This window comes from Molossus molossus, unplaced genomic scaffold (assembly GCF_014108415.1).
Source record: "Molossus molossus isolate mMolMol1 unplaced genomic scaffold, mMolMol1.p scaffold_m16_p_1, whole genome shotgun sequence".
Taxonomy (NCBI): Eukaryota; Metazoa; Chordata; class Mammalia; order Chiroptera; family Molossidae; genus Molossus; species Molossus molossus.
In genome coordinates this window covers 34,591,623-35,117,439 of record NW_023425344.1, presented here as the reverse complement: position 1 = coordinate 35,117,439, position 525,817 = coordinate 34,591,623, and the positions used below count along the sequence as shown (strand labels likewise).

Below are 525,817 nucleotides of genomic sequence, written 5' to 3'. Positions count from 1 at the left end.
TGAGGTACATGCCCTTAGTGGGAACCGAACCCGGGTCTCTCCGGACCGCAGGCCGACGCTCTAACTGCTGAGCCAAACCGGCCAGGGCCCGAGGTGCATATTTTAATGTTATGCTGTTTTTATATTTTTTGGCCACACTCTAGTCACCTTTTATGTGTATGATTTTATCCCCCTACTCCACCCCCACCAAAGATTTCCTCTGATGGTCCCTGAAGTATCTGTGCTGAGTGGGAGGACAGAACATTCTAGACTTTGTACTCCAAAACCTAGAATCGAGTTCTGTTTCTACCACTAAGTATGTTCCTATCCTACGCTTCCATTTCCTTCTCTGTCCAGGGAGGACACTTTGACTCGATGATTTTTACAGTCCCTTTCACCAAAATGTTGTGATTTCTTGAAAATGTTGTTTGCTGGAGTCGCCCACACAGTTGGGAATGAAAGACGAACAGCACCACCCTCAGAGATCTGGATGCAGATTACTGCGCTTTCTTATATAGGCCACTGGGCTGTCATTCACACGCTGCTGAGGTTTAGAACAGGAAAATAGGTGGGGTTAACTTTGCCCATGAGAAACATCTTGGGTGAGCTATGATTTCAGTTGAGAGGTGTGTTTTTGTGACGGGAGCACCACTGAAGAACTGAAGGCTGTTGTGTGTCCTCCGGGCCGCCACGCAGCCATGATTCTTTCCACCTGTGAGTAAGATGGCTTTGTCTTTTATCCTCAGGGCTTGTTCTGGGCATGCTCCTTATTCTGGATCACCAGAAGCTGTTCTCTGTAAGGCATGGGGCTTGGGAAATTTTGGGGGTGATTTCCCCAGATGTGACAGGGTTTGGTTTGCTTTTTAAATAATCATTGTGGTGATATAGTTGTAGTAGAGTGTGTAGAAATGCAATTTGAAAAGTGCTTGTTTTTAGGGTGATATCTAGTGTTAACAACTCAGGACTGAAGGTGAGGAGACCAAGGTCCAGTTCTGGATCTGCTGCAGCCTAGGTGGGTTGCCTGTGGAACTTGTTTATATCAGGTTCTCTTTTCTTTTTTCTATTGATTTTAGAGGGAGAGGGAGAGAGAGAAAGGCAAGAAGAGAGAGAGAGAGGGGAGAGGGAGAGAGAGAGAGAAACATGGATTTGTTCTTCCAGTTATTTATGCATGCATTAGTTGATTCTTGCATGCGCCCTGATCGGGTATCGAACCTGCACCCTTGGTGTATCAGGACAACACTCTAACCAGCTGAGCTACCTGGCCAGGGCCTATATCAGGTTCTCATCTATAAAATGATGACTCTCTTTTGCCCACCTTTCAATAAGACATAGCAAAGAAACAATAGATAAAAATGACAGGTCCTTCCTGAACTTACTTTTGGAGTTGCTTTGGGAGACTAGTCCCATGTGCAATTTTTGGAAATGCTTATTAATTTAGCTCTATGACCTCAGAAGCCTTATCATGCAAGCAATTAAAACCATGGAAGAAAAATAGTCTTTGATATCAATTCTGAATGACTGAGGAACCAAGCTTTAACAAAACTCAGTCACATCAGATTAAAGCAATCAAAGGCCAGCTAACAAAGTTTTTACTTTTCTGATTCTTAAGTGGCAATAGGAGAAAATTATTGCAATTTTAAAATGTTACCTGTTTAAGCCAAATCACCTCATGGGACCCAATACTTGTTGGTAGAATTTGTAAAAAAATAAACCAGGTTATTCCAGTTGTACTATCCTGAATATAAGTTTTTGCCTTGATTTTATCAGAAATACAGGCCAAACAAAGAAGAGCAGAAAGAGTTAAGAGTCAGCAACCTCTCCCACCTACCCCAATGGCAGGACAGAGATGAACAGTGACTTAATAAAAACCTTTTTATTAAAAACGATGTGAGCATCTGTTCTTCATTTCTCCTGAGGTCAGAACTAAAGAAAAGGCTATAAATTATAATAGAAAAGATTCAATTATATATAAAATAAATAATGGCAAGGGTTGGGACAAGAAATAGAGATTGCCTAAGGGATGAAATAAGAGACCACCTATTTGTGGGGATATTTTGAGGGTCTTTCTGTCTGGCCTGGCAGGACATGGATCTAACGAACTCTCACCGTCCTTCCAACTTCTGGTCATTTGACTTGATGGTAAGAATTACTGTCTTCTTCTGCGATACCCTGCATGTAGACATGGCTCCTTTTTCTTTTCTTGATTAAACAGTGAGTGTTTACTGTTGACAAGAGGAAGCCAGGACAAGCGTCCTAGTGTGTTACTGCGAATCAAATGAGTGTGTGTGTGTTTGCTGGGCCAGAGTCATTTGGCAGATGTTTTTGTTGTTTTAAGAGCTGCCGTGGAAGCCTGGCCTCGTGGCTGCTGCGGGGCAGGCACACCGAGGAGGTGCTGGGACGTGGACTGTTCATGCTAAGTGAGGGGAGCCCGACGGGGGTATCAGACCCTGCTCCAGTGAGGTTGTTTGTGAAATGTAATTTATATTGCTGGTGATTCTGCCAGTGAACAGTTGCCCTGAGAGCAGACCCTGCCAGGAGAGTTGGAGGACAGGCCCGGGGAGAAGGGTGGGTGTTCGTAAGCTCCCTTCTTACCTGCCTCCACCTCATTGTCATCTAATTTCTCAGCCTTTATTTCCTGCCCAATTTATAAGGAAGGAAAAAGATACTTAGACAAATGGTTCTTAAGTCTTAGGACTGAAGCAAGCCTGGGATGCTGTTAAAATGCATGTTTCACGACTTATCTCTAATTTGACCTGGGGTGGTGAGCTCAGACCCCTTACTCACAGTGTCTTTCTAGAGCCTGTGTTTTCAAAGCCTTCTTATTCCTTACTGTGTTTGATTCCCGCACAGACCCTGCTCAATGAATATCTTCCATTATAATAATAATTATTAATAGGAAGATAAAGAGGGGAGCTGCCTGGGCAGTCTCTAAGATGGCCCCCAACAACGTCCACCTTCCGGCATTCACACCCGTGCAGTTCCTCTCCTTGAGTATGAACTGGACCTAGTAACTCCTCCTGAATAGACGATGGTAAAAATGATGCCGTCAACCTCTGAGATGAAATTGCAAGTCTACCGGGGCTTCGGCCTTAGCGCTCTCGGGCTTGCTGTCCGTTGGCTGCCCCACTGCCGTGCTGCGAGCATCCCCAGCGGCCTGTGGAGAATCCCCATCACGAGGAGCCGGGCATCAGGCCTGCTGCTGGCCCTGGTGAACTTGGACGTGCAGTCTCTGGCTCAGTCCTGCTAAACTGTGCCCGGGCTCCTGACCCACAGAAATTGTGCGATAATAAATGTTTGACGCCTCTAAGTTTGGAGATAATTTGTATCCAACCATGGATAACTAATGCAATGGCAAAAGGAGAGCGAGCCATGGACCCCCAAAAATCTTGGCTACTTTTACCACCACTGATTCCAGCTGGAGTCAAATTCTCAGAAATAGAGATTTTCTCAGTGTTAATATGGACATGAGTATATGTGTCTTTCCTTTTGTTTGTAAACCATTTCTCTAATAGCCTCCTGTGCTGCCTATCATAATAATGAGGGTCACTGTAGCCGTTTGTAGCTGCACCTGTGAGGCTCCCGCGTCGCGTGTGCTGACCTGCAGACCCCGCTGTTCCCCGGTGAGGCCACGTGGCCGGCGTGGTCTGCCCACCGAGGGCCAGAGAGCACAGCTCCTGGCCAGCCCAGGGCCGGCCACACCGGCAGGTCTGTGGCTGAGCACTTCTTCATCACAAGTTGGCCAGATGTCTGGGGTGTGATTTCTGTGAGCGCTTCATAATCTTGCAGCTCACAGGCAACTGTCTTCGAGGAAATAGCTACTCTGAGACCTGGGGGCGGGGAAGACGAGCGTGCAAGACGGCTGCATCCAGCTCGCATCCACCCATTCCTGGGGGAAATCAACAGTGCTGCATAGAGCAGAAGGGAGCAAACAAGGGCTTCCGGGCTGGGAGGGTTGGTGCCCCTGGGGCGCCCTGGCTGAAGCTGTGGACAGGTGAGTGGTCTGCAGGGAGCCTCTGCTTTTCCTTCAGCTCCCTTTACTCCCAGAGCACCGTCTCCCCTGATGCCCAGGGCCTGCGGCGTCCCAGACTTCTAGAATCTCCTCGCCACTTCCTCACACTCAGCACCATTCTTATCGTCCGCCCAGATGCATCTGCTCACTGTCCCATGAGCTAGGCACCTGTTTTCTGTTAGTAAGTGATGCATCCCTTAAGGTCATTACTCCTCTCCCTTTGAGGTTTCACAGACAAAGATCGTATGAAAAAGCAAACTTGGGATTTGACATAGGCTTGTTAACTTATTTTGTCAATAGGTTAAAAAAGATGAACATCTCTGATGACCATCATTTCTTAGAAGAATGGACATTTTAATATCAAAAAGAAACACACAGGGGTGTTCTGTGAGCATTCTGTTTAAAGGTGTGTCCTTTTAATGTTGAAAGGAGGCACACACAAAAGGAGAATAATTTAACCCCTTAAATATATAAAGAGTGTGGACTCAGAATAAAGGATAGTTTTCTAAACGAAAAAAAATGTTTATGAAAATCTCTCTGTCTCCACTCCTCCTTCCCTTCCCTTCTTTCCTTTCTTTCTCCTTCTCTCATTGATGAGGGTTCCTTGTTTGGCATCTGGAAAGCCTCTTCTGATGCCTAATCAGAGGTAGAAATCCGAGCTAAAGAAAGTGATCCATGGGTCATACCTCCCAGGTAACAATTAAGTCCATTAAAATGTGTCTGCCTTCAAACGGCCCTGAAGAAATAGGTCTGTGGGGGGAAGTTTGTGACACTAATGAGGAAGTTTGCCCTTTCTGGGAAAAAAATAAGGCATCTTTTGTAGTGAACTTGGAGGCTCAGCTTAAATCACCTGGAGCCATTTCCCCAAAGCCACAGGTTGTCAAGCTCCCCCACTTCGGCTGCACCTGCAGTTGGCACCAGAATTCCTCGCCTTACAGCCACGACCTGGAGTACGTGGGTGGGCGGCTAGCCCAGGCTTTGGTTCAGGGCAGTTCTGGAAACTGGGCTAGTTATTCATGTTTTCAAAGAGAAATTGCCAGCCATCTGCCAGTTATTATGACCAACTTCAATAGGAATGAATTTCACCTTGAACCGCTGATTCAGAATGAAACTCTGACATCGGAAATGCCAGGGGATGAGCACGGGGTTACGCTGATATATAAACCTCAAAACATTAGAAACGGAAGGAACGCCGTCAGCTTTGCTTCCCAGACAGCAGAGGCCGGATAGCTTTTCATCAAATGTTTGTTGTGCTGAAAGGTGGTCATGGGAGCTGCTCTGGGAAGGGGTGCCTGTCACATCTGCTCCGTTCTAGTGCCCCCTGGAGGAGCCCGTTCCCAGACAGGGCCCTGGTGTAGCCCCCCACCGTCTGCAGGGGAAAGGGATGCTAATGGGACCCTTGCACGTCTGACAGAAGGGGGGGGGCTTCCCAGAAAAGAACACAAATACCAAATAAAATGAGAGGCTCCACTGCCTAACCCGTGAGAGACATGCCGGTTCCTAAAGGTCACAGAGATTCCAATGGACGCAATGCCCTTTTCCTGATTTGCTGGGACGTGATATATAATTAAAGGTATTTGCTGGGGAATAAGAAGCAGATGAAAAGTACGGCGCAGAGGTCAGCCTGTGCGAGGAAGCTCTGGCTCCTTCCTGCGATAATCCTCAACCCTAAGTATATCCTGCCAGTGGGCAAATAGTCATTGCCCATCTCGGGGGCATTTTAGTCTCCCGGCACAAGCCCTTGAATGCATGAATTTCTGCTTAAATTGGGAATTTTTCAAAGGCGCAAAAGTGCTTCCTCTCTGCAGGTTAATCAGCAAAACAATTCAAAGAATGGTTTCTGTAATCACAGTATGCAAGTGACTCTCTGTTTATTTATTCACCTGGAACACCTGTGATGCTGTAAATTGAAAATGACCATGAATCTAATAACCACTGATATCGGCTTTGGAGTGAGTCAATCCTTCAGTCTATAAAGATGCCTAGTGTCTTGGAAAGTCATGCCAAACAAGGGAACACCAGGGAGCTGTTCAGCTTTCACCCTTTGCTTTTTACTTACCCAGCAATTATTTATTGGGCAGAAGGGAAGGAACTAGCAACAAGGCAGAAGTTGAACTTCCTGCTCACAGCTGCTGTTGATCTTGGGAGGAGGGAACAAAAACCTTATCATAATTAAAGCAGTGGTGGCATAGGTTAGTACCTCTATGGGAGGGCAATTGTCTTTGCTATTGAATCAGGAAAAATAGGTATTTGAAAAGGCTTCCTCCCAAATTCTGGGATCCAGGAGAAAACAAAGGTAACTAAGGGAATGTCGTTGGGTTTATAATCTACTCTGCTGGTGTGTAGTCGTGTACTGTGAATTCAATGTACAGGAGAAGGCAATTTCACTTAAAACAATTTCACTTAAAAAGTTCTATGTATTTCATGTTAAGGTATTAGGATGGTTAATTTTGTGGTTCAATTTGGCTGGGCCGTGATGCCCAGATATTTGGTCAAACATTATTCTGGATGTTTCTATGAAGGATATTGGTATGAGATTAACATTTACATAGATGGATTTGAGTAAAACAGATTCTCCTCTAGAGTGTGGGTGGGCCTCATCCAATCAGTTGAAGGAGAACAAAGACTGACCTTCCCTGAGCAAGTAGTAATTCCTCCAGCAGATTGCCTTTGGGCTTGAACTGAAACTCTTTCTCGGGTCTCCAGCCTACCAGCCATCCCGCTAAATTTTGAAAGCACCAGTCTTCACAAGCACGTGCGCCAATTCCTTGAAAGTAATCTCTCTTTCCCCCAGGTGTCATGCTTGCAAATATGAAAATGCCTTTAAAAGAAACTACAGTATGACATGTTTACTATTATGCCATTTATACCTTATCAAGAATAAGTTTCAGAGCCTCTAAGATCTGTGTTGACGGTGGGAAAACAGTGAGAAAGCCCATTAGAGTCCTGAATGGAAGGAACATTTGCCTCTGAGTCAGGGGTAGAGAATGGGCTTCGAACAGAGAAGGTGGGGGCTGAGGATCAGCCTTGGCTTACTTGGCCTTCTTCCTCTGTTTTGTCTCAGAGGGAGAACCACATCTGCTTCTATCTGTTTACTTCAAATATCCTGTGAGTACTCCGAAAGTTCTAAGGAACTGGGTGAAGGGAAAAGGTTGAAAAGTAAATGAGTAACTGCTATGTTCTAGGCACTTTGCCCCTGCTATCTTTTTTTTCTACCTTCTACACATCTCCTACCATATTCATCAGTATATAGTGGCTCTTTAAAACATTTTTCTTTACTTTTATATTACAGTTGATGTACAATATTATATTAGTTTCAGGTGTATAACCCCATGATTAGACATTTATATAACTTACAAAATGACAACCCTGATAAGTCTAGTACCCATCTGGCAGCATATATAGTTATTACAATATTTTAAACTATATTCCCTATGCTGTACTTAACGTCTCCACGACTACTGTTTAACTACCAATTTGTACTTCTAAATCCCTTCACCTTTTTTCACTCATCCCCAAACCCTCTCCCATCTGGCAACCGTCAAAATGTTCTCTGTATCTGTGAGTCTGTTTCTGTATGGCTTGTTTACTTTGTTTTTTAGATTCCACATATACATGAAATCATCTGGCATTTGTCTTTCTCTGTCTGGCATAATACCCTCTGTGTCTATCCATGTTGTTGCAGATGGCAAGATTTTATTTTATTTTTTATTATGGCTGAATCATGTTTGATTGGATATATGCAGCACTTCTTCTTTATCCATTTATTTAATGATAGACACTTAGGTTGCGTCTGTATCATGGCTATTGTAAATGATGCTGCAATGGCCCTGGCCAGGTGGCTCAATTGGTTGGAATGTTGTCCTGTACACCAAAAAGTTGTGGGGTTGATTTCTGGTCCTGGCAACCAATTGATGTTTCCCTCTCACATTGTTGTTTCTTTCTCTCTCCTTCCTTCTCTCTCTAAAAATCAAGAAAAACATGTCCTCAGGTGGGGATTTAAAAAAATTCTTTAAAAAATAATGCTGCAATGAACATATAGATGTATATGTCTTCTTGATTTAGTGTTTGGGGTTTCTTTGGATAAATACCCAGAAGTGGAGTTGCTGGGTCCTTCTTTGTCCCTTGTTATAGCCTTTGTTTTAAAGTCTATTTTGTCTGGTATAAGTATTGTTATCCCAGATTAGCTTTTCTTTTCCATTTTCATAACATATCTTTTTACATCTCTTTATTTTCAGTCTGTGAATGTTTTTCAATCGGAAGTGGGTCTCTTGTGAACACCATATGCAAGGGTCTTGTTTTGTTATGTTCAGTCACCATATATCTTTGGATTGGAGCATTTAATCCATTTGCATTTAAAGTAATTATTGATAGATATGCATTTATTACCATTTTATTATTCATTTATTTTTATTCCCCCCCCCCCCCCTTATTCTTCTTTAAGAAGACCCTTTAACATTTCTTATAATAATAGTTTGGTGGTGATGAACTCCCTTAGCTTTTTCTTGTCTGGGAAGCTTTTTACCTTTTCTTTGATTCTAAATGATAGCTTTTTTGGGTAGAATAATCTTGGTTATATATTGTTGCTTTTTATCACTTTGAATATTTTATGTCAATCTCTTCTAGCTTACAAAGTTCCTTCCTTCCTTCCTTCCTTCCTTCCTTCCTTCCTTCCTTCCTTCCTTCCTTCCTTCCCTCCCTCCCTCCCTCCCTCCCTCCCTCCCTCCCTCCTTCCCTCCTTCCCTCCTTTCTCTCTCTCTCTCTCTCTCTCTCTCTCTCTCTCTCTCTCTCTCTCTTTAAATCCTCACCTGAGGATATTTTTCCATTTATCTTCAGATAGAGTAGGAGGGGGAGAGAGAAACATTGATGTGAGAGAGACACACCAACCAGTCACCTCCTGCATGACCCTGACCAGGGCCAGGAACTGAACTGCAACTGAGGTACGTGCTCTTTGACCGGAATTGAACCTGCAACCCTTTGGTCTGCAGGCTGATGCTAACTGCTGAGCCAAACTTGTTAGGGCTAGCCTGTAAAGTTTCTGTTGAGAAACTACCTGACAGTCTTATGGGAGTTTCCTTGTAGGTAACTAACTGCTTTTTTCTTGCTGCTTTTAAGATTCTTTCTTTGTCTTTAACCTTCGGCATATTAATTATGCTGTGTCTTGGTGTGGGCCTCTTTGGGTTCATCTTGTTAGGGACTCTCCTGGACTTGTATGTTTATTTTCTTCACCAGGTAAGGGAAGTTTTCTTTCATCATATTTTTCAAATAGGTTTTCTTGCTCTCTCTGTTCTCCTTCTGGCACCACTATAATGTGAATGTTGGTAAGCTTGAAATTGTCCCAGAGTCTTTTTACACTATCTTCATTTAAATTTTGTTTTTTTTTTACTGTTCTGATTGAGTGCTTTCTGTTTCCTTATATTCCAAATCACTGATTTGATTCTCTGCTTCATCTGCTCTAGTTAATTCCCTGTAAATTGTTCTTCATTTCAGTCAGTGTATCCTTCATTTCTAACTGGTTCTTTTTTATGGTTTCCATATTGTTTTCAGTTTTTGTTTTGTACTGTTGAAATTCTCACTAAGTTTCTTGAGCATCCTTTTAGCCATTATTCTGAAGTCTGTATCTGGTAGCTTGCTTGCCTCCATTTCATTTAGTTCTTTTTCTGGAGATTTCTCTTGCTCTTTCATTTGGGACCTGTTTCTTTGTCTCCTCATTTTGGCTGCTTCCCTGTGTTTGTTTCAATGTATTTAGTAGAGTTGATTCGTCTCCTGATCTTGGTGGAGTGGCCTTATGTAGCAGGTGTCTTGTTGGGACCAGTTGTACAGCCTCCCAAGTCACTTAAGCTGAGAACTCCAATGTGCCTCCCATGTGGTCTGTGTGGACTCTCCTGTTGTAGTTGAGCCTTGATTGCTATTGACATGCTACTAGGAGGGATTGACCTCCAGGCTGATTGCGTTCAAGGACTGGCTGGGACCACAGTGGAGAAGCTGCTGTGCATGGGCTGACCCCACGCTAGCAGGATTTGCTTCAGTGGAGCTTAGGTGCACACTGAGCCTGCCTTTTGAGTGTGTCACTCATGGGGGTGGTTAGGTTGTAATCTGGCATGATCTGAAGCTATCTCCAAGGTGTACAGGCTCTGGTGCCTCCCAGGAGGTGCAGGCTAAAGTCGGCCACTGCCTGTGCCCTGCTTGGGGCCACCTGGCATGAGCTACAGAGTGATCTATAGATGGCTACTACTTGTGCTGGGCTTAGAAGCGCTGGGGAGAGGCCAAGCTGTGAACCAAGGCTGGCTGCTGCTAGTGCCAGGCCTGGGGCCACTTAGCAAAAAGTATGGGGTACGCAGAGGCCAGATGCTGTTTGTCCGAGAGATTTTAGGAAAGCCTGAAACATGAACCAAGAGAGGCCATTTGTATGGAAACACCACTAGAAATGACTTGGATGGCTCAGGGCAGGGTGAACAGTGTAAGGGAAAAGAGGTCAGTGCCCCTGACTAAATAGTCAGGTATTGCATGTTTTAAAAATTCTAGTGGCACACCAGTTGAAAATCACTGCCTTAAATGATCAAATAAAAAAATGTCAGCAGCCAACACAATAATAGCTGTCCAATGTTCATGCTCTGTCTTGAACCATAAATATATAGGTCATATAATAGAGTTGCATTTTATTGGTTATGTTGCATAATAAGTTTGAGTCTGATTGGTTAATTCTTGGTAACAGAAATTCTTTTTTTTTTTTTTTTTTTATCCTCATCCGAGGATATTTTTCCATTTTTTGTACAGATAGAGTGGGAGGGAGAGAGAGAGGAAGGGGAGAGAGAGAGAAACATTGACGTGAAGGGACACATCGAGTGGCTGCCACCTGCACGACCAACCAGGGCCGGGGACAAACTGCAACCGAAGTACGTGCCCTTAGCAGGAACCGAACCCGGGTCTCTCCGGACCGCAGGCCAACGCTCTAACCGCTGAGCCAAACTGGCCAGGGCGGTAACAGAAATTCTTATATACAAGTATAGGAACCTGAGATATATATATATATATTCAGTCCTCACCAGAGGATATTTTTCTATTTATTGTCAGATAGAGTGGAAGGGAGGGAGAGAGAGAAACATTGATGTGAGACACATCGACTGGTTGCCTCCTACACAACCCAGCGAGGGCTGGGGACTAACCGTAACTGAGGTACGTGCCCTTGACTGGAATCGTACCTGTGACTCATTGGTCCGCGGGCCAAAGCTCTAATCACTGGGCAAAACCAGCCAGTGCAGGCACCTGATATTTTTTTAAAGTCACTTTGGAGCAAAAAGAGTAGGTAATTACTGTTATTATTATTTGTAAATCAATAAAAATTATACCTATTTTTTGTCAGATCGGCAAAAAATATATTTTTGGTGCATCACAGAATTTTACTAATTAGTTTATGTGTACCTTCAGATGAAAAAGGTTAAAAATTGTTGCCATATAATGTCCTACTACAGAAAAAAATAATTGAACACAGGAGAGATTTTAGTCATAGATTATTTAGCGTCTCATAGTGCAATGCTTGGTTTTGGATACACTTTTTTTTCTTTTTAATTTATTTGGAATGGCAACTTAGACTTATGATCTTCTACACATGCTAGCTAAAGCCCCAGAAGCTTGGTTTTCTTCAATTTTGCTGTTCCCCATAGTGGAACAGTTGACCACAGAAGATCGTGGTAGGCCCAGCTTTCTCTAAACCAACACCAAGCTGTGAGAAGTTGTGTGGTAGAATGAGTTCCTGAGAAGGGGAGCCCGGGTGTAATGTGATGCTGCAGTTATTGGGGGAGCCTTATTTAATGGTTATGTATTGAGTCTGACTATGTACCAGGCACCAATATTGAATGCTATAAAGAGGACAAAAATGTGTAAGACGCAGTCCCTGAAGTTGGAGGGTTTACAGTCTAGCTCAGTGATTCCCAGTTAGAGGTGATTTTTGCCTCTGGAGGACATTTGATGATTCCTGGAAACGTTTTGGTTTTCACAGCTGGGAGGAGGGGTAGGTGTTAGAGGGGTAGGGAGGTGTTGCTGCTGGCATGTAATGCATAAAGGCCATGATGCTGTTAAGCAACCTCCAATACACAGAACAGCCCCCCCACAACAAAGAATAATTCAATTTGAAATGTCAATAGTGGTTTGAGAAACCCTGTGAAAACTGAAACCTACACAAAGAAATTTTAATGACCATCTAACTAAGGGCCACAGGGCAGGACAGAGCACATGTTTTTTGGGAGCCCAAAGGAAGATAGGTTGGGAGCGGATTGCAACGGCTTTTTCCAGGCCAGATGCAGGCAAGGTGTCTGGGAATGGAGCAAGTGGAAGAAGCTGGTGCAACAGGAACTGGGCAACACTAAGAGTCAGAGGGTTGTCCGTATGGTGGAAGGCCTTTAAAATAAGAGAACGTATCGTCGTGATGCCAAATGTGGTTAAGAGTCTTGTTAGATGCTGAAAATGTAGAGCAGTTGGCTGAGACAGATTTTTAGGGAAATGAGTGTATAGAATGGACTAAAGGGGAAAGAGCTCAGAGGCAGGGAATTTGGCCAGTTCACTCTGTCACTGAGCAAACACAGGTTGCACAGCGGTAAAGAGCAGACTATGGAGTCAGCTGGCCTGGGACCCAGTCCTGCTCTCTACTTACAAGCCCTTGACTCTCAGCAAGAATACCCTAGCCCGGCCAGTGTGGCTCAGTGGTTGAGCGTTGACCCATGCATCAAGAGGTCGCCGGTTTGATTCCCAGTCAGGGCCCATGCCCAGGTTGTGGGCCAAATCCCCAGTGGGGGGCATGCAGGAGGCAGTCAATGGATGTTCTCTCTCATCGATGTTTCTATCTTCCTCTCTCCCCTTTCCTCTTCCTTCCTCTCTCTCTAAAAATCAATAAAGAAAAAAAAAATCCTCTTTGTGGTTTAAATTCATCATCTGTAAAGGGGCATCTACTTCACATTGTGAGGATTAAATGAATTAATGCAGTGCAGGTGTGGGCTGATGAGGGCTGGGACTGGATTGGTAGCAGGGGAGATAAGGGGTAAAACACCAAACAATTTGAACAGACTAATAACAGATTGAATATAATAGGTGGGGCTCAGGAAGAAGCTAGTTCTATGGTGGACTCATACATACACAGACATTGGAAAATTGGAAAGGGACACCAACCGAGTGTTTTTTTTTATTGGTACTAGAAGATGATAATTCTGGTTGGGCAAAAGGTAAGACAGTGGCTAAAATAGAAAAGTAAAAAGCCTTTTGCATCTATCACTAAAAATCATGTACATGTAAAACGTTATTAATGCTAAAATAGGCACCTAACTATCTAATCCACAATCCTACCTGATTTTCTGGGGATTTTCCTTCTTTTGAATCTATAAATTTTAGTTTTTGAAATATTTTAAGCATATGGAAAAATATAGAGGATGGTATAACATGCCAGTGATTATTGAAGGGGAAAGTGACCATTATCGACACTTTTTGGCCCGGATGACATTACAGATGCTCCACAGTTTATGGGGTTACGCCAAAAATGCATTTAATACACCTAACCTACTGAACATCATAGCTTAGACTAGCCTACCTTATATGTTCTCAGAACACAAGATTCAAAAACAATGGCAACTCAGTACACTGTAGAATGTCGCTGTGTGCGCGTGTGGCTGACTGCAGGTTGTGGCTCGTGGTGACTGCCCAGTATCACGAGAGAGCATTGCACCATATATCACCAGCCTTAGAAAAGATAAAAATTTAAAGAATGGTTTCTACTGAATGTGTATTGGTTTTGAACTATTGTCATCTTGAAAACTTGCAAATTGAACCATTTTAACTCACGGATCATCTGTAAATGGTTTCAGTTTATCCTTGCTGGACTATCTTATAAAGGTTTCTAGGCTGAAGACAGATTTTACTCAGCATTGACCTGTAGCCAAATTGTTCTCCATCTTGAGTATCTAATAAGACTCTCTACCACATAGATTAGGTCTTTTCTTTCCTTATTTGAAGGACTTTCATAAGTTCCTTCTACACCGGCTTACTGTTTACTGCGTCCTATTTTACCTATTTAGTCTGTCCCCCAAAACAGTTTTCATTATGACTGAATCAAGACAGGTGGGTGCTCTAAAAAGGTTATGATTTGATGCTCCTTCAAACTAATTAATTTTTATATTCATTCACTCAATAAATATTTGTTGAGTATGTATTTTGTGTCAAACACTGTTCTAGCCTCTTGGGTTATAACTATGAACAAAATAGACAAGAATCACTGTTTATCTTCTAGGAAGGGAGCCAGACAGTAAAAAAAGATAAACAAATGGATTGAATAATACATTAGAAAGTGAGAAATGCTGTTTAAAAAAAGAAAAAGTACAGCAAAGTGAGTAATCCCAAAGTTAGGGAGTGCAAGTGGCAGTAATAATTGTCGGGGGCACTGGAGAAGGTGAGAGTTGAGCAGACTCAAAGGAGCACAGTGAAGTGTACTTGGGGGAACAGTGGTCTAAGCAAAGCAAAAGCAAAGAACCCGTGGTGAGAACAGGCCTGGTATGCTGCTCAAGGAGCAACGAGGGCAGTGTGGCTGGAGGAAATGAGCAAAAGCATATTGGAGAGATGAGAGACCACAGGAGGCTAGATCACGAAGGATTTTGTAGGGTATTGTGAGAGATTTGGTTGTAACTCTGGTGAAATGGGGAGCCATTGTGAGGTCTAGAGATAAGGAGTAATATGATCCTGTCTAGGTTTAATTCATCTCGCTGGCCAAGGTGTTGAAAGGAAACCATAGGGGGTCTGGATAGAAGCAGGAAGAAGTTAGAAGGCTGTTGGTGTAATCCAGATTAGATAATAGTGATTTAGGCCATGAGAACAGCGGAAGGGGGTGGGGGGGGGGGTGGGGATCAGTAAGATTCTCTCTCTCTCTCTCTCTCTGTTTTAAATAGTGGTGAAATGAAACAAAACAAAAAATGGAAAGTTAAAATTTACCATTTTAATTATTTGTAAGTGTGCAGTCAGTAGTATTAGGTGCATTCACATGTGGTACAATCACCATCACCATCTATCTCCTGAACTTCTTCATTATTACAAACTGAAACACTTGGATGTATTTTGAAGGCAGAGTCAGCACACTTTCCTGACAGACTGAATTGGGTGTCAGAGGAGTCGAAGGTGACACTGAGATTGTTGGCTGAGCACCTGGAAACATGGACCAGGTATTGACAAGACAGAGAAGGATGGGTAGAGCACATTTAGAGAAGGAGTTCAGATATTTTTTCATGTTAATTTGAAGTGTCTACTAGACATCCCAGTGGGAAATTTGATATTGCATTTGGGAATGTAAGTCTGGAGTTCTTTAGAACTGGGTTAGAGGTGTATATTTAGGTGTCTGCAGCAGATAGAGTATTTAAAAATTTTTTTTGATTTTATTTATTGGGTGTAACATTGGTTAATAAGTTTATATAGGTTTCAAGTGTACAACGGTATCTACCTGATAGATGGTTTTTAAGCCACCACAAGGAACGAGACAATCAAAGAAGTAGATAGGACAGAGAGAAGAGAAGAGATCGAAGGCTTTAGGGCAGTACAGCATTACACCCAGTCTAAGAGGTTAGGAAGGACATGAAGAAATCAGCAAAAGGATACTGAGAACAAGGAAAACCAAGGGGATGTGGTGTGGATGCTGTTGAGAGGTCAAGTAAGCTTAAGACTTAGACTCAACCATTGGATGTAGAAGTGTGATGGTCACTGGTGACCGCAACAAGAGTAGTTTTGGGGAAGGGGTAGGAACAAAAACTTGAATAAGTTAAGAGAAAATGGGAGGGGAAGAATTGGAGGCAGCAAGTAAAGGCTACTCGGTTCTAGAATTTACTATAAATGGGGAACAAAGATGAAGGAGGGAATACGATCAAGAGCAGTTTGCTTTGTTTTTAATGGGTGAAGTGACAACATATTTGTATGCTGATGGGAAAGATCCAGTAGAGAGGGAAAAATAGTGATGCAGGAGAAGGAGGGAGTATTTAAAGAGTTTGAATTTGAAAACTTCCACATGGGGCTTTGGCACAGCCTTTTGCCACAGTCTACACCATACTTTGACCTGCTTCACTCATTTGTATCACCTATATTTTACGTTGCATCTCCTGGCCTGGATAGGTAACAGATCTCGATGAGGCTTCAAATAACATCAGAATAAATTGGTGTGAATGTACATTGAAACCACTCCTGCCAGAATAGACAGAGACCTCAAGTGCTAATGTACCCTCTTTCTAAGGAGTGTTTTCTGCAATTTGCTCATGTGGACATTACCAGGTGAAAATTGACAGTCAGAAGCAGTTGAAATCCAAATACCAATACTAAATAATGCCATGCAGATTTGGGGAACTTGGTAATTTATTTTATTTTAGTCTCCAGAAATAAACCTTGGGATGGTCCTAGGGAAATGAGTAGTTTCTGGGTATAGGTAAAGGAGGAGAGAAAGTAATGAAACCAGGGGTGAGTAGTGAAACAGCAGGGGGAGCAAAGATGAGTCTTCTCCTGGGCTTGCACTAGGACTCTGTTGTTTAGAAATAAGACATTCACTACTGGACCACCAATGTGTCCTTAGCCCAAAGACTGAGTAATGGTTATGTCCAAATCAAAGGCAAGTAACCAATACATGAATCTAGGTCTAGAAGGTTAACTTCTGTGAAAGGAAAGGGAACTAATATATATTAATTAATTTGCTGAATAGCTTTATCCTTATCCCTCTATTCTACCATGGAAAGATGACCTATGGGGATTAAATGTGATAGCCAGTCTCCATGATGGCTTAGTGACCCCAACATGTTGATAATCATTCTTCTCCACCCTACACTCTATCCTGGAAAAGTGATCTGTTGGGGTTGGTTCAACATGCTTCTAAGCCTTTGGCTGCTGGTTGGATTACACTCAGGGGGAGCCCTGGAAGGAAGTTGTGGTAAGGTTGTCTCAAGTTGGCTTCAACAGCAGATTATTGCTCCTATCAAAGGGGTCCCTGCTCCACTCAACATTCTCTTCCTTTTGTGGCCCTTGTGGACCTAGGGATGATGACAGTTCCACTATTGCTGGACCCCGGTTTCTGCACATCCTCTGTGGTCTCCATACCCCCATCCATACTTTTGTGATTAGCCCCTTTATAAATAAAACAAAAAAATTAATATGAGTATATCATGTTTCATATTGGAACACTGACTGATTCATTAATTGGTATCAGAAGTGGATCTAGGAAACAGTCACAACTGGATTTGGAATTTATTTGGTCATATATTTAGAGGTCCAGGAATAGCCTTATTGCTGGGAGAAATAACTCAGTTATGAACTTGAATTACCATTTGGGGATAGCCTGGGATGAAAGGCAAAATGTTGGCTATATAGAGTTTCTGAAAGTCCCAACAGGAGAACCACAGGACAAACCCTGGAGTAAAGTCCTGACCCTATGCCAGTCACTATTTTCAATTTGAAGAGTAGCCCCTGGCTTGCTACTGGTGAAGACTGAATGCTTGGCCATGGTTGAGTTATCTGATTCACTGAACCATAAGTTTGGGCATTAACTGCAGCAATCCATCAGAATATGAAAGTGGTAAATGTAAAAGTAGGCTCCAGTAGATCCAGAAGGCTCAAGAAAGCTTCTTGAGCAGGTGACTTAGATTCACATGGTACCTATTTTTCTGCTTCTCCTTTAACATACACTAGAGGAATTCCCCATCAGACCTGATTTATAGGTAAATCTGCATCGGAGTCCACACAAATGGCAAGAAAACAGCCATGGTACTACATACAGGTCCATGTAGAGGTAGCCTGAAAGATAGCGCTCAAATAAAATCCCCCCAGAACTTTAAATACATCAGTTTGTTCACTTCATTAGGGCAAGATAGTCTCAGGCAATGTAGATTGACTCATGGGCAAAGGCAAAAAGTTGACCTCCTGGTTGGCAACATTGAAAGAACAAGATTGGAAGATTGGTGCCAAGGAGATCTGGGGAGAGGAATACATTTGAAACTCTTGCAATGGGGACAGAATGGAAAGATATCTACAAGATGATCTACTCTGTACAGCCAGTCTTTTCTTAGTTTCACTGGTGACTGGTCAATGGTAGTCTGAATATTCTTACAGTGCGTCCCATAATCTAGAAGCAGCTAGCTTGATAGGACAGAGGAAAGATCTGCTAAAGGCTCAATTACTATAACATTTAGGAGACAACGACTTGCAAAGTTCGAATGGTGTCCTATATAAAAATGTTTTAAACCCGCAGCAAATATGTAGTCAGGATGCATGAGTGTGGGAATGAAAAAGTAAAGATTGGAGTGGCCCCTGTCACCATTCAGCCTAAAAACCCATTCGAATGTGTTCTTCCCTCTGACCTTGGTTTTGGTGAGTTTGGAGATTTCAGTGCCCAAGAAAAGAATTATTTTCTTTTTGGAGATTAAGACTGCCCTCTGGCCATTTTGGGATTCCTTATATCGTTGAATTGATAGGCACAGAGGGAATCAGTGTAGCTGGAGTGAACATCCTGATTACCAGGAAGAAACTGGGTTGGTGCTTCACAAAGAAGACAGAGGACTTTGATGCTGAGGGGTGGACTGTACGTGGTGTCTTCTGCTTGTGCTCCTCTTCCATGTTTCAAGACTTTGGAGATAATATCAAATTTAATCTTCTCGACAACTTGATAATAATCATAGGTCTTCTCGATTACCCTCTTACTTTATACATGACATTGTTCTACGTACTTTACATGAATTGATTCAATTCATCCTCACAGTAGTTTTATATGCTAAATATTCTATAATTCTTATTTCCCAGATAAGAAAAGTTAAGCACAGAACAGTTAAGTTACTTGCCCCAAACCACAAAGTTAGAGGTTAACCTCTTCCCTATAAGGCTTCTCAAAGGGGTAGGGATGATTATTTTGTTTTTACACATAGGAAAACAAAGGGTTAGAGAAGTAAAGGAATTTATCCCACATATAGTCAACCGCATACCTAGGATTCAAATCCAGATCTGTCTACCCTCAGAACTAATGCTCATGTCTAATGCACTCTGCCTCCTTCATAATACTTCATTTTCAGGTGTGAATAGAAGAAAAACTGACTGTGAAATGCAAGTTCTATAAACATTGGCTTAGTGACCCCAACATGTTGATAATCATTCTTCTCCAACCTGCACTCTGTCCTGGAAACGTGATCTGGAGGGGCTGGTTCAACATGCTTCCAAGCCTTACTACCATGCGATCAAACATCCTTTTGATAAATTCAGAATTTATTTATGGTTTTAAAAAAAGGCAAATGATCTAACTTAGCAATTTTCAACCTTTTTCATCTCGTGGCACACACTAATTACTAAAATTCTGCGGAAAAATTAAAAAATACATTTTTTGCCAATCTGACAAAAACAAAAAATAGGTATGATTTTGACTCATTCACACCAGATTGATATTGTGCTGGTGATTGTCATTTATTTATTCGACAATCTAAGGGAGAGAAGGCCAGTGCCCCTGACTAAATAGTCAGGCATTGCATGTTTTAAAAATTCTTGAGGTGCTCCAGTGTGTCGTAGCAGACCGATTGAAAATTGCTGATCTAACTTAAATAAAATAAAGATTAATCTTGACAATGAAAGTGTAAGCATGTCCCAGATTTGCTAGCTAGCTCTTTCTTTAATTGTTTAGCTTGTACCTGGACTCAATCCATAAATAATTGGAAGCCAAAAAATTATATATAAAATACAACATATTATATTAAATATAAACATATATTTCTGTTATTTTATATAATTATATAAAATATATGTTAAAATATTTTTTAAGGAAGTGTGATGATGTGATTAAAAATCACTGCTAACAGATTTTCTAGGAGAACGTTGTTTTGGAATTCTCGTCTTCTGTACACTCGTTAGCTGACATTAGCCCTGACCAGAGTAAGGTAGAACACGGTGGTCATCAGACGGAGGAAATGCATAAACCAGACCTGGAGAGAAGAGCCTGAGAAGGGAAACCACATCGGTCAGGGTGCCAGTAACTTACTTTTGCTTTGGTGGCAGGTTTTTGTCTTCCGCTAGTAAAGGAGGGCACAGTCAAGGCCTTGCATATGCTTCGTAATAATTCTTGTCACCGCTGCTCTGGGGGATTTCCTGCTTTGGAATAGCACCGCCAGCCTCCTCTATCTGATATCATGGACCCATGGCTTTCTAACAGCTGAGGATGCTCTGCTTTTCAGATAATACCATCCAGTCGATTTTCTGTTGCTGCTGTTGCTGCTCCGTGCAGAAGCGGTAAGTCTCATTTCTGAGGCCTTCTTTGAAATGAATTCATTCTGTTTCTTTATTGTCTACTGAGTCTCCAGGTTTCTTTGTTTCTGTTGGTGCCTTTGCCTGGGAAACCCTTTTCCCATTTTTTCCCCTGTTGAGTGTCTATTCATTTAAAACCATAGGTCATCCCTGGCTGGTTTGGCTCAGAGGTTAGAGCATCAGCCTGTGGACCAAAGGATCGCGGGTTTGATTCTTGGTCAAGGGCAGGTACCTGGGTTGCAGGTTGGATCCCCAGTCCTGGTTGGGGTCAGGGGTCCTGTGGAGGGGTTCCAGTCAATGCGTCTCTCTCACATCGATGTTTCTCTTTCCCTCCCCTCCCTTCCACTCTATCTAAAAAATCAATGGAAAAATATCCTCGGGTGAGGATTAACAAAAACATAAAGAAATAATACAGAAAAATAAATAAATAAAAATGAAAAATAAAACCATAGGTCAAATGTTAGGCCTTCTGTGATCCTTTCTTAATCCTTTTGGACTTAGTTGTTTCTTTGATTGTGTTCCCAAAGCACGCAACTTGGTTCTTTATTTAATACACATTTCACGTATCCTATTTATTTGTCTGCATTTCACTCTATAATTTTTACCCTTTATGGGCAGGAATTCTGTCTTATTCATTTGAATATCTCCTCAAAACTATCACGTCTTGTACTTTGGTGTCCAGTAAATGATTGTATGAGAATAAAATCCAAGGCACCATGAAAATAATCACAGCTAACATTTAATGGGAATGCCCATATGTGAGATTATGCTAAGAAGTTTGCATTTATTAGCTCAAGTAACTCTCAAAGCCACCTATTGATTTTTACAATCCGCATTTTACAGATGAGGAAACGGAAGCTTAGAGAGGTTACATTGCTTACCAAGGCCTCACTATGAAATGGTAGAGCTGGGATTCAAAAGCATGTTCTTATAACAATAGATACCATCAAATGAGGTAATACATGTAAAGTGATGAACACTATGCCTGATACAGAGTAGGTTTCTCATTATCATCTTTATAATTGTATGCCCTTAATGTGCATCAGACTCTGTTCTGGGCATGTGACATATGTTTCCTCAGTTTTATTTCATAACTACTTCATGTGCTCTTAGCACCTCCAGTTTCCAGAAAGAAAAATAACTTCTGAGAGGTAGTAACTTGCTCAAGGAAATGGAGTTAGTCTTCTTAATTACAAAAGCCTTTGGAAAGAGACCTGGATTGTTTGACTAGTTTTGTGACAATCCAGTGGCTTTGTAGATATCTTGAATAAAAATAATCACTTGTAACATGATTCTTCTTCTTCTTCTTCTTCTTCTTCTTCTGATTATTAGTTTAATCCTCACTCAAGGATATTTTTCCATTTATATTCAGATAAAGTGGGAGGAAAGGAGGAACAGAGAGAGAGAGAGAGAGAGAGAGAGAGAGAGAGATCAATGTGAGAGAGACACATTGATTGATTGCTTCCTGCACGATCCCAACCAGGGCCAGGGACCGAACCGCAACTGAGATACATGCCCTTGACCAGAATCGAACCCTCAACTCATTGGTCCGTGGCTGACACTCTAACCACTGAGCCAAACCAGCTAGGCTATAATATGATTATGTTTTTAATGTTAGGCAAGTGAGAACACAAATAAGCCTGAGCAAAGATGAAGAACTTGCAGAAAAATACACCCAGCATCGCAGGCGGTGGTTCAGTGAATTGCAAAGTAAGAAGCAAGTGAGTATCATTTTGGTGGGGGGATGATGGTGTGGGGGAGAGGAAACTTGCATTTTTAGGGTCTGCTCCATGAAGTACCGTTTGCTACCATGCCTGAAACCTAGTATTATGCTTGCCACATAATAAATGCTCAATAAACATTTAGTGAATGATTTTCTAGAAGAAAACGAAAAAAAAAAACTGGTTAACATAGCCTGCTCTATTTTGGAAGAACTTGAAACTGGATGGTGAATGGGGGGAAAATGTATCTGGCTACTGCCATTTTGAGGCCAGGATTAATTTTCAGTTTAGTGTTGGGAGAAACAGTGTTCTTCAGAAGCATGGTAAACCCAAACACAAGCTTACAGCACGTAAAAGAAAAGGGCTGCTTTTCTTCTTCCAAGAGAGAAAAATTCTTAAGACAAAGTGCATCTATTGGGGAAGAAATCAAGTTTTAAGAATTGTGACCTGAAAAAAAAAAAATCCAATGCAATGCTGGCAAGAAAATGCGTGACCTTGAAAATTTACCAAACGATGAGTGTGCTGCTGGATCCGAAAGTTGTTTTGTAGTCGGTCTTTTCCTATGTTTACTCCCCTGGCTCCTGCTGTGGTGCAGCTGGACGGTAGAAGGGGCGCAGCAGCAGGCAAGTATCTCTCCGCCTCCTCTTTGTTAGTACAGGTGGCTAAAACAGTAGTGCAACCACTCATTCCTTGGTTTTCACAGTCCAACAGGAGCCGTGTGCAACCATCAAAACGCAAGCCGCTGCCTCCCCTCCCGTCCCCTGCGGTGGCTGACCAGAAGATCCGAGTCATGGCACTATATGACTTTCTGCCCAGGGAGTCCTGTGATCTAGCATTAAAGAGAGCAGAGGAATACTTGATACTGGAGAAGTATAATGCTCACTGGTGGAAGGCAAGGGACCGTTGGGGGTAAGATTGGTGGCTTGGTCCTTATCAAATTCCTCCCCTTCTATCCCCTAAAGACTTCTGAAACATAACGAAGACCGTTCACCGGCTCAGTTTCTAAAGGTTTATAACTTCCTTCTGTGTGAAATTAACCCTGTCCCCCACACCGCCCCGTCTGTCTGAGAGCATTATAGCAGGATTTCAGGCAGACTCTCAGAAGCAGATACCCCTGGCTCCACATCCCAATGCTGTCACTGACGGTTTTGTCCTTTGGGCAAGTGACTTTCCCGCTGTGAGTTTTCATTAATTTTTATTTTTAAAATTGAGCTATCATTGGCATATAACATTATATTAATTCCAGGTGTATAGCATAATGATTCAATATTTGTATATATTGTAAAATGATCACCAGAATACATCTAGTTAACATCTGTCACCATACATAGTTACAGAATATTTTTCTGGTGATGAGAACTTTTAAGATTTAATCTCTTAACAGCTTTTAAATATGCAATACAGTATTATTTACTATAGTCGCCGTGCTGTACATTACATCCCCATAACAATTATATTTTGTCACTGGAAGTTTATATATTTTGACCCTCTTTACCTCTTTTACCCACCCCTACCTCACCCCCCCATCTCTGGCAATCACCAATCTGTTCTCTTTATCTATCAGCTTCTATTTTTTTAATTAAAAAAAATTTTTTTTAGATTCTACCTATAAATGAGGTCATCCAGTATTTGTCTTTCTCTAACTTATTTCACTTAGCATAATGCCCTGAAGTTCCATCTACATTGTTGCAAATGGCAAATTTTAATTCTTTTTTTATGGCCAAATAATATTCCAGTGTGTGTGTGTGTGTGTTTGGATTTGGAGATTATACATATCTAAGTATACATATAGAAGTATCTATATTACATGCCCTCTTTTTTTTTTTTTTTTTTTTTATCCTCACCCGAGGACACTTTTTCATTCTTTGTTCAGATAGAGCAGGAGGGAGAGAGAGAGAGAGAAACATCGATGTGAAAGGGACACATCGAGTGGCTGCCACCCGCACGACCAACCAGGGCCAGGGACAAACTGCAACCGAGGTACATGCCCTTAGCGGGAACCGAACCCGGGTCTCTCCAGACTGCAGGCCGATGCTCTAACCGCTGAGCCAAACCGGCCAGGCATGCCCTCTTTTTTTATATTTTCCTTATTATTAGGCTGTCTTACCAGTTCTTAGTTTAGGCTGAACATGCAATGGAGACTCTTCAGTGGGAATAGTTATTAATGGGTTTGGGACTGTGGAATTAGTGACTACAGCTGGTGGCCTATTGGTGTGACTTAGACCAAAACAAACAAACAAACAAACAATATTTAACTTCAAAGTTAGTAAGTGAATATAGTTTTTTATAATATGCAAACATGATAAATAATGCCAAAATTCTGCTTTGCCACACATTGTCTTTATCCATTCTTTCATTGAAAATAATGCTACAATGAAAATTGGATGCACATATCTTTTTGAGTTAGTGTTTTTTTTCTTCAGATAAATACCCGGATGTGAAATTGCTAGATCATATGCTAGTTCTATTTTTAATGAGTTTTTCTTTCTTTATTTGTAAAATGGGAATAATAATTCCTATTATATAGGTTCTTATTCTGATTTATATTTTCTTTGGAAATTAGACTTTTTTTTTCCTGTTAGGCTCTAAGGTAGAAACAAAAATAGTCTCTTCCATATTTTCATATTTCTGCAATGATAGTTTTGGAAGTAGGTGCTGGATTAGGCAGGAAAGACAAAACGAGCCTGAGATGCAAACAGACCTCACGTGTCAGTTGCAAAGGATTGTTCATGCCTGGCTGAGGCCCTGGGTAGAGAAGAGTTCTGAGCGGTTTCTGGGCTCCCTGGGAGAGATGCTGGCACTGATTTCTGACCTTTGTCAGGATTTGGAAATTATAAGTATCTACTCATCAAAAGTATCTATATTACATGTCCTCCTTCTTTATATTTTCCTGATTATTTGGCTGTCTTACCAGTTCTTAATTTAGATTCAACATGTGATGGAGACACTTCAGTGGAGACGGTTATTAGTGGGTTCAAGACTGTGGAATTAGCGACCCCTGCAGGTAGCCTGTTGGTGTGACTCAGACCAAAACAAACAAACAATATTTAACATCAAAATTAATACATTTTTTATAATATGCAAACATGATAAATAATGCCAAAATTTTGCTTTGCCACTTCTCCAAACTCAGTCTCTTTTGCAAGAGTAGGCACCATTATTCATTTACTGAGTAATAATTTTCAATGCCCTTTTGTGCACATATTGAAATATATGGTATTGTTTGCAGATTTAATTTACTTGAATCTTATCACACTTTATGCACTGTTCTGCAACTTACTTTTATTTCCCAATAATGTGTCTTAGGGATCTTTTTGTAATTTCAAGTACTGGTGAAGGTGTAGGAAAAGAGAATCCCCCACCCTGCTGGTGGGTGGGTAAATTAGTAGTATATCCTCCTCCTAGGCCACTTGCTATATCTACTGAAGGATGCACATGTTCAGTATCCCAGTAATTTCCCGGCTTGGTGTCTGTCTTAGAGAAATGCTCTTACGTGTACACAACAAGACATGTTCAAGTATTTCTTCACCACGTTGCTGTGATAGGGACGTGACTTACCTAGAATAGCTACTCTATCGAGTACTCTGCAGCAATGAAAAAGAATTAAGCCATTTTTTTTTGTAATTGCTCTGTTGTTAACCTAGTTACTATGAGGTCCCAGTGGCCATCTAAGTCCCCCTTTCCTCTCTAAGAAGATTCCTTTGTCGTAAAACACCTTAATCTACTCACATTATAAGTCAGAATCTTACTATTTATTATACAGAGATTTTAGTTAAATGTGGAAAAACTGTTTTCCTCCTATAACAACTTAACCAGCAAAATGAATTTGATTTCCCCTACATCCTTGACACTTTAAAAGAATGGTTGCCATAATAATGCTACAAACGTAACAACATTTTTATTTTTGCTTTGTCTTTTGTTGCAGGAATGAAGGCTTAATTCCAAGCAACTACGTGGCTGAAAACAAACGAACTAATTTAGAAATATATGAGTAAGTATCCTCCAAAATACACCCTATGGTTAATCTATGAAAATCAGGTACATTTAGGCAGTGTGTAAGTATAGATACTGTTTTGGGTCTTAAAAAGGAAAAGGAAGTAACACATTCGGCAGCTGTAGGCTAAGAGGTCTTTGATCCTTATAATGGTTGATTCAGAAACTTCTTTTTCTTAAACTTATTTTTGTTTCGTTATGTGTAGCCACTATTTTTTGTTTTGACAGTGATAGCATGAAGCCAAACACTTGTCTTTTACTTGTTTTACTATATGTCCTAAATGGAAAATTAACTATTTAAAAAATGACATTAAATTGTCATGAGTGATACACTAAACTTAATTTACAGACACATTACTGTATTTTGGCTCGTGTTTTGAAATGTTTTAGAAATAGTTGAAGATGAGAACTAGGCCAATGTAGTTTGGAAGAACTTTGGCGTGTTTGCAGGAGTCTTGCTTAAAAATCTATTTTTATTATACAGATTTGGAAGATAGAGGAGATTTTAGCAATCATTTTTTTTTAGCCCCTCATTCTGCAGGTCAGAAACTAAGGTTGAGAGATTAATTTATACGTAGAGAGTAGCAGAGCTGAGAGTAGTCCTACTCTTTTATAAATTTAGGTTTAGTTTGAGCTCTTGAGTACCATCTCCACTCTCATTAGATATTTGTTTTGCAATTAGTATATGCTTCCAGTAGGTAGCAGTAGGTGATGAATTAAGGCATTAAGACAGGTGCTTCTCTGAGAACCAGACAGCAAATAAATATAAATTGAATGAAAGAGCCCCCTGGGTCAGCTTCGCTACTAATTGACGCTCACCTAGAGGCCAAGCTTAGCATATCCCTTCCCTAAAACAAATCCAATTTTATGTTGTTGTTTTTTTTTAATGTTTTTATTGATTTTTTAGAGAGAGAGAAAAACATTAATGTGAGAGAGAAACATCAATCTGCTGCCTCCTGCACGCCCCATCCTGGGGATCAAGCCTGCAATTGGGCATGTGCCCTGATTGGACTCGAACCAGGACCTCTCAGTCCATGGGACGATGCTCAGTCCACTGAGCCACACTGGCCTGGCAACAAATCCATTTTTAAAAGATTTGCTGAATAGTGTCACTTTATTGGATGGCAGAAACAGATGACCGCAGGACACATGACCCATCTAGGTAACCTTCCCAGACTTCTCTACTGGCAAGTTCTCAAGCTAGTTTTCTCTCCCAAGTCACTCTCATCAGCTCCATCATAGGGTCTCTTCTCTCTCTCCCCCGCACATCCCAATCAGTCTGTCATGGCCCCTCTCTTTTTTTTTTTTTTTTTAATCCTCACCCGAGGACATTTTTCCATTTTTTGTACAGATAGAGTGGGAGGGAGAGAGAGGAAGGGAGAGAGAGGGAAACATCGATGTGAAAGGGACACATCGAGTGGCTGCCACCCACACGACCAACCAGGGCCGGGGACAAACTGCAACCGAGGCACGTGCCCTTAGCGGGAACCGAACCCGGGTCTCTCCGGACCGCAGGCGGACGCTCTAACCGCTGAGCCAAACTGGCCAGGGCATGGCCCCTCTCTTGACCTGTGTCATTTAGCTCTGCTCTGAAATACCATCTCCACCCAGAAAACAAAGCCTTTACGTGGCTGCACCCACCTTCCTTGGAAAACATTTCCACACCTGTCTATAGTTACTCAAGGGTGGCCCACCGGGGTGTCACCACTATCCCCAGCTCAAGCTGACCAACACAAACAGGTCTCTCTTTCTCATTCTTTTTTTGTTTATCCTCTTGCTTGTTTCTTTTTGATATTTTTCAATTACAGTTGATGGACAATATTATATTAGTTTCCAGTGATTAGACACTTATGTAACTTACAAAGGATCACCCTGATAAATCTAGTACTCATCTGTCACCATACATAGTTATTATAACATTGTCTATGTTCCCTTTGCTGTACTTAACATCTCCATGACCATTATATAAGTACTAATTTGTACTTCTTAATCCCTTGACCTTTTTCACCCATCAGTCTAATACCCCTCCCATCCAGCAATTGCCAAATTGTTCTCTGTATCTATGAGTCACAAACAAGTCTCTTTTAAAGCCAGGTCAGGAAAGTTTTGTTTGGAAATCTCCTGCTGAGAAAAATTAGAAAAATAAGACTCTTTTTTCAAATCATAATCCCAACTTGGATTTTCCAAGAGATTAAAGGAGACAGGTGTAAAAGTACCTAACAGCGTCTGGTGGTTAGTGAATGGATGCTCGCTAGCAGCAATCTTTATTTCTTTCCTTCCTTCCTTTATTCTTCTTCTTTTTTTAAATTTTATTTTTGTTACAGATGTTTCTCCTTTTTTTCCCCATTGACACCCTCCTCCCCATTCCCCCCACCCCGTCCCCGGTTTTGTTGTCCATGTCCATTGATTATACGTACATGCATATAAGTTCTTCCTTTCTAATTACTTTGCTCCTTGCTGCCCCTGTTTAGACGAGGCTTGGAGTCTGGCTTGAACAACTTCTTATATTGTAGATATTAGATAATTTGAATTAAACTACTCTGAGGTTAGACTAACCATCTCATTTCCTTGGGCCTTGATTTACATGTCTTTAAAAGTTATTTTCTTATAGACTCTAATTATGGGAAGACTGCTTTTTAATTTTATTGCTATTTCTTTTAAAAAAAGGTTTATTAGCAAAAAAGGGTTTATTAAAATATAGCTATAAAAATTATCAATAAAGCTATCAGCCATTTACAGTGTGCCAAGCACTGTCCTAATGACTGCACGGAAATGACTACCCTAGGGTGAAGTACTGTAGTGCGGACCTGGAAATCGGAAAAATCTGGGTTCAAATCTTCGCATCGGCACTGACTAGTGCTTTGGATGTTGGGACTTCTGTAACGTCTCTAAACCTACGAGTGATCTGAAAACTGGGGACAATAATACCTGTCCTATACAGTACATAGTAAACGTTCAATAATTTCTAGCAATTATCATTATTTCCTTGAACTGTGAAAATAACAAGAAAGGCATTGACGGTTTGAACCACCTTGCCCACTATTACAGGTATACTACATATCATTGTTACTTCAGCCCCCCAGATGACTTTATTTGTTCAATCTTTATTTATTGTACACGTATGGGGTACCAGGTGTTAGCCTTTTAAGATGCTGGAACACACAGAAGCAGTCCAGCCTTAATGAAACTTGCAGCTTCTTGGGGAAATAGATATTAAAGAGCTCCAAATTCACAACCAAATATGTAATTTTAAATTGTAGTGTTAGGAAGAAATAGTATGGGACACTGGGAGAAAACAGTGGGGACGGGTATAATTGAGAGGAGGGTGTTGGTTGGGGAAGACCTTTCTGAGGCAGTGACTTGAGGCTAAAGGAAGTACTAGGCAGTCAGGGGGCCAAGGGTGGGGCCGGGGGTGGGCCTGGGTGGGGCCAGGAGTGGGGCCGGGAGTGGGACGGGGTGGGCCAGGGTGGGGCTGGGGGTGGGAAGGGGTGGGCCAGGGTGGGGCCGGGGGTGGGGCAGGGATGGGATGGGGGTGGGGAAGAATGCTATGTCAGCGTGGGCTCTGACATCTCAGGGGAATGTTTATAAGTAGAAATGTTTATGGCTATTTTGGCTTTAAATTAATATCCAATTATCAACAATACAATGTAAAATCCTAGTTTTCAGTAAGCCTTCAAATTTAACTTGTAAATCTTGATATACTATTCATAAACAGAAAAAATATGAACAATGACCTTATTTCAAACTCAACATATTAAATGTCCTTCAACAATCAGCCCTATTTATAAGCTCCGCTAATTAAATTCCCCGAAACATTTAACTTCATTAATAAACTGAATAAATTCAATTTTCTTTTTGAGTACTTCTCATGCCAGACGGCAAATTTGCAATTGCAATAGCCCTTTGTAAGTCCTTACATGATCCTGGAATCTAATAAATTAAACTTATGTGGTGAATCTAATAAATTAAACTTATGTGAATCTAATCTAAACTTAGATAAATTTAATAAATCAAGTTCTCTTAACCATACAAATATTTTAAAAAACAAGTCAAATTCCCTTATACCTCAAATACCATGTTTAAGATTTATTATACATTTTAAATCAGAGGCAAAAACCCAATATGCCAGATTCTTTTAAAACTATAGGCATTTAAAATATCAAACATTGATTATCCCGAACTTTACAGAAGTATGAGTCTGATTTATCTCATTATGTCTACACTGAATGTTTAATCTTTCCATGGTTAAAAAGTCACTTACTAAGAGAAACAGATTGACCTTCTCAGGTCTAATAGGGTTTCTATGTTGAAAACTCAAGACCACAATACTGTTACTTATTGATCCGAAATCTAAGACTGGGACATGGGACCTGAGGCTTACATATACACAAGATGTGTGTACTCAACCAGAGCTGGATTTGCTGGGTTTCTTTTTATATGTCAATAGAAGCCCCGTCCCAAGTTCCATGTCCACACACTTCGGTATGAGTTTTATAATCAGCGTTGTCTAGGTATGAGTTACAGCCTTACCAATTTAAAACAACAAAAAACAAAACTCTTCTAACTTTTACCATCTGATTCAATTCTGAAATACTGTGCCCAAATTTCCCTAAGTTATAGTCATCCCATCTCATTCCTGCCTGTGGAATCCTGCATTATTTTCAAGAATCCTAAATGTATCATATATTTTTACTTGGCTCTTTGTCTACTAGTTTAAAGTCATTCTAATGACATGCACACAGATTTTTAGTTTACATTTAAACAAAATAATACATTCACTTATATTATTTATCACTATCATGAATAAGTATAATGCAACAAAATTAATACTGATATAATGGCAGTTAAAAAACATTTTAAAAAATGCAATTTATTAACTTTTTCCTTTTCTTATTTTTCTTTATTGATTTTAGAGAGAGGAAGGGAGGGGGAGAGATATAGAAACATTGATGAGAGAGAACATCGATTGGCCCCCTCTTACATGCCCCCACTGGGGATCTGGTCCACAACTTGGCATGTGCCCTGACCAGGAATTGAACTGGTGACCTTTTGGTGCATGGGTCGACGCCCAACCACTGAGCCACACTGGCCGGGCATTAACTCTTTCTTTTTCAAATACCATTATGAAGACTTTACTTTTCAGAGAGTCAACATATTTTAGTGAGCTATAATTGTTATTCTCCTTTTAGCACCCATATTTCACAACTTAGCCAGCGTGGGCCCCTTCAGACTGATACTTGTGTCTTTAACTTTGCAACAGGAGGTCTCAGACTCACTGTGAAATTCCCTTCACAATATGAACATTCATTAAAAAGTACTAATCTCAGAGGGAAGGGGGGAGGGGGTGGGAAGAGATTAACCAAAGAATTTATATACATATATACATAACCAATGGATATAGACAGTAATGCAGTGAAGGCCAGGGTGGGAGATGGGGGCAGGGAAGAGGGGGGAAATGGGGGGAAAAGGAGGACATCTGTAATAGTCTCAACAGTAAAGATCATTTTTATTTATTTTTTTATGCACTTCAAAGTGAATCCTTTTTTTTTATTAATTTATTTTTGTTACAGATGTTTCTCCTTTTCTCCCCATTGACACCTCCTCCCAATCCTGCCCCCACACCCCCAGCATTGTTGTGTTACGTGCATACATGCATATAAATTCTGTGGTTCATCTCTTCCCTCCCCCCATCCCCCTCTTCTGAGGTTTGTCAGTCTGTACCCTACTTCTATGTCTCTGGATCTATTTTTTCCATCAGCTTGTTCTGTTCATTATATTCCACAAATAAGTGAGAGCATGTGATATTTGTCTTTCTCTGATTAGCTTTTTTGCTTAAGAGAATTTTTTAAAAAGTACTAAATAATATTCACGGTTGAACGTCACAGTTACCCTTATTCCCACTAGTGATAAATCGTAATTTTATCTAGAATCATCTGTAATCATCCCTATTCTCTGTGGTCCATCTTTTTAAAGGTTCATGTTCACTTTAAGGGCATTCATATTTTAAAGACCTGACCATTCTACTTTAGTGGCAGCTTTGTACTACTGGAAGTTAGGGGAAGTCCATACAATAAGATAGATTCCATCCCCAAAGTCAGGCGTGAGTTTCACTTAGCCACCTTGCGGCCCTCCCACCATGACTCAGTCATGGTTAGACATGCCTTCTTCCTGCCACTGTCCAGAAAAATAGCGTTTCTGGTAATAGTAGATTTGCTGCTTTTAAAAATCTTGTTTTGAAATGAAAGCTTTTCCAATTTTCTTTCTTTCTCCTTGGTTCTACCATTTCCTTTCTCTTCTTGGGCACCATTTGCTTACTGACTTGACACTGCCATACCAAACTGTATATTGAAATTACAATATTATTTAATTATGACAACTGTGTGCACCTCTGGTATTCCAAAGCAGGGATTTTCAACCAGTGTGCCAGAAGAATTTTGAAAACAAGCAATAGCTGATTATTTAGTCAGGGACACTGACCTCTTTTCCCTGAGGTTGTCAAATAAGAAAATAACAACAGCTAACTCAATAGCCATCCTGTGTGAATGAATCAAAATGTTTCCTTTTTTTTTTTTGTCAGATTTGCAAAAAATATCTTTTCTGGTGTGCTGCAGAATTTTAGTAATTAATTGATGTGTACCATAAGATGAAAAAGGTTGAAAATTGCTGTCCTAAAATCTTATAGTGACATTTCATGCAGAGGTAATAGCAGGATTGGAGGCAGGAAAGAGTTTTGAGAAAGGAAAAAATCCCACGTGGCGGGAGCTCGGGGTGTGAGCAGAGGAGGAGGAACCGTGAGGAGGAGGGGGTGCTGGGAGCAGGGTTCTATCCTGATCTGTTCCATTTACTCCACTAAACTTCTGAGTTTACTACAAGTTAACATACTTGGGAAAGTCAATAAGTTATTGTGTGTTTTAATCTTGGAAAGGTAACATAGCACATACAAAAGCATGCAAATAAAATGTTCCTGAGCAGAAGGAAACAGGTATTTTTTTAGGTTGTCTTCCAAAACTCAGTGAAGGGTTTGTTGAAGATGATGACTTCTTTTTCTACTTTTTATTTTTTAAACCCTCACCCTGGAATATGTTTTTATTTATTTTAGCGAGAGGAAGGGAGAGGGATAGAGAAACACTGATCAGTTGCCCCCATACCTAGACTGGGGATTGAACCCGAAACCTGGCTATGTGCCCTGACCAGGAATCGAACCTGTGATCTTTCGGTGTATGGAACAATGCTCCAACCTACTGGGCCACCCACACAGGCCAGGTGAAGGTGACAACTTCTTTTTTTTTATCCTCACCTGAGGACATTTTTCCATTTTTTGTTCAGATAGAGTGGGAGGGAGAGAGAGGAAGAGAGAGAGAGAGAAACATCAACGTGAAAGGGACACATTGAGTGGCTGCCACCCGCATGACCAACCAGGGCCTTGGACAAACTGCAACCGAGGTATGTGCCCTTAGCGGGAACCGAACCCGGGTCTCTCCGGGCCACAGGCCGATGCTATAACTACTGAGCCAAACCGGCCAGGGCGGTGACAACTTCTTAACCACATACCTTTCGTGAAAATTCTCAGGAGGTTAAATTATTCAAAATTATATACTAAGTGTGTGTCAGAAAGTTGAATTGAGATAGAATAGAAAAGACTTGCAACTAATAAAACTCCACTAAGCTAAATTAATGGATTTATAATAGTACATTATTATATATCTGAATTTAAAAAAACACTCTACTTTCTAAAAATCAGTTCTGGAGTAAGTTTTTAAAAACAACGGAAATGAAGCGGGTTTTTTTTCTTTATTTTTTTTTCTGAAAAAAAAAACCAACAACCAAAAAACGAAATATAACAATTAGAAATTATTTGTATTGCTTTTACAGGTGGTACCACAGAAACATCACCAGAAATCAGGCAGAGCGTCTTTTGAGACACGAGGTAATTCAACTTACTCCTGAATTAATCTGTGAATATTTTCAAAGTTTCTGAGAGAGGTACATTGTAAAGAAAGACCTTACCCAACTAAAGCATTTTATTGCTTCCTGTTCTCTTTAGTTTTAAAGTATTATAATTTTATCTCTATACCCATTTTTTCTTTATATACATTTTTTGTTGTCGTAAGCTAGTTGTCTTTGTATCATATTATTTTCTGTTGATTTTCACCATAATTTCAGAAACATGTTTTTCCTGAAATGATTTCAACACCCACATTCTCCAGCTTCGTTCATTCCAAGTGCACTCTAGCAGTACAGTCTGTATTTGAAGTTCCCACACACCTTTGCCTCAGTGCCAGTCAAATACACATCCAATCCTCATAAGCTTAGCTTAGGCTCATTAAAAACACAAATATAGAAAAATTCAAACTGCTGCACCTTCTTTGTTCTTTGGGAACAAAGGGGAGGGTAAGGTAGCCAAAATATCAAGCTCGGGTCAAAACTGCTCATTTAGATCAAAACAAAACAAACTGCATATCGTTTAAATTTCCAACTGATGGTAAATAGTAACTGTGGGTAAATGTAGAGTCAAAACTAGAAAGTAGGCGAGAGGTATGTGTGTCATTGTGCGCTGCTGTCGGATGTTGAGGAAATCTAGAAATGTAAGTGAGAAAGAAGCAGTTCTGTAACTAAAACCTCAATGCCAGTAATGGCTCAGGACCCAGGGAAGGGCCAGGTGAGAGCGGGGGACAGGCAGAGGGACACGGACCCAGCCTCACGGGGGTGGAGGTGGAGGCTACAGGTGGAGCCTGACTCCACTGGCTAGGAGGAACTGTGGGGGGATCTGCCTGGCGCGGTGACAGCAGGTGGCTTTCTGTAAAGTGAGCTTCCTAGGTCCAGAATGAACAAAGAGGTTGACAGGCAGGCAGGACTGGAGAAGAGCAGTCCAGCAGATCCACAGGAAGCCAGGCGGTCACAGGTAACCTGGCCGGAGTCACTGCGCTGAGCTGGTTCAGTGTGAGTGGTTCCGCCCCTGAGAGGAGCCCGAACAGGGTGAGGGTCTCAACACCCCACAGAGACTAGAACAGGCAATTATGTGACAACCGTCGCATTCCCAAACCCAGACAGCACAGCGTGCAGTCCCATTTGGCCATCACGTTTCTTAATGAAAGGAAATGGACAGTGAAGCCCATCCTACAGCTTTCTAGTCCGTCACCACTCCCCAGAGGCAGCCGTGGGAGGAGGGTGTGCTCCATTTTGTCCCTGTGCTTATATTTTTATCATGGCATAAGCAAATAATCCCGTTAGTTTGTATGTTTTAATGTTTGACATAAAGGAGACCATATGTGCAGATTTTAAAAATTAAGCACACTATTTTAAATTTTATTCCAATGGGTACATATAGAGCAAACACATTCCTTTTTTGTTGTTGTTGTTATTTATCTTCAGATAGAGTGGGGGGGGGGAAACATCGATGTGAGAGAGACACATCGAGTGGCCGCCACACATCGAGTGGCTGCCACTCACACGACCCCAACCAGGCTGGGGACAAACTGCAACCAAGGTATGTGCCCCTAGTGGAACCGAACCCGGGACTCTCTGGTCCGCGGGCTGACGCTGTAACCGCTGAGCCAAACGGGCCAGGGCCAAACACATTCCTTTAATCACTGTCTAGTGTTTCATTATATTAATATACCCAAACATGTGTATTTCACTAGTGATAAACATTCAAACTGTTTGTAGTTTCTTACTATTACAAACAGTGCTGCAGAGGACTTCCTTGTACTTGTCATTTGAAACACAAAGGCAAGGGGTTTCTTTTGATTATGCCCAGAAATGGAACGGTCTGGTCAAGGAGGCTGTGCACATTTAACACTACTCCATCCTATCAAATCGTGAGCAAAGCACTCGTACTGGTTTATACTCTTACAGGGAATGAGAAAACTAGTTCCCTGCACTCTCGCCAACAATTGGTAGAGTCACACTTTTTCAATTCATCCAGTGGGAAATTTTATATGTATAGTAAAATGTACATTTCCTTGATAAGCATCTCGATTGAATAACTCGTCATGTGTCTATTGGCCAGTTGCGCTTCCTCTGCTGTTACATGCCTGTTAGTAATCTCTGCTCATTTGTCTGTAGTGTTTGTCTTTTAAACTGACTAATGTATATTTAAAAAATATATTCTGAATGCCAATCTGTTGTCAGTTAGTTATGTGTTACAACTATAGTCTTTGGTTCCTGGCTTCTTATACAGACTTTCTAAAAATGTTAATGTCAAATTTCTCAATATTTTTCTTATGATTTCTGCTCTTTTGTTTATTTGTTTACTATAAGAAATTTCTCTTTTTCCTAAAATAATAAGGGAGTTTTATGTTTTCCCTTAAATGTTTTAAATTTTTTCTTTTCACATTTAAGTATTTAATCTGTCTGGAGAGAGAGAGAGAGAGATTTAAAAATATATACATATTTTCCTATATATCTTAAAATGTTTTCTGTAATTTATATATTTTATAATTTTTATTTTAAAAAAATATACCTTGGTTAAATCGCACTCAGTCATGAAGCATTTAAAATATATATTTCTGGTTTGAGTTTCCTAATATTTTATTTAGCATTTTCCTGTTACATTCAGAGTGATCCAGGCTTCTAAGAATTTATTCTCTTTGTCTGGTTTTAGTATAAAGGTTATACTAGCATCATAAAATAAGCCTCACACTTTTGTCTTTTTTTTCAATCTCTGGAATAGTTGATATTAGATAAAAGTTATTTGCTCCTAACTTAAAGGTTAAATATATGTCTTGTAAAATAGTCTGGACATAGATAATAGATGTGAGAGAGACACATTGATTGGTTGCCTCCCACATGACCCTGACTGGGGCTGATATTGAACCTGCAACTCAGGTATGTGCCCTTGACCAGAAATCAAACCCAAGACCCTTCTGTCCTCTGGCCAATGCTCTAGCCACTGGGCAACACCAGCCAGGCCTATTTCATATTTTAATAGTATGTTCCCATAATTCCAAAATCAAAAGGTTTTGAAAGTTTCTTTCACCCTTGTCCCCAAGCCATCAGTTCCTCTTCCCACAGATAGCAGTTCCCACAGAACTGCTATTATAAGTTTATTTTGTGTGCTTTCAGAGGTATTTAACACATACACATGCCAGTACGATATATTTTTTATTTTTCCATAAATGGTAACATAATATACATACTCTGCTGTACATTACTTTTTTCACTTTAGTGATATACATTAGGTATCTTTCCTCATCAGTATACAAAATGTGTCCTTTCTCATTTTCATCTGCGTAGTATTTGTTAGTCTGGCTGTATCATGATTTATTAAACCAGTCCTTCATTATGGAAATGTAAGCGGTATACACTCTTTTGCTATTAAAACTGCTGCCTAGGTAACTTCCTGTTCTCCTTTATGTGAGTATATTTGCAGGTTACATCCTGAAGGTGGAAATTTGGGGTCAAAGGGAATGTACATTTCTGATATTTGCAGATGTTAAAATGCCCTTTATAAGAGTTGTAGCAATTTCTATCCCTACTAGCAATATGAGAGAGCGCATGTCCCCCCAGGACCTTTCCAGCAAGTGTTTCAATAAAACATTTGGAACTTGGCTCCCTGACATCTCATCTCAGTGTGGATTTCATTTTTGTTTCTCTTATTCTAGGAATGTTAAGCATCTTTTTATATACCAAGCTTTATATATTTGTATTTCCTTTTTTTTTTTTTTTTTTTTTAACCAAAAGGAAAATTTATTTGACAAACAGGCGGACTCCCCACAGTGGGGAGGGGACCCGAGTGGGTTGCCCCTGTATTTCCTTTTCTGTGAAATGTCTGTTCATATCCTTTGCAAAATTTTCTTTCCTTTTTGTTATATGCTTTTCTCACAATTTATAGGACATGTATAACTAGCTATAGTCAAGAAATTAGCCTTTGTGATATGTAACAATACTTTCCCAAGTTTTTCAATTGTTCTGTATTTTTTTTCGCCATGAATAGTAATTGAATTTTTAAAAATGTTTTTATTGATTTTAGAGAGAGAGAGAAAGAGAGAGGGAAAGAGATGTGGGTGAGGAATATAGATTGGGTGCCTCCTGCACGCCCTCTACTGGGGATCTAGCCTGAAACCCCGGCTTGTCCCTGGAGTGGAAACCACTTCTCTGTTCGCAGGAGGCGCTCAACCACCTGAGCCACTCCAGTCAGGGCAGCCATGGATAGTCATTGGACTTTATATATTTGAACTTTTTTCAGACACATTTTTGTAAAGCTTTAAGGTTGTATCAGGTTAGAATTGCCTTTCCTAATTCAAGGTATACTGTATAAAATTTTCCTTGTTTCTTGATTATTTTAGTGGTTTGATTTATCTTTTACATATACATGTTTGATCCGTTTGTAATATTTCTTTGATATATTAAGTGAGGTATGGATTGGACTTTATTTTTTTCTAGATTGTTCCTATGTGTCCTTTTCTGCACTGACTTAGGGTACCACTTCATCCTCAACACCATTCCTCTGGGACTGACTATATCTGAACTTGCTACTTGGTTTCATTGGTCAGCCTCTTCCAATGTGCTGCTCTCGTACTAGTTTCAATACTGAGACTTAAATACCAGCCTTCCTCATTCCTCTTCTTCTTGTATTTTATTTTATTTTTCTTTATTGATTTTAGAGAGAGAGAAAGAGAGAGAGAGAGAGAAACATCGATTGGCTGCCTTCTCTTGATTGGATTAAAAACCTAGGGAGAAAGACAAATTATTTAATATTTAGTTAGAATTTTTTCATTGATAACTGTTCAGAGTTTTACCTTTTGTGCATAGTTGTTGCTGTGTTAGTATTTATGTTAAGCTCCTCTTATATAAAAATTTAGTAGTGTTTCTTCTTTTTATATGCTCTGGAATTATTTGATTAATCTATCATTTCTAAAATTTAAGATTTGGTAACATTACCATGTGTAACTATAGTGCTTTTAAATGTTGTGGCTCTTTTGGAACTTGATCCATTTTTCTGTTCAATAGGTCCATTAAGATTTCTAGCTCTTCTGTCATCAATTTTAATATATTTAATGTTTTAATACATTTTATATTTTATTGAAGTTTTCAAATTTAGTATATAGAGTCAAGAAAAATTTAAATTTTTTCTCCTGGACCCTTGTGACTTTTTTATTTATTTATTTATTTATTTATTTATTTATTTATTTATTTATTTTTTGTGGTACATGCCCCTAGTGGGAACCAAACCTAGGACTCTCTGGTCTGCATGCGACGCTCAGCCACTGAGCCAAACTGGCCAGGGCTCTCCTGGACCCTTGTGACTTATTTTTTTGATAGAATTTCCCATTTATTATTAAGATAATTATCAATTTATCTATTTTATTGTTTTCCTCTTGACAACCAGATTTTGAATTTAATTATTAGATATATTTTATTTCATTACTAGCTGTATTATTTTTGTTATTTAAATAATAATTTATTATGAAAAGAATTCATTATTTTCTGCCTTTGTCTTTATTAATTTCTTTCTTTTACTTTACTTAAATTTATTTCGTAATTCTTACCTAATTTCTCCAGTTGGATACACTTACTTGCATTCTTTTCATTGATATAAGTAATAAGACTACAGATTTACTTCTGAGTATTGCTTGAACTATATAGCAGGGGTTCTAATACATAGATATTTTTCAATTTTATTTAAATTTCTTTGAGTTTTACAAAAGAGAACTAAAAAATGAACAGGTAGCTTTCTCTTTGGAGTTTGTATGCATACATACATATATATCATACATACATATATACACACATACATATATACCATACATACATATACACACACATACATATATACCATACATACATATACACACACATACATATATACAATACATACATCTTGGTCTTTTACGTCTTGTGTCCCCCATGGCATATAATGCAGTCTTTGCACATGGTAGGAATTAAATGAAAGCCAAATGTGATCACTTTAAGTGGCTCTAAGAGGTTCTTTGGTTTGAAGCATCTGGGAGAAGGAGACTCTGCGTCATGGGCTGTGTTCACTTCGAGGTTCAGCCATGCGGTTTGGGTTGTGCAGTTCTCAAACGATGTATCAGCACTTGCAGGTGTAAACTTTCATCTGTTGGACAAGATTCTGAGATACTTTCCTCTTCACAGTGTAAGCACCCAGTAAAGCTGAAACATTTCACAATATCAAACAAATAAATCAACTAAAACTGTCCAACATTCGAGATTATTTGAAAGCAATTCACAGCTTTATTGAGATTTCCCAAGAAAGTCAGTGGGGATCCAATCCATAAACTACCATCAATTTTACTATATTCTTCCCTCTTGCCATTTCCCGTTTTGTCTTTCCCATACCCCTAGAACAACTAAAATGGCTCCCCTTGCTCTTCTCTCTAGACTCCCCAAATTTATTCTCTCTTCATCAAACTCTGGTCTCTTTCCCACTCCCCATCCCAACAATTTCAGATGTATTTCTCCCTTCCTCCTGCATCCCCACCTGTCATTTCCTTTCTTTTCTTCCAAAGTACAGTCTGTCCCTCTGTCTCAGAGTTCTTCCTACTCATCGGCTATTTCACCCTATTATCCTGATCAATAACAAAGATAACTAAATGGTGGGACACAAGGTTACCAAATACAGAAATTTTCTTAGGAAAATTGGGGGCAAAGTTTTAAAATACTCATATGTAATAAATTCTTGTCCTAATTATATCCTATTGTAGAGGTATTATTTCTAAACCCGTACTTGTAAAGACAAGTCAGTATAGCTTTGGTTTTCATTACTGAGATGTAAGTTTGTCTTTCTTTCTAATAAAAAGTAAACTTGTATAATGAATGAATTGTTTTGCAGTCTAAAGAAGGCGCCTTTATTGTCCGAGATTCAAGACATCTGGGATCCTACACAATCTCTGTGTTTACAAGAGATAGGAGGTAAGCAATTGTGACCTTGGTCACTTAAGAAATAACAATCCTTAGGATAGTCTTTTTTTTTTATCCTCACCCGAGGACATTTTTCCACTTTTTGTTCAGATAGAGTGGGAGGGAGGGAGAGGAAGAGATAGAGAGAGAGAAACATCGACGTGAAAGGGACACATCGAGTGGCCACCACCCGCACAACCAACCAGGGCCGGGGACAGACTGCAACCGAGGTACGTGCCCTTAGCGGGAACCGAACCCGGGTCTCTCTGGACCACAGGCCGACGCTCTAACCGCTGAGCCAAACTGGCCAGGGTTTTTTGTTTTGTTTTTTAAGGACAGTCCTTTTTATGGAGACACCATCACTTAGAGAACGTAAGAGAGAGCCTAGCATATGGAGATTGCTGCACTGAAAATTAAGACAACTGACCAATTCAAGTTGTATCCCTAGCAAGCTCGTGTGTAGCATTGGGTGTTCTTAAGTTCTCTCTTCCCCTTTTCTCAGCCATCAAGTGAGGAGATTAGATCAGTTGTGGCCGAGCTGGCGGTGATTTCCTCATGTCCCTTGGTCTGTCCTGGGTTTACCTGCAGAAGAGTCCACCTGCCCTGAGAAAGCTTCCTTTGTCTTTCTGCCTGAGGATGGTTTCTGCACCAGGGAACTCATGGTCCCCATGGCTAGGCTGGAAGTAACATCCTGAGAATTAACATCCTAGGAGCGACCCTCCATCAGTGAGGAGTGGGAGTTGGTGTATAAGCACCTCAGCTTCTTTGCACTTTTGTGGAACAACTCTGAGGTCTTTCCACGGTCTCTCAGCTTTCTGTAAGGACTAAGCTCCAGTTGCCCATAGCAAAACCGCTTATCAATACACCCATTATTGGTTTTTGTCCCTTCTTTGTCTCACATCACCTCACAGTGCAATACTTCATTCACTTAACCCATACTTGATATTCAGTAAGTACTTATGTGCCCATTATAAGATCTAGTTGTCACCTAGACAACTTTGGCTGAACCGATGTTTGATCCTAAGGCCCCGATCAGACAGCTGAGGAATTTTCCTGGGATGATGAGGAACCTGTTTAATTTAATCCAATCTGCTCTTCGGTGTGTAGTGTGGCCAGGCGAAGAGTTTTACAGGTGGAGTTCTGTTGCTTGATGAATTAATTTAGTTCCAAAGTGATCTTTGGCTTGTTTACTAATTCACATGTTGTTGACAGTAGAAGCATGGAGGCTACCATCAAACATTATCAGATTAAGAAGAATGACTCAGGAGAGTGGTACGTGGCTGAGAGGCACTTCTTTCAGTCAATCCCCGAGTTGGTCTGGTATCACCAGCACAACGCAGCAGGTAAGTCAGGAACTGGTTGGGAGGGTCGGGGACCAGGCTCTCGATAGGCAACGCATCTTTGGTCTCAGACACTTAACAAATAGCCCTATAAAAATGTGTGAGAGCTTGAAATGCAACATGCTTCTGAACAGTTCTCTTCATTGACGCCTCCTTGTTTTTCTAGTCAGAGGGCAAGAGCTAGACCAATTTTTTACATTTCTGCTAAGTTAGAAAAATGATAGGTGACAGGGAAGCAAAGGCTATTTAGTGATCATGTATTTGTTCTTGAACGTTGCATAGGACTAATGTGGTAGGACTTTCAGTGTCCTAAAGAATCATGTGTCCTTTCCTTGCCCCCATAAATCTGCTCTCTACTGCAGACTATTGCCATAGGCAATGACCCTTAAATCTCTTGGTCTCTGTTCGTTTTTGTTTGGAGAACAGAAGAAGTTCCACAGGACGCAGGCTTTCACTAATTACATTTTGGCCTAAATATACTGGAGGCATATTTAACCCCCATCCCCAGCTATTGTTGGTAATAATTACCATTTTTGCAAACATGTCATCTACGGAGAGATATAAGATTCCAGAAAGTTCCACTGCAATTGCAATCACATCTCTGGCCTTCAGCCCTCACCCAATTTCTGCTAGACCACTGGGAACCCATGGGGGAATCCTCTTACCCGAGCATCATAGAATTTGAAACCCACTGTAATTCTTCATATTGTTGTACTTCTTGTTGTGCAATACTGGTCTAGATTGCTCTCATAAAAAGCTATGTTGACAAAAAAGACCTCTTTTGGAAAGCAGCCACTTCCCCATTATTCTGATTCTAAACATCAGGAATAAATCCGAGGACATAGTTATCCACTTGTGGACTGAGTCCCCGTGGATATCCCAGATGGTCGAGGGGGTTTGGTTACAGAGGAAGTGGCAACGTGTCTGGGTGGGCCAGGGAGGGCCTGTCTGTGGCGAGAGGTAGAAACCCTTTGAATGAGACCAGTTCTGTTTTCTCCTTCACCCTCCTCTTTCCCCTCCTTCAAAGACAAAATTTAAGAAACAGAGTGGTTGTGGTGGTGAGGTTAAAAAAATACCGAGGTAGATCAGGATGTGCTAACGTGAAAAGATGTTAGTGATAAGTTGTTTAGTAAAAAAAAGTACAAAGCAGTATGTTTAGAGTATAGTGCCGCTTTTGAAAAAATACACCTTTGTACATGTATATGTGCATAGAAAAACTTGACGTTTAGGTAATAACTTTTATTTAAAAATTTTTTTTATTAATTTATTTTGGTTACAGATGTTTCTCCTTTTTCCTGCATTGACACTCTCCTTCTGATCCCCCCGCCTACCCCGTCCTCAGCATTGTTGTCTATGTCCATGGTTACGCATACATGCATATAAGTTCTGTGGTTTATTTCTTCCCTCCCCCCCCCCCCCCCCCTTCTGAGGTTTGTCAGTCTGTGCCCTGCTTCTATGTCCCTGGGTCTATTTTGTTCATCAGCTTGTTTTTTTTTTCATGATATTCCACAAATCAGTGACATCATGTAATATTTGTCTTTCTCTGATTGGCTTGTTTTGCTTAGGATAATACTCTCCAGTTCCCTCCATGAAGTCTCAAAGGATACGAGATCTTTTTTTCTTACAGCTATATAGTATTCCATTGTATATATGTAACACAGCTTTTTTATCCACTCGTGTATTGATGGACACTTGGATCCAGATCTTAGCGATAGTGCTGCTATGAACATAGGGGTACATATATTCTTTCTGATTGGTGTTTCAGGCTTCTTAGGGTATATTCCTAGAAGTGGAATCACTGGGACAAATGGCAGTTCAATTTTTAATTTTTTGAGGTAACACCATAGTGTTTTCCACAGTGGCTGCACCAGTCTGCATTCCTACCAGCAGTGTACTAGAGTCCCCTTTTCTCCACACCATCGCCAGCACTTGTTGTTTGATGATTTGTTGATGGCGGCCATTCTGACAGGTGTGAGGTGATACCTCATTGTTGTTTTAATTTGCATCTCTCTGATGATTAGTGATGTTGAGCATTTTTTCATATGTCTCTTGGCTAGGTAATAATTTTTAAACTAATTAGATTATAATAGACTACTAACTGTTTAGGTTTATTTCTGGGGAATGAAACTTGGGGTATGGACAGCTTTTATTTTATGCTTCATAAATTGTTTTTTTTTTTTTTTTTTTTTTTTTTTATCCTCACCCGAGGATATTTTTCCATTTTTTGTACAGATAGAGTGGGAGGGAGAGAGAGGAAGGGAGAGAGAGAGAGAAACATCGACGTGAAGGGACACATCGAGTGGCTGCCACCCGCACGACCAACCAGGGCCGGGGACAAACTGCAACCGAAGTACGTGCCCTTAGCGGGAACCGAACCCGGGTCTCTCCAGACCGCAGGCCGACGCTCTAACCGCTGAGCCAAACCGGCCATAAATTGTTTTAAGGTTTAATTTTTTATTACAATGTACATAAATTATTCTTACAATATATAATACAGATAACTTTTAAAATAAAAAAAAGCCTTGGTCAGTTTTGCTCAGCGGTTAGAGCATCGGCCTGTGGTCCAGAGAGTCCCGGGTTTGGTTCCCGCTAAGGGCATGTACCTTGGTTGCAGTTTGTCCCCGGCCCTGGTTGGGTCATGCAGGTGGCAACCACTCGATGTGTCCCTTTCACGTTGATGTTTCTCTCTCTCTCTCTCCCCCACTCTATCTGAACAAAAAATGGAAAAATGTCCTCGGATGAGGGTAAAAAATAAATAAAATAAAATAAAATAAAAACTGGATCAAACAATGAAAACAGCGCCTGAAAATGTAAAACTATGGCTGTTATTTATTAAAGAAAAGAAGTAGAAAAGAAATACAGCAACAAGAGAGAAGGATGATAGGGGAAAGGCATGGCAGTCAGAAATAATCTACCTTTATGGTAGATTTACTTTAGGCCAGACCCTGTCCTCAGTGCTTTTATGTATATTTATTTACTTAATCTTTAAGTAAATAAAGGTATTTACCTACCTCGAGGTAGGTGCTGTTGCTAACTTTATCTTACAGACGGGGAAACTGAGGCATGCGTTGTGAGGAAACTTGCTCAAGGTCACACAGTTACGTAGTATCTGCACTGAGGCTCGAACTCACAGAAATCTTTAAAACCACTGGAGCCATTGAGCCTGTTAAATCCAGAGTCTGCTTTCAACTACAGCTGTCATTTCCAGAAAGAGGCAAATTGTATCTTCGAAGAATATTTGGGAGGGTCCACTTTTGGAAGAGGCTGTGAATTGAAACCCATGACTATTTAAATGTCTGCGATCTGGCTTCTGCCTCCATCGCCCTGTGGTTTACAGGTGAACCTCATATTGCCCCACATGGTGGTACTTTCTAGTTCTCATATTTTCAGTCCTCTCTGCTATATTTGACAGAGTCACCCCTTGAACTTCCCTGCTTCCTAGATGTTTTGACACCACCCATTTTTCTTCTCTCATTCAGATCTTCCTTTTGGGTCTTCCCATTGGGTCCTACTTCTGTTCTCTTAAACATTGGTGTTCCTCCAGGATCCATCCCTGATCACTTCTCTTTTCAACCATACACTCCAGTGATGAAACAGAATTCTTTATCTTCTATCGATGCTCTTCCTCCAAACCTCCTCCTCCTCCTGTTGTCTATCTCAGATAATGGTATCATCATCCCACCAATTACAGGGGCTGGAAACACAGGAGTCATAACAGATGCTTCCATTCTTCTTACCGTCTAACATCTGATTATTAAGTGCAATTAATTCCATATCCTAAGTATGTCTGGTGTAGGTCCCTGCTGCTCCCTGACTCTCAGAGTTGCTCTAACCATTGCTTACTTGGACAATTGCAGTCGCCTCTTTACTGGTCTTGTTTTTGATGTGGCCTTCCTCTCAGTCTGTCTACTATGCTATTGTCAGAATGATCTGTTAAAAATGTAAATTTGACCATGCCTCTCCCTTATTTGGGAACTTTCAATGGCTTCCTCTCACCTGCTGGAAGATGTAACGCTCCCTGGAATGGCCCGTCATAACCAGAGTCTACCTACCACTCAAGTGCCATTTCTTGCCCTTCCTACCTCCACTTTTTGTTCATCCTGTTTCACACCTCTAAGTATCATGCCCTTCTGTTACTTATGCCGAAAATGTCCTTCATAGATTCTCCTCATAGGTTAGCTCCATTTGTTAGATTCATCTCGGTACCATTTCTTCCCAGAAAACTTCTTTGAATCCAACAATGTGTGAGGTGCTCTTGCTCTGTGTCCCAGAGCACCGAGTGCACCTCCAGCACAGGACTTATTCCTTTACCATGGGAACTGCCTCTCTTTGCCTGTCTTCCCTCCCTGAGATGGAGCCCTGTGGGCAGGGTCCTCCGGGACTTGGGGGGGAGGGGTCTTCCTAGAAGCACTTAATAATGCTAATTTCTGTTCTGATATTGGCTAAGCTTGTTTCTGTCTTCCAACCTTTGCACATGCTGTTCCATCTACCTGGAATGCTCTTCCTTCTGATTTTTGTTTGATGGCTCCTTGTTAATTAATGTCAGCATAGCTATTATCTTATCAGAAAGGTCTTCCTTGAGCACCCACTTTAAAGCAGCTATATTTGATCATTCTGCCTTGAACTCATTGTCTTCTACTTTTTCATGTGTGTTAAATTTCTTATAAACAAGTACATGCACATATAGAATGAAAGCATCATGAGAGCAGGGACCATCGATGTCATTCACTGCTGTCTCCCACCATCTAGATAATGCTCATCCATTTCCAGGCCCTCAGTAAACATTAGTTGAAGAAATAAATAATAAAGGCTTGTTGAATTAGACTGAAATTGACTGTGTAGAACACTACATGTTGGCACAATCAAAAGAAATATCATTTACTTGTTTATGCTATTAAAAAAAAGTCCTTTCGAAAAGTAGGATGAGGAAATATGGTTACACTTAAGCGTATTTGGTTGAATAAATTGGTACAACTTTTGTTAGACACCCTTTGATCTGGAAACCACATTTTAAGGAATTTATCCTGAGATGGTAATTTGAGAGGTTCAAACAAATATACGTTCAAGATCATACAGCATATTTTACAGTAGGGAAATCTTGGAATTCACTTTAAGGTCTATTTATAGTCATGACATGTAAAAAGCTTATAGCAGACATTTACATTTCTGTAAAATGAATTGGATGTGTATGTGCTCCCAATACATGTACAGAGATTTCTGCAAAGATGTTTACCAAAATGATAACAGTATATCTCTTGTTAATATTTTATGAGGGATCTTTATTTCATCTTTATATGTTCTTTAAGTCTTTAATTTGTGTTCAAAGAGCATATATTATTTTATAAAAAATGTTTTTCAAATGCGAAAAATAAGCAAACAGACTAAGTAGAATACTTTTTTGCCTTATTTATGTGAAAACTGGTACTGTAGTCTTGTATGTTATTTCTATTAGTAACTAGGCTTCAAACGCTGATTTCTCTTTCTCCTTAGGTCTCATGACCCGTCTCCGCTACCCCGTTGGGCTGATGGGCAGCTGTTTGCCAGCCACAGCTGGTTTTAGCTATGGTAATGTGTACATATGTGCTCAAGTAACATATCAAACCCAGTAAAGAATTTACCCCGAGTTCCCTCTATGTTCTTTCAATTCTCAGCTCTGAGATGTTTATGAAGATATGTTTCTTCTCAGAGTTTAAATCCCCCTTCTGAGATATTTAAATATATGCACCTCATAAGGGCAATTTAAACATTGGGGGAAAATGTGTTACTTTTTTTTTTTTTTAATCCTCACCTGAGGACATTTTTCCATTTTTTTATTCAGACAGAGTGGGAGGGAGGGAGAGAGAGAGAGAGAGAGAGAGAGAAACATCGACGTGAAAGGGACACATCGAGTGGCTGCCACCTGCACGACCCATCCAGTGCCGGGGACAAACTGCAACCGAGGCACATGCCCTTAGCGGAACCGAACCTGGGTCTCTCCGGACCATAGGCCAACGCTCTAACCACTGAGCAAAACCGGCCAGTGGTGAAAATGTTTTACTTTTATTCCAAATTTTATTGAATATTATTAAGAACGCTTTTGATAAATTACAGTTCTTTTCATTTGAATGCTTGGGCTTTGCTCTCTGGGTACTTAGGTGGCTGGGAAATGACTGCTCACCAAGAGAAACTGTTAAAACGAGCTGCTAAAAGTGGCCTCATCACCTTGTCAAATAGAATCTGGAAAAAATTTGATTTGAACCCTTTTCTAGTGAATGTGTTATTTGCAAATCTGTGAGAGTACATAAAGTCAAACAAGGAATCCTGTATTCTAATTTGGTGATACTTTATTCCCTTAAATTTTCCTCAATTGTGGGACTCAGAATATATTGGGGGAAAAAATAACACAGCTATATTGTATAAAAGGTAACCAGGACTCAGGCTCTCTATGTTAATTGAGTTGGAAAGGTGATTTCAGGATACTATTTCCTTGTCCCATAAATACTATGTATAATAAAAGTTCCACCATTAGCAATTTAAGTTACAATGATCCTGTTTAATTTTTAAAAACTAAACTTCTCAATTTTTAACATCCAGAGCAGTGCACAATTTCTAAATCTATAGCTCAGTTAGTTTTGCCCGATTTTGACGACTTTATATCAGTGGAACTGGACACCACACATTGTTTTGTGTCTGGCTTCTTTCTCTCCTTCCGTGTGTCGGCTCCATGGCATTGGGTGTGGTCGGTTCCTTTTCACTGTGCTGTGGTGCTGCATCGCGTGACTATACCACAGTGGATTCTTTATCGATAGCCATTTGGGTTGTAACCAGTTTTTCTCTTATAATTAGTATGGTTATGAACTTTCTTGTATGTATCTTGATGAAGTTCAGTACACATTTATGGTCCAATGTTGGATATGTAACAAGAGTAGAATTTCTGGGTCATAGGCTATGCACTTAGATTTCATCAGTTGTCCAACCAGCTTAACCAAATTACATTTCAGTCAACAGTGTATGGAGTTCTAGCTGCTCCATACCTTTGCCCTTATGGATATTTGGTATTCTCATGTTTTTTGTTTGTTTGTGTTTTGTTTTATTTTCACTTTAGCCAGTCTAGTAAGTAATTAGTATCTCATTTTGGTTTAAATGTGCAATTCCCTGATGACTAATTATTTTGATCATCTTCTCATAGGTTAGTGGCCATTTGGGTATTCTTTTTTGTGAGAAAATGATATTCCATTTTTTTAACCCTTAAAAATAGGAGTATCTGCCATTTTTCTGATTGAGTTATTCATATTCTGAATAGGTATTCTTTACTGATTACATGTTTTAGAATATCTTCTCCCAGTCTGTGGTTTACCTTTCAATTCTCTTAATAGGGTGTATTTGATGAACAGAATTTTTATGAAGTATAATTATCAATATTTTCCTTTATGGTTTTATCCTGCTGAATAAATCCGTGCCAGTCCCCAGGTCATGAATACGTTCTCCCATGTTACTTTTAAGACACACCTACTATTGGGAAGGGGGGTACTTTGCAAAGCTGGTACAGGGAGCCTTAAATTTCCAGTTCTTTTAAATGCATTGTTTTCAAGTTCCAGCAGATGGCAGTGTTGCAATATAAAAGGAGATACAAAAGATTTGATAGCGCTTTCAAGAGGGTAATTTTATTATTATTTTAAAAAATACATTTTTATTGATTTTAGAGAGAGAGACATTGATGTGAGAGAGAGAGAGAGAAAGAGAGAGAGAGAGAGAGAGAGAGAGAGAGAGAGAGAGACATTGATGTGAGAGAGAAACATCAATCAGTTGCTTCCTGAGCATGCACCCTGACCAGGGATGGAACCCACGACCCGGGCATGTGCCCTGACTGGGAACTGAACCAGCATCCTTTTGGTGCATGGGATGACACTCAACCAACTGGGCCATACCAGCCAGGGCTCAAGAGGGTTATTTTAAAAACACTTTCCCCTGACTTGCTTCTAGAGGATGAAAATTTATGTAGTGACATAAATTTCACTTCAAACATACACTTATATATGTGGGTTAGAATCCTAACATAGGGCATATTTGTTAAATACATTGGTTAGACTTTTCCCTAAAGAGAAGACTTTTCGAAGGCAGAGACGCCCTTTGGGAGTTGGAGTGGGCAGCAGAAGGAAATGATGGGGGGGTGGGGGAGAGCTCAGCGTTACCTGTCTCACAAGTTATTCACCTGCACGGACAGACTGGAGACATAATTATTTTAGGTCCCAGGTCTAGTTTTGGTAGGTTTAGTTTAGAAAGGGATAGTGTTTTATCCTGGGTCTCTCTGAAAAGAGAAAGAATATCCATAATTCTTCTCCAAGTTTGTATTTTTAAACTTGGATTCTGGAATCACACATTTAAGCCACAATGAGAGTATCAAAAATGATTGCAGGTCCTTTTGAATCATGTATAAATTTTTCCACCTTTCTGTAAAAGGAGAGAGTAGACCTAGGTAATCCCTAAATCTCTTGTAGCTTTTTTTCAACAAGCTTTTCCTACTTATAATGTGGATTTTTTACTTTTCATCCCTACGTATAACGTGGATTTTTTACTTTTCAGAGAAGTGGGAGATAGACCCGTCTGAGTTGGCTTTTGTAAAGAAGATTGGAAGTGGTCAGTTTGGTGTGGTCCATTTAGGCGAATGGCGAGCACATCTCCAGGTGGCCATCAAGGCCATTAACGAAGGCTCCATGTCTGAGGAGGATTTCATTGAAGAGGCTAAAGTGATGACGTAAGTATAAGCAATAACCAGATCGCTAGCTTACCACACCCTGATATCAAGGAAAGAATGGGGTTTTGGAGTCAATCACACCTGGATTTGTGACAACTCTGCCAAAGGTGGTTGTGTGACTCAGGCAAATTCTTGAGCCTCTCAGTGGCCTGGATGAGTTACTCCCTTTGTCTACCTAGTAGTACAAGGATTTGCTTTCAGAGGATTTAAGAATCCCGAGCTTTAACAGAAGAGCTCTTTGTAGCCCACTGGATGCTGCACTTACCTTCTGTGACTCCCAGACTAGCATTTGACTCTGTGACTGTGCTTCATGTCTGTTAACTGGCCTGGACCAGGACAGGCCATTCATTTGATGCAAATCAAATCAATTTCCTTTACGTATTTGTACAAATTGACTTAAAGGAACAACAATGTAGTAAAGAAGAAAAACCCAGATTACCTAGATACTGTTTTATTATCCAAAGCAATTTAGTTCTGCTCCAAACTTGCAGACTTCTATTGAAAAAAAACCAACAAATCAACCAAAAAAAATCAATTAACTGCACCCATTTTCCTTTGGAGACAGAGCAGAACTGTCTCTCAGGGCTCTAAAACGAAAACCCCAAGGGTCCTATTAAAATATTCTTTCCATCCTCTTAAAATAAAATGATTTTCAGGGAAAGTTATGATAAATACAATTTTCCAGTGACATCAGCTTCCCAAAGATGTTTTTATGCCCCTAGGCTGTCCTACTGGCCTTTGTTCCCGATACTAACTGCATCTGAACATGGTTTTCCTATTTTGAAGACAGAACATTTCTGTGCATTGGACTAAATCGGCGTAGTAAGAAGAGAATAAGTGGGAGACATGAGAGTCGGGGCACATTGAGTCCATATTGGAATTCCTAAATAACAAGACAGAATTAGAGCTGTCTAATGCCACGATGGGGGGCTTCTGAAAGGTTCAAGCCTTATTGGTCATTTGCAGCGAGGACTTCCAAGGACGATAGTCTGAGGGTGATGCATGGAGTGTGGGGAACAGAAATAGCTCTTGTTAGTTTACAGAGGGAGGAATGAGGAGGCTAGGGCTTATTTTCAAGTCAGTTCAGATGGACATACTGTTTTTCTTGCATTTGCACATAGTCAATTATTTCCTGATTTTTTTTTTTAAGTGAGGCAGGAAAAGCTCCTTTCTGACTTATAACTGTGGAATGCAAATACATTCATCTTTAGAAAATTAAATAACTGACATACATTGAGCTCTATATGGTAATATACAGATTACCTCCTTTTTGTTAGTGTGTGGTTTGAATGTCACCTCCTTCAGGAAGTCTTCCCTGACTACCCTGTTTAATTGGCATACCTATCCCTAAATGCTTTCTATTATATCACCTTGTGCTCGTTCCCTCAAAGCCGTTGTCACTACTCCAAAGCTTCATGTGGATTTGTTTTGTTTTCCTCCGACTAGAAAGTAAGATCCATAATAATAGGTCTTTATTGATCTCTCTTGTAAAAATTGGTGAGTGCCTAAAATGATAACTAGCATGTAGTTGTTCAAAAAATATTTGTGGATTGTTGAATGAGTTAATGAATCCTCACAGTTCTATGAGGTAATTTCTATTAAGATCCTGATTTTATAGATGAGAAAAAGGAAATTTTGTAACTTACCTAATTTGTCTACAGTCTCACAAAAAACCCCACAAATTTGTAGAGTTTCTAACTGAAATAGAACTATGAACTGTTTGGGCGTAAAACCCATGACCTTAAATTAACTCACATAATAATGAACAAACATTTATTGGGCAACTACTACAGGTCAGATCTCATAGCAGTTGTCATAACTGTTAACCAAAATTGTTGATGTCCTGTATAGCATTTCCAGTGCAGTAAATAACAACTTCAAATCTCTGCTGTGCTCTTAACCACTATATTTTGAGATGTAACCTAAATGGGGGAGGGGGGGCTGTACTCATGACATTTCCAGAGCATCTGCTAAAGATGATTTAGAAGAATGAAATAAAACCAGTCTTTTTTCCCGTAGACAAGTTAAGCCCATAAAAGCCTGTTGAATTTTTAAAAATTATCTATTTATTTTTACCTTGGTTTATACTTTTTATAATATATTCATATACATGATACCCTTTAGTGTCCACTGGAAGGAAGAAGGACAGGGTTTTTTTTTTTTTTTTATCCTCATTCGAGGACATTTTTCCATTTTTTGTACAGACAGAGTGGGAGGGGAGGGAGAGAGAGGAAGAGAGAGAGAGGGAAACATCGATGTGAAAGGGACACATCGAGTGGCTGCCACCCGCACGACCAACCAGGGCCGGGGACAAACTGCAACCGAAGTACATGCCCTTAGCGGGAACCGAACCCGGGTCTCTCCGGACCGCAGTTGGACGCTCTAACCGCTGAGCCAAACCGGCCAGGGCGAGAAGGACAGGTTTTATTATTCCCATTTCACATGTGAAAAAAATGAAGGTTTAGAAAGTTTAAACAGGTTGTGCCTGGTCATGCAGCCAATAGGAGGGAAACTTGAATTCAGCTCTTTGCATTAGGAGCATTACATTTTCTTTAAATCGTTTCCTCACTACATTGCCTTTAAGGGATTCTTTATTTTAGTTGTTGAACTATGGGATTTTGTCTCTGGGTGTAGCTTATTAGTGGCAATACATTATCTAGAGATATATGAACTAATTATATTTATAACCATAAAAATATATGTATAGTAATTTTAATTTCTTTAAGAAACTTTCACTTGTATATCATTTTATTCTTTATTTCTACATCATCATATCTTCATGCTAAAATAACTTAGATTTTAAAAGAAAAGTTTTAACAGTATAAGCTCACATTACACAAAAATGAATAAAGTAAAAAACTGAAAACACTCAATCTCCGCCTCCCTAAGTATTTTTCTCCAAGGATAATGAATATTGGCAATAAATGTTTTTAGTTAAACCCCTAGCCCTTTATACTTTAATATAATTTAATTGAAATAATTTTTAGCATTCAGTGTTCTTTTTTATATGCATCAATCACTCTTCCCTCCCTCCTGTCTGTCCAGAATTTTTGTCTGAGCAGTTATAGTCAGGAGGGTTGAAAATCAAGGACTAGAAAGTTTGCAAGATCTGGGCAAGGAGCAGCAGGAATGAGGAAGCAAAAAGCTTACAAAAATGGGAAGGAGGAAACAGAACGCGGGGCATGTTCTGTTCTGCATACAGCGACCGAGGCGGTCAGCTCCGCCCGGGCCCACTGTCTCGGTCGGTGGTGCAGCGGAGAGGAACCTGCGCTTTCTCGGTGGGTGGGTTCATTCTGATCCTATCTCGCTGCTGAAAATTGTATCGAGCTGGTAAATAATTCCCAGCGGAGCCCAAGCACTGCACCCTTCACAAGCGCGTCTGTTCCCCGTGGATGTGTCTCTTCGGCAGGAAACTGTCCCATTCCAGGCTGGTCCAGCTCTACGGGGTGTGCATTCAGCAGAAGCCGCTCTACATCGTGACGGAGTTCATGGAGAACGGCTGCCTGCTGGCCTACCTCCGGGACAGGAAGGGGACGCTCAGGAAGGACGTGCTGCTCAGCATGTGCCAGGACATATGTGAAGGGATGGAGTACCTGGAGAGAAACTGCTTCATTCACAGGGATTTAGTAAGTGTGGTACAACGTGATTATTTCGTGTGTTATATTCGGAAGGACATGGCAGTTTAGGACTTTTGATACTTTGAATAATGCATGTTGGCTTAATTTTAAAGAGTTTTTAAAGAATATTTTTTAATGAATATTTTGAGAGAGAGAGGAAGGGTGTGAGAGAGAGAAACATAGATGTGAGAGAGAAACATCAGTTGGCTGCCTCCTGCATGCCCCCCACTGGGGATTGAACCTACAACTCAGGTATGTGCCCTGACTAGGAATCGAACTGGGACCTCTCAGTCCATGGGACAATGCTCAATCCACTGAACTACACTGTCTGGGCATATGTTGGCTTAATTTTAAAACATTTTCTTCTTCATCTAATTTGTTCGAAGGTGTAACTTTATATTTAATTTCCCATTGATGCTGTAGCCACCTGAGGGGCTACCTTAAATATGCCTGAAACTAATCAGCCACCACACTAATTAATAAAAACTAATTCACTTTTCTTTTCTCTCTCCCTCTCTCTTTTCTTTCTTCTATTTTTCCTCCTTCCTTCTCTTTCTCCTCCCTCCCTCCCTCCCTCCCTCCCTCCCTCCCTCCCTCCCTCCCTCCCTCCCTCCCTCCTTTCATCAATAATCAAATATGCACTGAGTGCCTAAATGCCAAGCACTCTGCCAGGCACTGGAAATACAATAGTTAAGAATAAGCTCCAGTGGTTCTCACGTAAGGGTGAAACCACGCCATGTGGAGGTGATTTGGGTCTAACAGCATTGCCTCAGCATCATGGGCATTAAGGAGGAGGACTAGAAATACTAAATCATTCTGTTATGTAATGGTCAGAACAGTCCTACCAAACAAAAGTTGAGTCTTATCTTGCCCCAAACGCTAATAGCTCTGCTTTCTTCTCTTGAAAAAAATTTTCTATCTACTCCATATTTATTCATAATATTAACACTATTCCTTGTATGCCCTTCCATGTCTAGCTTAGTCCAAAAACTAACTCTGATGAGAATTCCGTTAGAAATCCCTGGTACTGTCACTTACAGGTAATCCCGTACTTCCATCCCTCATGACCAGCATGACCACATTAGTCATCCAGGCTGAAATATTTTGGAGAAAGGAGACATTGGCTCCAGCACACCATTGCTTGTCCTACACATGACTTAGAACTCATGGCATTTATTATTTCTATTTCCTAATTGTTATGTAAATGCTAGACTATACACTCCTTGAGGTCAAGGCCTAGGAGCTTTGAAAACATCACCATACCCAAATCATACCCTTGACCAATTCAACCAGGATCTCTGGAAGTAGAATCCAGCCATATATATATTTTTTAGAGAGAGAGGAAGGGAGAGAGAGATAGAAACATCAACGTGAGAGAGTAACATCGATCAGCTGCCTCCTGCACGCCCCATACCAGGGACCGAGCCTGAAACCCGGGCATGCGCTGGGAATCAAACCAGGACCTCTCAGTCCATGGGATGATGCTCAATCCAGTGAGCCACACCAGCCAGGCCAATCAGTATTTTTTTGAAAAATTTCCTGGAGAGTCTACTGTGCAGTCAAGATTGAGAACCACGGCTCTAGAGCTGGACTGCCTGGGTTGAAATCTTGCCTCTGTTTCTTACTAGCTAAGAAAGCTAGTTAACTAGTAAAGTGGTATTAATTATAGCACCTCCTTCATATGGGCTTGTTGGGAGGATTATATGAATTAATATGTGTAAGCACTTAACACAGGGCCTGGCACAGAGAAGACTCAGCAATGCTAACTGTTGCTATTACACAGCAGGGCCACTGTTTTGCATCCCTTGTGGCATATTCCCCAGTGTCTAGCCGAAAGAGCTATTGCACTTTTGCGTGGATGGATATGACATCAATTTCACCTATGTCACTTTCCTAGTCTCTGCAGATCTGTCTTTCCTGTTAAGGGTGAGAATTCAAAACTCAGGTGACAGTTCTGGTCATTCGATTTGCTCCTGGTGGCTTTTTGCAGACGCTCCTGTCTTCCTTGGTTTCTTCCTTCATTGTTTCCTTTTGTGTTCTATTTTACCCACCTACATACCACTTAAAATCTACCGGCTAACAAGGAGCCTTTCCCTGTCAAAGGCCTGCCTGTGTTCTGGCTTCGAGATCATTGCCAACCCTTGTCAACATCTTCCCAGCTGACTCCCTCTGACTTACCATTTCAAGATTCTTGCTTTTGTTTGTGTACTAACTACACCACAATTAGCTGAAGAGAGAAGAATTTCATCAAATCATTGATCTATAATGAGGCTAACTAACCTAAACAATAATTTTCATGATTAGGTTGACTGAAAATGGATTGTTTGGCATCAGATAGATCATTTCTGCGTTATATAGTACTAGATTTAGTTCATTTTGGTAATTTTAAGAAACATGAAAGTATCATTATAAATAGTTATATTAAATGAGATGTAAGTCTTAAAAGACAATTTCTTAATTTTTATTAGCAACTATTGGTCTCAAAGATATGTAGTGACCATTCCTTATTTGTCATGTATATTGGGTCTTCTTTTCATTTAAGATAAATTTTAAAAAATACACACTATTTATGTCAAGATTTATAGTTTATCATCTCTTAAATCCTCATTGAGTTTATCTTCATATTTATTGAGGATACATTTTTAGAAGTATTAAAAGTTTTAAAGAAGAAAAGTGTTATAATTTCTTTTCATGTATTGTTCTTTCTTTGAAGAATCATTAAAATCCACCTTGTGAGGGCAGATATATTGAATCATGCACATCACTGACAGGTGTCACCATAAAAATAACAGGTTGCCCACACAGAGAAGTAGTGCGGGGGCCCAAGTAAATTAAGGAAAAGGAGAGTAGAAACTCAAAAGAAAAACTCATGTTCAAACTCGGGTTCTTTTCTTCTTTTATAGGCGGCAAGGAATTGTTTGGTCAGTTCTACAAGCATAGTAAAAATCTCGGACTTTGGAATGACGAGGTACGTGATATACTTTTCTGTTGTTTACTCTTAAGAGAGAATCTTGCATTTGTCTGCTGGCAAACTGAAAGATGTTATTTGCAGTTTTTCTCTGTTAATGTGGTTGTATGGCCTGCTGACCCACTCTGAATTTTAAGACATGCACCAATTTTAGCTGTGAAGTAAATGGATACTGTGGCTATTCTGATCTTTCATATTATTGTTAATAAAACAATGGCATATCTTTTTTTAAAATTATTTTTGTTATAGATGTTTCTCCTTTTTTTCCCCATTGACACCCTCCTCCCCGTCCCCTCCACCCCATACCTGGTTCTGTTGTCTGTGTCCATTGGTTATGCGTACATGCATATAAGCTCTGTGGTTTATCTCTTCCCTCCCCCAAACACCCCTCTTCTGAGGGTTGTCAGTCTGTACCCTACCTCCACGTCTCTGGGTCTACCCTGTTCCTCAGACTATTATGTTCATTATATTCCACAAATAAGTGAGATCATGTGATATTTGTCTTTCTCTGCTTGGCTTGTTTCGCTTAGGATAATACTCTCCAGGTCCCTCCATGTTGTCTCAAAGGATAAGGGATCTTTCTTTCTTACAGCTGCATAGTACTCCATTGTGTATATGTACCACAGCTTTTTAATCCATTCCTCTACTGATGGACACTTGGGCTATTTCCAGATCTTAGCTATTGTAAATAGTGCTGCTGTGAACATGGGGGTACATATATTCTTTCTGATTGGTGTTTCATGGTGGCATATCTTAAAACTAAAAGTAGTTTCTCAGTCTACTCATTATATGTGTAAGATTAAGAAAAAAAGTTTTTCTGATACATATCTACAGCTATATCTCTCTCTCTATATTTCTGAAAGAAAAAAGAATAAATTTGTTTGCTCAGCTCTGATTTTTCTATGTCATCATCATACATTTCTATTATCAGGTGTAGTAGTTGACTTTAAGTCTACAACTCAAGAGTGTAAACAATCTAACCTTATTACTTTAGCTCCTTGCAGTTTGTGTTTTGAGCCCCTTTCCTTCAGGTTGCTAGAAGTGTAATCCCAGTCAATGTCAGGTTTCTCCTCGACTCTCCTCAGGGCCAGAATCTTGGTTCTGTGTCTTTCTTGGGGCCGTAGTACTGGTAGGGAGATGGCCCATCTGCTTCTTGTCATTGTCTGTTGTCCAATGGCACTGGCTTCCTGGCAGTCACCACCTTCTCGTTCTGTGCTTGGCTGGCCGTCCACACAGGTGGCCACTGGCTCATCCCGAGTTTCTTTCTGCAAGAGTCCTTCACATCCGGCATTCCTGTGACTGCAAAACTCCTCCATGTTATCTGAGACCCCATTTTCCTGGGCACAGCCCCAGATTTTTTTCCTCTGCAATCTTTCTGCCTTCCTGGGGCTCGACCTGGGAAAGAAGGCACGAGCTCTGTTTTGCTCTGGAATCCCACTAACCTGTGGTGGGGAAGTGGGGTCTTCTTTCTCCGCTGTGTGACGGGGCAGCTCATGTACGGTGCAGGGTCAGGACCCCCCCCTCAGCTACCCACTAATGTCTGATCCTCCTTCCCTTCCCCTTCTCTTATCCTTGTTCCCAGCTGAAGGGACCTTTTCCTAGAGGAGCAGGTGGTGGTGGTGGGGGAGGTCTCACTCCTATTCAGGAGCCTTCTCCCATATATTTTGTTAATAATTCCATCCTTTTCCTTTTCTGGAAAGCCTAGACTCTTGAAACTCAAGAGCTATAAACAATGGTTCTTTCTCTTTTGTTTTCTGTGATTCATTCTTTCTCCTTGGTAGAATGACCTCTGGCTCAATAAAGAGCTTAAAGATGAGGTGAGGTAAGAAATGTGAATAAAAAAATGGAATGTGGAGAAGCATTAATAAATAAGTGTAAAAATAGGTCTCACAGATATGTAATGTGATGTAAAGATACTACATATTCACAGGACTACATAGCATAAGTTAGCTATCATCTCTTCTCTCCAGATGCCCATACTTGGATATTCCTGCAAACTATTCTCAAAAAAGAGAGAGGGTTTACTTTCTTTATTTTTTTAAAGGAGGTGGTAGCTACTACTGATTTCTTTCATATATGGTCATTTTAATGCACCTCAAATACATTAGGTTCAAATATTTTTATTTCTTCCTTCTCTGTCCCACAAGAAACATGCAGAAAGAAAATAAGGCATTCAGCTTTAAATTTCTTTTTTTCATTATATATTTATTTTTTATTTCCTTTTTATAACCTTGGTTGTTAGACCATTCAGCATGCTTCTTTGCAGATTTTATTGTAATTGGCTAATCAGTAGGGTCTGTTTGGGACTGAAGAATTGCTATGGGGTTCTGAGACCCAAGTAAAATAAACAAAGACTTGGTTTGGGAAAGAAACACAATAAGGGATCCTTTCCCACTTGGAAAACAAAAGGGAAGATATACAGAACCTTCCTGGGGTAAAGCACTTTGTCTTCTAGAACTGAGTTAACTGAAGGGATTTGAAGTAAACACAACTTGGAGGTAATAAAACGCAATGTGCTTTGACATCTGATGACCCTAGGTACGTCTTGGATGATGAGTACATCAGTTCTTCCGGAGCCAAGTTCCCAGTCAAGTGGTCCCCTCCTGAAGTTTTCCATTTCAATAAATACAGCAGCAAATCTGACGTCTGGTCTTTTGGTGAGTGAACCTGATGTTCTTTTCACGGAACTTGATATCATAACATAGGCCGATCTCTTTAAATGTGGATTTCTTAATATGATGCAGCATTTTTAAAAAAGTCTTCTTATAATTGTGCTTTCTGTGTTAAGTGTTTTGAACACAGCCAGGCTCTTTGGCAACTGGTGTCCATCACCTTGCACAAGCCTGACTTTTGGATCTTTTCCTTCCCATTGAGCACTGGCTATTAAATCATAACAGGGCATAGAGTCTACTGATGTAGAAAAACTCAGCCAACATGTCCGCACCATAGAGACTTGCAAGAAAAATGGATTTTACGGGCTCATTGAATTTTGAGTGTCATTAGTAAACTTCATTGTCTAACTAATAAGCAACATCACCTAATTTACTCCATTACCTTCAAATTTTGTGGAATTTAGACATAGGCCTCCTTGGGATCTTTCTGTTGATATTTATATCAGGTAATGTTCTTCACTAAGAAAGAGACACTGTAGACCCATGTCCAGTGGAGTTTGTTCTTTTCATTGATTTTCAAAGAGTGGCAACAAATGTGTGATTATCTATTCTCTGTCACCTAGACTTTCCTGAATGGCTTCTTCGGTTTGGAGGGACAGCTGTACCCTGAGAAGGGTGTGAATTTTATTGTCACAATTAGGTTGAACTTGTATCACTGATCTCATTAGCCCTCCGCTGACATGCGGTAGTCTTGGCAGGTGACATTTTTTTTTTTTTTTTTTTATCCTCACCCGAGGACATTTTTCCATTTTTTGTTTGGGTAGAGTGGGAGGGAGAGAGAGGAACAGAGAGAGAAACACATCGAGTGGCTGCCACCCACACAACCGACCAGGGCCGGGGACAAACTGCAACCGAAGTACGCGCCCTTAGCGGGAACCGAACCCGGGTCTCTCAGGACCGCAGGCCGATGCTCTAACCGCTGAACCAAACCGGCCAGGGCGGCAGGTGACATTTTAAGCTCCACTGGAAAGCAGCTAAGTTTCGAAACCAATAGATAGCAACCCAAGGGCTTCACCAAGTGGTTGCAGGACAATTGGAACTCCTTGAGTTTTACCTGACCATTTGTCTCCACCCCCACCCACCCCCACCCACCCTTGGTCAGTGAGGCTCTTGAGCACATGTACTGGTCTCATTCTTAAGAATCATCGGGTTCCAGCATAGGCCTGGCCTCTACTCAACACCTTATACAAATTTGTAGAATAAGTGAATAATTAAATGAACTCAAATTGAGAGCCTTGAAAAAGTTTCATGAATCAATCAATTAATCAGTCAGTGATTACTGACCACCTACTTATATACAGAGCCCCCGCTAGGTGTTCAGATACTCAACCCAGCAGTCGGACTCCCAGTGGGGGAGGGGGGTGCGTGCTGTCTGCTGGCTGGACGTCCTTGGTCTTAGCAGGCAGCAGAGCCTCAGAGCACTCTGTCGTTTTCTGTGGAATGGCAAGAAGGTTTCTTGATTTCAGGGAGTGGGGACATGAGAATACTTAGAAATGAAAATGCTGACAGAGTTTTCTTCCAATAGGGAGACAGACAGGCCAAAGGAACATGTTTTCAACTGGAACATGTTCAGAGTCCAGGCCTGTTCGCAGACTAAGATGCACACAATCTGCTTCCCAGATGGAGCTGCCCTCCTGGGTGACGATCACACGGAGACTGGGAGAGGAAGAGATGGGACAGGTCTTTCAGTTCCGCATAACCATTTCTCTCTAACCTCTGGCTTTTGTGCATTATATTCGCAGGAGTTTTGATGTGGGAAGTTTTTACAGAAGGGAAAATGCCTTTTGAAAATAAGTCAAATTTGCAAGTTGTGGAAGCCATTTCTAAAGGTTTCAGGCTGTACCGCCCTTACCTGGCACCGATATCCATCTATGAAGTCATGTACCGCTGCTGGCACGAGGTGAGTGTCCCTTACTGACTTTCCCATGGAGGCTGGCAGCCAGCATCTGGGAGCAGGCCTGTGTATCAGGACCCTCGCCTTAGGACCCATCCCGGCAGGAAGAGGTGTCTGTTTCTCAGTAATGATCCCCAAGAGCCACAGCACTGTTTCTGTCTGAAACTCCGGTCATTATCCAGTTCGTTTCTAACAGTGGCCTTTCCTCTGGGGAATGCAAGGTATTTTCCAAGTTTCATTTTTCTGAGCTTGGTTCCTGCGACACTCTTGTTAGCAAAGTCTCTGTGATTACATGGTTTACACCGTTTAGGGACTGGTGGGTGGACACCAAGGGTGGAATCGGGTTTGTTAAACTTCCACATTGGAAGAGAAGGATGGTGTTTATATTTGCTTCACCCTACTTTAATTTGTCTTGCTTTTCCAAGGCTAAAAGTCATGGGTTTCAACTCTCTCGTGTCATTCAAGACTCCTGATAGAGAGATTAAATCAGAACAGAAATGAAGGCAGAAAGGGTGGCAGGAACTTAGAAAACTATCTTTTGAGAGCCCAGTTACTCTTTTTCTTGAAATGCCAAGCTTAAAAATAAAGCTAGAGGGGCTTATGTCTCACTGTTGTCTCTTCTGGGCATTAGTTCAACGCACCCCTCCCTTCACAGTAGAATCCCCTCTGATTTTGACAGCTCCTCTCTTTCCAGCTGACAGTTTCAGCCCAGAAAAACCACAGCTGGGTGAGGAGCTTCCCCCTGGCTGAAAACGAAATCACCTGATTCCCAATCCACAAAGCTCTGGAAAATTCAATATTTCAAGGGTGATGTGGTTGTTCATTTCCCAGAGAAGTATTAACTTTATAAAGCTACCTGGTGTATGCAAATATTTTACATATGACTAACTGCTCTGCAAGGAATCTCGAAAGCTATTAGTAGTGAACAGCTGTCCTAAGAGCATCTTTGCATTGGCATTGTGAACAGTTCAGGCATATATATTGTGTATGAAACAATATACATATACATGGACATACAATAAGATTCTTATTGAGATTTTGTATTTGTGGAGAGGAGACAGAGAAGGAGCGGACCAAGTCAATGCCATCAGTCTCAAGTTACAGTCAGAAAAGGTTAAAGCAGTGCTCTTCTTATGCTGATTTACTTGTTTGCAAAAGTTGATTTGCCTACAACTTTTTGATGTAATCTAAGAGCCCCTGGGGCTTAGGCACCTCTTGATTCAACATGATTATAATCGCTTTGATACGCATGTTTCATAGTCTATTAATTGCAGAACTTCAGTCCCTGCAGAAGCTCCACAGTGTATTTGGAGTCTCAAGGAGGATTCTCACATGTGCTCACACATTCTGTTTTTTTATTGTTCATAAACCACTAAGGGTGGTGTCTTCCCACTCACCCCGCCGCCTACGGCCGTTGTGGGAATGTAGCTGCACGAGGAGTTCTATTGGCCAACGGGGTCATCTCCTCTTCCTCATGGAGCCAAAGCTATTGTGAACCAGGGAAAGGCTCCAGCCCTTGGCCCGGGGCCGGGGCCTTTGCTGACTGAACCTTAAGTCAGCACAGCTTGTGCTCCGGAACCTGCAAAGTCCCTTGAGAAGACATGGCTTTTGCTTTCGGACTGGAGTTCTTCTTTCTCTAGGGGATCAGGTGTAGTAAATAACTGGGACCGCGTGGGAGCCTGGTCCTGAGATGCCCCCTCCCTCCCAGCTCTTTCTTCACCCCGTGCGCATCGAGTCATCCAATCAGAGCCCGGGCAGTGCTGGCCAACAGCTCCTTCCAATGTGCCAGCCGCACCTGGCACTGCAGACTTGAAAAGTGTGACTGAAAACTGAATTTTATAATGTGCTTAATTTTAATTGATTGAAATGTAAACAGCCACATGTGGCTAGTGTTGGCAGCTCTAGCCATTTGGTCTTGGCAAAGCTCTCCACGCTTACGTTTTCACATGCATACCCCATGCCCCAGCCAAGCATGCCCCGTGCGACAGCCAGGCCAGCTTTCTCTTCCACTTGTGCAGAAGCAGCCTGGATCCAGGGCCCGGCTGGCAAGTTCTAGAACTGGTGTCTGAGAGAGTGTAAGCTGAGCTGACCGCCTCTGCTCTTCTTTTCCAGAAACCGAAATGCCGCCCTACGTTCGCTGAGCTGCTGCGGGTTCTCACAGAGATTGCAGAAACTTGGTGACTTGAGTGGAACGCCAACCCAGAGGATCACGTCGCACGATTGTCCCAAATGAAAACCCTGTGTGGGTCACTGATGCCGAGTATCTTCCTTCAGAGTTGCGGGCTCTTGGATGCATTCCCAACATCAGAGGCTTTTCAAACTTGTCCTACAATTGAAGAACATTCTGACAATATTTTTCCTACATGTCTGAGAAGGACTTCTTAGCTCTTATTTTTCTGTAACATTCTTCATGTCCCATATGGGAAGATGGGAGAAATGCTCAATAGTATTTAGAAGAATGGCCCTGAGAACCCCCGAGGGCTGAGGAAATTGACTTCTGGAAGAGGAGTGACATTCTGTACTCAGGCGTCCACGCGCGAATACACTGCCGGCTCGTGACTGGAGGAGCCTCACCTGCAGGACTCACACTGCCGAGCTGCACAGCTCCCATGGGAAAGGCCCTGCACAAGCCACAGAGGTGTGAGCATTGTGTAGTCCTCCCTGTGTTATTTAACAAGTATTTTTGCACATATCTGATACTTTTGGAGACAGTTTCTTGTATTCCAGTTTTAAACACTGTTGCAGAAGATAACCCAAGTCCTACTCTGAACAGGTCCTGGGGACATTTCCATTTCTAGTAATGCCCATTGGCAGGGGCAGTTCAGAGCCTGAATTTCAATTCTAAGATTTCACGCTCTGTCCATGTGAAATTGCACAAGTTAAGAAGATGACTTATTTTGTCAGAAAAAGTACCTCCTGCACCTTTCCAGAAGATGACTTGGTCTTTCTGCAAGAACAAGAGGGAGCAAAAACAAGATAACCAAATGTGACTTTAGCTCCTGTTCGGAAGGCCAGGGTTTTGAATGCAAGATGAAGTAACCAGTCATCATAATACACCTTAATTTCCCATTCACCGCTCGTAGGAACGATTGGACATTGATCGTTTCTATTCTGAGTGCTCCAGAAGGACCCTGGGAAGAAGGGTGTGATACAAAGCACAAAGACCTCACCCTGAGGTCTAACAGCAGGAGTCTATTTTTCTTATATTATCCTGTCCTACATTATGGTTCGAAGGGAATTTGTTTTATAATTCTCTTTAGATTCTAAGTTGCTGACTGTCACTGGTTGTGATTTTTACATCATATTTGCCCCTCTAAGAATGATACCTTTGAGTATCAGTAGCACTTAATAAATGTGCATTGAAATGAGCATCAGGGCACAAGAAGAGCCTTGACAATTCAAGCGGTGACCTCAGAAAGGTTTGTCTGAGATACTGTGCTGTTTCTGAGATTATCACACCCTGTTTTCTATGGCCCCTGCCATGGAAGGGAAGACAGAGGGCTCCTGCTACTGAGACCACAGTTCCAGTAAAATAAAGTGAAAGTCTAGCTCAAGAGGGCATGAGACTATTAAGCAGCAAAAGCCAAGAAGGGAAGGTTAATGTTATAACCAGAAATAAAGTAGTACCAATCTATACAGTAGGGTGTCTTTCTCAGGGTTTACTAGGCTTAGTAGTCTCCACTCTCACCCTCAAAGGAAGAAACAACAACAAACAACAAACCCAGACACTGAGATGCTGGGACTCACTATAGAGCACCTGTCATCACTATGGACACAGGGAGACTGAGCACAGAGCAGAGTGGCATGAGAGATAAGTTATTCCTGGAGGTCACATGGCAACAGCTGGGACTCCTAAGAGCATGTGGTGGTGGTGGGCACGTTCTATTCCCTCTGTTTTAACACTTCAGGGACGTTTGAGACACCAGATTCGGAACAGGAATCACGTGGGTGACTCAGGCTCAGGGACTGTGTGGATTTGGAACGTCGATGGACAGAGTCAGCATTCCCTGTCTGGCAAAAGGAAAATTTTCCTTAAAAAGTAGTCACACAACTCCTTCTGGAACGGAATTATATTTTGCAATCAATCTTTGTGTTAGTTATTGATATGCACTCTGTGTGGGTAGCCTAACTAGTCGAGGGTGATATAGTACAGCAGTTAAACAGTTCTGCATAAGAAGTGGACAGGAGGGCCCTGGCTGGTTTGGCTCAGCTGTTAGAGCATCGGCCTGCGGTCCAGGGAGACCCGGGTTCGGTTCCTGCTAAGGGCATGTACCTTGGTTGCGGTTTGTCCCTGGCCCTGGTTGGGTCGTGTGGGTGGCAACCACTCGATGTGTCCCTTTCACGTCGATGTTTCTCTCTCTCTCTCTCTCTCTCTCTCTCTCTCTCTCTTTCTCTCTCTCTCTCATCCTCTCTCTCCCTCCCACTCTATCCAAATAAAAACAAAAAATGTCCTTGGGTGAGGATTTAAAAAAAAAGAAAGAAAGAAAGAAAGAAATGGACAGGAGGTTTAGAGGTTGGTTGCAGGCAAGAGCCTTAAAAAGGAGAAGCCAGGAAGTCAAAGAAGAGAGGGAAGCTCAGAAAAACAGAATGAATTTGGAGACCAAACAGAAGATATGATCAGTGTACATTGCTGTTTGGCAAGAATAGCTAAAGGAAACTTTTTCTTTAGTAAACTTTGAATTGAAGTACCAGATATGGTCCCACTAGTGCATTGGTGACATGTTCGAGTGGCAGTCTAACTCACAAGACACAGTAGCATTTAATCCAGCAGTGAGTTTACTTAGCTTTGTAGAAGGACTCAAGACAGGACAAAGAGTGTGCACAGCCCTTCAGCTCCAGTGGACGCCTGCCAGTTCTCCACGTGCATGGGTGCTTGGGTCCCTCCTCCTCCGCCTAGAGAGAGTGTGCGATCGCTGGTAATGAGACCGCGGTGTGTGGTGCTCATCTTGATACAAACAAGCTTATCCCTCGGTTTCCCACCTGTCACGTGGGCCTACGCGTCACAGGATTCCCAACCCATGTGCTGTCTCACAGGCCAGAGGTTTCACAGTGCACAAAACACAGCTCTGGCCCCGGTACCCAACATCTCAGATTTAGCTTAACTTGGGACTTATCCAAGGGTGCTGGGCCAAGGCAAACCTACAGTGCTCTCAGACAGGTAGGTCTAGGTCAGGGAGAAGCACAGTACGGGCTGCTGTTGATCCTTTGCTCATGTACATAAAGTACACAAATCATGTGTATATAGCTTAATTTCACAAAGTGAATACATTTGTGTAACTAGCACTAGGTCAAGAAAAGGTACATTCCAGAAATTCAAAATACATTCTCATTCCCTATTCAAGCCATTAACCTGATAGCAATCAATATCCTGATTTCTAACACGAACTTTCTGTAAATGGAACCCTATGGTATTGTATTTTTTGTTTCTGGCTTCTTTCCCTTAATTTGTTTGTTTGATCCATCCATGTTGTATGTAGTTAGTTGTATTCCATTCATTCTCATCTCTGTATAGTTTCCCACTATATAATTATACTACAGATTATTTATCTATTCCGCTCTTGATGGATATTTGGGTTATTTCCGATTTTTGACTATAGATCAATGCTGCTATCAACATTTTCCTACATGTCTTTTGGTGAAAATATGTATGTATTTCTGTTAGGTATATCTAGGAGTGGAATTTCCGGGCCAAAAATTATATGTATGTTTAGCTTTTGTAAATAGTGCCAAACAGTGTTCCTACGTGGATGTAACCAGATTCACAACCAGCAGCGGTGGATGAGCATCCCAGCTACTCCACATCCTCAATAACACTTGGAATGGTCTTGGCTGTTACAGTGGCCAAAGGACTTTTATTGGCTAAAATGTGTCATATTCAATTTTAAGTTGTTTGTTTGAGCTGTGCTGCAATATAAGCTCTATGCCCAATCTTTGTTGTCAACATAGCAGTATGCTATATGAACAAAATGAAATAAATAATATTCGAGAGGATCAAAGTAATTTGGGGTGATACAAATATTAGAGATGTAATACAGAGCAGAGAAGGGGGCTTTGAACTTGGATCTGGAGAAATTATGAACGATGTGGGTGTCCCATCTATGTGAGATGGATGTGCACGCACACACACACCCACCCCCCCCCACACACAGCCATTTGTATCTTTAATTTCTTTCCAAGGAGTGGGTGTCCTGTTAAATGGAAGACCCAATTTGATGAGAAATTTGATAGGTTTGTCTAAACACGTCCAGGGGTTGGCATTGGACTTAGATGCATTGCTTGACCTATAGATAAACCGGAGAAGGGTGTGGAGAGCAGAGGGCAGACAAAACAGCAGGAGGAAGTACTGAAGGCAGTACAAGGCTCGAAGGAGCAGGAGTGTCTGTTATCTTATGTCATCTATGAGGTCACTAATGCATCCCCATTACCCCCAGCTATTCAGTGAAGTCAACTGGGCCCATGAATCTATGTTTGAGTGGATTTTACTGTGTGTGTAGGAAGTGTATAGTGTGTACTTTACATCTGGTTTACATAATGCAGGGCAGAGACCATAAAAAACATACAGAAGCTTTGGAGGCAGAAGACGCTGTAAACACATAAAGCCCCCTGAGTCTGTCTAAATCTTGGAGAAAGATTTGCTTATGTGTCATTTGGGCAATCGCTACACTGAGGATGGGGTGGAGGTAGTTCCAGCCAATGTAAGTTGATTCTGAGGATAGAAAGAACCTCGGCTAACATCTGGATTGCAGATACTTAACTTCCCAGCAACTTAAAGAATCAAGTTCTGTTTGGGTGATTAGTGGAAAAACCTAAACATAAATGAGATGTGGAAGAGACTGTATAACAGAAGAGCATTAGCCAATGATACAGTAAAACAAGAAACTCATAGATCAGGACCAGCCAGGGTGAAGTCATTTCCCTGAGCCACACCATTTCAAAAATCTCCGTACTGACTCTAGTTTATCCAAATGCATGTGTTCTTCCTCTAGTTCACGGTTTCTCAATTTCCACACTATTGACATTCTGGGTTGAATAATTATTTGTTGTAGAAAGATGTGCTGTGCATTGTAGGATATTTAGTAGCGCACTCCATCCCCACAGTGGTGACAACCAAAAATGAACTTTGCCAAATGTCCCTCTTGGGCAAAATCACCCTTGGTTGAAAACCACTGATCTAGTTACAAAAAGTTTTGGACCTGAGATTAAAGAGATTCATGAACCTGAATTGGGAAAAAAAAAAAAAAAAAAATCACATCTTTATTTTTTACTAACTTCTAATGAAAAATTTGCATTTCCTGCGATTCTGAATGTAGTCAAATACAAAAACAAACTGCTGTATTAGCAGTTTCTGTGACTTTGTCACACTGTGAAAGATTGTTATTTTCATCGGCTCTGAGGGTTGTTTCAGCTTTCCCGAGAGAGAATTTGCATTTTTCATCATTTCCAAGTCATGTCTCTTTAAAAACTGCCACTTTAACTCAATAAAAAGACATACGATCGAGGCACAGTTATTAAGGTAAAATATTATGGTAACTTCCTTTTGGTATAATTGATTACCTTGTTAGTTCTATTTTTGATTTATGCATTTAAAAACATTATTTCAAGAAGGGGTATTAAGGCTTCACTAGACTTCCAAAGTGATCTGTAGTACAAAAAAATTAAGAACCCCCATATCAAACAGTTTCTGAATCTGGAAAGGGCTCTGCTGGGCCACACACACCCTTCAGCAGCTCATCATCCTTAAGGAAAACCCCAGAAGGATTTAACTGGCCAGCCGAGTGGGCTGTTCCAGGGTGCACATCCGTCCAGGCCCTTTGCGTGCTCAGAGCCACCTCCCTCCGCACGCTCCATCCATTGTCAAGGCTGGTCCTCGGATCTGCTTTGCATGTCCTCTTCTTCACCTGCCTGTCCCCTGTGAGACCCAGGGTGTGATGAGTAGAGGCTCAACTAGCCCCATGTTTAGCACAGAGAGAAAGGCTGGATACCAGCCAGTCCCTCCAGCCTGCCTGGAGTCCGACTCCAAGTGAGCACTTTGGCCTCTCTTTTCCCCAGAGCTCCCACACCCGGCTAGTTGGAGGGAGAGAAAATGGATGAATCAAATCTCACTGGAGGCCAGGGTGACTCCATTCCCTTTCCAAAACAAGGTGGCAAAAAACCCCAATTCCAACTGGCGTTTTGACTGTCGTCACTGGTGGGGGTGCTACTGGCATCTAGTAGGTACAGACCAGTAATGCTGCTAAACGTCCTACAATGCACAGCACATCTCCCACAACCTGAATTAATTATCCAGCCTAAAGTGTCAGCAGTGCCGAGCTTGAACAGGGTACTATTGACCATATGACTGTGAGGTCCAGGGGTGCATAAATTCAGCACGTTATCATAATTCCAGCTCCATTTCTTGGTCCTCAGGCTACCTCGGCTTTCTCCCCTCTCTGCTCCCGAATGAAAAGTGGCTACTGTAGCCCATACCTCACCCTGATGCACCAGACCTCACCTTGACACTCCGTATACCATCCAAAGGGAGAGCACATCTTCGGCCAGCCCTCCGCCAGTTCCACATTATCTCACTGGATCGGATCCACATGCCTCCTTAACAAATCCCTGCAGTGCGGGGTGTGGACTGGTTTGGCCTTGGTCACACGTTCCCGCTAGGGCCAGGGACGGAATCCACTCACCTGCAACCACCTGCAGGAGAAATTGAGAGCGCTGGGGAGGGCGGGGAAGGGGTGAGTGAGAGATGCTAAATAGAACCAAATGTCCACTGCTCTTCGCTTTCCAGTGACTCTGCTGCTTTTCACCATTCTCTCTAGTGAGCAATTGGAACTATTCAACTATGACCCATATTTCTTTAATGCAGATTAGCTCACTAGCTTATGATTGGCGAATTGGGGGGATTTTGTCATCTTAAGTGCACGTTTGGCAGAGTCTGATTCCGTTTCCCCCAGCGCTTGAATGCTTTGAAGGGATCTGGGGTGGCCTTCTCACAACTAAAGAGAGAGCCTTGACAATGCATGAGGATCTTAAGAAAAAGCTGACAATCCTGTCTTCCTTCAGTACAAGTAGTGGTGGGTTTGGTGGCTTTTATGTTTCGCTTTCTGGGAAGGCTCAAAGTGCGGGTGACTTACTGCTTGGACGGGAGCACGTGCCCTGCTCCCTTCTGTCCCCGGTACCTGTCCACTCACTGACCGTATCTCTCGCTCCCCTCCCGTCTGCCCAGGCGGCCCCTTGCGAATCCCAGACACTTTCCTATCTCAGGGCCTTTGCCCCTGTTGTTCTCTATGCTAAGAGTCCTTCTCCTGGACATCCACATGGTCTGCTTCTTCATGATCTCCAGGTTGTTGCTCAAATGTCACTCTCTCTGTGAGTGAGTTCTCTAATCACCCTATTTAAAACTGTACCCTTACCACAAACATTCCCTGTCTCCCTGTTCCATATAATTCTGCTCTTAACACTATATAACAGTTCATGTGGTCTACTGTTTATTTGGTCTATTGTCTGCCCCCTTCCCCCTGTCTCTGTAAACAGGTGTGAGGCCAGGTGTTTTTGTCTGTTTTGTTCACTGCTGCATCCCCAGGTCCTAGAACAGGGCCCGACACACAGGTAAGCTAAATAGATAATCATGAACTGACCCAGTGCAATAAAAGTAGTGGGTTCTCCACTACTAGAAGTTGCTTTTCCAGAGATAGCGGTTCAGGTTGGTGAACAGCGCCCCACCTGGGTTAGCCAGAATCCCCCGCAGGGGCGGACCATTTCTCCTGGTTGTAGGGTGTGACCACAGGAATTCATCAGCCCTTCGTTTCGGTAGAGATCTTAATTTTTCCAGAACAATTTGACTCACACATAATTTCCCCTCTCTCCCTTTACCTATTTACATAAATAGAGAAAAACACATTATGTGAGGGATTGACATTAGATTAATAGGAAAAAAAGGATACCTGAATAAATCTGCAGAGAAATATAAATTCTCGTAGACAGATACATATTTAATAGAGGAAGCAGGTTATCCTTCTGTCTGCAGCAAGGATGAAAACTTCCTCACACTCCTGCCGGTTGTGTGACAAACTATAGCTACTTTATTTTGTTTGTAACTGTCCTGTTTTCCTCATGTGCACTACTTTCGGGGCAGTGCTAGGAAATCCCAATTTAAGCCAGTCTCCTAACTTTAGTCCAGTGCAAGAGTGAAAATATTTTCCATAGGTGAAGTGGGTAGGCTCTCAGATTTGGTCTTTCCCTCCCTCTGTTTCTGCCCAGTTGGCATCTGGGTATAGAAGGGAGAGGCGTGTCTTTATCCAGGGGTCATAGACAAAACATTGAACATCTGTTTTGACACAGACACAGACACAGACCAATCAGAATGGATGTTGACTGCAATAATCAGTCCAGCCCTCCCAAAGCAGACTGTGACTGTCAGCCCTGGCAAGGTGACCTTGAGGTGGCGACCTGAATGGGAGGGCTATCTGGATTGGAGCAGTGCCCCCTGGCACCTCTGCTAATCTCAACAGCATTTCCTATCAGCCTGGTTGCTGCCCGACCCGCCAGCATTTGCAGACTCAGTTGGTGGCTGTGCGGCTGTCTCTCCTGGGTTGGTCAGGATACAGAGGTCCTTCCTGGCTGATGCGACCTCACCCCAGCTCTCGCTGGCTCTGTAGGCCCCCAGGCTCTTGCATGTGCCCCTCAGCCTCGCCTGCTGGTGTAGAAGCAGAGGCTGCAGGTCACTTTGCCCCATGAATGGTAGGCGCCATGACAGTGCTTCTGGCTCTCCATTCCTGAGTCCCATCGTGAACACATTTGGGAACTTCTGGTCTTGTCCACAACACCCGGGGACTGGGAATAGCTCAGAAAGTTAAACTCTGCAGCTCCACACTCCACCCCTGCTGCTCACCACTCTGCTTAATCATGTTGTGCTGCATTTCTTACCACAGCTAGTTCCAGATGTGGACTGCAGCTGTTTGTGAGGTAGCCCCTCCAGGAGTCTGAGATATGAATCGGACCAACCTGCCCCCACCTCCCATTGACAGTACCTTCCACCTGCTCCTCCTGTCTCCTTGGTACCTTCAACCCATCTAACATCACTGTCCCTCTTCCCAAAATCCCTGGGCCAGAGGATGTTAGCTTTTCACTTCCTCTTCCTTACACACTAGAATAATCTAAGAACTTTCAGAAAATACTATTGTCCAGGTCCCACCTTTTCACCCCCTTTCCCATTCTGATTTAACTGCTCTGAGGGGCACTCAGGAATTGGTGGTTTTAAAATAAATTATCTCAAGTGATTCTCACCCAGAGTTGAAAACCACTGTTCTAGGTTCTCAAACTTCACTGCTTATCAGAATTATTTTTTAAAAATGTTTTTATTGATTTTAGAGAGAGGAAGGGATAGGAAGAGAGAGAAACATCTATGATAGAGAAACATCCATTGGCTACTTCCTGCACCCCCCTTTCTAGGGATCTAGCCTGCAACCCAGGCACATGCCCTGACCAGAAATTGAACCAGTTGGTGAATGGGCTGATGCTCCATCAACTGAGCCACACTGGCTGGGCTTATTAGAATCATTTAGGGAATTTTGCAAAATCCCAACGCTCAGGCTGCACCCCAGACAACTTAAGTCACAATATATAGGGCAAGAGTTTTTTTTTAATTCTCACTTGAGGACATTTTTGCATTTACCTTCTGATAGAGCAGGAGGGAGAGAGGGGGGAAGAGAGAGAGAGAAACATTGATGTGAGAGAAACACATTGACTGGTTGCCACCCACATGACCCCAACCGAGGCGGGGACAAACTGCAACTGAGGTACATGCCCTTAGTGGGAACCGAACCCAGGCTTCTCTGGTCTCAGGGCCGATGCTCTAACCGCTGAGCCAAACTGGCCGGGGCTAGGGCAGTAGTTTTAAAGCTCCTTGGACTATTGCGATGGCAGTCAAACATGAGAACCAGGGTTCTTCTGTTGTAACGTGTCAGCGAGACAACCAGAGATGCACAGCTGAATTGCAAATGAGAGGAGTGCTTTATTCACTGGCGGGCTGCGGGGGGCATAGTCTCCCCAAATCGACAGCAATGAGCATTCTTACAGTCCCGCTTATAAAGACCAAAACCACAGCCTCTTGACACTGCCTTGGCATCATTAAGGGGGAAACTGATACAGATAGAGGGCATGAGGAGCTGCTACAAAGATCAGGGCAGTCATCAATCACAGTATTTTTGTGGTTTTTCTGGGTTTCCCAAGGCTATTACTAATCCCTTTATCTTTATGGTTTCAGTTCCCTAAGGCCATGGTGTATATATGAGTCAGGGTGTGTACATGTATCAATTGCTGGTCAGAATGGAGTTATTTAAATTAAGTAGTCTAATTTACTTCCAGGCCAGTTCTTCTCAAACTTTAATACACAAACAGTCACCTGGGGACATTGTTCAAACGCAGGTTCTGATTGAGTAGGTCCGCGGTGGGACCTCAGATTCTACATTTCTAACAAGCTCCCAGCTGATGTCAAAGGCACAGGTCCTTGGACAACAACTTTCATCCCAGAGGACATTTACATCCACTCTCCACCCCCAAGGCTAACAGGATTCAGAGAGGGGAATTGGCTTATGGGAAGGTGAAGGTATTTCAAAGATGTTATACCCATTACATAAGGCCGCAGACAACTTTCTGGTAGGTGCTGCGGGCTTATCTTCCAAAAGTCAGTTACTACCCTCCCTCTTCATGCTATGAAGGCTAAAATGCCCAATTTCCTAGGCTCTCCTGTAACAGCATCCCCACACGAGCAAGTTTCACATCGTAAAATGCAACCAGAAGCACTCGAGGAGAGCTTCCCCTCCCCAGTAAAAAGTCATGTTTCACAAAAAGAAAAACTTTTTTTTTTTTTAAATTGATTTTAGAGATAGAAAGGGAGAAGGAGAGATTTATAGAAACATGGATGAGAGAGAACATCGATTGGCTGCCTCCTGCATGCCCCCCAATGGGATTGGGTCCACAACCTGGGCATGTGTCCTGACCAGGAATCGAACCGGTGACCTCTTGGTGCATGGGTCAACACTCAACCACTGAGCCACACCAGCTGGGAACAAAAAGGAAAACTTTTTGCGCCTCTTCCTGCTTGGAACATGCTTTGAGACCTGGAGTTGGAGTGTCCATCTGTGACTTGGAGGAAACAGATGTGAAGAGAAAGCCCCATGAAGTGTTGTCAGGTAAAATAGAGGATGCTTAGTTAAAGAGAAATTTCAGATAAATAACAATTTTTTAGTGTAAGTGTTGTGGTCACCTCTCTTGCGGGGTCACCCCCAGCAATGGATGGACCCCCATCCCATGTTTGGTCCCAGTGCTGAGACTACTGACAACATACATGTACCAAGAGGGTATGGGAGATTTGTCACTCACATCTGAGAGTTTTTGAGGACTTCAGGAAAGGCTCCCTGGCTGATCCAAAAATAGCTTGAGAGAGCAGGTGGGGGACAGCCTTGGGATTCTGTAGAGAGGAGGGGTGGGGCTGAGGCTCAGGGGCTGGAGCTTGTGCGTGTGAACGTCCAGCTGGTACCAAGGGAAGGAGCACAGGCCTTTCTGATCTGATTGCTCAGGTGTGGCAGAAGGGAAAGGGGAAGTGGTGGGGCTTGAAACCTGTCCGCAAATGGCAACAATGGAGTCAGGTTCTTTTTTAAAAATTTTTTTCTTTATTGATTTTAGAGAAAGAGGAAGGGAGAGGGAGAGAGAGACAGCAACATCGAAGAGAGAGAACATCGATTGTCTGCCTCCTGCATGCCCCCCACTGGGTATCAGGCCCACAACCTGGGCATGTGCCCTGACCTGGAATTGAATCAGCGACCTCGTGGTGCATGGGTCGACGATTAACCACTGAGCCATACCAGCTGGGCTGGAGTCAAATTTTTTTTTTTTTATTATTATCTTCACCTGAGGACATTTTTCCATATTTTGTTCAGATAGAGAGGGAGAGAGAGAGAGAAAAAAAAACATTGATGTGAAAGGGACACATCAAGTGGCTGCCACCCGCACAACCCAACCAGGGCCGGGGACAAACTGCAACCGAGGTACGTGCCCTTAGCGGGAACTGAACCCGGGTCTCTCTGGACCGTAGGCTGACGCTCTAACCGCTGAGCCAAACAGGCCAGGGCTGGAGTCAGATTCTTTATTACATGAAGTATGCCCCAAATATTGCATGGGACATACTTATGCTGAATTTGTTTGTCTGAAGTTCAAACTTAACTGGGTGCCTTGGGTTTTTATTGTTGCTGTTAAATCTGGCAATCCTATCTACAGAGCAGATAAAGGAAAGAGCCCGGGTACCTCCCAGGATTGTTCGGCCACTGCACCAACTCTGCCTACTCCCAGAGGAGTATGAGGATAATGAACCCCTATTTCTTTAAGCCATTAGTAGTCAAATGCTCAACTATCTGAGGCCTAGCTCATTCCTAAATGACACATCTCTACTGACTCTTCCATCGGCAGCCTTGGCACGTGACACTTCTCCTCGGGTACAGATTATGTACCTTATTTCTAAGGTGGCTGAAATCTGCCCAATACATCAAAAACAGTCAAAACAGGATGTTGTGCATATTATATTTCAGCAGATTTGTTTTCTTAAACAACTTTGAAATTGGGATGTGACTTGTAACAGGTGGGGTCTTGGATCTTAGATTTGATCTGTGATTCTTAATCCTGGCTGCATATTAAAATCATCTAGGGTGCTTTTAACAAATAGTTGCCTGTATCCAACCTTCAGATGTTGTATTTAATTGCTCTGGGGTGGGGCCCAGGCACGGTAATTTCAAAAAGCCTCCTCAGCTGAAAGTCATGTGCAGCCAGGGCCAAAAGTCATTACACTGGATAAAATACTTTGTGTGTGGAGATACAGGTTTACTCTGGGTCCCGGCTTCTTGTGAAGTTTATTAGAAGGCAGAACAAAGGGAGATGGGTGACCCACCAGTCCCGATGACTAGCAGCCGTTCCTTGCTAACTCACCATAGGCTTCTGCCCTTTGCTGTTTCAGCTGGGAATGGCTGTGGAACCCCAGCCAGGGCAGCCCAGGACCTCCAGGCCTTTCTACACAGGCTCAGAAACCCGCGGGCCGGGAGCTCCAGCTCCGCCCCTGGATTGCAGAACTAGCACACAGGACTCTGCAGATGTTAAAGGTGCCGAGCAGCTGGTAGGATTTACCCCGTGCAGGGGGTGGGGGTGAGGGGCACACTCCAGCCTTGGTTTGTTGTTTTGCGGCATCTGCTGCTTGACTGGGGGAAATGAAAGTCACCGAGTGGACTTGTGACTTTGAAGTAACCTCATGTTCTCGTCTACTCGGTCACAAAATTGAAAGTGTTTCTGCTTAGCTACACACTTGAGATCTCGCCCTTTATGTCTCATTCATGATTCGGAAGTCACGGCCTCTGGGAGACGCTGGACACACAGATGTGTCCGGTGGAAGTGGCTGATCCTCGCTCGGTTGGGCTGTGCGTGAGCCGGTGTGATCAAGCAGATCCCGCGCTCTGTGGAGGGGACCTGCTCCGTCCAGCCCAGCTACTCCACACGGTGCGGCTAAGCAAACAACACAACCTTGATCTTGTTTGACCAGTTCCTCCACGCTTTTATTTTTCCCTTTGCTGTGGGCTAATCTTCAATCAGCAGGCACCTGCCCATAGGAAGTGGAATTGCTGTGTGGAACCTGAATTGCATCGAATGGATGAAGTGCTTTTGATTCTGAACCAGTTTGGTTCGCACAGTAAGCATCACGGTGCTGCGCATGTGGGTCCTCCTTTCTTCCCACGGTAACTCAGTCCGGCAGCTTCCCCTTGCGAGTCTGTGGGTCTCAGCACTTGCTGAAAAGACTGACTGACTGCCGTACTTAACTTTACAACTTGCGATCCTGGAAACAGACTCTTAAAACTGGCATACAGCTCTGCTCTTTTTTACCGTGCATGCAAGATTATTCGGGAGGAATTTAGTTCAAGCAAGGTAACAAGAGTAAATAAAACCCAATTGTACCCATAAGAATTGATGTTCTGCCTGTTTCCTCTAAGGCTTGTACATTATGACCCAGCATTACAGTTCCATGAGTCAAGGAGAAGAGAGATCTCCTTTATTCAAATATATTTTATTTAAAACTCTTCTAATAATATGCTGAAATGTTAACAGTGAAAACAAAGGCAAAATCTACTTGAGAGATGGAGACCTGAGCCGGAGGGCTATTTTGCTCACTCCTGTTCTATGAAGCAATCTGTTTAATTGGGCTTAGGCTACGGGATATCCTTGAGTTTATTTTCTGGATGTTTGTTAAGCACAATTAACTCAAGGAGGAGACACATATCATTACCCAGGATTTATTCTTGGGGAGAGCTAGAGGTTTTCTCAGTGGAAACTAAATAATCGGGGCACCGTATTTGGTTTCTGTGTCTGTGAGCCCCTACCGAAGGCATTCACAAAGCATGCTACGAGCTTTTAGGCCAGGTTCAGTTGCATGCTGTTTACTGACAGTCAGGAGTTACTGGCTGGATCACAGAAGGCAGAAAGTGGGAGGGGATTGTGGGAACATGGTACTCAGAGCATGCCTTCTTTATCTCTACTACCAACCACGTCCATCTGCTTCCTCCACCTCCCCAGGCCAAGTAGTGGCTGGGGCAACACAGGATTTGGTGGTGGTGGTGGTGGTGGTGTCCACGTGGTCTCATGAGTGAGTATACAAGGTCTCATGAGGCCTTGTCTCCTGAGGGCTGGACCAGTCCCCGAGGCTGGTAGATAGAGCCTGGCCTGCAGAGATTCCTGCTCCCTTAGCCCCCCAGCCACAGGGAAGCTCTACATGTAAAAACTAAAATGCCTTCTAACTCAAAGTTTTTTTTTCCTATGCTAGAGACTCTGTTTTCTCTTAAAAAGAAAGGATTTCATGATCTGTTACTGAAGTAGGAAAAGTGGAGCTCAGATTGTCCACTCTCTCAAAAAGCTTTTGTTTCTTTGCAACCAATCAAAGCTTTCAGATGGGAAAAATATGTAGCTCGTTGTTATAAAATTTAAGACTCTGTAACCTAAGCTCCCCTCTTAGAGGCTTCCTGTGCCCTGCAACCAGGGTGCCGAAATGTTTGGTATACACAAACACAGCCTGCTGGTGAGAACCATAGTTTGCTTTAACTCCGCTGGGATCCATGAGCTGTTTCCAAGCCCTCCTTAGACAGGTCTACGTTCCATAGGCTGAGTAGTTTGGGGTGTTGGGAGGTTTAGATTTTGGTCCTCATTCTGGCCCTAGGTAACTATGTGATTTAGGGAACTGTATATTATTTTTGTTTCTTCATTTATAAAGTGGCTGGAAAGAAGGGGTATGGGACACAGGAAAGAAACAGACCTAGACAATTCATTTCCATAGAAACAACGGAGGGAGTTGTCCTCAAACATGAGTCTAAATGAAATTAGGGAGAATTGATCAGCCACGGTGATGTGGTCTCTACCTAAAGCGAAGCTTTAGTTACACAGGCTAGAAGGCAATTTCCGCAGGGTTTGTACATGTGAACTTTGATGTAACGAAATGCTACCAAATGTTTTTTTAAAGCTTTCTCCTCCTCCTTTTAAATCTCTGGACTGAGGGCAGATGTCAACATACTGACTGCTTTGAGTTCCTCTCTTGTTCAGTGAAATTACTGAAAGATGAGACAGTTTCTCCTACCTTTTAATCCGGTGTCAAGCCCGTTACACAGGAGAGAATCTGCGGAAAGCTGTCTTCTAAAAACCAGGTTTTCATTTCACAGAAAACGACAAAGCAAAATTAACCTAAGTGCAGATTTTTTTTTAAAGAAAGGGTTGTCTGATTTATTTATTTATTTATTTTTGGTATGTGCCCCTAGCGGGAACTGAACCTGGGACTCTCTGGTACGCAGGCTGACGCTCCAACCGCTGAACTAAACTGGCCAGGGCCAGATTTTTTTTTAAACCTTGAAACTTTCTTGGATATCTCAAAACTTAGTAGGGATATTTTTGCCATTACATAAACATAACTTCAATAAACTAAAAACTGAACTGCAACAAGCAAAATTAAAACACATTATTTTATTGAAAATGAAAAATAAACAAAAATATTCATTTAAATTTTGTAAACTTTTCAAAATGAATGGTATTTATAAACATTTGAAAAATAGAAAACGTCATGACCACAATGTTTATTCAAAATATTTGAGAACATTTTACATATATTCATATAAATTACTTTTCCACAAAGTTTGGTGGGAATGTGAAGATTGCAGTTAGTTCAGTTTTATTAAGAAAAAAATATTTCTGTTGAAATCATTTTGTATTGGTTTGCGTTGAGATAGTATAATGATGGAATTCATTTTCACGTGGATTACTTAAAATGAGCTACTGTGACACAAACTGAGAAAAGACGAAGAATGTATGAAAACTGGTGGTCCTTACCTATCTAGTAATAAGATTATAAGAATTGAGATGTTGATTCAAAGAGAACTACATTTTATTAAATACCTCATACATCAGGCATGATGTAGGGTGCTTTCTATGTATTTGACTCAGTATTCTTAAAGGTGTTAATTTTATGCTGCTAAAGCTAAAGAGTTTCATGAACATTCTGAAATCTAAACTAAAAATAAAATCATTAACCACTTATCTGAGAACAAAATTACTAGTTAAAAAATAAAATGAAACCATTATGTTTACAGAATTAGGAAAAGCTTTCAATTTGGCTGTGTGAGGACAGCTTTGTGATCTTTAACAAGACATGTGCAGATATTCACATAATAAACTTTCAGATATCATCTAGGTGAGTTAAAGAAAGAGTATATATGAAAATATACACATATGTGAAACTACCAGTTAAGACTAATGTGGTTAGTCTGAAAATAGGGATCCAGCATTTTATTCCTCCTTAGACAATATATTCCTATTTGGAAAAAATTATTCTGAGTTTGAGGATTGCAATAACATTTTGGTTTTTCAATTCATATGCTCACCAGGGATTTTTTAGAGTATTTCAAATATTTCATTGTTTCTCAACATATTTCAACATATTTCAACTCATTAAATTTTTTTCAGTCTTTCTCCTGGGCATATGTGTCAACACCAGTTTATTTTCCAACCCAGGGTACACATGGTTCTTGTGTTCCAAGAACCTTCGACATGGACCCAATACACCAAGGGCAAAGGAGGACATTTAAGAAATGTCTGACACGAAAGTTCACAGCCTCAGTTTGGATGCCATCGATTTCCTCACTAAGAAGGTGTTCTGGAGAAACAAATACAATTTTCAAAAGGAAAAAGATAAACTTTAGAAGAATGTCTACATTTTTCAAATATGACCTTTTCCTACAGATTTGTATTCATAGCTTATATATCTGACATACAATAAAGTAAAACAGCAGTCAACAGAGTAAATACATATTTGACCTGAAGCATCAACCCATGTATCTTCCATGGATCATCAGTTTTCAAAAATCTGGAATATACTGAATTGCACTCAACACTAAACTATGCTGAAGAGACTAACAGCACGTTAGGACTTGGCGGCCACCTCAGGTCATCACTGGGAAATCAGCCCCAGTTCAGGAAAACTTGGGAGATGCTAACATCAGTGTGGTAGAATTCTGAATAACAGAATTTACTATTATTACCCAGGACAGACTTGAGCTGGATTACAGTCAAACAAAACTACAGACATTTGATGTTAGAACAGAAAAGTCCAGTTAACCAAAAGGGTTTCTGTTTTGTTTGTTTTTTGGATTGTCACAATTTTTTTTTGGTTAGGATTTCTGTTTTGTTTTGAGAGAAATAAGTTTAGAAGACAGCTAATTTCTCCTTTTCCATTAAATCAATGAGTGATGAGAAATCTGTTCATAAACATGAAAGACCACCAAAAGTGTTATTCCTGCTGTGCCCTTGGAGACAGGAACATTTTATGTAAGTTTTAATACACAAAGTGTATTTTCTGGTAGCAGTCCCTGAGGTCGTAATATTTTGTTTTCCAGGAAATCAACTCCTTGTCTTATTTTTCCAAAATACTTATCAATTCAATGTACAGAAAACGTGATCAGGGTGAAATTCAACATAAAAAGACAATCTACCACTTATTGTGGTAGTATATGTATATTTTCAAAAAGGTTTGTAACTAATTATAATTTTCTCATTAAGCTTGAAAGTGACAAATTTCAAGAGAACAATTATGATAACTCATTTAGGTTTTTAAAAAAGATTTTTTTGTTTGTTTCCAAACAGTTTGTGAAAAACCCACCCTTTGGGAATTAAACATTTGAGAAAAACTGAAGTGTACAATATAATCCTAAAAGAATGTAGTAATTACCTTACAAGAATCTCCACGTCAATAAGAAAAACAACCTTTGGGATAATAATAAAATAAAGGAACAAAATGAATACAAGAAATTCCAAAATTGAATTCATTTGGACTTCTCCAGAAACTCAATTTTGTCTTATGTTATTCAGATTTGAGATAAAAGAACTCATGAACACAATAATTTGTGTTTATTTTAGTAAAAAGAAAATTGTTTCATTTACCTAAGGTATAAAATATTTCCCTCCTCCACTGTCCCCTTTTTAATTGGTAATAAACTTCTATGATATGCCAATAAACTACGATTACAATTCATAAGTTCTTCATGGACGCATATGTCTTTACATTCTAACACACAAGGAACAGATTTCCAGAGCAGACCTATTTTTCTCTTTAACACTCTACCCTTCAGCTATCTATTTTAGATAACTTGTGGAAGGGGAGGTAAAACATCAGTGATCTCACTTCTTAGTTTCAATACTTTGAAACTATGACTCATCAGAGAATGATTGATACTCTGCTTATCAACACACAGTTAAGTCTATGAATTACTGTGAGACTAAGAACAGCAGCCAATGAAATGAAGAGCCACTTGGCAGGGCCAACTATACTGTGGCCAGAAGAAAGAGATTACTCTGACTTCTCTGCTTAGGGACTATTTCAAGTTTGCAGAAATGAGAAACAGCAGAAGTCTTCTGGAGGGTGATCAAGATCTTGATTTTCAAATGTGATGGCCAAAACATGAAAGCATTTTTTTTATTTGGCCTCACATCTAAATTATTAGTTAGAACTTTAAAAATGTCAGCTTTCCTAACAGTTCTTCCAAGAATCAGGTGTTCCTTTTCCTCTCCATGTGTCTCTTATTGGTTCAAGTTCAGGGTTTATAGAGGTTTTGCTCATTCATACTAGTCCTGCTAAACAAAGTAATGTCTTCCTCGTATCCAGAGGTTGAACATTCTATATTCTCTAGTAAGACATACTTATCTTCATTGCCATTCAGAGAGGGGACTTCTTTCTGAGTAGTGGATGCCAGGTCACTCCAGGTAATGTCAGTATTTTTAAAAGCATGTAGAAGGAAGATGCCATTGATAATGGTGAAGAATCCACTCAAGGTTCCGATGATATCTCCAGCTTTCATGCCATACCATTCTTGAAATAAGATGGCAGAGCAAGTCACTACCATGGATGTAAAGAACACGTAGTAAATGGGAGTCACAAGAGATGTATTAAAGGTGTCCAGTGCCTTGTTGAGATAGTTAATCTGTGTCGTCACTGAAAGGACAAGTACAGCCAGCAAAATGAAGACCAGGGGATTCTTGTAAACCGGCTTCCATTCCAACAGTTCCTTAATGGCAATTCCCAGGCCCTTCACAGAAGAAACGGAAAACGCTCCAATCAACGAACAGATTGAAATGTACACCAGGATGTTGGTCTGTCCTTTCTTGGGAGCCACGATCAAAATCAGTACCAAGGCGATCACAGTTATGATCACGGCAAAGGAAATGAATCCTGTTAGGAAGAGAAAAGAAGTAGACTTCAGAAAATGCTCAGAGGATCATGTCTTTGTGAAGTCTTATTAGTCATGAGTTTAGGAGCACAGGTGTTACAGAAAAAAAAGTGAGATGAAATGAAAATAACAACACTTTACTGCATAGCTCTCGATATTTTACAATGGACTTCCCCAAACATATCATTTGAACCTCACAGAGAACCCTGTGAGGCATGGTCGATATTGTCTGATTGACTTCTTATTTTCAGAGGAAGAAAGTGGCCAAATTTGGTTTGGAGCATAAGTCTTTTGCCTCTCCTCTCCCTATGTCTTCCTTTCATTGTGTAGAGGGGAAGTATAGACAAAACATAAGTTGTATCACCTTTTCAGAAGACAGTAATACTCAGTGAAATCTTACTGTGTGTCACAACCCACGACTTGGCTTATAGGAACCCTATTACAATACTATTACAAATTCATTTGATGAAGAGAGAAAGTGGAACAGAATTTGAGTAAGTGTTTCTTTTGATTGAATCACAGACCTGGGTCTCTCAATTTCACTTCCATTTCATGCAAAGATGTGACTTCCTCTTCTTGCGGGGCATGGATGACCATCACCGTTGATCCCAATATACTTAATATGCAGCCTATTTTCCCATGAATGTTCAAGTGCTCATTTAAGAAATAGGAAGACAATATTGCACTGTTGGGAGAAGAAAAATAAATCACTCTTGTTAAATTACCTTTTGACTCCACAGCAGCTCAGAAGGCACACTGTGGTACAAGCCTCTCTGTATCCCAGTCAACTGATTTGAATGTGCTACATGACACTGAAAACCCTGACTAGTTTAAAACTCAAAAATGATGATCAATCAAATCTGCTTAATTTCTTTTTTTATCTAAAGAGTTAAAATAGACCTTCTACACACCTCTAAATTTCCCATGACCTTCTAAAGAGGGCCCTCACAATTCATTGTCAAGTTCTCCATTTTTACATCTTAATGGCATGATACATTTAGAGTATGCATGCTCATGAAAACTTCAAAGAACGATATATGCTCCAAGAATTATTCTGCTCAGGGCTGATATTTAGCTAATACACAGAAGTATAATCATATGGGTTGTCAAAATATTGAAATGTTTCCTTACCAGCTGCTTCTACCTTGATACTTTCACCTATACAATACTCCCACTATTTTGGTTGCCATGGCCTCAGGTAGTTCCAGATTGGCACCACCATGGACACCAGACTATGCCATCCTACTGCTTCACCACTATTATGCTGTGGCTCCTACACACCAGCCTCCTCCCCCTAATGCTCTGGCATTCCCACCAGGGCATTACCAGTACCCATTTGCACCCAAGACTGGTCAATTACCAGGCGCTTTCCAAGTGCCGCCCTCATGTGGCCACTTGTGAGGACTGCAGCCTCAGTAAAAACACTGCTACTACTAACAGCTATTATTCATTGTGTAGACAGTGTTCCAATGCTTTATGTGTATTGACTCATTGAATTCTCAAAACAATCCTACAAAGAAGGTGAAGAGAAGTGGGTAGGCACAGTCATAATCTTTCTACCAAGGGTTGATAATGAGTGGAGATAAAAGGAAAAGAAAAAGACAACAAATAAAACAGTTGCTTAGCTACAAAGTAAGAGTTCATGGGCTCATTGAACACATTCACTTGGGATCATAATAAAGACCAACTCAGAAATATTAGATCCAGTATGATCTATGAATGGGAAATTATTCCAGTTTCCAGTATTAAAAAACAAAAAATGAAGAGATCTCCAAATCGAACTATCCAGCAGATGATGCAAGACTTTTAGTAAGAGTTGAAATTTAACTCAAACACTATGCTTTTAAAAAGTCTTCTAACAGCAATGATCATTAACCACTATGACAACAGAGAGGATTTGAAAGGCTATGGCAATGTGTTCAGGTGAGAGAGAAAAATGATCTGCTAGACTTTGCTGAATCATCACAAATAGAACACATAATTACTTTATGTTAGCAGGAAACCAGGCTCACTCTCTTATAGGTTTTCTAAATAACAATAAGGCAATCTATTTCCTATTTCTACTATGACTTATTGTGCAGTCTTCTCAAACTATATTTGTGATTTTTAAATTTAGCAATGTATTTCTTATGGGGTTAAGTTTATCGTGGTTTTAAAACCCCTACAGAAGCCAAGCTCTTTATTGCTCACGTACCTGATGAGAACACTCAGAGCGCCCAGCGGCGTGACCAACGTGGCCGGTGCAAAAGCATAAGCTGCGAAGTTCGCAGTCTCTCCTGCTCCCACTGGAAAGCAAGCAGTGGCATTATGATAAAGATGGACTTATTTGTCAGAAGAGGGAAACAGATGGTACATACAAGAGCAGTAGACTGTGACTCTAAAGACACTGACATATTGAGCGAAAAGGAATAATTAACTTCTTTTAGGGAGGCAGGAGGGAGGTTGGTATTAGGGATGCAGATGAATTGTAATTACCTGGTGATACAAGCTCAACTAACACAAAAAGTGGTGACGGATACACATTTTAAATGACTTTCAATGACGATTTTAGTTATTTCAGTACCAGAAACATATGTGGTCACCCTGATGAAATCTAGTAGAGGGAGCTTTGGAGTAAACAGAGAATTGTTCTGTTTACTTGAGAATACCTACTGTTATGCAAATTAACAATAAACTGACTTGTAAAATTGGAATGCCTTGTAGAGGTCTACTGCCTAGGCAGGGTAGAGTCTGATATGCCCACCCTAGGCCCATGTAATCAGGCATCTCTGAATTGCAGATAACCTACAAGCATGTAACACTATCTTTGCAGTGCAGGGAGATCCAAGCAGTTGTTTTAAAGTTATAACAAGGGTCTTCTGGTCAAGATGGCAGTGTAGGTAAACGTGGTACCGCGTCCTCCCACAACCACATCAAAGTTACAACTAAACTACAGAACAACCATCATTCAAAACTGCCTGAAATCAAGCTGAATGGAAGTCCTACAACTATGGAATTAAAGCAGCAGCAGCATGGAGACTGGTAGGAGGGGCGGAGGTGGAGGGCTGGTCCCACACCCACGTGTGGTGGATAAAAATCAGAAGGATACCTCAGCTGGGAAGGTCCTTCCTGAGGACTGAGGGGTCCCTGTCCCACACCAGGTGCCCCGCTCAGGGTTCCAGTGCCAGGAAGAGAATCCCCATAACTTCTGGCTGGAAAAACCAGCAGGAACTGAGGCTCAGGGAGGCTGAAGCAGCTGGAGCCCCAGGCAGCTCCTTAAAGGGCCTGCACACGGACTTATCGGACTCTCTCCCTCTAAGCATGGAGGGAGGCGACCCGAAGGGTGCCAGAGACATACAGGGAAGAACTGAGCTGTTTGGCACTGGAGCGAGGGCTGGAGAGTGGGCTTTCTCTGGGACAAACGTGCTGTCAGAGGTCTTTGTTCCTTTGGTGAGCCCTTCCCTGGGGTGGCAGACAGCTGCCATATCTGGGACTCCAGCAACCTGGCTCATACTGGTTACCCCGCCCTGGTGACTCCCTGAGGCCCCGCCCCACCCAACTTTCAGGCCCACCCAAGCTGTTGCCAATTGCTTATAATAGGATTGGCCTGTATTGGATCCTGCTTCAGGTTTTCCTAAATTCTTTCAAACAAGCAGCATCTGGTCTCAGATAGCCCCATACCACTCGTTAAGTAATACACAGAAACAAACACAGGGAGGCAGCCAAAATGAGGAGACAAGGAAACAGGTCCCAAATGAAAGAACAAAACAAAATCCCAGGAAAAGAACTAAGGGAAATGGGGATAAGCAACCTAACAAATGCTGAGTTCAAAATACTTCTTATAAGGATGCTCAATAAACTTAGTGAGAAGCTCAGTGAACTTAGTGAGGGCCTCAAGAGCATAAAAAAGGACCAGTCAGAAATGAAGGATGCACAGTCAGAAATGAAGGAGGCACTAACTGAAATAAAGAATAATTTACACAGATTCAATAGTAGAGTACGTAAAGCCGGAAGCAAACTATCGATTTGGAATATAAGGAAGCAAAAAACACCCAATCAGAACAGCAAAAAGAAAAAAGAATCCAAAAAAAATGAGGATAGTATAAGGAGCCTCTGGGACAACTTCAGGCGTGCCAACATTCGCATCTTGGGGGTGCCAGAGGGAGAAGAGAGAGAACAAGAAATCGAAAACCCATTTGAAACAATAATGGCAGAAAACTTCCTTAACTTGATGAAGGAAACAGACATACACACCCAGGAAGCACAGAGAGTCCCAAACAAGATGACCCCCAAGAGGCCCACACCAAGACACATCATCATCAAAATGCAAAAGGTTCAAGACAAAGAGAGAGAAGGGAATTCTCATAAGACTATCAGCTGATTTCTCAAAAGAAACTTTGCAGGACAGAAGGGAGTGGCAAGAAATATTCAGAGTGATGAAAAGCAAAACCTACAACCAAGATTACTCTATCCTGCAAAGCTGTCATTTAGAATCGATGGCCATATAAAGACTTTCCCAGACAAGAAAAAGTTAAAGGAGTTCATCATCACCAAACGTTATTATATGAAATGATGAAGGTCTTTTTGAAGAAAAAGATAAAATATATGAACAAACAAAATGGCAATGAATACATATCTATCGACAATTGAATCTACAAACAAAATGAACAGGCAGAACAGAAACATTCTCATAGATACAGAGAACATTTTGTTGGTTGCCAGATAGGAGGGGGGTTGGGAGAATGGGTGAAAAAGGTGAAGGGATAAAGAAGTACAAATTGGTTGCTAGACTGACAAACCTCAGAGGGAATGGGGTTGGGGAGTGGGAAGAAATAAACCAAAGAACTTAAATGCATATATACATAACCAATGGACACAGACAACAGTGTAGGAAAAGGTGGAAGGGGGGCGGGAGTGGAGAGGAGGGTGTCAATGGGGGAAATATGAGGAACATCTGTAATATATTCAACAATAAAGATAAAAAAAAAAAAAAAAGTCATAACAGTATACTCCAGCAATCCCTTTCTTATCTGAGCAACTCTAAACTTCCAGGAGCTGTTGTGATGCAAATATCTTCTAGAATGAGAGAAAATTCCTCAAGGAGCTGGGCCCCTGAGATTATTCTCATGGGTCAACACTGAACACTTGCCCACAGAACATAGTATTTCACGCTGGCAAATGATGATAAACAAACTTGTACAGAGAAAGCTCTGACACCGATAAAAGATACCAGATCTGCACACTGTTCCTTTTTCCCTCTGGTTGCTGTGCCCCCACCCCACATCCCCAGCCAAATGTGCAGGAGTACTTAGCTTTAGGAAAACACCATAAGACAAACAGAAACAATTAGGAGACTGCTCTTATAAGAAGAGCAATGGCAGTTTTCTAAGAATATTAAGCTTTCTTGAATATTTTATATTTTTATCTTTATAGATGACTTTCCAGGAAAATAAAAGGCTGTACAAATTTAAGTTATTTGTATTCATCATCTTTTTAGATTCCACCATTTGTTAAAGAAAAGTATTCTAATTCTGTTTTTTAAATCCTCGCCCGAGGACATTTTTGCATTTATCTTCAGATAGAGTGGAAGGGAGTGAGGGAGGAAGAGAAAGAGAGAAACACTGATGTGAGAGAGACACATCGAGTGGCTGCCACCCACACAGCCCTGGGGCTGGGGACAAACTGCAACTGAGGTACGTGCTGTTAGCAGGAACCAAACCTGGGCCTCTCTGGTCTGTGGGTTGACACTCTAACTGCTGAGCCAAACCAGCCAGGGCTCCAATTCTTATAACAGGATCTCACAAATACTGCAGTGGTATGGGAAAATAATGGAAGTTTTAAGGCTTCTGACTGCAAAGGGAGATGGCTAACCAGTAGCGTGAAACTACAATGCACGAGGTCCTTTCTTTGGAAGTTTTAGGTTTGGGATTTAAGAAAGTTCATAGGAGTTAGAAAGGAGGTAGAAATCTGCAGAAGGGCCCGAGGAAGTTAGTGCCTTCTGTTTGGACATCACCTTAGCATTTAGAAAAAGCTTTTACAACCTACAGTCCCATTCAATCCTCAGAGCAAGTGTAGGAGGAAGGTGAGTGCTGACAACCTTCTCTTCTCTAGTTCAGTGATTTTCAACCTTTCTCATCTCATGGCACACATAAGCTAATTACTAAAATTCTGCAGCACACCAAAAACAATGTTATACATTTTGCCGATCTGATAGAAAAAATAGGTATAATTTTGATTCATTCATACCAGACAGCTATTGTTGTATTGGCTGTTGTCACTTTTTATTTGACAACTCTAAGGGAAAAGAGGTCAGCGCCCCTGACTCAAGTCAGGTATTGCATGTTTTAAAAATTCCTGCACCACACTGGTTGAAAATCGCTGCTCTATTTGTTCAGTGCTAAGCAGCCAGAGGAGACTTGAATTTATTCGTGTTTCGGTCCTGGCCAGGAGAATGTACCCATTTCTTAGAAAACATGCAACTAGCATAGTCCCAGATTCAAATTCAGAGCTTGGAAAATGTGGAGGGAATGCACTTTCTTCTATTGTAATGGAGAATGGAATAAGAGAAGTTTGTGATAAAATATAGTATCTCAAACGTTCACTTTTTCCTTTGTATTCCAAGACAGTCTTGAGAATATGGGGGTAGGGAAGGAGGGTAAAAATGAATTCTAAATACATGACTTATTTTATTATTTTTTTTCCTTTACTGATTTTAGAGAGAGAGGAAGGGAGAGGGAGAGAGAGAGAAACATTGATGAGAGAGAACATCAACTGGCCGCCTCCTGCATGCCCCCCACTGGGGATCAGGCCCACAACCTGGGCATGTGCCTTGACTGGAAATCAAACCAGCGGCCTCTTGGTGCATGGGTTGCCCTCTACCACTGAGCCACACCGGCTGGGCCATATGACTTATTTTATATATAAGACAATATGTTATACTGGCAAAATAAGTTTCTAGACTTAAATGCCATCCTTACCAGGAAGCTAAATTAGTCAATTTTGGACAATTCCATGTAATTTATTTATCATTTTACAAGCAAACACTATTTTCAGCATTAAGGACTTACTTGAAAGTAATCCTGCCCACCAGAGCCATTCCTTGAGGTAAGAATGTCCACCTTGACCTAGGGAATTAGAAAAATTAAAATTAAGTTCTAAAGTAAAAGAAGAAGGTTTGGAGAATTGACTTTTAGGTATTAAAATATGGAAAAGGCAAGAATTAAGGTCAACTTAGTATATCTAGTCTTATAGATTATTTACTTAGCCATTTCCAAAGATCTAACATATTCTATTATATTTTGAAATATTTTACCAGATCATTTCCTTTTTAGTTTAGTGTTTAGTTAAAGGTGTTTTCATATAGATTTTTTTTGGTCAATCCAGATAATATAATCTCTTCTTTTATATAGAATAGTTTATTCTATTATCTTTATGCTTAGAAAGGCCTTCTTTTAGTTTTTTCCTTAAGATTTCATTTTAAGTTGAACTCTAAACTGTATAGAATTAATTTGATGAATGGTATAAAGTACAACTTTCATATTTTTCTTCTCTAATTTTTGCCAATTGTCTCAATACTTTTGACTGAATAATAAATTCTTTCTCCAGTGGGTTGAAATGCCACTTTAAAAAATCATATATTAGCCCTGGCCGGTTTTCTCAGTGGTTAGAGCATCGGCCTGTGGACCAGAGAGTCTGGGTTTGGTTCCCACTAAGGGCACGTACCTTGGTTGTGGTTCCTCCCTGGCCCTGGTTGGGGTTGTGTGGTTGGCAACCAGTTGATGTGTCTCTCTCACTTCGACGTTTCTCTCTCTTCCTTCCTCCCTCTCTCCCTCCTACTCTATCTGAAGATAAATGCAAAAATGTCCTCGAGTGAGGATAAAAAAATAATCATATATTAAATTGTTGTATGTACTCGGGTCCCCTTATAAATTTTTAATTATCTTTTATTATTTTGTCTTTTTTAATTAAGGTAGAATTACAGCATGTTTTATTTTCTGATGATGTAAATCTCCCCCCAATAGCACTCTTTTATAAACTTGTTTGTACAACTTGTAGTCATTTCTTTTTCCAAATGAACTTTAGAATAATATTTGGCTCTGTTACAATATTCTTGATAACATGGTTATCAAGAATATGAAAGTCATGGTTAATGAAGGATAGTCAAACAGAGCTATTCAGCATGTGAAATGTCAGTATTAATAGCAACCTAATTCTATTGCTATGCATTTGATTTAACAAATATTTACTGGGTGGCAAATACTATGCTAGGGAAGGCTCCTGTTTTTGTGAATCTACTATCAATAAATAAGCAAACCCATTGGAAACAAGTAAACAAACAATGAATGTACAATGACAAGTTGTTCTAGGTAAAATGAAGGAAGCATTATGCAGGGAAGAGAATAACAGAGCGTGCTGGTGTGGGAGACCTGCCCAGAGAGAATGGTCAAGGAAGGCCCTACTGGGGTGAGGATATTTAAAACTGAGATCTCAAGGATGAGTCAGCCAAGTGACCAACAGGGAGAAAAGAGTTCCAGGCCAAGGGGAAAGACCTTGAGATGGAGAAGAACTTGGTATATTCCAGGAACTAGAGAAAAGTAGGTGACTGGGAGCGTAGCAGAAGATGAGGCTGGGAAGGCAGCAAGGACCAATTCACGCAGGAGGTCAGAGTCTGTGGGAAGATGTTTGACTGTATTCTGAGCGCAAAGGAAAGCCACTGATGTGTTTCAAGCAGGAGCGTAGCATGATGACTTTGACTCCTGAAACTGCAGAATAAAGCTATGATAAGAGCCTACAATACACTCTAAACCTCTTGAAGCAAGAATTTTAGACTTTCCCTAAAGGAGATATAGCTGGCTTAGTTCTGGAAACTTCTGAGAAAAGAACTGCTAAGAATGGAGATAGAAGGTACGAGAAATAAACAGTAGCATTATGACCTTACAGTAGGATTGTTTCTGTAGTCAGAAACTTGAATTCGTTAGTTGCATCCGTTTCTTACCAGCTCTAGTAAAACCCTTGTTGGCCAGTTGCAAGAGGCCCTTCTTTTTCAGTATGAAGCTGGAGCCAATAAAAATACTGGAACTCACTGCCAGTACCAGGCCCACATAAAGACTGTATTTGTTTTCTACATTTGCAGAAATGCTCAAGTTGGTTAGGCTGGAATTCAGGTCCTTGTAGAGGATAGGAGAAGCCAGCAGCTGTGACACATTTGTGATCTCACACCAAGCCTGGGAGGAGTTTGAACAGACCAAAGACAGTACGTAGCCTGGAAAAAAAGAAAGAAGGAAATGTCAACAAACAAAAGGGAGATGCATTCATGTTTACTCCCCTTCGGCAAGAAAGAGAAACTTGAGTGGATGGTACTAAAACACCTTTTTTTTATTGCATGGAGAAAAGTGCCCAGCAGGTGGTCCTCAGACCTGTGGACATGTTCAGTTTGGCTCCCACCGGTCCTTAAAAAATTTTAAATCTGTTTTGTTGTCATCATTTAAATATGAGAGATTGTGCATGAAAGTCTGAATTCCTCTTATAAATTGGAGAATCTTGGCAACAGTTGGCTTTTTGTTCTAGAAAAATAGTAACCTGCTTCCAGCAGCAGGTAGCTGTTTAGATCTGGCCTGTGCTCAGAAATTCATCACAGCCCCCCACCCCACCCCACATCCACTGCGCTCCTTCAGGTTATCAGCTTGTTTCCTAGAAAGCAGTAGCTGTGACACCTGAATGTAAGGAGAGGGCACAGCAACCCCATTGGTCTAGAAATCACCACGTGACAAAAAATTTAACACATTTGGTAGGGTATGAATTGTGCACTTCAGAAAATGTGTTTAAAAGTAGGTTTTGTTTTCTGTACTACTTTCCTTGGAGAGAACGAATTTTTAGGTTTACTAGCTCACCTTCTCCTAAATAAAATAGAATCTAAGAGAAAAATGAATTAACCACCACTAGGCCTTTTTGGGGCTAGGATTCAAATAAGCATGTAAATCTACTAAACCAAACCCATTATTATATAAGTACCTTGAAATTTGGGGGCCAAACACTAAAACACAAAATGAAAATATTTTATGCTATATTACAAACGTTTTGTAATCTGTTCTCCACTTGAAAAGCTGTCAACAGGTAATATTGTGACTAGATTTTCTGACTGTCTTCTCAACTTTTTTTTTTTCATTAAAAGACATATTTTCCCATTAAACAAAACAAAAAACAGGGCAAAGGAAAATGAATCAAGTACAATTTTAGAATTCAATGAAAAAACATGGAAGTAGGGTACAGACTGACAACCCTCAGAAGAGGGGGTGGTGGAGGGAGGGAAGAGCTAAACCACAGAACTTGTATGCATAACCAATGGACATGGACAACAAAGCCGGGACCAGGCGGGGGGGGGGGGGGGGAGGGTGTCAATGAGGTAAAAAAGGAGAAACGTCTGTAACAAAAATAGAATTAAAAAAATAAAAATAAAAATAATAAAAATCAGTTTTACATTTCAAAAATCTTAAGAGGCATAACAAACTAAAACAAAACAAAATCTCTGCCACTTGAAAATGAATCAACTTTGATTCAGAGATAGAGGATAAATTCTGAGACAAAACTTCTAAATATTCCAAGAAGAATTGTATTACTTCAAGGATATTCTGTATCACTGATGAATTTTCAGCCAGGTTATTTTAGTAAGAATTGCAGTAAATTTTCAAACAAGCAAGCCCTTAGCAATCCTGTTCTAGGCACTATTCATGTCATCTAAACCCAAAAAATGGGAAGTAATTTTTAATAGTAAGAATTTGGATTGGCTTAATTCTTGAGAAAACATGTGCTTGACTTTCCAGGCTGCATTAGCGTCACTTACTATGCAGTAACATAACAATTCCAAAACTTCACCTCAGAAAACAGTGTGTGGGTAGATCTCATTCCAGTGAAACAATATTCTTTTTAAGCTGTTGACACAGCAAAATGTTTCCCACATTTTAGGGGGTGTGGGGGCAGAGGGTGTTAAAGCAGAGCAAATAATCTTTGTTGCACTTTGTAAGTTCTCATTGTAAGGGGCAGACATTAATGTTGCATGTTTTATGGCAGGACGAATAATAAAAATCTTGTCTAGTTACTGACCTTAGAACTTAAATTATTTTATATTTGGGTGTATGTTAAGGAGAGAGCCTACAGCAGATGTGACTGAAGGAGGGAGTGAGAGAGTGGATGGTGAGTTGGTGGGTGTGGAGTGTAGCACAGAAAGGGAGGGAGGGTGAAATAGGACGAGTGGGCAGGGACTTCAGAGTGTTCCAGAGGAATTGGAGATCTCCAAATCAGAGCTGGCTTTTTAGGATTTATGTGAGCAAAGAAGTTATACAGGGAATTTAATCCAAACTTTATTCGTCATCAAAAGAGGAAATGTATTACATTCATTATTTTTCATTTTAAAAGACACTGTCAATAACCCTCTAAAGTACTGATTTATACTTCTGCCAGCACGGAGCATACATTAGTTCTTTGATGTTGTTATTACTTATTTTTGTAAATACTGAGTAATTAATATTTAGGTAATATGTGCCAATTATAAATAAAAATTCAATAGACACCAATGAATCAACCACACAATTCAAGAAATACAGTGGAACCTCAGTTCTCAAACTTAGTTCATTCCAGAAGGCTGTTCTGGAAGCAATTTGTTCAAAAATTGAATCACTTTTTCCCATGAGAAATAATGTAAATTGAATTAATCCATTCTGGACCCACAAATGAGTCCCTGTTTTAACCTTTCTTACATACAGTACATATCTAATGTACCGTTTAATCTATAAGTAAACACTTCTCTTGGTAAGTTTACTGAACAGCACTAGCCTTAAAGGAATCATTTCCAGAACTCGTTCCAGGAGGTCAGCACGCAGCATCTTGACCTTTTCATATATCACTGCCTCGGAAATGCTGTTACCTGCTGTTTCCATTTATCCAAATTAACAACAATTTTTCTACCTCGTCAATTGCCTGTGATTGTCGTTCTGTGAGCACTTTCACACCCTGAATAACATTAGCATTTTTTAATTTTATTTTATTTATTTATTTATTTTTTATCCTCACCCGAGGATATTTTTCCATTTTTTGTACAGATAGAGTGGGAGGGAGAGAGAGGAAGGGAGAGAGAGTGAGAAACATCGACGTGAAGGGACACATCGAGTGGCTGCCACCCGCACGACCAACCAGGGCCGGGGACAAACTGCAACCGAAGTACATGCCCTTAGCGGGAACCGAACCCGGGTCTCTCTCCGGACCGCAGGCCAATGCTCTAACCGCTGAGCCAAACTGGCCAGGGCGCATTTTTTAATTTTTTAATTTTTGCTTTTCTTTATTGATTTTAGAGAGAGGGGAAGGGAGAGGGAGAAAGAGACAGAAACATCAATGAGAGAGAACATCGATTGGTCTCCTCCTGCATGTCCCCCACAGGGATTGGGCCCACAACCTGGGCATGTGCCCTGACCAGGAATCAAACTGGTGACCTCTTGGTGTATGAGTCGATGCTTAACCACTGAGCCACACCGGCAGGGCAGCATTAGCATTTTTTTAAATTTATTTGTTCATTTTTGTTACAGATGTTTCTCTTTTTTCCCCCCATTGGCAACCTCCTCCCAATCCCCAACCCCCCCAGCATTACTGTCTGTCTTCTTGTTTACGCATACATGCATATAAGTTCTGTGGTTTATCTCCTCCCTTCCCCCACTTCCACCTCTTCTGAGGTTTATCAGTCCGCACCCCACTTCCATGTCTCTGGGTCTATTTTGTTTCTCAGCTTGCTTGGTTCATTATAATCCACAAATAAGTGAGATCATGTGATATTTGTCTTTCTCTGATTGGCTTATTTTGCTTAGCATAATACTCTCCAGGTCCCTCCATGTCATCTCAAAGGATAAGCAATCTTTCTTTCTTACAGCTTCATAGAATTCCATTGTGTACATGTACCACAGCTTTTTTATCCACTCATCTATTGATGGACACTTGGCTGTTTCCAGATCTTAGCAACTGTAAACAGTGCTGCTATGAACATAGGGGTGCATATATTCTTTCTGACTGTTGTTTCAGGCTTCTTAGGTTATATTCCCAGAAGTGGGATCACTGGTTCAAATGGCAGATCAATTTTTAATTTTTTGAGGAAACACCATATTGTTTTCTATAGTGGCTGTACCAGTCTGCATTCCCACCAGCAGTGTACTAGGGTTCTCTTTTCTCCACACCCTCGCCAGCACTTGTTGTTTGATGACTTGTTGATGGCAGCCATTCTGGCAGGTGTGAGGTGATACCTCACAGTAGTTTTAATTTGCATCTCTCTGATGATTAGAGACATTGAGCATTTCTTCATATGTTTCTTAGCCATTTATATGTCCTATTAGAGAGGAACTGTTTGGGTCCTCAGCCCATTTTTTAATTGGGTTCTTTGTCTTCTTTTTGTTGAGTTGTATGAGTACTCTATATATTTTGGAAATTAGCCCCTTATCTGATATATCATTAGCAATTATGCTCTCCCACATAGTGGGTTCCCTTTCCATTTTGATGGTTGTTACTTTTGCTGTGCAGAAGCTTTTTAGTTTGATGTAGTCCCCTGTGTTCATTTTTTCCTTTGTTTCAACATTAGCATTCTTGATGACCGCTTTATGTTTTAAAATTGTGCTAATCGTTGATTTTGCCAGCAACAAAAGCATTTTCTCCTTTCTTTGTTGCCTTAGAAATGCTTTTTGTCATGCTGAGGTATCAGCATGAAAGGGTTGTCAGGTCAAAATCTGGAAGGTTTATTTCACAATGGAGACATTTTTTCCCATGAACAATTTGGTCAAGAACTGAATTGTTCAAGATGGGAGATGGTGGAGAGCCGAGGTTTAATTGTAAAACAGTACCCCTCAGGTAACAACCATCCTGATCTTCTGCTTAATATTCCTTTGCTTAAAAATAATTTCCCCTATATGATTATATCTTTAAATTAATTGTTTATTTTTTCTGTTTTTGCACATATAAAAATATAATCATACAGTATGTATTTTCTGGTGATTGGCTTTTTTTTTTTGAGATTTATTGATGTAGATGCATGTGGCTGAAGGGTTTGTTTTTTCCCTCCACTATTCTATAGAATCTCACTGTATGACTATGTCACAATTAATTTTTGGTGACCATTTGGGTAATTTACACTGTATTTGCTATTACAAACAGCACTGATAATTTCTCAATTATGTTGAACTGTATGTACTTGATACCTGACGATTTTGATGCAACAAAAATAGCAGCTTCATATGATTCAACTTAATATATATCTTCTATACATAGGCAGGCCCCATAACTGAGTCTCTATCAACCTGGCTCAAACTCTTCACCCTGCTCTGATGATTCCCTGTGACCCCACTCCACCCAGCTTGTGGGCCCACCCAAGTTGTTTCCAGTGGCTTTTCCATACAACTGCCCTCTCTTGTGTCATGCTTTGAACTTTCCTAAAATCTCTCAGACAAGCAGCATCTGGTCTCTGTGTACTCCATACCTCTTGCTAAGTGACCCCAGACCTAGCACTAGTGGCAGCCCACCTTGGTTCACAGCTAGGCCTCTCCTGGGCACCTCCAAGCCCAACAAAAGTAGCAGCTATCTGAAGATTGCTCTGTAGCTTATGTGGGTAGCCCCACGCAGGACACAGGTGATGGCTGACTTTGCACCTCCTGGGAGGCCCCAGAGCCAGTGTACTCAGTGGACAGCTTCAGACAATGCCGGATTACAATCCTACCACTTCCACAAACAACACAATCAATGGGAAGACTCAGTGAGCACCAGATCCCCGCTGAAGCATGTCCTGCACTGCACAGCAGCTCCTCCACTGCCATCACAGCCAGTCCTCGCAACTGATTGGCCTGAATGTCAATCCCTCCCAGTGATGCCAACAGCAATCAAGGCTCAACTACAACAGGACAGTGCACATAGCCCACACAGGGGCACACCTGGAGTGCCCAGCTCGGGTGACTGGGGAGGCTCTGCTACTGGGCCTATAAGACAACTACTACAGAAGGCCATTCTACCAAGTCCAAGAGATTGAGCATCTCTACTTAATACATAGAAACAAACACAGGGAAGCAGCCAAATTGTGGAGACAAAGAAACAGGTCCCAAATGAAAGAATGGAAGAAATTTCCAGAAAAAGAACTAAATGAAATGGAGGCAAGCAAACCACCAGATACAGAATTCAAAACATATGCTCAAGAAACTTAATGTGAATGGCAACAGCATGAAAAAGGACATAGAAATCATATAGAACAACCAGTCAGAAATGAAGAAAACACTAATTGAAATTAAGAATAATTTATAGGGAATCAGCAGTAGAGTACATGACAGTGAGAATCAAATCAGTGATTTGGAATATAAGGAAAATCAGAACAGCAAAAAGAAAAAAGAATCCCAAAATACAAAGATTATGTAAGGAGCCTCTGGGACAACGTCAAGAGTACAAACATTTGCATCACAGGTTTGCCGAAATGAGAAGAGAAAGAGCAAGAAATCAAAACCTTATTTAAAAAAATAATGACAGAAAACTTCCCTAACCTGGTGAAGGAAATAGACATACAAGTGTAGGAAGCACAGAGTCCCAAACAAGATGAACCCAAAGATGCCCCCACCAAGATGCATCATAATTAATATGCAAATGTTTAAAGGCAAAGAGAGAATCTTGAAAGCAGCAGGAGAAAAGCAGTTAGTTACCTACAAGGGAGCTCCTATAAGACTGTCAGGTGATTTCTCAACAGAAACTTTGCAGGCCAGAAAAAATTTGCAAGTAATATTTGAAGTGATGAAAAGCAAGTATCTACAACCAAGATTACTCTACCCAGCAAAGCTCTCATTTAGAGTGGACGGACAGCTAAAGAGCTTCCCAGATAAGAAAAAGCTAAAGGAGTTCATTACCACCACACCAATATTATATGAAATGTTAAAGGGTCTACTTTAAAAAGAAGAAAAATAAAGAAAGAAATATGAACAGTGAAATACATTTCTATCACAACTGAATCTAAAAGTCAAAATAAATGAAGAAGCAGAACAGAAACTGACTCTTAGATACAGAGAACATTTTGACAGTTGCCAGATGGGAGATGGGGTTAGAGGGATGGGTAAAAAAAGTGAATAGATTAAGAAGTACAAATTGGTAGTTATAGAATAGTCATGGGAATGCAAAGTACAGCATTGGGAATATAGTCAATAATATACCAATAACAATGTATAGTGTCAGGTGGGTGGGAGACTTACTGGGGTGATCACTTTGTAAGTTATATAATGTCTAATCACTGGAATGTACACCTGAAGTGAATATAATATTCTATTTCAACTTTAATTGAAAAATAAAAAATGATTTACAAATAAATAAATAAGTAGGTCCAATCTTGTCATTTTTCCATCCTGAATTCTATAATGGCTTCCCTTCCCATTCAGAAAAATTCAAAATTCCCACCACAGTTTACAAGGTTCTACAGAATCCTGCCTCCAGCTATCTCTGAGACCTCATTTCATACTATGTTTTGTGTTTTTTTTAATCCCTGTTCCTTTCATAAGTTAAGTTCCTTCTCATCTTAAAACTTTTAAATAACCCTTACTTAGCCTGAGTAGTGAAGTAGTGGCTTGGCATAGCTAGCTCCTCCTTTTCACTGAGCTCTCTCTTAAAATGCTACCTCTGACCTTCTCTGCCTTCCCAATCTAAAGGAACTTCTCAGTCTAATCCCATCATATTGCCCTATTTAACATTGCCAAACAAACTTCTTGATTGTATATCTGTATAGCTATTTCATTAATTCATTCAACAAAATAGTTGTTGAACACCTACCACCCAAGTACTATGTTAGGTATTCATTTATTCAACACTTAGCAACTTCTTACTGAACACTTCCTGTGTGCCATGCCCTGTTCTAGGAACTGGCGAGATAGTGATCAACAAGTTAGGTGAACAGGTTTTTGTTCTCACAGAGCTGATAATTTTAGTGAGAGAACAAATAAATGAACAGGTAAGGGGAGCAGAACAGGGATGAGAAATAACTTAGAGCAAATTTGGACCAGAATAAGAATGAGAAATAATTTTGAGCAAATTCAGAAATCAAGTCATAATAGACATATCTACATATCAACTGATAGGACTGGGGAAGCCCATTATTTCAATGAAACAAAATAAAACTGAGACGATACTATTAATTTTTTTAAAAAGTTAAAAACCTGTATTTCTAAACAAGATCTTCCCATCAGTGTGTTTGGAAGCCAAGGAGTCTAAGAATTAACCATCAGATTTTCTCCATAAACTGCTGTTTTCACTTTATAATCTGTATATTATCAAAGTTACTGAATTGTTAAGATAAAATTTCCTTAAAATAATAAAATGATTAAAGACTGAAGATGCAGAAAAAGAACCTGAAGACTAATATCTCAAAAGCATGCATTTATATGAAGGTTTTTAAACCTTGATACAGTTCATATTAAATATTAAACTAAGCAATTAATAGCATATTGTTTTCTAAATAACCTTTAGTGGAGAATTTTTACTACCTTTAAGCACTTCTGAATTTCAGCACTTAGGAAATCTATGTATGGAAGGCTGGAAAAACAATTTGTGCTTTTAAACTTCTAGTAAAAATCTGGAGGAAATATTTTATAGTTCTACATATAAACTGCTATACTTTACACAGAAAATGCATTTTGTCCTGATAATAAAAGTTGTGTTCATTTGGTAGAATTCTGAGAAATATTTATGATATGAATGTTTTTAAAGAGTAAAATCTCAGAATCATTTAAATGTATACCATTGAACCAAGAGGCCAGAGAATGGGGCCTACAGAAAAAATAAAGGCCCAAATAATTTTATGCTTAGTTTGACCACTAATTATGAAACCTTATTCAATTCTCTGGGCCTTGGTTTCTATATCTGTAAAAAGGATATAGTGACTACTTAATAAAACCCACAGAATTTCACATATACATAAAATCACATGGTACAAACTAAACTACCAAGCAAAACAGAGACAGACTCATAGATAGAGAGCAAGTAGACAGCTCTGGGGTGGGGTGGGTGTGTGGGGTGGGGTGGAGGAGGGCATAGAGGGGATAAATGGTTATGGAAAAAATAAAATAAAAATTAATAAATAGCCCTGGCCAGTTTGGCTCAGCGGTTAGAGCATCGGCCTGTGGACCAAGGAGTCTTGGGTTGGATTCTGGTCAAGGGCATGTACCTCGGTTGTGGTTTGGTCCCCAGCCCTGGTCAGGGTCATGCTGGAGGCAGCCAATCAATGTGTCTCTCTCACATTGATGTTTCTCTCTCTCTCTCTCTCTCTCTCTCTCTCTCTCTCTTTCTCTCCCTGCTTCTCTCCCTCCCACTCTGTCTGAAGATAAGTGAAAAAATATCCTCGAGTGAGGATTAAAAAAACAAATAAATGAAGAAAAATAATGAAACTTACAGAATTTGATATGTGTGAGGGTAAACTGATATATTTTTATGTTAACCTGCTTTGAAAATTTAAGATTATATACATGAAAATGGGGCATGCCCTAATCAGTACATGAGAGATACAGCCTGTTCTCAAAGAAGTGCACAGTTCCTTAATTTTCTCCTCTCTAAACCACAAAGACAGGCTGCATCAGCTGTAACTACCACCTGTGTCATTTTTCACTCTGCTTGTTGGCTGCACCCTGGGAAAGTGGCTCACTCAAAGAACACTTTGAAAACCACTGCATCCCTCTCCATCTCCAACTCTCCCTACTGCCAAGCCAGATCAGAACTCTCAGAAGATGCACTGGAATATATGTGTTTGTCTTCCTTACACTGTCCTTTGTGTCCCCCGGTACATACTCTTCATGTGGTTGGTGCTTCACAGGTGATGGGTGTATTTCTTACATTCTATTTTCATTGTGTCATATTTTCATTTTAATAAAGCTCTATTGGAGTCAAGTTAAAATCTGTAGAATAGGTGACATAATATAAAAATTCTAAATTTAAAAAGCACCTTCATATGTGTTTAAATGTATTTTTTTGCAATAATTTTAGATTAGAAGACCTTTCGAAGCTTCTATAGTTTTAAAAGTAAAAACCAAACTATGGAGTTAACTTTTTCTGCATGGAAGTACAACTGGAATGCTCTATCCTCAGATCTCATGATGGACTCCTTGTCATTTTGGTCTCAGTTTACATGTTACATTCTCTAAGGAGTTTTCCCTGTGTACCCAGTGTGGACATTCCAACTCAATACATTATGGATGACACTCGCCACTCTTGGCCTTTTTCTGTTCATTTATTTCTTGCATATTATCTGTCATCTAGATAGGCTGCATAAGAGCGGAGACCTGGTCCTAAAGTCTAGGACCAGAGTATCTTGCAAATTTCTCTGTATTAGCCCCTAGGCCAATGCCTGGCACATGGGACTCTTGTTAAAACTGATCCTTTACCAATGTTAGGATTCATTTGTAATCCCACCTGCTTCTATTCCTCACAACTGTACACTGTAGGTATCATTCCCAATGTATAGATGAAGAAAGACTCAAGGAGGCTTACATCATAGCTGAGAAGACTGTCCCATGCCAAAGCCTAATGTCTTCCCACCACTATTGACGTGGATTCTGAGTCTTTCCCACCAGTCTCCCACACAATTAATTACCACAATTAATCACAGGTATTAAGCACCAAGCTTGAATATTTCTTGTTGGAATTAAATGTAATAGCAAACAGGAAAAACATCAGGAAGTTCAAACAAACTGGTGTAACTCACACACCCTCCTTACAGATTCTTGGGTAAACAAGGGTGGATGGGTTAGTAACAGCCTAACTCACTGAATTAGGAATTATTTCGACAAAGGTCCCACAACCTTACTATCTAGGAAATCTAGATCCAGCTGCCTTAGTAACCACTTCCAAAATCTCAGCTTTTGAAGAGTTTGTGAATTGTACAGGCATTTTCTCTTTGTGTCCCTTTTCTATCTCGCCATAGTTTTTGACTTTTGACTAGTTCACTGCCTAAAACACACACACACACACACACACCACAAAACAAAACAAAACTCTCAACTTCAAGGAATAAACTGGAGGGACCAAGAGGAGAGAAAACCAGGGAAGTTGCCAGCAACTTTGGAAAAGGTATATAGTTATTGTCACGCCCCTCACTGTCCTCTCCGTCTTTATATCCTCATCAAATAAATTAAAAATTGCCTTTGTCTTTGTAACTGAAAACTGTCACAGTTTTCCGTTGATAGCACCCTTCCTGTCATCCACCACACCTAGTATCCCTTCTCCGGTTCCTTCTATTCGGGCTCACAGGCTCCTGGAGACAGCAGGAAGCCTGCGGTGTTGCAAATACCCGCGGTCAAGTGTGTGTGTGCGTAGGGGTCTTAGGGGCTGAAACCTCAGCCCAGTAAGCAGTGACACACCTACAGATGACTGCGCCCCGTCCCCCTCTCCTCTTCCGTCGGGCTCTCGCTTTAAGCAGCCAAGAAGTGACTACACTACGAGTCAGACGTGAAACTTGCGGGGTAGGGGACGTTCTCATCTCGAAGAAAGAGAGACGTGGGCGGCCCAGGCGGGCCCAGCGCTCCCCCGCGGTGCAGGGCGCCTGACCTTCCACAGAGTCTGACTCCCAGGGCGCAGCTCGGGACTCTGGCCGGTCCCGGGGCACGCCCTCTGCCCACTGGGTGGTGGCGACTGCGTACTCTGGAAGCGAGTCTGAGTCAGTGGAAGCGCCTTTCTCGGACGAGACAGACTCGGGAGTCTTCCCACAGCATCCCGACTTTCTCCGGCAGAGACTCAGCACATGTAATTTACATGGATCTGCCTTCCGGGCCAGAGTGCGCGCCACGTATTTCTTGTTCCACGGAGGCTTTCCCACAGAGGCTGGCATCTTGTGGGCACCAATAAATAGTTGTTGCCTGGCTGAATGACTGAATGAATAAATGCGTGATGAATGCGTTCTAGAGTAGGTGTCTCCCGCTCTCGTCTCCGACAAGTAACCAGGACAGCCCACCCGATCTCAGCGCCACCCAGATGGTCCCCCGGCTCGGGTCAGACACTCACCTTCTCGGCAGGGCTCTCCGGGCGGCAGCCTCACCTCTCCCCCCATGGCCCTCAGACAGGGCTTCCCGGGGCGGGCGCTCCCTCCTCACCCACCTGGGCTTCTCCTTCGCAAGAACCGGTGTTGCCGCGGAGCAGCGCGGTCTCAGACCTGTGTGCGCTGACCCCGCCCCCCGGCGGCCTCAGCCAATGAGGGAGGCCTCCGCTCGAGGCACGCCCCCGATCGCTGGGAAGGCGGCGTTGGCGTTCTTGGTCTCCTGTGTGACGGGCAGGGTCGCCAACTACCTCCTCTGACGGCCGCTGGACGCAGGGAAGCACAGACACACCTCGCAGGTTAAAGGCGTCTCTCGGAGCTCGGACGCCGCGGAGCCAATTCTCGGGGAATTTATGGAACATGGGCGGTGGTGAAGTCCCCTTCGGGGTCGCCCGTATCGAAGGGTCTCCTGCAGCTGGATTCTGAGCGCTCTGCCGCTTGTGTTAGCGGCTTTGGGTGGAAGTTGCTGGCCGCTGGGATTCTGCTCTGCTTACCACGCTCGAGTTTGTTATGGGTGCTTAGAACTGCTTCTTCCGAGGCCCTTCAGCTTCGACCTCGCAACCCTCCACCCCCCTTTTCCTTAGTCATATAGTTATTTGCAATAAATCCTGAAAGAAAGGCAGTGCTGAAATGGACGCGACTTATTCCTACAAAATAATAACAGTTCACATTTATGATATTCTTATTTTACCATACACATGTAGGCACTTTCTATGTATTAATTCATTATATCTCACAACATAGTCTGTTAACCCCTAGTTTACAGATGAGGGATCAGAGGCAGAAAGTGAGGTTAAGTAACTGAACTAACTAGTCAATGGAAGGTTTCGTAGCAGGTCATTATGCAACATGAATGGGTACAATTCTCGCTGAAACCCTCACCTCAGAAATGGGGTACTTTTGTGCTCTGGATTTCACTGAGGGAAACACTGTCTGCTCACCTTGTCTTTGCCCTAGGTAGTCGTGAACAGTGCTATTAACTTTATTACCTAAGAGTTTCATAGCAGAGGCCCCAGTCTTGCTTTTCCTGTTCTTCAGCTGATGAGAGAAGAGTTAACAATCAGTCAACATAATACAAGGCACAAACGTCCACATGTGGATGACTGGCGGAGAAGGAAAGCATGGGAAGGAGAATAGGTGAAGGAGACTGGGAGGGAGGGAGATTTATGCCAAATTTAGATAACCAGCCTTAAAACTTATATTTCTCGTTAAACGTTTTATTTGGACATCAGATTCGAAAGTTTTACATTTATCAAAGATTGGTGATAATAGTAAATGTGATTTAAGGTAGTATTTATTAATTATATATTCAACCAACACTTAAATGCCATTTATGTGGGCAAACACTATTCTAAACACTTTACAAATATTTGCTTTTTTTAAAAAAAAAAAATCCTCACCCGAGGATATTTTTCCATTGATTTTTATTAGATAGAGTGGGAGGAAGGAAGGGGGAGAGAGAGAGAGAGAAACATCAATGTCCATTGGTTGCCTCCTGCAGAACTCAGAAGTGTGTGTGTGTGTATGTGGGGGGTTGGGGGGGGTGGAGGTAGGGGAGGGGATTGAACCCAAACTGAGGTATATGCCCTTGACTGGAAATCCAACCTTTGATTCTTTGGTCCTCCGGCTGATGCACAAACCAATGAGCCAAACAGACCAGGGCTAGAAATACTTGCTTTTAAAATAATCATTATAGATGCTATTATTAATCCCCCCTTTACAGATAGGAAAGGGAGGCAGACAGAGTTAAGTAACTTGCCTATGGACACTTAGCTAGTAAGTGGTGGAGCTGGGATGCTAACTAAGGAAGTCTGGCTTCAGAGTCTGTGCTCTTAACCCATTTGCTAATTGGATATTCGAAAAACTAAATAAAAATGTAATTTTGAGATGATTTAAAAAAAATAAAAATCGAATTCCAATTTCTTAGGAAAGTCTATTTTAAGTAGGAGGCACTTTGTTGTAATTCTTGTGTTTTTGATTCTAGAAATAAAGAGAAAAACACAGAAAAAAATAAGCTTATTTAAGATCACTGTTTTCCCAGTTTAAATGTTGCTTATCAGAACTTTACAATGTATTTTCCTTCACTCCCTGTTTGTAGATGACTTTGGATATTATGCCTTTATAGTACCACAGACAGTCATGAGTGACATTAATTTTGGAGATTTTTATTCCTAATAGAAAGCAAGGTTTTATTTAACTAAAAGAAGAATATTTTTTAAAATATCCAACTAACCCACCTACAACTCTGGCAATATTTCTTTCTGACCCAAAATTTAGGATGCAATAATAAGTGAGATTCTAAATCGTCAGCTCCTCTTTTATTGGTCTAGACCCAGTAATGATGGCCAAAATAGTGAGCATTCAGTAGTAGAACCTTAAGGCGTTTGATCAGTGCATGGATCTGAGAGGGTCTCTATTGTGTGAGGCTTAACCCTTCAGATGGTAGACTGTGGAGAGGTATAAGGTTCCTGGGGCAAAGATGGGGTGACTAGGCAGGAGGGGGTGGTCACTGGGGAGACTATTTGCAGAAGTTATAGTCCTGCCATCATTGTACCAAGTCTACTAGTGGGAATTTGTGATTCATTATTTTTTTTTCTCAATCAGTCTAGATAGGAGGTTATCAATTTAATTAATTTTTCCAGAACCATTTCTTACCTCTATCGATTTTCTTTACTATTTTAAATTTTTTTCATTGACTTCTGCTGCTATTTTTATTATTTTCCCTCTTCTATATTGAGTTTAACTTGCTTTTCTTCTTCTAGCTTCTATGGTAGAAACATAGATAATTTATTTTAAACCTGTGTTCCTTCTAATACAAGCATTTTAAAGCTAAATTTGCCTTCGAATACTGCTCTATCTACCACAAATTTTGAGATGTTGTGTTCTTTTTTAAATTTAATATAATTTTTTATTGTTGACAGTATTACAGATCTCTCCCGTTTTCTCCCTTTTTGCCCTTCTCCTCCCCACCCCCACCCCACCTCAGGTCTTCCCCATGTTATTGTCTGTATCCATGGGTTATGCATATATGTTCTTTGGTTACTTTCTTCCTGTCCTCTCACACCACCCCCACCTTTTGTTAACAGTATGTTTTTATTGATTTTTTTTTTTTTAGAGAGGGAAACATCGCTATGAAAAAGACAAATCAATTGGCCGCCTCCTGTGCGCCCCCCACTGGGGACTGAGCCTGCAACCTGGGCATATGCCCTGACCAGGAATCAAACTGGGACCTGTCGGTCCTTAGGAGGATACTCGGTCCACTGGGCCACCGGTGGGAACCAGCCCCACCTTTGAGATCTGTTATTCTGTTTCATGTATCCATACCTCTGGACCTATTTCATTCATCAGTTTATTTTGTTTATTAGATTCCACATATAAGTGAAATCATGTGATACTTGTCTATTTCTAACTGGCTTATTTCATTTAGCATAACAGTCTTCAGGTCCATCCATGTTATCTCAAAGAGTAAAAGTTCCTTCTTTTTTGCATCCACATAGTGTTCAAAATATTTTGAAATTTTCTTTATGATTTCTTTTTTGACCCATGGGCAATTTGGGAGTGTGTTGCTTGATTTCTAAATAGTTGGGAAGTTTTTCAGATATCCTTCTGTTATTGACTTCTAATTTAATTTTGTTTTGGACATAGAACATATTCTGTATAATAATAGTCCTTTGAAATTCATTGAGATCTGGTTTATGGTCTATGTTAATGACTGTTCCAAGTGAAATTGAAAACAATGTGTATTCTGCAGTTGTTAGACATAGTGTTTTATATATATCAATTAGGTTGAATTGCTTGCTCAAAATCTAGTTTATTACTGATTTTTAAATTTGTTTTATCAATTACTGAGAAAGAAGTGTTAAAATCACCTGTAATTGTGAGTTTGTCTATAAATTTAGTTCTGTTAGTTTTGCTTCATTAATTTTTAAAGCTTTGTCATTAGGTGCATATACATGTAGGACTGTTATGTCTCCTGGGTGAATTGACACTTTTATCATTATTAAACGTTCCTATTTATTTCTAGTAAGACTTTTTTTTATTTGATTGTACTTTGATATTAATACAGCTCAACCAGATGTTTTATTATGTTTACATGTTACACATTTTTCTGCTCTTTAACCTCTAACTTATCTTTATATTTAAAACTTATTTCTTGTAAATAACATAAAGATGCAATTCAATTTTTTAAAATTCTCACCTGAGGATATGTTCATTGATTTTTAGAGAGGGAGGAAGGGAAAGAGAGGGAGAGACATCAACATGAGAGAGAAACATTGATCAGTTTCCTCTGGCATACCCCCTGACCAGGGATTGAACCTGCAAATTTTTGGCATGTGGGATGAGGCATATGAGCCACCCAGCCAGGGCTGCACTTTACTTTTTTAACCAAGCTGTCAGCCTCTGATTTTATTAGCCTGTTTAGTGTGCATATATGTTTTGTAAACATTGATGTAGTCAGATTAAATTCTGAAAAAGTTCCTTTTACATTTCTCACAGTGTGCATTTGCTAGCAATAGGTCTTCTCCATTTTGTTTGTCTGAAAAAAAAAAAAAAGTCCTTATTTTGTCTTTGTTTTTGAAAACTATTTTTTTTTTGGCAAAGAAATATAGGTCGACCGCATTTTCTTTTGGCACTTTAAAAACATTGATATATTTTCTTTGTTTTTTGGCTTACATTGTTCCTAGTAAAAAGCTGTTACTATTCAGTTGTGTGTTTTTCCCCCATGGTGTGTAATGTGCCTATTTCCCCCATCTGGCTATTACATTTTTTTCCCAGTTATTTTGAGTAATTGGACTTTTATTTGCATTGGTGTGATTGTCTTTGTATTTATTTTGGGTTCATTTGAAATTTTTGAATATGTGGGTTTATCCTTTACATAAATGTAGGATATTATTGAATGTTATTTCTTCAAATATTTCTTTCTACCTCCTCCCTTCTAAGACACCGAATACTCATATGTTGAACTGCTTAATATAGTCTCATGAGTCACTAAGGCTCTGATGCTTTATTTCTTGCTTCAGTTTGCATAGCTTTGATTGCTATGTCTTCAAGTTTACTGACCATATCTTCTGTATTATCTATTCCACTGAATAGATGTCTGGTAAATTTTTCATTTTGACAGTTTCCTTTTAATTTTTGGAAGTTCCATTTGTTACTTTTTTATGCCTTTAACATTTGTTTATTCATTATGTACATGTTTTATTTTGAATTCTTGAGCATACTTATAATAGATATTTTAAAATTTTCGTTGCTTATTTCATCATCTCTAGGTCTGAAACTATTTACTGCTATTTATACTGAATATGGATCATATTTTACTGCTTCTTTGTGTGTCTAGTAATTTCTGACTGAATGCTAGACATTATGAGGTTACATTGCGAAGGTTTTGGATTTTGTTTCCTCCCTAAAAGAGAGAAAAGGAGATGAGTTACTTGGAGATTAGCTGGATCTTTTACAATCTTGTTTTAAGATTTGTTATGGTAGTTTAAGTATATCCTTTACCCTAGATCTAGTTTAGATCTATTACTAAACATGTGGTTTTTCTGTGTACTCTGTTGAAGCCTGGGTTTTCAACGATCACTCCACTCTGACAGGAACTTGACTCTCCAAGCTCTTTTTGTGAATTCTGGCAATTATTTAACATTTAGTTCCCTGGCAGTGATATGCTATATCTTTATCTAAAAGGCTTAAAATTCTCAGATACAGTATACTGCTACATGATAGATTCCTTCCCTATTCTGAATTCTTCTGAGTGCTTCATTATTTAATTATGTTACTTAACTAGAAATTTCATACTCTAACAGTGAATAATTAATTAATTAATAGTGATCTCCAGAAACTATTTCTTAGTAAAATAACAATAACGTTAATAGTTGCCATAATTGAGGACCTGATTTGTGCCAGACACTGTGGGAAGAGTTTTATGTAGATTATCTCTAATTATTATAACCTGATGAAAGGAATTCTCCATTATACTGATGAAAAAATCAGAGATTTAGGGAATTAAATGATTTGCCCCAAACCATAATGCTGTTGGTAATTGGCAAAGTTAGGACATAAGGCTACCTTACTCTAACTTCTGTCTATTAAATTTCCAGTATTCAAGCAGCTATTAATGTCAAGTGCTAAAATTTTATTACTCAGCTTCTAGAATTCAGGGGTGGGGAAACTTTTTTTGGCCAAAGGCTATTTGGATATTTATAACATCATTCGCAGGCCATGCAAAATTATCAACTTTAAAATTAGCCTGCTATATTTGGTCAGGCTAATTTGGTGTGGTGCGTGACATTTAGCTGGTATTGATTTCTCAGGACTTATATGGCCCATGGGCCAGATGTTCCCCTCCCTGTGGACCTAGATGTATAAGAGGGTTAATCAAAATTCTATCAGTTTTCAAGGTCAGTTAAATTCAGATATAATAATAAATATTTTATTTATTTTAAATTGTACAATACTTTGTACAGGGTCTTATAATTTCAGTTACATATAATGATGGTAGTAAAACCTCTACATAACGTATTAATTCAGTTTTGAGGGGGTGTCTGTTAAAGCTGACAGTCCATTACATAAGAAAGTAGGTTTTCTGAATGCATGTTAAAAAATTGACAAATTAGTTTACCTATTTTTACTTATGTAGATATATGTTTGTATAATTAAAATTAAGTATGTATGAAATGTTTAATTTTACAGACAAGTTTTCTATATGTATTACTGTAATTTTAAATTTATACTGACTATGTCCAGTAAATGCATGCATTCACCAATCACAGCGAGTAAACAAATGCACTCAGCTGGGGTGTGGTTTAGCACACATTGGAATATGCGCCAACCAGCATTAAAACTGCTGCAGAAAGTCGTACCATGGGACAACAGAACCAAGTACTGTGCATCATGTGGTGTGATCAAATGCAAATTATTCACGAACATTGTTTATGAGCTATGGCTCTTGGATGTAAATATGTAGACTATAGTTGTAGATATGTAATATTTATGTCAGTGAAATTACTACAGTGTTGTTTTTGTTTTCAACATATGGCCTATTCGCTAAATTTTTAAAAGATAGCCCTGACCAGCATCGCTCAGTTGTTAGAGCATCAACCTGTGCACCAAAGGGTCATGGGTTTGATACCTGGTCAACGTACCTGGGATGCAGTTTCGATTCTCGGCCTGGTAGGGGCACATGTGGGAGGCAACCAATTGATGTGTCTTTCTCATATCGATGTTTCTCTCTCTCTCTCCCTCCCTCGGCTCCTTTCACTCTCTCTAAAATTCAATGAAAAAAATATCCTCAGGTGAGGATTAACAACAAAAATTTTTGTTAAAGATAACTGACTTAATAATAAAAATAACCTGTTAATCTAAATATAAAAAAATCTTAGTTAAAAGCAATGTAAAATTAACAGGGTATTAATTTTCACATATGACATAAGGACTGGAAATTTTGTCTGTTAAATTGAGATCTGCAAAATTGAGAGTTTATTGTAAATTGGTACATGCACAGCTCCAAAGGATGGAATTGTGACTGTATAGGCTCTAAAATTCTATTTCACTTATTCATTCAGTGCATCTGGTTTTATAGATTAGATGAGCATGTTCTATTATTAGTGAGTTTTCTCCCTGTAGACAGATTTACCTGAGAAGCTAAATAATTATCAAAGGTGATTTGCTCATTAGCAGAAATCTATCTCTGTATTAAACACCTCATTTGTGGAAGACAGTTTACCATATTAGATATATCATTTAACTAAGAAATGGAGAAGTTATATAATTTGCCCTAGGTAACACAGCTAGCAAGTGAAAGAACTGGGATTTGAACCAGTGTATCTAATGTCCAAAGCTGTTATTCCTAACTATTAAGCTAAACTGCCTCTCTTAGTAGGTAATCTTATGGATGCTCCCTAGCCCAGTGCTGAGTAATACTATCCACTTTTTTTAACTGGATAAGAACAATAGTATTTTCTCAATCTTGCACATTTTACATATTTCACACTGTAATTGAGTTCTCTAAATAAAGAAGAGTTAATAGGTACTTAATAAATGTATATGAATGAATATATTAATACATGTTAACTATTTGGGAAAGGCAAATTGATGGAAATCATGGATCATCCCAGAAAAGAACACATTTTCATGTATATACCAAATTATGCTATAATAGCACGGGGTCTTGGACCCTCAAACTCTGCCAATGGAATTCACGTGAGAACCTTTGCACTCACAGGTGGCGGCAGGCAGTTCTATTGTTTATTTCTTTATGAATATTGCTACTGTCTGAACTCTGCAGCCTCTGTTTCCTCTTGGCTGAGTCCTCATTAATAAAGTAAGTACAAGAAAATATGTACATTTCTTATTTATTCATTTCAATCACTGAGGCACTGACATGCAACTGCTTATTTTGCAAACAGGAGTCCTAATGTCCCTCTGCCCCAGTCTGTTCTTCTTGGTGTCCTTCCTGTCTCAGGAGATGGCAACCTCTCCTTTAATTGCTTAGGCCAAAAAAATCTAAAGTCATCCTTAGCTCCACTCTTTCACTCACCCCCACACCAATCAATCAGCAAGTCTTATTGCTTCTGTCTTAAAAATATATCTCCCCCTCACCAGCTCCACTTCTGCTATCCTGGTCTGAACCACTGTCACCCTTACTGAATTACTACAATAGCCTCCTAACTGTTCTCTACAGGATCTGTCCTCTAAGACCTTAACTCCTCCTCCCCTTCCCCTTACTTCCTCTAACTTACCCAGTTGGCCTCCTTGCTGTTCTTTTGCTGCTCCAAGTACAGTCCTATCCTTAGGTTTTACACATGTGTTCTTGCCGGGCAGGGTCTTCCCCCTGAAATGGGCATGGCCAGCTCTGTCACTATATTCGGGTCGCTCTGTCACTATATTCGGGTCTCTCCTAGATGAGGCCTTTCCTGAATACCTCATCTAAAGCAGTCCTGCCCTGTTCCCACACCATTTTCTATTCCTTTGCGTTGCTTTCTTTATCGTGTTACTAATCACCATCTGACTTCTGTTTACTGCTTTGTTTGTCTTTCCCACCCCTTAGAACTTACACTCCACAAGGGCAGAAACTTAGTTTTGTTTACTATTGATTTCCCAGGGCTTAGAAGAGAGCCTGGCACTTAATAAGTCTTTGTTGAACCAATAACTATGCATGGCATTGAACTAAACACTAGAGATACAGTAATGAATAACACGGACACAGGCTCTGCCCTTAGGGAGTTGAGAGTTCTTACGGGGAGAACAGGCGTTAAACAATTAATTACATGACATTTAATTATTATGGTTATGAATCCTCAGGAGACATCATTGACCACTCTGGATGAAGGTCTTAGTATGTTAGAAGACAGATTATCAAATATTTAATAATTTAGGGCCAAGAGCCAACATTTCTTAAATCACATACTTTTTGAAATGAAAATACAATAGAGTCAATGCTGTGCAAATGTGCATCGATAGTTATAGGCAATATAAGTAGGATTATAAAGATTTAGAGGGAGCTGACAAAGCAAGGCTGGGAACCAGACTAAAAGTAGCTTACTAAATAGATAATCCAATGTGGTTATGTTCTTTCCATCAGTGAAGGTTACTGCAGGTCCCAGGAAAAGAATCCATCCAGACTGACTGAGTTAAGCTATTCGAGCTTTGGTGGGGAAAATAAAACAAAATAAAACACACTCTTTTCCTTTTAAACTTGACTAAATTGGAAAAATATCCTAATATGTATGTTTTATATATGAAAACAACATTCCTATTTACCTTCAATTTCAGCAACAATCATTTTTCCCTAGAAGTCTTCTAGTCCATTTCCTTCCTTCCCAATTCACGGGACTCCATGAATGTGCTTCCTCCCAAGCTCCTGGTAACACTGTATTGTAAACATCTTCTTTAACCTGTTTTCCTCCTCTGCAATCTCTAAGGAAAGGGCTCGCGTGGGCTCCCAGACCTTAGGACAGTGCCCTGCACGGTGTGGTGCTCAGGAATTACATGTTGAGCGGACGAACAAATACTTGAACAAATTCCATGACTTGATGAAGAATTATGATTTCTTATTGCTAAGCACTTTACATGCATAACACAGATTTCCATTAAAAAGCTGAAATGAATTACTATTTCATTTAATCACATTTTGATAGAATTATATAATAGATTATTAAGAAATAAGGTACAAATAAAGGCTCTGTAACTTTAAATAAGTTAGTTATTTAATAGCCACATGTCCCTGGCTATCAAAAGTCTCATTGCAACACACTGGTGAAGCCTAAGCAATGTGCTGCCAAGCTCCGCTTCAGGTGCTGTCCACGAGCTTAGAGGAAGGGAGAGGCCAAGAGGAAAAGAGTACACATATCGTGTCCTCTTATATACCAACAGTGTGTGATGTATTATAATCTTGCTCCATTTGTCCTCACAAAAACCTAACGAGGTAGATATTATATTTCTATTTTACAGGTAAGGAAATCGAGGCTCGGAAATATTAAATAATTCTCCCAAGACTATACAACTAATGAGCATTATCCCAAGAATTACACTATTCAGTTTATCCTTAGTTATAGTTTTGGTGTGGGAAAGGAGCGTGAAGGAAGTGTGAGGGCTAGAAAGGAAGGTGCATTTGAGATAAAGCAAATGAGTCATTCCAAAGAGGTAAAGAAGTGTGTGTGTGTGTGTGTGTGTGTGTGTGTGTGTGTGTGTGTGTGATTCATTGAGGGAGGAGCTGTTCCATAATGACAAGTTCTATGAAGTTTCATAATGGCAGCCAGGAGTTAAGGTGGCAAGAGGAAGGATGGTTTATTAGAATCATTGCTCCAGTGATTTTATTTAATTCATTAAATACTTTAAGGAAGTTTCAAATAACAAGTGAACCATAAAAAATGAACATTTTATTTCATTAAGAATTAGAAAATCATTTCTAAATATTTTAGATCCGAAGAAACATGTCCAGTGACAGGGAAACAAATAAATTAATTATGGAATAATGGAATATAACAGAATATTATGCAGTCTTTTAAAGGATGCTTTAGCTGGACATATAATAATGCAAAAGTTTTAATATAATATTAAAATCAGAATAATTTTATTAAAAAATATATATATACCAAAATGTTAATATCAATTGCTCCAGAATGGTAAGAAAATGTTTCAGTTTTGTTTTCATGCCTTTTGTATTATCCAAGTTTTATGAAGCATGTTTTATTTTATAATCAGAAGTACATTATTTAAAAATTCTATAACCCACAAGCCGATTTTCCAAAAGAACTCTGTAGTCTGCTAATTTTCTTTGTTAGGCATCTTGGGGTATGTCCTCTTTTGATAGCTTTCTAATCGCACTGGGAGCTGCAGCTATTTATCTGAGGCCATAGATGTTACTGGCTTGTTCAATGGCTAATTATTCAGCAGGACAACTATTGCAAGTACTGGAGAAAGAATGGTGTATTTTGGGGGTTGATAGATTGAAATGAAGGCAGTTTGCTAAACGGAGATAGTATTTATTTCATGCCATTCTGATTTTTAGCCATAAGAAAAACTATTGTGAGCATGTAAATGGTCAAATGTTGCACTAAAAATTCTTAGTGGAATTTACTTTTAGGTCATTAGAATAACATGTAGAAACTAATTGGCCTATTGATGTTTTTTGCACATCTAAAGCATGAATTATTCTTTTATATTTCTTGACCAGATATGTTTCAAATATGCAATTTTTTCACATAATAAACATGTCAATGAGTAAATAAGTGCACCCTACTTATATTTTAATAGTTTTTACTATGATGGCACTGTATTTAATTATACTTTGTAAAAACCTAGAAAATTCTTTTAAGATTGTAAACCTGGGTAAACTCATCAGGCAATATTACCTTTGGTTAATTTTACTTTCAAATTTGTTAAGAGGTGTTATTCTGAGACACCCCATTTTATTCCTAACTCTCATACATATTAATAAGCTTAGGCTCTAGCAAAGGATAATGGTGATTTGGTCGCTGTTATTTTCATCCGTATATAAGTCCGCAAATCCAATACTGGCTCATGAAAATTCTCCCTTGTCAATGCCACAGAATTGTTTCTTTCCCTGGAAATGATTATGAAAACTGGCCATTTACACATGTTTAAAGAAAGGAAAAAGATCAGCATATTTATTATTTAAAAAAATTAAGGCCTGGATTTTGACAATGTCAAGATTTACACTATCTCCCTGTTGGTTTTGGATACACCACTGACTCCCTTTTCTAGAAGACACAGATATATTGCCTAAGCAACCGAAGGTAAGAACCCAGTGCTAATTACAGTGTATTTTCACATAAACTTATACCTCAAAATATCAGTATTTGCTTTGTTTTCCAAACTACATGCATTCTACTTATATCTGATGATTGTATTTTTATTGACTTTTCTGTATTTTTGACAGATAAATGAGCATTCTGCTAAAATATAATTTTAGTTTAACATAACAGTAAGTAAAGGCCTAGCAATGTGATTCTGCTAATCTGAATATCACACCATGCATGGTAAATACTAGCTACTTTTTGCAAATTTCAAGTTCATTTTAGAAGTCAAAAACAATAACTTTGGCAGGTGTGTCTTTCCCTAAAGGAAGTATTATATACTGGTTTACTTCTTCTTTAAAGTATTTGGAGATCAAATTCATATAAATCTTAATAAAAATTAACTCCTAAAAATATGAGTCTCAACTCATTGAGAAATTTTTAAAGATTAAGTGCTTTATAAACATTATTATAACCTGTACATCCCCTTTTAGAGATAAATAAGTGATTCAAAGAGATTAAGTGACTTTCTCAAGGCAACATATTACTATTATGTAATGGAGCCAGAATTTAAATTACCTTACCTTCTTTTAATTCTTCATGATAAGAATGTATATTTTAATTAGACTTTAAAAAATTGTTATCAATTACTGTCATGTTTTGCTTTTATAAATTTAAAAATTACTCTTTATCATATTGTTGTGCCAAGATGATAGGATTTAAAACATTCGTGATTTTATTCTACATTAGAAAGTTAGACATTATTAAGCCAAGCTTTTAAAATGTTCCTATCAATAAGGACACATCTTAAACTGACTTTTTACATTTTGACTATTTTGTTTATATATCCCTTAATTAATTTGTTCTACTGTATTTATTCTTTTCATAAATATTGCTCACTCATGTCATTGTTAGATGAAGCAGGCAGACAAAAGAAGATGGGTGTGAAGCATCAGAGTGTAAATAAAAAACAAATAGTTGTTGAGTGCCATAGAGAATACACACTCCTCTATTCTTGGAATATTTATAAATATTGATCACAAAAATAATTTTATCAAGGCAAAAAAAGTATACAAGTTACATTCTCTGGCCACACAGTCAAATAAAGTTAGAACTTAATAAAGTATAAATTAAGGATCCCTTAGAAATGGAGAAAGAAAAGTATGGGAAAGAAAAAAACAATGCCAAAATAGCTCTTTAATGGAAGATAACAGTAAAGCAGCTATTGCAGATCTTTCTCTTTTTTGAGGTAATTTCTAACCTGTGAAGTTGATATGAGCTAAAAATAAAAAAGTCTGGATAAAATAGATTATTTTCTACACACATAATGTCTAAATTTAAATTAAGAAGTAAAAAAATAAATTGAACGGAAATTATAGGCAAAATTGAAAGAGCCCAAGAACTACTTCCCAAAACAGGCAGTGTACCTTAAATATTTTTACTTATTAATTTATTCATCAAATATTTATTAACTACCTACTATATGCCAGGCATTGTCTTAGGCAGAAACTTTCCTTTGTTTCCTCCTGTGTCCCTATAAATAGGTCAAAGGAATAAACCCACTAATACCAGAGCCTTCACCTTGGGTAAGAGCATGTGGGACTTGGGCTGCCATATTTTAAGTTTTAGCTATGGCACTAACCAAACTTTCCACTGCTGGTACTTTTCTACACCCCCTTAAAGGAGATACATAATGTAGCTTCCCATCAGCAGATTAAAGATGTCTGAGATTTTACTATGATTTTCCTCCAGGGTTTTTATGGTTTCCTGACTTATGTTAAGTCATTTATCCACTTTGAGTTTATGCTGGTTTATGGTGTAAGTTGGTGGTCTAGTTTTAAAAGAAATACATTTTGAGAACAGACCAAGGATAGGACATGCTTTGACTCAGTTGCTGCGTTTTAAAGAGATAAAATTATCATTATGGATAATATAATTGTCTTCACAAAAACTCAAATTCAAACTAATAAGTTTGCCCTGGCTGGTTTGGTTCAGGGGTTGGAGCATAGGCCCGTGGACCAGAGAGACCTAGGTTCGGTTTCTGCTAGGGGCACGTAACTTGGTTGTAGTTTGTCCCCGGCCCCAGTTGGGGTCGTGTGGATGGCAGCCAGTCAATGTGTCTCTCTCACATCAATATTTCTCTCTCTCTCTTTCTCCCTCTCTCCCTTCCACTTTATCTAAAGATAAATGCAAAAATGTCCTTGGGTAAGGATAAAAAACAACAATAAAGAAAACTAATGTTTGATAAAAAATAAATACATAAATCAATAGCTCTCCTATATACCAGTAATAACTAATTAAGCAATATAATAAACAAACAGATCTTATTTGCAAATAAATTTAAATACATAGGATACATTTAATAAGACATGCACATAGCTTATTTAATGAAAATTATAAAGACTTACAGAGTAGATTTTTAAAAGCCTTCAATAGCCCTGGCTGGTGTGGCTCAGTGGATAGAACATCGGGCCACGCACCAAAGGGTCATGGATTCGATTCCCGATCAAGGGTGAGCAATAAGTCAATATGTCTCTCTCGCGTTGCTATTTCTCTTTCTCCCTTCCTCCACTCTCTCTAAAAATCAAAGGAAAAATATCCTCAGGTGAGAATTAACAACAAAAATAAAAGCCACAAATAAATGAGACATCGCTTGTCATGTGATTAAAATTTTTTTCTATATTAAGAATATTGATTCTCCCAAAGTTAATCCATAAACTTATTAAAATCTCTTTTAGAACACATTGTTTTCTTGGAAATTTGACAAAATTATTCTGTTACTGAAAATAATAAATACATACATTGTACTGTCATAGGAATGGTTATTTAAATACAGTCATTAAAATAATGGAATGTAGATTTTTTATGGTAGTTCCTATACAATAAAATAAATGACAAAAGTAAAACATTGTTTTCTGTTATTATGAGCCAGGCATTATGTAAGATGTTGGACCCATATATAAAATTAGAGCTCATTTGTACCTGCTCTCAAGTCTGGTGGGAAAGACACCGATATAAGTGGATCACTATAAAATAGTGGATCAATGTACTGATGATAAATGCTCCATGTCTTGTAAGTGCTGAGGGACCCACAAACCCTCAGGTATACTAATTCCAGACATGAGAAGTATTTACTCTTTTCTTCATTCTTTACCTTTTTCACATACTGTTTCCCCTGCCAAGAATGCTCATTTCCTCTACTGCCTGGCAAACTCCTACCCGTCCTTCCAACTCTAGTTACGCATTCCCTGCTTTGGAGAACCTTGCGTATCTTCCACCTCTACAGAGTTGGAACAAAATCGTCACACAAAAATTGTTACACAAAATTGTCATATTGGACTTTTAGCATTCATGTGGTTCTCCTATTAACTTCTCTAGGGCTTAATGTCAGTCTTAATCAACCGTCGATCTTTCTTTTCTGGCTCTCCTTCACACCTCAGCAAGCTACATGGTGCTGCTGTTCACAAAGAGAAGCAAAAATGTTAAGGACAGATTGAATTATGTTGTCTGCAAATTGTTTGCAAGTAAAAATATCAGTCCTTTCAAATGCGTTTCTTTTGGGTATAAGGTATTAATGTGTAAGAAAAGCGGGAAAAAATAATCCTGAATTTTGAATACTTCTTGGGACTGACAAAATCTTTGTGTAATTCAAGTCTTAGGAAACTCAAGTGCTGGGTGCTAAATATTTATTTGCCTTTTTATGTATTTGCTCACCTTTATTATCCCCATCAATAGTTTGTATTTGTTTTGGTCTGGGGATATTAAAAGAAAAGGAAAGTTTTCTGCTCTTAAGAATTTTAGAGAATACTGGAAACGTATGTTTCATGGGACAGTCACATGAAACATAGATGTAGTAGAAGGAAGTAAATGCTTCAGCCAAAAGAATGATTTTAAAATGTAGTCAGTACTTATGGTGAAATCATAATAGATTTTTATGGAAGGTTGGAACCCTAAATTCACTTTCCAAGGACACCTCCACATGCATTTCTGAGACATTCCATTATGAAACAGACAGGATGAGGTACCCAACAAAAAAGGCCAAGAAATCTTCAGTTAATCAGAATTTATTAAATTTTATGGTCAAATTTGGAATTCTGAATACTTCTGATTCAATGGAGAACGTGGGAACAATAACACATTAAGACCTCCAACCATCGTGAAAAGTCTATTTTTATTTTATTTTTATTTTTTTTACCCTTGCTTAATATGACATCTTGATTTTAAAAAATACTTTCTTGCCCAGCCGGTGTGGCTCAGTGGTTGAACATCGACCCATGCACCAAGAGGTTGCTGTTTCAATTCCTGGTCAGGGCACATGCCTAGGTTGTGGGTCAAATCCCCAGAGGGGGGCATGCAGGAGGTGTCCTATCGATGTTCTCTCTCATTGATGTTTCTCTCTCTCTCCCTCTTCCTTCCTTTCTCTCTAAAAAAATCAATAAAGAAAAAAAACTTTCTTTTATGATGTAGGGTCTTGTGATGTTCCATGGTCATAATATATGTGATTATAGTTATAATAAATTCTTTAAATGTATTTGAAAAATATTTCTAGTGAACAAAACAGGTATTTTGCCCTCATGACACATCTTCTAGCACTTAAAGCACTCTTTTATTTCACCATGTTTTCTTGTAAAATGTTTTGACTAAAAAAACAATAGTACTAGAAAATGTATTGTTATTTGATGGTTTTGTTAATTGGATTTTGATGAGCTGAGATTTTATTTATGATGCTGCTTTGTAAATTTTCTGTGGATTGTGAAGGTAATGATAATGATTATGGTAATGATGACTTCCTTGGTGGAATTGTTCCCTCCTGAGAAAGTGTTGCCACAACAAGCCTGCCAGGTCCTTGTGTTTGCTATGGGGACACACACACACACACACACACACACACACACACACACGGCAATAGTGCTGCATCAGCACTGTTTTCCTTTCCATGGGAACTGCAGCTTTTGTATGATCCTGTAAAGATCATTGTTAACTAGTTGCCTTGACAAATCTGATTTCTCAAAGTTATAGTTCAAGGGGTGGTGGTGGGGGGATTAAAGAAATACTATTTTAATCATTTTACCTCTGTTTGTCTCCATAAGGAAGTTGATGGTTCTCTCTCTCTCTCTCTGAGCTTGGAGATTATATAATAATATCATCAACCTGCTTTTGTAAAACTCTTCACAGCCTTCAGTATTGCTTTATATATATTTGTCATTAGGTCCAAATAGAGAATCATTAAAATAGGCAGGGAGGATATCATCATCTCTACTGTACAAAGAGGAAACTGAAGGTCAGAAAGATCTCTGCTGAGGTCTCACTGGCCGTTTGGTGAAGGGCTGAGACTAGAACCCAAGTCTTTGCCAGCAGGAGAAGGCTGTCTTCAGGCACTGGCTACCTCCCTGTTGCAGCACAGCTAGCAAAGCCTGTTGTGGGTGGTTACACAGCTCTGGGAGCATTGTTAAACATTGAGAAACAATCTAAGCTCCGCAATTGACTACTGAGATTGGGAAAGGACTAGAAAACATTATTGTAAAGCAAAAGTGCTGACACAAATGATTTTTGCTTCTAAACAAAATCCCATGTAAAAGTACTACATTTTTTTCTCATTAAAAAATACATTGGGTGAAAATACAGAACAAAAAGAAGAAAGAGAAAATACTTATGCCACCACTAAAATCTTATTATCTTTAACATTACGGTGCTTATCTTTACGCTGTACATATACATAATTTTTAATACAATGAGATGATACTATAAATATTGCTTAACAATCTGCCTTTTTTGCTTTGGTGGTCCAGAACTTATTACCGATTGACAAAAAAGTGAGACAAACATCCTTGCCACCTTTCTAGTGACCACAGGATCATCAGATTTGAGTGTCCCTATAATCCTGACTCACTGCACCAGAATCTTATGGGTTGGGAGAAAGTGACAAGCAGAGGAAATGGGGCAGGCGACTTTAATAAAGAGTTTGGCCTGGCCGGTGTGGCTCAGTGGTTGAGCGTCGACCCATGCACCAAGAGGTCACAGGTTCGATTCCTGGTCAGGGCACATGCCCAGGTTGTGGGCCCAATCCCCAGTGGGGGGCATGCAGGAGGCAGCCAATTGATGTTCTCTCTCAATGTTTCTCTCTCTCTCTCCCTCTTCCTTCCTCTTTTTCTGAAATTAATAAAGAAAAAAAATTTAAAAAGAGTTTGGAGTAGAAGCAAAGCAAAGATGAGTGGGATTCCTTTCCTCATCACTTTCACCCCTGCTCCCTCGTTTATTCATTTACTCATTCATTCTTTCTGCAAATATCACTGGGTACTTGCTAGGTTCTATGAATAAAACACAGAACAAAAATTATTTCTTCCTTTTAGGAGTGCAGTTGAGTGAAATTATAAAAAATCCTTTCTGGTATTTTTTCTAAGGATAGTGGTAGATTCAGAAATTTACATAATAGGGGCTTAGGAGCAATCATCTGGTGAGAAGTGAGGGCTAGAAACCTATTTTTAAAGCTACATTTATTGACTAAATCTGTTTTTTTTTTATCCTCATCTGAGGACATTTTTCCATTTTTTGTTCAGGTAGAGTGGGAGGGGGAGAGAGGAAGAGAGAGAGAAACATCGATGTGAAAGGGACACATCGAGTGGCTGCCACCCGCATTACCAACCAGGGCCGGCGACAAACTGCAACCGAGGTACATGCCCTTAGCGGGAACCAAACCCGGGTCTCTCGGGGCCGCAGGCCGATGCTCCAACCACTGAGCCAAACCGGCCAGGGCTAAATCTGTTTTTTTTTTGTTTTTTTTTAAAGTGTATTACTTGGGGGTGTCTTGGGGATCCTAAAGGATATCATTGGAAGTTAAAATTCCCAAGGCCACCCCTTTTACGTAGTCGATGTTTTTAGACACGCTTTCTGAATTTATGTCACTGCATTGTAAATAACTGGCTGAATCCAAAAGACACACTTTCATGGAGAAGACCACACTGATAGGAACGAAGCAGGGCCAAACAAGTGTCGCTTGAGGCAATTGGTGACTGAATTCCCATATCGTGCCTTTTCTGAGCCGCATGGAAAGAGGTTGGGCCTTGCAGCCTGTTTTTGCACACCAGCTGTACAGACAAGTCACTTGATCTTGAGCAAATCATTTAACCTTCCTGAGCTTCAGGTCCTCTCCTGCAAAACGGAGAGCATAAAGCCTTGCCTCATATGCCTTCATCTAACATGTGCTTCAGTGTAAAAGGCACTCAATAAACATTTCTTTCCTCTCTCTCTGTCCCTACGGTCAGAAAGTATAGAGGCTGAAAGGTTGATTGATGCAGGTGTGAAGCAGTCATTAACAATTCCCAGAGGCATTTTCACAGAAGTAATCAGAAATGTTTCCCTTTAAGTCTGAGGAACTGTTTAGAATTTGGACAGATTCCATTGAGGCATAGACTAGAAATACCTTATCTACTCAGAAAGAGGCTGACATTTTCCTATCTCCCAACTGCCACTTCTAAATCCTTCACTACATCCTTGTCTTTCTCCACAAAGCTTGTCTTTCTAGTCTTCATCTTGGCCATCTACTGACCTCTTTGTTGCCACTCCACATTCATCAAATAATTTGGCACCTACTGTTCGATGTCCCTTTCCTACTGAGTCTCACCGTGCTTCTGGGCAAGCTCCGCATCTATAAAATATGATGCACCTGAGGTGTCTGAGTCCCTAGCTTCACAGGTTCTTGTCTTCCACAACTCCTGTGACCTTTTTCTTCCTCTTCTCCAATGTGGTCACCTGAGTCCTTTACTGAGACCTGCTTCCCCTCCACGATGGTAACCTTCACGATAGCATCTCATTTCCTGACCGCAGCCTCCTCTGCTTCCAGCTCTTACTCTTTCCCACTAGACCCCTTCTTCAACTTTATTGCGGTATTTATTCCCTTGACCTATATTTCCTAATATATCCTCCCTGCCCAGCATCCCCTTCTTCTCCCTTCAGCCTCAGACATGTGATGCATGTCATTTAGATGAACCTCCTTAGCTCCTCTGCTCCTCGTCCCTCTACCCCCCCTACTGATCCACATCTTGGGTTATTCCGGATAACTGCTTTTTTGTCTCTTTCCCACCTGAATTACTGCACATGGTAAGAGAAAATCACAACACCCTATGCACTATTGCATCAGTTGGGAGCCTAGTGATCCCCTGTAATCCTTCCACATATTCCTAGCCCAGATCCTTCCTTCCTATCGCCTGAAGTGGCATACCTATTTCACAATCCCTAAATTCTCACCTAGTTGGAAAACTGGGAGTGTCCTTACTTAGATTCCTTCAATGACTCATTCTCTTTAGGATAACAGAGCATTCAATGCATGCAGTGAATTAACCCTGCTTTGTTTTCCAATGGGATCCTAGAGATAGCCTGCAAAAGTGTTCCTTATCTATTAAATACCTTATGTGTTTTGTTAACTATAATATGCACTTCTTGGCAGCATGTAGCATATATTTTATTAGTCTCTGAATTCATAGCATGTAGCACCTTTCCTGCTGCTAGTAGGGGTTGACTATTTCTAGTGGGAGGGAAGGGAAATGGAAGGAAGAAATGATTGAAGGACTATTGTTACCAAGCAGATTTTTTTTTGGTCAAAATTTAGTTTTCTGACAGCCTCAGACTCTTTTCCTAGACACTAAGTCAATTCAGTAGCTGTTCTCTGTGTGCCTGCTCTGGGCACACCCTTCACTAGGTGCTGTGGGTGCTGGCTGCCAAACAGACTTCGCTCATTCCTCCAGCAGTTTGTTTTTGTTTTTTAATCCTTACCTGAGGATATTTTTCCATTTATTTTCAGATAGAGTGGGAGGGAGGAGTAATGAGAGAGAGAGAGAGAGAGAGAGAGAGAGAGAGAGAGCACGATATGAGAGACACACACTGACTGCTTGACTCCCCCACGACTCCGACCAGGGTGGGGGATGAACCACAACCCTTGACCGGAATGGAGCTCCCGACTCCTTTGTCCTGGGGCCGATGCTCTAACCGCTGAGCCAGCCAGGGCCCTCTAGTAGTTTTAATCAGTGAGTGGGCCAGTGTGGCTAGAGTTTAGTAAAGTAGGGGATGTCTCTTGGGGCTGGAACTGGAAGCAGGACTTTAGAGCGGGGCTTAGAACACTTCTGTAGTTAAAGGAAGAAGATTGATGAGCAATGTCAAGGAACAAGCTGAGACTCTATAGCAAGACTTTGTAATGTTCCTAATCCAATTGTCATGTGCTCTCCTGCCCGGTTAATCTTCCCAAAGTACACTGGGAAGATGTCATTCTCATGCCTCAAAATCTGCAGTGACTACTCGTTGTGGAATGAAGAATGAGGACCTATTTTGACAAAATCCTCTTACTTTCCATGTCTATTTCCCACTGCTTCTCTGTACCCACCAGTGAAGCAGATGGATCTCTATTCTCCTGACAGGTTTCCTCTTCCACCACCATGGCTTTTCTCACGAATTCCCTTTCACCCAGAAGCAAAGGTCTTTTCTCTAGCTCATTTCCACTTGTAAAATCCTACCCACACATGCCCCTCGTTTTCTGTTTGCTCTTAGATGCTTGCCCCATTTCCCTGCAACCTGTTTCCCAGGATTCATTGCCCACTGACTTTATTTCGGGTTCGGCCTCTGGGAGGTACCGTGGAGGAGAGACGAAGCAGGTCATTTCTCCCACTCATGCATTGCTTCTGGCGGCATCTCCCACCGTGGGTCCATCTTCCACGGCAGCCTCTCCCTCTCCGACCCTATTCCTGCTGAGCAGCCCTTGATTTAGGCTCCAATAAGCTTCCTCTTTCTCTCTGTCTCCTGCTCTAGAGGTCGTCGCTGTGCCCGTTATTGCTCATCTCTGGGTTTTCTTACTTTCCCTGTTTATGTTTTCCAACACCTTTGTTATTAATTCTCTGTCTTAAATTCTCACTGTTAAACCATCTGATTTGGCCCTTTTCCTGATTGGACCCTGAGTATAGACCATGCTTCTGTCCAGTGCCATCTTCCTCACGAACCTCTTTATTTAGCTGAACGTGATTTTTCTTTTCTTTTTTAAAAAATAGTACATGTTCCATATTAATTTTGTCTGCATTATCCATGAGATTTCTCATCCATTTGCTTTGCTATATATAGTGTTTTACATATTCACTTAAGTGAGGAATTTTTGTGACTCAGTGAAAACTAAAAGCTGAAAGTCATCTTCCAAAGCAGTTGTGTCCCTTTGATTCACTAATTTTGATTCAAAAATTTGCGTTTGGGGGAAAATGAATCCTCTAAAAGAACTTTATGGTTCTTTTCAGATGTCTGGTTAACAATCCTAGGATACCAAACAAGATGAAAAGTAGGTAAAAAAATTAAAAAATTACTATCATAAACCCTTTCTCAGACTACAGATTAATTTTACCTTTTTCTACAAATGCAAAAAATTTAAAATAAAATATTAACAGCTAGGATCCAATAGCATATGAAAAGAACTTACTATAATCAAGAAGGGTTTATTCCACAACTATTAAAATAATTTGTTAATATAGCCAATCATATTAATTATCAAAGGAAAAACAAGATTATTTCTATCACAGCAAGAGTGGCAATAAAAATCAACATTTCAACATTCATTCCAATTTCTAATTTAAAAAAATGGAAAAAAAAGGAATAAATGGAAACATGAATAAAACATTGATCTCAAACCAACAGTTGGTATTATGCTTAAGAGTAAAACTCTAGAAACATTCTTATAAAGCCAAGAACTATATTATGTATGTAAGACAGCTTTGATATCAGGATATCAACACTGTTATTTATTATATCCTGGACATTTTATTCAAGGCAATTAGATATCAAAGCTAAATGCCTCTCTAAAAAGAGGAAAGAAAATCATAATTTTATGTAAGTTACATGATTGTATTACTAAAAACAGAAATTATTAACATAAAAACTACTAGAAATAATTTTTGTAAAGATCAGTAAGGTGGCCCTGGCCAGTTTGGCTCAGCGGTTAGAGCGTCGGCCTGTGGTCCGGAGAGACCCGGGTTCGGTTCCCACTAAGGGCATGTACCTCGGTTGCAGTTTGTCCCCGGCCCTGGTTGGTCGTGCGGGTGGCAGCCACTCGATGTGTCCCTTCGCGTCGATGTTTCTCTCTCTCTCTCCCTCCCACTCTATCTGTACAAAAAATGGAAAAATGTCCTCAGGTGAGGATAAAAAAAAAAAAAAGATCAGTAAGGTGGCTGGTTTCACCATAAATAAATAAAAATAATTTTATGACAGAAAAAAATAATACAAGGGGGAAACTAAGTGACAGTAGAAACAAAAATATAAAACATCTAGAAATTAACAATAAAAATGTAGGATCTATATGTAGAAACCTTTTTGAAAACATAAAGAAAAATAACTTCCTAACTTATTCTATGATTTTAATGCAAATCCCATCAAAATCTCATTGGTTGGCAAGGTAAGTTTAGGAGGATGATATTTCAAATCAGTGGGGGAAAAGGTGGGCTACAGATTACAAATTAAATGCTGTTCAGAATATTGGCTGGTCATTTAGAAAATATGGTTAAATTCCTACTTCACACCTTACACCCAAATAATTTTGAAGTAGATTAAAATTAAAATTTGAAGAAGGAAACCATAAAAGTAGTAGGGAACTGTATTTTCAAATAAAGTCTGGAGTAGAAAATTGTCTTTGTTTTTTTTTCTCTTTGTGTTTTCCATGCTTTTCCTAGGGTTCCTATGTATTTAAAAAGTGATTGTATAATTTTTTAAAGTTTTTCCATGTTAGAACACTTAGACCAACATGAAATTTTGGGACAAAGGAAGTGATTTCTTTTTCGGGTCTGAGCAAAGCCCAGGCTTCGTTTGTTCTGACTGTAGGGATAGTATTGTCTGTCTTTACTTAATTTTTAACTCGCATAACTTTTTCTATGTTGTGATAGATGAAATACTTACATATTGTTTCTTTCTTAATCATAAGGCATGAGGTCTCTCAGAGAGAGTGTTCACTGATGACAATAAGCTGGTAAATATAAAGAGAATAGTCACACCCCCATTCTGATGCTGATGAGGAGTTAATGGAGTAATTTGCCTCTTTAAAAGTGGTGTTGTTTAGTAAAATTTACTTTAATTACATTTTAAAACATGCTATTTCAAATATATGTACACTTTCATGAACAAGCATCACAAAAACACTTTACTGGCTGCTAAGCTATTTTCATTAGTTGTTTGAATACTAAAGGGAGATAAAAAGCATTATTTCTTGTTATACTTGAGAATTTAAGGTTTTCTGAAGTGTAAGTCATTCTTTGTTTTATTATAACTAATGAAGTGTGTTTTATACTTCCCACTTCAAATGTGTTTTCCCACTTCAAATACTTTCTTTCATTTTAATTTGTTAAGAGTCCTGTAAGTGGAGAGGGAAAGTTCTGAGGAGAGATAGGGACAGTTCTGCCTGGGGATCCCTACAGAAAGATGAGTATCTTTTTTATTTATTTTTTATTTTTTAATCCTCACCCGAGGACATTTTTCCATTTTTTTTTTTGTTCAGATAGAGCGGGAGGGAGAGAGAGGAAGAGAGAGAGAGAGAGAGAAACATCGACGTGAAGGGACACATCGAGTGGCTGCCACCTGCACGACCAACCAGGGCCGGGGACAAACTGCAACCGAGGTACATGCCCTTAGCGGGAACCGAACCCGGGTCTCTCTGTACCGCAGGCCGACGCTCCAACCGCTGAGCCAAACCGGCCAGGGCCAGATGAGTATTAATAGGCAGAAATTATATGAAATTCAATGTAACTCAAAAGTGTATGCGCCCTGGCCGGTTTGGCTCAGTGGTTGGAGTGTCGGCCTGCAGTACAAGTTCGGTTCCCGCTAAGGGCATGTACCTCAGTTGCAGTTTGTCCCCGGCCCTGGTTGGTCGTGCGGGTGGCAGCCACTCGATGTGTCCCTTCACGTCGATATTTCTCTCTCTCTCTCTCTTCCTCTCTCTCCCTCCCGCTCTATCTGAACAAAAAATGGAAAAATGTCCTCGGGTGAGGATAAAAAAAAAAAAAAAAAAAGTGTATGCCACTGTGAGGAATATATTCTTTAGACCAACAATAGAAGTCACTGTTTACTGGGCTCTTACTATGTGCCAGGCATAACACTAAATTCTTTACTCACTTAACCTCAGGACAGACAGGTGAAAATGTTATTTAGGAAAGAAAAGAATGTCTAAAGAACAAAGCTGCCCAACAAGGAAAAGGGGTACTCATAAGGCAGCAAGTTCCCACAGTCAGAAGTGTTCAAAAGGAGACCAGGTCTTTATTTATCAGGAACACAGTGGAGGCATTCCTGTCTCAGGTGGGAGGTTGGTTCAAGTGACCTTTGGAGTTATAACTGCTTTTGAGTGTTTATGATCCTACCCTGCAGAGGCCATCATACTTGTAATATAAACCATATGACACCAAACCAAACCAAAGAAAAAACCCCCACTCAATTTAAAATTCAAATATTATCTTTAAACATATAAGTTATTTCTGTCAGTCAAGACATTAGTGTTACTTGTTTAGACACATAATATATGTAGCCTTTGAGTTTCTTTACCCTTGAGATCCCATTGTCCTCAAATTTAAAAGTGGGTTATGGTACACTAAAATTATGAAGACTTTAAAATTCGAATTCAAATGTGTTTTTGCTTTCTCAGTTCTGGTACAAAAGGTTTTGGGGAAACTCATCATCAGTGTAATAAAGAAGTAAAAGGCACAGATTTCAGCATTGTGGGTACTTTGGTTCATGTATCTGCGGAGTTTGGTATCCTTTTCGGCTATGTGATCTTGGCAAATTTATTTTTTTTGAGCTCCAGTTCTCTTTTCCTTGGCTAAAGAAATCTAAAGACAATCCTTACTTCACAGTTTTGTAGTGATAATTACATGCTTTATGCCTGGCATGTAGTAAGAACCCAGTAAATGGTTACTTCTATTATTACATTAAAAAATTATTATCACAATGCACAATTATTTTTCATTTTTTTTTATGCCAATATCTTTCTGTGTTTTTAAAAACAAAGGTAAAATTTGCATTAAAGCCTGGCCAGTGTGGCTCACTGGTTGAGCGTCGACCCATGCACCAAGAGGTTGTCGGTTCAAATCCTGGTCAGGGCACGTGCCCAGGTTGTGGGCCAAATCCCCAGTGGGGTGCATGCAGGAGGTGGCCAATCGATGTTCTCTCTCATCGATGTTTCTATCTCTCTCTCATTCTCTTTTCCTTTCTCTCTAAAATCAATAAAGAAAAAAAAATTTAATTGCATTAAAAATGCATATATATTAAAGGTACAATTTGATGAATTTGATCAATGTATAAATTTATGTAACCACCTCCCACTTGCATTCCAGAAAGTTCCCTTGTGCCTCCTTCCAGTAAATTCCAACTGACCTCCCCTTCACTACAGACAACTACTATTCTGATTTCTATCACCATTAATAGTTTTACATGTTCTTGAATTTTAAATAAATGGAATCATTAAGTATATACTCTTGAATCTGGCTTCTTTCCCTCCAAGTAATGTTTCTGAGATTCATCCCTGTTATTGTAAGTATCAGTAGTTCATTCCTTTTTATTGCTGAAAAGTATTTCATTGTATAAACCAGTTTGTTTATCCATTCTCCGACAGATGCAAGTATGGTATATCTCCATTTCGTGATTCTATAAATATAGCTGCTGTAACCTTTCTTGTACAAGTGTTTTTGTGTACATATGATGTAATTTCTAATGAGTAACTACCTACAGTGGAATTACAAAGAAACAGAGTTGGTGTGTGTTTATCTTTGTAAGAAACTGACAGTTTGCCAAAGAGGGTACCATCTTCCCTTCCACCAGAGATATGAATGACATTTGATGTTGTCAATCTTAAATTTTAGCCATTGTATTGTGTGTGAAATGATATATCATTGTGATTTTAATTCTTATTTATCTGGTAACTAATGATGTTAAGCACATTTTTATGTGCTTATTGGCTATTTTTATCTTTTCTTTTAAATTTTTTCTTTATTGATTTTAGAGAGAAAGGAAAAGAGAATGAGAGAGAGAGATAGAAGCATCGATGAGAGAGAACATTGATTGGCCACCTCCTGCATGCCCACAACCTGGGCATGTGCCCTGACAGGGAATCGAAGAGGTGGGTCCATGCTCAACCACTGAGCTACACTGGCCGGGCTATTTTTATCTTTAAGGAAAGATTTGTTCAATTTTTTTGTTTATATTTTTATTGGTTGATTTCTTTTTATGGTTGATTTGTATAAATTCTTTATATGTTATGAATATAGATATACTTTTTCCAGATGAATGTGCTATTAATATGCATGTGAACTGAATATTCTCTGGGGCTTGTCTTTACATTTTATTATCTTTCTTTTGATGAGCAAAAGTTTAAAATTTGAGAGCATCTAATTCATTGACATTTTTTTTTAGGTTTAGTGCCTTTACTGTGTTCTCTTTAAGAAATCATGGCTACCCCAAGGTCATGATGTTGTCCTCCCATGATTTCTTTTAAAAGCTTTATAATCTTAACTTTTATGTTTATGTCTATGGTTCTGATGATTCCCTTCTTTAGACCAAACTTGAGTAAGGATCTTTTGAGTCCTTTTTCTAATTAGGCTACAACCTTGGGCTCTGTTCTTTGCCCACTTATTCTAGGTTTAGCAAGAATCCTGAAAAGTTATTTTAGTGAAAATCCTCCAAACTTGGTCTGATCAGTCTTAATATCTAATCATATTCTGTATTCCTCACTCTTATCACTCTTATCATATCACCTTGGTCTGCCTTCAGTGAGAATCCTTCCCTCTGAGTTAGACTAGCAAGAATCCCCCTAGCCTTGATATTTCTTCTTAGTAATCATTTTCCATCCATTGACCTCCTTCCCTCCTTGGTTATTTAGGTCCATTTTTTCTCAATGCATTCAAAGTTGAACCCAGTCTCTCTCCCTTATTATAAAACCCCATTGTAGTAGTCTGCTCCCCGAATAAGGTCTGTTTTACCATCTTTAATAAGTGTCATGAATAAGTTTTTCTTTAATAGTCCACCTGGCATTAATTATTGTGGTGGTATGGGTAGGTGTTGATATCCTTTTATTTTTCCTTTTAAAACTAGAACTTTATTTGCACACTGAAGCCACAATATTTTCAAGGTCCCAAAGTGAAACATATAGTAATTAAGTGGCAATTTCTTGGTTGGACAAAGTCTCCTAAATGAATGTGTGCCATTAATTGTTATTATTGATTTATAGTTTCCTAATGGATAAAAAAGCTGTGGTACATATACACAGTGGTGTACTATGCAGCTGTAAGAAAGAAAGATCTCTTATCCTTTGAGACAACATGGAGGGACCTGGAAAGTATTATCCTAAGCGAAACAAGCCAAACAGAGAAAGACAAGTATCATATGATCTCACTTATTTGTGGAATATAATGAACATAACAGTCCCAGAGATGTGGAAGTGGGGTACAGACTGACAATCCCCAGAAGAGGGGGTGGGGGAGAGATAAACCACAGAACTTATAGCATGTGTGCATGACCAATGGACATGGACAACAAAGCTGGGGACAAGGCGGGGAGGGAGGGAGAGGAGGGTATCAGTGGGGGAAAAAGGAGAAACATCTGTACAAAAATAAATAAATTAATTAAAAAATAGTGATAATAAAAAAAAGATTTTTATATTTCCTTGGCCACTGATTAAGCAGGGCAGTTTTCATAAGGAGGTAGTGCTGGCTGTCTAGTGTCAGTACTTATAATTGCCCCCAACTCTCTTCCTAGTGATTTGCATCTCTCTTTCCCTCTATTCCCCTTCCCCTCCCCAACTCTCCGTGCTTCATGTGTTTGTTGATTGATCACATAACATTTTCTTCACGAGCATTTTCTTCCTTATGTTCTTAGCATCTTACATACAATCAAGATATTTGTGTCATAGCAATTTATTTTGATTTTGTAATAAAAATAAATTTATTTTGTAGCTTCTATTTTATTTCTTATGTTTTCATCTAAAGATTAAAGTCATTATAATAATAAATTATGTTTATGGTACATAGTTAGGACTTGGGTCAGGATTGATTCCAGTTTAACATTACAAAGCTGTACTGTGTGTCAAGTTTGCGTTCTGCTGCTCCTGGATGAACTCCCAAAGAGCTCACAATCTGATAGAGTAGACAGACATGTCAGCACCTGGGAATTAGCCTGTGTGAGTGTGAAGAGGTAGAGAACTATGGATACAAAAAGGAGAGTGTGTCCATGTAGTCATCAAAGTCTTCACAGAGGTGACCTATACACTGATATCTGAAGAACAAATAGGATTTTTCCTGGGAAAACAAAGAGTCAACAATTCCATATCAAGGGAACAGCAGGAGCAAAGGTATTATTAAACAAAGATACTATATAAAAACCACAAACACAACTGCCTGATACACTATCATTTGTTTATGAAGTAGGGGGATGGCTAAAGCTAGCTACGTTTCCTGGATTTTTAGAAGCCTAAGTACTCCTTATATTGGTTGGTTCTATATCTGGTGGAAGATCTCTGAAAAAGCAAAAAGCATCACTGTTAAGCATACCTTTCTTCAGATTCCCTTCAGTGCTGGTAAATGTGGGGTGCACACCACAGTGTTTTTGCTCATTTCAATAAAGACTCATGAATATATTTAAGGAGATAATACTTTCATTGTCTTGAAAGGTTAGACTAATGTAAAAAAATGCAATAAATTCCAGAATTTGTTATAGTGCAGTTCTTCAAATGCCAGCAGAAATCAAGGGTGGTTCATTGTGCCAGAATAAAATAGTCCTGTGTAAGAGAACTATGGGAGAAAAGTGAAAAAAATGGTTTGACCATTAACATCCCTCCTGTATTTTTTCCAAACAACTGAAACAAAAGCAGTTTGGGTAATGTCCTCTGCTTTTTGCCTTCCCTCCCTACTCTCTCTCCTTCCCTCTTTCCATTTTTCTCTCTCTCTCTTTACATTTCCCTCTCCGTCCTTTCCCTCCATTCCTCTCTCTTGTTTTGACAACCATTTCAATGTTCCCTAGCACCCCATGCATGGAGAATCAGGAAAAGAATCTGTTCATTTGCAGAAACCAAACTGCACACTGGCCCTTTAAATAGAAAGCTTTAATTCTGCGAACTAGGCATTTACACAGTCATTGAAAGGACTGGATCAATAGGCCCTAAGCTAACCCCCCAGGCATGACCTCAGAACAGCATCCCAGAATTGGCCGGCAGGGAAGTTTCTGCTTCTCTCACAATTGTGGATGGGCAGTGAGGAATCCCCCACTGGAACTGTGTTCAAGAATGCCACATATTAAGTGTGATCCAGGGATCCGGAAGCCACTTCCTCCACAATTATTGGCTCAAGAGCCACTCTTCTGCTAGACACACACCGACATCAACTGGATATCCTGCCTTCAGCACTCAGAAAGCTAGTGACCGCACAGGGACTGACCTCCGGAACCCAGTGTCTCCTTGGCTATCCTTACTGGCACCCAGAGCCTAAGCTGCAAAGAAATTGGGGAAATGTAAATTGTAGCTCTTTCAGTTTTTGCAAATCATGAGAGCACACTAGGAGAGAGGAACGGATGCTGCATGCCAATCCACCATGTCTACTAGGCTAAGAACCTTTCCAAAATAGTAAATTCAGTGAGTTTTCATAGCTTCTAATGAAAATTCATGTGAGTATACTTTTAAGTAAAAACAAAACAAAACACCACACAAGATTTGGTCACTTAAGCATTTATGGAGTACCTATTGTGTGCAGGCATTCTGATTACAAAGGTTTTCACCCTCAAAGGTCACATCTCATTGTAGTCACATGTGCACAACAATTCATCATAAAGCAAAATAATTGAAACGCGTACAAAATACAGTGGCAGAGAAGGAAGGGATTAGCTCAGTCAAGAGTGGGGAGTCAATGAGGAGTTGACCTTGGCTTGGACTTGAGCAATGGGTAATGCCGTCCTAGGACACGAGGGAGGTGGATTTCCCGGGCTGAGGGAGCGCATGTGCTAAAGTCCATGTGTGAAACAGTGGCGCAGTCAGGGAACTGAAGCCAGAGCACCATTTTGTTCCTTAGGAATAATCTGTTTTCATACTATAGCCCAAGTTTAAAATAATTATTACAAGAATGATACAATTTTCTGTTTAATTAGTAAACACCATTCCCATTTTAAAAATATGTAATAAATGGAATACCTTCTAAAACAACATACCACTGATGAACAGTTTTAGTAACTAACTGAAGTAGTTATTGAGCACATATTAATTACATAGCATCATAATAGACATTAAGGGGAATGAAAATGAACTTTACGAAATTGTCCTGAATTCCAACAACTTATAAACTAATGGAGGCATGAAGGCACTACCAAAAACCTATTTAAAAAAATAAAATTAAGAAGTAGGGGTGATATTAAAAATATTAACAAATTTTACAGTTGTTGGACACTTACAATCAAAATGGATGCTGACTATAAATAGCTGGTCCAGCTGTATCGGTGGGTGCCTTGAAATAGCAGCACTCTTGAATGTGTATGATTCTGTAACCTAAAGGTCCCTGGGCCCACGGAGTCTTTGGATCCAAATAAATTTGCATTTTATTAACAGTGCATATAATTCCTGTTCCTGCCCACCTGTACTCACAGGACGCCCAGTTTTACCACATTAAAAGTCTCCCCAGGGTTTTCCAGGGAATCTCTCAAGGGTGCCTCACATGTTGTGACTTTTGTGGAAATAGGCATGGTCTTTTAAGTGGTGGCTCTTGAAAGGTGAAGGCCCCTCCAGGCTCAGGTGATCCAGGGAAGCAGGCGGCTGGGAGGAGGAACTTTCTCCACTCTGTAGCCAGGCCCCCTGCACGGCAGCCTGAGGAGCAGCAGCGAACAGCAGCAGGGCACCTTCAGAACTGGGGAGAGGGTCCTTCTGAGGACTGTGGACAGAAATCATTCACTGAGGGCAGTTGAGGTGGGGTGTGAGGAGGAGGCAATGCAGTAGAGAGCAATGATGTGAGCATGCTATATGCTGGAAGCAGCTGGAAGGTGAATTGATGTTTGGCTCAGCCAATCCACCTGATCTTAGGAGATAATATACCCAGACAATAATTGAGAAGACTTGCTAAAAATGTGGCTCAGTTGTACCCTTATTCACTCCAAAGCGAATACCATTCAAGACCCTTTTTTCCTGAATGCCAATAGACACTCATAGCTGATTAGACACATTTCATATTTTATTTTATTAGTTTTTATTGTTGCTTAATTGTTTAATGTGTATGTAAGATCCCTGTAGTTTTGTCTTGCACCCACATTGCTTGAGTATTTTTTTTTAAACTGGGTAAATACAGAATTAAAAAAACAGTTCTATCCCTCTGTTATATTCTTGAATTACAAAAAAATACACTAAACTCTGGCGAGTGATAATTGAGGGCTAAGGCCATGTTTGTATTCTATTAAAGAATAATTCTCACATATAACAGGAAATAAGATTGTACTACAGGGTTAGAAGAATGGTAGAGTAAAACTTTTGATTATATATGTAATACATAAAAATCATCCTACTAATAAGCCTTTTCTTTCCCCAGATATTATACTAACCATGAAGAAAAATATTATCAATACACAGCATTCTTTCGTCAATATTCCCAATGTGATTGTACCAGATGTGGAAAAGGAAATAAGAAGGATGGAAAATGGAGCATGCAGGTAACTCCATGCATTTTTAACACCAGTCACAGTTCTTAAGTTTAATTAGGCTTTATTTCAACTCAACTTTTAATTCGTAGCCTTGAACTTTAAAATAAAAAAAAAAAAAGTATTTATTTATTTTTGTTACAGATGTTTCTCCTTTTCACCCATTGACATTCTCCTTACAACCCCCCTCCTCTGCCAGCATTGTTGTCTATGTCCATTGGTTATACATAAATGCATATAAGTTCTGTGGTCTATCTGTTCCCTCCCCATGTCCTGTCCCCCTCTTCTGAGGCTTGTCAGTCTGTACCCCACATCCATGTCTCCAGGTCCATTCTGTTCATCAGTTTGTTTTGTTCATTATATTCCACAAATAAGTGAGATCATGTGATATTTGTCTTTCTCTGATGGGCTTATTTCACTTAGCATAATACTCTCCAGGTCCCTCCATGTCGTCTCAAAGGATAAGAGATCTTTCTTTCTTACAGCCACGTAGTATTTCATTGTGTATATGTACCACAGCTTGTTTATCCATTTGTCTACTGATGGACACTTGGGCTGTTTTAAGATCTTAGCAATTGTAAATAATGCTGTTATGGACATAGGGGTACATACATTTTTTCTGATTGGTGTTTCAGGTTTCTTAGGATATATTCCTAGGAATGAAATCACTGGGACAAATGGCAGTTCAATTTTAAATTTTTTGAGGAAACATCATATTGTTTTTCATAGTGGCTGCACCAGTCTACATTCCCACCAGCAGTGTATTAGAGTCCCGTTTTCTCTACACCCTCACCAACACTTGTTGTTTGATGATTTGTTGATGACGGCCATTCTGACAGATGTGAGGTGATACCTCATAATTGTTTTAATTTGCATCTCTCTGATGATTAGTGACATTGAACATTTCTTCATATGTTTCTTGGCCATTTGTATGTCCTGTTCGGAGAGGTGTCTATTTAGGTCCTCTGCCCCCCCCCCTTTTTTTGAAATCGTTATTTACTTATTTATTTGTTTGTTTTTGCTACAGATGTTTCTCATTTTCCCCCCATTGACACCCTTCTCCCTTTCCTCCCCACCCCATCCCCAGCTTTTTTGTCTACGTTAATTGGTTATGCATACATGCATGTAAGTTCTGTGGTTTATCTCTTCTCCCCCTCCTCCTCTGGGGCTTGTCAGTCTGTACCCCACCTCTGTGTCTCTGAGTTAATTTTGTTCAGCAGTTTGTTTTGTTCATTATATTCCACAAATAAGTGAGATCATGTGATATTTGTCTTTCTCTGCTTGGCTTGTTTTGCTTAGCATAATACTCTCCAGGTCCTTCTATGCCATGTCAAAGGATAAGAGATCTTTCTTTCTTATGGCTGCATAGTATTTCATTATGTACATGTACCACAGCTTTTTAATCCACTCATCTACTGATGGACACTTGGGTTGTTTCCAGATCTTACCTATTGTAAATAGTGCTGCTATGAATATAGGGGTACATATATTCTTTCTGATTGGTGTTTCAAGTTCTTAGGGTATATTCCTAGAAGTGGGATTACTGGTTCAAATGGCAGTTCAATTTTTAACCTTTTGAGGTAACACCATAGTGTTTTCCACAGTGGCTGCACCAGTTTGCATTCCCACCAGCAGTGTGCTAGAGTCCCCTTTTCTCCACACGCTTGCCAACACTTGTTGTTTGATGATTTGTTGATGGCAGCCATTCTAACAGGTATGAAGTGATACCTCATTGTTGTTTTAATTTGCATCTCTCTGATGATTAGTGATGTCGAGCATTTCTTCATATGCCTCTTGCCCATTTGTATGTCCTATTTGGAGAGGTGTCTATTTAGGTCCTCTGCCCATTTTTTAATTGGGTTCTTTGTCTTCCTTTTGTTGAGTTGTATGAGCACTCTATATATTTTGGAAATTAACCCCTTATCTGATATACCATTAGCAATTATGCTATCCCATACAGTGAGTTCATTTCCATTTTGATGGTTGTTAGTTTTGCTGTGCAGAAGCTTTTTAGTTTGATGTAGTCCCATGTGTTCATTTTTTCCTTTGTTTCCTCTTGCCTTAGGTGTTGTATCAGTGAAAATTCCGCTGCATATGATGTTTGAGATTTTGTTGCCTACATTTTCTTCTAGAATTTTTATGGATTCACGAGTTACATTTAAGTCTTTTATCCATTTTGAGTTTATTCTTGTGTATGATGTAAGTTGGTGTTCTAGCTTCATTTTTTTGCAGGTAGCTGTCCAATTTTCCCAACACCATTTATTGAAGAGACTGTCTTGACTCCACTGTATGCTTTGCCACCTTTGTCAAATATTAATTGAGCATATTGTCTTGGGTCAATTTCTGGGTTCTCTATTCTGTTCCATTGATCTAACTGCCTGTCCTTGTGCCAGTACCAGGCTATTTTGATTACAGTGGCTTTGCAGTATAACCTGAAATCTGGTAATATGATCCCTCCTGCTTTGTTCTTCTTTTTCAAGATTGCTGGGTCTATTAGGGATCTTTTTTGGTTCCATATAAACTTTTGGAGTGTTTGATCTAGTTCTGTGAAGTATGTTGATATTTTGATGGGGATTACATTGAATCTATAGATTGCTTTGGGTAGTATGAACAATTTAGTGATGTCTTCCATTTCATGAACAAAGTATATGCTTCCACTTTTTTATATCTTCCTCTATTTCTTTTTTTCAATGACTTGTAGTTTTCTGTGAAGAGGTTCTTTACTTCTTTGGTTAAGTTTATTCCTAGGTATCTTAATTTTTTCTGCTGCGATAGTAAATGGGAGTTTTTTAGGTTCTCTTTCTGTTATTTCATCATTGGTGTATAAGAATGCCGTTGATTTCTTGACATTAATTTTGTATCCTGCTCCTTTGCCAAATTCATTTATTAAGTCTAATAGATTTTTGATGGAGTCTTTAGGGTTTTCTATGTACAGTATCATGTCATCTGCAATGACAGTTTTGCTTCCTCCTTTCCAATTTGGATCCTTTTTATTTTTTCTTCATGTCTGATTGCTGTGGCTAAGACTTCTAGTACTATGTTAAATAAGAGTGGTGAAAGTGGGCATCCCTGTCTTATTTCTGTTCTTAAGGGAAATGCTTTTAGTTTTTGCCCATTGAGTATGATGTTGGCTGTAGGTGTTTCATATATGGCCTTTATTATGGCAAGATATGATCGCTCTATTCTCACATTGCTGAACATTTTTATCAGAAATGGGTGCTGGATTTTGCCAAATGCCTTTTCAGTGTCTATTGATATGATCGTATGGTTTTTATCTTTCATTTTTTTTTATGTGGTGTATCACATTTATTGATTTGTGACTGTTGTATCAGCCTTGTGTCCCTGGGATGAATCCCACTTTGTCATGGTGAATAATTTTTTTGATGTATTATTGGATCTGATTTGCTAATATTTTACTAAGGATTTTAGCTTCTATGTTCATCAGGGATATTGACCTGTAGTTTTCTTTCTTTGTAGTGTCTTTATCTGGTTTTAAAATTAGAATTATGCTGGAATCATAAAATAAGTTTGGAAGTCTTCCTTCTTCTTGTGTTTTTGGAATAGTTGGAGGAGAATGGGTGTTGGATCTTCTTTGAATGTTTGGCAAAACTTTCCCATGAAGCCATCCGGGCCTGGGCTTTTGTTAGCTGGGAGTTTCTGGATTACATCTTCAATTCTCTTAAGTGTTATTGGTCTCTTCATGTTTTCTGTCTTTTCTTGGTTCAGTTTTGGGAGACTGTGTATTTCTAGAAATTTTTCCATTTCACCTAGATTGTCCCATTTGTTGGTGTATCTTAATATTTTTTTTTATCCTCACCAGAGGACATATTTTCCATTTTTTGTTCAGAATGAGTAGGAGGGAGAGAGAGAGAGAAACATGGATGTGAAAGGGATACATCAAGTGGTTTGCCACCCACACGACCCAACCAGGGCCAGGGACAAACTGCAACCGAGGTACATGCCCCTAGCAGGAACCAAACCTGGGTCTCTCTAAACTGCAGGCCAATGCTCTAACCACTGAGCAAAACCGGCCAGGGCTGTTCTTAATATTTTTTAATGATCCTTTGTATTTCTGTGATGTCAGTTGTTACTTCTTCTCTTTCATTTCTGATTTTGTGTATTTGGGTCCTCTCTGTTTTTTGGTGAGTCTAGCTAAGGGTCCATCAATCTTGTTTATCTTTTCAAAGAACCAGCTCTTTGTTTCATTGATCTTTTGAATTTTTTTTTTTTTTTTAGTTTTGATGTTATTTATTTCTGCTCTGATCTTTACTATTTCTTTTCTTCTACTTGCTCTGGGTTTTCTTTTTGTTTTTTGTTTGTTTGTTTTTTTTAATCCTCACCCGAGGACATTTTTCCATTTTTTGTTCAGATAGAGTGGGGGGTGGGGGGGAGAGAGAGAAACATCGATGTGAAGGGACACATCGAGTGGCTGCCACCCGCACGACCAACCAGGGCCGGGGACAAACTGCAACCGAGGTACATGCCCTTAGCGGGAACCGAACCCGGGTCTCTCTGTACCGCAGGCCGACGCTCCAACCGCTGAGCCAAACCGGCCAGGGCTGGGTTTTCTTTTTGTTTACTTTCTAGTTCTTTAAGTTGTAGGGTTAGAATGTCAATTAGAAATTTTTCTTGTTTCTTGAGGTAGGCCTGTAGTGCTATGAACTTCCCTCTCAGGACTCCTTTTGCTGCGTCTCATAGATTTTGTGCTGTTGTGTGTTCATTTTCATTGGTTTCCAGGAAGTTTTTAATTTCTTCCTTTATCTCCTTGATAATCCATTTGTTGTTTAATAACATGCTACTTAGACTCCATGTGTTTGAATGTTTTTGCTGTAATTGATTTCTAGTTTCACTTCATTGTGATCTGAGAAGATGCTTGACATGATTTCAATCTTCTTAAACTTGTAGAGACTTGGTTTGTGTCCTAACATGTGGTCTATCTTTGAGAATGTCCCACGTGCACTTGAGAAGAATGTGAATTCTGCAGTTTTGAGGTGTAATTCTCTGCAGATATCTATTAAGTCCAAATGATCTTGTGTATCATTTAGAGACTCTGTATCCTTGCTAATTTTTTGTCTAGAGGATCTATCCAGTGATGTCAGATGGGTGTTAAAGTCCCCTGCTATGATTGTATTGCTGTTGATTTCTCCTTTGAAGTCCTCCAGAAATTTTTAAATTTATTTTGGTGCTCCTATGGGTGCATATATGTTTACCAGGGTTATATCTTCCTGTTTGATTCGTCCTTTCAATATTATATAGTGGCTTTCTTTGTCTTAGTTATGGCCTTCATTTTGAAGTCTATGTTATTGGATATGAGTATTGCTACCCCAGCTTTTCTTTCTTTTGTGTTTGCTTCGAAGATTTTTTTTTCATCCTTTCATTTTCAACCTATGTGAGTTTTTTTGTTGTGAGGTGGGTCTCTTGTTAACAACATATATATGAATCATGCTTTCTTATCCATTCAGTTATTCTGTGCCTTTTGATCAGAGTTTAATTCATTTACATTTAAATTTATTATAGTTTTGTAATTATTTATTGCCATTTTTGTTTATTATGGTTATGTTTCTCTTCCTATTCTGGTTATTATAGCAGTCCTTTTAACATTTCTTAGAGTGCTGGTTTGATGCTAATATATTCTCAGCCTTTTTTGTCTGGGTAGCTCTTTAATTCACCTTCTATTTTGAATGATAGCCTTGCTGAGTAGAGTAGTCTTGGATTCAGATCCTTGTTTTTCATGACCTTGATTACTTCATACCATCTCCTTCTGGCCTGTAGTGTTTCTGTTGAGAAGTCAGCTCATAGCCTTATGGGGGTTCCTTTGTAGGCAACCTGTTGCTTATCTCTTGCTGCCTTTAGGATTCTCTCTTTGTCTTTGATTTTTGGCATTTTAATTATTATGTGTCTTGGTGTGGGCCTCTTTGGGTTCTTCTTACGTGGGGCTTCTGTGCTTCTTGAATTTGTATGCCTTTTTCCTTCACGAAGTTAGGGAAGGTTTCTGTCACTATTTCTTGAAATCTATTCTCTAACCCATGCTCATTTTCTTCTTCTTCTGGCACCTCTGTGATGTGGATCTTGTTACATTTCATATTGTCCCTCAGTTCTCTTAGGCTGTCTTCCTGGTGTGTGTGTGTGTGTGTGTGTGTGTGTGTGTGTGTGTATATATATATATATATATATATATATATATATTTTTTTTTTATCCTTACCCAAGGACATTTTTGCATTTTTTTTGCACTTATATTCAGATAGAGCGAGAGGGAGAGAGGGAGGAAGAGAGAGAGAGAAACATCAAAGTGAGAGAGACACATCGATTGGTTCCCAACCACACGACCCCAACTGGGGCCGGAGACAAATGCAACCGAGGTACGTGCCCTTAGTGGGAACCAAACCCAGGCCTCTCTGGTCTGTGGGCCAATGCTCTAATCGCTGAGCAAATCTGGGCACAGCTCTTCCTGTTTTTTAACTGTTTTTTTTTTTTTCTTTTTGGTTCTCTGATTGGGCAATTTTTTTCTACCGTCTTCTAATTCACTGATTCGGTTCTCAGCTTCCTCTACTCTGCTGGCTATTCCTTCTTTATTTCTGATGTGTCATTCTTTATTTTCAATTAGTTGGTTTTCAATGCTTCTATGTCTTTACTCATACTGTTGAGCTTCCTCATGAGTATTACTCTGAACTCTCCCTCTGATATCTTGCTCATTTCCCTTTAATTTATTTCATCTTCTGTGGAATTCTCTTGTTCTTTCATTTGGGTTTTGTTTCTGTTTCACCATTTTGGCTGTCTCCGTGGGTTTTGAGCCTGCCAAATTTTCCCTGTGAATATTGGTGTTCTGTTGGTTGTGGCTCCCTCTACTGGGCTTGGATGAGTGTGGGAGGACTCATGTTAAACACCACTGTCAAGTCTTACTTTCCTGGGTAGATTTGCAAGCCAAGGAAAGCTTCAGTTATTTTCTAGCTGTTCACCTGGAGGCTATTAATCTCAGTTACTTGATGAGCCTCAGGTAGGGCTCTTGCTAGCTCTTTAAATTGAGATGCTAATGAGCCTCAATTTACATTTCTCTGGCCTTGCCTAGTGGTGTTGAATTCCTGTGGAAAGGGCAGTTGCTTTTTCCCAGGCCTCTGGGACGGGGCCCTTTGAGTAATATGGTTACTGTCCTGTGAGGGAGTGATTCAGTACAGAACTCCCAGCATCCACCCCTCCCAAGCCAGAAGCCTTGGACTCTTTTCACTCATTTCCGGTCCAGTCTGCCCTCCCTCTGCCAGAGCCCAAGGTGAGTGGCTATAACTGGTTTGGTGCTTTAAAAAAAACCCACTTTCTCAGCGGGAAGTACACACCACTAATACAGCTCTCCACTGCTGTCCATGGGCTCCAGCCCACCCTAGCGCACCTCTGCAATTTCTACCAGGCTTGATTTGGCATCTCTGGTTGTACTGGTTCTGTCCAGCTACTTTCAGTTGGCTTTTTCTGATGATTTGTCTTTAATTCCAGTTTGGTCCTAGGAGATGGACTGTGTAGCTTTTATTCACTCTGCTCCCACTTTTCCCTCTGAAATTTATTTAATGTAGTAAATTTATTTAAACTTTGAAACAACATAACTGTACAACAGATAAACGTAGATATTATTGTGTTCATTATTTAGAAGCCCCTGTACCAAATATTTCCTTAGTCACTGGCAAGACCTTTTCTCATGGGACACTTCAATTCTAAAAGAATAACATTGCCATAAATAAATGTGAAAAAAACACAGAGTGTGAAATGTTAGCATGCTTTAACAGTACAATTTAAAGCAGTTACCCTATAAATGAAGAGGCTGTGTATACATGTGGTTGAATATATTTTTAATAGAAACAATGTTTTTACAGGTTAGTCTATACAACTGTATAATATGACCTAAAACATATATATCACACTTTCTATTTGGTAAATATTATCATCAATCAATATATCAAACAATAGAAATGTGGAAGACCTAGAAAGTATTTTCTTAATTACATGTATCTCACTGAATTGTGCCTATAATTCTATGTATTCTGTACAGTTCTCATTTCACTCTAATTCAAAGTTGTTGTGTGTGTTAGTTTGAGAGGGAAGGAGAAGGAATGAGGCAACAGCCCCCCTATTGAGAATTGGTGTTCCTCCCTAGTGGTTTAGAGAACATTGATCTAATTTATCTCTTCCTCCCATTGGACCATAGCTCCTTTTCTGATGATGATGACAGTGCCTCTATATTTGAAGACTCTGAGAGTGAAGACCCCCATGTGAGGGATTCCTTCAGAAATAATTCATGCAGAAGGGAAGGACCACCACAGAGGTGAGCTGTATGGTCTATCCCTCCATACTGGTTTTTAACCCATTGTTTAGGTGAAAAGAAGGTCTTCTCCTTTCACTTAGTGGACTTGACAAATGCTCCCTCTCTCTTGTCACTATGCAGGATCTCAGGAGGAACTAAATACTTCTATTCCTGACTCTTTTCTTTTCTTGGGAAACTGCAGCTGCCTGATGAATATTCATGTCCATGGGGCTTCAAGTCATACATACTCTTGCTGATCCTTTTCCCTGAGACATGTATCTGTCTCTTAAGAAACTCCATGCCCCAGTTCTCTCTGTCTTTTTCCTTCTTTCTGATCCGTCTTCCAGGATCCTGAAGCAGTTTTATGTGAGAAGGTTGGCCATCATTTAAAAAAAAAATGCTGCATCTCATTTAATTCTCCTTTCAGGGAATTAGAGAACTGGAGTAAGTAGCTAGAAGAGAAGAGCTTAACATCCTTTATAGAGAATAAAGCAGCCAAGGAAACTTCAAGCACATGACTCTGAGGGTGTAGAAGTGGTGTGGTGTTGGTGTGGATTAGGGGTTCCCATCCTATGGAAATTATTCACTTTTTCTTAGCTGTTTGTCCCTCCTTTTTCCTTCCTTCCTATTTCCCTTTTCACTGACCACTATATTCAACAATATTTTCATTTGCCTTCTTTCCCTTCCTATCTTCCTAAGTCTAAGCCTTAGTTCTCTTGCTGGGAGTGAGCGGCATCAAGTTGGCTCATTGGAGACCAAGAAGGATGCTACTTCTTGGTGTGAACATAGATCAATAGGCATTTACTAATCACTTTGGTTCATGGCATATTTGGCAACTTATGCTTCATGGAAGCTCTATAATTTCAAAAATTGTCTAGATAATCATTAGTAATAAGTAGAAATGAAAAAGAATTTGTTCTTTAAGACTGTTTGCTTACCATGGACTTTATGTGGATGGTGAGTACTATGATTTCACTGTACTTTTTCATTTTCTAGGGAACAGTACCTGCCTGGTGTCATTGCACTTTTCAATGTTAACAACAGCAGCAATAAGGAGCAGTAAGTACATTTACAGTAGGAAACTAAAGCTTTGTTTATAAAGAAAACCGGTAAAAAGGTAGGGATATATCTAAACTGGTTATGGAGAAGATATTTATTAGGTAAACTCTATCTAATATAATCATAATGATATTCTGTTATTTTGTTGTTTATGTATTTCTGAAAATGTAGCTACCCATATTAAAAGTAGTATGCATGTATGTATGTATACATGTATTTGAATACTGAAAATTACAATTATGAGACCCACCTCTCCTTGAAGGGTAAGCACTGCCACTGGTCTCTGTTATTTCTAGATCCTGTCATCCCTATTACTCTCAGGGAACCCAGTTCGGTACCAGCATCTCCTATTATTAGCTCTGGCCTACAAAAAATAATACCACTGAGTTCTCAGTGATGCCGGGGCCCCCCTCACCAGCACATTTCTTTTCTTTTTTTTTTTTTTAAATTCTCACCTGAGGATATGTTTTTATTGATTTTTTAAAATTTTATTATAGAGAGAGAGGAAGGAAGGGAGGGAGCGAGAGAGAGGAAGAGAGAGAGAGAGAGAGAAACATGGATGAGAGAGTAACATCAATCATATTTCCCATACTCCCCCAAACCGGGGATCAAACCCGCAAACTTTTGGTGTACAGGACAATGCTCCAACCAACTGAACAACCTGGCCAGGGCTCACCAGCACATTTCTTGTCATTTTTGCATTATTTGAGTCTTTTTAGGGAACATAATCAACTGGCGGGCTATCTTCCTTATGTAGTATATCCACTTTGGCAAAGCACTCTGAGTCTTTTTGATACATTCTTCTACCATCTGCCAAGGCATTTTGTAATTTCTATTTCACTTAGCATTGGCCCTCACCTTTTCTGAGCTTCCAAGAGCCATGTGAGCAATGCATGAGCACCATCTCCCAGGATTGATGCTAGGGTGTTAACTCCTGTATCACAGACGTGTGCTCCCATAGCAGTAACTTCTTCCTTTCTCAACTGTATGTTCTGTTCCCATTTGTACAGGATGAACTTAGATGCCAAGCCTCACTTCACTTGTCAATTTTACCTTCCATTTCTCCTCAATAGCAGCTTTCCACTTCTGCTGAGTCATTTGTACCCAGATGAAGTTTCTTTGTACATTTGCACGTAAAATTTTCCCTCCCTTTAAAATCCTCCCTCTTCTAAACATTTCCAACTCTTGTTCACACTTTGAGGTCTAGGTTTAGACCTTCCTCTCTTTAACAGCCTTCTCTGGTGAGCCCTGTGATAGTGAGATGCCTGTTCTCTCATGTCTGAATAATAAATCTTACCAAGACATTTGAGCCAACAATGGTGGCCTGCTGAGACCTTAGATCTGTCTGTCTGACTCCAGAATCCTTTCTTCTGCTGATCGAGAAAACCAATCATAGAAAGAGGCCTTTAATCACATAATTTTCACTGAAGAAGATATTGTGTGTATATTTTTTAAATGATGTCAAATTCAGTAAATGGCCCTGGCTGGTTTGCTTAGCGGTTAGAGCGTCGGCCTGCGGTCCAGAGAGACCGGGGTTCAGTTCCCGCTAAGGGCACGTACCTCGGTTGCAGTTTATCCCCGGCCCTGGTTGGGTTGTGCGGGTTGCAACCACTCGATGTGTCCCTTTCACGTCGATGTTTCTCTCTCTCTCTCCCTCCCACTCTATCTGAACAAAAAATGGAAAAATGTCCTCGGGTGAGGATAAAAAAAAAATTCAGTAAATGATTCTAAAAGTAGGATTCCACTGTGTTACCACAGAGCATTTTGACTACTCGAAAAAAATTGCTTCAGGAAGGATTAAACCTCTACAGCAAATTGATGGTATTTTCTTGAAATTCTCAAAGTTCTTATTCAGGGGTAAATAAAAATAATATCAAGAAGCTTACATTTTATTTATTTATTTTTGAATTCTTTTCCTTTATTGATTTTTAGAGAGAGAGGAAAAGAGAGAGATAGAAACATTGATAAGAGAGAACATCGACTGGCTGCCTCCTGCATGCCCTCCACTGGGGATCAGGCCTACAACCAGGGTATGTGCCCAGACTGGAATCAAACTGGTGACCTCTTGGTGCATGGGTCGATGCTCAACCACTGCGCCACACCAGCTGGGCAAGAAGCTTGCATTTCAAAGAATATTTAAAATATATATTGAGACTTTGAAAGTGCATTCTTTTAGGAGCTGCTGTTTCTTAAATTTTTCTCCTTGATTTTATGTGCTTACCCACCTCCATTTTCTTCAGTTTTCCACCTTTAGCTACACAGGAATTTTTGTTTGTTTGCTTTGTTACCTGGATGCATGTACATTTTTTGTAGAACTCTCTGTGAGGAGTCTACATTTCTGGTTTCTAAGCACAGGGACAGGTCTTTGAATACAAAGCTGAGAATTGTTGCTCAGTGGAGAGAAAGGTGAAAATGGAAGTCAGAATGGAATTTGATTACGTGACAGTGATATTATTTCTTCTCTAGAGAGCCAAAAGAAAAAAAGAAAAAGAAAAAAGAAAAGAAAAGGTAAGTAAGACTTCTACATTTTTCTGCCTATGATATTTTTATATTTTAATACTAACTACTTATCTTACTTTTCAGCAAGCCAGTTGATAAAAATGAAAATAAAAATAACCCAGAGAAGAAAAAGAAGAAAGAAAAGGACAAAGAGAAGAAAAAGAAAGAGGAAAAGAAAGACAAAGATAAGAAAGAAGAGTAAGTAATGTTTAGTCTCATTGAAATTAGCAATGCATTTGTGATGGGTTTTGGATCGAGGGATAATTTCCCAAAACTTTATAGTAAAGAAGCCCTGTGTAAAGAGTAAATAAATTGTTATTAAATGTAGATTAATTTCTTTCTTATTTTCTTAAAATTAACAATGGAATCTTATTCTTAGTTTTCTCATCAGGAATTTTCACTGTTGTCCTTAACTTCCTTTCCTAAGCATTGATAAAGATGAACTTACACTGGGAGATAGTTAGGCTCCAAGGAGAATTGGATTCCTTGGACCTTACCATCAATTTTTAAAACTGAAATACAAATTTAATAATTTCACTAACATTTTTGCATAATAAGTACTATATGGCAAATACTCCAAAGTAAGGAAGTCTCATTGCAAAAGCCATGTCTAATTTTGGGAGCGAAAACACCAGCCATTTAAAAGATTCTTTTTAAAACAAACATTGGAGAGTTGGAATACAATGGTTAAAAAGTTGGTTTGAAGTTTATATAAAGGAAAAGTTTTTAAAATACAGGCTTGATACTAGAAAAAATTAAAAAATTTTATTTGACCATCTATTTTCTTCCTCACTTCCTGTTGCCCACTCTTGCTCCCCGCCCCTTAATCCTTTGTACATGCTGATGAACAAGCACTTTTATTAGATTGTATTGTATTCTTCTTTCTATATAGATTAGGAAGAAGCCATGAGCTTCCTTCTCACGGTGTAGCTCCTGGTTGTTTTGTTGCCTGGTAGGGGCCATGGCAGAGCTGGCCTTCTGTGCCACCATCTGTAACTCCCAGAGGGTTCTGTGGAAGGTCCAGGGTTTGGCATAATCTATGCCATGATTCCTTCTTTGTGGCTGAAGTGATAGAAGTGTCTGCAGTATCACAGTGAAACAAGGGTTTTCATAAAAGTCTAATATATGGTTTAATGTAAGACTAGTAATTTACTAACTAGTTTCTTATGACTAGTGCACTTTTGTCAAGCTAATCTTCCCACTGCAGAGTAAACTTCTTTAGTTTTCTTCTCTTTCATTACAAGGGTGATGGGCATGACCATATTTGACAGGTGAAATTAAAATGTTCTTGTTTCTTGGTAACTTTCTCCTTCGTTTCTCGTTGCTGCTAGGGAGAAGAAAGAAGTCATGGTTATTGATCCCTCGGGAAGCACATACTACAACTGGCTGTTTTGCATCACCTTACCTGTCATGTACAACTGGACTATGATTATTGCAAGGTTTCTACATGTTTTTGTGGATCTCAGCTCACTTCTAGTTTCCAAGTTAATTGACTTAACTGTTTGGCTTAGAGCTCTTCAGGACATAGTTCTTTTCTCCACCACAGGTTGTAAAGAGATGCTACATTATTCTCACTGTGTTTTTCTAAGATTAAGAGTAGGTGCTTTTGTTCCCAATATGCTTGGAAATCCAAGACCAGGATGGGGAGATGAAGAGGATACTTTTAAACATTTGCTTGCTCAATCATTTAATTAGAAACTTGGGGGAAACTGTGTTTTTCTACATGAAAAAAAAAAAAAAAATTGGCCAAGAGTACAAAAAGATCAAGGATCTAGATTGTTTTAGAGCAAGGTGTGTCTCCCAAATGATTTCTATGGTTCCCCATCTTTCAGACAGTAAACAGCCTAGCCATCCAGGACCAAGTGTAATTTTCGGAAGCATTTGGCGTATTGTCAATATTAATCTGATTATTAATGTGTATGACCCAATGTATTTGTCTTTAGCTCTAGGCCATTTATTCTTATTTGATGTTTTCATAAAGTTGACTAGCGTAATGGAAAAAATGTTTGAATTCAGAAGGGAGAGAAAACTAATCCAACCACTTTGATTTGGGAAAAGATTTGGGAAAACCATGGTTGATAACTGGGCCCTAGGGACCCCTCCTAGCCTTATACTTCTCATCATGATAAAATTATACAAAGAGGACTTTTACTGAAATTGGCCCCCATTTTGTTTTTTATTTTATTTATACAAATTTTTCTTTTACAGAGCATGTTTTGATGAACTCCAGTCTGATTACCTAGCATACTGGCTCGTTTTTGATTACTTGTCAGATGTAGTCTATTTTCTTGATATGTTTGTACGAACAAGGACAGGTAAATATGTTCAGTTTCGAATATTTTGCAATTTCATGCTTTAATCTCTCTACTATAATTTGAAATTTTCTAATTAAAGCATTCTTCAAAGTAAACGCACAAAAACCTGGTTTAGAGGTAAAAGCACAGTTGAAAGCAAGAGTACCGTGTTCCCACCCACAGGCTTAGGTGCTCCAGCTGATTCAGAAGGACGTTTCTAGGCAACCTTTTGAATGTGATTGGTGGCTTGTCTCTGTTGCCCTGTTCATTGGGTTTATGCCAGGTGAAAGAAATAGAGAGAGCAGAAAGAGTCGGTCAGCCCTGTGGGGAAAGGGAAATTGCTACCTAACAGAGAAATTGAAGAGGCATGGGGGAATATATCATTGTACCCAGCAGAGCTATATTAGACATTTCGTAAGAAACAGAACACACATCCTTAATTCAACATTGTGGATCTTGGTGAGGCATTATTGATCAGGGGGCAGGATCTAATAACTACCTATTTGAAGTATTCTTGTTAAGTAGATATAAGCTAATTGTTTCTACACTGCTCTCCACGTGCAAACAGAACCAGTAAACACAGAGCATGGCTTTTAAGAAATGGTATGAAAAGTAGGCACATTCTCTGAATATCAGAGCACTGGAGCAATGTTTCAGGTGTGTCGTATTTGCAACTCTGATAGTCAGAATAGGAGGAGGAACAAATTGTTTTCCTAGTGAAATATGCCAGAGTGCTGAAATTCTGGGTTTAGCACACAAGGCCAATAGTAACAGTGTAGGAGAAGGGAAGGTCCCCCATGTCTAAGGAAACATGGGGATAAAGGCAAGAGGGAAATATGAAAATGCTGCCACTAGGGGCACTCGTGCTTCACATCGAAGGAGCAAGAAGACTATGCCCAGTGGTTACACAGAAGGGCAGGTACCCAAGTTTCAAGGGCTGGGTTGGGGTTCTGACAAGAGAGTAGCGTGAGGTATAAGCACATTGGTTACGTGTTGAGGAAATTTTCCAAAAATACTGTTCATAAAAGCAATGGCTTTGCCTGGAGAGAAACACTGGTTCTAGAGAGATTTGTATATAAACATTGTGTATAATTTCTCACTTTCGCACTCACAAAGTTTTACTTTTTATTTCTGCAAGATATTTTCCATAACTATATGTTGACTGGTACTCATATCTTAATACATTGCTAAAAGCATATTTGTTGAAAGTGAGTTCTTGTTTTGAACTCAATGAAGTTCATTGAGAGTTACTTTAAAAAAATTCACAATGGCATAACAAGAAAAAAACATTGAATTGATTTTTTTCTATTTTAGGTTACCTAGAACAAGGATTGCTGGTGAAGGAAGAGCATAAACTCATAGAGAAATATAAATCAGAGATTCAATTTAAACTTGATGTTCTATCAGTGGTACCAACTGATCTGCTATATTTTAAGCTGGGGTGGAACTATCCAGAAATTAGATTAAACAGACTGCTAAGGATTTCGCGAATGTTTGAGTTCTTCCAGAGAACAGAAACAAGGACAAACTACCCAAACATCTTCAGGATTTCTAACCTCGTTATGTACATCGTCATCATTATCCACTGGAATGCATGTGTATACTACTCTATTTCCAAAGCTATTGGATTTGGAGATGATACATGGGTCTATCCTGATGTTAATGATCCTGAATTTGGCCGTTTGGCTAGAAAATATGTATACAGCCTTTACTGGTCTACGCTGACTTTGACCACTATTGGTGAGACACCGCCTCCTGTAAGGGATTCTGAGTATGTCTTCGTGGTGGTTGACTTCCTAATTGGAGTATTAATTTTTGCCACCATCGTTGGTAACATAGGTTCTATGATTTCCAACATGAATGCAGCCAGAGCAGAATTCCAAGCAAGAATTGATGCCATCAAGCAGTACATGCATTTTCGAAATGTAAGCAAAGATATGGAAAAGAGAGTTATCAAATGGTTTGACTATCTGTGGACCAACAAAAAAACAGTTGACGAGAGAGAAGTCTTGAAGTATCTACCTGATAAACTAAGAGCAGAGATTGCCATCAGTGTTCACTTAGACACACTGAAAAAGGTGCGCATCTTTGCCGACTGTGAAGCCGGTCTGCTGGTGGAGCTGGTCTTGAAATTACAACCCCAAGTCTACAGTCCTGGGGATTACATTTGCAAGAAAGGTGACATTGGACGAGAGATGTACATCATCAAGGAAGGCAAACTCGCTGTGGTGGCAGATGATGGGATCACTCAGTTTGTGGTATTGAGTGATGGCAGCTACTTTGGTGAGATCAGCATCCTTAACATTAAAGGCAGCAAAGCCGGCAATCGGAGAACGGCCAATATTAAAAGCATTGGTTACTCAGATCTGTTCTGTCTCTCAAAGGATGACCTCATGGAAGCTCTAACGGAGTACCCAGATGCCAAAGGTATGCTGGAAGAGAAAGGGAAGCAAATCTTGATGAAAGATGGTCTGCTGGATATAAATATCGCAAATGCTGGGAGTGACCCTAAAAATCTTGAAGAGAAGGTAACTCGAATGGAAGGGTCAGTGGACCTCCTGCAAACGAGGTTTGCTCGTATCCTGGCAGAATATGAGTCCATGCAGAAGAAACTGAAGCAAAGACTATCCAAGGTTGAGAAATTTCTGAAACCACTTATTGAAACGGAGTTTTCAGTCATCGAAGGATCTGGAGTTGAACGTGGGCCCACAGACTCCACACAGGACTAAAAAGCTGGTGATTCACAAGGACGCGCCCCATGATCCTTTCCGTGCAGTGACTAAGTGATGTGATTAAGTTGGAGGCGGAGGGAGATTCAGCTGGGGATTTTTCCCATAAGGAAATGTCTTTGGTGTAGGGCACAGGGCCCACCACTTGCTTGTGAGGTACCGTGATCAAAGAATCATCGTATCTTAGGATTTTCCAGAATGGATACTGTGCAAAGATATAAACTGTTTAACTTATCAGTATCTGTATCTTCTGATTTCCCCCCACATGTGCTCCCTTCATGTACTAACGTTTATAAAAGTGAACAAGTGTCCCTTACTTTCAGGTAATTTACATTGTTGAGGAGTAACTGGTAAGTACTGTGTACCTCATATTCAGGATACTATTTAAAAAAGAATTAGAATGCAATAAAGTAAAATAAGTTCTCAAACTAAAGTGAATATTATTTATTTGATCATAATTCAGTAGGGAGTTTAGGATCTTGTAGAGCTTCAGGGTCATTTTAAGGGTATTAATTGTCATACCGTGAGCTTAAAAAGAGTGGTTGAAAGAAACTTCTTACTGATTAAAGCAAACAGATCAGACTTTACTGTCCAAATAAATGCATATATGTTATATATAAAGTATATAAATGTATAACATGGAAAATTATAACATTTTGTAGAAATTTTAAATAATAAATTAAGACATTTTCTGATTAATAAGGCCTGACAGCAGAGGCTACTATTCTCCTTCTCTGACTGATAAAAAAAGAAAAGGGATAAAGATCAGAATATTGCTGGGTGATTAATAAAGGCAATTGTAATGTTAGACAAGGAAAACCTGGAAGTTCAGCGAACCAGCATGGGCCTCACCTGGGAGTTTCTTAGAAATTCAGAATCTCAGGCTACCTACTACGTCTGAATCTGCATTTCAGCAAGACTGTTAGGTGCTTCCTACCCACATTAAGGCTTGAGAAGTACCTACCTAGAAAACCAGGAAGGAGATAATGGGAGGATGGTTCTAGAAAAGAAAATAGACAAATATGACGAGTGTGTGGTCATGGAAGACTGCTAATCAAACCCACAGCTCTTACCGCTGAACCGTGGTTCAAAATATTCTTCCTACACAGATCACAGGAATTGATGAAATAGTTCTATCTCCCTATAAAAACATGATTTAACACAGTCTCTTGTTAATTTGACATATCAGATATTTATATGGACCTCAATCAGTATATGTCAATGATAGAGTTTATTCTTCTCTATTGAATACCCATTGAACTATATACATTATGTCTTTGCAGTCTTAAGTTTTCCTTCTACATTTTGCCTGTCTCTTCAATATCAGCTGGCCAGAATTTCTTTTCTTTTTAATCCTCACTGGAGCATATTTTTTCTATTGATTTTTAGAGAGGGTGGAAGGGAGGGGAAAGGAGAGAGAGGGAGGGAGAGGGAAGAAGAGAGAGAGAGAGGGAGAGAGAGAGCAACATTCACGTGAGAGTGACACATGGATTTGTTGCCTCCCCCATGCACCCCAACCAGGGCCAGTAATTGAAACTGACACCCAGCTACCTGCCCTTGACTGGGAATTAGACCTGTGACCCTTTGGTACGTGGACTAACACTCTAACCACTGAGCCATGCTTGCCAGGGTGGCAAGAATTTCTTCATTGTAGAAGAAGTGTCTAGTCCTGGAGTGGGAGAGCCATAGTAATATGTAACATGACTTCTGCTTGAGACAAGTGCTCCTTTTCCTCTCTTTTCTTTCTTATTATTATCGTTCCTTCTCTTTCATCTACATTTTATTTTCTTTGTGTTCTTGCCTGCCATAAAAACCTCCAAGACTGCAAAGAAGCTTGCTGGCTACTCACGTCAGGCAGATGTGGTAAGACAGGAATGAGGGAGGGTCATACCTGGAGAAGCAGCCCCAATCACAGCATCCAGGGGTGGGTACTTTGAGTCTGATCTGGACTGGAGGCATATCCAGGGTTCTGACTTGATGACCTCTAACCCATAGCCCTGTGAGTCTTGCTTATGCTCACATTGGATGGTGGCAGATTCTTGGTTTAAAGACTTGGAGTAAGGAGGGTTTAGCTAGTTCTTTTCTCACAACTTCTCCAAGTAGAGGCTCGGATAGGAGGCAGCGAGGGTTCCAGACACCTGGAGTACAATGCAGAGGTTCACAATCAGGTTCACAATCAGCTTCATCAGGGAATATTTCAAAAAGACAGGAAACACATGTCTTTCGGGAGACTCATGGTAAGGGTGCTGACCTGGGTACATGTGGCTGTCAACGCAGGAGCCCACCTTTTAAAAATCCAGAGACCAGCCACATTACAGGCTGATTCAGACTCCAAACGGTTATCTGAAACTAGCATCTTAACATATTAAGACGAGGACCGGCTTGGCATAAGAACAAGGGAGGGCTGGCTGAAGTTTGAAGATCTTTAATAATTGCATCTGAGAGATGAAAGAGAGAATTCTGAGACTCATGGATGTCAGATCAGTGAGGGAGCAGAAACCCAATCACCTAATCTTGCCAGTGTCCCCCAACTTTACTATAATGTAATCCTCTCATAGGAAGAGATCATTGCAGAGATTTGCATGTATATTTTTTTGAAAACCAACTTTTCCAACTTGAAATATAGTGCAATTAAGTTTCATACCATTAGGTGGCAATGTTGGTCTACACTTACTAGAAACTTCAAAGCCTGAAGCTGTAGATTTTTTTCTCCATAGAAATTATAGGTAGTAAAATCAGAGTTCTTTGGCAATAATGGATAATTTTTTTCTAACATGGATATTTCTATAAGATTCTAGTATAGCAAAATATATAACAATCTAAAATCTTGATCAAATAGAATTTAATTAATTATTTATTTTTGTTAATACTCACCCGAGGATATTTTTCCATTGATTTTTAGAGAGAGTAGAAGGGAGAGAGAGAGAGAGAGAGAAACATAGATGTGAGAGAGACACATTGAGTGGTTGCCTCCCACATGACCCCGACCAGGGCCAGGGATCAAACCTGCAACCCAGGTACATGCCCTTGATCAGAATCGAACCCGAGACTCTTTGATCCACAGATCGACACTCTAACCACTGACCCAAATCAGCCAGGACTCAAGTGAAATTTAATGCAAATGTAATGGATAAAGTAACAAGATAAATTGAAGCATTCTAATATTTCTTAATTTCAGGGAGTTCACCAAGGCAGTAATGATCATTACATTACAAGAAGCTTTTACAAATGTGTAAAACATGTATTAGAGGCAAACAAAGAGAAAAAAGGAGCAAGCAGAAATTATATTGTAATTCAGTTTATATATATATATATATTTCTAAAAGTCCATTGTTTTAAAAAGTTTGAAAACCACTAATATAATATATTAATAGTATTGGAGACATGTGTGGCTAGGACACTGTCAGTTTAGGTAACATTTTCCCTTATGACTAATGTTATTATATTGGATGTCCTAGTTTTTAGACCTAAGAATATAAAAATACCCAACGACAGGCTTCTAGACTCAAATGAAATAGTCTGCTGTTTACTGGACTAGTTTATCTCTAGGTGAAAAGAGAAAGTGGGAAATTCAAGGAAAGGGAGTCAGAGAATATAGAAAGTGCAGAAGACCCCAGAGATCATGTAGTTCACCCCTTCTCATTTTATAAATACAGAAATAATGATTGGGCAACACTAAAACTGATGAGGACGTAGACTCTTAGGAACTTTGAATAAGAGTGGGAATTTTTACATATGTTGGACAATGATATGCTAATATCTGCTAGAATCCAAAGTTGGACTCACCTAAAACCCAGAAATTTTATTCTTATACATAGCCATGAGAGAAAATTGGCCACATGCTCAAAAGGAGATGTGCTAAAGAATTTTTATGATAGTAAAAAGATGGAAACAACCTAAATGTTCATCAAAAGGAGGTTATATGGAAATTGGAATATATACATACAATGAATGCTATAAAATGTTTTGAATAGTGACAGATTACATTTATACAGTGCTTAGTTTGTGCCAGCCAGTGTTCCGAGTACTTTCCAGATGGCAATGCATTTAATCTCATAACAATTTACATGGTGTGCTCCATTATACTCCCTGTTTAATGAATGAGGAAATGGAGACACAGAGAGGTTAAGTAATTTGCCCAAAGACCCACAGGAAGGAAGTGGCATAACCACTATTTGAACCCGGTGAGGCTCCAGGGTGCCTGCTCTTAACCTTTTCATTAGCGCCAACTCCTGTATGTACACATAATATCATCTATACAAAATTTGCAAACATACAACACAATACTAAAATAGTGTTATGGATCTGTACCTATGATCTAACAGTTTAAAAGCAGCCATGGGAATGTCAGACAGCAGAAATCAGAATAGTAGTTTCTTCTAGGGGGGATGGAGAGAATGGGATGAGATGGAGTGAGCAATCCATAGGACTTCAACTGTCTGTACTGTTTTATATCTTTTAAAACAATCTGAAGCAAATGAATCCAAATGTTAAGATTTTATAAACCTGGGTGAAATTTGTATATATCCTTTCTTTAATTTTTGGCGTATTTGAACTTTTCAAAAGAAGAAAAGAAAAGAGAAGAAGAGAAGCTAAGTCTAAATTCACAGAGTTTAGTGGCAAAGGCTGGACTTTTGACCCTTGGCTCAGCATTTCCTTCACTAAGAGGTATGGTGCCTGATTGCTTTCTACACAGACCGAGTTGCGTGCTTTATGAGGTTCTACTTGGTGATAACATGCCTGCTATCTGTATGTTTCCACTGTAAGCTAGTCAGAGTGCATATTGAGTAAATTCGAGACAGTACTTTCTAGAATTACATTTCTTGTCTGGCTCTTGGTTTCCTGATGAGTTAGAGGTAAAAGAATCCATTTTTCACCAACGCATTCCTTTGGGATTCTGAAAATAGCTATTTACCACACAATTACTCACCAGCCTGACAATGTGGGCCCTGGAAAAGAGTTGATATTGGATTTCTTGTCAGATTGCCAGTTTCTCGTCTTTTCAGTTTGGCTCTTTTTTGTTTTATCTGGGCTGAACTTCAGCCAGTTGAACTTGGTCCAAAAAGCTACTTGAGTTAGTTCTTCAGAGAGCAGGGAGCCTGTTTCCTGGGCTTGTCACAGCCATTTGTGATGCTAAGGAGCACAGGTATACTGGTTGCACCAAAGTCCATGGTGTTCCATGGTATCCCCCAGTGGCCTCATTGCTTATATGTGGCAGATGAGCCACCAAGAGCTCTTGGGATATGAACATTTGCCTACCACTATCTTGGGAGCTATAGGGTAAAAATGTAATTTTTGCCACTCTTTTTTTTTTTTTAATCAGTATTACAGATGTTCTCCATTTTCCATTACTTATTATTTAAAAATGCTTTTTCCTTTATTTATTTCTAGAGAGAGAGGAAGGGAGAGGGAGAGAGAGATAGAAACATCGATGAGAGATAACATCCACTGGCCACCTCCTGCATGCCCTCCACTGGGGATTGGGCCCAGAACCTGGGCATGTGTCCTGACTGGGAATCGAACACTGACCTCTTGGTGCATGGGTGGATGCTCAACCACTGAGCCACACTGGCAGGGCTCCACTAATTTTTTTTATTCTCACCCAAGGACATTTTTCCAGTTTTTGTTCAGATAGAGTGGGAGGGAGGGAGGGAGGGAGGGAGGGAGAGAGAGAGAGAGAGAGAGAGAGAGAGAGAGAGAGAAACACCAACGTGAAAGGGACACATCGAGTGGATGCCTCCTGCATGACCCAACCAGGGCCGGGGACAAACTACAACTGAGGTATGTCCCTTTAGCGGGAACCGAACCAGGGTCTCTCTGGACTGCAGGCCAATGCTCTAACTGCTGAACCAAACCAGCCAGGGCTCCATTAATTTACTTTTATTTATTTTTTATTAATTTATTTTTGTTACAGATGTTTCTCCTTTTTTCCCCATTCACACCCTCTTCTCCACCCTCCCCTCCCTCACACGCCGTCCCCAGCTGTGTTGTCCACGTCCATCGGTTATGGGTATATGCATATAAGTTCTGTGGTTTATCTCTTCTCTCCCTCCCATCCCCTCTTCTGAGGATTGTCAGTCTGTACCCTACTTCCATGTCTCTAGTTCTACCCTGTTCCTCAGACTGATATGTCCATTATATTCCACAAATAAGTGAGATCACGTGATATTTGTCTTCCTCTGCTTGGCTTGTTTCACTTAGGATAATATTTTCCAGGTCCCTCCACGTCGTCTCAAAGGATAAGAGATCTTTCTTTCTTATAGCTGCATAGTACTCCATTGTGTATATGTGCCAAAACGTTTTCATCCATTCATCTTCTGATGGACACTTGGGCTGTTTCCAGATCTTAGTTATTATAAACAGTGCTGCTATGAACATGGGGGTACATATATTCTTTCAAGTTTCTTAGGGTATATTCCTAGAAGTGGGATCACTGGGTCAATGGCAATTCAATTTTTAATTTTTTGAAGTAACACGATAGTGTTTTCCATAGTGGCTGCACCAGTCTGCATTCCCACCAGCAGTGTACTAGAGTCCCCCTTTCTCCACACCCTCGCCAGCATTTGTTGTTTGATGATTTGTTGGTGGCGACCATTCTGACAGGTGTGAGGTGATACTTCATTGTTGTTTTAATTTGCATCTCTCTGATGATTAGTGATGTTGAGCATTTCTTCATATGTCTCTTGGCCATTTGTATGTCCTGTTTGGAGAGGTGTCTATTTAGGTCCTCTGCCCATTTTTTAATTGGTATCTTTGTTTTCATTTTGTTGAGCTGTATGAGTACTCTATATTTTGGAAAATAACCCCTTATCTGATGTATCATCGGCAATTATGCTCTCCCATACAGTGGGTTCCCTTTCCATTTTGATGATTGTTTCTTTTGCTGTGCAGAAGCTTTTGAGTTTGATGTAGTCCCATGTGTTCATTTTTTCCTTTGTTTTTGTTGCCTTAGGTTATGTATTAGTGAAAATTCTGTGGCATGTGATGTCTGAAATTTTGTTGTCTACATTTTCTTCTAGGATTTTTATGGATTCATGAGTCACATTTAAATCTTTTATCCATTTTGAATTTATTCTTGTGTATGGTATAAGTTGATGGTCTAGTTTTATTTTTTTGCATGTAGCCGTCCAATTTTCCCAACACTATTTATTAAAGAGGCTGTCTTTACTCCATTGTATGATCTTGCCACTTTTGTCAAATATTAATTGAGAATATTGTCTTGGGTCAATTTCTGGGTTCTCTCTTCTGTTCCACTGCTCTATATGCCTGTTCTTATGCCAGTACCAGGCTGTTTTGATTACAGTAGCTTTGTAGTATAACCTGGTATCACCAGGTTATAAGTTGATATCACCAACTTTGTTCTTCTTTTTCAGGATTGCTTTGGCTATTTGGGGTCTTATTTGGTTCCATATGAACTTTTGAAGTATTTATTCTAGTTCTGTAAAATATGTCAATGGTATTTTGATGGGGATTTCATTGAATCTATAGATTACTGTGGGTAGTATGAACAATTTAATGATGTTAATTCTTCTAATCCATGAACAAGGTATGTGCTTCCACTTTTTTATATCTTCCTCTATTTTTTTTTTTTTTGTCCATTGTCCTATAGTTTTCTGCAAATAGGTCCTTTCTTCTTTGGTTAAGTTTATTCCTAGGTATCTTAATTTTTTTGCCACGATGGTAAATGAGATTTTTTTTTTACTTTCTCCTTCTGTGAGTTCATTGTTGGTGTATAAGAATGCCATTGATTTCTTGACATTAATTTTGTATCCTGCTACTTTGCGAAATTCATTTATTAAGTCTAGTAGATTTTTGATGGAGTCTTTAGGGTTTTCTATGTATAATATCATGTCATCTGCAAATAATGACAGTTTCACTTCTACCTTTTCCAATTTGGATCTCTTTTATTTTTTCTTCATGTCTGATTGCTGTGGCTAAGACTTCCAGTACAATGTTAAGGAAGAGTGGTGAAAGTGGGCATCCCTGTCTTGTTCCTGTTCTTAAGGGAAATGCTTTTAGTTTTTACCCATTGAGTATGATGTTGGCTGTAGGTATTTCATATATGGCCTTTATTATGTTGAGATATGATCCCTCTATTCCCACATTGCTGAGCATTTTTATCAGAAATGGGTGCTGGATTTTGTCAAATGCTTTTTCAGTGTCTATTGATATGATCATGTGGTTTTTATCTTTCATTTTATTTATGTGGTGTACCACATTTATTGATTTGTGAATATTGTACCAGCCTCCATTAATTTTTTAATGTAATACGTCACTCTCCTTAGTTTGCAACAACAAAAAAAACGGACACTTAATGGATATATATTTCCATTGCTCCATTCAGATGTAATACCAAAATACCCAAAGAACACAAATTAAATTATCAAAGAAATATACCACAATAAATTAACATAAACTTTGCTTTGATTATATTTCTTTAATTTTTACATTTAAAGTAATTGGGCATTTGAAATTCATGGATTGGATTCTTTGGTGACAGAAAAATGAGAGTTGCTCTTTATAGGTCTGAAATGGATTTTTTTTTCTCTTCAAAAGTTCCTTTATTTAGATTTTGGTCCTAAATCCAATAATAGAGACCTCTTGATTTAACATCCCTGACCTAGTCCATTTTTTACCTTGAGAGGGACTTGCTCCGCTGGTCTCCACACTAAAGCAGAAAGCAGTGCTTCTGTGCAGCTTAGGGAACCCCTAGTCTGTTCTGTACATCCATGAGCTCCAAGGGTTTTGGTTTGTTTGTTTTGTTTTTATATTCTACATATAAGTGAGATCATGTGGTATTTATCTTTTCCCATCTTACTTATTTAACTTAGCATAATGTTTTCAAGGTCCATCTATGTTGTTGTAAATGGAAATATTTCATTTTTCTTTAAGGCAATAATATTCCATTGTATATGGAACACCTTCATTATCCATTCATCCATCAGTGAACATTTATGTTGTTGCCATGTCTTGGTTATTGTAAATAATGCTGCAGTGAATATGAGGGTCCATATCTTTTCAAATTATTTTTTTCATTTTCTTCAGATAAATACCCCAAAGTAGAATTGCTAGATCACATGGCGGTTTTATTTTTAATTTTTTAGGAAACCCCATAGTTTTCCATGGTGATTGCACCAGTTTATACTCCACCAACCGTGCACAAGGATTCCTTTTTCTCCACATCCTTGCCAACACTTATTTCTTGTCTTTGTAATAATTGCCATTCTAATAAGTATAAGGCAATATCTTTATTTATTTGTTTGTTTATTTATTTTTATTTTTACCAGAGGACATTTTTGCATTTATCTTAAGACAGAGCAGGAGGGAGAGAGGAAGGAAGAGAGAGAGAAACATCAATGTGAGAGAGACACATCGAGTGGCTGCCACCCATATGACCCCCAATCACGGCTGGGGACAAACTGCAACCAAGGTACATGCCCCTAGCAAGAACTGAACCTGGGACTCTCTGGTCTATGGGCCAATGCTCTAACCACTGAGAAACTGGCCAGGGCTCTCCTTGTAGTTTTTATTTGTGTTTCCCTGATGATTAGTGATGTTGAGCACATTTCATGTACCTGTTGGTCATCAGTATAGTCTTCTTTGGAAAAATGTCTATTCATCTCCTTGGCTCATTTTTTAATTGGATTGTTTGTGTTCAAGTGATAATTTAAAAATGATTGGCTCTAAGTAATCACAGGCAGTAAAGACCTGGATGAAGAATTTTGTAGCTTGTAGTGTTCCCCGTGAGTAATTACAAACAAGATCACAAAAAGGCTGGTTTCATTAGGAAATTTTAAGAAGAAACATTTTCTTGCCTCTGTAGATGTCATGGGGCATCTGAACTTAGAAAACTGTACACACTTCTGTTTAGTGAACTCTGAATACATTCTATTAGATGTGGCTGGAGTATAGAGAATGGCTAAAAGGGTGACGTGAATAAATGGTGGGGGAGGGAGAAGGGGACTCCAGTCCAGGAAGGCAAAGGCTGACAGAAATGTGCTTAAAAAGCAAGCAAACAACAACAGCACCAGCAAAGAACACTAGCTGATTCCTAGAAGAATGGAATGATCTAACAATCCCTAATTCACCACATTGTCTGATATTCCAAGTTCCCTTGGAAGCTGAAAATGTCCAGACCTATCTTTGATAACCAAGAGAGAAAAAGAACACCTTAAAGCTCACCTAGTCCTAAAACTAAGTGTGAGATAAACAGTTATCCAGTAGCCCCTGAATTTGCTTTATTGATTGGACTTTCCTGAGTGTTTGCTAGAGTTTTAGGACACAAAACAGAGAACATAGTACAAAAACTCCAGGAAGGCTATTTTCACTGGGGAATAAATGATTCTCAGAAGTGAATATTCAGCAGAGTTTGGAAAGAAGAGAAAAAATATTTGAAGCAGAGAGAAGACAGGTGCAATAATGAGGGCAACTGTTTCTAGGACAGTCTGTTCAAATTTCCTTGATTATGACCCATAATAAATGATCCATATAAAATGCATTTTGTATTGTGACCCAGAAAGCACACAGATGTAACAAACCTTTCAGAAAAGAGTACTTATCCTTATAATATGCAACGTATTCAGAAACTTTCTCTTTTATCTAGTCTATCTTAGTTCTCTCAAAAAAAAAATGCCAGTTGCAAATTATTAAATTGATTTCATGATTAATTAATGGGATACTACTGGCAATTTGCAAAACAAACAAACCACTTCCAGAGACTGGTAAGTAAAAATTCCTTGGAGACGAAAAAATTCACTTTAGCCTTGGCAGAAATGAGGAAAATCGCATTATAAGAAAAAAGTACACAATGGTGGAGTTCTGGAAGTCTCTTCATATGAAACATCAAGACAATAACTCCTCACAGTACTGTTGCTAAGAAGAAAGGTAGCTCAGGTAGAGTGGTTGCCTATTATTTCTTGAGACTATAATGTACAGATGAATTATGCTCCCTGCTGCTCTCTGTCCCTCTCTCTTTCTTCCCCTCATCTGAATGTCACCTCCATTTGCAGACTGACATTCTAGTTTTTAGAGGATTTTCTTTCAACACATTCAGAAAAATAGTGAGTCTTTTACTAAATCACAGATGAAAGACAAGAATGTTTTAACAGGTGCATTGAGTTTACTCAGAACCAAGATTTCTGCTAGACTTTAACTCTGGCCTGGAAGGAGGAATAAAAACTGTTGGTTCCTCGAGTGCTCCAGGGTAGCACCCGAAGTCTGTAGCAGTCCCCAGAAGAAACAAGTCAAGTAGAACACTCGGAAGGCTGGATCCCAGGCCTGGACTCCAGACCTGAAGCTCCCAGGCTTTGAAAGAGTCGCATGCCCCAAACGGTACACTGGCACCAACTACATTAAACCTTAGGTCTTCCCACTACAGCATCAGGGACGGGGGCAAGCCTAAAGAATGTATGAGATGAGTCTTTTATGATAGACAAAGGCTGCAAGTTCCTGTCTAAAGAACGACGCCCTGCGCTTGTGCACAGATCTCTAGACCCTCTCTTATGCTCAAGAACTTGGTTCGTACAATGAACAACCCCCCCACCCCCCGCCACTGTGCCTTATTATTTCTCCCTCTTTATGGGATTGTTCCCATAGTATGCAATGGCTCAAAAGTAACAAACAAACAAAAAACCCTACCTGATATTTGACCCAGTATCTGTTTCCTGCTGAGACTTGCCCTCCCCACGTTTTCTCAATAGCCCATATTCGTACAACAGCTACTGTGCTCTTTAAAAACAAAATGAGACTTTGTCATTTTCTGGCCTCATCTTGCTTAAAATTAAATCCAAAATCTTTCCCATAGCCCTATATTAAATGGCCCCAATTACCTCTCTGATTTGGTTTCCCACTGCTCTTCTGCCTACTCTTTCTCTTTCAGTTGTATTGGCCTCCTTGCTGTTTCTTAAACATACCAAGTATATGCTCTTTTCTGAGTCCTTGTATTTTCCATTTCTTCTTCCAGGAAATTTTTTTCCCATGTATCCAGTGGATGCTGTACCTTCATTCAGGTCTCTGCTCAAATGTCACCCTATTCGAGTACCCTCCCTGACTAATCTAATCTAAATCGAAATCCTCTTCATATTACCTCTCTGCACAGATCACAACTTGACATTATATTTTCATTTATTTGCTTTTTTGTTATCTATCCCCTCTACTAAAATACAAGTTCCGTGGGAACAGGTATTTTATTTCATTTATTGCTCTATTTCTAGTGCCTAGAAAGTACTTGGGACATAATAGGGGCTTTATAAATCTTTGTTGAATAAATTAATAAATGCAGGAGTTTTCCAACCAATCCTGGAAAGACAAAACTCAGAGTTCAAATTAAGTTGATTACAAGATTGTGATTACGGAAATATGATTATTTTCACATCCGAGTTTGTAAACCGAGAGCCATAATTTAAATTCTAGGTAGCTATTCTCCCACAAGGCCCTTTCCAGCTCAAATTTTATTATTAATTTCTACATTAGTTGTGTTGAAAAAACTTTCTTGAAGTCACCACTCTTCTCTTGAACCCCACAGTGGTTACTTACTGTCAATACTGAGACCCAATTTTCTACTTCTGTTTTCAAGGTTCTCTCCAACCCTGTTTATACCTTTGCCTTGCCTTATTAATCACCTTTGATATTGAACAGATTCTTTTCCTTTCTGGTTCAAACACATGCCATACTTATTTTCACTTCTAAACCTTGGCTCATGCTGTCCCTACCGCTTGGAATGCTTCCTTCCATCCCACTCAGATCTACTTAATAATTTTCTCAGTTGCCAGCATCTTCATGAGCCTCTCCATCCCTATTCTGGTACTTACAGTGAACCCTTCCTATCTCTGAGTTAGTCCATCCAGTGTCTGACAGTATTGGACATCTGCTAGACTCAATTACTGATTACTGGATGGATTATTTAACTTGAGTATTTGAAAAAAAGTTCATATTAAATATGAATAATGTTTGGATAATTTTGCCCGTGTTCTGAAGGTTTTCCTAGAAAAAGTAAAAGGATAGCCCAGTTTAAAGAAAAATATTGTATTTTTATTTTAATGAAATTCACAGTATACAATACTATTTATACCCTTCAATTCTGAGTATTACTAAGTAAAAAAAAAAAAAGGGAATCAGTCCCCTAAACCTGCCCAGGAAAATCAACTTGTTTGCCTATTTACATCCTTTATTTCCTTCTTAACAATTTTCCCTTTTTTGTTGTTGCATCCAGTTTGGTTGGTCATATCCAGTATTTCAAGTAAAACTGATATAAAATACACAATCTGCCTGTATCAGTCTGGATCTAATCAGGAATGGAAACCACATAGTGGGTTAAGTTTAATATAAAGAATTACTAAGCTTTGATAAAAGAGTGACTATAAGGAAACCATACATGGTATTCTAAGAGGACTGCCCAAGGAAAGACAAACTTGGAAGGGTCCACCTTTCCAAGGCTGGGGTTCAGATCCTACTGCATAAGGTGTAGTTTAGCCCATTGGTTAGCAGACAATCTTGCTGGTATATTCTCTCTACAGCTGTTCTGCAGTCTCTCCGAAGTGCAGGTGACCAGGGACCCATGGGGTGGGCTTGCAGGGAGAATGGGAGCTGAGGCACAGGTGTGGTGCTCTGGTCTACAGTGGGAGTGGTGTCAGGTGTAGGGGATGAGGATGCATGTGTCAGCCGCAAAGTGAGCGATGTCTCAGGGTGCCGGTGTGAGCAGGAGGCTTTGGGATTGGTTTCCATGTTGAGAAGGCTGTTGGAAGGTTAAGGCCAGGCCAGGCAAATGCTGCAAGGTTGCTGACTCACAGTGCAGCAGCAGGAAATACCAGGAGAGCACCTTCCCTCCTGTGATGTCTCTCCAGTGCCCTCTGCTGAGAAAACTTAACATGGTGCTCTTTGCAGAGGTGCTTAAAGGAGTTCTTTCTATTATCACAGAGCATATATTGAAGGGTGAATTGAAGCTGAAAGGCGATCAGTTTATAACTGGCACAGTTAGATGTATTTGTCAAGGATAAATGTATTTGGGGTGCATGTATGGATACGCTGGCAAAACGAATCCATATCAGGATGTCAGTGATGGACAAATAAATACAATTAAATCTTATTTTTCAAATGGCTGCACAATAGAAGTATTCAGATATATTTTTTTCTATTCTTTATTTTAGAATTCTTTTAAAAATAGGTGTATCATTCATATAGTAAATCACACAAATCATAAACATATAGTGTTTTTAAGTTTTTACATATGTACACATATTTCCCCCATTTTACAGCTGAGAACACTGAGACAGAGATTAACTTGCCCTTGTGTATGTGTGTGTGTGTGTGTTTAAAACACACTTTGAATATTTATCGGCATTTAATAAATGCTATCTAAATATTAGGTACTATTAATGTAGAGGAATTAGTTAATTAAGCTAAAGGGTTGTATAAGGATTGTGTAGTCCCAAGCAAGCAACATATTTCCCAATCCCAATTTATGAAATCTCTCTTATTGAAAAACACAGAAAAGTTAGAAGATTCAAAAGGTCCTGGCTCCCAACTACTTTCCTTAGTAAAATCTACTTTTTTCGGCCTGCTCAGGAAAAGCACATTGTCGATTATAAAGTATTATTATGATAATAGGCGTTAGGTTTATACTCTACAGGGGCTTTAGCAAGTCAGAGAAGTGCTTTCTTCACTTTTCCGCAACTCCCTCATCCTACCCCCGCCCCTTCCCCGACCCCAAGTGTTTTCATTGTCAGGTGCTTTTTCCCGATCGAGAGAAAAGTTTTCTGCCAGCTGCGAGCCCGAAGGCAAGGCTAAGGATGGAGGGCAATTACAGCCACTCGGACAGAATCCAGATACTCTGCTGGGTTTAGGCCGCTGCGGGGATGCAGCGCATCCTCCTGGGTAAAAAACCCTTCAGAAGCGACCCACCTCGCCACCTCCCGACTTCGCGCCCTCGGTGGACAGCGACCCCGCCCGAGACCCAGAGCACGCCGGGAATTGTAGTTTCCGAGGGCCGGCTCAGTCAGCGCACGCGCGCGGAACTCCGTCCCTGTCCTCCGCCCCCCCCCCCCCCGCCCCGCCCCGACACTCCCGGATAAGGAAGTGGCCGGTGATGCCACGCGTTTTGCGGGCCGCTGACGTGGGCTTCTGGGAGTTGTAGTCGCCAGGGACAGGCACCGTCGGTAAGGAGACGTAGCCTTCCTTGGGGTCCGGTACCGCAGTTGGTTCCCTGCGGGAGGCGCGGGGTCAGTTTGCAGGTCTCCCTCCTGGGCGCTCCGCCTGAGGCTGAGAAGGCGCTTTCCTTCTCTCCGGCTACCCCCGTCCGGCGCTGGATGCTCCCTGCCCCGCAGTCCATTTCTCTGTCTAGTCCTCTCCCTCTCCCGTCCATCTCCAAATCCCGGGGTCAGCGGGCACTCGCCCTCCGGGAGAGACAGGGCCGCGACCTTCGCAAGCCTGGTCGGCGCCCGGCGGAGACCCTCCTCATTCGGCCCCTCGCGCTGGCCCCCTCTGCCTCCCTTCTCCCCGCCTGGGCACCGCTGCACTCGAGCTCCTTCCACTCTTTTTTTTTCCCCTTCAGGGATGGAAGCTTCCTGGCGCCAGGTGGCCGGTGGCCGAGGCCGAGCCCGAGGTCGGGCCACTGCGGCCCCCTCCTCAGGAAATGGATTCCATCTCCGCGGAGCCGGAGGAGGGCGAGAGAAGGGGTCGGTGGGCGCTGCGGCTCCTGGCCCCAGCCCCGGAGGAGCCGCGACCGCTGCGGCTGCAGGTAGCTCAGCCCGGCGCAGCCTCGCGGGACCGGCAGCGCCGCGGACTTCCGTGGCCGGGGGTGGGAATGGCCCCTGGCTCGGGCTCACCTGGGTGCCTGCGCGGGCCCTCCGCCCCGCCGCCTCTGCCCGGCTCTCGTCCACGTCTCCCCCTGCCTCCTGGGGAGCTTGTGATGGGCCCCACCTCTCAACCTCTGCTGCTGCTCATCGCCATTCTAGGCAGATTCCCATCCTAACTTTATCTCAATTTTAAAAAAGTCTTTTAATTAATATTAATCTTGGCTAATTTTTTGTTCCGTATTCTTCCCTTCGCTCTTTTTGCCTGCTGACTTTCTAGACCAAAAGTTGCAAATTGTTGCCGGGAGGTCTGTCCTATACTGTAGTTTGGTTTGGTTAACACAGGATTTAAATCTGAATTGGTTCTCATCGTTTTTTCTCTCTCCTTTTTAATATCTCATAAAAATCTGGTCAACAACTTTTCTTGTAAAATAATATCAAGACTGCCTGGCAACAGTCAGCTGGGCTGAGTTGATCCCATTTAGATTGAGCACCACATTTCACATGGTCTCTTCCTGCTTCTGGGGGACAGTTGTCATTTTCCATCTTTACCTGATTGACTTTAGTTGTCTACGTCCTGTAAGCTCTTTAACTTGTGGTACTTTTCTGGTTCCTATTCACAAGTTTCTTGTCTTTTCCTGGATGTAGCTGGTGTGGCCTCCTTGGTTATGTCAATATCTTTCATTCAAGGCTGCCTCTTAGTGGAGCCTGAGAGCCTCCACACTACCCTAAATTGTCTTTACTAATTGTGTAGTGGGTGGGGCCACAGGAATAATTACTGAAATCATTTTTCTATGTGTCTTTGGTATGTCTTTTTCAGAATATATTTTTTTGGAGGAGAAGCAAATTGAGCTTCTTAGTGCTTTTTCTCCTAAGCTAATTTTATTATTTATTTTTCTTTTTATGATTTTTTTTTATTGTTGAAAGTATTACAGATGTCTCTCTTTTTTCCCCATTGACCCCCTCCTCCCCGCTCCCACTCCCGCCCTGTCTTCCCCAGCATAGTGTCCATGCCTAAGCTAATTTTAAAATTAGGTGGTATTCTGTTAGCTTGCAGTTAGTGAATTTGTGATGGTGGTGGTGAGGTTTGCAAGTTGGAGACCTGTGAACAGATTTGGGAAACTATTGGATTTTGTGGGTAGTAGAAAAGGAAGCATTCTTAACCTGGATAATTGAGATTTGACTGTAAGAAATAATATATGGGCCCTGGCCAGTTTGGCTCAGCGGTTAGAGCATTGGCCCGTGGACCAGAGAGTCCCCTGTTTGGTTTCCGCTAAGGGCCCGTACCTCTGTTGCATTTTGTCCTCGACCTTGGTTTGGGTCATGTGGGTGGCAACCACTCGATGTGTCTCTCTCACATCGATGTTTCTCTCTCTTCCCCCCTCTCTCCCTCCTGTTCTATCTGAAGGTAAATGCAAAACTGTCCTCAGGTGAGGACCAAAAAAAAATAATAATAATGTATGGGAATTCTTGAGATCCTCTTCTGTGTATACATTGATCAGGTTATGAATGTTTTTATTATATTTTCTAAGTCAGCCTTTTAAAGTATCCTTCTAATGTATCCTTAACTGCCAATTTCTCATAATTAATGACATTTATCATCTCTCTTACTGTACATCAAGTTTTGAGTCATCTATCTTACAGACATTACTTTTATCCTAATACTAAAAGATTCCTAGGTGGGCACTGTACATTTGCCTTCAGTTTTACTTGAAATACTGCACAATCCCAACCAAACTGGCTGCTGCAAGAAAGGGAAAACATTTCATGAGGGACAGAAGATAAAGCACCACCTAAAATAAGAAATATTATCTTAGTAGTGGTTCATCAGTTTCAAGCATAAAGTGAATTTTAAACTAGTAATTTAAAATTTTTAAATTTATTTAAATTATTTATTTATTTATTTATTTTTTATAGAGGAGAAGAGAGAAACATCGGTTTGTTGTTCCACTTATTTATACATTCATTGATTGCTTTTTGTATGTTCTCTGACCAGAGAGCAAACCCACAACCCTGAAATTTTGGGATGATGCGCTGGGATGATGCTCTAACCAACTGAACTACCTGGCCAGGGCCAATTGAAAAATTTAAATTAGTAAATTTAAAATCCTCTCAATATGGGCACTAATGAATTCAAATCAATCCGGTATGTTTGTGGCTCCTTTCTTAAACTGTGGCTGCTGTTCATAAGAGTTCATTAACACTTACTTCGTGCTTAGAGAAAATTCCTGTGGTCCTTGCTCTCGAGCAGTTTGCAGTCTCATCGGGAATGTGCTATGAAGTAATCTAATTCTTTTTGCATTATTATATAACCAAGTAACAAAATGAGTACACAGACAGTGCTAAAAAGAATAGTGGAAGAACTAACCCAAAATTGAACATTTCTTTTTGGAGTTAAGTTGTCATAAGAAATATATTCTTTGTGTTAGCAGCATTTTGTGTGGATTAATGTTAAATATATATGTTTTGTGACCACATTTCAATAAAGGCAAAAAGTCCTTGAGCTTATTATATAAATGTAGTGGGTGTACACTGAATATTATTTGTTCAGTCTTCAGTGGGCCAGGCCAGGCTGGGCTTTAGTGTGGAAGGGGGTGGTTTGAAAAAGTACCCGTCTCTGGCCAATTTGGATGTGCCCTCAGTGGGCATGTTTCCACCCCTCTAAAAAATTACTGTGTATAATTCATTTATAAACATCTCATTTTAATTTTTGTTAATATCCTCATTTTGAGGTTAACAGTTTTGTTTTTTTTTTGATACTTTTATCATACCTTTATAATTTTTTAAAATTGATTTGTTAGTCACTGTTTTTAGAACACTTTGCTGCTCTTAGCAGGGTATTTTACAAAAGTGAAAGTTTTTATTATGGCATTCTCATTTGTTGTGTGACAAGAAATTTGAAAATACTGTTTTTCATGGATAAAAAATAGAATGCTCCAAAGGTGACTTTTAAATCTGTGTTTTAAAATGATATATTTAGTACATTATGACTTGCCTTTCGATAGATTTTTTTTTTGCAGAAATTAAACTTATTTTTCCCCCCTTTAAGCAGAGCTAATGTCTCAAAGGAAATTTGAGGAAATCAAGAAGGCTAATCAAGCTGCAGCCAAAAAACTTGTTGAAGAACACTTCAGCTCTTCCTCTGAAGAAGAAGGAGATGACGATTTGGAAGGAAAACAGGGAAAAATAGTTGCTAATACATTTGTGACTTACACTACTCAGACAGGTACTGTATGATCTTTTAAATTTAGACTTTTTTGATATTAATGAAAATGTATTCCTGGCTTTTAAAAAACACTTATACCCTATATGGAATAGTCTGTATCTTAAAAATGAGCACATTTTGTATTGTAGAGTTGAATTTTTGTACATTTTACTATTTGAGTTATATGTTGTATAACACGAATCTTTCTATAATGCAAATGGAATGGCATGTCTCTTACAGCCTTGTAAGTTCTCCTGTGTGTTTGACTGGTATTTTATTACAGTGCTGGGAGGTGGATGCCACAGCTCCCTGTGAAATGAGTGGGGTCAAGTTGTTCCTGGCTATGCTTTGATTGGACTTGAGGATTTTGAGTACTTCATTAAGTCTATTCATTTTTTTTTTCTCTTATTCATCATGTTAAATGTCTTGAAGTCATTTTCATTTCTTGACTTTATTTATTTTATATCTTGTAACTTTTGACTTTTTTGTTTTTTAAACTAAGTACTCAGGTTTGACGTGTACAATTACATTATGTGTTGATAATATCTGCGTTGCTCTTAACATATTTGTTAATGAGAGAGGGGGCCAAAGTGATGATGCTATGGAGGATTTGGTACTAAGTGTAAAAATAGATTATTTTAAATGCAAGTGCTTTACACATTCCATGTTTTATACTTAAAGTCATTATTAGGAACATTTTTGCATGTATTGTCAACATTAATTGCTGAGTAAATTGATGGCATCATGAGAATAGGTACACATCGTCATGTAGTTTTTCAAGGAATTTACCATATCTGCTAAAGAAGATGAGGAGGCTCGCCCTGGCCGGTTTGGCTCAGCAGTTAGAGCGTCAGCCTGCGGTCCAGAGAGACCTGGGTTCGGTTCCCGCTAGGGGCACGTACCTCGGTTGCAGTTTGTCCCCAGCCCTGGTTGGTCGTATGGGTGGCAGCCACCCGATGTTTCCCTTTCATGTCGATGTTTCTCTCTTTCTCTCTCTTCCTCTTCTTCCTTCCCACTCTATCTGAACAAAAAGTGGAAAAATGTCCTCGGTTGAGGATAAAAAAAAAGATTAGGAGGCTTGACTAAGAAGTCTGGCTCAACCAGGAAGAAGTTGATAGAGAATAACTTAAGGTTAGCAGGTACTTTTTTTTAGAGGACTTCATAGAAAGTAACCTTAAGAGGACCTCACTTAAACCGTTCTAGGTAGACAGATTTTCTTTTTTTTTTAAATAGGAAATTCAGTGATGTAACTCAGTATTTCTTCGTAGTGTTTAGGAAACATTATTTGTAAGTTTTATTAATTTTTAATCTGGCTTTTATCTTAAGCATTAAGGCAGTTTTTCTTAGTCTGTTTTGTGTCAGATCTATAAATATTTTGATTCTTGTTCTTTTGTGTAGGTGGGGACATTTGATCACACTTGATTTAATAACAATAAATGCCAGCATTTCATCTTATGTTAGTTAATTGGACACCAGAACTTGAGCACAGCTTTTGTACTTTTGTGGTTCTTCTGAACTTTCAGCTTCCTGATGGGTATCCCTGTCTTGCTGGACACATCAAGCATACATTGAAAGATAACTTATTTCTTTCCTTGTTTTCTTTATCTCAGTGCCACAGTTTTCCCAGTCATGTACCCAAACCAGAAATCTGAGAGTAGGGATGGGCACGTACCCGACATGAGTTTCTTTCATTCTCCCCTCTGTCCATGTCAGACAGCTCATCAAACACAGCATTCTTTCCATGTTAATGTTGGTACAAAACAATTAAGTAATTTCAGTTTGACTCTTAACCACTACGCGCCCCCTTAATCATTGTGCTATGCTGCAACAAGGGGTTACTACAGGAAGGTCCAAGAAATAACAGGTAAAGCAATACGAAAGGCAGAAAAACTACCCAAAGCACACATAACAACAAAAAGGCAGTAATCCGAGTCACTTTAGTATAAGAGAAATAAACCTACATGTCTTTAGCACAATAAAGATTGTTCAAGAGAGGTTGACTGAGTAATATTATAAACTATTAAGTACAGAACGTATGGCAATAAAATGGTTCAAATCAAAATAAAAGTTACCAAAACACCCCAGCATAATCTAAATGTTACCAAGTCCTGCTGAGTTTAACTTCCTAAATTTCTTAATTCCACCCCTATTCTCCCCACATTCTAGCATTGCCTTAATTCAGGCCCTTACAGCTATTTAATGTGTGAATTCGATCCACATAACTGTGAGGTAGGTATTACTATTACTATTTTAAAGATGAGAAAACAGATACATTAGGTAACTTAAGGTCATTTTTTGGTTTATCTGCTGTAACTGCCTCTTAACTGGTACTTTATGCTTCTAGTCTTGCTCCTCATACTCATTTTTTTTTAGTTGCTAGGATGATGTCTTTAAAATGCATGACTTCAAATGCCATGCCATCCACCATGACATTTTGGGCATTATATACTTTATGTTGCAGCCAAACTTTAGTACGGTTTTTAAAGAAATCTTACATAAAGCTTATAAATATAAGGTTAGACTTTATTTTGTTAAAGCCTATTTCATCTTGTTCTCATATTCTGTGTTAGCTTTTAAATTAGATGAAATTTAAAATGTTAATGTATTTGTTAAAGCTAGCTATGTGGAAAAGCAAAATAAGCACACAGAATATGATTAAATCTGCTTTTAAGGATAGTCTTTAAACTTTAATGTTTATTTAAAATAAAACAATTGTCTTTAATAATTTTATAATATTTAAAGTTTTTGGAGTGCTTTTATATATATTTTGTTTAATATCCTACATTATATGTATGTGTATGTTTATGCTGTGTAGAGCACGTTTTTGTAAGTGCCTTGTTTCCTTAGATGGTTTTAGAAAGAAAAGAATTATCCAAACATCTTATTTATTTAAAAAAATTTTTTTTTGTAGGTTAAATTTTGATTTGAACCATATTATTGCCATATGTCCTATACTTAACAATAGTTTATACTATTACTCAGTCAACCTCTCTTGAACAATCTTTATTGTACTAAAGACATGTAGGCTTATTTCTTTATACTAAAGTGACTCAGATTACTGCCATTGTTGTCATGTGTGCTTTGGGTAGTTTTTCTGCCTTTCGTATTGCTTTTCCTGTTATTTCTTGGACCTTCCTGTAGTAATCCCTTGCTGCAACATAGCACAGTGATTAAGGGGGCGTGTAGTGGTTAAGAGTCAAACTGAAATTACTTAATTGTTTTGTGCTTCAGTTTTATCATCTGTAGAACGAAGATAAAAATAGCTCATTTATTCCTATTGAAATACTAAGTGTAGTGCTTAGCAAATAAATGCTCAAATTGCTTAAGAAAATAGTCTAGTAATCTTTTTCTAAGAAGTTCAAGCTTCCTTTCTTTTTTAAAAAATTTTTTCTTTATTGATGTTAGAGAGAGAGGAAGGGAAAGGTAGAGAAAGATAGAAACATCCATAAGAAAGCACATCAATTGGCCGCCTCCTGCTTGCCCCCCACTGGGGATCAGGCCCACCACCTAGGCATGTGCCCTGACCGGGAATTGAACTGGCGACCTCTTGGTGCATGGGTTGACCCTCAATCACTGAACCACGTTGGCTGGGCTCATGCTTCCTTTTAAAGCAGAAATAGTTATTATACTATAATGACCTCAGAATATTTTTATTCAGCAAGTTTTTATTAAGAATATGCTGTGTGTCAAACACACATACACATACACATGTACTTATATTTAGGTTAAATGGCTTTGATGAGCTTTGACATTTAGTTTCTTTCACTTTGCTTTTGATGTGCTTTCTCGTGTTACTTGACATCTTGCTGCTCTTGTCTGTGGCTCTGCCCCCACCAAATTTGGTAAGCACTGTAACAGCAATAAAAGCAAGTATGCTCTGAGAGGTTTGAGGTACTGGTTTTAAATCAAATACATAAGATTTAATGCATGGACTTTGACTTCTTGGCAGCTCACTGGCTGCTTTTTAAAATTTTTCATTTTAAGCTATATTTTGAGCAATTGATATTGCTAGATAGTTCTCAAATACTGTATAGTGCTATTAGTGAGTTTGTATTATTTTCAAATGTCACATAACATGAAGTTTTCAATTTTTAAATTTCAAGATGGAGATATACGTGAATTGGAGCGAACAAAACAGTATTTAAATGAAGCTTTTCAAGCAGGGGCTATGACATGCTTAATTTGTATTGCTTCAGTGAAGAGAAACCAGGCAGTAAGTTATTCTTACTATATTAATCTATCTCCCCAAAATATCTTAAATTGCATTTATAATACTTAACCATTTATTATGCTCTTTCTTATTTTTGTTTTAAAAATGCTTCATTTGAGAATTTTATTGATCTTTATTTTATAAATCCATAATTTAAAAAAATTACCTCTAAATGAGCATTCAATATTTTTGGCACAATTAATATAACTGCAGCAAGTATCTTTAGTTTTAATGTTTATGTCAGTTTGATAAAGCATTTTTAATATCTTTGTACTTAGAGATTCCCACAAATACTGAAAGTTAAAATGGACTATATTTTGTTACTTTTAGCAGGTTGAAAAAAAAAATAGATGTGTAGAAAAAGAAAGAAAGAAAGTAGAACCTAGCTATGACCATGGTTTATTAGTGAGCTTTTCTTGTGTTGAAAGCACCATGGAAAGTGACTGGAGTTAACGGGGAAAGATGGATTCAGACATAACTTAAATACTTGGAGTCCCAATGGAGTAATGGTGAAGTTATATGTATGTAAATTTAAAAGGGCATTAATGGCCCTGGCTGATTTGGCTCAGCGGTTAGAGCGTCGGCCTGCGGACCAGAGAGACCCGGGTTCGGTTTCCGCTAAGGGCACGTACCCTTAAAAAAAATGGCATTAATGGAGCAGTTAAGGGAAAGTGATGACTGAATATGATAAACTCAACATTTAGACCTCAGATTAATCCACTGCTGTTATAGCTGTATTGCCTAGAGGAAGACAATCAGGCCACATGAAATGGGTTGCTCATATAGAGTGAAGCGGAAATGTAACATATACTGGCTAGGGTAGAAGAGCGGATAGATACCTTTGGTGCCCTGAGTCACATGGTTTATTCTGATTTTAACTGCAGTGGATGAGTAGTCTCTCTGCGTCATATACAGTCCTACCATAAACACTTGCTTTGCGTGTGGATTTTTTTTTAACTTTATTGCTTTCTTTTTGGGAACTGACTCAGTCAGTACACTGGTGTAGTGTAGAAGCACAGGGGAGTTAATGCCCTTTGGACCAACATTCCATGACAGGGAATTGGTGGATGAGTGCCCCAGCCTCTTCTCTGTTAGGGGTTGGGCTGGGGTAGTTCTAGGTATGTTTTAAATGGTTCTTCAGAGGGTCCCTAGCAGAATTGAACTTTGGCCCTTTGCAGTAATCAGCTCAACAATGTACCATTTATTGGCATTTCCTCTTCCCCATCTTGTTCTCTCACTCCGGAATCCCAGTTCTTTTTTCAGTCACTGAGTGGGGAGGAACTCAACTAAAAAGTTGGCTTTTTAAAAAAAAATACTGTTGCCAGTTTATGCAATATATTACATGTCTGATTTTATTAAACAGTTGAGAAATATTGTAATGGAAGGAGAATTGATTTTTGTTAAGTTATATCAAAGTATTGGTAGGTTTTAAAAATACTGTTATTCTTTAAACTTTTAAATTATATATATATGCTCCCAAGTTTTTGCTCATCTGATTTTTAGAATCTAGCATAAGTGCTAGACTAATAAGTTTTATATAACGAAAAAGCAATGTAGAGATTATATGTACATGTTTGTGTTTAAGGAATTCTTTGTAGTGTTAAATATAACTGGAAATAACTTAAATGTCCAACAACAAGAAATGGGTTAAATAAATTATGGTATATAAATCTACATGATATATTATTAGGTAGATATAAGTATCATGTATGAATATGTTTGATAAGGGTAAATGCTTATACTATGTTAAAAGAAAAGGCTATAAAGTTACATATCAGTCAGTACAGTATGACCTCATTTTTAAAAAAGTATGAAATACATTTAAAAAATTAGAGACTTGTCAGAAAATTAGCACTAGTTATTTCTAGCTGAATGAATCTGTATGGTTAATCATATTTTTCGCCAAAGTGTTCTACATTTAAACAAATTTTTATAAAGAACATTTCTTCTGTTATACTGGAAGGAAAAAATAATTTTCTTTTTTTAATTTTTAGAAAGAGAGGAAGGGGGATGAGAGAGAGAGAAAGAGAGATATATCAATCAGTTGCCTCTCATTACGCACCCCTACAGAGCATCAAACTCGAAACCTGCGAATGTGCCCTGAACAGGAATCAAACCGGCAACCTTTAGGTACACAGGATGATACTCAACCGACTGAGCAACACTGGCCAGGGCAAAATTATTTTTCTTTAATCCTTAGTTTGCTCTTGAAAATAATTTACTGTGGTGCTTATTTTAAAGTATTGTGTAATTATAAAAGAAAACCCACTGCATACATGTTAATATCTGATACTTTTGTCTTAGGTTTGGAGCTGTTCAGGATGTTTCTGTATATTTCACATGCCCTGTATCCAGAAGTGGGCTAAAGACAGCCAGTTTCTGGTATCTTCTTTGACGGATGATGATTTTGGAAAGAGAGATTATCCCTGGCCTTGGTAATTTGTCTAATTTAGTTGGAATATCAACTTGTAAAATAAATGAAAATTGTAGCTCATAAGTTGCTCTATTGGAAGTCTCAGTATCCATGTTTGGTCTCAATTAATCCTTTGGTTTGTGAAGATATGGGACTTAGTAATGGCTTTTGTTTCCCAGTAACAATAAGTCATTATTCAGACTCTGTTTTTCTCCTACAAAACAACTCCCTTGTTATCCTTTTTAAAGAACTTTCATTTCTTTTCTGTAGGACTAGAATTCTTCATAATTCTGGTACTTCTCCTGGAGTTCATATTTAGTATATATTAATATCATATCGTACAAGACTGTCATTTAACATATTTTGATCATAAGCTTTTCAAGTTTATCCTCAAAAATCTCTCAAAGCTGTACATGTATATTATTCAATCTTATTAATTTTTCTACATTTATTTTATTAGAGGCTTATTAGTCATGGTTTGATCTTGAACTTCTGTTATATTTCCAGAAAGAGTTGGGGAATGGAAATTTTTATAAATCTGCTAACTAAAGATAATAAAAAATTTATCCACCTGGCAACTGAAAGGATAGATTTACTATTAAGATAATGAACCATAAACTTCAGGGGCTCTGTGTGGTCACATAAATATTCACTTTTGTCACTGATTTTATATTTGTAATTTTGAATTTTTTTTCCTAACAGAGGCCCCTAAATTGTTTAAGATTCAGGCTTCAGAAAACCTGGATCCACATCAGACCTCCCATTGTTACCATAAGTACTAATATACAGGGTAGGGCAAAGGTAGGTTTACAATTGTTCATATGAAAAATAATACAGTAACTAATGAAGAATATTAAGAAAGCAATAATGGACTCCGTGTTTCTCATACTCATAATTATAAACCTACTTTTGCCCCACCTTGTATTTATAAAATTGTGGTAGTGTAGTTTCTAAAAGCATTTTAGACTTACTAGTTAATTTTTAAAATAATTTTCAGTCATTTGTCAGAGATTTTATTCTCATGTTACCATGGGGATATTGAAGTTAGTTGAAATAACGTGATGTGTTCAGACTTCTTTTACATGGTGAAGCCAGGATATAGCTATAATACAGTAGCTACTAGCCACATGTGGTAATTTAAATTTTTAAAAATTATAAAACTTTTATTTCTTTCTCAGTTGTATGCTTTAGCCACATTTCAAGTGCTCACTAGCCATATGTGGTTAATAATTACTGTATTGGTTTTAGCAGGTATAGAACAGTTCCATTATCTCAGGATTATATTGGACAGAGCTACTGTAGACGGTTGAAATTTATTTTAGTAAAATCCTGTTTTTCACTAATATAAAAATGGAGCAAAGAGTGTCTTACGTAAAACTAATTGAATATACCATATTGCTGAGTATATTTATATTCCTGTCTTTTGTGCCACTGTTAAAAATGAAATTAACTTTAAAAAAATGAAATTAGCTTCAGTAATTCTTTTTTGTAGTCCAAAATGTAGGTTTGAATACAAACGATCTGACACACCTAGCAGGTACTACTGCTACTGTGGAAAAGTAGAAGATCCACCTTTAGATCCGTGGCTTGTGCCTCATTCGTGTGGACAAGTATGTGAGAGAGAATTTAAACCTCCTTGTGGCCATAAATGTTTACTTCTCTGTCATCCAGGTAAGTTATATATTGTATTTGCAATTGTTTGTGGGTAGTTATTTCTTCTTTGGTTGAGGCAAAAATAATTGTGAAAGTTGAATTCAGAACTTAAGTTTACATAAGAAAATATTGAAAGAGAATGCCTTTTAAAGTTTCAGTAAGGAAAGCTTTAGCTTGGTATAGGAATCAAAAAGTTATATTTGACTTCTGATTTTCCCCCCCTTTTATTGGATTCTAGGGCCCTGCCCTCCTTGTCCAAAGATGGTCACAACTACTTGTTACTGTAAGAAAGCTAAACCCATCCCTCGTAGGTGTAGCGCCAAGGAGTGGTCCTGTCAGCAGCCATGTGGACGGAAGTTGCTTTGTGGACAGCATAAATGTGAAAGTCCTTGTCACGCAGGTGAAAAGTCATAGCTGTTAGCCAAGTCAAAGCAGTTTCTATTGCTTTTATAATGTTTCTGTGCTAATTTATCTTTGTGATTTTAGGAAGTTGTCCACCCTGTCCAAGAGTTAGTAGACAAAAGTGTGTCTGTGGCAAACAAGTAGCTGAAAGAAGCTGTGCAAGTCCACGGTGGCACTGTGATAAAGTAAGAGTATATGCATTCTGAGGGGTGGATATTAAAGAATACGGAAAACAATCAGAAATGCTAATTAGGATTTAGCTAATTTTGTTCAGTTGGATAAAAGGAGAAGAAGAATAGAAACTCGAATTATATTCACATTTTAGGAACCTTTTCCAATTTAATATTTTAATTACTGGAAAGGGGAATTTAAAAAAATTAACAGCTATTTGTTGAATTTTGGATTCAGTACATATGTACTCTTTTTCTTTTTTTAAGATTATTTTTATCAATTTATTTTTATTACAGATGTTTCTCTTTTTTCCCCCTTTGACACCCTCCTCCCTATCGCCCCCACCCCGCCCCATCCCATGTTTGTTGTCTATGCCCATTGGTTATGCATACATGTGTATAAGTTCTGTGGTTTATCTCTTCCCTCCCTCCACTCCCTCTTCTGAGGTTTGTCAGTCTTGTACTCCCTTTCTTTTCTTTTTTTATCCTCACCCGAGGACATTTTTTGTTCAGGTACAGTGGGAGGAAGAGAGAGGAAGAGAGAGGGAGAGAGGGAGAGAGGGAGAGAGAGAGAGAGAGAGAAACATCGATGTGAAAGGGACACATCGAGTGGCTGCCACCCGCATGACCGACCAGGACCGGAGACAAATTGCAACCAAGGTACATGCCCTTAGCGGGAACCAAACCCGGGTCTCTCGGGACCGCAGGCTGATGCTCTAACCGCTGAGCCAAACCGGCCAGGGCTGTACTCCCTTTCTTGCTGGCTCTTTTTCCCTTTCTTTCCCTTGTCTTTAACCAACACACCTCCCCACTTCTTGAGGAAGTAGAATTGATTTTGTAGACTGTTTGTTCTAGAATTGGCATGATTTTACTACCGTTTGGAAATCTTTGGTGGGTGGCCATATGAAGCTGTATATACTTTTTCCCTGTATTTTAAAGATGTACTCTTTGGTGCATAGAAATGTGTATGTGTATAAACTTGTATATGTTTGTGTGAATGTGTATGTTTGTGTATGTTTATGTATGTGTGTACATGATACTTATGTAAGAGAAAAAACAAATTATGAAGAACATAATAAAGTTGCTTATTTGTGATTGAAAAATGGCTTATGTAATGTACAAAGTCATCTTTGTTAATTTGTAAGTCCTTCACTAGTGCTTATTGCATTTTATTTTAGGTATGTGGAAAGACACTACCCTGTGGTAATCATACATGTGAACAAGTTTGTCATGTTGGTGCTTGTGGAGAATGTCCTCGATCTGGGAAAAGATTCTGTCCATGTCAGAAGTCAAGTAAGACTATTTTTAAACCTTTAATGGGATATGTATTTTTTTAATGCTAATAGCGTACTTTCCTAATTAGATTTCTTTGTGAGTTCATAAGGTAGCCTCAGTAATAATACAGATTTGATGTGAGATTTCTTACATTTGCGTGAGAAGACAGTATAGCATGTGGATTAAGAACTCAGACTTTGGAGTCAGGCATATCTGGGTTCACATCTTGCCTTCATGAACTATGGTTTTCTCTAGTTAAATGGAGACATTAATAGTACAGTGGCACAACGGTTCTCGAACTTAATTAGTTCTGGAAGGCCTTTTGAGAAGTGATTTGTTTGAAAACTGAATCATTTTTTTCCATTAGAAATAATGTAAATTGAATTAATATTTTCCAGACCCCCAAATGATTCCCTCTTTTAACTTATATACAGTGCATGTCTAATGTATTGTTTAATCTATAAACAAATACTTCTTTTCTTAAATTTATCGAACCACCCTACTAGCTTTAAATGAGTCACTTTCAGGACTCCTTCCAGGGTGTGTTTCGGGAGGTCTGCATGCAGCATCTTAGCTTGCTGTCACTGGCTTTTCCTTTATCCAAATCATCAACAGTTTTTCTACCTCTTCAATTGCCTGTGATCATTGCTTCTTTTCACACCATTAGCAACATTAGCACTCTTGATGTCCTCTTTATGCTTTTAAGTTGTGTTAATCATCCATTTCACCAGCAACAAAAGCAAAAAAACACAAAAAATATTCACAGCACAATTTCCTGAGATGTTAGTGGTGCACTGACTCCTCCTGGACCATTCTCTCCATTGTGGCCTGAGAGACACTTTTAGTCACGCTGATGTGTCAGCATGAAAGGATTATCAGGTCAAAAAAGGAAGCTTGTTCAACAATGGAGACATTTTTCTGTGAACTACTTGGTTGAAAACTGAATTGTTCCAGATGGGAGACATCTGAGAACCAAAGTTTCACTGTACCTTCTTCTGAAGATGATTGTGAGAATTAAATGATAAAATGCTCATGAAGCAATTAGTGTAGTGCCTAGCACATAAAGGAAACCTAGTAATTACAAACTATTGTCATTACTGTGTATTGGGTTCAAGTGAGTTTAGTTTTGGTTGCTTTGAGACAAAGGCATAGAAGGCTTACAGTTTGAGTCTTACTTCCTGAACTGCACCAGTGTCAGCACACATATAAGATTATTGCCAGCACTTGTCATTATGTCAAAGGTGAGTTTTATAATGTTTTAATTTTTTTTTTATCCTGTGAAGTTATTAAGAGCAAATTGTTTTTATAATTCTATATTGTGGAATTCTTCATAGAGGTTTACGTGATATTACTTATTTCTTCAGATAAGTAGTTCTGAAATAGTTAGCTTATAAAAATATGCTTCTTGAGGATGGTAACTTGTGTCAGTTTTTTTTAACCTTACATTAACTTTACAAATATTAGGGATTATTTTTATTAAAGTTAATTGTTTCCAATAGTTACGTAGATGCAAAAATTCATACCTTAAAGGGGCTGTCATTCTTTAGAGAGCCTAAAGAATACGGCACGTTGTTAGTGCTTTATAATAATGTATCTTCTTGTTAACACTGACTTTTTGTCTGCTTTTAGAGTTTTCTTTGCCTTGTACAGAAGATGTACCAACTTGTGGAGATAGTTGTGACAAATTACTTGAATGTGGAGTCCATAGATGCTCACAGCGTTGTCACCGAGGTCCTTGTGAAACATGTAGACAAGTTAGTCATCTCCTATAATAACTAATTTTAAGAGCTCTCTATTACAGTATGTCAAATGGGATTGTTCTGTAATTATTTCCATTATTTAGTATTGTAAACATCTGTAAGGTGACCTGAATGAGTTTAGTGACCTCATGTGTTGGGTGAAGAAGCAGGAGAGTATGCCAGCAATCAAATCCAAAATCACCTTTTGTTTGTTTTTGCTTGGAAAAAGTTTGAACATTCTAATTTTTACAGGCCAGAGTGAGATTATTTGTTCCTAGTAGACATTCAAAGCAATGATGATTTAGTCTTAGTGATGATGAAAAGAAATGAATGCCTAGATTTCATTGAGACTTTTAAGTTATATATATGTCACTTTGGTCATGACTATACTACAAAGTCAGCAAATTAGCTTACAAAATAATTCAGCTTCATTGCTTTACTGAGATAAGATGAGCAGATGTCACGGTATAACTACATGGAAGTAATTTTAATGTGTGGTATTGTTTTACTATTTAGTATTAAAGGATACTAAGTTTAATAATGGAAATCCATATGAAGTCTTTTTGGAACAAAGTAAGAAACAAACACATATTTTAGGAAATTCAGCTTTAGTTTTGGTAAAGTCTTTTGTTTCATGCAAATTTGCTCTTAAAATTTTCCTTCTTCATTTTTTAGTAATTATAAAAATTGCAAGGTGAAAAAAATTGTGTTAATAAAAGTTAGTTTTAATAGCATTTATTTGATTCTTCTAGGAGGTAGAAAAGCATTGTCGCTGTGGAAAGCATACAAAACGAATGCCATGTCATAAACCTTATCTCTGTGAAACTAAGTGTGTTAAGATGCGTGACTGTCAGAAGCATCAGTGTAAGAGAAAGGTATGTGTAATAAGCTTGGGGCATTGCTTCAAAAATTCTCTGGAATTTTTTTTTTTGTGGGCTTTTGATAAGCACCAACTAGATATATCCCTAAAATGTCCAGGCATATTCTATGATTCCCATATGAAATACTAATAAATCTTTTAATCCTAATTGTTTGTATTAGTGAGAAATCTTACCAAGATTTTTAAATGACAAGGGGCTTTTTTCCCCCTATCTTGTGCATAATTCTCTCAGCTTGGTTCTTAAACTGTTTTTGTTCCCTTACTCTAAAACACCATAGCAGTGTTAAGAGTGATAGTTCATTTGTTGGAAGAGGCTTAACTTTTATTGTTCAAATTTTATTTATAGACACTTGGTTCAGTCTGTGGTCAACTGGAGAATTTTTTTTTGTTAATACTCACCTGAGAATATTTTTCCCAGATAGAGTAGGAGGGAGGGACGGAAAGAGACGGAAGAGAGAGAGAGAGAAAGAAACATCAGTGTGAGAGAGACACATGGATTGGTTGTCTCCTGAACGACCCCAACCTGGGCTGGGAATTGAACTGCAACCAAGGTATGTGCCCATGACCGGAATTGAACCTGTGACTCTCTTGGTCCACAGGCCGACTGATGTTCTAATCGCTGAGCCAAACTAGCTAGGGCTCAACTCAAGTATTTTATTGAGTTTGTAGATTTGCATTTTTTGGGGGGGTCCACTTTATCATGAGTTATCCCTCTTATCTCTGATAAGATTCCTTATTCTTAAATCTATTGAAATAGAGTGATTTCAGCTTTCTTTTGCTTGGTGTTAACATGGTATATCTTTCATTCTTTTACTTTTAACTTATTCATACATCATATTTAAAGTGATTTTCTTATAGATAGCATTTAGATATTTAGTTTATCCTAGCAGAACAATCTTTGTCATTTAATTCGGGTGTAGATTATTTACTTTTAATGTGATTTTTAATATGGTTGGATTTAAATCTATCATTTTACTATTTATTTTTTGTCTGTCTGTTCTTTGTTTCTTTTCCTTTTTCTAACTTCTTTTATTGAATGTTGTTTTTCATTGATTCCATTTTATCTCCTTTATTTGATTCTTAAACATTTTATACCCATGTTTTTTATAAACTCCAAATACAAAGTTTTTATTTTTGATCTAAATAGTCAGGTATCTTTTAAAGAGATTGGAAAACTAAGAAATAGTAGTCTTTTATAATTTATTATCAAACTCATTATTTTTGGTGTTTTTCAGTTTTTTAAAAATATTAACTTAGGTTTCTATCTGGTTTCATTTTTTATCTGAAGGACTTCCATTAACATTTAGTGCTGGTCATTCCTTTAATTTTTGTATAATGTCTTCAGCTTTTGTAAAATATTTATAGTTTGTGAAAAATATTTTTACTATGGAATTCTAGTTTGACAATTTTTTTCCCCGTTTTTTAAAGATGTTGGTCCACTATCTTTTAGCTTGAATTTTTTTCCAGCAGAGAGTGTGCTAATGATTATCTCTGTTCTTCTGTTTGTAATATATCTTTTTTTTCTTTGGCTATTTAAAATTTTTTTCCTCCTTATTACCAGTATTTAGCTATTTGTGGTGTTCCTTTGTAGAGTTTTCTTCATGTTTCTTTAGTTTGGTTTTTGTTCAGCTTCTTAGATCTGTAGATGTATAGTTTTCATCAAATTTGTGAAATTTTCAGTTTTTATTTCTTCACATGTTTTTCCCTATCTGTTGCCTTCTGAGACTGCAATATGTATATTATGCTACTTGAGGTCTCACAGCTCACCTATGTTCCATTTATTATTTTAGTTTTTAAAATTTCTGTGTTTTAGTTTATATAGTTTTGTCTTCAGTTGCATTAATTTTCTTCTGCTTTGCCTAGTCCATTTTTATTTTTATTTTTTTAAATCATATTCTATGTTTATTTAACTCAGACATTATATTTTTTTCATTTCTGAGAGTTGGGTTTTGGGTCTCTTCTGTATATTCCATGTCTGTCCTTAGCATGCTCATGCCCTTTATCTTCTTGAATATAGGGATGGACTATACTTATAATGTCTATTTTAATGTCCTGTCTAATAATTCTACCATGTGTCATTTCTGGGTCTATTTCTGTTGATTGATTTTTTTTTTTTCCCTTTTGGCTTATGTCTTCCTGCTTCTTTGCCTGCTGCATAATTTTTTATTAGTTTATAGACATTGTGAACTTTACAGTTTTGGATGCTGCAATTTTTTGTATTCCTTTAAATACTTTTAAGCTTTGTTCTGGGTCAAAGTTAAGTTACTTAGAAACCATTTGGTCCTTTAAAAGCTTGAGTTTTGTTAGGTATAACCAGACTACTACCCTTTTATCTAGGGTTAAGTTGGCCCCACTACTGAGGCAATAACTCTTCTGAGCACTCTACTTGATTCCCATGTTTTAGGAGGTTCTCCCACTCTGGCCGCAGGGAACACAAATTATTCCCTGACCTGAATAATCTTTGGAAATTGTTCTGTCTTCTTCAGTGGTTCATTCTCAGGTTTTGTGAGTTTCCTCTCACACATGTACAGACAGGCATTTGATCCCTTCTGGAGTTCTCCAGAGCTCTCTCTGTATTACTACCACTTTTCCACAGATTCTAGCCACATTGGCCTCTCCGAACTATTAATTTTGTCTACCCAGTTTGGTGGGACCACCAGACTCTGCTTGTGATCATTCTCCCTGTGTTGCAGCCTGGAAACCTCCAGGTCTAAGCTGGTGCTGTCAGAGGACGCACTTTGTTTCTCTTCTCTTAGGAATTGCTGTTCTGTGCTACCTAATTGTCTAATACCTGAAAACTGTTGCTTCATATTTGTCTGATTTCCTAGTTGTTTAAGGCAGGAGTGTAAATCTGGTCATTGTTTACTTCACCATGGTTAGAACCAGAAGTGTCATGGATCACTAAACCTTCTTTTCCCACACTGCCACTAGCAAAGTGATAGGCACACAGTCTTAGTAAATTTGTCTAATTGAGTGAACTATTTCGACTTTTTAGTTGCTTTTCAATAAAGCGTATTTTGCTTTGAGCTATTTTTATATACTAAAACTTGTTCTTAAAGTAGGTTTCAATCCCAAGTTTCTTTAAGACATTTGTAGTCTGTATTTTCTTTCCAAAGTTTGGATATATGAGAAGTCAAGGAAGGAATTAGAATGGCAAGATAGACTTAAGTACTTGCCTTTTGTTCATAAATGAAAATTGGGACAAGTCATAGATAGCTACATTTCTTACAAACATTGGAAATCAGGAAAGTTACAAAATAAAGTTAGAAGCAAATAGCCTATCTGTTTTTCTCCTTTAGTTAGTCTCTGATTCCACATTCTAAAAATAACTGCTGAACTAATCTATATATTTAACTGGCTTTATTTTAATTAAAAAGTTTTAAAGTAACCAGACTAATTGTTTGCCTGAATTGACTATAGGGTTTGACTAGTTCTATTCTTTTGGTTAATTTTGTCAATCTCTGCATAGATATGTAGAAATGAAATCATCTCATAGGAATGTTTTAAGTCATAGAACAAATAACTGAAATGCAAGAAAATTTAGCTTGATTTCATTAACTTAGGACATTGTCTATTTAAATTTACCAGTTCTTAATATAGCATATCTACTTATCAGAAGAATGTTGATACTCTGGAATACTTTTATTCTTATATTGAAAAGAAGTAATGTGGTGTTTGTTTTCCATAAGTTCTGTGAATAACTAGTAATGACATTTGTATTATGCATGGTTTTCAGATTACCTGTTTTTTATATATTGCTTTCTCTTCAGTGTTGTCCAGGAAACTGTACACCTTGTGATCAAAACTGTGGACGGACTTTAGGATGTAGAAACCATAAGTGTCCATCTGTCTGCCACAGAGGTAAAAATAGCTATAATTTTATGTTTGTATTTATATAGTGTTTTTAAGGTTGATAGAGAGCTTCCACATTTGTTATCTTAGTCTGTCCTCTTAATAACCTTGAGAAAGTAGGGCAGTTGCCAAGATCACGATTTTATGGACAAGGAGATTGAAATTAAGAGGGTTCAGTTCAGGGAAGTACATACTTAGGGAAATATCTAGTAAAGCAATATAGTCAAGATTTGAACCCAGGTCTTCTGAACATAAATGCTTTGTTATTTCTATAACACCTTGTTATTTGCTTACTTCCTCCCAACCTTCTTCATATAATTTTTAAATTAATTAATATGTTCTTAAGTTTTGAATTTTAGACAGTTTTTTTTTTTTGAAATCCTCAACTGAGGACATTTTTGCATTTATCTTCAGATAGAGCGGGAGGGAGAGAGAGTGGAAGAGAGAGAAACATCAATGTGAAAGAGACACATTAAGTGGTTGCCACCCACACAACCCCAACTGAGGCCGGGGACAAACTGCAACTGAGGTACGTGCCCTTAGCGGGAACTGAACCCCTGATTCTCTGGTCTGTGGGCCAGCGCTCTAACCACTGAGCAAAACCTGCCAGGACTGAATTTTAGACATTTTTATGGAATTGGGTTAGTAAAGGATTGGATCTATCCTAAAAACCTTTTGGTCTCAAAACCTCTTTACACTCTTTTGGAACCCAAAAGAACTTTTGTTAATGTGGATTTTTTTTTTTTTTTTATCCTCACCCGAGGACATTTCTTTGTTTTTTGTTCAGATAGAGTGGGAGGGAGAGAGGGAGAGGGAGAGGGAGAGAGAAAGAGAGAGAAACATCGATGTGAAAGGGACACATCGAGTGGCTGCCACCCATATGACCAACCAGGGCCGGGGACAAACTGCAACCAAGGTACGTGCCCTTAGCAGGAACTGAACCCGGGTCTCTCTGGACCGCAGGCCGACACTCTAACCGCTGAGCCAAACCGGCCAGGGCTAATGTGGATTTTATTTATTGATATTTATTGTATTTTAAAATGGAAATAAAATGTAATAATACTTATTACTTTATTAAAATTAGCAATAATAAGCCCATTACATCTTAATACAGTAACATTTTTTTTGTGTGAAAAATAACTTCTGAAAAAAAATTTAGTAAGAATGGTATTTTTTACATTTTTGCAAACGTCTTTAATGTCTAACTTAATAAGAGATGGCCGGAATTATATACCTGCTTCTGAATTCAATCTGTTTTGATATGACTTGTCATATAGCTTCTGGAAAACTATGTGTGTGAGCTATTACAGACCCCCTAAAAGGGTCTCAGGGATGCCTAAGTTGTTAGACATTGAAAACTGAGTTAACTTTACCCATTTGGAATATGTTGGTATGAAATGAAATCTACTAAAAGGTGGTATAAGGTAGTGGGAATAGCATGGACTTAGGGTAAGAGGTCCTGGTTCAAGTTTGGACTCTGCCTCCGACTGGTTTTATGACCTGAGTCACTGTACTGTTTTCGTTATGTTCCTTTGGGAGTATGTGCATGTTAGTTATCTTAGTTAATGCCATAATCCTCTCAGAGATCTCGCCATGTGTACAGAACTACTGTTGTTTAATATAAGGAAGCAGTCAAAGACACTATTGGCCCAAGGTCATAGAACTAGTTGTAGGGTCAGGATATGAACTCAAACTTTAATGATGTTTCCATTATACCACATTGCCTCCCATTAGGAAAGGTGACAGATTCCATTAATGATGTAGACATTTTCCTGTGGATGTTCTCTGATTTGTCAGTGTCTTTAGACTGTGAAGTTTAGAACTAGTTTTTCAGTTCTCACCATTACAAAAATGATCTTATTTCCTTTTATATTCATATTACATCATTCACTCGTTAAATTTAAATTTTGTTAACATTTATTATTAATTTATTCAGTAAGTTTTTTTTACATGCCTAAGTACCAGGCACTGGGATTACATGAGTGAACCATATTGACAACATGCCTGCTCTTATAGAACTTATTTTTTTTTTTTTACTTTCTCTCAGTTAGAATACAAATAAATAATCAAATTAATATAGACTATCAGATGGTATCAAGTTTAGAAAGGAAATTAGAGTTAAATTAAAATGGTGACTGTGGGGATGGTATATACTATTTCTTATAGTGTGATCAGGGGAGGACTCTGAAAGGGTGGCATTTGAGAGGAGACCTGAGAGAAGTAAGGATCAAGCCATGTGGCAATAGGGGTGGGGTAGTGGTCCAGACAAGAAAGCAGCAATTGCAGCAGCCCTGAGATGAGCATTTGAAGGAACTGCAAGGAGAGAGGGAGAAGGTGCTCAAAGGGGCACATGGTAGGCCATGAGGTCAAAGAGATGGTGGGATAAAGATGACCGGGAAAGGAGAATATGTACAGGGCATTGTAGACCATTGTTAAAACACTGGTCTTTACTGTAAGTGGAAAACCCGTCCGGTCATATGACCATTAAAGAAATTGGATCAGGCCCTGGCCGGTTTGGCTCAGCGGTTAGAGTGTCGGCCCGAGGACCAGAGAGACCTGGGTTCGGTTCCCACTAAGGGCACGTACCTTGGTTGCAATCTGTCCCCGGCCCCGGTTGGGGTTGTGTGGGTGGCAGCCAATCGATGTGTCTCTTTCTCATCAATGTTTCTCTCTCCCTTCCTCCTTCCCGCTCTATCTGAAGATAAGTGCAAAAATGTCCTTGGGTGAGGATAAAAAAGTTAATTAAAAAAAAAGAAATTGGATCATTAGTTTAGAATTTTCTTACCAAGGACACCAGGCCTAGTTGATTTTTACACATAATTTTAAAGAAGTAAACATTGAAGGTATATGTAAGTTCAGTTTCCTCATAAACTATTTGAGAGTATATGTAAAAAGGGAACATACCCCAACTCTTATCATCTGAAAAGGAAAGTATGAGAAAAGCACAGTCCCATCTGACTCATAAACATGTCTGTAAAATACTAAAGTTTTAGCTACTCAATTCTAGCTATCCATCACTACAGTGTTAGCTATCCCAAACCTTAATCTATCATAACCAAGTTGTGTTTATTCCAATAGTATATGGTTGGTTTAACTCTAGTAAATCTATTGATGTGATTAATCACATTAACCATTTAAAGGAGAAATTAGATAATCTTAGTAAATGTCTAAAAAACAGTTGATAAAATTCAACATCCATATATGATGAAAATTTAACTAGAAGTAGAAGGGTGTACCATTAACCTGATATGAAATATCTACAAAGAGGCTAGAGCAAGCATTATACTTAGTTGAGAAGTGTTGAAAGCATATCCTCCTCTTATATTATTTTGAAGCAAATCCCATAAATACTTTAGTATTCATCTTTAAGAGATGGATTCGTAACCTAAAAATAGTTAATATATTTCTTAATATTGACAAATAGCTGGTGTTCAGATATCTTGTTGTCTCATAAATATCTTCATTTTTTAAATTCAGATTGTATGACTCAAAAACCTAATAAGATTGACATGTTGTAATTGGTTGATGTCTCTAAAGTTTATTAATCTATTATTTCTCTCCTCCATCCCTATTTTTTTTATTTTCACTTACTTGTTTAAGAAACTAGGTTGCTTTATTTATTTTCAGAGTCTGAAGTTTGCAGAGGGCATCCTGTGGAATTATTTGACATTTTCCTCTTTTTTCTTTTTATAAAGTGTTAGTATGATCTAGAGGTTTGATCAGACACAGGTTCAATGTTTTTTTTCAGAGTGTGTATTTATTTATTTATTAATTAAAAAAGAACTTGTTAGCTCCTAACAAAATTTACCTTGATGGAAAGTATGTGGAAGATACTGTTGTACAATCCTTACCATTTGTTTAATCTACAATTATATAAGATACAGAATCATTATTTCATACCATTTTCCATCATTCTAAACACCTTCACAATCAGTTATGCTATAAGTCATAGGGAGAGGAGGCTGACTACATGTTTGCACTGTGAATATATAAAAGTTTGATTTATAGTTTTTTAAGTTCAAGGTCATCTGTCTTGATGGTTTTGGAATTACTGGACTAATACACATGTTGGCAGTTGACGCCCTGGACACAATAGTTACATTCTGTATGCTGCATTTTTATTTAAAAAGTATTGTATCTGAAGCTATTTTAGCTGTCATTTTGTACAGGTATCTGTAGCAAATACTGTTGATTAATAGAAAGACTGTTCAGAAAAATTATCCCTTTATTCTCAAATTTTAAATAAAAGAAAAAGTGATACAGTACTGCAGTTTAGAGTGTCAAAAAGGTTGTATTTGATAAGTTCTTCTTTGAATTGTTGAAGTTGAATCATATTTATCATTGTTAAGTATTAAGTATGGACATTGATATAATAGGCTAAATGAGAACAGTCTTAAATGTCACTCTTTTTAAAAATGTCACTGTTAGCTGTTGCTTTTGGAAAGCTCAAAATAAAATTTGATTATGTGGGTCAGAATAACTTGCATTGCCATCAAGATCATACTTTACTGAATATAATGCCAAGCAAAATAATTCAGAAAAAAATCAAGAACCATATGATTTCACACATGTGAGATATAAAACTGAATGCAACAAATGAACAAACAAGAAAAACAAACAAAAACTCATAGACATAGACAACAGTATGGTGGTTACCAGAGGAAAGGGGGTGGGGGTGCTAATTAAGGGTAAAGGGGGTCAAATATATGATGAGAGATGGAGACTTGACTTTGGATGGTGGGCAACAAAGCAAGGTACAGATGATGTACCATAGAATTGTATACTTGAAACCTATATAATTTTATTAGCCAATTTCACCTCAATAAATTTAAAGAAAATAAGATAATACTTCATTGGATTATTTTTTACTTATTAAAACATTAAAGTATAAATTTAGTAATTTGTACAATACTTGTATGTTTTTTCCCTATTGTGCTTTTTGCTCTCATTTTCTTTTTCTCTGTTCATTGTTTGTATCAAGAGTCTACTGTTTGTTTTAAGGAACTGTTTTAACCTGGTTTGTTTCTTATCAGGTTAACTGTTAGTCAATACTTTGCTTGGTCCTGACATCAAGGCAGCATTCTCTCTCTTTCTTTTTAATCCTCACTCGAGGACATTTCTTTTTGATACTTTGTTCAGATAGAGTGGGAGGGGGAGAGAGAGAGAGAGAAACATCAACATGAAAGGGACACTTCGAGTGGTTGTCATCCACATGACCCAACCAGGGCTGGGGACAAACTGCAACCCTTAGGGGGAACTGAACCTGGGTCTCTCCAGAGTGCAGGCCAAACTGGCCAGGGCAAGGCAGCATTCTCTTAAGATACTCACTGCTTTGTTGAAGACTCTAATTCCCTTAATACTTTATTTCAAATGGGGTACTTTACTGGGAAAACTAGAATGGGAAGAAAGCCCTCCAGATGATGTCAAAGGCTTGGGGAAAACTTTATAGCCTATTTTAAAAAGTTTCCTTCCTCCCTTTATTCCTCCCTCCGACCCTCCCTTCCTTTTTCTTTTGTATTTCTACCAGCTTTTAAACAAAAGAAGGTAAAAAGCTGAAACCCAAATACCTTTTTCTTTTGAAATGTTTAGAAGAGAAATATTTGCAATTATAACCTAAGATAAAGGTTTAGAATTTAGTCTTTCACAAAGCATGAGTAATGGAAAATTGACTGTACTTGTTAATAACTTGATGAGAGAAGTTAGTCTTGGGAAATTTATCCAAAACGAATGTACTTGAATACAAGTGTGTTGAAAATAAGCCAAAGAAATTATTGTTAACATTCGATTTTCCAAAGACTTAGATCCATTCTGCTTGTGACTGAGTAATGTGTTAAATTTGTTATTTAAAACAACTTTTAGCAAATTAAAGGAAATTCTAAAACTTTTATTGAAGTACAAATGTAGATACAGAAAAGTATACAAATTACAGTTATTCAGCTAGATGAATTTTTACAAACTGGACATATCCATGTAACCTGAACTCAAATCCTTAAACAAAACATTACCAGCATTTCCAAAACCCTTCATAACTATCATTCTGCTTTTGAACATTATAGATTAGTTTTTCTATTTACTTTATGTGAATGAAATCATACACTGCATACTCTTCTGTCTGACTTCTTTGCTCTGTGTTAAGAGTATGAGGTTCATTCATATAGTTTCTTTATTCCCTTGTAGAGTGTCCCATTGTGCAAACATACCGAACTTATTGATTCTGCTATTAATGGGCATTTGGGTAGTTAAGCAAATTTTAAGTTTCAGACTTTTTTTCAGGTAGTTGCTATCCTTGCCCAGAAACTGTAGATGTTAAGTGCAATTGCGGTAATACAAAGGTGACAGTACCCTGTGGCCGAGAACGTACCACAAGACCACCCAAATGTAAAGAGCAGTGCAGGTTAGTATGAAGCTTTCCACAGACTTGCATTTGTGTCTTACCAATTTAAATTCATACTGATTTTTAATTCATATTCTTAGTATTTTCAATTTAATGTATTAAAATATTAATATTCACAGTATATATAGTTCTTGTCCTGTATGGAATTACAAGAGAGATATATATAGATAATTGCACTTTAGATGTAGATCTTCAATGATCAAAAGTAATTTAACAAATTGTACTTTTTGATTTAGTCGACCACCAACTTGTCATCATACAAGTCAAGAAAAACATCGCTGTCACTTTGGCTCTTGTCCTCCATGTCATCAGCCTTGCCAAAAAGTGTTAGAGAAATGTGGTCACTTGTGTCCTGCTCCATGTCATGATCAAGCGTTAATAAAGCAAACTGGCAGGGTAAGGGAACAATATTATTAAGAGAAAGTGGATTGCTGTGGGTCCTATTTTCTTAATTTTACTTAGTCATTCAACAACCAATAAATAAGTACTTATTTGGTATTAAGCACTGTGATAGGAGCTGGGGTACAAAGTAACTAAGACTTAATCATTTGTTTTAAGAAGCTTACAATATAGAAAAGAAGAGTGACCAATAAGTGAATATTTGCAGATATAGTGTGATAGTCATGTTGTCTTCAAGAAAGATGAATTTGGCAGTCTTTCATCACATATGTGGTTTAGGGTTATAGATATCTTCTGGTTTCCTCAAAGATTCATTCACATTTTCAATATATTTATTGAGTCCTTATTATGTAAGCATTCTTCTAGGTGCTGGGGAGACAACAGTGAGCAAAATAATGGAGATTACATTCTGCTGGTAGAAATTGGAGTTTATAGTTTTATTGTTCATTCTCCCTTTGGCTTGTGAAAAGTGAAGAAGGGTATACTGCCTCTGTTCTGCCATTTAAAAACTGGAGTCTGCCTTAATTTTTAATATCAAATGTGTGTGGAGGGGAACAAGCTGATAGAATACAGATGGAATAGAATATTTCAGTAACACAATTTGTTGATTTCTTGAAAAATATTCAACCTGCTTGAGTGGAGGATACATGGAACTCTTTTCTATGATTCTTATGATGGCCATGTGATTTTATTTCTCTCTCTTAAATTTGTTATATATTTTACTTATAGCACCAGCCTACAGGCCCTTGGGAACAGCCTTCTGAGCCAGCATTTATTCAGACTGCTTTACCTTGTCCTCCATGTCAAGTCCCTATTCCTATGTAAGTATTAGAATTTTAACTTTTAAAAATATGTTTGACATAGTTGATTGTGTGTCTTAAGCCACCTTTTCCCGTTTTCTTTGTTCAAGTCATCATTTTAGGCCTAGCTATAAGCTAGTTCTCTGTCTCCAGCTTCATTTTGTTCCAAGTGTATTTTGTATGCTGCTTAAAAACTTCCTCTATATTTCTTTTTTGAGTCTTTTCCCCCAGCTAGAGTTTGGTGTCCTTCTTAGCTTCATAGCAACTTGTGCTTACAATTACAATAATATATCCAAGAGATCATCATCTGTTAGTTTTTCTGACTAATTTCCATGCTAGTTTGTAAGCTCCTTGAGGACCAAGGAAAGCCGGGTTTTATGTAAGATAAACTTGAAGGAGAGTGTTTGAGGGAAACATTGAAAATGAAAGGAAGTAGTTTCTTGGATTGGCTAGCAAATGACCTGGATTGAGTCAAACCGGAGGTAATAAGGAATCCTGGAATGGCTCATACTTCCAGCAGAGGTTAGGGAAGATAGGGTGAAAAGAAGCACAGAACTAGGAAGCAACATAAAATTACAAAACGGGCTGTTGTCTATGACTGAAGTTCCAAATCTAATATTGGTATGTCTTGTATTTCGGTCTTTTAAAGAGAAGGTTCTTATTTTTTGTACTTTTAACAGCTTTTCTCCTGTTTTGTCCTTCCACAACTTTCAGTTTAAATAGTATGTATATTTTTATTTATTGGTTGGGCAATCAGGTTGGGAGGCAAAGTGTTATTAGGAACTATATCCACAAATAGGGTAATTTTAGTCTGTAGATTTACTAGAGGGGGGAGATATAGTCAACAAAGACATTTTTTATGTACATATTCAGTTAGTAATTATTAGAGACTGGTTTTTTACTGAGGACTTGTATGTCATGAAGGGACCAATTTGTCTGTAGTTCATACTAGATTTGAGTTATTAGTGATTATCAATGGCCTAAATTTTTCCTTTCGGGGAAACAGAAGAAGAGACATTGATATTTTGATTCATAGACACTAAAATTGACATATCATAGTCAATTACCTTTGAATTTCTTTATCTGTTTTATAGGAAGATTATTTAACATACATGTCATATAGAACAGTTTCACTGCCCTGATAATGCCCTATGCATGTTCATCTTTTGCCTCCCTCCCCCATGAGCCCCTGGGAAACCACTCTTCTTTTATTGTCTTTATAGTTTTGTCTTTTCCAGAATGTCATATAGTTGGAATCAATCATACAGTATATAGTCTTTTCAAACTGGCTTCTTTTACTTATAAATATGCATTAAAGATTCCTTCAGGTCTTTTTATGGCTTCTTTTTAAAAAAAATACATTTTTATTGATATTTTAGAAAGAGAGGAAAGGAGAGAGAGATAGAAACATTGATGTGAGAGAGAAACATCAATCGGCTGCTTCCTGCACACCCCACGTCGGGATGGAGCCCACAACCTGGGCATATGCCCTGACCGGGAATCGAACCAGGATCTCTCAGTCCATGGGATGACACTCAACCAGCTGAGCCACTTGGGCTGGCTGGGTAGTTGCCTTTCTCTTTTGTCAAAGGTCAATTGACTATATTTTTTGTGGATGTATTTCTGGGCTCTCTGTTCTGTTTCATTATCTATTTTTCTATCCTTTTACCAAATATCATGCTGCTTTGATCACTGTAGCTTTCTAGTAAGTCTTAAAGTTGGGTAGTGTCAGTCCTTTGACTACATTTTTCTTCAGCACTGGGTTACCTATTCTGGGTTTTTTGTCTTTTCATATTGATCTTAGAATCAGTGTGTTGATATTCACAAAATAACATGCTTGGATTTCGATTGGAACTGTGTTGAATCTATATCAAGTTGGAAAGAAGTGACATCTTAACAATATTGCACTTTCCTATCAGTGAACATGGAATATGTCTCCATTTATTTAGATCTTTGATTTCTTTCGTGACTAATTTTCCTCCTATGGATCTTGTATATATTTTGTTAGATTTATACCTAAGTATTTCTTTTTTGTGTGTGTGCTAATAAAAACGGTGGTATGTTTCATGTTTTCAAATTCCAGTGATTCATTACTGGTTTATAGGAAAGCCATTAGCTTTTGTATATTAACTTTGTTTCCTGCAGCGTTTCTATAATCACTTATTTCCATTTGTGTTTATTTTTCTTAATAAAACAAATTAGTGAGTTAGCATTTTTGCTTTAGATATTCTTTTTGAAGAATTTATAATGTTTTTATTTCATTTTATTTTTTTCTTACAGGCAGTGTTTTGGGAAGCATGAGGTGAGTTATAGGCACAAGTTTTAAGTAAAGCTTGTAATCTATACCTCTTCTATACTAGGATTGTTAGAAATAATGAAGTCAAAGTATTGTTATTTCAGTATTTTGAAGATAATATTTGTCTATTAAGTTTATACTGTGCTTTTATTTGAAAATTAGTGTATGAATCTGCATTTACTATAGGATCATATTGAATTTCCCTTTTAGAAGTAGAAGTTTTTGCTTCTTGGCATTCATTTTTTTGGATTTTTAAAAATAGATTACTTTGGTTTTGACAATAACTATTAGTGAAAATGTGTCAGACCATTGTGAAACTTGTGATCAAATGATAACACAGTTGTTTTGGAAACATGGGTCTAGAAGGGGTGTGTGTGTGTGTGTGTGTGTGTGTGTGTGTTGTGCTGATTTTCTTTCTTTCCTTTTTTTTTTAAGGTGAGTCCACTACCATGCCATACTGTAGGACCGTACTCTTGTAAAAGGGTTTGTGGACGAACCTTAGATTGTCAGAATCATATATGTATGAAAGAATGCCACAAAGTAACTGAAACTGATGCCTGCCCTGGCAAAAACAAGGTAATGTTCTAGGTTGAATCTATAAGTGCTTACATATCCCTGAATTTGCTTTCAAATATTTTTTAAATCTGACATGTATGATACATGACGCTCACAATTTAATAAATTCCCAAACTTTTGTTGGAAATAAAGTAAATAGCATCACAGATGTGTGTGTATGTCTGTGTGAAATTCAGTAAAAGCATTTTACAAGCTTTGAGAAATTGACTATTCAGAGATCTCTAAAAATTTCCACTTTACAAGGAAAAACAAATGTAGCTAATCAACTTTTTATTTTTAAAGTAATTCATGTTGTTTCTTAGACTTCCATTTTATAGGGAATCATAATAATAGCTAGTGTGCTTAATGAGGAATAAGCCAACAATTTAAGCTTCACATTTATTAAGTAACATTAAATTTACAAATGTTTAAATTATTAATATGAATTGTGTTATTGAAAATTTCAGTTCCATTGTTAGTTTCCTTGGTCTTTGATTTGATAATTGTAATGTATGACAACATAAATATCCATAGTATCATTCTTGCTCATGTGTAGAGATACAGTAAATGTGTTATAATTTCCTCATTAATCCATGCTTCGATCCTCAGTAAAAATGTAGTTGTGATAAAATGAAAAAGATATTGGAATTATAAAATCAAACTAAGAAATAATTATAATGGTTCAAAACCACTTTAACTATAAGTTGTAGCTGCTGTTAATGGCATTCCTCCTTGAGGTTTTCAGAACATTGAATGAATCAGAAAAAATTCATTTTAAGAGCTCATATAACAATGATTGGAGAATTCTCTTTGATTGTCTCACCATTGCTTCCTGGGTAGTAGATGTGGCAAACTATGGGTTATAGGTTATGTGCAGTTTTCTCAATTTAGCTACAAGTCCATTCCTATCTCTCACTCAGGGAAGGCTACTGCAATTCATGTGAGTGAAAATAAGTTTATTTTGAGGATAACTTTGCAATCACTCTAATTTATATATTACAAACAAAATATTCAGAAACTTTAAAAAATTTCTTACATTAACACCTCAGTTGAGAACCACTGGAGAAAGGCTCCTAGTGTGTATTTCTTGACCCAAATGTCTCTGGAATTTTTAATGCGGTTTCTGCCTACAGTTGTAGCAAGAGCCTACAACATAGCAGGTATTTAATATGTGTTTATTGAATTGACTGGACTCAAAGCTCTTTTGCTTATCAGCTCTACTCTGGTGTCCTTGCCTGACTTTACCCACAGATCTCAGTCCAGTTGAGGCTATTATATGCAGTGACTCTGATTCTTACCATTAGCAACAAATATTCCTGTTGTCTAATTCATAGGTTATAGTGAGTGGAACTGTGGTTGACAGGGGGAAGGTGTGAGGCTGATGTCAATTGAAATGGTATGTGCCTCCCAGGCAAATATGGGATCAAATATCTTTTGAGTGGCTGAAAGAAAAAATAGAATAATGAGGAGTCTTTTTCTCTTTGGGGAAAATCTGTCACCAAAAATACATAAAAAAATAAATATATATACATATATATACATATATGTATACACACACACATACACATGATCACACATACATAATTGTTATATGATTATGTGTATCATAGACCCTTGCCACTCAGAGTTTGTCTGCAGACCAGCAGAATTAGCATCAGCTATAATCAAGAAAGGATAATTCTGTAATGTGATAGAGGTGCTATTATTGCTACAATGACAGTCATATTGCGATATATAAATGTATTCACTTATTTGTGGAACATAATGAACAAAATAAGCTGTCAATTAAAAGAGATCTAGAATCCTGGAAGTAGGGAACAGACTGACAAATCTCAGAGTGATAGGGGATAGGAGGGGAGAGAAGAGGTAAACCAAAGAATTTATATGCATATATGTACAATCAGTCGGACATAGACACTAAGCTGGGGAAGGCAGGAGGGGGGTGGGAACGGGAAGGAGGGGGTCAATGGGGGAAAAGGGTGACATCTGTAATACTTTCAACAATAAAAAAAATCCCCAATATATAAATGTATCATATTAACATGGTAGCACCTTGAATTTACATAATGCCAAATATATTTCTGTAAACTGAGAAAAAACTTTTACTTATCAGGAATAATTTTCTAATTGTGATAATAACACAAATGTTTATTCCGCTTTTCTTCTCATTATCCTATTACTTATAATTAGGAATGCTCTCCTCCCTGGATTTCCAGAAAGTTGGATGAATTTTAAAAGACTCATTTAAAAGCTGATAATGTAAATGTTGACCCTTTAAGATTTAGTGTCCATATTTGTAACTCTTTTATTTTATCTCATGTATAACAAGTGAAAATACACAATATCCTGTAGTAAAAATCTTTAATTTTCTTTAGTAAATGGGTACTAGTTAAATTATTTAATGACTAGAGCCGAGAGGTGAGTTGTTAAGTTACAATTTTACAATTGAGATAACATTTATTTGTACTAAATGTAATTTAGCTTTGTATTATTGAAGTGCATTAAAAGTAAATTAAACTGGTGCTCATTCTTTTTTTTTTCTCTCTATGTGTTTCTCTTTAGCCAGATGAGACGACTATCTCCAGAATATTGAATGCTTGGGGAATTTTTATTTATGTTAACAATGTATTGATTTCTTTAGTTTGATGATCGTATTTGCTGGGTGTAAATGAATTGATAATGTTTTATTTTGTACTTTTTTTTCTGCCATTACCTATTCTTTAGGAAGTAATTTATATTTTTAGTAGAGATATTTAATATAATCATGACCATTTTAAAGGTGAGGCTGTTTGATTTACTGAGGTTTTAGATATAAAAATCTTTGTAAATGGTCATATTGATAATCTCGCAGTTCTTCATTTTGAATATTTTAAAAATGAGAGATTTTAAATACAGTTAATATATTTTATTAACTGTATTTCTAAGAGCTTCAGACGTACTTTCCTTTAATGGGATATAAAATTATATAACTACTGTATAGAATGTTAGACTTCTGTACTTAAGTGATTTGTTTTCTTGCAATTTGTCAGGCTGGCCCTGAATGCCTGCAGTGTGAAGAAGGGTGCTCTAAATCACGGCCAGTGGGTTGTCCCCATCCATGTGTTTTGCCATGTCACCCGGGAGAATGTCCTCCTTGTGTTCAGATGCTTAGAATAAAATGTCACTGTAAAATCACAACCCTATATGTGGAATGTAGGTAAGTGGACTGAAGAAATATTCTTGTTTTAGTAAAATTATTTTAATTGATATCTTTTAATAATTCAGAACTCTTTATGTGAAGTATACTGTAAGGAATATTTTTCAGTGGTGGTCCTTAGATTCTAGAGGCCTAGATTTCCCCTAGTGACCTGGAAGAAATATAGACTACTTCAACCTGTAAATTCTTTACCCTTTTTCAACAAGGGCAGTTCTGATTTTTACAATTTGGGGATTCTATATAAGATTTTGTTAGGAAAATAACTGTATCAGTGCTTAAAAAAAAAAAAAAAAAATAGGAGAGGCACTCCTAACATTGTTTAAGTAACAGTGTCAAACTAGAATTTTGTTGGATCAAAAATTGAGTTGCACATAATTACTTAGGTATAATTTTTAAATTAAGATTTAAAAGGTAGAGTTTTGTTTATTACAAATGTCACTGTTGTGGAATTTATTATACAAGGATATGACCTCTATTTTCTTTACTTAAAAAAATGCAGATTTTCGCTTTTGGATTATGTGGAAGGGGAAAATTTTTTTTTTCTCTATTTAATCATGATCTAATTTAAGTTAATCATGCTCTAACTTGTTCAGCTCCATTTTCATCCAAGTCTATAAAGTGGGCTTTTTGTAAGTATGATTTACTCAAAGTTAAATTTGAGAATATAACTTTATTTCTGGTTCTTTTTAAGAATAAATGCTTTTTTGAAAAATGCCTGTTAATAGTATCTTAAAATTGTTTTTGTCACTTACACTCTAGATTCATGCTTTGTTAAATTGTAAAAGTCAAAATTATTTTGTTGATATTTAAAAAATAAAATATTACAGTTTTTAGCTTTAGAAGATTTGTAGGGACAGATGAGAGGGCAATTTTGCTTTATTAATGGGTGATACTTACAAAAAGGGATTGTTTTCTTTAGTCTTGCAGGGTCCTAATATCCCCCTCTTGCTGCTGCTTCTCTTCATCATGTAGTCTTCAAAAGGTGCCTTTCCCTTTGTATCTTCTTTTCATGGCTCCTGGATTGTTGTGCCCTTTTTCAAGTCTCTTCCCTATAGTTAGTGCTCTGATTACCAAGACATTTTTAGTACTTTTACACTCAGGCTTGACTTTCTTTTTCTGGAGTGATGTTAGCTCCCTCTTTTCTGTTCAGTTTTTCCAGAACTTCACTGGCTTCTTGAAAAGATTTCCTATGGGAGCTTGAGAAATAGCTCTGCTAGGATTTACTTTTCTACTTACAGGTAATTTGAAGTTTGTAGACATTTCTGTCTTCTAATTATGCCAAGGTCATGGGATTTGAGTGTTTTTGTTATTAATGAGCTGAATGGTTTTTGGGGGCGGGGATGTGTGTATACATTTGAATTGAGGTGGCTTCCATTATCTCGGCTATCCAGAGTTCTGTTTTCCCTTTCTCGAATACATATTTAAAATATATGTTTTTATTCAGAATTCTTTAGTCTCAATATTCTGATAATTTTATTTGCTTTAATTCAGCAAATTATTTCATGTCATCTTTTCCTTTTAGTCCTTCTCTACTGCATATATATTTCTTCTATAGAAATTAAATGTAAAAGACACAGACCTTGAAAAGTACGTAATTTTTTAAATTATAGAGTAAATAACAAGAACAAAATAATTTTAACCCTTAAATTTAGAAGTGAGCACCATACTTGTAAGAATAAAAATATACAACGTTTAATAGAGCTAGCATAACAACTTTGTGATATTAAGTGAAACTTTGCCAAGAAAATCACATATGTTAGAGTACATTTATAGCTAATTTGTTACAAACATTAAGATTACAGTTTTGACAGTGAGGTTAACTTTTATGGTATATTTTGGCAATTATGACTAGTACAGGGAAATAGAAGAAGCAGGAAAAGAAAGAATAAAGAAAAGGAGAAGAAAGTAATGGGGAAGAGAAAAGTGAGATAGGTAATGATAGGCATTTTTAGATTGTCACTAGTTACTGACTCACGCAGTATCTTTTGTGGTTCTATTCAACTACCTGTTAGAAAGTAGTTTTCTACCTTGGTGTTTATGACTATTTCTGAATTACCTACTGAGTCATATGAAAGCACAGACTGATCTAAAATGATCTAATCTAAAATGAATCAATTTCTAACATTAATAGCTTATCCAAAAACAACTGAAAGGCTTTTCTAATAAGCTTACTTACTCATTTTCCACTGAATAGCCTGAATTTCTTAATTTTAAGTAGCATATTAAATGACTAGTTTTTAATCTTTCATGTAAAGGCTTTAAGAAGAATTATAATTATGAATAATGGTCAACCTATAGGGAAAGATAGTACAGGAACTTTTAAAGAGAGGCAGGTACAGATGATGTTTCATGGATGCTTTGTGCTTCCTTCTTGCAACTGTTGCCCTTTTGGCATTTGATTTGTTGATAGTTGATGAAGGGCTGGAAGGTTTGATTTATCAGACCAGTAAAGTAATTGGAAGATAATTGTTATAGAAAGAGATACAGAATATTTCTCAAGAAAAAGATAATTTTATAGGTATGTTTGAAATTGTGAGTTGTTTCTGGGAAATATGTTAGGAAATGTGCTTGGTTTGAAAGTCAACAAATCTTCTTGCCTATTTTTAGAAAAATAACCACAGCTGATGTAAATGAAAAGAACCTCCTTAGTTGTTGCAAAAATCAGTGTCCTAAAGAGGTAAGCTTTAATATAACCTTTTAAGTTGTATTTTTTGGGTATTGTTTCTCTTGGATTTTCTCTTTTCTTGTTTGAACATCCTATTTCAGGTCTTTTCTGGACCCACTAAAAATGTGGGTTATGTGGGTCCAGAAAGAAAAATGTGATGTCTGCAAAAAATGTAATACATATGATTAGGGTAGATGCACATCTCTTCATGAAATTTGGGGATATTAGGACTAGGAATGACCCTTTGAATATATATATTTTTAAAGTATTTTAAAGATATATATTTTATGCAATAAGGTATTCACCTAATGCTAACCTCCCATAATGTATTTCAGACTTAAAATATAAATAGGTCAAGAACTGTATGGGTCTTAGGCAGTTAAAGAGTAATTCATAGTAGGTTTTTTAAAAAAGACAGGTGTGTGTGTGTGTGTGTGTGTGTGTGTGTGTGTGTGAACTTTCAAGTTCATCATTATTTTGAGTTAGTTATAAAGCATTCATGTATAAAGTTTTGTTTATAAAGATTCGGATATTTGTATATGCATTGTATTCAAACAAAAGTTTACAAAGTGGTTCTAAAATTATTTTCAGAGTAAAATGGCAATAATTTGAGAAACCAAGGTTATCCACCTGTATTTGGCCAGTTTAAAAGTGAGGGTGCTCCTTTTTTTTGTTGTTGGAGGTAGGGCAGTGACAGTTATTGGATTTGCAAAAGTAGACATTTATAAAGGAAGCCTTTTGACTTACAGATGTATTGATAGTACCTCTTTTCTTTTATTTCTTGGTCAGGAAGAAATATCAACAAAGTCTTACATTTGTAATGTCTCTTTGACTAGATAAAACAAATCAATGCATGACATGCCATTTTCTTAACATTATTTTCTTTTAACTAAAACTTTGGACACTTTTTATGGATTTTTGTTTAAGAACTAGAACCTAACAGTTTCAACATTTATTTGAGATTATAAAATAGACTATTTCAAGCAATAAGTGATTATTTTAATAATCCTGTCTTTGTTAATATAAGTAAAACTAGAGACATGGGATATTTCAAATTTAATTTTCTGATTTTTTCAAATCCTGAGTTTTTCTTGTGAAATAAATTTTCTTCTGTACAAATTCAGATTTCGGGTAATAAGTAGTTGAGAATGTTTTATTTTTAATCTGACACAGTAATGGTATGATATTAGTTGGAAATAATATAATTTAATTTAGCAGTTGCTGATTTGCAATCTAGCATTGCCTTGGCCATGATGGTCTGTAATGACATTGACTGGTTCTAGATGAGTGGGCAGTGTTGATTTAAAAATTTGTGTCCATGCTTATGACTTTGGATTGTAGGCCATTCTGGAGCCCCTTTGCCATTCTAAAGTCTCCTTGGGCTTTCTTGAAAAATATATTCTTAGGCTGGAAACAACCCAAATGGCTATTATAGTTTGGAAAATCTTAGGAGTGGACAAGTGAATTTCAATGTGTCTGATAGAAGTTGTTCTGGTTTCTGCCCTCTTGACATTGGTAAGGCTATAGCAGTGGTTCTCAGTATCCAGTGTGCATCAGAATCACTTCAGGGGCTTGTTAAAACAGACTGTTGGGTCCCATCCCAGAGTTTCTCATTTTGCGGGCCTCTGGCATATGGTGATACTGTTGGTCTGGGACCACACTTTTGAGAGCCAATAGGCTACAGAATCAGGTCATACTTAGGATCAGTCAAGAACTACGTCACTTTAATCTGCAGTAGATATCTTGTACTCAGTTAAGGTGTGGGATTCTGATAAATTCTGACGTAATGATAAATTCCTGTTTACTTTGTCTTCCCCTCCCCAGACTGTAGATTTCTAATGGGCAGGGACTGTGTTACATTTATCTTTGTATCTAATCCCTGGTTGTACATATTAGGCAGTTTGTAAATGTTTATTGAATGTGAACAAAATAGCAAAGGATATCCTTTCCACTTTGCTACTTCTTGGATATGCACTCTGTGTGTTCTGGACTGTTGCATTAGGTTTGAAATTAAGTAAAAGAAAAGTTAAAGATGCCATTAAGAATTTCATCTTTAAACTGTGTCCCACATATACATTTCTACTTTAAAAGTGTTTTCTGAATTTGGTTTTATTATTACTACATAAGCTTTTCTACTTTTTAGTTGGGCAAATTATTTAACCTTTCTTTAACTCAAATTGTTTATCTAAAAAATGGAAGCAATAATACTACGGAGTATTGTCTGAGTATTAAATGAGTTAATAACATGTAAAGGTCTTAGTATGTGGTAAGTGCTGGCTTTGGTGATGATGGTAAGTGAATTTATCCATAAACAATCTTGTTTTGCAAGCCTTTAATTATCTTTAAAGTGGAACATTTTGAACTGGACAGTATTGGTTATTGATAAGCCATTTGATATGATTTACCAATGTGCTAGCAGATTAATGTTAAGGGCTGGCTCGGGAAGAAGAAAACCATCTCACTTTGAAAAGGGTAGGACATCTCATCTTTAAATGGGTATCAGGGTTGGATATTTTAGAGATACCTTTTGCTTTGAAATCTAATGAAGGTACAGTCATTATATATTATAAATTATAATCAGTTTTCTTTGTGACTGCTTTTCAGCTCTTTCAGAATATAACCTGGCTTTTGAGATAATACACACTTGCACAGATAACAGGGATTTGATTATAGTTAAGATTAATTAAAGAAAAGGTTGAAAAATTAGTGATTATCCAGGATTGATTGACCCTAATGTGGTGGACTTTTTTCTTAAAATGGGGTTTGGGGATGGGGAGGTAGAGTGTGACTAAAACGTAAACATGTAAACGTGTATTTCGGTTTTATTTTAGCTTCCTTGTGGTCATAGATGCAAAGAGATGTGCCATCCTGGTGATTGTCCTTTTAATTGCAACCAGAAGGTAAAACTCAGATGTCCTTGTAAAAGAATAAAAAAGGTAAATATTTCAAGTTATTGAAAATACTTTTTTATGTACATTATTTTTGTGTGTTTGGTAGCTCTTTGGCTTTATTTTTTGCCTTTTAAATTTAAGGTCTTATTTCTTAGAATCTTTTGTTATTATCCCATCTGTTTCTATAAATGCTTATTTTAAAAATTAGCTTTGTTTGGCAATTTAGTTTTATGCAATTTAATAGTAAAAGATTATTTTGTGTTGGAACCAAGTTCAGTGTCCTCTTTTGGGTAGAATCAGTGTGCTCTACACTTCTCTTTGCAAGGAACACAGTGAGTAATAAAGTGCATTTCATGGTTTAAGAAATGGTCTAGAATTATCTTTTGTTGCTCTTATGAAACCTTTTTTACCTTTAGTATTATGTTTTGAAAATATTACCTTAAAAAGATCACATGCACAGCCTTATAAAATTATAAAATAACACTCAAACTTGGAGAGAACTATTTTAATATAAATAGTGGTAACAGGAGTAGTACGAGGGCAAATGCTAATGATCTGAAAGTTCAGTGGCAAAAAATTACATAATGTTCATCAAAACTCATAAAGGAAGAGTCTGAATTCTCAGATGTCAGTGGCTGAATGGTCTTTTTTTAGTTCTTCTTTTCCCTGACTTTCCTGTTGACACTGTTGACTCCTTTGAAGCTTTCTTATTTCTTTTTTTTTTAATCCTCACTGGAGGACATTTTTGCATTTAACAGGAGGGAGAGAGAAGGGAAGAGAGAGAAACATTGATGTGAGAGAGACACATCGAGTGGTTGCCACCTACACGACCCCATCCGGGGCCGGGGACAAACTGCAACCGAGGTATGCGCCCTTAGTGGGAACCGAACCTGGAACTCTCTTGTCCCCAGGCCCACACTCTAACCGCTGAGCCAAACCCGCCAGGGCAGCTTTCTTCTTTCTTGACCTCTGACTTTTCCCTATCGGGTTATAGTTGTGACTCCTTTTTGTTTTTATATTTCTTAAAAAATTTTTTTTTCTTTTTTTAAATTCACTCTTTTATCCATTCAACAAATATTTATTTTTCTTTTGTTTTTATTGAGGGTCTTTTTATTTATTCTCAGAGTTCCTACTATCATTATCTTGGGTAGATAACTTCTGAAGTTAAATTAGTAGGCTTGACGTCTTCTGGAGTTGAATTTCTAAGTTTTAAATATTTAAATTGGACCACCTTTACATGAAAATAAACACTGAGTCAAGCCACTTTTAATCTGGGCTGTCTCTCAAGTTTTCTCTCAAATCTGATGTTATTGTCCAAGTGCAGTTTGCCACCCATTAGAATTTTGGCAACAGCTTGTCCTTGGACTTATTATGCTCTTTTCCTTATTATGTCCATTGTTCCTAACACATGTAATAGGCACTGTAAGTACATTTGAATGAGAAAAGATATGATCCTTTTTTCAGGCTTACAGACTTAATGTCCACAAACACACATATTTATTTTTGTCTCTAATGTTTGTTCATGGTATTTTTTTCTTTTTCTGGACTATCTTTGGAGGACAAGACTGTGTTTATTACCAACATCAGCCAAAAATGAAGAACTAAAGGGGAGATAACCCCCTAAGTAATAAAATTCCATTCTTTCAAGTGCTTTCACTGAAGTATATGCACTTTATTCATAAGAATTGGTGATTTTATTTCTTAACTCTGGTAGATTTGAACTAAAAACTGAGTGTGATGAGAGAGGAGAAATCGATTCAAATACCCTTCGAGCAAAAGTGACATCTGGCAGCAAGAAATAGGGATAAATAATGGCATATAAAAGATCTACAGAGTCTAAGTCTAAGAGTGTTTAAAATAAGGACCAGTTAATTTATTATAGCATAGTATAGAAATTGATCATAGTATTGATATCAAGTCATCAAGAAAAGTGTAGGTTAGTTTTGTTTTTTTAATTTCATTAAGTGGACAGTGAAGTACAAATATAAACTGTAGAATTATTTTCATTTAAACTTAAAAAACTAGTTGAGAGAGAAATGTGTAACTCTTTAGGAAACTCTAGCATTGCAATGAGCTGGTAGCCATTAGGCATATATGGCTATTTAAGTTTGAATCTTAATAAATCAACATTAAGTCATATTAAACATTCATTTTCTTGTTTCAGTAGCCACATTTTGAGTGCTCAGCAGCCGAGTGTGGTGCTGCTCTGTTGGTAGCGCAGACTTAGAACATTCCCAGCGTCTCAAAGCTGCTGGGTGGCGCTGCTGCGGAGCCTGTTATTACCTGGAAGCTTTAGGAGGTTAACAAGAAACAATAAAGAAAAACCGAGGTTTTCTCAATAGTTGCACTTAGTAAATGGATGATTTCAATTTTATAGTGTTTGCTTTTTTGTAATAAAGAGAAAATAAAGTAATGATCACTCTTTGAACCAAGAAATTTGATGCTTGCAACCATATCATTATTAAATATTAAAGAACATGACTGTTAAATAATTTGCATAACCTTAAGCTGTTAGGGAAATTTTGCTTTATTATGACATACAGTTAGAACTTTGAGGGGAAATCTTAAAATACGAAATGTAAAGATTTTTCTTTGTAGGAATTGCAGTGCAACAAAGTACGTGAAAGTCAGATTTCAATAGAATGTGACACAACGTGCAAGGAAATGAAGCGGAAAGCATCTGAGGTGATGTCACGTTCCTTTATTTTGTGCGTTTCTTTATGGGCACATTACGAATGACTTGAAATCTCATGTTTTTTGCTTTTGTAATTAAAGCCTGGTTGTGTACGTCTACTTTGAATCTTTAGGTGTGCTTTTTATTGTCTAATGTGTACTAGATTTTTCATTCTCTGAACCAGTTCAAGTATGTGCTCTTCGGCATGGTCATTCATCTTACTGTTAGTGAAAATTAGATTAAAATAATATAAAAATAAGGTTTTAGGATTCTTTGCTGTATGGGTTACCTCTTGTGTCACTATTTCCCTCACTCAACCCAGTCAGTGAATGAAGTCTTAATTTTGTTTGAAACTCAGGTTTCCCTGTAAGACATTTAAAGTAAATGGTCAATTTTAACTCTAGAGAGTGGCATTTAATAATTTTGATTATAGCTTCTTAGTATGGTTATTCAAGAGAAAAAATCCACATTTCAATTTCTACCATTGTAGCTCTTGAATTATGATTTAATATCTGTGACAGTTGTTGACTTAAAGTGTTTATAGAAGATACAACATTCTGCCTCTCATCAGCCCCAGTCTGTTAGAAAGTACCTTGGTAACACTTCACTACAATATTTACAGTTCTTTAAATAATTTCCAATATAAGGCTTCCAAAAGTTGTTATAGGTTATTGGAGCCTCAGTGAGAAGATTTGTTAAAATTCTATGTAAATTTTGACAATTACAATGTTACTTTACTTTTAAATGTCTGTAACCAGATAAAAGAAGCAGAAGCCAAAGCTGCTCTGGAAGAAGAAAAACGAAGACAGCAGGTAACTGAACAAAACACACAGACTTATGTTTCTTTGCATCACTGTTAGTTTTCATTCAAGCACAAAATATATTCCAGGTACAAACTAGGGTATAATCAACTCAATTATGGACTGAAAATAAATAGTTCATACAATAAAGTAAGCCATCTCATGTATTCCCATGTATTTTATATATTCCCAATTTACTTCCTTGCCAGTTTCATCCATTTGCCAGCCATCAATTTTAACTCCTCTTTTGGTTTGGGAGGTAAGGGTTGGGGTACAGTGACATCTATTTTAAGGCATCTCCTGGAGCTCATGTCTTCGCTCATCTAAAATTATTTGAGTTCTGTTTTACTGAGTTGTAGATTATATGTAACAAATAAGTGTTGTTTACTAATCCAAACTTTTGCTTTAATAATACATTCCCCTATTTTTCCATTAGATTCTTAAAAGCAGGATTATCTGTTCTTTGTTATTACGTAGATAACAAGTACCTTCCTGATACCTCCTGTTTGTTCAAATACTGTATTATTGATCATATACTCCAAAGGGTCGTTTAACTTTCTTAGAGTGACATGTAATTATTTGTTCATTTGCATTTTGAGATTGCTTTATACTTATGAAGCAGGGTATATTATATGTTAAAATGGTGCTTTTATGAATGCGGAAATTAAAACTTTTATGACCTGAGGGAGGATATTAGAAATAATTTATGTAGCAAGTAAAGGTGGACCAAAATGATCTCTGATATGTTATGTGCTATAAAGTTGATTTGCCTGATATCCCAAAATAATTTGTTAGAGGTAATACAGTAAAACATGTTGGCTGAACTATTGGGAGATTAAATTATTAAGAATAGTTTAGGGTGTCCCTTACCTTTTTACAAACCATTATGGATGTTGATTTCAAATATATTCTCTATTTACTGACCTTTTAAATAGAGTATATAGAACATAATTTAAACTATATGTGTTGTCTGTGGGTCACCATTAAAGCATCAGTTATTTTATTGTCAGTATTTCTCACGTTTGGCTGCTTTTAATATATTTCGACCTTTTTCTGTATGTCATCAACCATCTGACAATTTGGTTCATTGAAGAATGTCACTTTTTATTAAATTAAGTATATGATTAGGTCTTCTTCAAATGTAGTTTATAGATAAAATAATGGATGTGTTAACCGAATTTTACATTTCTAATGTTAATAAACATTTACAGAATCTTGCATGGATATTATGTATATATTTTAGTTACCTATCAAGTTTTAGTTAATAACAGTGCATGTTACATTATCATGTATTAAAATTTAATAGGTTATTAACAGTAGAATAAAACTCTACATTTTATAATGATTGTCATCCAGTTACCCTTTTTTTAGTACTAGTTTTTGTAGAATTCTACTTTCTAAAAGTCATTTGATGTAAAGCATGAAGCATTCCACCCCCAAGTAATTTTTATTCTGTGATTTTAAATGTATTTGTTCAAGAGAAGAATCCATTTCTAGCAGCTTTTTTCCTCTTTACTCATTTGAATTTCTTCCGCATAAGCCATTAATGTTATTTACCAACATTGTAAGAAACTAGAGTTTTCTCACTGAGCATCTTTTAACATTTGCTGAAAGTTGTATATTATAGAGTCTCAGTAGATTAATGGTGTTGAAGTATAAAACTAATGTCTATATTTTAGGGCACCCTGACTTAATCATTTCTGTATTTAGTATCTTAAGTCAGGCATATGGTCTGAAATGCTCTTCTCTTATTCCCCACTTCCCTTACTGCTTTCCTAGACTCTGAATTTGTTGAATATAATTAGTAGTGGTTTATTTTTAATCAAATCAATATATTTATCACATATCATTACTATTAAAACATTTCCCAAATTGATTTATTTTCATCTAGTGGAAGATTTCAAATTAAAGAATATGAACAATATGGTATTTTTACTGGATTTTATAAACATGATTATTATTTTGATTTAGGCTGAACTGGAGGCTTTTGAAAACAGACTGAAGGGTCATCGGAAGAAGAACAGGAAAAAGGATGAAGTGGCAGTTGAGCTGACGCTGTGGCAGAAGTATAAACGTTACCTCCTCCCAGTGTGTGCAGTTTCAGTGTTAGTGCTAGCGTGGTACGTGGCCCGTGGTGCGGATTGACAGTGTTTGATCTGTTAATATACCTCAGATTGGATTTAGATAAGTTGTTAAATTTGGAATATTAGGAAGTGTATATTGTACAACATGATAAATATTCACATTCGTCTCTCTTCTCCTCTAGCTGTTGTTAGAAGGATAGAATGTTATGCTTTATCTTAATTAACATATGAGAAGTGGCAGTATAACAGTGTTTGATATGAAAAGCATGACTGAAATTATAAAATATTTCATAAGGCATAGTTAATGGCAGGGTAAAATGTTAGTTTATTGTGTTTCCTTATATTAATATAGTTGTTTCATTTACTATTTCAAACCAACATTATTTTTTTTTTCAAAAGTTGAAACTGAGCCACATGTGCAGTAAGAGGAATATTTCATAATGTTTTGGTTACTTATTAGAAGGTGCTTTTCTTCATCATGTAACTTTGTACTTAAAAATTCTCTAAAAGACCTATTAAATTGTAATATGAAGTTATATAATGAGATTCCAGAAATTGGTTTATTAGTGAGGAAATTTTATCAGTTATTGAAATACATTTTTATGTAACGTGTTCCAGAGGAAAGTACAATTGTTTTCAGAATATGCCAGACTAGAATCCTCATGTGTGGCGGTTTCTATTGTAAGAAGCTTTCAGCTAAAGTCAGTATGTTTTGTAAAACTTGTGTGTGTCTTTCAAAGTAATAATAAAAGAAAAGAATATTTATGAGCACTATGTGCTGAGCACAGGGCTTATGAGCTTTATGTATTCTATTCTCATTTCTTCTTACCACACTACTGTAAGGAGATTTTATCTGGAAATAATCAGTTCTTATGTAAACAAGCTGATAGAGAAGTATCAGTAAGCCAAATCTATTTGAATTGTTAAATCATTTTAAATGGTTTTGTTATTTAATTTTTGTATGATTAATCTTTTCATTAAAGTTTTTCATACCAAATTTGTAATGTAGAATATTTACTATTGTCAAGAGCCTGCAGGTTTAGGGTAGGTGTTAGTATCAATGTATAAACATCTCCAAAGTGTGATGCAAAACATAGTAATTGATAGGTAGTAAAAAGTGGTAGAAATATGTTTTAAACAAGTACAAAGAAAGATTTTAAATTTTGCTAAATTTAACTCAGGTCATCTTTTTTTTTTAATGTCTTGATTCATCAAGTATTAATTAGCTGGTGTCTAAAATTAAAGGGCACTCATTCCTTTTTTATGGGCTTTATGTATTTAGTTTTTCTATTTTTTTTTAAATTTATTTTTGTTACAGATGTTTCTCCTTTTTCCCCCTAGAAACCCTCCTCCCACCCCACCACCAGCATTGTTGTCTATGTCCATTGTTTACGCATATGTGCATATAAGTTCTTTGGTGTTTTAACTTTCTCAGTGAGTACTGAGTTGGTGTTTCAGAAGCTCTAAAGTAGAGCTGCCACTCTCAAGTCATTGCCTCACTCTGCGCCAAGAGGAATATAAAGCATATGAACAACTCATTGTCTACCTGGGAAGCTGTTTTCACATATGTTAGAACCTTGACCTTTTGCACAAGCCTCAAGCGTAGTTCATGTCTCTTTGTTGGTTTTCTGATCTTGCTAAGTTTTCTTTCTAATTTGTGAGAAAGTACTTAGTGAGCAGAGGAAGGAGATTGAATGAATGACAAATTAAACTGCTGTTTTTTATTTGCTTGGCTATTATTTCAGCTTAATTTACCCAAAGTCACACAGATATTCATTCGTTTATTTAATCCACAGAAGTGTTTCCTCTGTGATGTATTTTCTAGGTTCTAGAGGGAATGGTGATCTTTCTCTCTCAGGAAGCTGCTACAGGAGTGAAAGATTAAGAATAAAAAGAGAATATGATGTCATGTGTAATAAGTGATATTAAAAAATAAGAAATAACACAGAAGGTGGTGAAAGTAGGGGTGAAAGGGCACTAGGTACTTTAGGTGGGGAGAGTGAGTCCCTCTGGGAAGGGCTCATTGCAGCTGTGACCTGAGTGACCTTCACTTGAAGATCGGAGGGGAAGGTCTGTGAGGGAGAGAAAGCAGCTAGTACAGAGCCCTCAGTTGGAGAGATGCTGGCTGTGGAGTAGAGGATGGGAGGGAGGGAGGGAGGGCCAGTTCATGCAGTGCTGATGGACCAGGGTAAGGAGTTGGGATTTTACTCTAGCAGTTGGCAGCGGTAGAAGGTTTTACACGGGGAATAGTTTTTGTTTTTAAAGATGGCTGGCTGCTGTGTGGAGAAAAGACGAAGCAAGTAGAAAAGGGAGAGTGGTGAGCTGGGAAGCATCCCAGGCCGGAGGTGCTGGTGGTACTCAGACACGCGCCTCCAGTGCCACGGTTCCCCGCCGCGCGGGGTGGGCGGCAGGAGGATGCTGCAGAAAGCACCGCGCAAGGAGCAGAAGGAGAATGAACGAAATGAGTTTTTTAAGGTCAAAATTATATTAAATGTGGCATAAATGCTTACAATAATTTGTTCTGAAGGAAATAAAGCAATACATGTTCTTTTTGCTTCTATCTAAGCCAGCTGGAAAAGGCATGGAAGAAGGTTCCAAATAGCCACCAAGAATAGATAAAACTGTGACTGTGACGGCCTTAGTTTCCTATTTACTTTGTGTCATTATAGAATTTATTAGCTTACCACTTGAAATTTGTGGACTATTTATATTAAAATCTTTAAAGTTTTTCAGTTTAAACACTTTCAGAGATTGGCCAACACCTATTTTTTGCATTTCAATTAATGTCACTGTTCAAGTCTAAATTAAATTCACATAATCCCAAATGAATTGGTATGATCTTTGCTGAAATTGCCAAAGGAACTTTATTGAACAAAAACATTGAAAACATGCTTTTTGCAAAGAAGTCTGGTGCTTGAACTTTATGGCTATGAATGTTAAAATTTTTAAACACAGGTAAGTGTCTGTGGTAGAGTTTAAAGATGACCTGTAAGAAATTATTGGCTCTTTATGTTATTTCAATGGCTCAGTTATCTCCTCCAGCTGTTATGTTTGCCCATCCTGAGACAGATGTCTGAGGTCTGAAGGTAAGGTTGACATAGGTAGCTGTGTCTCTTGTCTGGTCTGTGGAAGTTGCCCTCTTAATTGAATGGCAGCATTTAGACCCCCTAAGCTTGTGCCTTAGGGTCTGCCTATGCGGTTGATGAGCTTCATAGAGGGATGAATAAGCAGAGTACTGATTACTACTATCTAGAAGAGATGTGAATTTGGGAGGGGTAGGAGGAGCTAGGAACCCTCCACTCTCTAGAAGCTCTTAAGGGACAAGAGAGACCAGGTGTCCATCTGGGAAACAATTTTCAGAATCTTGGTCTATTGAGCAAGTTTAGGTTTGCTCTTTACTGAGCTGTTCTTGCTTAGTTTTCTTTCCCATTACTGGGGGGGGGGGGGTATATATTTATTTATTTATTATTATTGTTATTTGTTTTTGATTTTTAAAAACCAAAGTTATATTTGAATAATATTTTCTATGCAGAAAAACTGCCCACAAGGGCTCCCCAGGTCACATTGAACATACAACATTATCATAGATAAGTGAGGATTTTAGGGTTCTCACTAAGGCAATGGTAGAATGGATGGCGAGGACAGGGTGTGCACAGCAGTTGTCCTCCAAGGTAGAACAGCTGTGGAAAGCAAGGGAGAGAGGCCCAGGAGGCCAGAACAGCTGCTGGCATTCGCCTTGGGTGCCAGATGGACGGCAGCAGTGCTGATCAAGTCATGGAAGGAACAGACGTGTGGGGAGGGGGCTCTGTGTGTCCAGGTGGAAATTGAGCATTCAGCAGCCTGACACCCAGACATGTTGCTTGGGCCTTCAGTGAAGGAAGGATTTGAAAGTGTCAGGGCATGGATGGAGGTCGAAGTGCTGTGTGCCCAGGAGATGACCCTGAGAGATATATCGAGGGCCACCTTGACCAAGGACATAACTCTGAGGAGAGAATCACCCATTACCCACCTACAGGCTGAAATTCCAGTTCAGATTTATTTTGTTAAAATGCCTCTAGCCCAGTGGTTCTCAACCTGTGGGTCGCGACCCCATTGGGGGTCGAACGACCCATAGAGGTTGCCCAAGACCGTCGGAAAACACCTATTTCCGATGGCGATTCATAACAGTAGCAAAATTACAGTTATGAAGTAGCAACAAAAATAATTTTATGGTTGGGGTCACATCAACATGAGGAGCTGTATTAAAGGGTCGCGGCATTAGGAAGGTTGAGAACCACTGCTCTAGAGAGACATTCCCTAACTACCCCTATCACCCTCATCTGGCTCTTCTCTATCTTCCTATAATACTTTTCCTCATAGCACTAACCAGTGCCTGTCCTTGGTATTTGTTCACTGTCTGTCTCTCACTGGACTGTAAGCTCCGTGAGGCAGGGGTGCGGTTCTGTTGACTGCTGGAACCCCAGAGTGGGGACCATGCCTGGCCACAAAGTGGGTGCTGGTGCTGGTTTCCCACGGCTGCCGTAACAAAATACCACCGTGTGGCTTGAAACAACAGACATTTATTCTCTCTCGGCTCAAAAGTCCAGAAGTCCGAAATCAAAATGTCAGCAGGGTCGGCTTCTTCTGGAGACTGAGGGAAACCGTTCTCTGCCTTCCTTCTAGCGTCTGGTTGTGGGTGTCAGTCCCTCCAGTTTCTTGGCTTGCAGACACATCATTCCAGCCTCACCTCCGTTTGCACATGTCTCTGTGTGTCCTTTTCTGTCTCTTATAAAGACCCTCTCTGTATTTAGGGCTCATTCTCTTCCAGTATAATTTCATTTTAGTTCATTACATCTATGGAGACCCTATTTTCAAATAAGGAAGGTTATATTCTTAAGTTCCCGGTAGACATTGATTTGGGGAAGGGACACTATTCAACCTACTTCAGTGTTCAATAAATATTTGATGGATAAATTTGCAGTGTAATTCTAGGCTGCAAGCCCTTGGGCATTTCTTTCATTACTGTCTTAATGACTGTTCTACAGAAGGTAGGGGTTAAGAGGTCAGTTTAGCTCCAGACCGCTTGGGCTCCAGTTCTGGTTCTGTCATTTTCCACTTGTGAGATCTTGGGCAATTATTTAACTTCTGTACACATCAGTTTCCTCTTCTTTATAGTAACAAGGAGAAATAGCAGTAAGTGCTCAACAAGTGATCACTGATATTATGTGTCTGCAACTATTTAAAAATACTTTACAAATGTAATTAATCCTCATAATAGCCTATGAGGTGGGTTTTTTAATTCTCATTTTACAGCAGAGGAAACTAGGTTTGTTTCAGGAATTAAAAACTGAGAAAATATATGTATCATTTTGTGAAGTCCCTGACACATGCTGCAGAGAAATTCTTAGCTATACTAATACAGATAAATGTGACTTAGGCACATAACTTCAAGACTTCTCTTACAAATGTATTCATAATCAGAAATGAGGCCCCTCAGTTTTTGCTGATGTGGTCATTGTCACTGAGGGGTACGATTCCTGGGAAGACGAGCAGAGAGGTGGCCAAAGGTAGGAACATTTGGGCAGTCCAATCACAGTATGGAGCCCCGGTGCTGGGGGGAACTAGCGCTGGGGGTGTGAGGGTGCTAAGAAGACAATTCCTTTGAAACTTGTTAAGGGCCTGTTCTTATTACCTTCTTCCCCGTGACTACTCTGGTGTATTAGGGTAAGGGATTGATGTCCCAGAAATATTTTATACAGCAAACAGAATGTCTACCCAGGCTACTGTGATCACATTTCAATGTGCCGGAATATATGACTTCAGATGATATGTTTCCACCTTTTCATTAAACGCATCTCCCTGCAACAGGTAAATGTCCAATTTACTTGTTTCTTGCTTTGTTCTTTAATTTTTATTTTAAACACTTTGTGTTTTTAGGTCTCAGCTAAAAATATCGCATTCTAATTATTTGAAGCCAGTCCCACGTTATTTACAAGTGTTTTCTGTAGTTTATATGTTTGTTTAATGTGTGTATTCCACTAGACTGAAAGTTCCATGAGGGCGGAACTCATTCATCTGGCAGCTAGCAAACCCTGAGTGAGGGTTACCTGAACGGGTAGCTAAAGAGATAAGCCATGGGGTGTAGCCTATCTGGTTTAGCCACTCCACCTGTTATCATCCTGGGATTCTGGCTGCTTCTCTAAGATGTCTCTGTCTTGTTCTCAAAGTGGCCTTCTTTGGAGTACTGAGCACTGAATTGGTTTGTAATATATGTAACCAAAGTTTGATCTATAAAATCACCCTTTCCAGAGGTATGTTCACTACCTTTAAATTAATTTTCTTCATAAATATCTCTTTTTCTTTTAAATTGTCTAATTAGTTGGATTTGTGCTAGAAATGCTAGATCATAAAAATTTCAAAGCAAGAAATATTTTTTGTTAGATTGAAGTATTTTAAGAAACTAGATGATGGTTGTTACTTTAGGTTGAAAAGCAAATGTGGCAGAAGTTTTTTTTAAGGAATAATTCAAATAAGTCATTGGAGATTATTGTGAGCCCTTTGCATAGTTAAATTTTGAGATTTCTTGCATTTTTATGATTTCTTACATTATGAAGTTTATTACAAAGAAGAAATAGCTGGTTACCCTCATGCAAAGAATGTCTCAAGTATTCACTCTAGTGCCTTTGGTAACTAGAACTGGGTGGGTTTTCTTGCTAAAAGGAAGTCTAAGGAATGCTTTTTTTTTTTTTTTTTTTTAACCATCAATGCAATCAGCGTTAGTTCTCAGAAGAGCACAATATAGCAGTGGGATAGAGAGGGAGACTCTCAAATCCACCTTCAGCTACTTGAGTTTCACAGTTCCTGTGGCACGTCCACCAGAGGGCAGAAGAGCAATGAGGTGAAAGAAATGTGTACTTGGATTCAGAATGCCTGAAGAAACCCTGAGAACTGCGTTAACTGCGGCCCAGGAAGACTGATGAGAGCTGGCGGATGAATCGCCCAGGCTCTTCATATTTCCCGGCTGGCGAGGCAGTATCTTCACAAAAATACAGCCCTGAAATGACACGGTCCCTGGAGAATCCCAGCTCGGCACTTGCTAGCTGTGTAAACTTAGGCTGGTTACTTCGACGGCCTAAATCTTTCATCTCTGAAATAATAATACCTACCTCACAAAGTGGTTACCAGAACTAAAAGAGAATGCTTGTAAAGTGTTTAATACAAAGCCTGCCACTAAGAGATCAGTTTTTGTGAATTATGGTAAACTTGTCAGGTACTGGATTTCAAATCTGATGTTTGGAACCCCGAGGGAGTCAATGTTTCAACTATTGTACTATATATACATGCAATATTTTTCTGCTTTCTCGTCATTTCAGAAACTAAAATGTGCAAATCCCCCCTACTACAATATTCAAGGAACAGGTGTCTGATACATATTTTGTTGCTTATTTATGGCTTCCTCCAGAATAATGGAGATGGATTTATTCAATAACCTCATGAGTAATGTTTGCAATTTCCATTAGATCTCAACTAAAAATGGATAAAAAACATTTCTAAGAAAAACTCAATGTGATCCTTTTTTCTTTTTCTGCCAAACATTTGATACACGGGGGCTTCAAATGGAAAACTAGTGTTTACCACGGCAAATGCCTGCATACCTGCAGTGCCCTCCTCCACTGCCTGGGGAGGAGCGGCTGCTAGAGGATGCACACCGCAGGGAGTTGTTGGTCCCGGGGCTGTCTGCCGCTGCTCTCCACAGGACATCTTGAACCAGGTCTACGGAAGCAGGCTGGGGTTCTCCCTCATCCCTGCAGCCCCAGCGAAGTCTAAGATAGTCTTGCAAAAGCAGTTTCTTCACTAGACGTGTAACAGAAGGCAAATTTCCATTTACTTAATGCAAACAAGGCTCGCCCTAGAAACGTTCAACTTTTTAAAAGGTAAACTTGGCCTTTAATTGCCAGTGCCCAAGGTTATTTTGACTACGCTCGGCTAAAAGGAAAAGGGTCTAGGATGAGACAGGAGGTTTTGCAGAGCTCAGACGTAACGCCTTTGCGCCCCAATTACTCCATTTCCTACAGCCAAACTTTCAGGTCTCATCTAATTTCATGCTGCCACCGCGAGGTGTAAGGTTGGGGGGGGGGGTGTGGTGGAGGGGGTGGCGCAGCATTTCGCTTGGCTTCGCATCTGCCCCTGAAGAAGAACTTTTTGAATGCAAAGAGGTGGGGTTGTGGAGGATCTGTCACTAAGGGTTCTTATGGGTGGGACTCGGAGAAGGGAATGAGGAGGGAGTGGTCCGCGGGTGGGATCTGTCGAGCAGACAAAATGTGGGGGCCCTGTCCCTTCAAGTTCAACTGGTCTCTTCCTGAGTGAGGAGCAAGACATCCGTAGTTTTCTCCCAGGGGCACACGAAGGAGAGAAAGACAATCAAGATAAGAGTGGGCAGAGGGGAAAGCGAGACATGTTCTCCGTGAAACGGTCCCCTGCCCTCGCTCCGGACGAGCGCTACCGGCGAGCCGGGGCCCCGAAGCAGGTAAGATCCACGAATCTATTCTGCGGACAAACTGGTCCTATGACCTCTCAATCCGGATGAATTCAGGGTGCACCCCTTCTGCCTCTTGCCCCCTCCTCCCCTTAGTTTCCACCTTCTTTTCTTGCTGTTGGTGAACTTTCCCAGCCCCTCGCTCAGAGTCCTGCCACCCGTCCCAGGGCGCACGGTCCGGGACCCTCCCAGGGTCGTGGGCAGGGTTCCTTCAATGTTGGAGTCGGGCAAGTCCAGAGACCGCCACTCTCCTTAGCAGGAGCAACACCACGTCTCCTGCAGAGTCCCTCCTCCACCCTGCGACGTCCACGCATCAAGTGGCCTCTCGGAGCGTGGGCGCTTGGGGAGAACGCAGGAGTCCTCGGAAGCAGCCCCTCGGGGTCCACGCTTCCTCTCCGCTCCCGCCTTGCCGACTCCTTGAATCTGTAAGGACCGCAGCAGCCTTGCCTGCCCAGACGTAAGCCTCCAACCGCTGCGTGCGCCTCGGTCTTTCCCTCTTAGAACCAGGAATGGCACTCGGTTTCCCTGCAAGCAGCTGGTGCTCGGGATCGCTGGACCATTCTGAGCCTTGGCACATCAGAGCCGGTTCCCCTTGCAGGGGGCCGGGAATTCCTGCGTTCCCTGCACACGGACGCGGGCTGCGGCGCGGACCCGTTCAGGCTGCTGGCACCGAAGGGCGCAGAGTCTGAGCTGCTCGGGTTTGGCGGGCTCCGATTCTCTCGTGGGAAAAGGCAGCCTTATTCGCGAGAGGAAAGGTAGGGAACGGCCCTAATTTACCACTGCTCTAATTCGGTGCCAGGAAGGTCCCCACTGCACAAGGCCAGGTACTGGTAAGCGCTTTGTGGCAGGGACTGAGGGCGGGATGGTGGTGTGCGCATCCTGCTGGGACTCATCCCCAGCTCCGGCGGTGCTGGGCGCCCCACTCCTGGTGCCACCCGCTGGATGGCGGTGCAGGCGCTTTCTGCACTGCTGGTCATTCCTGGGACCCAGCCCTGGAGCTCCCAGGGAAGCAGCGCGGCTGGGCATTCCCTGGGAACGGGTCCCAGCAATTCATAAAGTGATGCTTTTCTTCCGCGGGGAACTTCTGAAAACAAAGGCAAACTTTGTAAAGGAATTCCTGACTGCTACCAGAAAGACAGCGAAGTCAGGTCTTACCGGTGATCATTATCCAAAGACAGACATTTTAGCAGAAGGTGTTGACATAAAGGATGCTGCAAAATATTAATTTTGGCGTAACCCAGAGAGAATGAGAAGGAACAATGAATTTTTTTTAAGTTACAACATCAATTTTTGTCACAGTCACAACATCTGCCAGCTTGTTTGTATCATGTGGTGCCAATAGCTTTGTTGTGCGAAATGACGTTGAAAATCAGTCCCGGAAACCAGGTTCCTGGGGGTAGAGAAGTCAGATGCTGTCTGCAGAGACATGTGTGAGTCTGGGCTGAGCAGTCAGGTTTTCCATAGGATCCTTTCCAGATCGCTGAGAGTCGCACTCGGATGAACTATTTGCAGAGTTATTTGGGTGTAGAATCACATAAACCTCAAAACCTCAAGATGCTGGAAAGCTTTCCGTAGGATAGGATTACAGTCCAATGATGAAAGACCCAGTTAACCCTCCAGGAGGTTAAAGGAACAAGGATTGCTTGATTAATCTCGCCAAGTATATTTCCAGGCATAGTGGAACTTTTTAAAAAGATGTAAAATTAATCACATCAGAAACCTTACTCTTAATGCTGCAGAAATCTTAACAGCAACAGCACAGAAAGCATCAGCGACCCCAGCACAAACTGGCTGTGTGTGTGTTTGGGGAGGACCCTGTTTCCACATGCCTTCATCTGGCTTTCAGCACTTGTGGACTTTGTGGTCCTCATTTGCCCTTCTCTGTTGTTGAGGAGGAACAGGAGGTTGCAGGAGAAGCCTAGCAGCCCAATATCTCCAGAGAATTAGCCTTGCCACTCTGAAACCTGTAAACCTGAGTCTCCAAATCTCCGTGCCGCTGGGGAGGTACTCTGCTGACCGGTTCCCTTTCCCTTACCTCCAGCCTCCCCACGGGAAGGCCTGTGGCCTTAGGGTTTCTGAGTATCTCTGCTGCTGGGGAACGGGAGCTCCCTGAAGACTAGGAACACTGTGACAGAGAACGTTTGCTGAATGTGTCCAAGGGAGAAAGGTTTCTTTAAGGTGTCACTTCTGCCTTAGGAGTTAGTCAGCGAGTATGTGTCCATGTGTCATTTGCTCCATCATTGTTCTTGGCATTCCATTTTGTCTGACCAGGTGGAAAAGGGAGCTGGTTGACTAAAGGATACTGACCTGTGGAGAATACCAGATGCACACTCAAAGACCCCCCACACCCTGCCAGACTAACCTGTACATCACAATCTACTCAAATACACACACGCATACACACACCTTTGTGTTTTATTTTTATTTTTTATTAATTAATTTTTGTTACAGATGTTTCTCCTTTTTCCCCCACTGACTCCCCCCTCCCCCTCCCTCCCTGCCCTTTCCCCAGTTTGTTGTCCATGTCCACTGTTCATGCATACATGCATGTAAGTTCTGTGGTTTATCTCTTTCCCACCACCCCCCTCTTCTGGGGATTGTCAGTCTGTACCCCACTTCCACGTCTCTGGGACTACCCCATTCCTCAGACTGTTATGTTCATTATATTCCACAAATGAGTGAGATCATATGAAACTTGTCTTTCTCTGTTTGGCTTGTTTCACTTAGGATGATACTCTCCAGGTCCCTCCATGTAGTCTCAAATGATAAGAGATCTTTCTTTCTTACAGCTGCATAGTACTCCATTGTGTATATGTACCACTGCTTTTTTATCCATTCGTCTACTGATGGACACTTGGGCTGTTTCCAGATCTTAGCTATTGTAAATAGTGCTGCTACAAACATGGGGGTACATATATTCTTTCTGACTGGTGTTTTAGGCATCTTAGGGTGTATTCCTAGAAGTGGGATCACTGGGTCAAATGGAAGTTCAATTTTTAATTTTTTGAGGTAACACCATATAGTTTTCCATAGTGGCTGCACCAGTCTGCATTCCCACCAGCAGGGTACTAGAGTCTCCTTTTCTCCACACCCTCGCCAACACTTGTTGTTACACCTTTGTGTTTTGGAGTGTTCAGAAAGGGAGGGAATGGAGGACATCACAGGAGAGAAAGGTGCCATAGACGATGTGAATAGAGTTTGGATTTTGATGTCAAAGCTAAATCCAAATCTCTTAAAAGCCGCAGGCTCTGAACAAGTCAGATAATCTTGTTGAGCTTTGCTTTCCTTCTGACCAATGGATGTGATACTATTGACCATCTCTAAGGACACCTAGTGGACTAAGGAAACAATCATGTCCTAGAAATACTATATGTAACAGTTGCAAGTTCTGTGAAGGCTCTCTGACCTGTTTGTAGTTATGGAGCTGGCCCGTCTCAGACTCACTGGGGCGCCCAGCCCTTTCTCCACAGCCAGGCTTCCGTGATTCTAGAACTGTGCTGTCCAATAGAGTAGCTGCTAGCCACAGGAGATTACTGAAATTAATGACAATGAAATCAAATTAAAAATCCGGTTCTTCAGTCTCACTAGTCATACTTCAAGTGCTCAATAACCACATGGACCAGTGGTTGCTATATTAGTGTAGATAGAACATCTCCTTCATTGCGGAATGTTCTCTGAGAGCTTTCTTTCACTTGGGTGATAATTTAACGAGACTTCTAGATGATAAAAGTTTTGCCTGGCTGGTGTGGCTCAGTGGTTGAGCGTCAACCCGTACACCAAGAGGTCACCAGTTTGATTCCCAGTCCGGGCACATGCCCATTTTGTGGGCCAGATATCTGGTGGGGGGCATGCAGGAGGCGGCCAGTCAATGTTCCCTCTCATCGATGTTTCTATCTTGCTCTTCCTCTCCCTTTCTTTCTCTCTAAAATCAATAAAAAAATTTTTTTTTTAAGTTTTGTTGTGCAGCACCTCCCTTTGCTTCTTTTACAAATGCTCCATCATTTGTCGAATGGGAAATGGCTAGACTCACTTATACGTCAGTCAACAAGTGTGTATTACACACAAAATCCTTGGGAATTCTCCCCTCAGTTTTGGTGATTTTTGCTAACGTGTGGTTCTTTATGAGCTTTATGGCTGATGGTTTTCCTGCTCTTTGAGCAGAAACACTGACAACACAGGGAGGCTCTTACTACCATATACCCGCACATTCCTCCTGTTTTCCACCAGAACGACGCTAAAACCTGAGGCTCAACATTTGGATCAAAAATTACTGAGTGTTAGATTTCTTCAGATCCAAAACTAGCACTTGCCTCACTCCATAGGACCCCTTCCTGAACTAATCTCTATTTGACAGACTATGTATTTTATTTCTTAACTTTGGTTATTTTCTGTCTCCTCCTGCGCTAAGCTCTAAGCTCCGTGGAGGCAGAGATTTGTCTGTTTTTGTTCATTGCTAGAGGAGCGTCTGGCACGTAGCTGGTACCTATTAACAATGTGTGAACGACTGCGCAGAAGTATATTTGGAACGAGGTAAGATAGATGGATGCTGTATTTGTTTCCTAGGGCTGCTGTAACAAATGGCTCACAACCTGGGTGGCTTTAAAACAACAGATGCTTATTTGCTCACAGTTTTGTAGGCCACAAGTCCAAAACCAAAATGGCAGCAGTGCCTCGTCCCTTGAAGACTCTAGGGAAGAATCCTTCCTCCCCTCTTCCTAGCTTCTGATGGTTGCTGGAAACCCATGGCATTCTGTGGCTCGCATCACTCCAGTCTCTGCCTTCTTAGTCACGCATCCTTCTTCCCTGTTCCTTGCGTTCTTTCTCCTTATGAGGACGCCAGTCATATTGGATGTAGGGCTTACCTTAATCCAGTGTGACCTCACCCCAACAAATTACTAAGGCAAAGATTCTCTTTCCAAATCAGGTCACATTCTGAGGTTCTGGGGGGCATGAATTTGGGGGACACTGTTGAAGTCAGTACAGATGCATAGATAAGGTCCTTTCCCTGCCTCGATTCCTTACCCCCTCGGGATTTATTTTGTTTCTGGAACTTTGCTCAATGCGCTTGGGAGCACGTACAGTCCGTATGTTCATTATTTCTGCAGACAGACAGTCACCGTGCAGGTTGGCAGATTCTGTGCTTTCCACGTGGGTGTGGAGTACATGGGATGCTCACCTTTGGATTGCTGCTTAGATGCCTGTCCTCAGCCTGTCACTGTCCCCAGCCCTGTCTCCGGTCTTTACTTCTCTCTCTTGGCTCAAAAAGAGCCAGTGCTGTCCTAGAGCCCTGGCTGTCTGTCTGCCTCGCCCCTGGGCGTTCTGCAGCTCAGCCAGAGCTCAGCTGACGGATGCCCCTGGATTCTGCCTTCCTCTCAGCCAAATGCTGGCGGTGACCTCCTTCAGCTCACCTTAGAGCAGCTGTTTGAATATTCTCCACAGCACATTTCTACATGTCCAAACCATCAGGGGATGGCGGCAGACACTGTGTCACTGTCTGATAGGACCAGAGGACCCTGGGTGGCCCTGCAGGTGATCCGTCTTGCCCTTCATTGTCAGGGCTGAAACTGTCAGCAGCTCAAGAGGAGAAGGGCCGGCCAGCCGACGGGCTGGCTTAGGATAGCAATAGGGCAAAAATACAAGGGCGAGTTGCAGAGACCATTCTGGTGCCACTAGTTGGTGCTTAGCCCAGGCCTTTGGAGCCTTTGGGCTGCAGCCTTTGAGGAGCACCTCTGTTTCCAGCACTTGTAGAGTTTTAAAGAAAGTCCTCATGCAGCTGTGGGAGTCAATGATGTCAGACTGTCCCAACCATGAAGGTCATGTGCTGGTCTCGCCGCCCATCATGAAGGTTGATAGCACCAGGAAATCTTAATCTGGGGCTCTGTGAACCCCAGGAGTGGTGGAAAATCCCTGTGAAGAGTTCAGTGTGAATTTCTCTGGCTGGGGCACCGTGACACCCCAAGAAGTTAAGAGCCCTGTGCGAGACCTAAATAACTTCAACTAATGAGAATTAAGCGACATGGGCTGGGCAAGAAGAGGATGAAATTCCTCCATTCGTGCAGCAAACATTGAGGGGCCAGGCACAGTTCTGGGTACTTGGGAGACACCAGCAAACAAAGGACGGTTCGCGCGTGTGAAGCTGCTGAGTAATAAACGCTGAACCAGGTGTGTGTGGGGGTGGGGGGCAGTGGACTGCTGCAGGAGTGGGTCACGGGCCTGTCTTTGTCCTCAGTGCCCTGCGGGAGAGCGCAGAGGAGAAAAGAGAATCTGCTGTGAGGTCCAGGACCCGGGGGCCTTTTCCACGTGCCCATCCTGCAGTCCAGTGTGTCACCCTGTGTTCATAGACCTGTGCCTTTTGTCCTCTAACCTCAGGCCAGTTAGTTCATCTGGTTCTCAGCCAACGAGCCCTATTTGTCTCGGGGAAAATGGACTGTGGGGGACTTGCTGACAGAAGCTCTGTTGGTCTCCACACTTCCCTGAGGAGTTGCAAGGACGATTGTGACTGTACTTGATGGCCCCCCTTGGGAGCCTGTTTCAGAGCTCATCCTGCAAGCAAGATGCCACTCTCTCTCGTGTGGCTTGGAAACCCAAACTGCATGGTTTTACTTACTGTTTCTCTGTGACCCTTTAAAACAATTTGGTCCGAGTTGAACAACATCAGACATGGGAGTTCTAGTCTTTATCTGATGCAAAATTGCTATGAGACTTGGCAGAAACCAGGGAACATTTTGGGTCCCGGTTTCCCCCATGTGTAAAGTGAGTAGTTGGCCCAGACACTCTAGGGCCTTTGCAGATCTGAAAGCTGAGATTTGAACGTGGCGAGAAAACGAACAGCCGCTGTTCCCTCTCACGTTTTCTTTCCGTCCTCCCTGGCTCACAGGTGGGAGTGCTCCCTGGGTTAGGACACCCTCCCGGCCTCACTTTGCTTCCCTCTCCGGGGGTCTAATTCTTCTTACAGCGACTTTCTGCCAAACTGCAAAATTGCCTGTTCAACCCCAAGGAAGGCTGATCAGAGGAAATCTGATCACCAGAGCCCGGGCTTGTCTGGGGATGTCTTCTCTGGCTGGAGGTCTGAGCTGAGCGTTTACCCTCGAGTGCGCCTGTGGGCGGTGGAAAGGCGGCCCTTGGTTTTGGGGGCCTTCCAACAAGCGGCGCAGGCCTCTGGGTGCAGCTGAGGAGGAGCTGACACAGGATACAATCTTCCTGAAATGGCAGGGTATATCTATAACCCCTCTGCATTCAAAGTTAAAAAATGGAAAATAATGAAAATGTGTTCAGAGTAGCAGAGGAACAGGTACATTTTCAGGTGCAGAGAGAGGATTCTGGGATCTCTGAAATTCCAGAAGATTGGAGGTAAACAAACAGACAAACAGAACGCTCAGGAAATAGAGTGTGCCTGGTCAAGTCCGTCAACCCCATCCAGGGAGTAACCTCGAGGCAGCCCTGGCGGGGGGGGGGGGGCTCGGGGTCCTGTTCAGCACTTATTAGGTGGGTTCATTTCTTTGAGGCTCAGCTTCCTTCTCTGAAAATGGGTTCAAGACCCTTTTCAAGGGTTCTGTGAAATAACGCTTTATGAAGGTGCTTAGTAAGACACGAGTTGCTAGATAAATGTATGGGGTTTTCTGTGTGTGTGTGTGTGTGTGTGTGTGTGTGTGTGTGTGTGTTTTGTTACTGTTCTCCAGTGGAAAATTTAGTTTTTCACATGCCTAATATAATAATATCCCTCTTGATTTGAAATTTTAATTCTGGGTAGTCAGTTGCTCTCCCTAGAGAAGGTCAAAAGAAGAAACATTGCTTTCAGAATCTAGGCTTCCTTATAAGTATGAGTAAGACAAAAACAAAACAATTGTCTGTCTTTATGGTCCATTGTATCACCGTCCAACAGAAATACAATGTTGGCCACATGTGTGACTTAAAACTCTCTGGTAGCTGCAATGAAAAGTAAAAAGAAACAGATAAATGTAATTTTCATATTTATTTAATTCAACATATCTAATATTTTATTATTTTAACATGGAATTAATATGAAAATTATTAGTGAAATATTTTGCTTTCTTCTTTTTTTTTATACCAAGTCTTTACGCTTCAATACTCTTGCAGCGCATCTCAGTTCAGGTGAGTCACATTTCAAGTGCTTACTAATCACCCATGGCTCATGTTGACCATACTCCATAGCACCGAGGCACAAGGGACGTGGCGGGGGTGGATAGTACCCCCCCAATATATCCACACCCTAATCCCCGAGATTTGTAAATGCCACCTTAATTGGCAAAAGGGACTTTGCAGATGTGGTTAGTTAAGGATTTTGACATGGGGAGATTATCCTGGATTATCTGTGAGGGCCTGATGTAATCACAATGTCCTCATAAGAGGGAGGCAGGAGGGCCAGAGTCAGAGAAGAAGGCAAGGAGATGGTGGGTGCAGAGACTGGAGAGGTGCTTTGAAGGTGCAGGATGGGCCTCCAGCCGAGGAATGGACAGGAGTCACTAGACGCTGACAGAGGTGAGGGAGCAGTTGCTTCCCTCAGAGCATGCAGACAGAGCAGCCCTGACACCTTGACCCTGGCCCAGTGCAACAGATTTCAGACTTCTGAGCTCCAGAATGACAGGAGAATGAGTTTGTGTTGTTGTAAGCCACTGTGGCAATTTGTTATAGCAGCCACGCATAACTAATACATCACTAATACTCCAAAGGTAACACCACTTTCAAGACCCTTGGAGAAGGCGTTCCCCAGGCCCTTAGACAGTTGCAGCTGGCTTCATCGCAGCTTGGCCGAGGGTACCCACGCCAAGGGTTCCTGGGGTTGGTGTGCACTGCTGCCCTCCTCACTGAGCCCTGGGGCCGCTTCTTACTCTGACTCAACTGTAGCCTTTGAGAGCAAACACTTGGTGTCTTATCACTGCCCTTGAGGATGAACAGGGGTGTAAGGTTTTTTACATTAGGGTAGAACACACAAGAGAAAAATAGTTTAGGAAGTTACTGGCTCTCTTTACTTTCTGCTTAATGTTTTTGTAAATCTAAAAATATGCTAAATAGAATGTCTATTAATTTAAAAATGTACGGCCACGGGGGTTTGGTAGGATAAAGTTGAACTCTTCTACCTTTATCTGTGAATATTAGTGAATGTGTGATTAGGTCGGTGAGTCTCAGAGTTGATGTGTGTGAGAATCTCCTGGAGGTCCCGATACACCATGGATCGCCAGGTCCCACTGACAGGGTCTCTCACTTGCAGGTCTGGGGTGGGGCCCAAGGATTGCATTTCATACCAGTTCCAGGGGATGCTATTGCAACAGGCAGGCAGGTAGGCAGACAGGTGTGGGAGAGCCCCTCCAAACAGCAGGCCTGCAGGAGGGGCCCCCGGGCCTGCCTCCACCAGTGCGGGGAAAGGCCCCCAGGCCCGCTCCCTCCCCACCAGAGCACACGGCCCTCTTCCAACAATAAGCTCAGCAGTGGTTGCTAAGGGGCTTCAGAGTCAGCACCACTCCTCTTGCTTGGCTCTGTTTTGTATCTTCCACCCTGAGGTCTAAAGTAGATGACAATCCCGAGATCCCCAAGTCTCAGCTAAAAATACCTCATTTGCCACAGGCCAGCTGACTTCTCAGGTTTCCCAGCTGAGTGAATCCCCAGACCCAGGGCTGCCCCAGTGGAAAGTCAATAAGCAGAAAATACCCTGCTAAAAATAGCTCTGGGGAGGCCCCTCGGAAGCTCTCAGGCCCAGCTGCCCACTTGGGGTTACCAATTCCGGGGGTGGGGGTGGAGGTAGGAGGATCAAGCCAGGAATGGCTGAAGGACTGCCTGGCGTGTCCAGTTCCACTCCCTAGAAGAGTTAGGGCAAACTTGAGAGACCAGCCCCCTCTCTCCCGCTGGTCTTTGTGTTTATTCCATTTGAAATCTGGACTTGACAACTACAGTCCTAAACCTGGCCTATGGTGATTTTTTTCTGCCTTCTTCTGCCTGACAATAAAGCTGAGCTCCCAGCCTTTCTGTTGACACAGGTGAGCCTCACTGCAGGTGGCCATGGGGAGCAAGTGAAGTGGCCCCTGGAAGGAGGGTCCTGCAGAGATGATTCACACGAGCTGTTGTATGGTTGGGGTCTGGGTCATGTGACAACCAGCTAGCCTGCTGGGTCCCTCCTGACAGCACCTACAGTTTTGTTTGTACTGCTTTAACTTTACCTCTATCAACTAAATGTCAATGAGAGGAATGAAAAATCCTCTCTGTATTCCTAACTGCCAAGATTCTCCAATCATTTCATGTCAGAACTCCTCAAAGCAGACAACTGTCTCCCCTCCCTCCTTGAAGAGGGGCTTCGGTGAGAAATGTCTTCTTCCCAGAAAAGCTACTTAAAATTTTTTCTTTTCGTTTTCCAATTACAGTTGACATACAATATTATATTAGTTTTAGGTGTATTACACAGTAATAAAACATTTATATAACTTAGGAAGTAATCCCCCCGCTAAGTCTAGTACCCACCTGACACCATGCAGAGTTATTGCAGTGTTATTGACGATATTCCCTATGCTGTGCTCCACATTCCCATGACCCAGAAAAACTATTCTCCTTAATGGGAGGAAACAAAACCCATGGGATACATACTTTAATTTTTGAAATTTTAATTTTAAATTAAAAAATTTTAATTTAATATTTTAAAATACTTTGAATGCGGGCTTTCTGCCCTAATAGGGCGCTAACACTGTGCACTAGGTGGGGAACTGGGTCACTGGTGGGGGGAGTGACGAGCGCAGAGATTCTGTGACGGTCAGGCTGCTGGAGGATAAAACATGACACCACACACTCACAGCTGACTATTAGCTGTGTCACACCAGCCGAGGAGGCTGAAGGAGCCAGAGCTTGTGATTGTATTCCTCTTTTATAAGTGAGAAAAGAGTGAAAAAAAGGAATAACTTCGATTGCTTTCTGTAGACTTCAGACTTTTGTTTGGATTTTCCTATTCCTTGCCCGTTGGTGAACAACTGGGTCCTGATTTGCTCTGTGGGTACAGGGGGTGGGCTGCTCAGGGTGCCCAGAAGGGCAGTGCAGTGGCTGAGACCCCGCAGGTGAGGAACCAAAGGTGGGGCGGGCCAGAGCTGAGCAGGGGTGGGGTGTGGGAGCTCCCACAGGTGACCACGGCGCCGGGATAGTGGAAGATGCGGTACAGACCGGAGGACTGCTCAAATCATTATATATAAGAATAAGCCAGGCTTCTTGCTGTTGGAAAAAAAGAAGATTAAAAAAAGACAGAAAACTACATGTATAACATTATGATATGGGGTTGGAATTGGAGATATGAGTGTAAATGTATATGTTTCAACATGTAAAGGTAGATATAGAACTCAGGGGGTGGGGGCAGGTGAATAGGGTGATGGCTATAAAAGGTACAAACCTCCAGTTACAAAGAAAAATAAGTCACAGGGATGTAGGGTACAGTACAGGGAAAACAGTCACTGTTATCGTAGTAGCTTTGTATGGTGACAGACGGTTAGGAGGCTTATTGCGGTGATAACATCGTAAGGAGTATAAATGTCGAATCAGTATGTTATATACCTGAAACTTGTATAATAGCATATGTCAACTATAATTTACTTTTAAATATAAATGTATACCAAGGAACATCCAGATCTTGGTTTTAAATACCATTTTCTACAAAAAGGGACTAGGCTCCTTGGAAAAATGGCTGATTCCAAGGAAGAGGCAAGGAAAGTCCAACCTAAGTCCAAAACCTCCTGCTCCAGAGAGCAAGGAAGGGCTCGAAGAACTGTGGGTTGAATTGGCTCCCACTAGACAAATGGAGGGCAATTTGACCATCAAAATAAATAATGGTAGAAACAGATGATAATGGAATAAAACAGGAAACCAGGAGTCCATACATAGGTCAATGGATAACAGAATAAACATAAAGTTTGAAGAGATGGGATATTTACATAATTTTAATACCTCACCATAAAATACTTATTGATTACCATGGGGGGGGGGGAATAATATTGCAGTAGGGAGGCTTGGTAGACGCCGTCATAACCATGTGATTGATGTGGTTATCATTAGTAAGGGGACAAATGGAGAAGATGCAGGAGAAGAATACCATATCATTTTTGTACTATTTCTGCTAAAGATGTCTGAATTTAATCCTAAACCACAACAAAGGAACATTCTGCAAAGTAACTGGCCTATAATTTACAAAAGTGTCCAAGTCACGGAAGTCAAAGGAAGACAGGAAACAAGGGCACGTGAAGATGTGAGTGAGTTAGACCCTTTTGGTAGAAGGGATATTATTGGGACTACTGGCAAAACTTCAGTGGGTTCTGAGAATTAGATGGTTGCAATATATCAATGTAATTTCCTGTGGTTGTGCAGGAGCATGTCCTTGTTTGTAAGAAACACCCACTAACATTTTTTATAGAGTGGCAGGGCATCCGGTTAGCAATTCAGTATCAAATGATTCATATAAAAGGTTCTTTGTACTTGTTTCAAAAATTTTTTAAAGGGGAAAAAGGAAATACATTTCATTTGATAATTTCAAAAAATTTAAATACTTTTTGTATTTGTATCTACACTGAGATGAACTTTATTTATAATCATGGCAACCTTTTTAATAATTAAATATATTGGGGTAACATTGGCTAATGACATTATATAAATTTTAGCTGTACGACTTTATACTATAACATCTGTATATTCTGTGCTCACCACCGAAGCCTAGTCTCCTTCAGTCAGCATATATTTAACCCTTTACCCTCTTCGTCCTCCCCACATCCCCTACCCCTCTGGTAAGCACCAGTCTGTTGTCTGTAGCCATGAGTTTGTGTTTTTTGTTTGGTAATTTTTTTTTTTAAAACAAAGAAACAAGTTAGTGCACTGTTAATATACAACATTATCTTACATTTGAAAAGGAGAATTTTTTCTAATCTGTTTAATTGAAAACAGGATTATTTATAGTCACTTAATTCACAATCATAATTTTTAGCTGCATTTTCTTTGGAAAGGATAAAAGTCAATACATCAAGGATAGGCAGTTATTAAACATTTAAAAAACTCTTTTTTACGAGTTTAGTCTGTCTTAATTTGGATCCAGAGGTTTGCCTTTTCATAAACAAATTAGATACACCCACAATATTATATGTATTTAAAAACATTTATCATTTATATGTTTGGTTTTGTCTCAAAGTACAAACAACTTTAGCACTGGAAAGAAACTCAAGAGAATTGACAGATGTTATTATTTGCAAAATACAGTATTATGATTTTTAAAATATTTTATTACTTGGGAATACTAACTGTGGCAAGATATCAAAACAAAATTAAAAAATATGATGGATGGACCCCGAGGTTTATACTCTCAAAAGCCATCTTTTCATCAGCAGCTTCTTATCATTTTAGGAAATGTTATGCAGTCCTTAATACTTTGCACTCCCTAATCATAAATATTAAACATTCAACACAGCTTATATTGCAAATATGTGTAAACATTATAAACACTAGGAACCATCAGTAGAAAGAAGCTGGGAAGGTAAATTATTTAATTATGGCAGAAATAATCTAGTAATTCAATTTTGAGTGCTTATAAGTAAATAAATATTCATTCATATTTCTTGTCACCAAAGTATTTCAGTATTAGGCTGCTCCCTATTGTAGGTAAATTTTAATAAAATGGTTGAAGTCAGTTCTCTATGTTCATTTTCACATTACCACAAACTATTTACCTTGTATTTACACTGTATAGCACTTAGTGCGATTACATTTCTATGACTATTTGTGTAACTGTTTATTCTATTTCTCCTCTGATTAATTATGTGTTCCAAGAATATTATTTTCAGTATCTGCTTGTCATAGCTGTCCAGTCTTGAAGGTGTGCTTCCCTAATTGTTCTTGCAATAAACTGCCTGTCTGCAGCTTTAAGAAGCCGGCTCTCAGTAACTTCTCCCATCCTAGCCTCCTTGGGGACAATCATTTCACATGTTCTCTGAGAGCTTACCCTTCCTCCTCTGTTCTAACATCTCCCTTTCCAATAGCTACCTTAGGAGTGTTAGACCTGGTGCAATTCTTCACCATTCTGTGCCTCGACCTTCAGAGTCGGTTTCCCCCACCTGTCCGCTCAGCCTATCAGCTCACCGCTCAGCCTTTCTCTAAGGACGTCTCTCTCTTCCTCTAGCTTTGTTGATTTGCTATTTTGAAAATAAGACTGAAGAATGTTTTTCAAACTATTCCACACTTTCTGAGCAAAACAGATTCTGTCAAGACAGAATGTTTCATGCAAAGGCCTTTCGGGTTACATTGGCAAAAATGTTATTGAGTTGTGTTCCTACTTCACCTTAAGAAGATAAAATGCACTGTGATAAGGCCACCCATTTTTGTTTGTTTTAAAACAAAATCTGCCACCTTCCTCAGACAGAATCCGTAAATTGGGTTTCTGAAATCTAAAGCCTGGGTCAAAGATTATTCAATGAACAAATCTGGAGTGGATCAGGACCATGTGACGGAAGAGAGCTAGAACTACTGAGTAAGTTCCATGCTCCAGGATTGGTACCCCCACTTGTTGCTTTCTTTCCATGCCCTGGATATAGTCCAAATTAACAACAATGACTGGGATTTTGGGTAGCCCTTCTTCAATATCTACTCTAGGACTGGAACAAATAATCCAAACCAAAAGATGACCTCTACTCCTGGAGAGCCAAAGGATCCCAGGTCTTCTGGAGTTTTCAGGCAGCCCATGTTCTGTTCACCTCCAGGACCTACAAAGCTTTGATCCTACCTCAGTCTCACCTGATACACTGGCCCAGCCTCACATGTATAGCTTGAGGGTAGAGGCTGCAGAGATTGTCCAAAGTCTAAAATCCTGCATGGAACACACTTGGCACAGGTCCACCAAAGCTTAAAGACTCACACCCTGCCTGCTCACGAAATAATCATTCTATGTGTAATTTTCTCCCCTAAATACCACTTGTTCTTCCTCAAGTTTCCCTGTTGAATCTAGTAGGTATTAGGATTTGAAGGACCTAATCAATTATGCCTCTCCTCTTTGATCCATGTTGACATTAAAATTCTGTGTTCTTTCATGTGCCCATAGAGTGATGATTACAATGAAAAGACATAAAGTTTGATCTGCCCTGGCTGATTTGACTCAGTGATTAGAGTGTGGGCCCCTCAGACCAAAGAGTCACGGGTTCAATTTCTGGTCAATCTCTGTTGTAGATTCAATCCCCAGCCCTGGTTGGGGTTGTGCAGGAGGCAACCAGTTGTGTCTCTCTCACATCAATGTTTCTCTCTCTCTTTCTCTCTCCCTCCCTCCCTCCCTCCCACTCTATCAAAAAAAAAAAAAAAATCAATGGAAAAATATCCTTGGGTGAGGATTAAAATAATGACGATGAGGATGATGATGATGATCATAATAATAATAATAAAAGACATAATGTTTGACCTAAAATATGTGCCATCTCTCTATGGACAAAAGGCGTAACCTCTCAGTGCATACGCAAAGACCTAGTGTCAGACGAGCCTGTAGACTGGGAGACGTTTGCTAGCAAGACTGAGCCTGCACCAGAGTGCAGAGCTGCGAGCACTGTGTGTTCAACAGAGGCTCGCCGAACACCTCAAGTGCTCCCCACCGGAAGGTAGTACCTGGGGAACGTTCGGGAATGATGGAGGACCTGTTGCTGGCCACATTGCTTGGGTGGGTGGGGGAGAGTTACTGCTGACATTTATTAGGTTGTGGCCAGAGATGCCAAATGTTCTGAACTTTGTGGGAGTCCCCTCAGTGAAACATTGTCAACTGTGATGCTTCCCCTTGGGTGTCCCTCCTCCCTTGATCAACACACACATGCTCTGAGACCCCTGGGGATGAATGCTCAAGAAATACTGTTGTTTTATCTTGGTGCAAAAGTACAAATTTATATATATTTTAAAATATAGCAATGTGGGCTGACTGTGCCCTAGCTCACACTGCGCCACTGGTAGACTGTAGTCCTTTCTACATAGCTGCGTTATTGTCCTGCCACGGGGCATTGAAGTCACCCCTGAAGTTGCGCATCTCCTTGGAGGTAGGTGCTCAACTCCCAGAGGACAGGGACGATGTCTTTCTCATCGTTACATCCTCATGGCACAGCTGAGCAGAGTAGGGGCTAAATAAGCATGAGTAGAATAAACCAAATTTGTGAGATTTTTCACATGTAACACAGACATGTTTTGTAACAGAAGCCTCAACATTAAATCTCTGTATTTTCCAACTAGAATATTCATGAAACAGTGAAATATATGATGAACGTTCAGTTTGCTCTTGCTCTGGATAGTCACAAAGAAATTGCTGCTCCCTCTAAGACATAAAATCCTTTCTTGTACTTTTTTTTACTGCAGGATTCTTTTCAGCAGGTAGGTTCAGTAGGTTAAACGTTTTCAACATCTGTTTATGTTTTACTTTGCATTGAAATGCCTGAAATTGATTGTTATAGAGCATAAAATCCATTTTGTCTTGTATGCAGTCCCTGATTATTTTCAGCTGTAGAAAGTCAATATTTTAGTTCTTTATTCACGTTGCCAATCTGTTTCAATTTTTAAAAGTCACAACAATGCCATTGTTTTTGGATCAGTGAGTCGATTAGGTCTCTAAGATTTACACAAATTCAACAGCTTCTTCAGTGCTACGTGAAAAATGGTTTTGGCTTCATTTGGTGATATGTTTGCCTCCTCTGGATTTTGCCATAGTTTCCTTAGAAATGTTGTAACTTATAATCAGGATGTGAAATTTAAAACGCTTTTATGAATAAATGTCAAATATTTAATATTTCCTGAGGAATGAATAACCCAACCCTCCTCCCTGCCCCTGTAACTTGCATTGTTTCCCCAAAATATACTGGAAAACCAAAGACCTTTGAAAGGCTGTTCAATATATGCAGAAAGAGTTCTGATATTGTATCTGCATAAAAGAAACCTTTTATTACTTTAAGACTTGTTTCTGCCATGAAATGATAAGGCTGACATGTTTGAAATTGGGGGCAAAGTCATCTCAACTCAGGATGCTGGGTGCTGTGCACCTTGTTTAGGTGGAGAGCTTCTAAGATCATTTTCTATGACTATCACAGACATATGACCTTCCCACTTGGCTCTGAAAAAAATGGGGTTTACCATAGAAGGTTCTCCTGCCTCTGAAGACATCTCCTCAGTTGAATAAAGACGATAACTTCCCCCCAGTGAGGTTGAATTGAGCGAACTCCACGTTATACATTGGGGAGAAATCAGGGCTTCGAGCTTTCTGAACTTGAAAGAAACATTATTATTACTGTTCTTGTTTACTTTTCTTTCGCTTTACAAACTTCACTGTTTTGTGTGGAATATTCGTGGTTGGAGCCAGACATGTATTTTCCGTCCCTTATGTGCAGGTATGAAAACATGGTGAGGACAGGTGAGGCCTTTGTAAGGTCCCCTAGATTTTCAGCGGTGGAGACAGTACTGTGCAAGCTGCCTCGGAAACATTTCAATCTTTTCTCTCCTCTTTCAGACTTCAGCTAAACCATGCTACCCTCAAAACAGAAACACAGAGGTGATTTGATGCTCGGCTATTGGCTTATTGTTATCTAGTCTCCTCAACAGGAAAATATTTTGTTGGTATTCAGTCTCCATACTGAACGCCCATTCCGGGATGTGGGGACATGGAACTTAGGGGATGACTCTGTGGCGCTGTGGCTATCATGTTAATTTTCAAAGGAGAAAATGTGGACAGGGTTGGCTTGCAGAACCATGGGTTCTGGTGTGAACTGAGTAATTTCATTTAGACAGAGTGCATGAGTTATTTGAACTCTGTGTGCTTCAATTAAATGCCAGAACATGGGATGAAAAGACTGACCGAAAACCAGATGCTTGTTCTTCATGCCTCTTGGGACATTAAAAACAAGCATCACCACAAAAGACATTTGGGGTTGGCAGAGTTCACAGACAGACGACTTTGTAGGCATTTTGCTTATTGGTAGAGTGGGAGCTAATATTGTGGAGAATTGACAGATACCTGATTTGAAAAGTGGCTGAGTCACTGATCCTTTATTAAGTAAATCTACTTTTAGTTCACGTATGGAACTGTTTCACAGTTTATTGAGCACAGAGAAGAAAACATCCAGCACGGGAAGATTTGCCTCTTAAAGGAGAAGGTAACAATTGGCTCATTTTTGCTCAGTGGACAAAACAATTCAGATCACATTTTGGATTTATGGTTGGGCAAGACCATGTTCTGAGCCAAAGTTCTATTAGAAAGTGGAGTCTTAGTGTCTGTGGCTTTTTAGGACTGTGAGGACATTAACATGTGACAGTGTAATATCTCCACAGAGTTTGGAGGGAGCTTCTGTGTCCTGTTCAGGCCACGATAATCAGAGTGACCTTGTCATTCTTGTCAGGCTGTTCTCCGAACCACTGAAAGAGCCACGTGTGAATGTTTGTACTTTATCACCTTCCTGCCTAGAGAACTAAGGGGCAAGATTAGCCTCGAACCAGAACATAGTGTTGATTTTGGATGAGTTTTTCTTTTTAATTGTTTTTACTATCGTAAGCAAATATTTTGTTGCAGGACAGCTGATCATTGAAGTCTGCCATAATTTTGTATACAATTCTATCCATTTAAATGTACACTCTCATTTGGTTTAAGAATATTTTGATATTTTGACTTGGTCAAAATTGTAAACTTCAAAGTAATAAATAGAATGTTACTAAATCCACCAGATTGATATGTACATTAGGACACCGTTGGGTAGCAATATTTGTGTACCTAAAATAAATAGACTTTTGATTAAGTGTCCTGTATTAACTCAATCTATATAATTTTATAATTGTATTGAAGAATAAGATCAGCCCTGGCCGGTTTGGCTCAGCAGTTAGAGCGTCGGCCTGCAGTCCAGAGAGACCCGGGTTCGGTTCTCACTAAGGGCACGTACCTTGGTTGCAGTTTGTCCCCGGCCCTGGTTGGGTCGTGCAGATGGCAGCCACTCGATGTGTCCCTTTCCTGTCGATGTTTCTCTCTCTCTCTCTCTCTTCCTCTCTCTCCCTTCCACTCTGTCTGAACAATAAATGGAAAGAAAAAAAAAAAAAGAACAAGATCATTTTGGTATTTTAGAAAATCCATAGTATAGTGTCACATTTTGAAGTTAGAATTAACCTTTAGATTTCAAAATGCTTTCTCAGTAACAGTTTCTATACTACTTCAAGTTTGCCTGATCTTTGGTTGTAATTTAAACAAATCCTAGTTGAAATAAAAACATCAGCATATCTCTGATGCATTACCTTAAGAGAAGCAAGTTGATGCTTTAGGTCAGTCATATCTTTAGGTGAACATTATCACTTACAGAACTATTGTAGGTCAAGGGTGACCCATGTTTAGCAAAACTTTGAAATAGCTAGGGAATAGGTTATTTTTTGTTGCTGTTAATTAGGTTTTTGATGTATTAAATATGAACTTGGATCTTTCTATTTCAATCTTTACTATAGAAAATTACGTTTCTTACACTACCTACAGTGTACTAAGCAGAATGATACCCATATCTTTGAAAACTGATGATCAGGGCCAATACTTGCATGTCATCCTCAGAGCAAATTATTCTAAGCTATGGAAGTTGTAGAAGATTACACATTTTCCGGGAGTCTGTGTCAGTCTCTGGAAATATTTTATAAATTTAATTCTTGACAATTTGCTTATTCTCATATGATTTTCCATTTTTCCAAAAGATAAAGAATAGAAAACTTCTGTGATTAAAGATTACGGGTATTTTAGGTTTTGTTAGATAATTAGACTAAGATTTTTAACATAATTTTGAAGTGTGAGCTCTAGAAAGGAATTGAAAAATACCAACACAGATGGGCTGTCTCTAATACGTACCTCTTATTGTTCAACTGTAGTGAGGTGGTAATCTTCCGTTCCGCCACGTCTGACCCAGGAGGACTTGCAGAGGCATGAAGACTCAGGAATAAGTCTATGTCTTGCCCCCTCCCCTCAAAGCAGATATACTGAAGGATGGATGGTTTTGAAACTCTTGCGTTGAGAGCTTTGAGATCTGGTTCACAGGTCTGGGGACTGGGGTCGACTCTGTGTGACTCAATGGGAGAAAATGTAGACTGTCTTTGTAGGGACAGAGCTGGATAGTGGACAGTCTGTTTTAGGAAGCTCTGAAAGCTATGGTCTAGAGCTGAGGCCAAATTAAAAGGGATTTCTCGTCACCTCTTGGATTTCAGAAAAGGAAGTTGGGTGGCTGAGTATTGCTCTAGATACTGCTTTTAGTTATTGATTACCTTGAATTATTTGTATTAAATCACTCACAAAGAGCCTCGACTTCTTTATCTGTAAATGGGTATGATAATAGCATCCCCTTAGTGGATCATTAAGAGCATTTCTACGTGGAACACATTCAGAGGGGTGGCTGGCCGGGAGGAAAGTTTCAATGGGTTTCTTGCTATATTATTATTACTATGACTGTAGTAATTATTCATACATGGAAAGGCATTTAATTCCTGTGTTTCTAAGAGTCTTCTGACCACTGGAGGGCATATTTAGAAGAGTTTATCGATTCATTATTTTAATTTTTTTTTTTTTATCCTCACCCAAGGACCTTTTTTCATTTTTTGTTAAGACAGAGTGGGAGGGGGGAGAGAGAGAGAGAGAGAGAGAGAGAGAGAGGGAGGGAGAAACATCGACGTGAAAGGGACACATCGAGTGGCTACAACCAGGGCAGGGGACAAACTGCAACCGAAGTACATGCCCTTAGCAGGAACCGAACCCGGGTCCCTCTGGACCACAGGCCAATGCTCTAACCACTGAGCCAAACTGGCCAGGGCTATTATTTTAATATTTTTATGGAGTACCTACTGTAGAGTAGGCCCTTTATAATTATTTTTTAAAAATAAATTATTCTTTTTTTTCCCTTTATTGATTTTAGAGAGAGAGGAAGTGAGAGGGAGAGAGAGAGAACATCGATTGGCCACCTCCTGCATGCCCCACACTGGGGATCGGGCCCACAGCCTGGGCATGTGTCCTGACTGGGGATCAAACCGGCGACCTCTTGGTGCACTGAGCCACACTGGCCGGACCAGAGTAGGCCCTTTTAAGTCCTGGGGCTACAATGGTGAACAAAACCCAGCATGGTCCCTGACCTCACAAGCCTACCTACGTTGTAGCAGGAATAACCACCATATTCTAATAATCACACAGCCCATGTAACTGCGATAAAAGGCAGAAGGAATAGAGCTAGACATGGGTCATGAGCTGATTTTAAAGAGTGTGACTTGGGCACGCCGGGAGTTGGAGGGAGGCCCTCTCAGGCAGAGAGTGCTCATAAGGAGCTGAGCAGTGGGGGCAATGAGTCTGGACAGGCAGGGCAGACCTGAAAGGATCTCCAGGTCCTGCTCCAGCATCAGCATGCCCGGGTTCCAGGTGAGGAGAGCAGAATCCCAGGCCCCGAGCGGTTCACATGCACAGTGAGGTGCGAGAAGCACGTCTTCTGTACCATGGAAGTTGGTCTTTGTCTCTGAAGTCTCTGGAGGGTTTCGAGCAGGACGATGACAAATCCAAGTGAGCATTTTGAGAAGATCACCTGGGGTACAGCGCAGAGATTGGAAGGGGACAAGTGAGGATATAGGGACACCAGATGGGAGACTGCTGAAGCACGCGGAGAATGCGGGGTCTCTAAAGGGACGGCAAGGTGACCTAGTCCAGTGATTGCATTTCCACCAACTTTACTATTTATTATTTGTTTCCTCATCCTCCCTGTTTGAACACATGTTGGTTATCATACTGTAGTTAGTAATTTGTAATAGAAAATCGCTAAGTTGTAATTTACTAAGTTGTAAATGTTTTCTTCTTAATTTATCCTGATTGAAGACATTAAAGGCAGTGAATAAGCCACTGGCAGGAGATAATCCACTTTGATTGGCAGGAGATAATCCTCTCTGGCGCACTGAGTTGCTGTTAATTCTGGTCAACAGTAAACAAGCTTGAGTTACATTACTTATCACGGAAAGCCTTCATGTAGTGTTTAAAGAAAACTTTTAATGTTTTTTTCCTCCCATCAAAAGTAAGTATATCAAACACTTTGGACTTTTCTTATGAAATTTTGCTGGCCTTTGATAGTTATTTATTTACTTGAGTCAATACATATTTATTCGGATCCTACTCTATACTAGGCATTGGTTAGTTGCTTAAGGGATAAAAATAATGTTTTGGGCACATGGTATCACTTTTTGTTGAATTAATTAAAAATGGATCTTTACCTCTTGAGATTATAGTTTAGTAATTTTTGTATGTACAGACATCGCCATGACCCTAAGTAGATAATGATAAAGTCCATAGTTCAGATATCATTGCTCTAACTGCAAATGATGGAATGTATTCATATTGACATGATCTAACAAGAAATAATTCATTTCTTTCTCATGTCAATGTAGTCTGAAAGTAAGCAGTTTAGGGCTGATAAGGCAGTTTCACTAACCCATCAGGGATCCAGGTTGCCTCTTTCTTGCTACTCAGCCATCCTCTGCATACAGCTTTCCTCTGGCTCTAAAATGGTTGCTTGAGCTCCAGCTATTACGTCCGTATTCCAGCCAGCAAGAAAGAAGGAGGACAAAATCCATCTCTTGGAGAACATTTCCTGAAAGTTACATTTAACACTTCTAATTTCACCCCTTGGTCAGGAACTCAGTACATGGCCTCACACAGCTGCAAGAGAGGTTGGGGAATGTTGTCTTCAAATTTTGCCCCAACCAAAATTTAGGGTTCTGTTTCTAAGATCAAAGGAAAAAATAGATGATGGGAGTCGATGAGTCTCTGCCACATACCAGAAATTCAGAGAGAGACTACTTCTGTCTGGGTAATCAAGGAAGGCTATTTGAATGAGGTGAAATATGAGTTATATTTTTAGCAATTTGAACTTATGCAGATAGATATAAGAGAAATAAGTCCTCTGGAACCATGATTTCCAAACTATGTGCTGGGGTACTCCTACACACCGCAGTGACTAAGAAAGGCTTTGTTATTTTAATTTTTTGAGGAAAATCTAGTAATACTTATTATTTATTGGTTACCAAATGAAATACTAGCTTGATGTGGTTCGGAGTTTCAACATTAAATTGTGCTATATTCCTTCTGATGTCATCCTATCTTCGTAAAGCTGGGTTCTTGGTGGTTGTGGTATAGAAAGTTGTACAATGCACACATCCAGGTGCAACAGGGGGTGGTTTCCAACCTGATTCCCACGTGAGGTCCGTGCAGAGCCCAACAGATGCAGACATCCCATTAGTAAGTAATTGTGGTTAAGAATGACATGAAAATATTTTTAAATTCTAATTTATTTGTAATATATTTTTTTAAATGGCTACCAAGTTTTTAGGATACAAATATTTATAAAGTTGTTGGACTATACTACTTAATAAATGGAGCTGGTGGGCATTTCTTTTGACCTAGGACTACTGAAAAAATTACCTGGGTGCTGCGAACCAAGGAGGTCTGGGGAACCTCTGTTTTAGGGGTTAATAGAGTTACAAGGCCACTTGTTTTCATGTTAACATAGGTGGTATTTAAAAAATTTTGCCTGTCACAACTGAAAGTTTGAAGCACAAAACTTTCTAACTGACCTCGAAGCTCATAATGGGAAATGTGAGTATGCACCGAACTAATAATCGCAGTGAGAACTGATTTTGTTAATTTTAGTACATTTTCCCTGAAAAGAAAAAGTTTTTACTCTTCAACCAAATGCATTTTCTCCTCCAAGTTTTTTATTTATTTATTTATTCAGCAATAGTCTTTGTAAGGTGTATGTCATTAAAAAAAAAAGCAGTTATTTGCATAATTATGTGCAGAGCAATTTCTGTCTGGGTGCGTTAATTCATTCATTTATTCAGCAGGTATTAATCCATTTCTGGCGGTGTTCAGGTGCTGTTCTGGATGCTGGGCTGCACTCATGAGAAAAGAGTAATATTTATACATTTAGAGACATACAGCTGTGTTAGTATTATTTATGCTATGATTATGTTTTAACGGAAGCAGGAATAAATTTGTACTTTCTAGCTTTATAATCTTATGAGTATTTGTTGGTTGTTATAGTTTATAATGCATGTTGCAGTAATATTTCAGTGAGAATATTCCTGAAACTTGTGTTTTTCCTTTTTCTAACACTTACAGTCTTGATACATTTGTTTTCTATTTTGAAAATTATTTTCATGTTTGAACCTTTGTGAAGTAACCATGTTTTTACAGCAAAAATTAGGCAGTTTTGATTGCCACTTGCCACCTACAAAGTTTTATCAGGTTTCATTATGGGCCTGTATGAAGAGATAAAAATCTGATCCTCTTAAAGAATGTATATTTTAATTTGGTTATTATATTACATTTATAGATTTTTAAATACCCATATATATAGATAGATACACATTGATGCCCTGTATATATCACAGGTCAGCAAACTGTTCCTGGAAAGGGCCAGCTCGTAAATATTTTGGTCCTTTTGGGCCACAGGACTGTGTTGCAGCTACTCCGTGTGGTAGCAGGAGAGCAGCTGTAACGTTATACAAACGGACAGACGTGGCTCTCTGCCAATAAAACTTTACGTATAAAAACAGGCAGTGGGCTGGCTTTGCTGACCCTACTCTATATCTTAAAATATAAAATTTATTATGTGGGAGGGTCCAAATGATTAAAAAATATCTCTTACTTAACCCAACAGTGAGAGTAAGGAGCAAGTGTGTACAGCGCGCAGACACGCAGCCCGCTCCGCAGGAGGGTGGTCTGGGCGGAGCTGGCTGTTGTCCCTAGGGAGGCACCCGCACCCCTGTGGCTGAACTTCTGCCTTGTTGTAACCTGACTGTCAGCAGCTGTTTCCATCTCTAGAATTCTCTGGGTGACCCTGCCTGGAGAGACACTCCGTATCCCCAGGCAGATACTTCTGGTTCGCTGGCGGTTTGTTGAGTCCTGGCCTTGACCCAGCGATCAGTCTTCCATCTGCAGGATGGATGGACAGGGATCTCCTTGTTCTTGTGCAGCTTCTGCCATTGCAGCTGTGGAAGCTTCCCTAGGAATGTGCCGTGTTGATCAAGTCAGGTGCTGCAGGAAGGTAGAACAGGATAAGGACCAATGTCCCTGAAATATCAACTGTGGTCTCTTTGACCTTTGAAATCTTAATAAAAGGGACTTGAACCCTCATATGTCCCTGCAGAAGTCCAAAGCCTTCTCCAAGCTCTGCTGATCCACTGGACACGTGGTTCTCATGGTCGGCTCTGGCTCCAGGCTCTGAATCTCTTGAGTTAGGTCGGTTTGGGGATCACTTTTCATGTTGCCTTTTCACATCATCTGGTGCTACACAGCCTCTTTCTCATGCTGGTTATGGTGTGGAGAACAAATTAGCAAGTGCAAGAACGGATATAGGTAGACCAGACAAGGGGACATCTTTGCAGTATTTCTGGGGAGACCTGATGGTCATTTTTACTAGAATGTAGGAACTATGAGGCTGCACGGTGATGTGTCCCCAGTGCCCGAACAATGCCTGCCACGTGGTAAGTGCTCCATTACCTTTTCCTGAGTTGGGAACCCTGAAGAAGACCAGATATGGGAATGACGATTATTTATTTGTTTCCAGACATGTTGGGTTTGAGGTATTTTTGCAGCATCCATGGAGGGGATGTCAAATGGTTGGATAAAAAGGTTTGGAGCTCAGAGGAAAGGTCTGTGTTTGCCATTTAAAAATGTAAGTCACATGTGCAGGGCTGGCAGTCGATGCCATCTGTGCGGGTGACACTGCGGAGAGAGAGTGGACGTGAGACGGGCTTACAGAGAGAGAAGGAATGACCTGAGAGGTAGAAGAAAGACAAATCAAAGGAAGGAGGTGCTTGAAGAAATGGGAGGAGCTAACTGAGCATCTCTCTGATGATACTGAGCTGTCATTCCATGAGGTCTGGAAAGTGTTATTTGGATATAGCAACATGGCAGTTGCTAGGAATCGCAGCAAAAGCTGTTTGGTGTAGTGACAGAAGTGGGTGCCAAATGGTAGGGGCCACAAGAGTAAACAGTAAGTGAGGAAATTTGGACAATGAATACGAACTCTGGGAGCATTTTGGATAAGAAAGAAGGAGAGAGTTAGGACAGTGGGACATAGGTTTGAGGACAGATTTTAAAAAGCCCACAAAACGTCAGAGAACTAAGCATGGTAAAAAGCTTATGGTAGTGTTCCAGGAGAGAGAGAGAGATGCTGTTAAGCACTAGGAACTGGAAATATGTGCTATCACTTGAAAGAAAGTTTGAGACTCACAGAGATTCAGGAGACAGTTTCACCAAGGTTGTAGTTCAAGCTCTGAAACTGTCAGAGGAGAACATGAGGGAGAGTCTGAACTCCAAGAAAAAACCACGAGGAACCCCTCCGAAGAGTTGCAAATATATCCAAGGAAACCATCAACACTAATTTCAAAGAATACACGCACCCCTATGTTCATTGCAACGTATTTACAGTAGCCAAGATTTGGAAGCAGGCCAAGTGCCCATCAGTAGGGGAGTGGATGAAAAAGCTGTAGTACATTTACACAATGGAATGCTGCTTAGTTGTAAAAAGAATGAAATCTTACCTTTTGCAACAGCATGGATGAACCTGGAGATTATTATGCTAGTGAAATAAGCCAGTCAGAGAAAGACAAGTACCATATGATTTCACTTATATATAGCATCTAATGAACAAAATAAACAAGGTGGAGACAGACTCATGGATACAGAGGATCTACAGCTGTCAGAGGGCGTATGGTTTGGGGGCCTGGGTGAAAAGGGTGAAGGGATTAAGCAAATATAAAAAAAAGAGACTCATGGACACAGGCAACAGTATGGTGATGGCTAGATGGAAGGGGGTGGGGGAGGTAGGAGAGGGTACAGGGGGATAAATGGTGATGGAAGGAGATTTGACTTGGGGTGGTGAACACACAATATACAGATGATGTACTGTAGAATTGTATACCTGAAACCTGTATAATTTTATTAACCAATGTCACTTCAATAAATTTAATTAAACACGTATATATATATAAGAGTTGCTCATAGTGAGTGATTCAAATCACTTTGAATTCCATCTCAGACTCCTATTGAAAAAATCACTGCACAAAGCTAGTCATTTGCAATAAATGAATTTCCAGACATTGTTTCTGGCAAGAGATTGAACTAAGCAAAATGTAAAGTATTTGAAGACGAGAACTTTCTCTGAACCATCACTATTGCACCTCATCATCCTCTCACAAGTGGAGGGGCTGCAGGGCCAGTGCGGACAGCGGAGAAGGCCCTGGGGACCGTCAGTGTTCAACTGGCCAACGGGACAGGATCTTTTTTATTGTTTAACTTGTCATTGCGTACATGGTCAGTAATATTAAAACTTGCTGAATTATTAATGGCTGAAAACTTATTTTATCCAGATTCATGCAGAGTTGGATTAGGACTAATGAGACTAACAAGAGTGAAGTCTGGATAATGTCTTGTCTACACCTACTCACCAGTATCTTATCACTGTACTAGGCAGTCTTTGCTTATAGCTCTGGACCAAGGTCAGTTCTTGCCATAGTTATTTATGGCCCTTTGGAATAACACCAAATTGGCAAATATGTTAGAAAAAAAATCAAGATGCAATATCATGAAAATTCATGAAGTTCTGAAAAACATTCCAGAAACAGATGATTTGCTCTGCTCTGAATGCGGCTGTACCGTTATTTGTTCACTTGTCAGCGTGATTTGGTGACTAAACCTCATTTCATGTCCTAAAGTGCACACAGTAAAATCTCTTAGGAATGCTGCTGCTTTGAATGGATGGCTGCACTTCACAATGTCATGCCATGTAACGAGTCGCTTTGTAATATTCAAACCCTGTTTCATATTTCTTTTACTTTAGGTCTTGGGAGCTGATGAAGGCACCGTGGGTGATGGCTGCTCTGAGCAGCTGACGACAACTAATGTCCTCCGTTTCCTGTTGCTGGTCCTGATTCCCTGCATCTGTGCTCTCATTGTCCTGCTGGTGGTCCTGCTTTTCTTTGTTGGTGAGTGTTGTCATTCTTAAAGGAAAATGAGGTCAATATTAAAATTGGCATGATTTATAAGAGTGACTTCTACTTAGTGCTTATTTAACCTGGGTTATCTGTTGACTATGCAAATCTGCAGTTTTAGCCACTATAATTCCTCTCCTAGTTATTATTATTAATAATAATTAATAGATTAATTAATTCAAAACATTTAAGGAATGATTACTAACCAGCACACCAGCAGAAACTGAAAGTGCCTGAGAATTCACGGATGTTTAAGTTAGTTCTTTCTCAGGAACTCACAGTCGAGAGGAAGAAGTGATTATACACAAGACAACACATGTTGATGATAGAGGTACAGACAAGGAGATTTGGGGGCAGTCAAAAAGGCTTTATGGGGCATTCACATTTTAACCTTCAGAATAAAATTAACAGAAATTCGGGTAGAAGGCAGTAAGTGTGTGGGTCACATTTGGCTGAAAAAAAAGCAAGGGCAAAAGTATAACCATGAAAGATGGAGATGGGCTTGGGAAATGAGGTAAAACTGGTCATGGTAGGAGATCAGCTAGATTGGTGGGTAAAGTGTAAACGACACAGAATCTTGCATGTTGTCCAAATGGGTTTGGGCTTTAGCACATAGGTCATTAGTTTTCAAACTCTATTCCATAGAACCAAGGATCTGAGAAAAAGTCTTAAGAATTATGCAATTGTTTGCTTTGACTTTCTATTAAAAAAATAAATAGATCTCAAATGCACACTCAAACTAAATGTTACATATTAATTCTTTTAAAAGTGGAGACCAGCAACCAAGTAATTTGTGCTGACAGATTCATTCATTTGTATTTGGATCATGCTATCTTTTTAAAGGAACAATATCCTGAGTTTAAAATGTGAGTTGTTGGGGAAAACCCCCCAAAATATTGCCATTGGTAGCTACCTATTGCTATGAATCTAATTTTTTTGGATGTGTGCAATAAAATTAAATACAGAAATAAATAGCAACATGATGCAGATCTAATTGTACTCCTAATGATTTAAAAATGTTTTATTTCACCAAAACTACCTATTTCTTATTAATCAGTTTCTAAGTTATACATTTAAAATTTATAAAGTAAATTATTATCAATAAAATGCAGCTCATGTCTCTGTTGTAGATATTATGATCTTATATGATATTTATTTGTAAATAATATTTTTTTTTTGCTACAAAATGCTACCACTGCTATGGGTAGTGGTTTACCATGGGCTGATCTTTTCTTTCATCTTTTTTTTTTTAGATTTCTAGGTTTAAATCCTTTTTTAAAATTATTGTTATGAGAGAGAGAGAGAGATATCGACATGAGAGAGAAACATCAATTGGTTGCCTTCTGCATGTGCCCCGACTGGGGATCAAACCCGAAACCTGGGTATGTGCCCTGACCAGGAATCCAACTCACCACTTTTTGGTGTACAGGATGACATTCCAGCCAACTGAGCTACACAGGCCAGGGCTGGCTGATCTTTTTAAGTGTGGAGCAATCTGATCATGTTTACGTTTGCAAAAGACAGCAGACCTGTTTATACGACAGAGGGTTGGAGGCAGAAGGGGACGAAGGCGGGGAGATGAATTTGAGACTCTGGCTAAGGTTCAAGTAAAAGTCTTGACTAAAGGCACTTGGAGCATTAAAATATACAGACACCAAGGCTAATTGGTGTGAGGGAGAGAGAGGAAGGAGTCAAGGTTGACCCCGGATTTCTGGCTTGGGCAACCTGTTTGATTTTTGTTAGTATAGGGAGTACAGGTGGAGGAGTAGGGTGCAGGTAGGGGAGGGAAGGTGGGAAGTCTAGTTCAGACGTGTTAAGTTGGAGATACTCATGGGACAACCAAATACAGTGGAATCATACTTTAAGTGCATTAACTTGAGCAAATTCAACCATGCAGGCTGGGCCAGGACACGGATGGAATAAGAACTCCATGTTGCCTTCTGAAGGGAATTTCAAGGGAAACTGTGACTATACCTGTCTCTTTGGCTTATGTGCTGACTTTAGAATTTCACCCTCACCCCACTGTCACTGGTCTGAAGCTGGAGGTATCGGAGGGGAGCTGGGAAGGGGTTTCTGAGGCAGTGACGTGGGAATCTCAGTGGTAGTTCAGCAGATGAACTGGGACGAGAAAGTGCCCCCATTACAAGCAAAGCCCTGGAGGTGCTAGTATTTAAGAGCAAGACAAAGAAATAGAATAGAATTAGAGATGTGGGAAGAATGGTCAGAGAGGAAGAAAAGAGACCAGAAATGCTGGGTTTCACGGAAGACAGGGGAGGAGAGACGCATCAAAGGTCAGAGGCTGGAAGTAAGTGGGGGACAGAGAAGACACCTCAGCCCCAGAAGACTGTGGGTTTTCTACTGGCGACGGAGCTGCCCTGCCTAGATGGTGCCATCACCACCATCTTAGGCTAGAGGCAGGAAACAACCCTGAAGCTCATCTCTGCCACTCTCTTCTCCCAAGACTCAACTCCTCTCCAGAGTGGCCTGCTTTTGCTTCCTCTCGGGTGCCCTCCAGTAGTTGCTTTTTTTGTTTTTGTTTTTGTTTTTTTGTCCAGAGTTCATAGCTGTCATCCCCGGAAAGGTCGGTTTGGGAGAAGGTCCCTTAGTTATACAACCATCAATGAAGAAACTTTGATTCTCATAGTAAACGTGTTCGGTGGCTCACACACATTGAAGACTATTTTCTTTCATCCTCAGGGTTGACTATCAGTTTAAAATATACTTTAATGTATCTCAGTGTTTCGAGGCCTCTGAGCAGAAGAGGGATGTTATTAAAACAGTGCTTTAGGTGGGTTATCATTTATTTATTTATTACATTTTTACATTGTTTTTGTACCGCTTTATTGAAATGCATAATTCACATAGCATTCAATAGCTTTTTAGTGTCTTCAGAGATTAGTGCGTGTCACCAGTCAATTTGGGAACATTTTCATTATCTCAGAAAGGAGCTCTACGCCCTTCAGCTGTTATCCAGCCCCACCCCCCACGTCTTCCCTCGGCCCATCATGTTCTCCTTGCTGGCGCTGCGGATCCCCCCACCCCCCGCTGGACACTGCGTGTGGCCACAGGAGGTCTTTGTGTGACTGGCGTCTTCTGCTTGGCACAACGGCTTTAAGGCTCATCCCTGTCACAGCATGTATCATTCCTTTTAATGGCCAAATGCTATTCTAGTATGTAGATATACCACATTTTGTTTATCAATTTATCAACTGATGGACACTGGAGTTGTCTCTAGCTTTTAGCTATTTTGAATCGCGCTGCTGTGAACATGCCTGTATGTTTCTGTGTGGACACGTGTTTGTGTCTTGGGTTTATACCTGGTAGTAGAATTTTTTTCACTTATGTATGGAATTAGGAGGTGTACCAACTTGTAGCCACTCAAATTTTTTTTAAAAATTTTAAATTACAATTGGTGGACAATATTATGTTAGTTTCAGGTGAGCTGGGACCTTGATGTGGTCGTGGGAGGATGCCAGGACCCTGTCTTCCTGCTCTGCCACCTTGACTGGAAGAAGTTAAAATCTGTAACCGTTTTTAAGTGTTATTTTGGCTTATATATATAGGTAACCTTTAGACAGTGCTCCAGACATATTCTTCAAAAGTATTCTTTAGTCATGCACTTGGTTTGATACAGAGATGTCGAAATAATATCTGACCAAGTAAACATTTCCTATTTTATAATGGATATGTTTATTGTTGTAATGAGCAGTCGAATCACTTTATATCTTTGTTTTAAAAACCTCATTAAATTCTGCTTATTTAAGAAAAACCTTCTGTTTGGTTGGAGTTTACAAGTCCCTGCTCTTTCAAAGTTCCGTAGTTATTTCGGGGTCCACAGGTTGCCAAGGGATACTGGAGAGCCCGCTGTGTACCAAAGGAGCTCCAGCCTGAACAGTCAGAGAGAGAATGGTGAGAGGGTTATTGATTGGGAAGAGGTAATAAAAGCCCCGAGCTAACAAACACAGATGCACTGTGTGTCTTTAATTTTGTCTGTTTGGGCTTCTGTCATGTATAAAGTCAAGATGGTGAAACGGTTTCTGAAGATGAAAGAGCAGTGATTTTAGCAGCAGGCTAGGGAAGGGAGCGGGAGCAAATTGTTTCTCACCCCAACCCCTAAGCGGAAGCTGGAGCTACACACATTGAGATCAGTTTTGTGTTTCTAAAACCCGCAGATAGTGCGAGCTGCCCACACCATTCCCAAAGATTTGGATTCCAAAATAAGGATTCAAGTTTTTCAAAGAAATTAGAGTGAAAAAGCTGCAATATTATACCTAGGTTTTATTTCTAAAGTTATAGTCTAATACTGAAGGGCCATATGGCATAGGAGAAAGAACTTACAACTTGTCACAAAAAGGTCTGAGCACTTATTTTCCCATAAGTGTGACCAGGTAACATACATTACCTTCTCTGGGAAAGGGGACTACAATTCTTATTTGTTTCTCAAAATTGTTATGGAAGTCAAATGAAATAAAATTTGTCAGTGTTTTTATAAATGACAAAATTTATTATGAAAGTAAAGAATTGGTTTTGGCTTATAAATATTATTATTAAATCAGATAATTATTTTAATCAATAGTTTTATTTTACTTAGAATAGACTAAAATGTGTGTATCTTATTTCTATCCCTAAGAATTAAAACCTCATACTATGACCCATTGTCAGAGTAATCCTATAATCCACAATCCCATAAACCAAGCCATTGCACAGTATATTTTAATGTCAAAGTAGCTAGAAAGGAATACAGTTGTCTGACTCTTGGATTTGCAATGTGATGACACGTTTTGTAGGACTTTATGCTGAGTCCTGAGAACTACTTTCAGAGGTTAATTCATTTCTTGTAAGAACTAAACCAGCAGCAGGCCCCACTGCCATCACGTGACCAGAGTCAGCCTTTGCCATGGAGCACTTTATCAGACACTGAACATACTTCCTAAATTACTGTTATATTTACTATATTATATTATACTGTATTATATTAATTACATTATACTAGCAATGAAAGTAAAATTATTTTGACAAGCATAAGTGTAAAGAAATACAATAGCAGATATGACTTGATACTATCACTCCTTCAACAAACATTTACTGTGCCAGGCACAGTGCTGCAGGCGCCGGGCACGGCTGGAATAAAGCCTCCCCTCATAGCCTCCGTGCACGGTGACGGAGAAGGCCATTGAACAGGTCACATGACCAATTAATTATAACCGAGGTGACTCCTAGGTGGGAAGAGATTTTCGCTATGAGAGCTCGTGAGGATGGACTGAACCCAGTCTTCGCGAGGGAAGCCTTCCCTGAGGGAGTGGCCCTGTGACATTAACTCCACAATGAGGGTGTTAGAGTGAGAGAGTGACGTGATGGATTTGGTTGGGGCCTTTATTTTATTTATTGATTTTTAATCCTCACTCGAGGATATTTTATTTATTTATCATCAGATAGAGTGGGAGGGAGGGAGAGAGCAGGAGAGAGAGAGAGAAACATTGATGTGGGAGAGACACATCGACTGGATGCCTCCCACACCACCCAACTAGGGCCGGGACAAGCCACAACTGAGGTACGTGCCCTTGACCAGAATCGAACCCGAGACTCTTTGGTCCACAAGCCGACGCTCTAACTGCTGAGCCAAACCTGCCAGGGCTCTGGTTGGGGCTTTTAAAAGGTGCCTTTGTTCTAGTCCCCCAACCCCTTCCCCAAAGAGATGAAAGGATTTAGAAGTACAAATCGGTAGTTACAGAATAGTCACGGGGATGTAGAGAATAGCACAAGGAATATAGTCAATAATATTGTCATAACTGTGTATGGTGTCAGTTGGGAACTGGAAATATTGGGTGGAACCCTTTGTAAAACATATGATTGACTAACCATTATGCTGTATACCCCAAACCAATACAAAATAATATTGAAAGTAAACTGTAATTGAAAAATAAAAATTAAAGTTAAATAAAAAATGGTGCCTCGCCCTGGCTGGCATGGTTCAGTGCTTAGAGCATTGGCCTGTGTGTGGAAGGGTCTCGAGTTTGATTCCCAGTCAAGGGCACATACGTGGGTTGCAGGTTTGATTGATCCCCAGCCCTGGTTGGGGCACGTGTGTGAGGCAACCAATTGATGTGTCTCTCTCACATCAATGTTTCTCTCTCTCTCTTTTCCCCTTCCCTCTCCCTTCCATTCTCTCTAAAAATCAATGAAAAAAATATCCTCCGGTGAGGATTAACAACAACCAAAAAAGAGCCTTTGACAACTGTGTGGAAAAAGAGCGGAAGTGAATAGAGTGGGTGGCAGGGAAGAAAACTGGGGTGTTATTACAAGAGTCTTACAGATGTGGTGCTTGGGGGATGGCCTGCATTGAATTTTGTAAACCATTGTTCATGTCAATTTAATTCCACCAAAGTTATGGTCCAAAAAAATCACATTAGAACGCTCTTAACCCCGCCCCCACCCGCTGAAGACATGGTTTCAAAGGCTCTTCCACTCATCCACATCGAAAATAAATTTTCTTTGTTTTAGCTATAAATTCATGAAGAATGGCCTAAGGTGACCTTCCTAGTTTTCTTAATACTATGAAAAGTCTGTGTGTGGCCTGTTAATTTTTTTTTTTTTTTGTCATGCATTGAAGAAGAAAGAAAAATTATAGAGGTGGCGAGCATAGGAGATAGGGTAAACAGTCCATTCTCCTTGAGCTCAAGAGAAATTGTCCTCTACAAAAATGACTTTCCTCTTTAAAAATGCCAGATGGGCTGGAGGTCATTGAACTAAAATATAGTTGTTCTCTTAGCAAATGTCTTAAGAGCAAGGATTTGGAATGATAAGAATCTGAATTTCCTAACATAATGTATTTTGAATATCACTTTGAAATGAAAAATCTCTCAGATCTTTATTTCTTTACACACAAAATTTAAAATACTCTCTGACCCTTTGTGACCTGACTCCACGTTCCTCATTTAAATCTACAAATTTCTTTAACAGCCCTGGCCCTTCTAGTGCAGATCCACAGACTTCTCTAACTTGAGAATATATATGTATTTTTAACTACTCAGGCCGGATGTGATACCTGAAGTCTGAGGCTTTTTGAAATGGTAGCCGAAGGCCTTGTGCTCAAAGTGTGGTCCACGGAGTGGCAGCGCTCGGGAGTGTGTGAAATGCTGACCCTGGGGTCGTGGGCACACCTCACCTGCTGCACTGGCAGTCTAACAGGGTCCCCAGGTGACTTCATGCCTTCGTCAGTCTTAGCCCACTGCCATCTGATCTCCTCTTTCCCTCCTTTCCATACTCTTACATCCGCCCTTACCAAGGCCGCCGGTGTCTTTTCATCCAACGCGCAGCATTTGGAACCAGTGTGTGTGGAGCAGGACTTGAAAGGGAAGATCCTATGGTTTCTTTCCGTGTTTGTTCACATCAGCTCTGGATGAGGGTGCTCGCTGTAAGCTGGTGCCCGCCAAGCTTTCCTCCATGCGGGTGTGACTTACAGATGTGACCTTGCTCAGTCTTCACTATTCCTTCCTCTTGAAATGCTCTTCTGCTCTGCCTGCAAATGACCACTTCTGGTTTTCCTTGCATCTGTCTGTTCTTTCTTCGTTTCCCTAAGCTCATCGTTCTCTACTTTCCACGACACGTTAAGGTGTCTGTGCTGAGCGCTCTCTCACGTCACACCCAAGCCTCTCTTGGCAGGTCCATCCACTCTTCTGACTTCCTTCCCGGTCATACTCAACAAGTATTATCGAGGCCTACCCTGGTGCCAAGCCTGCTGGGTGCTTCAGGGGCAGACATGCATGGAAAACCTTCTGCCTTCAAGGAGACAGGCAAGAAAACAGGCTGTTCCACTTGAGTGTCTATGTGATCTAAGCAGGTGTCTCTGGGAACACACACAGACACACGTTTGTGGGGGAGTCTGGCGAGGCATATTTCAGGAACTGTTTGGCTTGCTCTCCATTTAGACTGCTCCCTCCCTCTAACCACCCCCGCCCCCCGAATGTTTCACAGGCATTTTATACTCAGTGTATCTATTATCAAGAACAATGACCAAAGTAAGCTCCTACAAATTCTATTTTTCATTCTCTATTATCTATTGTATCAGTCAGGAAAGGCTATGCTGTACTGTGTAACAAAAATCATCCCCCAGTCCTTGTGGTTGAACAACAAAGTTCAATTTCGCAGTCATGCTCTATGTCCTTTGCCGGATGACGCAGGGGCAGTGGCAGCGGGGGTGGGGGTGGGGGTGGGGGGGTTGCGGATCTGTGCTTTGCTTATTGAAGTCATTCAGGGAGTAAATTGCTGGACCAGCCATCATCATGAAACTTTGTGGTTATTGTGCCAGAGAGAAAGAAAAAAATCAGTGGATGCTCTTTCTTTTTAAAAAGTATTATTATCACTGACTGTAATCACCATGCTATACATTAGATCCCCAGAACTTATTTAACTTATAACTGGAAGTTTGTACCTGTTTGACCAACATCAAAAACGTTAAGAGACAAGAGAATGAGGCCAGAGAATGTAACCCAAGCATGTGCACTTGTAGAATGGGAGAGAATTGAAAATATTTCATAAGTAGCGCTGATGACCACCACCTTTATCTTATTTGAGGGTACCTTCATTTACTCAGTAAGTCTAACCTGAAACCTTGAGGGGGATCCTCTCACTCTTCCTTATGTTCTCACAACTTTGCCTTAGAAAGCTTTCTCCCAAATGTTCCCTTTATTCTCACAGTTTTTGCCTTGGGTCCAGCCTTACTCTTCTCTCACTTGGATGATTGCAGTAGCCTTCTAAGTATCCTCCAGACTGGACCCCTTTCCGGCACCAGCCTGCTGCCGGAGGGGTCATTCTAACGTCCCACCCTCTTTAAGAGCCTTCAAAAGTTCTCCATCAAAGCAAGGTCAGTTCCAAACCTTAACAGGAACTGCCCTTTACAGTCTGGCTTCTACTCCCTCTCCCCATCTCTTGCCAGTCCCCTGAGTGCAAATTACTTGCTGCTTAGTAACTTTCTGCTTAGCTTTTGCATCTTTTCTACTTTTCTCTGTCTAGAAAGTTCTCCATTCCCTATTAGCATAACTCACCCTCTCTTCCCAGCAAATGCTCTGCCCAAACTTAGAAAATCTCTAATCATCTTTTAAGAGTCACTTCGAGAATCATTCTTGCCTGACTTTCCCAAACGAAATGACAGCTACTTCTCTATTTTTTGTCACCAGATTGGCCTACACGCATCATTCTTAAAGCACTTGTAGCATGGTTTGTATTTTTATTTATTTATTTATTTATTTTTATTAATTAATTCATTTATTTTTGTTACAGATGTTTCTCCTTTTTCCCCACTGATTTTCCCCTCCCCCCTCCCCGCCCTGTCCCCAGCTTTGTTGTCCATGTCCACTGTTCATGCACACATGCATATAAGTTCTGTGGTTTATCTCTCCCCCACCACCCCCTCTTCTGGGGATTGTCAGTCTGTACCCCACTTCCATGTCTCTGGGACTACCCCATTCCTCAGACTGTTATGTTCATTATATTCCACAAATAAGTGAGATCATATGATACTTGTCTTTCTCTGTTTGGCTTGTTTCGCTTAGGATAATACTTTCCAGATATTTTTAGACTACATGGCCGATTCCCTCAACTAATCTATAAACATCTTGATGATAATTACCTCTCACTAGATTTTATGTTCTCAGCAGAGAGTAAATACAAGGTTTCTGACATAGAAAATGCGATGTAAATGTGTTACCACACGGCTAGAGATATAAAGATGGGAATTAATTTCAAACTCACATAATAGGAGGATAAATTTTTTACATGCATATGGTGGTTGATTTTTTAAAAAGTGCATACCTTGTCCAAAGTGAGAAGTGTCTGTGGGTGTATGTACATGTGTATGTGTAATATCCCAACTCAATTCTTGGGTTAGTTAAATAATTCTTATAAACTTTAGTTTCCTTCTCTCTGAAACTCTATGAAGCAGAGTTAATTATAGATTGTTTCATAGGATTCTTGGGAAGCTAACTCAGTAGATGTTTACAGTGAAGATACTTAACAAGGTGCTTGTATTTGTTTCTTGTTGCTGATGTAACAAGTTATCATAAACCTGGTAGCTTAAAACAACACAAATGCATTACCTTAGAATTGTGGAGGTTGGAAGTCCAAAACAAGTCTCACTGGGTTAGAATTAATGTGTTGGTTCTACTGTATTTCTTCTTGGGGCTCTAGGAGACACTTCAGTTTTTTCCAGCTTCTAGACTGGCTTCCTGCATTCCTTGGCCTGGGGATCCTGTCTATTTTCACAATGAGCAATGGCCCATGGAATCTTTTTACTGCGTGGCTCTGGCACACTCTCTCCCCTCCCTCTCCTTGGGCTCCCCTGAATAATCCAGGATATATTTTCCATCTCAAATTCCTTAACTGACATCTGCAGCATCCCTTTTGCCACGTGAGGTGTGTAAGGTAGCGTGTTCACAGGTTCTGGGGCTTAGGATGTGAACATCTCTGAGGCAGCGCTACTTGGCCAGTCACAGTGCTCAGTGCTCTCATTGCAGGTGACCAGTCAAGTCTGGCTCTTACTACTGGAATTCTAGACAGTTCCTTCAACGTTGTTAAATAGGGCTGAAACACTTGGAGCCAAACAACCTTGAAACAATGTGGTCTCCTATAAATACTTTAGCATGCACTCGTCACCGTATTTCACTCCAGAAGTGGGTTGTGATTCGCTTTTGAAAATGTCCTTAGCCATGTTGCTTTGCTGGCGAAAGGACATTCGTGCTTATTTAAAGGACCTCAGTGACCCTGAGGAAGACAGTTTTACTTTCATTACTATCACTGTGTAGTAATAACGAACAGTTATTGAGAACTTACTGTGTGCCAGGAACTATTTCAACTATTTATATATGTATTGATCTATTTGACTCTAACGACCAGCCTCATGAAGGGAGATACTTTTATTTCCCTTATTTTATGGAAGTTGAGAGTTTGTGCAGTTTCAGGATAGTAAGTGCTGGAGATGGGATTTAATCCCAGGTGACCAGGCTGTAGAACCTGCGCTGTAACCACAACCCAACAGAATGAAGACGGTAAAGGGCTGGACAACACTGGGAGAGTGAACGCTACTTGGAGCCAATAACTCAGCATGTTCACTGCTCATCGCGGTAGAGCTTGAGGGTATTGATATCGAGTTCTAATTTTTGTGCTTTTAAAAAAGTGCATAATAGACGACCAACAGAGAATTGAGAGTTGGCCAGTTTCTAGAGATGCTTGAAAACAAATTGTGGGGTGAGTTCAGGCTTTTAGAAACATGTCCTTTAGACTTGTTCTGTGTCTCTGTCTGTGTGTGTGTCTCTCTCAAAAATATACTTTAGGAACATTAGCTATGGAGACTATCATATATCATGTATTTCTTTCTAGTCTGCCAAGCTGCTTTATATGTAGATTTTAGGAGCAAGAAAACTGCCTTTTTTTTTTTTATTTTTTTTTAAGACAGTTATCTAAGTCAGTGTTTCCTAAGAAAGACAGTGTTTGAAAAGACTTCTGAGTGTAAGCAGATATTATTACCATTCACCACTGTGGTTAGGTAAAGAAAGATAAAGGAAAGATTATTGATAAGGCTAGTCATTACAAACAAAATGTTAAGAACAGCTGTGGATACTTCAACCGGCAAGGGTCAGCCTTTTATGTGACTTACTCAGGGACATAACTGAGGAACTGGCATTTGTAAAAGTATGTTGACAGAGCTGGGTGCTGGTTCACAGGGTGATAAGTAAATCTACTTCGTGGGCCTTATGCACTCAGTACAGCCTCATTGGTGGGAACAGCATGTTATGTGAAAAATTTCTGTATGCCTAAACAAGTAGAGAAGGAGCAAATTAACACGTGGGTGAGAATAACATTGTGTCGAATTGATTAGTAAAATTTTCTGTGTGAATGAAATGCATGTTATACAGTAATCAAGTCTATCACATATTTATTTTGATCCAGAACAAATTCCAAATCATTTGCAAAAACAATTAAATGAAGTCTCTCATTTCGCCCACTGCATCTGATACCTACTCATAATCACACAGACCGTTTGGAGAGAGTGTTACCTGCGCTGTGTGGTCATGGTTCAGCTTTGACTGCGATGTTTCATTTAGACTTCTTTGGCAGATGAAGCTGTTGACCTTAGTTAGCTAGAAAACAGCTGCTTTTCTATTTTGATTTGTCGTTAATGTTTTCCAAGTGTCAAGCACATGTGGAGAAATTTTTTCCATAGGCTGATATTAAACATTTTATTTATATTTCTTTTATTTTTAATGGTCCATACAGTGTTTGGAAATGTGAGAACCAATTAGGGCGCTCACTGTAAATGTTTTTAGAAAAAAAAATCTCTCTTGGGTGTTTCTATAATGGATCAATATCATATTCGTTTATTTTAGTAGCTACTCAACTAGAGTGCTATATTCTGAAACAGTCTGTTATCTATTTTGACTGAGTTAAAAATACATGATCTCTTTCTAATTTTTCAAAAGTTTCTGCCTGAAGTCAAAGCTCAGTGATTCCCAGGAGTCAGGTTTGACTCTTTATTTGGTCAGGGAATGAATACCTTGAGAAAATAACCAGTTGATAATCTTAATTTAATGACTGTTTCTTAGTTCTTGTAATTATATGTTATACCTTCTGGTTAAAATGAAGATAATTTAGTTTCTTTTTTTTTTTTTTTTTTTGGTGGGACTTAGAGTTTCATGTTTTTTTGTGTGTTTGTTTGGTATATATTTTTCCATGCTATAAGTATTGGTAAATATATGAACTCTATTGTTTTTATTTTTCTGTTATGCATAGTTCACTGAAATTTAGTGCAAAGTGTGAAGAAACGCAGGGATGAAGCTAAGGCACTATTGTGTTCTGTGGTGGCAGATAGAGATGTACAGAGCTCATGTCCTGGGTGCTGAATAGCATCAAATGATGGGAGGATTTGAGAAAGAGAAGGTAGGAAGGAAACACTATACGATTCACCACATTTTATTTATGTGTGGTGAGTCCCGGGTGCAGTGGAAAAGCCCTACATTCTTTGGGCACTGAAAACTTAGAGGAATAAACAAGTTTGTTTTTCTTTTCTTTTTTTCCTTTATTGATTTTAGAGAGAGAGGAAGGGAGAGGGAGAGACAGAACATCAATTAGCCGCCTCCCACATGCCCCCCACTGGGGATTGGGCCCACAACCTGGGCATGTGCCCTGACCGGGAATCGGACCGGTGACTCCTTGGGGCATGGGTCAACGCTCAACCACTGAGCCACACTGGCGGACAAAAGCAAGTTTCTTCACAGGGTTATGTGATTGGCAGCAGAAGAGGGCCACAGCTTTCTCTCTGTGTTCGCCTGGGGGGATGCGACTTGGGAAAGTGGCTCTAGAGTTTTCTTAGTATGTTTTTAAAAATAAATACTTCTAGCAGCACTATTTACAATAGCTAAGATCTGGAAACAGCTCAAATGTCCATCAGTAGACGAATGGATAAAAAAGCTGTGACACATATACACAGTGGAGTACTATGCAGCTGTAAGAAAGAAAGATCTCTTATCCTTTGAGACAACATGGAGGGACCTGGAGAGTATTATCCTAAGCGAAACAAGCCAAACAGAGAAAGACAAATATCACATGATCTCACTTATTTGTGGAATATAATGAACATAATAATCTGAGGAATGGGGTAGTCCCAGAGACGTGGAAGTGGGGTACAGACTGACAATCCCCAGAAGAGGGGGTGGTGGGGGAGAGATAAACCACAGAACTTATATGCATGTGTGCATGAACAATGGACATGGACAACAAAGCTGGGGGCAGGGCAGGGAGGGGAATCAGTGGGGGAAAAAGGAGAAACATCTGTAACAAAAATAAATAAATTAAATAAATAAATACTTCTAGTAATATTTTAAATATATATATATATATTTCTGTCTTTCAGGAACATTACAAAAAGCCTATTTTAAATCAAACGGGAGTGAACCTATGGCCACTGATGGTGAAGTTCAAGTGCCTGATGTTATTCTTACAAACACCCTTTACCACAAGAGCACCGTGGCATCCACGACACACCCCAACCAACACACTGCTGCCTGGACCACGGGCGCTGCTATCCCAGGGGACCAAGGTCATAGGAACACAAGTAAGTGGGAAGGGCTGAACGAACACGCCCTTTAATGTCTGTGGAAACACAGATAGATTTTTAAGTGTGGCGACAGATGCCCTTAATTCGCAGTCACTTACTGGTCAGCAGGCAGAGCCCACTTCCCGGCAAGCCTAGCGAGTGCCCCAGACACCACATGCGTCCGCTCCGCCATGGGACAGGGACGTGAGCAAGTAACGAAGAGGCATCAGTGTCATTCAACATTTCCTAAGCATAAACATGTTTCCCGATTGCCCCGGTACTGATTTTGTGGTGGTTCACTTCTAAAGTTGGTGCTTCTGTTTTGAAATTTTAAGTTATTTCGAAATGGTTGAATTAAGTTACTCATTTTGTTATGGGTGCCTTGCAGAAGGGATCCCAGTTCTGTGACAGACTGCCAAGTGACTTAACAGGAGCTACCCCCATTTGCTTCGGATGTGTCCATGTGGTTGTATTTCCTCACTCCACTCACCCCCTTTTATTGGCTGTGCAATTTACTGGACGTGTTGGTGATTGACAAGTCATCACACCTCGAGGAAAATGGCATATGTGAAATTTCCGCTTGAGGACAACAGAGAGATATGTCAGTTATTCCAGTACAGCGGCTGGGGGAGAGAGGAGACACAGTGTGGAGATCGGGTGGTTAGATGGCGGCACACAATGTGTGGCTATTCTTCAGTGCCCCTCAGATGTTTTAGGGAAGTTACTAAGCTTTCAGAGTGTTAATGGGAGTGGACTTGTGTGCAAAGTTCCAAAAAGTGTCGGCTGATCAAGTCAGGACCTACAAAACACAGTCAGCACTGTCTCTGTCAGGACTTCCTCTGCAGTTGTCTTGATTCTTACTTTCTACCTCCTTAAACAACGTTATGCAATTGAAAATTATAGCAAGCCCAGCCATCCACCATCATTTTCTTGTTTGTTCCTCCCTCTTTCATGAAATTCCACAAAGGGAAATCGCATCTGAGGTCTAAGACAGAGTATTTATTTTTATTCTGGGCAAGGAAGGGAAGGATTAAGCTGACTCTTAGCTATCACAGTGCATGTTGCCAGTGTCTGAAGAAAAATAGGATTCTCCTGTTTCTCTAGCTCAGTGGTTCTCAACCTTCCTAATGCCTTGACCCTTTAATACAGTTCCTCCTGTTGTATGTGGGCGTATCTGCATGTGGGCGGACCCGCCTGGAGATGGATAGAGGAGCCGTGTCTTCGTTCCTAAGATGATCCGAAATATGTGTTTTCTGATGGTCTTAGGCGACCCCTGTGAAAGGGTCGTTCGACCCTCAATAAGGGTCGTGACCTACAGGTTGAGAACTGCTGCTCTAACCCCAAAGAGAAGGCTGTTTGGATTCCGTTGTTGCACACAGCACCAACAGGTATTAGCTGTTTCTTAGACCTGGGGTTCACCAGTGATGCACACGGATCTGTGTTCATTACCTGACAGTAACACTGCACACCCGAATTGTGCCAAGTAAAATTTATTTTCCTCCTGAGTTTAATTTTGAGGTTTTTTTAATATTTTGGTCACGACTTCAGCACTTTATTATTCTTAAAGACGCATTTTTCCATCAGAAGCGCAAAAGTAATTTAAGCAAAACCTCAGTCCAGTTAATGTGGTTGCAATTACAGCCATTGTTATTTTCTTTTACTAAGTGGATTTGTCTCCATTTTGAAAGTTCTTTTATTTGTTACGATTCAGAGTTGAGGTGACAGACATATACCCCGAAGAGTAGAGAAACATATGGTACTGGTTGCTCATTTTGGAAGTTTGATGGAAGTCTGTTTGACTCATTTTTCCCTCCTGTGGCTGGGACATTGTTTGAGAACATGAATGTGATGTGACATGGAAAGGAAATCCAGGTGAAATGGGAACGATTAAATGGAGAGGGGCTGGAATTGTGAATGTGTGTCATTCTTTGTTGTTCATGTGCTTGACTCTTCACACTGAGTCTGACTGTCTGGCTGCATAGACCCTTGACAGACTGTCTATATTAACTAAAATTATTTATTGCAAGGGATTTGATCACTTTTCATGCATTCCAGTAATATTGTTAGCCTGTTATAGAGCTTTTGGTAGTGTTCAGGGCATGTTTGAATATTTTCTCTGTGGTTCTTGATTTTATGTTGTTAATCCTCACCTGAGGATATTTTCCCATTGATTTTTAGATATAGAGAGGAAGGAAGGGAGGGAGGGAGAGAGAGAGAGAAAAAGAGAGAGAGAGAAACACCAATGTGAGAGAGACATATTGACTGATAGCCTCCTGCATGACCCCAGCTGGAGCCAGGGATTGAACTTGCAACCCAGGTACATGCCCTTGACCTGGAATCAAACCTGAGACCCTTCGGTCAATGGGCCAATGTTCTAACCACTGAGAAAAACTGGCCAGGGCTTTTCTGTGGTTCTTATAATTCACTGATGAGATACACAAAACAGGCAGTATATATATATTTCAAGATATAAAATTGAGGCTTAGGGGAATTAAATTGACATATCTAATATCACTTGACTACTAATCGGTAGACATGGAATTGGGATTCAGATCTTGAGACTCCTCGACCAGTGCTCTTTGAAGCATTTCATGCATCCTCATTCAATTTTACTGCTTTCTTTGCAGTGGCAGGAGCATTACTGAGCCGATTTTAAGCTCCAAGAGAGTAGAAGAGTAGTCTGTTTTGTTTACTGCTGCATATCCCATGATCAGTAAAAAATGTTGAGGGAATAAATAATGAACTACAGTCATTTCAAAATTTTAATATCTGATTTATCACTTTTTATTAGTAATGCCTAAGCACAGTTCTGCACTTGATAGTTATTTAACCAGTTTTACTTAAAGTATCATTTAATGCCTGGTATCTGTACTAATACCTAGCAGAGAATTTGTCTGATTTCTGTTTTCAATGATTCTCTAATGAAAACATCATTTTAAATTCCAGGCATATGTAAAAGCTATTTAAGTCCATCGTAGGCCAAAAATACAGTAGCCAGACATTCTGTCCTACCCAAATATCCTGGGGAGAAAACCAAGGGGAAAACTCCTGGCAAAAGGTACCAGGAAACAGCCTTTCTTAAGACATTTCCTCAGGGTGGGGGTGGGGGCATCCTTTATATCATGCCAAGCATAGAACACTGCAGTGTGTGGAGTTTTAACCAGAACACCCCCTCTAACACCCTGCAGCAGAGCTGGGCTTTGTGAAGTGAAACAGCTTTTTATGTGACATCTGTTACTTCTGGAGTTTCATTAGTTGCATTTTGAAAACCAATTGTAACATGCAAAGGGAGAAGGTCCATAGTTAGCTTTCAGGCTATATTTCCAGCAAGGGATTTTTCTAGGTTGCATTCTGTATTTGGATTTTTATTTTCAATTCCATTCCTTATATATTTTATAAATACTTAAACATAAATTGAATTTTAAGGAAAGAGAAAAACTCTTTGGCTAACCCAGAGTTGTTGGATTAAAAATACTATGACACACAATACAATAACCTAGAAACTGATTGGGAATTAAAGTGACAAGTGTGGGTTAAGCAGAAAGCTTCAAATATCCTCTTTTGGGTAACTGGCTCCTAAATCTCCTATATCAGATCAAAACACATTGTACCTGTCATTGATGTAACAGAATGCTTTTAGAAATAAAGTCAACATACCATAAAATTCACCCTTTTAATATGGACAGTTAAGTGCTTTAGAAATATATTCACAGAGTGGTACACCCACTCTGTGCTGTTTAATTTTAAAACATTGCCATCGCTGCGGAAAGAAACACCATATTCGTTACTCCTTACGTCCCTTTCCCCAGCTTGTATATCCAAAACTAATCTACTTTTTGTCCCTATGGGTTTGTCTGTTCTGAACATTTTATATAAAAGGCACCATACAATAAATATGAATTTTGTGACTGTCTTCTCATCTCTTCCTTGGATATGGGCACAGCCTGGCACAAGTACCCGGCCTTCTAAGATCCCAAGGCCTATGGCAGAGCTTTTCAAGGCTTCTTTGGACATCTCATTCCCCAGTCTTTCCTTTTAAGATGTTTGTCAACCTCTTATTTCCAACAGGAATTCTTGCCTTGAGTGGTTGCGATAGTAAATAATTGCCGCAGATTGTGTTCGACAAGCAGCCTGAGGATGGAGCTGTTTGCATAGAGAGAGCTCTGAATCCGGTCAGGTCAGGCAAAGACCAGCCCTAAGAACAGATCCCTTCCAGGGAGCTTCCAGATAGGTTGAATGGGGACAGTTCTCTGGGGATGGCTTCTTGGGGAAGAAGCCATTCTACCCTCTCCATTGCCTCCTAAATTGCCAGTTTTCATAGTTGCCCTGGTCACAAAGCAATTGGTTTTTAAGGTCATCACAGAACTGAGGAGAGGGTGAAGGTAATAGGGCAAGTTAAAATGCTAAAACTTCATAGTTCTTACTGTGAGGCAGACATTTTTCTTGAACAATGAAAAATACAAGCCTTTTGTTAAACCCCATAGTTCTGAAAGATTTGATTTTGACAGTATTTTTCAGTATTTTTGCTGCTTTCATGGAGGAACAGATTTTGGAGGATCTCACTCTTTAACATTTTTCATTTTCTCCAACATTTATAATGGATAGATATGATTAAATTATACATTATAATACTTCATATAAATATCTCTAATTTATTGTTACAGTGACTGAACAGTATTCCATGCTGTCATTATACCATAATTTACTTTATTTTAGCCATTCTCCCAATAATGGATATTCACCTTATATTTAGTTTTTAGGGTTTTTTGTTTGTTGGTTTGTTTTTTCTCTCAGTGAATTACAGAATCTCTCTTCTGAAGATAAAATGATTTGGATCATGACAGTGAAGCTGTCTAAATAGTATTGATTTATTGGCACTGATAACTCTGTGCCAAAATGCTCTAAACACATACCCCACATTTGCTAAATGTAGAAAGGTTATGCACCAATCTAAAACCGTAAGGTTATTCTTTCTTCCTAGTTTTGTGTTTTCAACTTGGCATTTCTATTAGCTTGAAAGTGAACTTCTCGTAAATATGCAGCTAAGAGGATCAGAGCAGGTGCTGTTTTACGTGGATTACTGTTCAGCAGGCAGCCATCCAGTGCGGAGAGGGAGTCTAATCAGACATCTGAAATCAGGGAATTCTCCTCTCCATTTCTCCTAAGATTTTCTAATCCTATTACAAATAGAACCCTAAATATTTTTATTTTGTTTTTCAACAGTGAGTTCTACTGCCCTCAGAGTCATGTACCCACCTCTATAGATTATTTTCTGCATATTAGTATGCAGTTTGGAGTGGGAGTCTGTGCTGATATGCATATATGTGGATGGGTGAATGACTTAGACGTACCTTAGAATAGTATCCTTATCATTCCTTATTATGTTGTTGGACAGTATTTCTCCATTGGGGTTCTGAGGGGCCTCAGATGTATTCTGCAGTATCTGAGAATTCTTTGTAAGAATTTCTTAAATGTATGCTTTCATTTCAATGATAATGAAAAGTAATTAATGTAAGCCTACTTTCAATCACCAGGATCACCATCTTATAACAACTACTGATAAGGGGTTTTGGTCCCTGTATTTGAATTTCTATTTGTGGTTATGTTGCAGCTAAGCTATACTGTTTAGACTGTTTAAAAAATGACTGAAGAAGACAATTTAGATAATACAGGCTTTAACATTCCATGAAGTAGATGGTCTCTTTTAGGAGACTTCCAAGATGAGGCAGAAGGCAGGAAGCTTTTGTAAGATACAGAATACAGAACAAAGATAAGAAAAACAGAAAAAATACCTCGTTGGCTGGGGTCACGTAGTCAACCTTGTTTGGGGTAGGAAGCAACAAGGAAATAAGTATGGAGCTAAGAGTTGGCTCGGCGTTTGGGGATCAGCTGACTGAGTATCCTGCATCTCTGGTCAAGCAGAGAATTTACAGGGGCAGGAAACTTATTAAGTTTCGGTTTGCTGACCTGGCACCCTGGACAAGAGCAACTCCGTCTTGGGCCTACAGCGTATTTGGACAGACATTTGCCAGCCATCAAGAAAGGGACAAAGGCAGACTCAATAGATATTCATCTCAGTTGCAGAGCAAAGTATGTACTGGCATGTTGTACAAAGGACACCTTGTGGCAGTTCAAATAGAGACAGATGGTAACCAGCGTGCTCAGCTGGGATACATGGCAGTGCGGGCTCCTAGAAGGCAGAACTTGGGCCTCGAGGGTCAGTGTTGGGCCTCCATGTCAAGATGAATTCATTAATAAAATTTATGTAAATTTTAATAGTTTTACAATTTTGTTTTTATGTAATGTATACATACTAGTTTTACAGTGGTGTAACACCTATAGGCACAAATTGGTTTATGTCTACTTCTCTGCATACCTGCATTACTGGCTCCCTGAACACCTGTGCAAGCCTCCGCTTGCGGAGCGTTGCTTTAGGGAGCTGAGTTCTAGCTGTTGTGTCACATCCCTAGGAAAGCACTGATGCTCTACAGCAGAGCTGAACATTTTTGTGCCAAGAGCTCCTTTGGCAATCTGGTGAAGCCTACAGGTGTCTTCTCAGAATGATGTTTTGGTGCTTAAAATAAATTACACGATTACACAGGAAGGTGATTTTATTAAAGCTTTGTTATCAAAATTTTATAGATATAAATTCATGATATAGTAATGCATGATATAGAAATAATTATATCTAGCAGTAAGTCAATAATTTTATAACAGTAATGAACATAAATGATATTTTGAAATGTTTGCAATAACTTCATGTTGATATGAAAATAGCTATGATTTCTAATTTACTTTTCTATATTTGTTGCCGTCATTGATAATTTAAGTATGCTACATTTCAGTCAGAGGTCAGTGGAAATACAGATGCTATTTATCTCCCATCCAGGTGTTTCTCAGACAAAAATTCTCTGTATGGGCCCATTGGGGGTCTTTGTATTATGATTAAGAACACATATTCTAGAGGAAAAGAGTATTTTTATTTTCTTATTTTGGTACCTGGGAGAGTCTGAGGCCTGCCTAAACTGTTTTATTAATAGTTTACTGGCCTTGGCCAGATAGTTCAGTTGGTTAGAACATCGTCTTGATATACCAAGGTTATGGGTTCAATACCCAGTCAGGGCACCTACAAGAAGAGATCAAGGAATGCATGAATAAGTGGAACAACAAATTGATCTCTCTCTCTCTCTCTCTCTCTCTCTCTCTCTCTCTCTCTCTCTCCCCTTTTACAGTCAAGGAAAAAAAAAAAAGAGAATTTGCTGCTCCAAAATACACTGTAATGATGACCCTGGATGCCATTTCTTATGTGCTTTGCTGGACACCAGCATTAGACCCCAGTGATCAGGTCTAGCTGGTTACACTTTACTGTATATTAAATCATACTCTTCAGGTTTAAAGAACAGTGATAAGATTCAGACTTGGGTTTCTGGCTAACATCAACATCTAAGCAGGAACAAGTGAAGCATTTGAATCACTGTTGTATGCTTGTCGGTTAGCATGGTAGCATTCTAGTAAAGAACTCACGTTTCTTGGGAAGGAGAAAGGACATAGGCAATTCAAATGTAGGAGTGGATTCCTTCTTGCTCTTTTTTCCTGCTCATTCTCCTTTCCTTCCTCCTCATTCCATCTTCAGGTGAGCCTGTCCCTAGGATGTATTGGGTTCCTCCCAGAGAGAGCAAAAATTCAGTCATTTGTACAACTAGGCTTTTGAATGCGGTAACGGAGCAGTGACTGTCATTCTCCTTTGACTACAGTCCAATTCTGCCCTCCACAAAAATTCTGGGAAGGACGTCCTGACCCTCTTTCTGAAATGAATCCTGTGATATTCCACAGGTGATACGTGTCCCCCAAGGTAATGTGCTTATATCACAGTAATACAGCAAATGAGAGTCAGAGTTAAATAATCATGTCAAAAAAGGCCCGTGGCTCAACATTTTTCTCTCCAGATTCATTATCATAGTTTTCTCTTCAGGAAGAATGGCCTAAATACCTTTGCTCCATACAGAGAAAAACAGTAGCATGTGGACAGCAGCATTGCCAAAAACAGTCCCAATCAAATTCAAGGACAAAAACAATGTTTAAAAGCCAAATTCTCAGAAAAAAATATAAACAGTCTGTAATTTGCTCTCTGGTTCTGAAAGAAAATAGGCACTATATATAGTCTTTTGCCCGAATATCTCAATTTGCTGACTGTCTTAGGGGTTTGGTCTTTGTACAATTTTGGGTTAAGAGCAAAAAAACCCATCAGTGGGAATCTGTTTGCTGTTACCTGAGCCTTTGGAGAATATGCCTTTTGCCTTACTTGTAGATGAAATAACTATGGTAATAAGTTTTCCAAGCCAGAAACTTTGCATCAATTCACATTTGATGTAAACCATTCCTTGTCTTCTAGTGTTGACATATTTTATTACTCTATTTTGCTGCTTTGCATCATTAAGCTAATATTTGCATGTGGCATTTGCCTTGATGACTTGTCATACTTATTTATAATTATATTATTTGGTATAAACCCATTATGATACCTATATACCCTTCTAAGCTCTATGAGATTCAGTTTCTAAGAGCTTAGGTTAATATTCTGGGGAGCACCATTCACTCATTATCAGCTGTTTACTGGGTGCCAAGCTCTGGGGTTTGGCTAGATTATAAGGATGGGTCAGATAGAAATCATGTTCCCAAGCAGCCAAGTAACTACTGGGAGATATGAACTTACATTTGAGAAATTCTGTAAGGGAGGATCAGGGATGAAAGAAAACATGATCCATCATAAAGTTTTATTTACAATTATAAAAGTAAATTTTAATTTAAAGGGTGTACTGGAGTTCCCATTTTTAATCATTATGCTGTTTCAGTCTCAGATTTAAAAACTTACCTATAATATAATTGTCTTAGATAATTATAGATAACTCAGATAAATTGAACAGAGCCTTTAGTTTTCAATTTTATGGCAAGGTCAACCGTGCTTTTATAAGTATTAATGAGAATTTAATCACCTCAGGAAGTAGGAGGTCTAGAATTCTACAATTCCCTCTTTGGAATTACTTTCCAATTCTTCCATTGTTTATTAGGTGATCAAGCTCAGAGAGGTTTGTTTCTGCTTGGATTATACATTTATAAATGTGCGTGGGACAAAGGCCTCAGCATGTGAGTTTCTGGAGACTGATTTATGATGACCTGATGGCTGTTAAGCCACAGTGACTATTACCATATTATGTGTCCTTTAAAGTCAGCAAAATATTTTTAAAATAAATCATATGAGAAGGTTGTCATGGGAAAAAATGAAGACCTTCAATACAAACTCTTGCTTGTTCTAGAGTTTGGGGACTGGCCAAGTGGCCACGTTGCAGGCAATCATGAGGGGCAGTGAAGCAGGTATGCATGGGGTGGGGACACTGGAGCACTGTCAGTGTCCAAGTAGGGACCCATCAACCCTTCCTTTCCTATTTCTCCCTTTCGGAATGGCACTCTTTATTCTGTGCCTGTCCCACTATTTTTTATTTTTGTTTTTTGCTTAATCCTCACCTGAGGATATTTTTTTTTCATTGATATTTAGAGGGAGTAGGGAGAGAGAGACAGACATTGATGTGAGAGAGACACATCATTGATTGGTTGCCTCCCTCATGTGCCCTGACTGGGGCTGGGGATCGAACCTGCAACCCTTGACTGGGAATTGAACCCATGACCCTTTGGTGTGTGGGCCAGTGCTCTAACCACTGAGCACATCAGCCAGGGCCCACGGTTGTATTTTGGAATTACATAACATATCTAGTTTTACAGGTTCACAGCTGGAGAGGAATTTTGCTTCTGGATGAATTGTACTTTGAGTCTCACCTATGTCTGAGTGGTGATATTTAGATGAGACTTTGGACTTCAGACTTTAGAGTATACTGGGATGAGCATCTTTTGAGGCTGTTGGAATAGAATAAATGTATTTTGCAGGTGGATTTGAGGGGACATGGATTTTGGGGGTCCAGGGTGGAATGCTACAGACTGAATATTTTCAGTTCACTCAGCATTTCTAGAATCTTGAGATTATTTTTTCCTTTCTGGAGCGTTTTCTTTCTAGCTGTTTACAGAAAAGAAGTTTGTTTTATTTCATGAAATATTACTAGATGTTTGTAATGAGTTGATTTTTCAGTTATTTAGTTCAAAATATTTCAGAATCTTTTCTTTAAGAAATTATTGCCCAGCTGGTGTGGCTCAGTGTTTGAGTGTTGACCCATGCACTGAGAGGTCGCTGGTTCGATTCCTGGTCAGAGCACATGCCTGGATTGTGGGCTTGATCCCCGTACAGGGCATGCAGGAGGCAGCCAATCAATGTTTCTTTATCATTGATGTTTCTATCTTTCTCTCCCTCTCCCTTCCTCTCTCTTTAAAAATCAATAAAAACATTTAAAAAATTATTTTACACATACATTTTTAATCACACACAAAAGTAGAGAAACAGTACAATGAATGTGCCCTCTCTTGGCTTATCAACATTTTATCAATTTTCTCAGAATCTTTGTTAAAGCATTTGTCCAGCGCTTCCTGCAGTCAAGTTTATACTTGTTCTTATAACTGAGTTGGGCTACTCTCTGTACTTTTACACAGAGGAATTTTGATATTAACAAGTTTTTAATTAAAATATTGTACTTTACGGTTTAAAGAAATCACCGGGAGACAGCAAAGGCTTTATAGAGCAACATGTTAAATCCAAATTAGTTATTTAATTACCATTAAAATTCATATTCCAAAATTTTCCAGTTATAGGCAAAGCTGCAATGTCATGTCCCTAGAGACACAATTGATTTGACATTTCACTCTTGGGTTTTGTTTTGTTTTTTTAATTTTTTCTTTCTTCATTGGTTTTAGAGAGAGAGGACGGGAGAGGGAGAGAGAGATACAAATATCAGTGAGGGAGAACATCGATTGGCCGCCTCCTGCATGCCCCCCACTGGGGGTCAGGCCCACAACCTGGGCATGTGCCCTGAGCAGGAAGAGAACTGGCGACCTCTTGGTGCATGGGGTCAGTGCTCAGCCACTGAGCCACACCAGCCGGCCACTCCTGGGTTTTTGTGTCGGGTATTTCACGCCTTCCGCTGCACCCCTCAGATCTTACCTCTCTGGTTAGCACTGTGTCTGCCCCATTTGAACTTGGGCAGTCTTGCTAATTTTGACTTCAGTTCTTTGTTATTCCCACTCTACAGGGTGGGGCAAAAGGAGGTTTAGAGTTGATTGTATGGGAAATAAAACAATAATGAATAATAATACAAGAATAAACTCTGTGTTTCATGTGCAGCTGTAACCCTCCCCCCCCCCCCATGTATTCATTTCCATGTTCAAGCTTCACGTGCTTCTCTTTATTATCACGGATTCCTCTGTTCCAGCTACTTCCCTTCCAGTCTAACGCGAACATGGCAGCAATGGGGAAGTTGCAGGATTTACATTGTTCAAGGCCGGGTTTCACAGAGTCCTTTTTTTTTTGTCATCTGACACATGAATTGATATTATCTACTATAGTTGGTAACATGTAGGAGAAAAGTATTCCAAAATTTCCTGTTAATATCTTCTTGGTAAAGAAGGAACACTCTTCATAATGCCCAACAATTGTCCGCAGTTACAATTTGATAAAACTCCTTTAATCTATCCATAGTAGTATTTTCTTGAGAATCTCCCTGTGTATCAAAGTGGACGCAAAGCGGCTGACTCATGCTGGATGGCCTTACTATGTGCACTATAATTTAGAAGCAGGTATAAGGCAGGCAGCATTTTAGCACAAAAGCTGGGGCACTGGCATTAGACTGTGCGTTCTGTCTTGGCTAAACTTGGGGGAGAAGCGTCGCCTTGTTGAAGTTATTACTAATGTAAATAAATATAGATGTGATGAATAGCATACTATAAATGAAATAATATAAAAATAATTTTGAACAAGGGGTGCACATTTTCATTTTACCCTGCATGCCCCAAATTATGTAGCTCGTTCTGCGTCTGGGCTTTACTGTGTTAGACCAACTTTAGTATCCAATCTGCCCTTGAACTAAGCACAGTGCCGGCCAATGTCATGAGATGATTGTCACTGGCCAGGAAGGTCCCATTCCTGGGGCTGGGGTAGGGACTGGCCTCACAAATTTCATGGCTGCTATTCTGGTAGGGATGAGGGGAGTTTATGCGGAGGATACAACCTCTTCCACTAACTCCTCCACTTTCTTGTGGAGCTGTTGCTTGTGCTTTACTTTTACTTTCCCATCTTGCATTGCCAGCAAGAAGATGGAAGGTATATTTACTAAAAAGAGGTAGTATGGCGTATGCATTCCAAAACTAATGCTAAAATTTTATTTTAATTATCTCCTTTGGAGTATAAAGAACATACCTTCCCTTACTTTCTTATACTCTGCAAAATCTTACTTTGCAGATTCAGTGTAAAAAGGTAAATATCAGCTTAGCTTGAGGCTGATTTGTTACAGATTTTAAGTTTAGAGACTTCTGAATTGGAGGAAGTCATCTGAATGAATACTTTGAGAATACATTAAGAACCACTAAACCTACCTGTTATAAACCAGCTTTAGTGTATAGGTCTGCCCTGTCCTTCATTCCTCCAACACTTAATCCTTGACTGTTACAAACCCTAAAAGGTGATTCCCACTAAAACTATGCCAGGATGGAAAGTCCACTGAAATTTTGTTGCCTAGGTTACAACTAACCGTGAGTGAGGTAGTGATTTTAGAGTAAACCCTGCCCTCGATGAACACGATGTGTAATTAAGTAATTCTTACACTCTTATCATTACAGAATTTATTTTTACCATAGCTGGCATATAAAAATAATTTTCATATGTATAAAAGTGCATTTTTTTAATGAATTTTTATTTATTTTTTTGTTACAGACATTTTACCTTTTTACCCCATTGGCACCCCCCCCCCCCCTCCACCCTGTCCCCGGCTTAGTTGTCCATGTCCATTGGTCATGCATACATGCATATAAGTTCTGTGGTTTATCTCTTCCCACCCCCCACCACCCATCCCCTCTTCTGAGGGATGTCAGTCTGTGCCCTACTTCCATGTGTCTGGGTCTACTGTATTCCTCAGACTGTTATGTTCATTATATTCCGTATATAAGTGAGATCATGTGGTATTTGTATTTTTCTGCTTGGCTTGTTTCACTTAGGATAATACTTTCCAGGTCCCTCCATGTCGTCTCAAAGGATAAGAGATCTTTCTTTCTTACCGCTGCATAGTACTCCATTGTGTATATGTACCACGGCTTTTTTATCCATTCGTCTACTGGTGGACACTTGGGCTGTTCCCAGATCTTAGCTATTGTAAATAGTGCTGCTATGAACATGGGGGTACATATATTCTTCCTGATTGGTGTTTCAGGCTTCTTAGGGTATATTCCCAGCAGTGGGATCACTGGGTCAAATGGAAGTTCAATTTTTAATTTTTTGAGGTAGCACCATATTGTTTTCCATAGAGGCTGCACCAGTCTGCATTCCCACCAGCAGTGTATTAGAGTCCCCTTTTCTCCACACCCTCGCCAACACTTGTTGTTTGATGATTTGTTGATGGCGGCCATTCTGACAGGTGTGAGGTGATACCTCATTGTTGTTTTAATTTGCATCTCTCTGATGATTAGTGATGTGGAGCATTTCTTCATATGTCTCTTGGCCATTTGTATGTCCTGTTTGGAGAGGTGTCTATTCAGCTCCTTTGCCCATTTTTAAATTGGGTTCTTTGTCTTCCTTTTGTGGAGTTGTATGAGCACTCTCTATATATTGGAAATTAACCCCTTATCTGATACATCATTGGCAATGATGTTCTCCCATACAGTGGGTTGCCTTTCCATTTTGATGATTGTTTCTTTTGCTGTGCAGAAGCTTTTTAGTTTGATGTAGTCCCATGTGTTCATTTTCTCCTTTATTTCTGTTGCCTTAGGTGATGTATCAGTGGAAATTCTGCTGTTTATGATGTCCGAAATTTTGTTGCCTACATTTTCTTCTAGAATTTTTATGGATTCACGGATCACATTTAAGTCTTTTATCCATTTTGAGTTTATTTTTGTGTATGGTGTAAGTTGAAGGTCTAGTTTCATTTTTTTGCATGTAGCTGTCCAATTTTCCCAACACCATTTATTAAAGAGGCTGTCTTTACTCCACTGTATGCTCTTGCCACCTTTGTCAAATATTAATTGAGCGTATTGCCTTGGGTCCATTTCTGGGTTTTCAGTTCTGTTCCACTGGTCTATATGCCTGTTCTTGTGCCAGTACCAGGCTGTTTTGGTTACAGTCGCTTTGTAGTATAACCTGATATCTGGTATTGTGATCCCTCCAACTTTGTTCTTCTTTTTCAAGATTGCTGTGGCTATTCGGGGTCTTTTTTGGTTCCATATGAACTTTTGAAGTATTTGTTCTAGTTCTATGAAATATGTCGTTGGTATTTTGATGGGGATTGCATTGAATCTATAGATTGCTTTGGGTAGTATGGACATTTTAATGATGTTAATTCTTCCAATCCATGAACAGGGTATGTGCTTCCACTTTTTTATATCTTCCTCTATTTCTTTTTTCAATGACCTGTAGTTTTCTGCAAATAGGTCCTTTACTTCTTTGGTTAAGTTTATTCCTAGGTATCGTAATTTTTTTGGCGCGATGCTAAATGGGATTGTTTTTTCAGTTTCTCTTTCTGTGAGTTCATCATTGGTGTACAAGAATGCCGTCGATTTCGTGACGTTAATTTTGTATCCTGCTACTTTGCCAAATTCATTTATTAAGTCTAGTAGATTTTTGATGGAGTCTTTAGGATTTTCTATGTATAATATCATGTCATCTGCAAATAATGACAGTTTCACTTCCTCCTTTCCAATTTGGATCCCTTTTATTTTTTCTTCCTGTCTGATTGCTGTGGCTAAGACTTCCAGTACAATGTTAAATAAGAGTGGCGAAAGTGGACATCCCTGTCTTGTTCCTGTTCTTAATGGAAATAATTTTAGTTGCTGTCCATTGAGTATGATGTTGGCTGTAGGTCTTTCATATATGGCCTTTATTATGTCGAGATATGATCCCTCTATTCCTACATTGCTGAGCGTTTTTTTCAGAAATGGATGCTGGATTTTGTCGAATGCTTTTTCAGCATCTATTGATATGATCATGTGGTTTTTATTCTTCATTTTGTTGATGTGGTGTATCATGTTTATTGATTTGCGAATATTGTACCAGCCTTGCATCCCTGGAATGAATCCCATTTGGTCATGGTGAATAATTTTTTTGATGTATTTCTGGATCCGATTTGCTAATATTTTGTTCAGGATTTTGGCGTCTATGTTCATCAGGGATATTGGCCTGTAGTTTTCTTTCTTCGTAGTGTCTTTTTCTGGTTTTGGAATTAGAATTATGCTGGCCTCATAGAACGTGTTTGGAAGTCTTCCTTCTTCTTGAATTTTTTGAAATAGTTTGAGGAGAATGGGTGTTAGTTCTTTTTTGAATGTTCGGTAAAACTCCCCCGTGAAATCATCTGGGCCTGGGCTTTTGTTTGCTGGGAGAGTCTTGATTACCTCTTCAATTTCCTTAGTTGTTATTGGTCTGTTCAAGTTTTCTATCTCTTCCGGGAATAGTTTTGGGAGACTGTGCGTTTCTAGAAATGTGTCCATTTCGCTTAGATTGTCGAATTGGTTGCCATATAGTTGTTCATAGTAGTTGTTAACGATCTTTTGTATTTCCATGGTGTTGGTTGTTACTTCTCCTCTTTCATTTCTGATTTTGTGTATTTGGGTTCTCTCTCTTTGTTTCTTGGTGAGTCTAGCTAAGGGTCCATCAATCTTGTTTATCTTTTCGAAAAACCAGCTCTTTGTTTCATTGATCCTTTGAATTGTTTTTTTGGTCTCTATGTCATTTATTTCTGCTCTGATCTTTACTATTTCTTTCCTTCTACTTGCTCTGGGGTTTTCTTTTTGTTTGCTTTCTAATTCTTTAAGTTGTGAGGTTAGACAGTCAATTAGAAATTTTTCTTGTTTTTTGAGGTAGGCCTGTAGTGCTATGAACTTTCCTCTCAGAACTGCTTTCGCTGCATCCCATAGATTTTGTGTTGTTGTGTGTTCATTTTCATTGGTTTCCAGGAAGTTTTTAATTTCTTCCTTGATCTCCTCAGTGACCCACTCATTGTTTAATAACATGCTATTTAGCCTCCATGTGTTGAAATGTCTTTGCATGTTCTTGTTGCAATTGATTTCTAGTTTCATGCCATTGTGATCTGAGAAGATGCTTGATATGATTTCAATCTTCTTGAACTTGTAGAGATTTAGTTTGTGTCCTATCCTGTGGTCTATCTTTGAGAATGTCCCATGTGTACTTGAGAAGAATGTGTATTCTGTAGTTTTGGGGTGTAATTCTCTGTAGATATCTATTAAATCCATTTGGTCTAGTGCTTCATTTAGAGTCTCTGTTTCCTTGCTAATTTTTTGCCTAGAGGATCTATCCAGTGCTGTCAACGGGGTGTTGAAGTCCCCTGCTATGATTGTATTGTTGTCGATTTCTCCTTGGAAGTCCTCCAGAAGATTTTTAATATATTTTGGTGCTCCTATATTGGGTACATATATGTTTATCAAGGTTATATCTTCCTGTTGGATAGATCCTTTCAATATTATGTAGTGGCCGTCTTTGTCTCTAGTTATGGTCTTCATTTTGAAATCTATTTTATCAGATATGAGAATTGCTACCCCAGCTTTTTTTTGCTTTCCATTTGCTTGGAAAATTTTTTTCCATCCCTTCACTTTCAACCTATGTGAGTCTTTTGTTGAGAGGTGGGTCTCTTGTAAACAACATATAGATGAGTCATGCTTTCTTATCCAATCAGCTACTCTGTGTCTTTTTATGGGAGCATTCAATCCATTTACGTTTAAGGTGATTATTGATATGTACTTATTTATTGCCATTTTTGTTTAGTGTGGTTCTATTTTTCTTCCCATTTCTACTGCTAATTACAGCAGTCCTTTTAACATTTCTTGCAGTGCTGGTTTGGTGCTAATGTATTCCCTTAGCCTTTTTTTTTGTCTGGGAAGCTCTTTATTTGATCTTCTATTTTGAATGATAGCCTTGCTGGGTAGAGTAGTCTTGGATTCAGATTCTTGTTTTTCATGACTTTGATTACTTCATGCCATTCTCTTCTGGCCTGTAGTGTTTCTTGTGAGAAGTCAGCTGAGAGCCTTATGGGGTTCCCTTTGTAGGTAACCTGTTGCTTATCTCTTGCTGCTTTTAGGATTCTCTCTTTGTCTTTAATTTGTGGCATTTTAATTACTATGTGTCTTGGTGTGGGCCTGTTTGGGTTCTTCTTACTTGGGACTCTCTGTGCTTCTTGAACTTGAATGCCTTCTTCCTTCACCAAATTAGGGAAGTTTTCTCTCACTATTTTTTTGAATATATTCTCTATCCCTTGCTCATTTTCTTCTTCTTCGGGGACTCCTATGATGCGAATATTATTACGTTTCCAGTTGTCCCATAGTTCTCTTAAGCTGTCTTCCTGTTTTTTAATAGTTTTTTCCTTTTGTTTTTCTGGTTGGTTGATATTTTCTACCCTGTCTTCTAATTCACTGATCCGGTCCTCAGCTTCCCCTACTCTGCTTTTTAAACCTTCCAATGTGTTTTTCATTTCGGATATGTCATTTTTTATCTCTTCTTGTTGGTTTTTAATTTCCAATTGGCTTATTTTCAGTGTCTCTATGTCCTTACTCATGCTGTTCAGCTTCCTCAAGATCATGGCTCTGAATTCTAGCTCTGTTAACATGCCTAATTGCTCCACATTGATCTCATCTTCAGTGGAGGTGTCTTGCTCTTTCATTTGGCTTCTGTTTCTGTGTTTCACCATTTTGGCTATCACTGTGGGCTTTGGAGCCTGTCAAGTTCTCCCTGTGGGTGTTGGTGTTCTGTTGTTTGTGGCTCCCTCTCCTGTGTTTAGATGAGCGAGGGAGGACCCACGTTGAACACCACTGTCAAGTCTTACTTTCCTGGTTAAAGTTGCCAGCCCAGGAAAGGTACTGTTATCCTCTAGCTTTTTGCCTGGAGGCTAGCAGTCTAGGTTAATTGACGAGTTTTGGGTTGTCAGTTGATTGTAAAACTCCCTCTGGTGCTCAGCCAAGGGGATTTCCCGAGGGTGGGGCAGATGCTGGTTGTTAGTGAGCCTCAATTAGCACTTCAATGGCCCACAGGGTGGGGTTGGATCTCCGAGGGAGGGGCTGCTGCCTCTCCTCAGAGCCCTGGGAAGGAGCAATGTGGCCACCGTCCTGAGTGGCTGCACTCAGCCAAAGCTCTGAGCGCCCTCCAAACCCCGAGTGTCCCGTCACAGCTCCAGTCCAGTCTGCCCTCCCTCTGCCGGAGCCCAAGGTGAGTGGCTGTGGCTGTTTCAGCCTCTGTCCCGGCTGCGCTGTGGGGCCGCCCGGGAGTGTGACCTGAGGGCGCTGCTCCCAGCTGAGGCCGCTGCCGAGCTGCCGACCGTGCGCTGCCAGCCCCGTCTCGCGCCTTCGCCAGCCTACCTGGATGGAGTCAGTGTCCCTCGTTGAATGGTCCTTGCAAGCTGCTTTTCTGTTGGTTTTTCCCGTCGATTTGTCTGTGTTATAGTTGTAATTCCAGTTTGGTTCTGGGAGACGGTCTGTGTAGCTCCGTTCACTCCGCCGCCATTTTTCGGTTCCTAAAAATACATTTTGACTAAATCATCAAATGTAGTCTAATTTCAAATTCTTATTTTTAAATTCCATAGTATCAAGCCCAGTGACTGTATTGAATAGAGATTTAATAAATATTTTCTCAATAAACAACTAATGTTTTAAACACTTTTTTTTTTTTAAGTGCAACACTCAGCAATGTTTTATTTTGCAGGTAAGCATAACTGTTAAAGACTTTGAATTTTGATCCTCTATGTATTAGTAATCACTCCCTCTGCAAAAAATTCTGCGTGGAATTCAGAGGATAGAGGCAGAGTTAAAAGTTAATGTCTCTGCCCCCATTTTCCTACCTACATACATGGATACAAATATGTCTCATGTCTATTTCACAGATTGTCTGAGTCACAAATGAGATCATCACAGGAAAACTGTTATAGCTTATTGTAAGTGCCAACCTTAGACATTGTGTAAACATCATTTAATCCTCACAATACCCTATAACACAGATATTATTATCCCCATTTTGCAAACAGGAAACTGATAAACAGAGAAATTCGGTGATTTGCCAGAGGCTCCATAAAGATAGAATGATAAAGACAGAACTGGAATCAGATGGTGGAACCACCATATTATGTATGGGAAAGATGTTTTACAAACTTGAAAATGCCATACAAATTTGAAATATTGTTGTTATTTAATCATTCATAATTCTAAGATAGATCATTATATGGGGACAAGATGTATAGTTCTTTAAAAATTAATAAAAAATGACTGATAAAGATGTCTGTCGATTGACATATTACATCTTACGTAGTTCTATACAATGTGAATAATTGATTTACGACAAAATATTGACCCCTCACTGTGTTACAACATTGCCACACTACGTATTTATTGAATGAATGAATTACATCAGGTTATGAGGCTTTAGCTACCATTCAGTCATTTTAGAGTCAAGTAGTGTGTACGTGTGTATGCGAATGAAAGGAGAGAATGACATGTACAGACATATGTGTAGGATGTGAAAGCTTGAAGGTTGGCCAAGGACTTGACCCAGAGACTCCAGGTTGCATTACAAATGCCGTGTGGAATATATGTACTTATATAGGAAAAATTAACCTTACACATCATGTTTCTTTTGGCAAAAATAGCTAGCTCTTACTCAGCTCTGGTAATTCACATGGCATTGCACGAGGTGCTTACATTTTTTTTGTTTTTTAATCCTCACCCAAGGACATTTTCCCATTTTTTGTTCAGACAGAGTGCGGGGGGGGGGGGGGGGGAAGAGAGAGCGAGAGAGAGAAACATCGATGCGAAAGGGACACATCGAGTGGCTGCCACCCGCATGACCCCAACCAGGGCTGGGGACAAACTGCAAGTGAGGTACATGCCCTTAGCAGAAACCAAACCCTGGTCTCTCTGGACCGCAGGCCGACGCTCTAACCACTGAACCAAGCCGGCCAGGGCGGTGCTTACATTTTTACTTATTTTTTGTGCAAATTAGTAAGACATTGACTTACTCATGTCTTGTCTATGTAAAGACTTATTACAATTGTCACAATTGACTAATTAAAAAAATGTGTCTTTTGTCTCCTTGATTTTTCTTATGAGAAATAAAGTAGTTACTATGCTTTAATTCAGAGATGTTTACATTGTTAAGGAGCCAGAAGGTTCACAAAGAAAGCTCTGTCTTTAGCCTTGTGTTCCTTCTTATCTCTCTGAAAGCCTCTTACAGATCTTCTTAAGAACACGATATCTTTTCAGATTGGTTTTTCCCAGAAATCATTCTGGCAGAATGTTATTTTTCATGTGCGTTATCTAGAATAACGAGTGAACTTCATTGTTCCACTCTGTTGATGTGGTTTGACCTGGGCTGACTTTGTAGAACAGCCAGGAATGGACGCTGAGCCTTCCCAATCCAAATTGTCCCTCAGTGAGGATGGGTAATCTGTTTCTAACAGCAGAGTCACTGTTGTCTTTGAGAAGGTTTGGTTTTTAACAATCTTGGAAAAGCCACTCTATTGATGGAATTTAAAAAGGTTCATTAAAATATTTTACAACAATTAAAGTAAATTTACAGTTTTTACAACGGTATAGTATCTTTCATAGAATGATATAGTGGAAAAAAAATAGGCTATGGGATCAGAAAGACCTGGTTTAATTTCAACTCTACCATTAAATGTGTGTAACTTTGAAGCCTTTCTTACCTTCACTGAATCTGTGTCATCATCTGTAAAATGGGAATGAAAACAGCATTTCCACAGGATTATGGGTTAAATGAAGCCCTGTATATAAATACCTAGCAGACACCCCACCTAGCAGGCACTCAAAGATCTTTATTTCGTTATCTTTAAATTGGTTAATTTTATTATAAAATAGTAAGTGGAAATGAAATTTAAAATATCTTTTATACCCTGGCTGGTTTGGCTCAGCGGTTAGAGCGTCGGCCTGCGGTCCAGAGAGACCAGAGTTTGGTTCCCGCTAAGGGCACATACCTCGGTTGCAGTTTGTCCTCGGCCCTGGTTGGTCGTGCAGGTGGCAGTCACTCGATGTGTCCCTTTCACATCGATGTTTCTCTCTCTCTCTCTCTCCCACTCTATCTGAACAAAAAAATGGAAAAATGTCCTCGGGTGAGGATTAAAAAAAAATATATATATATATCTTTTATATTAAGAAAAAACTCAAATAGATAGTAATGATTTATTTAAGCTTTTATGGCAGAGTAAATTTCTCTCACCCTGTCCTGCCTCTGAATTGTATATTTTTCTTGCTGAAGGCACCAATGCTGTTGAAACGTCAGTTGAACATCAGCAGTATGAAGGTTTTATCTTAAGTTCTTTACCTCCATTGACGGATTTGATTCTCACGACCCTATCAACATTATTATTACTTCGACCTTACAGCGTAGGAGGTTATAAAGGTTAAGTCGTTTCCCCAGGGTCACACAGCCTGTGGGCGCCAGAGTTTGGCCCCGGGCTCAGTGCAGCTCCCGGCTTCTCCCGCTCCCACTTCCACGGTGAATGTGCCTGTCCCTCTGGCGTGGGCTGCAGGCGTGTCCCACTGGCGTGGGCTGCAGGTGTGTCCCGCTGGCGTGGGCTGCAGGCGTGTCCCACTGGCGTGTCCTGCAGGCGTGTCCCGCTGGCGTGGGCTGCAGGCGTGTCCCGCTGGCGTGGGCTGCAGGCGTGTCCCGCTGGCGTGTCCTGCAGGCGTGTCCCGCTGGCGTGGGCTGCAGGCGTGTCCCGCTGGCGTGGGCTGCAGGCGTGTCCCGCTGGCGTGGGCTGCAGGCGTGTCCCGCTGGCGTGTCCTGCAGGCGTGTCCCGCTGGCGTGGGCTGCAGGCGTGTCCCGCTGGCGTGTCCTGCAGGCGTGTCCCGCTGGCGTGGGCTGCAGGCGTGTCCCGCTGGCGTGTCCTGCAGGCGTGTCCCGCTGGCGTGGGCTGCAGGCGTGTCCCGCTGGCGTGGGCTGCAGGCGTGTCCCGCTGGCGTGGGCTGCAGGCGGGTCTTCCCCTCCTCAGAGCTCTGCAGCTTTGTAGTGCGCCGCGCTTTCTATCCAACTCCTTGGGCCTTTATACTTTACAAGCACCTGCTCGTATAAAAAATTTTGGGGTGAGGAGCTAAAATTTCAAATAGCGATATTCTATTATATTAAAATTATTTACTTCTTATAGGCTGTTATAAAAATCACCTGAATAACATTTTTTTTTTTTTTTTTTTACAAAGTATTCCCCCAATATTTCCAGTGTCCTGGGTGAAAAAATGAAGGGATTGAGAAATACAGATTGATAGTTACAGAACCATCACTGGGATGTCAAGGGCAGCGCAGGAGACATAGTCAACACTATTGAAGAATGTGTACCTTTTAGGTGAAAGACAGGGCAGCTCCTCTTGTCTAGAGGGGCGTCCAAGGTAGGAACAGGACGGGATGACGCCCTGAGCCATGAGAAATCCTAGGGAGCAGGTTCCTAAAAACAATAGCCATAGCATTCATCATCCACATCAGTGCCCTTAGGTCTCAGACACACTGGCTTTTTCATATCTACTTCCTTCTTATTTAATAAATAAACCTTTCAGTGTGAAGCCTTTGTTTCATTTCATCTCCGCATTCATTCAGTGGACAATGAATGAATTGGGTGTCTACTATTTGGATTCCCAGTGGTGTCTAGTGAAAGACAAAATCTCTGCTCTGATGCAGAAGAATATTGGGAATAAGCAAACAAATAAACATGATTCTATCAGGTAGTCTTAATGCTACAATGAAATGAAAAGAGGATGATGCTATAAAGAGACACAGGAGCACTTCAGATGGGATGCTATGGGAACTTTAGCTTTCCCCCAAGAAGGCTGGTTCTCTGAATCAGGCCTCTGCTGCGTCTGCCTACCCCTAAGGGCTATGAGCTACCACAATTGACCTAGTTGCTTCGCTTTGATGCTCTTATTTGATGGCTGTGAATGAATCCTCAGTAAATAGGAAATAATGACAACAAATATTATAACGGGAATAATGAAGACAGGATGCAACAAGCAAAATGCTTGAGCATGAATATGGATTATTAAAAAATCAAGAGTGGATCAAATGTCCTCTTAACATCTGAATTTTATAAAATTCATGCCTCTTAAATGTTTAGTTCTCATCTATTTCTAAGAGGAGGAATCCACCTTCAAAACTAATAGTCCTTCATTCAACCCAATAATAGATTTACGGTGATGTTAGTTTTTCTGTAGGGAGGCATACCTACCTTTGGGGTTCTTGCTGAGCATTGGATTATGCCTATGTGTAACAATGCCAGACACTCTTTGTTTGTTTGTTTGTTTCCTGTCCTCCCCGACTGGACTATAAGCTCCATAAGGGCAGGGACTCTGTTTTGCGTGGTATCATTTGCTCTTCTCCTAGAGCAGCGCTGGATACAGAGCAGGAGCTCGATAAGTATTTTTTGAATGAACTCATGGGGCCCTACCCACAGTTGTATAAACCCAGGTGAGAAGATGCCTTTGACTATAACGTTTGGTTATGGGGAGGCTTTTGGAGGAAAGAGACTTGGGTTTTGGAGGGGATGACTTGAATTCCGGCTTCAGCGCTGACTAGCTGTGTGACTCCTACAGAAAACTACTTAACCTGGTTTCCTGGCTGTGAAACAGTCAGTGCCTTGCAGGGAGGGCGAATGCGCTCCTGCGTGCGGAAGGGCTGAGAACAGGACTGGAGCATCAGTGTCCGGAGAAAATGAAGGACAAAAACTTGCAGATAAAAGTGATGCAGCCCTAGCCGGTTTGGCTCAGCGGTTGGAGCATCGGCCTGCGGTACAGAGAGACCCGGGTTCGGTTCCCGCTAAGGGCACGTACTTCGGTTGCAGTTTGTCCCCGGCCCTGGTTGGTCGTGTGGGTGGCAGCCACTCGATGTGTCCCTTCACATCGATGTTTCTCTCTCTCTCTCTTCCTCTCTCTCCCTCCCGCTCTATCTGAACAAAAAATGGAAAAATGTCCTCGGGTGAGGATAAAAAAAAAAAAAAAAAAAAAAAAAGGATGCATAGGAGAAGGCTCCAGATAGTACCTGTAACCAGAAAAAAGTGAGGCTTTAAAAGAAAGAAGAGGGAATGAAAGAGATCGCCTGGGAAGCAGCAACAAATCTGATGACAGACTGGATGAGAGGAATGAAAACGAAAAACCAGTGAAGGCCAGCCCTGCCGTGAGTTTCTCCCCAAACCACGGCAAAGGGCTGTACAGGCATCGTCCTCTCCAACCCCATGGAGTTCTCAGGATCTGGGAGTAAGAAAAACAAATGGAGCAGCCTTCACAAAGGAGTCCTGTGAAGCAATTCAGTTAAATGAGTCAATTTAGGTAAATTAGGGCCGATCAACCGTGCTCTGATAAAACACTGCTTCCCAGTGCGGTGGAATCCTCACCAGGAGCCCTTCAATTAGTGTGAAATTGCCAATAGGAAGTCGGCAAGGTGACCAAGGTTTCTTGTTAGTTATCAGAACAAAACAGTTGCAAAGTACTTTAGAAAGTTGATATTTTATTATTTTTAATTTGAGCTCTTTCCTGTCAAAGAACACTATTATGTGATATAATTGTGATTTAGATAATCTTGCTTTTATTTAAAAAGAAGTTTGTATTTGATTTCAAGGATTTTTACAAAGAACCCACTATTGAAATGAATTCTGTGTAAGTCAAAATCAAATACAAATACTTAGTAGATGGCACGGATTGGAAATGGGACGGTTTGTAGTTAAGGGACCCGAAGGGATGAGTGTGCTGTAAAACTCACTACCAAAACTCACTCACCAAAGTGGTTTGCTAAATAAAATCACCATTTTATCAGCTGCTCAGGACCTTGGATTGAGTGTATATTACTTAGAAAAGTTAACCACTTACTCTTAAGATAATTTTGCATTCAAAAAATAGATATAAATTAAAATTTCTAAGTCCGCATTACCTAATCTTAGAAGTAGAAAAACAGAATTTATTGTAATTTCCAAATGAACATAAGGACAACTCTACCACAAACCCACCTTTCCTCCTAATTCTAGTATTTAGAAATATTAGCAGTGTGATATGAGTAGAGAAAGCTCCAAATTGGTCTAGAAACTATTGAGTCAGATTAAGGAAACAAAACAAAAAAATCGATCTCACCTCCTCAACTCCAAACAGCACTTTTCTTCATATTTTAATTTTTTCTCATACTGGGACGTGTCTTGTAATCAATGCATACTCTGAAAATTAGTTATTTATTTGTAATTGAATCATGTCTTACTAGCATTGGTGTTTTATTTTATTATTTTTTCCAATCCTCACCTGAGAACATGTTTATAGATTTTAGAGAGAGAAGAAGAGAGAGAGAAAAAGGGGGAGAGAGAGAGAGAAATAGTGATTGGTTGCCTCTTGCATGCACCCCAACCAGGGATCGAACCTGCAACCCAGGTATATGCCACCTTTTTTTGGTGTATGGGACAATGCTCCAACCAATTGAACTACCTGGTAGGGGGCCAAGAATACTTTGCATTGAGAAGCTATTTTGTTCTTCAGATCTATTTCTAAATTTTTCTTTTCATTTTACAACTTGAAGTAACTGTAATTTAAGAGACAAGGCCAAATTGAGTAATGATGTCTATATAGCACTATGATGAATTATGTTCATTGTATCTTTTTACACATTCTTACATAGCATTCCTGACTTTTAATTTCTATTGGATTCACTGGTAAATTCTCAGAGTAGAAAAATTGACTTTTCCCTCTTTTCTCTACCCAAGAAAACCAAATTAGATGGAGTAACAACAATAAATGAGTCTATTTCCAAAAGTACCCTTGCCCTTCCCCACAGAGAAATGACTCTGAATGGTACACAGCATGTAGCTGGCATATGAAAACTGATTGCCCCTGGTGGGAGTGTACATAAATATAATACTAGAATTACATGTTTCAAAGACAATGGGACATTCTAGGAAAAAAAATATTTGACACAAGCGGTAAGACTTTGTAGTTAAAGGGTAGTTAATACTAGTAGAGAAAAATGAACTACAAAGTCTCATCGTTTGTGTCATTCACCCCACATTAAATTCTTGTTCTTTTGAATTCCTTCAACATTGGCCATGCTATCCACAGCTGCGGTATAGTGTTTGTCATAGGAGATGGAGGACCTGTGTCCTACTGCTAATCACTTTTTGTCTGCCCACCTGTCTCTTAATCCATCCATCCATCCATCCATCCATCCATCCATCCATCCATCCATCACTTGTGAAAAGCTGAACTTATGTTTATGTGTATCTGTTTATGCTCTGTCTGCTTATTTTAATTTGGATTTTTCTTAGTCTCTTTCCTGTCTTTCTTATTTTGTATTTTGAGTTTGGTAAGGTCCAAAAAAGCGTTGTGTCCTTATTTTTTTTGGCACGTCTATTCTAGGGTCTAGCAGACAGAGAAGCTCTGCATGTCATTGGTTGCTTTTCAGAGTGGAAATCATATTTTGATCATGCCCCACTGAGCTCAGTGTATTTTAGGTGATCAGTAGATAATAGATAACAATGAGGAACTGTTTCTTTTCATGAAGTGTAAGACTCTTTGTGCTAATGGCTACGATCTTGTCATTTGGGGGAAGGACTTCCTGTAGGGCTTGGATGGTTTTCAGAGAGGTTTGTAAGAAATGTCAGACTAGGCAGTGTACTTAGAAGTAGACTAGAGAAGAAGATGAGAGGGTCTTTGAGGTGATCTATCTGAATGAATGAAGCAGAAAGAGAGGTTGGGAATCCTGTGATAAGCTGTATTTATTCTTTATTCAGATCAAAGGGTTAGTCTGGCCATTTTATCAGAGATGCAGCCTTTTTTTTTTTTTTTTTTAACATTATCTTTATTAAAGTAAAATAGCCTTAGGTTTAGAAAGATTTTACTCTTCATTTCTCTGACTAGGAATTATATGGTGATGGGAAGAAATGTTTTCTTTCTTGCTGAACTTCTTTCTCTTCTTGCTCCACCCCCAGCATAATTAAAACTAATATTTCCCCTTCATTTTCAAAGCCTGAAGATTCTTTTAAATAGTAGCTCACTTAAACAATAACTGAAATTTCTATTTTTTTTTTATTTTTTTTATCCTCACCCAAAGACATTTTTCCATTTTTGTTGTTGTTGTTGTTGTTGTTGTTCAGATAGAGTGGGAGGGAGAGAGAGGAAGAGAGAGAGAGAAACATCGACATAAAGAGACACATCGAGTGGCTGCCACCCACACAACCCAACCAGGGCCGGGAACAAACTGCAACCGAGGTACGTGCCCTTAGCGGGAACTGGGAACCGAACCTGGGTCTCATGGGACCACAGGCTGATACTTAACCGCTGAGCCAAACCGGCCAGGGCCCATTCTTTTTTTAAATAAAAGTAATAAATCCTTATATAAATCAAGAGAATACAGAATCGACAAAAGAAAAATATGTATAACTGTGTCCTAAAATGCCATCATTTGGGTCCATACTAATATTTTGATTTATATCAGACCAACCACGCAAATGTATGGATTGAAGGAGGAGAGGGTGTGGAGGTGGTAGTGCCCGGGAGAAAAGCCAGCTCTGAGAAAATGAAGCCAGGGGCTCTGGGCTGACCCTGCACTGCTGATATAATTAGGATCAGAAAGCCTTGTACAATCATGTGTTTTTAAAAACAAGATCATGTTATAAAAATTGTTTTGTGACTTGCTATTTCTATGTATCATATTATAAACACCATTCTATATGATTAAATAGTACTTTAAGTCATCTTTCACATATCTAAGAAATCTGTTTGTTCCATATATTTTATATGTTCTTTTAAATCAATTTTTTAGAGAGGAAGAGAGAGAGATAGAAACATCAATGTGAGAAACATTGATCAGCTGCCTCCTGCACTCGCCCCACTGGGGATCGAACCTGCAACCCAGGAATGTGCCCTGACCAGAAATCAAACTGGGACCTCTCAGTCCATGGGACCACACTCATTCCACTGCCACACTGGTCGGGCTGTTCCATAATATTTTAAACCAATCCCCTTTGTTGAATGCTGTAGGTGATTATAGCTTTGAAAAATTGGAAACTGTAATGATGAAGATTCCTGTAGATAAATCTATGTTCACAATCACAATTATTTCCTTAGTATAAATTTTTTAGAAATGATATTACAGTATCAAATGATATGCACATTTAAAAGATTTTTTTTGTACCTATCACCCTGCTCCGCTGTGATCCAAAACAGTGATTGGCAACTTATATGCTCACCACCAGCTGGGTGTGCATGTATCTTTTCCAGACATTTGCCCTGGACACAGATACTCTTCCTCTGTGAATACAGTAGCTTGATTTCATTATCGCACACGTGCATGCCTGTGCCTCCCACACATGGTCTTGTGTATGTGTATACGTATCTGATTGTATGTCATAGTCATTCTTACTTGCAGAATATATTTTATCTTAGGAACATGTTAGCCTTTCATATCAAGCCAGTTTATAGACATGTAATTCTGATGTGTCTGCTCCTGAATATGACTGTCTTGACTTCCCAGGTGCCTGCATAGACATCGCCCACAGCCAGTGTCGGATGCTGCCCTACCGCACCACGCTGACACCTCTCTCCTCAATCGTCAAAAACATGGAAATGGAGAAGTTCCTCAAATTCTTCATGTACCTCCATCGCCTCAGTTGCTATCAACATATCATGCTTTTTGGCTGTAGCCTTGCCTTCCCTGAGTGCATCACTGATGGTGATGACAGGTATTTTGGAACCAAAATCATTCAGTGATAAGAGTGAGTTGTAGCGGAAGTGTCTGAGAGGAGCAAGATTATCCCAAGCTACCACATTTGTTGTTGTTGTTAAAGGAGAAAAAACAAAAACAAAAACAAACAAGCCAGACCAGTCATAGCCAGTTGTAATTCTTTTAAACTAGAAATGTTTTGAAACCCTGAAATAAGTTTATGTATGAGAAAAAGTTATTCAGTATGTTAGATTGATGCTATCAGCTGTGATACTCAATAGCTATTTCAGTGAGCATCTGGCGGAAGACAGCACGCTCAGAGGGGTGATAGAAAGTTTATTGAGGGGACTATTTATGGAGGTGTTGTTAGGCTTAAGAGAACAAATAAGTGATGGGAGGCACCAGGGTCCCACAATAAGAGGATGCAGTTCCACCACCCAAGACTTGAAGGGGGAAGAGGGTGGGCAGCACCTGAAGACTTCTAGCAATGGGTGGGGAGGTCTCCTGATAGGTCAACTGCTGTGACCCCAGCCAGAGGACCATGGCCACTGCCCGCCCTTCAGTGCTGCAGGGAGAGAGAAGAAATACATACCCTGACCTCACTCTCCTGCCTTTCCATCTTCCAGGGCCTCCCACCAACTGAACTCCTCACCAACGCCCATTGGGCAAGGAAGGGCATACAGTTGATGGGAGTTCAATAGATATGACCCAAAAATCTCACCTAAATATCATCAGCTCAGAAGTCCCATATCTCATGTCTAAATCAGGTATGGGTGAGATGCTAGGTGATTCATGGTCAACACTGAAGCTCAGAGCAGGGTAAGGAGGGTGGAGGGTCAATGGGCAGGGACAGAGACTGCCCTGCACATTATCGAATAGGATTAGAAATCATTTTCAGTAAGAGTAAGTCAGTGAAGAGTATGTCACGGAATATTTGAAATACTAAGTATCCATTTTAAAAGCATGTGTTAAAATAATAATCACAATTATCATCTGAATTTAAATGTTAGAAAGTTTTCAGACTAGTAATGTTAGAATGAATTGCATTTTCAAGTGCACATAGATTGCATGTTATTTGTACTCATTTAATTAGTATATGAAATATGCTTGCAATAGGCAAAGGCATTTATTATTTGAACTGGAAAAAGTCTGCATTGCCATAGAGTAGGTGGAAGAGAGACAGTCGATTCTGAACTGTAGCAGTACGTAAAGAACTATTAGCAGACGCAGCATTTAGGAAAGTTTTACTGGAAAGAACCATCTGCAGAGGGTGCCTTCATGGTAGAAAGAGAGAGATAGTTTGTTAGGTCTTTCCCAGGAGTGCAATCATGGGTGGTAGTAAGGGGGCCCCTATGTTCCTAGAACGGTGGCAGTATGACAGGGTGGTTATGTCAGTCTCCTGGGGCTGCCGGAACAAATGACTGCAAGCTGGGTGGCTTCCACAACAGAACCTTATTGTCTCACATTTCTAGGGGCTGGAAGTTCCAAATCTGGCAGAGCCATGTCTCCTCTGGGGAGTCGGGGGTGGGGGTGGGTGGGGGTGGGGGTGGGGGACGCATTTACTTCCTTTGCCAGCTTCTGGTGGTTTCAGGCCTTCCTTGGCTGGCGGCCACATCTCTCCAGCCTCTGTCTCCACCTCACATGGCCTCGTCTACGTCTACGTCTTCTCTTCTGTCTCCTAGGAGGGCACTTGTCGTCGATGTAGGGCCCATCCTGACAACCTAAGATGACCTCATCCTCTCCAGGTCCTTATCTTAATTATTTCTGCAATGACCTTCTTTTCCCAAATAAAGTCACATTCAAGGTTCCAGAGGCTGGGACAGGGACATATCTTTTTGGGGACCACCACTGACCATACTGCAGTGGCTGAGAAGCAGGCTGTGGAGCCACACGCCTCAGCCTTTTCATCTGTAAAATGGAGATAAGTCGTTGCATTTACTTTACAAAGTTCATGCGACGTTTAAATGACAGAGTTTGAACTAGTGCCTGGCTTTTAGAAATAGCTCAGCAGATATCTGCAGTAGTTATCAAATAGTGGATTAAAAAGAACAGGAAGTACTGATAAAATTGAGAACCCCTAAAATATTTATAACATTTGTTAAGTATTGAAGGATTGGGAAAAACCGTAGAATACTATATGGATTAAAAGAAAATTAGGTAGAATACTCAAGACTGCCGGAGCTGGGTTCTAACTCCATTTCTCCTTAATTTCAAACAATTTCCCTCACATCTCTTTGCTTTCCTTTCCCATGGACTCCTGTGTGTGCATAAACAAGACATTGGGAGAGAGTGCATTGAGCTTCCAGGACCTTCCTACTCCATTTTGATCATTCTCATTGTAATTCACTCTCTACTCTCAATTAAAGTCGTTGCAAAATTCTAGTTAAGCTGCTCACAAGTCTTCAGGGCACCCTTAGGTAAAATTTGTTTTTCCTCTGACCTGGTTGATCCTGAGAAAAGCTCTTATGTAAGACTTTTCCATTTTCTGTTATAATGGCTAATAATTTACAGTTAGTTTTCAGGTATCCTTTGGGGACTTATGCTATTTTTTGTTATTACGTTTATCATCGTATTTAATTTTATAATTACACTTTCAGGCTATTGCCTCCTACTATCATTTATGACATGTACAGGACCTTCAAGCTAAATTTAATAAGCAAAATAAGTTTGGGAAAAGTAAAATGTATTATGGACAATAATTCTAAAGTCGAATATATTTTTCTTATATTACACTATTGTGTATACTTTTATACTAATTTTTCTCTACTATTCAAATAACAGAGAATTGCTTATATTTTATCCTGGAGAAAATAACTACTTAATCACATTTAAAGTTTAACTTCAAAAGATATAGTGGGATGTATAAATGACATAGTTTTTAACTTGACTCCTTTGAGACCTCAGATACTCATTAAAACTATATTATATAACAATGAACTTTCATAGTGTCTATTTTAGATTAGGTTGCACTTAATAAATGTGTGTGTCACGTACTATGTAATGCAGGCTAATTGAAGTGGAGTATAATTTATATGGATTCAGTGAAATGCACCTTGAAATATTAAACCATTTGGATAACCCTAAAAATATGTGGTTGGAAGGAATAGCTTAGGAATGTCAGTGAGCAGCTAGAGAGAAGTGCACAATTCCTGGGCCAGGAGAACAGACGTTTCGAGATGACTTGATGCACAGGTGCACTGAAGGTCTCTGCATTTGAGAGGGGACACAGGTATTGCAGCCCCTGCTGCTGATGCACAACCGTCATCTTTCCCACCCTGTTAAATGACAGGTGTATAACTCGATCAAGGCTTGGAGGGGGGTTCATTGGCATGGAGGGTGCAGCCTTGGCTTTGCTTCTAGAAGACACCCAGGAGACCTGCGGATTGTCATCCCCCTGCTCACATCTTCTAATACTTTGTGGAGAAACTCTGCTCATGACATGAGGCCTTAACGTTAAACACTCGACATGTTTTGCTTTTGATTTCTCCTTCCAGAGTGTTGCTTTGTCACTGACTCCTTAGCAGAAGTTCTCAGTATCTGTGGAAATAAATAAAAAATGTTTATGTAGTCAGATGACTAGAGATTAAAGATGATATCTCTGTGCTGTACTCAATCCATGTAGGATTGTTGTGAAGATCAAATATGTTTCTCCAAATGATCTTTTCCAAAAGCACTCTACTTTTTCCCAAGTGAGTATGTTCACTGGAGATCAGATAATTTATCTGGCAACCGCAGAGAATGTGCTTGAAAGATTGGGAGCAGATGAAACCCGAGTCAAACGGTCACTCTGCCAGCTGTAAGACCCTGGGTACTTTGTTAGCCTTGCTGACCTTCAGTTTCCTCATCTCTGTGATGATACTGGTCATACCCACTTCCTAGAACTTGCTTGTGTGCATTAAACAATGGTTTAACCCTGGTTTACTCAGTGGTTAGAGTGTCCGCCCTTGGACTGAAGAGTTTTGGGTTTGAGTCCCAGTCAAGGGCACGTATACCTCGGTTGCAGGTTTGAACTCTGGTCCTGGTCTGGGTTGTGCAGGAGGCAGCCAATCGATGTGTCTCTCTCACATCAATCTTTCTCTCTCTCATCAGTGAAAAACATGTCCTCAGGTGAGGATTTAAAAAAAGATTAAATTTACCATAACTTTTCTCAAGGATATTTGCATTGGGAATAATAGAGAGACTCCCATGCAGGCTCCGTGGTGGGCGGAGTTGACATCCATGGAGAATCTAGTAGCAGCAGATGGTCACCTAACCTCCCTCAGGAAGGGCAGGCTGAGTTAGCTGCAGGACTTCTGTGTTGCCACGTGGGGTTGGCCACGTGGGGTTGGCCACATGGGGTTGGCCACATGGGGTTGGCCACATGGGGCCCTGCCACCCAAAGCCCTCTTTCTCTCCATTTGACTCTCAGGTTCTCACCTAAATAAATGTTGAGACTATGACCTTGGGGAGGTGCTAAATTATCTCCTGGGACACCTGTGTGTCTTGGGTGCCACGGCTCATGCTCAGACTTAAACAGTTCATGGTGGAAAACAGAACTGATCTGTCACAATCTGTCCCCTGTCACCCTGTTTCCCATGCTTAATTCTCTGAGCGTCGACTCTAAAATTCTTACAATAAATCGAGATTGGAACTCCGCTATGTTGCTACCTTCTATTCACCTTAGGTTCATCTTCTAAGATTTTGTTTTTGTTAACATCCTGACAGATAAATAAAAATTCCAGGCACATCTTTGTTCCAGCCACTAGGGAAGGAGAAAAAGAACGTTAAAAGCAACAAGAGATGTTTCGACTTTCCTTTTTTGCAGCGGTGTGTTCACTTCTCACTGTCCAGACACTTTGAGGAGAGGCAGCGTTCCCCGGAGCACGCCCTGCACGCTGCAAGGTTCCTGTCGTCTCAGACGCACGTGGAACAGACTTTCCCCTGTGACCCTCATGTCCCTGAAGGAGGCCCTGTGCTGAGATGGCCTCTAGCTGAATGGTCACGATGGGCACCAAAGCTGTTATCAGAGGGAATTTTTTTAAAAGTATTTGCTGGGAAATCCTGTCCCTCACCATCCAACGTATACTCACACCTCCTACTACTGCATATTATTATATCGCCACACTATTTTTGAGTTGAATTTTACTAATAATGTTTTAGTAAAAAAGTAACCAATTTGTCTGCTTATCATGTAATTTTAGAAGGCTTACTGTGTTCTTAAATATGCTATTTTATAAGATGCATGTGCCATTCTCCCACGTAAAGGCAGCCCCAAAATTATCTGAAAAAGCCAAGTGGAAAATATAACTTGATTTAACACATTCTTTTGAAGAATTCAGAAATGATATGATGTCAATATAAGCTTTATTATTTTTTTCTAAATGGAGAATAATTACATACTGCTAATTTATTTTACCAAAGATGTTATCCATGTCCCAAGAACCCTATGGGTCACATTTGGCAATACATGGAAACATTACAGAATTAAAATTTTTATAATTAAATTTAAAAGATTTATATATGTCAGTAGGCAAAGAAAAAAGGTAAGCTTTGTTGTTACCAACTATTACTGAAAGTCATTTGCCATGGAGTTCCCTGAATCTACCTGCAAACAGCAGTCTTTTTATTATTTTAAAAATTATTAATTTTAATCCTCACTTGAGGATATGTTTATTGATTTGAGAGAGAGGAAGGGAGGGAGAGAGAGAGAGACAGGGAGAGACAGGGAGAGACAGAGAGGGAGAGGGAGAGGGAGAGGGAGAGAGACATCAATGTGAGAGAGAAACATTGATCGGTTGCATCCTGTATGTGCCCTGACCAGGAATCGAACCTGCCACCTTTTGTTGTAGGGATGGTGCTCCAACCAACTGACCCATCCAGCCAGGGCAACAGCAATCTTTTTAGCCACACCAGTGCTGGCCATCTGACTCTTTAGGTAGTCAATTGTGTCATAGTTCCTTTTAACCTCAGGCAACACAGATTGAATATGCTTTTGGCATTATACATAAAATATCACTGAAAAGTAAGGTTCCATTTTATGAGCCCAAATGGCTCCAAGTGTGGGTTATACAAAGTCAGATAACTCATGTAACATTTATTTTACAAAGATTTAAAACTAGAGAATCAGGCCATGACAGCTCAAGTCTTTCCGAAAATGCCTGTCGTGTCACTGACTGTGTCTCAAACACACTATTTCATCAGGGTCAGTGAATTAGTTTGTTGACTTTTCACCTCAGTAATTTCTTGGTATTATGTGGATGTAGCTAGCATTTAGATATAGCACTCGTGATTTAATTCATTCAAAGGTGTGTATTAATGACATCATTTCATGATGTGTAAAAATCAAAACAGTTGCAAAAATAATTGAACAACTGCAAGTTTCTTTGGTGATTTGTTAATCCTCCATCCCATGGGCCCTGGTAGGTATGCCAAGTATTCATGAGAGTCAGGTTCATGTTGATTAGACAGGTATAGAATTTTATATCTTCTTTCAGGGGTGGTTGTGTGGTTTTACATCATTCACACACATCTTAATTTAAGCTGTGTTTATCTGTTGGTATTTCCTCACATTGCTCTATTTTTAAGGTGAAACTCTGCTGTTGACCTCTAAGTGAGACATTAAATTGCAAGGTTTTCATCCATAGCAATTTTACTGACATTTTCCTCTTACATGGGAATTATTGCAAGATTGAACAGCACGTGTAGAACTTGCTGACCTGAAGGGGTGGGATCAGGTGAGCTGGGATGGCGTGAGCTCTTGTTCAGCCATCGAGGTGTGATGTCGGTAGTGATGGCTTTGCTCACAACTTCACTCTTGATAGCTTCATTCCAAACAGGTCACCAAATTGTCCTTTGATTGCAATTCATTCACTTCTCCAATAAATATTTATGGAGTGCTGACTATACACACTGAGGATACAGCGGCAAACAAAATAGACAAGAATCCTTGACCTCATGGAGCTTATATTGTACTAGAAGGAGATAGGCAATAAACAAATAAATAGATAGTAAGTAAGTAAGTAAATAAATAATAAATAAAGTAGATCAGACCGTGAATCAATGCAGTGGAAAGTATCCAACAAGGAAGCGTCGGGAGAGTGGGGGTATGGAGGCAAGAGATGCCTCACTGAGAAGATTACATTTGATCCATCAGGATACAGGGGTCTGGAAGGTGAGGGAGACCCGGATATTCTGAATGTCCTGGGGTAACTGACATAGTGGGAAACAGGGCCTGACAGAATCAGTCCTGCCAGCAGATGCCGTTGGCAAGGATGCGAGTGTTGAGGGGTAGACACGAGGGAGGCCAGAGGGTCTTGCCAGACACGTTTAGAGCCTGGGAGGGTGCTCCCTCTCAGCCTCTGACATCAGCTCATTCAACAAGGATGTTAGGAAAGTTATCAATTTATGTATAATTTTATCAAACGTGTATTAGCACATACAGTGTGCCAGGCACACAGTTTGCTGCGGGGGGTGTAGAGACAAAGAACCTACAGGTCTGCCTTCAGGAGACTCAGCAGAATCAGGAACCAGACATGAAAACAGGCCAGTGGCTTTCCAATGGGATCAGTTTACAAGGTGTGGGGGTCTCTCAGAGCTGAAGGAAGGACCCTTTTCTTCCTGCTCCTAGAAAAGGCTACTCCCAGGGAGGCTCTATTGCAGGGAAACAACACTACTTTAATTTTACTAGAACATAGAATGGGGAGGGAACAGATGGATTCGAGCAAGTAAACTCAGCCGTACTTCATGATTACATGTGAGCAGTGGGGTCCAGGCTGAGGCAAAGATTCTGGGACTCGAGGACTTGGGTAGATGGTATTACTTACCAACAAAATCGTGTACGTCAAAGGAGTCGTGGTGCTGGGAGAGGGGGACTTAATATTGACAAGATGTCTTGACCTGGTTGAGGAAGTGCAAGGCTAATTTTTCTTTCAGCGGAGATTACAACAGCTTTCCTTCTGTGGGAGATGCAGGATTAATACATTCATCCATTGGTGGTCCCCTGGTTTCTTCTTTGCCAGATTACCTGGGTTGCTTGCAGCCCACCAGGAAAGGCTATGGCTCCTAGCAGGCAGCCTTCAGCATGTGGTTCTCTGTAAGTTCCAGTAACTGCTCCTTCCCTTTGACCCTTAAGTCTGCGCTGCTAAGAGCAACCTGTCCCAGCATGCTGCACTAACCCTGCCAACACCTTTGCAAGTGGCCCTTTCGTTAACTGCTCTGCACTGATCCTACCTCGCAGGTCATCCCTTTCCTGCTGGAACCATGGCCATTACAAATGGAGAATAAGACAGACACAGTCCTGGTGTTTAAAGAGTTTCAGACCGATGTGATCCCCAAATACCCTGACTTCTCCCATTATTTCTCTTTAGATGTGAGACAATGACATATACAAACATTCCCTTGAACACTTTCTACTCTGTGTCTAGTGAAGGTGGGAACCAAGGAACCTCTTTCCTGCTTCTCCTGTCCCCCAACTTATCAGGTCTCTCAAGGCCCCCAGAATGTGCTGGCATAGAAAGCTGGTGGTGTTGGTCCATCACAGAGAGAACAGGCCACGTGTTGTGAATTGTGTTTTCCCGCAGGGGTGTGAACTCATGCTCCTGTGTCATTTGTGGGTTTATGTTCCTGTGTAATGTATAGCTCATGTTTGTGAAGAGAGGCCAGCCAGGTGAGGCATTTTGGAGCACTGGACTGGAGTCATGGTAACTGGCTATGTGGTCTCCTTTCTAGGTTTCAGATTGCTCACAATGTGAAAGGAAGAAGTAGGAGTAAGTTATCTTGCCAGACCCTTCCAACACTGACATCTCCTCCAGAGGGGCCCTGGGAGCTCCCCGTGACTCTGACCTTGTAAGCATTGCTCACTGAACAGCTCAGCCTAACCAGGACGGATTCAGGAATATATTTTTAAAAAATGATTGTGTGAGTCTCGTCAACGAATAGCACATCTAACTCACTAGTGTGCCTCTGACCAAGCGTGATACCACAGAGAAATGCATCAGCTACCCACTGCTACAGAGCACATCACCACACTTTCAGCAGTTTAAACTAGCACACATTTATTATGTCAGTTTGTGTGGGTCTGGAGGCTGGCAGTGACTTGTGTGGCTCCTCTGCTTCAGGGTCTGTCACATGGGTACAATCAAGTTGTTGGCCAGGGTTGGAGTCTCATTTGAAGGCTTGACTGTGGAAGGATCCGCTTTCAAGCTCATGTGATTGTTGGAAGAATTTCAGTTCCTCAAGGGCTGTTGAACTGAGGGCCTCAGTTTTTAGCTGGCGGTTGGCCAGAGGCCTCTCTCAAGCCCTTGTTATGTGGGCCTCCCCAATATGGCAATTTGCTTCATCCAAGCCAGTAAGGGAGAGAGTCTGCTAGCACTAGAGAGGTCACAGTCTTATTTATGATGGAAGTGACATCCCGTTTGCATCTGTTGAGTGGAAACAAGTCACTAGGTCAGCCCACACTCAAAGGGAGGGGCTTACACAGGGCCTGACTACCCGGAGGCAGCCTCACTGGGGACCCTCTCAGAGTCTGCCTGCCGCCAAAGACTTTTTTTTTTTAGTGGAAAAGGACTTTTAAATCCTGAGCTCTCCTAATATATTTAAAGGTTAATTTATTTGCTAAACATAAAAAGAAAAAGACAACTAAATGAGATATGGGATCCTGAATGGAGATTTTAGGGATATTTGAACAGGGTCCTTAGTTTGGTTAAAGACATTATACTGATGTTAATTTCCTGGTTCTGATCATGATTCTGTAGTTGTGTAAAGTGTTAGCAGAATACGTGGAAACCTTTTGTAACTTTTCTGTAGGTCAAAAAGTAGTTAAAAAGTTAGAAAACGTGATTTGTAAAACTTAAAAATTCCTACTTATATAAGCCGATTTTGTAGCAGGAGCTTAGTCAATAATTTTAGCATTAGGTCTTATCAGAACTTTTTCTTTGCAGATAAAGTCTAAAATTTTTCGGGGGGGATGGAGACACGTTGTTCAAAAGGGCACAATAAAGAAATTTTTTTGGCCCTGGCCGGTTTGGCTCAGCGGTTAGAGCGTCGGCCTGCGGTCCTGCGAGACCCGGGTTCGGTTCCCGCTAAGGGCGCGTACCTCGGCTGCAGTTTGTCCCCGGCCCTGGTCGGTTGTGCGGGTGGCGGCCACTCGATGTGTTCCTTTCATGTCGATGTTTCTCTCTCTCTCTCTGTTCCTCTCTCTCCCTCCCACTCTACCTGAACAAAAAATGGAAAAATGTCCTCGGGTGAGGATAAAAAAAAAAAAGAAAGAAATTTTTTTGGTCAGGACATTTTAAAACTTTTGGTAGATAAATTTGCTTTAAAATGTATAGATAAAAATCTTCTATAAGTTCTTTTTTTAAGAGAGAAATCATTTTAGAACATCCCTCCTAGTAGAAATACAATAAAAACCTCAGTATCCTTATATAGTATAATTGATTATATACTTGTTTTCTGCTTACGCTTTAGCTGAAATGTGTTGGGGACTTTTGCACAACACCAGAGCACTTCACACGTCAATGTAAAATAATCACCATTTCTAAAATAGGATTCTGATAGCCAGATCCGACCGCTGCCCTGTGCGGGGCAGTTTTCAGATGTCAGCCTGCCTGTTGCTTGGATATAGACACTTGTATTCCAAAATAGTGTGGTCCATCTCACCACACGGTTCCATGTGATGAAAGCAAAATACTTCAACCCCTCACAGGCAGTGGAATTTAATGCAAACATGAGCAAATGGCCCCTCATTTTGCTCACTGTTCGAAAGGGCTGCTAGTTATTAATACTCTCTCACTGTTTCACAAGTCGTAGGCCAGCGATTGAAAGCTTACGGGTCTCCATTGGTTACACCTCTTAAGAGAGCTATTTGGAAACACTCTAGACATTTTTCTTGGGGCCTATTTTTAGAATGGAAGGCCTAATGGCATTTTAATGCCTCTATATATTCCCAGAACAAATCTCGAGAAAAAAATGTCTGTTACCTTTTGAAATGTAGCAAAGCTTGTGGGATATCACTGCTCCTCTGAGAAGCATCGTGTTAAAGCATAAGTTTTGATTTATGAAATGTTAGTGCTAAAAGAGCCGTGCAAGCTCAGCTCTTCCAAACTCTCACTTTTCAAATGAGGAAACGGAGTCTCAGTGTGAGCGAACTGTTGGCACAAGATCACAGTGAGGAGTGGCCACGTGGACCGTCTAGGGTGCTGGACTTACCCTTTCCTGCAGAAAGTGACCATAGGAAGAGTCTGAGAATGTCAGCTTCCGAGTGGAAGACGCAGCCTTCGAACAGGAACCAGTCTGCTGGGCCCCTGCACGAGACTTCACTGCTCTTACTAGAGACGACTCTGAGGAGAAATGTGGCGTGATCCCAAACTATGTGAGTGGAAAAGCGAGGAAAGGTCCAGGAGCCTTGGGGGAGTTGGGCCTCGAATGCCAGCTTCGCAGTGCTCTCCCCTCCCCACGATGCTGGATGGCATTTCCCTCCTGGGAATGTCACCTGGAATGCCATTAATTAGACATTCCTTTGTCCCAGCAAATCTTTTAGTGATGCAAACACCTTTGGGAGGGTGAAGTGTCCATCTATTCTTATAAATTGATCTGTTATTTTCATCCTTTTTGTTTGAAAGCCTAATTGTGATCTGCTCACTTGGGTTTGATTGTAGGAAAGGAAGAAACTTTAAGAGCAAGTAATGCTGGTGAAATGGCTGCTTAGGTGGGGTGCTGGAGGGGGGTCGGCACCACATCAGACTGGGATCCACGTCAGGGACCCAGAGGCAATGCCAAAGCCAAGCCTCACTGACTTGTATGTTTACTGTGGGCTTTCACACACCTGGAAAAGAAAGTTCAGTGACTTTACTCTTCCCCTGTGTTCCTTAGCCCCTTTGGCAAATGCCGATTCACTGCAGGTTAACCAGCGATTGTAGAGTGAAGGGAGGACCCAAACTCCGTGTATATGTTTGGTCCACTTGGAAAGTGCCTGTCAAGTTCTCAACTACCCTTGAATTGTGCTCTTGGAACACATATTCCTAAAGGAAGGACTGACATGTAATAGAGTCATAGAGTAGTTAATAGATTGAGTCCTTGCGTCAGTCTGCCTGGGTTTGAATCCTGGCTCTGACCCTCACTAGCTCGATGACCTTGGACGAGCCTCTTATTTTTCCCATGCTTCAGTTTCCTTACTTGGGTATTAGGAATGACATACTAGCATGTATCACTTGGCTGCAGTGAGAAATACAAGCGTGAATGCCCTCGAAGCACTCAGAACAACGTCTAGCAAAGTGCAGGCAACTGCACAGGGATTCTGTGTTCTCCATCTTCCTCAACCATGTGCCCAAGTTTTATTTGAGAAAATCGAGTCTCTATTTTCTCTGGAATAAGAGAAATGTTACTGAAGTGATACTTTCTTAGTCTGTAAATACCTAAACATAGTTTTTGAATGACAGTCAGGTGTTCTCTTTACACCAAGATACTTGCATGGACCTGTCAATATTTTATGCCCTAAACCTAATCTTTCAAGCGCAAAACCTCTCCTTCCACATGTTCACTAACAAATGTACTTACATATGAATGTAGGTAGATAACTATATGAATACCAGGGCTCTAAAAGACACTCAGTTTTGGCTCTGGCTGGGTAGCGGGTTGGTTAAAGTATCATCCTGACAGGCCAAGGTTGCAGGTTCCCCGGTCAGGGCACATACAAGAAGCAACCAATCGTGCATAAATAAGTGGAACAACAAATCGATGTTCTCTCTCTCTCCCCCCTTGCTCCCCCTTCTTTTTTCTTTCTAAAATTAATTTTAAAAGAAAATATATTTAGTTTTGACATAAGTTTCTGAGAGGAAGGTCAAAAGCACTCGTATCTGAATAAAATTGCTGAATTCTCCTTTTCCACCCACGTTTTTATTTATTTTCTTAAAATTTTTTTCTTTATTGATTTTGAGAGAAAGAGGAAAGGAGAGGGAGAAAGAGATAGAAACATCGATGAGAGAGAATATCGATTGGCCGCCTCCTGCATGCCCCCCACTGGGGGTCGGGCCCACAACCTGGGCATGTGCCCTGATGGGGAATCAAACCAGCAACCTCTTGGTGCATGGGTCCATGCTCAACCACTGAGCCACACCGGCCGGGCTCCACCCACCTTTTTATATATAATGAGATCTCTCTCCCAGGATTCTTCACAGGACTTTATCAGTTCTGTTTTAACTCAGTGGATGGCACATCCCATTATGTTTCTGTAATTTGTAGAAGGATGAATGGGGTATTGTAATTGTACTAGTTTGGTCAAGGAACTTTTAAAGCCCAATTATTAGGTCCTTATATGAGAAGAGCGAATACAGGAGAGTAGACAGAGTCTGTGGACTGAAAGTCAAAACAGCTGGATTCTTTTCTCAATTCTTCCATTAAGAAGCTATGTGACCGCCTGGCTGGTGTGGCTCAGTGGATTGAGCATCATCCCATGGACTGAGAGGTCCTGGTTTGATTCCCGGGCAGAGCACATACCTGGGTTGCGGGCTCGATCCCCAGTGGGGAGTGTGCAGGAGGCAGCTGATCAATATTGCTCTTTCATATCAATGTTTCTATCTCTTTCTCCCTAAAAAAATCAATAAAAACATATTGGGGGGGAAAAAAAAGCTGTGTGACCTTCTGTAGATCTCAGAATCAGGTCCTGTCTCAAATGAAGGATTTGAATGAGGTATTGTTTAAGGTCTCTTACAGATCAAATATTGTGTGGCTCTGAAATATTTTAGTAACACTACGTTTGTGAGGTGTGTGCTTTGCTCTGACTGACATGTGTATTTTCTTTTCCAGTTTTCTTAAAGCCATTTGAAATGCTGTGCTAGCTCGCTCGCCAGCCGGGTGAGAGAGGTGGTCTGTGGGGGCAAAGTAGGGAAAGCCTGGGTCTGTAAGGGGACAGGCCACTGTCTGGCCTTTGTAGCATCCGAGTCCCCAGACACACTGTGGAACCAGGAGTATTTGGTGGCGTGTCAGATGAATAAAGACAAACTTCCAGGCATCGTTTCTCTTACAGTTAACAGACAGTTGTCTGCGTTTTTCTGTTTTGCAGAAGATAAAATAGAAATCTGAGAAGATAAAGTGTCGATAAATACATTGTTTATCACTGTCCATAAATAATTGACTTGCCGTTAGTTTTTATATTTCTTTTCCAGGGAGGTAGAGGAAATTAAGAAACAGCTTTCTCTCTGCCTCTCAGAGATACTTTGAATTTCTCAGAGGGAAGAAAAAGAAATGAGATTAACCTATTTTGTGACCTACTTGTGCCTTTCCATTTTGGGGGCCTTCATTTCCATGTTAATTTACTGCTTTTGTTATTAAGTAGGGCTCTTTTTTGGTTGACAGGTTTACTTTAACACCCCAAATCTAAAAAAACACGGATTGGGGGAGTTAGCGCTTCTGCGGGGTGCAGCTAGATGACCTGTTATGGAACTAGCTTATTCCCTCTCGCGCCGTGACGTTAGGGGGCCGACATTCATGTTATGAGATTGAATGTAGAAATGTAAGTTGTTGACATAATAAATATAAATTAAGATACTATTACAGTCCTCATTGCCAACTTTAATTTCATGATTATTTTGAGAAGCAGCCTGTAAAAATATTAATTTTCACCTTTCTCTTTTCTTCTAGTCATGGACTCCTGCCCTGCCGGTCCTTCTGTGAAGCAGCAAAAGAGGGCTGCGAGTCAGTCCTGGGCATGGTGAACGCCTCCTGGCCCACTTTCCTCGAGTGCGCCCAGTTCAGAAACCAAACTGAAAGCAACAACGTCAGCAGGATTTGCTTCTCACCAGAGCAGGAAAAAGGAAAGCAAGGTAAGTGTCTGTGTTCTGTTGCCTTTCTAAATGTTTTCCTTGAAGTGTACCATCCATGCAAGGGTGCATGCAAATAATGTGTACAGTGCAATCAGTTCTATCAACCTGACCAGCCCCATGGGATCAGCATCCAGATCAAGAAACAGAATGTTATCAGCATCCCAGAAACACTCTCAAGCCCCCTCCCCGTCATTCCACCCTCCCAAAAGATCCTCTCTCCTGACTCCCAGCACCTTAGGTGGTTTTGCCTACTCCTCAACTTGCTATCAGTGGAATCAAACAGTATGTACTCCTTTGGTGTCTACCTGCCTTTGTGCCACATTATGTTTAAGAGATCCATTATGTTTTCATCTTCTTGTGGTTCATTCATTCTCTGTTGTTCGATATTCTAGTATATGATTATATCACAACGTATTTTTCTTGTTGAGGGACATTTGAGTTGTTTCCAGCTATTGTGTGTAGGGATGCTATGACTATTCTTGCACATGTCTTTGGTTGAGCATGGCTATGTATTTGTTCAGCAAAAGAGTTTTTAAAGTGGTCGTAGCTACCCTGGCCGGTTTGGAGCATCTGCCCATGGACCAGAGTTGTGGGTTCAATTTCGGTCAAGGGCACGTACCTCCGTTGTAGTTCAGTCCCTGGCACTGATCAGGGTTGTGCGGGAGGCAACCAGTCGACATGTCTCTCTCACATTGATGTTTCTCTCTCTCTCTCTCTCTCCCTCCCTCCCTCCTACTCTATCTGAAGATAAATGGAAAAAAGTATAATGGAAAAAGGTATCCTTGGGTGAGGATTAAAAAAAAACAAAGTGGTTGTAGCAATTTATACCCTTGGCTCCAGATTCTCCCCAACACTGGCCTTGTCTTTTTATTTTTTTAATCTTCACCTCAGGATATTTTTCCATTTATTTTCAGACAGTGTGGGAGGGAAAGATAGAGAGAGAGACACACACATCAATTTGAGAGAGACACATCGGCTAGTTGCGTCCCGCAGGACCCTGACCAGGGCAGTCAGGGCCGGGGACGAACCACAACCGAGGTGCGCGCCCTTGACCGGAATTGAACCTGCGACTCTTTGGTCCGTGGGCCAATGCTCGACCGCTGAGCCAAACCAGCCAGGGCATTGTCTGTCTTTCTCATTTTGGCAACTCTGATAACAGTATCGTGGTGTCTCTTTGTGGTTTTAAGTTGCATTTCCTGATGAATTTGATTGAATTTTCCAAGTTTTTTGAATATCTCTTTTTGCCAAGTGTCTGCCCAAGCATTTTGCCCATTTTTTGAATGAGTGGTCTGTCTTTGTTTTCGGCTTAGAGTTCTTTGTGCATTCTGGGTATGCAGGCTGTGGGGTGTATGTATTGTGAAGAGTCCCCACTCTGTGGCTTGCCCTTTCTCTCGCCCTCTTGTTAGTGTCTGTGATGAAATACAAGGTCTTAATTTTAATGGGTCTACATTATCAATTTTTTTTGTTTGTCTGTTTTCAGCTTTTTAGACTCTCTTGTAAGATCTTCTTTCTAAGTTACAAGAGAGGCCCTTTGACTTTCACACACGAGTTACGGTTGCCTGTAGCTTTGAGTTTCTTTCTCTAGGACATTGGTCTCAGCAGGAAGCCATCCAGCCATTGTCCACATCGCTGTTTCCTCTGCGCATCTCAAACACTCGATGAGCTGCCCCGTTCCGTGCAGCTTTTCTACAGGCAGACTATTCCCATTCACCTCTGATGAGGGTAAAAATCGGACCACCCCCTTATGCCAGGGAAAGTCTATCTCCACTCACCCGTCAATGATGTCAGCTCCACTGCCATCCAGCCTGACCGATCCAGATCGAGAAGCCCATGACATCACTTCCTTTCACGGACCACTCCTGGGACTGTCCCAAGTGGGTTTCCAGAAACAGTCTCTGACAGAGAGTTTGTTGCACAGGCTATTTATCAGCACTTGTGTAAAGAAGAGAGAAAACGCAGAACTGGGCAGAGAGAGGTGCTGAAACAAGATCCAGGCTCATTAAAGCCTCAGCTAAGACCATGGCGAGCCCTGGGGCACACGTGGCCTGAAAGAGTTGTTCCATATCGGGCCGAGATAGCCGGGTCTTCACAGTGTTCGCTGCATAATGGCGTTTTGGTCAGTGATGGACCTCATAAATGACAATGGTGCCATGAGATTATAATGCAGCTGAAAAATTCCTCTCGCCCAGTGACATCGGAGCCGTCATAACATCGCAGCCCAATGCGTCACTCACATGTCTGTGGCGGTGCTGCACTTCTTGGCATAGGAAAGAATAGCGCGCACGGTTCTGGCTGCACATAATCCTGGATAGTGAAAATAAATGACTACGTGCAGCTGCTTTATGTATTCGCTGTGCTCTACCTGTTATCATTATTTGAGAGTGTACTCTTTCTACCCGTGAAAAAGGAGTTTGCTGTGAAACGTATGCCACGCTGCGCTGGCAGCAGCCTCGGCCACCTGGTGTTTACTCTGGTCTTGATTGCGCCTTCTCTTGAACTTGATTTAATCTCGAGTTGTTTTGTACAGAATGTGCTGTACAGGCTTGTAGCCCAGGAGCACCAGGTGTACCGCGTGCTGAGGTCCGTGGGAGGTTGCATTTAGAGTTTTGTCAGTGCACACACACGGATGAGATCGCCCAGGGACGCACTTCTCAGCACGTGTCCCCGTTGTTAACTTGGGCATGGCTGTTTACCCCCAGCCCCAGTCAGGCACTGGATGTGGTCCTTCCCAGGAAGGGCGTGGCAGCTCTCTGCGGGTGAGGCAGAAGGAGCTAGAAGCTGTTGGCTGAGATTGGGGGCAACACATTCTCTCCTGGAGGGTGGGCACATAGAATGTGAACAGATCACCTTAATTCAATCCCAGACTGACTTGATTTAAAAAAAACAAAACATTTTTATTGATTTTTGGAGAGAGAGAGAGAAAGAGAAAAATATCGATGCCAGAGTGATTCATGGATCGGCTGCTTCCTGCACACCCCCAAGTGCAAATCAAGTCAGCAACCTGGGCAAGTGCCTTGGTCGGGAATTGAACTTGTGACTTTTCAGTGCACAAGATGATGCCCAGCCGGCTGAGCCACCCCTGCCAGGGCAGAGACTGAGCTGTTGTTGTGTTTATAAGGCATGTTAATAAGGCTTCACCCACCTCTAGTTTGTTTCCACTCTGTGGGTACATTTCTCCAGTGGGCCCAACTGAGAAACTGAGACGTTTACTGTGTTCTGCTCCTCTTTCCCAAATCCTGATGTTTTCCTTCGTAGACAACAGGATTGCTGGCCTCTCCACTGGACTTTACAGAGGTTTTCTGCTGAGCTCTTTAGCTTCTTGTTCCTTGGGCAAACGCCTTGAGGGGAAGTCCTTCCCACTGGCCGCTTGTCTGTCTCCTTTCTCACTGCTTATTTGACCCCTTAATACCCAGTTCCTCTGGCAGCATCAAAATGCTAATTTTTGTCTCTCTACCCCCATGGGATTGCCAAAACTCTACAGACTTCTCTACCCCATGTCCAGATTCTCAGTTTCTAGCGCCAGGACAAGAATCAGCAAGTTCTACAAGGGAAAAAGCATGCGCAGAACCTAAGCTGTTTTTTCTGTAGTTATCTTCTCTCTGAGGTCTTAGCCACTCACCTCCTACTAGTCACGTCCGCTATCACATGCCTTTAAGTAGATGTTTCTTGTGGTTCGTCTGGCTTTCCAGGTTTTATGTGGTGAGGGCGTTGACTTGCTAGAGCGTAGCCAAAAGTAGAAGTTGGTTTCTTTTCAGCACAGTGTTTAGTGGAGGTCTGCTGCTAAATTGGGATTCCCTCCAAAAGGGGGTATCTGGTGATAAGCCACCAGAGGAACGAGTGAGTGAGTGTATCCAAACGGGAAGTCACGCAAGTCTTTGCTCTTTCATCTACATTTGCCTTTCTTTTGGTAAGAACACTTTATTAGTGGTCATTTGGAAAGTGGAGCCTGTTGATGGAGGACTGAAGAATCTGTAGAGAGAATGTGAGAATGAACACGTCATCAGTGTTCTTCATCGCTGATGGTCAAAAAGGACTGCTTCATGAAAATCAAACTAACATCATTAGTCTTTAATAGCTCATGCTGAAAGGTCACTTGATATAGGTCCTCCAAATAGCAGCAGATACTACAAATCTTCTGATCTTGGAAAAGATTGATGATCCATTTATATTTGAACATTTCTGTTTAAAGAGAATGGAAATTTCCCGAGGACATTCATCTGAGGTCCTTTACTTGTCATAATCTTTTTAGAATGATGGGTTGTAATACTTTTTCCATGTAGAATTAATTCAGACAGGATGCTGGCATCACAGACGTGCTCATAGTTTGTGTGCTAGGACAAAGCTACTGCCAATTATGATCTCTGTGTGTATAAGAACAAAATCGATTCAGAGACATAGAAGTAGGGTTCAGACTGAGAAACCTCATAGGAGGGGCATAAGGGGGGAGGGAAGAGATAAACCAAAGAACTTATGCATATATGCATAACCAATAGACATAGACAACAATGCTGTCAGGGGGTGGTGGAAATAGGAGGAGGGTGTCAATGGGGGGAAGGAAAAACATCTGTAACAAAAATAAGTTAATTAAAAAAATAAAAATAAAATTTTTAAAAAAATATATAATTTCTAGCACACACACATAGTTACTAGAAATATGTTCATGTACTAAGAATATACTCTATGCCAACTAGAAAAGTATTTATCATAGAATATAGTCTTAAATATATAAGGGTTTCTGCTGTAAGGCCACTTATAACTATAAGCAATGAAGTCCTTTTCTCATTTTTCCATTTGTTCAGTAAATAGTACTTGAGTACCTACTCTGTCCACAGCATTAATCCAGGTAATCTGAAGAAAGACAAGTAATAGAGTGTTCATAATATTAGTTTATAGCCATCCAGTTTGGTGGTTCTTAGCCAGGGATGGTTTGCAGTCCCCACCTGGGAACATTTGGCAATGTCTGCAGACGTTGTTACAACTCTGGGGACAGACAGGTAGAGACCCACTATGCTGCTAAACAACGTACAATGCATAGGACGGCCTCGCTGCAAACAATTATGTGGCCCAAAATGTCAACAGTGCTGCTTTTGAGAAACCTTGTGTAGCACGGTGCTCTGTGCTTTTTGCAAAGTACAACTAAGTAATAACGACCACACTTCCTTGCTGTGAGGAGTGTTACACCTAATCTGGTACACCCAGATGTGAAAATCAAGGTAAAAAGGACGGTAACTCCGACGTCACGGAAACTATAAAGGGGCACAGGTTAAATGTCAATGGAGTTGAGTGGAGTCAATTACAGAAAGGAATTCTGGAGTTTTGAGAAGGGGAAGTGTCCCACCGGGCAGAGGCAGAGAGAGGTGAGCTGGTGTAGGCGGTCAGTGCTGCGGACTGGCTTGGGTGTCGGCTTCCTACTTAGCCCATGAAATGAGTGATGATTCAAAGTTGGCTCCCATCTCAGTCTCCTCCTTCCCACTTGTTAAATCATTTGCCCCGAGAAAATAGTAAACCCCCGTTACATTACGGACCCCATTCTCCTTTCCAAAGTACTTTCACAGCTGTGAGCTCACTTGGCTTCCAGAGTAAATCTCTGAGGTATTATCATCTTCATTTTATAAATTAGGAAACTGAGAGGTTCAGGGAGGTCATCCCAAGGTTATTTTAAATCCAGCTCCCCCTTTCCCCTGCACTGGGCTGTATCATCTACCCAATAGTCCACCACCCTGGGAGGGACCATTCTGATTTGATTATTAGTCCTTGAACGCTACCCAATGTTACAGCCCCCTTCTCTCAAGAGCTTTCAAAATGTCTTTTCAAACTGAATTGAGCCGAAACCCACAACTTCTAACAGCTGCTTTCCCAGTGCTCAATTCAATTCATCTGTAAATTTAATTCATCTTCTCTGAGCATCCTTTAAATCAGTCACAACTCCGAAGGTATTTTGGTCTCATATAGAAGGATACACAGTTGTCTTATCCTTTCCATCTCCTGTAAAGTAGATAATGTGCTAAAGTGATAATGCTGTTGGGAACTGTTCTTCAGAGGTTTTAAAATAAACATGTATATGTGTTTCCATAGCTGAGTTGTGAGAACTCACAGGGCTAAAGGTCAAGGCCCATCAATCATTCTGAGCTTGCTGACTAATCCTTTACTCTACCTTGTCTGTAATCGTATATGGGAAGTAGTTTTTAAATGGCATTTCTGTGGCTCTGAAGAGATCCCTCTTGTCATGAAGCAACTTGGGCTATGTATTCTTTCCTTTTCCTTTCCCTTTCCTAGTATCTTATTTGCTTTGCTAGCTCTGGTTGCTGATAGCAACCACTTTGGTGAATTAACAGCAAAATTGTAGTGTCAGGATGTTGGTAAAACACATACTCCGAATTTCTCCTACAAAATTGTGGGTTCATTTGGGAGAAATTATGCAATACTATTTCTTTGAAGTGCTTAGTGTCATTGTTTTGCTGGAGATGATTATAGATAGCGTCATGGAGTTACTAAAATCTAGCTGTGCACTTTTTATTATAATAAGTCAACTAAAATGAGGTTTTCCTAGAACATCAAATTTTCCTACATTTATAATTTTAAATTATTTTAAAAATTAAATTACAAAACCATTTTCTTTCTTCCAGATGTGGATGCTTCTTTTAAGGGCACCAAACTTAGATCTGAAGGCTTGTATTCAAACTTTAACTGTTTTACTCAATAACTGTGTGGTCTTGAGCAAACTCCTTAAACCTTTTAACCTCTTTCCTCAACTGTAGGGTAGAAATAATAATGCCTGGATGGTAGAGTTGTTTTGGGGCTAACTGAGGTACTGTGTCTGAAAGAAGTTTTGCAGCCATGATGCACTAGCGAATGTAAATGGTTCAGTTCAGTGGGTACCTAGAAGCATATTGTATGTACCAGGAGCTGGAAAAGGAAAAATGTAAAACTGGACACCATAAAAATCCTAGGAAAGCGTAGGCAGTGAAATCTTGGACATTTCTCATAGCAATATTTTTTATGATATATCCCCTCGGGCAAGGGAAACAAAAAATAAATAAATAAACAAATGGGACTACATCAAACCAAAAAGGTTTTGCATAGCAAAAGAAACCATCAACAAAATTAAAAGACAACCCACTGAATGGGAGAACATATTTGCCAATGATACATCTGATAAAGGGTTAATATCCAAATTTATAAAGAACTTTTATAACTCAACACCAGGAAGACAAACAACCCAATTAAAAAATGGGCAAAGGACCTGAATAGACACTTTTCCAAAGAGGACATACAGATGGACAACAGACTTATAAAAAGATGCTTAACATCACTAGTCATCAGAGAAATACAAATTAAAACCAAAATGAGATATCACCTCACACCTGTCAGAAAGGCTGTCATCAATAAATCAACAAACAAGTATTGGTGAGGATGTGGAGAAAAGGGGACCCTCATGCACTATAGGTAGGAATGCAGACTGGTGCAGCCACTGTGGAAAGCAGTATGGAATTACCTCAAAAAATTACAAACAGAACTGCCTTATGAATACCCAGTGATTTTACTTCTGAGAATTTATCCGAAGAAACTCAAAAGAGTAATTTGAAAAAATATATGCACCCATATGTTCATTGCAGTGCTATTTACAACCAGGATTTTGAAGCAGCCCAAGTGGCCCTCAGTAGATGAGTGGATAAAAAAAGCTGTGGTACATTTACACAATGAAATACTACTCAGCCATAAAAAAGGAAATCTTACCTTTTGCAACAGCATGGATGAATCTGGAGAGTATTATGCTAAGAAAGATAAGGCAGTCAGAGAAAGACAACTACCAAATAATTTCACTTATACATGGAATCTAATGAACAAAATAAACTAACAAACAAAACAGAATGAGACTCGTGGATACAGAGAACAGACTGACCACTGCCAGAGGGAAGGGGTGTTGGGGAACTGGGTGAACAAGGTGAAAGGATTAAGTAAAAACAAACTTACAGACACAAACAACAGTATGGTGATCAACAGAGGTAAAGGGGAGGGTGAGGGAGAGAGATGAAGGTAAAGGGGGAATAACTGATGTTGGAAGGAGACGACTTTGGGTGGTGAACACACAATACAATATACAGATGATGAATTATATATATAGAATTGTACACCTGAAACCTATATAATTTTATTAACCAATGTCACCCCAATACATTCAATTAAGAAAAAGAAAAATGACATGAATACTTTTCAAGAACTCATAGGCCAATGGAGATGTAAGCCCCAAGGAAGAGCCTGAGATAAGGATTTCAGTACAAACAGTATATCTGGGAGAGTAATGGGTACGTGGGGGAGTGGGGAGGTGATTCAGGGAAGGCAAGATGGCTAATAAAGGTAAATTATTAAACCAGCTATCATAGTGGACAACTGGATCTTAATCTCATGGGAAAACCTGGAAAATCGTGTAACATATGGCTGAGAATTACTATGGGGTAAAGTAGCTGGAGTATGCACTTCCTTCCTTTAGCCGTTGAAACTGATAGTGTCTGTTACAACCCATACGTACTATATCCTATAAGAACAGACACCTGGGATTGTGTAGGAAGAAGTACAAAACTTGGCTCTGCCTTGTGGTGGAAGGCTTTTGATTTCTGCTTCAACTGCAGCTCTCTCTCTCTCTCTTTTATGAAGAAAAAAATTAAAAAAATTTTTTTTCTTTTATTGATTTTAGAGAGAGGAAGTGAGAGGGACAGAGAGATAGAAACATCGATGAGAGAGAACATTGATTGGCCGCCTCCTGCATGCCCCCCGCTACTGGGGATCGGACCCACAACCTGGGCATGTGCCCTGACTGGGAATCAAACCGCTGACCTCTTGGTGCATGGGTCGATGCTCAACTACAGCCATACTGGAAGGATGAAAAAAAATTTTTTAATTTAATTTTTTTTTCTATCACTATTTATCCCCTCCATGCCCTCTTCCACCTCCACTCGTACCCCCGCCCCCCCCCCCCACAAATCTTCACACTATTGTCCATGCCCATGAGTTCTCTCTCTCTCTCTCTCTTTTTTTTTTTTTTCTCAATCCCTCCCCCCACACCACTTCCAGGGCTGTCTGCCTGCTCTCCACGAGTCTGTCTCTATTTTGCTTGGTTGTCCAATCTGTTCATTGCCCACTCTCTTTGCCTTTGGTTTCCAGAACTCTGTTATGGGCTACTTCCCACAGCAAAAACCAACTTCCGGTCTCTTTCTTTTTTCTCTTCTGACCCCTTAACTGTTATCATTACACAGGATTCTAATCTCAACCCTCTTTCTCAACATTCTGTTCATTTTCTCTGGGGAATCTCATACTTGCTTGTGACCACATAAGTACTGCTAACTCTTAAATCTCTATTTCAATCCAAATTTTGTTCCATTTTTCCAAGCTTCAGAATCACATTCCAATGTCCTTGCTTCTACCTCTCAAGCAAAGACACCTTTTCCGAGGTCTCCAAGGATTTCTATCCATGTTGCTAATCCCACCAGAAGTTCTTAGCTCTCCTCTGACTTGACCTCCTGCAGCATTTGCTACATGTAATCATGCCCTCCACACTGATAAACTCTCTTCTTTTGGCTTCCAGGTATTTTTTTCTCCCTCTTTGGCCACTTATTTTTCTTTTCTTCTTTGATGTTTCACCTCATTTCTCTCACCTGTAAATAGCAGGATGCCCCCGGGCTTAGTCCTTGGGTCTCTCCTCTTTTGGAGATCTGATGGAGCCTCGTGGCTTTAAATACCACCACCCGCTGACAGCTACCAAAGTGAGTCTCAAGCCCGTATCTCCTCTGAACTCTGGACCTGCATGCATATTTGTGCTTCACACACACACACACACACACACACACACACACGCACACACACCCTGCCTGCTATTTATTTCCACTTCAGTGTCTAAAAGGCATGTGAAACATGACATGTACTAAACTGACCTATGTTGTCTCCATACCTGTTCCTCTCCCAGCTTCCCTGGCTTAGTAAATAACAACTTCATTCTTTCAGTTGCTCCAACCAACAACCTTGGGTCACCCTCGACTCTTCCTCTTCTCCCACACCATGTCTGATCTGTCAGCAAATTCTACGCACTCTATTGTCAAATATACACATAACCAACTGGTGCTCACCACCTCCACAGCCACTACCTGGTCCAAGAAAGTCACCTCAGCTCGTGTGTGGATTATCCTTCCAGCTCTTCATCAAGTTCCATGAAGCCTCCCCAGGGCCCTGCAGCCTGTTCTCCACACAGCAGCTGCATGTCCTGTTTTTGCTCCTCAAATCCTATTGATGTCTTAAATGTTCACACCTCCTCTCTCCAAGTTGTCTATAGGTTGCCCATCTCACTCAATAAACAACCACCATCTTCACAACCTTCGGGGCCCTCCATAGTGCTGCTGCATTGCACAGATCCGGGGGAGCACCACTCACACAGAATTCAGTGTGACTACTTCCCCCAGGAGCTGTGCATTGTAGACCTCCTGCCTTGCGCTATCTGGCCCCCGGTCACCTCTCTTACTTCTCTCTTAATACTTTCCTGTATGCGCTCTAGGTTCCAGCTACTCTGTTCCATCGCCCTGCCGTGTTCTTCCCCAAGGTATCTGCTCTCAGTTCTTTGAAGCACCTGTCCGTAGGGTTGTACTATAGGGAGAGTAGCCAAAGATAAGGAAGATAAGGTACCATTATTATGTTGTTATTTGGTTAGTGATGCTGCTAAGTACATGGAAGAATTCTTAATAAACTTCATGATCAACTTGTCTGGTACTTGAATTTCATTTTACTGTGAATTGGAACTTGAAGTTTAAAAAAAAAATCATTTAAAGCCCCCAAAAACGTCGTTCAATCTGTCAACCATGAGAAATGCTTTCCCCGGTTTTTCTGTGAGAACCACAGTCTTGTTTTGATTTCAGTGTGCCACGTAGCCAGCAAAAACAAGCAATGCCCGGCAAAATAGATTTCTTGTCGAGCCGAAATACTACCTGTTCTCCCTGGGCTCAGAATTCTTGCTTGTAGCTCATTTGAAATCAGGTGTCTATTCTCTGCCAAATACTGCTTTGCCTGATGGGGCACAGTGGTTCCGAACCCAGAAACGGGAGGCCTTCTTCCACACCTGCATTCGAATGAGTGATCACTCTCCTGGGTGATCAACCTCTAAGCCGTGCAGCTAGCTCGTCAAGAGAGTTAGTTAGTGGCACGACTTAGAGGTTGATCACTAAGAAGTCCGAGATCATAGGTTGATTCCTGTGCTTCTTACAGAGTATTATTTTGTTCCGTAACTGGAGACCAGTGACATCTACATTTTGTTCAGAATTGTGCCTTGCCATCAGAAATCCACATTTGTGGTCTTCCAGATTATGAGTAAATATAGGAATTTTTAGCTACAAAGTATAAGTCTGATATCTTTCAATATATATAATCATATATACATAGCTCTAAGCCTATTTTGGTCAAAAATCAGTTTGATCACTCCAACAAGAGTGCTGATCATTCACACTCTGAACAATTCAATACATCATCTATTTTAATTTTAAATCCAGCTTTATATCCACTGTGGTGGTCAATTTAGTCATAGTAGATACATAGTAGATACAGAAACAGGTAGTTGGAAAAAACTGTGTTTGTTTTTTTTCCCATATAATACAAATATTAGCTTAGTTCTAAGTTTCGTATTTGTCTCCAAACATTCCCAAGATAGGGTACTATTTATTTCTTGTTGTTGGACATAGTTCAGTAAGCTCAATCAGTTTTCCTCAAAATTGGACCGGTGATGTGGCAATTGCTTAGTAATTCATGCATCACAGAGTTTGAACTCTAAGCTCTGGGCCACCATGACTATGAATCATGTCTCTGTGAAACTATTCTGAAATTGCAACTTCATAATGCCAAACAGCATTGCGACCTTCATAACTTCAATTCCATTGAGCTCAGCAATTGGGAAGTAATTTCAGTCTTCATTTTCATCTGCTCAATCCATATGTTTATTTTGTGTTTTAAATCCTGCACACATTTAAATTCTCAGCTAAATTCTCATTGAGAAGGCAGTGTAATATAGTATTTTAGAGCTGTGATTTTCTTCTAAATATGTTTACTTGTGTAACTCTAATAGGATTTTGAAAAATTATATACCTCTTGCACGGTTTTAAGTTAATATCTAAACATTTTTAATGATGAATGTAAATAGTGACAACGAATACAATTTAAAGGATATTATAATAATTTACATTTTAAAATGAAAGTTTATAATACTCTTTTGAATCTACCCAGTGGAATTTAAGTACCATAGTGACTTGGTACTCACCAACCACTAAAAAATTACAAGCTCTTCTTTTATTTATTTATTTATTTATTTATTTATTTAATTTTTTTTTAATCCTCATCCGAGGACATTTTTCCATTCTTTGTACAGACAGAGTGGGAGGGAGAGAGAGGAAGAGAGAGAGAGGGAAACATCGATGTGAAAGGGACACATCGAGTGGCTGCCACCCGCACGACCAACCAGGGCCGGGGACAGACTGCAACCGAGGTACATGCCCTTAGCGGGAACCGAACCCGGGTCTCTCCGGACCGCAGGCGGACGCTCTAACCGCTGAGCCAAACCGGCCAGGGCACAAGCTCTTCTTTTAACATCCAGTAAATTTTAGTTCCTTTTTCTCTCTGAATTGTTATTTCTATTCCCCTTCTCCCACACAATTTAATTTTGGTGTAATAATTTTTTAATGCTTATAATTATTTTTATCACCTTATCATATGTCTCTAGAACAAAACCATGTATTAAAATGGAAATTATTACTTAAAATTTTTCCCTCACTCATGAGACTTTGAGTGTCAACAATTTTTAACTTATAAAAATTGTGACTTAAATCTATTATAAGTGTTTATAGCCCGGCCGGTGTGGCACGGTGGTTGAGCGTCGACCCATGCACCAAGAGGTCACCAGTTCGATTCCTGGTCAGGGCACATGCCCAGATTGTGGGTCAGATCCCCAGTGGGAGGCCAGTGAATGTTCTCTCTCATTGATGTTTCTTTCTCTCTCTCCTTCTCCCTTCCTCTCTCTCCAAAATCAATAAAGAAAAAAATAAGTGTTTATAAATAATCACTAAAGTTAAATGTGACATATTTTGGAAACTCATCTCACTATATTAGATTTATTTTTTTTAAAAAAAGTTGTGGTGTAGAACGTAACAGGATTTGGCATTAATTCCATTCCTATTTTTTGTCTTCTAGATTGTAATACTTTGAAACTTATTCACATAATTTAGTTCATGGGAATAGAAGGAATTTTATCATAACAATGGCATTGAATTATTTTCAACAACTTTTCAGTTTATTGCCAAAGGTCATAGTAATATTCTGTCATTTAAAATTATTTTTAATGGTTAGATGGCAACTTGATTAGATTCTCTTTTCATTTTTTAAAAGAGTTGGAAAGTACCTTACCTGGACATGAATCTGTTGTTCAATCATTAGAGTCTCCATGGTCTCAATTTCTGAGCCTTTTTCAGGATTTATCAAATGTCTGTTATTTTTTACTTAGAGGCACTTTGGTTAATCCTATATACGCAGAAAGAATTGAGAAAACAAATATTAATTTCAATTAACCTTTGCTAATGCAATTGTTTTGAAAAGAAGCTTTTCATACCATCATGTGCTTTAAATATATGTAGCAAAACTTTGAGCTGTTAATTTAATTCATTCAATTTCTATAGAATTTACCTAATTGGTAAAAGTCAGTTTTCAATGTCAAACTAACTGGCCAAATTAAAGTTACATTCTGCCAGAAATAGGCTGACTTTATTTTTCAGGTTATATTAGTGTGTTAAATGTGCTCCCGTGATAAGAATATTACTTTTATTTGCTTAATTTTTACTTGTTAAGTACTATAATAGAATTCACTTTTTTCTTGTGTATAGTTCTATGAGTTTTAACATAGATTTGTGTAACCACCAGCACAGTCAGGATGTAGAACAGTTCTAACACCCCCAATGTCCTCATGTGGTCCTTTGTTGTCAAACCCAAAACCCTGGAAAGTACTGACCTGCTCTGCAGACCTAGAACGGTCGGGCTTTTTCGCAATGTCAGGTACATGGAATCACGTGTTCTTTTCTGAGATTGTTTTCTTTCATTTAGCACAATACTTTTAAGATTCATCCTTGTTGTGACATATATCAAAAAATTTTATCTTTTTACTATTATTTAGTAGTATTCCATTGTATAGATATACCCCAGTTGGTTCATTCATTCCCTTGTTGAAGAACATTCTTGTTTCCAGTTGGGGGCAGTTATGAAAATCATTGCTAAACCTGCACTTACAGTTTTTGTACGCTAAATACCTAGATTGATAAGTGTATGTATTATTTTATAGAAAACTGACAATTGTTTTTCAGAATGGCTATATTATTTTGCTTTCCCATCAACAATGTATGTGAGTCCCATAGCTCTATAATCTCATCAGCACTTGGTATTATCAGGGTGATTTTTGTTGTTGTTTGTATTGGCCATTTGAATAGGTGTGTAGAGGTGTCTCATTGTGATTTTAATTTGCATTTCTTCAGTGACTAATGATGAACATCTTTTAACAAGCTTATTTGCAATTGGTATATTTTCTTTAGTGACATGTCTGTGCATTTGCTCATTTTTTTCCTGGGTTGTAAATCCTTTGTTGTGTAATTTGGAAATACTTTCTTCCAGTCTGTACCTTGTCTTTTTATTACCTTCACATTGTCTTTCACAGAGCAAATGTTTTTTATTTTGATGAAGTTCAAATGATCAATTTTGTCTTGTATGGAACATGCTTTTGTGTCATAAAAACTCTTTGCCTTAATGATATGCAGAAAGATTTTCTCTTTTAATTTCTTCCAAGACTTTTATAGTTTTTATTCTATTATGATCATGGTGAGTTAATTTTTACATAAGGTATAGGTCAAGTGGAGGTTTTTTCTTTTTGCGTATGTATTTCCAATTTTTCTAGTACCATTTGGTGAAGAGACTATTCCTTCCCATTAAATTGCTTTTGCACATTTGTAAAAAATGAATCAAGCATATTTATGTGGGTCTATTTCTGGACTCTTTATTTTGTCCCATTTAATTTTGTGTCTATCCCTGAACCAAAACCACTATGTTTTAATTATTTTAGCTTTATATTAAGTCTTAACATCTGGTAGTTGAGTTTTTCAACCATGTTCTTGCTGAAAATTTGTTTTTTAGTTCTAGTACTTTGCCTTTTTATATAAATTTTAGAATCAGCGTATCAAAAAATCCTGCAGAAATTTTGATTGGAATTATGTTTAAGCAATAGATCAATTTAAGCATATGTCAATTTGATATTTTAAAATATATTGAATCTTTTAAACCATGAACTTGGTTTATCTCTCTGTATGTTAGGTCTACCTTGGTTCTCTTATCAGCATTTTATAATTTTCATTATATAGACCTTGTATATATTTTGTTTGATACATTTAGAACTGTTGTAAAAGGTACTGTTTTAGAATATTGGTTTCCTATTCATTGCTCGTTATAGAAAACAGAATTCTAAGATGGTCCTCAAGAGTCCACACCCCTACCTTTGAACATGGGTATGAACTGTGAATATGATCAGACAGTCACTCCTGCGATTAGGTAATATTACATACCACTGTTGACTTAAAGAAAGGCAGAGTGACCTTGGTAGGGCTGACCTACTTAAGGGAGTCCTTAAAGAAAATCTAGGTTCCTGAGAATTTTTATTATGAAAGATGTTGAATTTTTATCAAATGCTTTTTCTGCACCTGTTGTCCTGATCATGTGATTTTCCTCTGGCTTGTTACCTCACAGATTCCATTTATGACCCTCTGAATGCTTGAAGCAACCTTTTCCCAGCATAAGCTCTACTAGGTTGATTCTTTTGTGTCTAGGTATGATTTTCTTTGAGTTTACCCTGTTTGGGTTTTGCTGACGGGAAGATCAGTTACTTTTAAGTGAAGCCTCTCTCTGGTGAATATAGTTAAGGCAGCTAGAGAATTTAAAAAGAAAAAAGTCTTTTAATAATAATGTTTAATGATAATGTAGTGATAATAATAACACTTGCTGAGCATTTATTATATAGTAAGTGCCATGCTCAGAGTTTTGGAGACATTATCTTCCTCCTCACTGAGGATTAGGGTTACTTTCCTGTTGTGGGCTGCATGTCCCCCCACAGTTCATCTGCTGAAACCCTAACTCCCAGTAGAATGCTATTAGGAGGTGGAGCCTGTGGGAGGTAATCAGGCTGAGATGAGATTCTCCTGATGAAACTGTCCTTAGAAAGGAGACCAGCTACAGCTTGCTCTCTCTGTGTGGCATGCACCGCGCAAGGCCGTGAGGACGTAACCGGGAAGAGGGCCCTCGCCAGCGGACTGACTGCTGGCGCCCTGAGCTAGACTTCCAGCCTCCCAAACTGTGAAAACTAATATTTGTTGTTGAAACCACCCAGTCCATGGCATTGTTGCAGCAGCCCAAACTGACTGAGATACTTCTCATTTTGTAGGTGAGAGAACTGATGCCCAGGGTGGTTAAGAAACTTGCTTAGGATTACAGAGGTAGGACTGGACAGGCTGTGATTTGAACCTGTTTGAATCTGGGCCTGTTCGAGCTCACAGACCTGGGACGTCACTGTTCTAAAGCAGCACACACATTTTAAAAGGAGAAAAGAGGATTTCTGTGCACATTCGACCTAATAGCATTCAAAATTAGCACAAAATGGTCATTCTGTGTACGACTACCTATTTAAAAATGATTCCTTACAAGCACTTAATTAGGGTAGATTAAAGATTAGAGCTATAGGGTTAGGCCCATAAAAGAAGGGAAGGGTTTATTTATACAAAAAGTACATGTACAGGAACATTTCTATATATATGTACATAGGATATATAATCAAATACCATTCATTAACCATGTAATTTGTGGTTAGATAAGCAGTGCTTACTGCACATGCCCCAATCGGCTTCTCTCTCTTTTCTCCTTCGTGGGAATGTTCCTATTTTTCTTTTCGTGGTTGGCGGTTTGAATAAATCTCAGCAGAGGACCAGAAGTGGCTCTCTAGCTTAGAACCCCTGGTGCTGACCTGGTAAGAAGAAGTTTGGAGTTTTGCTGTCAGTCTCTTTGGACCAGGTGTCAGAAAGGTACAGCTTACCTTTAGGCCAGACCTTGTGTGGAACACAAGCCTGCAGCCGCCAGTCTGCTAACTGAAGAAAGCATGTGATGTTCGCATCTGCCCAGGATAGAAAAGTAGTAACACAAACAAAAGAGCTGGAAACATTTTTATTTCATAAAGTCTCTTATTCTGCAAGTCTAATAGAGATGCAGACATGCACGTGCTGACCTTGTATTAATTTCTGCTATTGGTAGCACAGTTTCCCTATTTTTATAAAACAAAATGATGCAAGTTGATGTGGCTGGAGATTTGACACAAAGTAAATGCAAGGTCACCTGCTTTCTAGCAAGAAAGCAACATCTATGCTTTAGAGCTGCGACATTGGTCCTTTCTCCCGAGCTATTTCTCCCTGTGGTCTCTACCTTGGTAAGCTGGTGCCACCACCATCTTCTCTCTCTTCCCAAAGAAACACCTGGTTGTCATCATTCCTTCTGCCTTTTCCTCTCCCCACTGGGTCACCACATTCTCCAATGTGCGAGTCCTTGGGAACACAGCCTTGGTCTTGTCGGCTCCCGAGTCCTCAGTGCCTGAAACAATCCGGCACACAGCAGGCACCCAGTGCCCATGTGCTGTCCACATGGATGGCTCAGCGCTGTGGCCCCACGGCTGCTGAATGAAGGGGCAATGCACTTCTTCAAGCCAAGCTGCATTTTCTGGTTATATCAGTTGGGTGTAGGTGCCCGAAACTCAGGAGAGAGGTTTGAGCTGAAGGGACAAGAGCTTGGGAGTCATTAGTGTGTATATGGGTCTGAAACAGAAGGAGTGGGTGAGCTTACAGAGGGTGGGTGTGAAGTGCAAAGAGAGAGGAAGAAGGGTGACAAACCTTCAGGACATTTAAAAGGGAAGGTTGCAGAAGCAGTTTCGATGACATCTGTCCTCCTCTGAGACCCAAAGGAGATGTGGGAAATGGCTCAGCTGACTCACGTTTTAGCTCTAATTCAGGCTAAGGAATACGAAATCTTCTGCTTCAGTACCTCTTCTTGATCCTTCATGTTCTTCCCCCATTTGTCATGAATCAGGCCAGCACCCTACCAGACAGAGAATCAAAGTGTTAGAAAAAAAGGCGATTCGTTGTTTTGTATAGGAAATAGATAATGCACATAAATAAACATTGTTTGGTTTAAGGATGAGATGTTATTGGTTTATAGCTCAAGTTAGGTTATAATGACATGTCATCTGGTTCTCATAGTAATAGTAATATCAATAACATATTGCATGCATACTGTGTGTCAATTGCTCTATTAAGTGCTTTATAGATCTGTCTCATTAATTTTCAACACAACTTAATGGATATATAATATCTTTATTTTACAGACAAGGAAACCAAGGATCATTGTTTCAGGATATTTTCTGAGGAAATAATCTTGATATTCAGTATATTTTTGAGAGAATGAATGAAGGTGCTTTTAACAACGAAGAAAATACCTTAAGGGGCATTAAATTAATCCAACCTTTTGCATTGCAGCTGAGAATCTCATTAGAATTAGTTTTAATGGCAACAAAATAAGCAAGCTAATAGTAATGTTTATTGCAGGAAAGAGAATGGACTTTCAGAAACTAAGTCTAATCAGAGTGATTCATGTCACTAATGTGTCCATTTTGGCATGTGGTACCCAGTCGGATGCCCCAAGGCAGTTCTGCCTGGCAGACTGAGCTCTGGTCTATTTTTATTCCTATTTGGGATACTGTGCTCATTTGCTACCAGTTTCCACTCCCTCATCCTGTCTCTCTTTGTCCCTTTTTCTCATCTTGTTGCCAAGTTACCACTTTCATGGTGGGATATGAGGCTGTCTGTGACTTTGTTCCTCTCATATCTTCCTTCCAGTCCTGGCGTGGTCCTTAAAGTTATAGCAACTGAAATTCCTGCAACAATTGTAAAATATAAAAAGAGTGTCTCTTTTTTTCCCCTATATTTAAATGTATTACAGACACTTTATTTTTTATTCTGTACCATGCCTCATGCATTTCTAATAGTTAAAACATAAATGATTAAAGTACTCTACCGCCCCGGTCAGGTGGCTCATCTGGTTGGAGTGTTGTCCTGTACACTAGGATGTTGCGGGTTCCGTTTCCGGTCAGGGCACATGCCTAGGTTGCAGGTTCCGGTTGGGGCGACAACAAGAGGCAACTGATCAGTATTTCCCACATCGATGTTTCTCTCTCTCTCTAAAAATCAATAATAAAAACACATATCCTCAGGTGAGGAATTAAAAAAATAATAATTAAAACAGGAATTTGTTACTGGGGTCTTGGTCCCATTTTATTATCTCTTTTGTACAGGGCAAATGCCGTTAGATTTAAAAAAATGATAATAAGCCAGTAAAAGCAATTGGTCATTTAACCTAACAAGTGTGGGTTTAATCATACTTTAAGAGAGAAGTTAGCTGCTGAAAGTACAGCTCTCCCAGAGGGGTACACGTGAGAGGCAGTGATGAGGGTTCGAGGCAGCGGATGAAAGGACTGAACGAAGGGGTTCTTGGCTGGGGGAATCCAGGCTGGTTAGAGAGGAAATGAAAGCTGGGAGAACTGGAGGGGCCTCCAAGGCGGAGAAGAGGGTCTGCATTTGATAAGAACAGTAGCGAGGCCGCTGGCAGGGAGGGCGACCTGGTCAAAGCTGTGGGTGAGGGAGAACATTTCTTACCAACTGGTAACCCTGAATATGTACTATTTTTGCATGACTGAGATCTCTATTCAAGCCATTGTTGATGCTGTTAAAAACCCTGAAGGACATTACAATGGAAAATAAATGAGAAAAATCCATGGTTCTCAGATTTCTCAGTTTCCACACAAAGTGTTTCTTTTCCTTTAAGCAAATTAAACACAACTTCTCTTATTCAAGGGGCAGGCATCTTTTTGGTCTTGCCAATTTACTTTTGAAAAGTATACTCTAGTTCCAATTTTCAGTATTATTTCTTTAGGTTTTGTTTACAATATCAGTTATATCTAATAGGTATTTCTCTACTTTCCACTGTAAATGAGTAGATTCTCTTTCTCTATTTTCCGACACATCATTCTTACAGTTAACATTTCATTTTTAACAAGTGTGAAAGTGGCTTCACTTTCTTCTACTTTTTAGTAATATTTGTAAAGAATCCACATTTTTGTGTGATAACTGAAGCCTTATTTTTTCAGTTGAGGCACAGAAAGAAAATACCTATTATCTATATTGAAAGACTGAAGCTTTTCTAATAGCTGTATTCAGCTACAAATTATAACTGCATTGCAAGTGAACATACATGAATAGAAAAGTACTTTATATATTTTTATATAATATACACATTTATAAAACATTTAAAAATATATTTATAAAATAAATCCAACTTATATATTTATAAAGTATACATGAATAAACAATGTAGGAAATGACAATGGACTACAATACTCAGGCAGCAGCTTTCATTGTGTTTCTGACAGAGAACAAGAGTGTTTACATGTGTTTTGGCTCATACCCTCATGTTGACTCTGAGCCCTTTGAATTGCAGAAGTTGTATACATAAAACTTTTGTAGTTATGATTCACTCTCTTGCCCATTGATACAGCTTCATTTGATGCCTTTCTTCTTCCAAAATCATGCCGTGACACCAAAGTTTAGGTGCATAAAACCTCAAGGATAAATCAGATATTGGAAGATCATAGTTGTTTGCACTAAGCACTGAATTCTCAGAATGAGTCGTTGTATAAATTGAACAGATGTTGGGAGCAAGTTGGCACAATGCAATGAACATCATTCTCATCATATATCATTGGGTTACTCTTTAGTGCCTCTGAGGGTAGATGTGCTTTTAAATAACCAATTTACTACCAGGGAACAACATAAACATTAGGGAAAATAGAGCACTACATTCAGTTCAATTGAGTATGTCAAATGACAATTTGAATAGCTTTCTTAAAATTCAGATGTTGAAAAGTCTTCTCTGCCTTTCCTTCCTCTTCAGGGAGGATACCTCATGCCAAACAGTTGCAAAGTTTTAGTCTTTACTCAAAGGCTCCCTAGAGGAGACTTCAGCAATATTCCTCGGCAAACTCATTCCAATCTGCCACATGCCTAGGATCAGAAAATTTGTCTCCGCTTCATATTGAAGCACAAGCATTTCTTCGCATTGGTCCTTAGTGGAGAAGAAAAGGCATTTGGGCACCTTCCTTCATGAGATCACTCTTTGTGTGTCTGAAGAACATTATGAAAATTATGATCATGGAATTCGTATCATTGGGAGGTCCTGACACAAAGCCAGATACACTTTTGGTGTGTTCTTACTTCTGGTAGATTATTCTTGGTTCCATGATCATCCTCTTTGCTTCTGAAATGAAGGATGTTTCCTGGGGCAGACGGTGACATGGTAGTCAGTAGATTTTGATGGCAATATTTGCTTATTTCTTTGCTTTTTTCCCTTGGTGTTTTGTGTTTCAGTTATTCTTACTGAAATCAGTTGTATCATTTAATGTTACTGCTGCCTTAGTTCTCTTCATTGTTCTTATTTAGCTAAGATAATTTAGAATTCTTTCTTTGAGAATTCTCCTCTTCTTTCTTGCATTAGTCCAATTACTAATGAGGAACATAATGATCTTGAGATCAGGATTATCAAACATCATTTAAAAATATTAGTTTTAGCAACATGTAAAACATATATAATTACTCTTCTGAGTTCCCTTATTGCCATCCAGTTTTTATTGTATTGACAATAGATTTGTTGATTTGAAGTTATAGCCATCATTTTCTTTTAGCTAAAGAGTGTGTCAACTTGTTCTAGGTCGGGTGCCAGCAAACTATAGCTCATGAGCCAAATAAAACCTACAATCGTTTTTATAAATAAAGTTTTATTGCAACATAGCTGTGCTTGCTCGTGTGTGTATTTTTCATGGCTGCTCTTGCTCTACAATGGCATAGCTGAAAAATTGCAACAAAGATTGTATGCATTGCAAAGCCTAAAAAATTTACTGTCTGGCCCTTTATAGAAAAAGTTTGTCGTTCGGCCAGTGTGGCTCAGTGGTTGAGCATCGACCCATGCTCCAAGAGGTCACCGGTTTGACTTCTGGTCAGGACATATGCCCAGGTTGTGGGCCCGATCCCCAGTGGGGGGCCTGCAGGAGGCGGCCGATTGATGTTCTCTCTCATTGATGTTTCTATTTCTCTCTCCCTCTCCTTCCTCTCTCTCTAAAATCAATAAAGGTGGGGAAAGTTTGTCAACCTCTGCTCTAGATGAATTCATACTTGCCTAAAAGCACTGTATCGGACGCTGGGAAACCCGGGTTCCGGTCGTGCCACTGCATTCTAATTCGCTTTGTGACTCTGGCCAATCTTGTCGACTCTCTGGCCTGGTTTCCTGATCTATGGGATGGGGAGGCAGGACTGTTTGAATGCCAGTCTCTCCCAGCTCCAAAATTCAGGAAATCTAATTATTTTACCTAAAGTAATTTAAAGTTGATTTTTTTTTCTTACAAATTAAATTTTGAGTTTGCAATGATAATAATCCCTTTTGAGTATATTAGTATACATACCCAAATTTCCACTAAATATTCAGTGATGTAAAAATAGTAACATAGCCCACCTATATGAGTTCTATTTGTGCCAAATATGGAGGCAGGTACTTTACCTTATCACTTTAACCTTTCAAACACCTCTGTGTAGTGGGTGACTATTCACAAAGCCAGAGGAGCTGGGACTTGAATCTGCTTTGAATGGCAAAGTTCTGTGCTCTTTCCACCATAACAACACTGTCTTTTCATTTGCTGTCTCTATTTTAATTCAGTCATTTGAATATATGGTAGCATCTCACTGATCCAGAGGTTGCCTCCTAAATTATTCAGAATATAACCAATGACTAAAAAAAAAAAAGATTAACAACCAAATCGATGTTCACTCTGCCTTTTAAAATATTCCCCAAGGTCCTCTTTCATAACCAGCTCACTTTTACTTTTGAAACAAATCTAAAAACTTGCTTTTGGGGGAAGGGTTTCTCTATAATTAATGGCAAACCAATTGGAAATGGAGATGGGTAGAACTACGGTGCAGGTTTCTCTGCACCAGTAGCGACAGTGACTGCTGAGACTGTACCGGGCCAGAGTGATACGTTCAAAGGGCAAGAACTGACGCAGCAGCAGTGTTAGGCAGCTTAGCACAGGGGCAGAGTCACTCCACGGATCGCCCAGTAGCACTGGGAAATTTTTGCTGTTCATCATAAAGACATTAAGGAAATGTGAAAGATTAGCACACTCGGTTTAAGAAGGTAGAGAACAAATGTTCTATTTCACAAAACTCTAATAAAACTATGAAAAATATTAAAAATGTTAAACAGATACACTTCAGTTATTTGAATTTTTTACTATGTGGAATATTTCCTTCCTTAAAGGTACTGAACAAATGCAATGCTGCCAGGTCCAGATGACTTAAGAAATCTTTCTCCAGATTCTCACCTCGTTCATCTCACTTTTCTGTGTTATTGTCTTAGTCATTGCTCACTCTCTGAAAACAGTGCTCTGGAGATAAGGGACTAATTAAAAGTCTGACTTCTCGATTTCCCTTATTACCAGATTTTCTCCACACCTAATTAATTTTTAAGATTTTTCATTATCCCTTTTTATTCCCCATAGTTTTAAAGAAAGTTTTGTTGTTTTCTCTTTATTCTTTTTATGTTTAGTTTTCAAAGTAGCAGGCCATTTTCTTTCTCAGGTTTTTTATTTATCCTCACCCGAGGACATTTTTCCATATTTTATTCAGATAGAGTGGGAGGGAGAGAGAGAGAGAGAAACATCGATGCGAAAGGGACACATTGAGTGGTTGCCACCCACACGACCCAACCAGGGCCGGGGACAGACTGCAACCGAGGTACATGCCCTTAGTGGGAACTGAACCCGGGTGTCTCTGGACCGCAGGCTGATGCTCTAACCGCTGAGCAAAACTGGCCAGGGCTCTTTCTCAGTTTTTAAAAACATCTTGCCCTGGTCCATTGTGTATGATTGACTGTAAGGTTCATGTTGCAGAAGATAATACACTTTTTTCTTCTAACACCTCACACATTTTTTAGGTAATTGTTTATGCAATTTATTTGCAGAAAAATGTGCTACAACTACTTGTGGAAGCGGAGAGACTTAGGGACATTTAACCAGTGTATCCCTCATACCGCTGTGTGTGGGGGGCAGAGGAGGGACGGTTGTCCACTGATCCCCCAAGCCTGAGGTAGTATACTTCCTCAAAATAAATTCCTTCTTTGTTTTGCTGCCTATATTATGATGTCAGTTTATAATATCAGTAATAATAAAGAGAGTAAATTTAACACAAGCTCACTTGGGGTCAGATACGGTGCCCAATGGTTTGCATGTATTGTCGATAGTCACTACAGAATTACATGTGGCCTTCAGCCAACAAGTGGGCTGTATTTCAAATATATATATGTAAATTAGTTATTTTAAACATGAAATATATTTCTCACCAAAGCAACGTTGTAGTTACATCTCAAGGCTGGGGTGGATTACCAAAGTCTGTTAGACTCACAGTTGACATTTGTCAATGTTCTGTGGGAAGGTCCATCCACAGTCCTCACTGGGGTGCGTGATGGACCCACCTTGTTCCTGGGTCCTAACTTGCATTCCAGCCACGTGACTTCATTCTCAGATCTTCCTATGGACAGATGGGCAGTGGGGATGAAACCTCCCCAGGGGCAAACCCTTTGGATTAGTTACAGAAAAACAAATATGCTACAACAGAAGAGATCGTGAAATACAGTGGCTTAAAGGAACTAACACTTCAAGTCTGGCCGGTGTGGCTCAGTGCTTGAGCGTCGACCCATGCACCAAGAGGTCGCTGGTTCAGTTCCCAGTCAGAAAACATGCCCAGCTTGTGGGCCTGATCCCCAGCGGGGGGCATGCAGGAGGCGGCCAATCTATGTTCTCTCTCATTGATATTTCTATCTCTCTCTCCCTCTCTCTCTCCCTCTCTCTAAAATCAATAAAGGAAAAAAAATTTAAAAAAAGAAAAAGAAACTAACACAGTATTTCTCTGTTAGGCAATAGATCCAGGATGAGTTTTCTAGTTTGTCAGGTCCTTGCCTGAGAAAGTCATCCAAGGACTTGGGTTCTATCCATTATTTTTTGCTTCGCCAATCCTGACACCAGAGTCCTTATCTGAATCATGGAAGCTGGCTCAGTCCTCTGTCTGGTCTCCAGCTTGTGGCAAGAAGAGAGAGGAAATACGTAGTAGCAAGTCCCTTTCAAGCAGGTAAAGTAGAAGACGATGAATTGGCTTATATTATGCTGTGGAGAATGAAGAACGTGGCCACACCTGGCCTCAGAGGGGCCGGGGCACCCCGCCTCTCCGGTGCTGTGAAGAGGGGGAGCCTGTGTAGGAGAACAGCCCCGGGCCCTGCCACAGCACAGGGGCGATTCCCAGTCTAGACGTGGCCACCAGCATGGCACGTGCTGGGTGTGGCCCAAGACATGCCGTTGGAGGATGGACATAGTGACTAGGGGTTTGATTTTGAGGAACCATGAGATGCTGTGACCACTGCCGTTGTAACTTCTCAAAAGGACTTGTCCCAAGTCCTGTCCCCATCTCATCCTCCCGCCTTTCCTTTCCCCATGGGAGGCTCAGGGCAGGGCTGGCTCCACGGCTGGCGGTCTGTGCAGCCGCCCAGGGCCCTGTGCTCAGAGGGGCTCCACGCTGGGTTCAATGCTCTGCTGACACGGTCTTAAAATCCTGACGTTATCTTTGTACTTGTGTTTTGTAGGTGAGTTTGATGGGACAACGGAGCATGTGTGTGAGTGGGGGGCATGTGCTGGGTGGCGGCGTGTGCCCATGCAGCCGTGTGCCAGCTGCACCGCGGTGGGCGGTGTGGCTGTTGAGCACTGGCCTGAGGACTGTCTGGGCCCCACAGGGCCCCCAGTGGCCAGGCCAGGACCTGGGCCCAGACTGGTGACCAGACAGTGCTGCAACCACAGAAGCAAGTTTGGAGGGGGCAGCGGTGGCCTGAGCCCGGAGCAGAGGAGGGCTCCACATGGGGCCTGGGGGCGGCCCGCTTGGCTCATGGTCCCTGGATACTTTCCCTGTGGAATCTGCACAGATGTTCTCTCCAGCCCAGACCTCGAGACAGGAGCTGCTGGTGCCCGGGCAGCAGACTTGGCTAGTAAATTATTACACAATAAAAGCATACACATGGTTATTGCAATAAAGCATTTATCGGGGAGTTACCAGAATTATTCTTCAAAGGTTTTCGAGTCCTTGGTTTTGAACGCTGAAACATTGCAAAATGAATAGTCACAGGCTTAGAAATAGAAATTTTATTTAATCGTTGTCATTGGAAAATAACACATTTCATGTGAGCTTTGGATGAACCTTTCATTAACGAAGAAGATAATATGAAATGAAAAATTTCTTTAAAATCGCCAATACAGCAATAGCATGTATAGATGGGCATTTTGAATTATATACAAAATTTGAAGCCACTTTTGATTTTTTTTTAATGATCTCCACAATTAACAGGAAATAGAAGAAATATTGAAATGCCTTTGTATAAATTTATATTAAAATTAAATTCATGCTTACACTAAAGTGACTCATAGGAAGAGTTAAATCTTTTTATTAAGATTGCTCCATGATAATCATTAGCTCTAGACATATTAAAATTTATATTTCAGAATAACTTATCGAACATCTATCCCAATTTATCATAACCTATAAAATCCTCTTTTTTCCCCTAAATTCTCCCTGAAGATATGTTTTACTTGATTTTAGAGAAAGAGGAAGCGGGGGTGAGGGGGGAGAAACAAACATCAACGTGAGAGAGAAAGATCAATCAGTTGCCTCCTGTATGAGCCCCCACTGGAGATTGAACCCACAACCTGGGTGTGTTCCCTGACCAGAATCGAACCTGGCATATTTTTGTGTATAGGATGATGCTTCAACTGACTAAGCCACCCACCCAGGGCCAAAATATTCTTAACAGCACATTAAACGTTGTATCTGAAAAAAAGATCCTTGTCAAAATAAAAAATTAACAAACATGGTTTGCATTCTTGTATTTTTGTTGAGTTAGGATGCCATTTTCAATTACACAGTTTGAAAATAATGTTGCTAAAAGTATATATTTTGACGAGTAAATAAATGAGTTTGCAGATAAGTGAGCCACAAAATCACATTCATAATGTATCATACTAAATTATGACACAAAGTTTTATTTTTTGTGCAATTTGTAAGTTCATATTGTTTCCCATGTATCACTGTTACATCTATTATGTTTTATAAGTAATAAAATATTTTTAAAGAAAAAAAATTTATATTTTTGCCCCCCTTCTTTGGCCCCTGCTGATCCCATGTTGACCTTTGGTTCTCAAAGGTCTTTGCTAGGAATGTCCTTGCTAAGGGCCTCATTCTTGAGATTCCACCCTTTGCTACATTTCATACTAATCTTTCATGCTAATAAAAACGATTAATCTATGCAATACTATCTCTTGAGGTATTAATCACTAATAATGGCTTTGCCTCTTATGATTGCTGCAAGGCCTCTGATCTCTGCCATGTCCAACACTTTGCCCTCTGCAGACAGCCTCTGGGATTCTTGGTTGAATAAATGAGGAGTCCCCAGGAACTGCCTGGTGAGGACTCTTTGCTGAAGTTAAATGAGTAAAAGCAAACTGAGGAGTTTCAGCTGGGAAATACTTTAGGCAGGGAGACCTCCCAGGAGCCCTTAGAATCACACCAAACTTTGTAAAGTATATCGTCTCCTTTGCTGTCTAGCCCTGGAATGGCAGTGACACATTTTTCTTAGGAAGAGAGCTGCTGAGAAAAAAATGGCAGTTTTCTTCAGAGTTCTTAGAGCAGGGACATTTAGAGCTTATGATGCTAACGTTTCCAAATAATTTTTCGTTCATTTCATTTCATTTTTTCCATTACCATTTATCCCCTCTCTGACCTGTTCAGAAGAACTTTTCTACAGTCACGAGGAGTTTCATTTCAATCTGGGTGCCATGGTGAGACATTCTAACAGGCATTTGTAACGAGATTATCTTTGTAATGAGATCACCTGCTGAAAAATCGATCTCAGTGTCACGCAAAACATCACATTAGGTGTGAATTACAATTCTAAAAATGTGTAAAAGGCCACTTGAAATAAAATTGGCTAAGTAAAAACTGTATTTCTGAAATAATTGGTTATGAGACTGGAAATGTCAATTCTGAGATAAACACACAAAGGATGTACTAGTTCCCGAATGCACTGGTCTATGAGGGTTCATGTTTTTTGTCTGTATTTAAAATGCAATATAATTTTTAAAGAAATAGGATTTCATTTTAACATAAATACTGAAAATACATAAAATGTGATTTGTTTTCCAGTACTGTCACAACCTGGACACTTCCCACAAGTGGGCTCTGTGGTTTGGTTTAAGATGTGGTCTCCCTCTAGTGGCTGGTGTTAGAAAGGCACTGGCTTGAAAGTAGTCACCACCTTCCCTTGGGCATTTCTCTACAACTTAAATCTCAGAGGTATCTATAGTGGCCTTTTATTCTACTCCATTAAATACAGTGCAGGCTATGTATTTTATATTTTGACCATTTCAGCCATATAGGAAGCTTTATTTTAACAAAAATCAGTCAATCTGTAGTCTTCCCCAATGGCTCGATCAAGATCCATTTTGACTGTAACCTGATCTGATTTTTCTATATCTGTGGCCTGTTTTTAGTGTTATTTTAGCCAGAATGTGTCTCTTAATTTTTGTCTTGGTATTTTCCATTTGTTCAGGCTCTGGGTTGAATGCAAGTTTTTCCGCCCACACTATATACATGTCTTCCAGGTCTTACGGCTATAGTAGGAAATGAAAAACAAAAATCACTGTTTTCGTAGTTTCTCTACTTTGACAAACATAGTTATGGTTTATAAAGATATAAACCATAAAGACTGGTTATGTAAAACTTTTGTATAGCTAAATAATACAAGTTAAGCCCTGGCCGGTTTGGCTCAGCGGTTAGAGCGTCGGCCTGCGGTCCTGAGAGACCCGGGTTCGGTTCCCGCTAAGGGCACGTACCTCGGTTGCAGTTTGTCCCCGGCCCTGGTCGGTTGTGCGGGTGGCAGCCACTCGATGTGTCCCTTTCACATCGATGTTTCTCTCTCTCTCTCTGTTCCTCTCTCTCCCTCCCACTCTACCTGAGCAAAAAATGGAAAAATGTCCTCGGGTGAGGATAAAAAAAAAAAAAAAAAAAAAAAAATAATAATACAAGTTAAAAGATCATTGTTCCAATCAACAAAAAAGAAAGAAAACAAAAACAAAACAAAACAAAAACAAAAAAATATGCCAAAGATATGAGTAGACTTCAATTGTGACTTTTCAGTTTTCCGCAGCGATAGTTGTCAGAAGTGGGATTTCAAATTTCCTCAGTGATAGAAACAAGCAAAGGGTGCTCTTTAGAAAGAAAGGTAAGTCACCCCGCTGAAATTCCTGTGTCCCCACAGGCTGGGGCTGTCCTTCCTCACAGGGACTAGGGACTGAGTATGACTGCCATCTTGTGATCCTGCTTGGAACTGCACCTTTTCCTATCACTGTCACTCCATGCTAAACTCAGTTCCTCAAGATGCACCATTGACGACCCTCGCGTCAGTTTCCCATGATTAACTTAAACACATTAGGTTGATCAGTGGAGTATTTTAGACAAGACTACATCACTGCATCGTAAGTTGCAGTTACGGGAATTGACAGTGATAGAAACGTAGGTTTTGACTTAGGGTTTTTATCTGCAGCAATGTCTTTCCCCCTTTCATAGGTAAAATAGACAATTTCCTACTTGACTCAGGGCTGATCTTCATGCTAGATTATTTTCTATACATTCCTACTATCTCCTGAAACTTCACCTCTTCCTGCCTTAGCTCATTCTGTCCCCCTGATTGGATCTCTTTATCTTGTTCAAAGGGAATGTTATTCCTCGTTATTGGTACAAAGGATCATATGAATCCTGTGAAGACTCGGGGGGATTAGCAGTTTTTTCCCCCTTTCTCTGAGCCCTTGGGTGCTGTGCAGCCAATCGTCTAGTCTCAGCAGGTTGGAGCTGTGACTCTGGAATGCAAGTTAATTAAATTGTGCTTACATTTAGTTTTAGGCAAGGTTGACTTTTCCCCATGTTCGGTTTAGTCTGCGTGGCTTTGTTACACACAGTCCTGGTAACTCGGGCTCCTAGGAGAGATGCTATGCGGCTGCACGGTGAAAGGCATGCCGTGGGAGAATGTGGAGGAAGCATGGGGAGAGAATTCATAGGACATCCCTGTGCTCCACCAGTAGGGAAATCATTTAACAGGACACAGACGATTTAATAGGAAAGTCAACTTTCCTGGAGCAGTTGACTTCCTTTTCTGTCTATGAGCCAGAGAAAAGTTAGGATTCTATCCCTAGATGTTGTCATGTTGGTTTGTGTGTGCCGAGTCCTTCAGAACCATGTCGTTTTCCAGTTGTCTTGGTTCTGACAAAGAATCCAGTCACTCCCACCTCCCTGGCTGGCTGTAGCCACATAGTTGGACCCTCTAGTTATTTGCAGATTAACCCTTTAGGGACAAGACATTTTTTTTTTTGACATTTTGTGATGGGCATCTTCAGAAGCAAATGACCCACTTCCCAGCCTTAGTAAATAGAACATACTGGGCTTTACGTGATTGGATGTCAGACAGCTGGGATCCGTTACTAATTAATATCGTCAGAGACACTCCCGAATCTGGTGGAAGTCAGATGAGGAAACTGAAGCTCCAAAAGGTTGAATAACTTCCCAAAACAGCACAGAAGAGTAATATAATATATTTATTGAATAATTATATTACATACGGTATAATATATAAATATATAATATAATTACTTCTGTCTATAGATCCGATCAGTATCAGTATTGACATTAGGGTGAATGTGTATGAACCAGTTTCCTCACCGGTAAGGTTTTTAAATTATAATGGCATTTAGAATTCAGGTTACCTGAGCATGTGGGGGTGGTTTCAGTTTAAAGGGTCAGAGAGCCGGAAGTGGCTAGGTCTCCCCAGTCTTGCCTTGGCCCAGCCCCTGGAATTCGTGCTGTCCCGTGGGCGACCGCGTGGGGGCAAGTGAGGGGTGTTGCCATCTGTTGGGGGATGGAGAGTAGGGAGGTTTCAGACAGAGCTCCATCTGGGGCTCAGAGGCTTCGAGTCCAGCTACGGGCTGTGATCTGAAAGACAGGGTGGATTTGTTAAGCTTGACAATGCTTTGGAATACTCTGTTACAGTAATTGACAACAGAGAGTAGGTGGGGAAGTGATATATATACCTTCCTCGTGGGATTGGAAGTGAATTTTTAGACATTGGAGTAGAACTGTAATCTGTTCCTGATAGATAGTTTTCAAAGTTCTTTGCACAGTAAACCCTAGATATATATGTTTATTCTATTTCTGGGTCTGAAGCCACGTAATACTGCAAAGTCACAAAGAGTTAATTCCAGCATTAGGTCGTCAATACATAAAATGGACTAAAGTAAAAGAAACTGAGATTAAAAATAAATTTGACGTGAGTGGCAAGTGGAATCCACAAACTATTAGCTGGTAAAATGAAATCAGTGCAATTTGTGTAGCCTGACAAACAAGGAAGAACATGAGCATTCTTAAAACTGGTTCTTTCCCTTTGTTCATCTTTCGCCCACGTCTTTCCACAGGTGTTACAAATGAGTTACAGACACACTGACTGAGGTCTGGAAATGTGTTAGTGTTTTAATGTTTCAGATGCTGCCACCTGCATGCAAGAGGCTATTTTCTTTCCAAATGATATACATTTCCTTTATTTGTGTTAGATGTGTACACACGGCTACCTCTTTCATAGGAAACATCCTATATTTGTTTGAAATTGGTCAAAGGTAGTTTATAATATTGTTCCATCGTTATCATTTTATGATTCACAGTGAACAATTGTAAAATATCATTTGAGACAGCCTTATGTGTGGAGGAAAATATCAAAATATTTTAAAGTGCCATTAAATGATAATTATTTGTTCAGAAGATAAAGCATATTTTTAAATTTGTAAATCCCTGTTTATTTCCTAAAGCAAATATTCAGAAAATAGCACCCCTCAAAAATAATCTAAATGTTTGAGTAATTAGAAACCACTGCCTGGCTTTCAAGAGGGCAGACTATAAGCATACAATTTCTAAAATATCTATGTTTTTTGGGAAGTTGAAGTTATGGTATTGTATTTACTTGCAGGAAATTATAAATAGCAGAGTCCTGGTATACATCTTATTTTTCAATGATTTAAAAAAAACATTTTTTTTTTCTTTATTGATTTCAGAGAGAGAGAAGGGAGAGGGAGAGAGAGAGATAGAAACATTGATGAGAGAGAACTGCAATTGGCCCCCTCCTGTATGCCCCCCACTGGGGATTGGGCCCACAACCTGGGCATGGGCTCTGACCGGGAATTGAACCGGAGACTTTTGGTGCATGGGTCGACACAACCACTGAGCCACACTGACTGGGCTCCAATGATTTTTTTTTTTTTTTAATCCTTACCTGAGGATATGTTTTTTATTTTTATTTATTTTTTATTTATTTTATTTTATTTATTTATTTTTTTATCCTCACCCGAGGATATTTTTCCATTTTTTGTACAGATAGAGTGGGAGGGAGAGAGAGGAAGGGAGAGAGAGAGAGAAGCACCTACCTGAAGGGACACATCGAGTGGCTGCCACCCGCACGACCAACCAGGGCCGGGGACAAACTGCAACCAAAGTACGTGCCCTTAGTGGGAACCGAACCCGGGTCTCTCCGGACCACAGGCCGACGCTCTAACCGCTGAGCCAAACTGGCCAGGGCTATTTTTTATTGATTGTAGAGAGAGAGGAAGGGGGAGAGAGAAAAACATCCATCAGTTACCTCCTGTACGTGCCCTGATGGGAAATCGAACCCACAACATTTTGGTGCACAGAATGCTGCTCCAGCTAACTGAGTCACCTGGCCAGGGCTTATTTTCCAATGATTTTTTTTTTTTTTTTTTTTTTTTATCCTCACCCGAGGATATTTTTCCATTTTTTGTACAGATAGAGTGGAAGGAAGAGAGAGGAAGGGAGAGAGAGAGAGAAACATCGACGTGAAGGGACACATCGAGTGGCTGCCACCCGCACGACCAACCAGGGCCGGGGACAAACTGCAACCGAAGTACGTGCCCTTAGCGGGAACCGAACCCGGGCCTCTCCGGACCGCAGGCCGACGCTCTAACCGCTGAGCCAAACTGGCCAGGGCTCCAATGATTTTTGACAAAATTACTGTAGAATCCTATAGACACTAAATAGTAAATTAGCATATTTTTAAATTTGTAAATCCCTGTTTGGAAGTTCCCCCCTTTCTCCCTGCTTGTCTTCCTCCTTCGGTGCACCTCTGTTCCTCTCTCTGAAAGGTTGAATGAATAAAGGGTATTTTTTAAACGTTCCTTTACACTTCTGCTTGGCAGTCTATTTCTGGCAGTCTCTGATCATAAAACTTGACTTCCTCTTCCTGCCTTTTTCTCTGCTCTTTCTCCACTTTCTACTCCGTCTAATAGATTTAACATCTACTGAGCAGGGTTTTGTGTGACTCTGTTTCATACGGTGGTTTTACTTGACATGTTGAGTGAAGCCGAGGAACCGCTTCACAGTTACAGACCAATTTTTGTTTCTGGCTAATGATTTCTAGATAATTTCACAATAACAAGTTTTCCTGTGGAATGATAGAACTTCCATCATGCTGTCTGACAGGCAGTATGTATTCTCAGCTCTCATTTTGGGGGGAATTTAAGCTGAAGGCCAGATGGCAAAGTTTACATCGAATCAAAGCTTAGCTTTATTTCAGAGGGGAAAAAAATGAGTCAAAGAGGAACTTAGTCTCGAGGACATTAAATTGTGGGAGTTGTTTTGGGTTTCCGTTGAATATTGGTTTGACAGACACGGTTTCTCATTAATTGAAACATGTTTATAACAGGCATGGAGAGACTTGAACTGAAGAGTTGGATTGTAGCCAAGGGACTGCTTTGACCTTGTCTTAGCAGCAAGGTGGTCCACAGATCAGAAAAGAGGAAGTCACTGTGGCACTTCTATTTTTAGGATATCCGAGCTAAGAGCTCTGTGAGTGCATTCATTCAACAGGCCTTTACTGACCAACTACCATATACTACTTTAGCACAAACATGTGTTCAAGGTTTAAAGGTGCTAAGAACGTCCTTTGCTTGAATGAAAAATCTGTGAAACGGGACAGTCTGCTAAGAAAACAAAAAGGATGAGTTTTAGCATCTGTGCATTCTCAGGAAGGGGAGACCAGCACTGAGGAGAGAAGGGGCGGGCAGAGCTCCTGAGGGACCGCCCAGAGTGTGGGGGGGGAGCGTTTGGAGGGGTAGACAGAAGCAGAAGTAGGAGACTCCCCTAAGGCTTGGGAGGGAACTGGGATTGTCATGCCCCCACTCACAGGGACCAGTGCTCCCCATTGAGGGTTTAGTTAAGATCTCGGGGCATCTGGTGGCGTGGGCAGCCTGTGGCCCTGCACCTGTGTGGCACGGACCTGATGGAGCAGTCTGTCTAGCGTAAACCCTTAGGGTTCAGAACCATGAGCCCCTGAGCAGTTCTCTGAGGAACTGAACTAGGCCCCTTCCTAGGTTGATCCCTTGAACCCTCGTACCTCCCTAAGAAGGGAGAGGCCCCTGCGAAACGTGCGTGAATAATGTTTCTCATCCCTCGTTGAGTGGGGAAGTGTGAATTGATTCAGAAAGATAAAATGACGGGCATCTCTGCACCACCGGGTGATGGAGTTAGAGCCAGGCCTGCTCCTCGGTCCAGCCGTGCTGAGTTCCTCCGTGGTCCTAGGGCTCACTCCCTGGCTCGTGCGTGTACCTTTCCTAAGCTCCCCACTCTCCACCCCCTCACCAGCTGCTTATTCTGCGTCCCGTTCTTTCCAGTCTAAATAGAATGAACAGTTAAATAGTCTATAATTAAACTCAGAACTAAATATTTATAGCCAGAAAAAGGAATTAAAATGTAAACTGTCTCAGACTTCGATGGAACACTTAAAACCTTAAGGTTGAAAGGGTCTTCAAAGTGGTTTCGGGCAGAACAACTAAATTTTTTTTTTTTTTATTAATCCTCACCTGAGGATATTTTTTCCATTGATTTTTAGAGAAAGTGGAAGGAAGGGAAGGAGTGATGTGAGAAAGACACATTGATTAGTTGCTTCCCAAATGCACTCCGACCAGGGCCCGGGATCAAACCTGCAACCCAGGTATGTGCCCTTGACTGGGAATTAAACCTGAGACCCTTTGGCTCATGGACCGATGCTCTAACCACCGGGTACACAGGCCAGGGCAAAAAGTAGGAATGATCATGTAGTCCTGCTAGGTGCCGTGTTCTCGGTTTATTTATTCATTCAAGAGAAAAACTGACAAGGAGCCTTCTCTCAAGGAGCTTATATTCTAGAAGGGAGAGACAATAAGCAAATAAATAAATATTGTGTGCTAATAAATTATATTTAAGCCTTGAAGACACAGGGTTTGTTTGTTTGTGTAGCGGACTGTGGTGCTGATGATGTTGAGTATCATCAATACCGTTAGAAGTTACCAGATGTCTAGTAGCTGTGGAAGGAGATGAAGAAGAGAATAAGGAAAATGTTTTTGTCTTAGGAGACAGATACTTCTGAAGAAGAATCTATCCCACAGTTAACGGTAGGATCAGTCGGACAGACAGACAGAAGATTGGCTTCATTTTTAGAGTGTAAATGTATTGCTGTCGTTGATGACCCCCCCCCTCCCGAGCTCCTGTATCTTGAAGAGTAGTCATAGTTATTTAATCCGAATCACCTCGTAGGCAGAACTTGGTACCACTCCACGCTCCTCGCAAAGACTGCACTCACACTACAATATTCAGAATGCTTCTTCTGTTACCCACGTCCCTTGTAGACCACCAGCCCTTTACTCATCTCTTCTGTACCAGAGTTACCTCCTTTCTGAGCTTCACACTCTCCTTTCGTTTTCTTTCAAACATACTCCAGTCTGACTCTCGTTCCCACCACTCCATTGACCCTGCCTTATTGGGTCCCCGCTGACCTCCCTGTGACCAAATCCAGCTGTCACTTCTCCGTCTCCTCTTACTTGACTAGCAGCAGCCTCGGGACAACGTGCTCCCCTGCGCTTGGCCTCCAGGACACCGTGTCCAGCTGCTCATTTCCTCCTGCCGCACAGGCCCTTCCTTCTCAGTCTCTGCTGGCTTCTTCTCCTCTCTGCGGCTATTAAATATGGGGTTTGCTTGCTCACCCCTCGTTCCTCTTCTCTTCACCGTCTCACCAATTCTTACTATCCACTGTTTCCACTGTTTTCTTGGTGATCTCATCCAGGCACACTGGCCTTAGATCCATCTGCCCATGACTCAGGCATTTATTAGCCTTTGCAGTCCTGTTCTCTTCCCTGGACGTGAACTGATGCATCCAGTTGTCTACTCAGCATTTCCACGGGGGTGTCTACTGGATAAGTCCGACTCGATGCGTCCCCACTGTGACTCCTGGTTTTCCCAGGTCCTGTCCCTGCAGTGCCCTTCCCCCTCTCAGAGGATGGCAGCTCCAGGCTTCTGAGGGCTGGAAACGTGACGTCTTCAAAAGTGCCACCTACTGGGCCAGGAGACCCTGCTGGCTCTGCTCCCACATGGTAGGCATGGCGCAGCTGGTCCTGCCTCACCTCCGCAGCTGCCCTCCACCGGCCGTCGTCTCTGGATAACTCCTAACTATTGTGCCTGCCCTTTCCCTTGCCTCTGTGCAGTCTTTTCAACACAGCAGGCAGAGCCTTGAAAACATGTAGCCAGCTTTAGTCAGACCTTGTAGTGACGTTTCTCTTTCCGTCTGCCTTACAAGGTCCTTACAGAACCCTAGGAGGTTGGGCCCTCCCTTCTGCTCTGTCTCATCTCTTCCTACTTCCCCTCAGTCCTGCTCCAGCCTCACGTGCCTTCCTGCTGCTGCTGACGGGGCCAGGCATGCTCCTGCCTGAGGGTCTCTGCATTAGCACTTCTGCTGAAATCTACCTCTGAGATATGATGAAATCCCTCCCATCCGCCCTGCCATTCCAATGTCCTACCCCGTCTCCTGTCTGTCCTAATCTGTTGTACTCTTTTTTTCTTTTTCATAGAGCTCATTACCTTCAGACCTAATATACAGCAGTGTTCTTATTTATTATGTTCATTGGTATTGTTTCCCTAGACATAACTTCCACAAAACAAAGAATCTATTCTATATTCTGTGATGCATCTCCTACAAGAATGCCAAATTGGCCAAGTAAATGAGTGGAAAAATTAGAGAGCAACGTAAGCTTTGCTGATTCCATATGGCAGATGGAAGGAGGGACTACCCCTCCCGTTCCTCAGGAAACAACGTGAAATAGCCCACTAGGTATCTCTGTTTTCCAGAGGGTCTTCTCTGCACCGTGCTCCTCACGGGAGCTCAACCAACCGTTTTGTTTGTTTTCTTTTCTACAGTGGCTCCCCCCTCTCTCCCTCCTTGGGGATCCTCACTCTTTTTTTACACAGAACTTTCTGATACCCCTATGCATCCCCACCCCAAATGTATTAATGTTTCACAAAATGACTTCGAAGTTCATGCGACTGAGCAGGCAGGGCAGAGACCCAGTCAGCTTGCTCGGGGCTAACTTCGGGTCCGTGCTGCGCTCTGTCACTTCTCATCTTCACCCCAGTGTTGTGTATCTTCATCCACGTGCCGTGTTGATACAGTGCTCTCCTCAAGAGTTGTTCTTCCCCTGGCTGCTGACAGATGGTTCGCATTCTTTTCCTGCTAGTCAACTGGCCTTGTAAAAGTTAGGAGCAGCATGGTTGGCAGTGGCTTAATTCCAAGCCTCGTGTTCAGTAAAGGGTTGACACGCCCTTGGCACAGGCTCAGTGATGATGCTCTGACCCAGGTCGGCTTTCTCTTTAGAGGCAGAGTTGAACCTGAGTTCAGACTTTAAATGAGGCTCCAAGACGGGGTGAATGAGGACACTATGCAGTCAGAGATCGGTGAGTAGTTTTTGAAAAAAAGATTCTAAAAGTTAGCAGAGTAGTGAGAACATTTGCCAATATAAATGCTGCCTGTGAGACACAGGCCAGGAGGACTGCAAGGGCTGGAAGCAGATGCAGAAAATCTAAAGTCATTTCAGGCGGTGGGTGTTTTGCAGCAGCCCGTTATCAGAGACGAGGATACTCAGGAGAGCTGATCATCCTCCTGGGTGTATATTCTTCAGAATCCATAGAATTTTGAAGTCCAGGTGATTGTAATTGACCTCATCATCCAGGACATGTAGACTGACGTCGTAGGCAGTGCACTTCTGTATACTGCTATCTTTGCATTGGTGTTAATTAATTGTCACATGTGTAAATGGCAGTCAACTTCGGTATGAAGTATATTTAGTAGAGTATATGCTACACGAAGGTGGGGAGTTATTTTTTTCTTTACTGTTGTATTTCTAGGTGCTAGAATAATGCCTAGCACATGGTAGATAGTAAATCTTTGTTTAATTAATGAAGAACTCTTTCATTGATAAATATGCCATTTATTTAAAGTCTGATATATACCTCTTCGAATATAGATGGTGTTAGTGGAAATGGTCTCAAGATTGTATAGCATGACTGCCTCAGGGACACTCTTGGTCATCTGAACGGCTAAGCCTAAGTAAAGGCTGTCGGGAGATGATGATTATACAACAGTACGATGTGTGGTTGAAAACCCCTGCAGAAACTCACACAGAGCTCTCTCAGGATATTCTCCTAGAAGCCCAGCGCTGACCTGGAATGTCATCTCATCTGCTCCAGTCCACCCAAAGGACAGACATTTATCTTTTATTTCGAGAGAAAAATGGAGGCACGTTTAAACTTTTACCTGACCCTGGTGTCCTGGAACTGAGCACACATCAGGCGACACACAGGTGCCTCTGACTTAGAAACAGGATTGAACCGGAGCAAGGACCTCACTGTTCTGGGGTGGTTTTCACTTCGCCTGGCTCCATGGCTTCGGGCAGTTGCTGCTTCAACCACGTGGCGCTCTGGCTCCTCTGTCTGTGAACTCCCACTCCCCCCAAAGAGGACGCGACAGGATGCCTGCCTGCCTGCTTCACGGGGCTGCTGGGAAATTCCGAGTAGGGTGTGCTCGATGTGCTTTGCTAGTTGAACAGGTTCACACGAATGAAAGTGGAAATTCTGAATACAGGTTAAGGAGAAAGCAAACAGAGCATGTACAGAAGTTATTCTCGTTTTACAATACTAACATTGATTAATGAAACTATGAACTTCTAAAGAAAGAGTAAAGAAACAATTGACAATATCTTAAAACCAAGGGCAGCCAGCCACACCTCCCACTGAGGAACGACACAATAAAAGCCAGTTTCTGCTGAATCAGGCAAGACACCACGGGATTCGATAATCAAAACGACGCGAGCAATGCTATGCTTTAAATTTGATCCAGATTTGATATAACCATACACAAGAAATGGCTTTACTGGAGTAAAATATATAGGGTCTTAAAGATGCAGTTTAGATGTTAGGAGATATTTAATGTTGGTCTTTCGGCTGCAGTTCAGAGGAATCATCAGAACCATAAGGTCGGGAATACAATAGTCCTTCTGAGGCAGTGCAGTGGCTGGGATGCAGACAGCTGGAGCGGACGCACTCTCTAGTCTAATGCAGAACATCCTCACAACAGGATACACACGTATTCCTTAAAAATTTTCCCTTAACCCTGGAGAGAGGATATTGTGTAGACTGGCTAGTGTAAGCTTAGTGTTCTCCATTTTATATCTGTTTCCTCTGTACCTGTTAGGAGTCTGTATCTGCAGCTGTAGGGTGCAGTCCTCTGCCGCGTCCTCTAAGACTATACAAAATATCAATGTGTTTCATACTTTGGCAGGTGAAGTTCATGGCTGTGAGTTATTGATATGGAAATCGTGGGGTGTAATGGAACACCAGACTTCCGTTGTTGACATTGTGAGGACTGCGCATGCCTGCATCATAAGAAACTTACCAAGTCAATTAGTACCTAAAGTCCAGCAAATTGAAAATGATTGCTTCAATAGCATTGGAAATTAATCCATTAATAGTATTTTTTCATTGCCGGTAGCAGTGCAATGTGCTCCATTAAGACTGAAGTGATTGCCTAAGATTGAAGTGACTGCCTAGCCGGTGTGGCTCAGTGGTTGAGCGTCGACCCATGCACCAAGAGGTCGCTGGTTTCCAGTCAGGGCTCATGCCCAGGTTGTGAGCCCGATTCACAGTGAGGGGCATGTAGGGGGCGGCTAATGGATGTTCTCTCTCATCGATCTCTATCTCTCTCCCTCTCCCTTTCTCTCTCTCTCTCTCAAATCAATAAAAAAAATTATTTAAAAAAATACAAAACCACAAAATTTCTAATCCTAATACTAGGTAGTATCATAGTAACCTTTGATAAACTTCTTTCCAGGCCTAATTATGTTATGCTTTTTTAGAACCATATGGTGGGTCTTTTCTTTAATTTTGTATTTATTGATTTTAGAGAGAGAGGAAGGGGGGGAGGGAGAGAGAAACATCAATGTGTTGTTCCACTTATTTATGCATTCATTGGTTGATTCTTATATGTACCCTGACCAGGGATCAAACCCACAGCCTTGGAGTATCGGGACAAGGCTCTAACCAACCGAGCTACCTAGCCAGGGCCAACTGTTGTTTTTTTTTCTACTTTAATTATCTTGAACTTTGTTCCAGAACATTTAAGTATTTTAGACAATATACTTTTCAATGGCTGTAATAGTATTCCTTCTTATGGATGTACCAAAATTTATTTAACCAGCCCCCTACTATTGCACAGTTGTTACTTCAGTTTCCTCGTAAACTGTGATGGTATGAATATCCTTAACAACTTGCATTGTTCATATGAATTTTCCTTTGTATAAAGTCCAAGAAATATGATTGCTGGTTCAAAGGTTATGTACATTTAAAAGTCATTTGAGCCCAGCCAGTGTGGCCCAGTGGTTGAGCGTCGACCCATGCACCAAGAGGTTGCCGTTCCATTCCTGGTCAGAGCACATGCCCAGGTTGTGGGCCAGATCCCCAGTGGGTGGCATGTAGGAGGCAGCCAATTGATGTTCTCTCTCATCAATGTTTCTATTTCTCTCTACCTCTCCATTCCTCTCTCTCTCTAAAATAAAGAAAAAAATTTTTTTAAATAAATAAAAGTCATTTGTTACATATTACCAAATATTTAAGTGTGGAACTGATTTATTCTTTTACTTAAAAACATTTCTAACTTTTTATATTATATTTATTGTCTACAGTAATTTTGAAACAATTACTTGTTGAATTTTGAGAAGACAATGAGCACCATAGGACTAAAAAAAAAAAAGCAAATCATACCAAAGTGCAACTGTGTTTAAAAAATGAAAAGAAAGAAAATATTATTTGCTAATGCTATTTTACATTCTTTATGCAAAAAATAGACTTTGACATTTTTAACTGGCATTTTTATTAAGACAAGTAAATATATTTTAAATATACGAAGTCTATGCCTGTGTTGAGCACACTTCAGTTGAATATTTTACTGTAATTTTCTCTACAACATTGAATAGTGTTTTAGAAGGTAAGGCTTTTGTTTTCTTTAATCACATGTATACGGTTTATTTTTAAAAGGATTTAAAAAAAAAATTTGTTCAATAAACAGCACTTCAGTTTGAAATAATTTTCAGTGATTGACAAAAATACTCCCATTTGGTCTGTTCCCCACAGAGGTGGAACAGTGGGTGAGGCCGCTCTCTTGCGCTCTGAGAATCCGTCACTCTGCAAGCCCACCAGTGCATTTCCTTTGCTGTCCTCAGGCAAATACTGTTATTCCCGAGTAATTTCACAACCAGGGTTCCTGAGGATCCAAAGAATGGGTGGCCATGAAACTGAGGGAATTTAGACAAATCTAATGAATCACAAGGGCAGGTTCTGTTCTGTCGTGGTTTCTCCTGTTTTTAAAAGGAAAAAACAAGCCCTTATTCTGACATTGTTTTCCTGCCCCTTCCCAGTGCTCTGTGGCGGGGGCGAGAGCTTTCTGTGCGGCAGCGGTGTCTGCATCCCCAGGAAGCTGCAGTGTAACGGCTACAACGACTGCGACGACTGGAGCGACGAGGCCCACTGCAGTACGTGACCGACTCTGGGGGCTGGGGGTGGGCGGGGGTTCTATTCAGGGGCCTGGAAACCAAAGCCGTTCCACTTTGGGTTCGCCCTTCCAACGTGAGTAGCCTGTCCCCCCCGGCCCCCCCCGGTGGGAGTGGCCTGTTTGCACACCTCTCACAGGCCGGATCCCATCAGGAGTCCACCGCCAGATGCTGTTGCAACAGAGCAGGGGCTGGAGTGTTTTTTGCATAAAGTGTCTGAAAATTAGGAGAAGGTTTTTCGTGTATTTGGTTTGGGTGAGGGTTTTTGTTTTTATACTCATACTTTATGAGTATAAAGGTCAACTTTTTAAAAAGGAAATTTTACTAGGAAAAGTGTTCACCCTCATGATTCTTCCCCTTCATGGCCCAGCAGATGCCTAGCCTCTTGTTTATGCTTCCTCTGAACCTGGAGATAGCCCATGGCCTTAACTGTTTCATAGCCGTGGGTGGGTGGATTCTATTTACCGACCATTGATCTGATTAGGTGTTCTCACTGAATTGGAAGGTGCTTTGTCCAATGTTGTATTAGTCTGCTTGGGCTGCCACAGGAAATACCACAGACTTCATGACTCAAACAGCAGCAATTTGTTTTTTACCGTTCTGGAGACTGGGAAGTCCAAGATTAAGGTCCAACAGGGTTCAGTGTCTGGTGAGAGTTCTCTTCCTGGCCTGGGACCTCTTTAAAATGAAAGGGGGAGAGAGGGCAAGTGAGAGGGGAAGAGGGAGAGGGATTGGTGGGGTGAGGGGGAAAGAGAGAAGTTGAGAGAGGTTGTGGGGTACTCTGATGTTTCATCCTCTACTTTTGGGACCATCCCTATTGGATTAGTGCCCTACTCTTATGACTTCATTCAACCCGCATGACCTCATCACAGGCCCTACCCCCAAATATAGCCATGTTGGGGGTTTGGGCTTCAACATAGAAACATTGGGAGAACGCAGACACTCAGTCCATCACAAATATATATTCAGATTTCAAATCATTTTATACTTATGCAATAGACACAAGTGAGAAAGTAGCCTCAAGAATACAATGTAGGATCTGCATCCAAAATAGAGCCACACGCTATTGTGCTCTAATTGCTTTCTAATGGTTATATGAGCAGCAGTAGTTACTAGGGGAAAGCTGTGTTTTACTCCTTGTAGAAGTTGCCAAGGCTTTCTAAGAGCTCACGACGATTGAGCACATTTGAGATTCCTCTGGTCTGTTTGCCAGGTAGACTTTTCTTCCATCTGAAGGGTTTGGATGTTTATTTGTCAAAGCTTTTTTTTTTTTAATTGAAATTTTAGAGAGAAGGGAGAGAGAGATAGAAACATCAATGAGAGAGAGAAACATCAATGGGCTGCACCCTGCACACCCCTCTACTGGGGAATTGAGCCTGAAACCTGGGCACGTGCCCTGACCGGGAATCAAACCAGGACTGCTCAGTCCATGAGACGATGCTGAATCCACTGAGCCACACCGGCGGGCTATTTGTCATAACTTTTGAAAGGCCATATATCATGGTAATTTTTCAGGTCAGTGTTTCTCAAACTGGTGTTCCATAGTACCTGAGTCTTGAAAAGTGCTTGAGGAAAAAAAAAAAAAAAAAAGTTTGAGAAATGCTGTCTATCAGATCTTCTTCTTAGTTACAATACATATTTGTGCCTTAAAGATTCCAAGAAACCTACAGGTAAAAAGAGACAATTTTGCTTAACTTGGTATTTCCTCAAAATAATTTGGTTTTATATATCTTCACCTTAATTTATATATTTATTTACTCATTCATGCATTGATTCATTTTGTAGACTATCTAGCATCCTGGAGAACTTTAGTTATGTCACCCATATTTTCAGAAGTGTTTTCACTAAGACATTTGTTTTTATAATTTGGAATTCCTTCTTTAGAAAAACCTTCGGCAGATGATTTTTGTAGGATGTATATTTATATTAGGGAATATTGCTGTGGACTTGCAAGAAAATATTGTGCAAAGCACCCACACCAGGGAGTTTAAAATAGTTCAATAGAATTATATCCAATTTTTGAGAATTGTGTTTCTCTCTCAATTACGGCCCACGTTCCGGCATTATTCAACTTTGCGCCCGCCTCTACCCCCAGTGGAGAGCCGGCACTCACGTTCCTCCGCTGCACTGAGCATTGCACTTCAGACAGAGAGAACTTCCTGCTGCATTTGTTCAAACTGAATGTGAGGGAGTAAACGTGCCTAGGCAGTGCCCGACAAAGCCGTCCTTACTCTCCCGGAAGGTATTTAGCAATGTCTTAGGAGCTAGACTGTTTAGTAAAGAAGATCTGGGCTTTCCTCATGAACACACTTCAGAAACAATCTGGATGGGTCCGTTGAGGTCACGCATTGCTCGGAATACTTGTCTACGAAAATGCTTAGGTAGACACTGAAATCTTTGCATGCAATTGTTTCTGACCTTTCAAGGTCATCTGTGTCTGAGCTTGAACATTCAGTGCTTCTGGAATTTCAGTGTGCCTGTTTATAGAAATGCCCCCCTCCTGTGTCCCCCCCTGCCCTGAAGGAAGAGCATACATCTGAACTAGGGCGCGGGTGCAGCCCACTGGTGAGATATTCTGAGCGGAGGAGGAGGCTTTGCGGGCATGCGCAGTGGGGAGCAGAGAGTTGTGCCTGCTTCCAAGGGTTCTGGCCAATACAGGAGGAGGAGGACTGCCTTTAAAGAAGGGAAGGGGTATTTTATTTGTGAGTTCCCTAAACAACGATGCTAGAAGCATTTACCTACACGATTTCACTGAATTTTCAGCAAAGAAGGTAATCTCATCCCCTTCCGTGTAGGTGCAGAGCCCAGGCTTAAGGCAATGAAAACATTTGCCAGTGGTTTCAAGTCCAGCATCGAATGGGTCCAAATCTAATGCTGTTTTCTCTCAACTGCGCTGCCTTTGACTTGCCCTTGTCCATAGAAATTCAGATTTGGTGGACGATTGTATTTTGATCATTCATATGACAAATGCTTATTTCGGATATCCTATTATGCTTGGGAGATAATTGTCTATGACAGAGGCATTCCAGGTGTCTGGGACTTCCTGCCTTTCTCCCCTAACTAATTTTGCTGTGTTTATCAGTCTCATCCTAAGTATTTGTAGAATGAACAGATTTCCAACCACCTGGAACAATTTAATGGCCTAGTGAAAGGAATTTTGAAAATTAAGAAAAGTTTTCTTTTAAAAGTTTCTAGCTCTGTGATGTTAGGCAGGTGACTTCTCTATCCTTGGTTTTTTCTTGTCACTAAGACTGGCTGAACAGTAGCATTTTCAGGAAGCCTAATTCAGGTGGATTTCCAAATGATGTTGCCAAGTCATCACAAGTCACGCATTTACTTTTTTTTTTTTTTCACTAAGACAGGGATGCAAGTAAATATGAGAAAATTTTCCATTTAAATGATGAAAATATTTCATTCTACACTGACAGAAGAAGCTTCAGATGTCTGGAAAATTCAGCTCTGCCTAGTGGCAATTTGGTTATACTGAATCAATCAGACTTTTGAATATCCTTGACTTCCTGCTATGTGTGAACCATATTCTAGATACCTAGGAAATAAAAAAAGTGTTAATACATGGTTTCTTTCTTCATGGGGCTTTTTGTCTAATCAGAGAAATAACAGAAACATAGAGATCATTGAAAATGGCATTACAGAACAATATAGAAGAGATGTTGCAAAGCAAAAGAAGAGTGATGTAAATGAAAAGGTAGTTTCTGTGAGTTGAGAAGAGAGCAGGATGACTGGGAGTTTGGCTGGTATGAAGAGAGCTGATGAAGAAGATGGGATTAAATCCAGGCTTTGGACTGAAGTGATGTTTGGATGCTGTTGAATAGTGGTCCTCAGTTGGGGACACTTTTGCCTCATAGGGGACACTTTACGATGTACGAAGGCAGATTTGACTGTCACAGCTGTAGGGATTGGGAGCCATACTACTGGCATTTAGTGAGTTGAGATGAAGGATGCTGCTACACATCCTGCAATGTGTAGGGTAGCCCCTCCCACAGCAAGGAATTATGCAGTCTAATTTGTCAACAGTACTGCAACTGAGAAACCCTCTTCTAGAGAGAGAAGTCAATAGTCAAAAGAACCCAGGTAGGTGAGAAGCCTGACTTCATCTCATAGCTCTGTGGGCAAACCACTTAACCTCTCTGGTCATCTGTGATGAGAGGATTTTGAGCAATTGAGCATCCATACTTGCATCTTGAAATGAGGCAACACATTTATATTTGCAGACTCATACAGACTGAGCAAATTGAGTGAAACCCTTGATAAAAGGTTTTCTGTTCCTTAGTTTTCTCCCTTAATTTAATGACCATTTTAAGAAACAAAAGTTAATAGTGTGAGATGCCAAACTGAAATAAATATTAACATGCAAGAACTTCAGGAGTAATATTTTGTATCAAGCTCTCATTAAGAAAAATGATCTGTATCTAGAAAAACATCTACCTCAGGTCATGCAAAATGATGCTTGTATTGAGCAAGAAAACCACAGCAAGTAGTTTTTGAAAATTTTCATTCATTGACCCCAAATTGCACTGACAACATTTCTTTTCAGTCCAAATAAACATTTATTCCAATAAAAGGAGGCACTGTGATCTTTGCTATTTGCTATGTATTTCTGGCTGCGCAGTGCCTCCGGTTAAGGTTTTGTGTGTTTACCAGTCACACAGACTGTAGGGAGGTAATAAGTTGTTTTCCAAACGTAGCTAATTTTGTATCTAACCTCTGAGAATGGCTTCTAACCAAGTGCGCCATTACAGTGGAAAGTTGACTCTGTACCTGTGTGTGTGAATATAATAGGATTTTTTTTTACGGCTTGATTCATCATCATTTATGAAATAATTTAATAAATGAAAGCATTCATTTAAAAAATATCTCAAATGAGGTCTTAGTACTGGGTATCCTAGAATAGGCCCCACAGAGGACATGTGAATCATTGGAAAATTTTGGTGTGCTAATCAGATTCTGAAAGGAGTATCTGATGCCCCAGTCCTACAATCAAAAGAAGTGGAGTATACAGCTTTAAAAACAAATAAACAAACCAAAAAAGCACAACTAACTCATATGGTTTAAAATATGCTACCCCTCCACCCCACCACCACTTTCGGGGAAATGCAAGTACTTTTGCATTAATGGTCAAAGTCAAATTAAGGACCCTGGTTATTACGGATTCTAGCATACTGCTTCAAAACATCCCACAAGATAATTTAGATGAAAACAAAACAAAACTCAAGAAGACCTTATACAGCTTCCCAAGAAATGTATATATCTTGATTCATTTCCCAACTCTGCTTGGTGGGCAAGAACACAAACATCATAACCTTTTTCTACTTAGTGGGCATATACAGTGGTCCCAGTCAGCCCCGTAGAGTGCAAGGTGGGGATTTAGCGCCCTCTGCTGAATGGGAGGAAATGGTACAGTTCTGTCACGGTGAAACTAGAACCCCTTTTTAGTTCTTATATTTTCCCTTGTGATAGTCAATCTCATTTGAAAATTATTCAGCCTGGGAAAATTTAAAAGAATGCTTAAAAATTTCTGCATGTGTGTAAGTGTGAACATGTGTCTGCACATGTGTGTGTTTATGTGTATACACAACCATGCCCTCTTAATGAAGGTGCTGAACACATGATCTCTAAGACCCATTCCGTTTCTAAAATGAGGTGATTCTAAAAGTATTTAAGTAACTTATTGTACAAGAAAATAGAACCCATTATGTGAGATACAGGTTTCTGCCTCAGGAGAAAGAATCAGCTGGAATTCAAGAGACTGTACTATTTGACCACTAAATTCTTGGTCTTCATCAGCCAAGTAGACTGACCCTCAAACGAGCCCTCATTTCTCACCTCTTCTCTGTTCTTGTTATTCCCTCTCTGTGAAACATGGTGAAGTTTTAATTCCATCCACACTCCTGAAATTCTGCCCATCCTCCATGATCTTTCTCCAGGCTTAAGAATCTATTTTTGGCCCTGGCCGGTTTGGCTCAGCGGTTAGAGCGTCCGCCTGCGGTCGGAGAGACCCGGGTTCGGTTCCCGCTAAGGACAGGTACCTCGGTTGCAGTTTGTCCCCGGCCCTGGTTGGTCATGCGGGTGGCAGCCACTCGATGTGTCCCTTTCACATCGATGTTTCCCTCTCTCTCTCTTCCTCTCTCTCCCTCCTACTCTGTCTGTACAAAAAATGGAAAAATGTCCTCGGATGAGGATTAAAAAAAAAGAATCTATTTTTGCACTTACTTCACATCAAATAAGGGAAAAGATAACACATTTAAGAAATCTAGTTTCTATGCAATGCAGGATTTTTACATTTATTAATTTTAAACATTTTTACTGTTTTATTGAGGTATAGTGTGCAAACCATAACTGTATCCCATTGATTTTTAGTAAATTTATAGAGTTGTACAACCATCACCATAATCCACTTCTGGAACTTTTCTATCTCCCCCCAAATTTCCCTCCCACCTACTGGCAGTTAGTCCTCAGATAACCACTTCTATTTCTGCATGGACAGATTCCCACTGCTCTCATTTCTGACTCTGTAAGCTTGCTTTTTCTGAAAAGTTGTTAAGGGGTCACACAATATGCAGTCTTTGTGTCTGGTTTCTTTCACTTAGCATAAGGTTTGTGAGGTTCATCCTGGCTATCACATGTATCACTGTTTTGATACTTTAAATTCTGAATAGTATTCCATCATGTGAGTATACTGTATCTTGCTTATCAATTCACCAGTTGAGTGTTTGGGTTGTTTCTAGTTTTTGACCATTATGAATAATGCTGTTATGAACATGCACATACTAGTCTCTGTGTGAATATATGTTTCACTGTTCTCGGGTAGATTTCTAAGGGTAGAATTCACGAATTATATGATAAGGTTATAGTTAGCTTTATAAGAAGCTGCCAAGCTGTTTTGCAAGGTGACATTATAATTTTACATTCCCACCAGAGGTATATGAGAGTTTCAGTTTCTCAAAATCCTTGCCAATACTCAGTATTTTTGGTCTCTTTTATTATAGCCATTTTGGAGGTAGCACCATATTGTGGTTTTCACTTGCATTTCCTTAATGACTAATTACATTGAACATCTTTTCACGTGCCAATTTGCCATTTGTATGTCTCCTGTGAAGACTTTCTGTTCAAGTCTTTTGCTAATTTGTAATTGGATTGTCTTATTATTGAGTGTAAGCATTCCATATATACTCTGGATTTAAGTCCTTTATCATATACATGATTTGCAAATAATTTTTTCAGTATATTGCTTGTCTACCTTTTAATTTTCTTTTCTTTTATAAATTATATTTTATTTTTATTGCTGACATTATTACAAATGTCTCCCACTTTTCCCTTCTTTACTTCCCTTTCCACTCAGACCCCATCCTCCCCTCCCTCTGGCCCTCACCACATTGTTGTCTGTGTCCCTGGGCTATGCGTATATGCTTTATAGCTAATATCTTCATTTCTTTAATAGTATTTTATTTTACTTTTAAATGATGTTTATTAGAAGAACTTCCATTTAAACAATGTAATAGTTGTGTAAAATAAGGTTTTTTTTAAAGAGAGTACTAACTTGCTTTTATAAAATTGATGCATGCACAGAAATTTAAACAATACAGAACTTAATAGTATTTTTAGAAGCATAAATATCTTTAACTTTGTGAGCTCCATTTATTAATTTTTCTTTTATGGCCTGTGCTTTTGCCTAACCCAAGGTCACAAAGATTTTTCCCCCTGTTTTCTTCTAAGCTTCATAATTTTGGCTTTTACACTTAAGTCTATGATCCATTTTGAGGTAATGTTTGTGTATGGTTTGAGGTAAAGTTTGGAGTTCAGTTTTATACATTTGAAATCTAATTATTCTATTACTGTTTGTTGAAGGGTATTCTTTTCCCATTGAATTGTCTTGACATCTTACATTATTTCTTTAGTCTCCACCTCCAAGCTGTATTAAGTGACTGATCTTATCCCAGTTTCATAGATCACTTCACAGTCTCATAGACTTTTAACGAACACACTCAACTTCCCACGGCTAGCAGATGGCAGAACCGGGATAGGTGTTCTGGTTGCTAAAGCACAAGACTTATCTTATTAAAAGTTCCTTGCATGTCGTTTACTCCAACATTAAACTATTGGCTTCCTGAGGTGGCATACCACTTATTCATATCTTGCCACCATATCCTAGAACAGTACTTATTTAAGGATCTTGTTATGAAACATTCAATTGACTTCAGTGTTAATGCTTGTGTGAAAGGAAGTAATGACTCCATAACCTAAATACACTTGTCTCTCCATTATTTTATTCTTACTATTGATAAAACTAGACTTTCATTGCCAAGAAAGCATTTTTGGGAAATAGTTACTCACCCTTTATTAAAGTCATTGATTCTGTATGAACATGAACTTCATTAGGAGCTATGAGGAGTTGAGAATATCTTTTCTCATATTTGACTATAAAGGAGGTTTCCGGTGACATAAAGTGAAAGTCATGTGAAGACTCAGAAAGTCATAGAAGCACTGGCTTAGGAGACAGAAGGTCCTAGTCCTGGTTCTGCAGTAACTTGTTATGTGACCTTGAGCAGGTCATTGGGTCTCTCTGCACCACTGTCTCCTCATCTGTAAAACAATAGATGTGGACCAGGTTGCCACTATGGCTTCCCTACTATTGAAATGCTTTTGCTACATAAAAGTACTACTATAACATCACGTTCTTTTCAGATGGCACACGAGTGGCTTCTCTTATTTGCAGATTGCAGTGAGAATCTGTTTCACTGTCACACGGGCAAGTGCCTTAATTATAGCCTTGTGTGTGATGGATATGATGACTGCGGGGACCTGAGTGATGAACAAAACTGTGGTAAGTAGCACTGTTTCTCTAAATGTTTTCATTTAAAACCACAGAAATTTATAACCAAGAACTTGTAGCTTGTTGTTCTTTAATATGATTATTAGCAGGTTAAATGATAAAATAGTTGTTTTTTGTTTCTTATAATTTTAGAAAGGGGAGGTTTTTTTCAATTACTACTCTCAATTATGTCTTATGTGTAAATGTCATACTTCTTAAATACAAGCACACTGAGGAAATGCTAAAGAAGTGAAGTGGAAAGGCAGCTATAGGTTAATATGTTAATATTTTTTATTGTATTCTGTTTCTTTTCTGATTCTTCTGGTGGCTCATGTGTAGATCTTGAGCTCTTGAGCAAAACTTTGCAGACAGATATACTGTTTGTCCCTTGATCCCCCTTATTTTAAAAAAATATTCTTAACTGATTTTTTAGAGAGAGAGGTAGAGAGAGAGAAACATCGATTGGCTGCCTCCTGCATGCCCCTTACTGGGGATCAAGCCCATAACCCAGGCATGTACTCTGACTGGGAATGGGAATGGCAGCCTCTTGGTGTATGGGAAGATGCTTCACTAACTGAGCCACACCAGCAGGGCACGGTCCACCTTGTTATGAGTAGCCAAAGACCTCCCAGCCATACAGAGAAGGCTTCAGCAGTAGTGACACATGGGGTTCAGATGGCATGATTGTTTTATGTATAATAGCTGATCTTATCTTCTAAAGAATGAACTTACCTTTTAAAGGGTCTTGTTCAATTTTGAATGCCATCTCGTGAGTTGAAACCAGCAAAATTCCTCTTGCTTATTTACCTTTTTGACTTTATGATTAACTTTAGAATGTTTGGGGAGATGATATTGAATGACATAGGACCTTCGTAATACAAACAAAAGGGCCAGCTGGGGTGGCGAGGGGCACTGGGCAAATACGTGAGATAGTATTTAGCATTGGAGAATATCGGAAGGAATGCTTCTGATCAAAGGGATGCCTCGGAGTGGCAGGTGTCAGAAAGCATGACAAAGCGGTCACAAACACATCAGATCAGCTCTCTACCTTGTGAAATCCAAATCACAGTTCTGTTTATTTGAGCCAGTGTAAAAATCACAAATTTCTCATAAGGAAAGAAAACCTTGACAAAAACAAAACAACAACAAAACTAAACTGTGGGTCCTAAGCTGTTCTTCATCTGACAAACAAATAGGTCACAGTGACGGTGCCTAGTGGGCCACAGGCTTGGGTGGGAACGTTGTTGAAGATTTTCGGACAACTAGGATAGATGCTCTTCTATTGGAACCGTGAGCCACCACTGTGAGTGTTCGTCGTGCTGGTTCTCTGCATCCTGTGGCCCTTCCCTCTCCTCCAGACTGCAGTCCCACAAGGGAGCATCGCTGTGGAGATGGGCGCTGCATTGCCAAAGAGTGGGTGTGCGACGGGGACCACGACTGTGTGGATAAATCTGACGAGGTCAACTGCTGTGAGTGCCCCGAGGATTTTCATTTTGCTCATTTTTCTATTTCTTGCCTATTAGACCAATACATCAAGGTTCACTATCTAAAAGCCCTTCAGAGAGAAAACTCCTATTGTGGTCCTTGCCTAGAAAGACAATAATTGAGCGGTGTGAGGACAATAGCAGTGTAGTGTACCCGACTTCCACACCTTCCTCCCTGGATCGTCAAGTTTTATTTGCTCAGTCTGGCCAAGCAGGTGTCTGTTTTCACTCCCATGGCTCCCTGCGTTTCCTTTCTGCGTCCGTGACTTTGTCAAACGGCGTGTTCTCCGCAGAGGCTGGGGGGGCTTTTCCTTTGCAAACGGTAGATGAGCGGTTGAGCTTTCTTGCAGGAGCCTCCAAACATGTTCTCAGGCGCAGTTCATTGGAGAGCATGGAGAATGGCCGGAGGAAGACAGCCGCCAGTTCATAGACTCAAACAGGGTGTGTGAGGACTGTGACAACTTGACTGCCTGTTGTATTCTCGGCCAGTGAACAGTCTTCAGGCAGCTGTTACACTGTCTAGCTAATAAAATCAAGTATGACTATTAATATTTTTTCCTCTACAAACTACACTAGGCTCAGTAGAGATGAATAAAATGATTGAATACAAGCAGCTAGTTATTAAAAGAAAGTACTTTGACCTGAAAGTTAATATAATGCATTTTATGCATGGTTGAATGAATTAAACTTTTTATTTCATCTTTTGCTGCCCACTAGAAGTAGAAAAAAGTTGATATATAGGAGACTGAATATTTAATTTACTTATAATTTGAGGCAAAACTAGAAATGCATGGTGCATGGCTTTTAATTTTGACATAATAAAAGTCATACAAATTATCAAGTGCAAAGCCCAACTTTCCCCTTCCCTGAGTTGAAAATGAACTGGAATATCTCCTGAGTCCTTGCTTAGCAGAACACAGTGGACCAGAGTAGACTGTATTGGGACTGATCTGGGGAAAGCAAGGACATGAGCCTGGAGTCAAGAATAGGGAGTTTTAATGTTCAACAGTAACTCGGCTGAAGGCTGAGGTCATGTAAAACGTGGTTTCTGATGCTCTAAAAGACAATAACAATAGAATTTAGGCAACATTTAGGAATGGGAAGATTAATGCCCACTAAACCATCTCTCTTCAATGTGAGATATCATGAACACGTTGTGAAAGAAAGTGGTTATTTTGTGCTGGGGACTATGCATCATTTCATTGGCTCCTTTGGTCAGGTTATGTGGGATGACATGATGGAGCTCAGACTTTGAGAAACTTGCCGGCATGCCCCGGCCCTACCTGTTAACAGCCATGTGACCATGTGACTTTGAGACAGCCACTAAGCTTCACTTTCCTTATTCTGAACCCGGTCGATAACAGCTACTTGCAAGTTTGTTATGAGGATTTGAGATTAGATACATAATGCTCCTGGCAAAGTTATTGCCATAGAGTAAACCTTTAATAAATTATGCCTTTTATAATAATAGTATCACTACCACCATCCTTCATAGTACTCCCTATCCTGAGGTTATCAAATAAAGGTTAATTCGCAGCAAGTGCTATTTAATAAGGCAGGAGAAATTCTGGAAAGAAAACATTCCCTTTCAAAAATACTTGGACTTTTGGAAAAATGAGCGATGCATTCATTCCTGTACACAGAGCATTCAGATAGTCAGAACACGTCCCGTCTTGATGAGGCCAGGTGCACGGCCCGTTTCTGTGACCTGCAGTCCGAGAGAAGCACAAGAAATAACGTGACGCTGTTCTGGCCTTTCCCAGCCTGCCGCAGCCAGGGGCTGGCCGAGTGCAGAAGTGGCCAGTGCATCCCCAGCACTTTCCGGTGCGACGGGGACGAGGACTGTAAGGATGGGAGTGATGAGAAGAACTGCAGTGACAGTAAGTGTGTGCCCCGCCCCTGAAACACGCCTCATTAGTGACCCTTTCCCTGGGATGCTGCAGTAGGATTCCCACGTGGAGAATTCCAGAATGCCTACCAGTCCCCCCGGCCCATCAGCCAGACCCCCCCTCCCCCAACCCCTGTGTGGATTTCCTCGAGCATCTCACACTGAAAACCACGCCTGCGGGACGAGTGGAGGCTACACACTGAAACAGCAGGGGGCGTCAGTTCACCGTTTGAGGAGGAAACGCAGCGCATGGTAAAGAGGAAAATTTAGCATATAGTCTTTGATTATAGTAGATTCCAGCGAGAAGGAATTGGCTTCTGAAATTAAATGTGTCAGCTTCGGAAAGTCACCGTGCTCAGAGAAGCAGTTTAATGCCTCACATTACCAACCAATATCCTTAAACACACGTTAAAAGGAGTCGGATCTCCATCTGTGAACCTCAGAGAGAGAAAGGAAATCAAATGAATGAATTTTTTCAAATGTGTCCATTTTGGTCAGAAAAAAAAAGTTTCATGCTGATTGTTTTAAGCCCCGGTTTGTGTAGAAGCATCTTTCAGAACAGAACTGGTAAGAATATTCCTAGACTTAAAAATCACTGCCTTCGCCCATCAGCGACCTTCCACGGGTCACCACAGCGGTTCAGAGTATGGTAGTTGCTGCCCAGCTGCCTGGTTCATGCCCGGCTGTGTTACCCAGAATCAGCTCTACTTCTCAGAGGTGACACGTGGTGAGAACTCGGTTAATGCTTGCTGTTATCACATGACCTTTATGTCGCAGCGTGTCTTGGGCTGTGTATCTCTATCCCCGGCTAATGAGATGGGTCACCTGTAGCTAAATTAGTTTTGTCATAATGAATATAGGTCATTAGGATAGCTTTGATGGAAAAAGCATTTGAGACCTAAGGGGCTAGGCTTTTAATCCCAGACTCATTACATTAAAAGATACATAAGGAGTGCTAATTTTTATTAATTTTAAAATTCAGAAGGATATCCTTTTCTAGACATGAGTATTGTGTGTATATCAACCAAGAACCTCTCTTTGGATCATACTGTTCTTCCTACATAATTCAACTCTGCTGAAATCATTTTGGCTCAGTCACTACACAATGGCAGATTTCTCAATTATTTCCATACAAGTGTGAGACGTAAGAAAGTCACATGATAAAATGGATCTAAAAGTAAAATTTTAGCATCTTTATATTATTTTCTCTAATGAATTCAACTTAATAAATGTGCATCACTGGGAATTTAGTGATGAGAAAACAGCTCTCAGGCCCCTGGGGGAGATAGACATAATACCAATAGTTATGCATGTTGGTGTCTAACTGAAGTGATGTGTGCCACGGGAAAAGTCAGGGTGCCAGGGACCGTGTCTGGGATGATGCCCTGGCAGGGGGCCGCAGGGAAGCTTCCCTGAACAAGAGCTATTGGAATTAAGATCTGAAGAATGAGTGGAATTAACAAAGGAATGTGGGATTGGAGAAAGCATTTCAGACGCAGGGAACCATGTGGCCAAAAGTCCCAAGGAGGGAAGGAGAAGGGCATGGTTAGGGTGCTGAGACAAGGCCCCTGGATTAGAGAGCTGAGAGAGGAGGAGCCTAATTAGGCCTTTTCAACCCTCAGGCTGGGCTCTCTGCTTTCCTGTCCAGGCTCCCTTAGGCTGCAGTGACTCCAACCCCTGCACTTGCCAGACCCAGGCTTTTGCATTTTCTGCTGCCTGCCTGGGAAACCCATCCGTCCCTCTTATCCTAACTCACCCCATCCGCCTGAAAAGGTCCTTTGGGAAGCTTTCCCCTTTCTGCGCTTTGCTTCTACTGCTCCTTGTACGTACTTTCAGGACGACAGCGATCCCACAGTACGGCAAGTTCTGCTCTGAGGATGCCCCGTCAGAGCACAGACTGTCATCTGGTTTCATCTTCGGGTGCTCAGTGCCTTACTTGTCACATAGCAGACACCTGTGCATCGAAATAATGAAAGCATGTGTCTTAGTAACATTTCTTTAAGGGACTGAACTTGTGGAAATTAGCCTGGCTTACCTTGCAAAAACGTTCGACTCTACTGACAGAAAAGAAAAGAAAAAGAGTGACATCTCTTTTCTGCAAGGCTATGACATATTGTATCTTAATGGTACTGGAAAGGAGAGAGTCTAGCATAATAAACGTTGTCTGAGAAATACAGATAAGAATGACATTGTGTGTCCACATACTATCATTTATATTTTTAAATGCCTGGCAAGATCTTCTAGATTCCAGATGATGTGTCTGAAAGTAACTGAGTATAATGGAGGAGAGATGGAAACAGAATGGGCAGTAATTTATTACCTTATCCATTTAATCTACAAATGACCGGGAAATCCATGGGAAAACCAGTTTCCTCTATACAGACCTTAAGGAAAAGCCATTAGGCTGACGTTACTGTTGTCATTCATTTGGAAACAAGAAACCCAATTCTCAGGTCATCATGGCTAGGCCAGTGATCCTTTCTAAGGGCATACAGAAAATATGAGCAGCAGCTGCATATCACGTGTACCATGATAAAGTCCTTACTGTGTTGGTGTTGATGCCCTACTTACTGTCGGGAAGAACGTTTTCTTTTAGAGGGAAGACTAGAGTTGGGAACAAATGAGTCTTTAAAATAATATCTAATATTCAAAATTTCAGGATCTAATATTCAAAATTTCAGGATCTTTAAATTGGTCTCTCCCTCAAATCAGTTACATTTTATTTTGTAATCAGATATATGCACCTGTGTAAATATACAACACTATCTCTTTTGTTCATTAAAAGTAATAACCACCTGTTATTTTTAGGATATGTGGCCTCTAATTTCTTCATTCCTACAGCATTTTTTTGGAATAACTGTGTTGTATTTAGTCGCCGGGAAAATGAATCCAGAAAGCACCTATTCAACATGTGTTCCATATTTGGGGAGAAATTGGAAGGAAATTGAAGTTGTGTCATTGCTCAGCTCCACCAGACATTCTCGGTTCTTCAGTTTAGATCGTAGTGTAAGGAGTTCACAGATGCTGAGAGCGAATGTGCCTTCCCCCTCTGTAGGTCAGACTCCATGTCGAGACGGCGGCCGAACGTGCCTCTACAATTCCTGCCTTGATTCATGCGGTGGTGGCTCTCGCTGCGACCCCAACAACAGTCTGAACAACTGTAGTAAGTACAGCAGCTGACAAATGCAATCCTCGTGTCAGGCTATGACTTCAGCTTTTTTCTTCCGCCTGGACACTGAAATGCTGAGGTTTGGAATCCCTCCAAAACGATATGTGTCTATTTCCCTTTTCTTTTTCAAAGCTTGCGCGTGGTAGCAGGAAAGAAACAAAATGGTCTTGATTAAATGAAATCAGAAACAAATGTGTTATTGTGAATGGACTATAAATCCACATTGCTTAATATCATTACCATTGCTTTCAACTCAATGTTAGCTCCTACATATTATTTTCTTGGCTCTGTCTGCAGACAGATGCTCTCTTTCTTCCTTTTCAAAGCTCAGCTTCAAAAATGGAAACTTTATCTGAGAAGCAAAGGTGAAGTTCATTTAGGGGTGGGGAACATCTGGCCCGCGGGCCATATAGGCCGGTGAAATCAATCCCAGCTAACGTCACACGCCCCACCAAATTAGCCTGACCCAATAAAGCAGGCTAATTTTTGAGTTGATGATTTTGTATGGCCTGCAAATGATGTTATAAGTATCCAAATGGCCCTTGGCAGAAAAGAGATTCCCCACCCCTGAGTTAGTCACATAAAACTTTGTGTTTTTTTTTTTGTCCTCACCCGAGGACATTTTTGCATTTATCTTCAGATAGAGCGGGAGGGAGAGAGGGACGAAGAGAGAGAAATATCGATGTGAGAGAGACACATCGAATGGCTGCCACCCACACAACCCCAACCGGGGCCGGGGACAAACTGCAACTGAGGTACGTGCCCTTAACGGGAACCGAATCGGGTCTCTCTGGTCCACGGGCCTAGCTCTAACCACTTAGAAACCCTGCCAGGGCTGCCTGTTCTTTTAATGAAATGTATTCTCACCTTTCCAGGAAAATGCCGACTGATGACGATCCTGCAGCCCTTATGTTGATTTGGTGACAGTGTAGCAGCTCCGAGTGGTGTGAACAGGGGGCGCTGTATCCCCGGCTCTCAGGGGGAGGAATTATCGGGGAGACAGACGGGCAGGCGGGCAGGCGTGGGAGGGCCGTGGAGACTCTTTCACGGGGAGTTGAGAACGAACCAGAAAGCCTTCAAAGACGGAGTCTGATACTCACTTCTTTCTCTTTTTATAATTAATTTTTGGTCTCGTCCTCAGTGTGGGGCTTGGGATGTAGAAGCAGGTCCGTCAGCCTTCCGTGGGCGAGCAGGTGACCCTTTGGCGCACATCCTCAGTCGAAGGCCACGGGAGGCCGGGAGGTTGAAAGCCTTGGGGGTTTGGTCCTTGGATGTTCCGGGGTCCCAGTTTTACTCGGCTCCCATCCTGGGTCAATGTGGAGCTTGGGGGTCAGTCTGGGGCTGCGCTGTAAGCATTCGGGAGACTCGGGGGTGAAAACAGTGGGCTGGGAGGAGTTCGAGCCAGGCAGCCACTGACCCGCCAGCTCCAGGGTTTCCTTTGCCTGAGCACTTACCAACCGGCCGCAGCAGTGCCCGCCCGCCCGTCCCGCGTGAGGACAGCGCAGGGGGTGTCCTGAGCTCCAGGGCCCGCTGCGTCCTCGCACTCAGCTGGTTCAGGTGCATGTACATGAGCGTGCGTGTGCATACGTGTGTGTATGTGTATGTGTACTTATTTCTGTATATGTTCTGGTTCCACTGCTTCACTTTGGCTGTCTTCCAACCTGCTCCAGAACTTTTTCAGAATTATTTCTTTACTTCACCTTGAACTCGAGATGAGTAGTTTGAACAATGACAGTGTCATCTCAAAGATTTGTGTTTATATTAAAGTTTGGGAGTGGTCTGGTACAGAACGGCACTTGCTGTTAGACTCAAAAAAGTCGAAAGGGCATTGTTAGCCTGTGTCCAGTTTTGTGAACAATGTGTTATCCTATTGTCTCTATATCTGCAATGTCTCAAAATTTTAAAAATCTAAATATGTTATCTATCAAAAACGAAGTTGTAGAAATACATATGGCGTGTGTACAGTGGTCTGGGTGGATGGGCGCTGGGCACTTTAACTGTGAAGAAGAGACATGACTTCTGCCTTCTTGCAGAGAACTCAGTGTGGGAGAGCACACATGGACCACCTTGATTTTCTCATTATATTCTTCAGATACACTCGGTTTCCCCAGTGTCTCACTGTCTCACCGGCTTCCTCATTCCCCATAGATATTCTGGCCTGGGTCTCCCCATCCGTATTCATGCCGTTCTGAGTGCCAGGCACTGGGCTGGTCAATGGTCCCCATTCCTTCTCTGTTATTAAAACCAGAATAGTATGCCTAACTTCCAGTTGAGAGTAAGTATGTTATTCCTTATTTTTCAAAGAGTGTCAGGATCACAGGCATGTGGTTGGTTCTCTGTGCACTGGTAACATCTCCTCTGAGAACTCTTTATGCACTTGAAACGTGATTTATTCTTCGAAGATCTTTATCACTAGAGAGACTACCATTACTTAGATTCGGGGTCACGACTGCACAGAACTCTTCCTCTCCTCCCTTCCAGTGGCGAAGATGAATTTGGAGAACGTGGATATTCTGTTTGCTGGAGTCGGCATCTCACTGGATTTGATGGGGTTCTAATCCTTGAAGACACTGGTTCTTGTCATCCCATAAAATATCATATCACTTTCTTTTTTTTTTTATCCTCACCTGAGGACATTTTTCCATTTTTTGTTCAGATAGAGTGGGAAGGAGAGAGAGAGAGAGAAACACTGACGTGAAAGAGATACATAGAGTGGTTGCCACCCGCACAACCCAACTAGGGCCGGGGACACACTGCAACCGAGGTACGTGCCCTTAGTGGGAACCGAACCCGGGTCTCTCTGGACTGCAGGCCAACGCTCCAACTGCTGAGCCAAACCGGCCAGGGCTCATATCACTTTCTAATGGTTCCTGAAGATGTACTGGGTGAGACCTGGGCATCAGTATTTTTAAAATTCCCAGGCGACTGCAATGTTCAGCCAAGGTTCAGATTTGTTGGCCTGTTCATAACTAGACCACACGGATGTGTGGCATCTCCAGAACTGGGTGTGAAAAAGTCTTCGTCATTTTCCAAGAAGGTGCATGGCTTATCTCAGATTCCCAGACATGCTCACAATAAAAAAAGCAAAAGCAAAAAAAAAGCCTACAAACCACATCTCAATGATACTGTGTACTGATAGGCTTGAAGTATCAGAGCATCTGCGTCTACTCCTAGTCCAGAACTCTTAACACCTTTGTGTCCTGCTGAGAGACAAAATACAGACATCCTTGCCTTTGGTGTGGAGGGACTAATCCGTCACTTCTGCCTTGTAGTTTGTGGTGCAGACATCGGGGGAACCTGGGGGGAAGAGCAGCTCTTAGGCACGTGTCTCTCCCTGTTCTCTGCTCTTTTAGTTGCCATGGCAGCATGAAGCCAGGTATGACTTCATGCCTCAGGAACTCTCCCAAGGTGTCCACAGTGTTCCATCAACCTTTAGTTCTCTGTGTCTACTCATGCGTTCTTTTTCTTCAACACCAAGGAAGAATTGAACAGCTTTGCTCTTTGAATAATATGCCCAAGTCTGTCAATTTTCTGCCCTCTCTTTGCAACCTCTAGTTGGAAGGAATGAACAGTATGGCATGTGGTAAAAAGCCCAACACCATAAAGACTAGCAACTTCCGTCCTAGGGAGCAAAGAGGGAGGAGCAGAAGGAGTTTTTTGTGAGCGGATTCCCAATCAGGGAGTGAAAAACAGATGATTGGATTAGAATGTTACTCCTCGGTGACACAGTGACTGACTGGGTCAAGGCATTGAGCATCCACAGCTGCGGATGTCACTAAAAGAGAACTCAGACAAGTGCCTTCTGATGAAAGAACCGCGCAGTATCTCTCACCAGAGGGACGAAAGCCAGTCCTCTGTCCCTGTGTTCAGCCACCAGTGCCCGGGACAGGGAGGGCAGTGGGATGTGTCTAACTTCATCAGATGTGCAGGCAGCAAAATCTGGCACATTCTAAGGTCCAGGCCCTGGCTTCTTTGATCGTTAAGCTATAAGGTAAAAAAAGGCATGGAGCGGGGAACCCAGATATTCTAAGACTTAAAAGACAAACACGTTTTCAGAAAATGGCAAGCCTGAACTATAATGCCTAGGGGTGATGCACACTTAGGTAATAAATATAAAGAAGGGTAAGAAAGTGACAACTCTGAAATCGTAGTTACTCTGTGGGGAGAGGAGAAGGCTGATGTGTGACGGTATATTAAGGGGATGCCTGGCAAAGTTCGATTTCTGGACCTTGGTGAAAGTTACAAGGGTGTTCACCTAATAATAACTCACCAATCTATTAGAATAATAATGTACATATGTCAAATCATTACACCCACAACTAATATAATATTACATGTCCATTATATCTCAATAAAAATGAATAATAATGAGGACGTTTAGAGTTTGAGGCAAGGATAAATCTTGGGATGTTATATATGCCCATGGGTGCTGTAAAGAGGCATTTTCTCACGTAAATGACCATCATTTAATACATGATTGCCAGTTGCTCCACAGTATTGCCTCACGATAAGGATGTAGCATCATTCAGGTAACAATCCCATCTTTGGATTGAGTTTACTAAATCTTGGTTCTGACTTGAAAGGTGGGAAAACATTGAGACTCCACCATGATCATTGGTTTTTCAACAGCTATTCACTAAATCTCATTTAGGTTCAGTAGCCTGTGCTAGGCCCTAAGTCAAACTCACACTGAAAACAATCCCGTGAAGAGGGCGGGTGAGGGCGGGAAGAGGTAAACCAAAGAACTTTGCATATATGTATAACCAATGGACACAGACAACAGCACTGTGAAGGTGGGGAGCGGGGCACGGGACTGGGGAGGAGGGTGTCAAAGGGGAAAAAAGGAGAAACACCTGCAACAAAAATTAATTAATTAAAAACATAAAACATCTCTTATCTCAAAAAAAGAAAAGAAACCAGACCTGAGACATTTGAACATCCTCACATGTTTGTGACGCGATCGCCCTCTAGTGGCTACTGTAAATCAAGCTAGGGAGTGAATCTAATAAAAAAGCTTCTTGATATAAATCATAGAATTTGAGGTTGGCAGATATCATGCGAGTTTCTCTTGTTTAGCACTCTGTGAAGAATGCCTTATGAAGGAATAAATCACAAGATTCAATCAATCTTACCACAGTCAATAAAGATCTCCAGAATAATAAATGATCAAAACTTAATCCACTCATCTCCCTTGGTTCTGAAACACAGGTTATATAGCTTATGCCAGATCAAAAGCTGTAAGTTCTCCACACATCCAAAGAGAGAAAAATTTATCCATGTGATATACTTATTAATCAACTAAATGAAACACACTGACACAAAGTTAAAACTTGATAGGATGGTAGAAGAAGAGAAAGAAAAGGCATGCAAGGGAAAAAAAAAAACATTAAAAATCTGTGTGAATGATCCCATTTGGTGAAATTATAAGTATATTTTTAAAATTAGGAAAAATATTGAGTTGAGCTGTATCTACTCACTTGGAAATGGCCATGATAAATAAGCAACAACAAGTTGAAGAGTACTAGGAATAGGACAATTATGCTTTGGCAAAGATAAACACGCTCTGTGTGTGTGTGTGGAGGCTCCTCTGCATAGACACGAGAAGCATGGAAGGATTCAAACTCCTCTGTGGGTTGGAGGGAAAGCGAGAGAATGGGGAGATGATGAACTTTTACTTTATGCATCTTTGTACTGCTTTTATTGTTAAGAGGAAAATTCATTTTAAAAATAATATGAAATAAAAATATACAAATGTTTCTCCTCTTTCATAATAAAAAAAATGATGCATGGAACCAACCTCATACCCTCTCTGTTTCCTTTTTAAATTTTTTTATTTTTTTCAATTATACTTTATATTCAATATTATTTTGTATTAGTTTCAGGTATACAGCATAGTGGTTAGGCAATTCACGTACTTTGCAAAGTGTTCCCCATGATATTTCCAGTATCCACCGGGCACCATACATAGTTATTGCAGTAGCATTGACGCTATTGCCTATGTTGTACTACCTTCTCTGTTTCTTTCTCTCCTCTCCACCCGGTCCTCATCCTCAAGAGTGTGCCAACACCACAGTGTCATCACACATTTCCCTGCCAGACTGAGCCTGCTACACATTGTCATGAAGCTTTCCACCGGGCCAATGTGGGCTTCTTATCAACACAATCTCAGTGAAGCCCTCAGATTCTCTTCAAAATATGCTTTTATTGTTTAAATCTTTTTTTAGAGAGGAAGGGAGAGAGTGATAGAAACATCAATGTGAGAGAGAAACATCAATCAGCTGCCTCCTGCACCCTTCTTACTAGGGATCAAGCCTGCAACCTGGACATGACCCTGACCAGAAATCGAGCCCGGACCTCAGTCCATGGGATGGTGCTCAACCCATTGAGCAACACCGGCTGGGCAGCCCTCAGATTCTTAAGGACATAGTACTGGAGCTGTTTTAATATTTCACCCCAGTTCTTATTGCCAGTCTTATTTGCATGCACACATACTACTTCCTAGTCAAATAATTAAATTTAATTGGAATAATTATTGTTTAATAAGGCATGAAGTCTTCAGTCAGCTTGGGCTGATTCTAGGAAGACACATACTTGATTACCTCTCTCATCTCCAACCTGTTCATGTTCTACCACAGCAGCCTGCATGTGTGTCTTGCTCTGAAGAGTTGTGGAGTGCCTCAGTGGTGGGGACTACAGTTTTTATTAGTTTTACTTTGTAAGTGCTTAGGATAGTTCTTGACACTTCCCCACTCCTTTCCTGCCTTCATTCTGGCACTGTCCTTGGTGCTGACTTTGAGATGAATAAGTGTAGTCTTATTTCTCAAAAATCTTCTATTTGTGTGGGGGCAGCAAGTAAATAAAGAATGCAGCAGAGAGTAATGAGCAGGAGCCTGCCTAAGATGCTGTGGAACTCAACAGAAACTCAGACTGGGAGTGGCAGGTCTTCCTGGAGGAGGTGTTTATGATGAGTCCTGCAGAGCAAGGAGGAGTTAGCTTAGTGGGGAGGATGGTGAGGATCATTCCAGGAAATTAGTGCTCTATATACCTGGCAGCTAGAACCATAACTGAATTTGAGGGGTGGTTGCAAGTACGTCCATAGAAGACATGGGTAAGAGAGGAGGTAACAGGGCACACAAAAGCATGCAATTCTTAAAACATCTGGTGTTGCCAAGGAAATACTACTGATGGGATGGTCATAGGCAATAAGGCTGAAAAGTTAGGGTGTGATTGGAGTGTGAAGTAGCCAACTGGATGCCAACCTAATGGGTTAGGATTTTATCCCATTGACAATGATAGCTAACAGGTCTCAGGCCCCTGTGCCCCTGAAATCTTGTAGCTTTATATTTAAATCCATTGATCAACAATGAAATGTAGAAAAATCATTAATTGCCAACTTAGCCAAATTCAGTATTTTGTTGTTGTTAATCCTTACCCAAGGATATTTTTCCATTGATTTTTTTTTTTTTTTTTTCAGATAGAGTGAAAGGGAGGTAGGGAGAGTGAGGAACACCGGTGTGAGAGAGACACATCAGTTGGTTGCCTCCCACATGGCCTTGGTTTGGGATTGAAATTGCAACCCAGATATGTGCCCTTGACTGGGAATCGAACCCACGACCGTTCATTCCATGGGCCGATGCTCTAACTGTTGAGCCAAACCAGCCAGGACAAAATTAATTGTTGTTTTTAAATGGCTGTGAAGATGATGAGGAATATACTAGTTTAGAACTAATGAATGAATCAGAAAAAAAACAAAAACAAATTGAAGTGAGCAAGAGAATCACTAAAGAGAGTCACTTTCAGATAAATTGAGCCAAAGGGAAAAATGAGAAGGACTTTCTAAACCATCCTAGGCACTGTGCTAGCAGCCACATACACAGAAATAAATCTTGGTTTGGCACTTTATTAACCAAATTACTTATCTTTTGATAGCAATGTTATATACTGCTTGCATTCTAGTTTTAGTGACTTTGAAGAGAAAGTAGACTTCAACTTTGTAAGTTTTTAAGAAATTGTTTCATATGTGGAATTAACATATGTATGTGTCTGTACATGTGTCTTCTTGGTAGGTCGATGTGAACCAATTACGTTGGAACTCTGCATGAACTTGCCCTACAACCATACAACTTACCCCAATTACCTTGGCCACAGGACTCAGAAGGAAGCATCCATCAGCTGGGAGTCCTCTCTTTTCCCTGCACTTGTTCAAACCAACTGTTACAAGTATCTCATGTTCTTTGCCTGCACCATCTTGGTTCCGAAGTGTGATGTGAACACAAGCCAGCGTATTCCCCCTTGCAGGTATTATGATGGGTCTCTCCCAAACATCCCCATTTCCCCTGGGGAGAGGCAAGGGAAGGAAGGCTTAGTCTGAGTTTAGACAAAGTGCGTATCTTGCTAAGAAGCTCTGCATTTAACAAATTACATATTTAAAAGGTAAAGAAGGAGGAATTCTAAAATGAATAGTTGAATGAAAATTCATTTCTGGAGTACCAGGTGAGGGAGGTATGAACTGCTTTCCATAATAGTTTCTGTATTCTAATCAAATAAAACCAGGTGTGCCATTTAGATTGATCAAGAAGTGTTTTTAAAGATGTGAGTTAGCAGAAGATGGGATGCATCTGCCTCTTTCTCTGGCAACATTGATGTGTTCAAAATGCTGCCTTCTTTAAAAAAAATTTTTTAATTGATTTTAGAGAGAGAGGAATAGAGGGAGAGAGAGAGAGATAGAAACATCGCCAAGAGAGAACATTGATTGGCTGCCTCCTATACACCCCTCACTGGGGATTGAGCCCACAGCCTGGGCATGTGTCCTGACTGGGCACTGAACTGGTGACCTCTTGGTGCATGGGTCAGTGCTCAACCACAGCCACACCAGCTGGACAAAATGCTGCCTTTATATAGCACTCAAAGGTTAGATATGTTTCATGGGAGTGGCCCGAGGGAGACACTTCACAGGCTGGACAGGGGACGGACGTCGCTGATGATTTTCTTCCTGCTTGAATGAAATAAGGAACAACATGTCAGGAATGCAGCTTGGACCCAGACATGAGTGATATCCTGTGGGTTAAGAACATTTCTATGGAGTCCACTGTCTGATTCAAGCCCCGGCTCTTCTCTACCTGGGGTACAGCCTGAAAGAGGGTCCTCGGCTTCTCCCAACCTCATTTCTGTACCTGTAAAATCAGGATACTAATGGTTGTGAGATTAAATGAATGTGCATAAATGTAAAGTGCTCCCCATTGATTGTAAGCCCTGGACAAACAATAGCTCTGAAGACAGGACAGGAACGCAGCTGCATGCTCAGTGGTGGTGCGGTCCCTCCTCTGGGCCGCGTGTTAGGGGCTGTCGTCGGAGGACACGCAGGTACAAGACGGCTACCGCGAGCTGGCTTGCTGCTCCCCCCAGTGCTGTTTTCCATCAAGGGGTTTATCTACAGATGTGCTTGTCTACATGAGAGTGGTAACTATGGAAACCATATGTCGGGATCAGAAGTCACTTGGAGGTTTAAGAAAAAGCAATAATATCTATATGGTGGACAGATGGGAAAACAATAAATTATATGCAGAATGTTAAATGGATGACAAGGTAGGTGCACCCAAAGAGTGAGGCAGGAAATGCTAAAGTTTCAAAATGACTTGGGGACCTGAGCAATTTATACAAATAGAATAAAACTTAATGTTGGTTTGTGCAAATGTAATTCTAAAAATTTCTGTTAAATGTTTCTTATAGTATCACTAATAAAATATCTACCAGTTTTATGTTACATAGTTCTAAACCTTATTTCACTTTTGCTAGGCAAGGTCAAATGTAGGGAATAATTGCTTTTAATAGTACTTAACAAATTCTTGTATTTGACTTTCTTTTCATATGTATATAAAATTTTTCGTAATGCAGCATTCTCTGGAACAAATTTATTTTCACATATAATTTATAATTTCAGGCTTAAATTTCCTATCTAAATGCCTAAGATGAGACAGATCCTCCAACAGTTTTCAGTCAACATTTTGGTGAACTTCTTTTGGATACTTTAGGTCTGTTTCTTAGGTTTATACGTACACATACATCTGTCATTTTCTCTAGATATCAGAATGAATGTTCCATTTTTGATATTTATTTGGAGGAAAAACTTTTTACCTCCAGACAAGAATAATAAACTAATATTCAGGCAGCAATACATAGTTGCTTTCGTCAACCCTGTTTGTTTATTTTAAAATTAGTTTTTAAGTTATGAGTCAGAAAAATCTAACATTCTCAAGCCCTTACTTTGTGCTAAATACTTCAAGGTACTCTGCCATCCCATCCTCAAAATCACCTTTTGAGGGGGCCCCTCCCCTCAGGCTGCTGTCTGTGGCTGAGCACCACACAGTCAGGGGCAAGAACAGTGCCCCTTGCAGTTGCCGTGCTGGGTATTGTCCTGTTTCCATTTTATGGAAAAAATAGGAAATGGTAGAGTCAGGCACTACACAATCGTCCATATAAATTAGGCATTATATGATTAATTTAGATATCAGCAGCGATTGAGTTATATACACTTTTTATAAATCTGCAAAAAAACTGTTCAATCCAACAGAAAGTGGTCAAACACGTTGAACTTCCCGTTTTTGCAAAATGGATATGGGAACACATGGCTTTGTCCCCCCCCCCCCAAATTCCTTGGCTAAGCCAGTGTCGAGTTATGCTCTGTCTTGTCCAGACTTAAATCTAGACAGCGCTTTCTCTGAGCTTCCTGACTGCTAACCATTCCCTACTTTGTTGAAATTAACTTCTAGTTTAAAATTTGAGGCTTTTGACAGATAAAATATATATTTAAAAGGCAATAAAAAATTTGCCCAGGGACTTGCTTTGGCTGTGTCTACTTTATAAAAAAAAAATATTTAACTAATTTCTTGGTAATATATTGAAGCAAAACCATGTTTTTCCCTTATGGGAAGTAAAGATATCTTTCATAAGACATGTTGATACAGCAATTTAAAAATATTCTGTGTACAAATGAGAACACAAAAGAAAGCACCTAGCAAAATGTTTGGTATCTTTTCTTAAAAACAAGAACAACAACAAACTTTTTTTAACCAACTTGAGCTCAGCGTAGATGGGTTTGGGAGAAGTACCAAGCTTTTGAGCAGTATTGGTCTAAGCTGAAGGAATGGAGGCAACGGATGTCTGACGTCAGCCAGGTTTTCTCATGAAAGGGCTTACAGGCTGGTCTCTGGAGCGAGACCCCTGAGGCCGTGGGTGTCGTGTAGATCCCATGACCGCTGGCGGCAGACTATTCAGACTGATACTGGAGACTTCCCAGTTTGGAACAAAAATGTTGGAGAATGTGTCTGTCTTAGAAAAAAAGGAAGGACAATGAGAAAGGCAAAATGAAGAAGGTAATCTGCATCCTAGATGTTGCTTAGGGCACAGACTTGCAACCAGTAGGCAAATAGGTCCTGGAGATCTAATGCACGGTCCTGGGAACACAGGCAACTAGATTGTGTTGCAGTCGTCAAACTCACTAAGGATCTAGATCTTAATTATTCCAAACACAAGAAGAAATGATAATGATGTGATAGGGGTGCTAACTATAGCTACAACAGCAATTTTAGTACAATATATAAACATATCAAATCAATATGTTTTTCTTGTTAACTTTACACAATGCTATGTCAAATATATTTCAATAGAACACATAAAACAAATCTATTTCTATCTATACAGTGACATTTCTTTTGGTGAAAGTCTGTTGCTGGAATGTATTATTTTTGTAGGGATATTATTCGTGTTGGTTTCCCACATGGCTGTTATGTGTATGTGCATCTATATACAAGGGTGGGCAAAAGTAGGTCTACAGTCATTCAAGTGGAAAATAATACATTACTAAATACTGATAAAAGAATAAACTTTGTTTCACTCCAACTGTATGCTTACTTTTGTCCACCCCTGTGTATTGATACACATGCACAGCAAACAGACACACACCCACACAGTATTAAAACCCGACATAGATCCCTAACATATGTCTCAGTGTAGTTATTTCTGCTTTTAATGTTTTGTCCTTCCTGCTCTTTCAGGGCCCTGTGTGAACACTCCAAAGAACACTGCGAGTCTGTCCTTGGGATTGTGGGCCTACAGTGGCCTGAAGACACAGATTGCAGTCAGTTTCCAGAGGAAAATTCAGACAATCAGACCTGCCTCATGCCCGATGAAGATGTGGAAGGTTCATTTTTAAATTAATCTTAGTTGGGTATCTAACATGGATGAATGTATTAGCTACTTTTGGAAATCTCTCTGTTGCTTTTGTTGTTGTTGTTGTGTTTTCTTTCTATGTTCCAATCAGGCTGCATAGGTGAGTGAATCTACTAACTTGATTGCTTTGAAGAATTTGGTATTTCTTGTTATGGTCTTCATTTTAAAAATAAATTGCAGAGATGAATTTAATACTCCAAGTATTTATTTGAACCACATTTAACTCACAGAGCCCATTACAAATGGATGCTGCTCCTATACTAGGGATTCTGAAGGTAATGGTTAGGCCTTGGTTCCTTCGAGTGCAAAGCATTTGGAGATCTTTGCGATATAGGATCTTCAGGCAGAGAAATGGAATTGGGGACTGTCCCCCAGGTGGGAAGATTAGAGTAGGAAACAACTTTGATACTGTAAGAGCAGCAGGCACTTGGACGCATTGACTCCACAGGACATTTTGGGCTCTGGTAATTGTTAGGATGTCCATTCAGGAAGATCGTTAATTACTGGAAAGTGTAAAGACATCGAGCAGCTGAGCTGGGCGCGTGGTGCCGTGGAGGAAGGAGGAAGATGCTCACAGCAGACAGAAGGCCATGTTAACACCGGCTGTTTCCACTTTGCAGGGGACCAGCCTTATCTCCAGTAACAGCTCCTTGATGACATTCCACACGTAAATAGATAAATGAGCTGATGATTCTGAGTTTCCTGTTTATCGACAGTAATATGTCCCACTGTTTTCAACAGAGTGCTCACCTAGTCACTTCAAGTGTGGCTCGGGACGGTGTGTTCTGGCCTCCAGAAGGTGCGACGGCGAGCCCGACTGTGACGATGACAGTGATGAAGAAAACTGTGGTATGTGGGTGACATGGCACTTCTCTTGGATATACTAACAACTGGTTAAGATAAGGGACTGTATTCAAAAAAATTTGAACTGTTCACTGATGGTTGTTGGTAGCGATTAGGATTGAATGCTAATATATTATCTTAAATTATCAAATGGCAAGGCATGAATTGATGTGTTTTTCCTGTTAACTCAGTTGATTTCCCCTAAATTAAACTTCTATTTATAACCTTGATGATATATGCGCAAACCCTTAGGAGAAAGAGAAGCACCTCACTAATGTACGGAATTATTTGTGTTATTAGAGGTTAGAGAGCAGTTGCTGTCTGTCTTTGCATGTGATTCTCATGTTGTTAGATAGGCAGCTAGATACGCAGAGACAGAGTCCAGGCTCCAATGTTCAGTTTTAACTGGGGCTTACTGTCACGCCCTCTCCGATGTTGTGTCTGTTGGCAAAGGATAAAACTCTTCCTGGAGCCCTGGCCGGTTTGGCTCAGCGGTTGGAGCGTCGGCCTGCGGTACAGAGAGACCCGGGTTCGGTTCCCGCTAAGGGCACGTACCTCGGTTGCAGTTTGTCCCCGGCCCTGGTTGGTCGTGTGGGTGGCAGCCACTCGATGTGTCCCTTCGCATCGATGTTTCTCTCTCTCTCTCTTCCTCTCTCTCCCTCCTGCTCTATCTGAACAAAAAATGGAAAAATGTCCTCGGGTGAGGATAAAAAATAAAATTAAAAACAAAACAAAAAAAAAAAAAAACTCTTCCTGGAGCTTCTGCTATAGAGCTCCAAAATCACTTGTGGAAAGGCCAGGCAGGCCAATAACAACTTAAGGGGAGCTAATTCCTGTTTTATTTCTCTACAAACCTTTATACTTGTAACTTCAGAATGTGTCAGAGAATAGAGACGGACAATGCTTTGCACTAAACAATATTCTGGAGTAAAGCAAAACAGCCAAAGGGCTATCCAAAGGCTAGTTTGATTATGATGATTTAGCTCATTCTGCTTTAAAAATAATGGACACTTTTTTTTTTTTTTTAACCATTAAAAGCACATAGGGTAATACATCTTTCGAAATCATTGTATTCTTTTGGCCTTTTAGGTATAAATACTAACTTGCTCTCCAAAATGAATTTTCTATACCAAACATTGCCCTTCTGGTCTAGACAAAATGTCACAATCAGTCAACTGAAATCCTATCAGCTGCTATAAACTTGGACAAGCGCATCTTCTAGGCAACGAGAGCTGTCAGAATAATGGTGCAATGACCGGGGGTAATTTCGTTAGGGAGGAACATCCAATGCTTTGAGAAGCTACTGTTGTGTGCTTGTCTTTAGGCAGAGAAATAAATAAAAACTCATAGGATATCCCTTATGTAAGTGATTTATTGAGAGTCTATTGAATTTGTTTGCTAAATGATGACTGATGAATTATGGTATTCTAAGATGCAATTTCAAATGGATTATCTTAGATGGTTCAAAGAGGTTACATGGTACTCCACTGGGGAGGCTGAACCTATATTTGCAGTAGGGTACCAAATATTTGAGAAATGTAAAAGTTTAGTTTGAAAAGAGTGTATTGCCAATACTAAAAGATCTGAGTTCTAGAATATATTTTGCAAAAAAAGAAATTCAAAGCACTATATGATTTAAATCACCCTAAAATATCAGGTTTCTAAGTAAATAATGAGTTGTTGTTGTTGTTTTTATCCTCACCCGAGGACATTTTTCCATTTTTTTGTTCAGATAGAGTGGGAGGGAGAGAGAGAGAAACATCGACGTGAAAGGGACACATCGAGTGGCTGCCACCCGCATGACCCAACCAGGGCCAGGGACAAACTGCAACCAAGGCATGTGCCCTTAGTGAGAACTGAACTCGAGTCTCTCTGGACCACAGGCCGACGCTCTAACCGCTGAGCCAAACTGGCCAGGGCAAGTAATGAGTTTTCATCATTTTAATCACACAATCAAAACGATGAAAGAGATTGATCCTTATCAAACACCCACAATATTGATGGCAGGCACTACTGAGAGCTTTAGTTAAAAAGTTAAAAGTGTGGGGGGATTAATACATTTGGAGTTACATTAATTGCTCCAACAGTATTAAGTCAAGAGAAAAGTCACCACCTTTTCCAAAGTGACTGATAATGGAAAATTTACATGCATTGCCCTCTGAGATGTTTGCACACCTTTGAATGGGCATGTCTGATGTTCTGGGAGGACACAGCATTCAAAATCAAACAAGGAAATCACATGATGGAAGGCTCAGAGGGGCACTCGGGAAATCACCCAGTTCCCATTTTACCTACTCGCTCAGTTTGTCTTGTTTCCATGGGCCTGCACGTGCATAGCATCTGGCCATGCAGCCACCAGCTCTGGCGAAGCTGGGTTCTCCGCAGGCTTCAGGTGTTTCTGATGCAGTCTGTCCGTTGTGGAATTGAAAGCACAAAAATGCTCGGGCTTCACTGAATGATGTGACAATTAACTATTCACTCTCTCACATCTGCAGCTCCCCCCAGAACTTCTAAAAACGTTTGGGATTCCCCTTCTTAAAGCAAGACTTGTATTTAATCTAGTTATAAAATAATTGATGTTTTGGAAATTCACTTTGTGTCTTTCTGGGACACAAGCAGGGAAACAAGGTGGCCAAAGCATACCATGAATAAATACACTGTAAAATATATACATTAGAATTTGGCAATGAACTGTGTTCTGAAGTCTCCTGCTCACGTGGTCAGTTTTAGTTGAAGTCGTTTTCATGGTGCAATTGCTAATGTAAACAGCAGTTGACAATTTGTCAGTCTTTCCTGGAAACGAGAGAGACTTCTCGTTCCTTCTATGAAATGAAGTTCCACTTCGAATACACGTGTTGAGGACCTGCCAAGTGCTAGCCACTCTTCTGGGCAGGGGTGAAAGGTACCCAAACATGAGTGCCCTGGGGTTTCTTCCTTCATGTACCTCCCAGGCTGGTGAGGGCTGCGGGTCTAACTGGATTGACAAGAACACATTAGACTCTTGGCATGTTTTAGCAGATGCATGACACACACTGCGTTCCATTCAAACTGCATTAAGTTCATGGTAAGCACTTCCATTTCATATGCAAATTACAGTCCAAGCTTATGGTCTGGATCTAGTGCAAATTGTGTTCGTTTCCTAAAGTTTCTAACCTTAGAGCTCTGGCCACATTACTCAAGTAAGTAACAGCTTTCATATCTGGCTCTTAAACTTGTTTTGTACGTATTTGACATAGGCTAAACACACAGATGGCTTCTACATTTGTGGGCCGAAATTATATTTTTATTTTTATTTTTTTATCCTCACCCAAGGACATTTTTCCATTTTTTTATTCAGACAGAGCAGGAGGGAGAGAGAGGAAGAGAGAGACAGAAACATCGATGTGAAAGGGACACATCGAGTGGCTACCACCCGCATGACCCAACCAGGGCCGGGGACAAACTGCAACTGAAGTACATGCTCTTAGCGGGAACTGAACCCTGGTCTCTCTGGACTGCAGGCTAACGCTCTAACCGCTGAGCCAAACTGGCTAGGGCTGAAATTACATTTTTAGATAATATGCAGGTAGATCACTAGGTTTTGGCATATTTGTCTGAAAGCGTAGCTCACCATTTTAGAGATGAGTCTTATGTGTTGGCGATTAGACTCGGACAGCAACAGGAACACTCGAAGATGATAGTTCACGTGTAATTGCTTCTTCATTTCCCTCCATTTCCGACATGTCCCATTTGATCTTCTGTTAGCAGCGCTGTATGATTTATAGTGCAGTAGAGATTATCAAGTATTTCTACTTTCAATATTATATTTTTGTAGTATGCAGGAGTCAAAACTCTTTAAGAAAAAAGAAATCAGGCCTTTATGTTGCAATTTTTCTGCATTGCTTGCTCAAGTTCATCTTTATTTTCACCTCCACATCTATTGCCTGTGACCTTGTCTTCTGTCTGCAGGCTGTAAAGAGAGAGATCTGTGGGAATGTCCATCCAATAAACAGTGCTTGAAGAACACAGTCATCTGTGATGGGTTCCCAGACTGCCCGGATAGTATGGATGAAAAAAACTGCTGTAAGTGCTTATATGAACCTGTCAATGCAGAAAATTATTTTGAATATAAGCCAGAAATTTGGAAATATGTGTCAAAAGCTTTTATCATGTTTAGACTTTATGATCAAAAGTCCACTTGTAAGAATATAGGCCAAGAAGACAGTCAAACATATATGAAATATATGCACAATAGAATCCTAGCAATATTTATAACAGAAAATATAAAATACTACAAATATCTAAAAATAGAGGACATAAACTACAACCATAAAATGAAATAATATGCAAAAATTAAAAATCAACTTAGAAGAATAATTTCTCTTGGGTTCATTACATATCACTAGGTGAATAAAATAAAATAAAATATAAAGTATTATGTGTATAATGTTCCTGAGTTTTGAAAGTACATATACCCACATATACAAAAAGGTCAGAAGGTCATAATAAAAAGTTTACAATTATAACCCCTGGGTGGTGGGATTATTAAGGGTTTTGTTGTTGTTGTTTTTGTATTTTCTATCTTTTCTAAATGAGTGGCCACTTCTTTTAGAATCAGAAAAATTGTATCTCTTAAGATATTTTGCCTACTGGTTATAGAAAGTCCAACTCAAGTTGACTTAAACAATAAAGATCCTTATCATCTTTATTGGTATCTATATTATCTGTAATATATTATCACAGGAAAAGTCAAGTGTAAGGGGGATTCTTGAGGCTGGATGTGGGACTTAAGCACTTCTGTGATTCTCTTAGTTCAGCTTGACCTCAGGCTGACTCTCACCAGAGGTAAAAGGTGGCTGCCAAGAGCACATGTCCTTGATCATAGGAGAAGCTTGCCCTCATCTCTTAAACATCAGTTAGGGATTCACTCAGATTAGCCAAATTTGAGCCGGTCCCCGATAACAATTAGGAGCCTTTGTGTAGATCACAAATGAGCTGAAATGCAGCTCCTCAGGGAGAACCAATTAGAAAAGGAGGCTGAGCACCTCCAGGCCACCTCTGTTGCAGGCTTGGACACATGGCCTGGCCAGCAGGCTCTGGACAGGAATTATCTTGCAATGTACAACCCACAAAACCATAGACCAAGACCCTGACCTTGGATCACATATTCACTATTGGACTAATAACTATTCTCAGAAAAAATTCATTGTGATCAGAAAAATGCATGTCCCACTTAAACTACTCACAATCTTCCTCTGGAGCTGGGATGGTGTGTGTGTTGGGTAGCGGAGGGGGGGGGGGTGTCAGGGGTGGTGAACAAAATCAGTATTCCTTAGAAAAGGAGAAAGAAAGGAGATGGATGCTAGGTAGGCAACCAAAGAGTTCCACTATGATTTTTAAAAACCCAAGAGAATTAGATGTGACTCAGAGTCATCTAACAGTAGAGATGTTGAAAACATAGACATCATCCACATATGTGGACAGAGCTGGCTTCCACCCCCAGTGACTCCAGTCTGCTCATCCTCTGTGCTCTGCTCATGACACTTCGGAGTTTAACCCTGTTCTCTACTTTCTGGTATTTCTACTGTTCAAGGTAGATTGTTTCAATCCTGCTGTTAGAACAAGAGAATCTAGTCATGTAGAGATAGTAGTTCTGTTTAAATGCTTGCTATTCGGATGGACTGACATCTATGAAATGAGATTTTACCGATTCTGTTCATTTGTCTTGCCACCTGTTTGGAGGCCTCGGTGACCTCATCCTCTCTTCTTTGCACGTTCCTGCTGGAAAAGGCTAACATGCATGTTAGTGATGATCACATTTATTTGTGAAATGTTTTTGTCGTCTTGTTTTTCTTCCCTGTGCCAGCGTTTTGCCAGGAAGATGAACTGAAATGTGCAAACCACGAGTGTGTGTCACGGGACAGGTGGTGTGATGGCACAGCCGACTGCTTGGACAGTTCGGACGAGTGGGACTGTGGTAAGCTGCTTGTGTCCGCCACCTGCTGTCCACTCAGCTACAAGAAGCCTGAAGAACTGCACAGGTTTTCCTAACCACATTCACCTGTTTTGCTTTACTTTTGTTAAAGCTGACAGTGGTGATTCATATATGCTATTTCCAAGTCACAGAAATTCCCCTCAAGTTACTTCTCTATTTGAAATGTCTGCATTGTGTATAAAAACACTGTCGTTCATATTGTTATGGCCATGTAACGGCTGGATTTTCCTTTCTAAATGTATCACCTAGCTTCAGTGATGATCCCTACTCTGTTATTCTCGTATTATTGACACCTCCTGCAATAGGATGTTCAAGTGGCCCTTCCATCTCCCCTCTGGGCTTGTCTACATCCGCCTGGGACTGGTACCTGCTAATCCTTCGTGTGGCAGAAGCGAAAAGCCTCTCCCAGCAGCACCTCCAACGTTTCCGTTTGTAATCTTGAGTTGGAGTAATTCCATCACCCCACGCTCATCACTCCTACCATTCACTTAGCGCTTACTTCAGTCCTTGGTCATCTGTCCGAGCCACACTTGCAAATGCTCACAAACGATCTGCAGTTTACGGAGTACAGAGGGTGTTTATTCATATAATAGAAATTAGTGCACATTAATCCTAAATTAATGTCACCATCACACATTCGCGTTCTCATATGCTTTCTTGAGAGGAAATGATATGAAGTTACAACCAGCTTCTTAGAGTTATGCAAGTCAGGGGGCGAGCTCATGGGAATGGGCCCTGCCTCTGGCCGCCTTCTCCATGAAGGCACGTTGAGAACTACCTGACTCTTCCACTGGAGCCTACGGTGTTTTGAGGGCAGAGAACATTTCTAATTCATTTTTTTTTTTTTTTTTAGTCCTCCACCATTCTGAGGGCAGTGATTTTCACAGGGTACATATTCACCAAATAGTTCTTAACTAAAGTTAATAAAAAATGAATATTCGCAAGTGAAGAAAAGCATGTGAAGTCACCATTTGGTTTCATGAGGGGAAATGTTTTTAATTAGGGTTTTCTCTTTCTTTCTCAGTGACCCTCTCTAAGAACGTGAACTCCTCATTCCTGACGGCGCACAGATCGGCCACAGAACAGCACGTGTGTGCAGACGGCTGGCAGGAGAGCCTGAGCCGGCTGGCCTGCAGGCAGATGGGTTTAGGGTAAGGTCAGTAGTGCGTAGCACTGACGAGTTTCTCAGAGGGCTTCGCGGAGCGTGGCTGTAAGATCTTCCCCGTGAATGCAGAGGGAGCGTGCTCTCACGCGGAACCCCACCGCGCGGGACATGGGTCAGGGGACAGGACCGCATTTCATGACAGGCACCTGCTCTGAAGAGTCTGGGCAGAAAATCTGCTTTGATGAAGCCTCTAAAAGTAAATGAAGGAGTTGTAGTTTAGGTATGTCTGAAGTGAGATGCTTTCATTATTTATAACAGCATTAAGAGTGTTTCCTCGGAGAAACCTGGATGGGAAAATTGTGCGATCTAACCCAAGAGGTTATTGAAAATTCCTTTTTAAAGCAACACATGTTTTTTTTTTTTTCATAAGTTTCATAAGTTGAAGTTGCTGGTATTTCAATTTACCCAAAGTAATGCAGGAAAACTAGATCAAGGATGGTTCTCCGTGTTTGCTTGCCAGTAGAACGAAAAGATACTCTGGCTTTGATATAAACACACTGAAGTAGATGCTTTGAAGGTTGTATGCTTGCTATTTTGTGGGTTTTTTTTTCTTTCAGTTCTATCAGGGATGGAAAGCAATAATTGAAGGATCTTAGAATATATATGTGAGTGTGTGTGTGTCTGTCTGTATATACATCACTGATGTATGTGAAATTTTGGGAAACTCTAGAAATGAGAGAAATAAAATAAAGGAGTTATAAAATACTAGAATAAAAAGTTGTGCTCATGGCATTTCCCAGGTTTCCACTGAGCAAACTTGAAACAATTTTACAATGATGAGCCATTCAATTGTGGAATAACAGCTAGCAGCATTTTTAAAAATCCCAGTTTGAAGAATTGCCTAAATTTCAGCATCTTCAGCCCATTTTTCCCACGTAAAGTCTTACGTCTTTGGAAAATTGAGAAACTGACGCTAATCAATAATAAAAGAACTTTCAGCTTTGCCAGAGTGGAAAGATTGTGTTTGCCAAGATCCATTCAATTATAGTTTATTTTCACAACTTCCTTATTATGTCTAAATGAAACGGGATAGGATTTGATCAAAGGTCAAAGAAAAGCCTTTTGAATGTGCTTTATTTTCCTCTCACCAAGACACAAGATTATTTCTTAATGTGAAAACTAGGTTACATAATGACAGATGACTTCATCGAGAGTTCTGAGGGGAAGTCGGAACTACAAAGATTGTACAACCAGAAAAATTCCTTTGACAAACCACCCTTTTCTACAACAAATAGAAGGGATCTTGTTTTAGATATTCTACTTTAGCCCGGCTGGTGTTGCTCAGTGGTTGGTCACTGACCCATGCCCTAAGAGGTCACCTGTTCAATTCCTGGTCAGGGCCCATGCCCATGTTGTGGGCCTAATGGGGCAGGCAGGAGTGGCCAATCAATGTTCTCTCTCATCGATGTTTCTATCTCTCTTTCCCTTCCTCTTTGTCTCTCTCTAAAATCAACAAAGAAAAAAAATTAAATATTCTACTTTATCTTTCTTCTAATATTTTGCTATTAGATTTAATTTTTTTTTTAAATACGTTTTTATTGATTGTATAGCAAGAGGAAGGAGGAGATAAAGAGAGAAACATCAGTGAGAGAGAATCATTGATCAGCTGCCTCCTGCATGCCCCCGACCAGGAACTGAGCTTGCAACCCTGGCTTGTGCCCTGGCCGGGGAATCGAACCAGAGACCTTTTGATGCACAGGACAACACTCTACCAAATGAGCCACACCAGCCGAGAGATTAAAGATTTTTATTGTAGTAAAATACACATAACATAAAAGTCACCATTTTCACCATTTTAATGGATGCAATTCAGTGATATTTAGTATATATATAATGTTGTGCAACCATCACGATTACCTGGCTTCTTTCACTTGGCATGTTTTTATGCACCCATACCGGCACTTCATTCCTGTTTATGGCTGTATGAGATTCCATTGCACAGATATACTTCATGTTAATAATCTAGTCATCTGTTGGCTATGTTGTGTGCATATTGAGTTAAGAAAACTCTTGCCCTGGCCAGTTTGGCTCAGTGGTAGAGCGTCGGCCCATGGACCAATGAGTTTCAGGTTTAATTCCAGCCAAGGGCGTGTACCTCGTTTGCGGTTCGTCCCTAGCCCTGGTCGGGGTTGTGCGGGAGGCAACCAGTCAATGTGTCCCTCTCATGTTGATGGTTCTCTCTCTCTCCCTTTCTCTCCTTCTCTCTCTCTCCTACTCTGACTGAAGATAAATAGAAAAATATCCTCAGGTGAGGATTAAAAACAAAAACAAAAACAAAACCTCTTTACTCCATTTTCTTAACATGGTGGAAAAATGACATTTCAATATTTTAGATATTTTTAAATATTTAAAATCTAAATTGACACTTAGATTTTTTTAAAAGATAATTTTATTTCACAGAAGGACTAGGAACATCTGAGAGAGCAGTCTGGTTGGGAAACCATCACCATTATTCAGCTACGTTAATGGATAAGTAGTGAGAAGTCTTCCAAGGAAATGAGTAGGAAAGGTGATCTTAGTATTGTCACACTTTGTGATGGCTTCAAGTTCACTCTTCAGTTTACTTGGGTTTCTTATGGACGGACAGAAATCTGGACAGCCAGGCTGGGGCAGGAATGAAGATAATGAGCAGGACGAGACCAGATTGCTGCCAAGGGGACGGGCTACTTAGGAAGCTGCTCTGTTAGCACTGTGCCTGGAGACCGGCTGCCGTGCTGTGAGGTCACAGTTCTGCCACTGATGTAGCCCTGTGCCTTTGGGTCATTTCCTCCAGATTCAAAGTCCCCAATAGGAGCGTCTGTCTGGCCACAACTAGTCACTGACCACACTGCAGCTGCCAGAGGCAGGGGAGAGGGCATAGCAGTCCTCCTTCAGCTTCTGGCGCGAAGTGCCCACTACACTGTCCTGCCTCTGTACCTTCAGACATACTCTGCATCAGAAACTGGAAGTTATTAAACAAACAAACAGCTAATTCTATTCAATATCTGTTCCCCATTGTGTTTTGAGCACACGTGTAGGGCCTCGTGTAGGAGCAGGCATGGTATGGAGGGCGCAAAGGTGAATGACATCATCAGAGAACTGCCAAGGTGCTGGGCAAGCAACCAAGAACATAAAGTTAGAAAACAATTCCAGACTTTTTTGTCATCTAAGAATGATTCATGTATAACACAGCACATGACATTTCTATTAAAATTATATAATGCCCTGGCCAGTTTGGTTCAGTGGTTAGAGTATCGGCCTGCGGACCAAAGAGTCGCAGGTTCGATTCTGGTCAAGGGCACTTACCTTGGTTGCAGTTTGGTCCCCGGCCCTGGTCAGGGTCGTGTGGGAGGCAACCAGTTGATGTGTCTCTATCATATCGATGTTTCTCTCTCTCTCTCCCTCCCTCCCGCTCTATCTGAAGATAAATTGAAAAAAATATGTATATCCTCAGGTGAGAATTTTTAAAAATTATGTAAGAAAAATATCCAGCTCTCAGATGATCTTTTATTATATTTATTAAATCATTCATTCATTCAATAAACATTTATAGAAAAAAGGTGTAGTGTAGAATCCAAAACAAATATGCTCTAACTCCAAATAGGTTATTCAATGACTCGAAGGGGTACATTTTTAGAACTAGTTCATAAAAAATGCAGGTCGACACTACATTACACATTTTTTAAGGATACTACTGAAATGCTTTCAGATAGAGGCAGTTGATTAAAAACACCTGCATTTAGAGCTTTTCAGGCTGAAATGATGCCTTCCATGTCTAACAGCAGACATGCTCTCAGCCAAGTGCTTGTCCGAATGAGAACATTCAGAGTTCTTTGCTGAATTTGAAACCTTTTTATCCCCACCTGCAGGAATCTCTGGAAGTCAGATGATTATTTGATTAGACAAGTTTATAAATCAAGTCCTTAAATTCTCATGACATTATATAGACTTTGCTACCTGCATGTCTAGTATCAAAAACCTATAGACATTTATTTAATCAACAATACACATCAGAACTTAAACTGCCCTCTAATACTTGCCAAATGCTGAGCTGAGACATCTGGCATGTGAGGAAGTTGGTCTGTGGGAATGAGACTCTCTGTGTCTCTTGGCTCCGCAGGCTTTATCTTGAGATAAAGTTAGATCATCCGGAAATAGGCTGTACTGTTTGGGCAAAATTCCTTTATGAAGTTAGTTTCAACTTGATTTTAGGCCCTAATCTTTTAGAGTTGGTCAACAGAAGTAACATTTCAAAAGAACATGGTTGTGTGTCTTGGGAAAAACCACAAAGACAACATCTATTACGTAACCTTGCAGTCCTTTATACTGTAATTCTTTCCTACTCCCAGGAAAAGTTCCTAATTTCAGATTTCATTTGTCATGTAAGAGCTTATTTAATCATCCAAGATGATTTCCTTATTGACTGACTTCCATGAAGCTCAAAGACAGATCCAATCCTCTGTAGTAGTCAATGTAGCCCAGGTTGCTAGAAGTTCAAACCTTTGTAGCCAGCTTAAAAAATTGAAAAATAATTTGTATATCATAAAATTCACTCTGTACAGTGGTACAATTCAGTTGTTTTTAGTATACTCACAATGTGTGCAATCATCCCCACTGTTTAATTCCAGAACGTTCCCATCCGCTGGAAAGGAGACCCCATGCCTGTTAGCAGTCGCGTTCTGCTCTCCTTTCCTCAGCCCCCGGCGGACACGCGTTCACTTTCCTTCTCCGTGCACTGGCCTGTTGTGCACATTTCCCACAAATAGAATCACACATCATGTGCATGTTTTATCTGGCTTCTTTCACTTAGCATAATGTTTTTCAGAGTTCATTCATATTGTAACAATACTTCATGCCTGTTTAGGGCTAAATAATATTCCATTGTTTAGATATAACCACTTTTTGTTGTTGTTGTTAATCCTCTTTTTTCCATTGATTTTTAGAGAGAGTGGAAGGGAGGGGGAGAGAGAAAGAGAGAAAGAAAGATACTGATGTAAAAGAGACACATGGATTGGTTGCCTCCCACACGCAGCCTGACTGGGCGGGAGTTGAACCTGCAACTCAGGTACACGTGCTCTTGACTAGGAATTATACCCAAGACCCTTTGATGGATGGACTGATGTTTTAACCACTGAGCAACACCAGCCACGGCTGATATAACCACATTTTGATTATCCATTTATCAATTGATGAACATTTGAAGTTGTCTCCAATTTTTGGCTCTTATGAATAATGCTGCTATGAACATTCAAGTACAAGTTCATGTGTAAACCTATGTTTTCAATTCTCATGGTCATATACATAGGACCAGAATTACTGTGTCATATGGTAACTCTCTGTTGAATTTTTAAAATAATTACCCAACTGTTTCTAAGGGAGTTGTATCGTTTTTACACCCCCCACCCACAATGCAAGAGAGTTCCGCTGTCTCCACGCTTTCGCTTCGCTCCGGTTGTAATGAGCACAGGCTACAGAGGACAAGGACAAGAAGGTTACTTAGGAGGCCACTGAAGTCATCCAAGTAAGAGATTTTGGTGATTCAATCAGTGTATTAGGAGAGGCCATGGTGATAAATGATTCGATTCTGAATATCTTTTAAAAGCAGAACCAACAGGACTTCCTGACAGATAGATGTTGATTGGGGTTGAGAAGAATTGAGAATGACTTAAAGGTTTTTGGCTGGAACAACTGGAAAGATAGGATAAAAATAAACTGGATGAGGAAGACTGGATGGAGCAAGTTTGGGAAGAAAAATCAGTTCTGTTTGGGATATGCTAGGTTTGGGATGTCTACTAGACATTAAAATGGAGATGTTTATAAGGCTCAAGTCTGAAGTTTATTTCAGGTCTTGGCTGGAGATATATATTTGGGAATCAGTGGAATACAGATGCTATATAGATTTATGGGACTGGGTGACATAACCAAGAGAGTGAGTACAAATAGAGAATCTGATATAGGGCTGAGCCCTAATAATAAGAGGATGAGAGAAGAGAGGTAGCAATCCAAGGGAGATGAGAAGGAATAACCAGTGGGGTTGAAGTATGTGATATCCTGGAAACCAAGTGGAGAACTTGTATCAAGGAAGAAGCCATGGTCAGTTCTGTCAAATGTTGCTGAGAAGTCAAGTAAAATGAGAATTGAACACCAACTGTTGGTTTCAGCACTGTGCATGTCATTGGCATGAACAGGTCAGTGGAGTGAGGGGACAAAGCCTAAGAGGCAGTGTGAAGACAGAACTACAGAAGTAAGCATAGGACATTTTTGAGAGATATTGCTACGAAGGGAAAGCAAAGAGATGTAGTCAGAGACTGGTGGGAGAAGCAGATCTCGAGTGCCTCTCTCTCCACGGAAGCACTCCCTATTCCGTGGCTGCCTTCCTAGCAGAGCCCACTGGCCACAGTATGAAGCCCCCCCGCCAATTCATGTGTTGAATTCTCATCCCCAGTGTGATGATATTAGGAGTTGTGGCTTTGAGGGGTGATTAGGTCAAGAGGGTTGAGCTTCATGGATGTGATTAGTGCCTTAGAGATTTCAGAGAGCTCTCTAGTACTTTTCCACGTTGATGGCCATCTATGAACAAGCATGTGGTCCTTCATTAGACACCAAATCTGCTGGTACTTTGATCTTGGACTTCCCAGCCTCTGGAACTGTAGGGGATTTTTTTTATATATATATATAAGCCACCCAGTCTGTGGTAATTTGTTACAGAAGCTCTAAAGGACAAAGTCAGAAGTAAATACTTTTCTGTCAAAACTCTTCTTTCATTCCATACTTTTTTAACCAAATAAGTTTGTACTATTTTCCCCAAATGTTGGGCCCACCATAAACTTTCATCTTTCTGCAACTTCATATCCTTTCATGTATTTCCTGTCTTTCTGATTGGTTTATCTGTGCTCCATAGGCAGAGTGCCTCTTGCCTTCACCTTTGTGTCCATATATACATCATTTTCTACATGTTCTGTCCAAATCCCTCAGGGCCTTCTCAAGCCCCATACTTCTATGAAGCCTTTCTCCTTTCCTTGATAATTTATTCTTTGAACTTCCTATGCTACTAAAAAATTGGCACTACATAATTTCTCTCTTAATTCTACAATGCTATATGTCATTCATGTATATATTTTCAACATCTTCTTTTTCCAGAATAAATTATCCAAAATAATAATGACTAAGCTTAATTATGTGCCAGGCTTTTCTGAGTTTTTGATATATAATTTCAGCTTATCTACATGATAATCCTGTGAGATAAAAAGCATTGTTATTTTTACTTTACATATGCGGAAACTGAGATTTAAGAGGTCAGGGAGCCCTGGCCAGTTAGGCTCAGTGGTTAGAGGAGCGTCGGCCCGCGGACCAGAGAGTCCTGGGTTCGGTTCCCGCTAAGGGCACGTACCTCGGTTGCAGTTTGTCCCCAGCCCCGGTTAGGGTTGTGTGGGTGGCAACCAGTCGGTGTGTCTCTCTCACATCGATGTTTCTCTCTCTCTCTCTCTTCCCCCCTTCCCTCTCTATTTGAAGATAAATGCAAAGAAAAAAAAATGACCTCAGGTGAGGATAAAAAAAATAAAAAATACAAATAAAAGAGGTCAGAGAACTTCACTAGGTCACAGAAAATACAGAGCCAGGGTGCAGGTCTGAGCATGGATGATTGGCATCTTAGGTACTCGGAGTAGATTCCCTACAGCACCCAGTTCTTCAATAAACATGACCTCACTGATGTGGCCAGTTAGCTTCTTAAGCATAAATCTCTTTTAGTATTGCTTTACATGGGAGTTTTGTGGCAAATCTTCCTTCCTCCTTGAGACCTTATCCCTGTATGGTTTTTAAGTAGCCAGCAGTGAGGCTGTGGTGGTAGGGCAAACTCATCATGCAGGACCAGAATGGGTTTTTTTTTTTTTAACTTTTTGAAATGTCGCTTAGAGTAATAGTAGATGCTTGGCATATTCTAAGTAGAACTCGGCTGAAGCAAACTCGTAAAGTGTTATTTTCTCTCACACAGAAGTTTTGTCGTTTTCTGGCAAACGACAGTAGGTTGGGCATGGAGAATTCATTTCCTACCCATTTCCAAGAAGCTGCTGGTTAAATGACTGCCTGGGTGAGAAAAATATCATAGAATCCAACGTGTGGGTGTAGTGTTTTCTGGATGTGCTATTCTGGGGTGAGGAAGAATAATACTTTTCTGGAAAAAGTGTTACATCCTAAAGAAAAAGGAAATGCTTTTAAAGTTCTTTCACAAGACCACTGAGTATGAGGCTTTAATAAACAAAGCAAGGTAAGCTGCACAGCTATATTCTCATTTGCACCTTTACCAATCAATCAGAATGGCCCCATTCCAACCAGTCTGGACAGTGCTTTTGGACCAATCAAATTGTGGACTTGGAGTCCTCATTTGCATATAAAAGGACCAATCAAGGACCAGGAACAGAAACTTCTCTCTCTATAAGCCAGCCTCCCCTTATCTTTTTTTTTTGGTACGTGCCCCAAGTGGGAACTGAACCCAGGACTCCCTGGCCTGCAGGCCAATGCCCAACCACTGAGCCAAACTGGCCAGGGCTCCCCTTATCTTGGTGGAGCTCACTTTCGGCTGCTTTTCCTCCTGGCTTGAGCTGTAACACTGGAGCTGTTTCACCTGAGCTGTAGCAATTGAGCTGCAACCCTGGGGCTGTAATGCTTGGACTGCTACACTTGAACTGCTTTGCTCCAGTCTTCCTTTGAGCCATTTCACTTGAATAACGTCTCTCCCTTCACTGCACCTCAAACGGGGGACTCCGGTTAATTGAATTAGTGGCAGCAACCTTTTGTTAACATTACTGGTGTTTCAAACTCCTTCCCATCTCAGGGGCTTTGCCTTCACTGTTCCTCTTGCTTGTGATGCTGATCTCTAGACCTTCACCATCACCTCTCTCCCAGCATTCATGTCTCAGCTTGTATGTCAACTTACTTAGAGAAGCCTGCCTTGCTGAAGCAGCTTTCGCCTGTACCGTCACTTTCTCTTTCCTTCTTCTGTCCTACTTATCAGTATCAGAAGTTATTTTATTTTTTCACCTGTTTGTAATTTTTCTCATGCTGTCACAAGAAAAGCAGTCCTTGTTTTTTGAGAATGTGTGCCGACTTTCAATTTTTTATTTATTTAATTAATTAATTTATTTTTGTTACAGATGTTTCTCCTTTTTCCCCCCACTGATTCTTCCCTTCCCCCCCCTCCCCGCCCTATCCCCAGCTTTGTTGTCCATGTCCATTGTTCATGCACACATGCATATAAGTTCTGTGGTTTATCTCTCCCCCACAACCCCCTCTTCTGGGGATTGTCAGTCTGTACCCCACTTCCACGTCTCTGGGACTACCCCGTTCCTCAGACTGTTACGTTCATTATATTCCACAAATAAGTGAGATCATATGATACTTGTCTTTCTCTGTTTGGCTTGTTTCGCTTAGGATAATACTTTCCAGGTCCCTCCATGTCATCTCAAAGGATAAGAGATCTTTCTTTCTTACAGCTGCATAGTACTCCATTGTGTATATGTACCACAGCTTTTTTATTTTTTAAATAAGCATTCCCCACAGAATTATGACACAAGCATATGACGCTTGTGACTGGGTGAGAGGGGGACAGTCTAGGCCAAATTGTCTAGAGATAGATTGTTCACATAAACCTTGAAATAGCAATTCCTTTTGTAGTATCAGGAGGTTTCAGAATTCTGGATAAGTTCTATCTCCTCATTTTAGTGTGTGTGGGGATTATACATGTTTTATATGTGTCTTTGACCACATAACTCAAGAAGCAAATGTGAGTGCAATCCGTCTGCCTCTCTGCAGGACCACCGTTAGATCCAGAGTAGAGGGGCCTTTCCCTGGACCCCATGATTTGGAGCAGTGGTTCTCAACCAGGGTGACCCTGCCCCCAGAGAGCATTTGGAGAAGTCTGTAGATGTTTTTGATTGTTTTGAAGTGGTGGGTGCTACTGGCATCTAGTGGGTAGAAGCCAGGGATAGCGCTAAACATCCTACAGTGCACAGGACAGCCCCACGTAGCAATGGTGATCTGGACCAGATTGTCAGTAGTGCCAAGGGCGAGAAACCCCGATGTAGAGGGACCACTCTGGCCTCCCTCCTCTAGCCAGGCTCTACCCCATGGGTTCAATCTGTCAGCCAAGGATCACGCCCACCCAGAGCCTGCTTCCTGTTCTAGAGCAATGTTTTCAAAGTGTAGTCGCAGCACCTGGAGTCTTGTTCGAAAGGCAACTTTCTGGGCTCCATCTCAGATTACTGAGTCAGGAAACTTGGGAATGGGCCAGCAATCTTCGTTTTAACAGTCCTTTCAGGCAATTCTGATGAATGCTAAGGTTCGAAAACCACTGCTCCAAGGAGTCTAAGAAATCTATAAGCTTAGAGAAATATGTTTGTCAAGATGGGAAGATAGAATACTTGTTATTTAATGGCTTGTTAACTTGATTTGTAGCATCTAAATACGTAGACATATGGTATGTGGGCCTCCATTTATATTCATGCTCTAGGCCCCACAAATGTTCTAGATGGATCCATATCTGTGTCCCACTTTTCTCAGGCTGTTGATTGAGGGCATTGGATTAAATTGCTGCTTAAATGTCCTTCATGAGTTCATGGCTACTATAGAAACATTTGCGTCTGACCGCATGCCCTGCACAGACTCTCTTCAGATACAGTGACTCTGATGCTTAATCACTGGCAAAATATTTTTGCTCTCTACCCAACAGGATTTTTAAAATTTGTCTCTTGATGTAATATAGAAAATGATGTTAAGTCAAATGAATGACCAATTGCCAAACAAAATTTGAGGAGCATTTTAGTTCCAGATACTTTTTGATAGCATGACTTATATTTTAGACAATGTAACAAAAATTAAAAAGTACAAACACACATATACTTCATGACTATGTAAATCAGCATTACTCTTTGAAGGGTAAAAACATACTGTTAATCAAAAATTTAAACTTGGATTCAATCATTTTATTTCTAGGAATTTATTCTAAAATCATACTAGTGCCTATAGGCAAAGGTGAGTGGTCAAGGGTGTTAGCTGCTGCTTTTTTGTTAGGATAGCCCCAAATTGGAAGCAGCCTACATGTGCATTGGTAGTGGATTGGCTAAATAATATACACATATCAGGTATACACTGATGGAGTGGGGAACCTTTTTTCTGCCAAGGGCCATTTGGATATTTATAACATCAATTTTGGGCCATGCAAAATTATCAACTTAAAAATTAGCTTGCTATATTTGGTCAGGCTAATTTGGTGCTGTGTGTGATGTTAGCTGGTATTGATTTTGAGGGCCTTATTTGGCCCGCAGGCTGGACAGTCCCCACCCCTGAAGGGAATGCTATGAAGCGACACAAAGAACATGGCCTGTGCTGTTAGCGGAGGTGGGCCACGTAGTGTTCAGTGTTCGGGGTGGTAACCTGACATCAGACCGCAGGGATTCAAATACCAGCTTCTCCATTTACCTGCTGTGTGACCTTGGGCAAGTTACTTATTCTCTCTTTGCCTCAATTTTTCCATCATCTTCAAAATGGGGAATAATAACGAAGCAAACTTTACAAAGTTGTTGAGTAGATTCAATAAGATAAAATGAGTTAGTCTTTTATGTTTGGCATACAGACAATAGTTAACAAATATTATTAATAGGGAAAGACTTCCAGGGTGAATCATTAAATGAAAACATCTTCAACACCACACAGAACAATGTGTAGAGACTAAAAATAGAGAAGTATATATACATGAATTATAGAAAAGGCTTGACAAGGAGACTCAAACACTCTCTCCAGTGGTTGTCTCTGTACATCTGGGATGGGAAGACCACTTTTTCATTGTGTATTGTTTCCATGCATAAATATCACTTTTATAATTTAAAAATTAAAGAAAAATTAAAATCACACAGATGCTCTGATTCTGTATGATGGCAGAAATAGAACCATATGGATTCACTGATATATTTTTAATGGGCAATAGGATGACATTGTAGAGCCAAAAGATTTATTTTTGTGCACGAGAAGCATGCTAGTATTTAAAGATTTCATGGGAAACTGATTTTTATAATTATTCTCCCCTCTGCTTGATGATGAATTTCTTAGATTTTTCCACTTCGTGTAACTAAGAGATTCAAGCTAAATTGCCTTTCTTGCTGGAGGCTAAAGAATAAAAGGTAGAAACATCTGGTGTGCAGTGCTCAGTGGAGCCCTTCCTGGGGCAGCTGGAGGCGCTTCTGGGTTGAAAGACGGACGCGTCCTTCGCTGGGATTTTTCTACCCAGCATCAGTGTGAATCCTATGCTGCAGTGTCCTTGCGTATGTCCCTGTGGCCCTATGAATACCTGCCTACAGAATGACTTGATTAAGCAAGTCTTCCTTTGTCTTTTCGCCAGCAAAATGCCTGGATTTAGGAGGCCACTGCTGTTCTATTGCAGAAAGGAATTCTCAGGATGCTGGTGTCAAGAGAAACACCACGGGCGTCCGTGTGCCTGGACTTCATCCTCCCCTCCCCCTGTGCCTCCACCCTCAGCACTTCGGGCTCATAGAAAGCCAGGCTCTCATTCTGCTCAAGGAAAAGAAAAATTCTCGTTGTACAGTAGGTTCTGTGAAGTCGTTAATACTCTGACAGTTCATCCAAGTTTCCAAATAAATGTAAATCTTGTGCAACTCTTTTTGAAAGTGTGGTCAGGGTTTGTGCCATTTGTTCTCAGCTCAAACGATGAGAATTCATCCATTATGAAGGACTCTTTGATTTTTAATCTTTGGCTCTTATTCTATCATCAAGTGTTCTGTTTAGAGAGTTTTTTTTTTTTTTCCTTTTTAAAAGTAATAGGATTTGGTGAGATTTTTGTTCTTTTTATTTTTGTTATGTAATTACAGCAGTTTTTAAATAATTAATAATTGGGAAAAATGATCATGTTTCTTTCACTGCCACTGAATCTAACATTTTTTTCTTTCCTGTACCCTCCTTCCCTTTTTTTTTGGGGGGGGGGAGGTATTATTTTATTAAAAATGAAAGTCACTAAGCATGCAGCCTTGATTCTGCCACAGCTTCAAGGTGTCCGGGTCCTCTGAGCCTTGAATGCTGCTCGTCGTTCTTCTAAGTTATCTTTGATGTGTCTCCAAAAAATACCACCAGGGAACAATTCCATATACACATCACTTTCCTCCTCATTGGAGGAGCTCACCTCCGACTTGACTACCTGACTTGAATTTTCTCTCCTTCTTCAGTGCCAACACAGTTCCTGCTCCCTTTTCTTCTACCATCTTCCAGATGCAGAGGAATCCCGCTCCTTTCTCCTGTGTAAAACTAATTCCTCTACCTCTTCTACCCTTTTCCCTATCAGGTGATAAAATTCCAAAAGATTTTCTTCCCATATGGTTTGCCTAAATAAACCAACTGTTTCGTGAAGAATAGGATATTTTAGCCCTGGCCAGTTTGGCTCAGCGGTTAGAGTGTCGGCCCGCAGTCTGGAGAGACCCGGGTTCGGTTCCCGCTAAGGGCACATACCTCGGTTGCAGTTTGTCCCCGGCCCTGGTTGGGTCATGTGGGTGGCGACCACTCGATGTGTCCCTTTCACGTCGATGTTTGTCTCTCTCTCTTTCTCTCCCCCTCCCACTCTATCTGAACAAAATATCAAAAAATGTCCTCGGGTGAGGATAAAAACAAAAAAACAAAAAAAAAGAATAGGATATTTTATACAAAAACCTAAACAGTTTTTTTTTCATGAATTTTTTTTTGCAATTTTTATTAATTTATTGTTGTTACAGATGTCCCCCCCCACCCCCGCCAGACACCCTCCTCCTGACCCCGTCCTCCTCCCGCCCCCAGTATTGTTGTTTATGTCCATTGGTTACACATATGTGCATATTAGCTCTTTGGTTTATCTCATCCCTACCCCTGTCCCCCTCCTCTGGGGTTTAAACCTAAATACTTTTGAAACCTAAGGTTTTAAATTTTGGATATATAACCATATTTATTTGAATGATTGAATGAGACATTCACAGGAAAGTGTTGGTGGAAGTTGGGTGAGAATGTAGGTCAAGAGCAAAGTAACGTTGTCTAACACTTGTCTCTGTCTTCCAGGGTCCTTCCTCGTTTTTAGTGCATAAAGGTTTTGCAGTGTGTTGAAAAAATTCCACTTACAATTTTATACTATCTAAGTAGACACTAAATGACCATTTATTCTCTTTAGTTATTATTTATTTTTATTTAAAGGTATTGCCACATTGCAGGATAACATTGGGGAAAAAAAGAGGAAAAAACAAACAAACCTCCAGCCAGATAAATTTTATTTTATGTATGACCCCTGCTTAAAGTTGCTTTTGATTTTTAGATATTGAAATTTTTACATCATATACGTTAGAATTCTAACACCTCACAAAAGTTCAAACACATGTCAGCAGCCGGAATGACTCAACCAGCTGTAATAATTTGGATTTTATTTTTTGGTTCAGTATACTTTTAGTAACCTCCCTTCTTGCTGATCACATTTTATGCCAAATTTCAAATACAAATCCCCCTCTTGAAATATTGATTTATAATTTAATGCTTTTTTAAAAAAAAGAGGATTAGTACCAAATAATGATATTGCCTGGTCCAAGATCATTGGGCTTGGACTGTTTAACTGGTATTTACCTTTCTATCAGGGAACCATCTGTGACCGAATTAATACAGGAGCAAGAGCAAGACCAGCAGTGGCTGACGTTACACTCCGACTGGGAGAGCCGCAATGGGACCACTTTGCATGAACTGCTGGTGAAAGGGTAAGACACCTTCACAAGAGCTGTGTAGGGTGCATTACGGAGCGAAAGTCTGTCACCAGGGCCCTTCTTCTAACTTGCGATAACTCAAATTTGTCACATCAATAAAGAGCTTCCATAGAATGGCTACTGGCCTTTATATTTCAATACCATTTGGCTTTATTTTTTCTATCTAGACAGATTTTTCTTTTCTCTTGGCTAATGATGTTTTTCTTTAATGATGATTATAGAATCTATCATGGTGAAGGAGGAAGAACTTGCATTCTATCTTGGAGGTTTTTTTTTACTTCCTACTTGCAATAAATTCTCATGTTTGCACTTCCTACTGAGGCTATGTGTAACTAGTTAACAGAGGGAATTGAAGTAATAAAAACTGACAAAACTTGGAGAGTCTGAGAGAAAAAAATGACATGGAATGGAATTAGCATCAAGTAACCTTGAGAGTACACGTGTGGACAATTTCCTCTAAAAATGGTGGCATCTTAAACAGGGCCGCCTCCCTTATCTAATCTATAAGAGAAAGACAAATGGAGGGAATGAATGCTTATTTAGAGTTTAGCATGTTATAGGGGCATAGCTATAGAATACATAATTAACTTACTCAAAACTCACCACCTACAGATGGTAAGGGATAGCCTTTCAACTCAAACCAGGTTTATCTGACCCCAAAGCTTTGAATAAGTCCTAGAAAAGCCACCTCTTAAGAATTCCAAAGAAGAGACCAAAGGCGGGCCATTTTTCTTTAGACTGTCTTGACATTTCCCCATAGACCAAACTCTGCAGCCAAATTTCTGAATATTTGTCAACTGCAGTACTTCAAGCAGAACAATGACCTGAATCTTTCAACAGAGTGATTTGTTTCCCCAAACTGGGAATGCCAGAGAAGGCCTCTGAGGTCAAATCAATAAATAAAATATCTCATTCTAAATTGGGAGTTGGTAGAAATGGCGCTAGTCCTGGCTTATTAGTTAGATAAGTAATCTTATATAACCACAATTTCCTATTAAATGAATAGCTGAGATAAATAGTGGTTGGTGTGTTTCTTATCCCTACAACCTATGATTTTGGATCTAATAAATAACAACTAATTATTGAGTATCTCTTCCGTCCAGGTTAGTGCTAAACTCTAAGGGGACATAGAAGTGAATTAGGGGGACAAGGACCCTGGCCTCAAGGAGCATACATTGTATAGGTGGGCAGAGGGACTATAAGCTAGTGAGCAAAGAGAATTTCAGACATTCAGAAGTACTGCAAAGAAATTAAGGGGGGAGAGAGAGAGAAAGGAGGAGATAGGACCTCAGGTTGTGGGAAGACAAAAAGCAAATGTGCCTTTTTTGTGTTATATAATTTGTTATCTACAAATAATTACACAGATCCCCATGCAAATTCAGCAAGAAATAAAACTACAGTAAATCTTCAAAAGGAAAAGAAATTTAGAAATGACATGTAGGGATGTTTGTGTCTGTGTATGAATGTGTGTGTGTGTGTGTGTGTGTGTGTATGTGTGTTTTTTTCTGAGAGGTTTAGGACTCTAAGCACATCACAGTATATTTGACAGCTCTCAGATATTTTTGGTCTTTTCTGTTTACACTGTGAACACATGCTTCATGGTTGGAAAAGAGCTTTGTGGTCACAACCTAACGTCCCTAAACTGAATTCTCCAGTGCAGCCACATTGATAGATGCTTAGACATGGCGACATGGCCTGTGTTCTTGCTTTCAAAGGTTTAGAAAGTTCTTCCTTTTCTGAACCCACACCTTCCATAAATTCTACCTATTCGTCCTGACCCTGACAACTATTTACATGAAATAAAATTAATCCTCCTCTTCTTGTCAGCCAATCAGAGATCCATATTTTAATATAAAAAGTCTGGGCAAGATTCTTTTTCGATTTAAAGATTCCATTTCTTTATTCATTTTCTAACTTTTAAAAGTAGTATTTTATTTCTTTCAAACTACTTCGCACCTTTTATTGGACGTACATGACTCTCCATGAGCCTAGAAATCTGACACGATCCCTCATTGTAGGTTCTAAGCAGCAGCCCAATCCCCTCCCCTTTCTTCTCCCTACTTGGAAAATCATGGTTTGAGTTAGTATTTTGGGTGCTCCCACCAGCCAACCTGATGTGGGGAACTTGGGTAACAATAGCTGCTCTTCTCACAAATGTGGAATTACATTATGATGATATTAAATAAACTTAAAAAAAAAGTACACATTCTCTCTGTACCCCATCCCCGGGGCGCTTCTGCCAACAGCCCTGCCTTGAGCACTGACCTCAGAGTCAATCCACTGGCAGTGTTTGAAGTGAACAATGAATATGTAACTGAATATAATACTATTCTATGTTTCCAAATCCAGGCAGTCTTGTCGCAGTGGAAGTAAGATTTCTCTCCTGTGTATTAAACAAGGTGAGATGAATGGAGTCCCGATGGGCTATGAACTTCATTTAACGGGCTGGCTCAGGGGGAAATGATGACTTGCAGTGACAGCAAAGAGCCAAGCATCCAGTTGGGTTTGGGGGTGAGTCACACATGCCTTTCCTGCTCCTCGGTAGACTGCGGACGCCGCCCTGCTGCCCGAATGAACAAGAGGATCCTCGGGGGCCGGACGAGTCGCCCGGGAAGGTGGCCCTGGCAGTGTTCCCTGCAGAGTGAGCCCAGCGGGCACATCTGTGGCTGTGTCCTCATTGCCAAGAAGTGGGTTCTGACAGTCGCCCACTGCTTCGAGGGGTAAGCTGCGCCTTTTCTTTTTTGCTTTGCCAGATCTGTCCATGTTGCCACTTGGGCATTCTTTGGTGAAACCACGTCAGTGCAAAAGCCACCACTGAGCTACGTGCAGGTCTTTCTCCGCTTAGAGTTTTCTACCCAGGTGCTGTCAGCCTGCATCTGTGCTGCTCATCTATTGGTGATGGATGTATCTTGCTTATGATTTACGTCCCTGCTTACATAATGTATGTCCTCAAGAAGGAGGAGTAGGAAGAAGTTTAGCAGATTGACTCTCCAGCAGCATTAGCATCTCTTCTGGCCCTTTCCAGTACATCACATACATGTGAAGTTAAACCAGGTGATTTATTCAAGGTGTACTGCCCTGAAGTTAGGGTGCTGGAGGCACAGGCAAGGAATCTGGGAAGCAGAGTTCAAGGTACAATATGTGGATTAATCAGACTTCTTCAGAGAAACGGACCAATGAGAAAGAGAGATGTAGTTTAAGAAATTGGCTCAGGTGATTGTGGAGGCTCGCCGAGTCCAGAATCTAATGGGGTTGGCGGGAAGATGGGGTAGAAGTGCAGTTCAAGTCCAAGGCAGTTGGCTAGCTGAATTCCTTCCGGCTCCGGGGAGTCCGGCTTTTTTTTTTTTATCCTCACCCGAGGACATTTTTCCATATTTTGTTCAGATAGAGTGGGAGGGAGAGAGAGAGAGAAGCATTGACGTGAAGGGGACACATTGAGTGGTTGCCACCCGCACAACCCAACCAGGACCGGGGACAACCGAGGTACGTGCCCTTAGTGGGAACTGAACCCGAGTCTCTCTGGACCGCAGGCCGATGCTCTAACGGCTGAGCCACCCTGGCCAGGGTGGTCCAACTTTTTTTTAAGGTCTCCCATTTAGTGAACAAGGCCCATCTGCATTATGGAGGGTAATCTGTTTTACTCAAAGTCCAGATTAAATGTGAATTTTACCCAAATACACCTTCACAGAATAATGTTTGACCAAATATTTTGGCACTGTCGCCCAGCCACATTAGCACATAACCACGACAGTATGCCTAAAGGGAGCAGAAAAGTAAGGCCAAGGGGATACCTGCCCCAACTTGACAACCGTCACTGCAGAAGGTTCTCGTGTGTTCCAACTATCTGTTATGCAAGTGAAGAGCAAGAAAACCAAACAATAACAACAACAAAGAAAAAGCCCCCTACATAGTGATTATGCTCACAGAAGATCCTGGGGGTCAGACGCCTGGAAGAACATAGCTGGTGCTGTTCGTCTCTGCTCAGCCAAGTTCGGGCATCAGCCGGAAGGTTCTAAGGCAGGGCAGTGACCATCTCCAGTCTGCAGTCAGTGCCGCTGTCGGCTGGGGCCTTAGTTCCTCTCCACATGGGATTCAGCGTGGTGACGGGCATCCCGCAGAGTGAGCCTCTCAGGACAGGAGCCAAGAGGAGGTCCTTTTGTGACCCAGTCTCCAAAGACACACAGCATTGCTTCTGCAGGGCGGCTGGTCTGAGCCTTCCAAGCCCCTCGCAGGCCCAAAGGGAAGACACAGGACTCTTCTCTGCAGGGAAGAGTGTCCAAGGAGATGAGGACATTTAACAAATAACTGCCCTACCACCAATTTTACTCACTTTATTTTTAATAATTTTACTTTATTTAAAATTCCTAGTAAATAATAGCAAAAATTTCAAACAAAATACCTCACAGTTCTATCACCTGATTGATTATTTTCATTTGACCAGGTTAATATCTAGGGGGAAAAAAATGCAATTTCTTTCTTTTTTTTGGCCTAATTGCCTATTGTTTGTTTGTTTGTTTTTTCTCAGCTTTGCCACTTACTGTGTGACCATGGATCAATTCATTCACTTCTCTGGGCCACATTTTCCTCGTCTGTGAAATGAGGGAAATAACACTCCCTACCTTACAGGGTTGTGCAGGCATTAATGAGCCCACAGAGAGCCCTGCGAGTCATGCTTGGTATCAATAACTGAAACATTGATAAAGGTCATCTTTTAAAAAAATATTGTTACTAAAATCATGCATTCTACCTTTTCCCTTAGCATTATGGCATGGGCTTGTTGTCTTTTGCTAGCCCTGTTTTTATCTCCTCTACTTTTTGTCCTTTACTTTCTCATCCTCCTCACGGTACCCCCGGTTATACCCTGGCGAATGTTCCCCCACAGCTATAACAAACACATTTTCCCCAAGGTGTCATTTTTTCCTTTTACAATTTGGAATCACTCTACACTTTTGTTTGTAAGGTGGCTTTTTTTTTTTTTTTTTTGAATCCTCACCTGAGGACATTTTTGCATTTATCTTCAGATAGAGCAGAAGGGAGAGAGGGAGGAAGAGAGAGAGAGAGAGAAACATTGATGCGAGAGAGCCACATCGAGTGGTCGCCACCCACAAGACCCCAACCAAGGCAGGGGACAAACTGTAATCAAGGTACGTGCCCTTAGCGAGAACCGAACCTGGGACTCTCTGGTCCGCAAGCCGACGCTCTAACCGCTGAGCAAAACCGGCCAGGGCTTGTAAGGTGACTTTTTCATGTAGCAGGATATCACAGACATCCCTCCAGATCAACTGATATAACTCTAACCCATTTTTCTCCAAAGCTAAATGGTAGTCTATAGCACAGATTTACCATAACTTTTTCTAATATTCTCCAGCTGATGGAAGTTCAGGTAAGTCCCCATTTGCTACAGTTTTGACCAGACTGCAGCGTCCTTCTTATACAGAGCTGCTCACCCACTGGTGCTCTCCTTTCTACAAGACTGAGCCCTGGCACGTATATTTAGTTCCACACGGGGGTTACAAAGATGAATTCACATTTCCTTCCTTGGAGTGCTAACCTAATGAAGACTCCAACATATAAACAAATAATTAGAATGTAATGTGATAAGTGATTATAAAATGGAAGTGTGTATATCCAGTTATTTGATTGCTTTTTTGGGGGGAAACAAAATATAAAACATCAAACTAGTACCTCCTCTTGAGATCATTGAATGTGTAAGACCCCAAATGATTTGAAGAGTCTATGTAGTAGGTCAGGAAATACACTGCAGTGTTATTGCTTCAGAAGAGGCCAGATGTTTCCAGATGTCTTTTCCAGTTCTGATTTATAACTCCATGATAAGCAGATTAGACTAGCAAGAGTACGTTCATCAAAAGATAATTACCTAAATGAATTCAACAGTTTTTTAAGGGAAACACATTCTTCGCGTGCTAGTTAATCCAGGTTCATACGTCATTTCCATATGTGGTGTCCAAGTTTCCTCTTTCATGGACAGATCTGTGAAGTTAAGAAGCCTTGCAATAAAGAAGAAATATGTGTTTATAATTAAGGAAATGGATAAGATAGCAAAAGCCTTGGTGAAATTTTATGGAACACTAAACAGAATTGTCAAGAGGGGCCTGGCTTATCCATAAGAAACTAGAAATCACCCAACTTCAAACATGTCTTTGTTTGAATGTGTGCTAATAACTCTGATTCTATTTTACAGTCTCTCCAGTGGCCTTGCAAGTTTTTGAGAACTTCTAATTGTAAGCCATACTCTCTCTTGGAGCCATCAATTGCTGCAATTAATGGGATTGTCTTCTTATCCTGATCCCATACTTTGGCAAAGCCCAGTGTGACCCATCTGTAGGTCTTCTCAAGCCTGTCTCTTTTAATTATATTGGTGGAAAAACCACACATTTATTTTGCTCTTCCATAGAGACGTATTTAAAAATCCCAAATGAAAATTAAAAACGTGAGATACTAAGCTGATCAGACCAAGTTCCATATGCCCTAATAACAATTCAACTTCAACAGTTGTAAGGAAGGAAGACTTTGCCTTTCAGGGGTCATTTAACAAGCAATTTTCCTGCTTTCTTCCACTTCTGAAAGATGTGAGGATGAACTTTTTAGGCTGGCACATAGCTGGTAATTGTCAGAAGCATCTCATTTCTCTCCAGGAAACCTACATGAATAACTGTCATACTACTTTATGACCACAATCCCTAACCCGCCCAGGTCACCCTTGTTTTGATTTATCGAACAAGATTTTTGTTGCTTGTCTCACTTCTTCCCCCATTATCTCAGTCCATCAGCCTCCGCATCGCCTTTTCCTCCTCCAGCTGGCTAAGTGCCCTGGGCCCCTCTCTCCAGTCTTTTCACCAGGACCTTCAAATTCTTTGTTCCTAGATCTTTCAGCCATACATGCCAGGCAGACCTGACCTTATCTACTAGTCTTTCCATATACTCACGAAAAGGAAGTGAGAGATTTGGCCCAACTTTTTGTACTGCGCCCATGTTGTGTCCTCATGATGACCATGATTACTTTTGTTTTTATCTTCTAGGTACTTATGAACTATGCCAGTTACTCACCATTTGTTTTTTCATCTTATCAGTGTGAGGGATTTGATTCATTTCTTTCAATAATAATATTCACTAAAACAGGAATTCTCCATTTTGTACCCATAACCCCCCTGGGGTGCTGGTGTTTGGCATCACTGGAGAGTGAGCAAGTGTAGTTGTAAAAAGTCCTCAGGAACTCTGACCGGATTCTGTTCTCTCCAGGGTCTTGCCCCCAATGGAGGTATTCTCTGTCTTCCTTCCTTCTCCAGTGGAAAAATGTCTGGATCTAGGATATAGCCAGCAGTTGACCTAAAATATGGGCCAATTGTAGTTTCTGGGGCCTGCCGAAACTGGAAGCTCTTCTTTTTTCAGCTTTCACAGTTACCACTTGTTTCTTCTAGTCTTGCAAACTATCCTTGTACTCTGTACCTGTGCCTGAACAGCTGAGCATTGCTGAAGAATGTCACGCAACCTACCGCTAATCGGGCTCATGCCAACAAGCGTATGCTCATGAATCTCAGATGAGCATCTAACCATATAAGACACTTTTAATCTATTTCCACAGTGAAGTCACTTTTCTACCCTCGGAGACAACTATTTGACATCTTCTCCTCTCTCCTCCTTCACCCTTCACTGGTGTCACCTCACACTTCATGGAGAAAATAGACACCAGTGTATCTTATACCTTGTCTCATCCCCAATTCCAACAAATTGCTTGTATCTATGGCCACAACTCCAACTTCCCTTGAGTGTGTCCCTGATCTTATTTAGGACAATTATATCCCCTCTCATCTTTTCAATGACTTTATTCCTAAACATCTTATTTTACATCATCAATTTCTCTCTTTTTTGCTAGATCATTCCCTTCAGCAAACATGTCTTAATGTCATCATTCTCTTGACTTCACAGGCCTCTTTCACTGTCTCTCCCTGCTAGCTACTATTTACAGTCAAGTTCCTAAAAGTTTCCTACAGTCACCACTTTTCCAACCCCACTCCCCCGCCAGCCCATTTTCTCCTCAACCTGCTCTGAAGGGGCTCTCATCAACACACTACAAGAAATGGCATTTATCAAAATCTTCAATGACTTCCTCCATCTTGCAATATCCAGTGGTGAAAAAAATTATATAGGTTCCAGGGGTACAATTCTGTAACACATCATCTGTATCTTGTATTGTGTGTTCATCACGCAAACTATACCCTTCCTGAAATACTCTTTTCATGTTTCTTTTAGGAAAAAAAAAAATCTTGTTTTCCTCTTATTTCACTGACTTATCTTTCTATTTCTATTTTTATTTCCTTCTTTTTTAGGCTACTGTGTGTTTTAGTGCTCCAGAGCTATTGTGGACTTTAGGTGTGCGTCCCCCTCAAATTCATATGTTGAAACTTCATCCCCTAATAGGATGATATTAGGACGTGGAGCCATTGGGAAGTAAATTAAACTATGAGAGCGGAACCCCATAATTTTTTTTTTTTTTTTTTTTTTTATCCTCACCCGAGGATATTTTTCCATTTTTTGTACAGATAGAGTGGGAGGGAGAGAGAGAGGAAGGGAGAGAGAGGGAAACATCGATGTGAAGGGACACATCGAGTGGCTGCCACCCGCACGACCAACCAGGGCCGGGGACAAACTGCAACCAAAGTACGTGCCCTTAGCGGGAACCGAACCCGGGTCTCTCCGGACCGCAGGCCGACGCTCTAACCGCTGAGCCAAACTGGCCAGGGCCGGAACCCCATAATTGGATTAGTGTCCTTGTAAGAAGAGGAAAAAAGCTTGTTCTCTCTCTTTCCACCTCATGAGGATACAACAAGTAGACAGGAAGAGCATCTTCACCAGAACGGGTCCTGCTGGCACCCTGATTTTGGACTTCTAGCCTCCAGAACTGTGAGAAATAAATACTTGAAGTTTAGGCCACCCAGTCTATGGTAATTTATAACAGCAATCCAAGCTAAGACAAGGGTCCAGTTCTTGGCTTTCTTATCTATTTTCACTCATCGAATCACATAGTTTCAAATACTTGTTCACATTTGAACAAAATGAATATCAAATATAAATATCAAATATGTGTTCATGACTTCCAAATTTACATCTCCAGTTCAGCCCAGATTTCCCCCCAACTACCACCACCACCCACCAACATTAAATGTATATATTTAACTGCTTGGATGAGATGTCCATTTGAATGTGTAATAAACATCCTACTTGACATGGTCAAAATAAACTTGGTTTCTTACCTTTCCCACTGCTCAGATAATGGTGTGCTCCACAAACTCTACCCATCTGAGTAAAAGGCATCATTATCTATTGGTTTCGTAATGTACCAAACCTGGGAATCATCCTTAATTTCTCTCACATTTGCTCTCACAAAGGCAGTAAGCTTTGTAAGATCTTCTTCCAAAACAGTTCTAACCCACCCACCTCTCACCATCTTCATTCTACAATCCCAGCCCAAGCCACCATCACATCAGGTCTTGGCTCTTGTATTCGTTTCCTGGGAGTGCCATAGCAAAGTACCGCAGGCTGCTGGCTTGAACAACGGACATTTACTCGCTTATAGTTCTGGAGGCCAGAAGTCCAAGGGGAGGTTGGCAGGCTGCTTCCTTCCGAGGGCTGGAAGTGCCATGTCGCTCACCGAGCTCCTGGTGCCCCTGCATCTTTGGCAGTTCCGAGCTTGTAGCAGCATCGCTCTGGTCTCTGCCTTCATCTTCACACAGCTTTTCCTTGTGTGTATGTCTGTCTCCAAATTTCTCCTTTGTGTAAGCACACCAGTCATATTGAATTAGGGCCCACCCTCATGACCTCGTTTTAACTTGATTATTTCTCTAAATACCCATATTCAGATGGACTGGGGATTAGGACTTCAACATGCCATACAACCAACCCATAACAATTCTTAAAATAGTTTCCTGTTTCGTCTTTTGACTTCTCTTTTGTTCCCTTATTGTCTTTTGTCCACACAGTGGGATAGTAATTTTTTTTTAATGTAAATCAGACCACGTCACTCCCTGTACTTAAAGCCCTACAATGGCTTCCCATTGTAACAAAAATAAAACTTTGTCATCATAGCCTTTCAAGACCTAGTGTTACCTCCTTGATTGCTCCTCCCTCTATTCTCTCATCCATCATTGGGAGCCAAACATCTAGCTTTATTTATGTCCCTGAAATCCTCCAAGCTCGTTTCTACCCCAGGACCTTTGAACCTGTGGCCTCTGCAGTTGTGAACACTGCCATAAAGTCACAAAACCCCTCCTCGTCATTTAAGTCTCAATTCAAGTGTCACCCACTCTGTCAAAAGCCTTCCATAACCATCTTAGCTAAGTGACCACCCCATCAGCTATCTCACTATCACATTCCCTACTTTTTCACTTCTAAGTGACCAAGGTAATCACATTTCTTCATGTATATTTTTAGCCCAGTAGAATCAAACTCTATGAGGGCATGAACTCTGTCTTCCTTGCCCCTGTGTTGTTTTTTTTCAGGATAGCATGTAATAGCCACTCAATAAATATATATTCTCTGACTAAACAGCCCCTTCTCGGTGTTTCTTAGCAATTGTCAACACAAGAAACATTCAAACCTGCAGATAATTTTTCTGACTTTATTTAAGCCAAACTGATGACAACTGCCAGGAAGCAACAAATTAAAAATTTTTTTTCTGGAGAACGGCAGAGAAAGCAAAGGGGGTGATCTCTGGGACTGTATAAAAAGTAAAACAGAAAGACACATACTTTCTTTTTTACATTGGTGGGTACCGGATAGTTAATAATTAACGTTACAGCACATAGAGATGGTAGGCTGGGAACAAGATAACCATGAGAGGTTCTGTGGTCTCTTGCTCTGGTGTAAGACCTGAGTGGTCTGGAAATGGAGATCACTCTTGTTATCTTAGATGCAAAAAGACAACAGACAAGCTCACTTAAGGTAAAGATTGACCTCCGCCAAGGAAGCTACAGGTCTAGGCCATGACTACCCGCCATGACCTGCTTTTTGAACTTTGCATGTTCAGACCATCTATGTGCTTATTTTCGGTCTCTGAGTTTGTGGGGCCCTCCACGCAGGCCCCATCCGAGCTTCTCAGCTTTAGTATTTGGCCCCCTTTTTGTCCACAGCAAGCCACACCTGTAGTTCTTTTAGCAGCTAGGGCTACAGTTTACCTGGGACTAGACATTTTAAGTCATGTACAGAAAGTTAGTCATCCCTCACTGACTGCTCCCACATCTTAGACCACACATCAGTTCAATATTTCAATGTCCTAAATGTATGTTTTATCATATGGAAGATGAATCTTCCAGATTTGTCTGAAGATCATTCTCCTTGAATAGAAAAATTAGAAGTAAAGGAAACTCCACATAGTTCTGCTTTGTGTTAGTTATCTATTAACAGTGTTTCCCATGGACAGGATTTTTCCTCTTTTCTCGTTCTTCTTACACATTACTTCGCTGAGAAGCCATTCTAATCTTTCTGATGTTTTTCCTCTTGAAACAAACCCCTGCTCACCCTGTGACTAGGCCTTTCTGACAGTTGCTATGGTTGCACGCCACTCTATTGCGATAGAAATCACTTGTGATGGTAGCATCAGCGTCAGCCACTTAAAGTCTCCCGTCTCTGTGGAGCTGTACTTGTTTTAAGAGTCTCTGGGCACATTATCATATCCGTGGGGTTTTTTTGGTTTGTTTTTTCAAAAAATTCTGGAATCTGCTTCTCAAAAGTCTAAGGATATATATCTGACCATCTATCCCCTTCTCTTGCATAAGAGAATTGTTCACTTCCTGTCATTTCACGCTGACGCGGGCTCCCCATCACATCTGGGGATGTGCTCAGGAAAGAGAAGGCAGCTTCCTGCTGCTGCCTTCTGTGACCCCCAGTCCGTCTCCACCCGTCCTACATGCCTTCCCTCCTGTGGCCAGCACCTGACTCCTGTGCTGATATCTATGGACCCTTCTCTTTGATTTAGAGAAGTTTAGTGGAAAGGGTGTGGTCGAGGGGTTTAAAGGGCTAGCATCTGGTCTGTCACCATCACTTACTATCTCCGTGACTGCACAGGAGTCACTGCCTGCCCGGTCACTGCTTTCTCTACTCTGAAATGGAATGAGAATTCTATGAACATTTCACAGATGCCGAGAAGCTCATCTGGAAGAATGTGTAGACCTACTTGAGGAACTCTCAAATAGAGACCGTTCATTTGAAGAGTCCAGCCTGCTAATCTATGGTGCTTGTTACATACACTTAAACACTTTTAGCCTGCATTTAAAACTATGGATAGTTTACATAAAATCCAGAACTCTAACCCTGGCCAGTTTGGCTCAGCTGTTGGAGCGTGGGTCTGCGGACCAGAAAGTCCCAGGTTCGGTTCCCACTAGGGGCACGTACCAAAAAACAAACCCAAAATCCAGAACTCTGGCTTCCCTTGAACAATTGGAAGGTCAGGTCACACCCAGCATTTCAACATGACAGCAATTAGCAGGAACTGAGAGGTAGATGGCTCTCCGGGTGGACTGGTCTTGTGATCTGACACACTCTGCATATGGTGTACTCATTCCCTTTCACCCCTTTACTTTGTGGTTGCCCCATTCCAAAGTCTATTTACTGCATGTGTCACAGGGAATTCTTTAGAAATATCAAGGGCAGAGCACACTATTAAAAGAAGGAGTACAATTCAGACCAACAAACCTCAGAGGAGGGGCTGGGGGGAGGGATGAAATGAACCGCAGAACTTACATGCATGTATGCGTAACCATGGACATAGACAACAATGCTGGGGATAGGGCAGGGATTGGGAGGAGGGTGTCTAGGGGGTGGAAAGGAGAAACATCTGTAACAAAAATAAATTTATTGATTTTTTTTAAAGTAAGACATTCATAACATTTATAGAACAGCAACGACGCCCTGTGATATTTCCTAGTACAAATTTGGTAACCTTTTAACTACCTCCAAATTGCCACTTAGCTAAACCATTTCTGGAGTAAGACAAAATAAGGTGATTTCTATGACAGATGTTAATTATAAATATTAATGTTCTTTTCCTAAGAAGGAGATATATTTAAGATATTAAAGCAAAATCAGAAAGGGTACAAACAGGGAAATGTGCTCTCAAGAAAAGATAAAGCTGGAAAATCTCTCAAGTTGGCTAGCTGAATGAAAGAAAAAGAGGCCATTTTCATGTCTAAACTAGAGCTGATTGTGGCCAGTTGCAAACCACAGTGACTGGTGGTTGTGTGCATTGATATCCTGCCTGCCCCCTGTGAAAATTCCCCCTCCTGCTACATGCACCTGAGATGCAGATGAAGCTGTTTGCTGCATTTGCCCTCTAGAGAGTTTAAGATGCCAGTAGTTCTGGAATTATCATTTCAGGAGAGAGAATGCCGCAGTGTGGAGGGTGGTGTTTGGCATCAACAACCTGGACCACCCGTCCACGTTCATGCAGACGCGCCTGGTGAAGACCATCATCCTGCACCCCCGCTACAGCCGGGCCGTGGTGGACTACGACATCAGCATCGTGGAGCTCAGCGAAGATGTCAATGAAACCAGCTATGTCCGGCCTGTCTGCTTACCCAGCACGGACCAGTCCTTGGAACCGGATACATACTGCTACATCACAGGCTGGGGGCACATGGGCAACAAAAGTAAGCCAGGGTCCTCAGCAGCACGGGCCTTTCAGCTTGTCACTGAACACCCCTGAGTTACTTCCCAGCCTTTGGCAATACTTTCCCATTTCACTTCTGAAAGTATAGACATGAATGGTAAACACTGAGCCTGTGTGTCACACTGGCCCGTGCAAATGATAGATGTCAGTGATGACACTGAACCCGCCAAGCTCACAGGCAACCTCAAAAGCACTTCTCCACAGCTCAGAATCTTTCTCCAGGGAGCCAGTACCAATGTTCGGAGTTGCCATGCAAGATGAGCCCTGTCAGTCATCCTGTGTGAAGCGTTTCCACGGGTGGTTTGCGCTCTCTGTGGGCAGACGCACAGGCGCCTTGTCTAGCTCCCGGCTCCTGCAGTCTAGGGCTCGGCCGTTTCCAGTCCTGTGCTGTGACCGGTCCTGTCGACCTTTTAACACACACTGCAAGTCCTTCCACAAAGAAAACGTATTTGCTCTTTGCAAATTTATTTATTTATTGAGAATTCAATCTTTTATTTCTGCTATTGGCAAATTGGAATTGATTAAAATAGTTTGGCTCCCTAGATGACTTAAACATATAAAAAAATAGAAATTTAAAAATTTCTTCTTCTTTTTTTAAAAAAAAAAAAATTTGTTCTTCTTACTCCCCGCCCCCAATCGGACTCTCATGTTGCCTGACTTCTTCAAGTTCAGAACAAGAACTGCATCCATGAGACCTTTTCTTTGAGGGCCGCCCCAGGCCAAGGGTGCTGCCCTGGCTCTCCGGACGGTGAAGCAGGCTAGTGTCCTGTGGTCCACCTTAGCAACTGCCAATTTGAAGGACAATTTAAAAAAAAAATTTAGTCAGATTAGTTTTGACTGAAGGTGAGTTTTCTTTCTATATGATCAGTTGAGGACAAAAAGAAAAATTCAATAGACAGAAGTCAGTCAGTGAATGTCCGAAAAGCTCACATGTAAGAACTTCAAAGGCACCCTGGCTGGTTTGTCTCAGTGGTTAGAGCATCGACCTGCAGATCAAAGAGCTGCGGGTTCAATTCTGGTCAAGGGCATGTACCTCCGTAGCAGTTCAGTACTGGCCCCGGTGGGGTCATGCAGGAGGCTGCGGGTCGATGTGTCTCTCTCACATCGATCTTTCTCTCTCCCCCTCCCACCTCTGTCTGAAAAAAAGAAAAAAAGAAAAAATATCCTTGGCTGAGGATTTTAAAAAATAATAAATAAATTTTAAAAAGTAAGGCAGGGATTTTTTTTTTAAATGAAAAGAACTTCAAAGTAACGTCAGACACACGGTACGATGTCTCCGTTCCTGCACATCTTGGTTTTCAAAAGCTATCTTGAGGATTGCAACATGAGACAGGAGATCTACTTTCTGTTGCCTCTACTTGTATTGCTCTTCAATATCCACATCACACTGAGAGCAGCCCTGTGACACCTCACACACTCCACAAACACAGTGCAGCGTGAGGAGGCAGGGTGTGCATTTGCTGAGAGAGATCTGATGCTCCTGACTGCACCCCTGCCTAGCTTTCTACACCGTGGGAAACATAATAGCAGCCGTCTAGTTTATAGGATGATTGTAAAGAGAAAGGCAACCGGCCCAGAGAACGGGGGGGGGGGGGGGGGGGTGGGTGTGTGCAGTGCCTGGCCTGCTGCTTGCACCCGGCACAGGCTAGCGATGGTCCTCGTTGCCTTGTTTGGACACATCCTGAAACCGGCACTGGCCGCATCGCACTGATTTTCCCAGTCGGGATTCTCTCTCCCAGTGAGGCGCCCGTGCCCACACCCTGCTTCGCCAGCGCCATGCGGAGGAGAGCAGGGCCTATGCTTTCGTAGAATGGCGACCACCTGAAGATGCATGCTTCGAGAAGTCCATGTTATTCTTTGAGAACTTCCCAGCCAGATGGAATTCACACATTCCCCTCTGACACTGAGGGATGGCTTTGTCCTGTCGTGTCCACTAGGATTAATGTTTCTTATCTCAAATGAGAGCGCCGAAGCGCATGGAGACACATTCGTTAGGCCGGGGGCGTTGCTCTGCTGGACGCAGGGTGCCCGGCAGGGCCCGAGGCTGAGCCCACACCCGCGGGCAGCCTAGGACCTGGGCGGAGCTGCGCGCGATCCTTTTCCATTTCACTGCGGTGGCTGTTGTTTTTATTGCAGCGTATAGAATAAGAGGGCAGAAGCGTGAGCCAAGTTGCCTAACCAAGTTACTTAACCACTCTGTGGCTTGCTTTTCCCAACAGAACAAAGAGGTTTGGCTGGAGGATTGCCATGAACCCTTCTAACAGGAAAATCCTGGCTGCAAACAAGCCTTGTCTTTGAAATGACATTTTAAATAACGAATGTGGTTTGGGGGTTATAAGAATGTGATCATTTCCTGAACGGCTAGCCTCATTTTTGAGCCATTTTACCCTCGTGTATATTTTATTTCTCCTGTTTAAAAACGCCCAGTGCCTTTCAAGCTGCAGGAGGGAGAAGTCCGCGTGATCCCCCTGGAGCAGTGTCGGTCCTACTTTGACATGAAGACCATCACCGCCCGGATGCTGTGTGCTGGCTACGAGTCGGGCACAGTTGACTCATGCATGGTGAGTTGTTTGCTGATTATCGAGGGTCGGTTCAGCCATGACTTCAGTGGGTCCATATAAGCTCATTGTTATTCATGGGTGGCCCTTTGGGAACTGTTTTGGGAAACCTGTTTGTTAGCAGATGTTTATTCACACTGTGATGTCCTGCATCCAGTGCCCGGAGTCCCCTACTTACCTCCATGCCCTTCGCTCGCTCGGGTGCCTTCAGCTTCTTGTCCTCCGCGTGGGGAAGAGCACCTGCATCAGCAACAGGAGGAAAAGCAGCTGCTCGGTCCATCTCATTGGACCATTTTAGCGGCTAAGACAAAGGAGTTTCTAAAAGGAGCGAGTGGTAACCAACCAGGCAGCAAGGAAGCAGGGGGACACCAACGGGTGGTTTTAGCCATCAGGGTGAAGGCATTGAAACACACAGCACCCCAGCTTCTGGGTTGTGACACAACCACCTCTGTCTCGGGAGGTGGTCACATGGGCACTGTCAAGGCTGACACTTGACGGCCAACATGTCTTCAAATGTCATTGAGTATGACCTTCAGACTCTCAGGATTCTGTCACAGCAGTTCATAGAGCATGCTAAGCAATTCAGGGAAGCATCTTTATTTTTATAATAACACTCCTTGGATATTACTCTGGACTGGCTCCCAGGATAGGAAGGATAAGAAAGGGCAAGTGCTCATGGAAGCTATGACAGAATGAGGACAGCACTTTGTAGGTCGTGGCTATGAAGCACCTTTGTTATTTCGCTGCTTCAGAGTAGATCCAGTTGCCCCACTCCCACTTCAGAATTGAAGAGATTCACCAGTGCTATTAGCACCGACCTAAGATAATAAAATGACACTTTTTTTTTTAAATCCTCACCCAAGGATATTCTTCCATTTATCTTCAGATAGAGTGGGGGGTGGGTAGAGAGAGAGAGAGGAAAAAAACATCGATGTGAGAGAGATAAAAATCTATGGATTGGTTGCCTTCCACACAACCCCTACAGGGCCCGGGGACAAGCTGAAACAGGGGTACATGCCCTTTACTATTCAGTCCACGGGCTGACACTCCACCTGCTGAGTCAAACGGGTCAGAGCTAAAATGACACTTCTGATGATCCTGTTTCAGAGTGGGCAAATCAAGGGCCTGGGAATGGCCCCGTGGTGATTCCTTAGACAGTTGTTGGAGGAAAGAGGGAGGCAGACAGCTGGCTCCCTGGGATTTTCCCCGAGGCCACCTTCCCTTTGACCTCTTGGCCACAGCTTGGCCATCCAGCTGAGGGGGGCAGTGATGGGAGAATCCTGCCTTCCAAGCAAGACTCCCAGGTTTATCCCAAGCTCCCCTCCCCCCAAAACACGTTTGGGAGACAGAATGGTGTGGGGCTTGGGACACAGCATTTGCAGCCTGAAGGATCTGGGTTGGGTCCCATCTTTCCGCTAAGAACCCTGTGACCTGGAGAAGTTATCTAACTTCTGTAGAAAGTTTCTTCATGAGTAAAATGGGACCGAGTCTAGTTTGCAGGGTGGTTTGAGGACTAAGTTAATGTATGCGAAAGCCCCTGTTTCACATATCTGTGTGATTTCTGGCATACACTCTCAATGAAGAAGACTATATGATTAGTAACATCTGTCATTTGGCGCGTATTGTGTAGCAGGATCTCTTCCAAATGCTTGACAACAACTCATTTAATCTTCACAATCATCTGTTGTGGCAGTATCATTGTTTGTCCTGGTTTACAGATCAAGAAAAGAAGGGACCAGAGAGGTTAAGTAATTTGCCCAATATCACCCAGCACAAAAGGTAGAAGTAAGGCTATGAAGCCAGGTAGTCTGGCTTCAGTCCCCAGGTGCTGGGCCACTATGCTTTCTGGTGGCAGTGATTCATGTGAATACATTTCTCCAACATGGTTTGGAGGGGCTGCCGAAAAGCAGCACCTCTTCCTCTCTGGTAGTTGCCACAGGAGGGGCAGGAAGGTGATCCTCGAAGGACTGAAGGCTGTGCATAGACACAGGCGTGTTCACATCATGACGTCTAACAGGAGCCAAGTCACGCCAACCTTAGTAGTGGGAACTCAGCGCTGTGGGCTTCTTAAACGCAGAGGTTCTCTCCCTCAACTCCAGGTAGAAAATAAAACAAACCACAAAATAAACAAAAGCTGCTTTTGACTAGGTCTGGGGCAAGACTGTTCACTAGAACCTCTCATTATTTTTCCAATTTATCAATGGGACACGTTGGAAACCTGGGTCCCTCTGTTAAGGTCTAGAAATCATCGGGATCAATAGGGAAGGCAAACATTAACTTTGGCCCAAAGCCCAACATTACTAAGAGGAAAAGAGGACCAGACAGACAGACCAGACAAATGGTGCCTCAGCTGATTCTCCCTGTCGTGTTGAATGGCTGCTTCTGCACCTCTTGTTTTCTACCTTACGAATGCGCACCACCTCTCTAAGCAGACCTGAAAACCCCTCGTCAGGAAGGCACTCTCCGTTCCTCTGCAGCGGGGCGTAATCATTCAGTCCTCCGCAGATGCTTTTATTATAGTCCTTGGATTTTGCTTTCATGTAAAGGTATTCGTGTTACCAAAGAGGACCTTTGGCCTCTCTGTGACAAAAACAATGCCTTCATCTGTGTGGACCGTAGCAGGAACCTTGCAAAGAGGAGATGCTAAATAATCATCTGGCTATATTTCTGATCTGGAAGTGTAGTGTGGACCTGTAACCATGTTCCTTTTAATCACCCTCTGGCATTATAAACAGCTCAACCTAACCAAGTCAGCATCTTAGTATTCCTTCTATATAAGGGGAGATAAAAAAATTTTGTGGAATATGCATGATGAAAACATTTCCAGTAAATTTTGCTTAAAATTTTTCAATTAGGCTTTTAGGCAGAATAAGTGGATTCAGCCCCTTGCATGGTCTACGTTCACTACTTTGCCTTATGGCATTGGTGATTCATGAATGTAAAGATCACCACCTCCACAAAAGTACACAGCACAATCAATAATTCAATTCTGCCTTAACAGCAGTCATATTGACTAACATTTCTAAGAAGCAAGATAGCCCAGTAGTAATAGAGTGGCTGTCAGTAAACAAATCATAAACTTGTTGTGCTTCGTTTTTTTTTTTTTTTTTGGTACGTGCCCCTAGCAGCAACCGAACCCGGGACTCTGGTCAGCAGGCCGACGCTCCAACCTCTGAGCCAAACCGGCCAGGGAATGCTTCGTTTTTATGATCTCTAAAAAGAATAATAATTATTATTTTATTACATTATTATCAAATTATTATGATTATCAACTCTTAAGGATTGTGTGAGGATTAAATTGTCTAATAGAGGGAGAATGTTCTGAAAAGCATCAGCAAACATAATTACTGTTGTTCTTAGATGTTGCCAAGTGGGAATGACCATAGATGGACTTCCAAGTTTGAAGCTCTTGCCCAGGGCAAGGAATATTTGTAAATTTCTACCATATTTACGTCCTTATTTTCTAAGGTACCAATCCTTCCCTTTGGAGGCACTGCAGAATACACTCTCTAACCTACTCTGGTCGTTCAGACGCAGCAAATACTTTGTAAGTCATTGTGTCTTAAGATGAATTACATATGGAAAAGGACTGAATAAAACTCAGGTTCAGCACCTAAACATAAATATCAGGAATAAAAATCTCCATGCATATGAAATGAAATGTAGGCTACACATAAATGAAATACCTTATGGTAATCGTTCTTGTGTGGTATTTTGCATTCAAGCATGCTACTTGAAAAGGTCCTAAAAACCACTAAGAAATGCAGTATGTGGTTCCTGAGTATGTTTTACTTAGTGCATTTGCTCACAGAGCAAGAATCTTGAACATAGTAAATTTACATGTTCCATTTTGGGTACTTTCCACATTTATAAAATGGATCAAAGTTAAAGAATATGATTATGAGAGACTTGATTCTGATACAACAGATTTTTAAAAAAGTATGACATACTTTGATAAGTATGAGAAATGACTAAAAATGTCTTCTGATTTCACAGAAAGAAAGAAGAGAGTCCTTTGCCTAGCCATCCCTATCCTTTGAAAATGAGTTTAAAGTGTCCATTGGAAGTCCTATTTATGTAGTAGAAAGAGTGTTCTCTCCACAGGCTGACAATAAAAGCTTTGTTGAAATTTTTCAAAAGGTTGGTTAAGCTGGGTTTGGCTTTATTGTGCCCTCAGGATAACACGGACACGGTTAGGGCTCCGAAATGCCAGTGACTCACGCCCAGTGTTGTTCATTGCAGGGTGACAGCGGCGGACCTCTCGTTTGTGAGCAGCCTGGAGGGCAGTGGACATTATTTGGTTTAACCTCATGGGGCTCCGTCTGCTTTTCCAAAGTCCTGGGGCCTGGAGTCTATAGCAATGTGTCCTACTTCGTCGAATGGATCGAGAGACAGATATACATTCACACCTTCCTCCTGAGCTAATCCCAGAGATGCTCAGCCAGCCAGCGACTCTCAGAGGGAAGGGCCCCTAGTCCGCGGAGCGCTTCCTGCCGACCCCGGGGACAGCGATGCTCAGCAGCGCACTGCACGCGCCCATGTGTGTTTGGTCTGATGTTATCAGCTTCTTTTTTTTTTTTTTTCTGGCTTTCTTTTTCTCTTGTTTCATGTTCAATGACAGTCTTTTTTAAAAAAGAAGCAAAGCAGATTTGGTTGTTCTGTTAGCCTCACCTTGACTGCTAATGCAAAACTGTCACCTCTGGAGGGTTAGGGTAAGGCAGGCGTGAGGGGAACAACTTCTAAAGGCCCCTTGTCCAGTCACCCAGAGGACGCTGAGATCCGCGCTGACTGATCTTTGCCAGCTTTTGTTTCTCAAGCACAATAGCATAGCGGCAGCTCTCCGAATTAACACTGGTGACTTGCTTTTGATTTATTAAAAGCCAAGATGATTTCCAGGCTTAAATTATTTCCTATTACTCCTCGAAAGTTTGCAAAATGTTGAACTCTTATGAAAGACAGTCAGAGGTGAAGGACAAGGAGCTTCACCTGTGGGTGGCTGCAGTCGTCAGACACACTGAACGCAAAGCTCTGTAGACTTCTGTGTTCGCACTGACATTGCAGGGTTGCCCATTCTGAGCTTAAGCCAAGGTTGTAATGCGGTAGAAAAGTCTCCATAGAACCATCCCTATAGCTGGTGTGTGTTCAGTGTCCATCAGTTGGCTGACTGAGATTTCAGCAACTGGGAAAATATCCATGGGAAATACTTTTATTTTGTTCCTCCTATGTGACAATGAATTTGAGATGATACTTTGCCAAAGGAGAACTTGCTTTAGACTGGAGAGATGCAATTAAAAAAAAAAAAAAAGAAATTGTACCCTCCTCTCAATTAAATATTTTTGTTTGTCCATACTAACAAATACAGAATTGTATCTCAAAGCACAGGAAAACTTTGCATAATTTTGTCATTTCCCTCGAAAGATGTTTAATATCTGGTGCTGCCATCTCTTCCCATTGATAATTAAGATGAAATTTTAAAGATGCTTTTAAGCACTAGGCCACTTCACCCACATCAGTTTCTGAAGTGATTAGTGGTTATTTTTCCACACTGAACAGCTTCAAAATACAAATCATCACCTGTAGCTGATGTAATAAGCCAGGCACCCATTTTGCAACATCCAAACGCCTTTTGAACAAGTAGGATTCTCCACTAACTTCCACCAGCACCCTGGACTGCGTCAGCATCCCACCTGGAGGCCACCTGCATTTTATACCTGTATTTTTGTACTCTTTTCTATGTGTACACATATTTGAAATTCAAAAAGTTGTCTGGACACTTTCCATGCTACCCATCTCTTGTTTGTAGTTTGTATAAACCAACTGAGAATGTGAAACCCAGCAACTGCATTTTGGTCACAAATGTATGAAAGTTGAAGAACATATGTCAGTATGTCAGTTTTGTTCTAGTTGTAGGTACATACTTAATGTAACTACTCACAGCCTTGCTCAACGTATGTTAATTGAAATGTACATGTTGTACTTTAAGTAACCATTGCTACAAATAAAATGGTATAATCTTTTTCCCCTGTGTATATGGAGCATGAATAACAAGTCCCAGAAAATTGTGTCTTCCAATATATTTGGCACTCATCAAAACACCTGTCCTATATCTGACTTTCACAGGAACATGCTCTTTTATGTTCTTCATATGTTTTTACTGGTGTTTAGAAAGAGAGGAAGAGAGAGAGAAACATGGATCGGCAGCCTCCTGCACGCCCCCTGCTGGGGGTTAAGCCTGCAACCCTGGCATGTGCCCTGACAGGGAATCGAACCGGCAACCTTTTGGTGCACAGGATGGCACTGAACCAACTGAGCCACACAGGCCAGGGCTGTTCTTTTATTTTAGATGACAGATAACTCTTTGATTAGTCTCAAGTTAGAGATTGCTAAAACTCCTAAATTACCCATTGACTGTCCAAGGAAAGCTTGAGCCCTGGTAAGAGTGTAAGGCTCTTTAATGTCTAGAGCACATTTGGAAAACTGGTCCAATTCTTTCATAAGTCTTTTGGGGTAAAATTACATCCCAAAATGTATACTATTAATCACTTTTCTTTCGTTACTAGAAGCAATGACATTAATCTCTCAAGATTCAGTGAAATATGCTGAAAATCCAAATGCAACAGTTCAGTAAATGAGATCATTGAAAGGCTTAAGACAGATCCCAGTTCTTTTTCACCTGAGGGCCAGGTGTGTTTAAGAACCCAGAATTTTTCAAAATTTAAAAAATACACTTTAACATCCAGCAATAAAATATAATTTTTGTAGCAAATACATAAATTATACTAGGTATATAAATAGCTTCACCTCTGTTCAGGGCATTGAGTTTGTGTCTAATTTATTTTTTAAAATGTTCAGTTTTCAGTGCTCTTGGGATTTTGGAATTGTGGAACTGCGGCCCATAACATGGACACTCAAGAGTTTCATCTACTCACATGTACAGATACTTGACAGTTTTTCTTAGTCTTTTTGGCTCATTCCTTTTATCTTTAGATTCTAACCTTTTATTTATTCATAAAAATATCTCTATATTTTAATTTATCAGAAGACTTATCTCAGGGAATGAATGCCAACTACTATGAGGATAACAGACGATATAACATCCCTGGTTTTTCCATATAAGGAAAAGCCAAAACAATATGCTGGTAAAAGGTGTACTTTGGGATTTTCCTTCTAAGCTCTGGTGCCAGTTGCAGTTGGGCTCAGCGAGTAGCTACAGGAGTGATGCCAGTTTCCCAGCACACAGTATTTATTAAACCGTTTATTTAAAATAAAAAATATATGAGGAAGCAGAAAGCAACTTCCGTTAGCTACGCGGGATTTTGAAAGTTCTGGAGATGGGTCTCTATAAAAGACTATCTGCAATAATAATAGAAGACTACAGGACAGTGGGCGGCAGGTAGAAGATAAAGCCCTGAGAACAACAGTTTGTCATTAAGACAACTTTGATAAGGAAACAAAACATTAGTGTGAAGATTTCATGAAGGAAATTCTAGGTAATTGGCGGCTGACAATTTTCCGATGAACAGATACAGAATTTTACAAGAACTCAACAAGAATACATGATCTTATAAACAGCTGGCCTTACTTGGTATAAACTAGTTTTGTGTTCCAACGAAAGCCAGCGTACACGATTTGCTACAGCAGTTAACCTGCTACACATATTCCTATTCTAAATGTATTAAAAAACAATTTTTTCTAAGAATCTCATGGAATCCTTCTGAGAACCATCCGTGTTAGTCTTAATTCAAATCTCATTTTTAGAGGTTACAACACCAGAAAGGTTGCATGGTATTGTAAAGACTATGAACCTGCAAATGGCCTCTTGAAGATGGTTTTGACATTGACTGTCTCATTCCGATCAGGCTATTGTCAGTTGTGGAACACGGGGTATTGCCTAATTGGCTACAGGCTAGCTGATTCTGCCTGTCTTTCCCATGGCTTCTGTTCCCCAACTAACATCTGCACACGGGCAGACCCCCAGAAAGGTCTTTCTTTGACTGGAAGCTGGTTCCCGTCACCCAGTGGAACCCTGGCATCCCGCTTGCCCCTTCGTATGAAGACTCCGTGTCAGGAGAACACTGAAATGGGAGGTATGCTAACACTTTCAGTCAGAAGACCAAAAGCATCCTCTCATAGGAAACAAAAGCTATTAATAACAACTATATTTTAAATGGTATCATCATTATCCTATTTTAGGTTTAAAGGGCTCTTGGAATTATTTTCCTCTGGTAATTAACCATTTATAATATATATTTTTTCATGTGGAACTTTGAACTTTAATGAATCTAAAACTACTTATTTTTCTTAATAAAGAAAATCAAATCAGATTGGAGTCTGCTCAAAGCATTTCTCTGGAATCTGAGATCTCACAGTAAAATAAATATATCTCAAATGAATCTCCTTGAAAACATTTATATGTCTAATACAATTAAAATGCTTTTATAAATTCCAAAATGTTTCATAAAAGCATTTGGTTCTGAATTAAATATTTTATTTCCCTAAACTCTGTCCAGGTCAAATTTTATTCTCTTTTACAAATGTATCTATACGTATACAACAGAAGTCATCACATTGGCTTCTCCACACTAGTAAAATATTCATGACCCTTCAGGAAAAATTCAAGTCGTTCTTGCTTGGTAGAGGTGCCTCTTCAAAGTTCCTCTTCCAAACTTGAAGGAATACTTGCAACTCCAAAGAGGGTGTCCTGTTTTTAGCCCTTTGAGGGTCCAGCCATCCCTGAGGTCTTAGTTTCAGAGCAGTCTGAGTCTAAAGCAGTTTCACATACAGATAAGTTTCCTTGCTCAACAGCACGAGAAGTTGCTGACGTCATTGCAAAGACAGCAGAAGGGCCACACGTGGATCCTCTCTCTGACTTGGCAGCTAGGTGGTCAGCATACTTAGATGTCACTTGCCCCATCTTTTCAGCCCCTCTCCACCTTTTGAGGGCTTCAATCCTCTCCTCAGGAGTCAGTCTGTCAAAGTGCATAGCCCTCAGGAGTGGAGACGGAAACAGGGATCCCTGAACAACTCGGCATATAAACCTAGGTTACAAAAGCATCACAGAATTACATTCACCTCAAATGCACCACAGAACACAAAAAAATACTTACCAATTTAGAAATAGTAAAAGGGTCTTATGGCCGCCTTGAGGTAAAAGGGAGTTAAGCAAAATATAAAATGTAGATGATAACAATATTAAAGAAATTAATATTTGTAAAGCTCTTAAGAAAAAGTGAGTGCCTTATGAGTGCTTGTTAAACAAATAAAACAAAAACCTATAATGGTAGAGATACCAATAGTGCTACATCATAGGCGTCATGTTAGGTTAAATAAGAAAGTACATGTAAAGCAGGCACATAGCAAGTGTTCAAAAAAATGTTAGCTATTAATGTCTTATGGCTACTGTAACAAATTACCACAAACTCGTCCTCAAGCTGGCAATGTTTGTGTTGTTATAGCATTCTCAGAAACCTCGTGGGTCACCAATGTATGTCATGGGCATTTACGCCATTAGATAAGAGGGTCTTCCACAGATCTTTCCCGTACGATCCCATCTCCTCTCTTGATGGCTGTAGAGATGGTAGAGGGGACCCATGAATCACACTCCTAATCTTTAGCAAAAGGTTGTCCAACCATACACGTGGCCTCTCTAGAGTGTACTCCTCAAAATCAATCTCCTGATGTTGCAGCTTTTGAAATCTGGATAGGCTGAGGACTTCTTAAACCCAGTTCCTTGTGACTAAACAGTTCTCCTCTCATCTCTTTTCTTTCATAATTTACCATAAGCAACAAGAACAAACCAGGCAAGGCCTTCCATACTTTGCTTGGAAATTTCCTCACACTAAACAGCCAAGTTCACCACTTACAAATTCTGCTTCCACATAACAGTAGCGTTTTTCAGCTACATTGTCTGCCACTGTCTTGCCAAGATCCATTCACCTCCCATGTCCAATACCCTGTTCCTAATTTCATTTTGAGTCCTCGCTGGCAGTGCCTTTAATTTCATATCACCAGCAATGTTCTGTTTATGATAATACACGTTTTCTAAGCTGTTACAGGCTTTCCCCACCATGCTGCTCACTTCCTTCTGAATCCTCACAGCAAAAATGTATGTCCACACTTCTACCTACAGTCTGTTTAGGAGTCCACTATTTCTCTATGATGTGCCTCAAAATTCTCCCAGTCTCTGCCACCACCCAGTTTCAAAGCCACTTCTGCATTTTGGGGTATCTGTCACAGCAGCACCCATCTCCCCCGTTTCAAAACCCGTATGTGTTCCCTGTGGCTGCTGTAACAAGTCCCCACAGTCTTAGTGGCTTATGACAGCAATGTATCCCCTCGTAGCTCTGGAGGCCAGGGATGCTGACAGCAGTTTCTCTGGGCCAAATCCAGGTTTGGAAGGCCCATGCTCCCTCTGGAGAATCCACTCCTTGCTTCTTAGCTCCCGGTGGCTGTCTGCATGCCTCGGGTGATGGCCAAGGACACTGGCTCCATGGTCACAGTGCCGTCTCTGGTTTCTGTCAGCCCTCCCTCTGCCTCTCTCTTATAAGGACACTGTGATTACATCTGAGGCCCACGCAGGCAGTACAGGATATTCTCCCCGTCTCGATCCTTAAGCTAATCCCATCGGCGAAGATCTTTTTGCTGCATAAGCTAACTTTCACAGGTTCTAGGGTTAGGGCGTGGAGATTTTCCAGGTGGTCATTTTTGCAGCCTACCACAGCAATATCAGCTAGAACCGCAGTTAATACTCTTGAAGGAATTTGTGAAGGCTATGAGTTTAAGGTAATTGTTCCTTCATGAGTTCTACAAGCTCATCTCATCGGTATTTTTAATCTGAAAGCAGGTAATACCTGAGCAAACACTCCAGAAGCACCCCCGTTTCAGAGTCATGGTTAAGTATACAACGCTAACCACCACAGAAAGACTCGGGTGGGCTTTCCCCGTGCAGTTCTACAAGGCTGTCGATTAGCAACAAAGGTCTGTGGCCACTGTGCCTTACGACAGTGTTACAGGTCGGGGTTGGCAAACTGTCCCCACGGGCCCGGCAGGCACACCGCAGCTTCGGAGCCAGACAGCCTCCGCTGCGACCAGTCAGCTCTGCTGTGGAACAGAGGCAGCCACAGACAATGATTAATGAGTATGGCCATGTTCCAGTGAGACTTTATTTGCAAAAACAGGCAGCAGGCCAGTTCGAGAATAATATGAAATCACTATTTTGACTCTCATATCTTGTTTAAAAATACAGAACAACTATTTGCTATCGTGTTTTCAGCTGCACAGATGGACTTTATAAAACTGTCAAGAGGAGGAACTCTCCCAGAGTTTACAGAATCCACAGATTAAGAACCCAGGCACACGTCTCGGCCAGTTCCATCCCATGCCACACTAGACATCAGCTGACCTAAAATGGGAAGGACAGACACAATCAAATAAGGAAGGAGAGTTGTAGTTTTGGGTGTTAACCGATTACAGCAGACTGCTACTTGTCCCTCAGGATCCAGTCTCCTCCTCCTTCCTTAGAAATCCCCAGATTTTAGCCTCTCAGAGCCTATATACCAAGGTCCTAGTTAATAGGATATGAGCAATGATGTGTGCAACTTCTGGGTTATACCGTGAGAGAGAGGGAGAGAGACCATAATGGAGGGAAGGGAAGGGAAGGGGAAGGGAGGGGAGGGGAGGGATGGCTCCTCTCTGTTCTCTCTTTCTCCTTTCTCCCGGGCAGCAGCGCTGATGTGCTAAGAGTGAACCACCTTCAGTCATGCAGATGAGGGCAGTGGAAGCCGGCAGAACAAAGAGACACAGGAAAGAATCTAGTCCTTGAATAACCTTGAGAAGCAAAGCTGCCCTATCCCTGTGAACTGGACTACCAACCAGATTAGAGTTTTCCACGAGAGAAATAAATCTACCCTATGCGTAAGCCACTTTGTTCTCTGGCAAAACGGTTAAAAACAATGTTTGAACTAGCACACAGGCTTCTTCACTGCTAGACTGGATGGTCTGTCACCCAGTCTTAGCAGGTGCTTGGAGAACGCGAAGCCTCTGATTTCACTTACTCTCCTGAGGCCACTACAACGCACCTGGGCAGAAGGGCAGTGCAGGTTGCGAGGACACAGACGAAGTAGAACACCGGGTCCAGCAGGTGCTCCTGCATAATCCCGTAGGGGTTGGAGGGTGGGTTGCAAGTCACACACATGGCTCCAAAGGCCAAGGCAAAGAAGAAATAAGACAAGATGCTCCCAACGATCACCAGCATGTGGATCCAAGTCTGCAAGACAAGAAGCACAGGGACATGAGCCCCCTCACGCGCAGGGTCTTGCAGCTGCGTTGTAGAGACATATGTCTAAGCAGTGGGTGAACTGCGTAAGACACCTCGATGAACAACCACAAAAATGCCGAAGGGCTAAGACAGGAGCATCTTCCATGAACAGCTCGCGTCACTGTTTAAATTCTGTAGAACTAAGTCAAAATGACCAAAAGGTAATTCTGATGACTAATTTATTCGGTATTGTCTAAGAACCATGAGGTGTTTGGATTTTCTCCTTAATTTTTTCTCATATAGTCTCCCTCACTCGTCTGTGTCTTCGTTAAGGTAATACCTCAATCCAGTGAACCTCGAACTTCGCCCATTCACATTGCGGTAAATGTTGCTCACCAGTATTCTCATTCTTTCCCCCAAATAAGCTTTCGGAAGGGTTGTACTAAGCCCGTTCCCGTGAAAGCAAGCCAGGCCACGCGCCTGGCTGTGAGCACTGCAGTGTGAATGAAGGGCCACGCACAAGGTTCGGGTTGGAAGGAGGAGCTGGGGTGCAGTTTGCTGTGCCGTCTCCTTTCCTGCCATGTTGACCAAGAAGTTCCCCTGGGGAACAATCCAGATGGCAGAGGGCAAGGCTCTGGGCCACCCCTCAGAACACTTGTTCTAGAGCTGTCTAGAACCTTCGTCAACTATACACATGCAAGAAATACGTCTCTGTGGATCACAGCATAACCTAGCCACCTTCCTATCCATGTGTAGCCTGCAATCCTGTTTATTAAAAACATTTTTCTCTAAAATAGCTCACTTCTTAATTAACTTTATCTAGAAAAAGCAGCAGATTTACAACTTTACATGTAACATTAGCATTACATGTCACAATAGTGCTGAGTCTGGAGACTGGTCTGTTTTTATTACAAAGGGAAATAAGCAAGAATCGTGGTGATAAAACTTAATAGCCCCAAACAGACGTCTTCTCAGACGTAATCCGAAGTACGACAAGGAAAGCACCTCCGCATCGGGCAGCCTGCAATGTGCTCGGAGCTGCGCACGCGGCCCCGCCCACGTCACCTGCACACCTCGGAGCTCGGTGCAGGCCCTGGGGAAGCCTTCACTCATCTTTTTATTTTCCATTGTTACAATTTTCAAGCAGCAATTTTCTCCTTCACGCTTAACCTTGCAAAGTATTTCCCATGGTCGGTATCTTCACAGGAGTCACAAAGAGTGCCCTTTTTTTTGTAAAAAGTACAAACTGCTGCTCTAGTAGGTTTGGCTCGGCAGTTAGAGCGTCGGCCTGCGGACCAGAGAGACCCGGGTTCGGTTCCCACTAAGGGCATGTACCTCGGTTGCAGTTTGTCCCTGGCCTGGTTGGGGTCGTGTGGATGGCAGCCAGTTGATGTGTCTCTCTCACATCGATGTTTCTCTCTCTCTCTTCCTCCCTCTCTCCCTCCTGCTCTATCTGAAGATGAATGCAAAAATGTCCTCGGGTGAGAATAAAAAAAAAAGTACAAACTGCTTCGAAAATGTGGGCTAAATCCTTGAGATCATCACACCTCTAAAACAATGATGTCTTTTGCTTTCTTTCTCAAAGGGCTTCCTTTCCATTGAGCCCCGCTGCCCAAGGGTGAACATGTGCCCTGGCGGGTGAGACAGTGCCTTCGTGGGGTGGACACATCAGAGCAAACTGGTACACGAAGTCACAGTCAAGGGAAACCGGGTGAAAACCAGCAGGGAGGTGGAGGCGGTGGGAGATGTGAGCAAGAGGCAAAGGCGAACCGGCTCCGAGTCTCCGAATGGCTGCCTGACTGACAAGGAAGCTCCGGAGGCCCTGGGCGTAACAAACAGCGAATTCTTATGCCAGGGAGAAACTATGATTAAAGAACTACTTCTTCTGGCCCGAGAAACAACACTCGAACGATGCACCCTCCATACAGTAGCCGTGGCTCTTCCTGGTGCTTCGCGTGTGCTTCCCCCCTTGGTGAGGACACCCGGCGTCACGCGCCGTCCTGGCAACGGCCCCCTCTGGCCAGGCCTGCGATGGGAGCCAAGGACACGGAACCCGTCACCACGGAACAAACGGAGAGCACAACGAGGCGAGAGCAGAAGGAGAACGGCTGGAGCCGGTTCGGAACCGAGAGCCACCCTGCCAGCCTGCCCGTTACCTTCTGTCCCCTGGGCCCCAGAGCCACTGTGCTGCCTCAGGGTGTCTTCATTTTGTTTGTTTGTTTTACAATGGCTCTTCAAGATATTTAAAAAAAAATTTTTTTTTCTTTATTGACTTTATAGAGAGAGAAAGGGAGAGGGAGAGCGAGATGGAAACATAGATGAGAGAGAACATCGATTGGCCGCCTCCTGCATGCCGCCCACTGGGGTCGGTCCTACAACCTGGGCATGTGCCCTGACCAGGAATCGAACCGGCGACCTCTTTGTGCATGGGTTGATGCTCAACCACTGAGCCACACCAGCTGGGCTCTTCAAGATATTTTTAATCACTTTCTATTTGCTCAGGTTAGCCAGACAGATTGCTGTGCTCATTACCAGTGAATTCAGACTGACACACTTTACGTGTTAGATCCTTCAGAATACTCTTAAGTGTCAGAGTTTAAGACACTTTCTTAGGCAGTAACCAAAAGTACTTACGCAACTGCGTAACAATGAAGTTAACAGATAAAACCATGCTATTTTAATTCTAGAATTCCTTTTATTCTCCTCACCTGGTATTTTCAGACACTAACCTTTCAGTATACTTTAGGCTTGTAAGCAGGTTATGGCAAAGTAAGGAATTCCAAACATACTCTAGCCCATTTTAGAAATCATGATCGTTTCATAATAATAGCTCATGTGACATTTTAGACTATAACCTCATTTAACTACTTCTGTCTAAAATGCATCACTATCAGGGGAGGACACATACCCTAGTCACTGGTTAGTCAGTTAATCGTTCATTTACCCATTCAAGTGTTTCTTGAGCACATACTGTGTGCCAGTCTTGCCACAGATACTGGTATACAGTGGTGAACAAAATACATGTGAACCCTGCCCGCAAAGAGATAATAATGTAATGCAGAAGAGAAACATCCATCAGACAATTACATAAAGAAATTAATAATTATAAATTATTATTAGAGCCATGAATAAAAAAAGAGGCTGAGAAGAGAAAACTGGATGTTTAGGGAAAGGCCCTTGGGGGAAACAGCATTTTTGCTGAGCCCTAAAATGAGCTGGGAAAACGAGGGCTCCGAGAGGGATCAGGGACAGTTCCCCTCAGAAGATACGGTAAATGCCAAGGTGCTGATGTGGAATAAGCTCAAGTATCTGAGAAGCTGACAGAGAGACAGTGTGGTTCCGTCCCATGCACAGTGGACATGAGGTTGGCGAGAGAAACAGAGGCATCACCGCGTGAAGCCTTACAGGCCATCTGTGGGCTTTGATATTTTATCACAAGTATATCGGGAAACCATGTAAGGATTTTAACCGAAGAAGAGCACAAAGATACAATTATGTCTCAAAGGATGATTCTGGGAGTTTTGTAGAGAAGGGCTGGAGGAGTCAGGGCAGAGGAGGGAAGACCAAAGAGGGGTAGCAATGGTCCGGGAGACGCAGTGACTGACGGCAGCAGTCGATGCCCACAGGACCGAGTGAGCAGCGCCCACAGTCCCAGAGGCAGTCCACCTGGCAGAGGTGGGGGGGCTGGCTCGTCTGCAAAGGGAAGTGTGCAGTCAAGCACTCATTAGCTGAATCCCACACACCAGCTTTGCCGCCACCTTGCCATCATTTTGATGAAAAGGCTTAACTTTATCATTAAGTCAACAACTAAGTTAAAAAAACCCTAGATTTAAGTGCGTGGTAGAAATTCTGGAGGAAGAAAAGGATATTTATTTTGCATGATAAGAAAAGCATAAAACCATCACTTACTAACTAAAGTCAGTCTACCAGGATTATGGCATAACACCTTTTTTTATTTTGGTTGAAAGGCATTGTCTTGGTCTCGAAGAATGCTGGCCACAGAAGGGTAATTGTTTCTCCAGCCTCACTCACCCCTCCATGAACTGTCATCCACCACAGATACCACCAAGGGAAGCAGGCAGGTGTGTTCCCCTTTCCCTTGCTGATCATGGCACTCAACAATCAACAATCGACCAGCCATGATCACCCTTCTTCCATGGAGTCATCACTCTCCTCGTTACCACCCGTCTTCTAGGCACAAAGGGCTCAGCAGGGTCACTGCTAACAGAAGACATCTGCCCGGGCACAGAGAGCTCCAGGCTCCTTCAGAAGCAGGAAATCCACTCACCAAACTCTTGCTTTCAATGACCAGGTGAAGGAGAATGATGAACAGAGCAGCTGTGTTCAGGGGGTTCCCGAATGTAAAGATGTCAATGTCTGAGCCCCGGTAGGTCTACAGAGAGAGGACAGCAGGTGGTCAACTTGGACAGTTGTGCATACTCACTGGTGTGAGCATCGTCACTTTAGTCTACAGCTCAGCTGAGCACTGAGTCTCTTTTACACTGTTCCTAATAACTGGTCATTTAGGACCAACCTGAACATTTCTAGAAAAGAAAGGCCGCTTTCTCTCAGACAGGCCATCTAATCTGTGAACTTTTCAGTTGGAATTTCTCTTTATTCTGAACCATAATTCATCTTCCTGGAAACTTTTACACATACTTCTCGCTCTTTAAGGTGTGGAGAAATATAAAATATGTTCCACTTAACAGAGCTGCAAACCTTTGAAACCGCTACTATGGCGAAACTGAGTCTCTATCTATGCTAAGTAAATATCCTCTCCTCTTCTACATATGTTTCCAACTTCTTAAATCATTCCTCACATGATACAATTTTCTGATCTTTTAAAATTCTAGTTATTCTTTCCTGAACACACTTCAGAGAGCTTATCTATATTGTTCTTGAAACACAGTTTATCAAGAATGTTCTACATGAGAAAAGTCAAGTCATTTTATTTGAATAAAGAACTCAGGAATAGAAACTGTTAACTTGGAGACAGTTGTCATTTTCATTCTACTGAACTTTATTAACAGCATCCATGACCTAACTACCGTTTCCTCCCGGGTGGTAGGCATGATGGGCGGCTGCGTCACGCTGCTGTGCTGGGCGTTGGCCTAAATGTTTAAATTAATGTTTGCACATGCTTTGCTTAGTTACATTTCTTCCATTCTTTATTTGTAAAACGGGGTTTTTTACTTATGGGGAGACTATTTATAAGGGCTTAAATTTAATACTCTTAATGTCATCCTGGAAGACTCAGCCCAGCACTAATAACAGATTTCATATTCTGGCTTGGCCACTCTGATTTTGGCTCACCTAATTATATAGCCAGACTGTCAATTTTATTTAAATCATTAACAAAAATTATCAAGCAATGAAGGACCAAAGAGGACTTAAGAGGACTCAACTAGGCACTTCTTTCCAAATTGAATCCATTATCTAACACATACTTTTTAGGGGCGGGAATTATAATTTAGTCAGTTGATAATCAATTTGGTTCTGTGAGCAATCTGCCCTAATACAGCCATTCTGTATGCTAATACAGCTACAAAGTACAAAGAAACATCATAGATTCATTAATAACAAATCCTTTGAGTGAACAAGGACTCACGTAGTAAGGCACAAAGAAGCAGACCAGGCTTTGATAAAAGGCATCCAGCAAGGTGATCCAGAAGGTGAGGGGTAAATAGGCCTGAAAATGAAACAGATATTAAAGAGGGAGTAAGATTAATAAGGGTCAGGCAGAGTCGAGGAACAATACAAACCAGTACTTCGCTTATGTGGGAGAAAACCATATCCCTTCATTCTTTCACTCACAAAACGGGTGGGGTTTGTAAATAGTGGTAGAAGAATGTGGGGTGACACTGAATAAGATAAGTTCACAGGAGGGAAAAACCCTTGAAGGAACCCTTTTAAATTGGGTTGCTTTAATCATCGGATCAAACTTAAATCTACCTCAAATAGGGAGAATAGTACTAATTTCCTATTAGTCAGAAAATACTATTTCAAAAACTTCAAATTCATTTATCTCTATCTCTACCACACTCTTCATTCTAACTCATCATCAACTCTATAACTGACTGGATAGCCACCTAACTAGTCTCTTTGCTTCCTCTCCTACCTTTATTCCCACAGTAGCCAAATGTTGTTGTTTTTTTATCATTATAAATCAGGTCATACCATCTCCCTAATTAATCAAAGTGACCTCCTTCTATTCCTCCATAACTTCCCACTGCATTTCCAATACAATCTAAGCTCCTTCCCATAGCCTATAAGGGCCTGCGTGATCTGCCCACTGGAGCGCCTGCTCTCCAGGGTCACCCCTATGATTCTGACCCTCATTCCCATGCTCCCACCCTGTAAAATTCATTCTGTTCCTCAAACATGCCAAATCCATCGTTCCCTTGAGTCTTCACCTGTACTATTCCCTCTGCCCGAAATTTTTTGCCCTGGATCTCCCATACAGCCAGTTCTTTCACTGTTCACAACCCAGCTCAAATACACTTCCTCAGAGAGGCACGCCCAGACCAGTCTAACAGTAATGCCCACTCCATCATTTACTACCGCAGCATCCTTGGAAGTCTCTCATCACCATAAAAATAATCTTACGTGTTTACCTAATGATTTTCTGGTTCTCAAGAGAATGCAAGTTTTACAGAGTGGGATTCTGATTCTTTAACTCAAATGTTTAAAACAGTACCTGGCACGGAGCAGGTAGTCAACAAACACTTGTTGGATTAATAAACTGCTCTTATGTAACTTTTCATGTGTTAAACTGCTTTGTACCAAAAGCTTATAGAACGAAGCAGAAAGATCAAGTAGAGACACTAGTCATGAGTGATTGAAAACAGGTTTTCAAACAAGACAACTCGACTGCATGGTAATGTGTGTGTGGAAGGATTCGGAGGCTGCATTCGGACCAGTGTGTTATGATTGATTAATGATGCCTGCGTGGACAACAATGACATTACAAGTAGCATATTTTTGAATTGGTCTTCAATTTTCTTAACATGTTCTTAGTTTTATTCCCTTCTAAATGCAAAGAGAGGCTGAAATTTCCTTGAAAATGTCCAATTGTCTTCTAAAGAACAGAGCTTTATAAATAAACAAATTCTCCATATTCTTCCCTCCACTCTTTAAAAGACTACACTTGTAATTTTTATGTCTATTTTTTTTTTTTTTTTTGGTAAATCTTTTTGTCCTCTGGAAAAGCAAACAATGAGGATTCATTTTTTCCAGTCAAATTTCCTCTGCATCTTCTTTTACTATTTCCTCAATGGGAGTGATGGAATCTTCCTTTCTTCATGTGAGTGTCCACAAAGTCCAGGCAGAAGCACAATCGAATGGTGGGAAAGAATACAGCAGAATCAAAGGGGCAACCAAAATGCCATTAGACAAGAGAGACAATTTGGGGACAAGTTGAAATACAACTTCATGCTTCTTGGAAAAAAGGTTGCTCAAAAAACCTAGAGAAACAAGGTAAAAAAAAATACAAGTTCTCTACACTCATGTGAGTAAGAAGACTGAAGGATGCAGCGAGAGAAGGGTCAAGGACAAGATAAACGAGAGGCTGAAGGGAGTTACTCATGAGATCTCCTGGAAACTGAAAGGCAAAATCTGGACATGAAGTCAAAGCCAAAGAAGAAGCCCGTGAGGGTGACGAGAGGTGGGTAACAGAGAACTGCTTCTGGGAAGCCTTTGCCTGCAGCCTTCCAGAACCATCTCCTTTGGAGGAGAGATTCTATGACCCTGGAAGGTAAAGTCAATGAAGTCAATTACCTTTTATCAATAGCCATGTGCTGGGATCTGCCTATTATCATGTAGTATAAAACTGGCCAGCTCAATAGAACAATGTTTGCAAAGGATTGATAGCAGGGTTCAACAATAGGAAACAATCACCTCACCCCTTCCAAGAATAAGGACCAAATATAATCCTTAGCTTATACAAACAAGCTTTTAAAACACCAGCTATGAAACTTCCAAAGGGCCCTCCTTCACCACTTTCTCTAGTGAACCTGGAATTTAACCTAGGCTAGGGTGCAGGACAACCTTCACTAATATCACCTGCACATTCCTGCATCCTGGCCTTGAACTTGAAGTCAGATTGGACATCTTTAGGACAACCCCATGTTGTGAGTTGATCTGAATGGACTGGATGACAGTAGGGGATTCTAAGGACTTCTTCTTGCCTGAAAGCTGAGTGTGACTTCTCTGTGCTGACTGCTCCACATGTCCCAAGGACATTAAATTACTCTCCCTTCCGGAAGGGCCGTTCAAGCCAGAATAAAGTTGGACTCATGAAAATAAATGTATCATTTTAAATTTGAGATTTTCTCTAACTTCTGGTTAATTTGGGGAGTTAAAATAAAACAATACTAATGCCCTGGCCAGTTTTGCTCAGTGGTTGAAGCATCATCCTGTAGAGTTGATTCCAGTCAAGGGCATGTACCTTGGTTGAGGTTCGATCCCCAGTCCTGGTTGGGGTTGTGTGGGAGACAACCAATTGGTGTGTGTCTCTCTCACATCGATATTTCTCTCTCTCCTCTCTCCCTCCCACTCTATCTGAAAAATCAGTGAAAAATATCCTTGGGTAAGGATTAAATATATATAAAACAATATTAAGAGCTAGAACTTTTATACATACTATCTTCCTTAATCCTCACACCTTCTCTATAAAGTAAAGAAAATGAAGGGCAGGCAAGTTCAATAACTTACTAAGGTCACACACCACGGAAACAGAATTTAAACCCACACTAAACATAATGCATAACTTTTTTGTTTTTTTAATCCTCACTTAGAGACTGGAAGGGGAAGAGAGGGGGGGGAGAGGGGGAGGGAGAGAGAGAAACATCGAACAGTTGCCTTCCACAGGCACCCTAACCAGGAATCAAACCCACAACCCAGGTATGTGCCCTGACTGGGAATCGAACAAGCAACCTTTTGGTGCACAGGATAACACCAATCAACTGAGCCACACCGGCTGGGCCATAATTTCTAACATGTGCTGATCTGCGTCACTGTTTTAACAGCAACTGAAGCCCAACACACAGATTTCATATGGTGGGTCTCAGTACTGTCTGTCCAGTCCTTCTACAGGAAACCCTTCTTCCCAGTCCTGTCCACGTGGTTCAGCCCTTAAGAGGAATGACACATGGCCCAGGCCTGGTCAATGAGAAATCCGTCTTTCTAGCCACAGTGATGAATACAGAAAAAGGCATGAGACTCCATCTTGGCCAATGAATTATAAGATCACTGGACATGAGGACATTTACAGTTGCTTTAAGAATAACAGTGTTCTGTCACTATTACACCTGGATTTTGCAGCTATGTGAACCATTTAATTTCCCTTTCTCATTAGGCCAATGTGAGCTGTTTTTTGTCACTTGTAACTGAAACAGTCTTGACTAACAGAGTCCTCTTCTCAAGACTAGAATATCTGACTAGCCTGACCCCTCAGCAGTGTCCATGTCTAGGTGTCTTTAGGCTACTGGTCCACCGTGATGCTGACAATGCACTTGTGAGAGCACTCTGGATTTGTGGCACCAAGCACCTCGGGGGGTGTGGTTCACCCGCCCCATGCCCTCGCTCTGGGACCTGGGCAAAGTGCTCAGCGCCTCCCTGTGCCTGGCTTTCCTCACCACAATGTGGATAAAGAGAGCTTCATCTTGCAGGGGCATGTTGAGGATTAGATTTATGTATGTTATGCCCAGAAAACAGTGCCTGACATATAGGAGGCATGACATAAATGCTCCCAAGTGCAATACTTATGTTGGTTATTATTAATTTTGTGGAAGATGAACTAGAAAGAAGAATTTTGTGGTAGGTAACTCAGTTAATCTGCAACTACAATACTCTAAGAGCATAAGGGAGTGAGGGAGGATGGAGAGAGGCGGACAGACAGAAGTGACATGTCCCTGGCAGACCGACAGGACTCTAAGATCCACAGAGCGAGGTGCAGCACGGCTTCAGGGGGAGGGGACGTTAAGATCACTCTCCAGTTGTGTGACGGTGGAACCCGGAGGACTGAACTTCGGGAGGAACGAAGCTGAGAGTGGTCTGGCACCAGCTCTGCCATTTTCTAACTGTGACATTTTTGGAAAAATTACTTAACCCCTTTGAGGTTCAGATTCTTCATCTTAGAATGGGGACAATGCCAGGTCCTCCCTCAGAGTGTTTTTGGAGAAAAATGAGACAGGATGTTGAGTAGTTTGCATAATAAATGGCAGAGTGGAGTTGAGTAAATACTAGACATTATCAGCTGTAAGGGCTAAATACTGGATTTGTTCTATTATAAGTACTTAAGGTCTTTCATAATTTTACTTGTGTTCATCTCAGAAGTGAATAACTTAATATCTGCCATGTTAGCAGAGATCTTCTGAAATGACCCGATAATTCAAATAGTTTCAAATAGTTTGGCATGGACCACAATACTGGAGCTGGGCTGAGAAACGCCTGCCTTCCACAGAGGCTGTGCATGGGTCTAAGCATCTCTGCTTTAGCACCTACCTCCGATTCCTGACCGCTCTTGTAAAGTTCAGGCAGTTGCATGAGGGTCTCTGCAGACACATCTTTTTCCAAAACACCATAAATGACGGGAGGGGCAGATGTGAAAAGGAGGTTGAAGAAGATCAAAACCCAATAGTCAGTCATGGACGTTCCTGAAAACCCACAAAAGAACTGGTACCAGAAAAGGAGGTTCACATAGGCCTAGGAACACAAAGGAATATTTGCATCTTAGAAATAGCAATGTGTGTGGGACCACACACACACACACACAAACACACACACACACACCGCCATTCTCGACTGTGCGATCACAACTTCAGTGCAGTTTTCCTACTTACAAAAGGAAGACCACTTCTTACTGTGCAGCTTTTAGGGGGAGGTGGGGTACAAATGTTTTATTAAAACACACACATACACCACTTACTATGTGGTGCGGGCAGTTCCAAGAACTTCACAAAGAATTCATTTAATCATCATAACCACTGGGAATTATTCTTGTCCTCATCTTACAAATGAGGAAACTGAGACCCAGAGAGGCTAAGGCACATGCCCAGTGTGACCCGGCTAAGAAGCGGCAGAGCCAGGATTCAAGCTGGGACATCTGGCTCTAGGTGAAGAGAACCGAGCCCAGTGCCTGGTCTGTGGCAGGCACACAACACACGTCCATTCTCTTGCTTTCTCGGTTCACAGTAATTTTTTAGTGATGGAATGGAATGGAGCCAACAGGGTGGCCGACAATCCCAGTGTGCTTGGGACTGAGGAGCTTCCCAGGAGATGGGACTTTCACTGCCCAAACTGGGACATTTCCAGGAAAAGCGGGACAGTTGGTCACCCTGGAGGCTAGGGACATAGACCCCTGCATTGTTTCCTGCCATATTTTGTCTCAGACAAACTAGGTCCACGATAGCAGAAGCTCTGTGCCCTCAAGCAAGAAATGCCGAAGGAAGGGGCACTGGACTTGGATGCAGAGGGACATTCCCTTTTGACTGTTTAACTTCAGGCCATTTTCCTAACCTCTCTGAATTTAAGTCTCCTTGTCTGGAAAATGAGAATTATCCACCTCAGGGCTTAGTATCGAGATCAATTAACAAGTGTGCATGACCAGCAAAGTGCCTTACAGATATTAAAACGCAGTTATCATTGGCAGCACAGACACACCAGAACACCTGAGGACAGGGGCCACATCCTTAGGATAGGGTTTCTTAGTCTAGGGTCCATGGGCATACATGGTACCCAGCTCCTAAAAATATGTTCATTTTGGGTATATGTGGTTTGGGACACTGTTCTGGGGAGTGAATCCATAGTCCTCATCAGTATCAAAAGGTTCTCCAAGACCCAGGAACCACAGTCTTAGAAAGATAAGCTACTCAAATGGCTCTAGTACCTGCCCTTTTCTCCGTAGTTCATAAAGCATTCCTGGGCTGGGTAAGTAAGAGAAATAAACCAGGAGGATGTCAGAGTGAATGGCCAGCAAGGGTTACAGAGCAGAAAGACCACAGGGTCCCTGATACCTGGTGAGGTACTCTCTGCTAATAAAACCACCTCTCTCCAAGAGCATGTGACATTTCTTTCGAATATTTGTGTTTCTTAACCCTTGGGTTTAATCTGGGGTTAAAAGAAGGTGGAAGGGGAGTGGACTTTCAATACCTTTGCATTTTTCTACCATCTATTCTCTACTGAAAAGAAGGTAGAAAAATGCAAAGTTATAAAAACAAAACAAAACAAAACAAAAAAAAAAACACACAACCTGGGAGAGGGGCTCCTCTTTAAAATTTATTTATGACTAAATCCCAGAATTTTAAATTACAAATCCCAGCTTTCCCCAGAATCCCACACTCAGACAGAGGTGCTATACATTTCAAGAATTTTCATAAAGTATCAAGGTGTTATTAAACTTTGACTAGATGTGCTAATTCTAATTAGTAACATACTGCAAGTTTCCTAAAAAGTTCATTGTGCTTGAGGAAAAATAATGCTCCTCTGACTGACAGACAGACAGACAGACATACACACACACACACCCCTAAATTACACATTTAGGATATCCTAAAGATGACCCATTAAAGTTATTTTTCCTCAAAGATAACATTTCAATAGAGTGATATAAATTTATGTTTACTACTAACATGTTGCATATGGACTTTAAAGACTAAGAATAAGTTTGATCTATAAAACATGACAGATTTATGTTATTACCCCACCTAGAAGGGAGTTCAGTAAAGCAATTGAAGATCAACATCGTTTTTTAAAAGGAAAAAAAAAAAACTGAAATTTAAATGGTATGCCAAAGATTAGAAGCCAAAACATCTAATTAAATATTGCCCTTTTAGGAATTACATAATCAAAACAAAGTTTCTTTATCATCAAATAACAACCAAGCACAAACACATTTTATAGGCTTGCTAGACAATTCTTGCATTGTGAATGCCAGGCAGCTATAGGCTAAGGCATCACAGTTTTTCATCTGTATCTTCAAGGTAACACAAGGGACATCAATCTGGGGACAGCAGATATATATTGGTAGCTCCTGTAAAATGGAAGCACACTTTTCATTCTCTACAGACAGGTAGTATTAAACATTTCATAATCCTGCTTGTCACAACCTTTATATAGAAGGTCAAAAGTGAATTTTAAATGAACCAGACAGGCCTTAATTGAATTGAAATGCACAGGGAATAGAACATGTTAGCAGATGGACAAGCCTTGCAATTTGCTGTCAGCAGCTGAAACATAGCACATTCCCAGATTATTTCTGGTGAGACAGCAAGGGTATTCGTGGCTGCTCCCAACACATCAATAAGTGAAGCGAGCTCTGTGAGAGCTCTTCTTTTTCATCCCTTAAGCAAGCAGGATTGATAGGTGGGAAGGGGGAAGGAATAAATTCTCTGTAGCTACATACCACGTTCTTGTAGAAAAAATAGAGAATCATGTTGGAAAGTCGTGTATAACACCAGTGCCCGTGGACAAGAAGCAGCTTGCTGAGATGTTTAAACTGAGAAATGGCAAAGTCACTGGCCATCACAGCCTGCAGGCATGAAAAGAGAACCCACCCTGAGCAATCAAACATGTTATGTTAGAGTGGACACAGCATGGCAGCCAGACCACCACCCACCTCTGATTAGTCAAATGTGTAGTTTAAACCTTACATGCAGACCAAAAAAACAGAAAAACAGAAACAAAACCCCAAAACACAAAACCCCCAAACAAATAAACAAAAAACTCCAAACAAACAAAACCCTTACAGAAGCCTTACTGGGTTATCTGGGGTTACTACTCAGTTTTCCAATATGGTCAAATGAAACACAACTTCTCTTTGGTTACTACTCAGGATGTAATTTCAGCAAGTGTATTTTCCCCAGAAAGCAGCTCCCGTAGCAAGAACACTAGCATTACAGAAGTGCATTCACTTCTCCTCAATGAGAATATCAAAACTGCAGTCACGATTTTAGGTAACCTTGTATAATGTGCCAGGTAAAAAGATACTTAAAATTCTAATCTTTTGACCAGATGCTGTAATTTACAATTTTGGAGAAATCCCAAGTCTCACATCCCATCTTCTTCAACATGTGCTCCATATGCAAAAAGCAGCCTTTTGGAAAAAATTCTTTCTGAATTTTGTGCCTAAAACGCTATCCAACACATAGGCGCCTATGCACACATGCAAATGGGACACTACACCGCCCTCATTCTCTTATCTTCTCCCTCTTTTGGATCTTTAGGCCTTTTATTCAAATTCTTAGTAATTTTGCCAGTTATAAAAGTCACATTGTTATTGCAGGGCTAAATATACATTTAAATATATATATAAACATATATAAATATACACATATATATATATAATCTAAATATATCTAAATTAGCTATACTTTTTAAACTGAACAAGTAAACCACAGAGCTAAAATTCCCCCAGAAAATACCATAATATTTACCCAGTAAATAATCAACAAATAAATGGATAGACTTCCTGTCTCCCACTCCTGAGCTAACCAGCCAGCCTCACTCTACAAGAGATTTTACCACGGAAAGTGTTGCCTTGGGTGGGAAGGTCAAGCTCACGGAATTTGGATGCACAACATCCACTCACCTGCATGCCTTCTTGACCTGAAATTCCTATCCCAATGTCTGCCACCTGTATCATGCTAACGTCATTGGCACCATCACCTTTACGGGACAGAAGAAAAGGTGAGAAACATACGAGGAGTAAAGAAATGATGCAAACTTTGCAAATCAATACGGACCCCTCAAGGAAACACACACACCCTTCAAAGTTTATCCCATGTCTCCAAGTTCGCTGGAGCCAGTTAGGTATAAATTAAATGTGGCATCCTACTACCATCAGGATGACTCTCACGTTCAATACTGCCTTAAAACCCTTCATGCTATGGCACCTTTCTGGGTTGATCCCTCCTTTTGCCATGCCACCCACTCAACTTTTAATTTTCCAGATATAACCTGCTTCTTCCAGCCACTGCACATGCTGTTTCTCTATTATTTAAAAAAAAATTTTTTTCTTTATCGATTTTAGAGAGAGAGGAAAGGAGAAGGAGAGAAAGAGAAACATCGATGAGAGAGAACATTGGTTGGCTGCCTGCTGCATGCCCCCTGCTGGGGATTGGGCCCACAACCTGGGCATGTGTCCTGACTGGGAATTGAACTGGTGACCTCTTGGTGCATGGATCGATGCTCAACCACTGAGCCACACCGGCCAGACCGCTTCTCTATTCTTATAACACTGTCCTCGTCAACCCACCTGGACCTCACTGGGTTTCAAATGTCCTTGCTCTCAGCACGGAGGCCAGCTCCTCTGGGGGATCTACCTCACATTCCCTTTAGATCAGATGCCCCGTGCCAGGCTCCACCACCACCCTGTGCATCTCCGTCATACCCATCCCATAGCATTATGCTCGCTATAGATCTCTTGCTCTCCCCAACACACTAGAAGCTTCTTAACAGGAGCTATTATCTTCCTCTTGGTAATAAACACTTGTCATTCCCAACTGCCCATCAACCATTCACTTGTTTTCTGGCAAACAGTATCCTGATTTTCCTTAGGGACTCTCAGTCCATGAGATTTGTTAAGACAAACCCAACCCCTCCTCCCCCAATGTAGGTGGTATGACTGACCTAAGCTTGGACAATCAGCATCATCTGCTAACTGGGCTTTACAGATTGGTTCACATATGGGTGCATGTCTCAACTTAATTGATATAACTGACAGTCCAGGAATACCTGAATCTAGTAGCTTGGCTAATCCATTTATTGATATGTTCATTCAATAAGATAGTTGAACAAAATTCCACCCTAATCCTGATACTTTACTCCAGAAACTCAAAAAGAAGTGCTACCTTTTCACTCAGGGTGTTAATAGGATGGGATGCAAACCCAGGAACTTTCAGTGGCATTATTAACATCTTCAGGGGAGAAGCTACCTGAGACTGAAAACAATGCAGGTGAAAACAGACTAAAAGAGATGGCCGAGTCCTTACCTTGCTAATCTCTAAGGGAGGGAAAGCACGGCCAGCCAGAGGGAAAGCAGATATCCAGAAGGAGGAACAGACAGAAGGATCGGCCTCTGGTATGGCATGAAAATGAGAAGCACCAGGGGCTCCACCCCCACTCACCAATGGCCAGGGTCATCACCCGGAGATGGTTGCGCACCAATTTCACCACCTCGCTTTTCTGCAGGGGGGTGGCGCGGCAGCAGACCACAGCTTGACAGCAAGCAGTCAGCTCCAGGAACTGCCTCTGCACACTCTCCTGCAGGGCGAACTCCAGGGTCCTCCCAGTGACAACGAGCCCAGCCCGCAGCCCTGAGTCGTGGGGGGCAGAAGGCTGGTGTAAATCCCCACTTAATGATGCTTGCTCCGGAGAGGCTAGGTTCTTCTTCTGCAGTTCTTTCAAAATTTTGTCCATCAGCAACTCACAGGCGTCCTTGAAATAAGAGGCAGAGACAGTTAGCCTTGGGGATCCGTGGTGATCACATCCAGCTAAATTTGTCATTGTTCTTTTTTTTTTTAATCCTCACCTAAGGATATTTTTCCATTGATTTTTAGACAGAGTGAAAGAGACGGAGAGAAAGAGAGAGAGAAACATCAATATGAGAGACATTGGCTGCCTCCCGCATGACACCGACTGGGCAGGGGATTGAACCTGCAATCCTTCAGTCCACGGGCTGACACTAACTGCTGAGCCAAACCAGCCAGGACTACATCAAGGCAACCCCATGTAGGGAATTAGTGGTTACTTTCGAAGCCCTGACAGCTATTCTGCATGTATGTGGAGGGCAGTTGAAAGGGTGGGGACATCTCATGCCCCGTTCCACAGCTAGGAAATAGCTGTAGAATTTCTTCATCTGTGCAATTTACCTTCTCAAACAGTGAATCTCAAGAGCCCTTTGGTCTTATTCTTCCAGTTACTAGCTGCTTGACTTTAGGCAAATCCTGTAACCTCAAGGTTCTGATCTAAAAAGTGTAAATGTCGTCTACATCATAACATCGCTGTGAGGAATAAGTGAAATGATGCATGCAAAGCTCTTAGTGCAAGGCACGCCACAGAGCAGAATTTAAATCAGCAATTATTGTTTTTATATTCTTCTTGATTTAATGTATTCATTCACTCAACCATTCATTCACTAAGTAGTTATAGAGGAACTGCTATACGTTAGAAAACATTCTAGGTGTTGGGGAGTTGCCAACGAACACACAAAGCCCGGCCCTCAGGGAGCGGACATGCTGGCTGGGATGTCCTCGGTGGCGCGCATCACACTCGCCTCCCCGCACGAGTTAGAAGTTCTTTTCATGTAATTCTGACGCCTTCATAGTGCCTAAGAGGGTTACATCAGGCACTCAATCAATATTCACTGAATAAATTCTACCCGAGAAGACTAACATCAACTTATTCAGAAAGTGTGTCAAAGGACCACTAAGAACAGAGCCAAGCGAAATCCGCACAGTACATTTGTTCATGCGCTGAGCCTGAAGTAGTTTATTCGAAAGAACCCTCACTCAGAGGCCATTTACTTATTTCAAATTCTGTTTTATCAAGCATTCTCAACCCACAACAAAATAAGATGGGCAGGAAGGAAGTAGATATGTAGGCATGACACAACAAAGGCTTAATAACTGCATAATGGAGATCCCTGGCATCCTTTACCTTTGGAACAAATCTAATCCCAATAGTACTCACAGCCTTGATATGCCCAGTGTACAGAATGCAGTCTGAGTGGGTGTCCTCCAAAATACGGGTGTAAGTTTTCTGTTTCTAGATTGACTGTAGAGATGGTCTTATCCTCTTATTTGCATATGTATGTGTTTAGTTTTATAAATCAACTGTACTTTCATTCCAGAAGTGTGTATCTACACACACACACACACACACATACACGTAGTTGATTTTCAGTATTTGTGGGACTTGTGATTTCACCTACTTGCTGAAATGTATCTGAAATCCCACAATCAATGCTCAAGGTGCTTTCTCAGCCATTTGTGGATATGGACAGAGTGATGGAAAGGGAATCATGAGTCGTGCACCTTTCCAGTGAAGCTGAATACGGACGCTGTGCCTTCTTATGTCAGCTCCCAGACTGTCCACAAGCATCCTTTTCAATATCTGTTTGGTGACACATTTTTGCGTTTTCTCTTGCTGATTTCATGTTTAAAATGGTCCCCAAGTATAGCGCTGAAGGCTACTGTTCCTATGCACGAGAAGGCTATGTATGACATACGTGCCTCATGAGAAAATACGTGTGTTGGGTAAGGTCTATTCAGGGATAAGTTACAGAGCTGCTCAGTGTTAATGAGTCAAATCTGTGTGTGTGTGTGTGTGTGTGAGGTGGGTGCGTAATAAGGCATCTTTAAACAGAAACACACATGCAACAAGGTTATGTATTGCCTGATTGACAAAAAGTTCTGACCAGAGGCTCACGGGAACCTAATCCTGTATTTCTCCTAGGGGTAATGGATCACTATTTGCTAATTCAGTGTTCGTGACAACTTCATATAATTTAACTCAATGAATAATGATAATCAACTGTATATAAATATATAGGTAGATAAGCACAGATTATGTACTATGTAATATAATACAGAAAGCATGCTTGACAAGTAATCAGCTCTAGGTGCTTAAGCAAATCATTAGAACCTACTATGTGCCTGGAATTGTATATGCATGGACTTGAGTCATCATAAAACCAAACTGAGTTCACTGTGTTTGGTTTAGTTATTCTACCCGTGTGAAATTCACACGGGTAGAATAGCTATTGATTGCAAAAAAACTTTTAAAAAATCATCTTTTGCACTTAGAACAGTCCACAGTTGATACATTGTGAAGACTTCTTGGATTGGTAGTGTTACATGCTTTTATCATAAATTGTATCTTTACAAATAAATTTCAAAATCCTAAAAATCCTACTGTTCACAAAAATGTCAAAGTCAAAATCAAACACCAAGATTTGATGACTTTTCCTCTTTAGTGTTCATCGAACCCCTTAAATCTACCAGGCAAAACATTAAACAATTTAAGTTTTCTCACTTAATGTCTACATCAACCTTATGAAATAGGCTTTACTCTCACATTACAGGTACGGAAAAAGGCTCAGGAGGGTAACTCCCCAAGGTCACATACTTGGTCACTGGCAGGCTAGGTATTCGAACCTGTGTCTTAGCAGCCTTAGGGCACATCCAATTCAGTGGTTAAAATGACTAAGCATTTTCTTGTGCTCAGCCCCTGGCTGGTACTGAGAGCTGGCTGGTGGCTGTGGTTAAGGGTCCCTGGACCACTGCCAATTGCCAAAAAGAACCTACTCTGTGTTGAATATGGAAAATGTTCTCTCCTCAAAGGATATGGTCTAGTTGGGCATTGACTGAAGCCTGATAGTAAAAACACAGCTACCCAAGCGTGGCAGCCTAAGGCAAAGGCCACGACGTGATCCAGATGAGAAGCCCCAGGGGTTTGAGAGGCAGGCTGCTGTCATGGAATGATGTCAGTGATTAAGTCTGACCACTGAGGAAGGATTGAGAAAGGTTTTCCAAGCGAATTATACAATATGCAGAAATCTTAGACTATCACAGTATACTAGGTATCTTCTGAAAAAAATAAATAAAACACTTATTTATTGACTGGAATGTTTGTGTGACAGATTGGGTGGGGGCCTGAGAAAAAACAGCTGGGTCTAAACCTCTAAGTTCCTTTTCCTTAAAAAAATCTTTCCAAGTCCCTTTTCCCTTTCCTTAACAAGTTCTTCAGCCCAGCCGGTGTGGCTGCACCAAGAGGTTGTTGGTTCAATTCCCAGTCAGGGCACATGCCCAGGTTGTGGGTCTGATCACCAGTGTGGAGCATGCAGGAGGCAGCAAATAGATGTTCTCTCTCACTGATGTTTCTCTCTCTCTTCATCTCCCTTCCTCTCTCTAATATCAATAAAGAAAACAATTTTTTTTTTTTTTAAAAAAAGAGTTCTTCAAACTTAATTCTCAGGAGCACTATATAAGAATTACCACTAGAGGGCATGCTTACCCTGAGAGTCTATTTTTAGAAAATATTAATTTATTCACCTGATTCCAATAGAAATCATCACCTCCCCTCAAATTGAAAGAGAGGTAGATTCCTGTCCCAGTGCTTGATATATTTGGTCAGTATGGGCTAAATCTTGTCAAATCCCTGGTAACCCACCAATAAAAAATTGGGGAAAAAGTTAAAAATTGAAAAGAAACTTTCTTTAATACCTTTATTCAGCAATGACTCCTCTGAATCATTTTGCTGCTTCACAAAGCCCTTAGAAAAACGATGGTACCCTACCCCAAGCACGAGCCAGGCTGCTGGGTAGAACAGATAACTGTTAAGGAGCTAATGGTTATCGGTTTTTCTTTCTCTCTACATTCATACACCACAAATGCTCCACTGGCTTTGAAAAAACGAAAAGGACTGGTTTCGTGTCACGACACATACTTTACTCTGGGTGTTGAGGATAAAGAGCTTGTCGTCCGGCTCCAGCAGTTTGCACGCGTAAGCGATGTTCACAGCCGTCTCCTGCTTGTCCCCCGTCAGCATCCAGATCTTGATGCCGGCCTTGTGAAGGGCTTCTATAGACTCAGGGACCCCCTCCTGCAGACGGTCTTCAATGCCAGTAGCACCTAAAAATCCACCAAAGTGCAACAGGGCTTGTGAGGAGCTAAAGCCAGCTCAAGCGCACCTGGGCTATAGCTGAACCCTGTTAGCCAGCCCAGTCTTGCTCCAGACCTTCCCGGGACCCAAAGGAAGTGTGAAGACCCAGACCCAAATCAGATACAAAGTAACATTTTTGGAAGGAAGCTGTAGGAATCAATGAGTTTGTCAAACTTACTTGTTCTCCTTTCGGCTAGCTTTCTTCTCTGTAAATTGAGGAGCAACTGCTTTAGTTACTTACGTAACCTTGCTCTACAACTTTATCATTCTATGGCACTCCCAAGGGTGAGAGCAGAATTTTAAAGAACGCTCTTGTCATTAAGACATAATATTTATTTTCAGTCTCTTTCACTGTGTAAGTCCATAGTTCCCTTTTCTGAAGTGGGACCAGATAAGTTTTGGAATTCAAAAGTTTAGCATACATCGTGTTTTGTAATATCTTGTAATCTAGCACATTCATATTTCTGCAGCAAAACCTACAAATGTTCACACTGATTAGGATAATAAAGACTTATAAACACTCTTATCAACTCGGGCCTGGTTTTGCTGCCAAGTACTATGTTCTGGCACCCGGTCCAGAGAGCATTTAGAGTTTGGCATTTCCGATGAGGAGATGAGGCCCACAGTGCTCACCTGTCACTGAGAAATGACTTAGCCATGAGCAGCATTATTCTGCTGGCCAGATGCTAGGTGAGATCACTGTTTTTCTCCGAACCAGAGGAATGGGGGTTCAGAGGTTGTTCTCTAAGTGTGTTAGTGCTTATACTGAAACTAGATCTCCAGACTCTAAGGTGGTGGTTCCCAACCTTATCTGCCTCTTAGAATGAGTTGGGGAGCTTTTAAAAATTCAAATGTCCAGGCCACATAGCACAATTGAATCAGAATTCTTGGGAATCAGAAGCAGTATTTTAAAAAGTGCTCCAGAAGATTCCAGGACGCAGCTCAATCTGACACACGAGGTGTCAGTTGTTAGTTGAAATCAGGAAGAGAAGGCAGGGGAATAAATGCCCTTAGTCCAGTTGCAGGTGCAGAATAAAGAACATGGGCCCTGGAACGAGGTAGACCAGAGTTTCTTCTGGGCTTTGTGAGTTACCAGCAGCTGACTTTGGACAAGTCACTGAAGTGCTCTCTGCCCCGTTTCTTGTGAATAAAATGAAGATTTGTTGTGCAGATTCAAACAGACAACACACATTAAGTAACTTATCTGATGCCTGGCGAGACACTTCAGCTTTCTTTTCCTGAACCAGTTCATTTATTTGACATTGTACTCTATGTTCAGTGTTGGGTTTTTAAATGACCTTCTTGAGAAAGACCACCCTGATTTGAACACAAATGAAGTCTAGTTCACTGCAGTGGAGAAGAGAATGGAAAGGATTGGCAGCTGGATAGAAATGAGACTGTACAGGGTGGACAGACTCATATATCTATTACGTCAAAGTGGGAAAAAAAGGGCACTGGTAAATAACTTAGAAACGTCAAGTGTTTTTCAAAATTCTGCTTTCAGAGAATGCAACATGGTCTACCTACCAAGTAAAGTTAGCTGGTTCTCCAACCTCGTGGCAGATTCAAGCAGTAATTCTTCCCTGTTGTCGATGCTCGTTTCAGCTAAAAAATGACTCCTCAGCCACTCTTCATATTCGGTGTCACTCAGGACCTGTCGGGGGAAGAAGGCGCTGTGAGGCCGGCCCATGAGCTTGCAGGGCTGACTCCCGCAGAGACATGGAGCCATCAACTTATTTGAGGTATTCCTCCCCCTGAGCACACTCTGCCAGGTCCCCACCCTCAAGGCCCTCGTCACAAGCCTCCCGAGTTCTGTGATTAGCCTGGCGTAACACTGACGATGAAGACCCAAGAGCTCAGGATCTCCAGGAAATTCTAGGCACCATACATGAGGAAACGGGGTTAATCGATTTCATTAAACCAGAATATGCAGCTGGGAGATGCCTCCACTTAGTGAAGTTTGGGTGATTCTAATGGTGCAGCTGAGAAACTGGTCTCAGGGGTGTTCAGATGGAGGTAGTTTAAAGTCAGTGGCACCTCCAATGTCTTCTGATGGTTGGACTATGGGTTAGTTATTTATAAAGGTGAAAACAGAGAGCAGGCCACGTTGGGGAAGCAAGAAAGTTATGTTCCAAATAAAAACTAAGTGGAATTCCTTGAGAAGGAACAAATGACACCTTTTTTTTTGTCTTCAGGTTTCCACAGAGGGAGAAATCTACATTTAAGCTCTTACGGAGCAGCTGCAGCGGAGGGGGCGGGGCACTGTCCATCCGTCCACTCACACCAGCTTAAGAATGGAGAGCTCAAGAGCAAACGAGCCCTCGGCCTTTCCAGTGAAGTGATCAACCCCCAAAAATACAGCCCAGTGGATGTCAGCTTCTCTTTATCTCTCTTTTTTTATCCTCACCTGAGGATATGTTTTTATTCATTTTTAGAGAGAGAGGGAGGGAAGGAGGGGTGGAGAGGGAGAGGGGAAAGAGAGTGAGGAGACAGAAAGGGGAAAGAAGGGAGAGAGGAGTGTGAGAGAGAAACATCAGTTGGTTGCCTCCCATATGCACACAACTGGGATCAAACCCGCAACCCAGCTGGGCACCCTGACGGGGAATCAAACCAGAGCCTCTGGTGCACAGGATGACACTCCAACCCACTGAGCCACCCGGCCAGGGCTTTCAGGTTCCCTTAAATCAGAAGTTCTCAGTCTGTGGGTCGCAACCCCTTTGGGGGTGGAATGACCCTTTCACAGGGGTCACCTAAGACCATTAGAAAACACATATTTCCGATGGCGATTTACAACAGTAGCAAAATTACAGTTAGGAATTAGCAACAAAAATCATTTTATGGTTGGGGGTCACCGCAACATGAGGAACTGTATCAAAGGGCCGCGGCATTAGGAAGGCTGAGAACCACTGCCTGAGTCAAACCACCTCGAGGGCCAGGGCCGCGCTTGGCAGCCTCACCTTCTTCGCTATGCATAACGTGCGCAGGCCGCGCTTGGCGTAGTCGTCCAAGTGCTTCTGGGTTTTCTCCCTTATTAGCATCTGCTGTTTCTCCAGACTTGCTCCATCTGAAATAATTAACAAAACAAGTGTTCCCCCCAGTCTGCCCAAGTACAGTCATATTCTAAAAACCAACAAACCAAAGGCCTTTGTAGTTTTGAATCTCAAATGTACACTTATAAAAGGGGCCCTCAGAATGAATCTCTCCTTTGCTCCCATTCTTTCTGGGGAGAAGGAAATACCAAGCACTATACCACACTGTTCCACACCATCAGTAACAACAGTAATGGTTTCTGTAGCAATGCCATCTGTCGCTCACCAAGCACGTACAGTTTGCTCGGCACTGGGCAAGGGCTTTACATAATTGTGTACGTATGATGTTTCACCTCTGAGGAACCTACAAAGAAGGTACTAGAATCCCCATATATTGAAGTCTCAGGCACAGAAGTCAGGTAACTTTATCAAGACAGCTGATGACAGAGGCCACACTTGAACCCATGTCTGGGTAGTCCTGAAACTTAGATGCTCTCTCCCAATCGTGGTGAGCGTTCCCTGCTTCACCAGAGGTGACTGATCCCCGCACAGCTGCTGGTCTGCCTTCATAAAACCACTGAGAGCGGTCTTCTCTCTGAGCCCCTCGTATCACTACCCTCTTGGTTCCAGACGAACCCACCTGGGGAAGCCACGGAGAGCAATTCCATGATTACAGAATCGGCACCCTTTGTATACACCACAACTTGGTTGGAAAGCGGGTGCCGGACCACAACGGACATTCGTTTTCTTACTGAGTCGAAGGGCAGGATGTGCAGGAGTTGAAATGTTAATGGTCCCAGAGCAGCAAAGTCCACCACGACCTGCTCCGGGGTCCGGGACTGCAGAGTGCATTGGTAAGCCCGGGCGGCGTACACCAAGGCCGCCTCATCCGGGCTCTCAGCCTCGTAACACAGCCCAGAAGTCGAGGGCCGCCCAGGGAGGGGGTCCACCTTGCCGCTGGCGATGCCCGCATCACCGTTTTGCTTCTCTGTGTCCCTAGGACAGGCGGAGCTACCGGAACCCTGAGGGCTCTCGCCTGCCTGGGGCTCCTCTTCCTCCACAGGTGAAGCCGGCTTCATCCGACTGAAGAGAGAGAGTCTGCTCACAAAGGCGCTTGGGACCCCAGAAGATGGCTCTTTCCCACTGGCGAGAGATGGTGAACTTGATCTTCGGACGGACAATCTCTGGAAAAGGTTTTTAATCTCTTCCAAAGACTTAATGGGCATTCCACTCAGTGAAGAGAGTCGGATCTAGGAAAGAATTTGGGAAGGTCTCAACAATACAGCCTAAAGCATTTTAAGACAACTATGAAGTCAAATGGGGGAAAAAATGAGATACAAAGAGTTACCATCCCCTTAAATAGGCAGCAGCATGCTTCATGCTTAGGACTGCCACAGAAAACATTAACAAAATTAAAAATAGCCGTAATACAAAAGATATGCTAATGTTGATGGCATTATGAATTTCCACAACCATTTAGGAAGGAATGTGACCACCGACAGCAAGACATAAAATGTTCATATTGCTAGCAGTGCTTGCACTTATTAGCAATTTTTCCTAATGAGCTCATTTAAAATATAGAAAAATCCATAATCTTTATTGTATGTATCCTAGCAATAACAATTTAAAAACTATAAGCAAATTAAGTATTCAATAATAGCATGTTAGATTATGAAGAGCAATTAATTGGATCCTAAAATGTTCTCATTCAGAAATGCCCAAGGACTTAAAAAGTTTTCTTCTAAAGATTAATTTTGTGCTAGTTTGGGGGACTCATGACATCAGTTTTCAAAGTGAAGCTCAATCACACATGAGGTTTCTGTATTCCACAAGAATTCTGATTAGCTTCTTTTCACCGCCTTTCTATCATTACCTTGAAATACCATGAAACTTAGGTTCCCTATATACCTATAGAGATTTTATTTTCTGCCATAGAATATTATATTCTTTGGGGATAAGGCACCAATATTTCGTAAGCAGACACCAAAAAATGTCTACTTTGGAAATAGATGTATATAAAGTATTATAATTGGGAGAAAACAGAACATTCAGCAATTTACTCTCTAATTACATAATCACTTTTCAAAGGGCAACTTTCTAGTTCAAATCTTACAAAAATAGTTTCTGATCAAATGAAGTTTTAATTGGAAGTAAATTATTTTTATGTTAAAGTTGACCACCTCTGAAGTTGCCAAAAGAAAACGCTCTGATAGAAAATGAAAATTTAATTGGGTTATGCTGCAAATTGAATTTTAAGTGGATGTGTGCAAAAGGGGAGATAGTGATACACAAGCGAGCCAGCGCAACGAGTGGTGAATCACCAGTCTCCAAAACAGGCTTTTAATTTTTAATTAAAAATGAATTCTAAGCTACAAATAGACTTTAGAAATCCAGTTTTTGTGGGAATTTCCAAACCTTGATGTATTATAGATGCATTGGATTTTAGACGGATTGATTTAAAACTAACTCAACTGGTACATGAAAAAGGTACATTCTCATTAAACATGATAATAAATCCAATACTTTGTAGCTTGCTTGATGTAGTGCATACTATGTTAGAGGTCTCAGAAGTCTCAAAGTAAGCTTCAGTTTGGTAAGAAAATGAAGTCCTTTGAGACAACATGGAGGGACCTGGAGAGTATTATGCTAAGCAAAATAAGCCAGACAGAGAAAGAAAAATATCACATGATCTTACTAATTTGTGAGATACAATGAACAGAATAAGGTGAACAAATAGACCCAGAGACATAGAAGTAAGGTTCAGAATGACAAACCTCAGAGGAGGGAGCGAGGGGGCAGGGGAGGAAGGGGAGAGATAAACCAAAGAATTTATAACCAATGGACAGAGACAACAATGCGGGGGGTGGGGGGGCGAGGGTGTCAATGGGGGAAAAAGGAGAAACATCTGTAACAAAAATAAATTAATTAAATAAAAAAGAAAACTAAAGCAAAATGAACAGGGTCACATTCCAGAAGAACTGCTTTCAACAGCTGCCCTCCTAGGGGCAAAATAGTGTAGTAGCACTGAGTCATACTTCCTGGGTTCAAATTCCACCTTCCCACAAACCATCCTGTGTCTGGGCAAGTTCCTCAACCTCAACTGTAAAACAGAAAAGTACAGCAGAGTAATAAATAGTACCTCACTAATGGGGTTGTTGGGAGGATTAAACATGTTACTACCAATTAATCACTTAGAACATTGTAAGTGCAGAACACAGATTAACTGCTGTATAAATGTTAGGCTGGTATTATTAGCTGCTATGCCCATAATTAATTATTTTCCACATAGCAAGACCATTACAGGCACATTTCAATCCAAAGATCTCTTCTGAAAGGTGAATTCTGCTCGCATTAGAGACCTTACCTTTTGCCGTGGTTGGTTAGGAGCAGACACCACTACTGTGTTGCAAATTGCCAAAGCAATAAAGAAGTCGATGATGTACAAAGTCTCTGGTGGTGGTTCTGGGATATTCTCAGCTAGTGGGGTGAAGAGCTGAGGTGTAATCTGACTAAATTTGTCCAAAAGCCTGGTGTCTGGTACCACATCTGTTTCCTGGAGATCCAATAAGACAAAGTGTTATTATAACAAGTCTCTAAAAAAGAGAGTTTTAAATCTAAATGAGAAGTAGCTTTTCCAACCAGAATATATGAAGCACGAGACAATAAACTTTATTCTTCTAGAAAAGATTTAATGTACATGGTATCATGGAAAGTGAGAACAGGGAAGTAAAAGACAAAAAAAAAAAAAGGAAAATCAGAATGTACAGTATTAATGGGGACTACCCTGACTAACAACCAAACTGAACACAGGGACAATGCCTTTCACCAAACTATAGCTAAATAAGTTTTTCCTATTTTGAAATACACAGTACTAGAGCTATATGTATTATTGTGTCTAGAATTCTACCCTGGGCATAGATTCATCCAACAGCAACTAATGAGTATCAACTCTTTTTAAAGTGAGGACATTATTCATACCATTTAATTTTAATAAAATATTTTATGATTCAAGTCACCCCTATTGTTAAAAACCAACCCTCCAAAATAAAATGTACTGTGAGCAGGCTACCAGATTAAATCAGCATTTCTTAGTAACTTTCTATGAGACATTCTTGAGGGCTCCTCCAAGAGATTTCTGATCACCAAAAATATATGGCAACTCTACTCTGCACCCTTCTCTTAAAGATTCTTTGTACAGATTGACTCCAATAAGTTCCGTTATTGAAAAAAAGAGTCTCCATTTTGTTTAACACGGTGCCCTCACACTTATTTAGGCATACTAGTTTTAACAAAGAATGTTGTAGTAGAAATCTGTTTGTAATCCAATAACAGACAGCCAACTGCTTTAGGCATTTGTCAGAAGAGTCGAAAGAGGGACTTCAAGTCAAGCTTTCACAAAAATGCCCTTGTATTCTACAGGGGTCCTAGACTCAGCTGGCTGGCAAATCAGACTGAACGCATGAAAGCCAAGAGAGGTGATTTAGAGGGAAAAGTATTATAGAGATGTGTGATATTAGACTCTGAAGATGGTGCATGTATTCAGTGCTTAGGAGTTCAGTGAGCATTAGCATAGGCTTAACAAGAAGAGAGCACAGGCTGGAAATCATACGGGTTTGGGTTCAGGTCCTAAACCCACTTCATATTTATTAGCTAGTGGCCTCAGGCAGCTTGCAAACACTGAACTTCATTTTCCTCCTCCTCCGAATAATGGTCAAAATAACACCAACCTCACAGGGTGACTGTACAAAGTCAAGGGGACAGTGGGTGGGATGAGACCAGCATAACAGGAACCCAAATAACGAATGTTCCTTTTCTTTCTCGGACGACACATTCACTTTCAGGCTGGTTGCCAGGCTCACAATGGGTTTTAAAGGTCCACATTGTTTCCTGTTACAAAATATTCTTAAGTTTCTTTCTAAATTCATCTATATCTGCTGTCCTGTGGTATCTGACTTTAGCAAAATTTGAATCTTGTTGCAGTCTGATGGAGTGCATAGGCACTCGTAATCTGGGGGCTGGCTCTTCCTCAATGAGTTGCCCACATTTCCTCATGAGTCTCAAACACAGTCACACAGAGCTGGTGCCTGGGCTAGGCCGTCAGTACCCAGAGAACAGCCCTTTCCTCAAAGTCAGTAGAAGAGAGGAATTAAGTCCAAGAGACTTCTCACTCAATGCTTAGTCAACCAAGGGGTGTTTGGGAAACCTGTGGCTTGATATTTATCCAGGCCTATGATTATACAACAACTGGGGCTTACCAGACTTCAGGATTGGAGCAATATTTCCAGAGGCATCCTCCTCAGAATGTTAATACATATTCAGCAAAAACAAAACAAATAAACAAAAGGGAAAGCCCATAATAAACAAAGAGCTTCATACTGAGATAAGTTGAAGAAATGTTTACGTTAAACAGATTTCTTTATCACAGCACTTTCAGAGAGCTTAATGGGTACTGGTAATCTCTAAGAAGAGGCCAGTATGAGCAGGCTTCTCAGATTTTATATTTTAGAGACGTCTGTTCCATGGAACACATTTGGATTGAGTGAGAGACCAGAGAAGCTAGTGATTTCACTGTACCAATGATCTCCACATTGACTAATAACTGGCTTCAGAACATAAAGATTACTGCAGTCTGAAGTCAATCTCAGACTAATGAAAGGTTTGTGACTTCTGTCTTCATGACAAACATCACTGACATAAGTCAATCCAAATACGACATTTGGGGAATTTGACGACTGTATGACTGAGAGTCTGCACTGTAACCATGAGAATAAAAGGGATATTGGAGCTGGCCAAAGCTGGGCTCTGGTCAGCAAAACTGTGTTTATAAAAAGTACTGTCAAAATAATGTGAGAGTTGTGTGTCCCACAGAATGAGGAGTACTCATCTATGTCCAAGGACCCCAGCAAACTACTATCAGGGTGTTCTGGGGAAGAGGACATGGATCACATACAGGGGGGGAAAATAAATAAATAAAATAAATAAATAAATAATAAATAAATAAATGTGAGAAAAATCCAGAAACTCAGGACCACACAAGATCCTACATATCATAAAACAATACATAAAAGAAGATTCCATAAGAAGATTGAAGGAAAGATCCACATCAAAGTGAAGAATGAAGCATTCTTCCACTTTTGCTGGTCTCTCTAAAATAAGTCGAGCCCTAGTGACTAGAATGTTTTGTTGCTGAACTGGGGGGAAGTAGAGTCCTCACAGGCAGTGCTTATTTATATGACTGCATCTGTAGACATGCTTCCTAAGCCCCAAGCCCTCCTCACTGAGACCTGTATTACAAAACTGACTTCTGCTCTTTTCTGTTGTGATGGACAGTTTCTGCCTTCTCTGAACTCCTATCCCGTGGAGAATCAGGCCCCACCATCTTGCATTAGTGAGTCCATGCACATGGACTTCTCTTTCCAAAGAGTTTACAAGGTCCTTTAAAGGAAGGACCATATCTTATTGATCTTTGGATCCCTAACTCAGTACCTGGCACATGAATCAGCAAGAAATGTCCATTGTTGACCATCACTATCAAACATTTGCTGCCGTTACATTCATAAAGGGGGTAGACAAACAGGCTAAAAAAGATGTTACTCTTTAGGAAACAAATACATAAACCCCTGTCACTTGGCCTCAGAGAGACTTTTTTCAAAGAAGAGAAAATTTATACTCCTAGTTAGAAATTACAGAGCATGATGTGGAGAGCTCATAATTAAACAAAGCCTTATCTGGCCTCCTGGAGGGAGTCCCATATCTTTGTCCTAATGTTACATAATATCTGTTCCAAATATTAGATTTGCCCCCATGGTTCCTATGATGCCTCCCTTCCAAGCTGCAGATTTCATATTTTCTTTCCTTCCTCCCTTGCTTCCTCCCTTCCTCCCTCTCTCCCTTCCTTTCTTCCTTCTCTCGCTCTCTCTCCTTTCTTTCTTTCTTTTTTTTGTTCAGGTAGAGTGGGAGGGAGAGAGAGAGAGAGAGAGAGAAACATCGACGTGAAAGGCACTCATCGAGTGGTTGCCACCCACACGACCAACCAGGGCTGGGGGACAAATTGCCACCGAGGAACACGCCCTTAGCGGGAACTGAACCCAGGTCTCTTGGGACCGAAGGCTGATGCTCTAACCGCTGAGCCAAACCAGCCAGGGCTCTCTCTCCTTTCTTTCTCCCTCTATATAAATCCAAAGCAAACAAGCAAACCCTGGACAAGACTCCCCTTTGCCCTCTAAGAATGTTTGCTGAAGCTTTTGGGTGGCCTTAATATCTACTGAATGTTAAGTTTGTTTTAAACAAAGAGTGACAGAGATCTACTTTGATTGTTTATGCAAATCCTAAAATGTCCACAGTTTAATTATAGGCAAAGATACTCTATACAGGAGATAAAGTTGACCAAGCAGCTCTAACTCTGCGCCCGACTTCCCCCCACCCCAGTTACACCTGTACCCCGGGTTTTTATTTCATTTCCCACTGCCACCCCCACTCCAGTTTTAGGGACTCACCACCCCACCTCTATAACTCCAGCTTAAGCATGGACACAAATGCCTTCTTCTGGCTCCCTCAGATTCCTAAATACAATAGACCTGAAGGAAAACCACAAAGGCCAATTCCTCCTTCACACCACGTTCTTCCGTCCTGTGGTTCGGAGCCTTTGCATGCGCCACAGGCCCTCTGCCCAAGTGCCTTTCCTTCCTTTTCTACTCTGGAAACCCCCACTCATAGTCCAATCCCAACTCAACCTGACCTCCTTCCTGCAGCCTTTCTCGACCCCTCCCCACCCCGTCAGAGTTGAGCACTTCCTTCTCTGTGTCCTGACTATACTTTGTATTAACCAGTATCACTGCATCATGAATACAGGGTTACATTTATTTACATGTCTGCCTCCTTGGCCTAGAACAAAATTTTTACAGATGCAAATTTCCAGGTCGAAGGATTTATCGCTTCCTCAAAATAATCTTTAGTCTACAATAAAAGGGCAAAATCAACTTGTCCAGCATAAGAGTGAGAGATGAGCTCATATGGCAAAGAAGACCTTCTTATTCTATATAAAAAAAACAGGGAAAGCATGCACGCAGTCTCTTTTTTGTACTCTAAGGCTCTATCAGAAATACATATTTTGTTCTCTTTTATCTTTTTACCTTTCCCACTATTAATACTTTACATTTTCCACCCATGTCAAATTAACCGTATCTGACTCATGTGCAGTAGCAAGGTATTAGCAACCAGGGGGTGCTGCCACACCGTCCCTCTTGGTCTCCTGACCCAGCCTCATTCTGTTCTTGGAATAAAGGATTCCTTCTTAGTTTAAAGTCTGTGTTTTTATATATACCATTTCCCATCTAAAATTTATTCTCTCCCTTACAACCCACCTCTATTGACCAAATCTAAAGAAATACTTATTCCTTTAAAAACTGCCTTAACTATCCTCTGATCTGAAGACTTCCCTGACTCTTTTCTCAGCTACTGATCTGCGTGCACACATTCCCTCCCTTCCTTGGTCCTTTACATCGGCCTCATTTCCGCCTCTGACATACACCGTTAGCTCCTTGAGAGCAAGGACTTACTCGTCATGAATCGTCAACATCTAGCTCAGTGCCTCACATGACCATCCTCAATGAAGTATTTCTGAAGGTTGTTAAATGAATCTCCTTAAAAGGCTCAGCCTTCCCATTCCGTTTTCACATGGACTACCCTCTAAAGCCATGTGTCATGCTCATTATATAGATGCTCTGTGCACCCCCCCCCACACACACACACTTTTTTTAAAGAAGTTGGAGAAAAAATATGTCCAGATGTTTGGAATAGGCTGGCATATGGCAAAGATACAATGTGACAGGTTTGATATCCTTAGCACCAAAGAAATGAACTCGATGAGACGCACTGAGATGATCACCCTCAGTGCTGCAGTTTTTATTTGTAACTCTGAAAAGAGCCAGGAGGTTTCCCCCAAGGCCTTCCCAGGACAAATGAGACCGCTGGGGGCTACTCAGATCATGTCCCTACTATGAAAATCATACAACAAATTCAATGCAACAACAGTTTCTCAGAAACCGCTTCATCCCTATTCAGCTACCGATTTCAGAGAGCACCTCCTCTTGGTAAAACACAGGAGTTAATGAAATGTGGAAGGCGGAGAGGCAGTTGACATTTTATAGAAGTAATTCTAAGTGCAGCCAAACTTCTCATTTCTAATTATCTCCCACGAGTATCTTTCCTCTTGCCCGTCTTCCACACGGTCCTCAACGTGTTTCTGCAGTAAAATGGGTTTGCCGATGGGTGTGACTAGACAGTTCCTAAAACTTCCCTCTGGGACTCAGGTGCACACCTGTTGAGTTCTAAGAGAGAAATAATAAAAAAATGCCTCTCTGAGGACTAGAAATGGGGACGAGGACACAGGTTTTGTGAGATTTAGGAGGAGATTACAGAAAATTAAAAGGCCCTGGAGGGTACCCCAGGCTTAGGCATCCTGTGTACGAGACCCCTCTGGTCAGCTTTGCTGAGGCTGCGCTCTAGTCCTTATGGAAGGCAGCCTTCTTCAGGCTCAGACATGACTGGCCCTGCTCAAAAATATGACTTTTTTTAAAATGACATATTGTCTCTCAACACTAAAGTTATCCCCCAGATTAGGAAGTCATGATGCTGTTTGTTTATACTTCTAACTATATGTGCGGCACTCACATTGAACTGCAGTTATGTGGTCTCTTCTCGGGTTGAAAAGACAAGAGTGTTTGGCTCTGTTATAATGAGGAGGTTCTGGCACTGGGCATGGATAAGAGTCAGGTCACAGTCACACTTACGATGGGGCTACTGAAAGCAGCCTGTCTGGAATGAGGCACTTCACTGGCTCCTTCTCCACTTCCTAGCGCAGAGCAGCTCCCAGCAAGATGAGTCGAGGCTTTATTTCCCGAAGGCCCGTAATGAACCGTCCTGCAGCTGGGGGCCCTCGGTTTCGCCATGTTGCTAAGGGAGCCACTGGGAGAGTCTGCAAAATCCTCATCTTCAGAGACAGCTTCCTGATAGGACTCTAACCTCTTGGCTGAGGGGTAAAAATCACACTGCATCATTACCCGAGAAGAACCACTGGCAAGTCGAACATGTCAGGCATTTACTTAAACAGCTATTTCGTACCATCTCCTCCCTTCCCAAACCTCGCTCCGACCTCCCCTCCTCCAATACCCTTAGCTAATGAACTTACCTCCTGGAGAAGAGGAGAGGCAATCAGATAGGAACTCCTTTCTTTTCCCATCACTGACTCTACCAGCCTGTCTGCAGCTGTGCCCACACTCTCAGTGTCCCCTTTTCCTACTATGGATAAAGATCCAAAGGCCGAAGCCTCCACTCCGGCCCTGGATCCACCCCTCGGCCTTCTCAAGGACTCCACCCTTATCATTCCCCCTCTTTCGTCTACACCGATCTCTCCTCAACTAATCTCATGGCTTTCTGTCCCGGTCTCTCCATGGACACTGCTCTTGTCAAGGTCATCCACAAGCTTCACCAAATCCAGTGATCACATCTGTCTGTATTTTATTTGAACTCTCAGCACTACCCAACAGAGTTAACTGTTTTCTCCTTGAAATGGTTCTTCTTGTTTCTCTGACATCATGCATACCTGTTTTCCCTCCTATCCAACGGTTGTTCCTTCTTAGTTTCTCCTGCTGTTTTCTTTCCTCCCTAACCCTCAAATATTGGGTTGCTACAGAAGTTCCTTCCCTTCTCTACCTATAACTCTTCCATGGGGATGTCATCTAGTCCCATCTTTGAAATATCATCTCTTTGCACATGACCTCCAAACCCACACCTTCAACTCTGACCTCTAATTGAAATCCAGTTCTTCAGTGATACTTCCAGGTGGAAATCTAGTTGGTTCTTCAGCAGATACTTGCATGGCTCCCTTACTTCCCTCAAGCACAGACTTCCCAGAAACAACTACACTATTTACTATAAATCCTATCCCAGCACTTGCCATCATCTATGCACTACATATCTTATTTGCTTATATTTTTAATATAAACTCCAATTTTATCTGTTTATAATATCCCCAGAACCCAAAGCAGTGGTTGATAGATACTCAATGAATACTTGGAGAATGAGTAATAGACAAATTTGACCTGTGAAAATAGAACTCTCCTTTTCTTCTCCCTCATGTACTCCTTCTCTATCTTCCCCACCTTTGTAAATGGTACCTACCTATTTAGTTAGTTAGGCCAAAAATCTAGGATTCTCCCTGATTTCTCTCTTCTTCCCTGGCCCCATAGTCAAAGTATCACCAACAGCTGTCCATATTCATCCAAAATGCATCCCAAATATCTTGACTTCCCTTCACCTCCATTACCTTAGTCCAAGCCATCATCATCTCTCAACTGGACTAGTGCAATAGCCTCACAACTGGTCTCCTTGCCCCTCAGCAATCCACTCCTCACACAGTAGCTAGAGTGATCTTCCTAAAAGATAAAGCAGGTCAGATCACTCCCTGCACAAAACTCTCAGAGTAAAAAATCTGAACCCCTTTTCTTGGCTTATATAACTCAAAATGACCTGACCTCTGCTGACCTCTCTAGCTTCCTTGCCTCTCCTTCTTCCACTAAAACCCAGCCTCACTGCCTTTCTTTCATTTTAGAAACTGCCAAGCTCATTTTGGCCTGAGGGTTAGACTGCCTATTACCTCTGACTGGCAGGCTTTTGCCCCTGAACTTCAAGATTATGTAACTTAGATCTAGGCTGTAATGCCCCCCCCTAGAGAGGCCTTGCCCAACCATCCAATCCCAAATAGCCTTCTAACCATTCTCAATCATATCATCTCATTTTAATTCTTTGCAAAGCACTTTTTACTATTTACATTTTTTTTATTGATTTAAACATTATTTTTTTGCAACTATTTCCTCAGTAGAAGCTCCTTGTCCGAGAGCAGGGGCCTTGTCTGTCTTGTTTATGATTATGTCCAATGTCTGGAATACGCAGTAAATAATCAACAAACATGTGCTGTTGGATTGCTAGCTGTCTATAAGCTGCTTGCTCTGCGGACTAAATTTCTAAGTTGCAAGATGTTAAAACATAAAATAGTCTTATCAGATGCATTTAATTCAGTTACATATGGGTAAAGGCTTATTTGAAAGCAGCAATATTCCTTATGGAACTGTCTCCTAGCCAACAGTTTTGCTAGAAAATCCTGAAGCGTTAAGTTATTTTCATTTCTGTGAAAATAATATGTCTCCCCAGAATTAAGCTCTTGGGAGAACTGGCCTCTACCATCACCCGTTCAGCATTCACCCTGAGCATATGTGTGTGTGTACACAGAGGCTCATTTTTAAGTCACTGCAAAGAGGAGACCAGAAGCCATAGATGTATATGGTAAGTGCTCACAGGCAGTCAGCACCTTCTACAAGTAGTGCAACCCTCCATGGTTCACAAACAAGTATCTTATCAATTATCGTGACAGCATTTGATTCTTAGTCACTGGTACCTTCTCTGCATGAGGAGCCACAGAAGAGACGCACTCACTGGGCAGGAGCGTGTATGTTAGGGACTGGAGTGGGAGATGGCTGGTATTAGTCCTCTTAAATGTTACTAATACAAAGTTATAAATGCTGCCAATAAAAAATAATAATACAGTGCTTCCCACCATGTATTTTAGGAAACATTAGCACTGCAAAATACTTCTTGAAAATGGGGATCTATGATCAGATAATTTTAGAAAACTCCAGCCTCATAAACGGGCATAGAGGCATGGATGGCTGCAGGGCTGTTCACTGCAGCAATTTACCCAGCAAGCGACTGTTGACAACCCAAACTAATGATGGATTAATTAAATAAGCTATGGGAATTCTTCCATGCACTATTGAGTAACCGCCAGAAGAATAAGGAGATAACGGAAAGGGAGTCATGAAAAGTCCTAAGAAGAATGGGTGTAAAAGTAAGAGCACGCTGTGATGGTACTGTTGTTTAAAAAACACACAGTAATGTGTACATGAAAAACAAACTTGGAAGAAATGCACTAACATGTTCACAGTGGTCTACTTTGTTTGGTGAATATGATTGATGACTTAAAATTTTTCCTCTTTGGGCTTATCTAAATTTTCTATAATATTGCTTTTGTAATAAAACAATAAAAAAGATGAAACCTAATGCAGAGTATCATTATAGCCAATAAGACTAGCTATTTTTTTTTTACATTTAGATACTGATTATGTGATACTCAACATTTTACCTCTCATACTCACAGGTAACAACACAACTAGCTTAAAAATATATGTACCTGGGAGAAAATGTAGTATAATACGTTTTTTAAAATCTTGGGCAGAGTGGGATGTCTAAGTTTAACACTCCTGGCAGAAATCATGATATTCATAATCTTACTAATATTTGTGATAATTGACAAAAATACTTAGTAAAAATATAAAGCCTCTACCAAGAAGAAACTCCCTAAGTAAAGTTAAGAGACAGTGGCAGGCAGAATTCTAAGAGTCCCCAAGTTCCTGCCACCTGGTGCACGCACCTTGTGAGTATGACAGGTCTCATTTCCATGATTATGTTATGTTTTAGGGCAAAGGTGGAGGGAATTTGAAGATGTGATCTAGTTCCTAATCAGTTGATTTTGAGTTAATGTAAAAGAAGGCTACCCAACATGGATCTGATCCCATCAGGTAAGTCCTTTAAAGAAGTGTCAGAACATCCCTGAGGTGAGAGAGATTCAAAGCTAGAGGGTCTGCTGCAGGCCTTGAAGAATCAAACTGCCATGCTGAGTTCGGCTGCGTCGAGCTCAGAATGACCCAGGCTGAGAGCCAGCAGAAAAGCAGGACCACAGCCCTATAACCTCAAGACTCTGAATTCTGCCAAAAAGCAGTGAGCTGAGAACAGGCTCCTGAGCCTCAGATAAAATCATAGCCCAAGCAGACACCTAGATTTGGCCTGGTGAGAGACCCCAAGAGACTCTGATCCACAGAAGCCATGGGCTTGTTTATTTGTGTTGTTCAAAGCCACTAAGTTTGTGGCAATTTGTTATGCTGCAACAGAAAACGAATACATTGAAAATCACGAACAACTGGGAACAGTTGCTACATATAGAAGGAAGGTTGATATATCAGGGTTGATAATCAGATTATTTAACAACTGGTTCAATCCAAGTGCACAAATGAAAATGGATGCTGGCCACAGACCACTTAGACTGAGGCATCAGCACTAACTTAGTAGATAAAACCCTCCTACAGATGACTAAGAATAAGAAAAAAGTCCTATAAAACAGGAAAAGGACATAGTCAAATGACCAATAAACATATAAAAAGTTAAACATCTCATTACTAATTACTAATTACAAACTAAGACAATTTTGTTCACAATGAAAATCACACAGACCAAAAAGAATAGCTTCATCCCATTCTGATTGGGCCTGAAAAACGCATTTTCTTTTATCTTACCTGTCATAATTTTTCATCTTATTTGTCTATCTCCTTGTTCTAAATTCTAAGCTACATGAAATCATGGGCTAATGCCATATATTAGGAGCTCACAAAATATCTGTTGAATAAAAAAGTGATGTTAATCGAAAGTACAGGTATAATAGCAACCTGAGCTTGACCAGAAATAATGCAACACTAAGCACTTAATGTTAAGAAATTATCTGTGAAAAAGTCCACAAGATACTGTTGAATAAAAGCAGCAAATTGCAAAACAAAATGTTCTAACTTACAAAAGGGAAAACGTGTAAAAATACATGGTTCACATATAGGGGAATATTTATAAACAAATACATACTGATCAAATTGTTAATGGTGGTTAACCGTTAGAGAGCAGGGGTTTTCATCTGTTTTGAACACTTCTCAGAACTTCTTCATAGGAGCACATATTACTTTTATAGATAACAAAATTGAAGTTCAATTATTTAAGAAAAACTTGTAATTTATGTATTTGCTTCCTTAGTGTCAGAAGCTCAGCTCATGTTATTTATTTGTGAATTAGATGTTCTTAACCAAGCATCAGTGAACACCCATGGGTTGAATGCTGGGCTCATGGGGAGCTTGTAGTCCCTTTGGAAATATTTTCAAAATGTTTTTTAGGGATATGGTTCATATTTTCATTAGATTCTCAAAAGCACCTATAATGCATCAGCACTGTCACCATCGACAACCTCGCCTTCCACTTCTACTGGGAACTCGCTTTCCCTCCGAAGAAAGCATGGCAGTAGACACCGTGACTTTGATCTACTAACTTCTGAAGGAATGGCAAGTAAGCTTAAGGCCCATTTGGATGACTTAAGCACCCAATGCTTAAATATAGCACTTCTATGCTACAATGATCAAACCTTTAGGTGAGTGTAACAAGATCAATGTTAAGGTTGGTTTTCATAGACACTCAGCACTCACCATTTTCTTCATGACAGTAATCAAAGCCTGCCACACTGCATCTTCGAAAAACCATCTTATTCTCAGTGAGGGTTCCTGTCTTATCAGAAAAGAGGTACTGAATCTGCCCGAGATCCTCGGTGATGTTTAGGGCTCGGCACTGAACAGTAGAATCCATTTTCTCATTGTAGAAATCCACATCACTTTGAATAAAATATATCTGTCCAAGCTTCACAATTTCAATGGAAACATAGAGAGAAATGGGAATCATGACCTGCAAAGAACCAAGCAATTTGAAAACACATTAAAAAGGGGGAAAGGAGAGGTTGAGAAATCGAATATAGCTGGATAAGTAGCAAAGGTCTTAAAATTCTATGATGAGTTTGACAGAAATTACCTGTAACAAAATGATCATGGTCCAAAACATGTAGAATCCTGCCAACACTGGTGATGTGACATGTCCATCGGGCTCAGGGATATGGAAAAAGACTACGTTTTCATATCTACTCAACCAGATTCCATGACCTTCCAAAAAATACACAGACATCAAATGGATGCTACATATATATTATGCAAATATATAACTTTATTTCTAAAACAACTGGAATGAGACTATTTATTTGGTTTGAACACCAATGATTTGTTTTTGGAAACAAATTCAAGTGCAAAATTCTACACATTCTGTTGTCTCTGCCTTTTTAAATCCCTTCCCAGGTTCCTTTAGTACATATAACTGAATATAATCCACATTAGTGCTTTTCAGGCAAATAAAACCTTCCTTACAGAAGTCAGACATTCATAAATTTTTTAAAGTAAAATGCTTTTAAATGAATATATTGCTGAAAAAATGTCTTCAAATAATAAAATTCTACTTACCCAATGCACCAGTTAAGCACATTACAACCAACAGCAGAACACACCAGAGGACATCTGTATTTGCTCTTCTTTCTAATTTGCTGCGCTTATACCTTGGACCACTGTTGTTCAGCATTGCTTTGGTTTCATGACCTAAAAAAGTAACACAGTGTGTCAGAGAATGTGCAAATTAAAGCCAGGTAGCAAATATCATATTTTAAAATCTCTCTGGCAGATAATTTCATAAAAAGTAGTTATGTATTTTGTTAATTTTGTTTGCTTTTTTTTTAATCCTCACCTGAGAATATTTTTCCATTGATTTTCAGATAGAGTGGGTAGGAGGGAGGGAGAGAGAGAGAAACATCAATGTGAGAGAGACATATAGACTGATTGCCTCCCGCACGACCCCAACCAGGGCTGGAGATCGAACAGCAACTGAGGTATGTGCCCTTGACCATAATCAAACTTGAGACTCTTTGGTCAGTGGGCCGATGCTCTAACCGCTGAGCAAAACTGTACAGGGCTTTGTTTGCTTTTGTAATCCATTGAGAAAAACAGAGACCAATGATTAAGTTTATCAAGACAAAATTTCCTTTCTGCTTTTTAAGACTGCATTTTGAGTGAATGGAAAATATTAATTTGTAGGAAAGCACAGAGGAGTGAGGACCAACCTGCATATACCACGATGCCCACAACAGCCTCTGTGTTTCTGATGGTGCATCCTCTAAGTAATAAATTTTCTTTACTGAGACCCACACGTTCTTTGTTGGAATGTTCTCTGTAAGAAAGACAGCAGAGCACATAGATTCATTTTTAAATAGTAAAAGTGGGGATATAAAAATCAAAATCACGGATTTGAGTTTTCTTGATTAGAGTATTAAGTTAGGCAGTTCACAGGAAAAGTTTTCTTATCTCTGGCCCATTTGTTTTGTTATTTCAGAGTTACCAGCTTTGGCTGGAAAAAAAGATGTAACAAGTTTCTAAATACCATTGTTTTCTAGTATTGAATTTTTTGTCAACTTCTAGTTTTACAGAAGCTCAAAAATATTCCAAATAAGAAACCTGCTTCCCTAGTACAAATCGTATTTCAGGTAATTAATAGTTGATGAGGGAGAAGTTCTGGGTACAACTGAAAAATCATCATTTTCAACACAGATGAAATCAAGAATCACTCTAGGCCAGTGGTTCTCAACCTTCCTAATGCCAAGACCCTTTAAAACAGCTCCTCATGTTGCTGTGACCCCCAACCATAAAATTATTTTTGTTGCTACTTCATAACTGTAATTTTGCTACTGTTATGTCTTAGGCGACCCCTATGAAAGGGTTGTTCAACCCCCAAAGGGGTCGTGACCCACAGATTGAGAACCACTGCTCTAGGCAATGATAATTGGTATTTGCTAAAATCATTAGTAAAAGGCTGATGGGGAACTTGGTAATAAATGGATAAGGCTGACAACACCAATCTTAACAGAACTACCAAAAGGACCAGGGCACACCACAGGCCTCTATGTTTGGGGACAGAAAGTGCATATCTCCATGGGAACCTACTCAAGCCTCTATCAGGGCAAACCAAACTGGGGTCTGCGGCTTCTGGGGATCTGTGAAGCCTTTGAAAGTGTAAGCAATATTTCTGCGCGCGCGTGTGTGTAAGTGCATAATATATGTTTGTCATTTTATAGGGAGAGAAACAATTTCTTTCATCAGATTCTGAAATGAGCCTGGACAGTTTACAGGATAATAAGAGGGCTAGAGAACCATGCCAACCACTACTGCATGGATTCAGTCAACTAAATCTAAAATGTGGTAAACTCTACAGGCGAAATGACCTGATTTATTCAATAAGCGAATGGCATGGGGCAAAAGAAGGGGGAGGGGGACTCAACACAGGGAAGATTCAATCAGCTCAGTCTAGACTGTGGCCAATTCCACAAGCTAAATGAGCTTATTTATTGGGAAGGAAAATTTAGAGACATATCAACCAAATACAATGGGTAGACCTTGCATTGATCCTGATTAGAATAAGTTGACTGTAAAACATTTTTTTGAGATAACTGAAGAAATTAGAACAAATCCTTGTTATCTGGAATTAGAAGGAAAAAAAAAATACTTCAAAGAAGGTTTCACACCACAAAGGAGGGGAAAACTAGAGGTCATTTCACTCCTATAATTTGCAAAGCATTTTTTCTAAGAGGTATATGTTTACATTCCTTCATATATGTGGGTTTATGTACAATGAATGGACCACAGGGTTATGGTCAGAGCTAGAAGTGTCTTTGGGTTCGATCTAATTCAACACCCTGGTTTTACAGATGAGGAAATTAAGCCCCAACATTCCCATTCCCAGGCAAGCACCACCCGATCCTCACCAGTATAGTATGTTTTAACCCTAGAATCTCTATAGGGGCAGATTTAACAACATAAGCCTCAGTTCCAAAGTGCCTCAGTAAATATTAAAACTCCCCTCCTCGGTCCTTATTTTCACCATTGCATCACTCTAGGTTACCATTAGCAGAGCCCAGCTTCTGTCTTGGTTGCATCTGCCCAAATGCTAAGCCTGTCCTGCATCCGATAGGTGCGTGCTCTTTGGCACTTATGGCATATGGCCTCTGGATTCTACGTGAAGCACAGACTAAATGCACGGGGCTCTCGTCCATTCAAGCACCTATGTAACACCTACTGTCCTAGCACTCCCTCCAGAGGCTGGGGATAGAAAAACAAACACACAGTCATGGCTCCTGTGATCTAAGATGAGGTGACGGATATAAAATACCATAAGTGTAATAAAATATTATAGCTATTATGATAGAAATATGATAGCATACAATGTGGGCATAAACAGGGAGAAAGTCAGTTCTGCCTGAAAGTGAGAAGGTCAGAGAAGGCATCATATAGAGAGTAAGCTTGAGCATCTCAGTTTTCGTTGATTTTAGAAAACAGGCTACAAAGTAAGAAAAGGACAAGGAGCTGGTTCAATGGCTAAAAATAATTCCACAAAAAAGCACCTCGTCTTCCTGGCTGATTCTCTCATCAAGTGCTTCTCTCCAAATTGGTGAAGCTAGCTCTCAATACAGGCATCAACAGAGCAGGCCCAAGTTAGTCCAAACACTAAGGAAGAAATAATCTGAGGGGAAAGAGGAAGCAGAGAGTATCTTTTAGTTATGGACTCCAGGAGGAAGACCTCTTCAGTGGTCAAGACCATGCTAACCAGAAAGTAAGGCAGCACATGTTGGAACAAACAGACATCAGAAGAGCTTATCATGCTTGGAGGAATCAAAGGGCAAGAAAACATGGTGTCCAGAAATCCAGGGGCAAGTGATAATGTGGGAGCATGAAGGGCCTTGGGATTAGGTAGGATTCTGGGGCAAGACTCAGTACCTAGCATAGCAAATGATGCTCTCATGTGTCTGTTGAAAAAGAACCATGTCCAGTGTGGCTGGTGTGGCTCAACTGGTTGACTGCTGTCCCATGCAACAAGAGGTCGCTGGTTCGATTCCTGGTCAGGGCACATGCCCAGGCTGCAGGCTTGAACCCTGGTGGGGAGTGTGCAGGAGGCAGCTGATAGATGTTTTCTCTTTCCCTCTCCCTCCCCCTCTCTCTAAAATCAATAAAAACATTTTTTAAAAAGAACCATGTCCAAAGGAGATGAAGAGAGAGGCTGACAAAGGTAGACTAGGCAGGACTCCAGTCCCAGACATTTGGTCAAGTTCTCACCACAGTGTAAGGGTCCCAGGTAGCAAGAGATGGAGTCTCAGATATCAGACTAGCTATCAGAATTGGAACACAGGATCAAAATTAGAGTGGCAACAATGCTTTTATAACTAAAGAAAAAAACTACTAAGTACATGTTCTGATCAGATTCTGGGCAGAGTTCTATGCTCCAGATCACACAGTGCTAGGCCAGTGTTCCTTCCTGTTCTCTCATGCCCATAAACAAGATCCATCCTGCCGAAGGCGAGTCTGGTTTGGTCAGGAAGTCAGCACTCCCAAGTATGGGGGGGAAAGGTTGTAGATGCTGGACTCCAAGACAGATCTGACATCAGGTTTAAAAATGGCAGCCCCTGAATCTGATATTTACAAGAGGAAACTTTATGAATGGTCAGCAGCTGAAGGAAAAAATCCTAGAAAAGCACTCATCCTAAGAGATGGCTTATGAGCGTATTTCTGATGAGAGAAGGGAATCTGCCTAATGTCTCTTCACGAAGACCATCTAAAATTTAGCCATGGAAGAATTTCTCTAATATGAACCCCAATGACTTCAGGATAAATACTTCATCTCAAGCAAAACACACAAGCTCCTTCGGGATCTGGCTTCCATATGATCTACCTTATTGCTAACCACACTCCAGACCTACTTAACCACTCATAACTGAACAAATGCACCATGGTCTCAGGCCTCTATACCATTGCCTATGTTGCTCCATCAACCTAGAATGTCAGTCATTCTAGTTTTCTTTTCTCTCGGGTAACTACTTAGGAGTGGAATGGCCAGATTACATGGTTGGTATATGTTTGACTTTTGAGGAAATTTCCAAAATGTTTTCTAAAGTAAATGTACCATTTAACATTCCTACCAGGAGTAAGAGTATTCTAGTCCCTTTACATCCTCACCAACCTCGGTATAGTTGGTCTTTGTAATTTTAGCATTGGAGCTCTGGTTTTCACTTAGATCTTTTCACACAAATATTTCCCATTCGTATATCTTTGCTGAAGTGTCTGTTCAAATTTTTGACCACTTAAAAAATTGTATGGTTTGTATTCTTATTACTGAGTTTTGAGTTGTCTTTATATATTCTGAATATAAGTCCTATATCAGATATACGCACTGAAAACTATTTCTTCCAGTCTGTGACTTACATTTTCATTCACTTAATAGTGTCAGTTGAAGAGAAAATGGTTTTAAATTTGATAAAGCTCTTTTATTTTTTGTCTTTTCGTGGATTGTACTTTTAGTGGTGTAGCTAAGAAATCTTTGCCTAACCCAAGCTACTAAAAATCGATCCTATGTTTTTTTCTAGGAGTTTTATAATTTTAGGTTTACAGTTAAGCATAGAATTCTTTTTTTTTTAGCAATTTTTTTAACGGTGAGAAGTCTGGATTGTAGTTTAGTTTTTAAACATGGATATTCAATTGCTGCAGTATCATCTATTAGAAAAACTAGCTTTTCTTTACTAAAGTGACTGTGTATCTTTGTCAAAATCCATGTGTCCATAAACGTCTGGGTTAATATCTAGACTTCATATTTTCCATTGCTCTATTGGTCTATTTTTATGCAAAATGACACTGGCTTGATTATTGTATTTTTATTATGTCTTAAAATCAGATGGCATTAGCCCTCCAACTTTGTTCTTTTTCAAAGTTGTTTTAGTTATATAGGTCCTTTGCATTTCCATATAAATTTTTTTTTAACTTGTCAATTTCTAAAAACAAAAACAACAACAAAAACACACACAAAAAAAACCCTGCTGGAATTTTCATGAGATTATACCAAATCTATAGATCGAATTGGGGCAAATTGACATCATGAAAATATTGAGTCAATGCATGAACAATATATGTCTCTACTTTAAATTTAGGTATTTAACTTGTCTCAACAGTGTTCGGTAATTGTCAGTGTGCAGGTCTTTCACAACTTTTGTCGAATTTATCCTTAAGTACTTTATTTTTCCTGATGCTATTATAAATTATATTTTTAAAATTTCAATATCTATTTGCTCATTGCTAGTATACAGAAATACAACTGATTTTTTAGTATTGATCTTATTTCCTACATTGTTAAATCCACTTATTAATTCATGTAGTTTTTATCAGATTTTAGACAAAAACCATCACATCATCTATGAATAAAAGTTTTACTTCCTTCTTACTTGAGTTCTTTTTCTTGTCTGATTGCACTAGCTAAAATCTCCAGTTCTAGTTTGAAGAAAAAAAAAATGGTCTAGTGAATATTCATGTCTTGTTCCTGATCTTAGGAAAAAAACCATTTAGTCTTTTACCATTAAATATGATGCTACCTATAGGTTTTACATAAATGCCCTTTATCAGGTTAAGAAAGTTTCCTTCTATTTTCAGTTTGCAAGAACAAAAGATTTTGTTTAATTAGATTTTGTCAAATGCTTTTTCTACATGTATGAAATGATCACCTGGATTTCCTTTTGTAATTTGTTAATTATGATTTACTGATATAGTGAATCACATTATTTAATTTTCAAATGTTAAACCAATCCTGCATTTTTGGTATAAGTCCCACTAGGTCATGATGTATTATTCTTTTTATATATTGTTGGATGTGATTTGCTATAGTTTTGTGTAGAACTTTTGCATATATGGTATATGAGGAATACTGATCTTTCCTTAAATATTTTTTAATGCTTTTGTTATCTGAATAATGGTATTATGATAATTCTGGTCTCAAAAAATGAGTTGGAAACTTTTCTCTACATTTTCTGAAAGATCACCAATATGAAGTAGATCAAATTGTCTCCTCTTAAAAATAAAGAAACTAGAAGAGTAAATAACTTGGTTCAAAGCATAAAGCACTTAAGTAGCATAAGCCAGGCATGACATTAGGTAAGACCCCAAATTCTAGCTGCTCATGAATACTGTCATGATTTTTCATACTTCTTAGATGTTTCCAAATCATTGGCTAACTTTTGCTAACCAGACTGTCCACGTGCTACTCTAATTCTGCAGGAACACAATCCTACTATGTCACTTAAGCTGTCAGTTCTGTCCAAACACCTCCTTCCAAACAACTAACACATCTTGGGCTTAATGTGGAGTTTATGTAAGACATTCTTACCCACTGAGATTCTAGGATTAGTTTAAAAACAAGGTTTTGTTGTTATTTCTTAAATATACATAGGAAAATATTTACCAGATTTATAAGGTGTCTAAACATATGGCCATTAGTGATTTAACACAAAGTACACAAAGTTTTATCAAGTTAAACATAGTTGCAACACACAATTCCACTCACACCCACAAAGGTAAATCATGTATCACTCACAGGAAGCCTCGGAATCTGTTGAGGTCATTGTTTGGACTTTCACATTCTATCCTACTGGAGAATTTCTCGGGATCAACTTCAGAGTCCTAAAAATATATATGTATATATATTTTTTAAATCACAAAACAAGAAGAATTCAAGGTCAAGCCCTTAAGATTTAAGTATTTATCCTTTCACAAATTTTTAAGGTAAAAGTAAGGTATCCTTGCCACAAAGTTTATGTCACCAAAGTATAGGCATAATGATGAATGAATCAATTGGATCAGAATTACACCTTTTGTCACATCACAGTAATAGACATTGGCAGGTAATGGGAATGTCTGAACTGCATACTGGGACCCATGCAGGATTCTGCGGAAGAAAGCTTCTAATCATGCAGTATAGAAGGCACTCAAAAGCTGAAAACACTTTGTTGTGGTTCTTCAACCATGTAGGTAGTTTCTGAGAGTAAATGTATATGTGAACAGTTGGAGCTCATATGCATTCGATCCCAGCAAATTTTATTTAAAAATTTAAAAATAAGCTAGACACTGGTATCCTACAAAATACTCTAATGGATCAAATAATAATTTTAGAACATTTTATAAAATCAATGAGCAAATAAGCAAAGTGTCTTTATAGCACATAGGCATGGAGTCACAATGAACAGCCACACCAACCCTATCTCATCTCCTTTTTTATTTTTATAAGGCTTTTTGGCTAACAAAAAATGCTATTGATATAGCTTGTGCAATGTTAATATATATTTCATAGCAAACATATGAAAAATGTGAGTTATGATCATATAATTATATTTACTAATAATATTTTTGAGTTCTTTTGATGTACTGGAATCTACATTATACACTTCCAATATATTAACTAATTTCTTCTTCACAACCCCACGTGGTACTATAATTAGGTCTAATTAACAGATGAAGAAAGAGAGACACAAAGAGGATCATTAATCTGCTAAATTTCTCAAAACAAGAAGGAATTTAGAGCCAGGATTATAATCGAGGTCACAGAATACCAGAGTGTTCACCCTCAAATGAATCCAAAGTATGCTGACTAATTAATAGGCATCGCCCTCCAAGTAGGTTTTTAGTGGTATGTAATAAAATTCCAAGTTACATAGGCCTTTACAAATGTCTTAGGTACAGGAATGCTTACAAAAGTGGCCATGACAACAAGCTCAGAGGCCTAGCAATCACAGAGGATCTAAATTCACAGGTTGAAAGATGGGCACAACATGACATCACGTGATGAAATTTACTAAAGATAAAGGTATTCTTCGACTAACATGTTTGCTGGCTTACAAGTAGAAGATGAAGAATGCCTGACCTAATAGTAATTCATTTAAAAGAAGACCATTATATTTTAAATTTAGAAATACTTCATCTCAAGTGCTTCCAGAGAAAGGGAAGGCAAACAGATATTCAGGCATTAGACATGATGCTTTTACATATATTACTTCATTTGAATCTCACAGCAGTGCTATGAGGGAGACATCATTTCCATGTTAAGATAAACTGATGCATGAAGTATGTTGGTGAGTTGCTCAAAGTCACACAGTAATTAAATGGCAGAGTTGGAATTCATTCAAACTCATGTTAATTAATATAACTTCAAAGTTCCTGCTTCCCTCGCCATAGCCTGTGAAAGGTCTAGGAGCTCTGTGGCATGAGAAGCTACGAAAGTCTTAAAAGGCCTTGCTATATAACTAACTACACAGTTTTAGAAACAATGACCTATTATGTCTCCAGCTTCAACATAAAGTCTAAGCTCAAGAAAGATCAATTAGAAGGTGATTATTTCTATTACAAAGTAATTTTCAAAACTGCAAAATAATTTTTAAATTAAATTTATTGGGCTGACCTTGGTTAATAATATTCAAGTGTACAAGTCTGTGACACATCATCTGTAATATTGCATTGTGTGCCCACTACCCAAAGTCAAAATAATTCTCTTAGGTGTCTTTAATTCAGTTCCAAAAAATATTTGATTGTTAGACTGAAATGCTTAAACTCTGAAGTCATTATATCTTATCATCTACAAAGTATAGCATACTTCCATTTATATCAGGAACTGTATTAAGCCTTCTGGGATTCTATTTTTCAATGGCAAAAATAAATTTTAAAATCTCTTTATACATGTGAAAATAAGCTTATTCATTTTCTAAAAAGAAAATGTTAATGTCACCAACTGCAAACATGTTATTTACCTGCTCTGCATACCCTCGAACCACCTGCCTCTGTTTCAAATTGCTCTCTCCGTCAAGACCAGAAGTCTCAATATGACAGATTCCATCTGGATCAGTGGAAAAGAGTAAGACCATATCTGCAGGAATGACCTCGTTACAGGAAAGGCGAACAAAGTCTCCAACTGTAATATCTTTCCAGCATCGATCAAGGTATTTTTTCTCTTTCCTAAAATTAAAAAGAGAGAGAGAGAGAGACTAGCCAAAAAATATACAGTATTTTTTTTAAGTTTCACTATATAATTTAAAGCATGTTTAAAGTATTAGGATGGATTTTTTTGTTTGTTTGTTAGTCCCCACCCTGAAGATATTTTTCCATTAATTTTTTTTTTTTTTTAGATAGCGTAAGAGGGAGGGAGAGAGAGAGAATGAAAGAAACATCGACTGATTGCCTCCCACATGACCTGGACTGGGGCCGGGGATCAAACTTGCAACCCTTCAGTCCAAGGGCTGATGGTTTAACTGCTGAGCCAAACCAGCCAGAGCTTAGGGTGGGTTTCAATTCATTACGTGCTAAAAGAGATGCCAGAGAATTGTAAAACCTAAATTCCACAACTTCCTTTACCTGAACATTTAGTTATGAGCTGCTAAAACATATTTTTGGCTTTTTTTCCAGTGCGATTTTGAACCATTATGCTGTTTGAGTGTAAATCTAGAATAAAATTAAAATTACTATTTGATGGGTTTATTCATATATGAAGCATATCTGCCCAGCTACCCCCTGGTCAGGTGCCAGGATCCGGAAGAGCACAAGACACACCCTCTGCTCTCAGAGAGCTTCCCAAGTGGCCGCAGGATGGACAATAAGAAAGCACAAAAGAAATGAAATAGGTACCTAGATACAACACTTAAAAAATTCTTATACCAGCATATTAACAGCTCTGTTTATCATTTAATAGGAACACTCGTTAAAACAGTCCTAAATTGTTGCGACTGATTCCTACAAAGGAAAATGGCAACTTTTATCTCTTATCAAAAGCAGTTTATCCATTTTATATATTCAAATATTTTTTAAAGGAAAGATGTGTTGTTTGAGCTTGACTTGCCTTAAATACTCTGCTCTATGCAAATGGTTTTGCCAAACTTTTCACACCGTTTTATGCCAACACCATGAATTATGCAGCACCAAGCATTCTCCTTGGAGCAGAACGAGGACATTTGTATTACGGAACGGACCGTCGTATCAGCCAGGTAAGCAGCATGGCACAAGCACTGCTGCCAACGAAAGTTAGGAAAGTCTGTCTCCTTCCCCCACTGCCTCCCAGATATCTATAAAGAACTGGGATTTGTCACCAAAGGTAAAGATTTATTTTCTATTATATTTATGGGGCTAAATATTTAAATTCATTGCCAAAGAAGTCTGGGACATGGTTATATATTCTAAGTTATATAACCTGCATATTTAAAAATTAACACATCAAATGAAATAGAAATGCCACCTTGGGCCAATATCTATATAACTTCTGCTATTCAGAATTATCAGGTATTTCAAGAAATTTAGCTTAAAGGCCTAAGAAGTACATTTTTAGAACATACTCTCCCAAAACACCTAATGCACAAAGTTGAATCCAACTAAAGGAAATCCTTGATTAGCTAGAGTTTCTTCGTTCATAGAGAAAGGCAAATCAATGGTTTATTTTGTCTACCAAAATTTTCCCTAATGTTTGTGCATACCAGTTCACACTTCCATGGAGGGAAGTAACAGAGAGAATATCATCAAGATAGGCAGAGGTCATATTTTGAAGGTTTAGTCCCACATGCCATACCTCAAAGTAGGAGTTTTATTCCACAGAAAATGAGGAGTCATGGAAGGTTCATAAGAAGAATAATGTGATCCTATTTCTAATTAACTCCTGCACCGAGTAATGTATGGACTGTTGGGTGTCAGGCTAGTTAGGAGCAGGAACAGCCATGAAACCAATGAAAAATTATTAAAATAATTCAGGAGGGATGAAGATGTTCAGAATGAAGGCAGTAGCAACAGGAGTGGATAGCAGGAAATTAAATCAAAACATATTTGGGTACTAGAGACAACCAAGTTTTGTTTATTTACTACATGTACAGAAGTTATCAAGGATAACACTATGGTTTCTAACTTGTAAAATGAAATGATGAATGGTCCTTTTACCATGTCTTGGATTTTAGATGCAACTGGTTGCATCACAAGGGACATAAAAAATTCCATTTAGGCCTGGCCAGGATGGCTCAGTGGTTGAGCATCAACACATGCACCAAGAGGTCGCAGATTTAATTCCCAGTCAGGGTACATGCCTAGGTTGTGGGCCCAATCCCCAGTGGGGGGCACGCAGGAGGTAGCCAATCAATGTTCTGTCTCATCAATGTTTCTATCTCTCTCTCCCTCTCCCTCCCTCTCTCTTCTAAAATCAATAAAAAAATTTTTTTTGTTAATTCCATTTAGAAACGTTACTTGAAGCGGGATATGCAATTAATGACGTGCAGCAATTTGAAGATTCTGATCTGAAGCTCATGAATAGATAGATAAATTTGGACATCCTAGGTACACAGAAGGCAGCTGATCCCAGGTAAGGATATGAGGTTCCGTAGGGAAAGACTTCAAAGTGAGAGAAGTGAAAGAAGACCCAAGGGAAAGAGATGTCAGAGAAATTAAGGGACAAGAAAATTTCAAAAAGGGAGTGATCATAGTAAAACAAAAAAACAAAACAAAACAAAAAACCCCACAAAGGAGTCTTGTCTATGGTATTTGGTTATCAGATTTGCTGATCATGGAGAAAGATGATAAGCATGAGACTGTTGATGGGGAGTGTAAAGAAGTGAGACCTCCAGTTAATCAAAAAGTGATTTGAAGTTGAAGAGAGAGAATATTTCATGAAGTTTAGCTATGAAAAGAACAAAGGGTGAAAGTAGTAACTGCAAGGAAAGGTCAGTCAAAGGACAGAGGATGAGAGAACTGCACAGGCACAGGATGCAGGGAAGAAGCCTCCGGAAAAGGCAATGTAGATGACGGAGGACAGAATGGGGAGTGTTGGTTGAGATTTTGGAAAAACAACAAGGAATGGGATTAAGCATACAGAGAAAGGATTAAAATTACAATACAGGGAGTTACCTCATCATCTAAGGTTAGGAAAAAGTAGGTGAAGATGTGGATGATGTATGAAGAAATTTGAGTTACACAATTCAAGCTTAATGGCCTCTTCTTTTTCTATAAAATTATGAGAAAATTAGCTGAGAATTTGTGAAGGTAGGGAGAGAAGACAAACTTGAATATTAGGGTTAAAGATTTTTCTTTTTCTTTCAAACGTAAGTAGGATTCCTCTGAAGGACAAGTTCATTCTACATTGGAACAAAATTCAAATGGAGCCAATTTTACCACTGAATTAACTTCATTTTTCCCATTTGGTTCACATACCAGGATTTTAAAAAAAGCTAATTTCTCAATAGCTAGCTGGTTTAAGTCAATATACATATACTGATCTTTTTTTTAATCCTCACCCGAGGGCATTTTTTAATATTTTGTTCAGATAGAGTGGGAGAGAGAGAGAGAGAGAAACATCGATGTGAAAAGGACACATGAAGTAGTTGCCACCTAAACGACCCAACCAGGTCCGGGGACAAACTGCAGCCGAGGTACGTGCCCTTAGTGGGAACCGAACCCGGGTCTCTTTAGACCGCAGTCCAATGCTCTAACCACTGAGCCAAACTGGCCAGGGCCATATACTGATCTTTTTATGCCAGTTATGTTAGGTGCTAAGACTACAAAAATAATTAAGATATGGTCACTACCCTACAGACGTTATGGTAGAAATCTGAAAAAGAGACACGAACTAATTTCTTAAGAAAGAGGTATGCATAGGCTACTACGGAAGCAGACAGTTGAGGTATTTAACCCTGGAGGACATGAATCTTGACAGATGATCAAGAGTGACTCAGGTGAAGAAAAGTGGGACAGCATATCAGAGTACTTGGGCTCTGGGTGGAGATACAAAGTCAAGGAGCACGAGATAGCATGATGTATGAAAGCAACTACAAGCTAACAGACAATGCTCACCGCCACACTGAAATAGCTTTGAAAATTTATCATGTGGTACACTCAAAATGAGGCTATATTTCCTTCCCTGATATAGAATTAAAACTAGCAAGAGGACTTCCTTCTTCTCCCACAGCCTAAACGTACCACTAGAATGTCTTGCATCTGCGTGGTTGTTTGTGCTTCTGTGTTACTCTCACTGCTCAGGATACAACTCTCACAATACCTCCTTGAGGCAAACTTCTAGATTCAGCCATTGCTTCTTTGAGCTCACTATCAAACAGCTCTGCTACATAAGCACTGGGAAAAGTTGGGACAAATCACTGTACTATTAACAGTGATTCCACGGAGGCGGGAGTTGGGAGGAAAGAAAATGAGGTGAGAAGGAAGGAAGAAGATGGACTTCTACTTCTTACTTTAACAAATTTAAAGAGAGAAAGAGTGGAATTATGAATACAATTTTCTTTTTGATATCTTTAAGTATTTTCCCAATAAAACAACAAAAAAAAATAACTTATAATAAGAAAATAATAATTATTGGACACAGCTGCTAAGATTTAGAGAATGCTTTCTATTCATCAATTCATTTAATTTTTGTATCAATGTTATATGGTTGGTGCACTAAACACACTATGGCTCCATTTTGCAAATGAGAAAAAAACTGGCTTTGACATGTTAAGTAACTTGCTCAAGTCACAGAGCTCCTAAGTGGTCCTGGGATGAGAGACAAGGCGGGGAGCTTCAGAGTCCATTTCTCAAAAAGTAGACTTGTTCCCAGCTATAGTCACTTACTGATGACCACCAACTAAAATAAAAAGGTTTAGTTATGTATTATAAAGTGGATTTCAAGGCCATTGCTTTGGAAAATGTCACATACAAGGTTAATTAACTTAGAAGACCACTGATCCTTGGTCTCATTTCAAGAATCATGAAATTCTATAAATTTATGAGATAATCCTAAAATGCTCATTTTAGCTATTATTTTAGAACTAACATCAACACGGTTATTTTCAAAGTTCTGGAAACAATGTAAGTTTCTGGAGGGCTGGCATTATATCTCTTTTTGATATAAATGTCTAAATCTCCCAGTGCCTACAGCACAGTAGGCACTCAAATTTGTTGAATGATTAAGAGTTTCGTTTTCAACACATTTCTATTATCTTTGAAACAAATATTAAGACCTTACAAAGAGCTGCTATTTTAAAGGCAATATTAAATTCAGGTTTTCTATAACAGTTCATTGTAACTTAATTGGGATGTAATAGGGTTTAAGTGTTTAATTTCTATACTAGTGCTTGTTACTTCCCAATGATACTTTCCCCAAAGAAAATTAAGCACCTGTGTAAGACCACATTACAAATAAGAACCAAGTTATCTGCACAGAAATGCTAACGTGCCTCTTCCAAAGGCTGACAGAATTCAATGGCATCACACTTTCACCTTAATTCTGTTCAGGAACAGTGCGGTGTCTAGAGTGATCTTTGTATTTCATAGGAATTTGTTAACATATTTAAATCCGTAAGGGATAGTCTTATAGCCTACCTTAATTTCTTTATATCCTTATAATTTGTTCCAAGAACAATTTTTGGGGGAAAGGTGAGCATTATTTCTTCTACAATATCAAACAAAGCAAATTACACAGAATATAGATTCTATTATGAAATGCAATCATAAAGTGACATCTTGAAATAGACCTTAAACAATTAAATAGAATACTGCATCTCATTTTTAAGTTTATATGCAAGTCATCTCAATAGATCTGGACTATCTCTAAAAAGACATCTGAGAAAATTTACACCAGGTCTCCCATTAGGCAATTTTAATATTTATAAAATCATACAGTGTTCTAAGGATTTCTCTAATATTGACGAAATAACCTGATAATGTGACAAACATAAATTCTAGCTAATAATTATATTAACATATAGTATTATAATGGTAACCTTTATTTAGCACTTAGAAAGGGGAAGACACTATATTTACTGCTTTATTACTATTATATTCATAATGAAGGGAATTGGGGCTTTCCTAGCTCAGGTAATCTGCTCAAGGCTACTGCTACTGAGTGAGAGAACCAGGATTAGAATTTTTTAATTCTAATTAAAATTAGATGGTTGGAGGTTTTCTCATGCACAGAAATTGAGAGGGTTCAATTCCTAGACAGGGCACATACCTAGGTGGAGGATCCAATCTCTGGTTGGGGTACGTATGGGTGGCAACCAATGGATGTCTCTCTCTCACACAGACGTTTCTCTCCCTCTCTCTTCTCGTTCCCTTCCTCCCTCTCTAAAATCAATTTAAAAAAAAACTTTTGAAGAATTTTTTTAGAGCAAACACACATTATAATCAACTGTAAACTAGTACTAAACAATCAGTAATTATTTATACACAATAATTTATATTTAAAATACATATAAAAAGCATTCTTTCAATTTGCTAAATTTGACATTAGCTGGGTAATCTTAAAATTGAGCAAAATCCACATTTTGTTCATCATATAATCATTGTAAAATACTACTTCTTACAGCTATTTTTTGAGTGTGAGATTGTATCAACATTTTACCTCTTTATCCCTAGTACATTATAAGACCTTAAACATCATCAAATGATTTATAGCATTGTTTTAGTAAAATGCTCTATGACTTTAAAATGAAAATGATGGGCTTTTACTACTACTTTCATTTTTCTATATAATCTGTAAATTTTTCTGTTAATATTGGATGTGAACATAAGATTAGACATGAGCATAGATTACACATGACTATAAGAAAAAAATATAACTAGTTTTTCCTTATCTAAGTACAGCTCATATTATCTGACAAAGGAGAAAAAAAGTTATTTTCTTTTTTTTCTTTATAGATCTTTAAAACAAATGTTGAGAAAGCCGCCGATGAATTCTAATAAAATTCTGAACTCTACAGGTTTCAGCTTACACATTTCACTTCTTCAGTGCTTTCCCTAATCATTGCCTCTGCCTCTCACATAAAATTGAACAATTCAACTATCAGAACAAGCCTTTGAATTCTCTTTTTCCCTCAAAGAAAACAAAAATGATGTCACCTGGCTGAACTCTTGGTCAGTTAAAAGTGCCTTACATTTGTTCAGAATATATATCTGTTTATTATCAAACTGGACTTGAACCTAAATATCTTTGCTTTGAATTGGTAACTAGAACAGACTAGAATCTCTAGTCAGACAAACTTAGAATTATTGTCATATGCACTTGGACTATACAAGAGCACTGAAATCAATCTAAGAAATGTACCAAATGCTTTTGAATCTCAGAAGGCAGAGGGACAGCAACTGTCCAAGGGAACCTGTGAAGTCTTCTCAAAGGCTGAAGTAGGTGCCTACCTTTGGGCTCAGAGCTGTCTTTTAGCTCTTCATGTTTTCTCCCTTAGGGATTTAAGTCAAACTCCTGACTTCAAAGTCTAAAGGGCTTGATGACTTTGAAGTTTCTCTCTGTAGTCTCTCCTTCCTCCCAGAGCGGCAGCAGTGTTCCTATTTGCCCACTGGGCATTGCCACTTGGATGCCTGTCCTGCTATCATTTCCAATTCATCCTACCTGAGGTGAATTTAATGTTCCCTATTTCTGTCAGTGGTACTTTTATCTTCAAAAGCTCAATCACAAAAGTTCACCAAATTCAATTGGGTTCTTCTTCACAGTATCTCTTCTATGATCCCTTCCTGTACTTTGCATTTCTCCCAGTAATGCCCTGGATTGATCAGTAGACACAGATCTACTGTAGAGTAGAGGCTATTTTCATGACTCACAGAGACCAATGTTCTTAAAGCCCCATATTACTTTTCTGCTGAAAAGATGGATTCTCTACCACTAAAGGAAAATATCTATGATGGTTAATTTTAAGTGTCAACTTCACTGGGCCACGAGGTTTCCAGCTGTCTGGTTAAACATTATTTCCTCGTGTGTCTGTGAGTGTTTCTGGAAGAAATTAGCATTTGGATTATTGAACTGAGTAAAGTAGATGGCCCTTCCCAGTGTGGGTGAGCATCATCCAATCTCCTGAAGGCCTGAATGGAACAAAAAGGTAGAGGGAGACAGAATTTGCTGAGCTGGGACACTGAACTCCGGACCTCAACACTTGGTTCTCAGGCCTTGAGACTTGGACTGAAATCTTCCTCCTCAGCTCTGCATCTCCCAAGCATTCTTACAATACTGCCTGCCTTCCTGGGACTCCAGCTTGCAGATGGTGGGACCTCTTCACCTCCATAATCACGTGAGCCGGTTCCTTGTATAAATCTCATTCCTATTGGTTCTGTTTCTCGGAAGCACCTTGACTAAAACCATTTCCAAGCAGCAGCCTGGTGGTGAAGTCCCTCCACAGAAGTTCTTAAACTCCCTCTTTAACTTTGTATTGCTTATTGCTCCTTTTGCGGTTACTTCCCGCAGGCCAAGTTAATATATTCGCTATCCCCAAAATACTCTATAAACCTTCCTACCTCTGAAATGAAGAAAAAGTGACACCATGAACTTGTCTGTAAAGCAATTAACATATTTGACTCAGAAATCTGTTCAAAAAATTGTTCTAATGATGACTTCTTAAAAAAAAATAAATACAGCCCTGGACAGTTTTGCTCAGCGGTTAGAGCATTGGCCTGCGGTCAAGAGAGACCCGGGTTCGGTTCCCACTAAGGGCACGTACCTTGGTTGCAGTTTGTCCCCGGTCCTGGTTGGGTCATGCGGGTGACAGCCACTCTATGTGTCCCTTTCATGTCGATGTTTCTCTCTCTCTCTCTCTCTCTCTCTCTCTCTCTCTTCCTTTCTCTCCCTCCTGCTCTATCTGAACAAAAAATGGAAAAAATGTCCTCGGGTAAGGATTAAATAAATAAATAAATAAATAAATAAATACAGTTCTCATGAAAGGGAACTCCAGAGAATTAACATTATAAACATCGTTACTCATTTTAATAAAAGTCACACAAATAAGAATTTAAATGTATTCCTCCTCTTTGATCTAGTAATTCCACTTCTAATTAATATGGTAAAATAATCATAGATCTTCAAAACTTTTGTATAATACTCACCAAAACATAATTCTCAAAATTATGCAAATATAAGAAATATTTAAGTAAATTAAAGTCATAGGAGAGACAATGCAGCTATTAAAATACTTCGTTGAAGGATAAAAACATGGGAAATGTTTTTGGTATAATATTAGGCTAAAAGAATAAGAAAACAATCATGTAGTGTTATCTCAGTTTGGTAAAAGAGACACACAATCTGCAGAGGACTTGAAAGACCACCCCACAGTGTTATTAGTAATTGTTTCTGGATACTAGCTTGTAGGTGTAATATAATTTGTAATTGTAGGCATATAATATATAGTAAAGTTCAAAACTCATCTTAATTGCCTTTATTCTTGGCTATGCAGGCTTTCCATTTCATAAGGAAATACAAGCCCCCAACACAGCAAATACGCTTCTGAAAAAACCTATTGTGAATGCCTGTTGCTACAGTGGGAAATTTCTTCGGCCTCTATTTTTTTTTTCAAATCTTTATTTTTGGATGTAAAATGTATTACAGATGTTCTACATTTTTCCCCCATTGACCCCCTCCTGCCCACTCCCGCCCCCCTCCCACCTTTTCCCACACTATTGTCTGTGTCCATTGGTTATGCATATAAGTTCTTTGGTTTATTTCTTCCCACCCCCTCAACCCCTTTCCCTTTGAGGTTTGTCAGTCTAGCAATGAATTTGTGCTTCTTAATCCCTTCACCTTTTTCACCTATTCCCCCAACCCCCTTCCCAACTGGCAACCAACAAAATGTTCTCTGTATCTATGAGAATGTTTCTGTTCTTCCTGTTCATTTTGTTTGTAGATTCCATTGTTGATAGATATGTATTCATTGCCATTTTGTTTGTTCATACATTTTATCTTTTTCTTCAAAAAGACCCTTCATCATTTCATATAATAACGGTTTGGTAGTGATGAACTCCTTTAACTTTTTCTTGTCTGGGAAAGTTTTTATATGGCCATCGATTCTAAATGACAGCTTTGCAGGATAGAGTAATTTTGGTTGTAGGTTCTTGGTTTTCATCACTCTGAATATTTCTTGCCACTCCCTTCTGGCCTGCAAAGTTTCTTTTGAGAAATCAGCTGACAGCCTAATGGGTACTCCCTTGTAGGTAACTAGCTGCCTTTCTCTTGCTTGCTTTTAAGATTTTCTCTTTGTCTTGAACCTTTTGCATTTTGATGAAGATGTGTCTTGGTGTGTGCCTCTTGGGGTTCATCTTGTTTGGGACTCTCTGTGCTTCCTGGACTTGTATATCTGTTTCCTTCACCAAGTTAGGAAAGTTTTCTGCCATTATTGTTTCAAACAGGTTTTTGATTTCTTGTTCTCTCTTCTCCTTCGGGCACCCCCAAGATGCGAATGTTGGCACGCTTGAAGTTGTCCCAGAGGCTCCTTACACTATCCTCATTTTTTTGGATTCTTTTTTCTTTTTGCTGTTCTGATTGGGGATTTTTTGCTTCCTTATATACCAAATCGATGGTTTGCTCCTTGGATTTAAATACTCTATTATTGAAGCTGTGTAAATTATTCTTTATTTCAGTTAATGCCTCCTTTAATTCTAACTGTGTATCCGTGATTTCTAACTGGTCCTTTTTTATGCTCTTGAGGCCCTCCCTAAGTTCACTGAGGTTCTCACTAAGTTCATTGAGCATCCTTATAAGCAGTATTTTGAACTCGGTATCTGTTAGGTTGCTTATCTCCCTTTCGCTTAGTTCTTTTATTGGGGTTTTGTTCTGCTCTTTCATTTGGGACCTGTTTCTTTGTATCCTCATTTTGACTGCCTCCTGTGTTTGTTTCTGTGTATTACTTAATGAGAGGTATGGGGCTCGCTGAGACCCGGTGCTGCTCGTTTGAAAGCATTTAGGAAAAACCTGAAGCAGGATCCAAGACTGGCCAATCCTATGGTTAAGCAAGTGGCAACAGCTTGGGTGGGCTTGAAAGTTGTGTGGGGTGGGGCGGGGCCTCAGGGAGTCAGCAGGGCGGGGCTACCAGTGTGAGCCAGTTTGCTGGAGTCCCAGATATGGCAGCTGTCTCCCGCCCCAGGGAAGGGCTCAAAGGAACAAAGGCCTCTGACAGCACGTTTGTCCCTGAGGAAGCCCCCTCTCCAGCCCTCGCTCCAGTGCCAACCAGCTCAGTTCTTCCCTGTATGTCTCTGGCGCCCCTCGAGCTGCCTCCCCTCCGAGCTTAGAGGGAGAGAGTCCGATAAGTCCGTGCGCGGGCCCTTTAGGGAGCTGCCTGGGGCTCCAGCCAGGTCAGCTTCCCTGAGCCTCAGTTTCCGCTGGTTTTTCCAGCCAGAAGTTATGGGGATTCTCTCCCTGGCACTGGAACCCTGAGCGGGGCACCTGGTGTGGGACGGGGACCCCTCAGTCCTCAGGAAGGACCTTCCCAGCCGCGGGAGCCTCCTGATTTTTATCCACCACGCTTGGGTGTGGGACCAGCCCGTCTCGCCTCCGTGCGCCGCCGCCACCGCCCCTCATGCCGCCGCGCCGCCCGTCCTACCAGTCTGGATGTAGCTTTTTTTTTTTTTTTAATTCCATAGTTGTATGACTTCCATTCAGCTTGATTTCAGGCGGTTTTGAATGATGGTTGTTCTGTAGTTTAGTTGTAACTTTGATGTGGTTGTGGGAGGACGCGATACCGCGTTTACCTACGCCGCCATCTTGACCGGAAGTCTCGGCCTCTATTTTTGACCCCTCCCCACCCCACCAAAGAACATTCTTCTCCATTTTTTCAGAACCCCTTTTCTCCAAAGGTAGCTCTTGTCTTTTCTTTTACATATTCTATCTTGTTTTTCATATCCATTCATATTTTTCATACCCCATCCTCTTCTAATCCCAAACTGCAACATCTAGAATTAATAACTATATGATTGCTTTCCTACATATGGTTTGAAGTTTAATTCTTTCAATTTCATTTATAAGTTATGACAGCTTTTGATTCCTGGGTTGACTGTCTCATACACTTTTGTTTTCCTGTGACACATAAATTAAAGTTACTGTAGGTCTTTAATAAATGTTAGTTGAAAATATCACCACCACCACCACCACCACCACATAAAAAGGTCCTGATCACACCTAAGGAAAAGGAACAACATTCTGCATGTTTTTGAATGATATGTGTGTATTCCCCAGGACAGCTCCTGTTACACTTACCTACTGTAAACTTTAGTTACTAAGTTGTTGATCTGCTTATCAATTTTGTATTTTCGATAATCTTCTAAGCCATCTTTAATTGCGATAATTGTCAGGACCACCACCAGAGGTAGCATCGTAATTTCCTTTTGAAACGCTTCTACCAAAGGCACCCAGTTCAGGACGACTAGAAACAGGAAATATAAATTGGCAGCTCTGCAAACAAACACACACAAGGTGTTAACAAATCACATAAATACCTAAAGTACAAGAGGCAAAAATACCTTAGGGTGTTTTTCTACAAGTTTTTAATAGCTGACTTCAGATACTATGGAAAAAAAGCAAAATCTAACAAATCTGAATAACCCCTGTAGACATCTGGCTCAAGGTATACTTTAATAAATGAGAGGAATTATATATTAAATATATAATAGTAAACACTGGAGTATGACATCTTGAATTGTATGACACATGATATAAAACATAATAGGAAATACTATTTTCTTTTCAAAAGTTCAAAAAACTCCCCTGGCCGGTGTGGCTCAGTTGGTTAAGTGCTGTCCCATGTACCAAGAGGTCACTGGTTCGATTCCCAGTGAGGGCATATGCCTCAGTTGCAGGCTCGATCCCCAGTAGGGGGCGTGCAGGAGGTAGCTGATAGATGTTTCTCTCTCTCATCAATGTTTCTCTCTCTCTCTCTTTTTTCTCCTTTATTCTCGTTCTAAAATCAATAAAAACATTTTTTTTAAAGTTTAGGAAACAGGAAATTCAGTGTTATAAGTTGCAAAAAAAAAATTTAAATGACCCAACTTTCTACCCTTCAGAAGTTAATTTGTACATCCACCTATTACATTCAAACAAGGCTAAAACAAGTAAAAAAGTTTGAGAGCTTTTTTTCCCCCTTGAGACAAATCCTTCTATTTCTGCTTTAATGCTCTTCAGAACTACCTGCTCAGGAACTTCCTCCATTCCTCTATTTTATATATTCAAATACTCCTCCACTGGCCCCCAAGGTAAATTCAAGTGGCCCATTTCCTTAAAATAAACAAACAAAATCTCAATGCTGCATAGCCCCTTGAATTTTTATCACATATTTTCCCCATTAACTATCAAACTTTTCAAAATACTCTACACACATTTCTCCTTCCTCACTTCCAAATCCTTTTACTCTGAATATTTCTTCTTTAACCATTTTTTGCTGTTTTTGGCTTAAGTCACTTCTATGTGAACAGCCTCCAAATCTACATCATTGGCCCTGAACTCTTCAAGGTTCAGATTCTAATTCCATCAAGTGCAATAGATTGCAAACTCCATAAAAGACAGAAATACCCATAGCATTTAAAGCCATTGATTCAACAAATTCACATGCATACTTTAAACATATCCACTGTTCAATGAATGCATATGGAACACATATGCAGTAAATAATAAGAATGAATATTGAGCATGGCTAGTGTGGTGGCTCAGTGGTTGAGTGTCGACCCATGCATCAAGAGATCACTGGTTCAATTCCTAGTCAAGGCACATACCCAGGTTGTGGGCCAAATCCCTAGTGGGGGCATGTGGAAGGCGGCCAATCAATGTTCTCTCTCATCGATGTTTCTCTCTCTCTCCCTCTAAAATCAATACAGAAAAAAAATTTAAAAAGAATGAATATTGAATATTGAGAATCTGTGTACTCAAACTTTTCAAAATACTCTACACACATTTAACATTAACATTGTAAACAAAGACAAAATAATCTTCCAGCCAAGCTTCTTTTTTATTTGATTTTAATTTTTCTGTTAATCCTCCTGGTCATCTCAGCTCAACAGGGTGACATCATCCTTTTACATAATTCCCCAGATCTAATCCACAGTATCTTTATTTTCATTCACACATTGATCTAAGTTCAAATCTCCATTACAACTCACCAGGATATATACAGTATCTTTCTAATTGTCCTCTCTGCCTTCAGTTTGAGTCTCATCATGCTAGTCAGAAAGGATTACTTCATAGGCCTCAAGAAAATCTTCTGTGCTACTGCTTTGCATACTCCTTCTTTTATCTGAAATGTGCTTTGCCTGCACCTCTGCCTTGAATATCTCACCCACCCTCCATAATTAAGTTCAAACGCCACTTCTTCTTCCACTGCTATAGCTATCAGCATTATTTCTCTCTTTTTTTAGCCACTTAGATTTAATATTAGTAATTCGCCATAATTTTAACTAGACATAAATGTATATAAATTACTTATTTCTTTTTTTTTCAATTTTTATTTATTTTTGTTACAGATGTTTCACCTTTTTCCCTCCTAGGTACCCTCCTCCTAATCCTACCCTCCCCCAGCATTGTTGTCTATGTCCGTTGGTTATGCATACATGCATTTAAGTTTTTTGGTTTATCTCATCCATCCCCCTTGTCTCCCTCCTCTGAGGTCTGTCAGTCTGAACCATACTCCTTTCTATGTCTCTGGTCTATTTTGTTCATCAGCTTATTTTGTTCATTATAGTCTACAAGTAAGTGAGATCATGTGGGATTTGTTTTTCTCTGAGCACAGCAAACGAAACAACAATCAAATTGGAAAGGGAACCCACTGTATGGGACAGCATACTTGCCAATGATACATCAGATAAGGGGTTAATTTCCAAAATATATAGAGTACTCATACAACCCAACAAAAGGAAGACAAAGAACCCAATAAAAAATGGGCAGAGGACCTAAATAGACACCTCTCCAAAAAGGACATACAAATGGCTAAGATATATGTGAAAAAATGCTCAACATCATTAATCATCAGAGAGAGGCAAATTAAAGCAACTATGAGGTATTTCTCTTTTTGAGGCTTCTATCCAACTTGGCAGCACTTTATCACACTCATCATATCCACTGTGTTTTTCATTGTTTTATACATAGCTCCTTTCCCTTGATAAACAGCAAAATCCATGGGAAAGGAACCCCATTTAGACTTGCATTTTCTTCAGTGCCTAAATTCATAGGAACAATTCAATAAATATGTTTTAAACTGAATTTTATTATTGTTTCACCTAAGAACATCTTATATTTGCATTTGCTTCATCGTTCTACTTCTCCATATTATCAAGTAAGAAAAAGTTAAAATTAAAATGCTGTATGGTTTGCACTGGCTGGTTTGGCTCAGTGGTTAGAGCACTGGCCCACACACCAAAAGGTCTCAGGGTCAATTCCTGGTCAAGGACACATACCTGGGTTGCAGGTTTGATCCCCGGCCCCTGTTGGAGTCGTATGGGAGTCAACCAATCAATGTGTCTCTCTCACATAGATGGTTCTCTCTCCCCACCTCCATTCCTTCCTTCCACTCTCTGAAAAAAAAAAAAAATCAATGGAAAAATATCCTTGGGTGAGGATTAACAACAATAACAAAAAGCTGCATGGTTAATGGAGAGAACACAAAAGCAAAAGCGAGAAAACTCAAGGCTATAGCCCCTACTCTGCTACTTATCGCTGGATGACGCTAGCTAAACCAGTGTCAAATCTGGTTTCCTCATCCAGGCTATGAGAATAACACTATCTTCTCTGGTGAAGAGACAGCATCTTACCAGCTGCAAAGTGCTATGTGAATGTAAGCAGTCATCATTCCATAGCAGACCCTACCAGGAATGTCAAAGATCAGTCATAAGTCTTAGCCTTAGGTAATGTACAATGTTATGAAAAGTGAAAAATCTTATATATCATCTAGAATGACACAAACAATCAAAGATATTTTTCAAAAACAAAAAGTACCTGTGAAATTGTTCAAATAAATTTCTTGGCACAAAATTCAGAAGCGTGTACTTCGTCGTTCGTATTCGGTTATTCACATAGGTTCCAGAGAACTTTTCATACTCTTCCTTGAAGGGCTGGATGTGGGGAACCACCACCCGGTGCCTGCCTGCCAGTTTGGGGGTCTGAGAGGACTTGCCCCCGCAGGCAAGCAGTGAGGCATAGTTGTATGGTCTCTCATCATCGTCCCTGTTGGGACTGCCCATCAGCCGCTGCCAGTGGTATCTGGCCCATTGAAGAGGCTCAGTCATGTCCAAAATGCAGTGAGATCCAGGTTGTGTAGGTGATCTGGCAAAACAAACAAAAACACACTAAACACTCCTCATAAGCTTCTGCAAAGTCTTAAGGAATATTAAGGATAGTAAAATTAATTTTTTTTCTTTATTAAATAAAGGATATTCCTTCTGCCTCATGGGCTAGTCTTCTGATCATCTAAGTAACAAGAGACAGCACCTAAAATGCCATGCCATACCTTGAAGCAAATAATTTGGGACAAATGTACACACTCTCTTAATTTATCTGATCATCAGTTCCCTCTTCTTTGAAATGGGAATGCCATACATGTCAGAAACTGTTGTGAGGATCAAATGAATATTATGTAAGTCACCCATACTATGCATAGAGCCTGATACAGAGTAAGTAGTCATTAAAACCCTTTCTAGGAAGATTACAAAAATGGCCACAAATTCTTTCTTTCCTGTATGCATATCTCTTCACCCATCAAATTGGGAAGTCTCTCTACCCATTGAATCTGGACTTGACCATGTGTTTTGCTTTGCTAATAAAACACTAGTAAAACTGACACGAGCAAGGCTTGGAATGTGCTTGCTCAAGGGACTACCACTGCTCTTGCAAACCCTGTGGCCACTACCATGTGCCTGAGCCCAAGCAAGTCTACTAGATGATGAGTACACGTGACCACCTTTGCTCCTGTCATTAAGTGAGTGAGGCCATTGACTGCCAGCAGGCTACTAACACAGTGTGCCCAGATGACACAATCTAGAACAGAGATGAACTGCCTCAACAGGGCTCAGCCCTCAGCCCAAACTGCCAACCCATCAAATTGTGAGTCAACAAAAGTTACATCACCAAGTTTGGGACGGTTTGTAATAAAACAAAATCTAACTCTTTTATTTATTTTTCTTTATTGATTTTAGAGAGAGAGGAAAGAAGAGGGAGAGAGAGAGAAACATCGATGAGAGAGAACACTCACTGGCCACCTCCCGCATGCCTCCCACTGGGGATTTGGCCCACAACCTGGGCATATGCCCTGACCGGGAATCGAACTGGCGACCTCTTGGTGCATGGGTTGATGCTCAACCACTGAGCCACACCAACCAGGGCAAAATCTAATTCTTATACAATCTCTTCCTTATTCCCAAGTTACTCTAATTTTCCAAGAACTCAGCCCTGCCTGAAATGTAAGCTCATTAATCGGGGGTGAGGCTAACATTATTAAGAGTACACTATACTAAAGCACTTTATATGCATTATCTTACTTAATATGAACATCAATCTAATAACATGAGTATTATTTCTATTTTACAAAAGAAGAAGGTTTAAAGAAGTAAAGTAACTTGCTGAAATTCATATTGTTAGTAAGTAGGTGAGGCTGATTCAAACCAAAACTTTCTAATTCAACAGTTTCTGCTTTTAACTGTTTATGTGCCTCATTTATCTTTACATCCAAAGCAGCTAGCATTTATTAAGTGCCCAATAAAAATTCATCTGGTAGCTAATGAGCATGTCAGCAAATGAGCAAATGCATGGAGGGCAGGCTCCGGAGGCCTTGGAATTGCTTTATCAATTCCATTGCATGTATTTACCATCTTAGATTGGAACTCACCTTTGGAGAGTCTTATTTAGTATATCTGTGAGTGTCCCTGATCATCTGAACTGTTAACAAAACTCTCCAGGTGAGTCTGACTCAGGTGGACTATGACTTCCTCTGGAGAAAATTTAGGGTATATGCTAGAAACTACACTAGGCTACAAATACAGACATTATTAAGCCCTAGATCCCCTTTTCCAGGAGCTCAGTTTCTAGGTGAGATGATAAGTATGTAAATATATTATAGATGCAAAACAGTATTCAAGGCACTGAGGTAGTTCAGGCAAATTATTTAAGCATGCTTCTTTCCTAAACTTCATTCTAAGTTTATGTCTACTGATTATTTTCTCTAAAGTATTATACTAATCAGAAGTTAATACTTTCACCCTGGCTGATTTGGCTCAGCAGTTATAGTGTCGGCCCGTGGACCAGATAGTCCCGGGTTCAGTTCCTGCTAAGGGCACGTACTGCGGTTGCAGTCTGTCCCCGGCCCCGGTTGGGGTCGTGTGGGTGGCAGCCACTCAATGTATCTCTCTTGCATTGATGTTTCTCTCTCTCTCTTCCTCCCTTTCTCCCTTCCGTTCTATCTGAAGATAAATGCAAAAAATGTCCTCGGGTGAGGATAAAAAAAATAAATAAAAAAAGAAGTTAATACTTCCCCCCTAAGGACATGAAAATTGTATCCAGCTTTCATGGATCTGAAATCATAAATCATTACCTAACAGCATTAGAAGATTTGGCCCAATTATATTCTAGTACTATTAGTGAATCAATGTTTTTAATAATCCATTCTTGCTAATACACTTATTTACTATACATTGTCTTTTAAACAATCCAAGAGATTGGTTACATAGTATCACTTTATCACTGCGTTTACAGAAAAAAAGTTGAATCACAAATAATAATCTTCTAAAAGATCCATCATGATCTAAAGGGGAAAAAAAAGAGCAGCAACTTACTTTTAATGGGAAAAATGCAATAGCTTCCAAATATGTGTATTTGGATACTGGACCCACAATATAGGGAGGGACAAAATAGTTTACAGTTGTGAGTACGTGAAACACAGAGTTTATTCTTGCATTATTGTTATTATTTATTAATTACTGTATTATTTTCCATACAAACAGTTGTAAACCTACTTTTGCCCCACACTGTACATAGCCTCTCTTATTAGTGAGAGAAAATATCGGTAAAGTCAGTCTGAAAATAAAGGAAAAAAATAGTTCTATTCCTATCAAACTCTGTCATTTGGAGTTTGTTCTCTAAAACATTTATTCAGCGAGAGCTAAATCAATAAATATTGACTGGTCAAAATAATTCTCAGTCTCTTATCAACATTATTTTTTAAAAGTCTTCCTCCAGTTTTATAGTAGTAATGGAAACAAAAAAAATAGTTATATCCCTATCTGTCCTTTCGAATTTGCTCTCTAAAATATTTGTTCAGAGAGAGTTAATCAATAAACACCGACTGGCCAAATAATTTTCAGTATCTTATCAATGTAATTTTTTTAAAGTCTTCCTCTGAAGTAATTTGTAAAGCCTGTTTTTTCACTTCAATATATAAAAAAATAGCTTCTTAATCTAGATTAGCGTACATTTGGTCCTGTCCAAAATGCCCTTGGAGACATTTGGTGTATGCCAAAAGGTCCTTAAAATTTGGTCTTATCAAAATATCTAGAAACATATTTAGTCCAGGCCAAATGGTCCTTGGTATTTGGTCCTGTCAAAAACATCTACACTTAGAAGATGTCCCAGGCTTCAAATAGCTCATAACATTTATTTCTACTTTTGGTTTATAGGATTAATACATAAAAATGCTATCATGGATCAAGGACCTTTTGGCATAGATCAAATGCCTCAGTGGGTGTTTTAGACAAGACCAAATGTCCCGTGAGGCTTAATCTGTAACTAGTGCTGACAGCTAGAGTTATTAAAGTAGTTCATTAACATATCCATAAATGTCCCCCAGAACTATCTTATGCTTTAATCAAAGAATCAATAGGTGACGTAAAATACTTAATATAAGCACTAAGTGCTTTTCGTGCATTTCACCTCATGCACAGTAGGTGACGATTATGACAAACCTCAAAAAATTTTAGAAGGTTGAAATCAGTATAATTTTATATAATTTCTGGAAACTTTAGAAGAGAAGTTTTCACTTGTGATTACAGCAGGTCCTCCAATAACATTTAGTTCAATACCATTTTGTTATCACGATGATGAAATGCCATAGGAACTTAACAATTGTTTATATCAATTAGCCTGTGGTAGAAGTGGTTTTGTTACGTGTCTTCACTTCAAGTCACACGACTATGTACCTTCGACATTAAGTGGGGAATTACTGTAAATTCTTACTAAGACAGAGGAGTATGTTTTCCTCTAGTGTCCACAATCTCATACAAAAATCTAGATTCTACTTAGATTTTTAAATTTCAGAATGCAATTTCTGGAGAATGCAAACTTAGAAATAATTAAACAAATAGGAGACATGGGTGTGTTAACTTCCGGCAATTTGTGGTATATTTAATACCTTCACACTAGCAAAAATACTTACTAGTTACAAAGACAATCAGCTTTTCACCCCACGCACATACTCAAGAACCTTATTTTCCCCCATTCACTCAGTTCCAAAGAGACAAATCTATGACTGGAAGACATGTTATTGCCCAGGTTTCCCAGGTCCACCTTCCTGTGTACCTTTCCAATGTCCTTAAACTCACATCAGGTGGTGTTTCCTCACATGTTGCCTTCCTCCTTCCCCTTGGCTCTCCACCCGCCTCAGCAGCCTCCCTCGGCCATCAGGTCTGTCCTGCTCTCCAAGGCCGGTGGCTTGTCATCTCGTGATGACTCTCCCTCCCTTCATCACTGCCACTCTTCCTAAAGAGTGACGATTAGATCAAGGGACTAATCTACACAAGAGAGGAAAGTCATTAGTGTTTTCAAGGAATAGAAGAAAAAAGACCAGGAGTGAAGGTAATTAACATGTGGGAAAAAACCCTTTCAAATTTCCAGCTTAGAATTTAAACCATCTTATATTGAGCAGGAATGACAGGATCAACAGCCACTCTAGCTCTGTGCTTTCAAAAATTGGTAACTGCCAGGTCAGTGGGAAATACATTCTATGATATTCCACAGTGAACCTGGAACACAGACATATACACACATACATATATAGCTGAAAAGCGTCTACAAATTTTTTTACTCTTACTACTTGCAATGCATACCTCTTCTATTCTACTGTAACTCTCTTTCAGTCTGTCTGTCTGTCTGTCTGTCTGTCTCTCTCTCTCATTTTAATACTGGTCAAGACCCACTGAACTGGTTTCAAGATCCACTAATATGTTGCCATTCACACTTCTGAAAGACACTGTTGCATGTGGCTTCATCATGTGTGAAAGGATATATCCATGTTCAGCTCCGTCTATGGAAGAAGGCACTAAAAGACGACAGCGAGTGGACCAGCAGCCTCTGGGGAAGGTGACACTTGAACCACCATGGCCAGAAGCATGTGGCCTTTTAATCTTCCCCTATCTACCTCAGCAAAGTTCCAAGTATATTAGTACTTAGAGAAAGTGCTATTACTTCACATAAATGTTCAGGAGAGTTTCTTTAAGATATGAAAGGAAAGCAAATCAGAGTACCTCATACCTCATCAAGAATCAGCAAGAATCATGATATTTAAAAGCTTAGACTTCAGAGATTATTTTATCTAAAGGCCACAAACTAGTAGCCCTTAAGTGAAATTCTATCTAATGATGTATTTTGCATCATGGTGTTGGCAAACACATTGTTTTACTTTTTTTTTTTTTAATATGGGACATTTGAAAATGGAGATCAATTCACATAAAATATGCCCTGGCTGGTTTGGCTCAGCGGTTAGACGTTGGCCCACGGACCAGAGAGTCCCGGGTTCGGTTCCCACTAACAGCACGTACCTTGGTTACAGTTTGTCCCTGGCCCTGGATGGGGTCGTGTGGGTGGCAACCACTCGATGTGTCTTGCCCACATCGATGTTTCTCTCTCTCTTCCTCCCTCTCTCCCTCCCACTCTATCTGAAGATGGATCCAAAAGTGTCCTCTGGTGTAAATAAAATTTTTTTAAAAATTCACATAAAATATTGATAATTAGCTTTTCTCAAAAAGAAAAAACAACACCACAATCCTGGGCACATATTTTCATGCGGTGACAAATGTCAGAAGCTTTTTCACTGTACTTCATGCCCCTAATCCTGCATTTTCTATTTCACCTACTTTAACTGAGTGAATGAGCACTCTGCTCACCATTCTCAAGAACCAAATTCCTCCTGCTCTGCAGGCCAAGTGGCACCACCCATTAGTCATGTGACCTATGTGATGAACCTCTGGGCCTCAGCTTGCTAATCAATAAAATAAGATACCATTAAGAACCATGGGCACATGCCCTGGCCGGTTTGGCTCAGTGGTTAGAGCGTCGGCCTGCGGTCCTGAGAGACCCGGGTTCGGTTCCCGCTAAGGGCGCGTACCTCGGTTGCAGTTTGTCCCCGGCCCTGGTCGGTTGTGCGGGTGGCAGCCACTCGATGTGTTCCTTTCACATCGATGTTTCTCTCTCTCTCTCTGTTCCTCTCTCTCCCTCCCACTCTACCTGAACAAAAAAAAAAAAAAAAAAAAAAAAAAGAACCATGGGCACAGTGTAGATGGACAATGTTCATTCTAACTCCCACTCTCCTCTTGGGCTATTTCTCGGGTCAAAAATAAGTCAAGGTTGGGAAGTCAGTGAATTGGTCTGAGGTCTAAAGTTTCAAAAGCTTGCTTTCAAATGAAATAAAGTTGTCCATGTCTAAGTAAATGCTCAGTTCAGTGTAGATGTTGAAACCTAAGAAGTAACCAGCATTAAGTAGGATACAAATAGAAAACTAATCACAAGCCCTGGCCAGTCTGACCAGCATTGGCCCATAGACCAAAGAGTCGCAGGTTCGATTCCAGTCAAGGGCACGTACCTCGGGTGCAGTTCAGTGTGCGGCCCTGGTCAGAGTTATGCAAGAGGCAGCCACTCGATGTGTCTCTCTCACATCAATGTTTCTCTCTCACTCACTCTCTCCCCCTCCCACTCTATCTGAAGATAAATAGAAAAGTATCCTTGGGTGAGGACTTAAAATAAATAAATATTTTTAAAAAAGAAAACTAATCACAAAAGACAGGTATGATACAAAATAACCTTCGTACCACCTGATCTCATCCTCAATCATTTTCTTCAAAATTCATTCCAATTATGCTCATGAACAAACTATATTCCACTTGCCTGGAGCTTCCCAAGCTTCCCTGATAAGAAGCCCCTGGAGCCCCTGTTAACCACGGTCCCCTCGGCCCATCCCCCAGAGATTCTGATTCAGGAGCCAGACGAGGGCCCACGAATGTAGAATTTAATTAGTATCCAGGTGACATGTCAGGGAGGTTATAGAGCACAGCCTATACTCTGCACTTTTGGAAATGCCCTCTTTCCAGAGGGCTGTTTAATCATATTACTACTCACCATACCAGCCCTATTCATCCTCTAGTCTAGACTGTTTAGCTTGACCCTGCAGTCAGAGAGATTGACAAGGATCCACCCAGGTGCTACAGTAAGGTACTCCCTGCTCTGTTCCCATTACAACCCTGAGCGTGGCTCAGTCACTGCACTTGCTACAACGTACTTCAGGTAGTTTCATTGTTCAAAGTCAGGGAACTTCTCTAATTCCTTTCCAGATTCCACAGAGTCTAATGCTTGACCAAAGTTAGATGATCAACAACACAGCACATGTAGGATTCGGTACTATCTTTGGCTTCAGGCACCCAGTGGGGGCCTTGGAACAGATCTCCCGCAGACAAGGGGGGACCACTCTACTTATGTTTTCTCAAACTTAGATCCTTTACTCCTGCTTCTAGTAGGAAAAAAGCCAAGCTGAGCCATGAAAGAGGAAACAGGGTGTTTTTGTTTCCTTTTGCCCTACTACTTCTTTAACTGCAGAGTCTGCCAGGCAACCAACTAGCTCAGGATAGTAAAACTCTCTCTCAACTATTCCCACTGGTAAGTAGAGTCAACCAGTAGACAAAAGCTCTAAGGAACAATTTAGTGTGAAGCATTTTTCGGATTTTTCAAGAACATCATTCATAATCGTAAGATTTAGCCTACTCCACAAAGAGCTAATTTGTCATGGTTTTCTGATAATAATAAAAATTGGTCCCATGCTTTATTTGACCTATTATTACACCACTGATTGGAATCCTATCTTGAGAATTAACAACAAATTTTTTAAAAAACACAAAGAACCAAGTGCTTAAAGTTCAAATATCATGACTTAGAAACAGAAAGAATGTTTTAGGTCTTGATACTCTACTCCTGAGGGAGCTGCTGTCCTTAAAGGTAGGGAGATTTAGCATTTCATTAAAAAAATAAAATAAAATTATAGTTTACCTAGGTTTTTATTAAAGTCTCCATTCTTAACTTCATTTTTAGTTTAAGAGCAACTACAACTGTGTGAAAATCTGGATTACAACAAACTTCCTGCTGGTTAGTGATGGAAAATACCATTAAAGATTAACTCTATGAAAAGGCCTGAATGTTCCTGGACTGAGCAAGGCAAATTGAAGCCCAGTATTTCCCAGAAATGCAGTGTCAAAGGACACTCAACTCTGGACACTTTGCTTTAATTAACTGACATCAACATTTTATCTAGAACTTAAAGGTTAATTAATATGACCACAGATCCTAAAGATCAAGATACATGTTAGCACTGGGAGAGAGGGACTGGCTATGAGTTAACACAAACCAAATGCTATATACGCCCAACTTGCAATACTATTTCACAGCAAGGCAACTGTGTAGTAGGGGAAAAAAGTCTCATTGCAAGTAATCATTTATCACCATCACAGAAATATCTACATGCACTAAAGATATGCATGTGTAAATGTCTTCATAATTGGTACAAGAAAATTATAAACCAATTTCCTTATGAATATTGATTTTTAAAAACTCAATAAAATTGAGCACACTAAATATAACTCTGGCAATGGGAGTATGAATTGCTACAATCTATTGGGTATCTCAAAATAGGAATAAAAAGGGACTAGAAGGAGATTATTAACTTTTCTTTTTTTGTTACAATGAAATATATTGATTTATAATTTCTAAAAATTAATTTTCAAGGTTTTAAAGGAAGAAGTTATAATTAATAGCTATGAAATTGTTTAATGCTGCCCTATGCATCCATCGGGATGCATGATGCTACATATGATTCACTCACAGAAGCTGAAAAAAAACCATGAAGTGCTAAAATCTATAGGCTAGCAATTTTAGGCATAAGATAAAGATTGAAATAAAGAAATATAAACCAAACATTGCTTAGAAAAAAAATACATATAACATTTTCATAATAATTACTGTTTACAAAATACACTTCACATATCATTTAATTTAATCTTCACAATTTGGTATGAAGTTTCACACAAAAAGGTTAAAGAGGTTTTATAACTCAAAACATGAAATATTTGACTCCAAAGCCATGACTTTCCAACTATACGATTCCATTTATATATAACATATAAAATAATCAAATATGATCATTTAAACTAGATTATTTATATTTTTCTAGAAGATATTAAAAGCTACAATCATTCAATAACACAGTGTACCTAAAATAACAGATACAATGTTCTTTCTTGTATGCAAATGTACTTAAAAGCAGACAGTGCTCAAAAACCCTATTTCCTGCCCTGGCTGGTTTGGCTCAGTGGTTAGTGTTGGGCTGCAGACCGAAGAGTCACGGGTTCGATTCTGGTCAAGGGCACATACCTTGGTTGTGGTTCTGTCCCCGGCCCTGGTCGAGGTCATGCGGGAGGCAACCAGTTCATGTGTCTCTCTCACACTGATGTCTCTCTCTTTCTCTCCCTCCTACTCTATCTGAAGATTAATGGAAAATGTCCTTGGGTGAGGATTTAAAAAAAAGAACAACAAAACAAAACAAAAACCCGTTTCCCTCAATGAATGCTGAATGGAAATTTTGTAGCAGGACAGATTATCAAAGGTAAATACGGGATAATGAATTCCCTTGGGTCCAGTTAGTATTTAAAAATCTCTGAAGTCATCACCAGCCAACAACAAACTTGAAATATATACATGAGCTCACTTGTCCAAGAGAAAAACATTCTTATGCATAGCCATTTCAAGATGCTCTATGTTCATGGCTGTCAAATTCCAGTACGCATCAGAATGTGCTGAACCACTCCCCCACGTTTTTGATTCAGCACAGTGGTTCTCAACCTTCCTAATGCTGCAACACTTTAATACATGTTGTATGTGGGCGTATGTGCATGTGGGCGGACCCACCTGGAGATGGATAGAGGAGTGGCATCTCAGTTCCTAAGACCATTGGAAATATGTGAAAGGGTCTTTTGACTCCTAAAGGGGTCGCGACCCACAGGTTGAGAACCGCTTATTCAGCAGATATGGGGTACGATCAAGAATCTGCATTTCTAACAAATTTCTGGATAGTGCTCAAGCTGGTCTTTTGGGACACCCTTAGAACCACTACACTATGCTAAGTAAATTTATTTCAACATGTAAAGTTGAAATTAAGAATGAAGAGTTAATCACATATCACTCCTATTATTGAGTAGTCTTTCTTTGAGTGTATAGACCAAGGCTATGTACCAATGACTTGACAACCAATACAAGGAGACCCTCTCATTTGAGGCTAGAATTAACTAAAAGTCTAGACTTTCACTATTTTAGTTAATTCTAGCCTTAGATGAGAGGGTCTTTGATGGGAGGTAGGTGATGAGGCCTTCAGAATTTATTCTTTCTGCAGAGTTAATACAGTTACAATCAGTTTCAGCCAACATTTCTAAAAGTTTGACAGGGGAGAAAAATGGGTCCTGGCCTTGATAAACTTAGAACCTTTTTCTCAACCAAGATGAGAAAACATTAACAAAATATCAAAGTTCCTATATGCCCCAAACCTTGGAAGAAAGATAATTTATCTATCATGGTCAATAAAAAAATAGACAGAAATGTTATAGCTATAAGATAAAAAAAATTTCACAGTAGACTCAAGATATGAAAGTTTTCTTGACCTGTACATCACAGGCAGCCTTCCCTGAAACACAGCAAGCCCCGATAAAACTAAGGCTGGTTCCAATCTGGGTCATCTCTGACCTACTTGTCCACCTCTCTCTATAAGAAGCTTATTACCTCAAAGAGACCGAGTCCTTATCTGACAGGTAATAAGCAGTATGTTCGGAAGTAAGATAATTTGAAATCTTTTCTTTATTGCATCAGGTGCCAAGGAGACATGTTGGCATGGCTCTCTTAGTAATTATTATGTGCTATCTATAAAAGGAAAAGGTGTTTTTCTTCACCCCACATAATCTCTGGAAAAGAAGATAAATATAAACAGTTTTAGGTGTATCTAATATGGGCTTTGAAGATGACAAACATTAATTTATATAGAAAAACTGTGGATCCTGAATGATAAAGTTACATATCCTTAGTGATCTCCACTGTGTGGGAGGAATCAGATTTGCCAAATAAAGTCATCTTAGAGCTCTGTGTATTAGTTAATATTTTCTGTTAATTAAACTTCTTAAATGAAATCCCCAGGAGACGTACATATTCTGTATTTTAGATTCATACAAGAGGCCAGGCAGGGTAATACAACACCAAAAACGTTCAAGTAACTACTTTTGATAATTAGTGGTTATCATGGGAAGAAGTACTATGCTGGTATATAAAATACTAAGTCATAGTATCTTTCACTTTTTCCACTAACAAATAATTCTTTTTTGAGAGAGATGTCATTTTTAGGACACTAATGGGGAAAAGTCAACTCTCATCAAGCACACAGCCTTATGCATCTTTTGAAAAGAGTGGTTAAACCAAGCTCACGCAGTCTCAATTCATTCAGCAAACAAGACCTGAAAAGCAAACACTACGGCTGATGTCAGGGAAACAGAAATCAGACACAGCTCTACATCACAGAAGCAGCCTCGAACTCAGACTGAGGGAATTTATCCTCCACAGCAATGAGTGACATGTTTTATATCAATACTGATGAAGAGTCAATTTAGACTTTTCAAATCCAGCATGTTTATTTTGAAAGAAGACAGAGGGATAAAATGTGACGGTGGTATCTAGACGCATTGCTTTCTACTGGGAAAAGTTACCCATTCTTAATGTTCCCATAATACATTAACTATAGATTCTTCCATTTTCTTGTGTGAGAATTAAGTATTTATGTGTCCATTCAGACACTGAAAGCTTTATTACCTCTCTTCTTCAATATAGCTCAGCTTTTTCTTAAAGAGACCATACCTCCAAATGTTACCTTTTGCTGATGCTTAGGCTCAAAACTGGTTTAAACTAGCAAAACGGCAGGGAAAATGTTGCAGTGGTATGCATGTTTCTCCAAGTTATTGGAAACTAAAAAAAAAATCTCACCCATACTCATGGTAAGCTGCCAATATGTCATGGTCTAATCTTAAAACTGAAAAAAATATAAATATATATTGCAATTTTAATGATAGCAATCATTAACACTATTTTCTGACATTGGTAATCTAATTATTAAAATGACAGAAGAACATATTTTTGAGATTCAGTTATTCAATTCTAATGCAATATTATTAATTCAATAAACCTAAGATCATAACAGTATCTACCATTTAAAAAGACATGCCAAGTTCTGTGCTGGGGATAAATATACATTAACTTTAATCCTGACAACAAAGAACACCTTCTTATCCCTGTTTAAGGATGAAAAAATTGAGACTCAAGAGTGATTGGGAAACTCTCCCAAGTGACACAACTGGGTCAATGATTACTCAAGCCTGATCCAAATGCCTCTGATGGAGTGAGAGCCCGCAGTGGAGAAGGCTCTGATGTAGGGCAGAAACACTTGAGCAATATGCCAGCAGAAGGCACACAGCTTCTGGCAGTCTACCAAGGAATGTGAGGGTTGGGAGAAAGAACAGGACTAGTATAAAAGACTTGAACTTGAGTCATTGAGAAGGAAAAATACTAAAAGCATTCTTCATTTGAAAAAAGTGAAATGAAAAAACTCAAATATTTGTATTTATTTAATTTTAAAATATTTATTAGATACATATGTAAGAAAGTTCTTTATATGTATTTGAAATATTATTCAAAATATAAAAATAAAATTTACTTTTAAATAAATGACCCACGTTCAAGCTGACTTCAATATCATCTGACCCCACAGGGCTCTACAGGCAACTAACCCACCATCCCTCACTGCCCCTCCTTCTTGCATGGCCTCACTTTCTGCCTACACATTTTCAGAAAATACGTTATTATGAATTTGAGAGAAAGAAAAAGGGAGAGGGAGAGAGACATATCAATGAGAAACACTGACTGGCTGCCTCCTACACGCCCCTTAATGGGGATCAAGCCCGCAACCCCGGCACGTGCCCTGACCGGAAATCGAACCAGCAACCCCTTGGTACATGGGACGATGCTCAACTGACCAAGCCACGGCAGTCAGGCCCTGCTTGCACATTTTAAGTTTTATGGTCAACACTGTGATCACTTCCTTGTATATTCTCTCTACCTCTTAGTCAGCAGTTCTCAACCTGTGGGTCGTGACCCCTTTGGGGGTCGAATGACCCTTTCACAGGGGTCGCCTAAGACATAACAGTAGCAAAATTACAGTTATGAAGTAGCAACAAAAATAATTTTATGGTTGGGGGTCACCACAACATGAGGAACTGTATTAAAGGGTCGCGGCACTAGGAAGGTTGAGAACCACTGCCTTAGGTCCTCTCTCACTTCTTTCTTTGCAAAGCCCTTATCCTAGTTGTTTTCAAATCAGTTGTATCAAATCCCTACATACTCTGTTCCAATACCTACAAGTTGAAAGTGCCTAGAGAGAAATGCATAATGTGCCTGATTAGTGTCACTTTAAATTACTGACCATGAACCACAAGTTGGCCACACACGCCAACTGCAGTCATATGGGATTTCTAGTCTCTTTACTTTCCCATTTTATTTTTTTTATTTATTACTTTATTTTATTTTATTATTATTTTATTTTTAAAATTTTATTTTATTTTATATCCTCACCTGAGGATATTTTTACATTTATCTTCAGACAGAGTGGGAGGGAGGGAGGGGGGGAGGGAGAGAGAGAGAGAGAGAGAGAGAGAGAAAGAGAGAGAGAAACATCAGTGTGAGAGAGACACATCGATTGGCTGCCACCTGTACGACCCCAACCAGGGCCAGGAATGAATAGCAATTGAGGCCCTTGACCGGAATCAAACCCAGGACTCCCTGGTCCATTGGCCAGGGCTACTTTCCATTTTAATAGGCAACTGTTTCATACCTTCTCTAACTTGGTATCTCCCTCCCAACTTTCTTCCTGCTGATTATCTTGTTTCTGTTTTACTGAGAAAACTAAAACCATCAAAAGACAGCTTCTATAGGTTTCCCCAAGTAACTATCCTCCAGCTCAGACCTCTTCCCCAAACTCCAGACCCATACATCTGACTGCCAACTAGGCAGACTATCTCCAAATGGTAACATATGGAACACTGAGCTCCTGATACTCCCCCCAAAACCTGCTGCCCCCAAGATTAGCCTGTCAGTTGATGGCAGCTTCATCCTAACTCCTCTGCCTCAAGGCCTTTGAGTCATGATGAGGTCCTGTCTTCCCTCAAAACCCACACACAATCAGTCAGCAAATTCTGTTGGCTCTACCTTTAAAATATAGGATGTCCCAAAAGAATGTATACACAAAAAAGTATAATTATACAGCCAGTGATTATTAAAATACATTTCATTTTCAAAGTAGAATCTATAGATACCCTGCATATATTTTTTGGGACACCCTATATATCCAGAATTTCACCACTTGGCATCACCTCCCTAGTACAATACTATCACCTAGTCATGTTAAAACCTAAGTTAGTGGCTGCTGCACCAGCCGAGGGTGTAGCACTCAGCCAAGTTCGCAGGACTTAGCCGTGGTGGCAGCTGAGTCGGCAGCAGCTTCCCGTCGAGCCCCCTGGTCTCAGACGAGTCCGTGCAGCACCAGCCGAGGGCTTTGCTCGCAGACTGACAATCCCCAGAAGAGGGGATTGTGGGGGAGAGATAAACCACAGAACTTATATGCATGTATACATGAACAGTGGATATGGACAACAAACTGGGGACAGGGCGGGGAGGGAGGGGGAGGGAGGAATCAGTGGGGGGAAAAGGAGAAACATCTGTAACAAAAATTAGTTAATAAAAAAGAAAAAATAAATAAAAATAAAAATAAAATAAAACCTAAGTTAGGCCCAGCCGGTGTGGCTCAGTGATTGACCATCGACCCATGCACTAAGAGGCTGCCGGTTCGATTCCCGGTCAGGGCGCATGCCCAGGTTGTGGGTCCGATCCCCAGTGTGGGGCATAAAGGAGGCGGCCATTCGATGTTCTCTCTCATTGATGTTTCTATCTCTCTTTCCCTCTCTCTCTAAAAGTAATAAAGAAAAAATATTTTTAAAAAAACCCTAAGTTAGATCCTGACATTTCCATAATTTAAAACTCTGTAAAGGTTCTCATCTTCATTATAATACTAGCAGCCAGTGCCTCACTATCTGCCTCCCAATGCCCTCTCCACCTGTTACCCCTCCCCTCCTTTACTCTGCACAGCCTTGTCTCAGCAGCCCCTACTCTCCGTCTGTTTCATTTTTCATAGAACTTGCATCACTTTCTAATAATGTAAAATGATTTTTGTATTTGAGCTCTGCTGTCTTCTCCCTCCATCAGAAAAGGAATTTCCATCTCTTCTGTTCACAGATACAGACTAGGCCTAAAACAATATCAGGCAGAGTAGACTTTCAATATGTATTTGTGGAATGAACATATGAATAGATGAATAAAATAACACTTCTCTTACATGCAGAATATCTGTAGCAATCTTATATACACTGGCTCTAGAAGTGATATATGCTTAGTTATTTCATGTTATCTCATTACAGCTTTTTTATGCATGCTAAAGTTATTATAGTTCATATTAAAATTTACAGCATGTCAGCCTAAAATGGCCACTAACAAGAAAGACAGGAAGACATAAAAAGGGAAATAAAACAAGCAGAATCTGTTTTTAAAAGCAGTCAAGATATTTCACTTTCAAAACTCTTAGGAAGGAAGTTCTTCTGAGTAACCCCCCCCCCACACTTTTTTTCAGACAATTTAAGGTTAATTCCTTTAAGTGCCAAAACAATTTCATCCAGGATGTAAATCATTTATAAATGCGTTCTCAATTTTCCTGTACTTTATACAGCATTTTCAATAAAATTTTTTCTCTGAAAATTTAGCACCAATGATGGCAAAGTGCTCTACATGGTGATGCCTTCAGGGTCTTTAGAAACCTAGCCACAGGTTATCTTCCATAGTAGTTGAAGACCACCTTGTTCTGAATGCTCCCGTCCAGTTTTATAGCTTTGTTTCTCCTTTGGCTGCCCAAATAATCTGCCTTTATCAAGACTTAACTCATACTTCCGAGTACCTTAGAATAGTTAATAAACATAAATAAATTGAATTAGTGACCTCAATGGTCTTCAAAGAGCAGAATATAGAAACTTACAAGACTTAGTGAAATCTATTTTCACTTTTCAGAGATCTCTGTCCTCATATCTGTATAATAAATAGGTACTGAGAGGCTACCATGTGTCAGCCATGCACTTTTCCAGACAATGCAACCGAAATGATGACATGTTCCATACAAACTCTGTGGTTCTTGTCTTTGAGGAATACACAGTCCAGTAGAGGGGTCAGGTATGAACTCAAGATTCCCTCATTACCTGAAATTCTTCAGAAGTTGATCCTCACGAGACAGGCTTTGACATGTGTATGGCTAGCTTTCAGAATAGCACACACCACGAACATTGAAACACTAACCAACAGATAAACAAGTAAGTTCTGAAGTGAAGCTAGCCCCCAGATAAGTGCTCATTTCGAAAACTAGAGCCAAAATATCTTTTTAAACTGGCGTAAAAATACAAATTGCCTGGTTTGCTATCTTTACTCATTCATATGAAGGAGCGCAAACTGTAGCTCTTTCGGATAAGCTGTGTGTGTGTGTAAAACATGACAAACACACTGGATTGTGATTCTAAAGATGTGCTTTAAAAGATTATTAAAAAGGTTAAGAAAAGGGAAGGAACACTACTTATTTATTCAATATCTACTTCCCCTACAGGACCAGTTCACTGCTTTACACAGGAACTGAAAAATGCTGGGCTCATGGCAAGTACTCAGTGAATATTTTTAAATAAATTAACTAATGTTCAATCATGAACATTATTATGATGGTATACTATGCATCCTGGGAGTGTAAATACTCGTCAAACAAGAAAAATCTTAAGCGCTTAAAGGCTGAGCAATCAATAAGTGTGTAAAAAGTATTGTAAAATGATGGAGTGGGATCTTCTGCTGAAATTCTACTTGGTCAAAAATTCCATGTTGACCTTTAAAATCCAAGTTAGTCTAAAGCCTCTGCCTACCTTTGCCATAGATAACAATTATATTTGTCCTTAGACTATTGATGACTTAGGTTATATTAAATCAGTGGTCCCAACTGTAATAATCCCAGGGGACACTTGGCAATATCTTGAGACATTTTTGGTTGTCACAACTGAGGGTGTGAGTGCTAATGGGTAGATGCCATGGATGCCCCACAACAAATAATAATCTGGTCCAAAATGCCAATAATGCTATGCTGAAAACCCTGGTCTAGAGTGAGGCAGCACATTTGTTCATGAGAGAGGTAAGTAGCAGAGTAGAAGAGAGGAACTTTTTGGTCAGTTACAGGTTCAAATCTTAGCTCTAAGTATTCAGCCCCAGTAGGATTTTGGGAAATAATAATTACTCTTTAGATTTGCTGTGAGGAGTTAATGAGACTATATGCAAGGTAAATGGCATATAATAGAATAAATGACAGCTATTCTTACTATTATGAGAGCACTTATTAATCATTTGATGCCAACATTTCAGCCAGGTAGGAAAAGCACTTTAAAGATGATTAGGTTTAGCAACTGAAATAGAAAATTCAAAATTTTAAAAATTCTTTTTTTCCTTTTATTGCTTTTAGGGAGAGAGGAAGTGAGAGGGAGAGAGAGAGAAACATCGATGAGAGAGAACATCGACTGGCTGTCTCCTGCATACCCCCACTGGGACTGGGCCCACAACCTGGGCATGTGTCCTGACCAGGAATCGAACCAGTGACCTTTTGGTGCATGGGTCACCTCTGAGCCACACCAGCCGGACAAAAATTCAAAATTTTAAAGCTGGGAAAAAATTTTAAATATCCAACTAAACACTTTATACACACACACAAAACTGAGACAGTGACATATCCAATATTACACATCAAAATAGTGGTAGGTCCCATAAAATAATCCAGCTGTTCTCTCTACTATAATTTTATTACTCATACATATATAGGGAGTCATTTAGTAATTCCTAAACTACATCATCATTTATGAATGTATCATAATTGCTTAAGTCAATTTGAATACTAGATTTTGTCTGCTGAAATTTTTTTTTTTAATCCTCACTCGAGGACATTCCTGTATTTATCTTCAGATAGAGCGGGAGGGAGAAAGGGAGGAAAAGAGAGAGAGAAACATCGATGGGAGAGAGACACATCGAGTGGCTGCCACCCACACGACCCCAACTGAGGCCGGGGACAAACTACAACTGAGGTACGTGCCCTTAGCGAGAACCGAACCCAGGACTCTCCAGTCCGTGGGCTGACGCTCCAACTGCTGAGCCAAACTGGCCAGGGCTGTCTGCTAAAATTTATATAATAGCATGTTTAGACTCTAAAAGAATTAAGATTTATTCAGCTAAAATTTTCACAGCTAATTGTAGGATCTGTCCTATTATTTCAGTTTCATTCTAATAAATCCTATTATCACTCACAATGGCCTACTTTTTACATTGATACTTTATAAAGGCAACATTACAAAGTATTCATTTCTGGTTTAAATATTTGCAAGAAGAGCATTCTTGGGGAAAGAGCATAAACAAACCCACAGAGCTGACAAACTACAAATAAATAGGAAAAACATTTTTTTCCTCTTTACTAATAACCTATGACAAGTAATGAAAGTAGTTAGTATCTTTTTGCCCTGAATGTAGCAAAGGGTTTCTTTACTCATAATGCTCAATGAAGGCAAGCTTTCATATGGTGCTGGGGGAGTCTAGGCTATGTTTACTTTTCTGAAGCCAAAGGTAAATATGCCTTAAAAAATGTTCATTCTCTGACTCTGAGTAGAAAGATGACCAAGTGAGCGCTGGAAAGGACACTAACACAAATGTCCAAAATGGGAAATTATTACATTGTGGAATATCTAAATGAAAATAATACAGCTATTAAAAATGATTTTAATATAAATTTTATAGGCAAAAATTGCTTCACGTTTATAAGGTTTTAAACCATGATTTTGACCTGTAAACAGGTTTGATCTCAACTAGCATATGTATGAAAACTATTTATATATATTATAAATTTGGAATAAAATATTTTAAAAACATTTACACTCGTTATTTTGGGGTAGAATATTAATAAATTATTTTTATTTTTAAATATCTTTTGTAATTGTCTACATTTTCACCATGAATATCTTTATTTACCTTGTAATTAGAAAACAGATCTTCATTTCAATAAAACTCTAATTTCTAAACTTTGTTTAATCACAAAACCTATGCTTATGGAGGAGAAAAGCATGCACAGAAGTTATGTACTGTTTCTATATTTAAAGATACAATTATTTGTTTCCATTTTGTTTTAAGAACCTTATAAACTGCAAGACAAGCAGGCTGCCTCAACACTGAAAAAGAATATTCATATCCAAATCCACAAGCAGCATGTGTATGTATTAATAATATTCCACATTATATCAGAGAAAACAAGAAAACCATAATTTAGTATATAAGCTTCATCATAAAGGCAAACGTGTGTCTCTTTCAAGCAGTCTTAAATGTAATTTAAAATGTTGCAAAGACAACTAAAGCCTTCAGGTCTCTTTTGCACAAAAGACAATTACCAAGAATATCTCATAGATAAGGCTGGTTAAATTTTAACATATAGCTTCTTAAATGCCAGAGAGATTTGGAAGACTGTCTTCTTTACAAAAATTAGATGTGAAATAGAATTTAAATGATATCCTGCAAAAGAAAATTCAACTAATTGTTGCAGTAAAACATACACTTCTATATGGCATATACATTTCTAGATATCAAAATCTAAAAAACAAAAAAAAAAAAAGTCTGTTATACATCTTAAATATCATCTTCATTGCTCTTTATATTAGAAAATTTAAGTCAGTGGGAGGAAAAAGAATACACTTATTGGTCAGAAAGTTCTCAATTCCTACTTAAGAATCTGTTTCAAGGTTCGTTCTGCTGATCCCTAATATCTTCAGAACATGACCAATCTACACTATTCTGAATTGACTATGCTCAACATCATGTGGGCCTGGTAGCATAAACACAGTGGAAAATAAAATTACCAGCAATAAATGAGAGACTTAATCTAACTTGATTAAATCCAAAGTATATTAAAAGAATATAGTCCAAGTTGTATATAGCTGTGCTATGAAGATATTTTTATGCTGGGATTTCGACTTTATACAGAATTAATTGATTGGAACTTTAATGATCACCGTGGGAACCTATGTCATCCTCACCTCTACAAAGATGCTCAGAACCTCTGATAAGAAAATTTGATTCCCTAGGCACAAACTGTCTGCCCAGATTATGCGGACTCCTATTTCTTTCCATAATCATCCTCCAAAAATATAACCAAGATCAAAGGACGGGGAAAATGTTCCCCTCTTTTTTCTTATGAAACACTAACAGAAATGTTTAGTGCAATTATGTCTTGAAAGGGACTCTGTTGCCAGAAAGTAAATAATAAAACCAGCCAACACAAATCTTCAAGTATTAAACTTTATCTTTTTGGACTGTTTTTAAAGTTCTGTGTCTCAAATTAGTGGCTTTTGTCATCAGCTTGGTGATAACACAGAAGTATTTGAAATGGCATGCAGGAAAAGTCAATGGTATTGTCTTTCCTGGAGGTCTTTTAAAGCCGACCACGCACCTGCCTACCAAAACCCAGTGACTGTGGCCTGCTCACCAACGGTTTTACCCAAAGCCTATATTCGCAAACTAGCACAGATCAGAATCCCCCGGAGAGCTTGTGAAAACACAGATTCCACCCCTACACACACACACACACCAATTTCTGGTTCGATCGGTCTCACTGGAGCCTAAAAACTTGCATTTCTAACAAGTTCAAGTGATGCTGATGCTCTTGGTTTGGGGGCCACACTTTGAAAACCATTGACTTAGGCACCTCAACTGTGCTCTGAAAAGACATTTTTAGTTTCTAAATATATTTTTTCTATAAACTCATTATCATTAAGTATTATATTTATGTAACTAATCATTTCTCTCCCAATGAATATTTTGTTTAAATAATTAATAATTTAATTTAAATAATTTAAATAATTGTTGTTTAAATAATTAATGAAACTCTTTTTTTTTTTCCTTTTTTGATTTTAAAGAGAGAGAGAGAGAGAAACATCGATGAGAGAGAACATCTATTGGCCACCTCCTGCATGCCCCCTACTGGGGATTTGGCCCACAATCTGGGCTTGTGCCCTGACCAGGAATCAAACCGGTGACCTCTTGGTGCATGGGATGATGCTCAACCACTGAGCCACACCGGCCAGGCAGTGAAACTCTTTCATACACAAAAAAATACAGCAATTATTTATTTTCAGGATGAGAAATCACAAAAATTTTTCAAAAGCAAAAAAAGAAAAAATAACATGCTTAAAAGAATGAGGAATGATAAGAGAAAAAATACATAAAAAAGTGAATTTATTTGTAGTGAAATGGAAATAATTTAGCTGCTGAATGATGGCATATGTTTATAAAACTAAAGGTTAAATCAATAAACTACATGAAGCCCTGGCCAGTTTGGCTCAGCGGTTGGAGCGTAGGCCTGCGGACCAGAGAGTCTGGGTTTGGTTCCTGCTAGGGGCACGTACCAAAAAAAAAAAAAAAAAAAATAAGACTATATGAATTTTTTTCTAAAGGTCTCTTGCAGATTATTAACCTGAACTCTAAATATGAATCAAATAAATACATCAAAGACTAAAATTTTAAATCATATCTCTTTTCTTTCAAGTATATGGTATTATTGGATATATGATGTAGATGGGTTTAGTTGAGCTATAAAAAGAATATTTCAATCTAATAGATGAGAGGTTTGTGAATTTCTGAAAACTGAAGATTCACTTCTGGAAGGATTCAGGTAACTTAAAATATGTTATAACTATTTCATAAAAAAGTATTATTTACAATAGCTAATAATTATTTCATCACATGACTTAATGTAATGAAAGCATTGATTACATGTGTCAATTACTTAAATTATCTCAATGCAAATATTTAAATTGTCCCGAGGCCTGTAAGTTTAAGTAATACTATATACAGTATGCAAACACCAATAAGGGACAGGTGAAAGCTGTAAATTATATTTAAAAGAAGCTGATGGTGTTCAATGAAATTATAAAATAGATGTATAATAAATGGTCAATTCCAATAGTTATTCAATGCTACCCACTCTCCAAAACACATTCATTTTGAATAACAAGCTATGACATTATCAGCTGTTGTCAAAACAGCAACAAATGTTATCTGCAGTAGAAAGAACACAAGCTCTAACAAGTTCAAGTGATAATGATGCTCAGTCAGGTTCACAGTCAGCCACTTACCACAAGCTCTTAGCCTCTCTGAGCCTCAGTTTCCACATTTGTAAGTGGAAATTACATCACCTACCTCACAATTTTGTAAAGAGGTTTATTAGATAATGTGCCTAACACAGTGAAAGTGCTCAATAACTCCATTCTCTCAACTAAAGTTTGTTGAGTTCCTCCTACATGCCAGGCATTGTTAGAGATGAGATAAATCAGGGGAAAAAACAGACAAAAATCTCTGCCTTCTGGGAGCTTACCTTCTGGCGTTCACTTATTTTACCTTGCCTTAGGTACAGTGCTGGGTACTTTGAGAATAAATAAATGTGCCCTGAACAGGTCAAAAAAGTCAACTCAACACTAGGGTAATCATGTAGTATATTGACTTTGGGACACAGAAAGTTCTATGAGAAAGCATGGCATGAAGTTGAAAGATGGAAAGGGAGAAGTGGATAGCCTTCCCAAAAAAGACAGCATTTTAAATGAGTCTTGGGAAATGTCTATGATCTGACAGAAGACATTCATAGATTTTAGAAAAGGACATATTACAAATAAAGGCAAGGAGACTAGAAAACCCTGTGTGTATGTAACACTGAGTAGTTCAATATGGCTAGAGTTTCAAGTATAAATTAAGAAGTGATGGGAAACTAAGATGGAAACCTGTTAGGACCAAATAATTCCTTCCTCACTAAAATGAAGAATGTATACTTAGTTTGAAGAAAATTAGAAATCAAAGAAATTTGAGAAAGTATATGTTATGGACATTTAAAGAATTTCTTTTTTTTTTCCCAAATATTTTTTCTTTTTGATTTTTAGAGAGAGAGAACGGGAAAGGGAGAGAGAGAGAGAAACATAATGAGAGAGAACATTGATTGGCCGCCTCCTGCATGCCCCCCACTGGGGATTTGGCCCACAACCTGAGCATGTGCATGAACCAGCGACCTCTTGGTGCATGGGATGACGCTCAACCAGTGAGCCACATGGGCCAGGCTAAAGAATTTCTTTTCAAGAAGTATGAAAGCCACATTAGCATTGGAGGAGAAAAGGCAGGGACACTAGAGCGGAAAAACTTGAGTAATGCTTCAGAACACAATTTACCGTAACCTAACACAGAGTGGGACCATTAAATTTCCAAAGGCACCTCTGATGGACCTCTGTGACAACGGCAACACCGATGGCTGGAAAGGCATGAGCCACACGCCATATTTCCCACTTGGCTCTGTACGTCCTGTCCTAGCTCCACTCGTGTCCTCCGCCTGCTACCAACACTGCATCCTTCATAGTTCATACCTTACCCACACATTCTTATCATCGCCCCTTCCATCCTGACCATGACCAAATCAAGCAGGCAAAAAATATGTGACAAATTGGGCACTGGGGACCACCACACACCCACTTTTGCACTAGCATGGCCCAAATAAAATGTAACAATTTGGGACAGAAAAGCCAATTTAGGAGTCAGAGTTGAGAATTAATTTCTAAATTTCCTTGCCCCATTGCAAGGATTTCACTTTCTCTCAGTCCTTGGTTTAGGAGCCTAAATGTAAAATAATGCTTCAGATTCAGGCATTTTCTAATACGGCAAGGTAGAAACATTGATTTGTTGGCTGAAGGAAATCACAGGTAAGTAGAGATAATTTTTGTGATGAAACGTCTGAGAACACCCCTCTAGGAAAGACTTCAATAAAGAACAAAGGATATTATAACTAAGACTTTTAACAATAACCTTCAATATATTATTGTCTATAAGAGTAATGCGAATGTTTTAAAATAGTACTAATTATGAGAACTGTAAAGAAAAAGACTTTACAACATTTTTGAGTAATTTACAACTGATTTTCCCCTTCCTTCTCATGACCAAGATATTATCATTTTTTTATTACCTATCCTACATAGAGTTGAAATTTTGTACGTTTGCTTTGCTAACAGAAATGTGGGTTTACTCATCTTCCTCACTCAGAAAGGCCTAACACAGAATAAGCTGATCTTAGAAACGCAAATTAAGAAATATTTAATGAAGGCCTATCAGCACGAGACCAAAGCAGATGTGATCAACAGGAAATGAAAAGGAAGAAAGCTCGAATCAGTCCGACACTGCTTATTATTCCAGGAATCGGTGGGACACAGAAGAGTGAATGTGACTAGAATATATTTTATCTGGTGATTTCCCTTATAAATCTAATGTTCTCACCAGCAAATATAATTCAGAAATAATGACACCTGTCACAAAATTACACACAAGACGTGGAGGCTTTGTGAAGGTGGGGGAGGGGGAAAGTAATAATGTCCATGTGCTCTTCAGTCTAGGACACATTGTTTTATTAGGAGAGTGAATTTTTTCCTTCATAATTAAAATATATTTACTGTAGAAATTTTAGAAGCTACCAATTAATCCCACTACCCAAACATAAGTACTATTTATATTTGGTTTATTACCACCAATAAAGCAGTTTCTGTACATAATCATTGGAATTTTTTCAAAAGTAAGACATCATTTTGTAACTTAGTTTTTTCATTCCTAATATTATGAACATTTTCCCATGTTATTAAATAGTCTTCCCAATAACCTCACACATTTTGAATTGCTTTCCATGTTTGTTAATGTGATGTGTGAAAATACGGTATGTAACATATTTCTATGTTGAATATTCTCCAATTATTGGGAGGTAAACATCCCTCTCCCTGTAACCTTAGAAAAGTCAAGATTGATTTTCCTTTGTGAATTGCCCATTTATGTGTATTTTTCATTGGGGATCATTTTCTATAAAGGTACTGATCAATCTCTTACTGCTTTTTATATTTATTTTAATGGGCGTACTGGCATATAAAATAGAGAGCTTAGAGTTGGTCTTTTAATTTTGGTTATAGTATTCGTGATGATATTTTTAAAAATAGTATAGTTGCTGTAAAGGATTTGGAAATATCAGGAAAATATTCAAAAATAAAAAGCTATAACTCTGCCACCTAGAAATTTAATTTTTTGTATGTGTTATATCTATGGTTGAATCCACTGATACAAACAGAAATTGTATGTAAGTGGGAAGTGCAACAGCCTTGTTCAATGTTGTTCAGCATGTGTTAATTTAGAACAATGCTTCATAGAAAGTGAGTTTAATAGATATTTATTGAATAAATGACATTTTATATGTATTTATATTTCAAAATTATATTCTATACATTCAAGATAATATGGTATGAAATCCTGGTCTTTCACTCAATACATTGCAAGAATCTTTCTGAATCATAAAATTTTTTAAAAAATATTTTTTTTCTTTATTGATTTTAGAGAGAGAGGGAAAGAGTGGGAGAGAGAGATAGAAACATGGATGAGAGGGAACATCGATTGGCCGCCTCCTGCATGCCCCGACTGGGGATTTGGCCCACAACCTGAGCATGTGCCCTGACCGAGAATCGAATCGGTGACCTCTTGGTGCATGGGTGGACACTCAACCATTGAGCCACACCAGTTGGGCTGAATCATAAAGTCAAAAAAAATACATTTTGGAAACTAAATTATACCAATATAGATACATAGTACATTAATTTATTTTAAAAGTTTATTGTGGGATTAATTTTAAGTATTTTTCCATATCACAGATAACACTGTAATGAACCTATTTATAAATCTTCATATGGAATTCAGATGATTTCCTTAGGATATATATCTAGACCAAGGATTATGAGTTTTAGTACAGTCTCGTATTATTACCTCAAATAACTATATACACATACCCTTCATTGAGCATCATAAAAGAAGATTCCATTAAGGGTGCAACTCTTTTATGAAACTAATATCACTATTACTTCTTACTCTAATAGTGATACTAGTTTCATGACAAATATTGTTCCTATGACTAAGAAAATTTCTGAAATTAAATATATCTGCCTAATATAACAAGAAGGGAATAGTGTTTTCAAGAGACTATATTCACAACAAACCTCTAAATGATAAGGAAAGTCGTTCAGCTGCTGTAACAATTGACCAGGAATAATGAGAGCATCCACCAACACATGATTGTTCCAAGACTTGATAAATAAAGTCTCCTTGTTTCAAGCACTGTCAAGCTATTAAATTTGTCTTCACCAATGCACTGGGTTTTAAGAATCCCTAAGTGATCTTGCTTGCAGCATTTTCTTTGATTTTCCTTCATTAAAAAAATACTTCCAACTAGATCAGACAATAAGACATTAAAGACTTGAATATGTGGTCATTTTTTACCTCTTAATTTTTAAAATGATTCTAAGAAGTACATTTGTCTAACAATGAGTTATCTCTGTTCTATTATAAATTATAATCAAATCCTGAGCATTTCCTTCATTTTAGTGGCAACAAAATAAATGATATCTTATTCAGTTTCTATTGAGTCACTAAGTAATTACATTTAAAAAAGTATTCAGTTCTTGCTTTGCAAAGGTCAAACATTCCTAACATCCATCCTGTTTTAGACTGTCTAGATTCTCCATCTTTTTCATACAATTTAACAAATGTTAAAGTAGCAGTTGCAATACCATTGTTTAAACTCCCTAACACTTTTGAATGTTGTTTTCCAATATATACAGGTATCCCAGCGTCTGAAAAGTTTGCATTACACCACTCGTTTTTACAAAAGACCTACATTAGTACCTGTTTTTGCTAATCAAAAGAAATCCAAAGAGTATTTTTAATTTTATGAAAAAAGCAAAAATAGTATTCAGTGTGTATCTGGCAGCAACCATTATAGAGGCAGCAGTATTCCCCACAGTGAGTGGCCAGGCCCAGCTCCTTCCCAGGGAACTGAGTTCAGCATCTAAGCAACAAGCCACCAGAGTTGTGTCTGTGAGCATCTGTGCTTTAGCTGAGTTTATTTTGTGCATCCCTTAGCAAGATGAGACCTAAGGTATCCGAAAAGCCTGAGTACTCCTAAGGGTGTTACAATGAGTGTAGAACTGGACTTAATTAAGAGTATTTGGTATGATTTGGTGAGTTATTTTTTTGGGTATGGGTACGCTCAAATTTTTTTCCGTGTAAATTAATGTTATTGCTTATTCGCTTTATGCCATTTTGACTTACGAAAGGTTTCACAGGAATGCTCTACTTTCGGATGGTAGAAGAAACCTCTATAGTGTTGACCTGAAGCAAGCTCAAAATTGTCAGAGGGAGGGGGAGAGAGAGAGAGAGAGATGAGTTTAATGGGGAATAGCAGAGGAACTGCGATTTGGAACACACAAGCAAATCCACTGAGGTTTTGGGGGTAGGCTGTATTTATTTATGGGCAGGGAATAGAAAGTGTGGGAAGTTCAGAGTCTGTTAAAATCAAAACAAACAGAGACCAGCTTTGAAAATTCCCCTAGCAGACAAAGCTAGTCCAGTCATACATATAAAGCTCAATTTAGACCAATTTGTGAGACCAACCTGGCCTGGGTCATCTCTTGTTCACGTTTCTGCAAACAGAGGCTTATAAGCTTATGGATTATGAGCAAAACTGTCAAGGCTAATATGAGGCAACCTCTGATGAACTCCCTAATATTCAAGAAAATGCTAACAACCATGCATTTACAGGAAATCAGTGCCTCAGTCCCTTTGTTTTTCTGAGGGCACATGCATGAGATTTTCCCTTTTATAGCCTCTGGTTCACTTTAGATAGAAATTCTTTCACATTAGTATGATCTCATTTTGATAAAAACAAACTATCTCCATGTAGGTATATAATATGTACTTGTAATGAGAACAGGAAAGAGTCCAGAAGGATTGGACATTACCTTTTTGGGTAGATTATTGTGGGGCTCACACTGGGGCAGTGAGTGAGTTTACTCTGTTACAATGATTATGTGTTACATGTTTGGTCTTAAAAAGCCAATAAAGATTTTTTTTTTTTCTTTATGATGGTACTCTTCACAGAAATGTGACCTAGCCAAATTTAAAAGTAATTGTCTACTCCGGACTTACTTTTCCGATACAGTATATAATACATATTGGTGGATAAGGAGCCCTTGTGGGTCCATCTTTCAACGTTGATTTTAGTCAAAGGCTTGCTCTTAGACTCTAGATTTATTTTTCTCCTTGCAAAGAACTAGGTGAAAAGAAGCAAGAAGAAACTTTGCTCTTATTTAGATAATGTTGTAAATACCTGCGTTAACATGCCCTTATAATTCAGACTAGTTTAAATACACCCCTTCTAAAGGTGCAGGGAGGTCAAACCTCCACACTGGAGGGTTTCACTAACCAGCCAGATGTCTCTCTGCTGTACATAGTAGAGTGTGACTATGTGTTTTATAATGTAAAATGAAGGATGCCTATGTGTTTTATAATGTAAAATGAAGGATGCCCCAAACAACAATTAAGTTCTGCAAAGTTAGTGTTTGGTGGGAAGAGTGCCGGCTTTTTTTGCAGCTCTCCCTGAAAAACTATTTCTGAGCAAGTTCCAACACAAACATCTTTTTCCCCTAAGGAATCAACCCGTGGTTCTTCGACCCCTATCCTCTTCATTACCTTGAGACACCGCCAGAATTGCCTTAAACTGCTGGATTTCAAAAGGAGATGACCAAGGTAGGTGCGTATGTACGTGTGAGTGTGCGCGCGTGGGAGCACACTTACCTCTCACAAAACCCAGCATTCAGAAGAGATAAAATAATCCTTGGTTTGAAACCAATTGAGTGAAAATTATGTGTTTCTCCTTTAATAAAATAATAAAAATAAAAAAATAAAAAAACCCACAGAAGTTCAACAGCCCTGAACTCTAGTTTGGAGGCACTTCATCAAACCTGAACACAATTATTGGGGGTGGGGGGAATGAGAGAGACAGAGAAGAAACAGAGAAAGAGCAGAGGATGGGTATGAAAGGGAACAGGGAGGCAGGGAACAGCCGAAGGGGTTCACTCTGCGCCCTTACCAATTCCTCCCTGGGCACACATCACAGCATGACGATCCCGCGTCCCAAGGTGCAAGAGAAGAACCGAGCACAGATCCGAAGACTAGAGATGGGTTATGCTTCCACGCCAGCCATGTGCCTTGGAGACTTTTTTTTAAATCACTCCTCAGACACATCCCAAACTCAGCGGCCAGAGCGGAGCCGAGCCCGTGCAGGGCGGCGACCTCCTCTTCCCTTTCCCACTCCTCCCTCTCCGCCCGGCTCCGAGCAGCCGGGGCTTCAGCCAATCGCCCGCCGCCCCGCCTCCCGTGACGCAGGGGGCGGAGCCTGCCGCGGCCGGCCTGACTGCCCCTGGTGTTGGACAGAGCCGCCTGTCTCCCCGGCAGAGGTCCCAGCGGCCCGGAGCTTTAAGTTCCACATTTGACTTAACACATTGCAGTGCAGATGGGCTGCGGTTGACGGTTCGGTTCGCTCTTGTTTTGCTGAAACTTTGTTTAAACAGTTCACATATTTTCCAATACTTGAAACGTTTGGCAATTATATTCTGGAATGTCAAGGACTCAAATCTAAACATTTAATGTTACTGTTTTCGAACTAGGAAAGAAACAAAAATAGCTCAATCCTGATTTGGTCTTTGGTCATTTTTCTCACTCTCTGACATTTATTCCCTTCCTCAGTAACTATAATGTGGCTCTGCCCATACACCTGCCAGGCTCTGTTAGCTTAAAACTCACAGTTTAAAAAAAAATTTTTTTTAAATATTTACTCCTAAGTAAATTCCTGTCTGGTCTCTCAAAACTTCTAACCAAGTGTTTTGAGAAGGGGAAATGGGCATTTGTTGAAGGCAGAACCAATGGTGGCAATAATTCAGACCAAAACCTAATAGTAGCTGGCTGCCAATTGTTTTATCCCACAGAAGCAAAATAAAAAGAAGAGCCAAAACC

General features: G+C 40.2%; 6 protein-coding genes across 8 annotated transcripts; 4 read left to right on the top strand and 2 right to left on the bottom strand.

The window, feature by feature from the left end:
• The first annotated feature begins 19,852 nt into the window (after window positions 1–19,852).
• TXK (TXK tyrosine kinase) lies at window positions 19,853–66,293 on the top strand. The gene is made up of 14 exons (XM_036277771.1): window positions 19,853–20,251; window positions 21,885–21,987; window positions 22,691–22,896; window positions 25,913–25,978; window positions 33,853–33,907; window positions 40,775–40,854; window positions 42,058–42,185; window positions 47,673–47,747; window positions 50,745–50,916; window positions 54,326–54,542; window positions 57,437–57,501; window positions 60,040–60,158; window positions 61,916–62,073; window positions 64,180–66,293. Exons 1-14 carry the CDS (start codon window positions 20,181–20,183, stop codon window positions 64,246–64,248), a joined length of 1,584 nt encoding a protein of 527 aa, XP_036133664.1. The 5' UTR covers window positions 19,853–20,180; the 3' UTR covers window positions 64,249–66,293.
• A 14,799-nt stretch (window positions 66,294–81,092) lies between these two features.
• Window positions 81,093–104,960, bottom strand: NIPAL1 (NIPA like domain containing 1). Its single transcript, XM_036246354.1, has 6 exons — window positions 104,856–104,960; window positions 92,821–93,087; window positions 90,893–90,949; window positions 86,041–86,131; window positions 84,371–84,531; window positions 81,093–83,848 (listed from the first exon to the last, which is right to left on the bottom strand). The coding sequence occupies exons 1-6, from the start codon at window positions 104,899–104,901 to the stop codon at window positions 83,214–83,216; spliced, it is 1,257 nt and encodes a 418-aa protein (XP_036102247.1). The 5' UTR covers window positions 104,902–104,960; the 3' UTR covers window positions 81,093–83,213.
• An 11,940-nt stretch (window positions 104,961–116,900) lies between these two features.
• Window positions 116,901–155,259, top strand: CNGA1 (cyclic nucleotide gated channel subunit alpha 1). Its single transcript, XM_036277422.1, has 9 exons — window positions 116,901–117,143; window positions 137,690–137,810; window positions 145,988–146,104; window positions 147,080–147,142; window positions 149,609–149,650; window positions 149,726–149,839; window positions 150,973–151,080; window positions 151,850–151,956; window positions 153,250–155,259. The coding sequence occupies exons 2-9, from the start codon at window positions 137,704–137,706 to the stop codon at window positions 154,662–154,664; spliced, it is 2,073 nt and encodes a 690-aa protein (XP_036133315.1). The 5' UTR covers window positions 116,901–117,143; window positions 137,690–137,703; the 3' UTR covers window positions 154,665–155,259.
• Window positions 155,260–170,213: 14,954 nt separating this feature from the next.
• Window positions 170,214–215,787, top strand: NFXL1 (nuclear transcription factor, X-box binding like 1). The gene is made up of 22 exons (XM_036266663.1): window positions 170,214–170,397; window positions 173,505–173,678; window positions 177,761–177,870; window positions 180,172–180,302; window positions 181,773–181,951; window positions 182,172–182,333; window positions 182,420–182,520; window positions 183,684–183,798; window positions 185,410–185,534; window positions 186,272–186,394; window positions 190,170–190,260; window positions 196,525–196,645; window positions 196,882–197,041; window positions 197,774–197,865; window positions 200,125–200,146; window positions 200,576–200,716; window positions 203,725–203,891; window positions 206,499–206,568; window positions 209,388–209,492; window positions 212,046–212,132; window positions 212,880–212,933; window positions 214,893–215,787. The coding sequence occupies exons 1-22, from the start codon at window positions 170,214–170,216 to the stop codon at window positions 215,064–215,066; spliced, it is 2,688 nt and encodes an 895-aa protein (XP_036122556.1). The 3' UTR covers window positions 215,067–215,787.
• A 7,544-nt stretch (window positions 215,788–223,331) lies between these two features.
• CORIN (corin, serine peptidase) lies at window positions 223,332–422,531 on the top strand. 2 transcript variants are annotated; one of them, XM_036263514.1, is made up of 22 exons: window positions 223,343–223,511; window positions 251,378–251,522; window positions 265,432–265,632; window positions 294,248–294,455; window positions 309,050–309,231; window positions 351,389–351,502; window positions 360,255–360,362; window positions 361,709–361,819; window positions 363,598–363,714; window positions 366,778–366,885; window positions 374,958–375,189; window positions 378,945–379,090; window positions 379,861–379,968; window positions 383,911–384,024; window positions 385,808–385,918; window positions 386,961–387,087; window positions 401,729–401,845; window positions 404,201–404,250; window positions 404,397–404,571; window positions 415,241–415,512; window positions 417,960–418,093; window positions 422,333–422,515. In XM_036263514.1, the coding sequence occupies exons 1-22, from the start codon at window positions 223,440–223,442 to the stop codon at window positions 422,513–422,515; spliced, it is 3,135 nt and encodes a 1,044-aa protein (XP_036119407.1). In that variant the 5' UTR covers window positions 223,343–223,439. The 2 variants fall into 2 exon arrangements, with proteins under 2 accessions (XP_036119413.1, XP_036119407.1); XM_036263520.1 differs by lacking the exon at window positions 265,432–265,632 and having other exon boundaries at window positions 223,332–223,511; window positions 422,333–422,531.
• Window positions 422,532–425,404: 2,873 nt separating this feature from the next.
• On the bottom strand, window positions 425,405–525,102 carry ATP10D (ATPase phospholipid transporting 10D (putative)). 2 transcript variants are annotated; one of them, XM_036268420.1, is made up of 23 exons: window positions 524,895–525,102; window positions 495,377–495,703; window positions 491,657–491,851; window positions 479,430–479,634; window positions 477,227–477,312; window positions 470,892–470,998; window positions 470,242–470,373; window positions 469,763–469,890; window positions 469,387–469,639; window positions 463,828–464,066; window positions 457,401–457,589; window positions 454,677–455,286; window positions 453,965–454,071; window positions 452,535–452,661; window positions 450,792–450,976; window positions 446,471–446,780; window positions 444,934–445,010; window positions 443,749–443,874; window positions 440,850–441,050; window positions 435,955–436,035; window positions 434,635–434,739; window positions 430,168–430,355; window positions 425,405–427,128 (listed from the first exon to the last, which is right to left on the bottom strand). In XM_036268420.1, the coding sequence occupies exons 2-23, from the start codon at window positions 495,664–495,666 to the stop codon at window positions 426,798–426,800; spliced, it is 4,272 nt and encodes a 1,423-aa protein (XP_036124313.1). In that variant the 5' UTR covers window positions 495,667–495,703; window positions 524,895–525,102; the 3' UTR covers window positions 425,405–426,797. The 2 variants fall into 2 exon arrangements, with proteins under 2 accessions (XP_036124313.1, XP_036124321.1); XM_036268428.1 differs by lacking the exon at window positions 430,168–430,355 and having other exon boundaries at window positions 426,942–427,128.
• Window positions 525,103–525,817: the final 715 nt, after the last annotated feature.

Excerpts from the sequence above, each read along its gene's own strand:
- CNGA1 (XM_036277422.1), top strand. The coding sequence starts at position 137,704 with ATGAAGAAAAATATTATCAATACACAGCATTCTTTCGTCAATATTCCC. Across the intron at positions 137,811-145,987 it reads ATGGAAAATGGAGCATGCAG|CTCCTTTTCTGATGATGATG; the intron begins GTAACTCCATGC and ends ATTGGACCATAG. Across the intron at positions 147,143-149,608 it reads AACAGCAGCAATAAGGAGCA|AGAGCCAAAAGAAAAAAAGA; the intron begins GTAAGTACATTT and ends TTTCTTCTCTAG.
- TXK (XM_036277771.1), top strand. The coding sequence starts at position 20,181 with ATGCTCTGCTTTTCAGATAATACCATCCAGTCGATTTTCTGTTGCTGC. Across the intron at positions 50,917-54,325 it reads GAAGAGGCTAAAGTGATGAC|GAAACTGTCCCATTCCAGGC; the intron begins GTAAGTATAAGC and ends TCTCTTCGGCAG. Across the intron at positions 60,159-61,915 it reads ATCTGACGTCTGGTCTTTTG|GAGTTTTGATGTGGGAAGTT; the intron begins GTGAGTGAACCT and ends TTATATTCGCAG.
- NIPAL1 (XM_036246354.1), bottom strand. The coding sequence starts at position 104,901 with ATGGGGGGAGAGGTGAGGCTGCCGCCCGGAGAGCCCTGCCGAGAAG. Across the intron at positions 93,088-104,855 it reads CGGAGAGCCCTGCCGAGAAG|GCTACGTACTGTCTTTGGTC; the intron begins GTGAGTGTCTGA and ends CTTTTTTTCCAG. Across the intron at positions 83,849-84,370 it reads AGTGAAATTGAGAGACCCAG|GATTCATTTCCTTTGCCGTG; the intron begins GTCTGTGATTCA and ends TCTTCCTAACAG.
- CORIN (XM_036263514.1), top strand. The coding sequence starts at position 223,440 with ATGTTCTCCGTGAAACGGTCCCCTGCCCTCGCTCCGGACGAGCGCTAC. Across the intron at positions 309,232-351,388 it reads GCAGGAAAAAGGAAAGCAAG|TGCTCTGTGGCGGGGGCGAG; the intron begins GTAAGTGTCTGT and ends GCCCCTTCCCAG. Across the intron at positions 415,513-417,959 it reads GGGGCACATGGGCAACAAAA|TGCCTTTCAAGCTGCAGGAG; the intron begins GTAAGCCAGGGT and ends AAAAACGCCCAG.
- NFXL1 (XM_036266663.1), top strand. The coding sequence starts at position 170,214 with ATGGAAGCTTCCTGGCGCCAGGTGGCCGGTGGCCGAGGCCGAGCCCGA. Across the intron at positions 185,535-186,271 it reads CTTGTGAAACATGTAGACAA|GAGGTAGAAAAGCATTGTCG; the intron begins GTTAGTCATCTC and ends TGATTCTTCTAG. Across the intron at positions 190,261-196,524 it reads TCCATCTGTCTGCCACAGAG|GTAGTTGCTATCCTTGCCCA; the intron begins GTAAAAATAGCT and ends ACTTTTTTTCAG.
- ATP10D (XM_036268420.1), bottom strand. The coding sequence starts at position 495,666 with ATGACTGAGCCTCTTCAATGGGCCAGATACCACTGGCAGCGGCTGATG. Across the intron at positions 479,635-491,656 it reads GTAACTAAAGTTTACAGTAG|GAAAGAGAAAAAATACCTTG; the intron begins GTAAGTGTAACA and ends TTTTAATTTTAG. Across the intron at positions 427,129-430,167 it reads TGCACTGCCCTTCTGCCCAG|GTTTATATGCCGAGTTGTTC; the intron begins GTGCGTTGTAGT and ends TTTGTAACCTAG.